The 518,088-nt window shown below is 60.6% G+C and overlaps 30 protein-coding genes, 2 long non-coding RNA genes and 1 other non-coding gene across 127 annotated transcripts; 17 read left to right on the top strand and 16 right to left on the bottom strand.

Moving 5' to 3' along the window:
• The first annotated feature begins 10,211 nt into the window (after window positions 1-10,211).
• Window positions 10,212-35,851, top strand: PTDSS2 (phosphatidylserine synthase 2). 6 transcript variants are annotated; one of them, XM_061407580.1, is made up of 12 exons: window positions 10,332-10,548; window positions 16,384-16,485; window positions 23,412-23,494; window positions 26,954-27,021; window positions 32,675-32,809; window positions 33,091-33,141; window positions 33,548-33,661; window positions 33,813-33,931; window positions 34,263-34,377; window positions 34,448-34,593; window positions 34,953-35,011; window positions 35,132-35,851. In XM_061407580.1, exons 1-12 carry the CDS (start codon window positions 10,367-10,369, stop codon window positions 35,143-35,145), a joined length of 1,188 nt encoding a protein of 395 aa, XP_061263564.1. In that variant the 5' UTR covers window positions 10,332-10,366; the 3' UTR covers window positions 35,146-35,851. The 6 variants fall into 6 exon arrangements, with proteins under 6 accessions (XP_061263566.1, XP_061263564.1, XP_061263563.1 ...); XM_061407579.1 differs by having other exon boundaries at window positions 10,333-10,548; window positions 34,826-35,011; XM_061407583.1 differs by lacking the exons at window positions 10,332-10,548; window positions 16,384-16,485 and adding an exon at window positions 21,401-21,484 and having other exon boundaries at window positions 34,826-35,011.
• Window positions 35,852-37,004: 1,153 nt separating this feature from the next.
• RNH1 (ribonuclease/angiogenin inhibitor 1) lies at window positions 37,005-51,857 on the bottom strand. 5 transcript variants are annotated; one of them, XM_061407574.1, is made up of 10 exons: window positions 51,690-51,857; window positions 44,984-45,089; window positions 39,350-39,520; window positions 39,066-39,236; window positions 38,522-38,692; window positions 38,259-38,429; window positions 38,005-38,175; window positions 37,615-37,785; window positions 37,310-37,480; window positions 37,005-37,187 (listed from the first exon to the last, which is right to left on the bottom strand). In XM_061407574.1, the coding sequence occupies exons 2-10, from the start codon at window positions 45,067-45,069 to the stop codon at window positions 37,100-37,102; spliced, it is 1,371 nt and encodes a 456-aa protein (XP_061263558.1). In that variant the 5' UTR covers window positions 45,070-45,089; window positions 51,690-51,857; the 3' UTR covers window positions 37,005-37,099. The 5 variants fall into 5 exon arrangements, with proteins under 5 accessions (XP_061263558.1, XP_061263560.1, XP_061263559.1 ...); XM_061407576.1 differs by lacking the exon at window positions 51,690-51,857 and adding an exon at window positions 47,225-47,336; XM_061407575.1 differs by lacking the exon at window positions 51,690-51,857 and adding an exon at window positions 46,969-47,065.
• A 24,390-nt stretch (window positions 51,858-76,247) lies between these two features.
• On the bottom strand, window positions 76,248-79,208 carry HRAS (HRas proto-oncogene, GTPase). 2 transcript variants are annotated; one of them, XM_061407564.1, is made up of 6 exons: window positions 79,048-79,172; window positions 77,733-77,894; window positions 77,375-77,553; window positions 77,114-77,273; window positions 76,945-77,026; window positions 76,514-76,604 (listed from the first exon to the last, which is right to left on the bottom strand). In XM_061407564.1, the coding sequence occupies exons 2-5, from the start codon at window positions 77,841-77,843 to the stop codon at window positions 76,964-76,966; spliced, it is 513 nt and encodes a 170-aa protein (XP_061263548.1). In that variant the 5' UTR covers window positions 77,844-77,894; window positions 79,048-79,172; the 3' UTR covers window positions 76,514-76,604; window positions 76,945-76,963. The 2 variants fall into 2 exon arrangements, with proteins under 2 accessions (XP_061263547.1, XP_061263548.1); XM_061407563.1 differs by lacking the exon at window positions 76,945-77,026 and having other exon boundaries at window positions 76,248-76,604; window positions 79,048-79,208.
• A 1,763-nt stretch (window positions 79,209-80,971) lies between these two features.
• Window positions 80,972-96,768, top strand: LRRC56 (leucine rich repeat containing 56). Of its 5 annotated transcripts, XR_009734665.1 has the most exons (15): window positions 80,975-81,062; window positions 82,019-82,119; window positions 82,804-82,877; window positions 83,353-83,543; window positions 85,646-85,733; window positions 86,299-86,359; window positions 92,298-92,394; window positions 92,493-92,693; window positions 93,349-93,532; window positions 93,913-94,089; window positions 94,169-94,233; window positions 94,316-94,458; window positions 94,682-94,815; window positions 95,184-95,328; window positions 95,869-95,953. XR_009734665.1 is itself a non-coding variant. In XM_061407553.1 (14 exons), exons 4-14 carry the CDS (start codon window positions 83,367-83,369, stop codon window positions 96,156-96,158), a joined length of 1,617 nt encoding a protein of 538 aa, XP_061263537.1. In that variant the 5' UTR covers window positions 80,975-81,062; window positions 82,019-82,119; window positions 82,804-82,877; window positions 83,353-83,366; the 3' UTR covers window positions 96,159-96,768. The 5 variants fall into 5 exon arrangements, 4 of the variants coding, with proteins under 4 accessions (XP_061263538.1, XP_061263537.1, XP_061263541.1 ...); XM_061407553.1 differs by lacking the exon at window positions 95,184-95,328 and having other exon boundaries at window positions 95,869-96,768; XM_061407555.1 differs by lacking the exon at window positions 95,184-95,328 and having other exon boundaries at window positions 80,978-81,062; window positions 82,029-82,119; window positions 95,869-96,768.
• LMNTD2 (lamin tail domain containing 2) lies at window positions 96,187-106,638 on the bottom strand. 14 transcript variants are annotated; one of them, XM_061407530.1, is made up of 15 exons: window positions 102,189-106,638; window positions 101,548-101,746; window positions 101,305-101,457; window positions 100,709-100,796; window positions 100,437-100,592; window positions 100,094-100,165; window positions 99,923-100,011; window positions 99,290-99,582; window positions 98,756-99,023; window positions 98,457-98,652; window positions 98,249-98,368; window positions 97,968-98,164; window positions 97,615-97,736; window positions 97,467-97,522; window positions 96,187-97,026 (listed from the first exon to the last, which is right to left on the bottom strand). In XM_061407530.1, exons 2-15 carry the CDS (start codon window positions 101,733-101,735, stop codon window positions 96,187-96,189), a joined length of 2,838 nt encoding a protein of 945 aa, XP_061263514.1. In that variant the 5' UTR covers window positions 101,736-101,746; window positions 102,189-106,638. The 14 variants fall into 14 exon arrangements, with proteins under 14 accessions (XP_061263514.1, XP_061263516.1, XP_061263527.1 ...); XM_061407532.1 differs by having other exon boundaries at window positions 97,467-97,519; window positions 101,548-106,638; XM_061407535.1 differs by having other exon boundaries at window positions 96,708-96,979; window positions 101,548-106,638.
• Window positions 106,639-106,795: 157 nt separating this feature from the next.
• RASSF7 (Ras association domain family member 7) lies at window positions 106,796-109,435 on the top strand. The gene is made up of 6 exons (XM_061407561.1): window positions 106,796-106,911; window positions 107,474-107,604; window positions 107,789-108,501; window positions 108,615-108,743; window positions 108,819-108,900; window positions 108,984-109,435. Exons 2-6 carry the CDS (start codon window positions 107,481-107,483, stop codon window positions 109,013-109,015), a joined length of 1,080 nt encoding a protein of 359 aa, XP_061263545.1. The 5' UTR covers window positions 106,796-106,911; window positions 107,474-107,480; the 3' UTR covers window positions 109,016-109,435.
• Window positions 109,436-119,605: 10,170 nt separating this feature from the next.
• PHRF1 (PHD and ring finger domains 1) lies at window positions 119,606-142,471 on the top strand. Of its 4 annotated transcripts, none has more exons than XM_061407529.1 (18): window positions 119,606-119,696; window positions 123,298-123,413; window positions 123,716-123,814; window positions 126,790-127,004; window positions 127,879-127,962; window positions 129,361-129,479; window positions 131,986-132,083; window positions 132,353-132,528; window positions 132,937-133,063; window positions 135,893-136,020; window positions 136,460-136,641; window positions 136,992-137,108; window positions 137,570-137,724; window positions 138,297-140,783; window positions 140,972-141,129; window positions 141,313-141,582; window positions 141,664-141,792; window positions 142,141-142,471. In XM_061407529.1, the coding sequence occupies exons 2-18, from the start codon at window positions 123,320-123,322 to the stop codon at window positions 142,282-142,284; spliced, it is 4,782 nt and encodes a 1,593-aa protein (XP_061263513.1). In that variant the 5' UTR covers window positions 119,606-119,696; window positions 123,298-123,319; the 3' UTR covers window positions 142,285-142,471. The 4 variants fall into 4 exon arrangements, with proteins under 4 accessions (XP_061263513.1, XP_061263511.1, XP_061263512.1 ...); XM_061407527.1 differs by having other exon boundaries at window positions 140,909-141,129; XM_061407528.1 differs by having other exon boundaries at window positions 136,989-137,108.
• Window positions 142,472-143,032: 561 nt separating this feature from the next.
• Window positions 143,033-146,111, bottom strand: IRF7 (interferon regulatory factor 7). 3 transcript variants are annotated; one of them, XM_061407558.1, is made up of 8 exons: window positions 145,448-146,095; window positions 145,202-145,364; window positions 144,913-145,120; window positions 144,617-144,675; window positions 144,343-144,520; window positions 143,511-144,038; window positions 143,320-143,438; window positions 143,033-143,246 (listed from the first exon to the last, which is right to left on the bottom strand). In XM_061407558.1, exons 1-8 carry the CDS (start codon window positions 145,465-145,467, stop codon window positions 143,079-143,081), a joined length of 1,443 nt encoding a protein of 480 aa, XP_061263542.1. In that variant the 5' UTR covers window positions 145,468-146,095; the 3' UTR covers window positions 143,033-143,078. The 3 variants fall into 3 exon arrangements, with proteins under 3 accessions (XP_061263542.1, XP_061263543.1, XP_061263544.1); XM_061407559.1 differs by lacking the exon at window positions 143,320-143,438 and having other exon boundaries at window positions 145,448-146,099; XM_061407560.1 differs by lacking the exons at window positions 144,343-144,520; window positions 144,617-144,675 and having other exon boundaries at window positions 145,448-146,111.
• A 971-nt stretch (window positions 146,112-147,082) lies between these two features.
• On the bottom strand, window positions 147,083-154,051 carry CDHR5 (cadherin related family member 5). 3 transcript variants are annotated; one of them, XM_061407546.1, is made up of 15 exons: window positions 153,888-154,051; window positions 153,340-153,515; window positions 152,945-152,995; window positions 151,366-151,458; window positions 151,160-151,261; window positions 150,973-151,083; window positions 150,719-150,889; window positions 150,114-150,204; window positions 149,897-149,994; window positions 149,604-149,804; window positions 149,374-149,487; window positions 149,221-149,296; window positions 148,616-148,774; window positions 147,906-148,099; window positions 147,083-147,593 (listed from the first exon to the last, which is right to left on the bottom strand). In XM_061407546.1, the coding sequence occupies exons 1-15, from the start codon at window positions 153,949-153,951 to the stop codon at window positions 147,174-147,176; spliced, it is 2,121 nt and encodes a 706-aa protein (XP_061263530.1). In that variant the 5' UTR covers window positions 153,952-154,051; the 3' UTR covers window positions 147,083-147,173. The 3 variants fall into 3 exon arrangements, with proteins under 3 accessions (XP_061263530.1, XP_061263529.1, XP_061263532.1); XM_061407545.1 differs by having other exon boundaries at window positions 148,616-149,134; window positions 153,888-154,048; XM_061407548.1 differs by lacking the exon at window positions 148,616-148,774.
• An 87-nt stretch (window positions 154,052-154,138) lies between these two features.
• On the bottom strand, window positions 154,139-157,673 carry SCT (secretin). Its single transcript, XM_061407572.1, has 4 exons — window positions 157,449-157,673; window positions 157,249-157,350; window positions 156,742-156,834; window positions 154,139-156,537 (listed from the first exon to the last, which is right to left on the bottom strand). The coding sequence occupies exons 1-4, from the start codon at window positions 157,523-157,525 to the stop codon at window positions 156,423-156,425; spliced, it is 387 nt and encodes a 128-aa protein (XP_061263556.1). The 5' UTR covers window positions 157,526-157,673; the 3' UTR covers window positions 154,139-156,422.
• A 10,228-nt stretch (window positions 157,674-167,901) lies between these two features.
• Window positions 167,902-170,806, top strand: DRD4 (dopamine receptor D4). Its single transcript, XM_061407573.1, has 4 exons — window positions 167,902-168,209; window positions 169,695-169,807; window positions 169,911-170,443; window positions 170,525-170,806. The coding sequence occupies exons 1-4, from the start codon at window positions 167,940-167,942 to the stop codon at window positions 170,725-170,727; spliced, it is 1,119 nt and encodes a 372-aa protein (XP_061263557.1). The 5' UTR covers window positions 167,902-167,939; the 3' UTR covers window positions 170,728-170,806.
• A 3,056-nt stretch (window positions 170,807-173,862) lies between these two features.
• On the bottom strand, window positions 173,863-203,525 carry DEAF1 (DEAF1 transcription factor). The gene is made up of 12 exons (XM_061407552.1): window positions 203,149-203,525; window positions 200,667-200,764; window positions 199,249-199,378; window positions 198,842-198,988; window positions 197,740-197,879; window positions 196,275-196,340; window positions 192,576-192,702; window positions 191,799-191,927; window positions 190,710-190,838; window positions 189,086-189,333; window positions 181,719-181,808; window positions 173,863-174,301 (listed from the first exon to the last, which is right to left on the bottom strand). Exons 1-12 carry the CDS (start codon window positions 203,435-203,437, stop codon window positions 174,197-174,199), a joined length of 1,698 nt encoding a protein of 565 aa, XP_061263536.1. The 5' UTR covers window positions 203,438-203,525; the 3' UTR covers window positions 173,863-174,196.
• Window positions 203,526-204,027: 502 nt separating this feature from the next.
• On the top strand, window positions 204,028-210,335 carry TMEM80 (transmembrane protein 80). 5 transcript variants are annotated; one of them, XM_061407569.1, is made up of 6 exons: window positions 204,028-204,152; window positions 206,273-206,292; window positions 207,044-207,137; window positions 207,226-207,318; window positions 208,188-208,393; window positions 208,937-209,105. In XM_061407569.1, the coding sequence occupies exons 1-5, from the start codon at window positions 204,143-204,145 to the stop codon at window positions 208,391-208,393; spliced, it is 423 nt and encodes a 140-aa protein (XP_061263553.1). In that variant the 5' UTR covers window positions 204,028-204,142; the 3' UTR covers window positions 208,937-209,105. The 5 variants fall into 5 exon arrangements, with proteins under 5 accessions (XP_061263553.1, XP_061263552.1, XP_061263551.1 ...); XM_061407568.1 differs by lacking the exon at window positions 204,028-204,152 and adding an exon at window positions 204,195-204,265 and having other exon boundaries at window positions 209,085-210,335; XM_061407567.1 differs by lacking the exon at window positions 204,028-204,152 and adding an exon at window positions 204,195-204,265.
• A 93-nt stretch (window positions 210,336-210,428) lies between these two features.
• EPS8L2 (EPS8 signaling adaptor L2) lies at window positions 210,429-229,336 on the top strand. 3 transcript variants are annotated; one of them, XM_061407550.1, is made up of 21 exons: window positions 210,429-210,862; window positions 213,119-213,179; window positions 213,284-213,339; window positions 214,111-214,175; window positions 222,551-222,712; window positions 223,033-223,182; window positions 223,268-223,347; window positions 223,423-223,565; window positions 223,645-223,715; window positions 223,871-223,997; window positions 224,154-224,242; window positions 224,454-224,528; window positions 224,768-224,916; window positions 225,010-225,139; window positions 225,250-225,362; window positions 226,707-226,812; window positions 227,405-227,518; window positions 227,772-227,841; window positions 227,950-228,130; window positions 228,245-228,377; window positions 228,449-229,336. In XM_061407550.1, exons 2-21 carry the CDS (start codon window positions 213,136-213,138, stop codon window positions 228,530-228,532), a joined length of 2,142 nt encoding a protein of 713 aa, XP_061263534.1. In that variant the 5' UTR covers window positions 210,429-210,862; window positions 213,119-213,135; the 3' UTR covers window positions 228,533-229,336. The 3 variants fall into 3 exon arrangements, with proteins under 3 accessions (XP_061263534.1, XP_061263533.1, XP_061263535.1); XM_061407549.1 differs by having other exon boundaries at window positions 210,725-210,862; window positions 213,119-213,149; XM_061407551.1 differs by lacking the exon at window positions 210,429-210,862 and having other exon boundaries at window positions 213,095-213,179.
• LOC133241672 (uncharacterized) lies at window positions 216,682-222,536 on the bottom strand. The gene is made up of 2 exons (XR_009734669.1): window positions 222,043-222,536; window positions 216,682-221,934 (listed from the first exon to the last, which is right to left on the bottom strand). It is a non-coding gene; the product is annotated as an uncharacterized LOC133241672 (long non-coding RNA).
• Window positions 229,337-235,845: 6,509 nt separating the features above from the next.
• LOC133241670 (uncharacterized) lies at window positions 235,846-243,093 on the top strand. Of its 3 annotated transcripts, XR_009734667.1 has the most exons (6): window positions 235,850-237,281; window positions 237,377-237,684; window positions 237,764-237,854; window positions 238,553-238,693; window positions 241,421-241,831; window positions 242,817-243,093. It is a non-coding gene; the product is annotated as an uncharacterized LOC133241670 (long non-coding RNA). The 3 variants fall into 3 exon arrangements; XR_009734666.1 differs by having other exon boundaries at window positions 235,846-237,281; window positions 241,421-243,093; XR_009734668.1 differs by having other exon boundaries at window positions 235,849-237,281; window positions 237,533-237,684; window positions 241,421-243,093.
• Window positions 243,094-244,144: 1,051 nt separating this feature from the next.
• On the top strand, window positions 244,145-251,563 carry TALDO1 (transaldolase 1). Its single transcript, XM_061407562.1, has 8 exons — window positions 244,145-244,298; window positions 247,507-247,630; window positions 248,798-248,905; window positions 249,060-249,191; window positions 250,393-250,568; window positions 250,679-250,876; window positions 251,029-251,174; window positions 251,364-251,563. The coding sequence occupies exons 1-8, from the start codon at window positions 244,202-244,204 to the stop codon at window positions 251,394-251,396; spliced, it is 1,014 nt and encodes a 337-aa protein (XP_061263546.1). The 5' UTR covers window positions 244,145-244,201; the 3' UTR covers window positions 251,397-251,563.
• A 1,474-nt stretch (window positions 251,564-253,037) lies between these two features.
• Window positions 253,038-258,282, bottom strand: GATD1 (glutamine amidotransferase class 1 domain containing 1). 7 transcript variants are annotated; one of them, XR_009734662.1, is made up of 9 exons: window positions 258,174-258,282; window positions 256,732-256,808; window positions 256,344-256,449; window positions 255,955-256,062; window positions 254,914-255,008; window positions 254,418-254,511; window positions 254,168-254,279; window positions 253,907-254,089; window positions 253,038-253,656 (listed from the first exon to the last, which is right to left on the bottom strand). XR_009734662.1 is itself a non-coding variant. In XM_061407518.1 (8 exons), exons 1-8 carry the CDS (start codon window positions 258,235-258,237, stop codon window positions 254,083-254,085), a joined length of 663 nt encoding a protein of 220 aa, XP_061263502.1. In that variant the 5' UTR covers window positions 258,238-258,282; the 3' UTR covers window positions 253,038-254,082. The 7 variants fall into 7 exon arrangements, 4 of the variants coding, with proteins under 4 accessions (XP_061263502.1, XP_061263505.1, XP_061263504.1 ...); XR_009734663.1 differs by having other exon boundaries at window positions 253,916-254,089; XR_009734664.1 differs by lacking the exon at window positions 255,955-256,062 and having other exon boundaries at window positions 253,916-254,089.
• A 6,467-nt stretch (window positions 258,283-264,749) lies between these two features.
• On the bottom strand, window positions 264,750-267,880 carry CEND1 (cell cycle exit and neuronal differentiation 1). Of its 2 annotated transcripts, none has more exons than XM_061407516.1 (2): window positions 267,612-267,880; window positions 264,750-266,326 (listed from the first exon to the last, which is right to left on the bottom strand). In XM_061407516.1, exons 1-2 carry the CDS (start codon window positions 267,764-267,766, stop codon window positions 265,792-265,794), a joined length of 690 nt encoding a protein of 229 aa, XP_061263500.1. In that variant the 5' UTR covers window positions 267,767-267,880; the 3' UTR covers window positions 264,750-265,791. The 2 variants fall into 2 exon arrangements, with proteins under 2 accessions (XP_061263500.1, XP_061263501.1); XM_061407517.1 differs by having other exon boundaries at window positions 267,635-267,709.
• Window positions 267,881-268,072: 192 nt separating this feature from the next.
• SLC25A22 (solute carrier family 25 member 22) lies at window positions 268,073-275,044 on the bottom strand. Of its 9 annotated transcripts, none has more exons than XM_061407496.1 (10): window positions 274,954-275,044; window positions 272,043-272,181; window positions 271,826-271,951; window positions 271,649-271,704; window positions 270,949-271,039; window positions 270,340-270,458; window positions 270,059-270,233; window positions 269,819-269,973; window positions 269,661-269,736; window positions 268,073-269,575 (listed from the first exon to the last, which is right to left on the bottom strand). In XM_061407496.1, the coding sequence occupies exons 2-10, from the start codon at window positions 272,060-272,062 to the stop codon at window positions 269,425-269,427; spliced, it is 969 nt and encodes a 322-aa protein (XP_061263480.1). In that variant the 5' UTR covers window positions 272,063-272,181; window positions 274,954-275,044; the 3' UTR covers window positions 268,073-269,424. The 9 variants fall into 9 exon arrangements, with proteins under 9 accessions (XP_061263480.1, XP_061263483.1, XP_061263481.1 ...); XM_061407499.1 differs by having other exon boundaries at window positions 272,043-272,176; window positions 274,954-275,037; XM_061407497.1 differs by lacking the exon at window positions 274,954-275,044 and adding an exon at window positions 273,049-273,142.
• A 294-nt stretch (window positions 275,045-275,338) lies between these two features.
• Window positions 275,339-283,609, bottom strand: PIDD1 (p53-induced death domain protein 1). 10 transcript variants are annotated; one of them, XM_061407462.1, is made up of 16 exons: window positions 281,152-283,609; window positions 280,463-280,818; window positions 279,616-280,029; window positions 279,066-279,275; window positions 278,926-278,980; window positions 278,558-278,759; window positions 278,344-278,469; window positions 277,706-277,885; window positions 277,479-277,626; window positions 277,259-277,394; window positions 277,031-277,181; window positions 276,825-276,948; window positions 276,633-276,751; window positions 276,441-276,554; window positions 276,138-276,337; window positions 275,339-275,923 (listed from the first exon to the last, which is right to left on the bottom strand). In XM_061407462.1, the coding sequence occupies exons 1-16, from the start codon at window positions 281,196-281,198 to the stop codon at window positions 275,665-275,667; spliced, it is 2,841 nt and encodes a 946-aa protein (XP_061263446.1). In that variant the 5' UTR covers window positions 281,199-283,609; the 3' UTR covers window positions 275,339-275,664. The 10 variants fall into 10 exon arrangements, 9 of the variants coding, with proteins under 9 accessions (XP_061263446.1, XP_061263448.1, XP_061263447.1 ...); XM_061407464.1 differs by having other exon boundaries at window positions 277,479-277,542; XM_061407463.1 differs by having other exon boundaries at window positions 277,706-277,864.
• A 106-nt stretch (window positions 283,610-283,715) lies between these two features.
• On the top strand, window positions 283,716-286,135 carry RPLP2 (ribosomal protein lateral stalk subunit P2). 2 transcript variants are annotated; one of them, XM_061407523.1, is made up of 5 exons: window positions 283,716-284,067; window positions 284,252-284,375; window positions 285,192-285,240; window positions 285,818-285,916; window positions 286,022-286,135. In XM_061407523.1, the coding sequence occupies exons 2-5, from the start codon at window positions 284,253-284,255 to the stop codon at window positions 286,096-286,098; spliced, it is 348 nt and encodes a 115-aa protein (XP_061263507.1). In that variant the 5' UTR covers window positions 283,716-284,067; window position 284,252; the 3' UTR covers window positions 286,099-286,135. The 2 variants fall into 2 exon arrangements, with proteins under 2 accessions (XP_061263507.1, XP_061263508.1); XM_061407524.1 differs by having other exon boundaries at window positions 283,984-284,067; window positions 286,025-286,135.
• Window positions 285,271-285,405, top strand: LOC133241908 (small nucleolar RNA SNORA52). The gene has a single exon (XR_009734717.1). It is a non-coding gene; the product is annotated as a small nucleolar RNA SNORA52 (small nucleolar RNA).
• A 2,703-nt stretch (window positions 286,136-288,838) lies between the features above and the next one.
• On the top strand, window positions 288,839-294,357 carry PNPLA2 (patatin like phospholipase domain containing 2). 2 transcript variants are annotated; one of them, XM_061407486.1, is made up of 10 exons: window positions 288,839-288,928; window positions 289,572-289,901; window positions 291,463-291,695; window positions 291,775-291,840; window positions 292,200-292,409; window positions 292,631-292,691; window positions 292,793-292,969; window positions 293,066-293,198; window positions 293,390-293,512; window positions 293,605-294,357. In XM_061407486.1, the coding sequence occupies exons 2-10, from the start codon at window positions 289,715-289,717 to the stop codon at window positions 293,873-293,875; spliced, it is 1,461 nt and encodes a 486-aa protein (XP_061263470.1). In that variant the 5' UTR covers window positions 288,839-288,928; window positions 289,572-289,714; the 3' UTR covers window positions 293,876-294,357. The 2 variants fall into 2 exon arrangements, with proteins under 2 accessions (XP_061263470.1, XP_061263471.1); XM_061407487.1 differs by lacking the exon at window positions 288,839-288,928 and having other exon boundaries at window positions 289,560-289,901.
• A 1,722-nt stretch (window positions 294,358-296,079) lies between these two features.
• Window positions 296,080-300,254, top strand: CRACR2B (calcium release activated channel regulator 2B). Of its 2 annotated transcripts, none has more exons than XM_061407489.1 (9): window positions 296,080-297,469; window positions 297,546-297,657; window positions 298,026-298,197; window positions 298,571-298,717; window positions 298,822-298,912; window positions 299,005-299,116; window positions 299,239-299,405; window positions 299,589-299,660; window positions 299,813-299,944. In XM_061407489.1, the coding sequence occupies exons 1-9, from the start codon at window positions 297,152-297,154 to the stop codon at window positions 299,852-299,854; spliced, it is 1,233 nt and encodes a 410-aa protein (XP_061263473.1). In that variant the 5' UTR covers window positions 296,080-297,151; the 3' UTR covers window positions 299,855-299,944. The 2 variants fall into 2 exon arrangements, with proteins under 2 accessions (XP_061263473.1, XP_061263472.1); XM_061407488.1 differs by having other exon boundaries at window positions 297,152-297,469; window positions 299,024-299,116; window positions 299,813-300,254.
• Window positions 300,255-301,069: 815 nt separating this feature from the next.
• CD151 (CD151 molecule (Raph blood group)) lies at window positions 301,070-306,064 on the top strand. Of its 11 annotated transcripts, none has more exons than XM_061407506.1 (9): window positions 301,070-301,183; window positions 302,113-302,176; window positions 302,965-303,074; window positions 303,171-303,362; window positions 303,750-303,824; window positions 304,340-304,444; window positions 304,548-304,706; window positions 304,809-304,895; window positions 305,374-306,064. In XM_061407506.1, the coding sequence occupies exons 3-9, from the start codon at window positions 302,991-302,993 to the stop codon at window positions 305,431-305,433; spliced, it is 762 nt and encodes a 253-aa protein (XP_061263490.1). In that variant the 5' UTR covers window positions 301,070-301,183; window positions 302,113-302,176; window positions 302,965-302,990; the 3' UTR covers window positions 305,434-306,064. The 11 variants fall into 11 exon arrangements, with proteins under 11 accessions (XP_061263490.1, XP_061263493.1, XP_061263494.1 ...); XM_061407509.1 differs by having other exon boundaries at window positions 301,146-301,183; window positions 302,076-302,176; XM_061407510.1 differs by having other exon boundaries at window positions 301,146-301,183; window positions 302,076-302,176; window positions 302,856-303,074.
• A 1,105-nt stretch (window positions 306,065-307,169) lies between these two features.
• Window positions 307,170-312,003, bottom strand: POLR2L (RNA polymerase II, I and III subunit L). Its single transcript, XM_061407525.1, has 2 exons — window positions 311,843-312,003; window positions 307,170-307,423 (listed from the first exon to the last, which is right to left on the bottom strand). Exons 1-2 carry the CDS (start codon window positions 311,935-311,937, stop codon window positions 307,315-307,317), a joined length of 204 nt encoding a protein of 67 aa, XP_061263509.1. The 5' UTR covers window positions 311,938-312,003; the 3' UTR covers window positions 307,170-307,314.
• Window positions 312,004-312,244: 241 nt separating this feature from the next.
• On the top strand, window positions 312,245-328,424 carry TSPAN4 (tetraspanin 4). 9 transcript variants are annotated; one of them, XM_061407479.1, is made up of 9 exons: window positions 312,245-312,300; window positions 316,524-316,607; window positions 318,883-318,962; window positions 325,455-325,646; window positions 325,894-325,968; window positions 326,808-326,909; window positions 327,010-327,141; window positions 327,233-327,316; window positions 327,994-328,424. In XM_061407479.1, exons 3-9 carry the CDS (start codon window positions 318,900-318,902, stop codon window positions 328,060-328,062), a joined length of 717 nt encoding a protein of 238 aa, XP_061263463.1. In that variant the 5' UTR covers window positions 312,245-312,300; window positions 316,524-316,607; window positions 318,883-318,899; the 3' UTR covers window positions 328,063-328,424. The 9 variants fall into 9 exon arrangements, with proteins under 9 accessions (XP_061263463.1, XP_061263467.1, XP_061263462.1 ...); XM_061407483.1 differs by lacking the exon at window positions 312,245-312,300 and adding an exon at window positions 312,566-312,588; XM_061407478.1 differs by lacking the exon at window positions 312,245-312,300 and adding an exon at window positions 312,926-313,456.
• A 2,211-nt stretch (window positions 328,425-330,635) lies between these two features.
• On the bottom strand, window positions 330,636-349,955 carry CHID1 (chitinase domain containing 1). 4 transcript variants are annotated; one of them, XM_061407491.1, is made up of 13 exons: window positions 349,873-349,955; window positions 346,211-346,364; window positions 345,546-345,695; window positions 345,162-345,294; window positions 344,542-344,586; window positions 343,707-343,813; window positions 343,374-343,435; window positions 340,764-340,856; window positions 337,440-337,541; window positions 336,730-336,885; window positions 331,236-331,316; window positions 331,045-331,087; window positions 330,636-330,811 (listed from the first exon to the last, which is right to left on the bottom strand). In XM_061407491.1, exons 2-13 carry the CDS (start codon window positions 346,319-346,321, stop codon window positions 330,713-330,715), a joined length of 1,182 nt encoding a protein of 393 aa, XP_061263475.1. In that variant the 5' UTR covers window positions 346,322-346,364; window positions 349,873-349,955; the 3' UTR covers window positions 330,636-330,712. The 4 variants fall into 4 exon arrangements, with proteins under 4 accessions (XP_061263475.1, XP_061263474.1, XP_061263477.1 ...); XM_061407490.1 differs by lacking the exon at window positions 349,873-349,955 and adding an exon at window positions 349,709-349,799; XM_061407493.1 differs by lacking the exon at window positions 331,236-331,316.
• A 7,785-nt stretch (window positions 349,956-357,740) lies between these two features.
• Window positions 357,741-425,172, top strand: AP2A2 (adaptor related protein complex 2 subunit alpha 2). Of its 3 annotated transcripts, none has more exons than XM_061407473.1 (22): window positions 357,741-357,942; window positions 387,576-387,644; window positions 395,567-395,709; window positions 397,600-397,793; window positions 398,347-398,476; window positions 400,372-400,473; window positions 406,980-407,088; window positions 408,396-408,546; window positions 409,309-409,471; window positions 410,478-410,621; window positions 411,492-411,674; window positions 412,197-412,294; window positions 412,657-412,888; window positions 413,336-413,509; window positions 417,777-417,937; window positions 420,338-420,420; window positions 421,845-421,936; window positions 422,719-422,840; window positions 423,513-423,629; window positions 423,715-423,784; window positions 423,924-424,058; window positions 424,774-425,172. In XM_061407473.1, the coding sequence occupies exons 1-22, from the start codon at window positions 357,876-357,878 to the stop codon at window positions 424,849-424,851; spliced, it is 2,817 nt and encodes a 938-aa protein (XP_061263457.1). In that variant the 5' UTR covers window positions 357,741-357,875; the 3' UTR covers window positions 424,852-425,172. The 3 variants fall into 3 exon arrangements, with proteins under 3 accessions (XP_061263457.1, XP_061263458.1, XP_061263459.1); XM_061407474.1 differs by having other exon boundaries at window positions 357,742-357,942; window positions 408,399-408,546; XM_061407475.1 differs by lacking the exon at window positions 357,741-357,942 and adding an exon at window positions 361,342-361,555.
• A 1,615-nt stretch (window positions 425,173-426,787) lies between these two features.
• Window positions 426,788-452,989, bottom strand: MUC6 (mucin 6, oligomeric mucus/gel-forming). Its single transcript, XM_061407663.1, has 35 exons — window positions 452,877-452,989; window positions 450,464-450,707; window positions 450,271-450,397; window positions 449,950-450,040; window positions 449,771-449,880; window positions 449,385-449,592; window positions 449,168-449,290; window positions 448,740-448,860; window positions 448,521-448,659; window positions 448,329-448,433; window positions 448,131-448,203; window positions 447,907-448,044; window positions 447,527-447,688; window positions 447,358-447,452; window positions 447,140-447,272; window positions 446,666-446,915; window positions 446,535-446,587; window positions 446,334-446,443; window positions 445,733-445,884; window positions 445,435-445,576; window positions 445,246-445,356; window positions 444,735-444,920; window positions 444,420-444,659; window positions 443,982-444,138; window positions 443,528-443,665; window positions 443,287-443,349; window positions 442,559-442,724; window positions 442,172-442,363; window positions 441,810-442,079; window positions 439,057-439,994; window positions 429,628-434,808; window positions 428,364-428,402; window positions 427,961-428,041; window positions 427,764-427,866; window positions 426,788-427,440 (listed from the first exon to the last, which is right to left on the bottom strand). Exons 1-35 carry the CDS (start codon window positions 452,932-452,934, stop codon window positions 427,263-427,265), a joined length of 10,677 nt encoding a protein of 3,558 aa, XP_061263647.1. The 5' UTR covers window positions 452,935-452,989; the 3' UTR covers window positions 426,788-427,262.
• On the bottom strand, window positions 437,482-442,646 carry LOC133241640 (mucin-2-like). Of its 3 annotated transcripts, none has more exons than XM_061407460.1 (4): window positions 442,172-442,646; window positions 441,810-442,079; window positions 440,636-441,194; window positions 437,482-440,593 (listed from the first exon to the last, which is right to left on the bottom strand). In XM_061407460.1, exons 1-4 carry the CDS (start codon window positions 442,374-442,376, stop codon window positions 437,575-437,577), a joined length of 4,053 nt encoding a protein of 1,350 aa, XP_061263444.1. In that variant the 5' UTR covers window positions 442,377-442,646; the 3' UTR covers window positions 437,482-437,574. The 3 variants fall into 3 exon arrangements, with proteins under 3 accessions (XP_061263444.1, XP_061263445.1, XP_061263443.1); XM_061407461.1 differs by having other exon boundaries at window positions 437,482-439,566; window positions 439,630-441,194; window positions 442,172-442,643; XM_061407459.1 differs by having other exon boundaries at window positions 437,482-441,194; window positions 442,172-442,643.
• A 30,552-nt stretch (window positions 452,990-483,541) lies between the features above and the next one.
• On the top strand, window positions 483,542-511,573 carry MUC2 (mucin 2, oligomeric mucus/gel-forming). The gene is given in 50 exon segments (XM_061407455.1): window positions 483,542-483,644; window positions 484,447-484,717; window positions 485,501-485,615; window positions 485,813-485,903; window positions 485,990-486,099; window positions 486,200-486,410; window positions 486,610-486,735; window positions 487,134-487,251; window positions 487,411-487,549; window positions 487,635-487,742; window positions 487,822-487,891; window positions 488,114-488,251; window positions 488,338-488,502; window positions 488,886-488,980; window positions 489,647-489,773; window positions 490,089-490,344; window positions 490,458-490,510; window positions 490,620-490,720; window positions 491,078-491,229; window positions 491,471-491,609; window positions 491,918-492,028; window positions 492,114-492,293; window positions 492,400-492,639; window positions 493,050-493,206; window positions 493,337-493,468; window positions 493,904-494,051; window positions 494,335-494,378; window positions 494,762-494,968; window positions 495,321-495,347; window positions 495,910-502,006; window positions 502,008-502,984; window positions 503,635-503,907; window positions 504,170-504,378; window positions 504,677-504,851; window positions 505,273-505,520; window positions 505,940-506,123; window positions 506,389-506,614; window positions 507,402-507,580; window positions 507,826-507,895; window positions 508,015-508,115; window positions 508,220-508,251; window positions 508,752-508,929; window positions 509,114-509,218; window positions 509,436-509,476; window positions 509,639-509,761; window positions 509,922-510,020; window positions 510,299-510,427; window positions 510,619-510,658; window positions 510,981-511,107; window positions 511,201-511,573. Coding segments are annotated over 50 exon segments (13,743 nt in total). The 5' UTR covers window positions 483,542-483,568; the 3' UTR covers window positions 511,424-511,573.
• Window positions 511,574-518,088: the final 6,515 nt, after the last annotated feature.

Raw genomic sequence — 518,088 nt, 5'->3', positions numbered from 1 at the left:
GTTCCAGAAAAATGTCTACTTCTGCTTTATTGATTACGCCAAAGCCTTTGACTATGTAGATCACAACGAACTGTGAAAAATCCTTCAAGAGATAGAAATACTAAACCACCCGACCTGCCTCCTGAGAAATCTGTATGCAGGTCAAGAAGCAACAGTTAGAACTGGACATGGAACAACAGGTTGGTTCCAAATTGGGAAACGAGTAAGTCAAAGCTATATGTTGTCACCCTGCTTATTTAATTTATATGCAGAGTACATCATGCAAAAATGCCAGGCTGGATAAGCACAAGCTGGAATCAAGATTGCCAGGAGAAATATCAATAACCTCAGATATGCAAATGATACCACCCTTATGACAGAAAGCAAAGAAGAAATAAAGAGCCTCTTGATGAAAGTGAAAGAGAAAAGTAAAAAGTTGGCTTAAAACTCAGCATTCAGAAAACTAAGATCATGGCATCCAGCCCCATCACTTCAAGGCAAATAGATGGGGAAACAACGGAAACAGTGAGAGACTTTATTTGGGGGGCTCCAAATTCACTGCAGATGGTGACTGTAGCCATGAAATTAAAAGACGCTTGCTCTTTGGAAGAAAAGCTATGACCAACCTAGAAAGCATATTACAAAGCAGAGACATCACTTTGCTGACAAATGCCTGTCTAGTCAAAGCTATGGTTTTTCCAGTGGTCATGGATGGATGTGAGAGTTGGACCATAAAGAAGGCTGAGCACTGAAGAAGTGATACTTTGAACTGTGGTGTTGGAGAAGACTCTTGAGAGTCCCTTGGACTGCAAGATCAAACCAGTCAATCCTAAAGGAAATCAATCGTGAATATTCATTGAGGGGACTGATGCTGAAGCTGAAGCTGAAGCTCCAATCCTTTGGCCACCTGATGCGGAGAATTGACTCATTAGAAAAGACCCTGATGCTGGGAAAGATTGAAGGCAGGAACAGAAGGGGGCGACAGAGGATGAGATGGTTGGATGGCATCGCCGACTCAATGGACATGAGTTTGAGCAAGCTCCAGGAGTTGGTGATGGACAGGGAAGCCTGCCATGCTGCAGTCCATGGGGTTGCAAAGAGTCAGATATGACTGAACTGAACTGAACTGAATGAAGCAGAACTAAATGTTTTTCTGGAACTCTCTTGCTTTTTTGATGATCCAGTGGATGTTGGCAATTTGATCTCTGGTTCCTCTGCCTTTCTAAATCCAGCTTGTACATCTGGAAGTTCTTGGTTCACATACTGTAGCAGCCTAATGTGAAGTATTTTGAGCATGACCTTGCTAGCATGTGAAATGAGTGTAATTGTGAGGTAGTCGGAACATTCTTTGGCATTGCCCTTCTTTGGGATTGGAATGAAAACTGACCATTTCCAGTCCTGTGGCCACTGCTGAGTCTTCCAAATTTGCTGGCATATTGAGTGAAGCACTTTCACAGCATCATATTTGAGGATTTGAAATAGCTCAACTGGAATTTCATCACCTCTACTAGATTTGTTTGCAGTGATGCTTCCTAAGGCCCACTTGACTTCGCATTCCAGGATGTCTGGCTGTAGGGGAGTGATCATACCATCATGGTTATCTGGGTCTTGAAGATCTTTTTTGCACAGCTCTGTGTGTTCTTGCCACCTCTTCTTAGTATCTTCTGCTTCTGTTAGGTCCAAACCATTTTTGTTCTTTATTGTGGCCATCTTTGCATGAAATGTTCCCTAGGTATTTCTAATCTTCTTGAAGAGATCTAGTCTTTCCCATTCTATTGTTTTCCTCTATTTCTTTGCATTTATCACTGGGGGAGGCTTTCTTATCTCTCCTTGATATTCTTTGCAACTCTGCGTTCAGATGGATATATCTTTCTTTTTCTCCTTTGCCTTTCACTTCTCTTCATTGCTCCTGCATACCCTGACCTTCCTGCCCAAACAGGTCCCAATCAGCATTGCTCAGAGGTTTATCTGACAGATGCAGTCGACCCAGGTAAATAGTCTCCATAACCTCTGAGGGTTGTAGAGGATCTCCTCAGGGAGTGAGGGAATCAGGGCAGCAGGATATGAAGAATTGCTCACTGGGAAGATGACAATGGGATCTTCAAGGAGGATTGCCTGATAGTTTCCCATCCTGCCTGAGCTCAACCAGTTCAGTTCAGTCACTCAGTCGTGTCCGACTCTTTGATACCCCATGGACTGCAGCATGCCAGACTTTCCTGTCCTTCACCATCTCCTGGAGCTTGCTCAAACTCAAGTCCATCGAGTTGGTGATGCCATCCAACCATCTCATCCTCTGTCGCCCCCTTCTGCTCCTGCCTTCAATCTTTCCCAGCATCAGCGTCTTTGCAAATGAGTCAGTTCTTCGCATCAGGTGGCCAAAGGATTGGAGCTTCAGCTTCACCATCAGTCCTTCCAATGAATATTCAGGACTGATTTCCTTTAGGATTGACTGGTTTGATCTCCTTGCAGTCCAAGGGACTCTCAAGAGTCTTCTCCAACTCCAGAATTCAAAAGCATCTATTCTTTGGTGCTCAGTTTTCTTTATAATCCAACTCTCACATCCATCCATGACCACTGGAAAAACCATAGTTTTGACTAGACAGGCCTTTGTTTGCAAAGTAATGTCTCTGCTTTTTAATATACTGTCTAGGTTGGTCATAGCTTTTCTCCCAAGGAGCAAGCATCTTTTAATTTCATGGCTGCAGTCACCATCTGCAGTGATTATGGAGCCCCCAAAAATAAAGTCTGTCACTGTTTCCATTGTTTCCCCTATCTATGCCATGATCTTAGTTTTCTGAATGTTAAGTTTTAAGCCAACTTTTTCACTCTCCTCTTTCACTTTAAGAGGCTCTTTATTTCTTCTTCGCTTTCTGCCATAAGGCTGGTATCATTTGCATATCTGAGGTTATTGATATTTCTCCTGGCAATCTTGATTCCAGCTTGTGCTTCATCCAGCCTGGAATTTTGCATGATGTACTCTGCATATAAGTTAAGCAAGCAGGGTGACAATAAACAGCATTGACATACTCCCTTCCCAATTTGGAACCAGTCTATTGTTCCATATCTGGTTCTAACTGCTGCGTCTTGACCTGCATACAGATTTCTCAGGAGGCAGGTAAAGTGGTCTGGTATTCCCATCTCCTTCAGAATTTTCCACAGTTTATTGTGATCCACACAGTCAAAGGCTTTGGCGTAGTCAATAAAGCAGAAGTTTTTCTGGAACTCTCTTGCTTTTTCGATGATCCAGTGGATGTTGGCAATTTGATCTCTGGTTCCTGAGGTGTCTAGGGGCTTATAGAAGATGAGGGCTTGTCGTCAGAAGTCAGTGATGAGGAACAAAGGTGTTAGGATCTTGATATCTTCCTCTTGCATTGTTTCAAAGACAGTCACAGACTGGTATCAGTAGTCAGTAACCCAGCAATTGAGCCTGGCAGTTTAGGGGCTTGGTGGCCTGTTTTCTGAAACGTAACTACAAGGAGAAGAGTATTATAAGGGTGAACACACCAAATACAGGACGTATTTAGCAGAAAGGAAAATCAGTGCAAAGTGTAGCTCCACAGAGTTAGGGGGAAGAAAAGCAAACTTAGTTAGAGACATACAGAGTTAGCAGTTAAAGTCAAAGCTATGGTTTTTCCAGTAGTCATGTACAGATGTGAAAGCTGGACCATAAAGAAGGCTGAGTGCTGAAGAATCGATGCTTTAAAATTGTGGTGCTGGAGAAAATTCTTAAGAATCCCTTGACAGCAAGGAGATCAAAGCAGTCAATCCTAAAGGAAATCAACCCTGAATATTCATTGGAAGGACTGATGCTGAAGCTGAAGCTGCAATCTTTTGGCCACCCAATGCAAAGAGCTGACTCATTGGAAAAGACCTGATGCTGGGAAAGATTGAAGGCAGGAGGAGAAGGGGACGACAGAGGATGAGATGGTTGGATGGCATCACCAAGTGCTCAAACTCAATGGACATGAGTTTGAGCAAGCTCCAGGACTTGGTGATGGACAGGGAAGCCTGGCGTGCTGCAGTCCATGGGGTCACAGAGAGTCGGAGACGACTCAGCGACTGAACAACAGCAACAACCAGCGTGTATATGTCAGCGTGTATATGTCTCCCAATTCCCCACCCCCGTTCTCCCCTGGGAACCCTAAGTTTATTTTCTACATCTGTGACTCTGTCTCTGTTTTGTGAACAACTTCATTTGTACCACTTGTTTAGATTCCACATACAAGCGATGTCATATGGTGTTTGTCTTTCTCCGTCTGACTTCACTTAGTATGATCACCTCTAGGTCCATGCATGTCTCTGCAAACACAGTACTTCATTCTTTTCATGGCTGAGTAATATCCCATTGTATATATGTGTCACATCTTCTTTTCTGTTCCTCTTTGATGGGTTTTAGGTGCTTCCATGTCCCGGCTGTTGTAAATAGCGCTGCAGTGAACACTGGGGCGCACGTATTGATTCAAAGTATGGTTTTCTCTCCGGCAGTGGCTTTGCTGGGTCATATGGTAGTTCTATTTTTATTTTTTTAAGGCACCTTCATACTGTTCTCCATAGTGGTTCTACCAGTTTACATTCCCACCAACAGTGGGAATTCCCACCCACATCCTCGCCAACACTTGTTTGTAGACATTATGATAATGGCCCTTCTGACTGGTGTAAGGTGATACCTCACTGTAATTTTGATTTGCATTTTTCTGATAGTGATGTTGAGCATCTTTTCATGTACTTTTTGACCATCTATCTGTCTTCTTTGGAGAAATGTCTATTTAGAGCATCTGCCCAGTTTTCGATCGGGTTGTTTTTTTCTGACATAGAGCTGCATGAGCTGTTTATATATTATGAAGATTAATCCCTTGTTGGTTGCTTCTTTTGAAAATATTCTCCCATTCTGTGGGTTGTCTTTTTGCTTTGTTTATGGTTTCCTTTTCTGTGCAGAAGTTTTAAGTTTAATTAGGTCTCATTTATTTTTGTTTTTATTTTCATTACTCCGGAAGGTGGACCAAAAAAGACCATGATGTGATTTATGTGAAAAATATTCTACCTATGATTTCCTCCAAGAGTTTTATAGTGTCCAACCTTACATTTAGGTCTTTGACCCATTTTGAGGTTATTTTTGTATATGGTGTTAGAGAGTGTTCTAATTTATTTTTGTGCATGGTTTTACATGTAGCTGTCCTGTTTTCCCAGCATCACTTACTGAAGAGGCTCTCTTTTCTCTATTGTATATTCTTGCCTCCTTTGTCATAGATTAATTTACCCTAAGTGTATGGGTTTATTTCTGGGTTATCTATCCTGTTCCATTGACCTAATGTTTCAGCTTTTGCACCAGAAACACACTGTTTTGATGAGTGAAGTTTTGTAGTATAGTCTGAGTCAAGGAGTCCAATTTCTGTCTTTCTTTCTCAGGATTGCTTTAGCTATCTGGGGGTCTGACTTCATTTATTTTATTTTTATTTATTTATTTACTTTTGGCTGTGCTGGGTCTTTGTTGCCGCTCGGGCTTTTCTTTAGTTGCAGCAAGCAGTGGCTACTCTCCATTTGTGGTGTTCGGGCTTCTCACTGCAGTGGCCACTCCTGTTGCAGAGCACAGGCTCTAGAGCGCAGCTCAGTAGCTGTGACGCGGGGGCCTGGCTGCCCTTCTGCACATGGACTCTTCCTGGACCAGGAATTGAAACTCTTTCTCCTGCATCGGCAGGCATATTCTTAGACTCTTAAGCACTGGACCACCAGGGAAGCCCTCGACTCATTTTAAAGGCGCTCTCCCTTTATTCATTTTCACACCTGCCACCTGGTCACCTGAGCCGCAAAGTGTGTGGGCCTTGTCGATGCCCTGCCCCTCCACCTCCAGCCAGTCTCCAAGTCTTGCGGTGGAAGGGCTGAGAGGGCTGCATCCACGGTGAAGCATCGTGGTTAGGGCAGGGGGCTTGGTGGAGGTGAATCCCAGACGTCAGGCTCCACGTGAAAGCTGCAGGTGCAGAGGTCTCTGCAGAGTACAGGGATTCAGGGGGAGAGGCTCCAGGCTCCAGAGGGAAGGAAGGCACTGGGTGAGTGGGTTCCCAGCCTTTGCATGCCTCAGTTTCTCTTCTCTAAGCCAGAGACGAACATAGAACCTAAGGGGATGTTACCGTTTATAAGGTTGTTGGGAACTCTTCTTGCCCTGTAGCCAGAGCTCCATGGCCCCAGCTACTGGCAGAGTGTGCCTTCCCCACGCCGCCTCACCCCATTCCCACCCCTCCAGCCTTATTCCTGCCACCCCAACTGGTTCTGAGCCGGAGGCTGCATGCTTGACCCCAGGGTCCATCTCCACATTGGGTCTCTGCACACTGGGGAGGTGGAGGTGGCCCCACTCAGCCTCAGGAGGAGTTTGGTGCAGTTTGGGGGAAATACTCAGATCCAGGAAATGATTCTGACAGCACCAAGATGCACCTGGAATGTGAGTAACAGCCCTGGGCTCAGAAAAGAGGGGCTTGAAGGGTGGTTCCAGGCCCTGGGGGCAGGAAAGGAGGGAACCAGGCCTGTGGGGTACTTGCTGGACAGACAGTGTCAGCGGGAGCTGGCCTGCTGTGGGCACTTCCTGCTCATGGGTCCAGCGTCACATCCCTGGGCAAAGGAGGCCCAGCACATCCGTCTCTGCAGGCCAGCGCCATGGAGACCTCATGTCCCGGTCCCCCAGAACGCAGCCAGGTGATGCCAACCTCATCATAACTCTCTGTCCCCTCAGGATGGAGATCATGGGCCAGCCATGGTCTTCCTGTCCAGCCCCACGTCCATTCACTGGCACACATACTCACACACACCCTTGAGGGACACAGTGAAGCTGGTTGCCCAGGCCACCCTGGCAACCCCCAGTGGATGGGGCCCTGGCCTGGGGTAGGAAGTGGTCCAGGGGCAGGCTGAGGGCAGCAGCCAGGCCCAGGAAGGCCTGACAGCACACTTCCTGGGCCAGTGTATCCTGGCACGTCTGCTGGTCCGCGGACTGTTGGGAACTAGCAGTCAGGAGCTGAGGCTCCACGTTATAATCAGACCCTGTGCATGTTGGGAGGGGCTGCAAAGAGGGAGCTGGGAAAATACATGTATGTATATTAATAACAGCTTTATTGAGATATAGTTCATACACCACATAATTCCTGCATTTAGAGTGAACAGTTCAGTAGTTTTAAGTATACTCACAGATAGATGCAACCATCACCACAGTCAATTTCAGAACACTTTCATGGCCCTGAAGAGAAACCCAGGGTCTTCCCTGGTGGTCCTGTGGCTAAGACTCCATGCTCCCAGTGAAGAGGGCTCAGGTTCAGTCCCTGGTCAGGGAACTAGATCCACAATGCTACACCCAGGAGTCTGCAACTGAGAATCCCGCAGGCCACAACGAAAGACTCCACACTGCCTCAGTTAAGACCTGGTACAGCCGAATAAATAAATAAACAAATAGCAAAGAAAAAAGAAACCCACTACCCTTGAGCAGTCACTCCACATTCCCTTCCCAGCCTGTGGTGACCACTATTCTTGCCCATGATTTGCCTACTCTGGACTCTGGATATTTCATGTAGGTGGGTAATATAATATATGGGCTTGTATGACTGGCTTCTTTCATAGCATAATATTTTCAAGCAAAATGGACAACAACCCATGTTGTAGCATGTGTCAAAACTTCATTCCTCTTTATGGTTGAATAATTTTCCATTGTGTGGATATACCACATTTTTGCATGCGTTCATCTGTTGGACATTCGGTTGCTTCCTTTTGGGGAATTATGAATTATGCTGCTCTGAATATTGTGGAATTAATTAAAGCAACTTCAGCTAAAGTTAGAGTTGGGACAGGCCTGCACGGGAAACTCTCAAGCCCTGTGTGCACTATCAATTACCCCAAACAGTAAGAGATGCCCCCTTCACCTCTGATAGGACAGCATCTCTATTTACTATCTGGTAGAAAGAAGAACATTTCTCTGTGCTTCATTCTGGTTGCAGCTGCGGCCGCAGTGCCCCCACCTGTAGGGAGCCTCCGTGCTCTGGGCCCCAGCTCCTCCGATGGACTCTGGCTGTCACAGTCCATCCCGCTGCCCCATGTTTCCTATAGTAGCAAGTCCCCACTTCTTGCTCTCTGGATGTGCCTGTGGTCCACTGTGGTTCACCTATCTTGAATTGCAACTTCTCTATATTTCTGAATAAACTCAACTTTTTCTGATAAAATAACTGGCTATTTGTATTATTGAAGTTGATATATGTGGTGTCAGAAGTGGGATCTGGAGGTGACCCCCAAGAGGTGAAATCAACTGAGGTGTTGAACCAGGCTCCCTGCGCTTATCGCTTCTGTGCATCACCACCAGCTTCTGATTTGACGAGTCTCCTCTCAAATTCTGAGCGCTTCTCATTTTGCATTTTGAGCCCTCAACTTTATTCCTAATCCTGACCCTTTCAGGGGTATGGTGGTTTCATCCTTGGTAAGTACTCAACTGTTTTGTGGAGAGCATGTAGCAAGGTTCTCTTTGGGAGATTGAGGTAACTGTGATCTAAGAGTTCTGTTTTATTCCTTTTGGAATCTAGGCTAGGACTCTGGCAACTTTCTAGGGTTTTCAGGAGAACTTAGGGAAATGCGATCCAGTCATTTAAATGCTCTGAGGGCAGCCCTCCTTTAGGGACTCCAGCTGGATTCATGTTTAACATCTAGGGACCTCCCCACATAACCATTTTTTTAACTAAGTGGGTCAAAGTAACCTGTAATTACAACAGCCATTATGGGAAACTTGATCTCCCCAAATTCGTTTTTCTTAAGATTAAATTGGAAGACTGCAGTTCTAAAATTAAGCAAAATTGAATGGCATATTTATTTTCATTGGTAGTGCAAACAGAAAAAGACCTACCTTCCCCTTTACCCCCAACAGGAAGGCATCTCTCATTCACATTCAGCAGGAGAAAGGAAGCTTCTCTCCACTTCCCATAGCCCAGCCAATCAGAAACCACAGAGGCCCAACCCCCTCCCTGCAAAACCTCCTTACTTTGGATCCCCAGCTCCTCCAATGGACTCTGGTTATCACAGTCTCTATTCCCAGCTAACTCCAGAAAGAATGAAGGGATGGAGCCAAAGCAAAAACAATACCCAGTTGTGGATGTGACTGGTGATAGAAGCAAGGTCCGATGCTGTTGGACTGTGAAGAAAGTTGAATGCTGAAGAATTGATGCTTTTGAACTGTGGTGTTGGAGAAGACTCTTGAGAGTCCCTTGGACTGCAAGGAGATCCAACCAGTCCATCCTAAAGGAGATCAGTCCTGGGTGTTCATTGGAAGGACTGATGCTGAAGCTGAAACTCCAGTACTTTGGCCACCTCATGTGAAGAGCTGACTCATTGGAAAAGACCCTGATGCTGGGAGGGATTGGGGGCAGGAGGAGAAGGGGACGACAGAGGATGAGATGGCTGGATGGCATCACCAACTCGATGGACATGAGTTTGGGTGAACTCCGGGAGTTGCTGATGGACAGGGAGGCCTGGTGTGCTGCAATTCATGGGGTCACAAAGAGTCGGACCGACTGAGCGGCTGAACTGAACTGAACTGAACTGATTCCCGGCTCCCTCTTTTCCCTAGAGTAGCAAGTTCCCCACTTTGATCTCTGGATTTGCCTGTGCTCCACCACTGCTCACTGCTATTCCTAAATAAGTCTGCCTTTGCTGGTGAAATAACTGGCTCATTTATCATTAAAGGTGACAATATCCACGTACAGTTCTGCACGTTTTCATTTCTATTGAATATGTACCTAGGAACGGAATTGCTGGGTCACATGGCAACTCTGTCTCACCCTTTCAGGAGTTGCCAGACTTTTTCAAATGGGGTTCACTGAATATTTTTGCAGAGTGCTCTGTCTATATTAATAATCTGAGTCAACCAAGATCACCATGTCTACTCCTCTCTTAAGAACTACTCTTTGGCCACCAAGAAGCTACAGTCTGGAGATCCCAGTGAAGACTGGGAGAACACGCCTGGGGATAGGCCGCCTGGGGAGGAGAGTCTGGGGCGTGGCTCGGGGCAGACAGCCTAGGAGGAGGATCTGGGGCAGCCTGGGCGCCCCGCCCCGATTAGAGAGACGTCGCTCCTCCCGCAACTCACGCAACGCTTGTTACCTAGCGACCAGGTGGCATCCCTCCCAGCAAGCACTGTTCCTAACGCATGACATCGGAGACTACGAGTCCCAGGATACCCCGCGCCCAGGCGCTCAGACTACAAGTCCCACAATACACCGCCCGCCCTTTCCTTGCCGCCCCCAGCCTCTGCTCTCCAGAGACCCTGCGGAGCGGGCGCCGCGACCCCTTCCCGGCGCTCTTCGCGCGGTCTCGCGCTGACTCGGGTGCGTGGGGTCAAGGCGCGGGGCGGAGCGGCTAGGGCCCGGGCGTCATGCGAAGGGGCGAGCGCCGGGGCGCCGAGGGGCCGCGGCCGGGGTCCCCGGTGCCGGGGGGCAAGGCCTCGCTGGAGGAGCCGCCGGACGGCGCGGCCGCGGGCCGAGCGAGCGGGCCGGCCGCGGGCCGCCGCAGCACCGAGTCCGAGGTCTACGACGACGGCACCAACACCTTCTTCTGGTGAGGGACGGCGGCTCGCCGGGCGCCGGCCGGGTCGCGAGGGGCGTGGCCACGCCGCGCGGGTGGAGTGTGCCCCGGGACCCCGGGGCCGGCTTCTCGCCGCCGCCCCCGGACGCGGCCTGCCCGGTGTCCAGCCCCCACCTCTGACCCCTGTCCCTTCTCCCGGGAGGGTTTGGCTCCGAAGTCTCCTCAGAGCGGCTTTTCCTGACCTCCCTGCCCGCAGTCCCCCGCTGCCCTGCGTCCGGCCCCTTTCTCTGACGGTGCGGATGCCCTGTGAAATGATACCCTGCTCCCCCGGCGAGTGGGGCAGTATCCGCGCCGCACTCCACGCCAGGAGCCCAGCGGACGAGTGTGGAGGGAAGGCGCTCCCTCTCCTGAGTGGCCCCGCGCCAGGCCAGTCCTTTGACCCCTGTACAGCTCTGACCTAGCCACGCCTCGGCTCAGGCTCAGGCCGTCCTCTGGTCTGCCTTCACGGGGGGGTCACGGAGGGAGGGGCAGCCAGGAACAGAGGTGGAAGAGTTCATGGGCCGAGTTGGGCGCTTCTGCGTTTGAGGATCCAGGAAACCAGCCTTGGGTCAACAGGTCCCAGACATGGCTCATGCACCTGATGACCCAGTGACCTTGGGCTATCCTTTGCTTGTCTGAGCTGCTTTTCCGTTCCTTGTTAGAGGCACAAACCCTGTACCCTGGAAAATGTGCTTGAGAGGAGGGCTGTGGCTGCCCTTTGCTACTCAGTTCAGGTCCAGCTGAAGTTGAGTCCCGCCATGGGCCCTGGGGACAGCGGTGGCTTTGGGCCGCAGTCCGCAGGGATGCTGCACGGAAGCAGCTTCTTCAGCAAGTCTGGGAAGCCTCAGAGGAGGTGCACGTGCGGCCACAAGTGTCATATCTGACCCAGGAGAGGCCGCAAGGAGAGGGTGTGGTGGGGGAAGCAGCCCTCTGATGAGGTCGGTGTTATCTCCTCTTGTGCAGGCAGCTGCTTCGGGCAGGGGTGGGAGAGGGGTGGGTGACGGGACGACCGGCCCTGCTTTGGGAAGCTGCTGTGCGCCAGCGGCCTGAAGCCAGAAGGAGGGGGAAAGGATGGGGTGCCCTCCTCAGTGAGGGTGCGGCCCCGGAGCTAGTGACTTGAGTACTGTGGGACCCTGCTGGACATTTCTGTGCGTGGACCAGGCCATTGGCTGTCCTGCAGGACAGAGGGCACAGTCCTCCCACACCCGAGCTGCTGGCCACTGAAGGGAGACTGCGGTCCTGGAGTGGTGGCCCGGCTTGCTTTGCTTCTTTCCCGTTCATTTAGTGCTTGTCTTGGGGGCTGCCACTTGCTGCTTTAGGGCATACAACGGAGAGCGAAACGAGAAGCTTAGGTTCTGGCACAAGCAGGCTTCCTGTGCTGGGGGGTGCTGAGCACTGCACTGATCTCAGAAGGCAGAGAGTGAGAAGAGTGAGTGCAGGTATCTTTAGAAGCACAGACTGCCAGCCCATGGGTCCCTGCCCGTGGGGATGCAGAAAGGCCTGCCGTAGTTGGCTGTCCTTTGGGGAGGTCTGATGGAGCCTGGAGGGCTCTGAGGAGGGCGTGCCCCAGGGCTGCCGGCTCCGGGGACCTGCCTCCAGGGCGGGGGCCGCAGCCTCTCCACCACAGGTGTTGGGGTGCCGGCGTATGTGGTTTTTGTTGCATCCCGGGCTTTGCCCTCACCTGTGTAGGGGAAGAAGCTTCATGTTTCCATAAGGCAGGTAACCAGATGCTCACCTGGCGAGAACGACTCGCTTGTATTTGTAGGGCCCAGCCACTTTCTGAGTCTCCCATCATTGCCTTGCTGTGCTGGGATATTAAAAACTCTTTCTTTTTAATTTTTTGCTTTATGGAATTTTACTAATGAGTGTTACCAAAAAATTAAAGACTAAAAGGTATATATTTGTGGAAATGACTATATGTTCCACAGTTACTCAAAATAACTCTTCCATGTTCAAAACTTTGTTCTAACGGTTTTCGTTTTCAAAGAAGGTTGGGCTTCTTGGGGGTCAGCTTATCATCAGCGACAGAGTCTGGAGTTCAGATTGAGCCTTGGTGTCCTAGTCTGGGCTGCTTCCGGCCGGAAGGGGCAGAGGCCGGCAGGGTCTGCGTGGCGCCGACCCCTCTTGTGCAGTCATGGTGCCTTTGGTGGGGAGCGCCTCGGAAACGTCAGCACCACAGACTCTGGGAAAGTGTGCAAAGATCCAGCAGCTCAAAACGCCTAAGCGTTGTTCCAGTCCCTCTTGGAGACCCAGTGCTGACAGCTGCCTCTAAACGTTACCACCTGTAGGTGGAAGATAAGTGAATCGACACTGGGTCACCACGCTTCCAGTCAGGGAAGAGATGGGTGGTTGTGACGTTTGGGAAACGCTCGTTGTATGCTCCCCTCTTACAACACTGAGCCTTGGGTGAGTGCCCTAAATTGATTCTCGGGGCTCCGCTGTTAGCAATATGCTCTATTTATTTATTTTTTTTAGCAATATGCTTTAAAAGTAGGTATGAGAATTTGCAGAGCAGATCTTAGATGCCCCAAGTTCTGGGAAACGCCTTCCTCAGTCCTTGTGGGTTGGGGTTTGCCAGCTTCGCCCACATCTGGGCAGCATGAGTTGCCAGCTGATGCCTTTTTGGTCACGCTGGTCAGTGGCCCTAGGTGCCTCTCGCAGGCCCGGGACTGGCCGTCTGGTCTTGGCCTTACGTGGCCAAGCCGTCGCTCTGCACTCACTCTCACAGCCACACCTTCGTATCTCCTCTAATTGGCTTGGCAGACTGCCTCCCTGCCCATGCGGCATAGTGGGTTGGTCCTCTCTAGAGAGGGGCTGACGGCTGGGCAATCTCCACTGGCCGTGGCCGGGAGCCCACTGTCCTCATGCCCTCACGCTGGCCCAGCGGCCAAGTCACAGGATTCACGGCCGAGCGATCCCTGTGCCCAGATCCCCGCGTCACCTCTCAGCCAGGCAGCCCGGCGATGTTCTGGGAGCTCTGGCGTCTGGAGGGCATGGAGTCTTCCTGTGTCCTGAGCCCCAGCGTGTCGTTGTCGCAGCGTCTCTGTTCACAGTGAGCGCCGGCATTTGCGCTTGGCCACATCGAGTCCTCTTTGATCCATCTGGCCTTCCGACTTGGGCCCTGGTGGCCCCGGTCAGCGTTCATGAGGACAGTGCCTGGAGTGTCTTCCTTCCTGGCCCCCGGGTTTCCCTCAAATGTCTCTTCCCTTCTGTCGAGAGAACTTCCCTTGGTGGTTCTTGCACGGCAGGCCTGCTGCTGGATTCCCGCCTTCTTCCTCCATCCACCTTCACTCCTCAGGGTTGGGGATGCTGCTTCAACATTTCTTTCACTGCTTTACGAATTTTGTCCCACTTCTGGGCTCTGTGGTTTTTGAGGAGAAATCTGAGCTTAGACTTGGTGTTTGAGCTGAAAAGGAGCCTGGCCAGGAGTCTGTAGTGCAGGGGCCTTTGGGGCTTGTTCTAACACCTTGATTTCTGACTTATTCCTGTTTTTTGCTTTTTTCCTTTGAAAATGCTCACTAGAGTAAGCATGGCCCCAGCCTCTCAGGGCAGGCAGCTGGGCGTTCTGGAGCACAGGGGTGTCTGCCTCCCTCGGAGTGCAGGCTACAGACGCCCCGGGCTTGAGCAGGCCTCCTGTGGCTCCACCCAAGCCCCCTCTGCTCTCTACCCCTGCCAGTCTGGTCCTCACAGGGCGGGACCCCTTCCTCCAGCCATGTGGGCCCCACTGCTGGCCTGCCCTGTGCTGGCCCTCAGCTCTTATATGCAGGCCTGGACCTGCATCTCCAGGCCTGCTGTGAGGCCTTCCCTGATTCTGTGCCCTGCCCCTGCCCACCTCATCTTTCCCCATATCCAGCCCTCTGTTTGTGTTGCTCCAAGAGCGAGAGCGCAGGAAGGCAGGATTGAGGTTTGTTGGCATACGGTATATTCTAGCCAACGTGTTGTCTGTGTCACTTGGGCGCACTCACACTGGGTCTCCTCACCTCACGACAAGGGTTTGGTGTTGGTGTGCTGGAGCCGTCCTGGGCAGGGCTCAGACCCCAGGCCCCTGTCACCGACCTGAGTGACCCTGGCAATGCGGCTCAGCTCTGAGCATCTTCAGGGCCGAGGTGAGGTAGAGTCCCACGCCTCATCATTGTCAGCTCAGCCCTGGTGGGGTCTCAGTGACTCTGCTTCTCCTGTGCAAATCGGGTGGAAAGGGTGGGCTGCGTCCTCGACCCAGGAGAGGCAGCTGAGCTCGCCGCGTCCTTCTGTGTGTAGGCTGGTGTCCAGCAGAAATTGAGTTTCTGGGTCACCACCTCCAGGGAGCCTCCGGAGTGGCGGCCTGCAGCAGCGCTTTGCGGTGTCACCCGCGCCGGTCTCGGGCCTGAGACCTGCGTGGAGTTCAGCTGGCAGGCTGAGGTCCTGGAGCTCCCTTGCGGCCTCAAACTCACTCGTGAATATGTTACTATTGAATTTTATTAAAACAGTTAAAGTAGGAGTTTGTTCACTTTTGACAGTTTTAAATGCCAGTGTTGTGAAACGTGGTAAAAGAATGAATGCAGTGTCTGCCTTCTTCACTTGGAGCTGACTTACCGCACCCAGCTGTTTCTGTTTGCATGATAAAGAGCATAAAATACCAACTGAAGAGAGGGAGAGAGTCTGTCTTTGGGTGGGGGGACTTGCATGTAGCGTTCGTCACGTATCAGTTCTTCCTGTACTAACCAAAACTCTGTAGTTCCAGTTCGACTCCTCATGGCGTCTTTTGTGGCAGCTGTGGGCTGCTGTTGAGTGAAGATGGGAGAAAAGCGAGCGAGCCGCCCGGGTCGGGGACGCGGGGGGCCGCCGGAGGCCGGGGTGGGGGCTCCCGCGGGTCCGCACGCAGCCTCGCCGGCTGCGCCTCCCGCGTGCTGCCGGCCAGTTACGCGCCTTTTTCTGTGAGGTGTGTGTCGAGTCTTGTTTGCGTTTGCAGGAGACTGTCCTCACTGTTGAGTTGTAAGAGCTCTTCGTGTGTTCTGGGTACAGAGGCCTCTGTCAGGCGTGAGTGTTGAGAGTGTTTTCTCCAAGCTCGTGACCGACTCTGGTTTCTTCTGTTTCACGGAGTTCTGACGGCAGGCAGGGAACTGACGCTCGGGGGCCAGTCCTGGGCTCGGGGCTTCCCGCGTGTTGTCTGCCTGGGCGTCAGGACGCTGCTCAAGGCTGGAGGTGTCTCTCCAAGGACGCACTGCTCTTTTCGGTCTAGGAGCTGGGTCCCTGCCTCCTTTGCAGACAGCTGTTAGCAGGCAGGGGCTCCGGCAGGCGTGTGGCGCTCGACACAGCGCGGTGGCCCTGGCCGTGTTTCCGGTCACGCAGGCCTGCTGGCTGCCGAGAGCCAGCTCCTTCCTTCCGCGCGGGACGCTGCAGCCTCAGCCAGGTGGCCCGGTAGCGGGAGGGGCCACTTCCCAGCCCGTCCGGGCAGCCATCCCCGGCCCGGTCTCCGGGTGGGCGGCAGTGCTTGTGCCCCACGCCCTCAGTCTGGTCCTGGGGCCTCTCTCTGCGTCACCCTCGCGGGGCTCTCACGTGCGGTCATGGCATAAACTGCGAGGTTGGTCTCTCAGCGTGATCTGTCCTGTGACTTGAGCTGTGTGACCTGTGGCCCAGTCCCTCTGAACAAGAGCTGCCCGCGCTCCCCGCCGCCCGCCCGCCCAGCCGACACGCAGGCAGAGGACCGCCCGAGCGTCACGAGACCAGCAGCCAGCGGTCAGTGGGTTTTGAGCTGCAGGTCAAAGACGGAGCGCGCTCCTTCGGGGCGTGCCACTCGCGTGGTCACCGCGTGCTGTCCGTGCGCTGACGCGGGCTGTGTTTGTGTTGCAGGCGGGCCCACACCCTGACCGTGCTCTTCATCCTCACCTGCGTGCTGGGCTATGTGACTCTGCTGGAAGAGACGCCGAGGGACACGGCCTACAACACCAAGAGGTACCCGCCCAGCCTGGCAGCGGGCGAGGGTCTGCACTCCTGGGGCCCTGGGGCCTTGTGGCACTTTCAGCCCTTCTTCTGCCTGGCCCAGCCCTGGCACCATAGACCTGGCTCCAGGGAGGGCTCAGGGGTTCGGGTCAGCTTCAATGGGGCGACTTCCCCACCCATCCAACCCTTGGCAACCCAGGCCTCACCTGAGTGTCTGGCAGGTCAGCTCAGTTCCGATGCTGTCGCCCTGGGCAGCGCCAGGCCACGTGGCCCCAGGTTCAGCCCCTCCAGGCTGCACCCACCCTCTTAGCCCCCAGTGGCAAATGCGGTTGTCACCTGATGCTCCCTCCATGGGTTCAATTAGTGTGCTAGAGTGACTCACGGAAATCAAGGAACATTTTGCTTATTTATTATAAAAAGTTCACCATAAGAAGACTAAGCAACAACCAGATGGGGAGACACGCGGGGCGGGTGGTGGGGCAGGGGTGCTGAGCGCCTACGCGTCCCAGAGGCCCTTGGGGGGTCACTCACCCGGCCCCTGAGCTCCTCACACAGCGCGACCGATTGACTGAGGCAGGCCACTGGCAGTCAGCTCCCCCGCCCCCAGAGGGCTGGGGGACCTGTGGATGGTCCCATTTGGAGGTGGGATTCGAAACATAACCAGGGACAGCTTTGTGGCCCTCAGCAATTAGGGAACTCCGGGGGTTTTAGGAGTTCTGGCTAGACGCAGAGGAAGGCCAAATCCTCATTTCTCACTGTGAATCACGGTAACTTTGAGTTTGAGTGTCTGGGCTTTCTGGAAGGCCAGGAGTGGCTCCCTCAGTTGGCGCCGTGCTCTGCACTGGGCTGATAAGAGGCTGTTAGAAAGTTTTGGCCCCGTGTGAGGAGTGTGGCCCATCTTCTCTTATCTCCAGAAAGAAACTAGTTGGCAGGATTGTGTCCTTTGCCTGAATCCGATAGATTCTGGGGCCAGTCTCAGAAGTGCGTGGGGAAGATTAGCTGGTTTTAAAACTCGTTTCTGTGTATTTTCTACACTGGACGGACTCACCTCTCTCCTCTGGTCCCACGAAGCCCCCATTGCTGTCCAGTCCTGGGGCCCAGGCCCCACCTGCTCTGATAGGGCAGCTGGAGGAGGCCAGGCAGGAGGAGAGATGGAGGGCACCGCCCAGAGCCCACAGGTGCCAGGAGACTGTTGGTCATCATCGGCGGGTAGACTGGGCTTGTATTCCTTCACCCTTGGGGTCTTGCCCTCCGGCTGGACTGAGACGTGGACGCCAGGGTCCAGGACACGTGAGGCGCGTCTCGCCCTCCCCCATGAGGTGCAGGCCTCCTGCCCGGACTCCTGGGTCCACGCTCTGTGGGGTCCCCCCGCCTCCCTGCAGTCTCCCCATTGGCTTTGTTGGGTCTTCCTCTTCGTTCCAAGCTCTGCGTGTCAGCCCCCAAGTCTAGCCCCTCTGAGTGCCCAGTCCTCCCCGGCCCTCCGTGGTCACACCGCAGGCCGGCACACGGGGAGTGGGGCCCGGCGCCGAGGAGGCAGCTGCACTGCTCTTGGACCCGGGTGGGCCCCGGGGGGCTGTCCCCCCACCTCAGGGAGCCCTGAGGATCCGGGAGGCTTCGAGGCCGTTTGGCCAGGGCCCTGCTCTCGCCTCGAGGGGGCTTCTGACTGGAACTTGGCCTTTGCTGTGAATTTGTGTGCTGGCCCTGAGGGGAGGGTTTGCACCGTCTGCTGGGCGCAGCCATGCAGGGAGCCCGGAAGGCAGAACTTGGTCAGACTGAAGAGGTGTCCCGTGTGGCTGTGAGGTTGGGCCAGAGTCGAGCAGTCCTGATGTCACCGGGCCAGAGAGGTCCCAGGGGAGAGCCACTCTCCCCGCCCCCACCCATACAGAGTGTCTTGGAACACCATCCCAGGGGCAGGGCTGGGTCCCACCAGATGCTTGCTGGGTGAGTCACAAAGCCTTGCTGCCAGGGACCCCCACCCCAGCCCCCAGTGTCAAGGGGGCTTGTTGGCCACCCCGGGACCCCTGTGGGCACTTCCCCCACTCTTCATCCTGTGCCGGCCTTTCTGCCGAGCTGTCCGTGTCCGAGCGAGGGCACAGATGCCGCCAACAGGGCCACCTGGGTATCTGCCGAGTCCCCCATGTGATCTCAGCAGAGGCGGGGCTGGGGAGGGCAGGTGGGTAGGAGTTTGGGGCCCCGGGCACTGCTGTGCCCTCTCAACCACTTCAGGGCAGGAGAGTTCCCTCCAGGCCCTTGGGGCTGCCATGGTGCCTGGAGCCCGTCCTGGAAGCCTGCAGGCCCCACGCCTGCACCTGATCGAGGTTCTGCAGCTTTTCCCAGGGACTGGTGAGTGTACAGGACCCCTCACACCCCCAGAGGGGGCTCACCTGCTCCCCGAGTCAGCACCTCACAGCCTGGGCTGTGACGCGGCCCTCTGTCTCTCCCCGAGTCAGCACCTCACAGCCTGGGCTGTGGCGCGGCCCTCTGTGTCTGGAGGCTGCTGGAGCCCACGTATTTTTATTTTTTATTATGTCGGAGCTTTTGATGTTTGCTTCCCAAAGGTTATGGTTATTTTTTATTAATATCTATGTTAAAAATTTAGGAAATTGGTTTGCTTTCCCTGAACTTTGAAGTTCGCCTCTTTTTCTGGATCTAGCGTGTTCTGTCGCTTCAGGAGAGCAGACTCCCCTCCTCCAGCAGCTTTATGGGCGTGCCATCTAATATTTATGGGCGTGCCATCCGAGCCAGCCGGGTCAGCACACGCCACCACCAGGTGGGTGCACGCGGGCTCCCCGAGGCCGGGGGCCGTCTGCACCGCAGCCCACAGGCCCTTCTGGCCTGTCGTACAGTCTCGGCCGGCACGTGCCCTCGTGTCCGGCCCCTCCTGCTCAGCATGATGGTTTCATGACGCCCGTGTTGCCGTGTCTGTCAGCGGTCATTCTGGTCCGTTTCCAAGGGATGGTCCACTGTGTGGACACGCCCCAGTCCCTTGGCTCATTATCTGTTGGTGACATTTGGGATGTTTACGTACACGTGCACATCAGTTCAGCTCAGTCGCTCAGTCGTGTCTGACTCTTTGCGACCCCATGAACTGCAGCACGCCAGGCCTCCCTGTCCATCACCAACTCCCGGACTCCACTCAAACCCGTGTCCATTGAATCAGTGATGCCATCCAGCCATCTCATTCTCTGTCGTCCGCTTCTTCTCCTGCCTTCAGCCTTTCCCAACATCAGGGTCTTTTCAAATAAGTCAGCTCTTCACATCAGGTGGCCAAAGTATTGGAGCTTCAGTCTTTCCAAAGAACACCCAGGACTGATTTTCTTTAGGATGGACTTATGCACTTGTAAATGTGTAGGCTCATCAATACATGTGCAATATCAATGTATGTTGCCTATTTGTAACAGAAAGAAATACAATGAGCCAGAGGGGGAGGCTGCCCAGCTGCAGGGCTGGCTGCACACGGTGCAGTGGTCAGCACAGTGGTGCTGGAGGAAGCTAAAGCAGAACCCAGAGCCACACGGCCCCCTCGTCCTTGACAGAGGAGAAAGGCAAGTCAGCAGAGCAAGGAGCGTGATGACAAGTGGCCCTGGAGTAACCAGATCCTATATACTTTGCACAATAATTAATTCAAAATGGATTATAGACATAAATGTAAAATAGAAAACTAAAATTTATTGAAAAAAACACAGGAGAAAATCTGGTGATGGGTTTGATGGCTTTTTTGTCTGCGCCACACAGCACGTGGGATCATGGTTCCCAGGGGTCTATCTGGCGCCCCCTGCAGGGAAGCAGGTGTCTTAACCACTAGATCTCCAGGGGAGTCCTGATGGCTCTTTAAATAGAATGCCAAAAGCATGCTCTGTGGAAGAAAAAACTGGTAAGTTGGACTTGATTAAAATTAAAAACTTCTACTCTACAGAACACGCTGCTGAGACAGCAAGAAGACAAGCCTCAGGCTGGTGGGGGACATTCGCCAGACACGCGCCTGACGGCGTGTTTGTCTTCTCTGTGCAGAGAGCTCCAGAGCTCTGCACGGGGACTCCAGCAGCGCAGACGAACCTGGCGGGAAATCTGGAGGGAGACCAGCAAGGACGCAAGCCCGGGAAAGAACACGCAGCCCCGTGTGTCCGCAGAGAGCGCCGCCACACGCGCCCCGCCGGCCCCCGCAGGCAGGAGCGCGTCCGTCGCCAGTAGGAGCGGGAGCGTCCATCACAGGACGAAGCAGAAAGCAGCAGGAGCTGCATCTTGGTGTTTCCAGAGGAGCTGAATACTCATGGCCACACACAACCTGCACGGGGACCGTCACAGCAGCTTTGTTCGGAAGCACCAAACTTGGAAGCCACCAAAATGTCCTTAGTCGCTGAATGGGTGAACAGTGGACTGCATTTGTTCATACAGTGGAATATTATTAAGCAGTAAAAAGAAATGAGCTGCCAAGCCATGGAGACAGAGGTGAAGCTTAAATGCCTGTTGTGGAGTGAAAGAAGCGCATCTGGGAAGGCTGTATGCCACGTGTGCCCAGTGCTGTGACATCTGGACGAGGCGGCGCTGTGAGGGCAGAGGGACGAGTGCTTTCCAGGGGCAGGGCAGTGTGAAGAGGTGGAGTGGGGGCATTTGGGGAGCCTTGAAGCTGTCTTGATGCTGTAATGGTAAATACAGGACTGAACAACACCAAGCTAAGTGTGCAACTTGTAAAGACTTTAGCAGGCGGAGGACCCCAGGCGGGGATGCCGCTGTGAAAGGAGGAGCCCCTGCCTCAGCGTGAGCGCAGCGCCTCAGGGAGGGGCCGGGGGCAGGCGCTGACCGCAGTCACCGGAGAAAATGAAACGCTCAGGTGTAAATGGAAAAAAAAGTGTACAGGATCCACGTAAGAAAAACTGCAAAATTTTGATGACTGAAATCAAAGATCTGAATCAGGGGACCGATAGTCCGTGTTTGCTGATAGGATCTCAGTATTGGTGAGGTGTCATTTCTTCTCGGCCTGTGGATTCAGCGAGGTCCCAACCAAAGCCCCGTAAGTTGCCTTGTAGCCGTGAGTGGGGTCTGTAGGCGTGAAGGCCCGGGCCGCGCACAGAGCACTGTGCCCTGGGGCGACGCTGGTTCCCACGGGCGCGGGTCAGCAGCAGGCTCCCTGCTGCCCCGAGCCCTGGGACCACACAGGCGGCGGGTGGGGGCCGAGGGTCTCAGCGCTGGGGGCAGGTCACAGGCGACCGAGGGGAGAGCGACCCGTGGATAAGAGGTGCTGCTGGGCATCAGTGAGGACTCGGGCGCAGTGTAACGTGGAGCCGGGTTGCACACAGGCGAATCTGCAGTGTGCGTGTGTGCAGGGTTGGCACACACGTCTTGTTGTTCTGTTGGCCAAGAGGGTCCAGAGGGAAGGAGCACATGGGCACCCAGGTCTTGGTTCCCAAGACCATTCGTTCCCCAATAAAGGAGCCAGGCTCTCTGGAGAAATGGCTGATTCCAGGGCTGGGACAGGGAGCCCCCAAGAACGACCTGGGGTATCTTCCAGCACCAGAAAGAAGGGAATGCTAAAAAAAAAAAAAAAGTACAAAACCCCACAAAGATAGGGTATGTCACAGAGATACAGGAGCTGAATGAAAGCTCCCAGCAGCCGAAGCTGGAAGAGTGTGAGCAAAGAAAACAATCAAGTGCTGAATTATAACCCGAATACAATGTAGATACCCTCGAGTCCCTGCTGATGTCAGCAATGAGTCGGGAGAAGACAGAAGTGTTCCTGTCAGGCTGTGGAGCTGCTCCCCACCCCCATGCAGGGGCCTCCCTCCCGAGGGCGAGGGGGACACTTGCCAGGCACCCTGCGGGGATCCAGGTTGGCACCGGTGGTCCGGCTTGTGTCCATGGCGTGTACCCTTGATACGATGGAAAGATGGTCTTCTTAACATCTGTAGTCTCAGTTCCAAAAATCCTGTAGCCCTGATCTAGTCGTGAGCAGCGACAGCCTTCATTCAGGGGCACCCACAAAGCACCTGCCCAGTCTTCCTCAACACTGTGCAGGCATCCAAACAGGGGCTGCCAGAGCCTGAGGAGACGGCTGTCGTGCGGGGCCTGGGGCCTGGAGCAGGAAAAGGACGCTAGCTTAAAAACTGAGGAGATCTGGAAGAAGGAGTGCTGTGGACTCTAGTTATGTGTCAGTGTCGGTTCACCGGTTGTGACAGGTCCCAAAGTGATGGATGCGGGAGATTCTGTATTGTCTTTGTAAGTTTTCTGTTCTGAAGTTAAAAGATTATTTTAAAGCGTGATGTATTTGCTTTCCTCTAAAAGTGCTTCTGGTGGACAGGTTCTCCCAGGTAGTCTCGCCGGGTGGGAGGGCGTCTCAGTCCTTTCGCTGGGCCTGGAAGCGGGAAGTGTGCTTCCGCGCCCAGTCTGCACTGACCGCCAGGGCTGGGGCCCGGGCTCGGGGTCCTCAGGCCTGCTCCTGGGCCACGTGGGGTCACCATGGCCTGGAACGCGTGCCTTTCGCTGTCTCCTGGGGCTCCTGCTCGGACTGGACACGCAGCCCTGGGGTGAGAGAGCCACCAAGGGGCCCGCCTGTTAGAGCGGGAAGCCCTGGGACCCTGACAGCCTCTTTCCTTCTAGGGCCTTATGAACCCTGGACCGTCACGTGTGGGCCTGGAGGGGTGTTTGTTTGTTTGTGGTGTGTGTGTTTACCGCGCAGCCGCCTTAGCCCTTGACGGTGCACAGAAGCCAGCCCGGGGCCAGGGCCTTCTCCGGGGTGGTGGTGCCTCTGGGGGCCGTGCAGGCCAGGGCGGCGGTGCTCAGCCACCAGCTTCACCACGGCTGAGCCTCAGCTCTGCCCCACCGGGGGTCGGGGCGGTCCCCACCGTGGGTGCCCCAGGCTCCCTCCCACCTCCTGCCTAGGAGGAGCCGACCCACAGCTTCACGCTTCCGCACACTGAGGGCTGTTTGTTCTTTATTTGCAGAGGTATTGTGGCCAGTATTTTGGTTTTCTTATGTTTTGGAGTCACACAAGCTAAAGACGGGCCATTTTCCAGACCTCATCCAGGTAACTTGCCGTTCCTTTCTCCGTGTGTGCCGAGTGGCGGTGCTGTTCTGAGGGTCGCGTGTGTCTGTGCTGCTGCGTGAGTGTCCTGCGCGCCTCCCCATCGCAGGCGCCGGGAAGCCCCTCTTCTCCCCCGACTCCCCCGCTCTGGGCCCTCCTGTCCCGCTCCTGCCCACACGGTGCTAGTCAGGGAAGTCTTCCTGGGGGCGGAGGGGCCCTGGGACCGTGCAGGGCACTTGGCGGCCTCTCGCAGGTGCTCTGCGTTCCGCTGCAGGGCCCCCTGCTCTTCACGGCAGGGGGTCACTGGACACCCTCCGCAGCCGGCGCTCCTGTCTCCACCATCCCGCCTCCATCCCAGGGTCATCCTTTTAAATGAAAATAGAAGCCGCTCGTGAATATAAGCACCGATACGTTGTAGTGTGTGTGTGTGTGTGTGTGTGTGTGTGCACGCACATGCAGCTGCAAGCATGGCAGCAGCGGCTGCACTCGCGCCTTGCGTCCTCAGTGCTCACGCAGGCCTCACGAGCGCGTCCTGGTGAGCGCTTGAGAACTGGGTGTTTGGTGGCTGCAGTCCTCATCTGAACGTGCCACGTGCACGGATCCCGTCCTGGAATAACAGTGTGCTTGGGGTTTCCAGTTCCACGGCGATAAGCTAGGCTGTGGTAAGTTTCCACGTGTGCGCATGGGTGTCCCCACCCGATTACCTGTGGAAGCGGCAGATTAAGGGTCTGTGTTGGCTGTTGCCCAGCTTCTGTCCGGAAGGGAGGGCTTGGGGGCCCACGTGCCCGGAGGCTCTGAGCTGGGGGCTCACCAGCCGCTCGGCCCCCTGAGACGTTGGTGTGGCTGAAGCCTGCGTGGTCCCTGCCCGGGGCGTGGGGCGGTGTGATGGTCCTGGCCTCCCCAGCTCGGGCCGCAGGACCTTCTCCACTGGTTTGGGCCTGTCCACTGCTGCCCAGGAAGGGTGTGGACTCCTAACCAGAGTCGTGGAGGAGTGAGCTCAAGTGTCAGAAACCAGGATCAGTGAGAAACCAGGTGTGTTCCGTGCTTGTCACACGGGCTTGGAAGGGAGAACGCAAGCGCTAGGGCAGCGAGGCCACGTGGGCGCGGGGGCTGGGTGAGTCACCGGCGGGACAGGCGGGGCCCACCTGGGTCGCGCCCGGGTCGCCCAGCAGGACGCGTCGCGTGCTCTGAGCCCGGCTGCGGCTCCGGGCCAGAGGGGCCCCGGCCGGCCTCCTCTCTGTGGTGTCTGAGTCTGTGTTCCGACCGTGGCCTGGCCCTTCTTTAGTTTCTGCGTGTGAGCCTGTTTCTCTGCCAGCCTCGGTAGGTTCCCACGGGGGCACCTGCCGGACGTCTTGTTCACCTGGTACTCAAATCCTGAAATCAGGTTGCATCTACAGGCCGGGAGGACAGCATGAGGAGGTGTTTCGAGGTCTCCACTCCCCCGCCCTCCTGGGCCCGGCTCAAGTCGCTCCTGGGGGAGCAGACACGAGGCTCCAGGCCCACCGGACTGGGGAGCTGATTTATTTGGAAACTGGAATTGGGTCTGGCCCGTTACAAAGGCCCCCTTCCTTTCATGGTCTTTATTTTCACTCGCGTCTCTCTCTGAAAGCTGGAGTAGGTAGGCAGATGGCCAGTGCGGTTGAGGGGGCCAGTGTTGATGTTTAGGAAGAAAATACAAGTGCTCGTTTGGGGAGCAGGGCAGACGGACTCAGGGACCCAGCTTCAGGAGCCTCTGGGTGGTTCAGGGAGCGTGGGGCGGGGCTGGGGGGCGTGTGGAGACCCCGGCCGGGGGATGGACAAGGGCCTCTGGGGACCGGGGGTGGGGGTGCGTAGGCCTGGACTCCTGGTGGGCTCCGCAGTCAATTGGCAGGGGGGTTGGGGGCCTTTCTGACCCATGTGGGTGTGGACGAGCAGGGACAGAGCCGCCTTCACAGGCAGCGGCTGGGCACCACGGCTGTGTCCCCCTGCATCTCCCACCACAGCCCTGGAGCTGCTGCTGCAGCCTTGAGCCAGGGAGACTTTTCCAGGCGTCCCCATCTTCACGGGCTTGAAGAACGTTTGTCACCTGAGCTGTTTCCTTCCCAGTACATAGCCGACTTTCCCAGGAATTCACTAGCTTGGGTTTTCTGCCTGTGCGAGCATGGGTTCTCACAGGTCTCCTGGCAAACAGATGCAGGACAGGCTCCAAGGGTGCCGGGCCACCCCAGGGCCCAGTGTGTGCACAGCTGTGCCCAGGCGGCTGCCAAGGGACTCAAACCCAGGAGACGAGCACCGCACACGTCCCGCCCGCTTCTGGAGAGCAGGCCCGCACATGCCCGGCTCGCCTGCCGCACGGCCTGGCCCGGGTCGCAGCGAAGCTCGGGGTGGGAGCGCATGTGCCGTGGTCACGGATGACCTGGAATAGCTGTGGAATTACCGTGGGCAAGTGTGTGTGCACAGCTTATTTTTTAATTAGCTTTTAAAAATAGCCTGGGGGTGGGCTTCTTCTCTCCATAGACGTAAGCATGGGGAGAGCAGGTGCCTTAGGCCTCATTAAACAGGGTTAGGAAGATTCTTGGGGCAGCTCTAGACCTTCCCCTTCCCACTGTCTCATCTGCCAGGGAAGGCTGAGCTTGAGAGAGTGGAAGGCGGGTGGTGAGGGGGAGAACCAGCTAACACAAGGGCTGCTTCTCCCAGCTTTGTCGGGATATAATCGATACGTGACGCGAGTTTAAGGGTTCTGAGTGATGACTTCATGCACGTATTGCAGAATGGTTACTGCAGTACGGTCAGCACCTCTGCCACCTCGTGTAACCTCAGCTGTTTTTACGGTGAGAACACTTGAGGTGGACTCTCAGCGACTTTAAAGTACACAGTGTGCATGCCAAGTGTCGCCACTGGACAAGCGTGCTGACGAACTCAGGACAGTTCCTAAAACAAGCTGTCATCCCAGGAATTCGGGACCAGTTAACGTTAGAAAATGTGTTAGCGTCACTCATCACACTAACACTGAAGGTGAAAAACGAATTCCCATGAAGGCAGAAGAGTAGGTTTTCATATTCGTTCATGATAGAACCAATTTGATAGCACACTGGGATTAAGAGATTTTCTTAAACTTGACAAAAAGTCTCTACCAAAACCCTGCAGACCTACTTAGTGATGAGGGTTAGGAGTGTCCCCAGTGGACACAGGACAAGGGCCTTGGCTGTCGCTGCTCGTGTCCCATGGTTCGTGGGCCGTCTCTGCTGCGGCAGTGAGACAAAAAGACACGGACGATTAGGGACAGGAATGGAGGAAGAGGAAGGGAGAGCTCCGGAGAGAACCGCATGCTCACCCCGGGTTAGAGCTCACTTCCAGAGTCTCTGCTAGGACCCCGGGAGGGGCCTGGAGCAAGGCCCACGCGTGTCGGGCGTCAGGGAGCCGCGTGGGGTCTGCGGAGCCTCGGGGCGAGCGCCCCACCCTCTGTGTTCTCTGTCTCTGCAGCTTACTGGAGATTTTGGCTCTGCGTTAGTGTGGTCTACGAGCTGTTTCTCATCTTTATACTCTTCCAGGTAAGAGGTTTTTCTTGGTTGCATGAATGTGGGGTTCAGGTGGGTGTGAGGTGGCAGAGGAGGCGCTGACTTGTCACCGGTGGCCGGGCCAGTCGCCGTGGCCTCGCTTCCGGTCTGTGGACAACCGTGGCTGTGCGTGCATTTGTCCCTTCTGGCACGTGTTCGGCAAGGTGGTCAGTGGGAGGAGGTTGGAAACTCATCTCCTTAGGAAATCTCGGATCAGGATTTGTTGCCGCCGACATCTGTCTGATGTCTGAAGCGTGACTTCAATATTTGGTCTCAGAACCGTCAGCGAGGGCTGTGTGAGTTATCATCACGTGGGAAAGTTTGCCTTGAGGGAAGGTGTGCAGGGCGGGAGTCGTGATGCTGCGTGTATCTGTGTCTGTGTGTGTGTACACGCCAGAGTCAGCGGGGAGCCCGGCCCCCGCAGCCCCCCTGCAGCCACGGTCTGTCCCCTCCTCCCCTGCCGTTTGTCTCAGACACCTTGGGAGTGGAGCTGTGTGGCCCTTGCGGCCCTGAAGCTCACCTGGGTGCTCCCCTGCTGTGGAAGGTGTTTCTGGTGGAGGCACCGCCGTCTGTCTGTCCCTCCAGCAGTGTGGGCTAGCGTGGGACGGGTGTGAGAGGAGCAGCTCAGAGCCTCGGCACAGGCTCTGTCGTGACCTGACCCCGGGAGGGCTCCTGTGTCGTGGCGGGTCGGCCTGATAGCCGGGGCCCTCACAGCTTTGGCCGTCATCAGAATCTTTTATTTTAGCCAGTGTCTTTTCATGGGTTTCACTGCATTTCTAGAATGGCTCGTGATGTTTACCAACTTCTCCTGCATTTATGACCCAGGAAGCAAACATCCTCTTTGGTGAAGTTTTATTTTTGCCATTTTGAGAACCCGGGTGGTTGGTTACTGTAGTGTTGGGACTTTGACGCTGTCCCTGCGCAGGGCCCTCTGCCGGCAGCCTGCACGTTCCTCCCCCGAGGCTGCAGCTGGGCCTTGTTCTTTTAACAGTGGTCGGCCTGGCGTCTTATCTTTTTGTGCTTTTGATGTCACGTGAAAGACTTCTTTGTCCAAGACCAGTTGATTAAGATTTTCTCCTGTGTTTCCTGTTAAGACCTCCACAGTTTTATATTTTACACCAAGATTGTTCATTCATGTTGAGTTTCTTTTTACATTTTGTTTTGGAATAATTAGATTCACAGGAAGTTGTGAAAAAATTACACAGGTAGGTTCTCTGTTCTTTACCCAGGTCCTCGATATTTTGCCTAAATAAAGATGGCGTGTGTGCCTGAGGTTAACACAGTACTGTGAGTCAGCCACTGTTCAGGCAGTGTGCTGTGTCTGACTCTCTGTGACCTCACGGGCTGCAGAAGACAGGCTCCTCTGTCCTTCACTGTCTTCCAGAGTGAATTTGTGTCCCCTGAGTCGGTGATGCTATCTACCCTTCTCATTCTCTGCCACTCCCTTCTCCTGCCTTCAGTCTTTCCCAGCATCAGGGTCTCTTCCAGTGAGTCAGCTCTTCACATCAGGTGGCCAAAGTATTGGCACTTCAGCTTCAGCCTCAGTCCTTTCACTGAATATTCAGGGTTGATTTCCTTTAGGATTGACTGGTTTGATCTCCTTGCAGTCCAAGGGACTCTCAGGAGTCTCCTCCAGCACCAAGTTCGAAGGCATCAGTTCTTCGACTTGCTGTCTCTTTTATTGTCCAGCTCTCACATCCGTACGTGACCGCTAGAAGAACCACAGCTTTGACTGGACTGACCTTTGTCGGCAAAGTGAAGCTTTTCAATGCGCTGTCTAGGTTTGTCATCACTTTGCTTCCAGGGAGCAAGCGTCTTAATTTCATGGCCGCAGTCACCATCTGCAGTGGTTTTGGAGCCCAGGAAGTAGTCTGTCAGCTCTTCCACTTTATCCCCTTCTATCTGCCATGAAGCGGCGGGACCAGAGGGGCTCCTCCGGTGGCTCAGCAGTGAAGAATACCCCTGGGATGTAGAAGGCGTAGGAGGCCTTGGGCTTGGGCCCTGGGTCGGGAAGATCCCCTGGAGGAGGGCATGGCAATCTACCCCAGTATTCTTGCCTGGAGAATCCCGTGGACAGAGGAGCGTGGAGGGCTGCAGTCTACAGGGTTGAAAAGAGTCGGACGTAAGTGACTGAGCAGGCGTGCGCAATGGGACTGGATGCCTGGTCCTAGTTTTCTGAGTGTTGTGTTCTAAGCCAGTGTTCTCACTCTCCTCTCACTGGCACCAAGGGGCTCTTTAGTTTCTCTTCACTTTTGGCCATTAGAGTCAACTATGCTTCAATTTAAAATAAATACATATAAGACAGTATCAAACCAAGACATTGATATTGATGCAGTCCATAGAGCAGTTTTACTCACTTGTGCGTGCACAGACACACACGTGTATGTAGAATTCGGTACAGTTTTGGGGAGGTTTATTGCAATGCATTTAATTAAAAATTTGTTTAATTATAGTAAAAAAAAAAAATTCTGTAACATAAAATTTGCCATCTCAACCATTTCCAGCTCGGGACACTAGAGCGTTCACCAGGCTGTGTTACCTTCCCCACCATCATCCCCAGAACCTGTTCATCTTCCCAAATGGACACTCACTGCCCTTCCGCCACGGCCCCAGCCCCTGGCCCCCCATCCACCCTTGTGTCTCCGGATGTGACCCCTCCAGGGACGTCCTCTGGGGGGAGTCAGACAGCACCCGTCCTTCTGTGACTGGATCGCTTCTCTGAGCCTCGTGTCCTCTGGGGGGAGTCAGACAGCGTCCGTCCTTCTGTGACTGGATCGCTTCTCTGAGCCTCGCGTCCTCGAGGTTCATCCGTGCTGCAGCCTGTGTCAGGCTCTCCTTCCTTCTCAAGGCTGAGCAGCGTCCCGTGGTGTTGATGCCGCGCCTGTGTGTTCACTCATGCTGAGCGGGCACTTGGGTTGCCTACACTTCTGGTGACTGTGTAACGCCGCTGTGGATGCGGGTGTGTGAGTGTCTGTTCAGCCCTGCTTTCCCTTCCTCTGAGGACCCGCCTGGAAGTGGTTAATCTCTAGAGGAGCCGCAGGACTGCGCTCCACTGCGGCCAGGCCCGCATTGCAGCCCCGCAGCCACGCACAGCTCCCCGTTTCTCCGCGTCCCCCGGCTCTTGGTGTGAAGGGTGGCATCTCCTGTGGTTTGCTTGCATGCCCTGATGGCTCGTGACACTGGGCATCTCTGCACGTGTTTGTGGACATCGGTATGTCTTGGGGAGACCAGTTTTTGTTCTGGTTGATTTTTATTAATAGTCCATACTTTGTTTTATTTATTTAAAAGAAACTTTATTTTAATGCAGATTTACAGGATTGTGAGGTTGGTGTGGAGAGGTTCCATTAGTCCTTCACCAAGTTTCTCCTGTTATGAACGTCTTACACTAATGTGAATCGTCTGTTACAGTTAGTCATTGTTAGGTAAAACCCACACCTTCTCTCAGTTTATCCTTCTCTGCAGCACAGGACTCTTGCCGTACGCGGGTCTTTGACTTCTCCCAGCAGTGCTTTGTGGGTTTCAGAGTGCAGCCCTAAGTATCTCTCTTCCTGATGCTGTCCTCAGTGGGCTTATCTTGGCTTCACACTGCTCTGCTGGTCCTGGCATCTGGAAACACGGCCTGTTTGCTATGTGCTGTCAGCTGCACCTGACTCATTCGTTCTCACAGCTCTGCTGCTGTTCAGGGGGCTTCTGAGGGGGTCTCTGCAGGAATACGGGGGTTCACGTCTTCCTCACCAAGCTGAGTGTCTGTCCATCTCTGGCCTCACTGCCCAGCACCAGCCTTCCCACCCCCAACTTCTCAGTAGGGAGCCTTCATCAGATGCTCTTTATCAGTGGAGGAACTTCCATTCTTCCTAATTTGTTGAGTGTTTTTATCATGAGAGGCTGTTGAATTTTGTTGGTTTGATGCTTTTCTTTTGCATCAGATGACATGATCATGTGGGTTTTCCCCTTTATTAACAGGATGTGTTAACTCGTTTATTTTGAACCAGCTCAGCACTGGGATGAACCACTGGGTCGTGGGGCATGGCCCTCTGTATTTGCTGCTGGACTTGTTTGCCTAGGACTCTGCAGAGGATTTCTGCGACTGTCTTCATGAGAGACACTGTCTGTAGTTGGCCTGGCGTGTGTTTTCCTGGCTTTGCTCCCAGGGTTGCAGGGGGCGTGACCGGTGTTCCTTTTAGGATTTGACACACATCCTGACCGCTGGTGATGGTCCAGATCCCTGGCAGGCGTGTCTACCAGGTTCCCCGCCCCGGCCCTCAGGAGGGAGGCCCCTCTCCGGAGCAGGAGCAGCTCCACAGCCCAGCGGGAAGCCTGCGGGGGTCGTGTCTTCTCCCCAACTCGGTTCTGACATCAGCGCCCCCTCGCGGTCATCTGCGTTATCCTCGGGGTTATAAGTTGGTATTTGTTCTGTTGCTCAAATTGTTCCGGTTTTGGCTGCAGGGCGCGCTCACAAGCCCGATCTTTGTGGGATCTCGGTGTTTTGTTTCATGTTTCTGAGCACCTCCCTCCTTTTGGTGCTAGAAGATACCCGCACCCAGGCCCATCTTGGGGCCCCTTGCCCCAGCCCTGGAGTCAACCATTTCTCCAGGGAGCCTGGTTTCTTTGGAATGGTCTTAGGAACCTAGATCTGGGCCCTGTCAGTCAGCAGCATGGAGCCATGTGGGTCCTGGCCTTTGTGTGCAGATTTCTGCCCGGCTGCTGCCCTGTCCCAGAGGGTCCAGGAGTCAGTCGGCCTCCTCGGCCTTCCCTTGAGTGGAGGCTCCTGGTCTGGCCTCTGGGTTTGGTTGATGAGCCCGAGGCTGGGACGGCAGCTGACTTCCTCAGATGCCCTGAGACAGACTGGTTACACTTGCACTGCTCACATCTGAGGCGTGAGTGTCCAGGGCCCTGAGTCCCGCTGACCTGGCACCAGGGTCTGGGGCCATCCTGACTTGGGACGCAGTGCTGACAGGTGCTGCCCTGCTTCCTGGGCCTCAGATCCCACGTTCCCAGAGCACATGTGGGGACGTTTCAGTTCGTGGCATCACCTCGGTCATGTGACAAGATGCAGGTCTGGGTGCCGTCTGTCCGCACACCACAGACCACATCTCGTCACCCCACCTGGAACCTCCTCCCTGTGTGTCCCTTGGCCGGTACTCGGGGTCCTGATGACAAGTGTCTGGGGCCCCAGCTGGTGGCCAGAGGGGGTAGAGGGACGAACAGGGCTCTCTTGCTGGGGGTCCTCCCCTCCTGGGGGTGACACCCAAAGTCTCTGTGCTGGGTCTAGAGGCATGTTTGGCTGATGCTGGCGCCTTCGTGTCAGGAGAGGCTGCCTAGGCGCTGTGTGAAGAAGCACACCCCGCGATGCCGTCCCTCTGTGTGCGGTCCGGCCGGAGCAGACGGGCAGGAGGGGAGCAGCGATCCGGCCTGAGCAGCCTGGGGCAGGGGAGGGAGCGGCGATCCGGGCCTCTCCAGGGTAGGAGAGGGGGATTGGCCATCTGGGCCTCTCCATGGGGGCATGGGGACACCCTCGGACCTGAGACGCCCCCGTTCTGCCCGCCCCACGTGGGGCCACACTGAGACAGGTGCTTCCCCTCCTGGTTGGTGGGCGCCGTCTGGACACTGCAGACCCGCCCTGCTGACGCGGGCACTGGCCTTGCAGACCGTCCAGGACGGCCGCCAGTTTCTGAAGTACGTGGACCCCAGGTTGGGGGTCCCACTTCCAGAGAGGGACTACGGGGGAAACTGCCTCATCTACGATGCAGACAACCAGACCGATCCCTTCCACAACGTCTGGGTGAGTGCCCGGGAGCGGTCACCTGACGGGCCTCACGCTATGGGGGCTCCTCCGGCAAGCCAGTACCATGTCCTGGGCGTGAAGCTGGCGGATTATTGGACAGGCTCTTGGGCGCTGCCCCAGTCGTGGGTGTTTCTGGAACCTGAGTCATTCTGCAGACTGGACGGGGTGGGGGCCCCGGGGCTGAGCGGCTCACGTGTGAGGGTGCCCTCTGGTGGTGGCAGGGTCCCCTCCCAGCGCGCACTGGGGGACCGAGCACGAGGCCTGCATCTGCCCCACAGGACAAGCTGGACGGCTTTGTGCCTGCACACTTCATCGGCTGGTACTTGAAGGTGGGTACCTCCTTGTTGGACAGGTCTCCTGGTTTCAGGCCCACCCTGAGCTCTGGGCTGTTTTCCAGCCATGAGGTGAGCAGGACCCACAGTGCTGGACGGGCAGGCTACTGGGCTTGGGGCCCCAACCTGACCTCATGTGTCCTGGGCATTGCAGTGGCCAGCAGAGAGCAAAGGAGACCAACCCACGGAGGCCTCCGGTCCCTGGGTGGGATAAGCCCGTAGCTAACTGCTCACACCCCTAGGTTGGGGCACACCTGAGAGTTGCCTCAGTGTCTCGAATCGGGGCAGCTGGAGTGGAAGCTGCCCCCCTACCTGTGTGTCCCTGAGGACTGTGGGGCGGGGAGGGGCAGGCTGTCCCTGAGGGTCCCACCGCGGAGAGCTGACGCCCTGGCCTCGGCCACAGACCCTGATGATCCGCGACTGGTGGATGTGCACGATCGTGAGTGTGATGTTCGAGTTCCTGGAGTACAGCCTGGAGCACCAGCTACCCAACTTCAGCGAGTGCTGGTGGGACCATGTAGGTGCCCCCGTCCCCACCACAAGCCCGTGCCTCCATCCCCACCGGCCACACCATGGGGGGAGGAGGGCAGCTCCCGGTCCCCTCCGACAGGGCCTTCGGTGCTGGGGGCCCATGGCGCCGCCACCTCCCACCTGGCTCCCACCCCCAGTGGATCATGGACGTGCTTGTCTGCAATGGGCTGGGCATCTACTGTGGCATGAAGACCCTCGAGTGGTTGTCCCTGAAGACATACAAGTGGCAGGGCCTCTGGAACATTCCAACCTACAAGTACGTCTCTAGAGCTGCTGATATGGCGGGCCTGGGCCCTGGTGCGGGGCCTGGGGGGCTGGAGGCCCTGTGGGGAGGGGCCGTGGGCGAGGGTGCTGCCTCCTGTGAACACCTGGGATGTGACCCTGGGCATCGCTCTTACGGCGACCAGGACATCAGCCCATCCTGGCCACCAAGCTCCCTGTCTTCCCTGCCAGCCCTTCTGGGGTCATCCTCCCCGGCTGCCTCCCTCTTCGAAGAAGTAAAGAAACTGTCCAGGAAAAGGCCTGGGGGGCTGGGGAGGTGGGCATGTCCCGAGCGCGCTGCCCTAGCTGATGGGCGCTGGTTCCAGGGGCAAGATGAAGAGGATCGTGTTCCAGTTCACGCCCTACAGCTGGGTCCGCTTCGAGTGGAAGCCGGCCTCCAGCCTGCGCCGCTGGCTGGCTGTGTGCGGCATCATCCTGGTGGTAAGGCCGGCGAGGCTGGGCTTCCCGCGCACCCCAGCCCGGGCTCCCAGCCACCCTCCTCTGCCCCCAGTTTCTGTTGGCAGAGCTGAACACCTTCTACTTGAAGTTCGTGCTGTGGCTGCCTCCCGAGCACTACCTGGTCCTCCTGCGGCTCGTCTTCTTCGTCAACGTGGGCGGCGTGGCCATGCGGGAGATCTATGACTTCATGGACGACCCGTAAGGGCCGCGGGGCGGCGGGGGCGGGGCCTGGGTGGTGGGTGTGGGCGGGGCTGGGGCGGCGGGGGCGGGGCCTGGGTGGTGGGTGAGGGCGGGGCTGGGGCGGCAGGGGCGGGGCCTGGGTGGTGGGTGTGGGCGGGGCTGGGGTGGCGGGGGCGGGGCCTGGGTGGTGGGTGGGGGCGGCGGGGCGGGGCCTTCCTCGGCCTCCGCGCAGCCCCACCTCCCTCCGCAGGAAGCTGCACAAGAAGCTGGGCCAGCAGGCCTGGCTGGTGGCGGCCATCACGGTCACGGAGCTGCTGATCGTGGTGAAGTACGACCCGCACACACTAACGCTGTCCCTGCCCTTCTACATCGCCCAGTGCTGGACTCTCGGCTCCGTGCTCGCCCTCACCTGGACTGTCTGGCGCTTCTTCCTGCGGTGAGCGCCGCGGCCCCGGGTGTCCTGCCTGCCGCCCCAGGCCCTGAGCTCCTCTGCGAGGCGGGATCCAGGGACCCCACAGCGGGCCGGCCTGTGGTGACGCACCCCCGCTGCCCGCAGGGACATCACCCTGAGGTACAAGGAGACACGGCGGCAGAAGCAGCAGAGCAGGGACCACCGGGGCAGGGCCGACGGCAGCGTGGACGGGCGCACGCCCGGGCCTGATGATGCCTCGGGGTCCGAGGAGGCCGACAGAGAGGGGGTGCCGGCCCCACACTGACGCCTGGGCCCTCGGTCCTTGGTGATTCTCAACATGAACCTTCCAGCAGCCTCAGCCCTCAAGGTCCCATTTCCCTTTCCTCCTGTGTGCACGATGGCACTGGGCTCGTCGTGTGTGCTTGAGTGCGTGCTCCTGGCTCCAGGGCTCCCCCTGGGCCTGCCAGTCCCTGTGAAGCCAGAGCCCCTGCCCCTCTGTGCAGTCAGTCAGCCTGGGGTCTCCGCGGCCCCGCACTTGGGCACCCAGATGGCCTGGCCAGAGCAGTGGCATCATGGTGCCCGCCTGCTCCCTGGGCCCCGCCAGTCCCCCACGACCCCCTGGCGGCCTGTGTGAAGGATAGTTGTCCAGGGACACCCTGAAGAGGCTGAGGAAGGGCACATCCCCTTCCTCGGGATCTTCCATCTGACCCTCTAACCCGGAGGGCGCGTGGACGGTGCTGGAGGCAGAGACTCTGAGGCCTGGTCCCCACCGTCACGAGAGTAGGTCATGAGGGTCTCTGTGGCCCAGAGTTGAGGTCACCTCCATGAGCAAACAGCAAATAAAAGCCATGGTGGAGGCCTGCAGTTCCATGTCTCCTCGCTGCCCCTCAGCCGTCCTTCCCTGTGCTGCCCCGCCCCGCCCTTCACCCCTGGACACAAGTCCTGGCAGACTCCAGTGGGATGTGTGTGGTGCTGGCCCCCCCGCTGCCCTCCGGCGGTGGGTGCACTGCCTCAAGCTTCATACACACAGATGAAGAGAAGCAAGGACACCCCCCGACATTCCCAGGGGCGGGGCAGGCCCGGCTCTTGGAGCACCAGCGCTTCAAAGCTCTCATTTCCTTGGGTTTTTTTTTTGGGGGGGGAGGGGGGCTGTAACTACTTTTTGGGAGAATTTCACACCTAGAGTGAAGGATCGACCTCAGCTAACTGCGCTGTTTCTCAGCCTCTGGCTTCGGTGGGCTTCCTCACTTTGGGAGGAGACACAGGGCCTTGGTGTCAGCTTTCATCTGGGCTCAGGGCTGATGCCTTCCCACCGTTAGGAGCACAAAGCATCCTGTCCACCTGGCACCCCCAGGTTCATGGTCGCTCTGGTCCCAGTCTGCCTCCCTACCTCTGCCATCTCCAGGAGCCCCCCCCTTGAGCATCTCTCACCTAGCCTGGGACCACCCGTCTCTCTGTGGAGCCTGTTCCTTCTGGGGGAGGGCACCTTGAAGGGCTTTGTAGCGAAGGCAGGAACCCACTGCACAGGCTTCAGAGCCTCTGGAAGCTGCCGTGTCTGCACCTTGTTTGTGCTGCTCAGGGCAGGTCCCCCCGTGGGCCCACCCACAGCACAACTGAGGCCCGCTCGAGGGCGTGGCCCTGTGCTTCTGTCCACAGGGCTCCAGCCTCTACCGGAGAGCACTCAGGAGCTGGCCACCGGCGGGAGCCGGGCCCCGGGAGCAGCTCCCCCACGGGCAGCCGGGGGCGCTGCTGCTGAGCGAGGCAGGGCCCGCTTCCGGCGCCCCTCAGTGCAGCTGGGACGCTCTTCTCACAAACTGGAGGAAGGCCTGGGTGGGGTGCAGGGGTCCTGCCAGCACCTGGGAGCTCAGGCCAGACCCCTGTGGAGGAGCCTGCCGGGCACACTCCTGGCCCAGACTCCGGACCTCTGACCCGCTTCAAGCCACTGCAGGCGCTCGTGAAAACCTCACTCCCTCTACACCAGCACCTCGTGGGGACAAGTGTGGACAAAGACGCCTGCTGCCAAAAAGGAGTTTTAATAAAGTGCCTAAGGTTCTCCGCCAGAAATGAGCTGACTTGACCTTTTCTCAGTTAACGCCCCGTGGGGGACGGGGCTCAGGAGATGATCCGCAGGCCAGGCTTGCTCTCCTCCACAGCCCGCAGGCGCTCGTCCACTGCCTCGGTCCAGTAGATGTCGTACAGGCTGCGGGGGGAAGCGGGGCGGGGAGGGGGTGAGAGGAGCCGAGCCCCCCACCCCGGCTTCTCACCTCACCTGCCTGCCCCTGCCCACCTACGCCCCGCCACCCCCACCCCACGGCCACTCACACCAGCTGCTCCAGGCTGCAGGCGGGCTGCTCCAGGCTGCCCAGCAGCTGCAGGACGCCGGGGTCGCCCAGGCCGTTGTTGCTCAGGTCCAGCTCCCGCAGGCTGGGGCTGGCCAGCAGGAGTGAGGCCAGGCCGCCACAGCTGCTGTTCGTCAGCTCACAGTCGCCCACCCTGGGCAGAGGGCGGAGCTGCGGTCAGGTGGAGGGCGTGCCCCCAGGTGGCCACCAGATAGTGGGGTGCCAGGGGGTCTAGGTCCTGGCCATCCCCACCGTCAGCCCCGGTGGACATACCCCCCAGCAGCTCACCAGAGCACCCGCAGCACAGTGCCCGGCTGGCCCAGGGCCTGGCACAGCACGTGGACGCCCGCGTCGCCCAGCGGGTTGCTGCTCAGCTGCAGCTCCAAGAGATGCTTGTTCTGGGTCAGCATAGAGCTGAAGTGCTGGCAGCAGGCGGCCGTAAACCCGCAGGACTTCACCCTGAGGGCGGCAGGGGCTGCAGTCACCTCTGCCCAAACTTCTGCGGGGCCCTGGGAGGCCCCCAGGGGCCCAAGCCCCGAGTGCGCCTGTCCTCAGGCGGCCACGGTGCCCTCCTGGCCGGTCCTCCAGGGCCCCAGTGCTGTCGCCCCCCCGTATCCCCCAAGTTCATCCCCGAGCGCCCGGGGCCTCCAGCCCCCACACGCCCTGCGGCCCCCTCACCACAGGGACTCCAGCTGGCAGCCGGGCTGCAGCAGGCTCTCGCACAGCAGCTGGGCGCCCTCGTCCCCCAGGCTGTTGCCCGCCAGACTCAGCTCCTTCAGGGCCTCCTTGGCCTGGAGGACGCGGCAGAGGTCTCTGCAGCCGCTGACGGTGAGGTCACACTCCCAGAGCCTGCGGGGTGGGGTCCCCGTCAACACAGAGACCCTGACACGCGCGGGTGCCCGTCTGCCCGCCCCACCCGGGGGCGGACTCACCACAGGGTCCTGAGCTGGGAGCTGGGGCTCAGCAGCCCGGGGCACAGCTCCGCAAGGCCCGCGTCGCCCAGCCGGTTGCTGCCCAGGTCCAGGTCCTTCAGCGAGGCCTGGGAGGCCACGATCCCACACAGGTCTTTGCAGTTGGCCGCCGTGAGGCCGCAGTTCTCCAATCTGGGGGCACGAGAGGCGCCGGGAGCTGGGGAGCCCCCAACCCCATGCCCGCCCGTGCCCCCTGCCCCGCCCCACTCCCGACAGCAGCTTACTTGAGAGTCTCCAGCTGGCAAGCAGACTCCGCCAGGCCCCGGCACAGCGCCTGGACCCCGGCCTCGCCGATGTCATTGTTGCTCACCACGAGCTCCTTCAGGTCCCGCGTGGCCCTGAGCACCGCGGCCAGGGGCTCGCAGCTGGCGGCTGTCAGGCTGCAGTACTCCAGCCTGGGGGCAAGCGGTGGTCAGCCCTGAGCCTGGCCTGGAGGGCACCTGTCTGGTCTCGTTTCCCCCCGCCCCAGTGAAGAGGACAGCAGAGGCTGTCGGGCTCCCAGGTGGGACAGCACAGGGGCCAGGGGCTGTCTCCCTGGTAGAGACCTGGCCCAGCTGGGCCTTTCGGGCTCAGCCTCCTCCAGCCAACACTGACCCCATCTAGGCTCCCCAGGGCCACAGGGCCGCCTCAAAGCTCCCCGCAGGCGATGAGCTGGGAGGGGACCTGCCCAGGGCAGACACTCCGCACAACGCAGGGGATGGGTGAGAACAGGGCTGGGGGTGCCCGGGGTGGTTGAGGCCACGCAGGGCCCCGGGCAGGCACACTCACTGCAGCTTCTCCAGGCGGCACTGGGGGTCCAGGAGCCCCTCACAAAGCAGCCGCAGGCCGGCATCCCCCAGCGGGTTGTCGCTGAGGTGCAGCTCCCGCAGGGTGGGCAGGGAGCGCAGCACGCCCGGCAGGACTCCGCAGCCAGCCTCCGTCAGGCAGCAGTTTTGGAGGCTGGAGACACGGGCCGTCAGGGGGCCTGAGAGCCACCAACCCCCCCGCCGAAGACAAGCCACCTAGGCTGTGGGAGACTCGGGGCCCAGGGCCAGCCCACCCAAGCGCCGCACCTGAGCTTCTGGATCTTGCAGGTGGGGCTCTGCAGGCCCTGGAGCACCAGCAGCACGCCGCCGTCGCCGAGCTCGTTGGTGCGCAGGCTGAGCTCCGTCAGGGACGCGTTGGCCTGCAGCGCGGACCCGATGTCCTTGCAGCGCACCTCCGTGAGGCCGCAGTCGTCCAGCCTGCGGGCAGACACACCGTCACTGCACACGGCGGCCGGGGAGCATCCCGCGACAGGGCACCAGGCAGGAAGGCCACGGGCGGGAGGCAGGCTGCAAGGGTCAGACGCTCACTCTCTCTCAAGCGGCAGAGGAGACAAACTACAAGTGTTAGGTTTTTTTCCTTCTCCACAAATTTACAAAAGGCTTCTTTTAAAACTCTGCGTTGCCATGACAACACCTGGTTCCAGCAGAACTTTTCTCAACCTTGAGCTAACCAAGCATTTTTCTCACGCAAATGCTTTTCTCAAGCTATGTTAATGAACTGTGTATTCACCCTAGACTCGGTCTCCAAGTTGGTTCTGCCTAAGAGCCCACTTGACTAACCAGTATGTTTTACTCATGCAAATGTTCTCTTACACTATGTTAATGACACGATGTCTTTACTTGGAAACCTGCCTTTCCTCAAGACTTCTGTCAATTGTTTCATGGCTCAGGATGACTCACCAGCTGCCAATGTTATCTCAAAATGCATGTTGTGGGTGAGGGGCCTGGTGCCAGTCTCTGAGTTTTGGGACATCTCCTTTCTCTAATTCAGCTCAGTTCAGTCACTCAGTCATGTCCGACTCTTTGCAACCCCATGAACTGCAGCACACGAGGCCTCCCTGTCCATCACCAACTCCCGGAGTTTACCCAAACTCATGTCCACTGAGTTGCTGATGCCATCCAACCATCTCATCCTCTGTCATCCCCTTCTCTTCCCGCCCTCAATCTTTCCCAGCATCAGGGTCTTTTCCAATGAGTCAGTTCTTCACATCAGGTGGCCAAAGTCTTGGAGTTTCAGCTTCAACATCAGTCCTTCCAATGAATATTCAGGAAGGATTTCCTTTAGGGTGAACTGGTTGGATTTCCTTGCTATCCAAGGGACTCTCAAGAGTCTTCTCCAACACCACAGTTCAAAAGCATCAATTCTTCGGTGCTCAGCTTTCTTTATAGTCCAACTATCACATCCATACATGACTACTGGAAAAACCACAGCCTTGACGAGATGGACCTTTGTTGGTAAAGTAATGTCTTTGGTTTTTAATATGTTCTCTAGGTTGGTCATAACTTTCCTTCCAAGGAGTAAGCATCTTTTAATTTCATGGCTGCAGTCACCATCTGCAGTGATTTTGGAGCCCAGAAAAATAAAACCTGCCACTCTTCTCACTGTTTCCCCATCTATTTTTCATGAAGTGATGGGACGGGATGCCATGATCTTAGTTTTCTGAATGTTGAGGTTTAAGCCAACTTTTTCACTCTTTCATCAAGAGGCTCTTCTTCACTTTCTGGCCTAAGGGTGGCGTCATCTGCGTATCTGAAGTTATTGATATTTCTCCTGGCAATCTCGATTCCAGCTTGTGCTTCCTCCAGCCCAGTATTTCTCATGATGTACTCTGCATATAAGTTAAATAAGCAGGGTGACAGGATACAGCCTTGACGTACTCCTTTTCATATTTGGAACCAGTCTGTTGTTCCATGTCCAGTTCTAACTGTTGCTTCCTGACCCGCATATAGGTTTCTCAAGAGGCAGGTAAGGTGGTCTGGTATTCCCATCTCTTGAAGAATTTTCCACAGTTTATTGTGATCCCCACAGTTAAAGGCTTTGGCATAGTCAATAAAGCAGAAGTAGACGTTTTTTCTGGAACTCTCTTGCTTTTTCGATGATCCAGCAGGTGTTGGCAATTTGATCTCTGGTTCCTCTGCCTTTTCTAAAACCACCTTGAACATCTGGAAGTTCACGGTTCACGTATTGCTGAAGCCTGGCTTGGAGAATTTTGAGCATTACTTTACTAGCGTGTGAGATGAGTGCAATTGTGCAGTAGTTTGACCATTCTTTGGCATTGCTTTTCTTTGGGATTGGAATGAAAACTGACCTTTTCCAGTCCTGTGGCCACTGCTGAGTTTTCCAGATTTGCTGGCGTATCGAGTGTATAGCACTTTCACAGCATCATCTTTCAGGATTTGAAATAGCTCAACTGGAATTCCATCACCTCCACTAGCTTTGTTCGTAGTGATGCTTCCTAAGGCCCACTTGACTTCACATTCCAGGATGTCTGGCTCTAGGTGAGTGATCACACCATCATGGTTATTTGGGTCATGAAGATCTTTTTTGTATAGTTCTTCTGTGTATTCTTGCCACCTCTTCTTAATATCTTCTGTTTCTGTTAGGTCCATACCATTTCTGTCCTTTATTGAGCCCATCTTTGTATGAAATGTTCCCTTGGTATCTCTAATTTTCTTGAAGAGACCTCTAGTCTTTCCCATTCTATTGTTTTTCTCTATTTCTTTGCACAGATCACTGAGGAAGGCTTTCTTATCTCTCCTTACTATTCTTTGGAATTCTGCATTCAAATGGGTATATCTTTCCTTTTCTCCTTTGCTTTTTGCTTCTCTTTTTTTCACAGCTATTTGTAAGGCCTCCTCAGACAGCCATTTTCCTTTTTTGCATTTCTTTTCCATGGGGATGGTCTTGATCCCTGTCTCCCGTACAATGTCACAAACCTCCATCCATAGTTCATCAGGCACTGTATCTATCAGATCTAAATCTATTTCTCGCTTCCACTGTATAATCATAAGGGATTTGATTTAGGTCATACCCGAATGGTCTAATGGTTTTCCCTACTTTCTTCAATTTAAGTCTGAATTTGGCAATAAGGAGTTCATGATCTGAGCCACAGTCAGCTCCTGGTCTTGTTTTTGCTGACTGTATAGAGCTTCTCCATCTTTGGCTGCAAAGAATATAATCAATCTGATTTTGGTGTTGACCATCTGGTGATGTCCATGTACAGAGTCTTCTCTTGTGTTGTTGGAAGAGGGTGTTTGTTATGACCAGTGCATTTTCTTGGCAAAACTCTATTAGTCTTTGCCCTGCCTCATTCCGTATTCCAAGGCCAAATTTGCCTGTTACTCCAGGTGTTTCTTGACTTCCTACTTTTGCATCCCAGTCCCCTATAATGAAAAGGACATCTTTTTTGGGTTTTAGTTCTAAAAGGTCTTATAGGTCTTCATAGACACGTTCAACTTGGGCTTCTTCAGCGTTACTGGTCGGGGCATAGACTTGGATTACCGTGATATCGAATGGTTTGCCTTGGAAATGAACAGGGATCATTCTGTCATTTTTGAGACTGCATCCAAGTATTGCACTTTGGACTCTTCTGTTGACTGTGATGGCTACCCCATTTCTTATAGGTGATTCTTGCCCACAGTAGTAGATATGATGGTCATCTGAGTTAAATTTACCCCTTCCAGTCCTCCTTAGTTCACTGGAGGCACAGGTGAGCAGTGGGCTGCAGACCTGGGTGTGGCATGAGCCCTCTTGGAGGAGGTCGCCATTGACCCCACCACTGAGCTGCCAGAACTGACACAGGGCTGGGAAATAGACTCCTGGAGGGCATGACCGCTCAGTTGTGTCTGACTCTTTGCAACCCCATGGACTTTACAGTCCGTGGAATTCTCCAGGCCAGGATACTGGAGTGGGTAGCCCTTCCCTTCTCCAGGGGATCTTCCCAAGCCAGGGATCGAACCCAGGTCTCCGCATTACAGGTGGATTCTTTACCAACTGAGCCACAGGAGAAGCCCTTTCTCTAATTAGCAGACTGCTAGTAGCTATATAACATCCAGCTACAGATGGATGCTAGTGCAGGGGGACACTCTTTGTGCCCCCTTCTGATGTCTGTGTCAGAAGCTGTCTCTATCTCCTTTATGCTTTAATAAAACTTTATCACACAAAAGCTCTGAGCGATCAAGCCTCGTCACTGGCCCTGGATTGAATTCCTCTCCTGCAGAGGCCAAGAATCCCAGTGTCTTTCACGGCTCAGCAACAACCTTTCACTTGGGCCAAGAACTGAACAACGCAGGTCACAGCACATCTTACAATGAAAGAGAAAGAAGTGACCAGATCAGCTCGTGAACCTGTTAAGATAACGACATGTGTAGGGACGTGTGCCCCCACACCTTCCACGGGGCACAGGCAGCAGGTACGGCGCCTGTCCACTTCCAGGAAGAGAAACCAGACCCAGACGGAGCAGCTCAAGAGCACAGGCCCGCTGCAGGTCCCAGGGAGGCCAGCGCGGGACGCGCCAGAGCGCGACCCAGCACCACCGCCAGGCAACCAAGTAAACAATCGAGTGGACCCAGGTGGGAGGGGCGCCAGCTGTCGCCCGGAAAAGACAATCGAGAAACGTGGAAGGAAGGCAGAAACTACACTCCCAGCTGACAAAGTCCTAGTAATGCTGTCTGGCAAGACCCACCAACAGATGCAAAGATGGGTGGGCAAAGCTCTGAGCAGAAGCAAAATGTTAGCAGAGCCTGAAGGTGTCTCACCCTGAGAACCGGCAACACCCCCTCATCAGCAGCCACGGTGACCACCGGGGGTGACCATGTGGCACCCCTGGGACAATATCTCCACGGTACAGCATGCCAGGCAGGACACAATGTCATTCTGTTGTCTTCCCAAAGACGTGTGACTCAACCACGGGAAGGTGTCAGAGGGACTTTCACCAGAGCCCCAGCGAGCAGACCCCACCGTCAGGCAGCCAAGGACAAGAGGGACAGAGAGGCCATCACAGACGGGAGGGGCCGTGGGGGCCTGCACGACGCTCTCGGAAAAGCTGGTGACGTTGAGTCCAGGCCATGTCGGGCGCCTCACCTTGACCAGCGCCCCAGGTGACGGGGCACAGGGGACCCTGCCTCGTTTTGTGACTCTTCCGTAAACCTAAAACTACTTCAAATAAACCCAAAAGGAAAACGTGAAGCAGACAGGCTCTTGTCTCTTGCTTGTGAGCCCTGAGGAGCTTCTGGGTTAGAGGGCTAGTCTGGGCTCAGATTCGACCACAGCCTGGCCAGGGCAGGGGGCAGACTGCCCCCATGAGCGGGCTGCAGCAACTTCGTGCCCAGGGGAAGGGGACGCTCTGACCTGCAGGCCCAGCCAGAATGAGTTTACCTTCAAATGGCTGGAAAAGTACAGAAAGAGTAATACTTCACGCCGCAGAAAACCATGCAAGGTTTATATCAAGCGTCTACAAGTGTAAGGGCTTCCCTGGTGGCTCAGACAGTAAAGAGTCTGCCTGCAATAAGGGAGACCCAAGTTCGATCCCTGGGTCAGGAAGATCCCCTGGAGAAGGGAATGGCAACCCACTCCAGTTTTCTTGCCTGAAAAGCCCATGGACAGAGGATTGGGGTGAGCTACAGTCCATGGGGTCGTGAAGAGTTGGACACGACTGAGCGACTGTCACCTCGACTTTCTCTAAGTGACGTGACCTGGGAGCACAGCTCACCCCGGGAGGGTGGCCCCCCATGACCTGGGAGCACAGCTCACCCCCGGGAGGGTGGCCCCCCATGACCTGGGAGCACAGCTCACCCCCGGGAGGGTGGCCCCCCATGACCTGGGAGCACAGCTCACCCCCGGAGGGTGGCCCCCCAGGTCGGTGGGCACAGCGGTCCTACCTGACCACCTCGTACTGCTGGATCAGAGGCAGCAGCTCCGTCCAGCGGGCGTCGCTGAGCTGCTCACACTGGATGTCCAGCTTCATGGTGTGAAGTGAAGGGTTTCCTGGCAGAGGCAGGGGAAGAAGGAAAACATTTCAGCCAAGCTCTCAAGGTCTGACGGGCCAGAGCCACTGGCGGGGAGCACCCCACAGGGCCCCAGACACCCCAGGAGAGGTTCCTGCCTGCCGTGTTTCCCTGCTTCAGCACCTCTATCCACCTCACCGCCAGGATCAGGAGTGGGAGGGGGCTCCCCGCTGAAGACACCACAGGCCGCAGAGCTCAGGGGTGCCGCGGCGGGAGCAGAGGCAGCTCTCATCCCCCAGCCCCCATTCGTAGCCTCCTGGGCACCGCCTACCCAGGAGGAAGTGGAAACCCGTGCCAGCCACCCAAAGTTCTGCCTCTCCCCTGCCTGAGCGAGGGCGGGTGGAGAGGAGGGGGCCCGTGGGCCAGAAAGCCTGGAGACTCAGCTGGGGGCACAGGGGCTGGAGCCGACCCCCAGGATGCACCTGGGCCCTCCCTGCCCCGAAGCAGCAGCGTGGGGGGCAGGTGCCTGTGGTCACCAGCAGCTCCTCAGGGGCACCAGCTTCAAGGGCCCTGGACAGGACGCAGCAGGTGGGGTGGGGACTCCAGGCCCAGTGGCCTGCACTCGACGGTGCACTCTTGAGTGGCACCCTGGGGTGCCTGCTTACAGATCCCCTCTGGGAGCTTGTAATCGGTGCAGGGCATGTCCTCCGCCCCACTCTGACTCAGCCCGGGGACCTGCCCCCCGAGAAGCCAGCTCACCAAGGAGGCTGAGAGGAGGGAGGCCTCTGGCCAGCAGGTCTGGGATAGGAGGGCACAGGCCCTGAGACCTCAGCAGGGCCACGCAGAGCTGCTGCTGCCTGTGGCCCAGAAGGCGGGGCCCGCAGGAGAGGAGCCCTCGGGGAGCCAGGAGCTGGGGGGCTGCCCAGGTTCAGGGCAGGGAGTGGGTTTCATACAAAGAGCAAGCATTCAGTGAAGACTCGCGCCTGGAAGCCATGCCTTCCCAGGTCTCCGGAGACAGGGTGACCCAGGCCCATGTGAGATTCCTGCTTGCGGGGACCCCAGGTTCCTGAGAACAGTGTCTCACTCGTGTGTGTCTGTGCCTGGCACGGCCCCGGCCTGGCTGAACGGGGGACGCCCCTCCATCTGCAGGCTGATGGAGCCCACAGTGGGCAGAAAGCCAGCCAGGCAAAGGCTCTCATTCCTTTCTTGCTGGGAAAGCTCTAGCGCCGACAATCGGGCAAGAGTCACAGATTTACGCCTGCACGTCCTAGTAGGGAGCCTGCTGAGAAACTGAGGCCAGGGCTCGGGTAACCGGCCACTGCGCAGAGCAAAACCAGACCCACCCCGCCGCCAGGCCAGGGTGTGGCCAGCCAAACCCTGACTCAGAGTCCTGTCATCCCAGGAAGGGGGCCAGCAGGCGGTCCCAGGCCCCACGGACCCACACTGCTCCCCACCTGCGCCCTCGCCCTGAAGCTCCCTGACTCCCAGCCTGACAGGAGGGCACTCGGCTCTCCCTGGTAGGAGGCAGATACCAGCAGCTGAGACGCCCCAGCCCTGACCCGACTTCTGAGTATCCCTCCGTTGACGCCGGGGCTTCATAGCTTCCAATGGACACCCATCCCTTTGAAAATCCACGAGAAAGTATAAACACAGCCTCCTCACAAGCCCCGGGTGAGCCTGCCTGATCTGGGCAGGAACAACCACGCGTCCCACCCACGGCCTCCCTGGGAATCAGGACTCCCACCAGCTGGGCTGCTCCGTAGCCCTGAGTCACGGCCCAGGATCTCAATAACGGCCCCGAATTAACGCTTAAAAGCGCGGCGACTTAAAAGCTGCTGCGCAAGACCGCGCCGGACACACGCCTGCGTCCCTTCCGCCTCGGGTACGGCCCAGCCTCCCCCCCGGCGCAGCGCGGTTACCTCTGCGGGGCGCGGGGGGCGGCAGGGAGCGGCGGCCACCCAGGGCCGCCGCCGCCCTCCACGCCCGCCGGAGGCCCCGCATGTGTCCGGGGGTCTGGGGTGAGCGCAGGGGCGGGCCGGGGCCACCCTAGGGAGAGGACTCCCGGTCCCCCGGCCCCCGCCTTTTCTCGGGCCCGGGAGTCAGCAGCCCCGCGGTCAGTGGCCGGAGGACCCCGAAATGCCGCGGCGCCCCGCTCGCCCCGGACCGCGATCTCACCTCCAGCCGCCGCAGACCTGAGGGCCGAGCCGCGTCTTCCGCCAGGCGGGAGTTAGGGTCACGGCCAGGGCGGGGCCCTGGGGGCGGGGCCTGGCGGCGCCGGGGCAGACGCGCCCCGAGGCGGGCGCCGAGCCGCCCTCGCCCACCGGAAGCCCCCCGCGACCTCGGCCCTCCCCGCCTGGCCCGGGCTCTCTCTGAGACGCGCGCCGAGCCTGTGCCCCCGAGCTAGGCTGCGCCGCTTTCCGCTGAGCTGCCGGGTAGAAGCTGCCGTCCCTGTCTGACTTTCCACTTCGTCGCCCAGCACCGGGGCAGGCCGCCGCGTGGGGAGGAGGCGGGCGCAGGCGCGGGGAGCCGCGACCACCCCACGGAAACGGGCGACGGAGCTTCGTCTGCCTCCTCCCCGCGGCAGGCAGACGCGGCGTTTCCCAGAGCACGGAAATCAGATACCTGAATCACTTCTTTTTGCTGCCAGAAAGGAAAAGATGTTATTTGTCCTGGCTGGTGAAACGCGCGCGTGTGTGTGTGTGTGTGTGTGTGTGTGTGTGTGTGTGAGCAGACACGGTAGGGGTGTGTGTGTGTGTGTAAGCAGGCATGGTAGGGCACGCACGCACACACAGACATAGTAGGGTGTCCCGGGAAAGAGAAACAGGCATGGCTTTCCTGACAGACGAGAAGCCATTTTGACCAAAGCCATTCCGTGATCTAAGCCTGGGCGGGATACTGGCTCTTGAACAGGTCTTAGGAATTGGTCCCAAGGGAAAAAGGAACGCAGAAGCAAACACTGCCATCAGGCGAGAGAAGTCGCCACAGCCAAGGTGGTCCACCGGCTGTAGCCTCTCGGTTCCGTTTCACTGGTGACGATGAGCCTGAAGTCTCAGCCGCCAGACCTACTGGACCGAAGGGGTGGAGATGACCTCCTCTGACCCTCCTGACTTCAGTCACACAAGCCTCGGGCTCTGGCGGGAGACAGTGCTTTGGGAAAGGTCACTGTGTTCTTACTTGCTCTGAATAATAATCCTTTCTTCTCCCAATCTTTGGCTTGTTTATATCTTTTGGCTCGAGATCCACCATGAAGCAAACCCAGTTTTTCAGGTAACAAATGTGGAGTTTGGCTTATGTAAACACTATACACCCCTCCATTTCTGTGTATCAATTGAGGAATATTCACACATGAGCCAAGGAGACATGTTCAAAATGTCTACAGCATTTTGCAACTGTCCAAACCTGGAAACAATCTAAATGTCTATCAGAAAAACGTTAAAAGCATCATAACACATCTGTTTCACTCCCCTCTAGGCCTAACCATAACGAGTGTCATGACTTGACCCACCCTCGTGATTGCACAGCAGCCTTCAGCAAAGATCGTTGGAAAGCTTCAGGGGGGTGTGTTTATTACTCACATGTGTTGGAATGCATATGGCGTGCCTGGGGCGACACAGTAAGGTGGGCACACACGGGGGCGGGGGGAGCAGGCGGACGGGGCCCTGCTTTTATCCGGGTCGAGTATGGCAGCCGAGGGAATGGAAAACCTAAGCACTCACCATCCTCCAGGAGAAAACGGCCTGACACCTGTGCTGCGCTCCTCCTGCTCCTGTACACACAATACCATTTTACAAGTAAAAACGAGAGATAAGGAACAGTGGGCAGAATAACAGCCCCCAGAGATGGTCATGCCCTAATCCCCAAAGCTGCAAGTTATCTTAGACGACAAGGGGGTCTCTGCAGATGCGACCAAGTTAAGAACCCTGAGGTGGGGAGACTGTCCTGGACTACTTGGACAGGCCAGGTAGTCATAAAGATCCATGGAGGAGAAGCAGAGAAGCCAAAATCAGAGAGGAGCCAGGTAGTCATAAAGATCCATGGAGGAGAAGCAGAGAAGCCAAAATCAGAGAGGAGCCGGGTAGTCATAAAGATCCATAAAGAGAAGCAGAGAAGCCAAAGTCAGAGAGCAAGAGTGACAGCGGAAGCGGAGCTGCAGCCGCGCTGCCTCCAGGGTGCATCGAGGCTCGCTCTCTCTCTCTCTCTCTCGGCGCTGGAAAAGGCCAAGCCCGAAGTTCTCTCCTGGACCTTCTGGAGAGAGTCCGCCTGTGGATACCTTGATTGTAACCCCTAAGGCCCATTTCAGACTTCTGACCAAGGCAAGAAGGCAGATGCCCCCTTCCGCCCCCAGGGTAAAGCAATTGGAGATTCATTCCCTTTCTGCTATCTGCTACGTCGCTTCAGTCGTGTCCGACTCTCTGCGACCCCACAGACGGCAGCCCACCAGGCTTCCCCGTCCCTGGGTTAGGGTTAGGGTTAACACTGGAGTGGGTTGCCATTGCCTTCTCCAATGCATGAAAGTGAAAAGTGAAAGTGAAGTCGCTCAGTCGTGTCCGACTCTAGCGACCCCGTGGACTGCAGCCTACCAGGCTCCTCCGTCCATGGGATTTTCTAGGCAAGAGTACTGGAGTGGGGTGCCATTGCCTTCTGGGAGGAGGCTGGGCCCTGCCTAAACCACATATTTCTCATTCTTGAAGCCGAGAGACCTCCCCTAACACAAACAGAAAGGCTCCTTGGAGGTCAAAGGGGAATGATGCTAAGCTACTCAAGGGCTCTGTGGTAGACTCTATCTTGGCTAAAAGTTTCATGGGCACACGTGGGAGGGTTTGTGACATACCAAACATGAGTATGGCAAGGCTGCATATTGTCACCCTGTTAATTTAACTTATATGCAGAGTACACCATGTGAAATGCCAGGCTGGAGGAAGCACAAGCTGAAATCAAGATTGCTGGGAGAAATATCAACAACCTCAGATATGGAGATGATACAGCTCTAATGGCAGAAAGTGAAGAGAAACCAACGAGCCTCTTGCTGCTAGTCAAAGAGGAGAGTAAAAAAGCTGGCTTAAAACTCAACTTTCAAAAAACTAAGATCATGGCATCCAGTCCCATCACTTCATGGCAAACAGAGGGGAAAAGTGGAAACAGTGACATATTTTCTTTCCTTGGGCTCCCAAATTACTGCGGACAAAGACTGCAGCCACGAAATTAAAGGACACTTGCTCCTTGGAAGGAAAGCTATGACAAACCTAGACGGTGTAGTAAAAGCAGAGACGTCACTTTGCGGACAAAGGTCTGTACAGTCAAAGCTGTGGTTTTTCCAGTAGTCACGTACAGATGTGAGAGTTGGACCATAAAGAAGGCCGAGAACTGAAGAACTGATGCTTTTGAACTGTGGTGTTGAAGAAGACGCTTGAGAGTCCCCTGGACTGCAAGGAGATCAAACCAATCTATAGTAAAGGATATCAACCCTGAATAGTCATTGGGAGGGCTGTGCTGAAGCTGAAGCTCCAATACTTGATGATGCAAAGAGCAAACTCATTGCAAAGACCCTGATGCTGAGGAAGATTAAGGGCGGGAGGAGAAGGGGATGACAGAGGATGAGATGGTTGGATAGCATCACTGACTCAAGTGACATGAGTTTGAGCAAACTCTGGGAGATAGTGAAGGACAGCAAAGACTGGTGTGTTGCGGCCCACGGGGTCACAAAGGGACAGGCACGACTTAGGAACTGAACAACAAAGAATAGGTATGTGTACACGAACAGACGCAAGTATGTGAACAGACACGTAAGCAACCTGACGTCACGGCCCGTGTGTGTCACTGTGAAGCAGGAAAGGAACAGGCTGAGCTGACTCCATCTTGAAAAAGAAGGAAACGCCATCTTGCACTTTCAGTGAACTTTGGACTATGTGCCTGGTAGCCATGGGGATAACATGCCTACGGCGGAACTGTACTCCCAGACTGATAAACACAAGATTCCATACCAAGATTTCCCGTCGCCAAAAAGAATGCAATACTCCCCTACGTAGTCAATCAGCTCTGTAATCTTTATGGCCCCCATCAGTGTAGGCTGCAATGTATAACCAGCTGCCCCTTCTGATTATGACTCATGGCTGTAACCTGATTGTATCTCCCTTTAACACTTTCCAGGCTAGGGTTAAGGAATTTGGAGCTGTGGGCTTGAGCAGTACACTTAAGATACATAAGGTTTTCACAAAAGTTGGTCGGAGTCCCTGGCTAAAGAGGAGACTCCCGCCTCCGACCGCTGGTGTACTAAACTGCACTCCACTCTCCACGCTGTCCTTCTGAGAGTTTGTTTCCGGAGCGTTTAACTGTAACAACAGTTCAGACGTATTCAATGTCCGCAAGCAATCTCCACAGGCTGACACTGACTGTTTTCAGCTAGCCCTCGTCACAACCCGAGTCCTCAGCCACCGAGGCGCTGTCCCACTTAGGTCATTCTCTTCACCACGGGAGCTGCCCGCCCACCCCCCCGGGCCTCGGGCAACAGCTGCAGGAGGCCGGGTGGCTATCCCAAGGCCCATCCCAAGGCCGGGCGCCATCCGGGCGAGTGCGTTCTGCCAGGGCTGTCTGTCCTTCCCAGGGGTCGGTTCTGTGGGGAATAAGGTCGGGGTTACTCAACTTGAGAAGGAAAGTCTGACTGGCAAGCCCTCGGTCGTGTAACTTGCAGGACCCCAAAGAGCGGATCCCACGACCACGCGAGACAAGCAAGCCAAGAGGCAATGCGCAGACGCACACTCTGCGCCGCGCGTCGGGGCTCCCAGCGTGCCCCGGGAGGAGGGCCCGCAGGGAGCGCGCACGCGCGGAGGCGCACACGGGCGCGATGACGTCATCAGAGCGCGCCGGCGTTCGCTCCTCCCTCGGGGGGTCCGCCTCACTGGCCCCGCCCCGAGAGGCCCCGCCCCCTAGGCCCGCGGCCGCGGGGAGCGGGGGGGCCCTACCCAGCGAACCCCTCGCCCCTTCTCGCAAGCGCGCGTCTCCCCAGGCTGCGTAAGCTCAGTGGCGCCCGGCGCGCGTGCACACACAGGAAGACCAAAGCGGCGTCGGTAGGAACTGACTTCGGGCCGGTCAGTCGTCTCTTTGGCCCATCTGCTGATAGACTGCGGGAGTGACTGACTTAGACACGACGACGGACTGTCTCCAGCCTGCAGACCCAGAGGAACACGGCCTACTTCCGACCGAGGGGCTGCCTTGGGGCCCGCGTTGGGGCGGGGCGCAGAGTGGGGGCGGGGCCTCGCGTCCGCTGGACCAGGCGGGGGGCGGGGCCTTGGGCGGGCCTCAGGCTGTGTCGGGGGCGGTACCTGGGGGGCGGGGTGAGTGTAGCCACGCCCCCCAGTGGGCTGGGCCTGATCCTCAGACCAGCAGGGCGGTGGTGGGTGGGCTTCTCAGGTCCGACCGGGTGAGGATGAAGCCTCGCTGGGCCCGGGCCGTCAGCGGGTCAGTTCTCTGACTTAGAGCAAAGTCTGGATCTCAGGATTCTAAGAGCACTGACAACTGGAGCTGGAGAGTAAGACATAGAGACAGTGGTTTTGAAAGAAAGAGGCAATTTTGTAAATTAAAAAAAAATCTGTAATCTATGGGTGTAATCTATTCATCTAACATAGGCAATGAATGGTAATAATTCAGTGTCTCACCTAAATGTATTCCTTGACTCCTGCGTGCCTAAGTGTGTTGTACGTGCTGAGGATTCAACATTGAGCAGAGCAGACAGAAATTCCTGATGGAGGGGACGGCCAGGCTCAGAAGGGTGACCTGCAGACTGGAGCTGGTGAGGAGCGTGGCCAGTTGTCTGCAGACTGAATGAAAGAAGTGGTCCAGCTGAAGGAGATAAAATTGAGAGCTGAGTAAAACTCCTGAGGAGGGAAAGGAAGGTCTACAAGGACCTTCCCCCGCATTCCTCACCTTGTCGTGCTTGTCGATTTTGAGATACCCCACAACGCTGAGTACAGCAGGTTACCACCATACGTGCAGTGGACCCCTCCCAGAGTGTGCTGGCCACAGTGGGGGCCTGTGGAATTCACTGGGAATTATGTCATTGTCATTATTTTTTGACTTACCTGATTCACCTGGTTGAGTCCTTATCTTTCTTTCTTTCTTGACCATGTGGCTTATGGGATCTTAGTTCCCTGACCTGGGATTGAAACCAGGCCCTCTTCAGTCCTAGCATTTTGAACTTCTAAATGGGGTCACTTTTTTTTCCCTCCCTGGAGAGCACCTTCTGGTATTTCATTTGGTGTGGGCTTCCTGGTGATGGATTCTGCCAGTTTTTGTTTCTCTGAAGACTTCTTTTGTTCTTTATTTTTCAGGGACGCTCTCACTGGGTGTGGAAGTATAGGCTGGCGTTTATTTCTGCTGGCATTCTGAGCGGAGCGGGCAACGGCACCCCACTCCAGTACTCTTGCCTGGGAAAGCCCATGGATGGAGGAGCCTGGTAGGCTACAGTCCATGACGTCTCGAAGAGCCGGACACGACTGACGTGACTTAGCAGCAGCAGCAGCGTTCTGCTTCCATGCTTTCTGTCTTTCTCACTGTCACTCTTTTGAAGGTGGCGCGCCTTCCTGGGTGCTTCAAGCTCTCTTCTCTATCCTCAGTCGTCAGGCTCACTGCACTGGGCCTGGGTGTGTTTTCCCTGTGTTTACCCTTCTCGGTGCTCGCTGTGCGTCTAGCATCTGAAGCTGGACATCTCTCGTCAGTTGGGGAAAGTCTCAGCCCTTATTTCTCACGTATTTTGGACGCTTCACTCGCTTTCTGCTCTTCATCTAGACCTCAGTTAAAGATACTCTTGACCTTTCCCCGGACCCCAGGGTCTGCTTTGCTTTGTCTTAGCTTGTGTGCCCCTCACTCTCTGCCTCAGCCTGCGTGGGCTCCTCCGACCTGCCCTCTCTTTACCTGTAGGTGTGCGTCACAGCTGTCCGCTGAGCTGAGTTTAGTTGTTCCGTGTATGTCCTTAGAATTTCCACTGGTTTGTTTTTGTCTCCAGGTCTCCTCCAGCCCAGATTTGTTCATCTTGTCTTTCTCTCCTTGAGTGCATTTAGTGTGTTTCTTTTAAAGTCCTTGTCAAATAGCTCCGCTGTCTTCATCTCTGTTGGATTTGTTCATCTTGTCCTTCTCTCCTTGAGTGCATTTAGTGTGTTTCTTTAAAGTCCTTGTCAAATAGCTCCGCTGTCTTCATCTCTGTTGGGTCAGTTTTTCTCACCTGTCCCTGTGAGTGCATCTTATTTCCTGATATACCTCTTTACTTTTGATTGAGTGTTGCACACTTTTATAGTTAAGAACTTGGTGGTCCAGTGGTTAAGAATCCACTTTCCAATGCCGGGAATATGGGTCCCATCCCTGGTCCAGGAACTAAGATTCCACATGCCACAGAGCAACTAAGCCCTCGTGCTGCACCTGCTGAGCCCGTGTGCCCTAGAACCTGTGTGCCAAGAGAAGCCCCTGCGTGCAGCTGGAGGAAGCTCACGTGCTGCGTGAGGACCCAGTGCGGCCGAGACCACGGAAGTGCAGTTGGCCTGCAAGGCCATGTTAGCTTCCGGTGCGGCACAGCACTTCCGTTAAACACACGAGGGGAGGAGTTTAAGACAAATAAACGGAGAGTCATACATGTTCATTCACAGAAAGACTCGATGAAGTGAAGATCTCAGTTCTCCTTAAGTTGATTTACAAATTAATTAGAATTCCAGTGAAAATCCCAGCAAGACTTTTTGTAGATAGAGACATGCTGCTTCTAAAACTTACACAAGGAGATGCAAAGAACAAGAATAATTTAAACAGTTTTGAAAAAGAAGAATAAAGTGTGAGAATCACATTACCCAACTTAAAATTCAGGGTGGGTTTCCTTTAGAATTGACTGCTTTCATTGCCCTGCAGTCAGACTTCGCATGAGACGCAAACTCCATCAAAGCAAATATATGTGTCCTGATGTTAGTGGTGCTGTCTGGAGGAATGGTTGTTTGGAAAGCAGTCTGGCAAAGCTGAAATGATATGTGACCTTTGACCTAGAACTTTCTCTCCCGGGAATCAGGCCATCCCACAGAAAGGAGGACACAGGGAGACTGTTTTAGCTTTGCCTGTGGTGGCAGAAACATGGGGTCATGCGGAGACTGTGCTGGACTCCCACTAGCATGGCCCCAGCCATGTGTGAGGCTGACCCCAAGCTCCAGGCCCTGGGAGCACAGCAGAGAGGGCTCCAGGTGGGGAGAGGGGTGAAGAAGGAGGAGGGGCAGAGCCATGTGGAGTGAAGAGCCAGGTGTGGACCAGCGACAGCCCGTGTGTGCAGAGGCCGAGCACGGCAGCTCACGGGATGCCACGCAGATGCAGGAGGTGTGTCAGCAGAGGTGAGACGCTGCTTCACGGGCCTGCTTGGGGTCCTGCTGGGCACAGGTGGGAGAAGTCACGGTGTGGAGCTCCACAATGTGAACTCATAAAATGGAAGGGAAAAGGTGGGTTTTGTTGCTGTTGTTTGCTTTTTTTTTTTAAGCTGCACTGCATGTGGCTTGTGAGATCTTAGTTCCCCAAGCAGGGATCGAACCCGGGCCACTGGCAATGGGTGCCAAGTCCTAACCACTGGGTTGCCAGGAGATTCCTAAGGTTGTGGCCTCAGCAAGATCACACCTAAAACGTATCCACAAATGCACACCTGTGGGTGGACACTTGTAATGGAATTAATGGAGACCGTGAGATCTGGGCTGCTGCAGGTGCTGGCCAGGGGTGCCCAGGGTCTCACTGGAGCAGGGGACACTGTGGCCCCTGGCTGTTAGGATGATGCGGGCAGGAGGGGTGATGGGGAACCTGGAGACCAGCCTGGTCCTCCTGACTGGTCAGCCCTCAGATGTGGTGCCCTCCAGTGTCGGTCAGGAGGGTTCTGCTCCAACCACAAGGGTCTTCGTTCTGCTCAGGGGCCCTGAAGGACTTTAAGAGAAGGGTCTTTAGTATCAAACCTTTATTTCCACAGTTAGTGTGTCTGGACACATATTAGTAGGTGGTTCCTAAAGGAAATCAATCCTGAATACACACTGGAAGGGCTGATGTTGAAGCTGAAGCTGCAATACTTTCCCCACCTGATGTGAAGAACTGCCTCATTGGAAAAGACCCTGAGGCTGGGAAAGATGGAGGGCAGGAGGAGAAGGGGACGACAGAGGATGAGATGGTTGGATGGCATCACAACTCAATGGACATGAATCTGAGCAAATTCCAGGAGATAGTGGAGGACAGGGAAGCCTGGCATGCTGCAGTCCGTGGGGTTGCAAAGAGTCGGACACGACTGAGCAGCCGAACAACTAACGAAGGCAGAGGACTGAGGGGCACCTAGGGTCGTGGTTCCTGGGCACCCACAGGAGGGTGCCAGGCAGCTGAAGGTCCACGAGAGGCAGGACGGGACGCCCTGTGGATGGGCGCGGGGCTGGCCACCGGCACGAGGGGCAGCCTGGAGGCCGCCTGGTGACTGAGTCTCAGGAGCCGGTGGAGCCGGGAGAGGAGCCCTTTGTCCCCAGCGCCGTCCCCCAGCAGCAGGCAGACGCTCTGTCCAGGACGGGCTGCTGGGGACCGGCTCTGCTCCCAGACCTCGGGCCGGGGGCCGAGCGGAGGCAGCTCTTGTGCCGCAATACGGGACCTGCCAGCCCCCGTTTCCCCAAAGGCCTGTGTTCAAAGACACCGCTTTCCTCAAGGAGGCTATAGATAGAAAGCTTATCTGCAGCTCCTAGCTCAGCCTGACCCATTTCTGCCTCAGAACTGCTGGCGTCAGTGTCGGGTCTCTGCTGGGCCCTGTAGATGCGGAGCTTGGGAGGAGACACTTTTCCTTCTGTTCTGCAGTTTGAGGAAATGACCAGCACTGAGGGACAAGGAGTCCGTGTGCCCAGGATCCCCTCCGAAGCAGGACACTCGGGCAGCTCTTTGCCAGGACTCGGCTTACAGTGGTCTAGGGTGCAGTCTTGTATTCCTCAGGTTGCATTAGCTCTTGTCGCCATGATTCTGTCATCGGGGGACTTAGAAGCAGGTGGGAGAAAAGTTGTGAGGAGGAAAGATGCACGGCCGGAAGGCGTGTCACATGCAGGCAGGTGACTGTTGACACGGGAGGGCCCACGACCTGGGCCTGTGAGGACACGGCCCCATGCCAGGGGCGGCTGTGAGCATCTGGTCCTCGCAGCAGAGAAATCACACACACGGTGCAAGGTGGGGGACTGGCCTTGGCAGGCCACCCGGTTCTCCGGAGAGAATCCCTAATGGGTCATGGCCATCACCTCCTTGCTGCCAACAGGTCAGTGGAGGGGCGGGACCACCCCTGCACCTCGTCCCCACGTAGGGCTGTTGGGAAGGGGGCTGCCGTGACTTGTGTTTTCATTTCTCTGGGGTGCTCGTCCAGGTGTGCGATCGCAGGGTCTGGTCCTGTCGGTGAGGAGCCGCCAGGGCGCCGGGAGGGAGGGGCCGGTGCCTGAGGCGAGGCCCCACGCTCTCAGCTGCTGCAGCACGTCTCTTTTGGCCCTGAGCTGCCCTCACTCTCGGCAGGTGGCGTGGGGTGTCTTCTCTCTAGCTTCCTCGCCCGCTGTGCCAACCACAGTCAGCAGAGACCAACAGTGAGGACAGGCTGCCCAGCGGCGGTGAGGAGCTCAGCCGGGTCTGGGGAGCAGCTTATGCTTCAGCCTGCTGGCCACTCCATCTCTCCACTCAGTGAAGAGACTGCAGCCTCCATCCCCTGGCTCCTAGGGGGCTGTCCCTGCCCTGGGGTCCCTGAGCTTCCTGCTCGCTGGTAGACACGCTCATGGGCTCCAGGCCTTTGGAAGGACCAGCTCCCAGGCCTCCTGTGACCTCCTTCGTCCTCCTCTCTCACTCAGAGGCTCTGCCCCATTCTGCCACCAGCCTCCTGTCGCCCCAGCCGCCCACCATTTCCAGGGTCTCCAGTGACTCTTTTAAATCACAGGAAGGCTCGCATTTCTGCTGAAACACGTGGTTGCCACCTCCTGCGCCTGTTAGCGTCACCATGTTGAAGTACTTCTAATCTCTTTATGATGTCTTCTTAGAACCATGAACTATTAGAGCTGTTTCCAAATGTATGAGGTTGCTTTTTGTTTGTTTGTTAACGATCAACAAGAACTTAGTGAGGCCCCGTGTACGAGTCAGTGCTTTCTGGGCTCCGGACACACCAAGCAGAGCCCTCCCCGGGCACTGTGCATTTTTGCTACAGTGTATTTTTGAAATGTCCTGAAGTTTTTGTTGTTTTTTCCTCAGACATCAGATCACACAGGCACACACACATTTTCATAACCCTTTCTTACAATCACAGGCCCATGAAGCATGTGCCTCGCAACCAAACAGGTTTGTTTCACAGCTCGGCAGGACCAGCTCCTCCAGGAAGCCCTCAGGGTTTATTCAGACCATACACAGGGCTGGATGAGGGTGCCACCCACCCCTGCCCCTTATCAGGGAAGGATTCATGGGGGCAGTGCCCCCCTCTGCCCAGTCCATCTGCTTCCTAGGATGGGTGGGCCGGGAGCTGAGACACCTGGGAGAACCACCTCCTGAGCCTTCCCTGCCTGAAGCTGGGAGAGCAGCGGGTGTCTGCACAGAGCCCTTCACCCCCAGCCCTGGCAGGGCTCCACGGGCTTCCCCTAGGAGGAGCTGCTGCCCCTTGGTCCCTGGCTGGCCTGGCCAGCAAGCCACAGGCCTCTCCTGGCTTCCGAGGGCTCGAGCCGAGCCTGGAGCCCGGCAGGGGTTTTTGCTGCAGGTCCGAGTGGCCGGCCTCTGTGCCCATGTGCAGGATGATGCAGGGTGCAGCTGCATCCAGGTGCCCCCTGGGTCAAGGCTGCCCCTGGGCCCCTGAAGCACCAGCATTCACGCATCGGGCCGAATCACGGGCCCTGACTCCGCCCCACCTTGGACCTCCTGCCGCCAGGGACAGAAGCCCGTCCGCACTCCTCACACATGCCCGGCCCCTGGGGCCCCTGAGGGGTCAGGCCATGATGGGCTTCTGGCTCCCGACTTAGTGGCAGAAACTGTTCCTCATGAAACCTCGGGCAGCACTTCCTGAGTTCTGCCCTCCCCCTCGTGTGCGGTCAGTCCTGGGGCCCTTGCACATACGCTCAAGAGGCACGGGCAGCCCCTGGTTCCACGCATCCCCTCGGTCAAGCCCGTCAGCCGTGCATCGAGGCTTCTGTGAACTGGTTCATTTCCGTAGGACACGTTGGTTATGACACGCGGGACAGCAGGGCGCCTTGTCCTTCTGTTTCCGTGGGTTTGAGTTTGTTGAGGTTGTGAGAGGAACACAGTTGGGTCACCTCCCTTCCTGGGGCCCCATCTCCATGTGGCGTGTCCCCAGCGTCCCGGCCAGCATGCCCTCCCCGACCCCTACTGTGTGCGTGTTGATCAAAACTGCTCTTATTTTTTTGTTTAATTTGTCCCTCAATCTTTATTTTCTTAATTGAAAAGTTTTAATTTATTTGGTCTTCGCTGCTGCACGCAGGCTCTCCAGCAGCACTGAGCGGCTTCGCTGGCTGCACAGCCTCTCATCGCCGCAGGTCTGCTTGCGGAGCCCGGCTCTGGGGCCAGCGAGCTCCGCGGTTGTGACGCGCGGCCTAACTGCCCCGCAGCTCGCCTCATGGACTTCAGGAAACCGGGAATCAGGACCATGTTCCCAAGTGTTTGCCGGTGCTCAGTGTGGAGAAAACTGGAGCCGGGAGTGGGGGCAGGCCGGTAAGGCAGGCTGCCTTCCTGCATCTGGCGAGGAGGCTCGGACACCCGGGGAGATGCAGTGGATGGGGCGGCCTGTGGCCAGGGTGTGCCAGGCCAGGGCGGCTGCTGTGCTGGGGCTGGGCTGAGGCTCATGGACAGAAGCAGGAGGCAGGCGGGGCCCAGCTGAGCAGGATGCTGCCTGCGGGTGAGGCCCTGAGTGTCGCTGCCCAGCCGGTTCCTGTGGGTCAGGGGCCGTGCAGAGCGAGGCTGTGGATGCAGCGCTGGCTGAGCTCACAGTCAACCCCTGTGCCCTCCCGCTCCCCTTCCAGCGGGGCCCCACCTGACACCCAACCTGGGGGCAGAAGTGACAGCAAGCGCTGAGCTCACTCCCCAGGCCCCCTGCCCCAGTCCTGGCCCTGGGCCTGGTCAGCAGCCCCGGGCACAGAGGGTCCACTCTGGCCCTCCTGGCTCAGGCCCTTCCCACTGGGAGGGCCCCGCCCATGAGGACAGAGAGAAGGAGTGAGCGGCAGGAAGGCCTGTTGACACCTGCCATTCTGGGGCAGTCGTGGAGCCCGCACCACCCTCTGTACCCCCAGCCCCCCCTGGGCGGAAGGTGCACAGAAACTGGGGAGCACCCACGTGGCACCAGAATAGTTGGGGAAACCCTGCACAAGTGTTGGAGGGAGTAGCCACAGCAGCTGCAAGTCACAGATAAAGCTTACTCTAACGCTACTGTAACTAAGAAAAGTGTTTCTAAATCACAAAAACCCTCCATGCTGCTTACAACAGATTCAACCACACGAGAATCAAGTATTTGCTTGGGGAGGAAAACCCAAATCAAACTTAGAAGAAGATATGGAACTGTGGGAAGATATTTCCAGTTCTAATGTCCTTAATGGATGAGGAGTTCCTACGGATCAATTTCTTAGAGGGCAAAAGGATGGGAAATGACACGAACAGGTAGTTCACAATAAAAAGGGGGCTGATAGAATACGCTTGTTCATCTCACTAAGAGACGCGCAGATTGAGCAGAGCAGAGTCACCGTGCACTTCTCACCACAAGGGAAGGTCTGCGGGTCAAGGAACCATGGAGGGTTCTGGCCGGGGGTCTCTGGGTACCACAAACACGCTGCTGAAGCTCAGAGCACAGAGGAGGCAGACCGCATCCTCCGAGGCGGGAGGAGTAAGTGCTTGGAGCCCCCGTGCCCCCATATGCATCGTCACACCAGAACGGGGGTGCCTGTCACTAAGGAGCCCTAGCGATCATGACGGACCCACTGAATGCACATGACACAGCCTTTAACAAAGACAGCCTGGGAGGGTATGAGGAAGATTTTGGAGACCGCTAAGTGGAAAGGGCACCCAGTGATGCTGTGAGACGCAGTGGCCATACTCGGTAACCGTGGCGCACCACCTCCGTTCCAGGGGGAGAACGCCTGGGCTCAGGAGGGGGCCAGGGGCGGTGGGAGAGCACGGCCCTCCCAGCTGAGACCACAGGGCGTCACGGTCTCCCCCACAGGCAAGACACCTGCGAGGCAAAAGGCTTAGAACGACCCTGACCTCTGACCTGGGGCCCCACTGTGGGCTGGAGTGGCAGCGACCCCACAGCTCCGCCCACTGCTGGCACCCACTCTGCTTCATGTCCGTAGGCAGCTGGAAGCCCCCAAGGGTCTCTGATCCTCACCTGACCTCCCTGCTCAAACCCACCCGACCCGACCCTGGTCCATCATTATAAACAAGGCGCAGCTCCAGCAGCTCGAGGTCAGAAAGGTGAGGACCATCGCCGCCCTCGAGCCTTGTGGCCACGCTGGGGCAGAGGCCACGGGAGGTAACTTCACGCCCCTAGGCTCCAGCCGAGCCAACACTGACCCCCAGCGCCAACCACGGGCCAGGCGCATCCGGCCCCCTCAGCAGTCCATGGGGGGAGGGCTGCTGCCAGAGGTGCCCATGTCCTTGAAAGGAGCCCAAGGTCAGAGCTTAGACTCCTGGCCCAGAGGAGGCAGGAGAGAGGATGCTGGAGGGAGAGGAGGCAGGCGGGCAGTTGGAGCCGGAGCGGGGTGGATACCGCAGGAAGAGGGGTGCGGGGTCATGCGGGGTGACGGAGTAGGGGGCGGCAGGAAGTAGGAGCGCTGGGGGGAGGAGGGAGTGGGGAGGACGGAGTGAGCCTGAGGAGGATGGACGGTGCTCTGGATCAGGAAATGGTGAGGGGCTGGCGGGGGCAGTGTCGCAGCTGCGGGAGGAAGAAGGATGGGGGGAAGGGGGTGAAGGGCAAAGGGTGGAGGAATTGGGAGGTGGAGGCGTGTGGCAAGCAGAGCTTCAGCCGCTCCGGGGCCCCGCGCTCGTGTCCGGGACCCTCCCGTGTCTCTCCTCCTGCCCCAGGTCAGGGGCACAGGCCGCACGAGTATGTCTGCCCTGGGGGCCGAGGTGGGGATGCAGGGCCTCAGCCCTAGACCCTCGCAGGGCCCTGTTCCTGGTCCTCTCCATGAGTCTCACACACCCAAGCCGTTTCCCAACAGGCCGGGCCTCCAACGCGTCTCCAGGCATGAGTGGACCCTTGGTGTGAACGGGACGATACAGCCCTTTCCCTGTGCTGTGTTCAGAACTGTGGACGAGAGACCCTCAGCCATGCAGGGCCCTGAAGTTGCGCGTGTCCATCCCCAGACCAGTGCCCTTGGGGTTGGCCAGCGTGTCCCCTGGGCAGATCACCAGCAAGAACCGGCTGCAAGGTGAGTCGAATGGAGGTGTGAGTGCCTCGTGCTAGAGCCCCCTGGTCCCCCGTCCCCGCTCTGCCTCCGTGGGAATCTGGCTCAGAGAGCTTTCCTTCAGCTCTCACAGCGCCAAACACAAGTGTTAAAGTATCCCATTCCGTGGTTTTAGCGTATTCGTGGAGTTATGCAGCCATCACCACTGCGTCCACGTTTCACTACCTCCTCAAAGAGTCCCTCATTCACCAGATTTGCCCCTCGACCCTCCCCCAGCCCTGGACACCACTAACCCAGTTTCTGTCTGTGGATCCGGCGACGCGGGACGTTTTGGGTCAGTGGGCTCACAGAGTCTGTGGTCTCTTGCGTCCGATTTCCTCCACTGAGCAGCGTGGGCAGCCATGGTGTAGCCCGCATCAGCGTGTCCTGCCCGCAGTCCGGAAGGGCTGCCGTCTCTCCCCAGGCTCGCGTTGCTGGGAGGAGCCATTCCGTGTGATCTGGGTTTGCACGTGTCCTTGGCCTTGTCCTCTAGAGCTGGGTAGATTTTGGAGAAAAGTCTGTCCACATCCTCTGTCAATTTTCTAACTGAGCTGCTACTTTTTACTGTTGAGTTGCTAAGTCACTTCAGTCATGTCCGACTCTGTGTGACCCCATAGACAGCAGCCCACCAGGCTCTGCTATCCCTGGGATTCTCCAGGCAAGAACACTTGTCATATATTCTGTATATATACTTATATATATGTATTCTGTATACTTGGAGAAGGCAATGGCACCCCACTCCAGTACTCTTGCCTGGAAAGTCCCATGGATGGAGGAGCCTGGAAGGCTGCAGTCCATGGGGTCGCTGAAGGTCAGACATGACTGAGCGACTTCACTTTCACTTTTCACTTTCATGCATTGGAGAAGGAAATGGCACCCCACTCCAGTGTTCTTGCCTGGAGAATCCCAGAGACGGGGAGCCTGGTGGGCTGCCGTCTATGGGGTCGCACAGAGTCGGACACGACTGAAGCGACTTAGCATAGCATTCTGTATACTAGGCCCCTTGTCAGATAGGTGATTCACAAATATTTTTTATTAATTGTGTATGTTGTCTTTTCATTTTCTTGATGGGGTCATTTGGAGCACAGCTTTTCATTTTGATAAAGTCTACTTTATCGATTTTTTTCTGTTGCTCATGCTTTTTTTCCCTTGGTCGCGCTGTGCAGCACGTGGGATCCTAGTTCCCCGACCAGGGATGGAACCTGTGCCCCCTGCAGGGGAAGCGTGCAGTCCTAACCTCGGGGCCACAGGGAAGTGCCCTGTCGCTCAGGCATCCGCTTAAGCAGGGCGTGCTCCCAGAAGCCTCAGGAGTCCCTGCCCAGCGCGAGTCTGACCTCTGCTTTCCTCACACTCAGAGCCAGGCGCATGGTGCTCCTGCTGGGCCTTCTGGCTCCCTTCCGGTTCCTCATCATCTCACTGTAACAGAATCTCCCAGGCGGCTGGGAGGGGAGTTGGGAAGTGGAAGTGTTAGGAGTGTGCGTGCAAGCTATGACGCGCCAACCTGGGGTGCCACCCACCCGGGCGGAGTGGTCATCTCCCCTGCTGATCAGACAGACCAGAGCACTTAAAACAGGGAGCCAGCTTCACTCATTTGTTCTCCGAGGCTCTTTGGTGCCCTGGGGTGTCTGGGTTTTTTGTCTTGCAGTATCGGACAATGGAGAAGCTGGAGACCCTGCTGGCCCTGGAATGATCAGAAATAACAGCCAAATGTGAGCAAGTGAGGCCTGGCAGAGGTCAAAGCCCAGGACAGGCAGGTGAGTCCTGGCGGGGATCTTAGGTGAATCAGGTGAGGCTTGAACATGTCTCTTCAGAGTCAGGGACCCAGTCAGAGCAGGTGCACCCCTGGGCAGAAATCACAGCAGCCGAGACGAGGATCACAGCCCCCAGGAGCAGAGATGTCCCAGAGGGGATCAGAGCCAAGGAGCAGCAGGGGCGCCCAGGCGGGGCCATCGGCAGCAGGAGCAGCTGTGCTCCAGGCAGGGCTCACAGCCAGACTGAACAGGCAGGGTCCGGGTGGACACCCTCATCAGGAGGCACGGGGGATGGCCCAGGTAGGGGCACCAGCACGTGGGACCAGGTGGCCCAGGCAGGGTCCTAGCTGGGTGTGCAGGCAGGTCTGTGCTGGGCCCCTGGGACGCAGGGCAGGGGAGGCCTCCTGCCCCACGACGTCTTCACCCCGGCCCCTCTGGGTTTCAGGGCCAGTCAGGGGCTCCAGTGGAACCCAGGAAAGATGCTGACCTCTCGCTGCACGAAGTCACCACACTTCTGCTGTGAGTCATCAGGATGCCCCTCCTTCCCATCTGGGGTGCATTTCCAGGTGCTCAAAGACCTCTCTGGAGGAGAGACCCCTTGGTCCGGGGGTGGAAGAGCAGGCCAGGCCCCAGAGCAGGAGGAGAAAGAGGTGTGCATGTGCAGGGACGGAGCTCCCAAGGTGGGGCTGAGGGTGCTGGGCTCCTGGAGGAGGGTGGCCTGGACTGGGTGAGAGCCTGGGCAACGACTCACCTCAGGCTCTTGAGCCTGACCAGGCCTCCGCTCTCCTGGCAGGGCTGGCCAGCTTGGGGCAGAGTGGGTGATTGATAGGCACCGGCAGGAGGAGGGGCACCTCTTGGGCTGCTGTGGGGATGCAGCCCCGCCCAAGCCAGCACCCTCCTGGGGCCATTCCTCCTGTCCGGAGTCTCCTGGGCTGAGACCTGGGGGTCCGTGGGGGCAGGGCACTTCCCTGCACTCGGCCGGGCCCAGGTCCTCATCCTGTTTCTGTTGTCTTCTGGTCAGGAGGAGCTGCCCGGCTTCAGCACTCAGGACCTCAGTATCCATGGCTGCAGCGTCCACTCGGCGCAGGTGAGAGCCCACACTGCAGCGGCAGGAGGGCGAGAGCCCCCAGGCACGGCCGCAGTTCCTGCCGCCCCGGCCCCGGACCTGTGAGCATCCTCGGGCCGGGAGGGGTCCGCGCCTTTCCTGGCCCTGTCAAGCTCACCCTCCTCAGGGCCTCCCTAGGAAGCTGGGAGCTGGGCCAACACCACGCCCCATTTTCCAGCAAAAGGCCCTGGAGATCGGGTGAGCCAACGAGTGAGTGAAGATGCTGAGGAACTGGAGTAGATACCAGGGCGGCAACGGAGCATCCTAACCTGAAGGGCACTGGCCTGGGCGCCTCACAAGGCTCTGGGAGAATCTGATACCAGGACCGCAGCCAGCCCAGCCCGGGTCCCCGCAGGGCGAGAGCAGCAGGGCCACGGCCCGTCTTAGCTGAGGCAGAGCCTCTGCCTCCATCTCCTCCTGGGCATCCCCCACGCGTGCTGGTCTCAGAGCAGGCTTCTCTCCCTAACACGCCAACGGGTCTGCGGAGGAACCTCCACTGGTGCCAGGGCAGGTGTGGTCTCTGCTGCTGGACCTGGAGCAGGTGAAGGCAGAGAACAGAGGGCAGGACCAGGCCTCTCCCCTCGTGTGGGGCAGCGCCCACAGGCCAGGCTGCCTCCAGGGCCCTTCACCCACCCCCCAGCACTCTCCTGGCACCTCCCAGGCCCACAGCCCCAGCCTGCCTGCCAGGAGGGCCCCATACACCCCTGACCCGCTGCCCATTCTGCTTGGCCTGGTACAGACACTCAGTCCAGAGATGGACAGATGCCACCTGGGGTCAAACTAAGCCCTCCTGACAGTTGGGGGTGGGGGCGGCATGGACAGAGCCACCCAGCAAGGGGCACAGACCAGGGCGGGCATGGACAGAGCCACCCAGCAAGGGGCACAGACCAGGGGAAAAGAGCAAGGAGTCACCCAGAGAAACATGAAAGGGAAGTCACGGCCAAACCAGGTGAGCCACAGGCCTGGTATTTGAAAAGCTGAATCGGGACAAGAAACAGGTCTTCTCCTGTTGCCCAGTGAGGTACCTTCAGTTCCGTTCAGTCACTCAGTCCTGTCCGACTCTTTGCGACCCCATGGACCGCAGCATGCTAGGCTTCCCTGTCCTTCACTATCTCCCGGAGTTTGCTTAAACTGATGTCCACTGAGTTGGTGATGCCACCCAACCGTCTCATCCTCTGTCGTCCCCTTCTCCTCTGCCTTCAGTCTTTCCCAGCATCAGGGTCTTTTCCAATGAGTCAGTTCTTCACATCAAGTGGCCAAAGTATTGGAGCTTCAGCATCAGTCATTCCAGTGAATATTCAGGACTGATTTCCTTCAAGATTGACTGGTTTGATATCCTTGCTGTCCGAGGGACTCTCAAGAGTCTTCTCCAACACCACAGTTCAAAAGCATCAATCCTTCAGCACTCAGCTTTCTTTATAGTCCAACTCTTGCATCCATACATGACCACTGGAAAAAACATAGCTTTGACTAGATGGCTGTTTGTTGGCAAAGTAATGTCTCTGCTTTTTAATATGCTGTCTAGGCTGATCATACCTTTTCTTCCAAGGAGCAAGCATCTTTTAACTTCACAGCTATAGTCACCATCTGCAGTGATTTTGGAGCCCATGAAAATCAATTCTGTCACAGTTTCCACTGTTTCCCATCTATCTGCCATGAAATGATGGGACCAGATGCCATGATCTTAGTTTTCTGAATGTTGAGTTTTAAGCCAGCTTTCCCACTCTCCTCTTTCACTTTCATCAAGAGGCTCTTTAGTTCTTCTTCGCTTTCTGCCATAAGGGTGGTGTGATCTGCATATCTGAGGTTATTTATTTCTCCCAGACATCTTGAGTCCAGCTTGTGCTTCATCCAGTCCAGCATTTCGCATGACGTACTCTGCATATAAGTTAAATAAGCAAGGTGACAATATACAGCCTTGACGTACTCCTTTTCCTATTTGGAACGAGTCTGTTGTTCCATGTCCAGTTCTAACTGTTGCTTCTTGACCCACATAGAGATTTCTCAGGAGGCAAGTAAGGTGGTCTGGTATTACCATCTCTTTAAGAATTTTCCACAGTTTATTGTGATCCACACAAAGTCTTTAGCATAGTCAATGAAGCAGAAGTAGATATTTTTCTGAAATTCTCTTGCTTTTTCTATGATCCTACGGATGTTGGCATTTTGATCTCTGGTTCCTCTGCCTTTTCTAAATCCAGCTTGAGCATTTGGAAGTTCTCAGGTCACATACTGTTGAAGCCTAGTTTGGAGAATTTTGAGCATTACTTTGCTAGTGTGTGACATGAGTGCAATTGTCTGGTAGTTTGAACAGCTTTGGCATTGTCCTTCTTTGGGACTGGAATGAAAACTGACCTTTTCCAGTCCTGTGGCCACTGCTGAGTTTTCCAAATTTGCTGGCATAGTGAGTGCAGCGCTTTAACAGCATCATCTTTCAGGATTTGAAATAGCTCAGCTGGAATTCCATCACCTCCACTAGCTTTGCTTGTAGTGATGCTTCCTAAGGCCCACTTCCTAAGGCCCCCTTGACTTCACACTCCAGGATGTCTGGCTCTAGGTGACTGATCACACCATCATGGTTATCTGGGTCCTTAAGATCTTTGTACAGTTCTTCTGTGTATTCTTGCCACCTCTTCTTAATACCTTCTGCTTCTGTTAGGTCCATACTGTTTCTGTTCTTTATTGAGCCCATCTTTGCATGAAATGTTTCCTTGGTATCTCTAACTTTCTTGAAGAGATCTCTAGTCTTTTCCATTCTATTGCAAAATTCAGACTTAAATTGAAGAAAGTAGGGAAACCCACTAGACCATTCAGGTATGACCTAAATCCAATCCCTTACAATTATACAGTGGAAGTGACAAGTAGACTCAAGAGATTAGATCTGATAGAGTGCCTGAAGAACTATGGACGATTCCGAACTCCTGTTCATAAGACTGTACAGGAGGCCATAATCAAAACCATCCCCAAGAAGAAATCCAAAAAGGCAAAATATCTGTCTGAGGAGGCCTTACAAATAGCTGAGAAGAGAAGAGAAGCGAAAGGCAAAGGAGAAAAGGACAGATATATCCATCTGAATGCAGAGTTCCAAAGATGAGCACAGAAAGATAAGAAAGCCTTCCTAAGTGAGGTCCCTACCTGTGGTCGGTTCCCACCGCTCAGCCCCTCTCTCCACGAGGGTACCCCAGGTCACACGGGAAGGCACCCTGTGCACCCAGACCGAGTACGACCAGAGGGGGAACTGCAGCCGGAGGAGGGAGCCTAGGCGGCTAGTGAGGTGGCGGACACCCACTGGTCACTGTGGGGCCACAGCCAGCATCACGCTCCTGAAAGGGCCCCCAAACCAAGCAGGTATACGCAGAAATCAGGATAATATGCGGAGGTCAAGCGTTTTTCACTATATGAACAAAAGAAAGCTCTGAAACGGGAAATATGCGTGTCTGTTAGGCCCATGGGGAGCCCCAAAGATAAATTTTTGCATCCTAACCAGGGTCTGACAGGGAGATGTCAGGACCGTGGGGCTCCGCACGCCTCCTGGGCTGTTTTAGGTCAGGGTGATGGGAGCCTGAGCCCTCAGCAGCCATCCAGTCCTCGCGGACCCCGAGCTGGGTGCTTGCCGGAGGACGCAAGGAGAGGGAAATGATCAGAGGGGAAGGAAGCCAGCCGCACCGAGGCCCACCCGCCTGGCCCGGCCCAGCCCAGCACCGCCCCTCCCTGCCCCGCCCCTCCTGTCCCTGTCGCCGAGCCATCCCAGCCCCGCCCCCAGTCCCCGCCTATCCCTTCCGGTCCCGTGTGACTCCTGCGGAGGGGTCAGAGAACAGAGGCGCAGCTCCCCAGGCGCGGTCATCCTAGAAGGCCCCCTTCGGGTGACGGAGGAGGGGTCCAACTGGCCTGGAAGGCGCCTCCGTAATGGGCAGGCGTCTGAGCTTTGGACGCGGGTGTCCCTGGTGACCTGCCTTGGCTTCAGAAAGAAGCCAGAGGTTTCTGCAGAAACAGCTCTTGTTCTGCCGTCACGCAGCGTCGGGCAGTGGGTCTGGGTTAGGTCTGATGCTGGCCGCGCCCACAGAGAAGCGTGGGCCAGACTCCACTCCCCAGACACAAAGCAGATGACAGACCATGAACCGCACTTTCTAAAACCGCATCGTGATCTGGGTGCGCTACAGCATCAAGTGGGTCCCTGGGGCTGGGCAGCGAGGTGCCTCTCCCTCCTGGCAGTGCGGGGAGAGCGCCAAGGGGGCGAGGGTGGGCACGTGAGGAGCAGGGGCCGCGGCGCAGTGGGCGGGGGAGAGCGGGGCCAGGTGGGATGGCTCAGCAGGCCCCAGAGGGCCCCGCAGGCGGGACAGGCGCCAGGCATCAGAGACCAGACTGGACCCGTGCCCGGATGGACTGAATGCCAGGGGAAGGGGTCAAAATGATGCCCCTGATGTTAGTTATACATTTCTGCTTTTTCAGACAATTTCCATCATTTGTTATTTTTAAAGTGTGTGCATGTGCACGCTAAGTCACTTCAGTCGTGTCTGACTCTTCGTGACCCTGAGGACTGTAGCCCGCCAGGCTCCTCTGTCCATGGGATTCTCCAGGCAAGATTACTGGAGTGGGCTGCCACGCTCTCCTGCAGATCTTCCCAACCCAGGGATCCAACTGGCGTCTCTTATGTTTCCTGCATTGGTAGGCGGGTTCTTTACTACTAGTGCCTAGTGCCTTCCCTGGTGGCTCAGTAAAGAATTCACCTGTAATGCGGGAGACCCAGGTTTGATCCCGGGGTTGGGAAGATCCCCTGGAGGAGGGCATGGCAACCCACTCCAGTATTCTTGCCTGCAGAATCCCACAGACAGAGGAGCTAGTGGGCAGCAATCCATGGGGTCGCTGTCTTTCTTTTTTAAAGTGTGGCAACCTTCCCAAATTTCATCAGCCAGGTCCAACCCCAGCAACGCTGTCCTGACCCGTGTCCACATGCACCACACATTTGACCAGCACCGGTGTTTTATAGTGAACCCAAAATGTCTAGCCTCATCCTGTCCATAGGCTCTCAGCGTGAGTTCTAAAAACAGGGATTCTTGGGAATTCCCTGGTGGTCCAATGGTTAGGCCTTGGCACCTTCTTGCAGAGCCAGGGCTCCACCCTCGGTCGGGGACTAAGATTCCTCAATCCCCATGATGCAGTCGAAACACCCAGGCATTCTTTCCTTATGCTTGGTCTTGATCCGGCTGCTACACCTGAAGCTTTGACTGTAATCCCCTAATGTCGGGTCTCCCAGCGCCTCACTGCTTTCGGAACAGCCTGTTCCAGTCTGGGTACATGGGTGTAGGGCTAAGACCCTGACAGCCGGGGAGGCCGTGTGGCTGGCTGGGAGGGCAGGTTCTGCCATGACAGAAGCAGGGCACACGTGCACAGCCAAGACATCACGCTCACTCTGGACCAAGAGGTGCTTTCAGAGCTGGGACCCTGGAGAGAAGAGGGGTCTGGCCCAGGTGGCACTGCGGCAGCGAGGCAGGTGTGGAGCGGCCACCTGGCTCATCTCACGATGAGGTGCTCTACGGAGGGGGGTCCTTGGCCCTGAAGCCAGGCGGCCCCACAACTGCCTTCGCCTGGAAAGAGTGGCTGTGACACTGCTCACCTCTGACGCCAGGTCCAGGGAAGTCAGCCACGACCAGCCCAGGCAACATCCAGCCCCGAGGGGCCACCAGGCTGCAGGCCTCGTGGGGACAGGAGCCAGGTGTGAGGCTGAGCCTGGTGGGCCCCACCATCCCTGCCAGCCCACAGACCTGGCCACAGAACAAGGTCTCCGGGAGCGGGCCAGCTGGTATCCTAGACCGAGGGCCTGGCCACTGCTGTCCGAGGACGCACCCTGCTGGAGACACAGTGGGCGTGGCTTGTGCCAACTGCTGGCTCCATCTTAAACCTCTGGCTTCTTTGCGATGAAGATCAGCGTGAAACAAGCTCCCTGTGTCCCTTCCCCAGGGGCCTCACATGTGGCATTAGAAGCCAGAATGTCAGGACAGGGCGAGGCCATGGGCACTCGGGGAGAGGCCGGTCAGAGGAGAGAGGGCACCTATGAGAGACAGATCTGCATGTAAAATTGATTCCACACCAGACTTAGGCTGGAGCAGAAAGCTCCAGGGTGGGAGGAAATGTCTGCCAATCGTAAATCCAATAAAGGACTCCTGCGGAGTGGGAACCAGCATGCACGAGGACAGCATCCAGCGGGGGCGGGGTGCGGACGTGCAGCTGCCGTGGAGACGGCCAGGCGGCTTCCCACCAAGCGCACTCACCCTTGCCATGTGACCAGCGTCACGCTCCCTGCTATCCACGCAGATGAGCTGAAACCTCACATCCACACAAAACCTGCACGCAACATTCACGCTCTATCCGTGATCATTAAGAACTGGAAGCAACCAAGATGATCTTCCACAAGGGGATGGATGCATCATGGGGTTCCATCAAGTGGAACAGGATGTTGACTCACTCAATGGGGCCTGTGCGTCTTAAAAGGAATCCAGCCCCACCTGTGAATCCACTCATAGGACCTTCTGGAAAAGGTATAGCCCTGGGAGGACAAGTATCAGCAGCTTCTAGGGCTCATGGGCGGGGAGCTTAAGTCAGAGTGTGGATATGCCCGGCCCTCAGCATGCAAAAGCCCGTGGGGCTGCCACCCCAGAGACTGATTCGTAATGTGTGCAAAAACCCACGGGGCTGCCACCCCAGAGACTGAGCCGTAACGTGTGCAAAAACCCACAGGGCTGCCACCCCAGAGACTGAGCGGTAACATGTGCAAAAACCCACGGGGCTGCCATCCAGAGACTGAGCCGTAACGTGTGCAAAAACCCACGGGGCTGCCACCCCAGAGACTGAGCGGTAACATGTGCAAAAATCCACGGGGCTGCCATCCAGAGACTGAGCCGTAACGTGTGCAAAAACCCACGGGGCTGCCATCCAGAGACTGAGCCGTAACGTGTGCAAAAACCCACGGGGCTGCCACCCCAGAGACTGAGCCGTAACGTGTGCAAAAACCCACGGGGCTGCCACCCCAGAGACTGAGCCGTAACGTGTGCAAAAACCCACGGGGCTGCCACCCCAGAGACTGAGCCGTAACATGTGCAAAAACCCACGGGGCTGCCATCCAGAGACTGAGCCGTAACGTGTGCAAGCTGAAGCAAAACCTCGTCAAACTGCACACCTGGGGTGTTTGTCATCGAATGTAGACTTTACCCCTGAAAACGTTTAACACTGAAGCGCGACTTCACTGTTTTTTGGCTTATTTCTGAAACACACCTATTTTGTCGTGAAGGTTTGTCAGACAGTATGAAATGAAGATCAGTGTGAAACACGCACCGCGTGTCCCTTCCCCAGACAGCAGGCCCTGGTCCACGGGCTGGAAGCCTGCTCCAGGCACAACCCAGGAGCATCCCTGTGCCCAGGCCCCGCCCTGCCCAGGGGCACCTCCGAGCTGGTCAGGACTCAGGCGCACACGGTCACAGGTGGCGCAGGGCCCCCCCAGTCTCAGGCTGAGGTAGAACACTGGGTGCAGACTCCGCTCTTCAGGACAGAAAGGCGCCCGACTCCTGGCTGGAACGGCCCCATGCTTGGCAGGGCTGCCAGGGGAAATGCCCCACAAGTGAGCTCAGGGCCAAAGCAGCACCACTGCTGTGCAACAGGGCTTTTGCTCCTGAAAACGCCGCACCAGTCAGCAGCAGCTCGGCAGGACGAAGGTTCCCAGGAGCTCAGGTGCCTGTGGGGCCCCCGAGGCACAGCTCCCCCTCTGCCTCTCTTTCCAGAACGTTCCCTCAAGGAACACCAACTGAGAGGGCCCCAGGAGCTGCCCACCGTGGGGTCTTGGGCCAGCCCCTGGCCACGTGCCCCCCCAGGTGAAGCCTCCAGCCTGCCCTCACGGCAGGAGGCTCCCGTTGCCCCACTCACCTCATCTCAGAGGGGACCCAGGCGGCAAGCTGGCCCCTGCACCAGTCCCGAGGGCCTCTCAGGTGGCCCCTCCAGAGCACTAAGCTCCGCCGGCCGGGAGCCCGTCCAGGAGCCGAGGCGGCCTCTGGGTGGCCCTCTGTGTGTGTCTGGCTCTTTCAAGAGCCTGGCGTGAAGCAGGTTATGGCCGTCCTGCTGTGCTCCTGGGCCAGAACAGCTTCCGGCGCTGGTCCAGCTTGTGACTGAGAAGCAGGCCTGCCCTGGACTGCTGGGCACGCCCCAGAGCCAGGGGTCTTCCCGGAGAGCTCCCCCAACAGCGGGGCTGGTGGGACCCTGCCAAGCCCATCTTCCTATCAATGAAGGGAAATGGCTCCCCATGCTGACCTCTGGGCCCCAAGCCTGGCCTCACCCAGACAGCCCCCTCATCCCTGCCTCATGCCCGCCAGGTGTCCAGTGCCCTCTCAGGCCACAGCCAGATGGAGCCCAGGTGGTGACACCCCGATGTGCCCAGCCTGACTCCAAGGCCCAGGAGACAATCAAGCAAGCCCCATCAGCCACCCCGTGGGCCACACACCCTGCCCCTCAGTTCCGGAACCCCTGCTGTGGTTGGGACATGTGCCAGGGCCAGCCCCCAGCCCACCCTCAGCCCAGGACGGCAGCAGAGCTGGGCCAACAGGCGTTGCCCCAGCCCCACAGGAAGGGTGTCCTGACTGGGAAGAGCGTGTCGTGTCCAGCCAGGACTGAGAGGCCCCGAGGGCCAGGGTCAGGGCGACACTTGACCCTCGATGGGGGCAGCCCTGACCTGTGGGGTCTGGGGGCTCCTCAGGCTTCTTCATATGGGGTTCCCGAAACCGCTACGATCTCAGGCCCATCACCAGTTCACTCTCAGCAGGGGCCCCCCCAAGCCAAAGCAGCAGCACGCAGACGCATCCCCCAGAGGCCGTCCCCCTGCCACCCTGGCAGCTGGGCCTACTGCAGGCTTCATTCTTCCCGTGGGACTGGGGGCTGGGGCAGGCCCGCGGCAGCACAATCCCCCAGCCCTGGGGGCCTGGGCCCTGAGATAGGGCTGCTTCCGGCCCCGAGGCAGGCCTGACCCCCACGCTGCCCGTCACGAGGAGCAGCCGTCCACAGGGACCCACAGCACCGATCGGTCCCTACAGGGCTTCCTCAACTGGGCGAGGCTGCCAGGAGGTGGGGCCCCAGTGCGCCTGTCCCCTCCAGATGCCGGGGTGGGGCCCCAGCCCCACCAGAGGGTGTCCGAGGGCAGCCCAGAGTCCCCCTGCAGGAATGGGGCTCCCGTCAGGAAAGCTGGGTCAGCCGGGAGCGGGAGAGCCAGCGTGCTGCCCTTTGGGGGTGGGATGACCTGCAGAACTGTTCCTCAGTTCTGAGTGCCGGCCACTGTCTCGGGAGCCCAAGTCCAGGAGCCACGACCACCAGGACAAGCCCCCCAGATGAGGACCCACAGGAGCTGGTCTGCTACAGCCTGGGGGGACTGCAGGGGCCAGAGGCCACTGGGGGGTTCGTACCCTGTGCTGGGCCCCCACTGTGCCCTGCTCAAGCTGACCCTGCCGGGCCTGCTGTCCACACAGACCCCCTTGTCGTCACCATGAAGCCTGGAGACACCTACATCCTGGAGGATGAGTGCGTGCTCACGGCCACAAGTCCTCAGGTGCATAAAGCCAGCGGCCTGTGTGGAGCAGGCAGCGGAGAGCCAGCCGGCCCACCGGCCCGGAGCACGCCCTCTGACCCCGCCCAGTGCCGGGCACGACTGGAGCCCCAGGCGTGGCGCCTAGTGGAGCACGCCACCCCCACAGGGGGTGCTCCAGGGTTGGGGGCCAGGCCTTCCTGGGGGACCCCCGCTGGACTGATGGCACCCTCCGCCCGAGAAGCCGCCCCTGGAAGACCTGCAGGAACTCCTGCAGAACACGCTGTCCCCAGGCCGGGCCCTGCAGGCCTCTCGATGGCTGAGCGGCACGGGATGAAAGGCGACCTCCCCCCACCCAGGCAGGCTCAGCAGCGGTCCCCAGTCACCCTGGGGCAATGAGGGATGGGGGTCCCGGGGCTTCCTCCTCACCCTATCCACCTGCTCCTCTGCTCTGAGACTCGGCTGACCCAGCCAGGGCTGGGCAGCATCAGCCCCTGCAGACCCCAGAGGCCAGCGGGCTGGAGGGCGGTTCCCGCTGGAGGGCGGTTCCCAATGTTGGGCCAGGGTGGCCACGCAGGCCTCACAGGCCCACCCTGTACAAGTCACCCGGCCTGGTGGGGAAGCTGACCCGGTCCATCCATTCCCAGTGAGCAGCTGGATCCGGGCCCCAGGACCCCCACCCCTCCCAGTTTCAAGACACTCCCCGGAGAGGACAGGCTGGCCCTCCCTGGCCCACCTGCCCCACCAGGCCGGCCCAAAGACCGAGCAGCAGCACGACACGGGCTGCGGCCACAGGCCTCCCTCTGGGGGCCCGGGCTCCATGTCTGGCCCGCCAGCCCCCAGCCTAGGACCACCCTCGGGACAGCGGCCCCAGCGACGGGATCCCCCCAGACCTCCTGGTGAACCAAGAGGCCACAGGCGAAGGGCTGCCTGCGTTGAGGCAGAACACGGTCCTTCCCCTTCAGCTCCTGCTTCAGCCACCCCCGGCCACCAGCCCCACCCAGGCTGCTGGAGACGTGGCACCGGGCTCAGAGGGCCCCCTGCCCTGGGGCGCCTGCAGCCAGCGCCTCTCGTGGTGAAGGACTGGCATGGCCCCAGCAGAGCCGGGCAGTGCCCCGGAAGCGCCCCCGTGGCCCGCTCCTCCCCGACCTCCGCAGACAGTCTCTGGCCTCAGTATCCCCCCCTTGCTGATTCAAGGTTGACAAACTCCCGTGTGTCAGGTGGCTGGTTCTGGCCGCACCCAGAGAACTCCGACGGACGTGCCGGGGCCCCCGGAGGCGGGGCGGCCGCCGCCCGGACGAAGCTGCAGCTCCTTGCCTCCTGGGAGGCCACACGCACCGCGGCCTCCTGGCCTCAGGCAAACGCCAGGTCAAGACCATGAAATAATTTACTGCGACTCAGCCTGCGCCCGCTGGGCCAGGACAGGGCTGGAGGAGAGCGAGGCTGGGGGCCAGCAGCATCAGTTCACCAGAGTCTGTGCGAAGCGTCCCGGGAGGCCCGCGGGCACTGCCCACTGGCCTGGGGGGCTGGGCTCCGGCGGCACCTCCCTCCACCCCTGCTGCGCCGCCTCCTGCATGGCACCCAGCGCTCCGCGCCCACGCTGCCGTCAGGAGAGCAGGCACCTGCAGCTCAGGCAGCCGGGGCCACCCTCGTCCGGCGGGCTCAGCTTGCGCACCTTGTGCTGCCGGATCTCGCGCACCAGGGTGTAGAAAGCATCCTCCACGCCCTAGGAGGAGGGCCCGGGTCAGGGCAGGACGACCGCCTCAGCGGGGAGCAGGACCCCAGCCCTCTCCCCACCCCACAGACAGGGAGCCGGGCCCTGCCTGCCTCAGGCCCCAGGCCCGCCTCGTCGGGAGGCCTGTCCTCAACTGCCAGCCCACTGAGTCTTCGGGGCACCCTGGGACCCGCGGGGCGCTCTGGGGGCACGGGGGCTGGGGCCCCAGGGTCACCGCTCCGGTCTGGCTCAGGGCAGCTCTCTCCGGGCACCTCCACCTCCCCCGGGAGCTGTTTCAGCCCAGACCCGGGCCCTGGCCTCCCTCGCTGCCCTGCCATCCGGGGAGACTTACAGCGAGAGGGGCGGCTGGGTCACGGGGGTCCCGGAGGGTCCCAGAGGGTCCCGGAGCTGGAGCCAGAGCCAGAGCGGCTGCCCTGCGTCGAGGGAGAGGGGGCAGTGAGCCCTGTCCCGGGCGGGCGGGGCGGGGCCCTGACTGGCTGCGGGGCAGGGGCCGGGCTCACCTGGCGGGTCTTGGCGGAGGTCTCGATGTACGGGATGCCGTAGCTGCGGGCGAGGTCCTGGGCCTGCCGAGACTCCACGGTGCGCGCGGCCAGGTCGCACTTGTTCCCAACCAACACCATGGGCACGTCATCCGAGTCCTTCACCCGCTTGATCTGCTCCCTGCAAGGAGGAAGGGCTGAGCCGGCAGGTGGCCCACGGGCTTGGCTGCACTCAGGGCACAGAGAGGGCCAGGGGGCCCTGCGGGCCGGCGGGCAGCTCACCGGTACTGGTGGATGTCCTCGAAGGACTTGACGTGGTTGATAGCAAACACGCAGAGAAAGCCCTCCCCGGTGCGCATGTACTGGTCTCGCATGGCGCTGTACTCCTCCTGGCCCGCTGTGTCCAGGATGTCCAGCAGGCACGTCTCCCCATCGATGACCACTTGCTTCCGGTAGGAGTCCTGGGGACGACACTGCTCAGAGACAGCTGGCCCTCTTGGGCAGGGTGGGGGGTGGGACCTCCCTCGCTCCTCTCTTGCCTGCCCCGGGGGGCCTGTGACATGGGGACCCCTCCTTAGAGGAGGTACGAGTCAAGCCCACATCAGGAGCTGAGCAGCGGACAGGAGCCAGGCGGGCTCACCTCGATGGTGGGGTCGTACTCGTCCACGAAGTGATTCTGAATGAGCTGGATAGTCAGGGCGCTCTTCCCCACGCCACCGGCGCCCACCACCACGAGCTTATACTCCGTCATCGCTCCTCAAGAGACCGCAGCACGAGGCGCTGCAGTGGTCGCCGGTCCCACCTGCCGAGGGAGCCGCACTCAGCATGGCCGGACCATGCAGGGCAGGCACAGGAGCTCCCTGGACCAGCCTGCCCAGCCCTGGCCTGCCCCTTGGGCCTATGCATCCAGACGACAGGGGCAGCAGCCAGACTGGTGGTCCAGTCGCTCACCTGTGGCACCTCCAACCCAGAGATGGGAGGGGGTCTTGCCTCCAGCTGCATTTAATAATGACTGTATGAGAAAAGCAAGGAGCAAGGAGCCGACCCCTCAGAGGCAAGGCTGGCAGCTGGGAGCGTCTCCCAAGCACGTACCCGAATTAGAACCTGCTGGGTAGGCAAAAAGCCGAAACTGGAGGCGCCATGGGCTGAGGTTACCAGCACCCCCACGAGAACAGGTCTTGCCACAGTGGCGGGCACAGCAGCGTGCCCAGACAGGCTAGGAGCAACCGACAATATTCTCCAGCCCTCCCCCCAGGGCATGCTGGTGCATTTGACAAGTATTCAGTAAGCGCCTACTGCATCCCAGGTGCTGCTCCAGGCACACGGTGACAGAAGGAACCCCTGCCCTGGCAGGTTTGGGCTACACTCCAAGGGAAAAGTCCACATAAACCCATGGGTCCCACTGCCAGAACTTTGGAGAATACAAAGCAGTGTGGAGGTGGACAGGAGGCCGGGGCTCCAGAAAGCAAATCACAGGAAAAGACCCAAAAGAGGTGTGGGCGCAAGGGGACAGGTGAGGAAGGGAGACGGCCTGGGCCCTAGGCCCGCATCTGGGATGTCACCGGTTTGTGATGCTTAAAGAAGCGCCCTTGCGGGGACCGCAGACACTGACTTTCTAAACCCCCGGGTCGCCGGGCGTGTGTGATGGCCGCCGGATGCCCGTGCTCTCCGGAGGGGCCCGTGGGGCTCCGGCGGGTGGAAGACCCCGCCTAGCGCCTCTGCTCGCGGACACGCAGGTCACTTGCGGAGCCCGTAAGGCCGGGCCTGCGACACGGAGCCGGAGGTGCTGGCCTGGGCGAGGCGGAGCGAACCCGCCGCCTCCCGCAGCCCCCGCCGCAGCGCAGCGCAGCGCCCCGCCCGCCGCCGCCGCCGCCGCCCGCGGCTCACCTGCGCCCCCGCGCGCCGAGCGCAGACAGCAGGCCCCCCGCCCGGCCCACCGCTCCCGCCGCACTCACCGCTCACTGGCGCGACTGCCCCCCGGGCCGGGGCCGGAGCGGGGGCGGCGGCAGGGGCCGGGGCCGGGGCGCAGGGCTCGCCCGACGCATGGGTCCCGTCCGCGGCGGGTGCGGCTCCGGCGGCGGGCGGCGCACACTCGATCCGGCCGCGCGCGCCCCGCCCCACGCCCGTCCGTCAGCCCTGCGCGGCCTGCGATTGGCCGAGCGCGCCGGGCCCCGCCTCCCCCAGCCCCGGTTGGCCGAGAGGCCCGCCCGTCAGAGCCCCGGCCGGGCGGGGCTTCCGGGAGCCTCGCCGAGGGCGGTGCCCGCCCCGGCGGCCGGCGCTGGCCGCGGCCTGCGGGGCTGGCTGCGCAAAGCGTCGGGCCCCGGGGGGCGGCGTCCACTAGGGAGGTCCGGGCTCTCCCGGGAGCAGGCGGGCCTCGCGTGGAGATAGAGACCCCGTGGCTAAGCGAGTCCGCGGCCGGGTGTGGACTGGGGCGGGGCGCTGCTCCCGGAGCCCCGCGCCGGACCCCGGGCACCCCCGCCGGGCACCGCTGCGCCTACGCCGCCCCCGGCCCAGGTCCGCGCCGTCCCCCGCAGGGCCCGGAAAGGAGGCGACAGCCCGAGGGCTAAGCCTCAGGGAGGCAAGAGCCCGCGTCTTCAGCCCCGCGGATGCCCGGGACCTGAGGCCGGAGAAGGGCGGAGGGGCTGCCCAGAAGAGGGTCAGGCGCAGGTGGCTCCGGGAGGGGCGCCTGGCAGCTTCCGCGGGGTCCTGGGAGCGGCTCGGCCTTGCGCCCTGGGCCAGGCGGCGTACAGGCGCCTCGTCTGGGCGGGGACGTCTGAGCCCGCGGAACGGCGAGTCCGGCCGAGTGTTTCCAGCCAGTGCCCAGGGTCTTGCTTCTCTCTTACGTAGCGCGCAGCCCCGCCGACCATCACCGCTATCCTCCCAAAACATGGGCAGCCCCTGCAGACTACCTGCCCACGGAGCTTCCCCGAAGCCCCAGGTCCCAGCCCTGCGGAATCTTAGCTAACAACCCACACCCAGCAAATCCACCCCCGAAGTTGCTATGGGGAGCTAAACTGAAGTCTACCGCACCCCAAGCGTAAATGTGCACAGTGTATCTCCTTTAAAGACGCTCAGAAATGCATGTGTTTAACATTAAAAAACTTTTCACTGTAACGCATAAAAGCATCCTCCGTATTTACAGGAAAGAACGGTGCGTCTCACGTGAGCCCAGACCTTTGCTCCTCCGGCATTAGCTGGCAACCCCACCCTCCGCGCCTCTCGGCCCCCTCCCGCCCCGGCTCCGCGCAGTTCCCGGGAGCTCATCCCGCTGCCGGCCTCGACCCCGGCGGACCCCTGGGGGCCGCTCCCGTCTCCAGCACGGCGCCAACCCCACGTGTCCGGTTGACGCCCGTAGACGCGCAGTAAAGGCGTGTAAATGACAGCGGGTGGCCGCGCCCCTCGCCGGCGCGGACACTCTGGACTCCCCTCCAGGTGTCCAGGTGCAGTTCCCTCGTCTTCAGAGGGTCCTTTCGTCGTGGCCTGGGCCACACAAGTAGGCGGAGGTAAACCCTGCAGGGCCCTGGTCTCAGGGACCGCCCGACAGGGGCGCCTCCCACCTGAGAAAGGTGGGCGCGAGTCTCCACCCCACGCCACCTTTGTGGGTGCAGACCTTGGGCTCGTCTGCGCCCCGCGGGCTAGACAGCGTCTCCCCTCTCCAGCGTCCCTCCTTGTGGGAGTGGCCCTGCCGCGCGCGCGCGTGCGCTGGGCGAGACCAGCGCGAACCCCGCAACCGGGTTGGCCTCCCCCCCCGCGCCCCAGCAACCGTCGCTAAGGGGCGTGGCTGGACCGCGCGGAGCCTAAGGATTCCCGTGGCTCGAGAATATTTGCGGATTCAGCTGAGGCCCCGCCCCCGTTGCCTTGGCGCCCAGAGCCCTCAACCCGCGGCGCAGGAACTACCGAGTCGAAGGGAGCGCCCGGCGGAGGAGGGCGCCCGGAGCCTCGGCCGGGGCACGGGGGCCGACCCCATCAGGTGAGAGCCGAGCGCACCTTTGGGTCTGGGGCCGCAGGGCCACAGTTTTCCCTGTGCCAGGGGGAGAACGGAGGCCGAGGATGGAGCGGCCACGACAGGGGGGTCCCTGTGATGTCAGATCTGCTTCCCTGGGGCCCATCCCACAATCCCTGGCCCTGCTGAGGGTCTTGAGGTCACCAGTACAGGAGGAACCTCAAGCCCTGACCTCAGAGGGGTGGTAGGTGGAGGGGACCAGGAGAAGCAGCGAGTCCGGCCAGAAGCTGACATTCCCTGTGCATAGGGGAAGAAAGGCCCCCAGGTTTCCAGCCTGGGGCCTCAGGGAGTGGCAGGGCAGGAGGGGATCAAGGCCATGAACAGAGTGGACAGGTCGAGGCCAGCGAGTGAACGTGAGGGGACAGTGTCTTGAGAGCCTCAGCCTCCTACCCAGGCCCTGCTCCTTGGACCGCAGGACCTCTGGCTAAACGGGACCATACCCTGGGCCAGGTCGTGGGCAGGACCTCAGGTCAGCTGCTCTTAGGCACAGAGGGAAGAGGGTGGCCCACTGGCTTCCCAAGCTGTAGACTGGCCAGCCCAGACCTTTCCCAGAGCCCCAGGCTGGCATCCTGGGGGGGGGGGGGCAGCATCTTCCCAGGGGGCCTGGTGCTGGGGTCGTCCTTTGAGGCTCAAGGACTTTCACCAGCTGGAGAAAAGCGGGCAGCAGAAGAACTTTTGGAAAGAAATCCTGGCCAGAAATTTCATGAATCTCTTCCCTGAGGCTCCTCTGCATGGCTTCACCTCCTTGGGTTCCTCAGTGTGTGGTCACTCTTCACACGTGGGCATCTGGTAGCCCAGGCAACTTCTCCCGAGGCCCACCACTCCCTGCCACCCTCTTTGACAAAGGGTGACACCCCTCACCGCCCCGGCCGGGGTGGGTGGTTCCAGACGCAATGTAGAGGATGAATCGTGACCACCCACAGGGGCTGATAGACAAAAGCAGTGGCCGGAAGCTGCACCTGCCGCGTTGACTGATGTGGGGGGAACGTTCCAGAGCCCTTGCTCTGCACACCACACATGGCAGGTGAGCCAGGTTCTGCGCACACAAGAACCCACACTGTCTCAGGCAAGGCGCTCACTCAACTGAATGAGTCGTAAAACACCTAGGGCTGCAGGAAGGGCTCGGTCTTAGGGAATAAGTCCAGGAAGGGAGAAGGGAGCACAGGCGGGGGGCCAGTGACGCCTTGACCCAAGGTGGACAGAAGTAGCCGAGATGGCCCACACAGTCTTCTGGCTCTACTCGCAGAGCTGATTCCAGGGTCTGGGGCCAGGTACAGGCACCTGGGTCTTCAAGGGGCAATACCAGCTGAGGCTGGTGCAGGTGGGCCCCCTCCTCTGCGGCCTGGGGGTAACACCAAAGATGGGCAGGGTCCTAGGGAGACCAGCCCACAAGGGACGGTCCAGAGCAACAGGCCGGGCACCCCTTTTGGAGAGAGTGGAGTTGAGCATGGAGAGAAGAGGGGATTTGAATGAAGACCAAGCATTTGCATTGGAGGGACCCAGAGGGCCCCTGGTGTTGGTCACCACATGGCTGTCTTCCCCCATCAGCCGGACCAGGATGGCTGAAAGGACCTAAGGGCCAGGGTCCAGGCTGACAGCCCCACCGCCTCTGCGCTGCTCACTCTGAGCCCTGTGGCCTTGGCCCAGCCTGTCCCAGGTCCCTCGGGCACCGTGACCTGACCAGGTGGCCGACTCGACTCTCTTGCAGGCGCCGTCTGGGGCCACATGCCACCCTCGTGCCCAGATGTTTGACCCACGGTGGGAAAAGGCAGCTGCCTCCTGGTGAGGGGGTTTGGTGGGCACAGGGGTGGGGGGTGTGCCCGAGACCCTGGTCCTGAAGGCCCCAGGCTCAGAGACCATCGGTGGAGGACAACACGAGGCCCGAGGCAGAGCTGGCTGCTACTCCCAGTGGCAGAGGAGCAAATGGGACCTGGAGGCAGCGCCCCAGGCTTGCAGCCTCCATGGGGCTCCAGAGGGGCAGGCTGGCGCCGGCACCCCCCCCCCAGAACCCTGAAGGATGGGCAGAGGCTCCGGGAGGGCGGCCTGCCCAGGCTACAGCGCGAGTCCAGGCCAAGGGAGGGACCGTAAGGGCCCAGGCAGGCTCTGGCTTCATTGTCGGGCCTTCTCTGGGCCAGAGAGAGGCTGGGGGGGGCTTGCTGTGTGCACAGACCTGTCAGCGGCTCTGCAGGGTCTCAGCTGGGCTGTGGATCAGAGGAGAAGTAGAGGCTGACCGGCTTTGCTCTCTGCCTGCACCCAGGAGGTTGGGTGTGAATGGACCAGGCCCGGGACGGAGCCCACGGGTCTCGGCCGAGCACTGCCAGCATCCAGGTGCGGGAGCTGAGCTCGCAGGGCCTGCACAACCCCCAGCCTCAGAGCAAGGCCCCAGGCCGCAGTGGGCACGGCCACAGCGAGCAGCTGGTGGAGGAGTGCCTGTCGCCCGCCAGGCTGGTGAGTGCGGGGCTGGGCTCGGCTGGCTGCCACATGCCCTCGGCCCCCAGGGCCCCTGCTCCCCCCGGGGGGCAACCCCAGGTGCCTGGGGACACAGAAGTCCCTCGGCATTCAGGCCAGAAGGGCCCAAGCCAGGCCCTTCACGGATTTGTTGTGCGTGGGGCTCCAGGGACCCTGAACCAGATAGAAGGGCCTTCGTCCTTGTGGAAACAGGGTGACAGGCCCCCGGAGCACGCAGCACGCAGACTTCACAAGCTGCGAGCAGAGGCGGGCAGCAGGCATCTGGGGGCTGCTCCGGCGGGGTGGCTCGGTGCCCTACTGATCCAGCTGTGGAAGCCTTTCTCCCAAACCTGGGGTGCTTATGGCAGTGCTTATGCTTACCCCCCCCACACCCTGAGGCCCCGCAGGCTCTGCAGACCCTCTGACTGCAGGCTCCCGCCTGGCGACCCCAGGGTGCAGCCCTGCACTCCTGGCAGTGGGGCCCTTCCCTTCCTGGCCACACCCCTCACCCGCCCACCGTTGGCCATGCTGAGGTCTCGGTCCAGTCCAGTGGCCCTCCACCCCTACACATGCCTGCACCCATGTGAGAGGCACACGGGAGGGGACCCTTGGCGACCCTGGGGTGACGCAACCACCAAGAGTCCGAAGAAGGAAGCCTGGGTGCCCCAGGACCCCACCCACCTTTCCGACCAACTTGAAGGGCTCACACTGTCTGGTCACTGCTGGTGGATGGGACATTCCCGCGGGCCCCTCCCCAGCCCCCATGGCCCGCGTGTGCCTGCCCTCCAGCCGGGCCTGCAGCACAGCAGTGCCCAAGGTCTGGGTCCAGCATGGACCCGTCACGTCAGGTCAGCTGCCGTACCAGCCCCTACGCTGGGCGGGCGCCTTGACCAGGGCCACCCCGCCCACCCTGGAACCTGCCCGTCCTCCACCCAGCTTCTGGCTGGGGAGACTCACTGCCTGTGTGAGAGAAGCCCGGACTCCTGGTCTCTGATGACCACGGTCAACCTCGGTCCAGGCCGTGGCCCTCGGCGGGCGTGCTTCCTAGCACACTTGTATCCAGTGCCAACCATGCAAAGCCACTCCACTGGCAGCCGCTGCAGCATTTCTGTCTCTGCAGACTCAGTCGCTGGAACCGGGGGTCTCAGGCCTTGGTCCTCCAAGCACCACCCAAGGGCAGCAAGCGCCTGGCAACCGGTTTCTCCCCGAGGCCGAATCTCATGGGGTCTTTCTAACTCCACGCCTTTCTTCATTTTTCTTGTCACTGATTTGAGTTGAGAAGCCGTTATATTTTTCGAGCCACAGGTCTCAGAACGCCTGGGCTCTCCCCATTCCAGCTGAAGTTTGCCTCCTGCAGGGCCTCATCAAACGCAGTGAGCCGTGGCCGGTTCATTCTCCCCACATCTTGCTGGGCACCTCTCTACCCACCACCAGAAGTTCACTCTGTGTGTCTTCTGCCAGCCAGGTTTCCACTGGAAACTTTTTACCAAAAAATTGCATTATCACATGACCTGTGTCTCCATCTCTCCAGTTTTAGTAACACTCATGTTACTAAATATGTTACTCATGTTAGTAATCCCTCACCCCCAGCCCTGCCACCAGTGCCCAATCCACGTCGTTCCGTTTTTGCTATGGCAGCTATTGGAGCTTCATCTAGGTCTCCAAGTTCTGTATGAGTCAGCTATTGCTGTAGTGACGCCGTGTAACAAACAGTTCCCAAACTCAGCAGCTTACAGTATAAGTGTACTGTCCCCGGGTGTGAGGGAGGCTAGGGCTTGGCCGTGCTCAGTGGGGCGGGGCTCAGGCCCCGAGCTGCACTGGGGCTGTTCCGTGGGTCTCATTAGGATGAAGCCTCCCCCCGGGCAGGCCCTGCTCTGGCAATGGCCCCACCAGCCACACAGGGTCACGGCCTCCACTCTTGTTACATCACACTTATGGGCCAGCCAGAGCTGACTGTGGCTGGAGTTGACGTGGGTGAGGCAGGGAAATGCCCGCACCTGCTCCAGCCTTGTAGCCAAAAGCAGGAGTTTCACTGGGAGGGTGGGATGGAGGGCGTGTGACTGCAGTCTAGGTTCCAGGGCTGACGCCCCTGACCCCTGCAGCAGGCCCTGGCCCAGGTTGATGACCTCCGACTGGTGAGCATGCTGGAGATGTGTGTCAACACCCGTGAGAGCAGCCTGGGGAGCCTCGGTGAGAGCCCCTCCCCACACACACCCACCACCATCCCGGCCAGGCTGCACTTGGAGGGTCTGCCTGCTCGGACCCTGCCCTGGTCATTGGATGCCCCCTCTGCACGGCCCGCCCTGCACACCTCTCTCTGGGAACTGAGGACAGAGACTGTGTCGGCGTCCTGTTCTCCGAGGCAGCCCTGACTCAGAGCCTCCTCCCGGGGCCCTAGGGTCCCCTGCTCTGGAGCCCAGGGTGTGAGCCAATGGAGGTTCTGGCCTGGCTATGCCTGCAGGGCCCAGGGGCCAGTCGCGGGAGTGGCCTGGGGGCAAGACCCACGCTCGGTGCATGGACGCCAGCTGGGACCCCTCCCGCCAGAGTCCGGTGCTTCCATGGCCTCCTGTGTGGCCCTGCCCACTCAAGGCGCCCTGTACACCCTGGCCTGCCTCGTTCGAGCAGAGCCTCAGGCGTCAGCATGTGGCCCCAAGGCCGCCCTAGGCCTCAGCAGCTAGAGGCAGCAGGGACCAGGGTGCTGGTGCCACCGAAGGGTGGCAGGGCCGGCACTGACCTCTCTCCCTGTGCCCCACAGGGCTGCACCTGCCCAACCTCAGCCAGCTGAAGCTGAACGGCAGCTGCCTGGGTTCCCTGAGGTGAGTGCCCCGGTGGTCTCGGCCTGGGGGCCCCCGGGCATCCTGCTGTCTCTGGCTCTAACGCCCAGCCCTGGTCCTGCTGAGGCTGACGCACTCTGCCTGGAGCCTGCGGGCTGGCTTGGGCTGCTCACCGCAGGTTGTGCGGTCCCCAGAAGAGCCCACTGACCTTTGGCAAAGAAACCCCCGTCCATGAGGCTGGACAGTGCATTGCCATCTGGCTTCAGGATTTGGGGCACTCCCACACCCTCACCACCAGCCGGGCCTCGGGCCCCATGTGAAACACAGGAGCATCTTGATAACTAGTTTAAAAGACAAAGTGCAAAATGAAGGACATAGTAAGATTTTTACTTACTTCGTCGGGCTGGAAAGGACGATGCTGAAGTAATATCAGAGTTTATTTGCGATTTTGAGCAAACGGAGTGTTTTATGCAGCTAGACAGCTGTCCTGAGGCAGCAGGAGGCCAGCTGCAAATCTAGAAAGTTCTCCCGATGTTTTAAATGGGCTCTGAGTGTCCAGTTATTTTCAGGGGAGAAAATGAAGTAACTCGTGAGCAACTGTCTATTTATACTGCTGGTTATTTATATAAGGCTCCCCTCTGGCTCAGCTGGTAAAGAATCCTCCTGTGATACAGGAGACCTGGGTTCCATCCCTGGGTTGGGTCAATCCTCTGGAGAAGGGAATGGCTACCCACTCCAGTATTCTGGCCTGGAGAATTCCATGGACTGTACTGAGTCCATGCAAAGAGTCGGACACGACTCAGCAACTTTCACTTTCACTTCACCTTCAGCCATATTATGACAAAGACATCAATCCTGTAAGTTAACAGAGACAAAAAAATCATACTTTCTCCGTCATTAAGGCTTACACATTAGCTCAAAGAACAATAAAAATATATAGAAAATATATGAAGAATGGAAACTATAAAGAGAAGTGGAAGATATGAAATTAAATACGATGTACCATTTGTAACGAAACAAAATATTTGATTTCAAGCAAAAAAAAAAACACTAGAAAAGTCAATTCCAGGAAAAATTGCATCATAAATTTTATGTAAAAATGCATTCTGTTCCTTAATAACAATAGTACAAAATGCAGGAAATCTTTGTTATCAAATCCCGAAACTTGGCCAAAAAGTTTGCAGATCTCCATGGTGTGACAGTGAGCTAGTATCTGTGAAAGGGACCCGACTCAACATGACGGTCCCAGGGAGCAGTGTTCCAGCTTAGCCGACACGGATGGCCGAGACTCTAAAGCCTCAGCGGTGTTACGGGGCTGGGAAGCGTCTCCTGTGTGATGACTGTCACTTCATCCAAAGCTAAGGGGGAATTCAGCCCCTGAAGGTGTCCTGACATGAGGACTGGTGGGGCCGACTTCTGGGCCAGCCAGCACCCGGCATGTCCTTCCTTCGCCAGGACTGCTGGGTGGGGAACCCCAGTGACACAACTAACTTGGGGACTATCGCGGTGACCAAAGGGACGGTCTTCACTACCCCTTGACCATGGGTGTGTCCCCTTATGCCGACTGTTCAGTGAGTCCTGCCCTCTCCTTGTCTATTTCTGTGGGCTGTTTGTGTAGCCTGGGTGCACTGGAGACTTTGCGACTCTCCACCCTGCCTCCCCTACCAACTCAAGCAGAGACCCTTCATTCTGACTTTCTACCCATCAGCTCCGGCTGGTGCTAGGGGAGTTTTTCAGGAGGTTCGCCCACCTCTTCCCCTCCAAGGCCTTGGAGACAGTCTTCTCTTCTATTCATTTGTGGTCTCACTTTTTACTTTGGGGCCTTTAATCCTTCTTATCTCCCGTTTGCCCCCACTCCTGCTGTAAGATGGGGACCCAGTTCCACTCCGCAGCGCCCGGCGGGTCCGTGTTCCCCAGGCCACATGGGCACGCTGGGGAGGTGAGAGCTCAGTCTTCACGGCGTGGCTCTGTGCTTCTGTGCTGCGACACGTGACCCTCATCAGAGTTTTCCTTTCTCCAAGCTGACCTAGCTGTTCCTGGACACTTATTCTTGCCTTTGAGTTTTACAATCAGTTTGTTGAATTTCACACATCCTAATCCTTCGGGATTTTTTTGGGGGGGAGTGGAGAATTTTTAAAAGTCACATGTTCAGTTGATTTTTAAGTTGCATACATCCACGAAAATGGTATAGCTCTCCATATTCATGTGCGCGTTTATGTTTTTAATAGACTCTTTATTTTTTAAATTGGAGTATAATTGCTTTACACTGTTATGTTAGTTTCTGCTGTACAACAATGTGAGTCAGTTTTTTTGTATACACATGCGTGCATGCTAAGTCATCTCAGTCGTGCCCAGCTCTTTGTGTTCCCATGGACCAGAGCCTAGCAGACTCCTCTGTCCATGAGATTCTCCAGGCAAGAACACTGGAGCAGGTGCCATGCCTTCCTCCAGGGGAAACTTCCTGATCCAGGTATCAAACCTGTGTCTCCTGCGTGCAGCCCTGCATTGCAGGCAGCTTCTTTGCCACTGAGCCACCAGGGAAGGCCCTGTATGCACATACCTCCTCGCTTTTCAGTTGCCCACTGAAGGGATAAATGCTTTCTCACTGCTTAGGCCAACTGGACACAGGTTTCTGTAACTTGCAGCTGAAAGCATTCCAACTGATAAACTTTAAAGAAGATGTTTGAAGGCTATTTCTGCCTCATCAGAGCATCACAAACTAGGCAACTTGAACAGCAGAAATTGACTCAGGTCCGGGGGTCACGAGTCAAGATGAAGGTGTGTCTCCTGGGGCAGAAGGAGAACCTGGCTTGCTGTTTGCTCCTGGGGGCTTGCTGGCCATCTTTGGCGTTCCTCACCCCAGTCCCTGCCTTCACCTTGTATAGCCTTCTTCTCCTAGTGTCAGGATCCAAATTTCCCCTTTTTAAAAGGACACCAGTCGTATTGGATCAGGGCCCACCTCATCTCCACTGGGGCTTCCGGGTGGTGCTGGTAGTAAAGAACCCACCCGCCAAGGCAGGAGACATTAGAGATGCAGGTTTCATCCCTTGGTCAGGAAAATCCCCTGGAGGAGGGCATGGCACCCCAATTCAGTATTCTTGCCTGGAGAATCCCATGGACAGAGGAGCCCCCTGGCTACAGTCCATGGAGTTGCAAAGAGCTGGACACCACTGAAGCAACTTAGCACATGTGCACACATCTCTACTAATGCTATCTGCAGAGACCCAATTTTCACATCAGGCACCTTCTGAGGTCCTGAGGGTCAGGATTCAGCACATGGATTTGCAGGGATGCAGTTCATCCCACAACAGGAAATGTGCCCTTCTGTGCCATCAGCTGGTAAGAACGAGAAGGTTCCCAGCATTCTTCCTGTGTTTCTTTGGCCAGAATTGTGCGACGTGTGCACTCTCTTACACTAGCCACTCGAGGGGATGGAACTGTGATTGCAGCGGGCTAACCAGGACCCCCACCTGTGCACCCCACTGCCGCCTGGGACAGGGCAGGACACCAGCCTCTTCTGAAGGCTGGGCTCCCTGAAACCAGAACTGAATTACTTCCCACATATTCATAGTGTTTTGATAAAATCCTGGATGAGGCCCTGTCTCTGTGGTATTCTGTTTGGTCATTGCAAATTTAGAAAAACACTGTGCTGATTTGGGATAGATTTTTCTAACCAATAAAACAATTGATTTTCATAAACGGGTCTGTTACCTCTGGTAACACTGTACCTTTGTTTTGTATTTAAACATTATTGCCAAAGTCTCCTGTTAGTTCAGATAATTTGTTAATTCAGTTGGGTTTCTATATTGATGGTCACATTATCAGCAAGTTGCGAGCACTGCCTTTCACTTTAATCTTCCTGCTTCTCTTTCTTGTCTTCTTGCTTTGGCCAGGACCTACTAGCCAACATGATGTTAAACAGTGGCAATCACAGTAGCAGGGGTCCTTGGTTTGTTCCTGATCTTAACGGATATGCGTCTGGGTTCTTCTGCATCTGTTGACATGATAATAAAGTGATATTTCTCCTTTAGTCTGATTGTGTACTGGATTCCATCGACAGATTTTGTAATTCATCCTTACATTCCTGCAGTAACACTACTTGATGAGCTATTTTTAAATCTGTAGCATTAAAATATTTGCTTCACAATTTTCACATCTGTCTTTGTGAGTAATAGCCCATTGATGGTCCAATTTGTACTTTTCTGGTCCTGGAATCGAGGACTGACTCAGACCCACGCTTCTACTGTTCTTTTCAATTGCCTAATTTTTCTTTAGAAAAACTTCTGTATAAGAAATTATTGTAGAAGACATTGACTATTCCATAATAGAATGCACTTTAAAACTGATCCAAATCCGGGGACTTGGCAGGGGCGGAGAGGAGGGAGGGCGTTAGTGACGGTCTAATTTCCTTAGTAGTTTTTAATCTACTTTTCTTTACTTTTTTAAAAAAGCATGTATTTATTTGGCTGCATTGGGTGGCACGTGGGATCTTTGTTGCCTCATGTGGGATTTTTCGTTGCAGCGTGTCGGTTCTGTAGTTTGGGCGTGTGGGCTCAGTACTGGTGGTGTGTGGCCTTAGCTGATGTGAAGCAGGTGGGACCTGACTTTCTGGCGCAGGGGTTGAACCCATGTCTCCTGCACTGCAAGGCAGATTCCTAACCGCTGGACTGCCAGGGAATGCCCTAGTTTTCTGTCTTTCGATACCAGGTCTCTGGGTTTTCAAGAATATTGGTGTATAGGTGGTTCTTAATGGTCTTTTGCTATTTTAAATTGCTCTCAAGACCATAATTATTCCTCTTTTTAAGTCCCATACATTAATTTGCATGGTCCCTCTGTTTATCCTTGATCAGTCTTGCCAAAGGGTTGTCTGTAAGTTTTTAAAGAGTCAGCCTTGGGCTGTGTTTATCTTCTCTGATTTTTCTGGTTATTACTAGTATTATTCTGATACCTTTAACAATTTTTAAACATTGACTAACTTATTTATGGCTGCCCTGGGCCTCCCTTGCTGTGTGCAGGCTTGCTCTGGTTGGCACGAGCAGGAGCTCCTCTCTAGGTGCGCAGGCCTGCTCATCGTGGTGGCTTCTTGGTGCCCAGCACAGGCTCCTGGGCACGTGGGCTCCGGGAGGTGCGGCACGCAGGCCGCAGGCTCAGCGGCTGCAGGCAGTGCCAAGGGGAATGAGCTGTCCAGGCGCCTTCAGGGGACGTTCTGAGAGGCACAGAAGAACACATGGCCTCTTGCACCCTCAAAACAAAAACAGCATTCGACTTATGAGAGAACAGCTAAGGGCGCTTAGGAATTAAATGTGTGATGCTAACAGCAACGTGGGAAGACAACGGGACCTCCCAGAAAGCAGAGGAAAGGGGCAGGCTTGGAAACGGGAGAGAGAGGGGCTGATGACGAGGCCACACGGGCGAGGCCGAGCTCCAGACGTGAGAGTAGAGGACATTAGGAGAGAAAGCAGACGAGTGCATCCCAGGAGCCGATGGAGAGCCCTGGTCTGCCCACCCGCGGGGCAGCGGCCACCATGAGGGAGGTGGCACAGACCAGTCCCAGCGGGGAGGGGTTTTCCTGCAGGCACATCTGGGCTGGGGAGGGGCTGCAGGGGGGAAATCATCCGCAAGAAAGGCCTGGGGAGAGCGGGAGGGAGGGCCCCCGCTGGCCCCGCTGGGGAGGCCAGGTCCACCACAGTGGGCAGCTGCCATCTAGCACAAGGGCGACCTGCAGCCAGGCCTGGGCCCTCCAGCGGCTGCAGCCAGGAGGGAAGGCAGGCAGCCGGGCGCTCTGGAGCTCCTCCTCGGCCCGGAGGCCGCACAAGCCGGTCCCAGCGGCCCCCGCGTCTGGAGACAGCAGATGTGGGTGGCGGCGGGCACAAGGCAGGGCACAGGGCCTGTGCAGTCACCGACACAGCCCCCCACCCGGGACAGCACTGACCAGCGCCTCACCCCAAGACAGCACTGACCAGCGCCCTGCCCTCTGCAGGGACCTGGGCACCTCCCTCAGCCACCTGCAGGTGCTCTGGCTGGCTCGCTGCGGCCTGGCCGACCTGGATGGCATCAGCTCCTTTCCTGCCCTGAAGGTGGGCCTGCCCTGCCCTGTCGGGGGTGGGGGGGCGGACAGGGGGCAGGAGGTGGGTGCGGCCCTGATGAGCACCCCCTCCCCTGCCGTGCCCCCCAGGAACTCTACCTCTCCTACAACAACATCTGGGACCTGAGCCCGCTGTGCCTGCTGGAGCAGCTGGAGGTGCTGGACCTAGAAGGCAACTGCGTGGAGGACCTGGGGCAGCTGCGTTACCTGCAGCTGTGCCCGCAGCTGGCCACACTCACCCTGGAGGGCAACCCACTCTGCCTGCGGCCAGGCTCTGGCCCAACCCACCAGGTGCACACCAGCAGGCGGGAGGCAATCTGTGCTGCCAGCTCCTCGGCCGGCCAGGGGACTGCTCTGCCCACCTGAACGGGCCGGATGGCAGCAGATCCCGGGGGACCCGCCCAGGGCACGTCGGGGCCTCCTCACCAGGAGCTCCTCCTCATATTGCTGGGGGCCCGGTGGCCGCCTCCACGTCCCCCTAGATTCCAAAGGGCCACACATACCCGGGCCAGGCCCTGGCTCATGTGTGCTCCCAGGAGAGGTCTGTGCACACGCCATGTGGAGCGCAGTCTCCACGTGGAGTCATGTGCGCACACCCTGCAGGCCCCGTTCAGAGATGCCCCTATGCTGGGGGCTGCGCCACCTCGGCCAGAGCTCCCTCCGCCCGCCCGGCTGCTTCCACCGCCCACGGGGCTAAGCTCCAAACTCAGGGCAGCCCTGCAGGCCAGAGGGCAGCCCTGGACCCTGGCAGTGAGCCCGGAGAGTGTGATCATGCGTGGGCAACAGCCCAGGGTCCCAGCAGTCCCTCAGGTTCCAGAGTGACCCAGGCGGGCCTGGCCCCAGCAAATCCCGGCTCCCCAGCCCCGCCCACAGCGGGGCTGGGGGAGCAGCTCAGGCCCAGGCTGGCCTGACGGGTCCCCTGGACTCAGGCCCGCCCCACCCGCAGGTGCCCCAGGGCTACAACTACAAGGCAGAGGTCAGGAAGCTCATCCCCCAGCTGCGGGTCCTGGACGAGCTGCCTGCCGCGCACACGGGCCTGCCGGCCTCTCAGAAGCTGGACCAGGACTGGCTGCTGGTGAAGGAGGCTATCAAGGAGGGCTGCACCCTAGACAGCCTGCTCCCCAGGCCGGGTACACGCAGCCACGTCCAGGCGCCTCGGGCTGGGGCCACCCCGCCCCGCCTGCGGATCTCACCTGAGAGCCCCAGGAGGGGCTGCACCCCGGTCCCGCCCGCAGGCTGCCTCCTGTGTCCCTTCTCAGACCTGACCCCTTGTCCCCAGAGTCCTGCACACACACAACCCCAGGCCAGGACACCCTCCCTGGGAGCAGCCTTGGTGCAGGCCTCCCCCACCATCCACAGAGGGAAGGGAGAAACCTGCCATCCCGTGACTCGGGGCCTCAGGCACACTGACGCAGGGCGGTGGGCTCCGTGGACGGGGTTCAGCTCGGGGGACTCCTGGCTGATCAACTGGCGTGCGCCTTGGTGACCTCTGATTTTGACCCTCGGGCAGATCAAACCCACGGCTCCCCCATGTGGAGACTGAGCCCTGAGCTGTGCCTGCCTGAGACCCAGCCCTGGGCCCCCAGGCGCGGGCCTCTCTCCCTGCTGGTTCCCGGGATGCCCCTGCCTGAAGGCCTCCTTCCCAAGGGCCCGGCCCCAGAGGATGGCACCAGCAACCTCACCCACGGTAGGTGATCCGCCTCAGTGTGAAGCTGCCCTGAAGCCCTGAGGCCCCAAACCAGGCCCAGCCACACCCTCTTCTCCAGGCGCCGGCCGGGTCCTCTGTGGGAACCCCACCAAAGGCCTGCGGGAGCGTCGGCACGGGTGCCAGGTACAGCCTGCCCCCACGGTGGGCAGCACCCAGCCCCCAGCCCCGGCAGGCCGTGCCCTGAGCCAGTCCTCTCCCTTCCCAGGCTGGGGTGCACCCAGAGAAGCTGCCCTCTCCCAGGCTGGAAGAACTGGCCCCCAGGGCCTCCGCCTCGGAGCCTGACCCTGCCGACGATCATGACCTCCTGGCCTGGGCCGGGCTTCAGGCTTTGAGGGAGCTGCGCCTGCGGTGGGTGCCACCTGCCCCACACCCCAGCCCTGCCACCCTATGTGCTCTGACCAGGGCGGGGTAGGGGGGCCTTGTGGCTGGGACCTGCCTTGGCTGAGTGGTTGCTGGTCCCCGGGTGGCTGGAGGGTCGGGTCACGGGAGCCCAAGGCTGCCCCAAGTCACACTCCTCTGGGATCTGCTCCAAAGGAGGAGCAGGCTGCAACCTCCCCTGCCCACACCCCAGCCCCCTTCCCAGTAGGTGCCCAGAGTCCTGGGAGGAGGGGGCCGCAGGCCCCTGGGGCCCACAGAGGGGCCCTGAAGAGCAAGAGGACGAGGCTGGGCCCAAGCCTCACCGCAGCCCCCCAAGCCTGGCCCCAGGTAGCCTGCCTGACAGAGCCAGCACCGCAGAGCAGCACCGGGCTGAGGCGGGAGGGGCAGGGAGGGCCTCTCCTGGGGGTGGGGGCTCAAGTTCCCCTCCCCTGAGCCCAGGGGCCAGGCAGCCGGGTCAGCTGGCTGAAAGAGGGAGAGGGCAGGCCCTCCCGACAAGGGAGGTGCATGCGGAGCCAGAGGGGCCCTGAATGAGAGTGAGTGGCCCGGGGAGGGGCCAGGGCCAACACATGGGGCAGACCAGCGGAGGTTCCCCGGAGCACAGCGCAAGCCCAGCGAAGGGAACAAGGCCCCCAGGTGGGTGGGCAGGAGACCACGGTAGGGGGTGGTGGGTGGCAGCTACTGCCTTTCCTCTGCAGACAGGGCCTGTCCTGGGCTGGGGCAGAACTAAGCCAGGCAAGACCCTCCCTCAGGGACACTGGCTCGAGTGACCATGGCTGAGCAGAGCCAACACGTGGGCTGTGAGGCAGAGAGAAGGGGCGAGGGGGGCTTCCTGGAGGAAAGGTTTGAACCGACTTGCAGAACAACTGGGCAGGCAAACCCGGGCATTTGTAAGCAGGGGCTGCAAGGTCGGCTGAACGACCCTGCGGAGCGGGGGGTGTCGGTGGAGGGGGGCACCAAAGAAGCCAGGACGGAGCAGGGACAGGGCCGAAGCTCCGCACTGGCTGTGCTGCTGCTGTGCCTGGGGGAGGGGCTGGGGAAGGCGGGCCTGAGACAGCCAGGACCTCACCACCTGGTTGAGGCCGGAGAGGATAGAGCGAGGGAGCGCGGGCAGGCAGCCTGCAGGAGTGGCTGGAGGAGTGACAGCCAGTGAGGGACAGAGAGGTGCTAGGACCTCCTACTCCAGTCAGTGTCCAGGAGGGCACTGGGCGATCATGAACACACCCACCCAGCCTGCCCTCGGGTGGGTGCCAGGGCTTCGCTGCCCGGGGGAGGTTTGGGAATGACCCCGGCACCACCTGCCTGTGAGCAGACACTACGGCCCTGCTGTGGGGCCCGGCCCCGGTGGCCCTGTCTGACCTGCTGTCTTTCTTCCTTTCCCAGAGTCTTCCAGGACCTCGGGGTACAACCTGATCCCCTGTCCCCCCAAGTCCTTCAAGCCAGACCGGGGCCGCAACTCCTGGGGGTCCACAGATCTGCAGTTCCGGGGGCGTAGGCTCAGAACCCTGGGTAGTTTGGGGCCTGGCCTGGGTCAGGGGCTGGCTCCAGTGACTGCTCTGAGAGCCCGAGAAGTGACCTCAGGCCCCAGTCCTCAAGCAGAGGGATGTCCAGGCCCAAAGCCAGCCCCAGACTCAGCAGCCAGACCCCCAGCCTCCGGGGCATGCCGCACCTGACACTGACCACCCCAGCCCGACCCCACCCTCATGTACACCCCTCCCCACTGCCAGGCCGGCCTGGCGGGTGGCCAAGGGCCCCAGGGCAATCGTGGAAGGCCCAGCTGCACTCCGGCCTCATAGAATCCAGAGCACCTGGGCGAGCATGCTGGGCAGGGGAGAAGTGGGCCTGGTACAGGAGAGGACCCTCTTGGTGGAGGGAAGTCAGGAGCTGGGACCACCAAGAGGGGAAGAGGTAGAGCCCAGGAGAGAATGCACAAGTCCCCACCACTGGCCCTGCCGCCCACCTATTCCGTGAGGCCCGGCCTTCCCTGAGGAGCAGGCCTGAGAGAAAGCAGGTTGGGCCCCGGCCAAAGTGGGTGGAACTGGGCCTGGCCAGTCCTTGGCCAGCCCTCCAGCCACCCAGGGCTCTAAGCCACCCTTGGGCTGCTGCGATCCCAAGTAGAAGCACTTGCCGTCGGCCAACCCTGGTGAACCGGCGGGGTTCCCTGCGTGGGGATGGGACGACAGCTCCCTCCTCCCGGAAACCAAAGGAATCATTTTCGACTCTCAGGTGTACAGAAATGCGGTTTACTTGGTAGGCGGCGTTCAATAAATTATGCAGCCGGCACCGTCTGCCTCCCGTGCTTTCTTCCTGCCCCACCGCCACAGTCGTGGAGACTTGGGGGCGCAGGCCGCCAGGCCCGGCCCTACAGCGGCCAGCGAGTGTCCACGGTGATGGGCGGGCAGCTGAGGAAGCGGAAGCCGAACCTGCTCTCAGCCGTGCTCTGCACCGACAGCGCCACCATTGGACAGCCGCAGTCCACCCTCTTCCGGCACACCTGGGGGGGCGGAGCCCGAGAGGCCGCTGGACGGGAAGGGACGGGGCCTGGCAGGGGGCGGGGGTCTGATGATGGGCGTGGCCTAGTGAAGGGGCGGGGTAGGAGGGCGTGGCCTAATGGTGGGGCGGGGTCTGAGGGCAGGCGGGGTCTGATGGTGGGGCGGGGCCTGAAGGTGGGGCGGGGTCTGAGGGTGGGCGGGTCCTGGTGGAGGGGCGGGGCCTGAGGGTGGGGCGTAGTCTGAGGGCAGGGCCTGGTGGAGAGGCAGGGTCTGAGGGTGGGGCGGGGCCTGAGGGTAGGCGGGGCCTGAGGGCAGGCGGGGCCTGAGGGTGAGGCCAGGGACCCGGTGGAGGGGAGGGGTCTGAGGGCAGGAGGGGCCTAAGGGCGGGGGATCCTGGTGGAGGAGCCTGAGGGCGGGGCCTGGTGGAGGGGCGGGGTCTGTGGACGTGGTCTTAGGGCGGGGCGGGGCGGGGCGGGGCGGGGCACTCACCCGGATTTTATGGTCCTTCCTACCCTGGCAGTCCTGGAGGCCCACCCCGACCTCTGCTGGGAAGAGGATGGGTGGGGTGGGCCGGGCGCCCCCTCCTTGCCGGCCGCCCCTCCTCCACGTTCCTCCCAGCTGCGCACTCAGCACTCACCGGGGATGGGGATGGAGGGCAAGAGCTCTGGGTGGGTCTGGGCCACGTCCTCGGGCCATACTGGCGCCTCCCGCTGGCGGAGGAGCTTGATGGTACTCAAGCGGGGCAATTGGACCCTTGGCCTGGCGAGGGAGGGGTCGTGAGAGACAGCCTGCCAGCGGGAAGGGGTGGTCCCGGGGCAGACGCGGCCTGGGGAGGTGGAAGACCTGAGGGGAGGCCAGAACAGGCGGAAGGGTGGGACCTGGGGAGGTGGGGGGCAGTCCTAGCAGGGAGTCTGGGGTCTTTGCCAAGTCCTGGGCGGCTAACCCTAACCCTGGGGAGGAAGCAGGCACTGAAGGACCCGCGGTCCCCACCCCGGCCTCCGGCGCCCAGCCCGGGCCTCCCGCACCCGACCCTTGCGCGGGGGTCGAGGCTGGGGCTGATGCTCCGCAAGGTCAGCTTCGGGCCGGGCCTCTGAAAGTGGGAAACAGTCGATGGACAAGTCGGTGTTGTCTGCGAAGATCCTGGACACTGGGGTCACGCAGTGTGGGGACTGGTGCTCGCTGAGGACCTACGAGGCCGTGGGAAACACGGAAGTCACCCCTACTCCACAAAGCCGGCCCGTCCCCCCACCCGCGCTGGGACCTGCTCTGACCTCGCCTTGGGGGTTCAGGAGGAGGGTCACACAGCTTCGGCTGGAGTAGAAGTGGACGGGCTCCCGGCCCAAGGAGGAGAGCTGCTGCCGCCTGGTACTGCAGGGCCCCTCACCCCACACCTGGGAAGAGCCAGGGGGCGAGGGGCACCGGGTGAAGGGCTGGCCGCTGGAGGGCTGGGCCTCAAGGGGCGCGGGGAGCGGGGCTCACCGTGATGTGGTGCCGCGGAGGCAGCAGGGTGCTGGGTGGGAAGCGGTACATGCACACGGGGAAGTCGAGCACCAGCTGCTGCAGCACGAAGCCGCCCAGGTCCACCGTCTCCTCCAGCGACTGGTTGAGGATGCGCACGAACCTCTGGCGGCGGCTAACCGCCATGATCTTCAGGCAGGAGCCCGAGGGGCTGGGGCTGGAGTGCAGGCAGGGGCTCTGTGCCAAGTCAGTGGGGTCCCTTCCGCCACAGTCCCTTTAGGAGACCTGACCCTGCAGTCCCAGCTGGGTCCCCTCCTCACCTTGGACAGCGCCTGGAATGCCAGAGATGGGAATCCACCCCAGACTCAGGCTCCGGGCCATTCTTGCCCTGTTCGTCTGAGTGGGTTTTCTGGAGATGCACGGAGAGGCGGGCTGCCTGGGAGGGGACCCCCAATTTGGAGGGTCCAGGGTCCACCGAGGACATCTCCTGTGAGGCTGGACCTGGCCCGCAGTGCCCTGAAGGTCCATGTGGGAGAGGAGCAGCACTAGGGATCAGATCTGAGCAGGAGGGATAGTGGGCCCCCGCACCTGGGAGAAGCAGAGAAATACCGTGCAGTACTTGGTGGGGGGTGGGGCGGCCAGTGGATTCACGCCAGAGCACAAAGGCAGCGGCAGGAGTCCTCCAAGCCCACCCTAACCCCCAGGGACAGGGTTGGAGAGGCCCCCACGGCCTCACACTGGGCAACCGTGAAAGCCAGGAGGTTAGGGGGATGTCCTTCGGGGCTTGGGGCAGAGATCACAGTCCTGCAGGCGTGGGAAGGGGAAGAAACCAGGAGAGACCCGCCCCGCTCCACCTTCGAATGTTGCCTGACTGTCCCTGCAGAGGCTCTGTGCCCGCGCCTCCACCTGCTTGGCAGTGTGGCTAGGCACTTGGGGAGGGTCCCCTGTTACTTTATGCACGCGATTATGCGCCGCCAGCTGGCTGTTGCTGGACTCGGAGTCGGCACCCCCAGAGCTGCTGGTGCCCGCCAAGGGCAGGGAGCTCCACTCGACACTCTTGAGATTGTGCTCTTGGTGCCTACAGCACAGCTCTGAGCTCCACTGATCAGGCGGTGAGGCTGTTGGGAGCTGCGAGGTCCGGGGGTGCCTGCAGGTCATGACCAACTTGCTGCCCAGACCTCTGGCTCCTGGACACCAGCTCTGCCCCCATCTGACCTCCATCAGATGGGGACAGGGCCCACCAAGTTGTGGCCCCAGTCCCTAGGACCCCACCTGAGCAAAGGGCTCATGGGTAGACAGAGATGACTCCAGAACGATTTCCCTTCATCCCTGACTGCAAGCTGCAGGTCAGAGAACTGACGCTTGGAAAGTTTAAATGACCTGTCCCCAGACACTAAAGGATGGAACTGGACTTTGGTTCATCCCAGCCAAGGCAGGCCCTCCCCTCTTCTACCTCCCCCTGGGGAGTCCCCATCCAGTGCAGTTACTTTTGATCTGAGCTGGACTCGAGGTTGGTGAAGAGGTTGGGGTACCGGTGTGCAATGCTGTTCCAGTCCACATCCTCCAGCCGGAAACCCTGGCCAGGGAACAACAGGCAGGTGACCTGACGCTCCTGCAGGACTGCAGATCCAAGAACATACCTGGAGGGCCTCATTTACCTCCCCAGCAGTGGGGGCCTGATCATTCTCAGAGAAGTCACTGAGGTCCATCAGGGTCTCTGCCGTCACCACCTGCAAAGGGGACAGGAGGCCAGCAGGCAGGGGCTGGGGCGGGGAGCACAGCCCTCTGCCCAAGGCCACTCTGCCCTCCAGCCTCCCCAGCACCTGAGGCACACACTTGCTGAGAGCCAGGTGGGAGGGACCACAGGCTTGGTTGCTCGTCCCTGGTCCAGGAGGCAGGCCTCCAGGGAGGCCAAGGCCCCTGAGTGGAAGCACCAGTCTGAAGGGGGCAGCCAGCTGACCAAGGAGGGTGGGCTGGGGGGCCACCCATAGCCAGGCTCACCTCCACGCTGCCCGTGGAAGACCGCAGCACTCGGCCCACCCAGGAGGAGCGGGCCAGCTGCAGGAGGCAGGACTTCTGGAAGGCCTGCAGCTCGGCTTCCAGCTGCCGCAGCGCGTCCTCGGCCTGCTGCAGCCTCTCCTCCAGACGCTTCTTCTCCTGCTCGGGTGGGTCAGCAGTGGGCGGGGCCTTTTGACCCCTATCCTGGCCCGCCCCACCCTGGCTTGGCCTCACCCCCCGCCCCGCCCCCGTCCCTGATCCCTCTTGCCCTTCACCAGTTGGGCCTTTTCCTTCTGTGCTTTCAACTCCAACGTCAGCTTTTGGACCTGGTTTTGCAGGAACTTATCCTTACTTCTTGAGCTCCTAGGGAAGGGGTAGTCTCAGCAGCTCCACTTCTGGGTCCGCAGCCTCTTCACTCATTAGGGTGCCGCGGCCAGGCAGGCGGGTCAGGCCCTGAAGACGTCTGGGTCGGAGGCCGGGTCTAGGCTGGGTTCAACACCCATCAACATGCTTGGGAGCTAGGGTCTGGGTGGTTTACAGTGTATTAACTTCTTTAGGGTTAGGGCAGAGAAGGCAGTGACACCCCGCTCCAGTACTCTTGCCTGGAAAATCCCATGGACAGGAGCCTGGTAGGCTGCAGTCCATGGGGTCGCTAAGAGTCGGGCACGACTGAAGCGACTTAGCAGCAGCAGCAGCAGCAGCAGCAGGGTTAGGGCAGGGGATCAGAGCCAGGTAAGGACTGGGGCTAGAGGCATAGGTCAGGGTCAGGGCAGGGGTCAGGCTTGGTGGTTGACGTTGGAATCAGACATAAACCCCAGGTTAAGGACGGGCCGGGGACTGAGTGGGTGGGGGACCAGTGCACACCACTGACCTCTCGGCTGGAAGCCCAGCCACCTCCTGTAGGATACGGCAGTGTCGGGCTTCACGCTGATTCTGGATGGCCCACCGCAGGGCCTGGATCTCCAACTCCCTCTGCCCCCAGAGCAGCCGCAGGGTGCGGGGGTCCAGGGACTCCAAGGCCGACCTGAAACACCAGCCCCCCTCGCTGCTTGGTCAGGCCCTACCGTCTGGCTGGCCTGACCCGAGCAGCTGACCACACCCCTCCCCTCCTTACTGCAGGTTGATGGAGGAGACCATCCTGGTGGAGCTGGGCTTGGCATTCTGAGGGTGTGTGGAAGCCACAGGGTCTGCAGCGGCGCCCACTGGAGGCCCCATGTGGCCACTCACTGGTTCTCGGTCCACCAGAGATGCGAGAGCCTCTTCCTCAGCGTCTTCAGCCTCCTGACAAGACTTGGGGGCCATTCTTGATGTTGCTGGGGGCGCGTAGAGGAAGGGTGCTGGGGCTTCACCGGGTCTGGTGTGTGCACCCCGCAGGGCTCTCCGTACACAGCCAACCTTGTGTATGATGCCCCCAGACGGCCCTGCTGGTTCACGGGGTGTCGCTCTCCAAGAGGGGGTGCGCGTGTGTATGTGTGTGTGAGTGTGCGTGTGTGTCTGCCCCACTGAATGGCACACTACTAGTCACCTGAGTGTCTACACCTGCGCGTTTCTGAGCAGACCAAGGCAGCAGGCCACCCCACCCCTGGCACAATGTCCTTGGGTGCTCAGCCATTCCCTGTCATCTCTTCTCTGTCACCCTTGCCTCCAGGACCTGAGTGCCTGTCCCCCAGCCTAGAGCACGGGTCCCCAAAGGTGCTGGTCCTTCACTGGTGCGGTCTCTGTCCCCTCAGAGCCGGGGTCCTCCCCAACACTCACCTGAGGCCTGAGGTCCAAGCAGGCCTGGGGAGAGAAAGGAGCTACAGGGTTGCCATGGATACCAGCAGCCAGAGGGGAGGGGCTGTTTGTTACCAGGAGCCTCCAGGGAGACCCAGACCAGGGCCCCAGGTGAACCCTGGCCCCGTCCTTGTCCAGCCTGAAGGAGAAGCTGTGAGGGGCTGACCGACAGCCCAGCTAACCTCAGCAGACCCAGGAGACACAGAGTGACCCACAGGGCCTGCCACCATCACCCGCTCAGCTCAACAGCCCCAACCAACCCTGGGGAGGCTCCCGTGGGCCCTCCCTGGCTGACCATGGCAGTCGGTGGGTGTTGGGGGGCACTGCTGCTCTGTGAGTGTGTCCACAGGCCAGAAGGACGGCGGTGCTAAGCATGTGACCTCACTGGGGCCCAGCTGTCTGGGGAAAGGGAAGAGAGGGAGGGGTGAGCCCTGAGGACCTGGGCCAGCGGCTTGCTGAACTCTGGCCCCAGGGGGCCCCTTCCATGCCCTCCCCCGCCCCTTTGCCATACTGACTGCTGTGCCTTTAGCTCCTAAGCCCCAGTACAGAAGCCTCCCTCCCGGGGTTCACCCACAGCACTGGAGTGACTGTGAGGAGCTTTGGGACACATAATGACAACGATAGTATCTAACTGAACGCAGAGTTCCAGAGAAGAGCAAGGAGAGGTCAGAAGACCTTCTTAAATGAACCTGCAAAGAAATAGTGGAGAATAATAGAGTGGGAAAGATCACATATCTCTTCAAGAAAATTGGAGATGCCAGGGGAACATTTCATGTGAAGATGTTCGTGATAAATGACGGAAACAGTAAGGACATAACAGAAGCAGAAGAGACTAAGAAGAGGTGGCAAGAAAACACAGAAGTACTATACAAAAAAAGATCTTAATGACCTGGATACCCACGATGGTGTGATCACTCACCTAGAGCCAGACATCCTAGAGTGTGAGTCAAGTGGGCCTTAGGAAGCATCACTATGAACAAAGCTAGTGGAGTTGATGGAATTCCAGCTGAGCTATTTAAAAATTTTAAAAGATGATGCTGTTAAAGTGGTGTACTCAATATGCTAGCAAATTTGGAAAACTCAGCAGTGGCCACAGGACTAGAAAAGATCAGTTTTCATTCCAATCCCAAAGAAGAGCAATGCCAAAAATCTTCAAACTACCACACAATTGCACTCTTTTCACATGCTAGCAAGGTCATACTCAAAATTCTTCAAGCTAGGCTTCAATAGTATGTGAATTGAGAACTGATGTTCAAGCTGGATTTAGAAAAAGCAGAGGAACCAGGGATCAAATTACCAATATCCATTGGATCATAGAAAAAGCAAGAGAACTCCAGAAAAACATTTACTTCTGCTTCACTGACTATGCTAAAGCCTTTGACTGTGTGGATCACAAAAAACTCTGGAAAATTCTTCAAGAGATGGGAATACCAGACCACCTTACCTGTCTCCTGAGAAATCTGTATGCAGGTCAAGAAGCAACAGTTAGACCCAGACATGGAATAACGGGCTGGTCCCAAATTGGGAAAGGACACATCAAGGCTGTATTTTGTCACCCTGTTTATTTAACTTCTATGCAGAGCACATCATGTGAAATGCTGGGCTGGAGGAGTCACAGGCTGAAATCAAAATTGCTGGGAGAAATTTCAACAACCTCAGATATAGAGAAGGAGAAGGCAATGGCACCCTACTCCAGTACTCTTGCCTGGTAAATCCCATGGACGGAGGAGCCTGGTGGGCTGCAGTCCATGGGGTCTCGAAGAGTCGGACACGACTGAGCAACTTCACTTTCACTTTTCATGCATTGGAGAAGGAAATGGCAATCCACTCCAGTGTTCTTGCCTGGAGAATCCCAGGGACAGGGGAGCCTGCTAGGTTGCCGTCTATGGGGTTGCACAGAGTTGGACACGACTGAAGCGACTTAGCAGCAGCAGCAGCAGCAGCAGATACACAGATGATACCGCTCTAATGGCAGAAAGCAGAGACAAACTAAAGAGCCTCTTGATAGCGTGAAAGAGGAGAGTGAAAGTGCTGCTTTGAAACTCAACATCCAAAAAACTAAGATCAGGCATCCAGTCTCATCACTTCATGGCAAATAGAAGGGGGAAAATGTAGAACCAGTGACAGGTTTTACTGTCTTGGGCTCCAAAATCACTGTGGATGGTGACAGTAGCCATGAAATTAAAAGTTTGTTGTGTGGATCACAACAAACTGTGGAAAATTCTTCAAGAGATGGGAATACCAGACCACCTTACTTCCTCCTGAGAAATCTGTATGCAGGTCAAGAAGCAACAGTTAGAACCAGACATGGAACGGACTGGTTTCAAATTGGCAAGGGAGTACTTCAAGGCTGTATATTGTCACCCTGCTTATTTAGCTTATATGCAGAGTACATCATGTGAAATGCCAGGCTGGCTGAAGCACAAACTGAAATCAAGATTGTCAGGAGAAATATCAATAACCTCATATATGCAGATAACATTACTCTTATGGCTGAAATCGAAGAAGAACTAAAGAGCCTCTTGATGAAAGTGTAAGAGGAGAGTGAAAAAGCTGGCTTAAAATTCAATATTAAAAAAACTAAGACCATGGCATCCAGTCCTATAACTTCATGGCAAATAGATGGGGAAACAATGGAAACAATGAGAGACTTTATTTTCTTAGGTTCCAAAATCACTGCAAAGGTGACTGCAGCCATGAAAGTAAAAGACACTTGCTCCCTGGAAGAAAAGCTATGACCAACCTAGACAGTATATTAAAAAGCAGAGACATTACTTTGCCAACAAACGTCCTTCTAGTCAGTTATGGTTTTTCTAGTAGTCATGTATGGATGTGAGAGTTGGACTATAAAGAAAGCTGAGCGCCGGAGAATTGATGTTTTTGAACTGTGGTGTTGGAGAAGACTTTTGAGAGTTCCTTGGACTGCAAGGAGATCCAACCAGTCAATCCTAAAGGAAAACAGTCCTGAATGTTCATTGGAAGGACTGATGCTGAAGCTGAAGCTCCAATACTTTGGCCACCTGATGCAAAGAGTTGACTCATTGGAAAAAACCTGATGCTGGGAAAGATTGAGGGCAGGAGAAGGGGACGACAGAGGATGACATGGTAGGATGGCACCACCGACTCAATGGACGTGAATTTGAGCAAGCTCCGCGAGTTGGTGAGGGACAGGGAAGCCTGGTGTGCTGCAGTCCATGGGGTCGCAAAGAGTTGGACACAACAGAGCGACTGAACTGAACTGAACTGATGGTTTTTCCAGTAGTTATGTGTGGATGTGAGAGTTGAACCATGAAGAATGCTGAGAGCCTTCAGCTGAGCAGAAGAATTGATGCTTTCAATGTTTTGTGCTAGAGAAGAAAGTATATTAATCCTGAATATTCCCTGGAAAGACTGATGCTCAAGCTGAAGTTCCAATACTTTGGCCACCTGATGCGGAGAGCCAACTCATTGGAAAAGGCCCTGGTTCTCGGACAAATTGAAAGCAAAATGAGAAGGGGGTGACAGAGGATGAGGTGGTTGGATGGCATCACCAACTCTATGGACATGAGTTTGAACAAAGTTGGGGGAATAGTGGAGGGCAGAGGAGCCTGGCATACTACAGTCTATGGGGTCAGAAAGAGTCGGATGTGACTTAGGGGCTGAACAATACCGAATAGCTCCCTTGACCCTGGACCTGGACAAAAGTGAGCCCCAGACCTGACCCGTAAGACCATGCCCTCTGCTTTTTGCCCCACCTTCATTCCCTCACCATGCATTCATTCAGACTTTCAACTTTTGCTCCTGCAGGGCTTGTAGTGGGCAGGAGGGAGAAACCCCCGCTCTGGGCCAGTCTGACTTGGGCAGTGCAGGTTCTAGGCGTCCTTGCTGCTGATCCACACAGAGAGCACTGAGACTATGAGGGACTCCGGCTGCCTCGCCGGCCTGGGGTCTCCGGGCAGAATAGCAGGACTCGCCTGGCGGAGGAGTGTGTTTACAGCTCGGGCCAGCCTTGGGCCCCACTGAGCCTCAGACAAAGAGCCCAAGGCCTTTGTCCCAGTCAACCTCTTGGCGGCCCCCTCCCCCATCAGGATTGTCAGCCTGGCAACAGCCGGAGAGGACCAGCGGCCAACCAGCTCCACTCCCTCCCGTCTTGAGCCCCCGGACTCCCGCGCGTCCCATCACGTTCCAGGCGAGGGGAGGGGCGATGTCAGCCCCGTTGCCCTCCTGGGTGCAAGCCAGGCTCGCGGGGTCCCGGGCCGGCGCCCGGTCCCTTAGGCGGGAGACTCATCAGACGGGACGGCTTCTGCCAAAGTCAGCCAGGAAACGCGGCCAGGCACCTGCCCCACGCGCCGCCTGCGCCACGGAAGGCAGCGCTCCTCCGCGCGGTGAGCGGGTTCGGGGCGCGCGTGGACCCGGGCGCTCTCGGCCCCCCGCGCCGCCGAGCCCCGCCCACACCTGGGCGCCGCCGGGGGCGGGGCGGGCGGGGAGCCAATAGGGAGGCCCAGGGGAAAGGCTCTGCGTAGGTGACTAATGGGCGTAGGCGCGGAGTGGGCGGGGCGCGCGGTGCAGCCAATGGGGGCGAGAGGGGCGGGGCGCGCGGGCAGCGAGCCAATGGGGCGGCGGGCCGGGGCGCTCCCGCGGCGCTGGAGGCGGCAGGTTGCGGCGGCGCCCGGAGCCTGGCAGCAGCCAGTCCGCGTCCGGATTCCGGAGGCCGGTCAGCGTCCAGGTGAGCCGCGCCGAGTTCCGGGGCCTTCGCGGCGCAGGGCGTGGCCCTGGGCTGCGACTCCGACGGAGGGGCGGGAGCCGGGCCGGCGAGGGGGCCGCGCCGCACCTGCACCCGCCGAGAGCGGGGACTGCGGCCTCGCGGCGAGCGCGGGGCCGCGCGGTAGCAGGGAGGGGCCGCCCGCGCCGGGTGCGGCGGGTCTGCGGTGTCGAGGGCTGCGCGCGGACGCCCCGCGGGAGGGGCTGTGCCCTTCAAGCCGGGTGGCCCGGTCTGGTTAATGATTTGCTTGGTTCCGGGAGTGGGGCCGGCCGAGAGCAGGCTGGGAAGTGGGGCAGCCTCCGAGCGCTGCGGGAGGGCCCTCTGGTTCCCTCTCTGGGGGGGCACTGGCCTTTGCTGCCCCACCCCCAGGAATGTGCGGCCTCCGTGTGGGGCTGCGCACCAGATGCCGAGGGGCAGCAGTCCCGAGCCAGTTCCGGGGTGCGGGGCAGGCCTGAGGAGGAAGAGCCGGCCAAGCCGAGCTGGGGCCAGGCGGGGCCTGACCCCGTGGCCCTCGCCCTCGCTGCAGGACAGGCATGCTCTCAGGACTGGCGGCCATGGAGCTGAAGGTGTGGGTGGACGGCATCCAGCGCGTGGTTTGTGGGGTTTCAGAGCAGACCACCTGTCAAGAAGTGGTCATTGCACTAGCCCAAGCCATAGGTGAGTTCCCTGAAGCACAGATGGGCCCAGCAGGTGGCTTGCAGTGGCGCCTGGCCTCCGGGCCCCATCTGGCCCCCAGGAGGGTGGGGCTGTTGCTGGTCCGTCTTGCTTTCCCCCAGCTGCTCAAGCCAGATGGACTAAAGGTAAGGGATGTGGGCTGACTGACCCCTTTCCCCGGCTCCAGGCCAGACGGGCCGCTTTGTGCTTGTGCAGCGTCTCAGAGAGAAGGAACGGCAGCTGCTACCCCAGGAATGTCCTGTGGGTGCCCAAGCGACCTGCGGACAGTTTGCCAGTGATGTCCAGTTTGTCCTGAGGCGGACAGGACCCAGCCTCGCTGGGAGGCCCTCCTCGGACAGCTGCCCTCCCCCTGAGCGCTGTCCCATCCGAGCCAGCCTTCCCCCAAAGCCTCGACCAGCACTGGACCGTGAGCCCTGCAAAGCACTGACCTTCAGCCTGGGGTGCTCTGGGCAGGCCCCCGGCCCTGTGCCACCCGAGCCTCTGGCTCCCGTAGTGCCTGTGCCGGGCTGCTGCACAGACCTGCAGGGCCTGGAGCGAAGGGTGCGCAGGAACGCAGTGGAGCTGGGCCAGGAGGCCTTCTGGGAGCAGGAGCTGCGGCGGGAGCAGGCCCGGGAGCGCGAGGCACAGGCCCGTCTGCAGGCGCTGAGCGCAGCTACGGCTGAGCACGCAGCTAGACTGCAGGCCCTGGACGCCCAGGCCCGTGCCCTGGAGGCCGAGTTACACCTGGCTGCAGAGGCCCCTAGGCCCTCCTCGCCCACCGCGTCTGTGGCTGAACGCCTGCGCCAGGACCTGGCCACCCAGGAGCGGCAAAGCATGGAGGTGCAGGGCAGTCTCGCCCTGGTGGGCCGGGCTCTGGAGGCTGCCGAGCACGCCCTGCAGGTGAACCCACAGGAGCCGCACCCCAGCCCGTGCCCCCAGCGCGGGGTTGGGGGGGGGGAGTGGGCGTTGGTCTCCAAATCAGAATCAGAGCCTGAGGGTCCCGTGTGCCCTAGGCCCAGGCCCAGGAGCTGGAGGAGCTGAACCGGGAGCTGCGTCAGTGCAACCTGCAGCACTTCATCCAGCAGACGGGTGCTGCGCTGCCCCCGCCCCCACGGCCGGACGGGGACCCCACTGGCACTCAGGTCAGAGCAGTTCTGGAGGGAGGCCAGGTCGGTGAGGGGCCCGCCCAGCCCCAAGCTGACTTGCTCTTCCCATAGGATCTTCTGCCTCCATCCAGAGAAGAGCCCTTCACGGGAGGCCCCCGGAGTCCGGCCCTTGTGTCCAGCCTGAGCCCAGAGAGTATGTCTGTCTCCCCGCTCTGGATGGGGTGAGGTCCTCCAGTGACCCTCCTCAGCCCTCTCAAGTCTGTGTCCTCCCCACAGTTGCCCCCATGAGGCAGAACTCCTTGAGGTAGCAGCTCTCACCTCAGAGTGGATGTCCGCAGCCAAGGTTAGCCTAGCCTGGATGACAGAGGCCAGCCCGTGGTCACAGAAGACTCCTTCCACCGTGCAGTGGGAAGCCCTGGAACCCAGAGCCTGAGACGGGACACTTTGGAGCCCTAGGATTCCTGCTGCAGGGAGCACGGGAAGGCTGAAGACTCTTGCCCTAGTCCTTGTCAAATCTGCCAAGACCCTGGAGAAGCTAGGGGCGTGGCCAGCCCTGACATCATAGCCCCCAAAGGCCACAGCTTTGTTGGGGACAGGAGGTGCACAGACCCTGTGTTCAACCTATGGGTATGTGCTTGCATGCGGGAGGTATCCTTGCCCACATCCGTGTGTACACTGGCTCCCTACCCCGACATTAAAACCTCAATAAACTGCCTCCCATGGCTTAAGCGTGTCTTGAGACTGCACTGGGCAGGGTCTGCAGGGTCTCTGAGTAGTCCCCTGAACTGCCTGGGGCTAGCCACAGTTAAGGGTCCTGAAACAGAGGTCTCCCAGGGACCCGTGGTTATTTAATCCAAAGCTGGAGCTGTATCCACCCACCCCTGGGGAGTGGCCTCTCCTTGTTGGGGGCAGGGTAGCTTCTCTCCTTGGCAGCCTGGGGTTGGATGGTCTGGGGGCCTGAAGTAGCCTTGACACTGACCTGGGTTTCTGTCCAGACCCCTCCCTTGCCTGACTTCCCTGTCTGGTCTGCTCCCCACCAGCAGCAAGAAGCACTGCACCCTCTGGGGTGGCTCCTGGATATGAGGATCCAAGGACACACCAGACCCGTCCATCAGGTTTCCTGAGCCTGAGAGCTTGCGGGGGCAGGCCCCGGACTCCTGGGTCTGCCAGGCCCCAGGAGCTTTGCTGGCCCCTAGAGGGTGTGCCGACCTGCCTTCCAACACCCCATCTCCTCTCCCCAGCCAGGCATGAAGCTTTAGCCGCATGCCTGCAGCCTTGAAATTGGGGCAGGGCGAGGTCTGAACCACAGCCCTGGCTCTGGGGTGGGCCACCAGCTCCCAGCTCTGAAAGTGCGGTTGGGAGGGGCGAGCTCTGCACCAGCCAGAACCTGGGGGGCTCCAAGACCTGGGTGCAGCCACGCACATTGAGGAACAGAGAACGGGACAGCCTAGATCACAGGGGTCTTCCTGCTTAGTGTGGGGGTGGGCAACTTTGGGGAAGACTCACCCTTCTCCTGGGGTGGCCCCTGAGCCAGGCTTGGTGTTCCCTGCTTCCTTGGGGCAGACTGTAGGGGACATGAAGTACTGAGTGCAAGGAGACCACCAAGCGCCTGGCTTGTGGGGGGAACCAGGAGCAGGCCCTTCCTACCTGTGCTGGAGGAGGGTCAGGAGTGGCTGTACAGGCCTGGGGGCGAACAGGCTCTGGCCCCAGTTTCCTCTTTGGAGCCCCCAGCCCATTCCCATGCCTGTCCACACTCCTGCCTGACCTGTGACTCTCCTTAGGGTCAAGCACAGGCCATACAAGGTGCAGCCCTGAACACACGGGCTGGTTAGGCCCCGTGCTGGGTGGGAGGACTGGGGGCTGTCGGGGGGCCTGCTTCCTTCACCTGGATCCCCCACCTGCGTCCACAGGGTTGGATGGACCTCTGGGCACAAGCCCTGAGCCTTAGCGCCCTTTCACCTCCCAAGCTGAGCACACAGGCCAGCAGGGCACAAGGCCAGGTGCCACCCAGGGACCCCCCTACACACATGGAGGCGAGGGGAGGACCAGCCTATGCCCTGCCCAGTGTCCCGCCCGTCCCCACTCCCCAGGGGACAGCAGGCACAGACCTGGGTGGGCTTTTGCCCCCTGGCCTGTGTCTGTTTTCTGGGAACACCCATTCCTTCTGAAGTCACTGCCAGGGATCTGCCCCTGGTCCAAGGTTGCCTCTGGGGACACTGAGAGCGGTCTTCTCCAGCTTAAAGGGGGTCCTTAGGCAACCCACACATTCCGGGGTGGGAAAGGGGCAGAACCTTCTCCAAGTGAACAAAACCCCACTCCCCACCCCCAAGTTGCCCGAAGTGCTTCAGATCACTAGGCAAATCTTTGAGTTGCTGAAAGGTTTACTTTTGACTTTTAAACTGTACTTTGAAAACAACACTGTGAGGTGTGCTGAGGGGAGGAAAGCCCAGTGGTCGTTCAGTCGCTCAGTTGTGTCTGAATCTCTGCGACCCCATGAACCACAGCACGCCAGGCTCCTCTGTCCTTCACCGTCTCCTGGAGCTTGCTCAAACTCATGTCCATTGAGTCGCTGATGCCATCCAATCATCTTATCCTCTGTTTCCCTCTTCTTTAGCTCCCCTCAAGCGAGGGGAAGGCAGGGCAGGACACTGCCCAGTGTGAGTACAGGGCAGCCCTCCTCAGGGTTGCTCTGAGGCCAGACTGTGTTTTGGGGGAAGGCACTGCCCTTCCTGGCCTGCCTGGCCTCAGATTCCTACTTGATCCTCCAGGGGCTGGTTCACAAAAGGTCGTGGGCCAGTGGCAGCGAATCCGCACCGCTGGTTCTCAACCCCAAAGCTGCTGACAGCCTCCCTGCTACCTGCAGAGCCTGGCCCGCCAAGTCTGCTGGGTGTGACACTTACCATACCATATCAACTGCTAACTAGGGTAGGGTCCCTCCTGAGGGGTGTCCAAGTCCACACAAGGGCCCAACTAATTGGGCCTCCCCTCCAGATTGCTTGGGAGAGGGGACAGAACCTGCCTCTGTGGCATCTGCAGGCCCAGAGGCTGCTCTGGGCCTGCTCCACAACCATAAGACTTTCACGGTGAACTGAGGAACACCCAACAGGGGAGACAGGCCTCCAGGAACCCACATGCCTGGGAGGGCGTGTCTGGGGGCACTGCGAATGTGTCTTCACAGTCCTGACTCCCTTAGTGGCCTCGCTGACATGGCAGAGGGCACAGGAAAGCCAAATCTGCCACTGTCTTCCTCAAGAAAGTTCCTGGAGGTGGCCCTCAAGAGGCTAGTTCAGGCGGTCCTGTCCTGATGTCCAAGGGTCAGACAATGACACCGGTGTCTGCCCAGGGCTGCCTTCAGCTTGGCGACATCAGGAAGACTGTCCCAGGAGCCCTGCACACCTTGGCATCCTGAGACACACAGGGAGAAGAGAGTTCCCTCCAAGAGGGCATCTGCTCCGGCCTGAGGCCCCGCATGCGAAGGGCAGCAAAGGCCTCTGAATGTCCCTCGTTTTCCCCACCCGGCCCACTGCCGGGCGCAGACAGGCCCACCTAGTCCGTGCAGCGCCCTCGCATACCACCCGCCTTGGCACGCTCCCTCTGACCCGACGTGGCCGTCCCCTGCCCCACAGGGTCACAGAGGGGGCGGGGCGGTCGCGCTGCCCAGGGACAGATCAGCCGCTGTCACACGCACAGTGGGTCCGGAGCAGCGCAGTGTGCGGTGGGCAGTGGCTGCCCTGCGCCTGGAGGGACCGCCGTGCGGGAGGAGGAGTCGTCCCCCACCCACGACCCCCGCCTCACCTCCCGTCCAACTTGGCGGTCCGAGCCCGCCGCCCCTGCCCGGCCCAAGTTCCCGCCCGCGAGCCTAGGACCCCTCGCGCGTCACCTGCGACCCTGCGCGGGGCCGTCGCCGGCTCTCGGCCCAACTTCGGCGGCGGCAGCGGCAGCGGCCCCCTTGCGCCCCCGCCAGCCCGGAACCCCGCGCCCGGCCCGTATGCAAATGCCCAGGTCTCGCGACCAATGGTCGGCCGAGCCGGGCCCGCCCTGCCGGGCCGCAGCCAGTGGACGCGAGCCGGAGACGGGACGCCGCGCCCACCGCCGAGCGGCCCCTCGCGGGCGAGGCCGGCGCGTTCCTTTCCGCACGTCGGCCTCGGGGCGGGGCCGCCACCTGCCGGGCGGGGCTTTCGGCGCCCGGAGGCTGCCAGGCGCTGGGCGGCTCCCCCGCCGGCGGGTGGTACGACCCGAGGCGCTCCCTCGCCGGCCCAAGGTGGAACGGCCCGGGCGCCTAGGCACCCCCCGCCCCCAGTCCCCCGCGAGCTGGGCGCCTCCTTGGATCGCCAGGCTCCGTCACGCGTAGCACGGGCGGTGAGCTCGCGACCACTTAGTGCACGAGCCTCCTGCACCCACTCCGGGGCGGTCTGCCTGGCGGAGAGGGGGCTCCGGCTCTGCCTGGTTTGTGAACTCCTGGCCACTCTCTCGTCGTGAGGGCCCACTGCACGGGGCTCAGGGCCCTGGGCGACTTGGCCCCGTCCTCTGCCCCGTTCTGTCCGGGCATTGGAAAGGTAGAAACCAAAGGAAAGGTCCGTTTCAGCCCTGGAGTCCATCCCTCCTGGTGGAGCCCCAAGGAGGCAGCCCTGGGAAGCATGGTCATGGGCCGGGCTCTTTACACTCCCTTCTCAGCCGCTCAGAGGCAGAATCATGGGTCATTGGGATCCCTAGTCAGGCAGAGAGGTGCCCGGTCCCCTTTTGTTCTCCACCGTCCAGTCTGGAGAGTTAGGGCTGGGGTTCCCCTCCAAAGCAAGAGCTCCCCGATATCTCCGCAGCCTCAGCCACCCTGGCTGCCTCCTGCAGCCCTCCTGCCCCCAGCTCACCGCCCCACCCCTCACCCTCTCGAGTTCACAGAGGCCTGGGCTGGACCCACCAGCGGGCACAAACCGGCATGGGTCCATCCTCCCCCTTCCCACCACCCCGGCCATTTCACGTCTTCCTTCAAATCTGTTGCCCAGGTGGCTAAGTGCGGGGCTCCAGGAGGTGTCTGACTCTGCCTGGGACCTCAGGAGTATGAAGCCTGAGTATCGGAATTCAAGAGCAGGGTGTGGTGGGGGGGTGGGGAAGGAGCGAGGAGCCTGATTGGTTCTGTTGGGGGTCAGCAAAGCCTGGACTGTATGGATCTGGAAGGAACCCTTAGGAACCTGTGGGACCCCTGAGGAGGCCCACGGCTTTGGGACAGGGCATGACTGGTGACGGGCAGACGGGCAGAGGCTTGGAGGGGAGAAGCCTGGGGTTCCGGGACAGGGGCAGGCCTGAAGTCAGGGTGACTCTGAGTTCCTGCCTCACCCTGCTGGTCTGACCCTCAGCAGGGTCCCCTCCAGTCCTGCTGGCTCCAAATGCACCCTTACTACCTTCTGCAGTAGGTTGAATGGTGCTCCCTCAAAAAAAGATACCCTAACCCAAATGCCTAGACCTGGGCATTTTCACCCTGCTTGGAAAAAGGGGCTTCACGGCTTGATGAGGTCATCCCAGGTTATCCGAGTGGCCCCTAAATCCAACGCCAAGTGCACTTTGAAGAGACAGAAAGGTACAGACACACAGGGAGGAAGGCGACACAGAGACTGAGGCAGACGCTGCCATTAGCCGAGGAGGCCTGAAGCACCAAAACCCAGAAGCTGCAAGAAAGGGTTCTCTCAACAGATTTCAGAGAAAGCACAGGTGTCCACCTAGATTTTGGACTTCTGGCGCTCGGGACTGAGAGAGAAAAAATTTGTGCCCTAGGACACTGATACCCCTGCCTTCCTATGTCAGGGATCATAGCCCTGCCTGTCTCCTCCCCCCAGCTCTGGCCCTGTGTGTTCGTGCAGGCTTGATGGCGGGGGAAAGGGCTGGCCCGGGCTGGACAGAACCAAGGCAGCTCCTTGTCCAGCTCCGCCCTCCTGCAGGCATGAGGAGAGCAGCGTGGATCCCGTGTCTGGGCCTGCCTGGGCCTTGGAAGAGCAGGAGCAGGGTGTGCCAGCGAACGCCAAGGAACCACTGAGGGCTGCAGGGTACGGGGTTCTCGAAGGACACAGGGACGATGCTGACGGCGTGTAGGAGTGTGAGGTGTGCGTATCAGCGTGGAAGAAGGTACATCAGCAGGTGCAGGTACAGACGTGTGCTTCTGCTCTCACCTTGGCCCAGTTTGGGACCAGACCACTGGCTCTGGGCGGTTTCATGGGAACACATCTCAAGTGTGAGCAAAGGCTGGCATGGCTGGGTGGGTTGTATGCTATCCAAAGATGCTTGCTGAGGACCTGTTCACATCTCATCACGGGTGCATGTGTTTATTATGGATGGCAATTTTCCAGCAGCCTCCAACAGCAGATGCGGATGAAGGTGGAGGGGCTGGTCCCACTCCAAGGGGGCTCTAAGGTGGCCATAGCTGCTTGTCCCACTCTTTCCTTGGAGCTTTAGTGGCATGTTCCCACCCCCATCTGGGACCCTCTGGTGGATGGTGGTCTTTGGCAGGTAAGTGTGTGCAGAAGGGCCCGCACTTGCCAAGAGTAAGCTAAGGAGGAGAGGGAGGTGTCCGATGCAGGGCGTTTACTTTGCTGGCCCCTATCCAAAGTTCTGTTCCTGTGCTCACCTGTCCGGCCCTCAACATCTCTATTTTGTAGGCGAAGAGGCACAGAGGGGTTGAGAAACTCTCCCAAGGTCATGCCATCCATACTTAAGCAAAGAGCCAAAGTATCCTGGGGCTTCCCTGGTGGCTCAGTGGTAAAGCAGCCACCTGCCAATGCAGGGGTCACGGGTTCAATTCCTAGCCTGGGAAGATCCCATGTGCCGAGGGCCAACTGGGTTTGTGCACCCAGTACTAAGTCTGTGCGCTAGAGTCCAGGAGCCACGACTGCTGAAGCCAGAATGCTCCAGAGTCTGTGCTCTCCAAGAGAAGCCACTGCAATGAAAAGCCTGCACACCACAACCAAGAGCGGCCCCACGCACCGCAACGAGAGAGAGCCCACGTGCAGCAGCAAAGACCCCGCACGACCATAAACAAATAACTTTTAAGAAGTATCCTGCGTTTGGGTACATGGCTGGGGTGACACCCAAGAGGTGCTATGCTGTGCCAGCCACACACACACACACACACACACTCCCACAGAGATTTGCTCCAGAGGCCCTCACCTTTCTGGCACCATTCATTCTTCCTCTCTGCAAAGTCCTTTCCAGAGCCTGTAAACACACGGGTTATTTCCCCCATAAACAGAAAAACAAAACCACCCTCTCTCAGTGGGCTCCTTCTCTGCTGCCTCCACTTTGGTCTCCCTGACTGGTACTCCCTGGCGATGAGCAGTCAGCTGGGCTTCTCCTTGCAGCCTCCAGCTGCCCCCCAGCACTGGTATCCTCTGGGTCCCTGGTGACTTCCACCTCGCTCCACCGAGGTGTCCTACTTGGCGTGCTGTCCCCCACCCCCCACGTGTCCAGGAACCCGCCTTGGTCTCCCTTTTTACCTGCCATCTCACATCCAACCCCTCAGCTAACCCAACCTGTTTTTTTTCCATTAAAAAAAATTAATTTTTAGTTGGAAAGTAATTACTTTATAATATTGTGTTGGTTTCTGCCATACATCAACACGAATCAGGCATAGGTATACATATGCCCCTTCCCTCTTGAACCTTTCTCCTCCCACCCCATCCCATCCCACACCCACCTCTCTAGGTTGCCACAGAGCATTGGATCTGAGCTCTGTGTATCACACAGCAAATACCCACATACGGTAATGCATGTTTCAAATATATGTTAGTCCCACCCTGTCCTTCCCCCACCCATGTCCACAAGTCTGTTACGTCGGTGTCTCCTTTGCTGCCCTGAAGATAGCTTCATACCATCAGTACCATCTTTCTATATAGTCCATGTTTATGCATTAATATATGATCTTTCTTTCTGGCTTACTTCGTTCTGCATAATAGGCTCTAGGTTCATCCACCTCATTAGTACTGACTCAGATGCATTCTTTTTAAGGCTGAGTAATATTCCACCGTATACGTATGGCCCACTTTTTTACCCAGTAATCTGTAAATGGATACCTAGGTTGCTTCCATGTCCTAGCCTCCTACATAGCGTTGGAATGAACATGGGGGTACATGTGTCTTCTTCAGGTATGGTTTCCTCAGGGTATATGCCCAGTAGTGGGGCTGCTGCGTCATATGGTAGTTTTGTTCCTAGTTTTAAAGGACTCTCCACACTTCTCCATAGTGGCAGTGTCAATTCACCTTCCCACCAGCAGTGCAAGAGGTTCCCTTTTCCCACACCGTTTACAGCATTTATTGTTTGTAGATTTTCTGATGATAGCCATTCTGACCAGTGTGGTGATACTCCTTTGTAGTTTTTTTTTTTTCCTTTGTAGTTTTGATGTGCATTTCTCCTAACAAGGAGCGATGTTGAGCATCTTTTATCCCCTAGGTTCTGTCTTCATAACCTACCAGAAGGGGATCGCTTCCTGCACCTTTGCTTCCCCCAATGGAGCCTACATCTTTGTGGTCCCTGAGGGTTGCAGTTGAGCTATTCCAAATCCTGAAAGATGATGCTGTGAAAGTGCTGCACTCAATATGCCAGCAAATATGGAAAACTCAGCAGTGGCCACAGGACTGGAAAAGGTCAGTTTTCATTCCAATCCCAAAGAAAGGCAATGCCAAAGAATGCTCAAACTACCGCACAATTGCATTCATCTCACATGCTAGTAAAGTAATGCTCAAAATTCTCCAAGCCAGGCTTCAGCAATATGTGAACCGTGAACTTCCAGATGTTCAAGCTGGTTTTAGAAAAGGCAGAGGAACCAGAGATCAAATTGCCAACATCTGCTGGATCATGGAAAAAACAAGAGAGTTCCAGAAAAACATCTATTTCTGCTTCATTGACTATGCCAAAGCCAAAGTTTATTGTGGATCACAATAAACTGTGGAAAATTCTTCAAGAGATGGGAATACCAGACCACCTGATCTGCCTCTTGAGAAATTTGTATGCAGGTCAGGAAGCAACAGTTAGAACTGGACATGGAACAACAGACTGGTTCCAAATAGGAAAAGGAGTACGTTAAGGCTGTATATTGTCACCCTGCTTATTTAACTTATATGCAGAGTACATCATGAGAAACGCTGGACTGAAAGAAACACAAGCTGGAATCAAGATTGCTGGGAAAAATATCAATAACCTCAGAGATGCAGACGAAACCACCCTTATGGCAGAAAGTGAAGAGGAACTCAAAAGCCTCTTGATGAAAGTGAAAGTGGAGAGTGAAAAAGTTGGCTTAAAGCTCAACATTCAGAAAACGAAGATCATGGCATCTGGTCCCACCACTTCATGGGAAATAGATGGGGAAACAGTGGAAACAGTGTCAGACTTTATTTTTCTGGGCTCCAAAATCACTGCAGATGGTGACTGCAGCCACGAAATTAAAAGACGCTTACTCCTTGGAAGGAAAGTTATGACCAACCTAGATAGCATATTCAAAAGCAGAGACATTACTTTGCCAACAAAGATTCGTCTAGTCAAGGCTATGGTTTTTCCCAGTGGTCATGTATGGATGTGATAGCTGGACTGTGAAGAAGGCTGAGCACCGAAGAATTGATGCTTTTGAACTGTGGTGTTGGAGAAGACTCTTGAGAGCCCCTTGGACTGCAAGGAGATCCAACCAGTCCCTTCTGAAGGAGATCAGCCCTGGGATTTCTTTGGAAGGAATGATGCTAAAGCTGAAACTCCAGTACTTTGGCCACCTCATGCGAAGAGTTGACTCATTGGAAAAGACTCTGATGCTGGGAGGGATTGGGGGCAGGAGGAGAACGGAAAGACAGAGGATGAGATGGCTGGATGGCATCACTGACTCGATGGACGTGAGTCTGAGTGAACTCCGGGAGTTGGTGATGGACAGGGAGGCCTGGCGTGCTGCGATTCATGGGGTCGCAAAGAGTCGGACACGACTGAGCGACTGATCTGAAGGTTGCAGGGTTACTAAAGTGGCCTTCTTACTGGTCCGCGGCCCGCCCCGGCCGGTCCACTCAATTCACCCGCCGCCGCCGCCCGGTGCTCTTAGAAGCCAGCGTTTGTCCCCCACCTAGCCGATGGGGCTCCCCGCTTCTGGGGTCCTGGCAGCTTCTCGCGCTCTCCCCCCCGCTGCCCCTTCCGCCAGCACCTCTCGGCCAGGTCCCTCCTCACCCACTAACTACCACCGGCGAGTCCTCCTGGCTCCCGAGTCCGGGACTCGGCTCTTCTATCAGAGCACGAATCCGTTTCTCACACACCGAGCGGCGCAGCATCCACATGGTTCACTGTTTACTGTGTGCGGCCCCGGCGGGACTCTGGGCTGGGGGCTCGTTCTTGTCCAGCACCTGGCGGAGCCCGCGCACAGGGTCCGCCAGTGTTCGGTGGCGTGAACGGACGGCGCAAAGCTGTTGGGCCGGGGACGCCGCCAGGCTGATCCGGGAGAGCTCTCCTCGGCTCGCGCTCTCCGGGTCTGAGAAATGGGGATCGGGTCCGGTGAATGCGTGGGGGCGGAGCCACCGCGCGGGGCGGGGCCCGGGCTGGGGGCGGGGCCCTAGGTGTGCCGGGCGTCCACTCCCATTCGCCCTGGGCGGTGAGCTAGGATTGGACTGTACCACCTTCCAGACGGGGGCGTACCTCTCGGAACAGCCCACAGGCGGGGGCGTAGACTCTTCAAGATCTTCCAATAAACTGGTCCTTCTGGACAACAACAACGTATTCAATGGTGTTCCCAAGGCTTCGAGATGCCTGAGCTCAAGTAGCGGCGCTCTCCCCACCTCAGACGTTTCCTTCCCTCCCTCGTCCCTATGGTACCCACCAACAGGCGGGGCGGGAAAGCCCCGGAAGCCGGCACCATGTACTTCCGGGTCAAGGAGCGCGCGGCGGAGGCGACGGCGGCGGTGGCGGTCGGGCCTAGTTGTATCTCTTGCTGTGGCGGCGCCTGCGGCAGCGGCGGGGAACGGCCGGCGGGGCGCACGGTTCCGGGTACGTGCGGGCCGCGGCGTCCCGGGTTTCAGTAGCGCCCCGGCCGGAGGGCCGCTCCGGGCGCCGCACGCTTTGTCTGAGGCCTGCCCGGCGGTCCGAGGCCTGCGCTGCTCAGGCCCCGGGCTGACGGGCGGCGGCGGCCTCCTGCGGGTGCTGGAGGCCTCGCGCAGAGGCCGGGCGGCCCGCCTGCAGGCGGGTTCCCGGGAGGCGAGGAGCCCTCCGCCTCGTCCTGTGGCCCCCGCCCCCTGTGCTGTCGCTCTCCCCGCTCCGAGAGCGGAGTGTGACCCTTTGCTAACTCGTCTCCACGCCTCGTCTTTGCTTTTATTGGCTTCGCCTGTGTGTCGACAGGCCCGTGTGGTTGTTGGGATGGTCTCCCGGTCCTTAACTCACGTAGTCTTCATAGCAGTCTCTCGGGAGTAGGTATTGGCCTTTTTGTTTTTACAGATAAGTAGATTGGAGTCTGGAGATGTTAAGTAACTTGCCAACGTCACACAGCTGCTGAATGCCGAGCCAGGGCCGGTTGTTAACCTAAGCCCTGAATCTGATTCCTGGCCCATGTTTTGTTTTTTTTTTCTTTTTTCTTTGTAACAAGGATTGTGTTACATCGTTGTCAACTTTGTGGAGTTTATATACTCTTCTTGTTTCTGTAACAACAGAATAGTAGTCACCTGGTGAGCCACGGTTTGGCCTTTGGTCACTTGGACAGAACCTAAGGCTGAAGTGAGGTTTGACTTGGGCTTTAGCATGCCTGCCCTCTCCCTGAACCATTGGTGTTTTTCCTTAGGGAAAGAATGTTGAGTCAGAATGACAATAGCTGGTTCTTCTTTTGCACCAGGCTGGTAGTAGGGCCCTGACAGAGCCAGCCTGGCTTTGGTTCTCCCAGCAGCCCCCTGTAATGCACTCTTGATCTCTCTCAACCCTGCTAAGACCTTACTGGACTCTAGTTTGTTGTTGTTTTTGGTGGTGGGGAGGTTGGGCTCTCGCTTTTTGACTTGTATTGCAGCTTACAGTTTCAAGGTCTTGTAGCTACTCTGGCAGACGACAAATGAAAAATGAGATTTGAGCCCGTTGGACCTAACACCCTTGCTCAGGGCCTGGGGACGGGCACCCAGGTTCTGGTCGTGGCACAGCTGCCAGTGACCACACCGGAAGGCCTTTTGGTTCCTTAGTTGGGATAAAAGGTGCTTTCAGTCCCTGGATTTGAAAATAGAGGGAAATACTACTTTGGTTTAAATTTCCCCCCGGCTCCCTCAAGTTTGGAGACTGAGCAGAAAAGCCATAGAGCACTGCCTGCACTGTCGGAGGCGGCCAGCAGCCGGGAGGGGCTGTGCGCCTCCTGCAGAAAGGGCTTCCCGGGCATTGGTCTGGAACGTGCAAGCGGAGGTGGGGATAGTGGATCTGGGCAGGCACATCTGAGCTGGGGCTGCCACTGGGGCCAGTAGGTCCTGAGCCAGGGTCACATTCCCGCAGTGTTTTGAGTGCAGCGTTCCTCACGGAGAAACGGGGTGCCAGGGGTCCCTAATGTTGGTGTCTTATTTAGTGTTTGCACAGCTGCTTGGTCTGGGAAGTACCAGAGACTCCGGGCTCTTCTCCCTGGGTGCTGCCAGAAGGTGCTGTGTGTGACCATGCCCGGAAGGGAGAGGGGTATTGGGTGGCCTTTGGAAAGTCTCCTCCCCGGCTGTGATGGCGAAGCACAGGGCTTGAGGGACTGAACCCCACACGTGCAGGGACACAGGGAGTCAGCCTCGCTCCAGAGCTGGTGTCCCTGGCAAGTCCCCGTGGGCCAGACCCCGTCGTGGCCACACTGACCTCTTCTGACAGCTCTCTGAGGCAGGCCTCAGTCTCAGTTACTGAGGGAGAAGCCAGGGGTTAACTTGTACTCTTGACCTTGTGCAAGTGAACTGCCCCTGAGGGTGCTCTGTGGTCTCCTTGGAGGGTTACATTTTCTGAAGTTTGCCCTGGTACTTTCCTGGGTGTGAACGCTGACCCCCCCACCCCCACCCCGCCATAGGCTGAGCGTCCCCGGCGCAGGACCCCTGCCGCACGAGTCGGGCAGGGTAGGTACGGTAGGTAGGTGTCGTAGGATGGCGCTGTGGAATCTGGTCACAGGTGCAGCCTGAGGCTTACAGGTCGTCCACCTGCAGCGGCCCTGCCGCCGCCATGCGCACAGGAGGGTGCCGTGCCCCTGGGTGGGCAGTGGCACCGTCTCGTCCGACGGCATCTCCAGCAGTGCTTGTGGTCGGGGCTTGGGTGGAAGACAGCGAAGGACCCTGCCGTGCTGCTGACTCACCAAGCAGGGGCGTGCAGACCCGTAGTTGAGCAGGACTGACTGATTTTCTCAACCCTAGGGAGCTAGGTAGAAAAAAGGTGGTGACTTTGGGGTCATGATCTCAGATGACTGTTTCCAGGCAGACGCATCGTGTGGCAGGTGGCCATTTAGTGAAATTAACATGCCTTCACTGTTTTAGAAGCCGTCGTTCCAGAGCCTGGGGCTTTGTCTGGGATGTGAGACCCCCTGGCTGTGACCCTGGCCTCAGCCCCATCAGGGACCGCCCTTCGGGAGCATCTGTGCAGTGGTGGGGGCAATAGCGCCTGCCCAGGTGCTAGCTGATGCGTGTGGAGCACGCGGCGTGTGACCCATGGGAGAGAAGCCTGCATGTGGGATCCTGGAGTGAGAGGCTTTCCTGCCTTCTTGGCTTGCTGCTGTCCGCCTCACCTCCTGCCCCGGTTCTTGCTTTGCTTCCGTTCCTCTGGTCTTGCTCTTTAGATGTGCAGACTGGACTCACAAACGCACTGTGCCACGGCGGGGGGTCTCCTCTCAGGCTCACCGGGGAAGTGAGGAGCCCTGATGAGAAAGGAACCCTTGTTTCGAGACCAAAGTCAGAGGCCCTGGGGCAGGAAGGTGCTTGTGTCCCTTTACGTCTGTGAGGTCACCGGTCTCGGTCTTCGCCGTTACACTGGCAGAAGCAGGCAGGCTCGGCACCCCCAGGTGGTGACCAGGAGCCCAGGAGCAGGTGGACATGGCAGCCTGGCCCCTGCTCCCCACGGCCCCATGCTGCTCCTGGGTAGGCAGGTGACTTGGCCGTGTTCCTGGAGGGGCTGAGGCCAGGTCAGAGGAGCCCCAGCTGGTGCCTGTGGCCTCTTGTGGGGGGCAGGTGTGCAGAGCTGGGCTGGCCAGCCGTGGCTGAGGGGGATGTGCCATGGGAGTGTGGGCAGAGGGCCAGCTTGCCACCTGGACCTTCTGGCACCCACCCCCCGCTGAAAGCCCCACTTTGACTCAGCCTGTGATACGCCGTTTCCCTCAAGCCTGGCCTTGGGTACCCGCGGAGTGTTGAGGTGTGGAAGGTGGCTGAACAAGAACACGGCTGGTCTGAGGCTACATTAGGCTTGTTGTAAGTTGGCATCTGGCTGTGAACGTGGCTCTGTGGACAAGAGCCAGTCTTCTGTGTGTGCCTGCACAGTTCCGGGCCAGTTCTGTCTCCTGTGCTAGGGCGGGACGCATGTCGGCAGGAGTGTGACGTATAGCGGTTGTCACTGTCTCGGGGGAGCTTAACGCAAAGCCTAGAACAGAGGGGACTTACTCGACCTTCGCTTCTCTCAGAGCTGAACGCCCATGTCCAGCGATGGATGACGACAGCCTGGACGAGCTTGTGGACCGAAGCCCGGGGCCCGATGGCCACCCCAGACTCCGTCCTGCCGCCCTGGCCAGCGATGCTGGTGAGCCGCCCCCCGCCCCTCCGCCCCGAGCGGGGAGTGAGCCTTTACGCGTTGCCCTTCATGTGCACAAGCAGCACGTCGTCTGCTTTTTATTGTTGACGTGGTCAATACAAACGTGCTCTTAAGTCCAGAGCCTCCACCCGCACACCTCACCCTCGCCGCCTGGCCCGGGGGCCAGGTGCTGCCAGGAGCCCTGTTGGCAGGTGTGCTCTGAGCGCCCCGTGCACCTTCTCCCCAGCCCTGCTCTCTGCTGCCTTGGCTGTGACACTGCCCTCGGGCCTGTGTCTTCCCTGTCGCTCTAGAAGGAAGCAGTGATGCCCACAGCGACGCCTCTGAGGACGACTCTGGCAGCGAGCACAGCGATGAGGAGGATGCGGACGGGGACCTGGAGGACGGATCTGGTGAGAACACGGACATCCTCGGGGCCCCAGGTCCCCTCGCGCTGTGACGGGAGTTGCTGTTCAGAAAACAGCCTTGGTGAGCTTGCCGCCTTCCGCATACCCGGCAGTGGAGGCTGTGAGCTGTCAGGGTGATGTTGCCTAATACGGTGGCCTCCTCTGGAAGTCCTCTGCAGTGGGTTTTGTCTTCAGTTGGGCAGCTGGCTCGCGTTGATGTGGTTGGGCTGACGACACAGTGGAAAGGTCTCTTGTCTGATGGCAGCAGGAGGGTAAAGGGCCTGAGAACAGGGAGCAGCGTGAAGGGCGTTTGCAGGGAGCATGCAGCTGGACGGACCTGTGGGCAGGGTGGACCCGGAGCCCGTTAGAGAGCAAGAGTAGCCTGAGCCCTGGTTCCCAAACTCCCGAGAGAGCCGGCAGAGGCGTGGAGCAACTGCTACAAGACTCTCAGTCTGCACCTCAGAACTTAGGTGCGGGAGCTTTGCTGTGTGCATGTCCTGCCCCGAGTGCCGCGCACCTGCCGCGCTGCCTTCCCTGGCCTTCCCGGCCGCCCTGGCTGGCGCGTGGCCTGTGGGCTCCCCAGACTGTCCCACCCATCCCCTCCCCGTGTGGCACTGGGCTTCAGGAGCTTGGCTCATTGCTGCTTCCCTTCCAACACCGCTGTTGGGACCTGCGTGGATGTCGAGGCATCCACCTGGTCTATCACGGTCCTTGGAGCTCCGTGGATATGAGCGTTAGAATGTTCCAGAGAGGTAACCCACATGTTTGGGGCAGTGCCTATGAAGGAGTAGCGTGAGTTTGCTTGCGTTGGTGACACATTATCCCAGAGTTAGACTGTAACTTCTTTGCAGGCGCAGGCGGCTCTGGGCTGAGTCTGCAGGTCACAATGGGGCTGTTCCACTCGTTTCTGCAGATAGACTTGGGGCTTGGCGGCAGAGGACGTGAGGTCCTTGTAGGTTCAGCCCTGGAGCAGAGGCCACAGGGCCTGTGGATGCCAGTGGACAGGGGCTGGGTGCAGGGGGCTGGAAGACAGGCAGGAGCTCACCATCCAGGGGCAGAGACAGCGCGCAAAGAAGCGGTTAGCTCAGGGGGATAGATGCCAAGGGTGTTGTTTAGGGGACATCAGGAGAAGGGGGTGGGCTTGGGTTCTTTGGTCTTGGGTTGGTGAGAAGCTTCCAGAAGGACAGGTCTCAGGTGTGATCTGGAGGGCAGGAGAGCTAGCTGGGCGGTGGTGTATGTGGGGCGGGCAGAGTGCTGGTGGGCAGCTGGCACAGAGCCGAGTCCTGCAGGTAATGAGGAGGTGCTGGTGGAGGGCAGGCACCTGGAGGCCACAGCTGTAGCTGAGGGGCACCGACCCGCCACTGTACACCCCGTGTTCTTCAGCGCCAGTCTGTGAAACAGGCGGGGAAGGAGGGGATCTCCGGCTGGTGAAAACCTAGACGGCTCGGGGGGCCTGCCTTCCGAGAAGCGACCTGCATCCTCACAGCCTCGTGTCGGCCGAGCCCCTCGCCTGCAGCTCTTTCTGCCCATCTTGTTGCTTTTTCGCCATGACGTTGATTCCCGAAAGTCACTTGCTTGTGTCGCTGTTTGCTCAGGTTCCAGCTGTAGAAACACCTGTTCAAGTCTTGATGAGAGAGGAGAACTGAGGACTCTGATCTGTGCCTCACCAGCCATCCAGGTGGTGCGCACACACCCTCCTGCTCTGCTCCGCGAGCCCCTCCCCGAGCGGCCCCTCCCCACAGCTTGCTCTCGGCTCTTCCCTGTGTGGTCCTGCCCTGCTCACGGGGCCCTTGCCCTCACCTTGCCTGGGTTCGCAGGCGTGCCAGCAGCTGCCACTCTGGGCTGGTACCCGTGTCTGCACCTCCTCCTCCTGGGCCCTTTTCTGTCTGGGACCTGGTCGTGCAGCTCCCGGGATGAGGTGGGCGGGCGGCTGGCTCGGCCTCGGCGCCTCACTGCTGGTGGCTGCTGCCCCTCAGGGACTCGGGGTGGCCTCCAGGGGCCGGCTCTCTGCCTGCCCCTCAGCTCCTGGTCTTCTGGGATTCTGGAGGAAGAGCCAGAGTACCCGGTTCCCATGCTCCACCTGCTGCTGTGCCCTTGGCCTCAGCCAGGCGTGTATCTGAGCCAAAGCACTCTCCAGAATTCTGTGGAGCCCAGCTTAGTTCTCTTGTTTTGTAACAGATTGTCACACACACAGCAGCTGAGAAGAGCACACTTGATGTCTCAGTGTCGTCTGTAGTCCAGATACCAGCAGCCAGTCCTCTGCGCAGGTCTTGCCCAGTTGACATCAAGGGGTCGCAGAGGCACCGCTCCTATGTAGGCTCAGGGTCCTCCCCCAAGGTCTGGGTTGTTGCCGGGTTTCAGGCCCCGCAGTGTGGGGCTCTCATCCTGTCTTTGCCCTGGTGGGACCCCCTCTCCTCCTCGCTTAGGTTCTGGAGGCCACCCCTCGGTGGACAGGGTGCGTCAGCCTCTTGTTCTCTTGGGTTGTACAACCGGCAGAGGAAGCTGCTCTCCAGAGCTCGTGTGGTTATGTCGTGTGACAGCAGGGTCTCGGGCATGCGAGGACCCTGCCCACCGCGCCTCTCGTCCGCGTCTTGCTGTGACTTGGATCTTTATTCACTGGAGTTCAGTGGGGAGAGAAAACTGAAGCACATACTGACTTTCGTGCGAGCTGAATGGCCTCAGAAACTTTTAGAGGTTGATTAGGGCTGTGGTGTGCAGCTTGCCTGGTTAGGCATTTGTGGTCTCTGATCTGGAGGAAAGGAAAAGGAAAGGCCTTCCCCGAAGGTGGCAGCTCCCTGACGGCTTTGAGAAGGTGCTGCTGGAGTGAGGTGTCCTCCAGAGGCCGCTGCACTACGCCCAGAGGCGTGCTGGCCCCTGGGGGCCGCCTGCCTCCTGCGGGGGTTCCGATTTGGCTCCAAGTGCAGCTGGGGCCTTGTGCCTCCTGCACGCCAGTTCACAGACTTGTAACCTTGCCTCTTAAGGTTCCGAGGACTCTGAGGACGATGGTGACGACCTGGACGCGTTGGCAGCGGCGGCGGATTCTCAGGGAGCTCTGGAAGGCAGCGGTGCGTTCAATTCCGATGACGACTCCGAGAGCTGCCCGATCTGTCTCAATGCTTTCAGGGAGCAGGCTGTGGGAACGCCCGAGAACTGCGCCCACTACTTCTGCCTCGATTGCATTGTGGAGTGGTCCAAGGTGCGTGGCGTTTCTTCAGGCTGGGCTCCGTGTGGGTGACCAGCCCCTGGCCGGCCTCTCGTGGGTCTGGGTCTCTGCTTGATGGCAGGTCTGGTCTCTGCTTTGTCCACGCTCTGGGCCCTTGGGTGGCTGGTGACGCTCACTCTGGGGAGCACAAAACGAGGAGAGGGGTTTATGGGCCAGAAATCCCGGGTGGCCCAGGGCTGCCGGCCAGCTGAGCTGGCTGGTAGGCGTGTGCTGAGGGGTCAGCTCACAGACACGGAGCCTGACCCGTGAGCGCAGCAGTGGTGCACACGGGGGCGTGGGTGCTGCAGGGTGAGCTCTGGAAGCACTGCCCGCCCCTCTTCTGAACTTTGTGAAAAAAACTCAAAGAAGCGTGAGCCCAAGGACAAGTGACCGCAGCTCCGGCCCGTGCCGTGCTTCAGGACGCCAGCCTCGCCTGCTGCTCCCCCTTCCCTCCGTCATGGCTGTGGGCCCTGGAGCGCGGGCAGGACTGGCCGCGCTGCACCCGCCCTTCCGCAGTGAGGGTGGCGGTGGCGGCAGCGACTCGAGTGCCGAGCCAGCTTGTCCGTGCCCGGCTGCCCACCTGGCCCCCAGTGCGCCTGCCGCCCCGCGCCCTCCTGTTTCCTGGGCACTGATGGTTCGTGTGTCGGCTCCCCAGGAGAGCTGCCCCGCGCCACGGGAGCGTGGCTTCTCTCTTCTGCACGGCTGTGCTCTCGGCCCTCGCACGGGGCCTGGTGCACACGGGCACTGAGTCAGCGACTGGGTTTTTTTGTGAAAGGAGCTCTCAACTTCTAAGAGAAATCCTTTTGAGGTGGTGTTAACAGTGACAGTGACTCTTCAAGATTATAATACAGTTTTTATTTTTTTACAGAATGCCAATTCCTGTCCAGTTGATCGAACTATATTTAAGTGTATTTGTATTCGAGCTCAATTTGGTGGTAAAATCTTGAAGAAGGTAAGTGTAGGTGCCCCCTTATGTGTATTACATTGGTCCCTGTCTCATGGGAAACCTTCCTTCAAAAGGTGATTTGCTCTCCTGAAGTATTGGTTGCGTGCGCTTTAGAAATCTGCTGAAATGCCATTTGCAGCCGTAGGCTTAAAGCCTGCGCTGGCGGTGGTGCTATGTGCCTGGCTGGTATGGGCTTTGCGTCAGGGCCATCCCTGACTCCCTCCCCTCCACTCCACGCGCCTCTTCTGCTTCTCCGAGCTGCTTCGTTCCTGAGCCACAGCAGCCACGTGGGGGAGGCTGGGGTGGACCCGAGACTTGGGAGGCGGCCAGCTTTCGGGACCAGACTTCTGAAGGCACAGGGCAGGGCCAGGAGAGCTGAGGGCGGGCATCTTCCTCACTGCTGGGGCCTCTGCAGGCCTCCTTTTGTTGAGCAGCAGCGTTAGTCTCAGAGAAGGCGTTCCCTGGTGGCCTGGTGGTTGAGACTCCCTGCCTGCACGGTCTGGCCCTGGTTCCGCCCTGGTCAGGGAGGTCCTCACAAGCCTCGGGGTGCTGCCGGGGAGGATGGCGCATACAGACTGGCTGCACATCTTCTCAGTGGGCTGGTTGTAGCCAGAGATCTGTTTTTTCACTGTGGAGCCAGAGGCACCGGGGACTCCGCTTTGGGGACACAGACTTCTCTGAGTCTGTGTGGGCGACCCCATCCTGGCAGGGACGCCCTCCTGTGCCCGCCCGCACTCTGCTGTTCTGCCCAGAGGCCGCAGGAGCGCGGGCAGTTTCCTTGCAGGCTGGCTCTGCTTGAGTAGCTGTGAGTTAGGGTGGGCCCTGAGCTGTCCTCTGTGGGGAGGCAGAGGTGGTGCAAGTCCCCTCACACCAATAGGTCCAGATCCGGCAGAGAGCCCGGAGGCACGGGGAGGCCCTGAGTGCCTGCCTGGTGTGGCAGCGAAGCTGGGGAGCACGGCGGGGAGGGAGGAGCAGACACTGCTCCTCGGGTGGGACTCGGGGCAGGAGACCAAGGCGGCCCGCCCCCCACAGATGGTGCCTGCTGGCGGCACCATGGGGAGCAGAAGTGACCGTCGAGGGACAGCGCCCGCTTGAGGCCAGGTCCTTGTGTGCCCGCCGCCTCCCCGCTCTGCAGCGCCACCCGTGGGCTCGGCTGGCTCTTTGTTCCTCTGCCCTGGGGTCCTTCTGCAGCGCACACCTCGTTCTCTGTTGAGTCACTTCTTTCTTGGGGCTCGCTGTCCTGAAATGGCTAGGGAATGTTAAAACCACGTATGTGTTACTTCAGAGCCCCCGGGCCCACGGAAGCCGTGTGCGCAAATCTGCTTTGGATCGATTTAGAACGATACAAACAGCTCTGGGGCTTGAATCCTGCTTGCTGTGTGCTCAGCGCACTCTTGTCCCCAGATTCCAGTAGAGAGTGCCCAGCTTGGGGAGAACGAGAATGAAGACCCAACCTTCTGTGAGGTGTGTGGCCGGAGCGACCGGGAGGACCGGCTGCTGCTCTGTGACGGCTGCGACGCTGGGTGAGCCCCTCCCCGTCCTGTCGGGCCTGGCTCCAAGTTGGGACCCCCAATGTGCTAAAGGGGAGCCTGTGGGCCGCTGCTCCGCACGCCAGCCCCACAGGCCTGCCCGGCTGTGCTCGGCGCCATGAGCCCCCACAGGTCATCTGAACCCCAGCGTCTGCTGCTGCACCTGCCGGCCTGGCCTGAGCTCACGTGCTCCATCCCCTCTACCCTCCCTGCGGCTGTTTCTCTCGTTGCTGTTTACACCCTCCCCATTCCCAGCCATCTCCTAAGACTGCTCGCAGAGGTGCACCTTACAGCTCAGGACGGAGGGCAGACGCGGGAAACGGGGGTGTGGGCTGGCCGGGCCAGGGTGGACAGGCTGTGGGAGCCTCCCCGGCAGGGCAGGTGGGCAGGGTGGGCTTCCAGCAGGGCTGCCAGCCGTCCTGTATCCGCAGTAGCCTGTGGTGTCATCCGTCCACGCGGTGGGGGCTCCTGCTTCCCATCAGGTACGCTCCTCACCCTGGAGCAGCGTGGGCCCTGGAGGACCGGCGCCCATGGGGCAGTGCAGACTGCCTGGGCCACCCGCCAGGGCCCCTTCCTGCCGTCTCCCTGTCCCCTGGTAGCAGGGCCCTCTCTCAGGGCCTAGCCGCACCTCCACCTGCCTCTCAGTTCCCCTCAGGGCTCACACCGCTGAGAACACGGACCTCCCTCCTTCCTCATGGCTGTCAGCCGCATCCGTGTCCTGTGACAGCCCCAGAGGTCTGACCGCACTGTGCCTGCTCCACGGCAGTCCCGGAGCTTGGCTGTGTCTGGGGGAGTCACGTTTAGCCTGTTGTCGCTCTGGATCTGGAGGGCAGAAGCGGGGCCCTGGTGTCCCGCCCACGGACCTCGCCGTCACGTACTGTGGCTGTGGGACGCAGGGCAGGCCGCGTCCTCGCCTCCAGTGTGGGAGGCTGTGCAGGAAGGGCTGGGACTGCGGGACGCTGCTGGGAGGCTACACGCAGGGGAAGGAGAGGCTGGTCCTGGCGTGGCCGCGGTTACCAGCCTTGCCTCTGGCTTCCCTGAGCCTGAAACCAGCCTGTGCGTTTTCTGGTGGTCTCCCAGATGCTGGGGCACTGGGGAGCCCCGAGTGGGGTGTTCATTTGCCAAGCTTCGATTTTCCCTTAAGCTGTTACCTCTGGGGGAGTAGGGACTGCACCGTGGGGCTTGTGGAACCTTAGTTACCCAACCAGGGGTTGAACGCGGGCCCTGGCAGTGAAATGGTCACTGAACCACCAGGGATTTCCTCTGTTTGTGTTTGACTTAACGGTACTCGTGAGTGGGGACCTCTCCGTGTCAGGGCTGTGCTGTTGCCGTGGGCGGGGGTCATTCCTGTAGATGTGTGAGTGCTGCAGGCCTCCTTGAGGACCGGCCACGGGGGTCTCCCGGGCTTGAGCCTGCAGCTGTCTTCTCCGTGGAGGGATTTGTGGGTGCAGGCTGGGCAGGAGGGGCCCACATCACCCCCGCCAGCCTCTGCTCTGAGATCCTGGGGTGTGGTGGCGAGAACACGGTTGAACCACTCTCAGTTCTGGAGATGCCACTCAGTGTTGGGTGGTATTCTTGAGACTGACTGCGTCAGGGGGATTTCTCAGGCTGAAATATGGTTTGGGTTCTGGGTGCTCCCCGGTGCTTGGGGTCGGCCTGTGGCATCTGTCCACTGGGTGCTCGGGTGAGGTCCAGCCTGGGGATCGGGGCAGGATCTGCCTCCCTGCGACCTCACACAGGGCAGGGCTGGGAGCGGCAGGAGGCTTTGCAGCCGAGTCCAGCCCGGGCTCGGGTGTGCAGCCTGGGGTTGGCACTGTCTGGAGTCTCCAGGGTGCTGGCACTGGTGGCTCCTCCTCAACTGCTCCCCTGAGGACAAGTTAGGAAGCACTGTGGGGCAGGTGTCGCCGGGCAGAACTGGTGCTGATGTAGCTCCTCCTCAGGGCTGGGGGGCGCGGGGCCACCTCCGTGGTGGTGGGCAGGAAAGGACCTCCTAATGACATGTCCTTGGAGACCACCTCCCAGGAATGGTGGGCACCACCCGTACAGCTGCCAGCTTCCAGCTGCCAGTCTCTCGGCTCCAGATAGTATGTGCCCCTCGGAGAGTTGAGCGGCTATTGGGGCCCTTCCATAGGGCCGAGATGCCCCGAGGCCTATGGAGGAGGTCTGGCAGCCCGAAGTGCCTGGGGGAAGGGAGCGGACAGGGGTCCCCGGCTCAGGCACAGTCGCCTGCCCCGCGTCCTCGGGAGGGGCCTCCGCGGCAGCCCAGGCGGGGCCGGTGCTGCTGTCAGTGAGGGTGGGCGCTGCATCTCTGTTCTCAGACGCCCGTCCCGGGGCCTGGAGTGCGCCCTGGTGACCTCACTTAACTTCACCATCCCTGCAGGTCCATCTCCAGACGCAGTTGCATTGCAGGGTTAGGGCTCCAGCGTGGATGGGGGGTACAAGAGCACAGCACCACGTGGGGGGCACTGTCGTGAGGCTGAGACACCCTCTTGTCCCCCAGGTACCACATGGAGTGCTTGGACCCCCCTCTCCAGGAGGTTCCAGTGGATGAGTGGTTCTGTCCGGAATGTGCTGCCCCCGGGGCTGCTTCTGTCGCTGGTAACGTGCTGCCTGTTCTCAGGCAGCCCAGACCCTTTCTGTGGGGGCGGGCACCTCGGCCCAGGGAGATGGCATCGGGCTGTCTGGCAGGGCTGGCTTTCAGTTGGACTCCGGTGCGAGGGTGGGAGGGCACGTTGGGTATGCGGTTGGTCAGTGGGGGGTTCTGAGGGCCCAGGCACCAGGCAGGTGCCCCCGCCTTCCATTCCTGAGTCTCCCTGCCAGGGCCAGGGCGTGGCGAAGCACGTCAGCCATAGGTGTTTTCTTCCAAGATGCGGGTCCTGTGAGCGAGGAAGAGGTCTCCCTGCTCTTGGCTGACGTGGTGCCCACCACCAGCCGGCTTCGGCCCCGCACGGGGAGGACACGGGCCATCGCCAGGACGAGGCAGAGCGAGAGGGTGCGAGCGACAGTGAACCGGAACCGGATCTCCACGGCCAGGAGGTTCCAGGTGGGTCCCTGTGGCCCTCCACGATGACTGCGTGCTGGGAGCGACGCTGAGGGGCCCGAGGCGGCAGCAGCAGCGGAGAGGTGGCCCTGGGGGTGCTGGGCAGTGCTGTCACTCACGGGCCGTGGTGCCAACCCGGAGGGCTGAGGACTTCGTGGTGGGCTTGGGCCCAGGACCCCACCGTCGAGGCCTGCAGTCCGCTCTCCTCAAGGCCCAGGAGTGCTCCTCCTGCCTTCGTGCCCGACCTGCCCCTCGGGAGGCCTTCCCAGACCCTGCTCCCCATGGGCACTCGGGAGCCCCCGCAGCCTGCCTGCTGTCTGTTGCTGCAGCTTGTGGGGCTCGGGGTCCCCGGGCTCCCTTGAGAGGCCTGAGGCGACTCCGCCCCTGACCATGCCATCCTGTGCTGCGCAGCGTGTCCCCAGGTACCTCATGTCTTCTCTGCTGGATGAGACCATTGAAGCCGTGGCTGCCGGGCTCAGCACGGCTGTGTACCAGCGCCCCGGGCCGCGTGCCCCAGCCCGCCGCAGGAGGAAAGGAGGTAGGCGTTCCTGGCTCCCGCTGCCCGCGGTCCTTGCCGTGGCGTGGCCTGGCCTCCATGTGCATCCGAGGCCCTGCAGGCCTGGGGTTTGGGTCTGGTTAGTCCCTCTGACGGAGAAGGCAGTGGCACCCCACTCCAGTACTCTTGCCTGGAAAATCCCATTGACCGGGGAGCCTGGTAGGCTGCAGTCCATGGGGTCGCAAAGAGTCGGACCCGACTGAGCGACTTCACTTTCCCTTTTCACTTACATGCATTGGAGAAGGAAATGGCAACCCACTCCAGTGTTCTTGCCTGGAGAATCCCAGGGACGGGGGAGCCTGGTGGGCTGCCGTCTATGGGGTCACACAGAGTCGGACACGACTGAAGCGACTTAGCCGCAGCAGCAGCAGCAGTCCCTCTGAAGAACGCCCTGTTGGGCGGCTGTTGGTGTGGCAGCACCCCAAACGTGCATCAGAGTGACACAGCCTCCCCAAGTGGGTCGGGAAGAGCCCGCAGGGGCCTTGTGGAGATTCGTGCTGTTTTCTTTGGCTCGGGCAGCCCGCCGGTGCAGCCCTGTGCCTGGCTTTCCTGGGTGGGGGCCGTTGAAGTAATTCAGCATCTGTGCAGCTGCCATGCTGCTCACGTTTTCTGGGCCTTTTCTGTGTTAGTCTTGGTGACTTTGTCCCAGGAAGTTCAGTTCATTTCTTCCAGGGAGAAGCTTTCACCAAAGGTCAGCATCCTTGGCGATTCCTGCTCCGTGCTCTGTCTTTGCTGGTCAGAATTCTGCTCCGTAGAGGAGCTGGCCCTCTTGCTTAACTACTTGTGTGAATCAGAAGACACAGACTCCTGTTTCATTGAGTGGGTTACAATCTGAAAAACCAGTGTTATTGAGACATATTTGCTGTGACAAGGGCATCCACTCTGGGCACGTGGCTCCCAGTGAGGCCGGCGAGCCTTCCAGCCGGACCCTGCCCCCGGCAGCCCCTGCGGGCGCCTGCCATCCTGCCGTTGGTGCTGTCTCTGCGTCCGTGGTTCTGCTCGGGAGGGGCTCGCATGTGTGCCCTGGTTTGTCACCGTGTGGCGGGGCTGTGGGTTCACTTGTGTTCTCTGGTGCGGGGCGTGCCGTGGCTCGTCCCTCTGCCTGTGCCGGGCATCTGGCTTGTTCCTCGGTGAAGCTGCTGTGCAGACCCTTGCCCATGGGTGCCCGTGGGTGGGTGTGCCTGCTGCTCTGGCTCAGTAGACAGGAGGAGACCGGTTGGGGCGGGAGGGGCCATGTCAGAGGCGCCCACCCCGCTCGCAGCGGCAGTGTTCTTGCCCAGCTCCTCCCGTCTTCCTGCGCTCCCGGGCCTCCCCAGAGGACAGGCTGGGTGTGGAGACGAGACCTGAGGGCGACCGGTGGGTCGGTCACGGCTCTCTGCACCCAGAGGTCACACTGATCCCTGAGCTGCAGGCTCAGGTGAGAGGTTCCGCTTCTCCTCTCTTTCTCCTGACTCTGCCCCCTCACATCCAGGACCTCACATCTCAATCCCAGCAGCTCACCTTTCGTCCGCAGCACCTGGAGAGGCGGGCTCGCCTCTGCTGTGTCCCTCCCTGTCTTCAGCTGTCACGTCTTTGCAGGTGTGGTCACAGCTGTGGGGGCTGAGGGGCACGGGCACAGGCCCCGTCACCTCCTCCCCGGGGCCTGGCCGCTTCCGGCCAGTGTGTCCGTGCCCCCCGCCTCCTGTGTTACTTTGAAGCACGTCCTCATCTTACGTGTGCGTGTCTCGCGGCACATTTCTGCAAGAGAGGGAGTGTTTTCTCTGACTTAATCCTGAGACCGTTGTTACACCTGAGGAGATGAGTAATTCCACAGCCTCACGATGCAGCCTGTCGGCATCGGAAGTTCTAATTGTGTCATAGACATGATGGAATTTTAAAGCAGTTTACGTGGAGCTGGAGCAAAGCTCTGTGCTGCGCTAGGGCTGCCTGTCGTGCGCCTCTGTCCTCTTGACGGGGTGGAGCAAGCAGGTCTCTTGGTGGCAGATCTCACCTCCTGGGTGGCTGGAGGCCTGAGGCTGGTTCAGCTGTGGGTGGAGTTCCGTCAGGCTCAAGTCTGCGAGTCACTGAGGAGATGGCGCAGTGGCTCCTCCCTCCCGGCCGCGTCACGGAGCGTGGCTTCCGCAGCCGGTGCAGGCTCACTGACGCCCGGCCTGCTCCTGTGCTGACTAGTTCTTGTCCCTGAGCTGCTGCGGCAGCGTCCTCCCGTGGAGATCGCGCAGGGCTCTCAGCTTTGTCATGGGCTCAGGGACCCAGACTCGGTGTACACGCTTCCACCGCACAGTCACAAGGGTGGATCCCTGTCTTCCTTGGAACCCACTTCTGGGCTGAGGTTCCTGAGTGCTCCGGGGCTGCAGGAGCAGTGCGGCCTCGGGGCCCCCTGTGGCCGCCGGGGATCCTGCCGTTGCCCAGAGCACCCAGGTGGCTACTGGCTGTGCAGGGTCGTCCTCGGGATATGTTTGCTGGAAACATACCGTGAAGTCCTCTGTTCCCCAGCCTCTGGGAGCAGTCCTCAGGGTGAGACTGCTGAGCGGCTCGCGTCCTCTGGTCTAATGTTGTTCCGTAGTGGTGTAAACCGTCTCCTTGCTGGTTCTAGTGATCAGGTCTGGAGATCAGCATAGGCTCAGACTTGGCCTCGTCCTCGCTGTGTGCTGCCCCCCGGCCCCCCGTGGGGAAGCGTGTAGATACCCCGTAATAAGAAGTAAGGGAGCAGTGCCCCCAGGCGGGGTGGACAGTTGTTGGTCGGCCGAGCCTTGGGGGGACAGCAGGGTGGGGCAGACAGCGAAGCGAGTGCTGTCAACGTGCTCTTGGCAGGAAGACGGAAGAAAACGTCAGGAAGAAAGAAAGCCCCGTCCAGATTGTCTGCAAAGAGCAGGAGCTCAGGGGCAAGGTTGAAGAAACGCCCAGGTCGTGTGAAGAAGAGGAAAGCACAGAAGATAAAGGTAGTCCGGGACGGGGGTCTCCCTGGGGGGTTCTCCGGCCTGTGTGCGGTGGGGGGCAGCGGGAAGCACGGAAGTAGCTGTCTCTGTAATTACTTGGAGACTCACCAATAAAGACGCACATTTCTGCAGCGTGGACTGCAGACGGGCCTGAAGCGAGGTGTGTTCAGAGTACCGCAGAGTGGCTTTTGGAACCGCAGGGCCCCACGGGGACAGGCCCCCACCTGTTGGGCTCTTGTGCCCAGGGTAGCAGGCACCTGGTATGAGGCGGGTGGAATGAGGCCTGGGCGGGGTCCTTGTGTGATGAGTACGTGCGCCCCTCAGGCTCTGGGGCGGCCAGCCCTCTGCCCCGTGTTTGGTGCCGTGGGTTCCTAGTTGAACTGGCATTTCCGGAGGCCATGGATCTCAGCCCTTTCGTTTCTCCCTCTGACCCTGGGTTCAGAATGAAGCCACGGCTCGTTCGCGCATCGCACGGACGCTGGGCCTCTGCAGGCCGGCCTGTGGAGCCTGCACCCCCTCCGTGTACAAGCCTGCAGACCCGTCTCTGGGGCTGATGCGAGCCGACATCGGGGCAGCCTCCCTCTCCCTGTTTGGAGACCCCTATGAATTGGACCCCTTTGACAGGTGGGTGCAGAGGGGCTGGGCTCTCTCCCTCAGGCTAGTGGACACGCCACTTCCGCTGGGGCCTGGCTCACTCTCGGGGTTTGTGTTTGTGAAGTTCCTTGCTCTGAGCAGCTCTCAGACCCCATTAGGTGGTGAATGAAAAGAGCTCCGTGCTCCCCTGGCGTGTCTGCCCCCATCCCTCCCGACTCGGAGGCCGGGGCGGCTGCTGACACGAGGTCCCTGCATAGGCCCCGGCTCGGCGTTGAGTCACGGGGCCTGCCGAGGGCCGCTCGCTGTGGAGGGTGGGAGGGAGTTCCCGGGCCTGGACACGCAGGCCCACCTGCCCTTTGGCCTGTGTTCCTCCCCAGCAGTGAAGAGGCGTCTGCAAGTCCTGCTTCCCCTCTGAGCGCCAAGAGAAGGGTTCTTTCCCGATCTGCCCTGCGCTCCCACCAGCCTGTAGCCAGACCCATCTCCATGGGGCTCTCCAGGTGTGTCCTGGGGGGTAGGATGGGATGGGGTGCAGGTGGGCCCCAGGCCCGCAAGAACAGTGGACCCCACGGCGGGTGGGCGCTCTGCCACATGGCACCCTGAGGCCTCTTGTGACCTCTCCCCGGCTCGTGGGTGAGGAAGAGCTGCAGCTAGTCCCAGGCCAGGGGCACGGGGCGCAGGGACAAGGAGGGGGCGTAGGGCAGGGCGGGGCTGGGCAAGGAGCCAGCCTTCTTTCCCGGCTGACAGTCCATCGGCCCAGCCAGGCAGCATTGCTCCTGTGCTCCGCCTGTCTGTGTAGCTGGGGCCAAGGGCCTCGCATGCGTCTACCCCCTCGCCCTGCCGTCCGTTGGTGGGAGCTGCTGGGGGGTGGGTCTTGTTCCTTCTCTCGGGGTCCCTGCCTGCACGTGGGGCACCAGGGCTGGAGGGGTGAGACAGCAGGGCGTGCCCGGTCTGCTTGCAGGAGAGGTGCTCCTGCCGTGGCCCCCCAGCCGGAAGTGGACACAGAGCCCAGCCCTGACCTGCTGGGGAGCATCCTGTCTGGCCAGAGCCTTCTGATGATGAACGGTGCCGACATCATCATCCACCGCGACGGCTCCCTCAGCGCCAAGAGGGCAGGTGAGCAGCTGTGCCCGCGGCCTCCTGCCGCCCTCCGCATGCCCCGGGTTAGGGCCACACGTCCTGGAGGCAGTCTGTGTGTGGCCGACCCAGCGGCCCTAGGGTTTACTCTCAAGCAGTGGGTAAGGGTGCTAAAGGCTAAAGATGTCTTTCCGTCGCTTGCTGATAGTGCAGTTGGTGGTGGGGTTTCCAGGCGGCCCACAGGCCCTCCTTGCTGCGGCACAGCTGCTTGTCTGCTCTCACAGCCCCAGGGACCCGCGCAGGGCCTTCTCCACAGGTCGGGGCCCCGGCAGGTCTCAGGGCTGGGGTGGATCTGGCCATAGCGGGCAGGCCAGGCCTCACAGCTGCAGTCAGTGGTAACCTGGGGTGCTGCTCCCTTTTCAAGGGTCTGTCAGAGCCCAGGCCCTTTCTGACCCACAAATAGCATAAAGAGTGCAGGGAACAGAGTGGGCGTGGACCGCAGCACACAGAGCCTGGGCCCCGCCCCCCACCGCACTGAGAGGGCGTCCCGGGGGAGCTGGAGCCCCTTGCGGGGCCAGCGGGACCGACGGCTCGGCCTTTCTGTCTTTCAGTGCCAGTCTCTTTTCAGCAGAACTCAGCTGGTCCATCCAGAGAGCCAGAAGGCGCCGGGGGGCGTCAGTCAGGAAGCGGGCCACAGAGCTCGGGGCCCAGCTGCCCGGGCAGGGCCGCCCCCGCCCCCACCCGTGTCCCTGCACTCACATCGGGGTCAGCGGCAAAGCCGGACTCCTCGGTGACCCCTCGGTTGGGCCAGTCTCAGACCTCGTCCAGCGAGAGCAGACCTGGTATACAGCAGAGTGAGGGTGGCCAGTGTAACGGTGACAGCAAGCACTCTCTGCCTCTTGGGCCCGCGGCGCTGAAGGCCTCACACAGCAGTTCTGACTCGCCCTCCAAGAGTACAGTGCCGGGCCAGGCCCCGAGACCAGCTCCCAGGCGGACAGACATCTCCGAGCTCCCCAGGATACCAAAGATCAGGAGAGACAGCAGCCGGGGGGACGAGGGCCCTGCCAGTAGGCAGGGCGTCGAGCTCCCCAGCTCCTGCATCAGCCGGCTGACAGGCAGGGAGGGCCCTGGACAGCCTGGCTGCGGGGCCCGGGTGGAGGGTGAGCCCAGCAACCGGGGCGCACAGGAGCCCAGCACGCACTCCGGGGGGGGCCCCCAGCCCCCCGGCCCGCTGGGGCCAGCCCGGGGGAAGGCTGTTGGCTCCACCTTTGAGAGTTTCAGGATCAACATTCCTGGGAACACAGCCCATTCTGGCAGACTGCTCAGCCCTGGCTTCTGTAACACGTTCCGGCCGGTGGACAGCAAGGTGCAGAGGAGAGCGAGCCCCTCGCCCCTCTTCTCTGTCAGGAAGACGAAGCAGCTCAAGAGCGAGATCTATGACCCCTTCAACCCCACGGGCTCCGACTCCAGCTCCGCCAACAGCAGCCCCGAGCGTCTGGGCCTCCTGCCCTCGGAGATCACGCGCACCATCTCTGTGGACAGCCCCAAGGCCCTGGTGCTGCCCCCCGTGCGCTGCGTCACCTCCTACACGGTGCAGACCGGGGCGGGCAGAGAGCTGGAGCCCCCCCAGGGGCCCTCCAGTCTGCCTGAGCTCCAGGATGAGGAGCCCTGCGCACAGGCTCAGCGGCCGTCCCCCCCGGAGCCCTGGGGCGATGAGGAGCTGCCTCCCCACAGCTCCTTCTTCGGCTCCGAGGGCCGGACAGTGACCTGCGTGACTGTGGTGGAGCCCGACACGCCGCCCAGCCCAGACGCCCCGCCTGCCACCACCCACAGGGTCGTGGAGCTGCGCTCCCTCTCCCGCTCCCGCTCCCGCTCCAGTTCCCGCAGCCGGAAGAAAGGCCCGCAGCCTAGGGTGGCCACCAGGGAGCACCGTGCCGGCCGCTCAGGCTCCCGCTCGTCCCGCTCAGGAGACCGGAGTTCCAGGTCTGCCTCGCCGCCGGCGGGCGAGGACCAGCCCAAGAGACACCGGCCCAAGGCCCGGGGCCGCAGGTCCTCCAGCGAGCGCTCCAGCAGTCGCGAGCGTGCCAAGCGGAAGAAGGCGAAGGACAAGAGCAGGGAGCGCGGCAGAGGCTCCTGGGGTCGCGGCCGTCGGAGGTCCCGCTCCCGCTCTGGGAGCCCTGGGAGCTCATCCCACGAGCACCGCGAGGGCCGTAGGAAGAAGAGGCGACGGTCAGGGTCCAGGTCTCGGGGGAGGGAGTGCTCGCCCCCTAGGCACCCCAGGGAGAGGAGGGGGCGGCCCCGAGACAGGCGCGGCTCCCGCGAGAGGCGGCGGCGAAGGTCCAGGTCCCCCAGCTCGGAACACCGGCCCCGGGCGCACCGGCGGCCTCGGTCCCGGGAGAAGCGCTCGCGGCCCCGCCCCCACTCCCCTGAGCGGAAGTTGGCCCCGAAAGAGGCTTCTGCAGCACCCACTCCCCAGGGGGAGCCCAGGCCAGACAGGGAACCCCCAGCCAGGTCCCCGGCTAGACCCCCATCCTCAGCGGGAGCAGACGGCTTGCCAGAAGGGCCCGAAGTCGACAAGACTGCCCCAGTCCCGGAGGTGCTGGCCGCGTGTCCAGCGGAGGACGTGGACTATGGCGACTCTGTGGAGGCGGGGCACCTCTTTGAGGACTTTTCCAGTGACACCATCTTCATGCAGCTTGATGATATGAGTTCCCCGCCCTCCCCGGAGAGCACGGACTCCTCCCCAGAGCGTGACCTCCTGCCCAAGACCACCATGCCCCCAGCTGGCCCCCAGCACGACACCAGCCTGGCCATGGCCATCATCCGGAGGGAGGTGTCTCGGATCCATGGTGAAGACGTGGCACAGCCCTCGCCTGGGACCGAGGGCCCCCAGGAGAAGCACTTGCTCCAGCAGGACACAGACGAGGCCGCCACAGTGCCCTGTGCCCTGGGAGCCCAGGCCCCGGGCGGGACGCCTGTGGGGAAGGAGGAAGGCCCCTCTCAGAACCCCCTGCTGCGGGCTAAGGCGCTGGTGAAGAGGGTCACCTGGAACCTCCAGGAGGCAGAGTGCGGGGCCCCGGCCAATGACAGAGGCCTGTGTGAGTAGGCACTTTGAGGGGGCGGGGAGTGATCCTTGGGTAACTCCCAGGCTGCCTTGGTCGTTGGGGGTGGGATGGCGGCGCCTGCCCTGGACGCTTCAGGACGCTTTTCTGGAATTTTCTAGCCAGGAGGCAGTCTTGTGGCCTAGAGGGCCCCAGAACACCCACTCCCATATGTTGGCCCCCAGGGACACCACTTCACAGGCCACAAAAGCCCCGGGAAGGAGTCTGGGAATCGGACGACGTGGGCCCCATGGCTGGGTTCCAGCAGGCACCCTTCTCTGAGCCGCCGGCCCCTGCTTATGCGCTTCCAGAGCCTGGCTTCCCCTACACTGACCCCTCTCAGGTGGGCCCCTGGGCTGGAGGGATGTGGCCTTGCACCCAGGCTATGTGGGCTGGGCTGGGCTGGGTTGGGGCTGAGAGCCGCACGCACCAGCCCTTGCTGCCTGGGCTCTTAGGGTTCAGAAGTGGGGTTGGGGGCACGGGGTAGTGAGTGTGCAGAGGCTGAGCAGGCTGTGTTCTCGCCCAGGTACAGAGCCCCAGCCTGCCCCCCGGCCCAGCCCTGCCATCGGGCATCCCGCCTTATGCACCTATCAGCCAGCCCGCGGTCCAGTTCCTCCTCCAGGGGAGCCTGCCCCTCCCGGGCTGCGGGGCGGCCCAGAGCATGGCCCCAGTGTCCACCACCCCGACTGCAGCCTCAGAGCCAGCTGGCCACGCTGCCGCCACCACTGCTGCCAACAACTCTGAGGAGAGGACGGCTCCCCCCAGGCCGACCCCAGAGAAGGCCAAGAATGAGGAGGTGAGACCCCTGCTCCTCCTCCAGGGGCAGGCGCGGGCCGGTAGCCCGGTGCCGAGCCCTCACCGGTGTCCTTGCCCCCAGTACATGAAGAAGCTGCACGTGCAGGAGCGGGCCGTGGAGGAGGTGAAGCTGGCCATCAAGCCCTTCTACCAGAAGAGGGAGGTGACCAAGGAGGAGTATAAGGACATCCTGCGCAAGGCGGTGCAGAAGGTGGGCGGGGCCTGTGCGCGCGGGGCTGCGTGGCCACACCCCACACCCCCTCGCTGTAGCCGGCCACTTAGGTGTTTGGGGTGTAAAGGCTGCTGTTTGTGAGCGGTTGTTAAAGAGGTTGAGCAACACTACGTTTAACCCCACTCACGGCTAGGAAAATGAGACCCCTAGAGGCGGACATGTCAGATGGCTTGAGGAGGGCTGTCAGCCACCCTGTGGTGGGCAGAGCAGGTAGACGCACGTCAGCCTGCCCGCTGCCCCTCACAGGGTCCCCAGGGCCTGGTCCCCATGATCCATGACCATGTGGGGAGCAGAGGGATGTCTGGGTCACTGTTCCCCCTCCCCCAGATTTGCCACAGCAAGAGCGGGGAGATCAACCCCGTGAAGGTGGGCAACCTGGTGAAGGCCTACGTGGACAAGTACCGGCACATGCGCAGACACCGGCGGGCCGAGGCCGGCGAGGAGCCGCCCGCCCAGAGCGCCGAGGGCTGAGGAGCGGCGGGAGCAGAACACCGGACACACCCCGCCCTCCCGTTTTCAGGGTTCCTGTGATCACACGTGGTCTGTGCACCTGCTTTGCTCATAGTTTGAAACTGGACTTTTTTATATGTATATTATAGATACACACTGTTCCCACTGTGTTCTAATTTATCAAAAATGGATTCTCTTTAGAAATGTCTGATTGGCTCAGTACTTGAAAGGTGGTGAGAAAGCGTGGGCCCGGGTGGGCACTTCACCCCTAGTGAGCCTTCTGCTCCCTTGTGTTTCACAGACAGATAGTTGCTCAGGTGTATACTTGGCTCCCCACCTCCCAGGTGGCACCCTGTTGGCAGTTCCCACTGGCCAGAAACAGGCCTTGGGCAAAGCAGACGGAGTCCTCGTTCACAGCAGAGGGACCCAAGGGCTGCCTCTCTGGCACAGGGGGACGTCTGTGCACTCCCAGCAGTTTGTTGGCTCTAAAGCGTGGCCAGAGCTCTCACTGTGAAGTGGAAGAGGGAAGGGGCGTGCACAGGGGCCTGTGGGGGCAGGGCCCACAGTGTGATCCGCTGAATCCACGATGCCCTCCAGAGCCCGAGCTCCACCCTGCCCCCAGTGGACACTGGCATGGTTCTCAGAAGCTTGTTCTTTTGTTTCTTAGCCAAGCTGTGTGGCTGTAGGATCTTAGTTCCCCAGCCAGGGACTGAACCTGTGTGCCCTGCATTGGAAGTATGCAGTCTTAACCACTGGACCGCCAGCGAAGTCCCCTTAGATCTTTTTATTGGATTGGAAGGGGTTGGGGGTCTGGCTTAGGCAGCCTGTTCCACCTCCATCATGAAGTGCTCCAGGAAGTGCTCCAGGTCTTCGTAGAGGCTGTTAGAGCTGGAGAGGCAGAGGCTGAGGCTGCCACTGTCCAGGGAGGACACACCTTCGCGTTGCACAGCCTCCAGGTACGCCCGGCACAGCCACGGCTCCAGCTGCGGGGAGGGTGCTGTCAGGCCAGGTGGGGGCTGTGTGCAGCCTCCCCCTCCCTGGGACCTGGCCCCTCACCTTCACCAGGACCAGGCTCTTCTCCTTGGGCCTCCCCACTGATAGGTCCTGCCCGAAGCCCAAGTAGATGGTGTAGTGCGGGGAGCCGCGGCGCTGCTGGGCCCGGAACTCCACCAGTTCTATGGAATAGGGCTCTGGTGAGGGGGCGGGGCACAGAGGGCCCAGAGCCCCAAGGCAGGTGCGTCACTGACCTTGGAAGAAGGTGCCGAAGTCAAAGATGGGCGTGTCACAGTCCCGGGGCAGCAGGCGAGCGGGGCTGGAGGTGCTGGCTGAGCCCAGGGGCCCCCCCACCTCCCAGTAGACTTTGCACTTGCCCAGGCGCCGGGCCCACAGCCACGGCCCCCGGAGCTCCAGCTGCAGGCCAGGAGCCACATGCTGCAGCAGCTTCTCCGTGTAGTGGAGCTGCTTCTGGTCGGGCAGCCCGGCAGGGCTGGGGAAGGCTACCTGCTGCGGCGCTGGAGCCCCTCCAGCTACAGCAGAAGGGCCGTACAGCAGCACGCAGCGTGGACGCCCCACCACCTCCTGCAGCACGGTTCGGCCTTTATACAGGATGCTCAAGTCCAGGGCCCCTAGGCTGGGCTCCGGCTGCAAACCAAGCTGTGAGTAGCCAGGGCCAGCCAGGGGCGGCTCCCCTGCCATTGGCGTGCAGGCACTGGCAGAGGCTCCCATGTGGGGCTCTGCCTCTAGGGGCTGCCAGGGCTCTGGGGGTGGGCCTGCATCTGGAAAGGAAGAGAAGCCTGAGGTGACATCTGGGCCCCCAGGTCCTCCCTTTCCCACACGTTCCCTGGCTCCTGGGGCTGTGGCCTGAGGCTGGAGGCACCACCTTCTCTGTGGCAAGTACAGCTCCCAAGCAGAGGGCTCTGGCCCTGCAGAGGCCCAGCTATACTGGCCCAGCTGTGACCAGCACCATCCCTGCCAAGCACCCCCTCCCCTGGGCCACCCTCTCTCTCTCTCCAGGCACTCTGCTGTCTTGCCTGTCCCTGCAGGGTGGAGCACCCCCCACCCCCTGCAAGAGGCCCTCACCAGGAGCCTCTGGGGGGGTCAGATCCAGCAGATGGTCCTCCAAGCAGCTCTGCTGCAGCGCCTGGATCAAGAGGTCCCCGGCATCTCCAGCTAGGCTTGGGGGGCAGGGTTCAGGGTTCAGCCGGTGCCCCAGGCTCTCACCAGTATCTGCTGCCAGGCAGGGCCCCAGGAGGCCACCCTGCAGAAGAGGACAGCGCCAGCATAAATGAGCTGCCCCCAGGCCCAGGGAGGGAGCAGCCTCAACCCAGGATGCAAGAGTGCACAGGGGCCTTACCCTTGCAGGTGGGGCATCTTCTAGGGCCTCGTCCTCCCCCTGGTCAAAGCCTAGGCCTTCTGAGGGAGAATTAGGGTTGGGGAAACGCTGAAGTGAGGGATGTCAACGCCCCCTTGGTCCCGGAAGCTGGGCTGCGCTGCCCCTTGGAGCCCCAGCGGCCTCCTTCCCTCCAGTGCTGCCTCCCGTCTAACTGGCGCCAGCTTCTAAAACCTAAAATCTGACTTGGCAGCTACTCCCAGGACACAGCACAGTCCCCCTGCCGGCAGCGCCCCTCCCCCACCCCCGGCCTTCCTCACCTGGGCACCCCGGCTCGGAGCTGATCTTGTACACCTTATGAGGGTCGGTAGGGTCCCCCGAGTTGTCTTCCAACATCACAAAGCGTTGCGTGCTGCGCAGAGCGCAGCGGAAGTTGGTTTTCCAGGAGGCCCGCAGCGCACTCTCAGGGATCGGCGGGGCACCTCCACCGCTGCGGAGCGGCCACCTGCCGCGGGCCACGGCCCAGGCCTGAGAAGGAGTGTGGAGCACGTGGCCTGGACTTGCAGGCCTGAGCGGCCCTTCCCCGCCCGGGCAGAGCTAGAGTCTCACCTTAAAGATGCGCGAATCGGCCTCGCCCAGGTCCTTCCGCGCGAAATGCTTCCAGGGTACGCGGAAGCGCGTTCGGGCCGCGTCCAGCCACCGTAGCCCCTCATAGCGGCCGCTGCTGACCTCGCCCAGAAGCCAGTCTCCGAAGAGCACGCGCGGGGTTCCCCTGCGGGCGGAGCAGCCAGGTGTCAGGGCGCAAGGGGGCCGCCGGGGACGTGGGGCCGGCACCGGGCAGGGAGGCGGGCTCACCGGTCTGGAGCCTCGGCCATTGGTCCCTCCGCAAAGGCTGGGCCTGGAGAGAGCGGCACGCCCTGTGCTCAGAGGGCTGGGGTCGCGGCGCGGTCGGGGGTTGGCGCAGAAGAGAGAGGAGGGCTGTCTGTGAGTCTCCACAGGTAGTCCCGGGTGTCGGGGGGTCACAGACGCGGGCTTCCCGTCACGGCGTTGCGGAGGTGAGTCCTGGCCAAGACGGCGCTGGATGTGGCTACAGATGTGGCCGGCGCGCGCACGAAGCGTCACAGGTTTTGAGCCGGCGTCCGGGCTGGGCCCTACGGGGGCGCGACGGGAACGGCCGCAGGAAAACGAAACCCGGCGTTGCGGAAAAACGAAACCTAACCCGCCACGCCCCGCGCGTCACCGCCACCTCCCCGTCCAGGTCCCCGAGTTCCGGACCCGGGCCCCGCGCCGACATCCGTGCAGCCCGCTCCCTCCTGGTCACTGCTCCGAGAATCGACCCCGGAGTCCGACGAAGCCTTCACTCGGGTTCTTCCCGCGTTGGGTCTCCCCAGTACCTGGCGCAGGTTCGGGCCGCGTTCGGCCTCAGGACGCGGAGTCACCCGTGGGGAGATTGCTCCCCTGGGGCTCACGAGCAAACACTTTTATAGTGGCGGGGGCGGGGCCGGGCAGGGGCGGAGCTCCAGGTGCGGGGGAGGAAGTCACGTGCGCCTGGAGCGGGGCCGAGCGCAGGTGCGCAGGACGGGCTCTTGGGCCGCGGCGGGAGGCGGCACCGGGGTCCTGGCGACCCTGGACCAAGCCCCGATGCGGCCCAGCTGCTCCCCTCGCTCAACCAGCGCAGCGGGGCCTGGGGCCAGCAACCAGCTTCCCGGGAGAGGCGGTGGGATAAGCCGGGGGTTCCAGAAACAAAACCTGGCGCATCGCGGAGCGGAAGAGCGGGCGATGGGCGCGTGGGAGGGGCTGCGGCCGCGCTCTTTGGATTCTTAACCAGTGACAGTTCCTCAGGCAATAATATTCAAATACTGTCGAGATTAAAATACTTGGAAGGGATGGAAAAACACCGGCCACCCGGAAGGAACGGTAGTGGTGGTGGGGGGGGGGGGCGGTGCGGAAGTCTTGCCTGAGGGCCGCCCCGAGGAAGCCAGTGGAGGGGGTTCAGGCCCCAACTCCGTGACTCTGGGTTCCGTCCGTCCATAGCCTCTGTTCTGTGCACCCACCAGCCCCACGTGCCGCCCTAGGCTCGTGGCCACCGTCGTTCTGGGCCACACCCCCCACCGCCAATCAGTCCAGCCGCCTGGACTAGGTGCCTCCGCGAGCGCCCCAGAGCGTTTACTGCCCTCACTGTGGCCCACAGGTGCAGCAGTGTGACCCTCGGGAGGGTCCCGGGGCCCACACCCTCCCACACGAGTCCTTGAGGGGGGCTTCTGGCCAAGTGGCTCCTCAGCCTCCCCCAGACGAAGAATGTCCATGTCGAGTCGGCCGTGGTCAGACCAGGAGAGGAACTTCCTGGCCACCAGCTGGCACCAAGCCTGGGAAACCCCTCGCGCAGCCGGTGGTTTCCGGGAAACGGCGCCGAGAGCTCAAAGCAGTGCCCAGACCGCCCGCCCCTCGCGGCTCCCCCAGCGCCCCTGGCGGCCAGCACACGTCCCCGCAGAACCGAAAATGTTAGTTTATTCTGCGCCGTGGAGTGTGGGGACAGCCACCAAGCCGACTCTCGGGGTCCAGACTCTGGGGGGAGGTGGCGTTAGAAGTGGATGGAGTAGGTACCAGGCGCGTCCTGGGCATCCGCAGCCTCGTCGCCGCTGCCCTCGCTGCCAGAGTCGCCAGCGCCACCCGCTTCCGAGGCTGGCGTGTTGAGAACCACCACGTCGGCCTCGGCGCCGATGTCCTCTCCGAACCACACGGCCTTGTAGCCGCCCTCAGGCCGCCGCTCCTTGGTCAGGATGGACCTCACGGCCGCCGGGCTGCCCCCGTCCGCGGCCTTGGCAGGGGCCTCTGGGAGCCGACGCGGGGTCTCAGGGCTGGGCGGCGCGGGCTCCGGGGGCTCGGGCTCCCGGGGCGCCGGCAGGGCGTGGCTGGGTGAAGGGCTAGGCGCCGGCGCCCAGTTGGCGTCGTCCGAGTCGTTGAGGAAAGCCTGGTTGTCAAACCCTTGAGGCTGGGGCTCCTGGGGGCCGGCAGGAGCCTGCGGTCAGCCAGCGGCCAGCTGGGCTCGGCCACCCTGCCCCCGACACTGGGGGCCGGGCGCTCTGCCCCTCCACCCTGCTCTCCTCGCCTCGCACCCCATCTCCCACTCTGACCACTGGCCTCCCTCCATCTCCCACGCTGCCCGCTGCCTCACGCTGCCCAGCTCTCCATCCTGCCCCCTCTCCACCGCCCCGCCGTCTCCGGCTGCTCTCTGTGGAGTCTCCAGTCCGACTCTGCAACCCTCTCTCCTGGCCCTGCAGCGGGCAGCTCCTGCCCGCACGCCAAGCCTCACCAGCGCTCGGCCAGAGCCGCACGTGAGTCGGTGGCCGTAGTTCTTGTAGACCAGGACCGTGAGGGCAATCAGAGCCAGGAGGAGCAGTGCGCCCAGCACCCCGCCCAGTACCGCCATCTCTGCCTCCGAGAAGCGCCGGTCCCCAGCCTGGCCTCCGTCTGGCCTGCCTTCTGTTCCGTCTGTCACAGGTGTCCCTGCGGGCAATGTGACTGCTGCCCACTTACTCTCACACCCCAAGCACTCCCAGGCTGAACTGCGGGAAGCTCAGGACACCCTGAGAGCAGGCCAGGCCTGGCACCAAGGGCCGCGGTTCCCAGAGGTGGGTACACTGATCCCCCACAGGGAACCCAATAGGCCGGCCTGCTGGAGAGGGCGGGGAGGGGGTGTCAGTGCCCACCAGTTCCAAGTGGGAGGCCGAGGGGGCCACTATTCCATCAAGGAGATGTGGGCAGCATGGGGCCTGTGGACTGAATGACGCTGGGAACTGGGGGGTCACTGAACCCCAAATCTGGGCTCTGCCCCAACCCCCACACCTTCCCCAGTTTAACTCCTGGCACCCTTAGGGCCTGTCTCTCCCCTAGACCGGAACAGACCTCCCTTGGGGTTTCGTGGTCATGCTGGGCTGACCTGGGGTCAACCGTGCCCCACGGTGATGACCCAGTCATGAGTCAGGGAGCGTGAGGGTGACTCAAGGGTAATGGGGGTGCTACCTGGCGTCCAGGTGTTCCTGCTGGACCCAGGGGACATCGGCGTCGAGGTCTGTGCTGAGGCCCCGCTGGCTGAGGCTGTTGTGGGGGAGGGGCTGGTTCCCACACTAGGGGGCCCCGCAGGCGCAGGCGTGGAGGAGGCCGGTGGCCTCAGAGTGGTGCCTGAGGAGGGGTGTGGGCCAGTGTCCCCCCCAGAGCTGGTCGTGGAGGACCCCTGAGAGGGCTCAGGGGGCTGGGGGGCTTCCGAAGTGGGGCTGCTCGAGGGTCTGGTTGCTGAGCCCCCGCTGGGTGAGGCTGCTGGGGGGGAGGGGCTGGTTCCCACACTGGGGGGCCCCGAAGGCATGGAGGAGGCTGGTGACGTCAGAGTGGTGCCTGGGGAAGGCTGCAGGCCCGTGTCTCCTCCAGAGCTGGTCGTGGAGGACCCCTGAGAGGGCTCAGGGGGCCGGGGGACTTCCAAAGTGGTGCCGCTCGAGGGTCTGGTAGTTCCTGCCGTCTCTGGGGATGTGGGGGGACCTGGGGGGCCTGGGGCCAGTGACAGGGCTTGGACTCGCCACTGTCCCCAGCAAGGGGCCCTCCCCCTGCCAACCTGGGGTCCTTGGGAGGCTCACCTGTGGGGGAGGGCTGAATCTGAATCTCCACGACCGTGGTCGCGGTGCCTGAAGTCACTGTATTGTTGGCCTCAACCTGGGCAGGAAGGGGGTTTGTCCGTCCTGGGCTCCAGCTGGACCCCTGGCCCTCTGAGACCACCGCCCACCTCTCACCTCGGCGTAGAAGACCCCGGCATGCTCCAGTGAGGTAGCAGTCAGGACTGCTTCTCCGTCCATTCGGAAGTTAGAGTTGTTGGTGATTCGATACGTGATGGCTGAGTTGAGGTCCTAGACGTGGCCGCGGTTAGTCTGGAGCCCAGGCTGCTCTGCAAACCGCTCCTCCCCCGCCCCCCGCCCCCCACCAGCAGGAGGCCAGGCAGATCAAAGGACCAAGCAGTGCCTACTGGGAATTCAGGGTCCTGGGCCCGGATCCTCAGCGGCTGGGAAGGGTCAGCTGCATCCTTGACGACCACGCCCGCCCCAGAGCCAAGCCCTGCAGTGCCACGATACAGGCTCTGGGTGAAGTGGGGCATGCTCCCGCTGGCGTTCCGGGCCTCCACCGTGACCTGGGTCACGGAGTATCGGGCATTATCAGCCTGCTCGCCCTGGGGGTTTGGGAGACAACAGTGACCAGCTGGTCCTTGAACTGCATGTTCTGTAGCTGTGGGCCCAAGCAGGGCCTTGTGCAGGCACCAACCTTGACCACCAGAAGGAAGGTCTTGGCGTTGGGGATGCTCTTGGTCATGGTGAGGTTGCCCGAGTCGACACTGATGGAGAATGTGCTGTCCTCGTTTCCTGAGAAGACGGAGGGAGTGTTTGGGCGGGGTCCCCTCTGGAGGCCTGAGGTCTCCCCACATAGGGATAGGTTCAAGGTGTTCCCTGGAGAGGGAAGTTGGGAGCTGCTGCCCACTCACCACTGATGATGCTGTACTTGATGGGCTGGTTGATGCCCTGGTCCCCATCCACGGCGTACACGGGCCCAGGATGCAGGATGAGGGGGGCTGGCTGTGGGAACAAGGAGGGGCGAGGACCCCGTTGGGCTGGTGCTGTGGCCGCTGCTTGGCCTTCCTGCGCCCCTCCAGGAGGCCGGGGTCGCTACCAGTGGGCAGCCAAGGACACAGCCCAGTCGTCCAGCACTCTCCACTGCAGCTCCGGATCTGGGGCTAATGAGTCAGTTTGCCCAGAGACATTGGATCAATCTGAACACGCACGTCTGTCTCAGGAGGCAGCACTCAAGGATGGGAGGGCGCACCTGGTGGCCGTGCCAGGCCCCCAAGCCTCCCCAGCATCCTCCCCCAGCTCACTGCCCACTCGCTGGGCCCCAGGGGGCTGTCTGGCTGTGCCCTGAGGACAACTGGACCCAGTTCCCTCACTGGCATTTCAGAGGCCCTGGCCACCACGGCGTGGGGCAAGACTGGTTTACGAAAGAAGTTTCACTTTTCCTTGAAAATTACAACCACTCCGGCCCCCCTTGCAGGCCCCATGCCCCTGCCACCCTGCTCCTTGGGGTCCTCCATACCAGTCTGTGGCCGGTGGGCACAGCCCCATGGTACTGGGCATGGATGCAGACAAAACCATCCGAGTAGCTGCAGGGCAGGAACCAGGGGGGCCGCAGGTCGACGGGCTGCACCTCCAGGACCAAGGTGGCTGTGGCTGTGTGGCTGGGTTCTGTGGCCTCCTCCTGTGTGTCCTGCAACAGCCCGCCCTGCGGTCAGGCCTGCGCGCTGGGGGCCGAGGCCGCGCGCAGGGCCGTGAGTGGGAGTGCCTGCTCACCCGGGCCAGCAGCCGGAAGGTCATGTTTGGCCACCTCTCCAAGTCCAGTGATTGGTCCAGCCGAAGTGCTGGGCGGTTCGCACCCACCAAGGAGAAGAAGCTGCTGGCACCCTGGGGAGGCAGGGGACTCAGCCCGAGAGGACGCAAAGGGGAGGGGTGCCCGGAGCAAGGAGCTGGGAGCACTGACCAGGGTGACCTCTTGGAGGGTGTAGAAAAGGACATCGTCTTTGTCCTGGTCCTGGGCCTCCAATTCTGTCTCTGAGATGACGGTGGTGTTCACCCGAGTGTCCTGGGGGGCGGAGGGGCTGGTCTGGCTGTGACCTTGACCCCCAGGCTTAGACCCCGGCCTCCAGATGCCCCAGATGGTACCGGCCGCTGCCCCCTCTCGCTCACCTCAGGCACTTCCCAGAGCTTGGTCTCGTAGGGGAACCTGGGTGGGTTGTCGTTGACATCCAGCACAGACACAAACACCCTCAGCTGAGTCACCTGGGGGAGGGAGAATGTCCCCGGCCAGGCCGGGTGAGCTCATTCCGGATGCTGCGGTGCACCCCAGACAGCTCTCCGCCTGGGGCTCCAGCTCCAGGCATTACAGACAGGGAACAGAAAGTGATTTTAAAAACACAGAAGTGTGGGACTTCCCCGGTGATCCAGTGGCTGAGACTGAGCTCCCAACACAGGGGGCCCGGGTTTGATCCCCAGTCCCTTGTGGCTCAGCTGGTAAAGAATCCGTCCTCAATGCAGGAGACCTGGGTTCGATCCCTGTGTTGGAAAGATCCCCTGGAGAAGAGAAAGACTACCCACTCCAGTATTCTGGTCTGGATATTCCATGGACTATACAGTCCATGGGGTCACAGACGCGATTTTCAGTTTCTTGTTTTTCAGGGAACTGTTAACAGATCCCACACACGGCAGCTAAAGACTCCGTGTGCCACAGCTAGGACCTGGTGCAGGCAAATAAATGAAAATAAAGATTAAAAAGTACAGACAGAGGCGTGGCTGACCTGGAGAAAAATCACACAGGCCCTGCGGGGTGCGAGCAGCAGAGCCCCACAATGAGGAAAATGGCAAAGCAATCCAATTTCTTCAAACATAAAACTCGGGGGGAATCAAGAAACCCGTAGATTGAAAGAGACGTGAGAGAAACCTCAGCCAGCTGCTCCAGGTGGACCTTTCTGGGGACCCGATTCAGGCAAGAAACTGTCACAGACGCCTCTGGCCCCGGGGGAGTGGGGACGCGGGGTGTCGCACTGCTGAGGGGTCCCTGCCTTCGCCGGTGTGGGTGTGATGGCATCACCGCGGGAGTGGAGCCGTTAAGAAGCAGCCTTATCTTTTAGAGCCTCATCCTGAAATCTCCGTGGTGCACTGTGATGTCGGCTGGGGGCACCTACGGGACTCAGGGAAAACCGAAGAGCCGACTGGCGTGCCGGAGGGGGCGCGAGGGTGGGCGCCTCTCCGAGGACGTGTCTATCCAGGGAGCGGGCTCCCGCTCTGCTTTGATTCACTTCATTCGGGAGGCGGGGACCCCGCTGGAGAGCCTCCCTTTACTGGAGAGAGTATTTCTCCTGCCGCGCCCTGGGCTGGGCGGGGCCACGGGGGGAGTCAAGGACCCGCTGGAAGATGCTGCTGACCAGGCCCCAGGTGGACGCCCGGGGTGGGCAGGACCTGGCCTGAGGCAGAAGCAGCAGATTAGCGGGGGAGGGACGGGGGAGGGGAGGACGGAGCTGGCGGGAGGGGTGCCTCCCGGGTCGGCTTGGGGGACCCACTGGGCTGGGGTTGGGAGCTCAAGGCACAGTCTGCTGGAGGCAGTGTGGCCTTGCTGGCACAGAGGTGACTCCTGAACACGCCACCAGGCGGGGTCAGCAGGGAGTGACCGCGGCCAGGCAGGGCGGAGCACAGAGGTCCAGGCCAGGGCACTCTGACGTCAGAGGGGGTGGGCTCGGGGGTCGTGGGAGGAGTCTGGGGGCGCACTCACCACGGAGTCACCGCTCCTGCACTCCAGGTGAGCCAGCAGCATTGTGTTCGCCTGTGAGGGGGTGGGCGTGGGACTCACCTGACCGGCTGGCCCCGCCGACTGTCCCCATCTCCCAGCTGAGGAGACGGAGCGCGGCAGGTGCTGGCTCGGGGTCCGTGTCCCCCGCCCTGCGTCCAGCGGGCGTCAGGGCCCGGCAGCTTGACTCCCTGAGGGGCCCACCCCCGAGACCAGGCCCTCAGCCAAGCCTGGGGGCCCAAGAGGCCCCCTGGGCAAACTGAGACCCAGAGAGCCCCAGAGAGCCCCTCTCTGGGGAGGAGTGTCAGTGCCCAGGTGGATCCCACAGGGGGTCCCTGCCGCCCCCACGGGCACAGCCAGCCTGGGTCCGCTGTTCGCACCTCATAGTCCGGGGTCACGTTGAGAAACAGCTGATTCCCCTGGATCCGAAACGCAAAAAGGGTGGACGAGGGTCCAAGGGTCACCTGCTGGCCCTGGGGGACGTAGATGTCCAGGAGGGGCTCCCCGGGTTTCGTGTTCTCCTTGACGGTGAGGGAGGTCTTGTCCACGGAGCAGACTGGACGTCGGGGAGGAAGGGTCGGTGCTGCCAGCCCCCTGCCCGCGCCCCGCCCAGCCCCCCGCCCGCTGGCCAGCCCCCAGAGACCCGCCCAGCCCCCTGCCCGCTGGCCAGCCCCCCGCACCCCGCCCAGCCCCCTGCCCGCTGGCCAGCCCTGCCCCCACTCCCGCCCGCGCCCCGCCCAGCCCCCCGCCCGCTGGCCAGCCCCCCGAGACCCGCCCAGCCCCCTGCCCGCTGGCCAGCACCCCCCCGCCCCGCCCAACCCCCTGCCCACTGGCCAGCCCCCTGCCCGCGCCCCACCCAGCCCCTTGCCTGCTGGCCAGCCCCCCCACTCCGCGCCCCGCTCAGCTCCCTTCCCCTCCACGCCTGTACCCTGGGCCTGGGCCTGGGCCTCAGCCGCGAACAGCAGCGGGAGCAGCAGGACCCAAGTCCCCATCTGGGCGGTGGCGGCGGGCGGCCCGCAGAGGGTCCGAGCCCGTCTGGTGTCCAGGACCCGCTGAGCCACCTGGGTGCTGCCTGGCGCTTTCTCCTCCCGGGTGACCTTCGCCCCGCCAGGCGCCGCCCCACTTTATGGTCCTTTACAACCGCCACCCGCAAGCCTGGCCTCCACCAAGGGGGCCCCCGACGGCCAGGCCCCTCTGACTGCAAGGAGAGGGAGACCAGATCCAGGCCACGTGCAGGGGCTGACGGGGCTCACCCCACAGACCCCGAGGAGCTCACAGCCGGGCAGGGGAAGCGGGAACCAGGGCTTGGACTGAGTAGTCAGGGGGACTGGCTTCTGTGCTCACTGTATTCCCCCACCCCACCTCTGCTGGGCTCCTCTGCCAGAATGAACAGGCGCAGTGCTGGGAGTCAGCTCTGTGAGGTCCAGGCCCACCTCCTCTCCGTACTCAACCCTCTAGGGAAGGGAAAGGTTATTTGTGTCCCAGGGACTCCCCTACCTGTCCCAGAAACAAGCTGGCTTCCTCCAGGCAAGGCTGGGTGAGCCCACAGTGACAGAGATGGAGTGTTCCAGGGACAGCTGGCAGCTCTGGGGGGGCACCCTGGGTGCCAACAGAGGGGCATCCTGGTGAGGAACCTTAGCCCAGGCCCCCAGGCATCCTGCCTCCATTTCCTTGGCCATCTAGGCTCAGTAGCTGGGAGGCACCAGTGGGTGCAGTCCCGAAGGGGAGAAGGGCCTGCTGTGATGGGGCGTGGGGTGGCGTCTCCCCCGCCTCCTGGCCTGAAACACCTTCGTGGAGCAGCCCTGCCTGCTGGTCCTCCAAGGCCTCCTGCAACCCCGGCACTTCTTGGGCTGTCGTCACCGGCCCTGCCCCACAGGTCCTGGGGTAGTCAAGGCGCTCGGCCAGACGGCGGGCCAGGACACAGGGCCGAGAGTCACGCTCAGTTCCCTCCACTGGGGAGCCGCCTCCTGTGGGACATCTCCTGCCTGTCACCTCTTCCTGCTTGGCTGAGCCTCCCTGCCCCGTCCTTGCCCCTTGCTAGGCTTCAAGAGTACGTGAACCGAGAACTTCCAGATGTCCAAGCTGGATTTAGAAAAGGCAGAAGAACCAAAGATCAAATTGCCAACATCCTTTGGATCATAGAAAAAGCAAGAGAGTTCCAGAAAAACATCTACTTCCGCTTTATTGACTACATCAAAGCCTTTGACTGTGCAGATCACAGCGGACTGTGGAAAAATTCTTAAAGAGATGGGAATACCAGACCACCTTATCCGCCTCCTGCCAAACCTGTATGCGGGTCAAAAGGCAAGTTAGAACCAGATATGGAACAATGGACTGGTTCAAAATTGGGAAAGGAGTACGTCAAGGTTGTATATTGTTACCCTGCTTATTTGGTCCCATCGCTTCATGGCAAATAGATGGGGAAACAATGGAAAGAATGAGAGACTTTATTTTCCTGGGCTTGAAAATCACTCTGGACAATGACTGCAGCCATGAAATTAAAAGACACTTGCTCCTTGGAAGAAAAGCTATGACAAACCTAGACAGCATATTGAAAAACAGAGAGGTCTGTTTTTAAGAAAAAACGTCACTTTACCTACAAAGGTCCATATAGTCAAAGCTATGGTTTTTCACGTACAGATCTGAGAACTGGACAATAAAAAAGGCTGAGTGCTGAAGAATTGGTGCCTTTGAACTGTGATATTGAAGACTCTTGAGAGTCCCTTGGACTGCAAGGAGATCAAACCAGTCAATCCTAAAGGAAATCAACCCTGAATATTCATTGAAGGACTGATGCTGAAGTTGAAGCTCCAATCCTTTGGCCACCTGATGCAAAGAACTGACTCACTGGAAAAGACTCTGATGCTGGGAAGGATTGAAGACAGGAGGAGAAGGGGATGACAGAGGATGAGATGGTTGAATGGCATCACTGTCTCAGTGGACATGAGTTTGAGCAAACTCTGGGAGATGGTGAAGGACAGGAAAGCCTGGTGCGCTGCAGTCCATGGGATAGCAAAGAGTCAGACACGACTGAGTGACTGAAGAACAACAACCTTGCCCCCTCACCACTGCCTCCCTGGGAAAGGAGCTGGGGGACATGTGAGCCCCCCACGGTCTCTGAATGTTTGCTGTGTGGATGACAGGGGTGCAGCCAGCTCCCAGGGAGCCCAGGGGATGGGCAGCAGATGAGGAAGTGGGCAGATGAAGCTCCCCGCTGGCTTCCCAGGTTTAAAGGGCAGCTGGGCGTGGCCATGGTCTTAGACTCCGGAGGACAGGACCCTCCTTCCCTGGACAGCCACACCCCACAGGTGCTTTGAGGGTACCAGACGGCAGTGCACAGAGAGAGTTCGCGGGGCTAGGGTCTGAATTCCTCCTTTATTGGTGCCAGATGCAACCCATCCCCCTCCTCCCACCCCCTCCCCTGTCCAGGCCCCCCTCGAGAGGGTCCTTCTTCCTCAGGGCCTCATCGGGTCCCCTCAGCAGTCGGGACGGCCGGCTTGGACACCATGACCCCTGCCTTCAGTGCAAGAGGCAGCTGGGAAGACCAGGCTTGATCCTCGGGGGGCCTCAGGGGCGCCCTGCAGAGACGGCCGGGTTAAGGGTTGGGGTCTTGGCGCGGGAGACCACGCCCACCTGGGGACAGCAGGCCTCTCTGGTCACCAGCGCCGGCAGTTTCCCCTTCCCAGGCTCCTGGACCGGGGTTGTGTCCAATTGTGCCCGAGACCCAGAGTGCCTCAGGGAGGGAGGCGCTGGAGGAGGGATGGGGGAGGGCTGCTGCTCACCAAGCCTGAAGGGCGGGCGCGTCCGACCACAGCAGGCATAGCGGGCCCTCCGCAGACTTGGTCCAGGCTGTGCTGTTCTCTGTGTCCTGCTCGCTGCCCCCCACCCCAAGTCAGGATTAGTCTGGAGTCGGGGGGATCCCCCACCGCGTCGCTTGTCCCCCGCCAGCCCCTCACGGGCGGTCTCCACCAGGCCCCGCCCCTCGCCCGCCTTTCCCTCCAGGCCCCGCCCCTCACAGGCACTTCCCTCCAGGCCCCGCCCCTTGCCCGCCTTCCCCCTCCAGGCCCCGCCCCTCACCGGCGCTCCCCACCAGGCCCCGCCCCTCAAGGCACTTCCCTCCAGGTCCCGCCCCTCGCCCTCCTTTCCCACCAGGCCCCGCCCCTCGCCCGTCTTTCCCCTCCAGGGCCCGCTCCTCACGTACGTTTCTCCTCCAGGCCCCGCCCCTCACAGGCACTTCCCTCCAGGCCCCGCCCCTTGCCCGCCTTCCCCCTCCAGGCCCCGCCCCTCACCTGCGTTTCCCCACCAGGCCCTGCAGCAGCCGCTGCAGCCGCGCGCTGTCCCTTAGGCGACTGAGCTCGCTCGTGAACGTCCCGTCCGAGTGTCGCGGGGCCCTGCGGAGAGGACGGGAGGGCGGCCGAGGGTGGTCAGGGCCGGGCGGGGGCAGGATGGGTTGGAGGTGTGGGCGCAGGCCCCGGGGCCGCAGGCTCACCTGGGGGGCGCGGGGCGCGCGGCGCAGCACCCGAGCAGCAGCGGCAGCAGCAGTAGCAGCAGGGCCAGCTTAGCCATGGTGCACGCCTGTCCGGGCTGAGCAGCCGCGAGGCCCAGGCCCCTTTATAGCGGCGTCCGGAGCGGGAGCCGGGCGGGCGGGGGTCGGCGCCGCCCCGGCTCCGCGCCGCCAGAGCCGCGCCCCATCGATCGCGCGGGAAGGTCAGGGCCGCCCCCCCAGCTGTCGCCCCGGCATCCCGCCCGCCCCTAGCGCCGCGGTGGCGCCCCTCGGCAGACCGGCGGGGGTCGGGCGCCCGGAGACCAGGGGACCCCGGTGGGGGCAGCGGGAGGAACCTGCAGGGGAACGGCCTGTGCGAAGCTTAGAGGCGCCAGCGGAGGCCCGATGAGGCGGTCCAGAGGGCCTGGAGGGGACTCAGGCCGCGGCCACCGAAGCCGCGGACCGAGTGACCTTTCCCCAGTCTTCGGACGCGGCACGGCGCGGGGAGCTGCGGGCAGGTTGGGGGTGGGGGCCTGCGGCCGCGCGAGACCGGGGCCTGGGGCACCTGGGCCTTCGTGTGCGTTTCTGCAGGCGGGAGATCTGATACTACCTCGGTCGGCCTTTCTACAACCAGCACCCCTGAAATCCTGACACAGAAACTGCAAATCGAGTCAGTGGAGTTATAAACCAGCAGCTCTTGTGTTAAACTTCATGTGCATTTTAAAAGTAGTTCGCAGACTTGTTTTTTAGAACAGTTTTAGGTTTACAGAAAAATCGAGCTAAAAGTACGAATTCACACACACACGCAAACACACACACACCCAGGCTTGCCAGCACGGGGCATTCATTTAGGACATTTGTTACAAATGATGAACCAATATTGTACATTATTGTTAACTACATCTGGGATTTGCCATTACTAATCATCTTGGTGTTACATATTCTATGGGCTTTGACAAATGTATAATCACACGAATCCGCCTGTGTGGACACTACCTCACAGAGCTTTCCTGCCCTAAAAATCCCTTCATGCCACCTGCCCATTCATCCCTGTGTCCCCAGCACCTCACCTTTTACTGTCTCTGTTCAGTTCAGTTCAGTTCAGTCGTGCAGTCGTGTCCGACTCTTTGCGACCCCATGAATCGCAGCACGCCAAGGCCTCCCTGTCCATCACCAACTCCCAGAGTTCACCCAAACTCTTGTCCATCGAGTCGGTGATGCCATCCAGCCATCTCATCCTCTGTCGTCCCCTTATCCTCCTGCCCCCAATCCCTCCCAGCATCAGAGTCTTTTCCAATGAGTCAGCTCTTCTCATGAGGTGGCCAAAGTGCTGGAGTTTCAGCTTCAGCATCAGTCCTTCCAATGAACACCCAGGACTGATGTCCTTTAGGATGGGCTGGCTGGACTTCCTTGCAGCCCAGGGGCCTCTCAGGAGCCTGTTTACCTTCCCAGGAATGTCGCGTGGTGGAGTCACACAGTGCGTGGCCGTTTCTCATTGGCTTCTTTCACTTACACAAATTGAAGTTTCCTCCGTGTCTTTTCATGGGCTGACAGCTCGTTTCTTTTTGAGTGCTGAACAACATTCTGTTGTCTGATACACCACAGTTTATACACTCACCTACTAAAGGACGTCTTGAGTTGCTTTGGTTGCTGTCAGATTTTGGCAATTATGAGTAAAGCTGCTGTAAGCATCTACATGCAGGTTTTTGTGTGGATGTAAGTTTTCAGCTCCTTTGGGTGAACAGCAAGGACCGTGATTGCCGGATTGCATGGTAAGAGTACTTTTGGCTTTGCAGAAAGCCACCAAATGGTCTTCCAGAGTGGCTGCACCAGCTTTGCATTCCCATGGGGCGTGGGGCGTGGTATCTCATTGTTTTCTGTATCTGTATTTTTAAACAGCTGCTGTGGCCTCTTCTTGCACAAATTTGGCAGATTACAACCCCTAAACTTTAGCAGCATTGACCAATTAATCACATTCATGAGAATACTCAAAACCCTGAGTAGTCATTCAGATTTTTTAGCACCTCAAACACTTAAGTGACCAGGCAGATCTTCATAGGAAGGATCTTCCTATCTTAAAAAAAAAAAAAAATCAGCATGCAGGCATATTGACTTCTAAACAATTAACATACAGTAAAAGATGAATTATGACTTATGTCTGGATCGAGTGACTGCCACCATAATCAGGATACAGAACAAGCCCATCGCCCCAAAGAACTGCCTCCTGCTGCCCACAGAAAGGGTCCACTCTGTTACACGACTCACCGACTGAGCGGCAGTAGCTTAGTGGGCAGCAGCTTGGGACGCGCCCGCTGTCCTACGCTGCTCTGGTCACAGCGGCTCCAGGTCCCAAGCAGTCACTAGTGCAGAAGGACAGACAGGGTGAGGCGAGGCCTGAGTGGCAGAGCCGGGCGGGGCTGAGGCAAGGAGGGGCAGGCAGGCAGCCCCGCGGGTGCCAGTCGTAGGGGAGTCTGTGACCAGCTGCCCCATCGAATCTGAACAGCCGGCCCCCGCTGTGCCTGCCGCTGGCACTCTCTCCAGAGGGCTCCTGGCCGGTGTCCTCCACACCCACATGTAGCTGGCTCAGCATTTCACGTGGAAAGGCAGCAGACAATGTGGGCTGGCATCTGATGGGAACTGGAGAAGCAAGCAACGGGTGGCTCAGGCCTGGCCTGGTTTGGACCCTACTTTGCGACAGAAGCTACGTGGCAGAGCACCACGTGGACCCCCAGATTCCAGGGAGAGCCCCAGGGTTTCCCAGACGCCACGCCTGGCTGGGCCTTCGTTACAGGCACACAGAAAGCAGTCAGGTTACGTGAACAGCTATCCAAAGCCTTGGATCAGACATCATTCTGTGTGTGGGATCCTAACAATGGCCAGGTTCAGGGTCCAGGATTCTTTTTTTTTTTTTGGCTTGGATCTTAGTTCCCTGACCAGGGATCAAACCCAGGCCCTCGACAGTGAGAACAGAGTCCTTTGCGCTGGTCCACCAGGGAATTCCCAGGGTCCAAGATTGTGAGGAAGAAAAAGCAGCTTTATTTTTTCACAGTAAAACATAGGAGGGAACATATTCAACGCCTAAGAATATATCTCACTGTGACACAGTTTTATTCTCTGAATACTAAATCACCAAAAGTATTCTTTTTGGGGGGATTTTAACTAAGATTTAAATGGGCTTCCCTGGTGACTCAAACAGTACAGAATCTGCCTACAATGTGGGAGATCCAGGTTCGATCCCTGGGTCGAGAAGATCCTCTGGAGAAGGAAATGGCAACTCACTCCAGTATTCTTGCCTGGAGAATTTCATAGACTGAGGAGCCTGGCAGGCTTCAGTCCTTGGGGTCGTGAAGGGTCAGACACGACTGAGCGGCTAACACTGCTACTGCTAAGATTTAAATGGCGAGTTTAATGGCATCTACTCTTAGCTCTGCATTAGGGGTGTTACAGGAGGGCACTGGAGAGAACTCATTCTTTCAGATCTGTGACCTCTTCTTTCACAGAGCTGCAGAAGCAGTGCGCCTTAGGCTACCTTTGGCTGAGCACTTCAGGATACGAACTTGGGGCCCAAACTTGTTGTTCAGTCGCTACGTTGTGTAATAGACTGTAACCTTTCTGTGGCTTTAATGACCGTCCCCTTTTACAGACCAGAAAAAGAAAAATCACTTTACTCCTTACACAGAATTAAAGACATACAAAAGTAGACAAACTCCCAGGTACCATTACTCAGCTTCAACAATTTACAACCACTCTTACCTACCCCTATGACTTTCTCTATTTTTTCAATTTAATTTTGGAGCAGATCTCAGAGCTTGTATCAGCTCACCTATGAGGATTTCAGTATGTATCTCAAAAAGGTAACGACTGGATTGTCAGCTACCCGACAGAGGTTGTCAGGGAGTCTGCCTGATCAGCCAAGCTGAGTTATCTGAGTTATCCAACCTGAGCCAGGAAGGGCAGGGGCTGGGAACAGTCCACGGGGTGTCGGGGAGGTTGTCACAGGGTGCAGTTGCTGTAAGAAGGGTCTTTTAAGGCAAGAAACTGATAGGGACTGAGAAAACGTTGTGAATAGTTTAGGACTGGTGAGCACAGGGGGACAACGCCCTTCACATTAATGTGAGGAAACTTGGCATGTTTTCCTATTTCTTGTCTCCTGAGTAATTAACATAAGATACGGGAGATGCCCCCATCTATTACCTTCCAAAGCGTCATTATTTCACATTTCGGGTGCAGATCTGAGACTTGTGCTGCGCGTGGTGTTAAGCAGTGGCGAAGCTTTGCTGTTTTGCACACGCCTCTCCGCTGTCCTTCTGTGTTGCTGCTGCTGTGGGCCAACCATCTCTATGCACTTAGATCCGTGGCCACACTCTCCGCGCATGCCATCCGCCCAACTGCCACCCCTCCTCCCGTCTTAGCTACAACACCCCCGTTAATTCACCATCATAGTTACAGTACTTTTATAAGTCTTCATATCTGACAGATCACATTCATTCACCTTGCTTTTCTTCAAGAGTGTCTTAGCTATTTTTGACCTTCTGCGATCAGTTCAGTTACGCAGTCAGGTCCGACTCTTTGAGACTGCATGAACTGTCTAGGGCCATACCACCCTGAACGCGCCTGATCTCGGAAGCTAAGCAGGGTCAGGCCTGGTTAGTACTTGGATGGGAGACTGCGTGAACTGCAGCACGCTGGGCCTCCCTGTCCATCAGCAACTCCTGGAGCTTGCTCAAACTCATGTCCATTGAGTCGGTGATGCCATCCAACCATCTCATCCTGTCATCCCCTTCTCCTCCTGCCTTCAATCTCTCCCAGCATCAGGGTCTTTTCCAATGAGTCAGCTCTTCGAGTCAGGTGGCCAAAGTACTGGAGCTTCAGCTTCAGCCCCAGTCCTTCCAGTGAACATTCAGGACTGGTTTCCTTCAGGTTTGACTTGTTTGGTCTCCTTGCAGTCCAAGGGACTCTCAAGAGTCTTCTCCACATCACAGTTCAAAAGTATCAATTCTTTGGTGCTTTGACCTTCTGAATTTCCATATAAATTCAAAGATCTACTTGTCAAGGTTTACAGAAGACTATTAGGAGATTAATGAAAACTGCATCAAATTGTTGGATCAATTTTAGAATTATAAAACTCTTCCACAAAATATGATCAAAACAAATCCAGCAGCACTTTTTAAAGGATTATACACTACGACCAAATGGAGATTTATCCCAGGAATGCACGGGTGATTCAACAGACAAAACTCAATCGGTGTAGTACATCACATTAATAGAATGGAGAAATACATTTAATCATCCGAATGGATGCAGAAAAATGCATTTGATTAAATCAACACACTTTCATGATAAAAAGACTTAATAGACCAGGAACAGAGAGCTATTTCCTTCACACGATTAAGGCCTTATATGAAAACACAGCTGACATCACACGCAACGAGGAGGGGCTGAAAACTCTCCGTCAGCTCAGGAAAAAGACAGGCGTGTCTTTTTCTAGTCAACATTGCCTGGAAGTTCTAGCCAGAGCAATTAGGCAAGAAACAGAAAGAAAAGTCTTCCGAAATTGGAAAGGAGGACATCCCTGGTGGTCCGGGGACACCAAGCTCCCCTGCAGGGGCCGCAGGCTCAGTTTCTGGCAGGACAGCTAGATCCCACGAGCCCGGACTGAGAGCTCGGGCGCTGCAACTAGAGATTCCGTGTGCCACAACTAAGGCTGGCACAGCCAAACAGAAAAAAAAATAGAAGTGAAACTGTTTCTACTTGCAGATAGCACGATCTTATACACAGAGAACACCGGGGGAAGAAGCAGAAACCCCAAAACCTGTTAGAACTAATAAACAAATTCAGCAAAGTTTCAGGACATAAGATTGACATATAAGAATGAGTTCTACTTCGACACAGTATCAATGAGCAATTCAAAAATGAAATTAAGAAAATAATTCATGGGACGTCCCTGGTGGTCCAGTGGTTAAGAATCTGCCTGTCAATGCAGGCAACGTGGGTTCAATCTCCTGGTCCAGGAGGATTCCGCGTGCCTCACGGCAGCTACGCCCGAGTGCTGCAACCACTGAGGCTCATGCACAACCTGGAGCCCGTGCTCTGCGACAGAGGCAGCCGCTACAGCGAGAAGCCCACACGCCGCGACAAGAGAGCAGCCGCTGCTCGTGGGGACTGGACACCCTCATGCAGCATCAGAGACCCAGTGCAGCCATAAAGAGAGAAGTAAAAAAAATTAAGTAATTCATTTGCAATAGCATCAAAAAGAATAAAATTCTTACTTATAAATTTTAACCAAGAAGGTAAAAGACTCATACGATGAAAAGCAAAAAACATTGCTGGAAGAGATTAAAGAAGGCATAATACATCAGTCTAATCACTTCATGGGAAATAGATGGGAAACAGTGGAAACAGTGTCAGATTTTATTTTTGGGGCTCCAAAATCACTGCAGCCATGAAATTAAAAGACGCTTACTCCTTGGAAGGAGGGTTATGGCCAACCTGCTGCTGCTAAGTCGCTTTAGTCATGTCCGACTCTGTGCGACCCCATAGCCGGCAGCCCATCAGGCTCCCCCATCCCTGGGATTCTCCAGGCAAGAACACTGGAGTGGGTTACTATTATTCAAAAGCAGAGACATTACTTTGCCAACAAAGGTCTATCTAGTCAAGGTTATGGTTTTTCCAGTGGTCATGTATGGATGTGAGAGTTGGACTGTGAAGAAAACTGAGCTCCGAAGAATTGATGGTTTTGAACTGTGGTGTTGGAAAAGACTCTTGAGAGTCCCTTGGACTGCAAGGAGATCAACCAGTCCATTCTAAAGGAGATCAGCCCTGGGTGTTCTTTGGAAGGAATGATGCTAAGGCTGAAACTCCAGTACTTTGGCCACCTCATGCGAAGAGTTGACTCATTGGAAAAGACTCATGCTGGGTGGGATTGGGGGCAGGAGGAGAAGGGGATGACAGAGGATGAGATGGCTGGATGGCATCACTGACTCGATGGACGTGAGTCTGAGTGAACTCCAGGAGTTGGTGATGGACAGGGAGGCCTGGCGTGCTGGGATTCATGGGGTCACAAAGAGTCAGACACGACTGAGCGACTGAACTGAATGTTCATGGGTTGGAAGACCTAATACTGTTAAGATGCCTTTGCTCAGCAATGATCTTCAGATTCAATATGCTGCTTACTGAAACCCCAATGACATTTTTTTTTAATAAATGGAAAATCCAACTCTAAAATTTGTATGGAATTGCAAGGAAATCCAAATAACCAAAGCATTCTTGAAAAAGAAAAACAAAGTTGGCACAGTGGCTGATTCCAAAACTTGCTACAAAGCTACAGAAATCAACACAGTATGGTCCTGGTGTTAAGGCCAGACATAAAGATAGTGGGATAGAAACGACAGTTCAGATACAAACCCGTACATCCGCTACCAGTTTATTTTAAATAAAAGAGGTGTTTGACTGTGCCGGGCCTTGGCTGTGGCGCATCTGGCTGTGCCGGGCCTCGGCTGTGGCGCATCTGGCTGTGCCGGGCCTTGGCTGTGGCGCATCTGGCTGTGCCGGGCCTCGGCTGTGGCGTATTTGGCTGTGCCGGGCCTCGGCTGTGGCACAGAATCTGCAGTTGCAGCACTTGAGCTCTTACTTGGGGCTCGTGGGATCTAGTTCCCTGAACGGGGGTCAAACCCAGGCTCCCTGCCTTGGGCGTATGGAGTCTTATCCACTGTATGACTGGAGAAGTCCCATCAATTGATTTTCAATGAAGATGTCAGGACTATTTAATGGGGAAAGAAGAGTTTCTTCAATGGCATTGGAATAACTGAATATCCACATGCAAACCCATGAAGCTGAACCATTACCTCATACCATATATAAAAATTAGCTCAAAATGAGTCAAAATCTAAATTATTTAATCTAAAATTATAAAACTGGAAATTCCTTGGTGGTCCAGTGATTAGGACTCTGTGCTCTCATTGCCAAGGTCCCAGGTCCAGTCTTAATCGGGGAAATAAGATCCCACAAGCCATACACATGACAGAAAAGAGAAGGAAAAAAAAGGTCTTACAAAAAAATAAAATAAAACTCTTAGAAGGAAATACAGGGATAAATCTTCATGGCCTTGGATTTGCAATGGTTTCCAAAAAAGTTGTACAAATGACCAAGAAGCACACGAAAGATGCCCTATGACTTAAGGGAAATGCTATTCAAAGGCACAGTTTCATAGAATTACTGATGAAAGAAATCAAAGACTATCTCAATAAATGAAGAGATGTACTGTATTCATGAGTTGGAAGATAATATTGTTAAGATGTCAATTTCCCCCCAATCAAATTCCCAGCAGGACTTTTTTGCAGATACGGACAAGCTGATTCTAAAATTCATATACACAGGGACATCCCTGGTGGTCTACTGGCTAAGACTGCAAACCCCCACGCAGGGGGCCTGGGTTCCACCCTTGGTTAGGGAGCTAGGTCCATATGCCAACTAAGACCATGTACACCCAAGTAAATAAATAGATGCTTAAATAGAATTCACACAGACGGACAAAGGAGCTAGAACAGTCAAGACAGGCATGTGAAGGACAAAATTTAGAGGACCCACACTGCATGATTTCATGACTTACCATAAAGTCACAATAATCAAGACTACTATTGTTGAAAGACATGTGGACAATGAAACTGAGAGTTAAGAAATAGCCCCACAGAGATATGATCAAGTGCTCATGGACAAAAGTTCAAAGGCAATTCCATGGAGAGAAAAGTCTCTTCAACAAGTGGTGCTGGGATAACTAGACATCCACAGGCAAGAAAAATTAATCAATTAATCACATCAGCTCATACCTTACAGATAAAAAAAAAAAACTCAAATACACTGTTAGGAGAATGAAGAGACAATATTCCTCTCCAGTCTGGGAGGAAATATTTTCAAATTACACATCTGACATTTCTCCCCATTTTTGTCTGCAAGACGTGTTGTTGTGATTGTTTGTTTGTTGTTTGTTTTTGCTGTGCTGCACTCCAGTACTCTTGCCTAGGAAATCTCACGGACAGATGAGCCTTCGGGCTACAGTCCACGTGGCCACAAAGAGTCGGACAGGACTGTGAGCGCACGACACAGCATGCTGCTGCTACATCATATTCTTTCCCCAATCTGGGCTGCCTTTTCACTCTTTTTAAACAAAATATATTTTCTTTATATGCAGATTTCCATTTTCTTAGCATCACATTTCTTTATTTATTTGGCTGTGACAGGTCTGAGTTGGGGCTTGCGGCTCGTGGGCTTCGTTGCCTCAAGGCACATGGGATCTAGTTCCCGGACCAGGGATCAAACCTGCCTCCCTGCACTGGAAGCCAGATTCTTAACCACTGGACCATCAAGGGAAGTCCTTGGGCTGCCTTTTCACCCTTAATGGTGGCAGATGTCTGAGGACCAGGAGGGAGACTCAACGCTGAAGCCAGCCTAGCCTCTGATAAGCGTTGAGTCTCCCTACTGGTCTTCAGACCTTTATCAGGTCTCCTGTGATTTGGCCCCTTGTGGGGATCATCACAGTATGTCTCCTCAGGTCGTTGTCTTCTCTTTAACTTCCCTGCGTGTAGGGTGTGCAGGTTGACAGGGTTCTCCTGTGGGGCTTCTCTTCTCTGTGAGAACGATGAGACTCAGGTAAGATTAAGCTCCCAGTGGCCTTCTCGTGGCCTTGGCTCCTTTTACAGCCTCTCTAGGCTTTGTGGGGTGAGCTCATTTTTCAGGCTCAGAGGGGCACACAGCTTGCTCAGGGTGATGGAGCCAGGATCAGGGTTGCCCACCCAACTGCTGGAGGAGGATAAGGGTCAGGCAGTGGCTGTGGGTTGGAGAGTGACTGAGTGTGGTCCAGGCTGGTAGGGACCCAGGTTGGGGTCTGCAATCATTGCAGGGGGAGATGAAGGGGGCAGAGAGGCCGGGTCGGGTGGGGGTGTAGAGAGGAGTGCGCCTGGAGGGACGGAGGGGGAGCCTGGGCTGGGGCGTGCAGGCGTCTGTTGGAAGCAGCCTGGAAAGGATGCCCCCCACGCGGCTCCATCTCTGCCTCGGGGGTCTGCAGAAGCATCTCTGGAGGGGGACGCCCAGCCTGGGCCCATGCAGGGTCGCGGGGGTCTCTGAGGCTGGACCTGGTGGCGCTGGCGTGAGTGCCCGCAAGTCTCGAGGGATTGTTGAGTCGCCCTTTCATCCTGTGGGTTTCTCTGGGCGCTGACCCTCGCGTCGTCCCGCAACCCTGCGTGGCAGAGAGCGATGCTGGACCCGCCCAGGCCAATCACATCCCTTCACTGGGCCGGCGCGTTTGTCCATCTGCCCGGCCCTAGGGTCGAAGTCCAAGATAGGCCCAAACTGGGTGCAGCTTGGAGCGCCCTGGGGTCCGCGGAGCCGGGCGGTCGGGGCGGGACTAAGGCCCGGCTGGGCGGGCCTAGGGGCGGGGCTCCGGCGCGCGGCCGGGACTGTCCGTGGTGCTGAGCGCCCGGCGGGGCGCGCGGGCCGGGCGCCATGGGGAACCGCAGCGCCGCAGACGCGGACGGGCTGCTGGAGGAGCGCGCGCCCGGCACGGGCGTCGGCGCCGGGGGCCCCGGGGCGGCGGCGGCGCTGGTGGGGGGCGTGCTGCTCATCGGCGCGGTGCTTGCGGGGAACTCGCTCGTGTGCATGAGCGTGGCGGCCGAACGGTCCCTGCAGACGCCCACCAACTACTTCATCGTGAGTCTGGCGGCCGCCGACCTGCTCCTCGCCCTGCTAGTGCTGCCTCTCTTCGTCTACTCCGAGGTGAGCCCGCGTCGCCCCCGCACACGCACCCTCGCCCGCTCCGGGTCCCCTGTCCCGGCCACACGGAGGACCGAGCCTGACCCCGCTGCTTGGCTTCTCAGGATCCTGGAGCTGGGCGCTGTGCAGCTCCCAGGACGACCGGAGCCGGGTTCCCTCTGAACCTCGCTCCCCCACCCGCCATCATCCCGCGGTCCGTCTGTCCGCTTCTCGATTCGTCCGCCCTCCCGCTCTGTCCCTCTCTCCGCTTCGCTTTCTCTGTCTGTTACCCAAGAGATGCTTCTGTTCTTCAAACACAGACCCCAGTAACAGGCGGCTTTTGCAGTCCAGACCCCCACCCAGCCCCCTCCGCTGGGTTCCCGTCCCCCCAGGGGGAGCCAGCTGGATGGACTGGCAGAGTCAGGCTTACCCCACACCGGCTCCCCTGGGGCAGAGACACAGAGGTCACCCCACGAGGCCACAGCCACACAGAGCCACGCATGCACACAAGAGCACGACCCGGGCAGGGCACCCTCACTCCTGCGCTGACGTGGCTCACAGCAGGAGGGACCCTCAGCTTCTGGGAGGTGCAGGGCAGGGAGCCTGGCTGGAGGAAGGGGATGCCCACCCGGGCTGGGGAAGGGCCTTTGCCAGAACCTGGGTCCGGGAACCACCACACCCAGGTCAGGTCTGGCCCTCGGGTGGGTCCCCCTTGGTGCCAGCCATGTCCACTCTGCAGTTTGGGCAGAGAAAAGCTGCTTAGGCGGAGTTGGGGACGCGGTGTCCCGGGCTGTGGGGGGAGGGGAGGCATGGTTTTCTAAGGTGGAGGGTGAGTCCAGGCAGGGCTGGGCAGAGAGGCCAGCAGGACAGGGACGGGCATGACCTACTGCCCCCCCACCCGAGCTGTAGACAGACGTCACAGTGACGGCTCTTAAGCTCCTAATCGTCCCAAATCAGCAGGAGGAGATTTAGAAGGGGCGGCTGTCTGCTCCTCTGCCCTTGGTGGGGGCGCTGGGCAGAGGGCCGAGGCGGCTACTTCGTAACAATGATGTGCATGCTACCGTTGCCCTCACTTCAGGAGTGCGGGGACGAGAGTGGGATGACCTGTCCAGAGTCCCAGAGACAGTTTCAGCAGACAGGCCAACTGCGCGATCTGCTGGAGACGGGGGTGGATGCTGGGCTCACGCTCGAGGGCAGCAAGGTCCCCACCTGCAGGGAGGGGCCCCGCGGACCCTGAGCATCAGGGATCACCGCCAGCCGTTGCCTACGCCCCCAAACCACCCCTCCAATCCGAAGGCGTTTCCCAGTTCTAACAGGAAGGATGGGAGGTCTCTCGGCGCCCGGCCTGAGGGGAGGGGAGGACCGCCCTGCTTCCCGCGGAGCGGCTCCTCCGTTATTCAGCCCCCTCGCTGCCAGCAACGGCGGGGGTCAGGAAGACATCTCGGGGGCGGGGCCGAGGAAGGTCAGCTTCCCGCGACTACTGTTGCTGCGGCTCCTCTCCGTGCTCAGGTGCAGGGCGGCGTGTGGCTGCTGAGCCCGGGCCTCTGCGACGCGCTCATGGCCATGGACGTCATGCTGTGCACGGCCTCCATATTCAACCTGTGCGCCATCAGCGTGGACAGGTAAGCCGCCCCGCCGCCCTCCCCGCGCTCCCCGCGGGTTCGTGGCCGTGGGCGCGCCCCGTCGGGCCGCCCCGCCCCGCCGCCCTCACCGCTGTCCCCTCAGGTTCGTGGCCGTGGCCGTGCCCCTGCGCTACAACCGCCAGAGCAGCGGCGGCCGGCAGCTGCTGCTCATCGGCGCCACGTGGCTGCTGTCGGCGGCGGTGGCGGCGCCCGTGCTGTGCGGCCTCAACGACGCGCGCGGCCGCGACCCCTCCGTGTGCCGCCTGGAGGACCGCGACTACGTGGTCTACTCGTCCGTATGTTCCTTCTTCCTGCCCTGCCCGCTCATGCTGATGCTCTACTGGGCCACGTTCCGCGGCCTGCGGCGCTGGGAGGCAGCCCGCCGCGCCAAGCTGCACGGCCGTGCGCCCCGCCGGCCCAGCGGCCCCGGCCCGCCCGCGCCGGACGCCAGCCAGGCCACCGACGCCGCCCCCGCCCCCGATTCCGGCCCGACCCCCGACGCCGACCCCGCCCCGGACGCCGTCGCGCCCCCGGAAGCCAATGCGGCCGAACCCCCGCCTCAGGCCCGCAGGAGGAGACGTGCCAAGATCACAGGCCGGGAGCGCAAAGCTATGAGGGTCCTGCCGGTGGTGGTCGGTGGGTCCCGGCCCCGGGGGCGCGGCGGAGGGGGGCGGTGCCCAGGGTGGGGGCGTGGCGGTGACTCCGCCCCGCCCCCAGGGGCCTTCCTGCTCTGCTGGACGCCCTTCTTCGTGGTGCACATCACGCGGGCGCTGTGCCCCGCGTGCGCCGTGTCCCCGCGGCTGGTCAGCGCGGTCACCTGGCTGGGATACGTCAACAGCGCCCTCAACCCCGTCATCTACACCATCTTCAACGCCGAGTTCCGCACCGTCTTTCGCAAGGCTTTCCACCTCTGCTGCTGACAGCGCCGGCGCCGCCTCCCCCGGCGGGGACCCGCCTCGCCTGGGGCTTTGTAGGAGTAATTAAACAGATCCCGGGTCACCTGCTGGGAAGGCTTTCGGGGGGCGAGGAGGAGGCATCCCCACTGGCCCCATCTGGTCAGTTAACCCTTTCCTTCCTTCGAGGAAGGTCCTGGCTGAGCCCTGGGCTGAGCAGTGGGGCGTCAGGGAGGTGCATGCCCGGGAACAGGGGCGCCCGGGACCTCGGAAGGCTGCCTGGGCTCACACCCTCCCCCACACACTCCACCCGACTCTGCTCCCCAGCCAGTGGCACCAGCCCTGCCCCCACTTTGGCAGCCCCCTCAAGGTCAGAACGCAGCTCCCTGCCTGCCACCCGATGCCCGAAGCCCAGGAGAGGGGCCGGGGGGCTGGGTGGGCTCAGGGAGGGCCAAGCACACACCCGCAAGGCGCTCATCCATCCTCTGCCACGTGGCCAGGACCAGGGCCAGAGCAGCTAGCTACTCGCCCGCCCCCCGCCACAGCGTGACCCCCGTAACCTGAGGCAGCCCCTCCTGGACTTCACCTGGGCCCTCTCAGTCCCCCGTCGTGGGCGCCACGCTGCTCCCTAGTGCTGTGGCTGAGCGCTCTGGTCAGGGACACTGACCACCGAGCTGGCCACAACTGGGTGCCAAGGCCTTCTCTGGAAGGAGCTCCTGTGGGCTGTGAGGTGACAGCATCAGGCCCAACCTCAGGATGTTAAACTATTCCATGAAAAGAGGGGCTGCCCGTCCCCTCTGTGGGTGAGCACCCTTTCCTTCTCAAGGGCTCAGCTGCCACCTCCTCCAAGAAGCCTCCCCTGACCACCAGCAGGACCAGCCTGTCCATATCACCCTGGGAGAGACTTGCCCTCAGGGAGCCGAGCACTGAGGAATGGGGGGCCCATGCAGGATGCTGTGTGCCTGTACCACAGGGGCTGACACAGAGGGAGAGGGGCCCTGGACGGGACCCTGACCCTGGGGCTGCTCCAGCCTCCAGCAGCTCCGCCCCTTTGAAACAAGACGATGGCCACAGCACGTACCCTGGGTCTCTTCCAGGGGGAGCCCCAGTGCCCAGGGAGGGTCCCCCAAACCCAGGGGGAGCCCCAGTGCCCAGGGAGGGTCCCCCAAACCTAGGGGGAGCCCCAGTGCCCAGGGAGGGCCCCAGATGGTACAACCGAGACTGGGCAGGATGCCTGCTCCAGAGCTAGGCTGATGATCCCTCTGAGAACCTCAGACTTGAAGTGAAGACCAGGGAGGGACGCACTGGGCTGACAGCAGGGTTAGGGTCAGAGTCAGGGTCAGGACTGGAGCAGGGGCCCTGACTGTGGCCACTGGCCCTGCCGCCTGGCTGCACACCCGTAGGCCCACAGGCCACACCTGTGCCCTGAAGCTCAGCTCTGCCGTGTACCTGTCGGGCCTTCTGTGGTCACTTCCGGTGGTTAGAGCTAGTTTCTGCTGTTGCCAAGAGGATCTCCGCTGGCAGCAGCCACACCCAGTGTGGACACCAGCTGCTCTGCCCACCCCCCAGTGTCTGCGTGGAGAGAGGCCACGTGCCCATCTCTGCACCCTTCTCATCTGTACTGGGAACAGGGTGACCACGTCCCTGATAGGCCAGGCTAGTAGGTGCACCTCATGGGGGCGGGGACGTGGATGCGCTGGAGCCTGCTGCTGTCCCTGGGCCATCCCCGCTGTGCACAGACTCCAAGAGGGGGACAAGCTGGAAATGGAGGGCAAGCTGGGCAGGGGAGGGGCACGGTGGGCTTGGGTGCAGATGCCGGAGTCTGGCTGACCCGGGGCTCCAGCAGGCGCCTCGAGGGTCCCAGCACTGGGCAGGCCCCCTGATGCCACGCGTCTCCACACCTCAGCAGAGGACCAGCATCCTGATGGCTGCTGCGCTGCGCTGACAGATGCCGAGCCTGCCCTGTCCCTGGGGGTGCGTCTGGCAGGAGGCACGGTCAGAAGGCAATGCCGTCAGAAGTGCTGACATGGAAGTGAAGGTGCAACCCACACTTGGTGTCGTGGAGTTTCTGGAAACCTCCTGACGTCCAGCACGACGCAGAGACAGCTTCACAGGCTCAGAAACCATACATTTTGGAAAGTGCTCCCAAAACACATAGTCCCAAGGCTTCCGTCCTGAGGAGAAGCTGCCCCTATCCCAGGAAACCCTTGCCCAGGACAGCCTCCCTGCAAGGCCTGGTCCAGAGACCGCTGCACTGCTTGAAGGGGTCCCCTGGCCAGAGCTGGACACCAGGGAAGGACCTGGCACCCTTTGCCTGTGGGCTTCATGCCCACCTCAGTCGCCATTTTAGCCTTTTCATGTTTGGGGAGACTCCTTTCAGGGGTGCAGCCATCACCAGCCCCTCCTGCCGAGGCTGACATGCCTCCCCAGCTCTCTTAGCTCTCCAAACCCCAGGAGGCGGGGCTGGCCTTCCCTGAGACAGTGGAGAGGAGTGAAGACCAGCTAAATAAAACCCGAATAAACCCACTTAGCCTGTGGAGGCCAGGCAGAGCGCCGGCAGAGGCTTCTGGGGGCAGGGCCCTCCATCACCTGCAGCCAGGCTGGGCGTGGGGACGGGCCCTGGGGCTCCTGGGCTCACAGCCCTCTCCCTCAGGCCTCCAGCCACCCCCGGGCTCACCCGGAGCCAGTGGCGTCCCCGAAGGCCATGTGCTATGGACTGAGAAGAACCTTCTGGAAACAGGAGCTGGGAGATGAACGTGGAAGAATCGACCAGGGGGGCAAGCATCGGGGTCAGAGTCTGTGACTGGGGCAGAGCCCCTACCTCCTCAGTGCAGAGAAGAGGGGGCGCTGCAGACCCAGGGCTCCCCCAGAACAGGCACTGGGCACAGGCGGGCTTGGGAAGTCACGGGGATCAGGCCCCAGGCTGCTGCCATGCTGGGTGGGACTGCTGGGCTTAGGCAGTAGCCGTGCCGGGCAGGTGCCCAGTGGCCCGGTGCACCCTTGCAGAGGAGGGTGGCAGGCCAGGGCGCCTCGTCTCCCCCGAGCCTGGACAGTGGGGCTTGGCCTTCCTGGCTGGTGGCTCTGGGACCCCCGCCGGGCAGGGCCCCTTCTGTTCAAGGCTTCTGAGCTGCACCAAGAACAGCCCCCTGGGGAGGTCAGGACTGGAGTCACCTGTCCGGGTGGGACAGGGGTATTGACTTTATTGACAAGACACATATATGTACACGCGTGTTACAGAACACGACACACCCGTAGGGAAGACTGGACGCTCATGATCCAAGGGATTAAAAAAAGCACCACGAGCATCGGGCCCAGGCCGTGTCCACCAGCAGCCACGGAGGGGCCAGCGCCCGCCCCCAGAGTTCGGCAGTGGGAGCGCGCTGCTGAGGGCGCGGTCGCCCAACGTCCACTCGTAACTTGGCCAGCAAGTTCCTCCTTGTCCTCAGAGTCCCCTGTCCTCCAGGGTCCTTCCTGGCCGCAGAGGCCCCACGGGCCCTCACACGGTGACCTTCTCGATCACGCCCTCGCCGACGTGGACGTCGTCCCCCTGGACAGTGACGGCTGCAGACTGACCACACATGTGCTGGTGGTCCTTCCAGTCCTGCAAGGGAGGACAGACCGAGTCACGGCTCCGGGAGCAGTCGCCCCCCCGAGGCCGTGGTCCTGCACGTGCTGAGCAGCCAGCCTTCCTGGGCAGGGGCGCCCAGCCTCGACCACCCCGTTTAAGGAACGCACTCAGAGGCAGACAGCCTGGATGGCCCTGGAAACACGTCCACACTCTCATCTGGCGGCTTCCTCCCTGGGATCAAGCAAACACAATCACAGCTGCAGAGAAATACTTGTATCTGACGTCGCTGCCCACCGTGTTACTGATAAGCGCCCAAGTGAGAACACTAAGCGTATCCACAGAGGGGCTGGGTGACCGGGCCCCCCAGGAGGTCGGGGAAGACGGCCCACACCTGCCGTCAGGATAGGAGACGCTGCCGCCGCTCACAGCCTCTGAGGGCCTGACGGGGTGTGGTTAGTGGAGACGTGGACCCCGAACACACGAGAGGCTAGGGTTCAGTGAAACACAAGACGTGAACGAGCGTCACACACGCGTGGAGGAGCAGAGGCCAGGGTGACCCCGGGAGCAGGCTCCGCCTGCCTGTCTCTGTGCTGTCCTCTGCTTCCGTATTGGCGACAATAAGTGTGCCTTATTTTTACAATAAAAAGGTGAAATTTCAAATCATTACAGGCATACCTGGGAGAGAGCGCAGGTTCACCTCCAGAATAAAGCAAATGTCACGACTGAGCCAGTCACCTGGGCTCAGCTGTCCCAGGCTTGCTCGGGCTACGCTGCACTGCGGTCTGTTCAGTGTCCATGGACCTAATGCAAAGGACACTCTACTCCTAAAAACGCTGACCGTGCCCTGTCAGTGCATGGAGGCCACAGACCCTCCATTTGTAAACACAGTTACCTGAGAAGTGCAGAAAAACAATGTCTGGCTGCGTATCAAAAGAACAGACGAAAGTTTGTGGAGTATAGTTGATTTACAATGTTAATTTCTGCCGTACAGCAGTGATTGTTAAACACGTATGTTTTTGGCGTATTCTTCTCCATCATGGTCTACCACAGGACGCTGAACACAGCCCCTGCTGCGGACAGCGGGGCCTTGTGTCTTCACCCATCCTCACTTTGCTAACTGCAAACTCCCAGTCACCCCCCTTGCCCCACCCTCCTCGGCGACCACAAGTGTGTCCTGGTGTCTGTGAGCCTGTTTCTGTGTTGTAAATAAGTATCTGTATACTTTTTTAGTATCATTTTTAGTATCATCTGGATCATTGTTTAGATTCCACATGAGTGATACGATATTCGTCTTTTCTGACGAACGCCACTTAGTGTGACAAGCTCTAGGTTCGCCCATCTTGCTGCGAGTCGCCTCATCCCCTTTTTATGACTGAGTGATATCCCACTGTGTACACGCACCACAACCTCATCCGTTTCTCTGCTGATGGACACTTAGGCTGCTTCCATGTCTTGGCTACTGTAGATACTGGTGCTGTGAACACTGGGGTACACTTATCTTTTCAAATTAGAATTTTGTCTGGATATATGTCCAGGATTGCTGGGTCATACGGTAACTCTGTTTTATTAAATTAAGGAAACCTCACACTGTTTTCCACTGCGGCTAGAGCAATTGACATCCCACCAACGCTGCAGGAGGGCTCCATTTTCTCCACATCTTCTTCAGCATTTGCTGTTTTTCAGACTCGAATAAACTTTTAATTTGAAAATTACCTGACTATGTAAATCCATATAGTACGTAAAACTCAACGTGTGCTGGGCTCATGTCCACAATGTTTCAGTTCCGTTCAGTTGCTCGGTCGTGTCCGACTCTTCGCGACCCCATGAATCGCAGCACGCCAGGCCTCCCTGTCCATCACCAACTCCCGGAATTCACTCAGACTCTTGTCCATCGAGTCAGTGATGCCATCCAAACATCTCATCCTCTGTCGTCCCCTTCTCCTCCTGCCCTCAATCCCTCCCAGCATCAGAGTCTTTTCCAATGAGTCAACTCTTCGCATGAGGTGGCCAAAGTACTGGAGTTTCAGCTTTAGCATCATTCCTTCCAAAGAAATCGCAGGGCTGATCTCCTTCAGAATGGACTGGTTGGATCTCCTTGCAGTCCAAGGGACTCTCAAGAGTCTTCTCCAACACCACAGATGAAAAGCATCAATTCTTCGGTGCTCAGCTTTCTTCACAGTCCAACTCTCACATCCATACATGACCACTGGGAAAAACCATAGCCTTGACTAGATGGACCTTTGTTGGCAAAGTAATGTCTCTGCTTTTGAATATGCTATCTAGGTTGGTCATAACTTTCCTTCCAAGGAGTAAGCGTCTTTTAATTTCATGGCTGCAGTCACCATCTGCAGTGATTTTGGAGCCCAGAAAAATAAAGTCTGACACTGCTTCCACTGTTTCCCCATCTATTTCTCATGAAGTGATGGGATGAGATGCCATGATCTTCGTTTTCTGAATGTTGAGTTTTAAGCCAACTTTTTCACTCTCCTCTTTCACCTTCATCAAGAGGCTTTTTAGTTCCTCTTCACTTTCTGCCATAAGGGTGGTGTCATCTGCATCTCTGAGGTTATTAATATTTCTCCCAGCAATCTTGATTCCAGCTTGTGCTTCTCCCAGTCCAGCGTTTCTCATGATGTACTGTGCATAGAAGTTAAATGAGCAGGGTGACAATATACAGCCTTGACGTACTCCTTTTCCTATTTGGAACCAGTCTGTTGTTCCATGTCCAGTTCTAACTGTTGCTTCCTGACCTGCATACAGATTTCTCAAGAGGCAGATCAGGTGGTCTGGTATTCCCATCTCTTGAAGAATTTTCCACAGTTTATTGTGATCCACACAGTCAAAGGCTTTGGCATAGTCAATAAAACAGAAATAGATGTTTTTCTGGAACTCTCTTGCTTTTTCCATGATCCAGTGGATGTTGGCAATTTGATCTCTGGTTCCTCTGCCTTTTCTAAAACCACCTTGAACATCTGGAAGTTCATGGTTCACGTATTGCTGAAGCCTGGCTTGGAGAATTTTGAGCATTACTTTACTAGCGTGTGAGATGGGTGCAATTGTGCAGTAGTTTGAGCATTCTTTGGCATTGCCTTTCTTTGGGATTGGAATGAAAACTGACCTTTTCCAGTCCTGTGGCAACTGCTGAGTTTTCCAAATTTGCTGGCATGTTGAGTGCAGCACTTTCACAGCAGCATCTTTCAGGATTTGAAATAGCTCCACTGGAATTCCATCACCTCCACTAGCTTTGTTCGTAGTGATGCTTTCTTGACTTCACATTCCAGGATATCTAGCTCTAGGTGAGTGATCACACCATCGTGATTACCTGGGTCATGAAGATCTTTTTTGTACAGTTCTTCTGTGTATTCTTGCCACCTCTTCTTAATATCTTCTGCTTCTGTTAGGTCCATACCATTTCTGTCCTTTATCGAGCCCATCTTTGCATGAAATGTTCCTTTGGTATCTCTGATTTTCTCAAAGAGATCCCTAGTCTTTCCCATTTTGTTGTTTTCCTCTATTTCTTTGCATTGATCACTGATGAAGGCTTTCTTATCTCTTCTTGCTATTCTTTGGAACTCTGCATTCAGATGCTTACATCTTTCCTTTGCCCCTTTGCTTTTCGCTTCTCTTCTTTTCACAGCTATTTGTAAGGCCTCCCCAGACAGCCATTTTGCTTTTTTGCATTTCTTTTCCATGGGGATGGTCTTGATCCCTGTCTCCTGTACAATGTCATGAACCTCAGTCCATAGTTCATCAGGCACTGTATCTATCAGATCTAGGCCCTTAAATCTATTTCTCACTTCCACTGTATAATCATAAGGGATTTGATTTAGGTCATGCCTGAATGGTCTAGTGGTTTTCCCTACTTTCTTCAATTTAAGTCTGAATTTGGCAATAAGGAGCTCATGATCTGAGCCACAGTCAGCTCACAGTCTTGTTTTCACTGACTGTATAGAGTTTCTCCATCTTTGGCTGCAAAGAATATAATCAATCTGATTTCGGTGTTGACCATCTGGTGATGTCCATGTATAGAGTCTTCTCTTGTGTTGTTGGGAGAGGGTGTTTGCTATGACCAGTGCATTTTCTTGGCAAAACTCTATTAGTCTTTGCCCTGCTTCATTCCGTATTCCAAGGCCAAATTTGCCTGTTACTCCAGGTGTTTCTTGACTTCCTACTTTTGCATTCCAGTCCCCTGTAATGAAAAGGACATCTTTTTTGGGTGTTAGTTCTAAAAGGTCTTGTAGGTCTTCATAGAACCTTTCAACTTCAGCTTCTTCAGTGTTACTGGTTGGGGCATAGACTTGGATTACTGTGATATTGCATGGTTTGCCTTGGAAACGAACAGAGATCATCCTGTCGTTTTTGAGATTGCATCCAAGTACTGCATTTCGGACTCTTTTGTTGACCATGATGGCTACTCCATTTCTTCTGAGGGATTCCTGCCCACAGTAGTAGATATAATGGTCATCTGAGTTAAATTCACCCATTCCAGTCTATTTCAGTTCGCTGATTCCTAGCATGTTGATGTTCACTCTTGCCATCTCTTGTTTGACTGCTTCCAATTTGCCTTGATTCATGGACCTGACATTCCAGGTTCCTATGCAATATTGCTCTTTACAGCATCGGACCTTGCTTCTATCACCAGTCACATCCACAGCTGGGTATTGTTTTTGCTTTGGCTCCATCCCTTCATTCTTTCTGGAGTTATTTCTCCACTGATCTCCAGTAGCATATTGGGCACCTACTGACCTGGGGAGTTCCTCTTTTAGTATCCTATCTTTTTGCCTTTTCATACTGTTCATGGGGTTCTCAAGGCAAGAATACTGAAGTGGTTTGCCATTCCCTTCTCCAGTGGACCACATTCTGTCAGACCTCTCCACCATGACCCGCCCGTCTTGGGTGGCCCCACGGGCATGGCCCCACAATGTTTCACGTCATACATAAAAATTAAATCAAGATGGATCATAGATCTAAAAACAGGGAGTTCCTGATGGTGCAGAGGTTAGGATCTGGCCAGGGTTCAATGCTCGGTGGAGGGACTTGGATGCAGCAAGCTGTGTGTGTAGTGCAGTCCCCAAAATAATAGTGAGTTAAAGAAAATAAAAATTCAAGACTTAAAATTATAAATGTTTTAGGAAAAAATAGATTTCCCTGACCTTGAGTCAGGCAAACTTTCTGAGATACTACACCAACAGCGTGATCTCCATTAAAAACATTTTTAATAAAGTGGGCCTCTTGGGACTTCCCTGGCCATTCAGTGGTTAGGACTCCACACCTCCACTGCAGGGTACAATGGTTCAATCCCTGGTTGGGGAACTAAGATCCCATAAGCTGCACGGCGCGGCCAAAAATAAAGAATAAAGAATTTTTAAAAGCTGGGCTTCAAATTTGTATTCAGACTGCACATAGACGTTGCCACACTTGATAAGGAGAGGAATAATCCCATTTAAAAATGAGCAAAAGATCTGCATAGACATTTCTGGCCAAAGGATATTCAACTACCCAGTAAGCACACAAAAAGTTGCTCGACATCATCAGTCATCAGGGAGATGCCAACTAAACCCACTGGCCGCCACCCCCAGTGGCAGGGCTACAAGCAGAGGGCACGAGTGAGCGCTGCGGGTGGGGCGGACTCACTGCTGGCCAAGCTGAGTTTCCTACCAGAGTCACACACAAGTCTGCCTAAAACGTACATGTGAATGCAGCCGAGACAAGCACCTGCCCTCTGGCGAGTCCCTCCTGAGTGTCCACTGACACTCACCCAGTGGGGGCTGCCCAGACATCCGTCGGGTGATGGCTGGAGAACAGGCGAGGTCCAGCCACACCGGGCAGACTACCCAGGCCCACAGGGTGGACCTGAAAGCTGCTCGGGGGAGCCGGATGCAGGCAATCACACGCAGCGTGAGTCTGCTGTGGCCAGTGTGCAGAGTGGGTGAGCGACGGAGGGAGAGCCTCCTGGTCGCCAGTGCCCGGAAGCATCGGCCTGAGGGGGCTTTTGGGGGTGATGGGAGGTCCTAAAGCTGAGCTGTGATGTTTTCACAATGGCAGACTTACTGTGGATCGCTGAACTGTGCGCTTAAGCTTGGTGGAGTTTACGGTCTGTGCGTCCTGCTTCCCTCAGTGAAGGCATGAAACACACACGCCCACCCCCCAAAGGGACTGGAAAAGAAATGGAGCCTGCATGTAAGAGCGGCACAGCGCACGGCTGCTCCCACTCACAGGAAGGGAGGCGGCACCGAGCGCCCCGGGTCTCAGGGCGCAGAGCGCGGGCCGGAAGCCTCACTGCCAGCACCAGCGTTTACCACAAGGAGCTGCGGGTCCTCCCAAGTGTTCATTCTGGATTGCACGTGAGAATCAGCGTTTCTGAAATTCACTGTACTTCAAAGCCCATGCCTTTATCAGGGCAGCGTGTTGCAAGCGGACGAATCTAACACAGTCAGCGGAGAACTGGAGTCTTCGTCTACAAGGTTATACCCAAGACCTAAGTGCCCAGCTCAGTAAGAGTGCAGCTGCTGTAGTCAAGGTGGCATCTAGCTAAAATGACTGCATCAAGAAATAAACCCACGAATCTTCCTGGGATGGTTCAAAGTCAGGGACACCAGCCGTCAGCTGCCCTCTGGGATCACAAGCTGGCTCCTCCTGGCAGCCCAAGCTCCCCGCAGTGCCCCAGGCACAGCGGGCAAGCAGGCGCCCTGTCCTCAGTGCCCAGCCCACTGGTGAGACCAGGGAGAAGCAAACCCGTGGGTCTCTTCCCCAAGCGTCCAGCCCGACACACAGGCAGGGCCCAGGAGCAAGCTGGGAGCCATGGACATGCCCTCCACGCTGTGCCAACCTCCTCAGCGCCCCACGCAGCCCTAAGACGCAGAGGAGGAAGGTCCCACATACCCTGGTCGTGGGGGTCATCCCTGCCCACCTCTCGCTGGAGGGCATCTAAGGACGGGAGTCGTGGGCATCCCGGCAACGCAAAGGCCGACACGAGTCACTGTGTGTCCACCCATCACGTTGCTGTTCCTCATTGTGGCAAATTTCCAGGAGAGGCGAACCCCACAGGCCCCCACCCCACGGCTAGGCCTTGCACTCTGAGTAAGGGCCAGAAAGCCAGCAAGTGCTACTCTCTCCAGTCTCCTTAGGGTCAAAGGCCAAGGGATGGAAGCAGAAGCACAGCGTGCAACCGTGCACACAGCCAGGACCTGTGACCAGGCGGCCAGGCTGGGGATGCTGACCAGGATGAGGTCCGGGCAGCGGGTGAGCAGCGGCTTCCACGGCCACAGCCCACGGCACAGGAGGCTGCCTGGGGGCCCTGCGGGGGCCTGGGGACACCGCAGGGGGCGGGGCGGGGCCTACCTGGCGCCGGCAGGCGGGGCGGGGGCGGGGGCGGGGGCGGGGCCTAGCTTGTGCCAAAGGCGGGGCGGGGGCGGGGCCTGGCTTTGCAGGGGGCGGGGGCGGGGCCTACCTTGCGCTGGCAGAAGGTGGAGCAGTAGTTGACCTTGTGGCAGCCGGTGCACTCGCTCAGGGCCTCGCGGCCACAGTTCACACAGGACTGCTGCAAGAGGACAGGGTGTCAGTGGTGGGCACGCTGCCCAGAGACACAGAAGAGGAGTTGGTGACCGGGACCAGACCGACCCACATCTCCCGCCGTTGCGTTACAGACTCTGAGCAGGAGGCAGGGGGCTGGATCACAGACAGGCCAACCTTGCTCCAAACTGCAGGGATTTCACTTCCACCCAGTGTGCAGAAAGCGAAGCTGGGAGGACCAGAATTCTCAGGCGTCAGGGCCAGCCCCTGAGTGGCCAGGCCCTGGAGGCCCTCAGCTGGACCCCCACTAACAGCCTGGGTGCCCCTTGTCCTGCACCCCAGGTGCCCCAGCCCACCAGCTGGGCTCCGTGAGCTGGGCCTTTTGTGTGCTTTTCCCACAAAGCGTGCCGCTGTTCCTTCTAGAGCGGGAAGAGGCGGTAGGGGGCAGTGCAAGGGGGTGACGGGGCCGGGCCAGTGTGTGCACCCACACACAGTGGCAGGCAGCAGGACCCCAGCACGCTGCAGGCCAGACCCCTGCTCTGGCCGGTGGGGGGCTGTGTGGGAAAAACAGCATGCTGTGTCTTGGTTCCCGTTCTGGATTCAGCTTCCTTCTCTGCTGACCACAATGCTGACCAATACTTCCCACCTATAACCTGCCATCCCCCACTTCTTCAGGAAACTCCAGCATCACAGGGGCTCCGAGGCAGTAAGCTGGCTCGTCCCTGCCTCTCTTTTCCAGGACAAAGAGATTCTCCGGGGAGAGCAGAGGTCTTGCAGAGCCCTCGGCACTGGGCGTGGAGCAGCCAGCAGCCGCCTGCGAGGTCTGGGGCCCCGAGGACCCTCCTGCCTCTCGTCTGGGAGCCCTCGCGCCGCACCCCGACCCCCACCAGCACCTGAGCCCACCCTGGCTGTGCTCCCAGCACCAGGGCTGTCCTTGGACAAGAGCAGGCGCTAAGTAAACGCCTCTCACCTGAAGCAAAGGCCTGCATCGTGATGAACCTTGGGGGGCAGGCGCTGCTTGTGTGCAGAAAGTATTTCCAATCCCTTGGGCCTTCCCAACATATTCCTTTGGGAAAAATATTTCTTAACCCAAAATAACCAGAAGCCCGGGATCCAAGTCAGACACATCAGCACACGTGCAGGGGGAAGCGGACGGTGGAGAGCACCCGGGGCAAGGTCTGCACACGCCTGCCAGGACCCACACGGCTCCGCGCCGCCAGCCAGCAAGGCCCAGATCTTGGTTCCTAAGACCATTCGTTCTCCATGGCTGATTCCAGGCCTGGAGCTGGATGGCATCACCAATTCAAAGAACAGGAGCATGAGCAAACTCCCAGAGATAGTGAAGGACAGAGGAGCCTGGAGTGCTGAAGTCCGCGGGGTCACAGAGTCGGACACGACTGACTGACTAAACAACTACAGGGCCGGGGCGGGGAGCCCCCAGTTTGGGCCTGGGGGGTCTTCTAGTCCTAGAGAGGAGGAAGGAGTTCAGAGGGCCAGGTAAGGGACTTGGGAGACACTGAGAGAGTTCCAGCCGCCTAAGATGCAACAAGCTGAGTGAAGCCCACAACACGGGCCCCCTGGGTCCATTCAGACACAAAGGGACTAGAGACAATCTGCGGGGGAGGGTTCTGGAAACACTACTCCAGCCCTGTCCAGGGGGAGCCCCCACCAGCGTGCCCGGTGAGCTGGAACCTCCAACGTGGCCACGTGCCAAGCTGGACCCTGGAGTGAGATAAGGCCTTGAGAAGAGAGAAACGCGAGAGCCTTCCCCCTAGCAGCCACAGGAGACACACCTGCAGCCAGAAGAGACGGCACTGCTGACCCACGGGCACTGGGCTTCCGCCAGTGCTGAGAACAGTGTCTGCTGTGTGCCCGTGGCACTGGAAGGAGCCCTCAGCATAGCGGCTCTTCTGACCACACTTCCCTCTTGACGGGAAGTCGGATGACCAGTGTAGGCCCGAGAAGGAGCCAGGGACACAGAGACGGGCCACAGCACAGGCCCAGCGCCCTGCAGCCACATGGCTGGTTTCTGCTGGACGTGGCGTCCTTGATGGGAAGGGCGTCTGGTCTGCCCTGTTTAATCTCTGCTGAGCTAATTATACACACGCAACACAAATGCCCCATGGGTAAAACTGACTAAACCTCTCTGATAGTTCAGTTGGGCTAAAATTTGATTTTCTAAGAAATTCCACATGAAACATCCAAGAAGGCAACCCCGGTTCCCTCCCTGGCAGGCAAGCGCCGGGGTCTCACGTGGAGCCTCTCCGTGGGCCGTGCGGCCTCACTCTCTGCTCCCCACTACACACGCCCCTCAGAGCTGAGAGCACGCTGTGGACGCCTCCCGACAGGCTCTACAGCAACAGCTCCTCGGGGCCTCTCTCCGTGCGATCCGGGGTGGGGGGGCCTCTCCGTGCGATCCGGGGTGGGGGGGCCTCTCTGTGTGATCTGTGGGGTGGGGGGGTCTCTCTCCGTGTGATCCTGGGTGGGGGGGCCTCTCTGTGCGATCCGCGGTGGGGGGGACCTCTCTGTGTGATCAGGGGTTGGGGGGTCTCTCTTCGTGTGATCCGCGGTGGGGGGGCCTCTCTGTGTGATCCGGGGTGGGGGGGTCTCTCTCCATGTGATCCGCAGTGGGGGGGCCTCTCTGTGTGATCCGTGGGGTTGGGGGGGTCTCTCTCCATGTGATCCGCAGTGGGGGGGCCTCTCTGTGTGATCCGTGGGGTTGGGGGGGTCTCTCTCCATGTGATCTGGGGTGGGGGGTCTCTCTCTGTGCGATCCGGGGTGGGGTGCCTGCCTCTTGCCATGTGATCCAGAGTAGGGGGCTTGTCAGGTGCCCAGAAGCCCCTCCATGACAGACCCGTGCCCCCTCCACCCCCAGCCTTCTGGCTCCTTCCACCCAGACCCTGAAGGCCACTTCTCACTGCTGCCATCTGCTTCAGGGACACATTTTGGGTGCCTCTCTCGCATGAGTCAAGTCATGACCCCTCAGTCCCCAGATGATCCTGGCGAAGGCTCCCCAGGAAGTCTGGTTCCCAAGACCCAGCGTCCAGGCATTGTGGCCTGCAGGGGCCATGGCTCAGACACATCAGCAATTACAAAGGTGAGCACACTAGGTACAGAGGGTGGTCAGCCCACATCTGCAGGAAACAGAACCAGGTCACCCGAGGAGCCTGGAGCCACCAGAGCGGGCACAGAACACACGGGCACCGGCTCCACCCACCAGTGATGCCAGAACAGAGGACGCCTGCTTCCCCTGGCCGTGTGTCCAGCTTACAGGACAGCCATGTGGGGACGTGTCACACCAATGGCTCCCGAGAGAGGGCGGGCCTGCCTGTGAGCCCCACCAGTGTCGGAACTCAGGTTATGGACATGGCCGTGTGTCCAGCTTACAGGACAGCCATGTGGGGACGCGTCACACCAATGGCTCCCGAGAGAGGGCGGGCCTGCCTATGAGCCCCACCAGTGTCGGAACTCAGGTTATGGACATGGCCGTGTGTCCAGCTTACAGGACAGCCATGTGGGGACGCGTCACACCAATGGCTCCCGAGAGAGGGCGGGCCTGCCTGTGAGCCCCACCAGTGTCGGAACTCAGGTTATGGACATGGCTGTGTGTCCAGCTTACAGGACAGCCATGTGGGGACGTGTCACACCAATGGCTCCTGAGAGAGGGCGGGCCTGCCTGTGAGCCCCACCAGTGTCGGAACTCAGGTTATGGACATGGCCGTGTGTCCAGCTTACAGGACAGCCATGTGGGGACGCGTCACACCAATGGCTCCCGAGAGAGGGCGGGCCTGCCTGTGAGCCCCACCAGTGTCGGAACTCAGGTTATGGACATGGCCGTGTGTCCAGCTTACAGGACAGCCATGTGGGGACGTGTCACACCAATGGCTCCCGAGAGAGGGCGGGCCTGCCTGTGAGCCCCACCAGTGTCGGAACTCAGGTTATGGACATGGCCGTGTGTCCAGCTTACAGGACAGCCATGTGGGGACGCGTCACACCAATGGCTCCCGAGAGAGGGCGGGCCTGCCTATGAGCCCCACCAGTGTCGGAACTCAGGTTATGGACATGGCCGTGTGTCCAGCTTACAGGACAGCCATGTGGGGACGCGTCACACCAATGGCTCCCGAGAGAGGGCGGGCCTGCCTGTGAGCCCCACCAGTGTCGGAACTCAGGTTATGGACATGGCCGTGTGTCCAGCTTACAGGACAGCCATGTGGGGACGTGTCACACCAATGGCTCCCGAGAGAGGACGGGCCTGCCTGTGAGCCTCACCAGTGTCGGAACTCAGGTTATGGACATGGCCGTGTGTCCAGCTTACAGGACAGCCATGTGGGGACGCGTCACACCAATGGCTCCCGAGAGAGGACGGGCCTGCCTGTGAGCCCCACCAGTGTCGGAACTCAGGTTATGGACATGTGATGATGTCCCAGTGGAGGAGGAGGCTCAAGCCTCTCACTAGAGGCTGAGCATCTTCCACCAAACAGGACTGTTAAGTGTAAAGGCATCTCATGTCGCATTTGTTTCCTAGAAATACATGAAATTACAAACAAAATGCACAGCCCAGCCTTTCATGGGTGGGGACCTGAGCAACCCCGCCATGCCAGATGCTCCTGGCTGACCCGCCGGACACGCACGTCAAGAGGTCTGCACGGCAGGAATTCAGCTTCTGGACCCTTCGTGTGGATGAGCCTGGCCATGACTGTGGGCTGGTCCTATCTGAGAAACAAAACCCAGGCAGCTGGCCCAGCACAGGGCCCTGAAAGTACCCGCACGACCCAACCAGGTGGGAACCCACGCTGCATCCTAACCTACACTTTCTCTTTCAGCCCATCCGTCGTCGGAGAGTTTTCACAGAACTTACTCGTAGTTTATTCTCTGAAAGAAAGTCCAAGAAAATCTATGAAAGATGTCAAACTGAAAGCTAAACCGCTTCCTCTTGCACTTCCCTCCTGGGAGGAGGCCCTGGTCAGCAGCCCGAGCCGCCTGCCCACTGTCCAGCTGGTCTGACTGCTGAGCTGGGGGGTGCACAGCAGTCTCCCCACACCTGCACTCCCGGCCCTGGACTCTAAACAAGGACAGCTCAGCAGGGGCACGGCACACACGATGGTGGGCGTCGGACAGGCAACCACAGGCTGGCACACAGGCTGGCAGCTGCTGAGTGAACTGGGAGCCTCCACGGACCCGGCGGCTGGGCTCCCAGCCTCACCCCCTGGAGAAGGGGCAGCACACACATCCACGCAGACGGCTGTGCACAGAGGTCAGAGGGCAGAGACACTGGCAGCGTCCACTGACCGAGGAGTGAAAAGCAGCCCGGGACGCGGCGAATGACATGGAGTCGTGAACAGGAGTGAAACGCTAATCCAGGCCACAGTATGGACGCATCATGGAAACACTGCTCAGGGAAAGGAGCCAGACACAAAAGACCACATCCTGTGTGATTCCCGTTTCCAAGAAATGTGCAGAACAGGCAAAGTCAGAGAGAGGAAGTGGGTGAGTGTAACCGGGGTCTGGGGTGGGTGGGAACAGGCAGAGTCAGAGAGAGGAAGCGGGTGAGTGCAGCAGGGACCTGGGGGTGGGTGGGGTGGTGCTCACGGGTCCGGGGCTTCCCTGGGAGGTGAAGAGCCCTGGAATGAACGGGGACTGAACGAGTGTGGGAGCCAGCTCCTGGACTGTGCACCGAGGCGGGTGGGGTGGCACTCATGGGCCCGGGGCTTCCCTGGGAGGTGAAGAGCCCTGGAATCAATGGGGACTGAATGCGTGTGTGAGCCAGCTCCTGGACTGCACACCTTAAAGGGGTGAGTCCTACAGCATGTGAACCGTGTTTCAACGAGAAAAAGAACACGCTTTCATCATGCACGTTAGGGATTTTTCTAAAGTATAAGATCATAAATATGTGAACGCATGAGCACACAAAAACAAACGAGACTAGTTATAAAAACAGATACAAATAAACGTTAAAAAAATAAAAGTAGTAAAATGCTTATGAATGTGAAATATGCAAATATTAAATGATTAAAAAGTTAGTCTCTGAGCAACACGACACCACTGTGGCTCAGACGAACAACCTCCCAAGCCAAAGAGAAAAAGGGGCAGCTGTCATTCGGGTCACCAGAGCAGCCTGCAGGCTGACCCTCCCAACAGTCACCAGGGAGCCAGAAGGCAGCGATCTGAGGTCTGGAAAGCAAGGAGAGCTGGCAGGAATGGAGGGGGCCTGGCTGGGGGGAGGCCCTGGCAGGTGGGGCAGGAACTGGCGGGGAGGTGGGTGGTGACGCTGAACCTGGGGCAGGGGAGGGAAGGGTGTGGGCAGAAGGCTGAGGCTAGAGCTGCAGATGGCCAGAAACCAAGGAAATGCATGCCATGCACGGCGGCTACAGGCCCTGGCCGTCCCCAGGGAGCCAGCACAGGGCCGAGCCAGCAGAAACAATGGGCGAGACAGCTGTGCCCACGGTGCCCCCACCCCCTCCAGGAGAGCCTGCAGCCCCACGCATGAGAGCAGCAGCAAGACCACGCCCGTCCTGCCCAGACCAGGCCTACAGCCATGCCCAGCAGCGGAAGCCGAGACAGATCCCCACACGACGGGCGGGGGAGCAGCCAGCTCAGCTGCTCGTGAGGACCAAGTCCCGCGCTTGCCAGGTGAGCACACAGAACCCAGCAGAGCTCAGAGCTTCTGCCTGGAACCAAGGGGCCTGGAACCAAGGGGCCTGGAACCAGCAGGAGCAGGGTGTCCCCAGGTGCAAGGGGAGGAGTGCGCACAGCGGGTCCTGAGACGACCAGAGGGTCAGAATCAGCCGACAGCAGACAGGCGACCGTGCTAAGCGGCCGCTCGGGACCCATCAGAGTAAAGGGGCTCCACAAGACGTAGGTGGGCTTTCAGCCCACTGCGTCCTGGCTGTGACAGTCCTCCCCAGCCCCCTGCCAGATTCTGCAAGCCTCAGCAAAACAAAAGCATAATTAAGAATGCGATAAAACTTTCTTTCCTCTTGTCTACAAAAAGTAGTAAAGTGAAAATTTTTCTTATATAGATTTGGTAAGAAAAAATCAACGTGGTCCGTTTACAAACTACAGTCCACAGCAACTGTGACCGGCAACACCCCCGCTGCCCCCGCGACTCCGCGTCACAGGAGACAGTCCCCGGGGAGGCTGGCCTGACGGGACGCGCGCCGTCTGCCACAGTTGGTACTGGAGTGTGTGTGAGAGCTGAACACCCGAGGGGGACGCCTGCCTCGCTAGCAGACAAGCTTCACTTGCGTGTGCGCCCCCCGCGCCCCTGCCCGGGAAGGCGGCGCACACCCGCAGCGCGGACGGTACCTCCTTCCGCTCAGCGTCCGCCTGGGCTCTGGCTTGGGCCGCGGCAGCCTCCCGGTAGGAGCTGGCCTGCTTGGTCTGTTCGAACAGCGTCTTCAGCTGCTGCGCGGTGCTGAGCAGGGAGTTAACCATCTCCTCCAGGTACAGCCAGGTCCGCTGCTCCGACACCTCCAGCCCGCTGACCACCGCGGGGGAGACAGCTTTGGTGGGGGTGGAGGGCGGCGCTGCCAGGGCCGGCAGGGACGTCAGCACTAGCCCGAGGGAAGCAAAACAGAGCAAGGAGTCAGCACGTCACCTGGCTCCAAGGGCCTCCGTGTTCTCACTGAGTGAGGGAGACCGGGCTGGTGCACAGAGACCTGGCTCCAGGGGCCTCCGTGTTCTCACTGAGTGAGGGAGACCGGGCTGGTGCACAGAGCGCAGGCCTAGAGGGCACCTAAGGTACTGCAGGTGCAGAGACGCCCTCCCCCCCCGCCGGCACCCCCTCTGACCCCTGCTGCGGCTACAGCTGCCCGACCACGGATGGCACGCCAAGTGCAAGCAGGAGCTGAAGCCTCCTGGTTTCGTTTCTGCTCACACAGAAAACTTCAGGGCCGTCTGTGGGCACGGGGTCTGGGGCACAGATCAGGGCTAGCGGGGGGCAGGTTCCTCTCAGCTGCAGAAGAAATCACGGGGGTGGAAAGGGAACCTGGGGCGACGCTGGCTCTGGACAGGACATGGAGACTCACACTTTGGACGCACGAGGCCTGCCCACCTCTGTCCCAAGGGACCTGGGCAGAGATGCCCCGGGGGAGACACGCGCACCCAGGCCTTGCTGTGCACGGCCTCCTCTGAGGAAAAGCCCTGATGGGAGCACCGGCTGAGTCCTTGGCGCAAATGCCCCACCAAGGCCCATTTTCAGCTCCTGGGTGAACCACTAGACAAGAGCTGCACGAGATGCAGAGTCAGTGCTCAGGAGCCAGACCCACAGAGTGGCCAGACCTCGGCTGTGAACCCGCCCCCGGGAGCGGAAGCATGGGGTCTGGAAGACAGGACCCTGAAGCGAGCCTCCAGCCCTCGCTGCACCGGACCTAAGGGGAGGGGCAGTGGGACAGGGCAGACAGAGGGGGCAGCAGCTGCTCTCAGGGGCCCCGCGGTCTAGACCAGAACCCACCCCGACACGATCACCCCAGGAACAGGCTGCACCGCCCTGAAGGAAACAGGAAACCCCGAGTCCACACTGGAATCAGCAAGGAGCAGGTAGGCAAGAGTGCCACGGCCACATGGGTGAACACCCCCGAGGCTGGCCGCGGCCTGCCGGAGCTCTGCCGGGGCTGGGGCTAGGCTTTAGGAGGTGGGTCGGGGGAGGCAGGTGGTGACAATCAGATACACACACACAAGAACGTGCTGGCAAGCTTCAGGCCAGTGAGTCACGGACACGCACACTCTCGCACCTGAAGCCAGGGGACAAGTGCCCTCGGGGACACTGACCCAGAGCAGCGTCCCGGGTGGAGCCCGGCAGATTCTAGGCTCTGCAGGGCACAGGGCACTAGGTGAGCAGCCTTGCCCCACCTAGCATCTGGCAGTAGCTTCCGGTCTACAAACAGCCCTGCCTCCCCAGACCTCGGGAGCAGGGCTCCTCCTCACTCACCTATTTTGGGATGAGACGTCGGCAGTGCGGCCTCTGGGAACGGTGTGATCTGGCAGCTGTCCTGATAACCGGGGTAGTGGGGCTCCGGGTGGCCGACCCTGCACGGAGGCTGCACGCTCGCTTCCTGCACTGTGCGGAGAGGGGCGCCATGCCCGTGACCCCGCTGCTGCGCGCCCAGCCAGACAGCCCCCGAGCTCACAAGTGGAGGAAGTGGACTGTTGAGACAACAGCGCCAGGGGCCCAGAAGGAAAGGGAACCGACGACGCACCGGGGCCCGGAGCGAACCAGAACTGATGACGCGCAGGGGCCCGGAGGGAACCAGAACCGAATACAGCGCCGGGGCCCGGAGGGGGACAGAACCGACGACAGCGCCAGGGGTGGGAGTGGAACAGAACTGATGACGCGCAGGGGCCCGGAGGGAACCAGAACCGACGACGACGCGCGGGGGCCCGGAGGGAACCAGAACCGATGAGGCTCGGGGGCCGGGAGGGAACCAGAACCGATGAGGCGCGGGGGCCGGGAGGGAACCAGAACCGATGAGGCTCGAGGGCTGGGAGGGAACCAGAACCGACGACACGCGGGGGCCCGGAGGGAACCAGAACCGATGAGGCGCGGGGGCCGGGAGGGAACCAGAACTGATGACGCGCGGGGGCCCGGAGGGAACCAGAACTGACGACGCGCGGGGGCCCGGAGGGAACCAGAACCGACGAGGCGCGGGGGCCCGGAGGGAACCAGAACCGACGAGGCGCGGGGGCCGGGAGGGAACCAGAACTGATGACGCACGGGGGCCCGGAAGGAACCAGAACCGACGACGCGCGGGGGCCCGGAGTGGGGCAGGATGGCACAGGAGCAGGTGGGCTCCCGCTGCTCCCTTTTGCTCCCTAACGTGGCCTCAGAGTTTACAGATGCACAGGGCGCTTCTGCCCGCTGGCTCTCTCTATGTTCCACCAGCAGCCTCAGCTTTTCAGGTCCTGGTCCTCCACCACCGGCCAAGCCCCCAGCCCCACTCCCTCCTTCGGGGTCTCCATGGCTCCTGCCCGTGAAAGGGGAATCTCTCGGGGCCAGGGCACCAGGGCTGAGACCACTTGCCTGTGGCTCCTGCAAAGACGTCGCCCTGGGCTGGACTTTCCGAGATGACCGCAGTGGCCTCTACGGTGGACGCCCGGTCAAAGGTCAGCGCACCCGAGGTAGTGATCTGTCCTGAGGGGGTCACGGTGACTGCAAGGGCAGGGCAGCCGTTACTCGGCCAGCCGGAAACCCACCAATGGGGCAGGGGTGGCGTGGGGTGCACAGCAGTGCCCGGGGGCCCCCCAGCCCATCTCCACAGGGTGGTGCCTAGCGCCAGTGAGGGCAAGGCCCACGCCCCCAGAGGCGGCTCTGGCTGTTGGATCCTAAACACACACATGCGTGTACCCTCTCTAAGGAAAACACTCACTGAAGTTGAAGAGAAACAGCAGCCACGCCTCCCAGCATCTCAGAGCTCCGTGTCCTCCAGGCCCCGAAGGACCCACTGGGTCGTGGACAGTCTCTGAGGACCCATCAGCCCCCAGACCTTCCCTCCCTTTGGGTCTTCCCTCCACCCCCACCCACCGTCTCAAGGTTTCAGGAGCAAGGGCTCCTCCCTCAACTCCTACCAGCCTCGCCTGCCCACTGGGGCGTACGCAGCCTCTGAGGGCGGGGGGCTGCCCGAGACCCAGACCTGCGCACTTGGCATGAAGCCAATGCGGAGGAGAAGCCGGGACCCAGGAGGCCAAGGAGCCTCTGGGAGCAGGAGCTGTGCCATTTTAGACCCAAAGCCCTTGGCCACACGCGTGAGCAGCACACACTAAGAGCGCGCGTGGCGGCAGGGGCTGCGCGGACACTCACAGGTGGTGGCGGCGGTGGCGGGGAGCAGGGTGATGTTCTTGGGTGCGTCCTTCTTGACGGGCGTGGCCGGCAGCTCGCTCTCCTTCTTGCGCCTCTTGTAGGGCACGAAGAGCCTGACGGGGCCGCTCTAGGGGGTGGGGGGACAGAGGGAGATGTGAGGGAACCACCCGACTCTGTCCCGACGGCTGCCCTGCCCAGGGACGCACCCACGCAGGGACACGCCCAGCTCTTAGCTCTCTTCAGCCCCAGTGCCTCCAAGTAACAGAAGAGGTGCTTTCAGGGAGACTGAGTGAGTGAAAGCGCTTCAAACAGTGAGCATCGTCCATATCAGAGTTTCAGGAATGCCCAGGAGACAGAAAACAAGCGGGGCCCACGAGGCCAGGGGGCGCCCCACAGGCCCAGACGCGCAGGAGCAGAGGCCCTAGATGGAGCACCAAGGCAGGACAAGGGGAAGGCTGGGGAGCCTCCCAGCTCGTGCCCGAGACCCCGTGGGCTAACTGGCCCTCCCTGCTGCCCTTCCGCATGTGCTGTGGACCCAAGCGTGGACTTTCTTCTCAACCCCAGGATCTCCGCTGGGCTCCTCCCTTTTGTGATTTTTCTCCACGTGATGAGATGTCGTCACACCTTCTGGGCTGAACTGTGAGGTCTCAACCAGCAGTGTGGCTGCATTAGGAGTAAGGATGGGGGGGGCCCTAACCTGGTGGGATTAGTGTCCCTGGAGGAGGAAATACCAGAAACACCCCCTAACTGCCACGTGAGTGAGAGCCTGCAGGCCAAGAGGAGCCCCTGCCAGCAGCAAACAAGCGCTGGGACCCGGGCTGCCGCCTCCACAGCTGTGAGAAAGCCCATGTGTGCTGCTGCTGCCCCGGGAGTGGTGCCTGGCGGTGGCACCCAGGCCATGGTGCCTGCCCCGGCCCCGCAGACCGAGACCGAGATCGAGACCCCTGCTGAGGATGCTTCCGCCCTGCAGACACGGAGCCTGCCTGGAAGCCCTGTCAGCTGCTGCTACAACGGGAAGGGTCCACTGCCTGCTGCTGTTCTTCTGTGGGGTCCACACACCCCCGTCCCTTTACACGTCTCATGACTTCTGTTGAAGCTGGACATCCTGGGCGCTGTACTGGACCGCCGTGCAGACGTCTGCTCTCCTCCAGGCTTCCCGGCTGGAGTCCTGCACGAGCTGTCCCCCGCGGCCCCTCCGGGCAGCAGCAGTCAAGCTGCCGCACCAGCTGCTGGCTCCGCTCTTTCCAGCCGACTGCTCTACCCTCTGCAAACTGCTCCGCTGTGGGATCCAGGCACCTGGGGCTCTGTGCTGGGGGCTTTTGGGACACATCTAGAGGAAACGCCCCAGGACAGTCGCTTAGCTGGCATCCGCCCACACACTGCCCTGGAGCGGAGCCTGGGCAGCACTCACGGCCATCAGCCTAACTCCGTGGTCCTGTTGCTGCCTCTACCGCGGGGACTTCCACCGTGTGGGGTACGGGCGAGTGGGGCCGGGACGATGGGGCCGGGGGCCTGGAGCGGAGCTTTCCCTCAGCCGAGCAGGGCCGTGGGCAGGGAACAGGCCCTGGCTCACACACCAGACTCACAAAATTCTCCTGGATAAATATTTTTTGCTATATACCACCAAGCTAGCTTTCAGAGATTCTAAGCAGGTTTTTCCATTATTTCGCCAATGAGGGTTATGTCTCTGGGGGTTGGCCCATGGAGCTCTGCAGACCACCGTTCCTGACTCGGAGCCAAAGCGTGTCCGTTTGACGAAGGAGACGTACGAGACTTTATTTCGTGGACTGCACCTGTGGTTCCACGTCTAAGAAACCCCAGGTCTAACTTGAGACCACAGATTTTCTTCTAGAAACTTTAATTTTGTTTTCAACAAATCTGACTCTAGAATCCACTTTTAATTCACTGGTATACGAAGTAGGACGTCTGGGTCAAGGGTCACTCTATGCCTACAGTGTCCGACTGGCCCCACGCCTTCTGGGTCCGAGTGTGGGTGGCTGGTCTGCCCCTAGATTGACAGGCCCTCCTCCGCAAAACCACACTCTCACCCAAGGACACCACTTGGCAGGTCTGGGGCCCGAGCTGTGGCCTCTCTAGTCTTAGTCTTCACTCTCAGGGCTCTGCTGCAATTCCACTTCCTCTGCCTTTCCATGGAAACCTTAGAATCCTTAAAATCCTGCCAGGACTGTGAAGGGAGCCATGTCAAACCTGTAGATCTATCTGGGGAGAAGAACACGTTCCCCACACAGAGGCTGCCACCCCACAGGTCCATAGCATCCCTGAGTTCTCTTCTGGCAGCTTCTAGCTTTCAGCATCCAGGTTCCGCCCCGCAGGTGACACCTTGGGGTTTCGGCATTTGCAGAGACCACAGACAACCCTGTTGTGTGTTCCACACTTCCTGACGGGGCAAACCTCCTGCTCTGCTCCTTCGACCCCTGCAGGATATCCAAGAACATCACCTGCCGGTCCCCTCAAGCAAACTTTAAAAGTATCTTATTCTCACACAAATATCCTGCTGGGTAATTCTTCAGCCACCTGATGCCAAAAGCCGACTCACTGGAAAAGATCCTGATCCTGGGAAAGATTGAGGGTAGGAGGAGAAGGGGGTGACAGAGGATGAGATGGTTGGAAGGCATCATCGACTCACTGGACATGAGTTTGAGGAAACTGGCAAATAGTAAAGGACAGGAAAGCCTGGTGTGCTGCAGTCCGTGGGGTCACAGAGTCGAACGAGACTCAGTGACTGAACAACAACGTTCTATTAGAATCACATGTGATCTGTATACAAACTAGACGGTTTCAGGATATTTGGTTTTCCCAGTCAAGAACGTCTCTCCAGTTGGCTTTCCTACACAGCTGCTAATAGTTAACCAGATGAGCAATCGAACTTTAAAAAGGAGGACTTCCTTCATGGTACAGTGAATGAGAATCTGCCTGCCGATGCAGGGGACACGGGTTCGATCCCTGGTCTGGGAAGATTCCATGCTGCAGAGCAAGTAAGCCCGTGCACCACAATACCGAGCCCGGGCACGGCCACTGCTGAGGCCTGCGTGCCCCAGAGCCGCGCTCCGCAGCCAGAGGCCCGCACGCTGCGAGCACAGCGGCCCGCCCACTGCAGCTGGAGAAAGCCCGCATGGCAGCAGAGACCCAGGGCAACCAAAAGTAAATAAGTGTTTTAAAAGTACTAAAAAAAAAACCTTTAAAAAAATTCTTAAGAGGAAACCTCATTAAGCAGGTTTTTAACTTTTGAGACATTCAAAAATAATATTCAACAATAAGAACTCCTGAAACAAAGCTGGTGGTTCACACAGGGCACACTGGCCTCACGCTGAAAGCCGCTCAGCGGAGTCAGTCGGGACGACGCCCGCCTTTAACAGTTAGGGACCCGGGTAAGCAAAGACTTGCGAAGACGTTAGTGTTCTCTAAACAAAGCGGTTCCGTGCAATATTTTTTACAAAATGATGTTAAAAATGCAAAACGTAAAACAGCGCATTGTCATCACCGTGAGAAAAGCCTGGGGGGGCAGGACGGGGACGTCACGCGGTTTACTTTATCTAGGAAGGTCCCCTTCGGGTCCTCTGAGCAGTCCAGGGGCCCACTTGAGGCCTCAGCCACCAGAGCAACAGCCGAAGAACAGAGTCTGAGGGGAAACTAAGGGGGAAGCAGCCGGAGAGGGGCCGAAGGGGCAGGGGCACTCACCAGGGTCATGTCGTCACAGCAGGCGGCACAGGTGCAGGAGGCTGCATGAGGGTTCAGGATGCCATCCTGGGGTTCAAAAGACACCGCGACACGGGAGAGGGCATGAGACACCGTGACACGGGAGAGGGCGTGAGACACTGCAACACGGGAGAGGGCGTGAGACACCACGACACAGGAGAGGGCGTGAGACACCGTGACACGGGAGAGGGCGTGAGACACCGCGACACGAGAGAGGGCATGAGACACCGTGACACGGGAGAGGGCGTGCGACACCGCGACACGGGAGAGGGCATGAGACACCGTGACACGGGAGAGGGTCTGAGAGACACCGCGACACGGGAGAGGGCGTGAGACACTGCGACACGGGAGACGGTCTGAGAGACACCGCGACACGGGAGAGGGTCTCGGAGACACCGCGACACGGGAGAGGGCGTGAGAGACACCGCAACACGGGAGAGAGTCTCGGAGACACCATGACATGGGAGAGGGTCTCAGAGACACCGCGACATGGAGACGGTCTGAGAGACACCGCAACACGGGAGAGGGTCTTGGAGACACCGCGACACGGGAGAGGGTCTCGGAGACACCACGACACGGGAGAGGGTCTCGGAGACACTGCGACACGGGAGAGGGTCTCGGAGACACCACAACACGGGAGAGGGTGTGAGAGACACTGCAACACCGGAGAGGGCATGAGACACCGCGACACAGGAGAGGGCGTGAGACACCGCGACATGGGAGAGGGTCTCAGAGACACTGCGACACTGCAGCACGGGAGAGGGCGTGAGAGACACGATGACACAGGAGAGGGCCTCAGAGACACCGCGACACGGGACAGGGTCTCAGAGACGTGGCAACACCGGAGAGGATCTGAGACACCACAACAAATGAGAGGGTGGCCCTCAAGCGACAGGCCCAGGCTCCAACCAGCTCTACCCTGACCCCTGCCATGAGGATGGAACCCATTGTTTCCAGAACCTCTCTGCACACACCATCCACCTTTCCCATCCAGGGAGTATGGGCGTGACGCCTCTGCCAACCCCAGGAGCTAAACTGGAAACAGGAGCAGGGGCCCTCTCCCCTTGGATAAGCTCGAGAGAGATGGTTGGTATCTTTCAGAAAGTCACGGACAGAGTTACTCAGTCTTATTGGGTCTCTCCGCCACACACGTTATTAAACTTCCGTTTGATTTTCTCCTGTTAATAAATGAACTCACGTGTGTTCACTGAAATGGAAGCTGTGTTGCCTCATCCATTCCTCATCCTTGCACAAGGTACCGTGCAAACCTGCTCAATGTCCCATTCGAAACACAGGGAAACAGAAAAGTTAAGTGACTTGCCCCAGGTCACACAGCAAGTAAGTGGAGGACTCAAACGCTATCTGTCTGACTCTGGCCTGCGGGCCTTCAGAGCCCCGTAGCTGACACCCTGGGAGGCGGGAGGTGGGGAGGTGAGCACTGGGGTACCTGGATGAGGCACTGCAGTGGCCGCCCCGCATAGCGGATGCTCCTCTTCCAGTCTTTGCTGCTGGCCCTTCCTGCCATGGCTTCAAACTCGGTGGGGCTGTACCAGTTCTCCCCCTGCTTGATACAGCGACCCCGGCCTCCTGAAAGGACAGGCCACCTGCTGTGCTCCCTGCTCACACCAGGCCAACTGCCCCCTTGCACCCCGCCATGAACCCACACCCGCGGGCATTGCATCTGACCACATGCTCAAGCATCCACCTGATGCCCTGGGCACCATGCCTCGACCCCCTCCCTCGTGGAGCTGATGACCTCTGCCCACTTGCAGAGCTTCCTGCCGACCGGACACCAAGTGGACCCAAGACCTCAGGAAACATGGTCCGGGCCTACGGCCCCCTCAAAGTGCCTGTTTGTTTAACTAGTCTATGCCATTACAGCCTTCCTTGACCCCAGCTTATGTGGAGGCTGCAGACCCACCTGGGCCCACCCCTCACTTACCTGGGCCCGCCCCTCGCCCACCTGGGCCCACCCACATCCTCCTGGGCCCACCCCTAGCCCACCTGGGCCCAGCCACATCCTCCTGGGCCCGCCCCCGCCCACCTGGGCCCACCCCTCACTTACCTGGGCCCGCCCCTCGCCCACCTGGGCCCACCCACATCCTCCTGGGCCCACCCCTAGCCCACCTGGGCCCAGCCACATCCTCCTGGGCCCGTCCCCACCCACCTGGGCCCAGCCACATCCTCCTGGGGCCGCCCCCGCCCACCTGGGCCCACCCACATCCTCCTGGGCCCGCCCACATCCTTCAGAGCCCGCCCCCCGCCCACCCACATCCTCCTGGGCCCGCCCCCGCCCACCTGGGCCCACCCACATCCTCCTGGGCCCGCCCACATCCTTCAGAGCCCGCCCCCCACCCACCCACATCCTCCTGGGCCCGCCCCCGCCCACCTGGGCCCAGCCACATCCTCCTGGGCCCGCCCCCGCCCACCTGGGCCCACCCACATCCTCCTGGGCCCGCCCCCCGCCCACCTGGGCCCACCCACATCCTCCAGGGCCCGCCCCCGCCCACCTGGGCCCACCCACATCCTCCTGGGCCGCCCCCACCCACCTGAGCCAAGCCTGCTCTTGTATAAGGTGCCGCTGATGTTGCGGCAGCGCACGGGCAGCTCGCTGTCGTACACCGACGGGTCCCAGTTGTACTTGGTGCCACCCTTCTCTTGACCGGGAGCCAGAGGAGTGGGAGGAGACTGAGGTCCTTGAGCAAAGAAAGCACCGTGAGAGACCCTAAGCACAGCCTGGACCACAGGGAAGCACAGGGACAGCTCGACTCTCACAGGTCCTCCTCAGCTCAGCACCCCGCCCCCACAATCCTGGGCAACTCTCACTGCCTGGAACATTTTCTACTTAATCAGTATTCGATATTCAAGTTCCCCACAAAACACAGAAGCTCACCCAGGAATACACAGCAGCCCAGGGGGCACTTGGCCCCGGAGGCCTGGAGTGGGCAGACGGTACCTGGGGTGAGAGGGGCTGCAGGTGCCTTCAGCCCGGCGGTCTCCACGATGCTGCCGTCCGTGTGCACGACGATAAGTGTGGCCTTCTCGGGGTTCAGGCTGTCCCCAATCTGAAGGGCTGTCCTGCCCGACTGCAGGACAGAACACCCACTGTCTCAGAGACAGCCGCGGCACCCCTCTGTACCAGGCTGTGGTCCCCCAGACAGGTTCCAGATGACACCACCCCCAGGGGGGCCTCTTTCAGACACTGAGTGAAGACCAACCAGAGGCGAGGTCTGCGTGGCCCCGAGCAAATGCTCATGTGGCTTGTCCAAATTAAGGGATAAACACGCTTCCGGCACAGGAAAGGCCCTCTCTTCTGCCTGGAAAGCTCTCACGAGGTCACAGGTCTCAAGGGATGGTCTCCAAGAGGCCAAGTCCATTGGTACAGGAGCCAAGATCCGGTTGGTATGGGACCTGTTCTCATGCCCAAGTCCCACGCAGAGAAGGGGCCTCCCAAGCCACACTGCCCACACGCCTCCCCACGGGCCTGTATGCTGCTGTAACCTCAACTGCCTCCCCCCGGCCAGTGAGACACCCCACTGCCTGTGAGGAAGCCGAGCCCACCCCGACTGCCCCCAGGCACACCTCACGGCCTCGCCCAGATAGCCCTGCAGTGGACTAGGGACCCTGCACACCGAGGTCTGGGACGTGCTCCTGCTACCACGCTGAGAGGGAAGCACCGAGGCAGAGGCCTTTGCTCCTCTCTGAAAACGCTGCCTTCACACCAGAGGAGGTGAGTCGACCGCGGGGCTGAGGGCCCCCACCCATAGGCACACGCACACCCGGCCTGCTCTCACAGACCTGCGGGGTCACTGCCTCAGTCAGGGCATCGGCCCTGCGTGAGTGTGAATCGCTGGACTCGTGCGACTCTGGAGCAGAAAAGCAGAACATTTTGTGCTGGTTCGAGAGCCACAAAGGGTCTTTCTAATGAGGCAGGCGGGACGTGCGGAAACTCGAGCCGCCCTCTCCCTGTCGGTGTCCAGGAAGGTCACACCAGATTCCGGGCCTTCCTGTCGTCAGAGCCTGTGGACGCGGGCGCCCTAACTTCCCGACCCTTAGGACCAGAGAGCCCGCTGTTGGGTCGGATACCGGCCCGAGGCACGGAGCTGCTGCCTGGCTACCGGCCGGTGTCTCTGGGCACCAGAGCATATAAACCCACGCTCTTAAACCTGCGTCCCCGAGGCCTCCACTGACCTGCCGCCCTCACACTCGCGAGTGAGCTTCCTGCCAGTCACTGTCCCAGTGACAACTTTGCTTCAAGTGTACAGACCCCCAGGCGTGCTCCCGCTCCCCCCGGGGAGCTCGGCGGAGGGCGGGCTCAGGGTCCCCAGGGAACGGGCCACCCTCCTTGGGCCGGAATTGGCCCTAGTGTCTTACCAGCACGTGGCCTGAGAGCGAGGCCGCATTCGCCACAGACGTGGTAAAGACGTTGTCTGCCGAGGCACCCACGTTGGCTACTGTCACGGTGGTCACCTCTGCAACACAGGAGCCTGACTCAGCGCCTGGCCGGAGCCAGAGGCCACCAGGGGACGGGGTGGTGGGCAGTTGCCACGGCAGGTCCCTGAACTGCCAAGGGAGGCCTAACCCTGGGCATGAAATGCCCGACCAATGTTCCCAGAACACAGTCTGATAGACCTGATCCTTCCAAGGATAAGAGGCTACCTCTCCATCCCCGCAGAGCCTGTCACGCACGGTGAAGACCCAATGAGCTGGTCACAGCTCTGCCAAACTGCCCTGGCCTTGTGCTCCCTCCTGGGGAAAAAAAAAAACCACCCAGAAGGAGCTTCTCAGACCCCAGAGTCCCGTCCCTTGTTGTGGGGACCCTCCCAGACCCCATGGGTCAGCACGGTTCTGGCTGAGGTCCATCCCTCCCTCCCCCTCCATCACCTCGACCTGCCACTGACCTCTTCTTCCTGAAACCCATCAGACCTGTCGGTGCCCCCCCGCCCCCCAACATGGAGCCTGGCCCCTCCCAGCAGCCTGCGTACCCCACCTCCCTGCACTGCCCCCCCACAACCCACACCTGATGGGCTGCCCTGACAGCCTTCCCCTGATGCTCGCCCCACTCCAGGGGTGGCACCGCGTTCCAGAATGTCCCAAGCCTAGCTGGGCCTGTGCCTGGCAGAGGTGCTCAGATTGACAGAGGGTCCCGCACAACCTGTCGACCTGTGCTCACTGAATTGCTCTGAAAATCCCTCTCCCGTGTGTCTTCTCCACCGTTTCCCAGGGAGCCTGGGGCTAAGGGGCCTGAGCCCATGCTCAGGTCTACACAGCTGGCCAGCAGCCCAGAGGAGGCAGCCTCAGCCCAGCACACGTCCTGTTGAGCTACTGAAACCCAGGAGTCACCTGACCTCAGTAACTCACAACAAACAAGTTTTAACACACTCAAAAAACACAACTATAAAACTGTGCAAGGAAAAAAACAAACACCTGACGTTGGGGCTTCCCCGGTGGCTCAAAAAGAACCCACCTGCCAGCGCAGGAGGCAGATTCGACCCCTGGTCTGGGCAGATCCCACACGCAGCAGGGCAGGTAAGCCCGTGCACCACAACTACTGAGCCCAGGAGGTGCAACCACCGAAGCCGACACACCCCAAGGCCGACCTCCGCAACAAGAGGGGCCGCTGGGACGAGAGACCTGTGCACCACCGCTAGACAGCAGGCTCCACTCACAGCCAGCAGCGGCGGAGCAGCAGCAAAGCCCGCGCGGCGATAAAGACCCAGCAAAATCGAAAGTCAAAAATTAAAAAAAACCTGATGCAATACATTTCTCTGATATTAGGACAAACAGCATCATAGTTCTTTTCCGCCTTCAGAAAGATGTGTGCATATAACATAAACCTGAAGAAAAGTCTAAGTATTCAAGATCTCAATGTTAAACCAATTTAGCAACGAAATGGAACCCTTGTTTAAGGGCCACAAACCCTTCTTCCCATGCTTCTGCGAGAATCCCGAAAGACCAGAGCACAGGCAGACCAGAGGCAAGGCGGGCAGCGGGGGAGCTGGCCCCACCCAGCACCCCCAGCGCCAGATAAACGCAGGAGAACCTGGATGCGGAGGCCGCTGTCCAGTTCTGAAACCCACGAAGTTCCTTCCGGAAGAAGAGCCCCAGGACACTCCCCAAAGGTTCCAGCGCCTGGCTCTGTGGGCCAACCGGGAGCCTCACGTGGGAGGGACCGTCACTTGGGAAAGTCTCTACCTCCTTCAGGATGGTGTCCCAGGGAGGCACAACCTCTAAAGGGCGCTTTGGGGCGTGGCTCAGGAACCTTGAGAATGAGCATGTTCTGTTCATCAAGAACAAAAACGTGGAAGGGAAGACCCATCAAGGAAACGGGCGGGGGGGGGGGGGGGGCGGGCATGGGGACAGGCCAGAGCGGGCACTGAGGAACAGGGTCCTGGCTTCTAGAGCCACTGCCCCCAAGGCTTGCGGGCTCTCCCTGGCTGAGCACGCCTCACTCCCCAGGGCTCAAGTGCCATCTGGACCCGGCCAGCAGGATTCTAGGTGACCAGATACGCCCATCCCCGCGCTCCTCCAGGACAGGACCTGGGTCTGACCCCCGTGTCACCAGCAACCAGGACATAAGGAAGGGAGAACGGGCAGGGCAAGAGGCAGGTGCTGAGAAGGTTCCGGAAAGAACGCAATCCTGAAAGGAGGTAAAGGCGTTCAGGGAGCAAGTGTGCGGCAGGAAAGGGCCGGGGCGCTCCCCGGGGCAGGTGTGCAGGGACCACGGGGCACACGACGTGCGTGCGCGGATGTGCTGGGCAGAGGCAGGGCAGGTGTGCGCGGGGGACGAGACAGCAGGGCGGGCGCGCGGCAGGTGCGGGCAGGTGGGCGCGAACCGCGGGCGGCCGGCACTTGCCTGCGAAGGCGGCGGCCGCGGCGGCCTCGTCGGGGCCCGGCAGGGCCTCGGCGCCCATGTCCATGTGCCCGGGCTCGGCGGCCATCACCGCCACGGCCGTCACCCGCCGCGTCTCGCGCTCCGACTCCGAGTCTGCGTCCTCCTCCGAGTCCTCGTCCCTGCTGAGCACCGGCTCCTCCGCCTCGCCTCCCGCCGCGGCCGCGGCCGCCGCCGCCACAGCGGCCGCGGCCGCCACCGCCGCCGCCTCGGCCAGGCCCAGCTGCTTGGCGGCCGAGTCCGAGTCCTCCATCCGGACTCCGCCGAGCCCGCCCGAAGGCTCCGGCCGGGGCCGCCCGAAGGCCGGGACAGAGCCCGAAGCGCGCCGCCCGAGGAGGCCGCCCGAGCCGGGCCGAGCCGAGCCGAGCCTTCCAGAGGAGGGTCGCCCGAACCGAGCCGAGCTGAACCGAGCCGACCCGAGGCCGCCCGAGGCCGGCTGCCGAGCCGAGCCGGCGCCACCCGAACAGGAGCCGAACCGGCACGAAGCGGCCCGGTCGAGCCAAGCCGAGGCCTGCAGTCCAGAAACGACGAGGGCCGACTTGGGCCGAAGTGGGCCGAAGTGCGGAGCCGAGTCAGCCCGAATTGGTCCGAGGCCGCCCGAGGGTTTCCGAGCGACTCCGCGCCAGTCCTCCGCGCTCAGGAGGCCGCGCCGGCGTGTCCTCAGCCGGCGAAGGCACCTACTGTGAAGCCGACTCTGCCGGCCTCCGACGCGGCGGGGCCCGGCCTAGAAACTCTTGCGCCACCGGCTCCGCCCGCCTAGGGAGCCGAGCCCGCCCGAGGAGGAGCCGAGAGGAGCCGAACGCTCCCGAGCCGGGATCCTCTCGCGTCTCGGCTCGCCTCCTCCTCCTGGCCGAAAGTGCCCGAGCGCTGTCGGACAGGCTAATCGGGCCTCGGCCACGGTTCGGAATCAAGCCCCGAAACGCGGCGCCGTCGAGCCCCTTCGGGAGCAGAAGCGAAAATGGCCGAAGGTATTCCGTTCGAGTCCCGCGCCGAGAGGCTGCCGGGATCGCGGCGGACTCGGCGGGCGGGGCGGGCAGGAGCGGGGCGGGGCCCGGGGGCAAGATGGCGGCCCCGCGGCGAGGTGAGCGGCTGGCGGCGCCTGAGGGGCGGGGGCGGGAGGTCCCGGAGGGCCCCCCGGGGGAGCGGTCCGCTTGGCTCGGTTCTTCCCGGTGCGGGGACACCTCGCGCGTGTTATTAACCAGTGGACTCAGCGTGTTCACTAGGTGAGGCCGCCGCCCGCAGAGCCGGCCCCGGGCCCGCGGCCGTGCGGTCCCGGCTCCCCCGGGCGACGCGCGGCGCCCCTCGACCCAGACGGGCGCCGCTGTGCTTCTCGGCCAGCAGCGAGCGGGACGGCTTGGTCTGAGGCCGGGAGGCGGGGGCTCCCCGGTTCGGCTCGGCCTGGCCCGGCGGCGCCCTTCGCCGGGGCCCGTGCGAAGTCCGGGCGGCCGGGGCGCTCGACCCGAGGGAAGAGCCGTTTCCGCACCGCCGTCCGGGCCCGGGGGTCTGGAGCGCCGAGCCCGCCGGCGGCGCTGTCCGCGCTCTGAGCGCCCGCCGGGCTTCCCGGCCGCGGAGTTCCAAAGCGCGGACTGGTGCCGGGCCGCCGGTCTGAAGTTTGCACGTTCTCATGCGGTGAAAATCGCGTTCCCACTAGGGCACGGTCCCTTCACACCCTTCCTGTGTCACCAAAGGGAGGACGTTTGTTCTCTTTGCTTCTGCATCCAACTTCCGACAAGTGGCTCAGACTGTAAAGACTCCGCTTGCAGTCGACCCGGGTTCGACCCCTGGGTCGGGAAGATCCCCTGGAGAAGGGAATGGCAACCCACTCCAGTACTCTTGTCTGGAGAATCCTATGGACAGAGGAGCCTGGCGGGCTACAGTGTCTATGGGGTCACAAAAAGTCGGACACGACTGAGTGACTAACATGGACACCTGTTCACAGCCGCATTGTTATTGCAGTAGATCATTGACAAAAATGTGAAGTCCTAAAAGCCCGGGCTGTCTTGTCAGAATGAGCCTCTTTCTGTAGATCGAAAATTATTGGAACACCGTAGCTACCCTTGCCGTTCATTGTTTAAATCCCAAATAGCTGACGGGTTTTCTACAGCGTATTTTCCCTGAGCCCCACCATCTCAAGTCTGTAACAATGATCAGGCGGCAGATCTGAAGGTCTGCAACGCACTGTCAAGAGAAGGATCGGAAGAGAGGAAACTCCTGATTAGCGAGAAGTCCACCCAGATGGTGACAGGTAGTGAGGCCTCCGAGCTTCCCCGGGCTTGGGAAACAGTGCATCCGGCTTAGAGCCCACTCTTCCTGTATGGCCACGCGGGTTTTATTAATGATGGGGCTGGCACCCGCCTTGGCTCCCTGCACTCAGCACCTGCTGCTTCTCTGTCGCTCATGTCCCGTTCCAACCACTTAAGACCTCTACCCAAGTGAGACTCCCTAGAGGACCTCGGATCTGCCCAGGGAGCAGGGTCTAACCCTTTGATGTCCCCCAGAGCTCACTCAGGCCAAAGGTTTCTCTCTTGCCTGCTTGGGACTAAGGAGGATGTGGTGTGGGAGAGAGCACCATCCCACCTGCTGCTGGCAGATTCTGAGGCCCACACTCATCTCACGATGCAGGGAGAATGCATAACTGCTGTGTGGTGGGAAGGGGTGGAAAGAACTTGGATTGCTGGCTTAGAAAATGCTTATTTGGGGAGAGATTTAATTTTATGAATAAAATTCCAGAGAAAAGCAAATGTCTCTTATCAACAGCAAAGACCTGAATGAGAAAAGGTCTTCATCTGCACACGCGTGGCCAGGTGCAGAAGCCACAGGAGACAAGAAAGTTGCGGGTCTGGCTCCTCCCCGGCGATGGAGCAGATCCCTCTGTCCTGGCCTTTGGTGTTGAGCGTGCGTCCGGGCTTCACCTTGTCAGGACGCCCTGCCTCCCCGCCTTAGGTTCAGCACAGCAGGTGGTCAGATCCTCCTTGGAGGGATGACGGGTGCAGAGGTGTCGGAAAGGAGCCTCGCTGTGGGCCAGTGATGCTGGACAACAGAACAGGCCAAGACTTGGGGCCTCCCTGACTGGTTCCTTCTCTTCCAGGGAAAGCTTCCTCTACGGTGGTATCCTGCTGCTCTGTCCCCTGGCCCTCTGTCAGCCCAGGACCCAGGCCTCCACACAGGGCACCTGCAGTTGGCTCCTGGCTCCTGCTTTTTGCTCCTTTAAGCCCCACCACCACCTCTCTTGTGGGTTCTGAGTTGGGGGGGGCGCATCCTCTGCCAGGTGGAGAGAGTTGACAGACCTCCTCCACCACTGCCTCCTGCTCAGCCCCGCGCTGCCAGCTGCCTGACTCCCACCCAGGAGGCACAGGAAACTGAAAACCCTCGCCTGGAACACTTAGAGAAATGACAAGTGTTTGGAGCTGAGCAAAGCTCTGGGCAAAAAATTTAACTGTCCCCCCGCCCCCATCCCTCAAAGAAAGACATTTTCTTTGAAGAAAATGAGGAAAAGTTATTTTCTGCTTTCAGTCTTATAACTGGGACCCAGATCAGGGTGATGCACTTGGGAAAGCCCAGGAAGCTGAGGCTTTCAGCCTACGGTCACCAGAGGTGTGCTGGGTCCTCAGGCGACAATGTCCCGGGAGGGAAGCCCAGCCCCGCCCCCCATCCCACAGGGGTCCTGCCAGGCGAGGTGGCACTGGAAGCCTGGCAGGGGCTGGTGGTCAGGTCTCCATGGCCACCTGCAGGGGCCTGGGCTGGACCTACCCACCTGCAGGGCCTCCGAACAGACGTCAGAGCCTCCTGTTGGCCTCCCTGGGGCGGGTGCCCTGGCAGGGCTGTCTGCTGGGCCTGAGAGTCCTTAACCGCTGGCCAGCTCTCGTCGCTCCCGCTGCAGATGCTGCTCTGTCTGAGTGGAACGTACTACGCCCTGTATTTCCTAGCTACGCTCCTGCTGCTCGTGTATAAAAGTGAGTCACGCGGAAAGAGGCAGCGCGAAGGTGTGGGCGCCCTGGCGCCTGTGACGAGACCTCTGCTCTGTTGCTGGTTTGTCTCCAGGTCAGGTTTTCACTTATCCTCACAGTTGCCTGGTCCTCGACCTGACTCTGCTGTTTCTGATGGGGATTCTGGAAGCGATTCGGTTATATTTCGGTGAGTTGACTGAAAACCATATAGTACTTGAGACACCGGCGTTGCTAGCTTCACATGGAACCTTTAAACATGCCTCACTTTGTACCACAGTTGGTCTCCTAAGGCCCCACAGCGTAGAAGCCCTGATAGAACTGTGTCCCCCTCCCCGCTTCACAGCTCACCGCCAGCGCCCAGGCCTCCCCACTCCCGGTCGCAGGCACACAGACAAGCACATCTCTTAAAGGAGGTCACGCTGTGTGTTCCCCTCCTGCTCCAGAGCGGCGGATAGACGAGAACAGCGGGCACAGCTGGGGCCCCGAGCATGTGACGCGGGAGCGGGGTGGGTGAGAACGGCCTCTGCCCCCGCCCTGTCTCCCGGTGCCCCTCACCCCCGGGGCCCCTGGGGCATCTTCTGCGCCCCCACCTGGGGCGGCTGGAGGTGAGCGTCTTGCGTGCCTGCCGCTGGGTTATGAGACGTGCAGCCGCTTCGTCTTCTTGTGAGTGTGTGTGACATCTTCCAGAATGACAGCGTAGAGGAAAACGGTTTTGGAGATTTTAAAGAAAATCCTCTCAGTCCATGTGGAATTAGGAAAAGCTGTCAGAAGACAGTTGGGATCACTTTCAGAAATCTAGACTGCTGCTGCCCCACCACTGCTGACCTGGAGACCCACAGCTGGGCCTCAATGAGAGCACTTCCCTCCCCTGTGATGGTCACTCATGCGGGCACTCCTGTCCCCCGTGATGGTCACTCGGGGTCGCCCCCTGACACCCTCAGATGCCCCATGACAGTCAGAAACTGGCTCTGGTCTCACAGCTGTGCCACCAGGGCCCTCCCAGGCGCCCATGTCCAGAAGGCCCTGCCCGCCCATCACGTCTGTTCTGCTCTCCAGGGACCACAGGCAACCTGATGGAGGCTGAGGTGCCGCTGGCCGCCAGCCTGGTCCTCACCGTGGGCAGCGCCCTGCTGTCTGCCTACTTCCTGCTCTGGCAGACCCTGGTACTGCGTGCGGACTCGGCCCTCGGCGCCCCGCTCCTGGCACTCCGCGGCCTGGAGGCCGTGCTGCAGGTGGTGGCCATTGCTGCCTTCGTCAGCTAGGTGAGCAGTGCCAGCCCCGTGGGGCAGCCCTGGACAGGAGCCCTCCTCAGGGCAGATGGTCCCCTGCTGTCCCCTCGAGCAGGAAGGGCATCTTTGTGCTCACCGGCCCCAGTGTTAGAGAGACTGTGTGTTTGCGGTGGGGTGTGCGTGGCAGAGGTGGGGCTGGGCACCAGGGCAGAAGAGAGTGCTGCGGCAGGGGCCCTGGGCAGGCTCGGGGGACAGGGTGGGGGTGGAACCTGAGAGGGTTCCGGTTCTGGCTGGTGATCCTTGGGGTGCGGAGGGGGTTGAGGCCCTTCGGAAAGCAGGCGGCCAGGTCAGAGCCTCCCAGGGTCCAAGGCGCCCCACCCCAGGCAGGGGCTGCGGCTCTCTGCTCCCCCTGCAGCTGCAGGGCAGCCTGGGGGTCCTGGGCTCTGCCTCCCACAGGAGGTACTCGCGGGCTGCCTAGTCCCCCTTTCCCCGGGGGTGCTGAGGAAAGGTGATCTGGACGCTGCAGACCTGCGGGAGCTGGCGGCAGCATTCTCTGGGGATTTGTGCCATTCACAGATCCTCGGTGAGTGTTCCCGGGAGGAATCTGAGCTGGTGTTTTCTAGTGACCTTCCTGCGTTTGTTTCAGTTGCACATTTTCTCTGTTTCGAATAACACTGTGTTTGAATATCTGGTATTTTCTCTTCGTTGTATCTTTAAAATAAAGGAACGTCTGTACCTCCCTGAACTGCCCCTGACTGAAGCCACCTGCCTCCAGGCTTCTCCCTCCACCCAGGTCAGGTCCATCAGGGCCCAGGCCCAGCAGCTCTGGAGCAGCACTCCGCCGGCCTGGGCCTCCTCGGGGCTGGCCTCAGAGAGGGGGGCCGAATTATCACCCCACTGGTCTTGTCCTCAGGGCCGAGTGGGCACGGGAGCGCCTCTCTGCCCCCTGACTCCTTGGGCTCAGCACCCGTGAGCACCTGTAACCCGAGGGCATGCGAGGCGCCCTCCTGTGGAGTCCCACCCCCTGCACCCCGCGTACGCTCCGGAAGCCTCCGAGGATGCCACAGCCGCTCCCTGTGGCAAGATGCCTGATGCCTTCCGGGTTTGCGACCCTCCTGAGGATCTGGGCCAGGCCCTAGACACCCCCATCGGTTTGGCCACAGGTCGCTCCATGTTGGAGGTAGCCACAGGCAGTCTGGGACGCCAGGCTCCCAGCAGCATCCTTGAGGGGGTCAGTTCTGCTCTGAAGAGCAGAGGGTGCCCACCTCGGCAGCTCCCTTCTCCCGTTTTGCCTGTTCAGGCTCAGCCTCCAGGAAGAGCGGGCGAGGGCAGGCTTGCCTTCCCCTTGGGGTTGTCAGCAGATGGGGAGAATCAGGAAGCCAGGGCTCGCCAGGGCTCAGGGGCAGGGCTGGGCCGGAGGACGAAGCCACTCCCTGCACCCCTGTGCAAGCTAGCCTGGAACCCCAGGCCGTGGGCAGGGAGGTCCCCACAGTGTGGGAAGGGGCAGTGCCACCGACATTCCAGGACAGGTGCCTCCTCCCCCGGGGCTTCCTGGCAAGCTGCCCGGCTCTCCTCGACCCTGGGACTCCGGCGCCCCACACACGCTTTCCTGCTTCCCCCACCCAGGAACAGTAGGAGAGCCCTGGGGGCGCCTGCCCTCCTCTTCACTTCCTCTTCACCCAGCTTGGTGGGCAGCAGCATCCTGGGGGGGTCAGCTCAGGAGGAGGAAAGACAACTACCGGCAGAGCTTGCGGCCTGGCCTGAGGCCGGGGGTCGCTGCCTGTAGCGCCTTCACGCCCACTGCCCGGCCACTCAAGGACAGCCTGGGCCATAGGCATCCCAACCCCCGCCAAGGAACAACCCCACCCCTCACGGAGTGCCCACCTGGGCTGGGCAGCGTGCAGAAAGACTTTAGGAGGACGCCTCTCCACCCCCCCACCTGACCGGATCAGGGCACAGGACTGCAGGGTCTCTGGCCAATGGCCCTATCTTGGAGACTGGCGCCCCCTCCAGACCAGAGGGGCACCCCGCGAAGAGAATGGGCCTCGGTCCCGAGTCCTGGGGCCCTGAGGCTGGGGGCACCTAGCAGGGGCACGTCTGCCCTCCCCGGGGATCCGCAGGCAGCTCGGCCTGCCGGCAGGACGTCGAAACGTCAAGGTACGCCCTCCTGCGCACCCCTCTGCGAGGGACGGGCTCGCGGCCCCGCCCGCGCGCCCACCGGCGGCCCGGCTCTCCGGGCGGGGTTTGCGCAGGTAGGGCGTGTGTGGTGGGGGCACTGTCCCGGGGGCTCGTGGGGCGGGGCATTCGCGTGCCCCCGCCCCTGCCTAGGGCCAGCCCGCGCGAGGTGACTAACCTGCCGCTCAGGTTCCTCCCCGCGCCCCGCCCCGGCCCTCCGCGCGCCCCTCCCTCCTTCCGAGCCAGGCACCGACAGACGGGCAGGCGGACGCGCGGACGAAGGGACCAGCGGACGGACGGCCAGGAGCGGGGCTGCGAGAAGAGCAGGTGAGCGCCCCGACCCCGCTCGGAGCCCGCACCGGCTCGGCGCTGGAGCGACGGACGGCGGGTCCCCGGGCCTCGGTTTCCCCAGGTGGCGGCACGACGCGGGGCTCCGCCTGGGTCTACAGGCCGGGCTGGGCCGCGCGGGGCATCGGCGAGAGGGGCCTCGCCGGGTCCGCGGGCTTTCCCTGGGCTGGCGGCCAGGAGCGGGGCCTGCGGCCTGGCCTGCCCCGTCTGGTTCTGGGGCGGCGCCGTGAGCTGGGGATGTTTGTAAGCCAGTGGCTTCTGAGTCAGACAGCCCCTCCCAACCTTGGGCTCAGTAGGAGGAAGCCCCTCCTCCAGTGAAGAAGGTGTTGAGGGGGTTCTCCTGCCCCTCAAAGGCCTCGGACCCCGCCCCCCGACCCGATGCCGGGCAGGCTGGGGGCTCCTTTGGGGCTGGCTTCCTGGGTGTGGGAGCCGGGGAGTGAGCCCCAGTCCAGGGTCAGGCACTCGGTCAAGTCTGGGGTGTGGGAGGTGGAGGGCAGGGGGAGCTGGGGGCCCCGCGGTGCGGCCCATGTGCCTCCAGTCTGGGTTGTGCTGGCCTGGCCTGGGCAGCCCCTGTGTCTCAGGTGTCTGCCATGGCAGGGGAGGTCGGCGGGCAGGGCTCCCGGGCTTCTGAAGTGCCCACTGACCACCTGTGTCCCTGCCCCCACATAGTCAGCCCCAGCTCTGCTGGGAGGCAGGGCCTGGCGGGCGACTCCTCCGCCCTGGCCTCCGCTAGGGCAGCTGACCCCGGGACCCCTACTCTGCTCCAGCCTTGCCCATGGCAGCAGTGGCTCCTGCCCCGCCCAGCAGTACCCGCAGCGTCTAGACCTGGGCACAGCCCAGCCGGAGGGGCTCCCCCGTCCCAGGGCCCCACCTGGCTCCCTGGCCTCAAGCTGACTCCTCCCCAAGGTCACTCTTCTGGGAGCTGGAATTTGAACTTGGAGCTGGTCCCTCCGCCCTCCCTGCCCTGCTGGGGCCTCCTCCCCTCCAGGCCTGACCGGCACAATATGCGGTCATCCCTGTGCACCCGGAAAATGGCCACAGTGCAACCGAAGTGCAGCCTGCGGCCCTCAGGGCCAGTGCCGGCCCCACCCCAGCCGGCCGAAGCCTGTGCTCCCCACTCCCGCCCTGTAGGCAGCCCCTCCCCCAGCTGCTCCCCAGCCCAGATGCCAGCGCCTAGAATCACCTTCCTGGCCAGCCCTGAGCCCCCCACCCCACCCCAGGGAGTCAGAGAACAACCCAGGTGTCCGCCCACAGGCCTGGGTTTCACCCAGGGGTGTGTGTGTGTGTGTATTGGAGACACGTGCCCAGCACCCTCAGCTCAGCCCGCCAGGAGTCCCACTAAGCAAACACTCCGGTTCACCTACTGAGGTCAGAAGCATTCCGAACATTCTCCACAGACAGATGGGCAGAGGAATCTTGCCACGTCCAGACCCTGGGGATGCGGGGCGGGGGGTGACCTGAAGCCCCCAGTCCCTCCGCCCTCTTGGGAGCTTCTCTGTAAGTAGAACCTGGTCAAGCCAGAAAGTCCTAGGCAGTCCCTGCCCTGGATGCCAGCACCCCTGGCTTGTGACCCGACCCTGCAGGCCCCTAACACTAAAGCCACAGATGGATGGTGTCACCGGTGACACCTGCTGGGTGCAAGTGTGGGCCCCGGTGTCCCCACGGAGCACACAATCCCACAGGGCATGTCATTCTGGCCCAGGGATGCCAGGCTGTGCTTGGCACCCAGGGGTGGCTCTGTGCCCCTAGGCCCCTGCCTGCTTCGCCAGGCTCTCGCCTCAGCTCTGCTGCCTTGCCAGGCTCTGACCTGCCTCAGGACCTTTAAACTTGCTATTCCCTCTGCTTGGAAGGTGCCTGCTTCCCCTGAGGCCCCTGCAGAGCCCTGGGACATCTTCCTCAAAACTCTACCCCAGACAGCCTCTGGGGCTGGGGCTCCCCTGCTGGCACGCCCTGGGGGCCCCTGAGCACCAGCCGGGACGTGGAGCAGGACTGGGCCTGCTGTGTCCAGAAGGCTGGGCTCTGCTCCCTGAGGACCACCTGCCCAGGCACCCTGCGGAATCTGGCTGGGCCCTGGCCTGGGGGGTGGGGAGGAGGAGACCCAGGCCCCGCATGGGAGCGGCAGGGCCCCGGCCAGGTCCGGCCGAGGGGTCGCTTGATTCCCCTGTCCACTCAGGTGTGGGCCGGGCACCAAGCCCTGGACTCCGGCCACACTGAGGTCTGCCCTCTTCCCGCCAGCCACCGTCGAGGACACCATGAGCCAATCAGGGTCCGTGAGCTGTTGCCCGGGTGCCGCCAAGTGAGCCCCTGCCCCACCCGCCCACCCCTCAACACCTCCACCCGCCTAGCCATCCCAAGGGAGGGTGTGGCATGGCCCCACCCTCACCAACCCCTCCCCTGCAGTGGCAGCCTGGGCCGGCCTGACGGTGTGCCCAAGATGAGTGCGAAGGACCTGTTTGGTGAGTGAGGTGTAAGAACAGGAGGCTGGGGACAGCTCGGCAGGGCGGGGAGGGTCTCCCCTACGGCCCCCCCCAGGGCTGTGCCAGGCCCCCACCGGGGAAGGCAGATCAGCCTGGGCCCCCAGAGGAGGCCCCTGGGCCCAAACCAACCAACAGGTGCTCAGGCCCCGCCCCCAAACTCTGGCCACGGAACAGCCCTCCCGCAGTGGGCCGGTAAGGGGAGAGGCCTTAGGAATAATTCAGGGAGCATCAATATTGATTCTCTGCGCTCCTCTCTGCCACCCGATCCTCTGGAGGGGGGGTGCTGGGGCTCCTGCTGGGCTGAGTGCCAGGTGTCTGCTCCCGGAGGGCGGGGCCTGGCCAGCCCCCTCCCCAGCTCTGACCTTCCCCCAGTCATGCAGGCCCTGGGAAGCAAGGAGCCCTGGGAAGGGCAGGGAGATGGTCTCTGGCAGCTCTTGGAATCAGGGCAAGGCCTGGACGAGACCCCTCCCCAGGCAGGTGGGCCTGGGGCCTCCTCGGGGAGAGGCTGAGCCTCCTACACCCGCTCCAGGGCAGACCTGGGCACAGCCGTGCCTTCACCTCGCTGAGCTGGGGATCCCTCCTGTGGACAGAGGGAGCCCCAGGTTCTGCCAGGAGAGGCCACCCCCTATTCTGTGTGCCCACGTCCGTCCTGGTGGTCATGAGGGGCCCACAGGCAGCCTGCGCTCTGGCCTCCCCTCGGCCCTGCCCGGGTCCTGCCTGTTGGGCCGAATGACAGTGTCTCCTGTGCAGAGCAGAGAAAGAAGTACTCCAACTCTAACGTCATCATGCACGAGACCTCCCAGTACCACGTCCAGGTGAGCCCCCCACCCCACAGGGCGCTCCTCTGCTCTGTACACCCGAGTCCCCATGCCAGTAGGGAAACGGAGGCCCCGGGAGGCGTGGTCCGGCAGCAGGCCACATTCTGAGCTCCCAGCAAGTGGGGAGCCCCCCTCCCGTCCGGGGAGCTCCCAGTGTGAGAGGTGCAGGAGCCCTGGGGCTGCGTCAGGGAGAGGATGGGCTCTGGGTGCCCCTGCAGCCCTCAGACGGAGGGCCCAGTCGGGAGGAAACTGTCCTCCTGGCCCCACAGCGGAGGCTGGAGCGGGAGGGTGGAGCCGTCAGACTCACTTCTGAGCTCGTCCTGGGGGCCTTGACAGCCACTCCCATGGAGCTGGGAAAGATGGGCGACCACACCATCTGACAGCTCTAGACCAGCTGACAGCTCAGGAGGCCTTTGCTCCCGGGTCAGTTTTAATTCACACTTAGAACCCAGGAAACATGTTTTTTAAATGACCTTCCTGTTCCTGGCAGCTGGCAAGTTCCTGGTTCCTGGTCACTGTCCAAACCTGTAGGACAAGAGGGCTGGGAAAGGATGAGGAGGGAGGAAGGGGGGTACCTGGAGCAGGAAGGTGGGGGACCCCATAGCAGGAAGGTGGGGGGGACCCGGAGCAGGAAGGTGGGGGGACCCTGGAGCAGGAAGGTGAGAGTGGGGTCCTGGAGCAGGAAGGTGGGGGACCCCATAGCAGGAAGGTAGGGGGACCTGGAGCAGGAATGTGGGGGAGTCCTGGAGCAGGAACGTGAGGGTGGGGTCCTGGAGCAGGAAGGTGGGAGATCCTGGAGCAGGAAGGTGGGGGGTCCTGGAGCAGGAAGGTGGGGGAACCCCGGAGCAGGAAGGTGGGGGGACCTTGGAGCAGGAAGGTGGGGGAGTCCTGGAGCAGGAAGGTGTGGGGGTCCTGGAGCAGGAAGGTGAGGGTGGGGTCCTAGAGCAGGAAGGTGGGGGATCCTGAAGCAGGAAGGTGAGGGTGGGGTCCTGGAGCAGGAAAGTGGGGGACCCTGGAGCAGGAAGGTGGGAGATCCTGGAGCAGAAAGGTGGGGGTCTTGGAGGAGGAAGGTGGGGGAACCCCAGAGCAGGAAGGTGGGGGGACCCTGGAGCAGGAAGGTAGGGGGGTCCTGGAGCAGGAAGGTGGGGGGTCCTGGAGCAGAAAGGTGGGGGGACCTGGAACAGGAAGGTGGGGGAGACCCTGGAGCAGGAAGGTAAATACTTTCCTCCCCAGAGAACCCTCCATGCCCCAGAAGCCATGGGAGTCACTGCTTTCTGAGCCTCAGCCTTCTTGTCTAGAGAGCGGGTCCACTGAGCCAAGGGGGTCCTGGGGCTCTTGCCCGGGGCTGTGCTGTGATCAGCCCCTCGTGCCAGCCTGCCCAGGAGGCCTCTGTTCAGCCAGCTCCTGCCTGCTGCTGGCTCAGCACCCAGGGCAGCCCTCCGCAGAGGGACTTTGCCCTCCTGGTGAGGAGCCACCTGGTCACTGGGGCCTCCCAGCCCTTCTCCTAGATTTTAGTCCAAACTAGCCTGTGAAGGCGGAGAAGGCAATGGAACCCCACTCCAGTACTCTTGCCTGGAAAATCCCATGGACGGAGGAGGCTGGTAGGCTGCAGTCCATGGGGTCGCTGAGGGTCGGACACGACTGAACAACTTCACTTTCACTTTTTACTTTTATGCATTGGAGAAGGAAATGGCAACCCACTCCAGTGTTCTTGCCTGGAGAATCCCAGCGACAGGGGAGCCTGGTGGGCTGCTGTCTATGGGGTCGCACAGAGTCGGACACTTAGCAGCAGCAGCAGCAGCCTGTGAAGGACCCCAGCTCAGGACACCTCTTCTGCCCACTCAGCAGCCAGCAGGGCTGAGGAAGTGGGTGATTTGTGGCCCCGCCTGCATTCCCTGGTGGTTCAGAAGTGAAAGAATCAGCCTGTAGGAGATGCGGGTCTATGGGTTCCATCCCTGGGTCAGGAAGATTCCCTAGAGAAGGAAATGTCAACCCGCTCCAGTATTCTTGCCTGGAAAATCCCATGGACAGAGGAGCCTAGTGGGCTATAGTCCATGGGGTTGCAAAGAGTCGGACACGACTTAGTGACTAAACCACCACCCAGATGAGGAAACTGAAGCTGAGAGAGGTGGTGACACGATCAGACCGACCCTGGCAATGGGAGGGGGCGCCCGAGGCTTGTGGATTTGTTTCTTTATTCCACACTAACACACTGTGTGGAGAAGGCAATGGCAACCCACTCCAGTGTTCTTGCCTGGAGAATCCCAGGGATGGGGGAGTTGGTGGGCTGCCATCTGTTGGGTTGCGTAGAGTCGGACACGATTGAAGTGACTTAGCAGCAGCAGTAGCCTGTGAAGCTGGCCTCGGGGGTTGGAGCGTGAGGTTCTGCACCAGCGCGCCCAGGACACTGGACAGCTCTGTCCTTTGTGGCTGCAGCCGCCCCCACCCTCCATTCCTGCAGTTCCGCGTTTTTGAGAATCCTCTAAAACTGAATTCGTTAGACTTTACGAGCATCTTTGCTCTTCTGCTTGGTAAACTTATTTCAAAGATGCTGTGTGTACGGAAGAGTTCTCCAGGTCCAAAGCCCCGCCTGGCCCCTGGACCTTCGTGGGGAGCTGCCTGTGTCCACGTCAGATGTATGGGCTCCTTATTGAACAGTGGGGGGTCCTTCGCATTCAGCTAAAGGTGTATGGATAAGAAATACCTCCTCCCAGTCTGGCTTGTCAACGCACATGCATTAACTGTGTTGAAACGGGTAGAAATGTTTAATTTTGATGACTTCCAGTCACATCCATTTTTTTCTTTCATGGTCGGGTTGCTTTGGGGAGCTTGAGAAGTCTTACTTGCTTCGGTCATTGCTTGACCCAAGGCTCTGAAAACGTCTTGCATTTTCTTCTAGATACTTTGTAGTGTGTGTGTGTGCTAAAGTCACTTCAGTTATGTCCAACTCTTTGTGACCCTACGGGCTGAGATCTTCCCGATTCAGGGATCCAACCCAGGCCTCTTGCATCTCCTGCACTGGCAGGCAGACTCTCCCACTAGCTCCACGTGGAAAGCCCCACTTTGTAGTCGAGGCTGTTACATTTAGGTCTGTGTTGCTGTTGCTCAGTCTCCAAGTCCCGTCTGACTCTTCGAGACCCAGGGACCACAGCACGCCAGGCTTCCCTGTCCCTCTCCATCTCCCGGAGTTTACCCAAGTTCATATCCATTGCATTGGTGATGCCATCCAACCATCTCATCCTCTGCTGTCCCCTTCTCCTCCTGCCCACAGTCTTTCCCAGCAGCAGGGTCTTTTCCATGGAGTCAGCTCTTCACATCAGGTGGCCAAAGTATTGGAGCTTCAGCTTCAGTGTCAGTCCTTCCAATGAGTATTCAGGGTTGATTTCCTTTAAGATTGACTGGTTTGATCTCCGTGCTGTCCAAGGGACTCTCAAGAGTCTTCTCCAACACCACAGTTTGAAAGCATCAGTTCTTAGGTGCTCAGCCTTCTTTATGGTCCTGCTCTCACATCTGTACATGACTACTAGAAAGACCGCAGCCTTGACCACACAGACATCGGCAAAATGATGTCTTTGCTTTTTAACACACTGTGTAGGTTCGTCATAGCTTTCTTGCCGAGGAGTAATCATCTTCTAGTTTCATGACTGCAGCCACCATCTGCAGTGATTTTAGAGCCCATGAAGAGGGATTCTGTCACCACTTCCACCTTTTAGAGCTATAATCCATTTTAAATTCATTTTTTGGTTTGAGACTCAAGGCTAACATTCCCTGTAGGGAAGTGCAGTTACAAGGAAGCTATTTTTTCTCCCTCATAATCACTTTGGTGCCTTTGTCAAAGATCGACTATTTGGGTCTGGATGGGTCTGTTCCTGGATTCTCTGTGCTTCATACAATTTTACCTCTTCCTAGCTTATTAACCATCTTGAAACCAGGCAATTTTGTTCTTTTTCTTTATGGTTTTCTTCACTATTCTAAGTTCTTTGGGCTTGCATTTACATTTTAGAATCAAACTGTCCATTTTCACCCCTCCCCGCAGAAGCCTGCTGGAATTTTGATTTGCACTGAGTCAAGTCCGAGAATCAGTTTAGGGAGACTTAACATTGTGTCTTTCCCACCCATAAACATGGTGCCTCTTCACTTAAAGGTCTTCTCTAATTTCTCTCAGGCCTTTTTTGTGATTTTTTACTACAGAGGTCTCACAGCTCTTTGTTAAAACACTCCTTAGGTGTTTGATTTTTATATACTGTTATAAATTATATCATTTTTTAATTTAATTTTCCAGTTGTCGTGTAGCCTTTGTCTTGTACGATTGAATTTTGTAAAGTGATTGAGTATCCTAAGACTTCGCTGAACTCATCTATTTGTTTCGGGAACTGCTCGTAGATTCGTTGGATTTTTTATGAGTCGTTTTGTCTGAAAATACAGGACTTAAGTTCCTAATGTAACCATCTCGTCTTTCTTACGTTATTGCTCTTGCTGGAACCCTCAGGATCGTGCTCCACAACAATGATACTGGGCGTCCTTGCCTGTGTCCAGTCTAGAAGAAAATACTCAGAATTCCCTGTTTTATAAGCTGCCTGTTTCTGTGGATAGCCTTTACGAGAATGGGAAAGTTCCTTTCCATTGTTTTGTTTGCTGAGAGTTTTTATCATGAAAGTTGTCAAATTTTATCAAGTGCTTCCTCAGTTGAGATGTCCTTGCCATCCTGTTAATGTATGAATCGTGCTGGGTTTTTGGGTTTTTTGGCTGCGTTGGGTCTGCTGTGCTGCACATGGGCTTCCTCTCATTGTGATGCCTTCTCTCGTTGCAGAGCACGGGCTGAGGCACTTGGGTTCAGTAGTGGGGGCACATGGGCTTAGCTGCCCCTTGGTATGTGGGATCTTCCTGGAACAGGGATGCAACCTGTGTCCCCTGCTTTGGCAAGCAGGCTCTTAACTGGTTACCAGACCACCAGGAAGTCTTGAATCACTCTGTTTTTTTAAAATGTTGAACCAGCCTTGCATTTCTAGGATACATTTCATTTATTAATGGTTTATTATCTTTTTTATGTGTTGGCAAGACTAATTTGCTAATATTTTGTTAAGGATTTTTTGCACTAATATTTATTAGAACATTGGTCTATAGTTTTCTCTTCCTGCAAAGCCCTTAGTAGGTTTTGGTATCAGAATTATGTTGGCCTTATAAAATGAGTGGAGCTATGTTGCTGCTCCTCTCATCCTCAGAAACAGTTAATGGAAGGTTGTGACTTCTTCCTTTAAGTATTCGTTAGGATTCACCTGTGAGGCCCTGAATATACAGTTTTCTTTCTGGCAAGGTTTCTTTTATTATGAATTCACTTTTGTGCCTGTACGATCTCTAGTTATGTCCCCTCCTTCCTTCTGGTTATTGATCATTTGTGTTTTCTCTATTTTTGTCTTGATCAGTCTTGCTGAGTGTTTATCAGTTACATCAATCCTTTCAGAACCAGCCTTGGGCTTTGTTGATTTTTCTGTTTGTTTTACTAGTTTGTTGATTTCTGCTCTTAATTTCCTTCTTCCCACTTGCTCTGGTCTCCTTTTTTAACATTTATTTCTGCGGCTGTGATTCCCTTTTTCCCACTTGCTCTGGTTTCCTTTTTTTATTTTCGCGGCTGTGAGAGGCCTTAGCGACAGCATGTGGGGTCTTCCGTCTTCACTGAATCTGGTTCCCTGACCAGGGATTGAACACCCGCCCCTGCAGAGTCTTAGCCCCTGGGCCACCAGGGAAGTCCCACAGGGTTTCATTTGGTTGTCATTTTCTAGTTTCTTAAGAAGAATGCTCAGACCATCACCACTGCCTTTGGTAACCGTGGCTTGTTTCTGAAATCTGTGGGTCTGTTTCTGTTTTGTGAGTAAGTTCATTTGTATCGTATTTTAAAATTAGATTCCACATATGAGTGATGTGTGTTAGTCACTCAGTCGTGTCCGACTCTTCGAGACCCCACGCACTGTACCCACCAGGTCCCTCAGTCCGTGGAATTCTCCAGGCAAGAACACTGGAGTGTGCTGCCATTCCCTCCTCCAGAGGATCTTCCCGACCCAGAGACTGAACCCTGGTCTCCTTCGCAGGCAGGTTCTTTACCACTTGAGCTACAGGGAAGTCCTGTATGAGTGACATCATAAGACAGTCGTCTGCCTTACGTCACTGACTGTGATAATCTCTAACCCTGTCCACCTTGATGCAACTTGGAATATTTTCTGCTTTTCCTTGTGACTTCTTTGGCCCATGGGTTGCTTAGATTTTTCTTCTTTTGAAGCATTTCACAATGTAAACATTTATGGGCGTGAGTTCCCTCTAGCGCTGCCTTTGCTACGTCCCGTAAGTTTGGGTACATTTCCTGTCTGTTCTCCTTGGTCACCGGGTATTTTATTTTCCTGGTGATTGATTCCCTTTCACTCACTTGCTGTCTGGAAGTGTGTTGTTCAGTTTCCACAGATGTGGACCCAGAGTAATTTAGAAAGATGTTGCTCAATTTCTGGTTAGCAGGTTTCACAGGTCAGTCTGGTATTGATTGCTGATTTAACCCTACTGTGTCAGAGGACACAGGCTGTGTCTTCAGGGGATCGGAACGCACGGGCGGTATGCTTGGTATGCTTAGCAGACAGACTGGCTGCCTGACAGTCTCTGCGTGTTTCTGCTCCCTCTCCAAGCTGCCCGTGGCCCTGTAGCCCAGCCTCTGAGTTGTGCGGGGAGCGGCCTCGCAGCTGCACATGTGCAGGCTGCCTGGGTGGAGACATGAGAGGGAAGCCCCTGGCCCGGCCCGGTGTCACCAACTCCTCCCGGAGCTGCCAGGCGAGGCCCCCTTTCTCCACATCTTAACTGGCCAGCGTCGCCCACAAGAGCAACCGAATGGGGGAAACTCATTCTTAAAGGAATAGTCTCATGAGGCTTCAATCTGCAATTCTGGTATTGAACGAGTCTGCATAAAATTTTCTTCTTTTGTTTTTTGGCTGCACCATGTAGCTTGTGGGATCTAAGTTCCCAGACCAGGGACTGGATCCTCGGCAGTCAGAGCTCAGAGTCCTAACCAGTGGCCTGCCAGGGGGGTCCCCGGCATATAATTTTCTAACCAAAGGGTTCCTCCATGTCTATTTCCCTGTAGACTCCCTGTCCATGCCTTGTGTCAATTTTTCAATCGGGCCGTTAATCTTTTATACTTATTTACGTATGCTTTCATTATTTATTCATTTACTGTTGGTGTCCTTAATTATTAAACAAAACAGAGCTCTTAACAAAGTAAGAACTATCATTGTAAGACAGATCAATCTTTTTCTATTTTAAAAAAATTAGTCTGCATCAAATCTATTACAGCTATTATTTTGTGTTTTCTCACTTTTTTAGAACTTTGTATGTGGTATTTTTTTCACAAGCATAATGTTTTTTTAGGTCAAATTTATGGGTTTTGTCTTTTTATTTCCTTTTTTTTTTCCCTTGTGGCCATGCTGCGTGGCACGTGGAATCCTAGCTCCCCAAGCAGGGATCGAACCTGTGGCCCCTGCAGCGGCAGCGCAGCCTTAGCCACAGGGAAGTCCTGATCTTCTGAGTATCTGGGTTTTCTTCCTGGCTTAGCAAAGTCCCCCAGGGGAGAAGCCTTTCTGAGGTTATGTGAAGTCACCCTTCACGCATCCAGTTCTGTGGCTAAGCCTTGCCTGCCTAAGAGTTTATGTCAGTGTTCACCCAGCTGTCTTAGCACCATTTCCTGAATTCAGCAAAGGTTGGCACAGACACTCGGGGGCTCCTGGGAGGACAAGGCACCTGAGCCAGGCTTCCAGAGAGAGGAGGGGGTGGGCAGGGCTGGCCAGCCGGGGGCCCCTGTGGGCTGCTCACTCCCTCCCTACACGCTCACCGGGGCCTGCCGTGGGCCCGGCCCTGTCACGGGAGACAGTAGGCAGGCGGCAGAGAAGCGCGTGGTACCCCACATAAATCTGAGGACGATAAACAAAAGGGCAGGTCAGGGAGGTGGTGACAGGGAGGCTGTGGCTGGGCAGTCAAGGAGGAAAGCGCCCCAGGAGCGTCTGGAAGGAAGAGTGAGTTGGGAGCAGCCAGGTGGGCAGAGACAGCAGGGGTGGAGGCCCCGCCCGGCTGCAGGGGACCAGGGGGCCTGCATCCCCGAGCCAGGGCGGACGAGGCGGGGGGGGATGTATGCAGGGCTGCTAAGGGGTTCACCGGAGCCCGTCTGTGGCCTCCACAGACAGCCCCAAGGTGGGGCTTTGTCTCTTCAGACCCCCAGGTCAGGGCTGTTCCCCCTCAGACCCCCAGGGTTGGCGTGGCCCCCTCAGACCCCAAGGCACAGCCCCTTGGCCCTTGACACCAGGAGGGCTGCACCCAGGGTGACACCCTGCCCACCCGCCCAGCACCTGGCTACGTTCATCATGGACAAGAGTGAGGCCATCACGTCTGTGGAAGACGCCATCCGGAAGCTGGTGCAGCTGAGCTCCAAGGAGAAGATCTGGACACAGGAGATGCTGCTGCAGGTCAACGACCAGTCGCTGCGACTGCTGGATATGGAGTCGCAGGTACCTCGGCGGGAGGAGGGCGCGGGCTGGTCCTTCCAGGCGGGTGGCGGCAGCGACCCAGGCGCGCTGGGCCTGTCTGTGGGACCTGAAGGCGGAGGGCAGAGGGCAGGAGGACCCGGCCGGGCTGGAGTCAGGGGAGCCACGCCCACAGGGCCACGCCCCCCTCGCCAGAGCCCTCCGGGGCTGGACCGAGGCGGGCGAGCGGTGTGGACCTGGCCGGTGCCGGCCGCGGCTTTGCGCCGGTCCCTTCTGGGCCGTGTCCGTGGCGCCCCCTCCCTGGGCCCACCCCCGTGAGCCGGTCCCGGCCTCCTGTCCCCCAGGAGGAGCTGGAGAACTTCCCTCTGCCCAGCGTGCGGCACAGCCAGACGGTGCTCAACCAGCTGCGCTTCCCGTCCGTGCTGCTGCTCGTGTGCCAGGACGCGGACCAGAGCAAGCCCGACGTCCACTTCTTCCACTGCGACGAGGTGGAGGTAGGCGGGCGGCCGTGGGCTCGCGGGGAAGGGGCCCGCGTCCCGCCTCAGAGCCGGCCTCACGCCCCCCGCCCCCACCCCGCAGGCGGAGCTCGTGCAGGAGGACATCGAGAGCGCGCTGGCTGACTGCCGCCTGGGCAAGAAGATGCGGCCGCAGACCCTCAAGTAGGGGCTCGGGGGACTGGGGCGGCGGGCCTGGGCGGGGCTGCACCGGGCTGAGCCGCCCCTCGTCCGCCTCAGGGGCCACATGGAGAAGATCCGGCAGCGGCGGTCGATCCTGCCCGCGGCCCCGGGCCCGGCCCCCATCCCCTTCCAGCGCTTCGGCGGGGACTCCCCTTCCACCAAGAACCGAGTGGGCCTGCTGACGCCGCTGGGAGAGCTAGGTGGGCCCCGCGGGGCGGGGCTGGGGGCGGCAGCAGAGGCGGGCGGCGGGCCGGTCAGCCGCAGCTCTGCCCCCTGCAGGCCTCCGCCGCCGCGAGTCGCTGGAGGAGGAGCCGCGGGCCGCGCTGGCGCAGAGGATTGAGAAGGAGACGGTGGGTCTCGCGCGGGGCGCCCCAGGCACTCCGGGCCCCTCGACCAGCCCCCCAACCACACCCTCCCCCGGCCCGGGGGCCAAGAGGCAGCAGGTGGGGGTGTCTGCGGCGGGTCGGGCCGCCTGAGGTTGACCCCTGCCCTAATCTGACCCCAGCAAATCCTCAACTGCGCCCTGGACGACATTGAGTGGTTCGTGGCGCGGCTGCAGAAGGCGGCGGAGGCCTTCAAGCAGCTGAACCAGCGCAAGAAGGGAAAGAAGAAGGGGAAGAAGGGGCCGGCAGGTGCGGGGCCGGGGCGGGCGCGGGGGCGGGCGGGGGGCAGAGTGACCCCTGAGCGGGGAAGGTGCGGCCGAGCTGGCGGGCAGCCTCAGGCTGAGGCCAGACCCACCGGGCACGGCGACAGCGGGCCAGCCAGGCTAACGTCCGGCCCCCGTCCAGAGGGCGTCCTCACGCTACGGGCGCGGCCCCCCTCGGAGGCTGAGTTTGTGGACTGTTTCCAGAAGACTAAACTGGCCTTCAACCTGCTGGTGAGGGCAAGGACCGCCCCGTCCCGCCGAGCTGACGTGGGGGATGGGGCCCCGCTTGCGCGCGGTGCCACCTCCCCCCACATCCGTGTGCCCGCTCCCCTCACCACCCGTGTGCCCGCGCCCCTCCGCCCCACCCGTGTGTCCGCTCCCCTCCCCCCGACCCGCGCGTCTGCTCCCCTCCCCCACCCGTGTGCCCGCTCCCCTCCCCCAGGCCAAGCTGCAGAAGCACATCGAGAATCCCAGCGCGGCTGAGCTGGTGCACTTCCTCTTCGGACCTCTGGACCTGGTGCCTGGGGCTGGGGGATGCGGGGACCTGGGGGTTTGCCGGTGACTGGGAGAAGCAGGTGCCCACGTTGGGCAGTTGGCTGGGGCTGGCATCCACGCTCAGAGCTGCAGACACAGTGGGCCAGCCTGTAGCGCTGCGGGGGATAAAGGGGTTGGGAGATGAGGGTAGGGGAGTGGGGGAGGTGTTGGGGAGGGGGGAATCGGCCAGCAGCCCCCTCTGACCCATGCTGTGCCCCCCAGATCGTCAGCACTTGCGGTGGCCCGAACATCGCTCGCTCTGTGTCCAGGCCCCTGCTGTCCCGCGACGCTGTGGGCTTCCTGCGTGGCCACCTGGTCCCCAAGGAGATGGCACTGTGGGAATCCCTGGGGGAGACCTGGACACGCCCCCGGTAGGGCAGCTGCACGGGGCACACCAGGATGGGGTCCTGAGCGGGGTTGGCTCGGTCAGCGGGCGCAGCTCACCCCAGGCCCTTCCGCCCCAGCTCTGAGTGGCCACGGGAGCCGCAGGCGCCCCCATACGTGCCCAGGTTCCACAGTGGCTGGGAGCCACCCCTGGACGTGCTGCAGGAGGCCCCCTGGGAGGTGGAGGGGCTGGCAGCTCCCGGCGACGAGGTCAGAGCTCCTGCAGCCCCTTCCGACCCCACCTCCGCCCTCCGCTCACTGCCCGCCCTCCTGGCTCAGCCGCTGCTGCACACCAAACCTAGGCGCCTGCTTCCCCACAGCCGGCTCCGGTGAGCCGACCGTCCTTTAGAAACTCCCCGAAGCACGGCCTGGTACCGGAGCCCACGCCCCCAGGAGACGTCCTCCCCCAGGTCAGCTCCCAGCACACTCACAGGTAAGCTCCCCTCAGGGTGAGGGGGGGGCGCCGCTCACCCCTCCAGTCACCGAGGCTCTGCTGTGGGCTGCATCGCCGGTTCAGTGGACATGAGTCTGAGCAGCCTGGGGGATAGTGAAGGGCAGGGAAGCCCGGCGTGCTGCAGTTCACAGACTGGACGACTGCGGTGGCTTCACTGCCGCCAGATGGCGGCCAGAGGCGTGTTCCGACCGCCAGCCTTTTCCGCACTGGAGCAGCGTTTCCTTTCACCTCTGTTGTGTGCAGTTGAGAAAACGTGGAAAGCACGTGTAAATCCACTACCTGATATGTCACCTTTTCCCGTGTCTCCACGTTTATGCTTTAGAAACTTGTAGAAGCGTACTAAACCGCTGGACTTAAGTGGTCTCGCCGATCCCAGTCACCCAGTCGGGGCTGATTTAGACCCAGCCTCAGAGCCCGAGGAGGAGGCTTAGGGTCCCCACGGGGACAGCCTTCCTCCCCGCTCCATACGCGTTTCCATGGACCACATCTCCCAGCCCCAGGGCCTCGGGGAGTCCCCGTCCTTCCTCCCCTCCTCTCCTCCTCTGTTCTCAGTCCTGGTCTGGACTTGTGTGGGGAGCACCTTACCTCCCAGACCCCAGGATTCAGTCTCAGGAAGGGAGGAGCTGGAATCCATGTTTAGACAAGTGTGCCCCTCCTTCCACCCCACATCAGCAGCCTGATGCCCCTGGTCCCTGGCCTAGGGTCATCTTTAAGAAACATTTTCATCCTTTGATCTCCAGCCTCTGGCTGGTCCACCCGAGCCCATCCTGACACACCCCCAGCCAGGGCCCCAGGAGCCACCGCAGCCCCACCCCCCGCGTGCCCAGGTCCTGAGCCCACACCGTGTGAGCGGTGCCCTTGTGCCCTAGCAGCAGGCTGTCCAGGAGGGATGGCCCAGCACCGGTGACAGGCGCAGGCCTGCTCCTTCCCGGGGCTGGGACACCCCGTGTGGTGCATGTCCGTGCGCTGTCTGCAGCGCCAGAGGGGCTGTGGCTCTGAAAGCTTCTGCCCAGCCCCCGATGGTCAGCTGACACTGTGTCCCCTGGGGGCTGGACCTGGAGACTCCTGAGGGGGCCTGGGCTGGGGCGGGCCTTGCTGTGCCCACAGGCCCCTGCGTGCCACCCGCCTCTGCTGCCCCCCCCCCCACGCAGGGGGCCCCAGACGCAACGGGGCTGTCACAGTTTCCAGCCCAGCTGACAGCCGCAGCCTCTGCGCCGCAGACAGGAGGCAGCCACGCACCTGGGAAGCTGTGCCCGGCCCGGCCCCAGGCCGAGGAGAGACCCCAGCCCAGTGCAGGGCCTCAGTCCCTCCTGTCCCACACAGAGGCTACGAGTCTGTGCCAGCCATGGCCAAGTACGTCAAGGTCCTCTATGACTTCACGGCCCGCAACGCCAACGAGCTGTCAGTACTCAGGGACGAGGTCCTGGAGGTGAGTGGGGGCTACGGGGGGGTGTCGCAAAAAAGGCGTCTGCCTGGCCCTGGGGCTCCACTCTGGGTCCTCAGCCTGGCACCCCCAGCGCAGCCTGGCTGATCCCCCTTGGGGATCTCAGAGGGGTGTCAAGGGCCCCTGAGCTGGGCAGGACTCAGGAAAAAGGAGGACTCTCCCTGTGCTGGGTGAGGAACCCCCCAACCCAGCAGAGCCTTGTCATTCACATCTACCTGGAAGCCCCCTCAAGGCACTTCCCATATTTCGTGCCAGTCCTGAATCCAGGCCACCCACTAAAAAGTGGAGCGGCTCGCGGGCGGGAGTGATCTATATCCACAGTCAGGCTAGAGGCTCAGGACACCCCAGGGGGGACTGGGAACAGGCTGGGAGGCCAGGGGCCAGGATGTGGTCATCATCATGGGACTGGGCGTGGGCCGGCTCAGAGGGGACTGCAGAACCCTCTCTGGCCCGTTGGTAAAGAGGGGCTCCCCCTGGTGGTCCCCGAAGCCCACACTGGTCCCCGTTGCTTGGGCGGGGGCGGGGAGCTGTGGACCAGGGCGATGGCGGGATGCGATGGCGGGATGCGGGGCTGCAGGTGCTGGAGGACGGTCACCAGTGGTGGAAGCTTCGGAATCGCAGCGGCCAGGCAGGCTACGTGCCGGGCAACATCCTGGCAGAGACCCGGCTGGAGGACGTCCCCCAGGAGCAGGTGAGGGGAGGTCTGCCCCGTCCCACTACAGGTCGGCAGGGGCGGGGCGAGGTCGCGAAAGACCCAGCTCGGACCCTCCCTGCGGGGACTGATGAAAGCTCCTGGGTCTGGGCCAAGGCTGGGAAGGTGGGGGTTCCGAGCAGGTCCTGGGGGTGGGGGGAGGAACGGGGAGTGGGGGGAGAGGGCTGGGGAGGGATGCCGAGCTGACCTAACGGCGTCCCCACCCCGTGCTCTGCCCCCCCTCCCCCTGCAGGGAGTGAAATACTGGGGTCCTGCCAGCCCAACCCACAAGCTGCCCCCCAGCTTCGCCGGAAACAAAGACGGTGAGGGATGGGGCCCCTGGACCCCAGCGGCCCTCACCCCGTCGGGAGGCGGCGGGGGAGGGGAGCCCTCGTCCCGGCTGCGCGGGTCTGAGCCCCTGACACCCGCAGAGCTGATGCAGCACATGGATGAGGTCAACGACGAGCTGGTGAAGAAGATCAGCAACATCCGGGCGCAGCCGGCGCGGCCCTTCCGGGCGGAGCGCAGCCAGCCGGCGCCCCCGCCGCTCACCCACGCGTCCGGGCCCCGCGAGGTCCGCGCCTGGCTGGAGGCCAAGGCCTTCAGCGCGCGGTGAGCGGGGGTGGGGTGAGCGGTGGGGCGAGGTCCGCGCCGGGAGGGAGGCCCAGGCCTGCGGCGCGCGGCGCGCGGGGTCGGGCCGCGCTCACGCTGGCGCTCGCCCCGCAGGGTCGTGGAGCACCTGGGCGTCCTGACCGGCCCACAGCTCTTCTCTCTCAACAAGGACGAGCTGCGGAAGGTGTGCGGGGAGGAGGGCGCCCGTGTGTACAGCCAGCTCACCGTGCAGAAGGCCTTCCTGGAGGTGAGCCCGTCCGCCCCGCGGTGCCGGGACGGCGGCTGGCGGGACCCTGACCGACGTCCCCTCTCCCCCAGAAGCAGCAGGGTGGGTCGGAGCTGGAGGAGCTCATGAGCAAGTTCCATTCCAAGACCCAGAGGCGCGCAGAGGAGGACAGTTAGGCCTGCGGCTGGGGACGCGCCCCGCGGCTGGAGTGTTATTTTTGTTCGCGGACGTGTTTCGGACCCAGGACTCGGATGGACAGTCACGCTGGCTGGGGCCCCTGGGGCCTGACCTCGGCTCGGCGCTGCCCCCGCGCACGCCCCCCGGGCCGCCCCCACACTCACCGCAGCCAAACTTGCCGCGAGGCGGTGCCAGCTCCTCCTCCGCCTGCCCCCTGATCCCGGAGTGCCGCCTGTACCCTCTGCTCCCGAGGCCGCAGGAACCCTCAGAGCCGTCAGGGACCTTTCCTCAGGCCTCGCCCCCGCACCCCACCCCCCCCAAAGGCCGGCTGCGGGCCGAGGGCAGCAGACCTCAGCCACCCCGCTGCCCTTGGCTCTGAGCTGGCCAGGCTGGTGCCCCTTGAGGGCCTAGACTGCGTCAGCACCCACCCAGTGCTCTGCTGTCCTGGGGTGGCCTGGGGGGCTCCCCCCAGGAGTGGGGTGTGCCTGGGGCACTCCTTCACCGCCTGGAGGATTGAGGACGGACTGAACCCCATTCACCAGAGGACTGGCCCTGGGAACCCCTCAACGCCCCACACCTGTCCCCAGCGGGCCGCCCCCCCCCCCCCCCCACGCCTGTCCCCAGCCCTCCGCGTAGCTCAGGCGCTCAGAGCTTCCTCTGACCCGGTCTTAGGCCTGCTCCGCCTGGCCTGCTGTGCAGTGGGAGGTGAGTCTCAGAGCCCTGGATTCTGCGGTCACACCCCGAGGAGGAGAGGTGACCAAGGCTCGGGATCCACGCCATTAAACCACTTCAGTCTCCCAGCAGCCCCGTGTCTGTGTCTTGGAGATGCGCTGGGGTCACTGTGGGTTCTGGAGCCCCCCTGGGATTGCACGTTTGGAAGAATTGCTGGGCAGAGGCAGGCAGTGGCCAGGCCGGGCTGGGGACGTTCCCTTGAGGCTGCTCACCCCTCGACACCCGGGCGAGAGGGCCCAGAGGACACTCCTGAGAGCTGTGGCTGTGCGCCCACTGCAGGGCCGTGGCTCTCCCAGCCCCGAGGTCCGGAAGGCCGGATGGGAGGAGGGGGAGCAGGTCTGCCAAACCTCCAACAGGGAGGGGGCGTGAGTCACGGGGTCAAGATCGAAACTAGAAACTAGACTCGGAGGGTTAGCCCCAAGCCACGGGAGGGGCCCCAGAGAGGGCGTGGGGCCTGCGGGGCGGGGCAGGCAGCCGGCGAGGGTGGGGCCGATGCAGGGACTGGGGGCCCTGAAGGCAGGGGTCAGGGGCGTGCAAGGGGCGCCTGGCCGGCGGCGAGACCACACCAGGCCCACCCTCGGCGACGGCCTGTGGTGCCCTCTGCTGGCCATTGTGCACATTGCGAACCGGCAGGCCAGGAGGGGGCGTGCACCTGCTACCTGCCCCTGCACCCCTAGAGCGGGGGAGGACCCCCCGGGATTCCAGGGTCTCTGCCTGGTGGGCGACCACAGGACGCTTGGACACAGAGGCTGGTTATGGCTTTCAGGGTGGGAGATGGTGGTAGTAGGGGGCTGGCCCCTGCTGGGCTGGGCTTCAGAAGCCCTGATGACTCACAGTGCTGTCGGGCCATGCTGGGCCATGTCTGTCGGGCTCAGCCCGGCCGGGTCAAGGGCAGCTGGGGGTGTCTGGTGCCTTCTGGGCAATATCAAGACTTGACCACCACGGAGCCCTCTTCTGGGAAAGGAAGGTGCTCCCTCCAGCTCCAGGCCTTGAGAGGAGTGTCCTTGCTCCCATGCCTGGGCAGGATTCCACAGACAAGAAGCTCAAGAGGAAGAGGGGAGAACTGGGCATCCACCCACCCATCAGAAAGCACAGCCCCCACTGGGCCAGGACTGCCAGCCCCCCTGCTTGGCTGAGACCCTCCCTGAGCAGGCCTGAGCACCCTAGCCCCCCTCCCCCGGCTCCCGGGGCGGCCTCTGCTGGCCCAGGGGTGTCCACACTAGACCTGGAGGTCACAGGGACAGCCCCCAGCGCACCCGCTGTCCCCACCTGGCCAGACGCTGTCATCAGCTGGATGGTCTGGACTTCGGGGACCCTGCCTCTAGGCTGGGTCATTTGTCTCTTGGGAGCCTCAAAACCTACACCTGCCTCCTTGCCCAGCCTCCCTCCTCCCCCCACAGGCCACCTCCCGCCACGGCCCCCTCTGGCCCATCCTGCCTCTTGGGCAGCCTGAGGGGAGCCCACTCCCCCAGCTCCCAGGCCCCCCTTTCCTGACCAGGAGCTGCTGGTTCTGAGGCACCCCCGCCTCAGGGGTCTGCTCAGGTCGCAGGGCTCCCTGTCCCCCAAGGACAGACACGTGCAGGGCCCAGGTCACTCAGCTATTGAGGTCCCTGCGAGGAATCCCTGTGCTTCCTACCCCAGGGCGTCACTCTGCAGGGCTGCCAGGTTAGGGGGTAACTGAGCACTTCCCTCCCTGGGGCCTGGCGATCTCGGCCCCAGAAGCAGGCACAGACAAGGCACAAGGGCCGGGGTCCCTGCCAGGAGCCCCATGGAGGGGCAGAGCCTGGGAGGCCCCCAGCCCACACTGGTCACGCAGGGGAGAGGTGGGGTCTGATGGCACAGCCTGGGGCGGAGGGTGGGGGCTGCGGAGGTTTGACCACAGGCAGAGCGGGCCGTCTCGCCCAGTGCCCGCCCAGCTGTGCTGCCCACGGATGTCCCCACCGACAAGGCCGGCTCTGTGCTGTGGACAGGCTGTCTTTGTGGCCACCTTCCCGCCCGCGGGCCTCTGGTTCCACCCCCCCCCCCCCGCCCCGTCTCCTCCCCGACTCGGGCCAGGCCAAAAGGCCAGTGGGGCCCAATGCCATTTTGGGTGGAGATTCTTCTTTTCCATTTCTTTCTGACTTTTTCAAAATACTTGACTCACTGAAAGGTTACTGCGCAAAATTAGCACAGGAGGCAAGATGTCTTCACACCCGTGTCAGCTGCCGGGATCACAGTAGAGGCACAACGCGTGCCTGTCACCGGGGGAAGGTGTGCTCGGCAGGGCGGCTTCACAGGTGGCGGTGCTGAGAACAGCTCCATGTGGAGAAACAAAAACGATTCCTATTAACCCTCCCCCAAAAGTGCTTGTTGTGGGAATTGCTAGGCTAACGTGAGGGGCAGAATTAAAGTTGAAGAGCACCTGGCCTGTTCCGTAGTGACCCCTACAGAGCATCCTCCCGGGCGGGGTCCGCAGGCCCCTGGGGGGCCCTGAACTCTAGACATAACAAGACAGCAGAATGTTACAGGCTGGGCTGTATCCCCCAGTTCATATAAGGCGGGGTCATTAGGATGGGCTGACCCAACGTGACTACTGTCCTTATCGACAGAGGACACTTGGTCATAGACATGCAGGGAGAAGGTCACCTGCAGACAGAGGCGGGGATCAGGCTGCTGCTTCTACAACACGAGGAGCCTCAAAGATCGCAGCCAAGCTGCTGACACCTGGTCTTGGGCTTCCAGCCTCCAGGACTTCGAGACAATGAGTTCCCGGTGTTGAAGCCTTATGGGCTATGGTCCTCTGTTACCACAGCCTCAGAAACTAGTACAGGGTGATTCGCCTTTTTCACGGGGCTCCGGTGGGCACGGATGGTGCAGAAGCCCCGGGGGGTGAAGCTGTTGGCTCCTTGGCGAGGATCCTGGTGTGGCCATGGCAGGACCCCCTCACACACACCCCCGGGAGGAAGTGCCCGAGCGAGCCCGGGGCCTCGGGCGAGCTGACAAATGCCCCTGACGCAGCGGACTCCAGTCTGGGCCCTTGGCAAGAGCCCTCAGGTGCCAGCCTCCTGCAGCACTTGCTCGGGCGATGGGTGAACCCCGACCCATGCTGGGCCAGCCATGCTGTTCACACCTGGGGTCTTGGCAGGCGTTTGCCCCCAAACAAGAGAAACAGCAGACAGTCTTTGTTGCCATGGTAAATTCGAGCTCTCTACTGGAAATTAGAGTTTTAGAGCCTGCCAGCATCAGCGAGGCAGCTCCCCGACCTACAGGCCCTTTTCTGAGCGTGCGATGCTGCTGTGAGTCCCACGTGGACATGGAAAGGGAGGCTCTGAATCCGCATTTTTCAACAACCGACGCATGATGTTACAGAGTCACGGGGGCCAGAGACCCATCCTTGGAGCGGGAGGGACCATGAGTCCCCGGGGCCCCAGTGAGCCGCGCCCGGGGTGGGCTCCCTGTCCAGACGGTGGCCGCCCGGAGAGACACCCCGAGCTGGGGTTCAGTGTCGATCGGGGGAGAACCTCCTCGAGGACCCGAAAAGGCCGCTCACCTGCTCCTGGTTTCTAGCTCCAAGTCTGGGCGAGGCCGGGTTTTCTCTGGATGCTTCGACCAGGATGGTGTCCCCAACAGAACGAAGGTGGGCATGGGGATGAGGTCCAGCTGCTGCTGGGAAGCCCGACGTCAGGGAGATTCGTAAAGACACGTATTCACGCCGCTCTTCTTTTTCATAGAAACCTGCTCTTTATGTGTTGAATGCTGGCACCCCAAAATGCCATAAAGGGACATGTTGATGAAGCTACTTGGGCTCAGCTACCTTGAGAGTCTTGGCAGGGTTTACGGGGGTGAGGGTAAGGTGTGCCTGAGATTTGGAGCTGGGATTAGAATTGGGCAAATTCAAGACATAATTGGTTCAGGATTGGGGAGCACATAGAGGGTTAGAAGTGAGTTTAGAGGATCAGCTGAGGAAAATGGCAAAGTTGATGTTTTCTGCAACTGTCTGTCATTGTTATTTCAAAAGAAAGAATAAATTTGGGTCTCTAAATTGTCACAGTTTTATTTTCTAATACAGTAAATATGGATGGATAACACCCACAAGATAAAAGTTCTTTGGGACCCTTAATAATTTTTAAGTGTGTAAAAGTGTCCTGAGGTGCAATAGCTTAAGAACTGCTGACACAGAATTTATGAGGAGACCAATGATAAAGGGCAGAGCCTGGGGAGCTGGGCAGCCCTGGACAGACTGGACAAAGCGAGGGGTGGTGTCCACGTTCCCCGGGCAAGCTGGGCTGCAAGCGTCCCTGGGCAGAGACTCAAACTCGGCCACCACCGGGAAAGGTGCAGGCTCCACTTCCGCCTCAGACAGACAGAGCAGGACGCAGGGGGAGGCCCAGTGCCGCCTGTGACGTGAGGGGAGGTCTGGGATGTCCCCAGAGGGCGCCCCCAGGGCGTGGGGGGCGGGAGAGGCCGAGGCAGCAGAAGCCACGGGAGAGGCGAAGAGACGGGGTCCATTTGGGCTTCTGACCAAGCGACCACAGAGCGGGGCTTCCCGCGACCCCTCCTCTGATGGGATTGATTTGCTAGAGCCGCTCGCAGAATTCAAGAAGCCGGTTTACGTAGTAGATCGCTAGTTTATCATAAAGGATATTAAAGAGCATGAAAGAACTGCCAGATGGAGAGATACTTGGGCTGAGGTTTGGGAGAGTTCCAAGCACAGGTGCTTCTGTCCCTGTGGAGTTTGGGGCCTGGCACATGGAAGCCTTCTGGATAGCCAAGCTAGATGCGCTCTGAACCTCCCTCTTTGGGCTCTCGTGGAGGCTCCACCCCTCCAACTGTGGTTGTTCACCCCCTTGTGGCCCAGATGGTAAAGAGTCTGCCTGCGATGTGGGAGACCCGGGTTAGAGCCTGGGTCGGGACAGTTCCCTAGCGAAGGCAATGGCACCCCACTCCAACAGTCTTGCCTGGAAAATCCCATGGGTGGAGGAGCCTGGCAGGTACAGTCCCTGGGGTTGCCGAGAGTCGGACACGACTGAGCGACTCCACTTTCACTTTCACCCTATCGCTGGGCTTTCCTGGTGATTCATTTGGTAAAGAATCCACCTGCAATGCAGGAGACCCCTGTTCTATTCCTGGGTCAGGAAGATCCCCTGGAGAAGGGATAGGCTACCCACTCCAGGCGTCCCCTTCTCCTCCTGCCTTCAATCTTTCCCGGCATCAGAGTCTTTTCCAGTAAGTCAGTTCTTCGCATCAGGTGGCCAAAGTATTGGAGTTTCAGCTTCAGCATCAGTCCTTCCAATGAATATTCAGGACTGGTTTCCTTCAGGATTGAGTAGTTTGGTCTCCCTGCAGTCCAAGGGACTCTCAAGAGTCTTCTCCAACACCACAGTTCAAAAGCATCAATTCTTCAGTGCTCAGCTCCCATTCATTAGCCTATGGAATTACCCAGCCCATAAAAACGAACCACACCACATTTCAAGAAGCGCTGCTGCTGCTGCTGCTAAGTCGCTTCAGTCGTGTCCGACTCTGTGTGACCCCACAGACGGCAGCCCACCAGGCTCCCCCATCCCCAGGATTCTCCAGGCAAGAGTACTGGAGTGGGTTGCCATTTCCTTCTCCAATGCAGGAAAGCGAAAAGTGAAAGGGAAGTCGCTTAGTTGTGTCGGACTCTTAGCGACCCCATGGACTGCAGCCCACCAGGGTCCCCCATCCCCAGGATTCTCCAGGCAAGAGTACTGGAGTGGGGTGCCACTGACAAAGCTGGAACAGCTTCAATGCAGAAACCAAGGGGTTTCCAATGCCCACGGATAAAGATTAGGGTTAGGGTTAGGGTTAGGGTTAAGCCCTCCGCAAAGGCCCACGTATGTGCTGGCTGTGGAGTATGTTTCTCTCTGAATAAATTCACTTCTTACCTCTCAGTCACTTTGTCTCTCACTGAATTCTTTGTGCAGTGACACTCAAGAACCTGAGCTCCATTAGGTCCTGAAACAGGTCTGTGGCCTCAGCTGGAAGACAGAGGGTTTCAGCTGGGCCTGAGTCCCAGTGTGTACTAACTGGCCTCAGGACTGGCTTGGTCGTCCGGGGGCTGGGAGTTGGCTTTGCAGCACAGTGGATGCGGGTTCAGTTCCCGGTCAGGGAACAAGCGTCCCCCATGCCTGATGCTCTGCGAACGCTGAGCCTCTGCACATGAGAGGGGAGCCCGCGCTGCAGTGATCACCCTGCATGATACAACGAGGGCCCTTCGGGCCACGACTGAGGCATATGGCAGCCAGATACATTGAATGAAATCAACGAAATATTTTTTAACAATTTTTAACCTGCCAATTCAGGGATATGGGCCCAATCCCTGGTCCAGGAAGTCTCCGCATGCCACAGGATGACTAAGCCTGTATGCCACAACCAAGGAGGACCCAGCCAGACATAAAGAAATAAAAAGATTAAAAGGACCAGACCTTGCACGCAGGCCAACCTTGTCAGCAGCCCCACCCTTCTGAAACTTTGCAGAAGAATGCAAGACTGTTACTGCCTTGATCCTTATCACCTACGCTGGGGGCACAGCCTCTCCCTACTCACCAGGGAGAGGGGGAGTTCTTGAGTGGCTAGCCTAATGTGTTTGCCCTTTGCTTGGCAAACAAAGCCACCCTTTCCTTCTCCAAAACTCTGTCTCCATATTTCTGCTTGGCACTGGAGCACAGAGAGCCAAGGTTTCGGCAGCACTGGCCCCTCTGGGTCAGTCAGAGCTGGCCAGGCGGTCCCCGGAGAGCCTTTTCCCAGGAGCCCTGTCCCCACATCTCGCTCCTTCTGCGACCCTGAGGCTTTAGCTGTACCCCGGCCCCCTAAACTTACGTTTCAAACGCTGGCCCCGCACGACCCCCGTCTGGGTTTGTGTTAGAGCGTCCACGTGGTGACGCAGAGCCTGTGGGTTCTCTGGGCTCCCCCTTTCTGAGCCACACCAACCCCTGAGAGTTAGTGGACGGGGCACCAGCCACCACCCAACACCATCTTCACAGCTGGGGCCAAAAGCCCAGCCTCTCCGCCCAGCGGGACCGAGGCAAGTCTCAGAGACAGACCTTCGGGTGCAGTTGAAAAGGAGAGCGTCATTGCTTTGCCAGGCGAGGGAGACACAGAGGGCTCATGCTTTGGAAAACTCTGTGTCTCCACCCTGGGACGATAGTGACTAAGAGGGTGTGACCAGCTTGTGGACGTTCTTCTGACGGACTCGTGGTGAGGTGAGCAGGAGTCCACATCGTCACCCTTCAGGTCCAACTGGTCCGGGGTCCCCATGCTTGTGGGCAGCACGTCATCATTAATTGTTCATTTCTCCCACCTGGAGGGGGTTTCAGCCTCTGAAGAGCTCAAAGATGTAGCTGTCTGTATCCTGATGGGGAAACACAGCCCTGCCCCCAGGCTGCCCTTGACTGCTTGTTTCTCCTGGTCTCAATGGAAGAAAAAAAAAATCAATAACCAATCTAAAAATGAAATAGAAAAAAATGGTTTGAGCCAACCTGAGGATTATGACGCTGGAGACAGTCTTTGAGAAGCTGAGGACTGTTGCACCCAGTCGAGGTCAAGGCAGGGTTACGAAAGCTTTTGAGACAAAGGTTACAGGACATGTGGGCAGTTTACACAACTCAGATCCGCAGCACAGAGGGTGACTCTACAAGATTAAGAAGGAATGTTGGCTCCCAAGGAGGTTAATGCAGACTCACCCCACACCCAGAAGGGGGCGGGAGCTCAAAAGTGGAGAAAAGTTTCATCACTTCATTTTTCTTGTCATAAAATGTGAACTATGTTTCATCACGAGGTTGGGAGAAACGTCTGGCGTTCCCTGAGACAGCACAGTGTCAGGGGCCAGGTGCGTGGACACCTCCCTCCCGGCCCGAGTTCTGCAGCTCCTGGAAGTGACCGTGGCCCCCGGAGCCCCAGCCCGGCCAGACCTCCTCCTCCTGCCCAGCCCAGCGCCTCGCCTCCGCTGCGTTGCATCAGCTGTTCTCAGCCCACGGGGACCTCAACTCTGCTGAAGACCTGACTGAGGCCAAGGGGGTGAGTGCTTGCCAGAGCACAGCTGGGGTGGGGCCTCCTGCAGGCAAAAAGCCCCCTCCTTCCCCTAGAGTTTCCCACTTTTCTCCCCTCCCCAGGGTGGGGCCCAGATGGGCAGAAGGCAGAGAGAGGCGCCCAGTGGACTCCACGCCCAGGGGCTGCCTGGCAGGCCACGCCCCATCGCTGTGCGACCTTCCACCCCAGGACACTTACGTGCATGCATGCTAAGTCACTCAGGGTCTGACTCTTTTCAGCCGTATGGACTGTACCCCGCATGGCCCCTCTGTGCCTGCTATTCTCCAGGCAAGAATACTGGAGTGGATGTGTTGGTTGCTCAGTCATGTCCAACTCTTTGTGACCCCATAGACTGTAGCCGCCAGGCTCCTCTGTCCATGGGATTCTCCAGGTAAGAACACTGGTATTCTTCTCCACGGGATCTTCCCGACGCAGGGGTCAAACCTGTCTCATGTTCTGTGTATTGGCAGGCGGGTTCCTTACCACCAGCACCACCTGGGGAGCCCCCTGGGACACTTACATCGGGAACCGGCAGACACCAAGCAGGTGTTGTTTGTGAGGGTTTGTATTTTGTTGTGTTTTGTTAACTGTCGACACTGAGTGACCACTACCCCTTAAAAACACAGTGCCAATGTTCTCAGAGCCTGCCCTGCACCACAGGCTTCCTGGGGCAGCCAGAAAACAGACTTCTCAGAAAGTTCCCGGAGGGAGAGGCTCCCCAGTGGTCCCGGGGTTAGGACTCCGCACCTCCAGTGCAGGGGCTTCAGGTTCCATTCCTGGTGGGGGAGCTAGGGGCGAGCACTGCAAGTAGAGAGCCACACGCTCTGGAGCCCGCGTGGCAGAACTGCAGAGAAGCCGGGGCGCCGCGGGGAAGAGCCCGCCAGCCCGACCAAGACTGATGCAGCCAAAACCAGATCAGTTAAGGAGAGAGAGAAGCTCCACCCAGAGCCGATGATGCTGGTCCTGCCTCACCCTGAAACCTCGGCTGTAAAACGCTCCCATCGCCCAGTCTCCTCGTCCCTTCTGAAACCCAGAAACCTGGGGGCCTGTCGGGCACAAAAGCCCTCTGTGTCCCTCACTTCCCGTTTGTCGAAAAAGGGTCTAGTCTCCCAGCCCCTTCCTGAGTCCAAAGAGCAGGGACAGGCAGCTACTAATCGCAGAGGTGAGGGAAACAAGGGTAAACAAGAGAAGCAAAGACAAGAGTTGAGAATAAAACAGCCCCAGCTGCTCCCACCGGGATTCTCCGCACTGTCCTTCAGGAACCAAGGCACCGCCCGCCCGGTGGACGGTGAGACTTCCAGACCACAGGATGGCAGACTCCAGAGCAACTGAAGCCGGATGCTGATGACAGACTCCTGAGACACTGAAACCCTTCGCCTCAGACTGGGGCTCAAACTCACGTGACCAGGACTCGGACCCAGAGTAAACCCATAGTCTCCCAACTAAGACTGCACATCTGGTCTTAGGACTTAATGAGGCTCATGTTCTCTGTGTCTCAGCACAGGGGGAATTCAGTGAGAAGCAAGGTGTTAGGCAGGAAGTGGGTTTATTAACATAGGACGTGTGTAAAAGATGCAGTTGTGGCGGGCAGGGAGTTCTGTCCAAGGATTAAGCGGGCTACAATTCTGTAGTCAGAGAGAAGGGAAGAGGAGATGACTATACTGCGCAGGTAGACAGGACGCTTGCCTCACCAGCTCCTCCTTTGCATCTGGCAGGAGACTGACCTTGTGAGGTCAAAGTAGGGCTATCAGAGTGATTATTCGTCTGTAGAAGGGTGGTGACGTTGTTCTTTCACCTGACAGCCTGGATCACTGTTGTTCAGTCACTCAGTCGTGTCCGACTCTTTGTGATCCCGTGGACTGCAGCACACCAGGCTTCCCTGTCCTTCACTATCTCCCAGAGTTTGGTGAGACTCATGTCCATTGAGTTGGTGATGCCATCCAACCATCTCATCCTCTGTCGCCCTCTTCTCCTGCCCTCAATCTTTCCCAGCATCAGGCTCTTTCCAATGAGTCAGCTCTTCGCATCAGGTGGCTAAAGTATTGGAGCTTCAGCTTCAGCCTCAGTCCTTCCAATGAATATTCAGGGTTGATTTCCTTTAGGACTGACTGATTTGATCTCCTGCAGTCCAAGGGACTCTCAAGAGTCTCCTCCAAGACTACTGTTTTAAAGCATCAATTCTTTGGCACTCAGTCTTCTTTATGCTTCAACTCTCACATCCATACATGACTACTGGAAAAACCCTGGCTTCGACTATATGGCCTTTTGCTGGCAAAGTGCTGTCTCTGCTTTTTAATATGCTGTCTAGGCTGGTCATAGCTTTTCTTCCAGGGAGCAGCGTCTTTGAATTCCACGGTTACAGTCACTGTCTGCAGTGATTTTGGAGCCCAAGAAAATAAAAGTGTCATTGTTTCCATTTTTTCCCCATCTATTGGCCATGAAGGGATGGAACCGGATGCCATGTTCTTAGTTTTTTGAATGTTGAGTTTTAAGCCATGTTTTTTGCTCATCTCTTTCACTTTCATTAAGAGGCTCTTTAGCTCCTCTTTGCTTTCTGCCATTGTTGAGCTACCAACTTCCCTGGTAGCTCAACTGGTAAAGAATCTGCCTGCAGTTCGGAAGACCTGGGTTTGATCCTTGCCTGGGTTGGGAAGATCCCCTGGAGAAGGGGACAGCTACCCACTCCAGTATTCTGGCCTGGAGAATTCCATTGGTTCACAAGAAATGGGCAAGACTGAGCGACTCACTTTGCCCAGTGGCCACAGGACTGGAAAAAGTCAGTTTTCATTTCAATCTGAAAGAAGGGCAATGCCAAAGAATGCGCAAACTACCACACAATTGCACTCATCTCACATGCTAGCAAAATAATGCTCGAAATTCTCCAAGCCAGGCTTCAACAGTACGTGAACCATGAACTTCCAGATGTTCAAGCTGGATTTAGAAAAGGCAGAGGAATCAGAGATCAAATTGCCAACATCCATTGGATCATTGAAAAAGCAAAAGAATTCCAGAAAAACCTGTACTTCTGCTTTATTGATTACGCCAAAGCTTTTGACTGTGTAGATCACAACAAACTGGAAAATTTTTAAAGAGATGGGAATACCAGACCACCTGACCTGCCTCCCGAGAAATCTGTATGCAGGTCAAGAAGCAACAGTTAGAACCAGACATGGAACAACAGACTGGTTCCAAATTGGGAAAGGAGTACATCAAGGCTGTACACTGTCCCCCTGCTTATTTAACTTCTATGCAGAGTACATCATGCGAAATGCCAGGCTGGATGAAGCACAAGCTGGAGTCAAGATTGCAGGGAGAAATACCAAAACCTCAGATACACAGATGGCACCACCCTTATGGCAGAAAGTGAAGAGGAACTAAAGAGCCTCTTGATGAAAGTGAAAGAGGAGAGTGAAAAAGCTGGCTTAAAGCTCAACATTCAGAAAACTAAGATCATGGCATGCAGTTCCATCACTTCATGGCAAATAGATGGAGAAACAATGGAAACAGTGACAGACTTTATTTTCTTGGGCTCCAAAATCACTGCAGATGGTGACTGCAGCCATGAAGTTAAAAGACGCTTGCTCTTTGGAAGAAAAGCTATGACCAAAGCAGAGACATCACTTTGCCAACAAAGGTCCGTCTGGTCTAGTCAAAGTTATGGTTTTTCCAATAGTCATGTATGGATGTGAGAGTTGGACTATGTAAGGTATAGTTCGGGCTGAGGCAGAAAAGGAAAGACGACCTCAACAGAAGTAGGTTACTTTTATTCAGGCAAGGAGCAGCGTTGCCTGAATAAAAGGACAGTCGGCCTAAGGACCAGACTGAGCGCAGAGAGGGATCAGGGAGGCTACATATTTATAGGGAGGTTTGTGGAAGTGATAAGAGAAACGTTAATCAGGCGGGATGTTTTGGGTATTCTTTAGATGAGATGGCATTTGTAGTTGGGCAGGGGGTGATAAGTCTTCTGGGCAGGTGTAGGGGTTGGAAGGTTTCTGGACAGGGGCTGATAAGTCCCAGATGGATGCAACCGGCCTGGAGCCTCAGGGCGGGACCTAAAGTCTTGTTTTGTTTTCTCCGAAGTTAGATGATTCAGCAAGGGCCTTTGCGACTGTTGTTTTCTTTTCTAGGTCCAAAGACTCCTCCAGACTATAAAGAAAGCTGAATGAGGAAGAATTGATGCTTTTGAACTATGGTGTTGGAGAAGACTCTTCAGAGTCCCTTGGACGGCAAGGAGTTCAAACCAGTCAGTCCTAAAGGAAATCAGTCCTGAATATTCACTGGAAGGACTGATGCTGAAGCTGAAACTCCAGTACTTTGGCCACCTGTTGTGAAGAGCTGACTCACTGGAAAAGACTCTGATACTGGGAAAGATTGAAGGCAGGAGAAAGGGACAGAGTATGAGATGGTTGGATGGCATCACAGACTCAATGGACATGAGTTTGAGCAAGCTCCAGGAATTGGTGATGGACAGGGAAGCCTGGTGTGCTGTAGTCCATGGGGTCGCAAAGGGTGGGATACGACTGAGCAACTGAACTGAAGTGAGTGGCTCACTTTTATTTTTTTCATTTGCTTTCTGCCATTAGAGTGGTTTTGTCTGCGTATCTGAGGTTACCGATATTTCTCCCTGCAATCTTGATTCCAGCTTGTGCTTCATCCAGCCTGGCATTTCGCATGATGTACTCTGCATATAAGTTAGATAAGCAGGGTGACAAGATACAGTCTTGATGTACTCCTTTCCCAATTTTGAACCAGTCCGTTGTCCCATGTCCAGTTCTAACTGTTGCTTCTTGACCTGCATACAGGTTTCTCAGGAGGCAGATGTGGTGGTCTGGTATTCCCATCTCTAAGAATTTTTCAGTTTGTTGTGATCCACACAGTCAAAGGCTTTAGTATAGCCAATGAAGCAGAAGCAGATGTTTTCCTGGAATTTCCTTGCTTTTTCTGTGATCCGACAGTCAGTGGGGAGGTTTTCCGTGTATAAAATGCAGACACGGGATGCACAGTGCAGGAGAGAGGAGGCCAAAGGGCAGAGAAAATTTTTTATGTTTATATTTTTCTTGTCTTCCCATAAAATGTGAATTTTATTTCATACTTCTAAACTTAGTACTACTTCGATAGGAGGGATTCCCAGATGTGGTTCCCAGGGTCGATGGCCTGTCCTGGGCTCTGGATCCACAGGAGAAAATGAAACCACAAGCCTGATTTCAGCCCCTCCCCAGCCTCCAGGCTCACCCAACCTAGGAGGGCTTGGAGCAGCTGCCAGGCCTGAGGGTGATGCTGTGCAGGGTACTGTGGAGGTCCTGGGCATGACGCCTCTATGTCCCCATTTCTTTTATTACAGGAAACAGCTTTCACCCAGCCTCTATGACCTTCCCTGAGTTTCAAGTAGATTTAAGCAGTTGTTCTTAGGGAAGGGAGGGGATGTGAGAACAGGGAGAAAAAACAGTCAAGGGCAGTCTTGGGGCAGGGTCCTGTTTTCCCTTCAGCAGACAGACATAACTATATCTTTGAGCTCTTCTGCAGACGCTGAAGCTTCTCCAAGTGGAGAAGTTAACTGTTAATGATGGCATGCTGCCCACAAGCATGGAGAGCCCAGATCAGCTGGACCTGAAGGTTGATGATGTTGACTCCTGCTTACCTCACGAAACTATTAGAAGAATGTCCTCAAGCTGATCACACCCTCTTTGGAAATTAATATAAAACTTGTCACTGTCTTCCCCAAGCTGGGACACATGGTCTTGAGGACAGGGGCCGCTGTGCGCCTCTTTGCCTGGCAAAGCAATAAAGCGATCCATCTCTTCTTGCTGCTGTGGTTTAGTTGCTAAATTTTTTCCAGCTCTTTGGCACCCCATGAACTGTAACCCACTAGTCTCCTCTGTCCATGCATTTTCCCAAGCAAAAATACTAGAGTAGGTTGCCATTTCCTTCTCCAGGGGAGCTTCTTGACCCAGGCATTGAACCTGTGTCTCTGGCTTGGCAGGTGGATTCTTTACCACTAAGCCCCCTGGGAAGCCCAATCTTTTCTACTTCACCCAAAACTCTATGTCACCGAGATTGAATTCCACACCAGAGTACAGAGAAGGTGAGATTTCGGTCTCAAGGACAGAATTGTACCCTGGGTGCCCCTGGCTTCAGAACGGCCGGGGGGCGAGGGGCGGCGACCCAGACTCCCAGACCCAGGCCCGCATGCCCAGGGCCCCTTATGGCCTCCTGAGGCGGAGGCTCAGATGCAGAGTCTCAGGTGTCCAGGTCTCTCTGAGACTCCGCTTGACCGCGGCCTGAAGCCTCAGCCTTAACTCCTTGATGCTCGACGACCCTCACTCCAGTTGCCGCTGCAAACGAGAGGAGGGAATTGAGCCGGCGCGCCGTCGGGGACCACGCAGCCCTGGGTGTGCTTCACTCCGGGGGGAGCTCCGCCGCGGGGACGCATCAGTCCAGGGAACTAATCACTTCCACGCCCCGGAGGCGCCCCGCTGCAGGGGGTGCACGCTCCGGGAATCACGGCCCCCAGGGACGCGTCGTGGAGGCGGGAGCGCCTCTCGGGGGTGCATCGCTCCCTGCAAAACCAGCCGGGGGCTGCATCACCAGAAGGATGTGCGCCCCTCCGGCATAACCACTTCTGGGGGCATACCGCCCGGGGGACTCAGCGCCCAGGGGACTCAGCGCTCCGGGGCGCCGCCCCGGGGCACTCCGCCCTGGATGAGTACAGCTCCTGAGGCGCGGCTCCGGGGGACTGGGGCCGCCCCGGGGGCGGGGCGAGGCTCCGGGGGGTGGGGCGCCGTCTCGGGGGCGGGGCCCCGCCGGTGCCGGCGCGCAGGCCCGCCCTCCCGCGCCGCGCCCGGATTGGCTGCGGCTGGGGGCGGGGCCCGCGGGGCATTGTGGGTCCCCCGCTCGCTCCGCCGCTCGCCATGTCGGGCTCCCCGGTGAAGCGGCAGAGGATGGAGAACGCGCTGGACCAGCTCAAGCAGTTCACCACCGTGGTGGCCGACACGGGCGACTTCCACGGTGAGGCCGCGCTGGCCCCCGAGCTCATGGGGCGGGCCGGGCAGCAGCGAGAGACTTCGGGCGCGCGGGGCGCCGGCCCGCCCGGCGGTGTGGGGAGGCGCGGGAGGGCCCGGGAGCGCGGACGCGCGGCTGAGGGGCGCAGGGGCGGCGGCGAAGCCCGGCCACCCGGCTTCCTGGGCCGGGAAGGCTGCCCCCCTCCTCCTTGGCGCCCCTCTCCCTCGCCCCCCGCCCCCGCTTCGGCCCTTGTCCCCGCTTCGGCCCTGCTGTTCCCCGCCCCACTTCTCCCTTGCTCTCGGCGCCCCGTGCTCGGCCCCCTTCGCCGTCGGCCGGGGCGTGGGTGCCTCAGGACCCGAATGCGCGGGGCCCAGCGCCCCCGTCCTCTGCGCTGCTGGAGCCCGCGGTGACCGCCAGTGGGTCAGAGGACGGTGTCCCAAGTACTTAGATTTGGACAGCGATTCCTGGTCCGCCGTGGAGATGCGAACCACTTGTGGTCACACGGGGCAGTTGCGTTGCGCGAATGTTGAGCAGGAACATGAGTTAGTTTTGGGCCCAGAAAGGCCGGACTCTGCGAATGACACCGCCTGCTTTTGAAACCCCGTGTTGCGCACACTTCCCACCCCTGCCCAGGGGACAGCTGCACGCTGGTGACCATGGCCGCGTGCGGGCCAGTTAGACGTTCACCGCCTGGGACCAAGGATCCCCGGAGGTACAACCCCACTCACTGCAGGGAGGCAAGCAGAGCTTGCGCCAGGTATAGGTTTTCCTGGCTTGATTCGCCTTCCTGGGAGGGAACTGGGGGGCTTGGCCTTCCCATCCTCTGCAGCGGAAACCCAGACTAGGTGAACCTCCATTCACATCCTCTGTGAACCATGAAGGTTGTCAGAGAAATCGTGAAATGTTCCGTGCTGGGAGTGCTCCAGGGCACACGGTAGGGAAGGGACTTCCTCGTTTCTGCTTTCTCATGGTGACTTGAGAAACAGGCTTTATTTCCTCTTTGGTAAGAATAAGACTCTATCTCACAGAGCTGAGGAAAATGAGTAGGCATATTTGGCTGCTTAAACATAAACGCTGGAGATGGTGATGGGCTTGAGTCCAACCTGTACGTTAAACCAGCTGACAGAAGGTTCCCTCCTGGTCAGAGCTGGGGGCCCTGGGCAATTCCAGCTCCGGCTGACCTGCGAGGCCACCGGCTTCTTCCCACCCGTCCCTCCCTGGTCCAGGCCTCTGGCAGTGACCTCATCAGGACAGAGAGTCTGGGAAAGTGGCTGCACGTCTTTCTGCTCCTTTTTGATTCTAATTTTATTTATTTTTGGCTGCACTGCTCTGCACGGGCTTTTCTCTAGCTGCGGCACGCAGGGGCTGAGCTCCCGCTGCAGTGGAGGGCCTCTCACTGTGGTGGTCTCTCTTGTGGAGCACGGGGTCTCGGGCTCAGGGGCTTGGTACTACGGCTCGAGGCTCAGTAGCTGTGGCGCACCAGGACTAGCTGCCCCAGGGCGTGTGGGGTCATCCAGGCCCAGGGACCCAACCCACATCCCCCGCAAGGGCAGGCGGATTCTTACCCACTGCACCACCGGGAAGTCCTGGTTTGCTCCTTCTTAGTGTGGAGTGTCTCCCATCTTTGCTGAGTCTGTGCTGGTTTCCTGTTGGTTTCACTGGGCAGCAGCTGCAGGCTGGCTGGTCTTCAGGTCAATTACCCGTGGCCTCTGTCAGTGTCGGCCCAGTGTGTCCAGAGGCCTCTTGGGGAATGCTTGCTCTATGTTCTCCTCTTTGGAAACATTGAAACCCAAGTGCTGACATTGAAGATTGCTAAGTGAGTGTTTGTGACTTTATTTAAAAATACATTTATTGGTGATGTGTACAGTATGTTATATGTGATGTGATCACATATATGGTGATATGTACAGATGTGTGTTAGTTGCTCAGTTTTGTCCATCTCTTTGTGACCCCATGGACTGTAGCCCACCAAGCTCCTCTATGGAATATTGGAGTGGGTAGCCATTCCCTTCTCCAGGGGATCTTCCCAACCCAGGTATCTAACCTGGGTCTCCTGCATTGTAGACAGATTCTTTACCAACTGAGCTACCAGAGAAGCCCATATATATCTAAATCTTACATAGTTGTAATTTCAGTTTTACGGTCACTTTGTGAACTGAAGGGTTTTGCCTTTGGGGCATCATAAGCCTCTTTGAAAATAAGTCAAAGCTGTGGCTGCTCTTCCCGCTCCATGCCCCATGCCAGGTTTTGTATTCTGTTAAGGGTTCCTGGAGCCTGAAGCCCATCTGTTGACCCCAGATTTTGTTTTTAATTTTGTTAAAAGTCAGCTTTATCAAGGTACTATCTTCAGCGCATTACACTGGGTTTCACACATTTGTGTAAGCTCCACTCCAGAGCGTGCTTTCTTAACTTGTTGTTTTGAAATAACTAACAGACTCCAGGAAGTTGCAGAATTCGCCCATCGGGTCCCACGAATCCTTTTGCCATCACCTCCCCGGGTGTTCTGTGTGGCCGTGGTGTGATATCAGGACAGGGGCCTTGGTGCCAACACGGCGCTATGAACAGGCTGCAGACCGGCCCTGTGTTCCCTGGTTTCCAGCCGCACACAGGAGGGGTCGTCCTCTGTGGCGGGTTCTTAGGGCCACCAGGACGGGCAGGATACAGCTGTTCCCGGCCCCTGAGAGCCACCCCCTTCCCTGTTTTCCATCTCTGTGGTTTTGTCATCAGAAGATACTTTGAAAATGCTAGCTTGCCAAATCAACTTACTGAACTGGCTAATCCTGGAAGCTGAGTTTTGATGAACTTGAGCTCAGCACTGCCCTGTGACAGCCAGGGCCTCGAGACTCCTTGGAATTCCCGCGTGGTTATCAGGAAGGAACAAGTGTGTTAAAAGAATAGTTTGAAGGCCCGTGTCCAGCCCCTCCGCGGCTGACCTGGGCGCCAGCACCTGCGGACGCCCTTGGTCTCCTCCTGGCTACCTCCCTCCTTGCTCCTTGGTGCTGGGCAGCTCTCGGCTCTTGGCACGGCTGCTCGCTGGCTTAGCCTCCAGGTTTCCTCCCTGTGCTCAGCTGCCTCCTGGCCAGCCTTCCTGCATGAAGTGTGGCCGCACCCTACTTGGCTCTGTCCCTGTGTTTAGGGCTTTCAGGGGTCATCTCAGGTTTCTGGGTGGAAGCGGGCACTCCACTGACCCCTGTTTCCCACAATTACTTCCCAGCCATCGACGAGTACAAGCCCCAGGATGCCACCACCAACCCGTCCCTGATCCTGGCTGCGGCACAGATGCCAACCTACCAGGAGCTGGTGGAGGAGGCCATTGCTTACGGCAGGAAGCTGGGCGGGTGAGTGTGGGGCCGTGGGTGCTGGCCGGGTCTGCTTGCTTCCCTCCTGAGGCCAGTTCGCCAGTGTTCTAGGCTCCGGGAAGGAACGCTGTCTGCTTTCTTGCGGGCATCACCCATTGGGAGTAGACAGTTCACTGAGTTTTGGTGGCAGGAGCGTGTGGGTGGCACCCGAGTCCTCCCCCGCTGTAGTCTGTCCTCAGCCCTGGTGGCCGTGGAGCTGCTTCCTGGCGTCGTGTTACCTTCTGATAGTCTTGTTGGAGTGAGAGTCACTGTCTCAGTGAGCAGTTCGTTCTGATGCGTTCACCTATACAGTGGTGCAGCCACAGTCCAGTCCAAGAATGTTCTCGCCTCCTAGAACGTTCTCTCGTGCCTCCGCCTGCGACCACAGACTGGTTCTTCTCTCCATAGACTCGCCTTTGCTGGGTATCATTTTAAATGTTCATCTGGGTGGTACTGCTCAGCTGAGAGTGGGCTCGCAGGAAACAGTGGCCCCTGGCAGGAGCTGTGCTGGGCTGGCCTGTCCCTCTCTGGCGCCCCGTGTGCTGAGGTCAGCCGTGTGCAGGGGTGGCAGTCATGCCCTGGGCCTGCCCTGCCCCCCGCCGTGCACCCCGTGCTGCGGCTCCCCTCCCTTCTCGATGCTCCTGGAATTGGTGACGAGGCAGTGCCCTTAGTGATCAGCAGACTGGCCCTGCTCTCAGGCCGGAGATCTTTCCGGTCCATCTTGGAGCTGCACTGTGCCCCTTATTCATCTGCCCAGGTAGCTTCAGAGAGGGTGGGAAGAGTGTTTTGTTCAAGCCCCCAAAGATGGCAGGGCTCAGCTTGAAGGATGGAGACACTGGGGATGAGGCGGCCGTGGCCGCGCCCATGTGAGCACCTCAGTGCCCGAACCGGCCGCGCCACTGGGGAGAGAGCGGTGTGCTCGAGTCCAGCCCCTGGTCGGGGAGCTGAGGGGTCCCACGAGCTGTGTGCTGTTGCTGAAATCTAAAAAGAAAAAAAAATGTGTAAGGTGGTAAGTTTTCTGCTGTGTGTTTTATCACCACTTTGAAAGGTTTTTAAGAAAAACAGACGGTGGGAAAAGAATTTGGGAAGCAGGTAACAATTTTTGCAGAATCCTGTACATTTAAAAGAAAGAAGCTTCTAACCTAATTTTTTCCCTTGGAATTTCAGGTCACAAGAGGAACAGATTACAAATGCTATTGATAAACTTTTTGTGTTGTTTGGGGCAGAGATACTGAAGAAAATTCCAGGCCGCGTATCCACGGAAGTGGACGCCAGGTAAGGCCTCAGGGCCAACGAGTGGGGGGTCGAGAGCAGCAGCCGCTGTCGTTCGCGGCTCCCCACGCAGCGCCACACGCTACTGTGGGCGCCTGGCCTCCGCTTGCGTCTGCCCCACTCAGCCGCTGCAAGCCAGGCGCCCTGTGCCCTGCAGGCTCTCCTTTGATAAGGATGCGATGGTGGCCCGCGCCCGGCGCCTCATTGAGCTGTACAAGGAGGCTGGGATCAGCAAGGAGCGGATCCTGATAAAGCTCTCGTCCACCTGGGAAGGAATTCAGGCCGGAAAGTAAGTGTCCCCGTGAGCGCGGAGCTGCTGGGGCCTCTGCCCGTCCCGGGTAGGCCCCTCGGGCAGTGGGCCTGCGCGGTGCCGCCGGCAGAGGTGTCGTCTGCCAAGGACAGAGTGGGAGTTGGCTCCCCCCAAGCACCCTGGGCGCGGAGGGGGCAGGCGGGCGTGGACAGGACGCTGCCCTGGTGCCCAGGCTCGGCTGTCCTTGGAGCGCCTGGCCACCCCCACGGGTCCCTGTGTTGTTACGCCACGCACCTTCTGCCTCTGAACGCTCCCGAGGGACAGGGCTGTGCCGCACATGGCCTTCGTGTGTGGCTTCCCTTGCTTGGCTCCCGTTCCAGGCTCACGCGCGCCACACCTGGGTCCCCCTTAAGGAGGTCTCCCTGTGTGTGCACACCTTCCAAGCACATCTTCCCGGGGCACGTGGCTGCCCGTGTCGGATAACGCTGAGCGTGTGCTTGGGGTGGTCTCCTGTGGGCACACACCAGCGGTGGAGTTACTGGCCCAGTGCTCATGGCGTTGGCCACCAAGGCGGCCCTGTGCCCCCAGGGCTGTGCTTCTTGACTGCTTCCCTGTGGCCCGGCAGCGGGGCACCTCTGAAACCATCCACTGGGACAGGAACTCAGCTGGCAGGTGGTAGAGCGTGGCCAGGACCCCCTTCTCATGGTCGGCCCTGACGTGTCATCTGGGGGACGGGCTTTCTGCAGGCTGACCCAGAGGGCAGGTGGGGGCCGTGGGGCCAGTGAGGCTGTGGGATTGAGGCAGGACGGTGCTGTGGTTGGAGCCGACTCCATGATCTCCAGCCCAAAGGTCCCTTTTTTTTTGGCTGTGCTGGGTCTTCACGGCTGCCTGGCTTTTCTCCAGGTGGGAGGGTGGGGGCTTCTCATTGCGGCGGCTCCTCTTGTTGTGGCGCAGAAGCTCTGGGGCTCCGGGCCTGTGGGATCTTCCCGGACCAGGGACTGAGCCTGTGTCTCCTGCACTGGCCCAGCGCAGAGGTTCTGTGACGAGGCGAGGACTGTCTGCAGCTCTCGGGGGCCTCTCACCTTGGTCCCTGTTCTGAAATGCGGGTTTGATGAGGTCTGGTTGCCCACAAGCCGCTGGCCTGAGCTCGCCCTGGTGAACCTTCCACAGTTACTCACGAGGGTGGAGCGACCCAGCCCTGCCTTTCGGGCTGACGCGTGCGCTCTCCCCGTCCCCGCAGGGAGCTGGAGGAGCACCACGGCATCCGGTGCAACATGACCCTGCTCTTCTCCTTCGCCCAGGCCGTGGCCTGCGCCGAGGCCGGCGTGACGCTCATCTCGCCCTTCGTGGGCCGCATCCTTGACTGGCATGTGGCCAACACAGACAAGAAGTCCTACGAACCCCAGGAGGACCCCGGTCAGTGGCCGCCCGGGCCAGGGCAGAGGGGTGCTGTGTTGCGTGCTCCCAGGGGGCCCCAGGACGGAGGGTTGGGCGGCACGGATGGCAGCTCTGGTGTGTCCCCCCAGGAGTGAAGAGCGTCACCAAGATCTACAACTATTACAAGAAGTTCGGCTACAAGACCATCGTCATGGGTGCCTCCTTCCGCAACACGGGCGAGATCAAGGCCCTGGCTGGCTGTGACTTCCTCACCATCTCGCCCCAGCTCCTGGGGGAGCTGCTCAAGGACCACAGCAAGCTGACGCCTATGCTCTCGGCCAAAGCAGGTAAGACCGTCCCCTCCCGCCTCCCACCGCCTCAGGCTCCACAGGCACCAGTGCCCTGGTCCCTTGAGGCTGTGGAACCTGGAGCCTCGGGGTGGGCTGCCTCCACCCCTGGGCGAGGCTCTGAGTCCATGGCCCGGGCATCTGCTCCGCAGCCCAGGCCAGTGACCTGGAGAAGATCCAGCTGGACGAGAAGGCCTTCCGCTGGCTGCACAACGAGGACCGCATGGCTGTGGAGAAGCTCTCTGACGGGATCCGCAGGTTCGCCGCGGACGCGGTGAAGCTGGAGCGGATGCTGAGAGTGAGCGCCGGGGCCACGGTTGGGACGTGGGCAGGAGGGGTCATGGGCGGGTAGGAGGGGCCCGGGGGCGGGGGCGGGGCCGGAGCCCGGGGGCGGGGCCGCTGTCGGGAGGGCCCAGGCCCAGGGCCTGGCCAAGGGCGGGGTCGGGGGAGCCTGGTGGGCGCACGAGCTCACACCATTCGTTTCCAGGAACGAATGTTCAGCGCAGAGAATGGAAAATAGCGCGGCACCCGAGGCTGGACCACGGATCTGTGCGTCTCTGAATCGGGGCCTAATTGCGCATGCTTTGTGATGAATCTTGGATTTTTTTTACTAATTGGAGCGGGGACGAATCATAGATTTCTGATTTATGTAAAAATCTGCTCAGCGCATTAAAGCCCTCACTTTTGCTTCCTGTCTCCTTCCCGGGGCCTGATGAAGGCGGGATTAGGCCGGCAGCCCCATGGGGACCCCCAGTCAGTGGTGACAGCCCCTCTCCTGCTGCTGGGCAGTGACCCAAGAGCTTTGACTCTGAAGGCGGGGACCCCCAGGCTTCTAGGCTGTGCCTGCGGAGCTGGGCAGGGGTGTGCTGCCCTGGCGGAGAGGCCTGCTGTGGGGACACGCGGCTCCCCTGCCTCGGCCACGCTGCCCAGACTTTGCTCTGGCCCAGGTTCCTTTGGGGTTGGTGGTGCCACCTTGTGGGGACAGCATAACGTGTACGGGCCTCAGCTTCCACACCTCACACCGGGCACAGGCGGGCAGCGTGTGCGGACGCATTGCTGCTCCATTTGGGCTTTGCGGTGGGTGTGCTGCACTGAGGGCTTGGCGGTGGGTGGTGACGGGTCCACAGGGGAGCCCCTTTCTCTCCCTGCGACCAGCCTGAGTCCCTGAAACAGTGAAGGGGGGTCGGCGGGGGCGGGAGGGCAGGGTCTGGGGGGATGGCCTGCGACCAGCCTGAGTTCCTGAAACAGTGAAGGGGGGTCGGCGGGGGTGGGAAGGCAGGGTCTAGGGGGATGGCCTGGGAGCAGGACGGGGTGGCTGGGTGTCCAGGTCTGCACCAGGGGAGCCAGATGTTGGGACGGCCTGCGGGACACACCTCAGGTCTGGATGTACCCACTCCTCTCCCGAGGGGCCCTGCCAGGCCCGGCTTGTTCCCCATAGCTCCCTGCAGGGGAGCGGTGCCCCTGGGAGTGTGGCTGTGGAGCTGCCTCTGGCTGCCCTCCCCAGAAGCAGGAGCAGTGCTGGGTGGACAGGGCTCAGGGCAGGCGCCACACGGGCCACGCTGCCAGTGTGCTGACGGGTTGGGGCTTCCCCAGCCCCCCGCAAGCTGCCTCGCCAGCTTGGGTCAGAGGGCCGCGGCTTTCTGCAAGCCCCCAGCAACACCCCAGACTCCCTGCACTGAGCTGGTGGACAGGCTGTGCCCTAGGAGGTGGAAGTCGCTTGCCATGCCGCCTGGCCCGGGGCCTCGGTGCAGACAGCGGATACAGCTGAAACGTGAAGACCCCCTGCAGCCAGGCCGTGGGACACACTGGCCCCCCGGGCTGGCCCCACGCCCTCCCACAAACGGCCAGTCCATTGTGAATCTCCTGGACGTCTCATCGGGTGTCCTTCACTGGGCACGACGTGAAAACTATCCACCAATAAGAACGCTCCTTTGACGGAAGCTACGACTCATGGAAAAAACCACCCAGACGCCCACACGCCGTTTTTGCGGACTTGGAGCTCAGGGTCTGTTTTCAACACAGCACGTGGGAAATCCCAGGGGGCCTCTTGCTGGGCCCTGGGCCTGGAGACCTGGCCACGTGGGGCCAGTGAGGAAGGCTGGGGAGGGCCCCGCCCCGCAGAGCCCACCCAGGTCAGGTACGGACACTCAGAAGATGCCCCTGAGGCGTCATCATTTCTCTCTTTATTTGCATTACCATTCTAAAAACGCTTTTGTCCAGCCAGGTCCGTCACCAGCTGGTGCCACACACGGGATGGCTGGGGAAGGGGCCCAGGCCCGGGGTGCGGAGGCCAGCAGGTGTCTGGAGCCGCTGGCAGAGGCGGGTACGTGTAGGGCATGGCCTGGTCTGCGGCGCTGGGGCTGAGGCGCCTGGCTGCCTCCCTCCTCCTCCCTTCCAAGGGGCTAGCCAGGGCAGAGCCAGGCTGAGAGAAGGAGACACGTGGGGCAGGGCAGCTCCAGGGCCCCGCTGTGGGCCACAGGCTGGGCGGGCGCCCTGAGGAAGCTGGAGAGCACCCAGGCTGCACTGGAGTCTGCTGGCTGGGCAGCCACCTGGCACCCAGGACCGTCCGCCACCCCAGGCCGGCCGGCCACACTCCAAGAGGAGCTCAGGGCTCTGCCACGTCCACCCCGAAGCAGGCCTGGCCGTCAGGACCTGGACACCACTTGGCAGGGTGCCCGTGTGCTGTATCCACGAGCTTTTCTCCCAGTGTTGGAAGGGACGTGGAGACGCCGCAGCGTCCACCTGATCCACCCTGGCCTTACGTGGAGTTGCCATTGTGTCTGAAACAGCGTGCCAGGCCAGCGTCAGGGCGAGGGCCCTACCCTCCTGCCCCCACCAAGGCCCAAAGGGGTGGGGAGACCACAGGGAGGCCAGGAACAGGATCCCAGGGTCCTGGTCAGCAATCGCCCTGGCTTCCAGGAAGGCTCTGTGTCCCCCCAGGACCCCACAGCTGACTGTGGAGCACTCGGGGTGCTCCGGGCCCACGGACAGCCCGCTCAGCACTCCCCACCCCTTCCCAGGGAGACCCACCACAGTCACCGGCTCAGTCCGTCCCCCAAGGCCGACCCATTCAGGGAGGATCCTCAGAGCCCCCCAGCAGTTCCACCAGGGGCCAGGCAGGCCGGGTGTCACAAGGCAGGGTCTTGGGGGACACCCAGGACATCTGGAGGTGGTGGCATCTGCTCGGGGCCTGGCCCGGGGCCTCCTCACTTCCTGCGGGGTAGATGCCAGTTCAGACAAAGGGGCTGGGCACCAGGCGGGGTCCCACTGCCACCTGCCGCGGCCCCTCACCGGCTGCCACAGAGGAAGAGCAGGTTCTGCACGGCAGGGACGGTGGAGCTGGCGTTCTGCCCGGTGACCAGGTGGCGATCCAGCACCACATGCATGGCGTCAGGCTCGCTGGCTGCAGAGGACCCGAGCGCCAGGGCCTCAGGCCGTGTGCAGGGCGGCCCCCAGACCCCGCCGCCCTGCCCCGCCGTCCCAGCTGGGGCTCGTGACCAGGGTCCCCACAGCCCTCTGGACGCTCAGCCCAGCCGCTCACCGCTGAAGCAGGCCCCCGCGTCCTTCACGAAGTCCTCCACAATCAGGGGCAGGTGGGCGAAACCCGGCACCCGCACGAGCTCGTACACTGAGGGCTGTGGGGCCGGGGCAGTGCCCAGGGTCAGGGGGCCATGCCCCCACCAGGGGCTGCCCATGGGGAGGGGTCCACAGCAGGGGCAAAGCTTTCTGGGTCTTCCCCAGCATCAGGACACGGGGCCACCAGAAAGGTCCAAGCAGGTGAGCTCAGGGCCGAGGGTCAGGCACGGAGCCCGACAAGGGGGTCCTGCAGTGCCCCCAGAGGAGCCCCCCCAGACCTGCCCCAGGACCCACGAGCAGTCACCCACTCAACAGGCCTCAAGAGACTCCTGCTGCAAGCCCCCTGCCTGGCGCTGGGGTCCGAGTCCTGACTGGGCCAACAACTGCTGCCCCCCCCCAGGGGCCCCGCCCCCGCGGCTCCTGCACCGCTGCCCCGCCCGTCCGTCCATCCGTGCACTCACCCCGGTGACGCTGTAGCCTTGGAACACCCAGGACCTGTCCTCACTAGTGGCGCAGCAGAGGGCGGCCACGCCGTGGCCCACAGCGCAGATGGGTTCTGTAAGCAGGGCCAGCGCCAGCTTGACGCCGCGGCCACCCAGGCCCAAGCGACACCCCCACCTCCCCGGCCCTCCCACACAAGACTGGGGTTTGTTCAGAGCTCAGATCCCCTCAAGCTGTGCAGGGGCTGAGAGCCAGGCTCGGCGGGAGGAAGGCGGCTGCTGGGTCCACCCCTCACACGGGAGTACCACCCTCTGCCCATCAGAGCTGCCTGACCCGGCCTCTAGGCAGTGCCTGGAGCCCCCTCCTCCGAATGCAGCAGATGGGGGGCAGGGGGCGCCCAGCCCTCCGCTCAACCCCAGGCCCCTGGCCCCAAGCCCCGTCTCAGAGGGCAGGCTGGCACAAGTGCGTTCCCACGGCTGAGTGCCTGGACAAGCACTGCCCATGGACAGGAGGCCTCGTTTCCACCAACAAAGGACGCTGTGTGCAGCCCTGGGTTCGCCCGCTCGTCTCGACGCCAGGCCAGGGCAGTGTGCCCCGTTCCCTTGGAGCAGACACGTCTCCTCAGGGCAGTTTTCCAGCCCCCTACCCCACCACCACCCACAAACCCCACCAAGAACCAAGCCAGCATCCTGCCTGCCCATCTTGCGGGGGGCGGGGTTCCCAGCCCACAGCCCCCAAGGGAACCAGGCTGAGGCACCACAGGGGCAAGTCAGGGGGCTGGTGGTGGAAGGGACGCCCACCTTCACACGTGTGTGTGTGCGTGTCACACGCACACGTATACACGCTGGGTAAACCTGTCCACTTACTAGTCAGGACCATAGCGCTCCACACTGACCCTAGGCAGCTCCTGAAATGACGGCATTCCCACCAAAACCTGAACCCCAACGACGCCCACGAACACCAGCCCCCACACCCCCATCAGGCACTCCTCCCTGTTGGCGCGGTCCCATCTTCCATGAATCTCGTACCGCCCCCCCCAGCCCGGGCCCAAGGCCACCTACTGCTCTCAGAGTGGAAGTGCTGCAGGATGCGAGCCAGGGACCCGCTGCTGGCCAGGTCCACCAGGGCCCCAGGACAGCTGGGGATCAGCAGGGCGTGGTAGCGGGCACCTGGAGGACCACAGCCCTGTCAGTCACGGACGACGAGGCCAGCAGCCAGCTCCTCTCTGCTCCTGCTGCCCCCACCAGCTAAGGCTCCCAAGGCCCGCAAACCACCTGCGTACCCACCAGCTCCCTCCCCTGCTGGGAGGTCTGGCCACCGGACAGGACATGGCCCGGATGGTCACGGTGCTCCATGGCAAGCCCCAGAATGCTCCAGGAATTCGAGAAAGCAGTTTGGGGTCAGGACCCAGCAGGAATCGCACCCCCCAAGGCCCTCCCAGGCCCCACACCGTCAATGGACTCCAGCTTGGCGGGGCTGGCGTAAGCTTTGAGGCGGAAGTCCTGCACCCAGCGTGCGTTGCTCTCATTCACGTCGACGAAGTCCATGGTCTTCCCCTGTGGGGGCCCAGAGGCCAAGGGTCAGCACCTCACCCCATGCTACTGGCATATGGAGGCTCCAGGAAACTGACAAGGGCTGGGACTGCCAGCAGCCCCTCGGGACAAAGACACTGTCGGCCCAGCCCCTCAGCCCCTGCTGGCCACAGTCTCCGCCTGTCGAGTGGAAGCAGGTGTCCCAGGCACCTCTGGGGAGGCTCTCAGTGCTCCCTGGGGTCCCAACCCCGTAGGTCCCCCCAGGAATGACGTCACTCTCCTGGAGACACGGGGAGCCGGACTCACCCCAGGCGTGGCCACTTGCAGGTTGAAGGCAGCGCTGGCCAGCGTGAAGCAGTGGAGGAAGGACTGGGCCGACACACCTGCGAGAAGACGCAGCCCGGTGGGTTCAGGGCTTCTCCCGGTCTGGACCACCCTGGGGAGCAGCCCTTCACCCCACCTCACCCAGGGCCCACCCCGCAATCCCCTGAAGGGGGTCTCGCTCTCTCCCGAGCCTGACCACTACAGGCCTTTTCCAGAAGGAAAACTCAAGTGTGAGGTTCCCTACCGCTCCATCACCAGGGACTGAGACCCACACACACCCGCTGATTTCAGCGAGAGGGGGGCAGTGATAGAAGCCTGTGGCTCTGGAGGCGGGGCCGCGGCCTGTGTCCTAGGGGAAGGGGGTGCATGCGGGATCGGGGCGGTGGGCTCCTTCCCTCACGGAGCTCCTGGGTCCTGCATGCCACCCCAGCCCTGGCACTGTGCCCCGCCCTCTTCTCTGTGGACCCAGGCGGAAGGCTCTCCGCTTCTGGGGGCTGAGGCTCCATCACAGACACCTGCTTCTAAAGGGACCTGATCTGCATCCTTCCGCCTTTAATCAGGGGACCCCACCCCTGAACCTCATCTTGGACCTCATCCCTCTCCAGTCTTGCGGATCAGTACATGCACACGGTAGACAGCCTGCATATCTGGCAAAGGCAGTCTCCCCAGTGCTGCCCGGTTCCTCCAGCCCCCTCTACCCTACCTGCTTTGGCCCAGGGTCCCCTGAAGGGCCTACTCATCCTGCCCGCAGAGCCCAGCAGCCTTTCAGAGCTGTGCCCCCAACCCATGTCCTCAACACCCTCCCCTGGGGCACACCCAGGCCGGCGCGACCCCTCCTCACCATTACCCTGCTCCCAGCAGTCACCCACGACTCCAGGGCTGAACCCCACTCTCAGTGGCTCAGCCTTGATCTCTCCACGGCGGGTGGTGCCCCTCAGTGTCTCCGTCCTGGGGGGCAGCTCAGGGGCCCCGCCTGGGGCTCAGCACACTGCGACCCCGTGACCCGCTGCCCTCGCTCCCCCGCCCACTTGGGCAGCAGCTGAAGTCAGGCCGGAGGCAGGCTCCGGAGCGGGACCCCGGGACCCGCCTGGGCGCCCCGCCTCCCCGCCTATCGACCTCCTTGCGGAGGCCGAGGCGCCCGGCGCCCCCGACCGCCGGCCCTGAGCACCCGAGGCCTCGGCCGAGAAGCGGCGCTCGTGGCGCGGGGCCCGGCCGTCCGGCTCCGCTCGCACCTTCACCCGGGACACTGCCGGGGGGCGCGGCTCGCGCACCGCAGGGCCCCGGGACAGTCCCCCACCGCGTCCCCGGGCGGCGGCCGGGTGCACTGGCCAGCCCGCAGCGAGCACCACCGCGGGCCGCTCTCCACCGAAGCTCGGCTCGGGCGGGAGCGCTCGCAGCCCCGACCCCGCCCTCGCGAGCCTCACCTTCCGCGGCGCCGCTGGCCACGAGGAGGCAGGCGGGCCGGCTCGGGAGCCGCTCGGACGCCATGACGGGACTGCGCGGGGCTGGTGCCGCTGCGCGTGCGCGGGGCGGCAGGGCGCGTGCCCGGGCGGCGGGGCGCGTGCCCGGGCGGCGGGGCGCGTGCGCGGGGCGGCAGGGCGCGCTTCCGGGCGCGGTGACGCGCCGCGCGGCCTGGGGGCGGGGCTGAGCTGCGCTGGCTCCGCCTCCTCCCACCCCGAGCTCGAGTTCGGGTCCGATTCCGGGTCAAGTCCGCCGCCAGCCGCGGGCAGCTGAGCCCTTGGACGCGGTCCCGGACCGCGTCCGCGTCGTGGCCCCGGAGATCCTGCAGAGAGGTCTGAGCTGGGCCACGGGACCGCAGCTGCATGGAGCAGACTCCTAGCCCAACCCCCGCTCGCGGTCGGGAACACGGTTCCTGACCCTCCCGAAACCGAGGTCGAGGCCGTGGGCCACCCTGCAAGGAATGCGTCCCGCGTGGCATTCGGCAACTTGCAGGACATGGCAGCGGTGGTGGCATGCGGCCTCCCTGTCCAGAAGCCTCATTCTGGGTCCGGCGGTGGTCTGCCTGTCACTGTCGGCCCCTGTCAGTGTCCAGGGGGGCGGACACCCACAAGATGACCTGTCAGGGCAATTGAGGTGTCCCCCGGGTGGGCTAGGAGTCTCACTGCCCCTTCCTGAGCAGGTTCTCATACCAGGGAGCGGCCCTACCCTCACATGGGAGGGGGCAGCGGTGAAGAGGTGCCTGTTACTCAGGCCTGGCCCTGAGGCCAACACCCGGGCCAGATGGCCAAGCGCACCTGGGCATGATGGTGGGTGCTGCAGGAGTGACTGGCAGGTGTCTGCTCTTCTGAGGGCAGGTGCGGACCAGAAGGACCAGCAGCCCAGGCCAGGTGACTGTCCCCTGGTCCATCGCTCAGTCTAGAGGTGAGAAGAAGGGGCTCCCCTTCAGAGCCCCCCATCCCATCCTGCTGAGCCCCCTCCCACAGTTGTTACCCCGGGTCACACCTGAAGTGTCAGCTCACCTGCCTCCCCCTGGGCATCACCTACAGGCTACGCAAGTTCCTGATCATCAACAGTGAGTGCCCAGTGGAACAGAAGAAGGTAGGGGAGGCCTGGGGGTTGACTAGGGCTCTGCCGTTGGGGTTGTGACGCCCTTGAACCTGGGCTCTTGCAGTTGTTTGGGCCCCCGAGGCACAAAGTCCCTGGGGACCAAAGGTCATGTTTTCCTGCAACAGCGTTTCATTCCTGTCCCTAGAACCTGCTCACCCTGGAAGCCAAGAACGGGTGACTGGGGGGCCATTTCTGGGGGACTTTCTGCCTGGTGGGGCTGGCCAGTGCCTCAGGTCTCCTCTGCTTTCTCCCCTGGCAACTTCCTCTTTTCAAAGCACATCTGAGCCTTTCCCTGGGAGCCATTTCACTTCCTATTTCTATCTCCCGAATGCTGGAACCCATCTCTCTGCCCATCAAACTCCTAACCATCCCTCAAAGCCCATGGGCACCAAGGCACTGTCTACCCAATACTCCCTTTCTGAGAACACCCCATGCAAGGACTGCCTTGAGTGCCCCTTTGTTATCCCAGTCGGTCTGCTGGGTGGACCTCCCATACAGGGACTTGGGATTGAGGCTGTCTCAGGGAGGATGTGCCATGGGCAGCCTAGCTTCCCAGACAGGCAGCAGAGGGGCCCAGGTCCCAGGCCAGGAAGCAGCCCTCTTCCCATCAGGGCCAAGCTTCTCAGCTCCGGGCTCTCTTTTGGCCGAGGCTGGGCTGGGAGGCGTCCACAGACTTAGATCCCAAGCACCTGTGGCTTGTGCTACAACGGCCCTAAACCTAGGACTGCCGAGGCCGTGGCCGCCGGCTGGGCACGGGGTCCCTGCGCCTGGAGCGGGAGCGTCGGCAGGACTGCTGAGAGCGCAGAGCCGCTGCCTGCACTGCTGACCCCAGGCTGCCAGGCAGTGGCGTTTTGTGGCCTGGAGTGGGGTGACGTGAAAGGGAGGCAGGCGGTCGCAGTCTGGCCTATCCCAGAGCCCAGGACATCAGGACAGGGAGCGACAGAGGCCTGGGAGGGTCCAGAGGAGCATCTGAAGGGGATTTCCCACAAACACACTTCCAGGTCCCACAGAGCTGGATGGGGAGCTGGCGTGGGTCCCAGGGGCATCTCCTGAGCTCTCTCCGCAACACAACAGGTGTGCCCTCCCCTCCAGCCAGGACAGGAGCTGCTCTTGGGGGGCAGGTGGCGGCATGGGGCTCTTGTCTGCTCAGCGGCCCTCAGACAGCCAGCGTGGCTCCACGGGCTGAAGGCCCCGAATGGGAAGCACAGGCACGGTGGGGTCGGTCACTGGGAAGCCGGGAGCCTCTGCCTGCCTGCCCTTTCACCTCCCTGAGGGCAGGGAGCCATGGCCAGGGCGGGGCTGAAGGCCCAGGAGTCCAGGCCCGACTCAGCATCCACGGGATGGTCCAGAGCAGCAGGTCGCCGGCCAGCTCTGCCCTCCCCAGGCCTCTGCTACTCTGCCCTGGTGGAGGAAAAGAGGTTCTGGAGGCCCCTACCTGGCCTGAAGCACTGGCCCGGCCCAGCCCTGGATGCACCAAGAATGAGGTCCCAGGTCCCCAAAAGGGAGCTGCACACTCTCGGGGGAGGAGAGGGTGCTAGAGAGGAAAGCAGCCCGGACCCCCACAGGCACCTTCTGCATCCCTGTGCCGTGACCCCACGTGCGACCCAGCCTACCCTGCTGGCCCCGCCCACGGGGCCTCTGTCCTGGACATGCTGCTACCGTCTGAGTTCTGGCTTTCAGAGGTCCTTGTAAGCCTGCGTGCGATTTACAGTGTGAGCTTCTTCTATATGGAGTACTTTTTATATCTGGTATTTTGTGAGCCTCGCCCACTCCCACTCAAAAGTGGTACTGTAGTAAAGGTCATTGAAGTCAGCAGGGCTTCCCTGGTGGCTCAGCTGGTAAAGATCCACCTACAATTGCAGGAGACCTGGTGTTCGATCCCTGGGTTGGCAAGATCTCCTGGAGAAGGGAACGGCTACCCACTCCAGTATTCTGGTCTGGAGAATTCCATGGACTGTAGAGTCCGTGGGGTCACAAGAAGGACACAACTGAGCGACTTTCATTTTCACTGGGTGTCCCCAAGAGGTTTTATTTTTTTATCATTTGGAAGCATCCCTACCTTCCTAAAGCTTAGGAATGCTGTGAACCAGAAGCTGAGGGGCTTCCCTGGTAAGAATCCACCTTGCAACACAGAGGATGCCAGTTTGACCCCTGGTCCGGGAAGATTCCACACGTCATGGGGCAGCTAAGCCCGCAAGCCACAGCTACTGAAACCCGCATGGGCTGGAACCTGTCGTCAGAAACCAGAGAAGCCGTTGCGACGGGAAGCCTGCCCACTGCAGCTAAGAGCGCAGCTCCCAGTCTCCGCAACTAGAGAAAGCCCACACACAGCAACAAAGACTCGGCACAGCCATAAACACATAAATATATATACATACACTTTAAAAGCTGGGCCTCAGAACCCTCATGGCACCCTGGGGACCTCAGCTACCCAATTCTAACCTTCCCCGGAAGGGGCCACCATTAACTGAGCATGCGTGGAAATTCCGACGAAATAAGGAAACGAGAGCAGCATAGCATCCCTAAAGCTTAGATGCTGTGTTTCTCTTAGTGAAAGTGAAAGCTGCTCAGTTGTGTCCTCCTTGTGACCCCATGGACTCTACAGTCCATGGGATTCTCCAGGCCAGAATACTGGAGTGGCCTTTCCCTTCTCCAGGGGATCTTGCCAACCCAGGGATCAAACACCAGGTCTCCCGCATTGCAGACGGAAACAAGAGGAGATTACAAAGTAGTATCACAAAACTACAGTATGGCCTTGAGGCAGGTGCAGGCCGACTCGGGCTCAGGACAGACCCTGGCTGTGTGCAAAGTGGCAGCAGGAGGCACAGCCACCAAGGGGCTGCGGGGGGCCCTTCACTGCCTGACCCTGGCCCCCTTCATCTCTGGTGGGAGAGAGATACCACGAGCTCCTCAGCTTAGTCCCCATGAAACCCGAGGTTCAGATGGGTTAAGTCCTTGCTGTGAGTAAATGCCAAGAGTGTTATATTAGAAAAGATTCCAGAAGGTTAGACAGTAAAGGGATCAACGGTTACGCGTGATAACTTGAGATTTGGGGACTTCTAGACAAAGGAAACAGATGCAAGCCAGCCACTGAATACAGATAAGTGCCGTTGGCAAAGGCTTGGAATATGAGACACAGGAAGAAATGCATACGGGAGTGCCCTGTGGTCCGCTGGTTAGAGCTCTGCGCTTTGACCGCCTCGGCCAGGGTTCAATCCTTGTCAACCTTTGGTCGGGGAACTAAGATCTCCCAGGCCGTGCAGCCAGACCAAAAAAAAATCCTCCAAATAAATGACAAGAAGGCCTCTCATCGCAGAAAAACAGACAAATGGCAGCAACAGAAAAATCAGAAAAGGCAAAGCCCGGACAGCCAAGGACTCAGTAAACAGCAGCAGTTGGGTCCGTGCAGATGGAACGACCCAAGGTGGCCCCGCTCAGACAGGCTGTCAACCTCGAGGCTTCGCCCACTCCCGTGTCACTGGGCGAGAGGCACGCCTCTCTCCCGGTCGCCCCACAGGCACGAGACACAGCTGCCGAGTTTAAGGGGCACGCACCGTGGAGCCCGGCCGCCCCACTCTGAGCAGGTCCTCGAGCGAGCTGGGTGCTGGGCCCACAGTCGCAGCGGCCGACAAGTGGAGGCAAGTCCACCCATCAGCGAATGATGGATCCGCAAACTGTGGTCCACGCATAGGGTGGGACTTAAAAGGAAGGAAATCCTGACACACACTACACCATGGGTGACCCTTGAGGACGTGATGCTCAGAGAAATAAGCAGACACAGAAGGACAAATCCGGTCTGACTCCATTCACCTGCAGTCGCCCACAGAGACAGAATGAACGGGTGTTAACGGGGACAGAGGGTCAGTTTGGGAAGAGGAATCGTTTCCGAGGGCCGATGGGGTGACGCTCCCACCGTGTGAATGTGCTCAGGGCCCAGGACCTGCGCGCCCTCAGGGTTAGGATAAAATGGGGGAAACAGTGGAGACAGTGTCAGACTTTATTTTTCTGGGCTCCAAGATCACTGCAGATGGTGACTGCAGCCATGAAATTAAAAGACGCTTACTCCTTGGAAGGAAAGTTATGACCAAGCTAGACAGCAGATTAAAAAACAGAGACATTACTTTACCAAAAAAGGTCCATCTAGTCAAGGCTATGGTTTTTCCAGTAGTCATGTATGGGTGTGAGAGTTAGACTATAAAGAAAGCTGAGCGCCAAAGAATTGATGCTTTTGAACTGTGGTGTTGGAGAAGACTCTTGAGAGTCCCTTGGACAGTAAGGAGATCCAACCAGTCCATTCTGAAGGAGATCAGCCCTGGGATTTCTTTGGAGAGACTGATGTTGAAGCTGAAACTCCAGTACTTTGGCCACCTGATGGGAAGAGCTGACTCATTAGAAAAGACCCTGATGCTGGGAAAAATTGAGGGCGGAGGAGAAGGGGCAACAGAGGATGAGAAGGTTGGATGGCATCATGGACTCAGTGGACATGAGTTTGAGTAAACTCCGGGAGTTGGTGAAGGACAGGGAGGCTTGGTGTGCTGCAGTCCATGGGGTCGCAGAGCCGGACACGACTGAGCGACTGAACTGAGCTGAGTGAAGAATCCGCCTGCCAACGCAGGGACACAGGCTTGGTTCCTGGTACGCTTACCCCTGCCTCAAAGCCACTCAGCCTGTGGCCATGCCTGCTGAGCCCGAGCTGCAAGAGAAGCCCCACAGCCAGGGAGCAGCCCCACTCGCCACGCCTAGGGAAGGCCCGTGTGCGGCAGCGGGGCCCAGCGCAGCCAAAGATAAAAAAGTAACAGAGAACTGAGGCAGCGCCCCGAGAGAGCGCCACCGCGGCCGAGAGCCGGACCCTCAGCTCCCGGCTGCGGGGACAGAACTCACCTTCACAGCCACCCTGTCCTGCCCCGAGTCCCCACACGGAGGACACTTTTTTCTTCTTTTTTTGCATTTACGGTACAAGCGGAACAGAGAGTGGGAGAGGGGACCAGCTGGCTGGAGAGGGGCGGCGTGGGCAGCTGCAGGGCCTGTGAACGAGCCTGTGGGCTCTGGCGCCTCCCCTTGGTGGCTGGGCCTGGGCCAGGGCCAGGCAGCTCAGGGCGAGGGGTGCGTGTCCCAGGGAAATGCCCCAGGTTAGTGTGGGCCTGAGGTGTGGGTGCAGAGCCAGGGGTAGGTCCTGCAACTTGCACTGGGTCCTCTAGGGCCAGGGCTGGCGGGAAGGCCGGGTGCAGCCATCCAGGTGGGGCCAGACCTGGGCAGAGCCACGAGTGGAACCCACCCGGGTCAAGGGCACCAGGTGGCGGGAGAGGCTGGGAGGGGCACCTGGGGGCCCTGGCCCTCCCCGGAAAGCCCGCAGTGTGGGCAGATGACCCCTGCACCCAGACCGGCCACCCCGCCTCTCCCAACCGCGTGCAGTTGAGGACGCCAGCCCAGTCTTTAGATAACAGAGTTTATTTCAAACTGACCTCCACTCAGGCCCAGGGTTCCAGTGGCCAGCTGGCCAGGCAAGGGCACGTCGGGCTCCCAGTGCCCACCGCTGCCATGACATGCTCCCAGCAGAGCGCGTCTCCCTGCAGGCTCAACGGGGCAGTGGCAGAGGGTGATGGTCGCCTGCCCAGCGGTTCTATTCTACCTGTTATTGCATTTATACGCTTCTTAGACTCCAAGGACCCTGGGTGGGCAGGAGGGGCTGTCTGCGGGCACTGGGCAGGCACGGCTGCCTCCCCGCCAGGCTCTCACCTGCCCCCAGGACAACCGCTGCAGAATGGGGAGGGGTTCAGGGAAGGAAGAGTAGGGCCCAGCTTCAGGGGCCCCCTGGGGTCAACCAGAAGGTAAACTTCAAAAGTGCCTCTGACACGAGCCTTTGAGCTGTCTGTCCACCCAGCCAGGGCTCAAGCAAGCAGGCAGGAGGCACGGAAACTCAGCCAATGTGACCACCCACCTCAGATCAGCCCACTGAGGCAGCCCACCCAGAGGAACCCCCATCCTGGCTACACGCAAACAGCAGAAATGGGCCAAACAGCTACACCCTTTAATGTCCCCATGTCTGCTGGACCCAGCTCAGAATCCATCCCAGGCCCCTGCCCAGCCCTACTACCCTGGGCATTCATCAGGAGCTGCTGCCAGAAGACCACAGGACCACTGGGGCCCTTGGCACAGGCTGGCATACTTGGGCAGGCAGGCCACCTGCAGAGCCCGCTTCTCCATCCGTCCGCTGGTGCCTGGGTCCACATGGAGCCCCCACCCTGTGTCAGGGATCCACCCGCAGAGCCTGGCCTCCTTCTGCCGTCGGGACTGCTCAAGGGGGCTGGGTTTCCACTGCTGTAGGGGCCTGTCCACCTCTCTCTCCCTCTGCTTGTATGTGGGGGACACGATATAGGTATTACATATGTATAGATAGCAGTGTGTGAATTCGGCATGCACTAGACTCCCAAGGTCTGTACAGGAAGTGGCTGTGCCCAGCCTGGGCACTGGCCATCATTTTTTTCGGACCAGGAAGGCCACCCCGAGAACGAGGGCTGCAGCAGCCACAGCCACACCCCCGGCCACCAGCAGCGGGGTCAAGTTCTCGAAAGGGCAGGGCCCCCGGCTGCCGGGGCCCCCAGTGGGGGCCTCGCCCTCAGCCCCGTCCCCAGGGCCCTTGGGCTCGGGGGCCGCATCGGGGGTGCTGGGGGCCGCGGGGGCCGGCTTCAGGTTGCTGTGGTTGTTGAGAAGGGCCGGGTCTGCCTTGGCTGGGGTCTTCTTGGCAGGTGGCGGCGTGGGGGCTGCCGGCGGCTCCTGCTTCTCTGCCTGGGCCTCCTTCTTCCCTGGCTTAGAGGACGGGGCCTTCCCGTCCACGGCGGCAGGGGCTCGGGTCTCGGCCGTGGCCTTAGCGTCGGCCTTGGGGCTGTCGGTCGACTTCCCTCTGGACTCCATGCTGGGTGTGCGGGCGGGCTGTGTGGGGCACGTGGGGGCAGGCAGGCGTCTAGACCACGGCAGCTCAGGACAGTTCACCCCTGGGCATCCTATGGGCCTGCGGGGGGAGACCCGATGAGGCTGTTGTCCTGTGCAGCCCCACGTCCTTTTCCCTTAGAGACCCGCTAGCTCTCTGGACACTCCTCTCCTGGGGCTCAGCCTCCAGCTGGCCTCAGCCACCTCCTGAGAAGCCCCTCCGAGCACACGGGCGGGCGCTGTGGGCCCTCCTTTGGGCTGGGGTGCTGGGATGAGGCCTGCTACAGTTCCCTCATCTGTGAAATGGTCTTGCCCACGCATGTCCTATGTCCATCATGTCGGCCCAGGGTGGGGAGGTCCTGACCGGGAAGAGAGCACCCACCCAGCCCTGAGAAGCCGTGTGGCTGGGGAGGTGGGCCTGGGCAGAACTGACCGTGCATCCTTCTCAGGGCTGAGTGGGCTGGGGGTGGGGAGGGCAGCGTGGGAACCCAGAGTCTGGGCTTTCAGTTACATGGGGTCAAAATGGACCGAAGGTTGCCAGGACCTGGCTTGGACAAAACCAGGGTGTCTCACCAGAGGCTGGAGAAGCCGGCGGGAGGGCAGCAACAGGCCTGGGCTCCCAGCTGGTCATAGACCCCCTCTCAGTGCCCACCCCAGGACTGGCCTTGCCTGCTCCAGCTTCAGAGCGGGGAGCCCTTTCTGACCCTGAGGTCATTCCTGCCTCTGGGGGCAAAGGGAGTCCCTGGGGTGAGCCTGGAGCAGGCACCCCCAAGGCAGGGCCAGGCAGAGACTAGGCGCTCTGGGCAGTAGGGAAGGCCTGGCCCTGATCCTGAGTCAGGCGTGGGGCAGGGGGCTGGTGGCCTCGCCTCTCTGGACCCATCTTCCCTCTCGGGAGTGGACCCTGCTGTCCACAGCTCCTGGGATGCTGAGGAACTCGCACCTGCGCCTGCAGGGGGAGGGAGCCTGTGTGGGAGGTGGCACCCGGGTCCCCTGGCCATGCACAGTGACACAATGAAGGTCGCCTGAAGGTCACGTGCGGGACGGGGGTGTCCTGGGGAGGACTGACCCACCTCCAGGGAACCCAAGAGCCCCTCACCCCTGTCATTCTGGAGGGCACCCCGCTGCTGGGCATCAAGTTCTCAAAGGGCTGGTGGTCCACGCTCCCCCTCCCCCAGACCTTTGGTTATTTTGGGCTCATACTGACGTGACCGGCTGCCCCTCCCCCTCCAGGTGGCTGTGCCCAAGAGAGCAGGGGACCCCGGAGCGCCCCCGGTGACCTTCATAGCGGAGAACCTGCCGCTCTGTTCAGGGGCCCCGCGCCCCGCTCCCGCCCCAGACCCCGCGCCGCAGAGTCCCCTCCGCCTTACGCTGCTGCTCGCGGCGCTCCCACCTCAGGGCCGCGCGCTCTCTGCGGGACCACGGCCGACCGGACTGAGGGCGGCGGGCGGCGGCTGCGGTTGCAAGGACTGGGAGTTTCCCACAATGCACTGTTCCGGCGCAGGAAGCAGGGCGGGGACCGCATCAGCGCGGGCTCCGCCCACCTGCTAGTGGCCACCACAGCGCCCCGGAGCGGCCGGGACTTCTGGGGGCCCCAAACCCAGTTCCACTTTTGATCTGAAGGGCGGCTTAGCGTCAAGAAGGTGAGCGGCTGAGGCTGGCTTTCTCGCACCTCCATCAGACCGAGAGGTAGTCAGGCCATTCTAACCAGGCTCCTTTACAGCCAGTGTGCCCGTCATAGCTGGGCAGGCGGACCCAGGACAGCAGGGGGAGGGGAGCCAGTTACCAGACGAGCGGGACGCCCTTCACCCCCAAGAGTCTAGAAGAGGCATCTACTTAGAATATTTATTTATCTTCTTACAGGACAAGACACAAAAAGTTACAACTTCTTAAAACTCTTCAAAAGAAAAAAATATAATTCTGTAAGCAGCAGCAGCAGCTTCCAAGGTACAGATGTGACGGGAGAGAGCAGCTCCCAGGAACAACCGTGAACTGGGGGGCCCAGGCCTGAGCCCCAGGTAGTGTCACTGGGAAGGGGCCTCCAGGGAGGGGGCCCGGGGGTGGAGGACACAGCACCGGCACATCAGATCACTCACCAACACGACCACGTGGCTGGGGGCGGGGCAGGTCAGGACAGAGCTGCCTCAGTTCACAACATCAAGGGTGGGGGAGGGCGGAGCTTTACCAAGTGTGGTCAGGGGCCTTACCCAGAGGCCCGGAGGGCAGGCTAGGCCCGGGGAAGACTGGAGGGGCAGCTCCTGGTGTCCCCCAGGAGAAGATGCTCCCGGGCTCCATACTGGTCCTCATGCTCGCCCTCCCGGACCTCGAGGGGGCGTGGCCTCAGAAGTAGGGCCGGGCGGAGAGACGGATTCCTGGACGGGGTCACTGGCGAGTCAAGGGCACACACCCACACGCTCACACGCTCCTGCACACACACACTGCCTGGCCACATGGGGATGGCTGGAGTCCCTGACAGCCCTACCCCTGAGGGGCCAAGACAGCAGAGGGAGGCCACCACCCGCCCCCAACATTCACACACACACACACACACACACACACACACACACACGTGCACAAACCTCGCATGGGCTGGGTCCCACAGTGGGGGCGGAGGACCTGTCCTGGGAGTCAGCACTCAGGGCCACCCCCAGTCTAGGATTCCTGGCTCAATATGGGGGGCAGGAGAGCCCGATCCTCCTGCAAGGCTGGCCAAGGCAAGAGAACAGCAGCGGGGGAGGCTGGACGGACAGACGGAGGGGTGGACAGAGCCGCTTGTGCTCGGCAAGTTAATAAATAGGTTTGTGCGGGGTCCCCTCTGTGGACTAGGGGCCAAGCCTTGGGGACAGGAGCTGGTAGACTGGAGGAGAGGGTCCAGCTTGCCCAGCCCAGGCTGGGGGCCCCCAGTCCAGAGACCAGCTCTATCCCTGGGGGTTGTTCAGACTGGGGCAAAGGTGGGCAGGGCTGGCTCCAGGAATGTAACAATTTCTGCCGTTTCTAGGTAAGACGTTGATCCCGGGGGTTGTGTAGGCAGGGCCCCGCCAGGCGCGTGTGTGCACCCTGCACTCCCCCTCCCCACCCCCACCCGTCTGTGGAGAGACTCTCGTGCTGTCCCCGGGGGGGCTGCCTGCCTTGGGCCCCGCTCTGGTCCCGCTCGACTGGAGGGCAAGGGGCGGCTGCCCGGGCTCAGGGCTGGACGCGCGGCAGCCCCAGCAGGGTCTCGGCAATGCCCAGAAAGTAGACCACTTGAGCGATGCCAAACAGTGGGGCGATGACCAGGGCGCGGCAGTAAGCGCCCTTCAGGAAGGCGGAGGGGCCCTCGTTCTGGAGGATCTTCCTGCGGGGAGACGGCGGGGGCGGAGGTGTCAGAGCCACAACGCTGGGGCTGCCCTGCCCTCCCCGGCCCCTGGGGGCTCGCCCACCTGGCACAGTCCAGGAATCCCGAGTACGTGTCCTCGTTGATGCCACGCTGCAGCGACTGGAGCCGGGTCTTAACCACTGCAAGGGGCACGCAGGTCAGCGTGCGCCCTCAGCCTGGACCCACCCCCCAGCCCTGCCCTGCCCCAAGCTGGGCACCAACCGTCACAGGGGTTGACGGCCACGGCAGCCGCGCTCCCAGCCACGCAGCCGGCCAGGAAGGACACATAGAAAGGCGACTTCTCCCCAGATGCTGGCCGGCCCAGCTCGTTCAGGTTGGCGAAGAGGGGGAAGTAGACGATGGAGAAGGGGACGTCCCTGTCGGGGGATCGCAGGGTGACTGGCTGGGACGCGTGGGGCGGACGGGTGGGTAGGCCTCCCCTCGCCCTGCCTGCCCCTCAACCTGAGCAGCGTGGCCCCCAGGCCCTTGTAGAGGCCAGCGATGCCGCGGCTCCGCAGCAGGTCCCGGGTCAACTGAGTGGCTGTGGGGCGGGGGGTGGCCGGAGCCTCCACGGAGGGCTGGGCGCTCCCCTGGCCCGAAAGCTGGGCCTGGGCGGACAGGATCTTCCTCTGGGCGGCTGGGGAGAAAGGGGGTGGCCTGCTGGTCTCCCTCCGAGCACAGGGTGGGGGCAGGGACGGGGTCCAGCTGGTGTCCCCCCCGCGCCCCGCCCCCCACAGCCTCACCGAGGCGGCCCGCGTCCTGGAGCTGGATCTTCAGCATCTCCATGGGGGTGGTCACGATCACCTGGCACGTGCCGGCCCCGCAGCCCGCCAGCATCTCCTTAAACAGGGTCAACTGCTGCCTGCAGTAAAGAGGGCGGGGCTGCAAGGCAGAGTCAGAGGCCCCTGCGGCTGGGGGACGTGAAGGGGCGGGACCGGCGAAGACAGAGGCAGGCCCCGCCCCCGCCGCCCTCCAGTAACAGGCACCGAGCCGAGAGACAGACGCTCACAGCGGGGCTGGGGACGGGCGAGGGCTGTTCTCAGCAAACAAAACTGGAGGCGGGGTGGGGGGCTCAAGTGCTCCACGGGACTACTGCCCTTTCACCCCACCCTCGGGTGATAGGGAAAACTGGCCAGTGCCCCCAAATCCCAGCCTACAAGAGGCAGCAGGCAATGGCTAGGGGCCAAGGACCCCTGGGGCCTGAGCACCAAGGATTCAGCATCGGAGGCGGAGGAAGCAGGCCCTGCAGGTCGGGGTGAGGGGCCCCCACGACGACAGATCCTTCGTCCTCTGGAGGCACAGATCCCCCTCCCTTCGTGACTGTGGCCCCCAGCAGTCAACCAGCGCCTTACCCATCCTTGGAGAGCTGGTATCGGAAGAAGTCATTGGCCGCCAGCTTGATGGCCTTCTCGGGGGTGACGAGGGTCAGGTTCACGGCGGCTCCTGTGTGGCATGCGGATGGGTCAGTGGCCAGGGCCGGGACCCGGACGCTCTTGGTGGGCACTTGCCTCTCAGTTGGCAGAGCCCTCCCCCCGCCCCCTTGCACCTTGGCAGCTCCTCCTGCCCTCTCACCCACATGTGCCCAGCGGGGGTGGGGGCAGCGCCTCCTCCTTCAGGCAACCCTCCCGGTCCAGCAGGCGGGCCTCCGTGAGGAACACCCCCCTGCAGTACAGAGGCGGGGGACCTGGGGGGGTCCAGAGCTGAGGAGGCAGAGGCGGGGGACCTGGGGGGGATCCAGAGCTGAGGAAGCAGCGTGAGCCCCTCTCAGTGCAAGGACTCTGCTGCACAGCATCTGGGCAAATCCAGGCTTGGCGGTTGTCTGCTAAGCGGCTTTGCAATCAGCCCCCCCACCACTACCCCCGCCAGTGTCCGGCGCAGACAGGGTCCCGCCTGTCCTGGGAGGAGGTCCCGTCGTGCTGGGTGCTGGCAGCGGTGGAGGATGGCGCTGAGAGCTGCCCTTCCTCGACCCCCGCCACTGTGCAGCTACAGCCAGGCCCCACGGGGCGCGGCCCCACCATCCATCCAGACCCTCCAGACCCTGCCCAGCCTCACCACGGTACATCCCGAAGTAGCCTTCTGAGCGGATGGTCTTGATGAGGCAGTCAGACCTGCAGCCCCGGGGGTAGGAGGGAGCCAGGGGTCAGCCAGGGTCCAGCACCGGCCCCCCGCCCTGACCCGGGCAGGAGTGCCCCCAGGCCTGCCCCCCACCCCCCCAGCTCGCTGGCTCACATGCTGGTGTACACGCGCTGGCCATTCTGCTGGTTCTGCAGCCTCGTCTTGGCCAGGTCGATGGGGAACACACAGGTGACCCCGATCAGGCCGGCGATGCCGCCATTGATGAGCTTGGCTGGCAGGCTGCGTGGGCAGATGGAGGTCAGGCGGCCTCCTCGGCCATAGGTCGGCCGGGGGGAGGGCAGGGTGGGGTGAGGCGGGGCTGGGTTCTGACCTGATCTGCTTATCGGCCATTTAACTCGGGAGCACCCAGGTAGGAGCTGCGGAGCTGGATGCCAGACAGCGGGGGAGGGAGCGCAGGGCGGAGGCTGGTCTTCTGCTTTCAAGGGTATTTCCAAACCAGCGCTTCTGTCCTAGGAGAGAAGGGACTGCAACCAGCGGGGGTGGGCAGACGGGAGAGGCGCACCAGAGGAACAGGCTTCCTTGTTTCCCTTCCAGGGCCCCCGCAGGGGCTCCGAGCGGCTCCCCAGGCCCCCAACCCCGCTCAGGCGGGCTACACGTCGTGGGCTCGAAGCGTGCCAGGAGGCCCACCACCTGGCCCCATCCCTGGGCCACCTGGCGGCTTCCTCTCAAGAGTCCTCACCAGTGCGTCCTCCCAGCTGGCCTTGCTCACGCTCACATGCACGGAGCCCTTTAAAGGGCCAGGTGCCTCCTCCCCTGGGCTGGGCTGTGTCAACCCCATCCTCGAGCAGCCTGCTCTGTCGGGATAGGGGTGACAGAGCCCCAGGGCCCCCCGCGGGGCTCAGCTCACAGCTGCCCAGGTAGATGCAGCCAGGGCAGGTGCAGCCCCTGCCCCATGGCACCTCCGGGCTGGAGCCCCAGACCACGGCTCCCCTGGAGAAAGCACCAGCTCAGCCATAGCCAGCCTGTGCCCACCCTCCCAGGAACTTCACCCCGACTGCACGCGCGCGCGCGCACACACACACACACACACACACACGGGCTCGCTGTGGCTGCTCCACCACCTCTTCCCGGGGGGCAGGCTAGGGGCAGGGCTAGGGAGCCAGAGCCGGCCCCAGGGACCTCTGGCGGGGGGCGCCCCCCAGCCCGCGCCAAGACCAGCTGTCCCTGCCTCGCACCCGCAGCGTCGCTAGTCGGGTCACACGGCTGGCTCACACCTGCCGTCGCTCGCGGACTGGTGACCTTCACCCCGGCTTCCCCGGGCCGGGAGGCCCCCTGCCCGCTCGGCAGCCCGCCGCCCCCGCCGTCGTCCCGCTCACCCCGGGCGCGTAGGACCGGCTCCTCCACGGCTCCTCCTGGAGACTCCAGCCCGCGGGCGGCGGGCGGGCGGGGGAGGGCCAGCGGCCGGGGGCGGTGCCGGCGGCGGGGATTGGCTGCGGGGCGGGGCGGGGCGGGCCTGGGGGGGGCGACTTTCTCTTTCACTTTGGGCGGGATAAGGCGCCCTGGCGCCGCGGGAGAAGGGATGAGAAGGGGGTGTGACAGCTTCTGGGAGGCTTGGGCTGGCCTCCGAGCCCCCTTCGGCCCGTGAGGCAGCGGGTCTGACGGGCTAACCCAGCCAAGCCACGCAGCCGGTTCGAGGGGCCCCAGCCCGCGGCCACCGTGCACCCAGCTGCTCCCCGAGTTTTCCTCTGCAGCCAGCAGGCGGGCTCTGGTTAGGGCCCTGGGACCCCAGGAACGGGGCTCTCTCTGTGCCCGGGCACAGGGAATCCGGAGCTGTGGGGTGGAGATGGGCTGTGCCCACTGTGTCTGTGGACCGTGTGTCTTCTGGGAGGTGCATTTCAGGGAAAACTCATGCAGGAGCGGAGAAGACACGCTTGTCTGCTGCAAAGGCCAGGGGGTGGCTGGGTCGCAGAGACCACTGGCTGCCACCCACACTCCCAAAACCCTCTGACCCCCTAGATGCCTCCCTACAAACTCACCCAGAGCCTCAGTGCCCCAGTCTCAGAGAAGAGCCTGACCTCTGCACTTCAACCTGACCCTCTCTCCCCACCCCCCAGGTGCAAACTGGCCACAGCCGACTGTTGTCCCCGACCCTTGGGGACAAGGTCCACACTCTGCCCTCTTGGACCTGAGCGAGCCCACCAGACCCGACTTCCTGCCCAGTGTGAGGGACACCTGGATGCTGGGGTCCAGGAAGTCGGACACTCTCCAAGGTGGGAAGGGGAGCAGCTGTCTCGGGAATAGAGGCAGGCCTGGAGATCCCAGCCTGAGACCGTCAGCCCTGGGTCCCACCCTGGCGCTGGGATGGGGGAGACACTTCAGAACCGAGTAGTGTGGGGAGGGCCTCTGCCAGCGGAGGACTGACAAGGGGTCCTCTGGGCCAGGAAGCCTTTTCCTGTCCTCACTCGATGGTTCCTACCGCCTGCTCATGAGACAGCTCGGAGGGCCCTCCCCTGCACCCCAGGTTGCCATAGAGACCCGGCAGCCCCAGCCCGGCCTCAGGCCCCGGGCTGTCAGCCCTCCCGGTCGGTTCCCCCGGCTCCCGCAGCGTCCTCAACCCGGGCTGCAGGCGAAGCTGTGGGCAGCTCAGCTCAGAGGCCCCCCAGGAGGTAAAATCTGCCACGAACTAAGCCACTGGACTCCTTCACCCCCAAGAAAGGGAAAGGCTGTGAGGCTCCGAGTCTGGGGCCGGCCCTTCTCTCCCCATTCATCTCCCCCCGCCCCTTGCCCCGGGGAGGCGCTTTCAGTCCCGCCGGCTGGAGGGGCGCCAACCCGGCGACAAAGGAGGCGCGGAGTGGGGGTTCAGGGCTGCGACTGGAAGCCGGGCTCAACTCCCTGTCCAGCTGGAAGGAGTCCCCATGAGGCCCGGATCGCCACGCTGAAGCCCGCCAGGCGATGGCGACTTCAGCCACCCACGTGTCCAAGTACATCCCGCAGGGCCCCACGTGCGTGTCCCCCATGGCCCGGATCGTTCCTTGGGGACTGGCCTCCGTCTCCCGACCGGCGAGGACACGTGTGCGCTGGGAGCGCGCCCGGCACCGCCCGGGGCCCGGCCTCCTACACTCCGGCGGCAGCGGATCCGAGCATCCGCCGGCGCGGGCCCCGCAGAAACCGCCTCGTCCGGGCAGATGTCACCTCCCATAGTCGCCGTGGTGCCCCTCGACTCCGCGGCCGGGCTGCACTCGGGTGGGCGCAGCGGAAGGAGCCGCCAGGCGGGCACTCACCGCGCGCTCTGCCGCCGCTGCCGCCGCCTCTGCCGCCGCGCTGGCCTCCCCGCCTCGCCGCGCGCCCGGCTGCACCTAAGCGCGGGGGCGCGTCCGCTCGGCGCCGCGCGCGCTCCGCCCCCGGCCGGCGGTTGGCTGGCGGACTCGGGCTCCCCCTCCTGGCCGCCACGGCCACTGCGCTCGGCAGGCCCCAGCCCGGCGCCAGCCCCGCGCTCCGGGTCTCCACGGGTTTTCACTGGGCGTCCGACCTCGCGCCGGTGCACGGGCCAGGGACTACTTCCGTCGGGCCAGCGGATGGGGGGTGCGCTGGGACGAAGTGTCCCTAAGGGAGGAGCCGTGGGAACTGAATTGGCCAAGCACCAGGCCCCCAACCAAAAGGCAGATGCGCCGTCCTGCACACGACTGTATTCATGGGGCAGCAGCCGTTACTTTGTAGCTGGGACTCCACTCCCTCCCCGAGATCAGGACCCAATGCAGGCGCTGGGCGCAGACCAGTGGGAATGAGAGCAGGCCGGCTTGCAGCAGAGCAGGGCCAGGCCTCAGATCACTTGGCCACCCCTGGCCTTCCACTGGCCTCTCCACCCGAGAAAGTCAGTGCTGAGACAGCGACCAGGCCAGTGCATGTGTGTTACACGGGTGGGGGGGCACTTTGCTCACACGCAGGGAAAGTTTGAAAACGGGAGCCTCAGGGTCCAGCCCGAAGTCTGGGGTCTAGGCCTGGGCAGGCTCTGGGGAGGGTGACGGCAACCGGTCAGGCGAGGTGAGGTTTCCGGGGGCCAGGCTCGTGTGCCGGATGCCCTCCTGGTACTTGCGGCGGCCAAGCTCCAGGACAGCCCGCACCTCTTCGGCCACGTCCCGCCGGTCACTCTGCTCCAGGGCCTGCACGAGGCGCCCCACGGCCCCTGGCTGCCCAGCCTGGCGCTCCGCCCAGGAGAAGAGCATGTGGCGGATCTGCCCATCCAGGTCATCCCTGGGGGGACAGGGGAGCAGTCAGGGGGGCCCGCCAAGACCACCCACCACACCCAGGGCCTTGTTCCCCCTCCCAGCACGGGGGTCTTGCTCCCTGGGGCAGGGGTGGCCAAAACCTCCCCTTCCTGCCCATCTGCCCTGCCCCCGCCTCCCCTGGACGGAACCTCAGCCAGCCTCCAGGGGGAGGCCAGCAGGACGAGAGGCTCAGAACTGACCGGAACTCATGCCGGATGCGCTGGAGCTCACGGTAGGGCAGGCCCAGGTGCAGGGCCACAGCCGGCCAGTCGGGGCCCAGGCGCCCGGCCACGTTCAGCAGGTTGCTCTGGGTCAGGAAGCCGGTCTCGGCGTCACCCAGGTTCAGAGGTGCCAGGGATAGGCCAGGCTCCCGAGTCGGGCCCTCGCATCCCTGCAATCTCTGCGGGCAGGTCGAGGTGGCCGTGAGCCCTGGCCTCACCCCAGCCCACCCTGGCGGCTCCTCCCCCCTCCCCTCCACACGGGGCTCCCCAGCTAGGCCTCACGGGCAGCTTGATGGGCAGAGTGGCCATCCACAGGGCAGCTGGGCCCCTCTTCTGCCGGGCAGCTTCTGCCTCCTCAGGCACCACCTCCGGCACCTCGCCCCGGTAGAAGGACACCTGGGGGAGAGGAGGAGGTGGGCTTCAGCGCTCTGGCTTTGGCCCGGGCAGCCCGGGGCGCCCACCCCACTGGCCCACCTGGCCTCTCACGGCCCGAGCCCGTCGGTCCAGGGCAGTGGTCACGTACACCTCCTTCAGGTTCTTCAGGTGGGAATAGAAAACAAAGCACAGCCTGCCCTCCACGCAGTCTGGGCGGTCTGTGGGCACAGGGGGGCTCAGCAGGGACTCGGGGGCAGACCCAGCATCCCTTCTCTGGGCACCGGGGCACACCTGCATCAATGTCAATTCCCCTCTCGAAGGCAGCGAAGAACTTCTCGCCCTCAAACATCTCCACGGTGTCTGAGGGCTCAGGGCCGCGGTATCGCTCCAGCAGCCGCCGCAGGGTGGCGTCCACCTGGGGGGGCGGGGGACCCACTGGCTGGGCGCCCGACGCCCTGCACCCCTCCCCCCGCCCCCCAGCCCTCTGCCGCCCCCACCTTGTTGCGGGGCAGGCACTGCAGCAGGACCTGCTCGGGGTCCCGGCGTCTCTGCAGTGCGATGAGGTTCACACGGTACAGCCGCAGCCGCTCCCAGGCCTTCCGTGCCAGGCTCCCCACGCAGGCCTTGGTGGTGTACCAGAGCCAGTACCTGGGAAGGCGGGGGTGAGGGGGGCCCTGCAGGCTGGGGGGACGTGGGGAGGGGGCTGAGGAGGTGGGGGCACTGACCAGGAGAAGCGCGTGACCTGGAAGCGTGCGTACAGGTGCGTGAGCTCCAGGGCCACCTGCGCCGTGATGTCGTCCCAGGCGGCCGCGGGGGCGGCCAGATGCAGCAGGTGCAGGCGGGCACGGTCCAGACTCAGGCCTGGCGGGGACAACGGCTGAGGCCTCTGACCGGGGCGCCCCTTCTGAGCACCACCCCCGCCCCGTGCCACACGGCTGCCCTCACCTGTGACGCCGGGCGGCAGAGGCAGCTGGATGGTGACTGGCCGAAGGAAGCTCGAGGGTCCGCTCTGCGAGAGGCAGAGCAGGGGGCTGGAGGCCGCCTCGGGCTCCCCCAGCAGGGCCGGCAGCTCTCTGCTGCCCACACGCACCACCTGGAGCAGACGGGCCGCCCCCGTGGTCACTTCTGTGCCTGGGCGCCCCCGCCACCCCAGCGGGCATCCCAGCCCCTACCTGCATGCGAACGTGCCGGGGCTCCTCGGTGGCCCCCGCGGGGAAGGTGACCCTGACCCCGGCGTGTCCCGAGGAGCACAGCAGTGTCCCCTCTGGTGGCACCAGGCAGGCATCGGACACAGGGCGCGAAACCACAAGGAACCAGGAGAAGTGGGGCACCTGACAGTGGGCCCAGAGCCGCTGGCGTGGGTGCAGAGCACGGGGTCAGGGCCACGGGCACGGGTGCAATGCACAGGGTCAGGGCCGGTGGGCTGGGGCAGGGCCGGCGGGCCGGGGCAGGGCCACGGGGTCAGGGCCGCAGAGCATGGGGTCAGGGCCGGCGGGCACGGGTGCAGAGCATGGGGTCAGGGCCGGCAGGCCGGGGCAGGGCCGCGGGCATGGGTGCAGGGCACGGGGTCAGGGCCGGCGGGTACGGGTGCAGAGCATGGGGTCAGGGCTGGCGGGCGTGGGTGCAGAGCATGGGGTCAGGGCCGGCGGGCCGGGGCAGGGCCGCGGGCGCAGGGCACAGGGTCAGGGCCGGCCCTTCCCAGGTGGCGCAGGCCGCCCTCACCTTGGGTGTCTCCTGCTCTAGGCGGGTCTCCAGGCCGCCCTCACCTTGGGTGTCTCCTGCTCTAGGTGGGTCTCCAGGCCGCCCTCACCTTGGGTGTCTCCTCCTCTAGGTGGGTCTCCAGGTCGCTCCAGCTGTTGTCACTCAGCGTCCTGACCACCACCTCACGGCAACGCCGGGCCCGTGGGGGCACGAAGAGCAGCCACAGGCCCACCTCCTGCCAGGCGAGGGGGGCGTGAGCGCCGGGGCCACACCGGACCCTCCTCGCCGGGGCCCTCGCCCACCCCACCCTGCCCCGGTCGTGCCTGCTGGAAAGCCACCCCGTGGGGCTGCAGCTCTAGGACACCACTGAGGAGAGCGTCGTGGGGACCCAGGGGCACGAGGCGTGGCTCTGGCAGCCACAGGCGGTAGCGGATGGTCATGGGGGCAGCAGTGGCCCCCGCGGGGAACTGCAGGCGGACGCCACAGGCCAAGGTCACGGAGCAGCCTTGGGGGGTCACGGCAAAGCTAAGGGAAGACAGGAGCGCACAGGGTCAGACACAGCAGGGCCCCTCGGTCTGAGTCTGGCGCCCTGGGCACCTGTGGGAGACCCCCGAGGCACAGGCAAGGTGCACAGTGAAGGTGACGGGGTGGGCAGAGGCTTTTCCAGCCCAGCCCCTCCCTCACGCCATACCTGTCCCGATCTGAGGTCAGCAACAGCCTAGGCATTTCTGGGACCACGGGTGGCCCTGGGCAAGGACAGATGTGAGGTTAGGCCACTGATGACACCTGCGTCCTGTCTGTGGTCTGCCCCCAGCCCCGCCGTGACCCTACCTGGGGGGCTGGGGGGGTCAGGAGGGGGCCTGCCCAAGGGGTTTCCTTGCAGGCGCACGAAGGGGGCGTCCAGCAGCTCAGGGGGCACGTCCCGGAGCTGGTTGTCCCTCAGGTCGAGCCGGGTGAGCAGCGGGAGGCGGGCCAGGCTGGCGGGCACCGAAGCCAGGAGGTTGCTGTGCAGAATGAAGAGCCGTAGGGCCCGCAGCCCCGCTGCGGGAGGCGCCGGCTTAGGGCCAGCAGAGGAATACCACGGCCACCCCAGTCCCCGAGCGCCGGGCCAGGCGGCTCACACTGGGGCCTCCTGGGAAGCCCTTTCAGTCTCCGCCCTGTAGCTGGACTAGAGAGCTTGGGGAGGCCTGTGCAGGTGGGAAGACTCGACAGCCAGGGAAGCGGGGGGCACGCAAGAGCTGCCGGGGAAGGCGAACGCTCAGGCGGGCCAGCCCGCGTGTACAGGGCACCGCAGGGGAAAGACAGCCGCGGAGGGGGGCAGGGCAGCCGGCGGCCCACAGACATTCCCCACTGGGCCCGGGGAGCCAGGGCCACAACTCACCGAGGGAGCTGGGGAGGCTCTGCAGCCGATTGGAGGCCAGATTGAGCTCGGCCAGGCTGCCCAGGCCTCCGATCTCAGGGGGCAGGGCCTCCAGCAAGTTCCCAGAGAGATCGAGGCGCTGCAGGCTGGACAGGGCTCCCAGGGCTGGGGGCAGCGTTCGCAGGCGGTTGTGGGTGACGGCGAGGAAGGTGAGAGCGGGGAGGGCCCCCAGGGCCGCGGGCAGTTCTGAGAGGCAGTTACGAGACAGCAGGAGGGCGTCCAGGCCACACATCTGGGGGACGCAGGCTGGCAGCGTCTCCAGGCTGTTGAAGCTCAGATCCAGGTGGGCCAAGCGGGCTAGGCTGCTCAGGCTGGCGGGCAGTGTGGCAAGGGACCCCCGGAGGCAGGCACCCAGGGCCTCCCGACGTTGCCCACCTGATGGGGAGAGGCAGACTGACATGGCCCTCATATCGGAGTCCCAGGTGGGCCCAGCTCTGCCAGCCAGGGAAACGGGTGCATGGGAACGCAGAGCTCCACCCCAACCCCACCAAAACTGAGACAGACAGATGCTGGAGACCACCTGCAGGTGAAGCAGGCACACAGACGGTGCGGTCTCATCTCAGCTGAGAGCCGTCACCCACCGGTGACCCACCTCGGGAGAAAGACCCACCCTGGGGTCTGCTGGAGACCCCACTGTGCAGCTGCTGGGTCTGGGAGCCCAGGCCCAGCCAGCTTCCTCTTGAGGGAATGCAGCTGGGTAGAGCTGTGCAGGGGACAGGGCTCGGGCCGGGGTCCACCTTTCGGGACCAGGAAGCAGAGGCAGGAGCTAGAGAGAGGCTGGGCCAGGGCTGGGACTGGGGGCGCTCACCTTTGAGGACCAGGGAGCGGAGGCGTGGCAGGCTCCAAGGCAGCCGGGCCAGGGCAGCCTCCAGCAGCTGAGGGTCCTCGTGGCCACTCAGCTGCAAGAAGTCCACCTCCAGCAGCTGAGGGGCCTGCTGGGCACACAGGCGCAGCAGCCGGCGGCAGCCCCCGGGGTGCAGGTGCAGGCTTAGCCGGTTCCCTGCCGGGAGCGGGGGCGCCTCCGGCCCCGCACCCGCAGCCTCTGAAGCATCTCTCGCAGCATCTTCTGGGGCCAACGTCGCAGGCAGCGGCCCCGCCTCCATCGCAGCCATCGCCCACCAGCCGTCCTCGGGGACCAGACATGTCCCAGCTCGCCAGGCAGGCCTGCTCAGGCAGGACCCAAAGAGGCTGCAGTCAGGGGGAGGAGCGGGCTGGGCGTTCTCCCAGCCAGAGGAAGGGGAACTCAGGCTGCAGAGAGCCAGGCCCACTGGTCCAGAGTCCAACGCCTAGGCTGGACAACTGTCACTGACATGGGCTGGGCAACAGGACTCCCCGGGGCTGGGAAGGCGGCAGGCAGGAGACCTGTGAGTGCAGAGGGGCTTGGGGACATGCCTGAGGGACTGGGGGAGGGAGGCTTCACACCCCGAGTCTACAAACTTGAAAAGGGACTCCTAGTCCAGCCCCCCCAACTCTGCCTGCTGGGCACCAGAGTCCCACCTCCAACCTTCACATTTCTCGGCTCCAACCGAGGCACTGGCTCTCATCTACCACGTGGGGCGGTAGCCCAGGCAAGGACACCAGTGATCCTGCCCGCGTCTGTCCGAGCAGTGCAAGGGGGTTCATGAGGACGGGACCCCACTTCCTGGCCCCTGGAGGAGGACTTTCCCGCCACTTCCAGCTCGCACCTCGGTCCGCAGGGGAGGTCGGTGCCCCGCGCAGTCGCGGCCACGACCGCTTGGGGCGTGTCCTGGGGGAGAGACCGCACCGCAACACCCGCACCCCAACCTCCGCGTCCCCTAGACGCGCCCGCGGTCCGCGCGTCACCTGCGCTCCCGGCGGCGCGTTTCCGGGTCCGGCCGCGTGGGAAGCTCGCCTGGCGTCTGCAGGCTCCGCCGGCAGGGGTCTCAGGGTCCCGCCCGCCCCGCCTGCTCTCTGCCAGACACCGCCCTGCCGCACTCAGCTTCCTGTCGGCCGGCGTGCGTCTGTGCGACCGGCCTTCCCGCGGGAAGGCCCGCTTTTCGCGCCACAAAACCCAACCCTTCCGAGGTTCTCGGGCCCTGGGCCCGCTCTGCTCTGGCCATGCACTCCCGGCCCCGTGTTAAAATCAACTAGTGCGATCTCTGGCTGGAGGGGGTCCTGAGGGCTGATCGCAGCTGCTGCCCCACACCCACCTCCTGCCGGAGGACAGCACCGAGGTCCCCAGCCAGTCCCCAAAGGCGTCCTCTCAGGCCCCGTAGAGCCCAGGGCCCACCTTCCATGACCCTATCTTAATGGGCGCACTCTGGGCCACCTCCCAGCGCCGCCCCCCGCCCCCCCGCCCCCCCAGCCCCAGCGGGCTTCCCCATAGGCTGCCTCCTTTCTCAGCGTCTCACAGTGAGGAAAAGGAGATGGGAGCGATCAGATTGGCCCAAGGCCACTAGCTGGTGAAGGCCAAAGTCAAGGACCTCAAACCAGATCTGTCTCTCAAGAAAGCTTTCCAGACTGGTCCTTCCTCACCTCACAGAAGAGGTGCCTGTGAACATACACGTCTGCTCCAGCCTGTTCTGCCCCAAATGACACCTCTCTACCCTCTTTCCGCCACCCTCCCCACCTGGACGGGCAGTTCCTGCTAGGCCTGTGTTCTCCCCAGCTCCTATTCCCCCTTCAGTTTCCACATAAATGCCAGAATAAACACACACACAAACACACACACACACACATGCAGGAACATCACTCAGACTTAAAAAGTAATGAGTCATCAACTCAATGGACGTGAGTTTGAGCAAACCCTGGGAGCTAGTGAAGGACAGGGAAGTCTGGCATGCTGCAGTCCATGGGGTTGTAGAGTCCAACAGGATCGAGCAACTGAGCAACAAAAGGTAACGAAGTCCTGACACATGTTACAATGTGAATGAACTTTAAGGGTATTCCGCTTAATGAAATAAGCCAGACGCAAGAGGACGAATTCCGTAGGAGTCCATTTATGTAAGATCCCTACCGCAGTCAACATGGAAATGGAAAGTAAACGGGAGCCTCGGGCTGGGGGAGGGAGGGGTCGTTACTGTTTAGAATTCAGGAGGGGAAAAGTTCTGGATACACCGTGGCGATGGTTGCACGTCGGTATGAACGAATCTAGTGCCACTGAACTGTATGATTAAAGTGGTTTTACAGTATGTGTTATCGTGCCATTAAAAAAAATCACAACTGACCACTTTCCCGTGTGACTGCAACAGTCCCATCCTCGCCAGATGGTTTTCCTCACCAGCTGTGTGACTTTGAGCAAAAAAACTTTTCTATGCCTGACCCTCATCGATGTAATGGGATTTCCGTGGGGCCTGCGTTATCACATCGGGGCTGGGCCCTAACACGAGCCCGCCCGGGCTGCCTGCTGCCTCTGAACCCATCTCCGGCCACCTCAGCAAGGCCTTTACTCCTGGGGCCTGATGCTCGCTCCGATCTTCGCAGGGCAGGAGCTCGCTCATCCTTCAGCCCTCTTCGCTCAGGGTTTACGTCAGCCTGGGACTGCCTCGTTTAACTACTCTGTGTCCGTGCACTAGAACCTAAGTTCTGAGGAAGCAGAACCGGGCCTGGCCTGGGGGGGGACTGAGGCCAGCCTGCAGCAAGGTCCCCGACAAGGAGTGAAGGAGCAATGTGTGCTGTGTCCATGGCTAAGCTGATGTCTCTTCCGAAAGGGCACAGCCCAGGTGGGGGCGGATCACACGGGCGTGGAAGGTTCTGGCTCCGCTCCTCCGAGAGGCGGTGACAGAGCCTCCCAGCTTCTCCTGGGGCCCCCGCCGTGGTACTAGGGATGGAGTGAGCAGTGGCTGGGTTCCGCGGAGTAAACGCGCGGGGCGACTCGCCCGCCCGTCTGGGCCAGGCCGGACAGCCGGCTCCTGCTGCGTAGCTGGCCCGACCCCAGCAGCGGCGCCGGGCCACGTGCGGCCCGCAGCGGCGCCGCCTCGCTTCCGGTAGCCGTGCACCATGGGACTTGTAGTTCGCCGGCCGCGTCCGCCGCTCCGGCAGAGAAGCGACCAGCGCGCGGAGGCCGCTCTGTATGCTGGGAGCTGTAGGCGCCGCGCGGCATCCTGGGAACCCTGAAGGGAGAAACCTACACTCCGGACTCGCTCCTCTCTCAGCCCCACTTCCCCCAGGGATCTCGGGCGGCAGTCACCCCATCATATATACGAAGACAGCCCTGGAACTGCCTTCCGCTTTTGCGGTGGCGGCTGCGGGACAGACGGGATAATGGCGTCTCCCGCGTCCTCATTGGCTAGGCGCTGCGTGACGTCACTAGGAGGCGCCCTCGTCGGGCGCCGAGCGCAAGTCCCGGAGGCTTCTGGGTAGCGAATTACTCCCGCCCCCAGAACCGGCGCCTTCCTTTCCGTCCCTGACGCCACCGAGATCGCACGCGCGAGCCTGCTCTGCCGCCGCTGAGTGAGTGGGCCGGGAGGGCCAGGCCGCGGGGCCTGGCCGCGGTCGTGAGTGCCGTGGGGGGCGGGCGGGGCAGGGCGTGGGCCAGGCCTCGGCGGCGGCTCCGCACCAGCCGCGCGCGGCCGTACACTGGCCTCGCAGGGACCCGAGGCCGCCCTTAATGCTGTGTCCTTGTCTCACGCGCTAGGATGCGTTACGTTGCCTCCTACTTGTTGGCCGCCCTCGGGGGCAACTCCTCCCCCAGCGCCAAGGACATCAAAAAGATCCTGGACAGCGTGGGCATCGAGGCAGACGACGATCGGCTCAACAAGGTAGCCGCCTCGCAGGGGCCTGAAGGCCCCGCCGACCCTATACGCCGCATACGGGGCTCCCTCTCCTACCCAACCCAGGGAAGTAGGTTGCCGCGGGTTTAGGGGAAGGCCTTTGCCCGCCCATGTGGTTTTCGAACTGCCCAAATGTACTGGTACAGCCCAAAGTAAGAAAAAGTGGGGATGAAGTCAAGTCCGCGATAGCGTGGCTCAGTGGGAACAAGTAACGTGTAAACTTTTTTTTTTTAAACTGTAAACAAGCCCACGTTAACTTTATTTTTTTGAACTCAGTGTGGTGGTGGTTTACTCGCTAAGTCGTGTCTGACTTTTGCGACCCGATGGGCTGTAGACCGTCAGATTCCTCTGTCCATGGGATTTCCCAGGCGAGAATATTGGAGTGGGTTGCCATTTCCTTCTCCAAGGGATCGTCCCAACCCAGGAATCGAAGTGCTGTGCTGTGCTTTAGTCACTCCGTGGTGTCCGACTATGCCTCCCCGTGAACTGTAGCCCATCAGGTTCCTCTGTCCGTGGGGAGTCTCCAGGCAAGAATGCTTCCCGACCCAGGGATGGTACCCTGGTCTCTCCCGCATTGCAGGTGGAATCTTTACTGACTGGGTCACCAGGGAAGCTCTCTTTGAACCTAGGGAAGGTTATTTTGATAGGTATTGAGTGTGAAGTGAGGTATTTTGCGTTTCTTTTCAGCAGTAAGTTTTGGTGTTAGTTCTCATGTGGGTGTCTTACCTGTCCTGCGTGGGTCATAACTGCTGTGCGGGGGCGCTGTGTGTGGCCTCTGGTGACCCCGCTCCTCATCTGCTCTAGGTCATCAGTGAGCTCCACGGAAAGAACATCGAGGACGTCATTGCTCAGGGTGAGGTCGTGTTCGAGGCTTTGGTTTGCACGGTCCATTCTAATCCCTGCCGGTCAGCCTGTGGCCTGCCAGGCTTCGCTTGTGGACCAGAGCACCCTAGAAGCCTTACCCAGAGGAGTGAGCAGGGTCTCCGTGGGCTCATGCTATGGGCACTTCTAGACAACCCCTGGGCAGAGCGGCAGGGGCGCCTGTGCCCTCAGTGAGCATCTGTAAACAAGTCTCACCACGGGGGGCTAGGACTGACCACAGGCCCTGCCCTGTGAGGTCAGGCTGGAGCTGGGCTTGCTTGGGAGTTGAGCTTTGGGGGAGTTGTTTTTGTCTGTGAGCTCACTGTGGGGGGTGAGGATCTGGACACTGGGACAGTGGATTCTCTCTGCCTGGTCGTAAGCATGTTTGTCCAGCTTATCTCCCGGGTAGGGCACCGTGGGCCTGCAGGTCTGCTGGAGGGATTCCTAGAAGCCCGTGTCTGGGAAAATGGGAATCTGACACAGACCCGGATGAGCTGGACAGTGCCCCTTCACTCTGAGATGACATTCAGGTGGAACACCAGGGCTCACCTCCCCTTTGGTCTCTGCAGGTATCGGCAAGCTGGCCAGTGTGCCGGCTGGTGGGGCTGTGGCCGTCTCCGCTGCCCCAGGATCGGCAGCACCCGCTGCGGGTTCTGCTCCAGCCGCAGGTAAGTGGAGGTCCAGGCAGCTGTTGGTGCACACGCCCTGAGGTCTGTCTCTGCTGGGTGTGTGGCCTGCACTGCGACTGAGCTCACCATGCTTTCTCCCCACAGCAGAGGAGAAGAAGGAGGAGAAGAAGGAAGAGTCGGAGGAGTCAGATGACGACATGGGCTTCGGCTTGTTTGACTAGAGTCCCGCTCCCCTGCAAATAAAACCCTTTTTATGTATTTCTTGAGCTTTCTGTGCGTGGTTTGTCAGTGTGGTCTCTGCATCCTTGTCTCGTTCTGGGATGAACCGGGACCCTTGTTCGGTGAAGTCTGAAGAGCCAGGACTGGGGTTCCCGGGAAGGGTCACTTCCTGTGGGTCTTGAGTATGGCCAAGCCTTGAGTCTCTCTCTTGGACATTGTCCCTGCTCCTGAGGACTGCCAGGGTCTTGGAGGGAATAAGGCTTTCAGGGGACTCCCCGTCCAGAAAATTTTCAGAACCTGGGGAGGGTGGCCTCTGCTCTATGAGGCTGGTACCTCCAGTTGAGGCCAGCAGTTCCCGTTAGACTGAGTGGTTTCAGTTACACAAGGATTCCGTCGTAGGAGTCGGGCGCCTGGTCTTGTTCGAGTCAGCACCCCAGCTCCACCTTAGCTCCCGAGCAACTCGGGTGTCACTCAGCTGCTCTGAGCCTCAGTGTCCCCAGCTGTCTTTGCTGGGCAGATGTGGAAGTGGCTTGCAGACAGCAGCGCTGGGTTGCGCGCTCTTCAGGTCCTTTAGTGGTAGGCCTGCCCATGCCCCTTCTTCCAGGTTCTGGCCTAGAATACAGGGCAGAGGGGAGAGGCCCTCACTGCCCGGTTCAGTCTCGCTCAGTCATGTCCAACTGGTTCCCCGTGGACTGCAGCACACCAGGCCTCCCCATCTATCCCTAACTCCTGGAGGTTACTCAAATTCCTGTCCGTTGAGTTGGTGATGCCATCCAACTATCTCATCCTGTCATCCCCTTCTCCCACCTTCAATCTTGCCAGCTTCAGGGTCTTTGCCAGTGAGTAAGTTCTTTGCATCAAGTGACCAAACTATTGGAGTCTCAGCTTCACCATCAATCCTTCCAATGAATATTCAGGACTGATTTCCTTTAGGATGGACTGGTTGGATCTCCTTGCAGTCCAAGGGATGCTCTAGAGTCTTCAACACCACAGTTGAAAAACATCAATTCATCTCACTATCCTGGCCCTGTAGCTGTTGGCAGTCTTCACGGCCTTGGGCCTCTGCCTGCCAATGCCAGGCTACCCAGTAGATCCTCTGCCTTTCTGAAGGCTGTGGTGTGGTGGGCAAGTGCTAGGAGCTCACCTCGCAGTAGGCATTTATGGAGCTGTGGGCTCACAGTTCCAGAGGAGAGTGGCGAGTGCAGCACAGGAGATGGCAGGACAGAGGGGTGGGGGCCTCCGGAAGAGGCCCCAGGGCAGAAGTGCTGGCCCTGAGGAGTGGGGGCTTGGACGGGGGTGAGGACACAGGACGGGGAAAAGGTCTGGGGTGTGGTGGGGCTTGGGGGGGCTCTGTGTGCCCAGGGACACAGCTGAACTGGGGCTGTGGCCCAAGGCTAGGGTATTGGGGCCCCTCCCAGAGGAGTGGACCCAGGGTCCAGGGGCAGGACTCGCAATCCTAGGCTGGACCCTGTGGGGGCAGAGGACCCCTGCCTGGTGGTCAGCAACCCCCAGGGACTCTCATCTGTACTGCCTGGGGGAAGGGGCAGGTCCTCCTCCCACTCCACAGGCAGCATTCTGGGAAGGGCTTGATGTTCCTGGCTCCAGAACTGGTCCCAGGGGCCTAAAGGGAGGGTTATGTACCCAAAACAAGTCAGCTAGCGTGTGGAAATGGGAGCAGAGGTCTCCCTGCACTGGGGTGGCACAGCCTCATTCCCTCAGAAACGACCTGGACTCTGGCCTCCCCCAGAGCAGGCTGCAGGGACAGCCTTAGGCCCCTGGCTGAGCTCACAGTGTCCAGCTCCTCCTTGGTGGTCTACCCTGGTGACCCCCTGAGCTCTGCAGGCTGGCCTTGGGGGTCTGTTCCATTCCCACTGTGTTCCCCCTCATCTCCCGCTGTGTCCAGCAGCCTCCCCAAGGGCTCAGGCACCCCAATCCTGTGCTGCACCTCCATCCAAAGCATTCGGGGTTCTAAGTCAAACACCCTCACCCCCTGCCTTCCCTTTTCCCAGGACCCAGCTCCCCCCCGGCCTCCTACCCAGGGCCCTTGAGTGTCTGTAGGGTGGGTGGCCCTTTGCCTTCCATGTTTCACCCTTCTCAGTCCTTATTTGAACTTGTGGAAACACTCTCTCCCACTTCAGCCCAACCCCCTCCCCAAGTGGGGCCAGCCTGGGCTGACTTTCCTCACTGCTCTACTGGTGCGGATTCCCATGCCAGGCACACATGCCAAGTACAGGTGGCTTGGAGCTGAGGACTGGTTGGCATGATGCCCGATGGCCCTGTCCTGGGGAGGCCCTGCTCTGGCTCTGCCTGGGCCTGATTGGGGAGCAGCCCTGGGCTGGGTCCTGAACTAAACTCCTGCCTGGGGAGCGAATGTCAAGGGTGACATGCACGCTGGCCACCTGTCTTCAGCATAGATAAGCCCCTTGTTTGGGAGGTGAAGTGAGGTGCCGGATGACCTGGTGGCTCAGCAGTAAAGAATCCTGCCAATGCAGGAGACATGGGTTTGAACCCTGAGTCCAGAAGTTCCCAAAAAGGAAATGGCAACCCACTCCAGTATTCTTGCCTGGGAACTCCCATGGACAGAGGAGCCTGGTGGGCTACAGTCCATGGAGTCAGAAAAGAGTCAGACAGGACTGAGCCAGTAAACAAGTGAGGTGCAGAGCTAGTTCTGGATACAAGTCAGGATAGTGCGGAAGGGGGTGGGAGGGTGACGTTACCAGCACCTGCCTGGGCAATTAGTTAGGGCGGGTCAGGGCTGGAGTCACCCCGGAGTAGACCCCACAGCCTGAGGAGCTGGGACAGGAGGCCGATGGAAACCAACTTAGTGCCCAGGTAGAGTTGGCTGCGGGGCGGTCGGAGCTCCGCCGGGAGGTCTGGTGTGGGTCTGAGACGCCAATGTTCTCTCTGGGAATTGTGGTTTGCATGCAGCCCTGTGTGTTTACGGGTGATTCTGTGGATGAGTCTCGGTGGGTCCTTCAGGTCCCTGGCCCGCGGCGAGCTCCTCGGAGTCCCGGGCGGGCGGAGGCCTACGCCTGAGGGAGGCGAGATGCTGCCCGGACAGCAGGGCCCTCCGCTCCCGGGTGTCCAGCTCAGATGCCGACGTCCCGGGCCTGAGAGCGGCCATCCCCACTCCTCTGGGCCCCCGTCCGCCCCTTTCCGCCGTCCACGGTGGTGGGGGCGGGGAAGGCAGCAGGAGGTGGGGGACGTGGACTCCCGTCCGGGCCTGGCTGCTGTCTTTGGCGGGGCCGCAGGTGCGGCGCTTCGGAGCCCAGGGGGCTGGACGGCGGGCGGGGCCTCAGTTTCGGGGCCGGGGCTCGGGGCGGGGTCTCCGGGTCCAGGTGGGCTTCCGGGGAGGGCAGGGCCCCTGGGGGGCGGGGCCTCGGAGCCGGGGGCGCGGCCGTTCCCCGCGCGCCCCGATAGGCCCGCGCGAGCCGGCTCCGCCCCGCCCCCTGCTAAAATCGCCGCCTCCGCGCAGAGTCCCCAGCTCCGCCGGCTGAGACCCCGAGCCACCGCCACCGAGGGGCCAGCCGGCCGGTGTAGCCCCGGCTCCAGAGCGAGCGGCGAGCGCGCGGCGCACAGGGCGGCCTGCGGAGCCCGGGAGCCCGGCGGGCCGCCGCGATGTTCCCCAAGGAGACGACGTGGAACATCTCGTTCGCGGGCTGCGGCTTCCTCGGCGTCTACCATATCGGCGTGGCCTCCTGCCTCCGCGAGCACGCGCCCTTCCTGGTGGCCAACGCCACGCACATCTACGGCGCCTCGGCCGGGGCGCTCACGGCCACGGCGTTGGTCACCGGGGCCTGCCTGGGTAAGAGGGCCGGGGGGGCTGGGCAGATGCCCCTCGCGAGGGTGGAGCGGCCCCTTCCGTCACCATGGGGAGGTGGGAGGGGGTCTCTACTCGGGACCCGGGCGGAGGGTCCAATTCCCGGCGCCAGGCAGGGGCGGGGCCTGCCTTGTTTTGCTCCGAGGGTGCCCGGGGATTGGCGTAGGGCCCGGTGCTGCCGCCTAGGGCCCGCCTGTCGGGCGCAAAGGTTGGGGGGCGGGCAGGTGCAGAGGAGTTATTTCATTGGAAAGAGAAAGTAGTTCGTGGGCGGGACCTCGAGAGACGGGGTGGGGTCTAGGCTGTCCGCCTGCCCCGGGCGTGTAAGACCGGGTGCCAGCGGTCACTGTGTCCTGGGGCTTCGGCATTCCAGACTGCCATGGCCCCGGGGCAAGGTATGGAGTTGGCCTCTGAGAGAGCGTCTGGTCACTGTGGCCTGGTGCCTCCCGAGGACTCTTGGAGGAGGACCCAGCAGGTCAGGCCTGGGCCTGGCCAACACAAGCTCTCCCCGGCTCTCTCGCTCCTGGCACACCGCCCACTTGTGGGTCTGGGTCCGCGGCTTTGCCCCCTCCATGGGGCCAGAGGCGCGTGGAGACTCTCAAGTCCCGGCGTCGGCTTCCTCCACCCGCACTCCTCCGGCGGCCCTTGCCAGTGATGTTTACGGCACACGGAGTTCTCCTGGAGGCAGCCAAAGTGACAGAGGGGTCATTAGCTTCTGGAATGCCCCGCCCAGCAGGAGCCTGTCCAGGGTTCTCCCCTGCCCCCTGCCGGTGACTTTTGCCCTGAGAGGTTGGGGTGGGAGGAGCAGACGGGAATTCACCCTGTGGCCAGGCCCTTTCCCCTCCAGGCGGCCTCCACCCAGTGCTCCTCAGACCCCCTGTTGGTCTCAGGACACCCCTAGGTCCGTGGTACCTTGTTGAGGACATGGCCCGCATGGTGCCTCCCCCCAACACATGCTCCCAAGAAAGCTTTCTCACAAGCGCCAGTGGTCTTGGGCAGCTGGAGCCTGCACCCTGCCTCATCCCTGACCCCAGTGGTGATCCCAGTGCCTCTGGGGCCTTCCTGCCCCGGCTACTCCTGGGCCCCTCGCACTCCGGCTTTGTCCCCAGCCAGTGCCCATGGCCCCCAGAGCTATGTTGAGGGGCTGCAATGGAATGCAAGCTGGTGTCATGCCCCCGGGTGGCATTAGGGTCTGTGGATCTGGATCTGGCCAAGTGGGTGAAGGCTGAGGCTGCTCAGAGTTGAGCCTGTGGCTTCTACCCTTCCTGGGGGGGGGGGGGGGGGCTGGGTGCCAGGCCACGCCAGGCTCTGTGATTCATGGATCAGGGAGAGCATTGGGAAATACTGGGCAGAGGGCAGGCCATGGCCTCAGCTATCTGCCCTCCCAGGAGCCTCTCTCTTCCCAGGAACAGGTGGCAAAAGTCCCAGTTGTGGGCGAGGCCCCGTGGTGGACACGGAGACTCCTCCAGGGTGGATAGGGCTGGCTTGAGTCTGTGCCATGGTCCCTGGGCATGGAGCCCTGGCCTGACTCTTGGCCCTGCTGCTCCAGGTGAAGCTGGTGCCAACATCATCGAGGTGTCCAAGGAGGCCCGGAAGCGGTTCTTGGGCCCACTGCACCCTTCCTTCAACATGGTGAAGACCATCCGGGGCTGCCTGCTGAAGATTCTGCCTGCTGATTGCTATGAGTGTGCCAGCGGCCGCCTAGGCATCTCTCTGACCCGTGTCTCTGATGGCGAGAACGTCATTATAACCCACTTCAACTCCAAAGAGGAGCTTATCCAGGTGGGCCCCACGGGCCATACCGGGGTGCGGTAGGAACCCCAAGACCCCTGCTCACTGCCCCCTCTGTCCCTACCCCCAGGCCAATGTCTGCAGCACCTTCATCCCCGTGTACTGCGGCCTCATCCCCCCTTCCCTCCAGGGGGTGGTGAGTATCCCCTGGGCGCCCTGCCCGGGTGACAAGTCGGCTCCTGTGTGGGGGGTGGGATGAGTGCCCCCCAGCCCCGCCCTCCAGGCGGCCTGTCACCTCACTTCCCCAGAATGCGGGGAGGAGCGCCATCTGTGCCCCCCCCGACTGTGGCCTCACTTCCCCAGTTACTCAAGAGCTGGTGAGCTGGCGCGGATGAACGTTTCCGGTGGTGTTCTCCCCAACCCCGCCGTCTGGCCATCTGTTCAGTGGCCAGTGCCCAGTGGGTGAAAGGCCCAGATGAAATGGCTCCGGAGGGGGGGGGGGCATCAGCGCCCCCTGCTGGGCCCTCCCCTTGTGACCCAGTGTCCCTGCCACAGCGCTACGTGGACGGTGGCATCTCAGACAACCTGCCGCTCTATGAGCTCAAGAACACCATCACTGTGTCCCCCTTCTCGGGCGAGAGTGACATCTGCCCGCAGGACAGCTCCACCAACATCCACGAGCTCCGAGTCACCAACACCAGCATCCAGTTCAACCTGCGCAACCTCTACCGCCTCTCCAAGGCCCTGTTCCCGCCCGAGCCCCTGGTGAGGCCGCCGTCACCGCCGGCTCGGGGGACACCTGCCTGGGGGCCTCTCCTGGCAATAGCCCGCAACTTGCCCAGCCTCTGTCCAACCTGGATCTGGCCCTGGATTCAAGTTTGCTTAGGGTGTGGTGGGGGGATGGTGCAGAGACCCCGTGGACCCCAGGGGGGCAGAAACAGGGTGTGTATGGCCCCCTGCCCCAGTTTACGCCTCCCCTGCCTCAGGTGCTTCGAGAGATGTGCAAACAGGGCTACAGGGATGGCCTCCGCTTCCTGCGGCGGAACGGTGCGCAGGCTGCCCAGGGCTGGGTGGGCTCTGCTTGGCCGTCCCCTGTGGGCCAGCCAGCCGCAGCCCCGCTGATGGCCTGTCGCGTCCTCCCCACCCAGGTCTCCTGAACCGGCCCAACCCCTTGCTGGCACTGCCACCTAGCCAGCCCCCTGCCCCCGAGGATGCAGATGCAGAGGAGGGGGCAGTGGCTATGGAGAGGACTGGAGGGAAGGACCACCTGCCTCCGCCCAGGGAGGATCACATCCTGGAGCACCTGCCCTCAAGGCTCAATGAGGGTTCGTGGGGGAAGGGGGTCTGGGGGGAGGGGCGGAGGGGTCCTGGTCTCCGCCTCCCCTGCGGACCTGCCACCAACCGCCCTCCTGTACCCACAGCCCTGCTGGAGGCCTGCATGGAGCCCACGGACCTGCTGACCACACTCTCCAACATGCTGCCCGTGCGTCTGGCCATGGCCATGATGGTGCCCTACACTCTGCCCCTGGAGAGCGCGGTGTCCTTCACCATCCGGTGAGCAGCAGGGGCGGGCCCCTGGGACAGACTTGGGAGTCATTCCTGGGTGGTGGGCACAAAGACACAAGGAGAGAGAGAGACAGCTGGTTTAAGATGCTGCAGAGATGCCATGTCGGGCCCCAGAGCCAGGGCACAGACCGGGCCGGCCCGCCGCGGTCCCTGAGGCCATGCCTTGCACCCTGCCCCAGCTTGCTCGAGTGGCTGCCTGACGTCCCTGAGGACATCCGGTGGATGAAGGAGCAGACGGGCAGCATCTGCCAGTACCTGATGATACGCGCCAAGAGGAAGCTGGGCAACCACCTGCCCTCCAGGTGAGCCCCTCGCCGCCGTGCCCACCCCGGCCCGCAGCCTCCCAGGCGACCCCCACGCAAGCCCACCCTCCCTCCATCCCGCTCTCCTGCAGGCTGTCGGGGCAGGTGGTGCTGCGCCGCGCCCGCTCGTTGCCCTCCGTGCCGCTGTCCTGCGCCGCCTACAGCGAGGTGCTGCCCAGCTGGATGCGCAACAGCCTGTCGCTGGGGGATGTACTGGCCAAATGGGAGGAGTGCCAGCGGCAACTGCTGCTCGGGCTCTTCTGCACCAACGTGGCCTTCCCGCCGGACGCCCTGCGCATGCGCGTCCCTGCCGGCCCGGCCCCCGAGCCCCCGCAGCACCCGCCCAGCTCGCCCCCTTGCTAAGGGCCCAGGGCCCTGGCCTTCCGGCCCGGGTGCTGAGGGCTGGCCCACGCCCGCCCCCCCCCAGGCCCCGCAGCGTCCCTGCCCCGTGAGGCGGGGCCCCAGGGCCAGCTGAGCTCCCCTCCGCAGCCCCTCTCCACCACCCTGCAGACTGAGGAGCTGGAGGCCCTCACGCTGCCCAAGGGGGCTTTGCGGTGCACCAGCCGCTCATTCGTTGCACAGAGGAGGGCCGGGTAGCCCTCCCAGCGTGGCCACAGGGACCCCCTGCCTGTGCCTTAACCCCCCCTTTGGGGCCCCGCCCTGGTGCTGGGCCAGCACGCTGGGGCCCCGCCCCTGCGGCCCCTGCCCGGCACCCCCGCCTGTGAGCGCGGTATTACTCCTGAGAACTTCGCACCTGCTCCGCCGGCTTCATTTTTCATGTTTCTGAAGAATGTGTGTGAATTATTTATTTTTGTCAAAGCAGATGTAATAAATGCCACAGCCCAGCCCTGCCTCCTTCACTTGTGTGCGGCTGCCTGCCCCGCCAATGTCGTGTCTCTGCAGCTTCAGGCCAGGGATTCCCGGGGTCCTGCATCCCTCTAGCCTGGCATTCAGGGCCTGCCAGCCAGCCCTGGGGCTCCCCCTCAAAGCACCGAGGGCTTCCTAGGCTGCCGCCCACTCCACTGGCTGGGACCCTTGGGCACAGCTTTCCAAGGGCCAATGGAAATATTTGGGACCAAGATCCTTGCAAAATAAAAACAGAACTGTTTAGTTTACAACTTCATGGTGTCCTGGGGGTGTGGGATGATTTCCCGGTTGGATGGCTGTGGAGGCTGAGGTTCCCCAGGTGAGCGCAGGGGAGAGGTGGGCGGTGGTGGGTGGAGGGGTATGGAGGGGGGATGCTCCACAGTGGGCGTTTGGCCCCAGGCTGGTGGGAGGTGTGGGTCTTGCCCCTGTCATCAGGAGCCTCCCCGCCCCCAACAGTGTACCCAGCCCCCTGCCCGAATATAGGATGGAGCAGGTGTGGTGAGGGGGGCTGGGTCTTGTGGGTGAGACATGCTCTGGAGGCCTCCTCTGCCCTGCCTGGGCAGTCTGAGGGGATGCGGCCAGCCCCCCTTGGTGACCACAAGGGCCCATGGGGCAAGGGGGGTTTCTGAGCGGAGCGGGGTGCTTGGCTGGCAGTCCAGAGCTGATTGCTGCTGGGGGTTTGCCCGCACCTGCCCTCCGTGCTTCCCCATGGCCGCAGCCCCCAGCCAACAATAACGGTCGGGCCGGGGCTGCGACCGGGAGAGCCGGCTCAGCAGGTCCCTGCGCGCCTGTGCCAGGGGCCACCCCTTGGTCTCAAGGTCCTGTCCTGTAGGCCCAGCCAGTTCTAGTTCAGCAGGATCCCTGGGGGAGCGGAGGCCTCCAGCCCCCAGCGCTGCCAGGAGGGCCCCGGGAGGCCAGCCCCTCCAGGTGGGTGCAGGGCCGGGCCGGGACCTGGGAGGGGGACCCCTGGGAAGAAGCTGGCATTTTCTCCCCCTGCAAGGACGTCACACACAGTCCCCACCTAGCACCTTCTGGCAACCCTCCCCCAATGGGGAGCTGCAGTCAGGGCTATGCCCCCAAGGAGGGTTTGGGGCGCCTGCTGAGACAGGAACCTCCTGCCAGCCCCCCACCCAGTCACTCCCCCTCACACACACAGGCCTCTAAAGCACTGATTTAAGTACCGTGTTGTAGTATACTACTTGTTTATTGTTTAAAAAAAATATGGGAAAGAATGTTGGAGAAGCATAGGGAAGAGAGGAAAGTCACGCCACTCCTAGAGATAACCGTTGAAAATATTTTGGTCTATTTCCTGCCTGGTTTTTCCTGCACGCTCTTCGGGGCCTGAAATCGAGATCCTGAGGACTGCCCCCCCTCCTTGGCCCTGTGCAGGAAGTGTCCCCGGGGTCGTCTCCACCCCACCAGGAGCTCAGGCTCGGACAGGACAGACCCTGGGGGTCGGGGGCTGCATGCAAGGGCGGGCGGGCTGAGTGCTGGGCTACAGGGCAGTGCTGAGAGGCGGGGACACGGCGGGGACGCGGGGACAGCGGCGGCGGCTCCGCCCGGCCGGCCCTGCCGGGGTCTCGGTACTGGCGGGTGGACAGCCCAGTGCGCGGAGGTGTGGCGGTGAAGCTCGCAGGTAGGCAGGCGCCTGGCAGGTACCCCCCACCCCACCCCCCAACCCCTGCCTGCGCTGGCCGCGTACCTCCACACCCGCCCCTCCAGGTCGCCACAGGGTTCATGGATCCCTGCATATCACGGCCAGGGACTCCGGTGCCCCTGGGGGCGCGCAGTGGCAAGGGCAGGGCAGACTGGGGCCCCAGGGCGTGGGGGCTCAGGAGTCCTCCCCACTCTCCGCTCCGCGGCCGGGACACAGTGCAGCTTCCGGCTGGGATGGCCCTCGGGTCCCAGGGAGCCAGGGAGCCGCTGGTGGGGTGGAATGCCCGCGCTGGGCCGGGGGCGGGCGAGCCCGCGCTGCGGGAGTGGTCTCCGCCCACGTCCCCTCCTCCCGACCTTCCTCAGACCCGCCCTCTTTATCGGTCGCCCCCCACCCCCGGGAATATGGGTGGGGGGGAGAATCACAGTCTTGGACTGAGGGGCGACGACCCCAGGGTCCCAGGTCGGGGGGTGATGCCACACTGGGGGCTGGCTTCAGGAAATTCGGGGGTCAGGGCTTCGCGGGAACAAGAGGTGGTCTGATGAACGGGCAGGACACCCCCTGGGAAGGAGGCCAGTGTGGCGGTGAGCACGGTGCCAGCAGGAAAGGCTGCTAGGCTAGACCCTGAGGTTCCCGACAAGGGCCTTGGAAGGCCTCGAGGCCCGGGCTGGACCCTGCACCTGCCCTCCGTGGGGCCCCAGGTCGGTGGGAGGGGCTGCGGGCAGGGAGGGCGGAGCCAGCCTGCCTGCCAGCTGGCCGGAGGCGGGGCCCAGGGTCGGCGCTGAGCAGCCAGGACCGCCTGGTACTCTCATTGGCCCGGCCTGGTCAGCCCCGTGCCCAGGTCGGCAATTCCAGGACCTGTTCAAGTCCTCTGCGGCTTACCATTCCCTCACCCAAGCCCTTGCCCCCTCTCGCGAGCCCCCACCTCATTTCAGTCACAAGATCTAGAGCAGCCCCCAGCCCGCCTCCCTTAATGCAGCCTCTCCTGCACCTGCTGGCTTCGAGGGTGGCCTTGAGCCTGCCTAGCTCCACCCAGGCCCCCGCCCGCCGGCCCCACTGCCTGAAATTGGGCCACACGCCCCCTGGCGGCCCCTCTGCCAAGCCCTCTCCCGCTTCCCATGGGGGCAGGGAGGCTCCTCTGCGCCCCACCTCTGGGTGCCCACCGCTCCCGCTTAGCCCTCGGCTGCCTTTGCCTCACACCCGCTTTGCCTGCCCTTCTCCTCTCTCCTCTTCTCTTCTCAGCTCTGCTCAGGCCACCCAAGGCTGAGCCCACCGCCATGGCCAGCGCCCCCGGGGCTGGGGAGGCCCAGGAGGAGGAGGGGTGGGAGCACGGCCGCACGTCGGGGCCCCTGGCCGCGATGCTGGAGCAGGCCCAGGAGCTGTTCCTGCTGTGCGACAAGGAGGCCAAGGGCTTCATCACCCGGCACGACCTGCAGGTGAGCCCCCGCCCCCAGAAGCTGCCTGCCCCCGGGGCTGACCTTGGCCACTCAGCCCTGCCATCCGCCCTGCCAGGGCCTGCAGAGCGACCTGCCCCTCACGCCCGAGCAGCTGGAGGCTGTGTTTGAAAGCCTGGACCAGGCGCACACCGGCTTCCTCACCGCTCGGGAGTTCTGCCTCGGCCTGGGTGAGCCTGGGCCCTGAGCCCCACCCCCAGCCCACTGGCATGCGTGACTTGGGGCCCACAAGGTCGGCAGCCCACACCCTTCCATGGCCTCCCTCCAGAGCACACACAAACACACGGAGAGCCCCCAAATGCGGCGGTGTGCTCACCGGCTACCACCCCTCTGCCCGAGCCTAACCCTAGTGAGGCTGGGAGCTAGGCGTGCCTCATTCTGGCCTGAGCCCAGCTGTCACCTCCCATTCCCAGGACGGGAGTCGGACCAGAGTCAGGAAGAAAAACAGGAAACCGGGCTCAGAGAAGGGCAGGATATGTGAGGGGGGCGGTGGGCTGAGCTGTGGGGGGTAACAGTCTCTTCCTCCCACGCCCTGCAGGCAAGTTCGTGGGCGCGGAGGCCACCGCGGGTGCTCTGCCCTCCCGGGCTCCAGAGGAGACCTTCGAGTCGGGCTGGTTGGATGTGCAAGGCGCTGGGGGCTCAGTGGAGGAGGACGAGGAGCTGCTCAGCTCGGCGCTGGAGCAGCTGGGGGTGGCCCGGGTCCTGGGCGAGTAAGTCGATGTTGGCCCGACCCCAGCACCCTCCACTGCTCGGTCCACCTGCGCAGGCCTGTCCAGGTCGCCTGCGTGCCTGTTCCCAGACAGGGACCCTCGGCCAGGCTGGGTCCGGCCCTCTCAGCTGCCACTACTGTGAGCCGGGCGTGATTTCCCACAGAATTTGCATTTCTGGAGTCAGCAGTCACGGCTGCACCCAGCACAGGCACAGCCCTGGGTACACAAGGACACAACCCCGCTTGTACACACCTCCTGCCAGGCCACGCGGAAGAGGGTGCCCTGCTTGTCCAAGGCCACGGGGCCTCTGGGGCTCACCCTTCCGGGTGGGGGAGTCCTCCCTTCGGCTTCAGCCCCTACCCACCCACCCCAGGCAGCAGGCAATTCGGGCGCTCTGGACCCGGCTGCAGCGTGAGCGGCCCGAACTGCTGGGCTCCTTCGAGGACGTTCTGATGCGCGCGTCAGCCTGCCTGGAGGAGGCGGCCAGAGAGCGGGACGGCCTGGAGCACGCTCTGCGGAGGTGAGGGCTGGGAGGCCGGGTGCGGCCGGAGGGCCAGGCGGAGGGGCTCCTGGCTGCGGTGCTGGCAGGCTTTCAGCCGCCGTCTCACCCTCGGTTCCCCGCAGGCGGGAGAGCGAGCACCAGAGGGAAGTGCGGTGTCTGTACGAGGAGATGGAGCAGCAGCTGCGCGAGCAGCGCCAGCGCCTGCGGGGTCAGGTGGGCCCAGCCCGGGCGCGCGGGTCTCCGGGGGGCTGCCTTCTTGGACGGAACTGGTCCTACCCGCGCCCCTGCCGCCCGCGGGGGCTCAGGTGTCCCCGCGCGTCCTAGGGCCTCCCCCAGGAGGAGCGGAGAGGCCGCCTGGAACTGGAGCTGCAGAGTCGCGAGCAGGAGCTGGAGCGCGCGGGGCTGCGGCAGCGGGAGGTGAGCAGCCGCCGCGCGGAGGGATGCATGGCGGCCCAGCCCGGGCCCAAGCCCCGCCGTCCCCACGCACTCCCTGGCGACTTGAAGGGCTATCTCCAGCCTCGACCCCCCCGCTCCCCCAGCTGGAACAACAGCTGCAGGCCCGGACCTCCGAGCAGCTGGAGGCGCAGGCGCAGAACGCACAGCTGTGGCTGGCCAACGAGGCGCTGCGGACGCAACTGGAGGGCGCGCAGGAGCAGCTCCGCAGACTGGAGGGCGACGCGCAGGGCCGCCGCGAGCAAGCCCAACGGTGCCGGGGGCGGGCCGGGCCCTCGGGGGCGGGCCCCGGGGAGGGGCGCGCCTGGAGCTCCGGGCTGCCGTCGCCCCCGGCTCCAGCCCCGCCTCTGGGGTCTCCGTGGGGCGGGTCCTCCAGGGGGCCGTGCGGCACCCCGAGGCGCCTTCCTGCATCCGCATCACCACCTCCGTCCTGCAGAGATGTGGTCGCGGTCTCGAGGAACATGCAGAAAGAGAAGCTCAGCCTCCTGCGGCAACTGGAGCTTCTCAGGTGCGTCCGGAAGGGGTCCGCGCCCCGCCGGCTTCCACCCAGCCCCCCCCACCGCCCCCCCACCGCGAGGAAGCCCTTCCGTGCCCGCGTCCCCCACCCAGGCGTGCTTCCTCTTGAGACCCCCTCAGAGTCTGTGGACTGCTATTCCCCAGGGAGCTGAACACGCGGCTCCGAGACGAGAGGGACGTCTGTGAAGCCCAGAGGCTGGGTAGCAGCCGCAGGAAGGCTCTGAGCTCCGCCCCCCTGCTGGGCGCCCCCTGCTGCTGCTGTTGCAGTAGCTGGGCTCGCCCCCCAAGACGCGGCTCCGGCCACCTGCCCAGTGCCCGCTGACCAGCCCGAGTGACTCACTGGGCTTCACCTGGCTACTCAGAGAAGCCGCCCCTTGAAGGCGACTCGGCGTGACTGGGGGCTGCCTATCCAGGATGTGAGCTCTCCCCATTGAGCTCCCCGGCCTGCCTGACTTGCAGACATGAAGGAACTAACCTGGGGGGGTCAGGGACACATGTCCCTTCCTGTGGTCCTCATTCTATCCCCAGCGCATCAAAACTAGCGGAAAACCCCCTCCTCCGAATAAAGTCCCCTGACTTCACCCTCCTCGGCCTCCTGTGTGTGTGGGAGCCGTAGCATTTGGACCAGGTGTCCATCGTCCTTGTGTGTCCACTGGACGTGTCCGCAAGCCCTCACCGTCCGCCAGAGTTGTAGGGACCAAGGGACTGAGGCCAGTCGGCCAGGAAGCAGTGGGCCGGGTTCTCTGACCGCCCCCAGCCTCCAGGGCCACCCCTTCCCCATGCCAGTCCTCACACAGCCCTGGGTTGGCTAGTTCAGCCCACTGGAGTCCTGAGTGGAGGAGCCGGGGGTGGGCCTAAGCTGTCCCCAGTGCCCCTCCGCCCTGCCAGCCCGAGCCTCGGGCAGGGAGCAGGGGACGAGGGCCGCCCACTGTCCCGGGAGAGCTGTCCCCACCGACGGCGCCGCCTCGAGCCGTCGGGCACTCCGCTCTAGATCCCCAGCGCAGCCGGTCGCAGCATCTGTCCTCGTTCCCGAACCTTTTCCCACCACTCCCAGGCGACACCCTCCTGTCCGGACCCTCTCACGCCGTGACCCGGGCCTCCCCTGCAAGCCGTCCTCCGCACGGCGCCCAGAGAGGCCCCTCTCTGCCCTTGACTGCACCTCTAGGCCCTCCCCCGGGCAGGCCCGCGTCTGTCCCGGGGACCCCGCAGCCCCGCCCCGCCCCCGCCGCTCCTCCCGAGCGGGTGCCTCGGGCCGCAGCCGCCTGGCCTCGGCCTCCTCGGGTGGCGCTCAGGCCGCCGCCGGGGCTGGTGCCCCGCCCGCGCGCGCCGAGCGCTGTCCGGACCCGCCTGCGTCGCCGGCCGGGGGCGGGGCCTGCGGGCTCGGGGCGGGGCCCGGGGCGGCACCTCGCGTCTAGGTCGCAGGCCCGGGCCGGCTGTGTCTTCTCTGCTCTCCCAGCCGCCGCTGCCGACCCCGCCGCCCGCCGCCCGCCGCCCGCCGGACTCACCGCGTGGCCGGTGAGTGCACCGCCGGGCACCGACGACCGGGAGAAGCTGCGCGCCTGGCGGCCCCGCAGGCTCCTACCGGGGGTAGACGAGTGCCCGGAGGCCCGGCGGGCCGAGGGTCCGCCGGGCGAGGGCAAGGCGCCTCCTTGGTCTCCGGACGGTCCTTGCGGCCCCCTCGGGCCGGGGGCTCCTCCCGAACACCCCACGCACTGCGCGAACACCGGTGCCCTCCTCTCCGCCGGTGCGAGTGGGCGGGCCGTGCGCCCCGCCTGGGCGTGGGGGTGGCGGCGGCGGTGACTTCATCGGGTGACGCGCGAATTCCTCACCGGCCGGGCGGGAGCCGAGCTGGGAGTCCCCCACCTTGGGGCGTGGGCCGCTGACAGGCCCGGCTGGGCTTCGGGAGCCGGGGGTGGGGCGGCCGTGTCCAGGGCCTCGGGAGCTATTTCTGGCTGGCCCTTCCCTGGGGGCTCACCTCCTCCGGGCACTCCCGGAAAGGCGGCCCGCTCCTCAGCCCTTCGCCCAAGGGCGGGCCGTGCGGGTGGAGCCTGTGCCTGGAAACAGCCTTCCCAGGACCCCGGACCCCGGGACAGTCCCAGGTCCGCCGGCGCGGGGGGTCTGCACTTTTTCTTCTTCCCGGGCGGCAGTTACTGCCGCTTGGTGGGGGAAGGGCCAGTTACAGGCCAGGTGCCAAGGCTCAGACTAAGGGGCTTGGAGGAGGCGTGCGGCCCCTCCCAGGATCGGACTGTCCAGAAATGTCTTCTGCCCTGCCCCGCCCTAGCCCAGGCCAAAATACCGGGCCTGGCCGCTCCCTTCTCCGCGGGCGGGGGGCGGGGCGGACGCGGCCAGCTCGCGGCCAGTACCTGGGTCAGCTACAAGGAGGGATGGTGGGATCCTGCCCATCCAGGTTGAGCCTGACCTGTGGCCTGTCCCTGGCCCTCTAGTGGAGCCTCTTCAGGCGGGAACTTCTGTCTACCTGCCCTACAGAGGAGCCATCCCACCAGCCAGGTGAGTGCTAGGCGCAGCAGCCAGAAGTCCAGCTCGGGGAGGTGCTGTGTCTGTCTGGAAACAGGGCCCCAGGGCTCCTCTGCCCTCTGTGTCTCCACCCCGCTCATGCAGACACCCAGAAAGGAGAGGGTGGGGTGGCTCTGGGGAGGGGCACAGGCTGGAGCGACACTTCCCCCTGGGTCGGTGTGGCTGTCCCCATTCAGGAAGGACCCCCAGGTCTGGGGGTGGCGCCTGCCAGCTCTGGCTGGAAGGCAGGCAGGCCGGCCCTTTATGAGGCCTAAGGGCCTTCTCCAAGGCCATAGGACTAAGTTAGAAAAGCACAGATCAGTCTACTCTTGAGCAGCTTCTGCCCCCCCCCACCCCCCCGCCCCAGCAGCCAGTAGGATCCTGCCACCCTGTGACGTGGGGCCCTGGGAATGTTTGGGGTGGGGTGGTGTGGGGGGCCTGTCTGAGCTCACCCGAGGTGCCTGCTGGGCCGTCCTACCTGGCTGCCTGCAGGGCTGAGTCAGCCCGTGGTGGTGGTTGGGGGTCCTCCATGCCTCTCCCAGTGCCCTGGGCGCTGGTCAGGGAAGCCGGGCCCCCCGGCTTCAGCTGGGCCGCGGGCACCACGTCCGCCCTTGCTGCGGTGATGGCGGGGGCTGCCGTGCAGCCCTCCCGGGAGGGGTCCTGGTTCCCACAGACGCTCCCAGAATCGTCACCCAGGCAGGCGGTTGGCTTGGCCCCAACCTGGTCTGGACACGTGTCCCCCGCTCCTCTCCCCGCTGGCGTTTGGCTGTCCTCCTGGGCAGCCTGTCCCCCACCCACCGGCCCCAGGATGGGCGAGTTTGGGGAGAAGTCGACAACATGTGGCACCGTCTGCCTCAAGTACCTGCTCTTCACCTTCAACTGCTGTTTCTGGGTGAGCAGTGGGCACCCCCTTCCCCGACCTCGGAGGAGCCTTGCCGGGGGTCCACGCCCGGGGCCGGATGTGCTGACCGGTGTGCACTGCCCGCAGCTGGCTGGTCTGGCCGTCATGGCCGTGGGCATCTGGACGCTGGCCCTCAAGAGCGACTACATCAGCCTGCTGGCCTCGGGCACCTATCTGGCCACAGCCTACATCCTGGTGGTGGCGGGCATTGTTGTTATGGTGACCGGGGCACTGGGCTGCTGTGCCACCTTCAAGGAGCGGAGGAACCTGCTGCGTCTGGTCAGCAGGGCTTGCCGCACCGAGGGTGGGGGTGGGGCTCCCTGCCAGGCTGCCCGGGGTTGGTTCTGGGTTAGGAGGGCTTAGAAGGGAATGATGGGTGAGACTGCAGGACAGACAGACTCTGCTGTGCTCACCTGGGAGGGGCTCCTTGCCCACCTGTGGGTCCTCGTATCCCAGCTGGGCCAGCAGAGGGAAGACACCTGAGGAGGAGCACTGGGAGGCCTGGGGGTCCCCCAGCCCTCACCTGCTGCCGGGGGCCCCCACTGTGTGGCCACTTGGCAGCTGAGGGCAGTGGCTGCGCTCTGTCACGCCTGGCGCTGGGCGTCCTCACGGAATGGGGGTGTCCGCGCCCCAGCCCACCTGACTGAGTCCCTGCGCCTCCCCCAGTACTTCGGCCTGCTCCTCATCATCTTTCTGCTGGAGATCATTGCCGGGGCCCTGGCCTACATCTACTACCAGCAGGTGAGGGCTGGGACAGGCCGTCTGAGGGCATGGGCATGCACTTAGGGACACGGACACCCACGCGCTGGGCCACACATGCACAGGCAGGGCATGCACGTGCAGGCCTGCCGTGTAGGGGCACACATGCGTGGGCTAGGAAGGACAAAGATGCACTAGGCTGCAGTGCGGAGCCTTGCGCCCTCAGGCCCTGGAGAGGGGGCGGGGCCACAGGTGGAGGGTGGGCCACAGGGACTGCCAGCCGGCCCTCCGCACCCAAGCTGCCTGCTTGGCTGAGGCAGGTGTCCAGGGAATCTGGAGTGCCTTCCCTGCCGCCGACCCTGCCCACGGCCATCTGGGTGACTCCCAGCCCCCTGGCCTACAACCACCCGTCTGAGCCAGCATCCAACGCCCATTCCCTGACCCCAGCCCTTCCCAGAGTCCTTCTGCATGCCCCCCCTCCCGGTCTACGCCCACTCCCACCCTGCCCCACCTCGGAGTCTTCGACCAAGGCTGCAGCTGTCCCTCCCTCACCCCAGCTGAACGCAGAACTCAAGGAGAACCTCAAGGACACCATGACCAGGCGGTACCACCAGCCGGGCCACGAGGGCGTGACCAGCGCTGTGGACAAGCTGCAGCAGGAGGTGGGTGGCTGGGAGGCGCAGGGCGGGGCCTCCCTGGACCTCTGCGGGAGCCCCGCCACAGGGCTGGGCCCGGGGCTCTGCCTGAGCTCTGTTTCTGCTGCAGTTCCACTGCTGCGGCAGCAACAACTCGCGAGACTGGCAGGACAGTGAGTGGATCCGCTCGGGCGAGGCGGGCGGGCGAGTGGTCCCTGACAGCTGCTGCAAGACTGTGGTGCCCGGCTGTGGGCGGCGGGACCACGCCTCCAACATCTACAAAGTGGAGGTAGGCCGGTGGGGCCTGCTGAGCGGCCTGGGATGCTGGGTGGCCCCGTCCCCGAGGCGACTGGAGGACTCGCCACCTTCAGCAGCCCCTCCACCCCTGCAGGGCGGCTGCATCACCAAGCTGGAGACCTTCATCCAGGAGCACCTGAGGATCATCGGGGCTGTGGGCCTGGGCATTGCCTGTGTACAGGTGTGTGTGTGTGTGGGGGTGCTGGGCATCGCCCGTGTGCAGGTGTGTGTGCATGGGGGGCTGTACCTCGCCCGTGTGCGGTGTGTGTGGGGGGCTGTACATCGCCCGTGTGCGGTGTGTGTGGGGGGCTGTACATCGCCCGTGTGCGGTGTGTGTGGGGGGCTGGCATCACCCGTGTGCGGTGTGTGTGGGGGGCTGGGCATCGCCCATGTGCAGGTGTGTGGTGGGGGCTGTACCTCGCCTGTGTGCGGTGTGTGGTGGGGGCTATACCTCGCCCGTGTGCTGTGTGTGTTGCGGGGGCTGTGCATCACCCTTGTGCAGGTGTGTGGGAGGAGCTGGGTATCGCCAGTGTACAGATGTGGTGTGCATGGGGGGCTGGGCATCACCCGTGTGCAGGTTTGTGGGGGGCTGGGCCTCGCCCGTGTGCCATGTGTGTCGCGGGCCGGGGCTGACGTGCTCTTGCTGGCCCTGTGCTCAGGTGTTCGGGATGCTCTTCACCTGCTGCCTGTACAAGAGCCTGAAGCTGGAGCACTACTGAGTGTGTCCACGGGCACCCGCCCTCCGTGCGCTGCAGCTTCTCACCATGCGTTGACTACTGACACTCCTGAGAGCCAGAGTGCTGCGGTCCAGGCGGCGACTCTGCCCCGTCCCCTACCGGGGAGACTGTTCTGCTGCCTGGACCCCCACTGTGCCATCACCGTGCCCTCCGGGAACCCCCAAGCCCAGAGGCAGCTTCAAGTGCCTTTAGCTACACACCAAAGTCCCAAGACCTAAGGTCAGCCCCACCTATCTGCTGGGCTGGGGGTTACCCCCTCCCACCACCGTCTCCTTTGGGCTGAGATCGTGGCCTTGGGGTGCTCCCTGAGGCCTGTGCCAGTTGGACAGAAATGGGCTGGTGCGGGGAGCTGGGCAGCAGCAGGTGAGGAGGCCCCAGGTGCCTCCCCCAGGCCCCCCGGGTACTGGGCCTCCTCCTCAACCAGGGAAGAGCCCTCCGGGCTGGGCCTCGGCCGCTCCCCCGCTGACCGCCGTCTGCAGCCTCGTACTGACTAGGTCACGCTGTCACACTCCCCCAGAGGCAGGACCCTGAGGGTTTATAGTCACTGCTGTAGTCCATGCGTAGGACTGCTCTTGCTACTTGATAGGTGCTCAATAAACATCTGTGGAATGGATGGCTGAGATGACTTCACTGACAGAGGTAGTTCTGGTCTCCAAGGGCTGTCACGTCGGCAGAGTGAACAGACCCACCCCCAGGGCCGCAAGAGGCGGACACGGGGCTCCATGGGACAGAGGCTGGGCCAGCTGCAGACAGGCCCCGCAGGAGCTCAGCTACTCCCTGGATGCAGGTCTGGTGATGCGGCAGAGCCCCGAGGGAGCGGGGCTGAGACCCCAGGGAGCGGGTGACTGGACCGCTTGCGGTTTCCAAAGGCCTGTCTGGCCACCGCACAGGGACCAGAGCGGGGGTCTTGGGAGCGAGTCAGGTGGGGTCTGGCAGGACGTCTGCCGGCAGGGCGGGGCCAGAGAAGGGTGCTGGGCCTGGTCTCTGCAGAGACCACCCATCAGACGCCTGGGCAGGTGGCCTCAGGAAGGCTGCCTCCCTCCTGCCCTGAGCTGCTGGAGGCACCAGGGCCTGCCTGAGCCCCGCCAAAGTGACAGCTTCTGGTTTGAAGCCTCAGCCTGAGCTGGACCGGGATGAGCTGCCCCCACCCCTGCCCCCGCCAGACAGCTCTCTAGTTGGTCTTCAGGGCAACGCACTTAACGCCTGGGCACCGAGAGCCCGTTCAGAACAGATGCCCAGGAGAGCTGCCTCGGGGCACCCCCCACCTACTGTGGGGTCTCGGGGCTGGCCACAGAGGCGCGTGCCCTCTGGAGCGGAGCTGCCTGCCTGCCTCGGGTGGAGCCTGCAAGCTTCTGGCGGCAGCACGCTCAGGACGCGCAGCTGTGACCACGGGGGCACGGCACGCGGAGCTCAGCAAGTCTGGTGCTTTAGATACTGGGGGAGGGGGTGGGAACCTCTGTTCTCGGCCGAAGGGCACCCAGCACAGCGCCGTGGGACGCCGGCGCTCCCACCTCAAGCACTCGTGACATCTGTGCCTTCTGTGGGGCCAAGCGCGCCCACAGAGGAAGGAAGCCCCGTGCCGAGCTCTGCTGTGTGGAAGGCCCACTCTCCTCCTGGGCCGTGAGGGCCTCGGGTACCTGCGAGTGGCCTCATGCACCAAGTAGAACCCAGGAACCGGCGGGGCAGCCCACAAAGCCAGACCAACTGTTAGGACCTCCTGGCAGTCCTCAGAAACATTTATTAGACAGTTCTTTCCAGAGAGAAAGACCCACGCCAACAGAGCCATGGGCGGGCGTGGCTTCCAGCGCCCCACACCCCAGGGGAACAAGCCGTGGGCGAGACACCGCCTGCCGCATCGCGGGGTCACTTCTCCAAGGGTGCGTAGTTGAGCAGCTTCTCGATCAGGTCCACGTGGGCAAGCAGCATGCGGCGGCAGCAGTAGCGCTTCAGGCCCAGTGCATCCAGGGCGTCACTGCAGGTGGGGAGAAACCGGGTTGCAGCCTGCTCCTCCTGGCAGACAGAGGGCCTCGCCCGGCGGAAGCAGCCCCCTCGCCCCTCCCAGAGATGCGGCCCCAGTCACCCTCAAAGCCTCCTGTGTGCGGGCACCAGCGTAGCACCCAGACCTGGCCTGGGGCATCTCGGGGCGGAGTCTGGGGCAGGCTGCCAGCCCCACGCCCAAGGTAAGAGGAACCCAAGTAAGAGGGTAGGTGTTGCAAGAGGACATCAGAGGACAGACACACTGAAACCATACACACAGAAAACTAGTCAATCTAATCACACTAGGACCACAGCCCTGTCTAACTCAATGAAGCTAAGCCATGCCGGTGGGGCAACCCAAGATGGTCAGGTCATGGTGGAGAGATCTGACAGAATGTGCTCCACTGGAGAAGGGAATGGCAAACCAGTATTCTTGCCTTGAGAACCCCATGAACAGTATAAAAAGGCAAAATGATAGGATACCGAAAGAGATACTCCCCAGGTCAGTAGGTGCCCAATATGCTACTGGAGATCAGTGGAGAAATAACTCCAGAAAGAATGAAGGGATGGAGCCAAAGCAAAAACAATACCCAGCTGTGGATGTGACTGGTGATAGAAGCAAGGTCCGATGCTATAAAGAGCAATACTGCATAGGAACCTAGAATGTCAGGTCCATGAATCAAGGCAAATTGGAAGCGGTCAAACAAGAGATGGTAAGAGTGTATGTCGACATTCTAGGAATCAGCGAACTCAAATGGACTGGAATGGGTGAATTAAACTCAGATGACCATTATATCTACTACTGCGGGCAGGAATCCCTCAGAAGAAATGGAGTGGCCATCATGGTCAACAAGAGTCCGAGATGCAGTACTTGGATGCAATCTCAAAAACGACAGAATGATCTCTATTTGTTTCCAAGGCAAACCATGCAATATCACAGTAATCCAAGTCTATGCCCCAACCAGTAACACTGAAGAAGCTCAAGTTGAACGGTTCTATGAAGACCTACAAGACCTTTTAGAATTAACACCCAAAAAAGATGTCCTTTTCATTACAGGGGACTGGAACGCAAAAGTAGGAAGTCAAGAAACACCTGAAGTTAACAGGCAAATTTGGCCTTGGAATACAGAATGAAGCAGGGCAAAGACTAATAGAGTTTTACCAAGAAAATGTACTGGTCATAACAAACACCCTCTCCCAACAACACAAGAGAAGACTATACATGGACATCACCAGATGGTCGACACCAAAATCAGATTAATTATATTCTTTGCAGCCAAAGATGGAGAAACTCTATACAATCAGCAAAAACAAGACCAGGAGCTGACTGTGGCTCAGATCATGAACTCCTTATTGCCAAATTCAGACTCAAATTGAAGAAAGTAGGGAAAACCAGTAGACCATTCAGGTATGACCTGAATCAAATCCCTTATGATTATACAGTGGAAGTGAGAAATAGATTTAAGGGCCTAGATCTGATAGATAGAGTGCCTGATGAACTATGGACTGAGGTTCATGACATTGTACAGGAGACAGGGATCAAGACCATCCCCATGGAAAAAAAATGCAAAAAAGCAAAATGGCGGGGAGGCCTTACAAATAGCTGTGAAAAGAAGAGAAGTGAAAAGCAAAGGAGAAAAGGAAAGATATAAACATCTGAATGCAGAGTTCCAAAGAACAGCAAAAAGAAATAAGAAAGCCTTCTTCAGCGATCAATGCAAAGAAATAGAGGAAAACAACAGAATGGGAAAGACTAGGGATCTCTTCGAGAAAATCAGAGATACCAAAGGAACATTTCATGCAAAGATGGGTTCGATAAAGGACAGAAATAGTATGGACCTAACAGAAGCAGAAGATATTAAGAAGAGATGGCAAGAATACACAGAAAAACTGTACAAAAAAGATCTTCAGGACCCAGATAATCACGATGGTGTGATCACTGACCTAGAGCCAGACATCCTGGAATGTGAAGTCAAGTGGGCCTTAGAAAGCATCACTACGAACAAAGCTAGTGGAGGTGATGGAATTCCAGTTGAGCTATTCCAAATTCTGAAAGATGATGCTGTCAAAGTGCTACACTCAATATGCCAGCAAATTTGGAAAACTCAGCAGTGGCCACAGGACTGGAAAAGGTCCGTTTTCATTCCAATCCCAAAGAAAGGCAATGCCAAAGAATGTTCAAACTACCGCACGATTGCACTCATCTCACACGCTAGTAAAGTAATGCTCAAAATTCTCCAAGCCAGGCTTCAGCAATACGTGAACCGTGAACTTCCTGATGTTCAAGCTGGTTTTAGAAAAGGCAGAGGAACCAGAGATCAAATTGCCAACATCCGCTGGATCATGGAAAAAGCAAGAGAGTTCCAGAAAAACATCTATTTCTGCTTTATTGACTATGCCAAAGCCTTTGACTGTGTGGATCACAATAAACTGTGGAAAATTCTGAAAGAGATGGGAATACCAGACCACCTGATCTGCCTCTTGGGAAATCTGTATGCAGGTCAGGAAGCAACAGTTAGAACTGGACATGGAACAACAGACTGGATCCAAAAAGAAGAAGGAGTACGTCAAGGCTGTATATTGTCACCCTGTTTATTTAACTTATATGCAGAGTACATCATGAGAAACGCTGGACTGGAAGAAAACACAAGCTGGAATCAAGATTTCCGGGAGAAATATCAATAACCTCAAATATGCAGATGACACCAGCCTTATGGCAGAAAGTGAAGACGAACTAAAAAGCCTCTTGACGAAGGTGAAAGTGGAGAGTGAAAAAATTGGCTTAAAGCTCAACATTCAGAAAAAGAAGATCATGGCATCCCGTCCCATCACTTTATGGGAAATAGATGGGGAAACAGTGGAAACAGTGTCAGACTTTATTTTTATGGGCTCCAAAATCAGTGCAGATGGTGACTGCAACCATGAAATTAAAAGACGCTTACTCCTTGGAAGGAAAGTTATGACCAACCTAGATAGCATGTTCAAAAGCAGAGACATTACTTTGCCAACAAAGATCTGTCTAGTCAAGGCTATGGTTTTTCCTGTGGTCATGTATGGATGTGAGAGTTGGACTGTGAAGAAAGCTGAGCACCGAAGAATTGATGCTTTTGAACTGTGGTGTTGGAGAAGACTCTTGAGAGTCCCTTGGAGCAAGGAGATCCAACCAGTCCATTCTGAAGGAGATCAGCCCTGCGATTTCTTTGGAAGGAATGATGCTGAAGCTGAAACTCCAGTACTTTGGCCACCTCATGCGAAGAGTTGACTCATTGGAAAAGACTCTGATGCTGGGAGGGATTGGGGGCAGGAGGAGAAGGGGACGACAGAGGATGAGATGGCTGGATGGCATCACTGACTCGATGGACGTGAGTCTGGGTGAACTCCGGGAGTTGGTGATGGACAGGGAGGCCTGGCGTGCTGCGATTCATGGGGTCGCAAAGAGTCAGACACGACTGAGTGACTGATCTGATCTGATCTGATCTGTCGTCATTCCAGCAGCCTCCCTGGAGCCTGGTGCAAATGCTAAGGCCGTCCGGTGCTTCCCAGTCCACCCAACCAGCTGCACTGAGAACCCCGCCTGGCTGGCATGCTCCAGGTCCCCGAGGTTCACATTTTGATAAAGATGGGGCTATCCACACAAGGACCAAAGTAAGGCTCATCTAGGGTAAACTCAGACAAGTAAGGCGGTAACTGCAGTGCCAAGGGGCAAACACGGAAGAGACCCCACAAAAGCCTTATGATGAGGGCTATGTGATCAGAAGCTTGTCCGATGTCCTAAAAAAGCCCGTGAGTCTGCAGGACACGGTTTGTTGTTCAGTCGCTCAGTCGTGTCCGTGACCCCATGGACCGCAGCACGATAAGCTCCTCTGTTCTCCACTATCTCTCAGAGTTGGCTTAAATTCCTGTCCATTGAGTTGATAATGCTACCTAACTATGTCCTCCTCTGCCGCTCCCTTCTCCTTTTCCCTGCAACCTTTCCCAGCATCAATGTCTTTGAGGACACAGGGATGGGCCTCGTAGCAGGGAGACCTTAGGGAGCTGATGAACAGAGGTGGCCAGGGGCCTATTTGCGGTGGAGGCGTGGAGCCAGGATACTCGAGTCCCCAGACACCAGCGCTTGACAACCAGCTCCCCTCCTCTGCCTGAACTGCGGGGTGGGAGACGCTTTCCTGAGAGCCGGTCTGCAGAACAGGGCTGGCAAAGGCTCGGGGAATAAAAGCCTTGCCAGGGTCACCTGGGATCTGATGAACGTCCCTTGCCCCTGACCTGGAGGCCGAGACCCCTGAGTGCCGCCTCAAGACCCCAACCCCTCAAGCCTGGATCCTCGACACCCGCCCGAGACGCCGACGCCGCAGGCCGGGCCCCCCACCCGCCACCCCGGGCCCCGCAGACCGGCGGCCGGGAGCGCGCCGCTCACCCCTCGGTGTACTCGGCCTGCAGCAGGCCCAGGTAGGCCTCCCACTTGTTGCCGACGATCTTGCCACACGTGAAGCAGCGAACAGGGATGATCATGGCGGCGGCGCGGGAGCCAGAAGCTTCGCGGTCCGGCGGCCCGACGCCCGGATCCCCCGGCGCTTCCGCCCCGGCGCGCCCATGGCGCGGGGGTGCCGGCCCGGCCCGTGCACCTCCCGCGGCCGCCCGGCGCCGCCGGCCTCCGCCTCCCGCCGCGACGGCGGCTCCTCCGCCCGGGCGCGGGTCCGGGGTCCAGGTCCGGGGTCCGGGGTCCAGGTCGGGGGCGGGTCCGCGGCGGGAGCCCCCCGCACGCGCCTTGGTACGTCCCGGCCTACGGCGTCCGCGCGGGGCCGCAAGGGCTCGGCGGCGGCGTTCGCGTTCCTCGTGCCCGGCTGACTGACGCCGCGGGCGGGCGCGAGGCAGGTACAGCGCCCCCGCCGGGACGCGGGCGGAGTGCGGCAGGGCCCGCGCCCGCGCCCGCGCCGGACCCGCGCGAATCGGCGCCCCGAGCGCAGAGCTCGAGCCGCGTTTCAGCAACAAGTTGCGAGCCGGGTCTGGGGCGCGGAGAGCGGCCAGAGGGGCCGGGCAGGGGGCGGCCTCTCCGCCTGGAGCCGCTGCCCGCCGGCACTCGGAGGTCTCTGCGCCGAGTCCGAGGGACCCTCGAGGTCGCCGCCTGGCCCGGGTCGCCCGCACAGTAACGGTCCCGGCCCGGTAGCTGCCCGTATCCCTGGAGGCGGGCGGGCGCGCGGCGACCCGGCCGGTGGGGGGCTCCGGCCGTCGCCGCGGTCAGCTTGGCCCCGCTCCTGCCTTCTTCCCGGGGGAGGCGCTGGCGGCCCAGGCCCCAGCCCGCGCTCGGCCGGCCGGGCGCCTGTGACCCGGGAGCGCCCGCTCTGCGGGTCAGGGGGCGCTCGGGGTGTTAGGGTTAGAGCGGAGACTTGAAGAGGCGGGACAGAGGCTCTGGGAGCTGGAGGCGGTGGGGGTTTAAAGGGAGCGGGGTGGGGGGGGTGGCGCTGTGTCTCGGGAAGTGGCTAGAGGTGAGCCCCCTGATCCTGTGACTGGCGGCTGGGGAGGGCCGTGTGCACCGAGAAGCAAGGAAGGCTCCCTGGAGGAGGCGAGCTTTGGACTGAGGAGGGTGACCTAGGCACGGTGGCACCTGTGACCCAGGCACCTAGGCAGGGTCTCCTCACGTTTGCTGGCCTGGGGCGTCAGGGTCTCTGGTTGGGGTGGGTGGGCCCACCATGTTGGGTCCTAGGCGTCAGCTCAGAGTCCTCTTGGGGTGGGTGGTGGACTCTGACTGTAAGTCGAGGAGCATGGAGGTGGAGGTCCCAGGGTCCTGGGGAGGCTGGCCAGCGCTTCTGCCAGTCTGGAGTTTGGCTCTGGTCACCCTCCCCAGTGGCATTCACCGTCCCCCACCCTGCCACGTGCGGAGCCACGAGCAAAAGCCACTTCCCTGCCCTGCCTGCCCCCCCTTCCCAGGCTGACTGGACGCACATCCTGTCCCCGGCTGGGATGGGGCCTTGAGTCACAGTGGCCTGGGGTGGACCCAGGCTCAGCTGTAGAGGCGACCGTGTCTGCGGAGGTGAGGGGGACAGGCGGGGGGCTCTGATAGAGCAGGGGTGGGTGCGTGCGGGCTTCCTGGGGGAGGGGCCCCTGGCCCACTGCACCCCGCTCTGGCCCAGGGGCTGTTTACTCCCAGAGACTGAGGGGCGGGAGAGCCAAGTTGACATTCCTGGAATTCTGAGAACTGCGTGTGGATTTGGAGGGGGACTCCTCCCTGCAGCTCCCTGGTTTCCCAGGAGGGGCTTGCTGAGCGGCGTGGTGGCACAGGCCGCCAGCACACGTGTGCTCAGAGGCCCCTTGGGCACTTGGCCTCTGTGCCCACTCCGCCCTGGCTCAGGCCTGGCCAGGCTGGACCTGAGGACCCTGGGGGGCCTCACCTCAGCCTTCTCCCCCGCTGGGCCTTCTCCCTCCCTGTGGGTGCTGAGGGGGCAGGCTGGGCAGGGGCAGAGAGTGCCCCAAGGGCCTGGTGCACTTGTGAGGGCGCGGTGGGTGGGACAGGCCTGCGGCAGGGCCCCTGGGAGTGAGCGCAGATGTGGCCCAGGCCTCGGGCTTGGCCTGGAGATGGGCAGGGAGAGTGAAGCGCTGGGTTTCCAAGGAGGGGGGTCCTGCCCCCACGGGCGGGGGCACAGGACCGGGGCGGGGGTGGTGTTCACATGTGGTCTGGAACCCGTGCGCCCTACTTCCTGCCAGAGGAGGGTCACTTCAGGGCAGGGGGGGACAAGGGGAAACCCGCGATCCGAGCTTCAGCCACTGAGACCCTGTGGCCCGGGTGTTGTCCTGGAAACGCCACCTAAGAGACGGAGCCGCCCAGGAGGCAGCTGACCCTGCGCCCCGTCCTGGACCACAGCGTCCGCCTCCCCTTCTGTAAGGGGGAGGGGGCGAGGGTCCCAGCGCAGCCCCGAGCGCCCAAGCTCTGGCGGCTCTGGGTAAGCTGTGCTCACACGTGGGGGGCGGCGTGGTGAGCGGGGTGCGTGGATGCCTCGTCGGGGTTTGACGGGGTCGCCCACCTGCTGCACCCGCGGTGACCCTCTGGGCCCCGGGGGCTGGGGTACCGGGCGGTGTTTGCAGACCAGCTGTGCAACCTAGTGACCCTGTGGACAGGCAGGGCCCTTGAGGATGGCCCGCTCGGCCATGCATGGGGCTCCCAGAGAGCACTGGTGTACAGGGGGCGGGCTGGAGTGTCGGTGCCCAGGTGGGGAAGAGAGCTCCCAGGTCCCGGGGTGGCGGGAGGGTCCTGAGGGGAGCCCCTGTCCTCGGGGTTGGCCTCACTGGGCCCGGGGAAGTGCTGGAGGCCCCTGGGTGGCCTCTTCCATGGGGACCCCTCTCCTGGAGGCAGTGTCTTCCAGGCCAGTGGGGGGAAGGCCTGTGGGCCTGGGTGCTTGCGTGCCCCTCCCCCGAGGTCGGGGGCTGAAGCAGCAGCAGGAAGGCGGCTCCGCAGGCCTGTTTGTGTTGGCGGGGCCTCCTGGCTCCTCTCAGCCGCCTCAGAGCCGGCAACCTGGGGGCCCGGGCTGGGCGGCCAGCTCGGCACCCTGAGCTGTGGGCATGCTCACCGGCTCTGCTGGGGCCCGCCCGCTGCAGGCCTCCAAGGTCGCCGGGCCAGCACTCACGGTGTTCGGGGAGGTCTTTCTCTGAGCTGGGCCTCGGTCCGGCCAGGTAGGTGCCCACACTCCCCCGGGCTCCCTCCTGCCCCTGCCCTGGGCCCCGGAGGGTCCCAGAGGCCCAGCCCGGGGCTGGCAGGCTGGGCAAGGGCTGTCTGGGCTTCTTGCTCTGCCCATCCTGATCACCTGCTGCGTGTGTGATTCTGGGGACCCAGGCCTGTGCGATCCTGCACACGGAGGAGGCCCAGAGCAGGCCGGGGGCAGGAGGCTTCCTGGAGGAGGAGGCCGGGCCAGGTGAGGCGTGGGGCCAGCCAGGTCCTGTCTGGCCCTGTAGCCGCCACCCCCACGACTGTAGGCTTGAGTCTGGGCTGCCCCGGATGGGGTGGGGCCCTGGGTTCACGGAGGGGCATGGCGGTCACCCGTGGAGGGTCCCGGGGCTGCACTGGGTGAGGGTCTAGAGGGGTCGGAGGCTGGGAGGGGTGCGGGTGGAGCTCTCCCTCAGGGCCTGGCTGGGAGGCCCATCTGCTGAGCCCAGGCCCGGGGGTTGCGGCTGTGGAGGCGGCCTCAGGGCTGGGGGCTGGGGACGTGGGTTTCAGTGTCTGCAGTGTCGCTGTGAGCTCCGGAGAGGGGGCCCCCTCGCGCCCCTGCCCTCTGTACTCCCGGGCCTGAGCCCCTCCCTGGGCGCAGGGGCACAGGGGTCGCTGAGGCGGGGGTGGGGTCCTGGGCCTGGTCTGGGTGCCTCCTTTCTCACAGCGGTGGGTGCTGGTCACCCCCCGAGTGAGGGAATGGGTCTCAGGCTGCCAAGCCTCCACCCGCTCCGTGGCTTCGCATCGGCCGCAGGTGTGGGTTTGAGAGGACGCGTGGCAGAGGGCGGCCCGGGAGCGGGTGGGCAGGGCGGCAGGCACAAGAGCCTTTGCTGTCTGCTGCCGGCTGCTGGAAGACCACCAGCCCCCCACCCCGGCTGCAGGGAGCCCCTGTCCGAGGGGTCAGGCGTGGGGGCGGAGTGTGGCCTTGGCCCTCCTCCCCCGAAATACTTGGCTGGTAGGGGTGACAGAGTCCTCTCTTCATGCGAGTCCATTAAGTGCACATTAATGGGCCTCGTGACGCATCGTAGGCTGGCTCCGCGGGGAGGCTGGGGGCTCAGGGCGTCTGTCTCTGGGAAGCGGGAGGGCGTGGGGTGCAGGGCCCTGGGGGACGTGGACCATCAGGCTGGGCTCTGGGTTGTGGGGCCGCTGGGGGCTGGATGGCCTTCCGTCTGCTGACCACGTGTGTTGTCCGAGTGCAGCCCCGCGCGGGCACGCTTGTGCCTCCGGGCACCTCAGAGGGCGGGGAGGCAGCCCCCGGGCTGGGCCCTAAGTCTGAGCACATCGCCCCCGGCCCCCGGCCGCCCTCTCTCCCCGCAGGGGTCCTGCCCCGGGTGCAGAGTCCCTGCAGAGGCTGGGAACGAGCCGCAGCGTGGCCTCCACTCCGCCTGTCTTCCCTCCACAGAGCTGCAGCTTTGGCCTTGCTGACCGCTCACCTGCCGGCTGGCCAGCCCTCAGGACCACTGGGCACCGCCCGCCTTCTTCCCCGGTAAGCCAGGTAGGGCAGGGCCTCGCTGGTGGAGGTTCTCCTGGTCCCGGGACTGACCGGGACCCAGCCAGTCCGGTGTGGCCCTCTCGGTGTGTGTCCCGCTGCTGGGGGAGCTGCTGGGTGCCGGGGGCGGGGTCCCGGGGCTCGCCGGGCCGTGTGCTCTCGTCCGTGTTCCCGCTGGCCCCAGCATCCTTGGTTGTCTCCAGGGTGAATCTCAGCTCAGGCTCAGTGGCTCACGGCGGGGGCCGGAGCAGGGTTTTAGAGACTGGAGAGGGTTTTCAGGAATTCTGGGGCGTTGGCATGGTGTTGGCCGAGTGAGGCAGGGGAGAGGGCACCCTGGGTGCTGGGTCCCTTGTGGCAACCAGCCAGCCTTGCGGTGGGCTGAAGGGTGGAGGGGAGGCTCCCGGCCCCCAGCCCTGTCCTCAGAGGCACTGCCCTTCAGCCCGCCTGTGCCCACTGCGCCGCTCAGGGCCCTGAGTGGCCGTCCCTGGCTTGGGCATGTGGCCTGGCAGAGTTGGGCCAAGGGGAGGTGGCCAGAGGCTGCTGGGGCCACCAGGTCACCAGGGGCCACCGCTGCCACTCGCAGTCTCTGCGGAGCCTGCTGGGACCCTCCACGGCTGGCCTCTGCACTGGGCCCGTGGTTGGCAGCGTGTCCCTTCTCGGGAGCCCAGCAGGGCTCAGGCTCGGTGTCCTCACTGTTGCTTTGTCGCTTCCCCCCAACTTCTTTTTCTCCCCTCCCCCTCCCCTCCCCGTTCCTTTCTTCCCTCTGAGTTCTGCTGACCTTGGGCGAGTTGAGTCCTTCTGTCCTCCGACTGCAGCTTCCTGCACCACCCGACAGGGTGGGTGCTGCCCTGCGTGGCCTTGGTGAGCGGGTAGACCCAGTCCAGGGCGGGGGCGTCCCTGCCTGTCGCACCACGCTCCCCGAGGCCGGGCCCCCTGCTGAACCGAGAGGAGGAGGGGGGCTGCAGGCAGGAGGGGCGGCGTCCGGGCCTCGGGCGGGGGTCTTCCCTCCACACCCAGGGCCTCCACCAGTGGGGTGGGCTGTGGGGGCACAGCAGAGGGGCGTCTGTCCCATCTGCCTGCACAGCACCAGGGCACAGCACTCTGCCTGTGCAGGGGGCCTTGGAGCTCCAGTGTGCTGCCAGGGCTTGTGTGCAGGTGTCTGGGAGGGGCCGGAGTGATGTGATGGTCAGGGCACCTTCGTCAGAGATTATGGAGACTCTCCAAACAGTGGCAGCAGCATGTCCCGCCCGCGAGGGGTCCTGTGTGACTGCACGTCGCACGTGCCCAGGAAGCCAGGACCAGGGCGAGGGCAGAGGGTCCCGCGGGCTCTGGGCCTGGAGGGGCTGCCAGCCCTGCACACGCCTGTGGCCTGCCTTGGGCCCAGTGATGACTCCCACACCCTGCCTGGCGGGCTGGCCGCCCTCCGGGCTCCCCCTGCCCCGGCCCTTCCCGGAGGCTTGTCCTTCCCCTCTGCCTGGTCTCCCGGGACCGCCCCCGGCTGGGGTCCCCAGGCTGACCCATGGCCCCGCGCAGCCCTCGCCGGCCCGGGGTGCACCCCGGGTGTGTTCCGGCTGCGCCCCCTGCGCTGCCTCGATGGGGCGGGGAGCCGGAGCTGCCCCACGTCGCCCCCAGGCAGCAAGTGGGTCACCCCTCATCTGCAAAGCGCTTTGCGTTTCGCGTGCGGTCGGAGGCCGCCGAACCCGGCCGCCAGCGGGGTCCCGGCGCGCTGCGGCTTCCGGGCAAGGCCGGGGCGTCGCGCCAGGGCCGAGAGCTGCCGGCCCCGCGCGCCCAGCCCCCGCGGGCGCTCGGCGGGCGGGCGGAGGAGCGGCGGGCGGGGCGCGCCGGGGGCGGGGTCCGCGCGGGGCGGGCCGGGGGCGGGCCGGGGCTGCGATTGGCCGGCGCGGGGCGGGGCGGCCAGGGCGGCGGGGCGGGGTCCGCGCGAGCCGCGCGGGCCGGGCAGGCCGGGGCTGCGGCGCGCGGGCAGGTGTCCGCGGCCCGCCGCGGGTCCTAGCGGAGCGGCTCGCCGGGTGTCCCCGCGGGCCGGGGCGGGGAGCCCGGCGGCCCCGCGCGATGCGCCGCTCGAGCACGGACGAGTCCACGTACCGGCGCAGCCCGTCGCCGCCGGGCAAGGAACCGGGCTTCGCGCGCGGCGGCCCCTTCTTCGGCCTGCACGCCAGCCCCGGCCCCAAGGCGGCCCAGGCGCGCTACACGTCGCCTAAGGGCAACAAGTACGTGGTCTTCTACCTGGACCTGTCCTTCATCTTCCTCCTAGAGCTGAAGCGCTGCAGCATGGCGCGCGGCTGCCTGCAGGGCGTCAAGTACCTCATGTTCGCCTTCAACCTGCTCTTCTGGGTGAGTGGCGGCGGGCCCGGGTCGCCGCTCCCGCTGGGGGGTGTGGCGGGACACTCGGGACGCTGGCTGGGGGTGTGTCTGGGATCGCTGGGGCCAGGGCAGCGCGGCTCCTGGGGGTTCCGGTACTGCTGGGGTCCGCCAAGTCTGCACCCTGGGCGGCCGCCCTGCATCCCCTCCGCTCTGTCTCTTGCTGAGACTGGACGTGTCCCACACCTGCCACGGGGCAGCGTGGGGCCCCGCTCCTGCCCTCTGCCGGGCCGCTGGCTCCTTCTCCGCCGTGCCCTCGCTCTTCGTGGGCACAGCCTCCCCAGCAGACCCGCCTTCCTGGCTCCAGGGACCGCACTTGCAGAGGGGCTGGGGGGTGGTGGGGCTGGGAGGGCGAGCCCTCCTCTGGACCGGCTCCTGGGCAGGACAGGGGCTCGGGGCCAGCGGGAGGGCTGTCTGGCCCTCTGCTGCACCTCCAGCCAGGTGGGGGGCTTCTCTAACTTTCTCTAAGGTGGCTGGGTTTGCTCAGATGAGGTGCTTGTGTCCAGGGTCAGAGCTGTTGGTGCTACAGGGGGGCCGCGTCCCTCGAAAAACCCCAACACTGGAGGACAGAGTTGCCGTCCAGACCCAGGTGGGGGGGCTGGGCGTGCCTGCGGGGATGTCACACTTGCACCGGGAGCAAACCCGGCCGGGCCTGGGGTCCCCCAGCCGGGCTGCAGGGCCTGTGGGGAGATGATGCCAAGGTCACAGCCGCTCCATTGCTAATTCCTGACGCGGCTCTCCTTCCATGGTGAGAGCATGGGGGTGTGGCTGTCCTTCCTGCGGGGGCTCTGGACCCCAGAAGGAGGCCGCCGACTGTAAACTCGTTCGCCTGAGCTCCACTTACCGCAAAAGGCTCAGAAAGCACCACCTTGCTGCACCTCCTGCCTCTCCTGGGCTCTGGCCTAAGAAGTACGAGGTCGCTGGGAAGAGGGGGAGGCTCCTGCCCCAGTTGCCCACCTCCCCAGGGGTCACTCAAAAGGTCGTTCTCTGCAAGGAGCTCCTGGGAGGGGCGGGCCTGGAGCTGAGAAGCCCCCAGAGGCCAGGAGCGAGCAGCAGAGGCAGCTGAGGCTGCGCTCTGCCCAGGAGTGGGGGGTGCGGCTGTCTCCTCCTCACGGGGCCCTGGCCAGGAGCAGGGGCACCAACCAGGTTCGGGGGCACTGGCCAGGACCGGGGGGCGGGCACCAACCAGGAGCAGGGCACCGGCCAGGAGCGGGGGGCTGCGGCCAGGAGTCGGGGGGCTGCGGCCAGGAGCGGGGGGCGGGCACCGGCCAGGAGCGGCGGGCACCGGCGTGGCAAGCGGCGAGCAGCTGGCAGGGTCAGTCTGCCCCAGGCAGTGTGACGGGAGAGGGCTGCAGGTGGCCGTGTGACTGGTGAGCAGGAAGGGCAGTGGGCGGATGGGGGATGGGCGGGGGCAGGGGGAGTTCCCAGGGAGGCAGGACCTGCTTCTCCACCTGCCCCCACCCCGCCTTCTCAGAGCGGGGGTATCTGCTTGTTGGGAGGAGGAGAGGGGGCCCTCGAGGGGTCTGTGCCTGGGGGGCAGCCCCCCAAAAGGCCCGGCAGAGCTGTCTCTGCCCTGTGAACCCCGAAGGCGCCTCCAGCCCAGCTGCAGGGCGGACACGCTCCAGTGATTCCTGCCCTGGATGCCATCCTCAGCCCTGGAAAGAACAAGTCAGGAACCCCTGGGGACCCTCTCCAGGGCTAGAAAATCCAATCCCTTTATTATCCAATTACACTTCCCGGCCAGGTGCCCTGGCCCGGGGGCTGGCTTGGTCCCTCCACACCCCACCTTGGTGCCTGGTGGGGATCTGCAGTCGGAGAGAGGACCCCCAGGAAACACTGAGGTCAGGGGTGGTGAGCATGGCTGGGGGGCTGGCCGGACCCCACCCCGCTGGGCCCAGTGCAGGCGTCAGCTGGGCCCTTGCTGCTGCTGACAGGGCTGCGGAGTGGGCAGAGCCCCCCTTTCTCGGGATCGGCATGTTGCTCTCTGGGGGTGCTGAGCCCCCACTGGAGGTATGTTTTGCCCCGGTGTTTCCCACTCGGGAGCAGCTGAGGGAGGTGGGATGCCGCTCGCAGGTCAAGCTGCGGTGCCCCTGGGGCCCCCTCTTGAGCCCGCAGCCCAGCAGGGCACACTTGCCTTTGAGTCACCCCAGAGCCCCCTTCTCCACTGCAGACCCAGCGGGCCCACCTCGCACCTGGCTCTCTCCGCCTGGGCCTAAGCCGGCCTCCCCAGAAGCGCCTCCTGCCCCTCCTGTCCGTCCCGGGGTCCTGGCTGAGTGTGGGGAGGGGGCTGGCTCTGGAGGCTACCGTGCTCTGCTGGATGGGTCTTCCCTGGGGGCTCCTGGATGGGGGCCAGAAGGGCCGCGCTGGGACCTCCAGCTGCAGGTGCTCGTGTGAATCTGCTGGGTCTTGTGTGGCCTGCGGGTCAACAGCGTGGCTCAGGAGACTCGATGGTATCCTCGGTGCTTGCGAAGGGGTGCCCTGAGATGGAGCAAGGCCCAGGTGGGCTGCAGGGGGCACAGGGTGGGGTGAGGCCCAGGTGCTGGCCAACCCCCAGACTGTCCACCCACCCAGGGCCGCCGGGCCCTCCAGCGGAGGCACAGCCCCACTGGGGACACCGCCGCCTTCCAGGGGCACCGCTACCTTCCAGGCGTGCAGGCGGTGGGCAGCTTAGGGCTGGGGTCCCTGAGTCAGGGGGATCCCCTGGGGAGGAGGGCTGTGTGCGGGGATCGGGAGGTGCGGTGGGGCTGAGCAGCCCCTGGGCACTCTCCCTGCCCCTCCCCGGCTCTGGGGGGTGCTCAGGGCTCCCCGGGGTAGTTTCTGCAGCCATGGGGGTGGTCTTGGTGGTGGGGGTGGTCCTGAATGGAGGCAGGGCTGGTTCTGAAAGAAGATGCTCCCATGACTGGCTGGGCCTCAGCCTGCAGCCGGCTGCTCCCGGGCGTGGTTAGCTTTGCTGTGTCCCCCAGCCCTGTCCAGGCAGGAGCGCTCCCTGCCCTGCCTCCCCCGCAGCGCGGGCCGGGCCTCCCTGGTTCCCTGGGCAAGTCCTACTCTCTGGATCCTGTGTCCCCCCCCCCCACCAGCCCAGGGGGCGCCTGGTTTCCCCCTTGAGGAGCTGCAGACTGAGGCCTAGGCTCTGGTCCCGGTCTCCCAGAACGGTGAGAGAGGGCCCGAGGGCCAAAGGGCTCTGCAGACCTGGGACCACCTCCGCTGGCACCCCTGCCCTCGGGGAAACAGGCCAAGGGGCCCTGCTGGAGGCCATGGCGCAGGGCCGGGGGTCTGCGGGCCTCAGCCCCCGTGACTGCTCTTGGCTCGGGCTTTTTGGGGGGGGGTGCTGGGGGAGGCTGTGTGTCCTGGTTCCGCTTTCTTCCTGCAGCAGGGAGGGGGCGGGGTGGTGGGGGTCCTGCTGCCAGCGACCATGAGCTGGGGTGGGTGGTAAGAGTGTGGGAAGCCGGGGTCCTTGGCTGTCCCGGTCAGGTCATGGGTCAGGATGCCCCAGGACGGCTGTCCCGCCTGAGGCCCATCTCTGGGGCCAGCAGCTGGAAGACAGGGCCTCTGCGGCCCGGGGTTGGTCCCCTGTGGCGGCAGCGGTGGGTCTCCCTGTCCCACCCCTACCAGCACGCCAGCCCCCTCCGATCAGGGACTCGGTGGCTTCTCACATGGGTGGGGGTGGCAGCAGTTGGTCAGAGACCTCGGGAGCTGTTTGGGGCAGAGAGGTGTGGCTTCAGCCCCTAAGGGGGCCAGTGGGCAGTGGAGAGGCCCCGGGGCCTGTGTGGGGGTGCAGCCCTAGCTCCCTGCTGAGGTCCTGCCCATCTGCTCCCCAGCTGCCCCGGAAGGGCAGCCCCCTCCTCTCGGACACCGGTCTGGGGGCGGGGTCTGTGGGCTGGCGCCGGCCCCTCTCTCGCAGCCTGGAGGGACGCAGGGCTTTCTGGAGTGTGAGGAAAACAATAACAGTCAGTTGCATAGATTCTTTGTTTATGGCCGCGCGGCAGTGGGCTTCGAGTTCCGGGACTGGACCAGGGATTGTGCCCACTGCTCTGCAGGTGCAGAGTCTTCCCCGCTGCGCCGCTGGGGCAGCCCCTTCGTTGCACAGAGTTTCTGCTCCCCACCAGGGTGGTGCCCGAGCCCCGGCATTCAGGCCCCCAGCCCCCACCCTGGGCACCTGCAGACCTGATTTCTAGCCCAGGGGACAGGTTTTTCCACCCTTGAACTTCACAGAGATGGGCTCCTCCCTTCCCCTGGGGCTGTTCTTGGCTGGGAGGGGGATGTCACCCCACTGTGCCCGGCCCCACCCTTGAGATGGCGCCAGCTGCCTGGTGAGGGGCTTCTGACACACGCTTGGCCCCTGTGGGCACCTGGCCCTTCACCCCGTTCCAAGGATCGGGCCAGCTGCCCGGCCATCTGCCATGCCGAGCCACGTGACTGGAGGGCTGGCGCCCCCGTGGGCCTCACCAAGGGGCCCCACCTGCCTAGCCCTAGGCCAGTCCCCCAAAATATGGACAAGAAAAGAGACAGCAGGAGGTGGGGAGCGCGTGCCAGGCTGGGCACAGGGGGTAGGGTGTGCACTCCAGGTGTGAGATGGAGACAGGATGGCCCTGGGGACTGCAGGGGTGGGATGGGGGGTCTGGGGGGTGCTGCCGTGGAGTGGGGGTCTGCTCCTGGGCCCCAGCAGGGCTGGGGAGGGGCAGGGAGGACACAGTGGGATGGGGTGGGGTGGTGTCCCTTGCCCGCTGCTGCCCGCGGGCCCGTCCTGGGAGGGACCCCAGGCGCTTCTGCGTTGCTCCTCCGTCTGGGTTTCACAGGGCCCGTTTCCCCCGTACTCGGAGGCTGTAATCTTCCTGCCAAAATGTTTTAAAAGCTGCCTACACAGAAGCAGCTTCACAATTACAGGTAATTTTCTTACCCACGTGCCCGCATCGCGTTCGCGCGGTTGTTGGTGGCTGGTCTGTGCCTGAGTGCGGAGGGCCGGGTGACGTGTCTGGGTGTCACCGTGGGCCAGGTCCGCATCACGGCGTGTGTGAGGCTGCCCCGGGTGATGCCCTCCCGGGCGGGCCCAGCCCTGCAGGACGCTCCCCCCAGATGGCCTCCCGTGACCCTCCCCAGGTCCCCGCGGGGCCAGGGGCTCGGAGGCGCTTGTCCTGTGGACCAGAGCTGTCCGTGCCGACCTCAGGGGCGGAGCCAGCTGGCTGGCTGTTGGGTTTTAGAGGAAGGTGCTCCCCTCTGCTCAGAGGCAGCCCCGCACCCCCCACCAGCGCCAGCCTCGGGGCTTGGCCTGGGCTGAGCCCCTGGAGCGGGAGAGGGTGTGCCCGGTCAGCAGGGATGGGCAGGCGTGGGACCAGGGTGCCTGCTTCGGCTTCTTCCGGGGGGCAGCCCCTGCCCCTGACCTGGGTCCCCCTCTGCTGCACGCTGGGTGGAGGCCGGGGGAGACCATCCGTGTGTGTGGTCCACATGGGCACCTGGAGAGCCCATGGGCCTGGGGTGGCCCTGAGCACCCGTGTCCTGCCCGTTGGCTGGTGGGAGGGCTCGTGACCCGCGCCCGTCCCAGCCTCTTCAGGGCCCCCTGATGGCGCCCCCAGGCAGGGGCGAGTGCCCTGCTGCCTCAAGTGGCCTTGCCTGCGGTCAGCACTGTGGACAGCTCTGTCCCTGCACCCGGTGGGGGCCTGCCACATGGGGGTCATCCCTCTCCCACAGGAGGGGCGTACACACGCGTGCACACGTCTCCTTATGGGAACATACACACACACTTTCACACATCTCCTTATGGGGACACGCTCACATCTCCTTATGGGGACATGCTCAAGTGTGCACACGTCTCCTTACGGGGACACACGCACGTGTGTACACGTCTCCTTATGGGGACACACACGTCTCCTTAGGGGACGCTCACATCTCCTTATGGGGACACACTCACGTGTGCACACGTCTCCTTATGGGAACACACACTCTCACACGTCTCCTTATGGGGACACACTCACGTGTGCAGTCTCCTAATGGGGACACAACACACATGTGTCCTTATAGCCAGCAGACCCTGCCCAGCCTGGACACACACACAGACAAACACTTCCTTACGGTCAACAGACCCTGCCAGCCTTGGGCTTGAGCTCCCATTTCATCTTGGGGCATCCCCGAGGCTTCAGAGTCCCAGCTGGCTCTGGCCCCCCACCTCTCTGGCCGCCCCCGCCCCCCCGGGGCCAGGCGTCTCCCCGGATTCATCACCGCCTGGCCTCCCCTGCCTCTTCCTCCTGTTTGAATCGATTTTTGTAAGGAGCAATTATGAAGTTCAGTAAAAGCTGCAGTGGTCGGGGGAGCGGGCCAGGGAGTGGGCTGGTGTGGGCTTGGGGGCAGCCCCTCCGGGGGGACGGCTGGGGCCGAGGATGCATGGGGGGACCCAGTGCGGCCGGCAGGCCAGGTGGTCAGCGGGCGCCTGGCGGGCTCCTCACCCGCGCCCCCCTCTGCGCCCTGGCCCAGCTGGGCGGCTGTGGCATCCTGGGCGTGGGCATCTGGCTGGCGGCCACGCAGGGGAACTTCGCCACCCTGTCCTCCTCCTTCCCGTCGCTGTCGGCCGCCAACCTGCTCATCGTCACCGGCGCCTTCGTGATGGCCATCGGCTTCGTGGGCTGCATCGGGGCCATCAAGGAGAACAAATGCCTCCTGCTCACCGTGAGTCCAGTGGGGGAGCAGGCCGGGCGGGGGGTGGCCCTGACAGATACAGGCGCACGTGTACACGTGCCCCCACACGTGTGCCAGGCACAGCCCCTCCGACTGGCACTGGGCCTGTTTTCTCCGAGACCCCCTCCCAGCTCCTGTCCCAGCCCTCTCAGCCCCCAGGACCCTGTGCGGGGCGGGTGGGGCCGTCCGTGCGAGCCAGGTGGGCCGCACGGCTGAGGCTGGCGGTCCCGGCCCGCAGTTCTTCGTGGCCCTGCTGCTGGTGTTCCTGCTCGAGGCCTGCATCACCATCCTCTTCTTCGCCTACACTGACAAGGTACAACTGCCCCATGGCGGGCACGGGGCTGCACCCTCCCAGAGGCAAGGGGGCGGGAGGGGCTGAGAACCGACCCTAGGGACCCCAGCTCTGCATGGACACACGCCGGGCCCAGCCCGGCTCTGGTTACACCCGCAGGTCCTGGCGGCCAGGCCTGGGGGGGACAGCAGGGCCTCGGAGGCTCCGGAGAGTCTGAGCACCCAGGCGGCCCGCCTTCAGCTGCGCGTCAGCTCGATGGGGGTGTCTCCCACCCCCTGCTGTTGCTTAATGACACATGTGAGGGTGCACTTACATGTTTTATTCTCTGGCTATACCCCAAGACTTACTTTTTGTTCATCTGGTTTAGCTCTGGCTACTGGAGCTCTGTGGCTCCCACATCCCTTACCTGCTCCTCCAACACCTCCCTCTCTGCTAAGAGACACTTCCCACATCTATTCTGGGGGGCCCCTGCCCCAGCCCTGGAATCTGCCATTTCTCCAGGGAGCCTGGTTCCTTTATGGAGAACGAACGGTCTTAGTAACCAAGATCTGGGCCTTGTTGGCCAGACACGCAGAGCCGTGGGTCTCGGTGGGCGTGTGCAGACGCTGCTCTGGGTGTTCGGTGCCTGCCTGTCTCCATCTGCAAGTTAACTGCCATAAGCTCGTGCTGATGCGTCTGACTCGGATCCCGTGATTAGCACCACGAGAGGCCCAGGGAGACTTTGGGGTGCCAGAGCTTGGTGGTGCCTTCTGGGAGGGGTGACTGCAGGGAGGTGGACAGAGGGCACCGGGGGCCAGCGTGGGCGCGGGTCTGGCCGAGGTAGGTGGAGCTGGCCGCAGCGTGGCCCTGCCGTCCTGCAGATCGACAGGTATGCCCAGCGGGACCTGAAGAAAGGCCTGCACCTGTACGGCACCCCAGGCAACGTGGGCCTCACCAACGCCTGGAGCATCATCCAGACCGACGTGAGGCGGGGCGGGGCGGGGCCGGGCCGGCCGGTGTGGCTGGGGGAGGGGGAGGGCGGGACCCCTCCGCGCACAGTCCCAGCCCACCTCTCTCCCGCAGTTCCGCTGCTGCGGGGTCTCCAACTACACCGACTGGTTCGAGGTCTACAATGCCACACGCGTTCCTGACTCCTGCTGCCTGGAGTTCAGCGAGAGCTGCGGGCTGCACGCACCCGGCACCTGGTGGAAAGCGGTGAGTCTGTGCCCTCCGGCCAGCCACGGCCCAGGCCCCTGGGGGCGAAGGGCCGACCTCGCCGCCCCCGTGACGCCGACTCTTTCTCCAGCCGTGTTATGAGACCGTGAAGATGTGGCTCCAGGAGAACCTGCTGGCCGTGGGCGTCTTTGGGCTGTGCACGGCCCTGGTGCAGGTAGGAGGGGCCCCACCCCAGCCCTGAGCCCGAAGAACAGGGCAGCAGAGGAGCCTGGGTCCCCAGCAGAGGTGCAGGGGGCCTCCTGGGGGATTGTCAAAGACGGCATCCACGGGGAGGTGACCTGTGACACCTCAGGGACAGACTCCTGAGCTGAGGGTCTGATCTCCTCGTGGACGGAAGCACAGCCTGGGTGCCTCTGCTGAGGTCTGTGCACCAGCTGTGTCCCCACACCCCTGCCCAGGGCTCTGGGGGGAGGGGGTGGTCCCAGGACTGCCCAGTGCGGAGTGAAGGCGGGCAGTGCAGACCCTGGTGAGGCCCGGCCGGCCAGCCCTAGCTCCCCAGCTTTCATGCAAGACCTGAGTGCCAGCCCCAGGGGTAGCACCAAGCAGTGTCAGGGCAGCCCGTTTCTGGAGTGCAGGCAGAGGTCACAGCCAGACACTCCCAGAGGGGTGATCGCAGTCAGACAGAGGAGTGGAGGGCAGCTGTTGGGGGCCCAGCCTGGAACTCCTAGGCCCTGAGACCAGCGGGGCCCAGGGTGGCCAAACCCACTCCAAGGGGAAAGCGGGTCTGGGTCCGGCCCACGGGGCGCCTCTAGGCCCCCAGGCCCGAGGCTTCCCCGGGGGCCACTGGCCGTGGTCCTGAGCGGCCCTGCCCGGCCCCTGCTGTCCCCGCAGATCTTGGGCCTGACCTTCGCCATGACCATGTACTGCCAGGTGGTGAGGGCAGATGCCTACTGTGCGTAGCCGCCAGCTGCCCACCACCCTGCTTCGCTGCCAAAGGACGTCGCCCACCCCCCCCCGCCCCCCCAGGAGCTGGACCTCTCACCAGCCTGGGCCTGGGAGCCCCTAGGACTCCTGGCCTCAGGAGCGCTGTACCCAAGCGGGCGTGGGGCTGGGGTCCACGGGGGCTTCTGGCGCTTTTCTTGCCCAAGTGTTCTCCAGGGCAGTGTTTCCCCACCAGCCCTGTCTGGGTTGGGGTGGGAGATGAGGGGCTCCCCGCTGGCCCTGGTGCTGGAGACAGGCTGCAGGCTGCTCCTCCACACCCCACAGCGGGGCCACGGCAGGCTCCGGGCACGTCTAATAAAGTGTGGGCAGCAGCCCCCCCACCCCGTGTGTCTCAGTGCCTGACCCCGGGGAGCCACACCCAGGTGGACCCTGTGGGCCCTGCACCCACTCCCACTGCCTGGTGCTTGGAGCGGGGCTCCTGGATGGGCGTGGCCCCCCTGCCTGCACGGGTCGGCAAGGAGGCCTGGGGGGTGGGCTCCACGCTGTGGCAGAGGGGCCCCGAGTCTTGCTGACCCACCTGTGGCGGGTGCTGTGGGCGCTCCGTCTCCGTGCCCCCGCTCCTGACTTGGGGGTGCTCCCCCAGCCTCAGGGCCGCCGCCTCCCCCAGGGGTGTCCTGAAATGGAGCTCAGCCCCCCCTTTCCCCTTCGTTCTGTTCTCGTCTTGTTCCTGAAAGCTTCATCCCTAAGTGTCACTCGTGGGTTTTGTGAATAAAATGGGCTGTCGGGATGGAAACAGCCATCACAGGGCCCAAACTGGGGAAACGGCTGAAGTGCACGGAGGCACCTCGGAGACGGGGATGGGACTCCTGGGCGTGGAGGCTGGCGGGGGGCACTCTCTGGGGCACCTAACCCCCTGCCCCCGGCCCGTGGCAGGCTGCTCGGCCTCCAGCCCCTCCCCCAGCGCCCGCAGGCCCACCCTGCCAACCACCCCCACATCCCTGCAGTGCGGCAAACCTGCCCTGAGGACGCCTGGCCGGCCACTTACTACCGCACAGCTCAGACCACCAGGGCGCCTGGCCCCTCCCGGCCGCCCACCCCGTCCCATCCCATCCCCATGTCCCCACTGTCCTCCGTGGAAACCCCCAGAACACCAGGGATGGTCAGAAGTAACAGCAGATCACACCTGGGAACGTCTAGGCGCCACAGGAAGCAAGTGGAACTGAGAATGTTCCAGCCAAGCCGTCCCCCAGCCCTGCTGGCGCCCTCTGCCCCATGCCCACCGCCCGCTCACGCCCCTGTCCACCTCCACCTATGAGGCCCCTGCGTGGTGGGCTCTGCCGCCCGTGTCTCGGGGACGACTGGCAGGCCCCCGACTCCGCTTCCCCTCTGGCTCCACGGGACGCAGGGGGCCCTTGTCTCCAAGGCCACCCTGCCCGCAGCCTTGTGTGGGTCCCCTGCCTCTGGGGGGTTCCCGGGCTCCCCCTTCCCTGTGGATGCCCGCAAGGGTACAGTGCCAGGCCCGCGTTCCCAGCTCCCTTTGCCCTTTGCTGGTTCCCTCATTCTCCAACCCAGGCCGAGGAGCCTTCTGCCCAGTGTCAGATCACCCTCCGTCTCCACATCCACAGGTACTGACCACGCTGACCCCATGGTGGGTCTGTCCCCTACACCAGAACCCAGGGCCCCTCCCGGCCCAGTCCTCACCCTTCCACCCAGCTCCTCACAGCACGGGGACCAGCCAGTGCCTACAGCCCCACCCCTGGGGGCCCGGCAGGGTGGGGCCTGGGGGGGCATTGGACCCACCATCTCAGAGCCTATCCGCACCCACTGACCTAAATGGGGTGCCCAGGCGGGCTGCCCCTCAGCCAGTCTGGGGTCTTCTGTGAGACCCACACCACGAGCTGCAGGGCTCTTCCTCGGGACAGCTTGCGAGGGTCCAGCCGGGCCACGACCCCGAAGATGAGACCTAGCCTCTTAGAACCCCCCCCAGCAAGCTCCCCAGGGCTGCGCCCGCGCTCACGGCCATTATCTGGCCAGCAGCACTGTCACAGAGGGACCCTCTGCCTGGAGCCGGTGGGCCTGGTTAGCTGTCCTTCAACTCCCAGCAACAGCACTTCTTCCCAACATGCCCTCCTGGTATAACAGCCATACCTGGGGGCAGCGGCCCGCAGTGAGCTGTCAGTGGCCACAGCCTACGCCCTGCCCTGGGGGTGGGGCCTGCCTCTCTGAGCCTCGGTTTCCGCAATGTGCCTCCACGCCTCTGCCACGTGGTGCCCAGCAAGCTCCTGGGCAGGCAGGCCAGGTCGCTTTGTGTGGCCCTGGGGTGACGCCTGCCTGAGCGTCCACAAGCAGGGCACCTGGCGTTGCCCTGGAGCCTCTGAACCCTCAGGGACTGCAGACCATGCGGGACTCCACCGCCTGTGCGGTGGGGACTACGGACCCTGCCTCAACAGACAGCGGAGGCCAGGCAGCCAAGGCCGGGTGGAGGGTCTGCATCCTTAGCCTCCCCCGGCCCTGCTAGGACTCCCCACCCCAGGTCAGGGCCCTGAGGGGCCTGCTCGGTCCCCGCGGCGGCCACAGCACACACAGATCCGGAAATGGAAAACAGTCTGTATTTCACACATTAGTTCCTCTGTCTCTCAGAAAAGGGCGTGCTGGCTGCAAGCCTGGCCTACAGCAGGTCGTAGAAATAGTCCAGGCCTTGCCCGAGCTCCCAGATGGACAGCCCCACGCCCAGCTCCTGGGCCAGCTCCAGCCGCTCCTGCAAGGACTGAGGTGGGGGGAGTGTTGGCCTGGCCGCCCCGGCCCTGAGGCTGCTGCCCGTGGCCACCTCACCGAGGGCCGCCCCACCTGCAGCCTCAGACCCGGCCCCGAGGCCCGGCTGCCTGCTGCCGCCTCACCGGGGGCCACCCCACCCGCAGCCTCAGTCCCGGCCCCGAGGCTGCTGTCCTCGGCCGCCTCACCGGGGGCCGCCCCCACCCGCAGCCTCAGCCCCGCACCCACCTTCAGCGTCGGATAGAAGACGACGTGCCTCCCGCCGCGGCTTCTGCAAGAGAGCAGACCCAGATCGTCCGTCCACAGTGGCCTCGGCTCCTCCTGGCCCCGCCCTGCCAGCCCAGGGCACAGGTTCGTGCCCCTCCTTGGGCTGGGCCCGCACCGACGGGACCACCCGGTGGGCCTTCCCTGACACTCACTTCTTGTACTCGAAGAAGTGCTCTGCGGCCTGGCTGTCCCACACGACCTGGGGCCGGTGGTCCTTCAGTGTCTGGATGTACCTGGGGGAGATGGAGTGTGGGTGCCCGCTGCCGTCACGGCAGCTGGGGGCTAACCGGGGCATTCTCCAGACCACCCCTGGTGGGCCACAGAATGCCAGCGACAGCAGGCGGGGTGGGAAGGCCACGTGGGGTGGCCTGGGCATGCTGAAATGCCAGGAAGCAGGGCACTGGGGGGTCTCCAACGCTTGGGCTGGGGCTGTGGGGGCAGGGGACGGGGCCCCGACAGAGGCTGCTCAGATGTGGGGGCCGGGGCACTGCCCTGACCCGACAGCACCACGGGCAGAGCAGTGTGGGCGAGCCTGCAGTGTGGGCACAGCGCCAGGCGGGTGGCACAGGCGGTGCTCCTGGGCCCCACCTGGTGGAGGACAGGCGAGCAAGCCCTGGGGGCAGCCTTGGCTCCGCATGCCCCCCTTCCCAAGGAAACAGCGGTGTCCGGGCCCTCTGGGGAGCCAGGCTGTCCTCCCTACCCCCTTGCTGTGGACGCGGCTGCCCCAGGCCCGCAGTGGGCCTGGTCTCACTGCCAGAAGCCACTGGTTTCAGACCCGCCCCCAACACACATGAAGACAGGCTGGTCTCCAGGGTGCTGCGTGGCCAGGACAGCGGGGGTCTGCAGCCCACACTGAGTCTCCCTGGCCAGCAGCTGGCACCCAGATGGGCTGGGGGGGGCAGGTGCGGCCGGCCCACCCCTGGGCCTGGGGCTGCTGTGTGCTTTGGGCTGGACCACGGACGCCAGTGGGGCATTGGGAGTCAGGGCTGCACGGAGCAGTGGGGAACCCGTGGCAGTGGCAGAGGATATGGGGCTCCCCAAGGGGTTTGGGCCAGGACCCAGAACGCCCACCACACCAGGTCCAACTGTCCAAAATAATGGCATCATCCTTAACCAAAGCCACGCTCCTGGAATCACAGGGATCACTTGCTGCTTTGGACCCGTCTGCCCTGGGGCTAAGGAGATGTGGGACGTGCGGTGGGGTGGGTGTTTCTGAGCCCCCGAGTCCTGTCCTGAGTCAGGGACAGATGCTGCTGGGCAGGTGGCTCCAGGCCCTCGGGTTTGGGGAGCCCTGGCCACGCCCTCCTCACAGAGCTGCCTGCTGGAGCCGGGGAGCTGTGGGGGCAGCTGAGGCTGCACTCTGTTGGGGTCAGTTCCTCACCCCGGAGGCTGAGGCCTATGCCAGGGCTGGAGCCATTTAGGACCCCACGCTCACCGGGGTGGGAGGTGGAGGAGCAGGGAGTGAGCACCCTGGGTGGGGACAGCCAAACAGAGCGCTGCGGAGGGAGAGCATGGCCACGGCGCCCGCGGAGGGAGAGCACGGCCCGCGGAGGGAGAGCACGGCCACGGTGCCCGCGGAGGGAGAGCACGGCCACGGTGCCCGCGGAGGGAGAGCACAGCCCGCGGAGTCAGAGCACGGCCATGGTGCCCGCGGAGGGAGAGCACGGCCCGCGGAGGGAGAGCACGGCCACGGTGCCCGCGGAGGGAGAGCACGGCCACGGTGCCCGCGGAGGGAGAGCACAGCCCGCGGAGTCAGAGCACGGCCACGGTGCCCGCGGAGGGAGAGCACGGCCACGGCGGCCCAGGTGCAGAGGCGGGGGCGGGGGGGGGCAAGGCTGAATGAGGAAAAGGTACACATGGGGCCTGAGCGGTCCCTGAGCTAAAGCGGAAGGCCTCGGCCACAGGCCGCCTGACCCATCTCTACGAAACGTCCCGTTGAGGCAAGTCACAGGCGAATCCCAGGTCAGCGGCCACAGGGGGCGGGGGAGCTGCCGGGACCCGGCAACAGAGAAGGTGGCTGCGTAGCCTGACAAGGTTCTGAACGTTGCTGAGTCAGGCGCTTTGCCACAGCGGACCTTACAGCGTGTGAAAGACATCTCCCCACTCAAAAGGTTCAGGCAATGGCAAAGAGAATCATACACGAAGACACAGCAGACAGGTCGGAAGAGGATTCTGGGCCTGGAGACGAACTGCACAGCCCCCCTCTCTGGGCGAGCAAGCAGAGAGCAGGCTGAAGGGGGCCGTCAGGGCAGTAGGGGAAACCAGCCCAGGGTGGGCTTCCCGCCTCCCACTGGGGCCTGGGCGCCCTGCGCTCTCTGCCATGGTCCCCGCAGGACTGAAAGGACCTGCCCCGGAGGGCACTGCCTCCGAACTGCTGAGGACCCGGCCGGGAGCATGGAAGGGGCAGGGTCCCCTGCTGCAGGCCCACGTGGGGAGTCTGCTGGGCACCGCCATGGGCGATGCGAGGCGGCGCCCTTCCCCCATCCCACCTCCCAGGACCTACAGGCAGTGTACACGGAAGACCTCAGTCACCTACAGGCGGCACAACCCCCGTGGGCCCCCTGGAGTGCCCGAGGGGAGAGCCAGCAGGGACCGCGATGAAGGGTCAAGGTGCACGGGGAGGCTCCGGGCACAGTGAGGGCAGGACACTCAGGCACTCAGGGAGGATGGCGAAACCCAGGGGCCAGCAGGGGAGAGGGTCTCAGCACAGAACGCGGCGCAATGAAGGGAAAGACCAGAGCTGCGGGAGCCGCCAGCCGCATCCAGGGCAGCGCAAGACCCCGGGGCAGGACGGCCCAAGCCCCGTAAGCTTGACCCCGGGACCCCTGGCCCGTGAGTGGTGGGGGGGTGTTGCCGGGCACGGCCCAGCCCTGGGCCGGTCTGGCTGTGTCCTGCTGGGGCTGGCTCTCATGGAGGTCCTGGTGGGCCTCTGAACAGGGGCAGCAGAGCCCAGTCTGGGGGCTGCCGGGGGGTGGGTAACCACTTGGCCTGGGGGCGTTCAGGGGGCTGGCCAGGCACCCTGACCACCAGGGCAGTGCAACAGCCTCCCAGAGCGGGGGCTCAGCAACCATGGCGATCCCCACATCAGCACCGAGACATGTGGGGCACCCCGAGTCTGCATGTGGGGCGCCCCAACCTCTCAGGAGTTTCACAGCCACTCCACGTCCTCGAGGGCAGGGAGCGATGGGGCCTCGAGTCACCCGGGGTGGGCGGCAGAGGCGGCGGTCAGAGGGTCCAGAGAGCGCAGACTGCCTCCCCACCGCCCCTCCCACCGAGGCAGGCAGAGGCCACGAGACCCCCCACCCTCCGGCTGGCAGAGCCAGCCTCCCACCCCCGCTGGAGGTGCTGGCTCTGTGTGAGGAGCAGATGGTGAGGCACTGATCGCCCGCTGTCCCTGGAGGGGACACCTGCCACACACGGCCAGATCAGCGCTGGGGAGGCGGAGCTGGGAGGGCGGGTGGTCCTGGGACAGGCCGGCCTGGGCTGCTGTCAGGGCAGCAGGGTGCCAGGCCCCGGGCTCACTGCCCCCACACCTGCTGGTCGCCCGCTGAGGGCTCCCGGGGGCCCAGTGAGGGGTGCGGCCTGGTGGGCTGCGACTCTGGGGCTCTGGGCCTGTGAACACGCCCACCCCCTGCAGAGGCAGCCTGCCCGCCCCCAGAGACAGGCCTCCATCTGGGGCCTCACTAAGCCCTCCCATCTGGCTCCCCAGACATGGCCTGAGGGGGGCTGCTCCCTGCCCTGCAGAAGCTCCGCCTGTCCCCAGAGCCCCCACGTGGGTCAGCCCCCTGCACGTCGGGGGATGGTCTGGAAGAAATCTCCTCTGCCATGGGCAGAGGAGATCAGAGCAACCCAGGGCCAGCCCCTGCCCGAGGATCCCCTAGGGCACAGGCAGCAGATGGCTGGCTAGGGCCCTAGGGAGGAGGAGACAGCGGTGGGGTCACCGGGTCGAGGGAGGGGCTCTGGACAGGCTCTGCTGGGCCTCCAGCGGCCGAGGGGGGGAGGAATGGAGCCCCGGGCCTGGTCTCCCCGCCGGACCACCTTGCTGAGCCATGGGATGCCCCACGGGACGGCTGAGGCTGAGAAGACGGGGCTGGGCGAGGTTCCTCAGAAGCACCCCCTGCCCACAGCCCCTCAGAAACCCACATGACTCCTCAGAACAGTGGTCAACCCCACCTGGGCCTCCTTCAGCCTCTCCCTAGTGTAAGTGCCCTGGGCAAGACCCGAGTGGGCACCCTGAGGTCAAGGGAAGCGGGTGGCATCCTCTGGAGTCTGCGCCCTCTGGGGTCTGTGCAGGGTGGTCCCTGACACGCCCCTGGGCCCGGGAACCCTCTGCCCCACCCCCACAGGCCTCCCTCCCTGTTCCGCCTCTGGGCGGGGTGGGGGACCCCTCCGCTGGGTGACCCCAGCAAGCCCTGGGCAGAGCCGTCCTGCCCAGATCCCCCACGGTGCTCCCCCAGCAGTTGGAGGCCCTCCCAGGCCTCAGCACAGCCGACCCTGGGGACTCGCCTGGGGCGGGGGCCAGGAAACGGGTGCCCCACCCCACCGGGACTCCTGAGACCAGCCAAAGGCCAACCCAGCGAGTGGCCTGTCCCTCCGCAGGGCGGCCCTGAGGGAGTAGAGCGGGACGGGCTGAGGCCAGCTGGCAGGCGGCCGGCGCTCAGGTGCTGCTGGGCTGCGTGCTGAGTCCCCAGGGCCAGCGGGCCAGCATGCTCCCTGCCCACGGGGAGCAGCAACGGGCACACACACTCGGGTCACTGGCCTCGGGACCGTCCTCCTCACGGGACAGCTTCGGGGCCAAGACGGCTCACAGCGTAAGGGCAGCGGGCTGGGGGCGCACGGCCGGGTGAGACGCGCGTGTGGCCGGAGCACAGGCCCCGGAGAGCTGCTCGGCGACACGGAGGGGACAGGGCTGCCCGCCTGGCAGCACCACACACGCACTCGGCGTCCCAGACAAACCCCCAGACGAGAGCTACCGGGACACGTGGGAGGGAGAGGCCCTGAGTAAGACACGGCCGGGAAATGGGGTGCCGGCTTGGAGAGCAAGAGACACAGAGACAGAGCCTCCAGGACAGAGTGGGGGCTCCCGGGAGTGGGAGAGACAGACCGGCCCGACACATGCCTGCTCGCGGGCCTGGAAAAGGAGGAGAGAGGGAGGTGAGGAACCGGCTACGTCCCTGCCAAACACGGCAGAAAGGATAAGCCCGAGGCTTAAAAAGCTCAACAAGAGCCGGGCGCAAAGAGCATGAGCAAGTCTCCGGGAAAGCGTGTGGGTATCGCGGTGCGGTGGGCGCTGGGCGGGGATGGGTGTGGGGCAAGCACACGGGGCGAGCAGCTGGTGGGACGGCACGCCCGGGCGGATGGCGCGGCAACGGCTTCAGAGCCCAGCACACACAGCCCACACGGAGCGGGAGCACGACCACGCGGCCGGGAACACAAAGGGCTCCTCCGGGCCACAGCACAGAACGCGGGGTGGCAGGCCGCCTGCACTGTGTCGAGGACGCTCCCGCCGACATGGGGCGAGAGGGGGCGCCGGGATGGCGCCCGCAGACAGCCGGCCTGAGGTCAGACCCTGCCCGGCCTCCTCCCCACTGCAGCCTCTCACCTCCCACAACGAGGGTGCCGCGGGAGATGGGGCCACCAGCTCACCTGGCCCCGATGATGGGCTCACGGGCATCCTTGGAGGCCGAGTAGTCCATGCCGTAGAAGTTGAGCCCCAGCAGGATCTTGCTCCGCCACTTGGACTTGGGGTCCAGGACCTGGACGCAGGCTCGCACCCAGGGCAGCGGCGCGTTGGGGCCGGCTCTGCAGGGTCGGGGAGGAGTGGGTTTCAGCACCAGGCCGAGGCCTCGGGCGCCCGGGTTGGGGCAGGAGTCCACGCACACCATGGCAAGGACGGCAGCAGATGGACGGCCCCGCTGGACCTGTGCTGGGTGTCTGCGTCGCCCAGGACCCTCAGGCGGCAGAGCGCTCAGGAGAGGCCCTGGAGGGCTGGGGCAGCAGCGTGACCCCCGACACAGGAGCACCTTCTCCGGGGCGTGGAGGTGGGCCCAGCACCTGGCATGGGGCAGCCAGGGCCGGGAGACGTGGAGGGACACCCCAGGATGGCATTCCCATGGGGTGGCCAGGTGCCCTAAGTCACCCCAAAACAAGAAGGTTGCCCAACACAAGGCTGACTTTGGGCTCTGGGAGAAGAGACTGGGCCCTTCGAGATTCTGGAGCTGAGAGCTGACCGCGGGTCACAGCCTGAGCAGGCTGGCGGGAGGCGGGACTGCACCCGGGCGTCCAGTGGGCAGGCCTGCCGGGGGCTAGGCCCCCACGTGCCGAGCGAGAGCGCGTGGGCCCCAAGCCCCACTCACGGCTGTGCTGTGGAGTAGTCGTAGGTCATGAGGCTGAAGCCATCCAGCACGGGTGCCAGCTGCTCAAACTCCGTGTTCGTGAACATGCCCAGCTTGTTGGTCCTGCAAAAAGATGGCATGGTTTCCGTGCCCACCTCCTGGTCACAGCCTCTCCCCAGCTGACCTGGGCTCAGCCGAGGACGGGGCATGCCGGCCAGGGGCTCCCAGCTCAGGCCCCTTCTGCCCCTGCTCCAGGAAGACACCTCAGTCTCTTTACCTGGAGGGGAGCAGCACTCGGGTGCACAGGGTGGCCCGCAGCTGGGTCAGGGCTCTGTGGAGAACCCCCACTCCTGCCCAGGCCCCAGAGGCCTCTCTCACATGGGCACGGGCAGCCTAGGCCTGCCCACTTCCACTCAGCCTCAGGCACGGCGCCCTCCCTCTGGAGGCCTCAGGTCTGGGCAGGTGGGGGCCCCGGGGGCTGTCTGTAGGACACAGCCGACTGCCAGCCATCTGCTCTGCTGTAGCAGCCTTTACGACCCTGCTTTGTCCCTGGGTGGGGTGTAGTGGGCTCTGCATCCCCCCCACAGTGTGAGCAGAGAAAACAATCCCTCCTCTAGGCCAGCGCCTCCAGTTCCTGGGCAGGGGCGGTCCACCATGTGGACCTCAGCCTCAGTCACTAGTTCCACGGGCTCCAGGCAACCCTAAGATACCCCATCGCCAGGCTACACCCCATCGCCAGGCTACCCCCCAAGCCCGCTGAGCAAAGGCCACCCCCCCTGAGCCTTTGGAGGGAGGGGCCTGGAGGCCTGACTCAGGCCTCCCAGAGACACCAGGCTCCTGGGGACGGGGGCCAGGAGAGCCCCAGGGGTCACAGGCGAGACCCCCTGACGAGCACTGACTGTGGCCAGGAGCACGGGACGCAGTTGGGAACCAGACACTTCCACCGGGTGGTGGCAGCCACAGGCCCGGGGATGCACTCCAGACCACCCCGCTCAGCTGGGAGGAGCCGGGCAGTTTGAACCCCACACCAGCCCCATGTTTCAGGCCAGGCTCCCCGCCCCATCCCGGCCCCTACGGCCACATGACACTGTGAAGCCACAACCCCCAGGGTGAGATGCCGCCTACTGGGCTGGACACCCAAGCCCTGCCCCAAACCAGTCCTCTGCAGGCCGAGCGTCCTCAGGACCAGCGCAGACCGTGCGCATCCCTGGCCCTGCCACTGGCCACAGGCGGGGCGCCCCCTGGCCCACGGACACCGCCTGCAGAGCCCTGCCCACGGTGGCCCAGCGGGCGAGGGGGTGGGCCCGCTGTCGGCGCCCCCCACCGCCCCCACGGGCCCGCCCCAGGGCCTCCTGCCCACAGCCAGCCTACGTGACAGAGCAGAACCGCGCCTGCAGGTCCGGGCCCTCCCACTGTCAGCAAGGGCTCCTCCCCTCCGGTGTGGACCTCCGCCACCTGCACCCGCTGTGTCCAGGGGTGACCCCTGCCCACGGCCCCGCTGAGCCTCCACGGTCTGGCCCCAGGCCACCCCTGGAGCTCAGGAGACGTCAATGGGGGTCAGCCTGGGCAGGGGTGTCCCTTCCGGGGAAGGACCCTCACCACCCCCTTCCCGTGGTGACCCTAAACCCCAGGGGTGACTGGAGGACAGCTAGATGCAGCACCCGTCAAGGGGGCACCTGTCCATGAGGACGCGAGCTCACTGCGGGGAAGGTCCTGGAAAGGAAGTCAGTCCACCATGCTCCAGGGCTCTGGGAGCTCGATTCTCAGAAGAGACAGCCTGAGGGGTGGAGGCGAGGACTGACTCAGGGCCCTCCTAGAGCCAGGGTGGCCCAGAGCTCTCATTCAGCCCGCTGACTGGTGCTGGGCCATCGGTGAGGGCCAAGCTGAGGCCTCGGGAGCAGGGCTCAAGGTCAGGATGGCCACCCGTGCCAACAGCCCCCAAATGGGAGGAGGAGACACAGGCCACAGCAGCAAAAGGCTGCCACGCAGATACCCCCCGGGCTGCCGTTCCCACGGGCAGCAGCGCAGCCTCTGTGAAGCGACTGACGCTGCAGAAAGGCCAGAAGATCTGTTTACAGCTCACTGGTTCCTCTGTGGGGTTGCTGTCCCGAAGTGCGGGTGGAGAAGGACAAAGCCAACAAGACAAACCTCGGCCACTGAGGCCTCTGGAGGAAGGGAGGCTTGCTCGCCAGTGCAAGGGTGCAGCCAGGCTGTGTCCCTGAGACATGGCCTGGGCCAGGAGAGGCGACCGTGCCCAGGGCCCCCGCTGTCAGCCTGGCCACACGGGCCATGGCCCCTGCCCCCGACTCTCCTCTCGCTGCCACCCGAGGGTGCGTCCTCCCCGGTCACTGCCCAGAGAGGGGACCCAGGCTGGAAGGCTGCTCCCCACCCCGTCCTGAGCCCACTGCCCTTGGAGGCCAGGCCTAGAGGTCAGCCCCTCCAGGGGCGTCAGGCCCGCTCACCCTCCCCCACACCCTCTAGCACACGGGGGTCTGCCCTGCACACCTGTCAGCATGAGGGGCCTGCAAGGGGGCCGGTCCCACCCGTGACCCAGGCCCTCCCTGGGCCAGAGGAGCCTGTCTCCACGGATGGCCCCGACGCCAATCACCAAGGTCAACTGGGGCTCCACGTCCCGAGCCACAGGCGCTGCACTTGCAGCTGAGCCCACGGACCACGCGGTGTCCACTGCCCCGGCCCTTCCAGGCCAGGGCCCCCATCCTGGAGGACCTCTGGTCCCTCACACACGTGTGTCCCACGCATCAGCACGCACTCAGAAGCGTAGGAGGTGACACCTGGGGCCGAGGGCCCTCCTGCAGGCTGCAGACCACAGCCCAAGTTTCTGGGGACATGTGGAGACGCCGCAGGGTGGGAGCATCAGGCGCAGGAGGGCAGCCACCCAGGGTGGCTGCAGCCTCTCCTGTCTGAGGCCAGACTGCGCGGGTCCAGAGGCCACCCACCCCGTCCCACACACTGGCCTGAGCTCTGCAGCGAGCCGATGACTGGCCCCTCTGGGTCCTCACCACCCCTCTGCTCAGCCCTCAGCCCTAGGTCATCACCTGGGCCTCCTCCGTGCCCAGTGCGGGCGGGATGGCAGTCAGGCCACAGTGCTGACAGCTGGCACCGGGCCCAGCTCCCTGTCTCAGGGCTGGGGTGGCAGAAGCGGCTGGGCTGAGTGGCAGGAGGCCTGGACTGAGGCAGCTCGGGCCCTGAGCTGCAGACCCCTGACCTGCGGGCCGGTGAGAATGTGCCGACAGGGTCTCCCACACGGGCAGTAGCCGGCGTGACCAGGCCGGGGCTGGGTGGGGGCCAGGAAGGGCCTCCTGGACGAGCAGGCACAGCACTTACCCTGGGGCGACGGCGGGCGGGATGACCAGGAAGACCAGCAGCCGGGCCTGGTGCAGCGCCTCGGCCATGTGGGTGAGCAAATGAATGAGCCCCCTGCAGAGAAGCGGCGCACAGGTCAGGGGCAGCGGCGCTGGGCAACGCCCGGGCCACCCTCCACCCACCCTGGCCTCACAGCCCCCGCTGTAGCCCATACTCCAGACCCCCGACCCCCGAAGCGTGGGGGCGGAACAGGGAGGGGGGCCCCGGCCCCCGAAGCGTGGGGGCGGAACAGGGAGGGGGCCGTGCGGCGCCCCGTCACCTCTGAACCCTGCCGGACACACAGCCACGCAGGGGTGAGGAAGGAGCCTGCGACTCTGGGGTGCTGCGGGCAGGGGTGCCCCGGAGGCGCCTGGGGATGAGGGTGCGGGGCAGCTCCGCCGATGGGCCTCGTGCGGGGCCCTGACTTCCCGCCCCCTTGGCAGTCATCCCACCCCAAGCAGTCGCCGACACGGAGCCCCGCCTTCCCCAGCCCCAGGAGGGTCAACCAAGCGCTCCTGGACCCAAGGAGCAGCATGTCCGAGGCACAGCCTCACGGCTCCTCCGGTCGTGAGGGCGAGGGGCGTGGTGGCATCTCAGGTCTGCTGGGAGCACGGACCACGCAGAGGCTGGCTCAGCCCCCAGGGGCCGCCCTGCCAGGAAGGAAGGTCTTGGGCCAGCTCCGGGCTGGGTCCACTCTGGCCTGGCCCCGCACTGCCTGGGAGGGTGTGGGCCCGGTGACTGACCTGGGTCCTTCCCCACAGCCCCTCAGGAACCACCTCGGTCTAGAGAAGTGGCGAGTGCCCCTGCCCGGCGCGGGCAGGTGGGGGGCTGTGCACCCCTGGTCCCGCTCAGCTCGAGCCAGTCTACATAGCCCAAGGCCGTGCAGGACACAGCTGCGGCCACCCTGCGGAGGCGGGCATGGGGCAGCCTCTCAGTCTCCTCGGGCCCACCCTCAGAGAGAGGATCCCAGGGCCAAGGAGACACCGCTCTGGCTGTGGCTGTGGGGTCAGGGATGCCCCTGGGGAGCACACGGCTGCAGAACCCAGCTCAGCCCCTCCCTGAGGCCGGGAGCTGGCACACCACCTGTGCCCATAACCATCAGTGCCTGCCCGGCTTTGGGGACCACCCGGTGGCTGAGTCTCTAAGAGGAGGTGGTCTTGTGGCCCAGGGGCAGTGCCTGCCCAGCGGGGGTCTGCTGGGACGAGTTCCCCAGGGCTTCCCGGGGCCACCCACCCGCTGGCCTACCGGCGTGAACACAGAAGACAGGCGTCTTACAACAGCCGGGCAGCCCCTACTCACTCCTACGCAGCAGGCTGTCCCGGGAGGGGCCTGGGGACCTGCCACCCAGGGCCGGACACGGTGCATCGCCCGCATCACACGCCCAGCGAGCCGGGTCCAAAGCCATCCGCCAGGCTGGCCAGCCCCGCCCCCGCCCCGCCGCCTGCCTGCTGTGCGCACCCTCCTGAGCCGCCCGGACGAGGCCGGCTCCCCCAGCCCCTCTCAGGCGTTCTCGGCAGGGCCACCACTCAGCAGGGACGGAGGCAGAGCCCAGGGGTGGCGAGATCGTCTCTCAACCAAAAGCCACCACAGGGGCCACCAGAGCACAGTGGGGTGTTGGCTCCCGACACAGGGGCCCCCTGCCCTCAGCTGAACTCGGGCCACCGTTCTCCACCCGTTCTCCTTCTCAACTCCAGCCTTGGGCGCCCCCAGGGTGGAAGCACCACGGTGGGGAGTGTGGTCGGCGCAGAGAGAAGCAGGAACCATGGTGGGGCCTGCATCAGGCTGCCTCCACTCCCAGGCAGAGCCCGGCAAGCTGGGCTCCAGCCGCAGCTTCCTGGGGTCTCAGGCAGGAGTCTTGGCCCCCACACGGCCCCTCAAGAATACTCTCCTGCTACACTAATAGGCCCGAGGGCCCACGGATGCCACCTCCGAGCAGGCAGAGAGCAGCCCGCAGCTGCAAGAGGGATGGCGGGGGGGAACCCTGCTGGAGTGGGGGGCCCCTGGGCTGGAGGCATGGAGCAGCGGGGCTCGGGTGCAGGGCGGCCACGGTTGCAGCGGCTGCAGGCCCCCATGCCTGGCGCACTCCTCCTCCTGTGGGGCTGACCCCCTGGGCCTGACGGAACCAGGGCAGTGGCTGCCGGAGGGGACCTGCCTTCCCGGTCACCCTGGCTGAGGGGGGTCTGGCTGTGGGCCTCAGGGGAGGGGGGACCTCCTCGGGGCTAGACAGCCCCCCAGCTGGCTGAGGCAGGGCCGAGGCTGGACGGCAGGCTCTTCTCCCAGAGGAGCCCGTGGCCATTTGCCCGCAGGCGCCCCGACCCCGCTCGGCTGTCTCCTGGCCAAGGCCCCGAAGGCTCTGTCAGGCTCGCCCCAGCAGTGCTTAGCCGGGCACCCACCCGCAGCCGCTCCCAGACTCCTTGGAGCCGCTCTCTGACCTCCTCGGGGTGCCACCCCAGCACCAGCACAGACTGTGGGAAGATGGCCCTCTCTCCAGACGAGGTCCCTTCATGTCCGGCCTCAGCCTCTTCCTGACACTGGCAGCTGGGAAGGACACGCGCATGCCCCACGCCCCGCACGCTGCCCAGGCCCACTCACGCGTGCTTCTGGACCAGCAGCTGGTTCCAGACCTCCACTACCAGGCCGTCAAAGTGCTGGCTCTGAAAGGACAGGGGCAGGTGGGCAGGGCTCCAGGAGGAGGGGGCACAGGCAAAGCCAGCCCCGGCTTCCCCCTCCTGACTGTGGGCCCAGGGGCAGAGAAGCTGCAGCTCTCGGTCCCGGCCACTCACGTGACTCCCCCAAACACCGCCCCTGGGGCCCCGAGGGCTCTCCCTGCCCTGCAGCCCCGCACTGGCCCAGGCAGTGTGTCCCCCGGGAGGGCAGCCCCTGCGCCCGAGACGCACGTGGTCAGGAGGGAGCCCCGGGCGTCACCTTGGCCACCTGGACGACGGTCCTGCTGAGCTCCTCGATCTCGTCCTCGTTGTCCAGGACGCTGTCAAAGTCCTCGTACGTCCAGTCCTCGAACCGGAGACGAGGCACTGGGGGCAGACACGCAGACCATGACCCTCCTGGGCTAGCCCGGCCCGAGGCGGGCCCTTGGCCTCCAGAGCAGAATGACCACTACCAGCGGCCGGGGCGGGCACCCCGGTGCCAAGTGGCCTGGGGAGGGAGGGGCGTGGGCAGCGCTAGGGATGCAGACACTGGCCCTTTCCTCCCTTCACCCACCAAGTCCCCGAGCGTCCAGACCCTGGCTCATCCAGCTCCTCGTTGCCTGGCTCTCACTGGACCGTCCCCTACCAGCTCCCCGTGAAATGAACTGCAGGTCCTCTCCCAGCCCCGGCCTCCTCCCCAGGCCCCAGCGTACTTGGCCACGTGGCCCTCCTTCACCAGCCATGAGCTCTAGGATGGGCAGGGCAGGGTGAGCGCCACCCCTGGGCACGGCCCCCAGCAGAGCTCCATGAACCCTCAAGGGTGAATGGAGAGATGGGAGGGCAAGACCACAGGGGAAGGGGCTGGACTTGGTGGGCTGACCAAGGCAGGTAGCAGGGCCACTGGGGTCCGGCTGGGTCGAGGCCACGAATGCTGGGCTGGGGCGGCCTCATTTCTGAGCAGTCCAAACAGACACGCGCTGAGCATGCTAGGCGGCGCGGCCTGAGCAAGCAGGTAGGTGTGAAGGCCCTGGCCCCTCCCCTACCTAGCAAGCTCCACGACCTCCACCCGCTGGGGTGCGGCCTAAGGGCCCACAGGCCTGACCCCGTGGACTCACCTATGCGCAGGCCCTTGGCTTGTTTCCTGACTGCCCGCAGCCACCCTGTGGGACGTGGAGAGGACACTCAGCGTGGGGGTACAGCCCCTCCCCTGCCCCCGGACCTGACCTCCCCCAGGAGGAGCACGGAAGAGAGGAGGCAGGCAACCTGGGGTCCTGCGCTGGCCCCTGCCCTGCAGGGCAGCCAGGGCTGGGGCATGTGGCCGCACCAGGGCCCCCACCCCGCGGGGCCCGGCCCGTCTCTCAGAGCTGAGGGCACCAGAGAGCAGGAGCGGACGCTGCCCAGCTGCCCTTGGGCCCACACCCCTCCACCCCCGGTGTCGGGGAGCCCCGCTTCTGGCCAACGTGTCCTCTCTCTGAAAACAAAGTGGAAAATACCCGAGTAAACTCAGGTGCAAAGCACGGCTGTCAGGACAGCCAGACCCCCGCCTCCTCCACAGATCCTCCCCCGGGACACCGTGTACACACCACGGAGGCAAACGGGGATGCAGCTGAACGCCAGGCAGGCGTGACACTCACGTACTCACACCAGACTCACTCATCTTCACACACACACACACTCGCTCGCTCACTCACTCTCCCAGACCCCAGACGGGCACAGACAAGCGACGGGTCGGAACCTTGGTCCACATCGTCCAGGCCCGTGACCTCGAACATCTCGCGGCCATGCCTCCTCAGCTGCAGCCACACGGGGGCGACGTGGGTGAACTTGCCTCCGAAGATCTTGGCGACATCGTACCCGTGTCGGTTCCACTGGCAGAGAGAGGAGAACCAGTGAGCCTACTGGCAGCGGGGGCCAGAGGGCAGGGGACCACCTCCAGGCGGGGTTCCGCAGGGCCGCCCGCCTCGTGTGCAGCAGAACTCTGCCGCCATCCTCGTCACTTTGCTGGGAGGCATCACTCCCACCGCTCCCTCGGGTTAGAGCGGCCTGGGGAGGTGAGAATGCAGACCCGAGCAGCCACCCTGCCTTCAGGGTCCGCCATCCAGCCCCCGGCCCGGCCTACCGGCGTGATGTAGCCCAGGACGTCCCCAGCGAAGTGCTTCTTGTGGGCCTTGGCCGAGCAGTAGCTGCGGTGCTCAAGGACGACGTCCTCAGCCCTGAGGTCTGTCACCACCAGACCCCGCTCCTGGGCGGGCTTGCCCGAAGCCTGAGTCTGAGACAGGAAGGTGGGGAGGACACCGTCAGGGCGCGTCCCCAGGCCGAGCCCTGGGGCCGCAGCATCCTTTCGATCAGGAGGGACCCCGTCCCAGAATCAGCGCTGCTGACCAGGAGCCCGCAGGGCAAGGCCGTCAGGCGGGGTGGACAGTCCCTGAAGACTCACCCTGCCTCCCGAGGCCCTCCCGGAAACCGGCACAGCCACAGCCACACCTGGCAGAGCTCGACTGACTCGCCCCGTGAAGCAGGGAGGAACACAGGGGTCGAGGGAGGCAGCAGGCGGGGTGAGGGGGAACCCGGGGGCACGGGCAGAGATGCGAGCCCAGCGGGGGCAGGCCTGCCCTCGGGCCCCAGCACCAGAAGCTGCTCCCTCTGAGGCTGGCCGGCCGGAGCCCCGAGGAGCACGGTGCTGTCCGCCCAGAGGTGAAGCTCCCGGCTTGCAGTCGGCTCCCAGCCCCCAGTGGGAAAGGAGGCGTGATGGTCAGCCCTCTGGCGAGTCCCCAGACCACCTACCTTCTCCTGCAGCGTCTTCGAGGCGGCCTTTTTGGCGTCTGACTTCGACAGCGTGGAATGCACAGAGCTGCAGGCCAGAGTGAGCCACAGCGTGCCGAGGAGCACCCGCATGCTGGGCGGGTCACAGCAGGGCCCAACCTCAGGGTCCAGGGGGCTGCAGAGAGACAGAGCCCATGGAGACCCCGGCAGGTGGGTGTTCCCCTGCCTCCTGGGGCTCTGGTCCTGACGGAGCCTGGAGCCTCCCAGCACTAGGCCGAGCACCGAGCCAGCCCTGAAGGCTGGAGTCCAGAGGCCAGCATCGCTGGGCTCCAGCTCCCCCAGACGCCCCGAAAGGGCCTTCCCTGCTGCAGGCCGGGAGCCGTCCCACTGCCTCAGGGCTGCCCAATCACAGCCGGGGCCGACTGAGCAAAGCTTGGCCTCCACCCCCCACAAGCACAGAGATATTCTGGCTACCAGCTACTGGCTTGAGTATAAAACCACGGAGCCGTGGAGAGGACTAGAAAAAAACATGCCCGTGTAGGTAAACCTGGGGTGGGAGCTGGACAGGGGGATGCTTTTCCCCCTAAATCAGCATCAGTAGAAGTTACCAGGGAAATGTCTACACTTTACTACATAAAAACATGACCCTATCATTTAGGAAACAAAAAACTGGGTTAAAGAAGTAAACGCAAAACAATAAAATACTTGACGATGAACTTCTACCCCATATCTATAGATGACATAAAAAAAATTCGTACAAATTAAAAAAAAAAAAAAAACAACTCCAATAAAAGAAAGAAAAATCACACTGTATAACACACAGAGACACCCCATAACACACAGACCCCCTCAGGCCCCAGAAACAGCACCTCAGCTCTTGGCTTCACCAGCAACCAAAGGAATGGACGCTGAGATGAGCCAGCAGCGCCACCCCCACTGCCTCCCCGCCACGAGGACTGAGAGTGACGCGACCTCAAGGGCGGCTTCACCCCCGGAGCTGTTCCTGGGAATTCAAGTTCAGGTGACTGCCTGGTCACAAGTCCTGTGCTTTCCAATCTGTGTTTCCTTTTTTCTTTTTAAAAATTCCACTCTGGGGGACTTATTGTCTACATGGGAAAAGCTTTAAGACGCTCACTGCAGCTGTTCAAACCCCACGCTCCCACACGCTGGCATCCTGAGGGCACCGTGGTGCTCACACCCCCCCGTACAAATGGCACAACGTGCACACACCAAGCACGACCCTGTCTTTACTGAGTCTGACGAGCGCGCCCACAGTGGGGGGGAGGGGACGCCAGGCACACGCGCAGGCTGCTGGAGTCCAGTCGCTCTGTCCTCCCTGGGCTTCCCCACCGGACTCTCAGCCCACCGGCACCACCACCCTGACCCCGCCTCCACGTCCTTCTCTCTGGGGACAGCTGGGCAACATGCGGGGCCAGGCCACGTGCACTCCTTGTTGAGGTTTTGAGATAGTCGGTGTGAGAGCCTGTAGGTCAACGGTGTCTTAGTCTCGGCAGCACGTCCCCTCTCAGTCTGACCAAGGTCCAGCTGGTCCAGAGGAGACCCCACAGGCAACCCAGGCCCTTGCTCGTTGGGTGGACATCCCTGGGGACACCAGAGCCCTGGCCAGGCAGGGTGCCCTATCAAGAGCCAGCAGAGCCAGGCCTGTGTGGGTGCCTGGGGCCTCCACCACCACGACCTCCTAGCTTGGAGCTCACTCCCCTCAAACCTCCCCCTCAGCCTACAGTCCTGCACAGACGGCACGCGCCTGGTCTGGGCTGCCACTCCCTGGGGCCTGCAGGACAGGGCCTGGGTGGGGGAGCCTAGGAGCCTCCCCCATCCCCTCGCCCCCAGGCAGAGAGGCACCCACGGCTGACCAGGTGCTCTTGAGGGGAAGTGGGAAAGGATATGGAGACTCAGGCCTGATTTGCCACCCTGTGTCCCCTCCTCTCCCTCCCGGCCATCAGATCCATCCAGGACGGCAGCCACCCAGGCCCAACCCTGGCCCTGTGGCACCATGCCCGGGGGCCTGGGCTCCTCCTCAGCCTCGGCCTGGGGGTGGGGTTCTCCCTTGGCAGGGCTGACTGTGCCTGCTGAGCTGCAAGGGGCCAACCCTGCAGGGCACCGCGTCTTCAGCCCTGTCCCCTCAGGCCTCTCATGCCTGCGGGCTCCTCCCTGGCCCCAGGGTGGAGGTCAGGGCCCCCAAGGATGGAGCAGGAAGAGAAATAAAGCAGGACCTGGTCCCCTAGGACCCACTCAGCCGTCACCTGGAGGCACATTCTGTAGCCCTTCCCAGCCTCTGCCCACGGCTGGCTGGTCTGCCTGCTGTCACGCCCGCGCTGAGACCCCTCTGCCCACGGCTGGCTGGTCTGCCTGCTGTCACGCCCGCGCTGAGACCCCTCTGCCCATGGCTGGCTGGTCTACCTGCTGTCGCGCCCGCGCTGAGACCCCTCTGCCCACCATCTGCCTGCCCTAGGACCCGTGCTTTCACACCACGGGAGAGAAGAAAGAGGAAAGGGTGGCAGTGGGGCTATCTGGAGGAAGGAAGATGGGCCCTGCTGGCTTCTGCACCTGGTGCAAGCGGGCTGGCATGGCCACAGACCCCTGCAACTCTGTGCCCGCTGGGCCAGCTCTGGAGTGTGGCTCCACAGCACTGGGGAAGCACTGACATGCCAGGTGCTCACACGTGAAGGGCTGCTCTCCAATGGCCGTGGAACTTTCCAGATGGCCTGCCTGACTGGGTAGTGGGGACATGTTGGCTGTGATGTGAAAGGTGTCCCTGGGGGCTTGTCAGTGCGTCTGAAAGCCAACTCTTCCATCACACTCTCCACAGAGCTCAGCAAACGCACAAGCGTCCCAAGCGTGCATGTGTCTTGAGTGCACAGGCAGCAAACAGCTGATCGGTGTTGACCCTGCTCTGGGATGCACTCTCACGTTCTCCATTTCCTTCTTAAAAAACCAATTTTAATCCAGCCAACTTGTCTCTGCTCAGCAATGTGCAGTTCGAGAGATGCTGACCGCTGCGCACTGAGTGATCATCACACCCAGCGGGACCCAGAGCCGACTGTCCCGTGAACAGAACGGTTTCGTCCCCATAGCTCGGGTAGTGTCCATCAGATTCTCGTCGGTGGGCACAAATTTGGGGGCCAACTCTGTTCCTGCAGGGAGGGCCGAGGGTGCGCTTGGAAATGGATGCAGTGTAAGAGCTGAAGCCCAGCTCTGGCGGAGGGACACTTGCGACTCTGGGGTGCCGTCCACAGGGCGGGTCGCAGGTACCGTCGTGTTCCCTCGGCGAAGACAGAGGAAGCCCAGGACAGCCTGCTGGGCGCAGGGGGAGCAGGCCCGCCGCCCGCCCACCAGCCCGTCGCCCCGGCCTCTGGCCTCGGCTCTCGGTGGCGCCCTCCAGCGCGAAAAGGCCGCCCGCCCCAGGGCTGCGGCGGACGCCAAGAGACAGCCAAGGAGCGCGGCCCCTCGCGCGCCGCCGCCCCGCGTCCGTCACACCCACTCACACCCCCTCACTACCTCACACACAACCGCTCGCACAGCCTCTAGTCCACACTCGCCGTTCTCCTTCGCGCCGCGCCTCCGGCTTCCACACGCACCGCCCGCAGGCTCGCTTCGCGGAGGAGAACCGCGGCCACGGGGCGGGGCGCGGCCGCCAGCCCGGCCGCCGCCGCGGCGCTCACCTGCATGTCCCGGAGACGCGCCGGCCCTTGCAGTCGGCCGGAAGACCCGCGCGAACGCCACCGGAAGTCCCGCCTCTGAACGCCCGAGCGCCGCCGCTAGCCCGCCACGCCAGCTTCCGGGCCTCCGCCGGGCAAGGCACGCTGGAGGCGGGGCCGGGCCGAAGAGGCGGCCTGGTGACAGGCCAGGGTGGGACGCGGCGGGGGAACGGGGGGCGGGGCCGGGGGTGTGCCAAGGGGAGGAGCCTGGACTGGGAGGGGCGGGGCGAGGTTGAGGGGCGGGACTTAGGGGCGGAGCCTTGCGGACTGGGTGGGGCTAACTCTCGGGCTAGGGGAGGCCGAGGGCAGGCCGAGAGTAGGCCGAGGGGCGGGCCACGGAAGAGGGCGGAGAGGAAGGGCCCGCGCCGAGGCGGCCGGTTGGAGACGCGAACGCCGGGAGATCCTGGGGGCTGACGCGCGCGCCGACCGCCACCTTCCGCGGGCTCCGGGTTCTCCTGGGAACCTTACGCTCGCGCTCGAGAGGTGGCTCAGAGGTCTGGGCCCCGGCGAGCGCACGTCCGGCGGAGGACCGGGCTCCGGGGGCGCCGTGTGCGCGGCGACCACGTGGGTGACCGCTAGGGAGCGCCGTGGGCTCGAGGGCGTCTGCCCGGCCAGGCCGGCGGCCAGGAGGACCGCGCAGGCCCGACCTCCCCACACTTAAGCGCCTCCCCAGACTTTCCTCCCACCGCCTGGTGGCCGCCCCCCAAACTGGCCCTCCTCTGTCAGCCCGTACGTCTCCCTGGGTGGGCGCTTCTTACTTAGTCTTTGGTTTTGGTCGTCATCTGGAGGCCCGTTGTGCCCACAGCACTGTCTAGAGTAGGGACACATGCTCCAGACCCTCTGGATGGCCCCTGGACATCGTAAACCCCAGGAATCCTAGAGTCAGCGCTCTCTGTCCCTGCCTCTGGGAAGGGCGGCACTTCTCACGTGGATCCTACAAAGCTGGAACCCTCCAGAGGCTAACAGTAACCGCCCCACCCCACCCCCAATCTCAGCTCCCAGCAAGTCAGTGCGCCTCTGGAACAGACACAGTCGCAAGCAATTTTGGTCCTGGAGCATTAGCCACCTGATACAAGCTGGCGGACGCCCGCCATCCAGAGCTGTTCCCAGCAGTTTCCTCCAGAAAACCGCACAGCCCATCCTGCTGGGCCAGCCCTGATACCCGCCCCACGGCTGTTTCCCCATTTCTGTTCAAGAGGCTTCTCCCTGAACTGAACTTTGTTCTCTTTATTCCTACTCAGATTTCCTTCTTTCTCTTCCTCCTATTCCTGCCAGCTGACCCCCACGGTCTTCCCAGGGGATGGGGGCTGGCGAGTGTGCCTAAGGCATGTCACATACCAACCGTCAAGTGTCTTAAGAGAATCTCAGCCAAATGTTAGCATTTACAGATTAAGTGAAATCTGAACACATTGGGTTGTTCATGTTTCTGGAATATTTGCAACAATTTGGGGTTCACCATTTTAAATATTTAACCGATTGAGTATATGAGTTCTTGAAGTACCTGATACTTTGTTCTCAATTCAGACAAGCTGGAGCACATAAAAGGAAATGAAATAAAAGATAAATTCAGTTTGAAGTGTTGAAAATGCTTAATTAACTGAGTTTGTAGATGGCTGCTGCTAAGTCACTTCAGTCGTGTCCGACTCTGTGCGACCCCATAGATGGCAGCCCACCAGGCTCCCCGTCCCTGGGATTCTCCAGGCAAGAACACTGGAGTGGGTTGCCATTTCCTTCTCCAAAGATGGCAGAGGCCCCTTAAAAATGACTATAAAATCTGTCAGGTTTATAAAGGGGATAACAGGGCTTGTAAAATTTAACTTAGCAGGTTAAAAAATGAAGCTTTTAAATTGGAACATTAATAAATTGAATCCCAATTATTTAAATTTAATGTAAGTCTGAGTATAACCCCCTTGCTCAGCTCCTAAACTCTAACCCTTAGCCCCCATCGCTGGCCCTGTTGCCTGAGGAGCAGCCTGCCCTGTCAGGTCCAGGCTCTGAACGGCGAGCCCAGGTCTGGCCCACCTTGTTCCCAGCCTGTTGCAGATGCAACGCCAGAGGACACACCAGGGCAGATGCAGGCCCCGTGGAGCAAGAGGGTCTTCAGAGGCCAGCCCTCCTGCCACCACTGAGCCCTCCCCCGTGTTCTGGGACACTGCAGAGATAGAGCACCCCACCTCAGGGGCACCTGGCCAGCTGAGGAGTCCAAGTCAGAGGCGGCCTCTCCAGGGTGACCTTGAGGGCATCCCTGACCTACTGTGGGGAGCCCATTGCCTGTAGATACCCCGAGAGCACCCACACGTGGCTGCTGGTGGTGCCTGGTGGCTGTGGAGCTCCAGGAGGCTGGGCTTGTGTCTCCCCTGGGCTGGCCGGTGCTCCCAGGGGCGGGGACGAGGGGGGTCCCTGTCCTCGCCGGTAGCCCCAAGGCGCCCTTCACTTGCCGAGTCAGCACAGGGTTAGTCTTTCCTGCCAGGGGCCTCCCATGACTTGTCGTGTTTTAATGGGGTCACCCCAAGGGCAGGGCACAAGCATGATCACCGAGGGTGTCCTGTCACTTCTGGGCCTCAATTCGGTTCTCAGGCCGGAAGGCCAGGAGGAGGGACGTGCGTCCGGATTTCCTGCCGCCCAGCCCTCCCCTGCTTGTGGATGGAGACATCCTCCCTGGGTGCTGGGATAAGCAAAGTCCAGAGGGAGAAGGGCAAGGGCGCAGGGCGTGTCACATGGAGCGGAAGCTTCCAGATACTGCTCCAAGCCAGCACAGCAAGCTTCTGTCCCTGCGCCCTGCCCCAGCTCACCTGGCCGGGGCGTCACAGCCTGACCGGCACGTGGGTGTCCAGTCAGCGGCAGGGCAGGTGCTGCGCCCCAAGGTGGGCTTCTGTGACAGGCGGGGGCCTTGCACAGGGCCGTGTGCTTTGTGCTGTGGGTCCTGGATTTTAATGCTTCCCGCCACCCCATGCCCACATGAAAATGCCATAGCAAGTGTGAGACGGTATGTGGGTCCGCAAAGCCAAATGGGCAGCGTGTCCTGGGGGCTGTAGTGCGGCACGTGGAGTGGTGGACCCTGGCAGGCCGTCCACGTCCCGATCTCCGGCCCCTGTGACGCAGACCGTGTTTGGAAATAGAGTCTTTGCGGATGTGAGTAAGAAGCTTGGGACAAGGTCAGCTTGGATCTAGGGGGAGACCTCAATCCAATGACTGGGATCCTTAGGAGAGGGAGGAAGATCAGCCATGGGGGAGAAGGCCATGGGCTGAGGGAGGCAGAGACGGGGTCCCACATCCCCTAGCCGAGGCTGCAGGCAGCCCCCTGAAGCTAGAAGAGGCGGGAAGTGGAGTGCTGCTCATCACCTCCAGCAGAACCCCCGCTGCACGTACCCTGACCCTGGACTTCTGGCTGCTGGAACCACGAGAGGGTCCACTTCTGGCACTCCCGAGCCACCAGTCTGTGATGATTCGCTGCAGCGTCTGGAGGAAACTACCATGAGAGAGCCGCTCAGTCATGTCCAGCTCTTTGCGGCCCCATGGACGGCAGCCCACCAGGCTGCATGGGATTCTCCAGGCAAGAATACTGGAGCGGGTTGCCATGCCCTTCTCCAGGGGATCTTCCCAACCCAGGGATCAAACCTACGTCCCCTGCATTATAGGCGGATTCTGTCTGAGCCTATGGTGGTGCTGAAGGCCTGGAGTGATATTTTTAGGCATATTTTCTTTCCCAAAGCTGTTTTTCTCAGGCTAATCTTAAAATTGGCATAGATTCCATCAGCTCACCCTTAGAGGCAAGAGCTGCAGTGGGTGAGTGTAGGCCCGAGACACCCCAAACGCACTAAAACAAGAGGCCTGTTCCATGATAGCTGGCTGTCTACCGGCCTGGTTGATCTGTGCTTTAAGGTCAAGGGGTGTGTTTTTCAACAGGTACCTTAGGAAGACTGAGTCATGCGTTCCTGCTCTGGAGGTGAACGGGATGCCTGACCTGGCAGCATCGTGGAGGGGGCAGGGTCTTCATAGCCACCTCCCCCACCCCTCCCCTGGTCAGTGTCATCAGCTGCACAGCTCCCGCAGCTCAGGAGTGACAGTGCTCGTAAGGCCCCTTCAAGCCCAAGGGGAACGGATGTGAAATGGTCTTTGTGTGGGGGCTTTTGGGTGTTTGTTTTTGTTTCTTTGTTTAAAGAAAGGTAGACTGCTGCAAGCAGCACCTTGTTTGTGGGTGTCTGGCGTCTTGGAGGGGATTCCCAGGTGGCACTGGTGGGCCAGAACCCACCTGCCAATGCAAGAGATGTAAGTGATGTAGGTTGGTTCCCTGGCTTGGGAAGATGCCCTGGAGGAGGGCATGGCAACCCATTCCAGTATTCTTGCCTGGAGAATTCATGGACAGAGGAGCCTGGCGGGCTACAGTCCGTAGAGTTGCAAAGAGTCAGACACAACTGAAAGGACTTAGCATGCATTCGTGGAGTCTTAGAAGCCTGACTACCCTCAATTTTCTTCCAAACGGACCTCGAGAGCTTGTCTGGAGGTTCCAGCAGGAGCGTACAGCTACTCAAATCTCTTGACCGCAGAACAGTCCTCTGCTATTGGGGGAGGTTGTCCTGTTCAAATGAGCATGCAGCTTTGGGAGGGAAGCATATGGAGCTGTGAAGGAGGAAGGGGACACCCGCCTAGCCAGCCAGATCAGCCAAATCAATGGGGTGATCAATGGGGTGACAGATGTTGCAGCCAGATGGCCCTCGAACGTGGTCTTGATGACAAGCCACAGGACAGATTGGGGGGCCATTCTGACACGTCCCAGGCACCAGAATCCTGCTGACACAGCACCTTGGGCGTGGGAACAGGTGGGAATCAGCATCTAGGTTTGGCAGGTGTAACAGAGCCCCCAGTCACAGCGGCACAAACATGGATGGCCTGAGGCTCACACAGTGCGGGGGTGGTGTGCAACTGAGCTCCAGCCATCAGAACCGTGCTCCAGGTAGGAGAATGGAAAAGGAGGGGCAGGGATTCAAAATCAGGTCCCCAAAAGTGCTCAGTCAAGTCATCGTCTGTCCTGGGTTGAATTGTGTCCTCTGAAGTTTCACACGTGGAAGTTCTCAGTCCCCATAGCTCTGATGGGACCGTATCTGGGTCGTTGCAGGTATAATTCATTAAGAGGAGTTCATATTTGGCCCCTGATCCAGCATGACAAGTGTCTTTGTAAAAAGGGGAAATTTGGACACAGACAAGCATCGAGGGAAGATGGTGTGAGAGACACAGGCTGAAGACGGCTGTCGAGAGGCCAAGAACAGAGGTCTGGACCAGATCCTCAGTCTCAGCCTCGAAGGAACCAGTCCTACTTGATCAACAGCGTCCAGCCTCCAGAACTGGGAGAGAGCACAGCACTGAGTTCCTTTCCCTGCATCATATGCAGGAGTTTCCAGCATCTCAACCCTGTTTAAACACAGGGCCACTGCGTCCAGCCTCCAGACCCTCAACTGCCCAGGCAGACTCAGGTGACCCAGATCGCCGAGTTCCCCTTGGGATTGGTCTGCTCTCTCAGAATCCATCCTGAACACATTCTACAGAGTTCTACACAGACACTCAGCTTCCTGCAGTTCTCCTGGTGGCCAAGCCTTCACATCCGAGTGTGACTGGGTGTTGGGACCTCACTGTCCCAGGTCTCTGGATGGGGCTGGGCCAGGAGGTTTGGGGGCGAACTGACTTTTCTCCTACAAAGTAACCTCTCCAAGGATGTCATGACTGGGTCTTCAAGTATGGGGACAACACTGTCTAATGAGGGGAAAAGGGCTGTGGAGGGTGACGGGGCTCCTGGAGAATAGGGCTTGGTGTCACCTGGGCTGCCCCACCCCCCACCCACCTTCTCTGGGCCCTAGCTGGAGGCCACAGGTTCACCTTCTGTGTCTCTTTCGCAACAATCCAAATCTGCCGTGTGTGACTCCGGACTCAGTTTAATGGCTATGAGAGAGGAGACGGGCCGCCACAGGCAGGTTCCTGCCTCCCCGAGATGAGCAGTCAGGGGCTTGAGCTCATCTCTGTCCTCCAGGTGGTCTGGCTTCCTTCAAAGTCCCCACCCACCACAGAGTTCTTGAATTCCTGATGCCCTGCCTGCTGGCCAAGACGGGGGATATGCTCAGTCCCTGGAGCCTGGCTGAGCACATCATTCCTGGTGAGCACAGTGGGCCACGGGGGCCCAGGACACCACATCCTGTCCCCGAACACGCACGGCTGCTTGGACCTCCGGCCCCGTCTGGGCCAGGATGCCAACCCCAATTTTTTGGAAAGTTATTGTCAACAACCCCCTCCAGATATTATAGGGAGGAAACTGGTTCACTCGTAAAACTGACAGGCTCAGGTACAAGAAGGATCACTCTGGATACCACGGCCCCTGGCTCTGGGCTCCCCCACCTTTGTTTCTTCTTCAGAATACAAGTGTTGGGGCCTTCCCTCCCATTGGCCATGGAAGGAGGAGGGCCTGGGAACCAGCATGGGCTGGTCCAGTTCACACAACCCAAGAAAGGGAGCACTGCGTGCTGCCGAAAGGTTAAGTGACCTGAAGGGCAGGTGAAGGTGTACCAGGAGGCAGGAGGCTGGGGTCTTTCTCACGGCCAGTGGCACGTCTCACCAGTCTCTGGACACCGACTCCCCCGCCCCGACCCCCCGCCAACATACACACACATGTGCAGTGATCCCAGGAGGTGTAGGAAGCCCAGGGTCAGCACTGAGAGCCGTGTGATGCCTGTCCATCTCTAAGTCTGTCCTCCGAGAAGCCCCTGTACTGTGGGCTGAGTTTGCCATCTGTCTATGCCATGCACGAGCCCCTGCAGCCTCTTGGCACTGCCCTGCCCAGTGAGTGGCTGCCAGGGGTGGGTCATGGTCTCCTCACCTGAGTCCCCAGGCCTGGCTACGGTAGAGTTATCTCCTCCCCTGGGGAAACAGGCCCTAGGGGGTATCTCCTTCAGGAAGGCCTCTGCAGCCCCGTCCCCCCTTTGCAAGTTTTGGAAGGTGGTGAAATTGCTGCCTTATATGCATTCGGGTCTCCACAGGTTCTGGCTTCCCCCAGGGGTCCCAAAGGACCAGAGCTTGGGTCCTTGGTCCATGGAAGGGGAGCTGTCCCTTTGTTCTCCTAGCCAGGGTCCATCAGGGGCCCAGCCTCTTACTGGGAAGTGAGCCGGGGTGGGTCTGGGCTGTGGCATTGGAACCTCTCTGGAGAGAGCAAGGCCATCCCACTTCGTGAAGGAGAGCTCGGTGGGGCCACCTGTTCTCCAGACAAACTCCTGGGGTCTCTGCCTGCTAAGATCCCTGCAGTGCACTGCGGGCGGGCCCTGGTGCTCGCCTCCACCTCCCCAGGCTGCGGAGGTGGGTGGCGGCAACAGTGGCAAAGGGTGCGGTTGGCCACCAAGGAACTGGGTTCAAGACTGAGCCCTGGTCCCCTGGTGCTGTCAAGGGGTGGGGGTGGGGGGTGGGGGGGAAGCTGTCTTCAGGGCTCAGTCTCCCCTTTGTAAAGAGACGGGCTGCCTCTGGACGGATGGGTGATGGGCAGCTGGCCCAGAGCTCTGGATGGCGGGAGGCCGACGGCAGGCGGCCCCAGAGCCGGGCGGGAGGGCGGTGAGAGGGTGGGCGGAGGCGCGGCGGCGGGATCGGGGCGGGGGGCGGTGGGGGCTCCCGGGTGGGGGTCGGCCGTGAGGATTCTGCGCGGCGGAGGCCGGCGCTCCCTCGCCTCCGCCGGGCCCCTCCCGCGGCGCCCGGCTCCCGGGGCCGCCGCCCGGGCCTGCGGGCCCGCCGCCGACGTGCTCGCCCCCGCGCCCCGGCCGCCGTCGGTCGCCGCGCGAGCCAGCGTGCGTGCGTGCGCGCGCGCGCGGCGGCCCCGAGAGCGGCGCTGGAGCCTGAGGCGACTGGGTTGAGGCGGCTCCTCCCGGCTCCCGCTCCTGCGGCCCGCTGCCCTCTCCTTCCCAGGGCCCGCCAGCCCAGGCCGCTCCCCAGGCCCGAAGATGCCGGCCGTGTCGAAGGGGGACGGGATGCGGGGCCTGGCGGTGTTCATCTCGGATATCCGCAACTGTGAGTGGCTGGGCGCCGGACCGGCCTGCGGGGGGCGGGGGCGCAGGCCGGGGTGAAGGGCTGGCCGGCACTGGCCTTCGGGGGCTGGGGTCTGGGACGCGGACCTGGAGGGCGGAGGTCCGAGGCGCGGACCTGGCGGGCGGGGGTCCTGGGGTTGGGGGCTGGGGTCCGGGGCGCGGACTTGGAGGGCAGGTGGGGGCTGGGCTCCCGGGCACGGACTTGGAGGGCGGGGGTCCTGAGGTTGGGGCTAGGGTTCCGGGCGGGGGTCCTGGGGTTGGGGCTGGGCTCCCGGGCGCAGACCTGGCGGGTGGGGGTCCTCGGGCTGGGGCTGGAGTCCGGGGCGCGGACTTGGAGGGCAGGGGACCTGGGGTTGGGGCTGGGTCCGGGGTGCGGGCAGCGTTCAGCACCCGCGCAGGGGTCTTGGCTCTGCTGAGGGGCTTCTAGCGAAGCCGCCCCTCCCCAGCATGATGTCACCCGGAGCAGTCGGCCGGTCTTTCTAGTAACGAAGCATCTAACCCAGCGTTTTCCAGAATAGCGTGCCTTTTCACTGGGAGTGGGAGTAGCGAAACCCGCGTCTTGCGGGGAAGCAGCTGCTTGACCCGGGTCCTGGCGGCCTGTTAGGCCCTGATTAAAGTGACTCGTTCCCAGGGAATTGGCCCCAGGCGGTGGGGTGGGATGGCCTAGGGGAAATGCTCTGCCCACTATCTTTGGTTGGGGATCGCGTTTTCAGCGACATGTGCCTGCCCCTCACAGAGTGGAAAAATCCACACGGAAAGGTGAACCCGGCTGGAGGCAGAGGGTGCACCCTTCGACCACCCATACATTTAACTTTGGTGTGCAGAAACTCCTGTTGATTTTCAGGTCATGTTCCCTTTATTTGGGCTTCCCTGGGGGCTCAGATGGTAAAGAGTCTGCCTGCGGTGTGGGAGACCAGGCTTCGATCCCTTGGTCGGGAAGGTCCCCTGGAGAAGGAAATGGGAGCCCACTCCACTATTCTTGCCTGGAAAATCCCATGGGTGGAGGAGCCTGGCAGGCTATACAGTCCATGGGGTCGCAAAGATTCGGACATGACTGAGCGACTTCACTTTTCCCTGTATTTAATTAAAAAAATGAAATACACAAAACCAGCTTCTTGTCTGGCTTTAATTCTCATTTTTTACCTACCAGACATTTGTGGATTTCAGTGGCTGAGGTTCACTGTATGTTTTAGAGAATGCATGTAACCACCTGCTGGTACATGTTGTCCGGAGCCCTCCTGTGATCGCCTCACTTCGTTAGACTGGGGTGGAGGACCCAGACTGTGGAAGGTTCTAGCTTCTGTTCCTTCCCCTTTTCTGCAAGAAATCCATGTGGAAACACACCCTGAGGTCTGTGCTTTTACAAGTAGGGCAGTATCCTGTTGTCCTCTGCTGTGTAATGTGATTTTCTAGATAATAACATGCGTAGTCGTAATGTGTCTTGTAAAGCTAAGTGTGGGTGTATTGCTGCTTCAGGAGACCCTTGGGCCAGGGCTCAGCTGCCTTAAATTAACCTTGACATCTGTCCTTTCATTTTGGAAGAAAATTGCTTTGGGCAGGTCATGGAGCTTGAAATCCCTTTTCTCAGTTTTGTAGACTAGTTCTCCTAACTGGATGTGTTCTGTGCTGGGTCTGCCACAGCGTGCGGACTCTCCACCTCTGCCTGTGGCATTTGGTGCTGATCACTTGTGTGACTCCCTCCTGTGGCCTCTACCTTCTAAATGCTTCCGTTGTGACAACCAGAAATGTTTCCAGCTGTTGCCCTGGTGGGGACCCCCACTCTGGGCCCTGAGCAGCTGGTGTGGAACAGTGAATTAGACAGTGTCTTCAATGAAGGAGCTGCTGTAAGAAGAAGTGCCTAATCCTTCGGAGGGCCAGGGGTGGGCTCAGGCCTCTGTTTAACGTGGCCCCCTCCTCAAAACCAGCTTTCCTACCGCACCTTCTTGCTACCCTGCATCAGACGCGAGGCTGTCCTCTCCTGTCAGGACAGCGTGGGCAGTTCGTGGCTCTCTGTCCTCTCCCCGCCCCGCCCTGGAAGCCCCACAGGGTGGGGGCCACACGCAGTGTCTGTGTGAGGCGGTCACCCCGTAGCTGAGTAGGTGAGTGCAGAGAAGCTCTACCCTGGTAGTGATCCGGAGCCTGTTGTGGCCAGGCCGGTGAGCGGTGGGCACAGCAGGGAGGAGGAGGAGGAGGTCTGACCTGAGAGCCTGCTACCTGGTCAGAGCTGCTCTGAGCTTGAGCCCTCGGTGGCAGGTGAGGGGTCCCCGCTTCCTCTGCTTGTGGCTCTGCTTTCCTGTTGTGAGAGTGACCCCTGTGCAGAGAGGGCACCTGGACCCACGGCCGCAGAGCTCCGTCTCCCCCGCTGACACGGACGGAGTGTGTAGCTGAAGTATCACTGAAGTGTTTCATCTCTAAAATTGTGGCTTCCTTTACCTTTCCGCATGATGTGGTCTCTTAAATGTCCCCCTTAGCGTGAGCTCTGCCTCACGTGGCGGCTGGCTGCAAGCTGCTGCCCGGCCTGAGCGGTGCCCGTGTCCTGGTGCTCCATGTAGATTTGTGGCTCAGTTACCAAGCCAGCTCCGTGCCTCATACATTAACTTGATCCTGTCTTACTGACTTCAGCCCGCTAGGTTTGACTCAGTGAATGTGGTGTGTGGGAGTTCATGAACTGTTTCTCTCGATGGTTTTTAAACATGTTAAAAAGATTCTATTCCTTTTATTTCGTCCCAGTTGTAAAATAATTTCTTTATTCAGAAATAAACATGGAGCCATAGGAAGTTGGAAAGAAAAGGGCGGGGAGGCCCCAGCACCCTCACCGTCCCCCCTCTCACCGTCCCCCCCCTCACCGTCCCCCCCTCACCGTCCCCCCCCTCACCGCCCCCCCTCTCACCGTCGCCCCCCTCACCGTCCCCTCTCACCGTCCCCCCTCTCACCGTCCCCCCTCACGACAGTACGGCTCCAACACCAGGAAGCGGACACTGGTACAGCCTGCCAGGAGTGGGCGCGTTTCTCAGGTGTTGTATGCGGGATGTACGTGCGTGTGCATGGGCGCACGCGTGTGTAGGTCTGTACGTTCTTTTTGGGTGTGCCACAAGGCTCGCGGAATCTTTGTTCCCCGAGCAGGGCCCTCCGCAGTGACAGCGAGGAGTCCTCCACTGGACTGCCAGGGAAGCCCCAAGGCCTCTGCTTTCCCCAGGTGCAGCTTCACGTGACCCCAGCTCAGCAGACGCAGAGCTGTCTCACCATCACAAAGCCCTCTGCCACGTGGTGTAGTCAGCGCCTGCCCTGGCCACTCGTGTGTTCTCCGTCTCTGCGTCACCCTCTCAAGGATGTCGTGTGAGTGAAGCGGTGCAGTGTGTGACCTGCTGAGGCTGGCTTTTCTCACTGGCACAGTCCCTGGAGGGCCATCCGTTCAAGCACTGAAGTCACAGTGAAGGATCTGGGCCTTCGTTGGTGGCCCAGTGGCTAAGACTCTGCCCTCCCAGGCCCAGGGGCACGAGTTCCATCCCTGGTCAGGGACTAAGATCCTGCACGCTGCATGGAGTGGCCAAAACAACAGACAGAGAGCAAGCAGAAGGAAAGAACTGCTGAAACCGGTAAAATAGCTATTTGCTCTTTACTTGGTTGTTTGGGAACTTCCGTTTGCTTTTGCACATACGATAGTATCAGCGGAGGAGCTTTACGCATTGACTTGTTGATGCTAGAACATTGCTCCAGATGTAGAACCTGCTGAAAATGTCAGAACTGACCACAAAGTAACGGGGACCGCGCTGAGGGAGAGAAGGGGTGAGACTCGTTCTTGTGGAGCCCATCGTGTCGCCAGCGGGCAGGAAAATGCCATCTGTTCCTCCATGCACGCGGTGGCGGGAGCTGGGGCTGCACAGACAAGTCGAGACACTTCCAAGGTGCTTGGAGGCTTTTCATTTAATCCCTCCAGGCACTCACTCAAATGAAGGGATTCAAGGGGACAGATGTAATTAGCCATTGGCCGAAAGCGGTTTCCCTGCTCTTGGAGCAAGCGTGTGGTTTTGCTGCCGGCGCAGTGATTTAGCTGGAGGGCAGCGGGCAGTGCCCTGTCCTCTGGTCACCACGGAGCTTGATCCCCCCGCTTCTGTTGTTAATAACTTCGCTGAAACTGGGAACTCCTTTGAATTGTATTTCAGCATGACTACAGTTTAAAAAATTTTACTTGTTCGTAAAATTCCATTTGTTATGAGTCATAAATTGGACATGAAAATTTAAATTCAGTGTCAAACTTCAATGTTAAAATGAAACACAGGGTTGACACTTGATTTTCCGGGGTAGTAGTAAAGATCAGAATCAGGGATGGTCAGTCTGCATTTTAACTTTTTAAAGTTTTTTTTGATTTAAGTAAGGTTCAGTTTAGTCTTGTCTGTACATTTAAAAAATGCTGACTTTTTGAAAAAAGTGCTCTTGTTGCATATTTCCTTTTGCACTCTTATGCATAATTTATATTCCTTAGATTTAGGAAGTTTGTGCCGAGGCTCGGGGAAGGGCTGGGCCTCCAGGCTGGAAGAGGAAGGAAGTCTTTGGTCTGACTGCACGCTGCGGCTTTCAGGGAGTCCCCGTGTCCCCGCCGTGTCTGGCTCCTCTCTCTGTCCTCTGTGAGATGTCGAGGTGCCCTGGTGAGGAGTGTATTCTCAGGCCAGATTCTCAGCATTACCTCTCTTTCCTCTTAAAATGATTTTCACTCTGTTTATTTATTTATTTTTTGGCAGCAACACATATCAGGATTTTATAGCTGTGAAATTATTGCAAAGACTGTCTTTTGGGGATTAAGTGGCATTTCTTGGCTTTAAAAAAGTCATACAGGGTCAGACCCGAGGGTAAGGTTCAGGAGTGCTGTGGGAAAAGACACTTGGCATTACTGTGAGCAGCCCGAGGGGCCCTGGTGGGAGCTCTGAGCACCAGGGCTCTCTCTTTGCTCGAACGTCACTTGCGGGTCTTGGGTGCGAGGTCGGCCTCCCTTCGTCCGGATTTCAAGGCCCCTGAGGCTCCAAGGAGGGAAAGTCCTGGTGAGTCTGTGGCAGACACGTCTGGTGCAGCGCTGCCGTGAAGCTCTAGGCGGTCCCCTCCCGGTGAACGGGACGCGTGGGGGCCGTGGCCCCGGTCACGTGCTGGGCTTCCTCCCAGAGGCTGAGCAGTTCTGAGTTCTGGATGGCGTGGGCCTCAGGTTTCGGTTAAAGGGAAGCATCTGGGCCTGTTGTGTGAAACACCGCTGGGGTTCTGAGCAGCTGAGCACGAAGCTCCCGGCCCCAGAGGTGCTTGCAGACAGACACACGGGACGTGAGTTCCCGCTCTGCGTCCTCAGAGTCAGTCGACAGGGTGGCGGAGGTGGGTCCTTGCCCTGAGAGAGCCCCTAGGTTGGAGAGCGGAGGTCTAGGGAGGGGGCAGAGGGAGGAGTAGAGGGACGCGGGTGCTTGGCAACCAAAGCGGGAGTGGGAGTCCACCTGGGCGCACTCCACGTTGGCCTGAGGCTCTGTCCAGCGTCTTTGTCCATCGAAGCCTGTGTGGTCCTCGCTCCCCACCCTGCTCCGTGTGAGGAAATGAAGGGAGGGTGTGCGGGGATGCCTCCCTCCCTCTGGGTGCCACTGGGCTTGGTGGGCCCCACAGGGGGAGGTAGAGAGCCCATGGCTTCTGTCAGCTCCCGTGGGTGCAGGGTGGAGTAAAGGGAAGTCCCTTCATCAGCTTACCAAACGAATTGAGAGATACTCGTTAGAAGACAAAAATGAGCAGTTTTCACTAGGTCACAGGGTGTCTGAGGCTTCAGACCACAGAACTGAACTCACTGATTGTGGCGTTGGCCTTCTTCAGAGTCTTCCTGACTTTGGGATGAAAATCGACACAGGTGAGATGTCACGGAAAGCAGTGCGTGTCGCTTGCCTAGGAGGAGAATTTCAGGCTGGGTGGCGGTGGGTGTTCACTCGTAGTGGGGAGCTGGGGCTGTGTGCTGAGGTCAGCCCTTGCCCTCTGTGGAGGGAGGCTTGTGAGGGACGCCAGGATGCGTAGAAGAGAGAGCACGTTGGGAGGAAGTGCCCGACTTAAAGCAGTGCCTTGGAGGCCAACGTGGGAAGAGGACCAGGAAGGGTGTGGGGCCGCGAGGTGCGGTGCCACAAGGGAAGAGGCAGGCCTGGCCTTGCCCAGTGCATCGCGTCCCCTCGAGGTGCAGTCTCTGCCCTGCAAAGAGGAGGACGGCCGGGCTCACGGCGCCTGCCCGTGCACTCGAGGGCAGGGGGTCAGGGGCTGCTGGGGGAGCCGCCCGGTGGGACCGGAGGAGGTGGGCAGGTGTGGGGTGGGCCGGCGGTCTGCCCCTCGGCGTCTGTGGGAGTTGGGGTGCTCCAGGTTTAAGGAGGGGAGTGAGGTGCCCGCACAGGCCTGTGCCCCAGAAAGAGAGGACTGTCTCTGCAGGGAGACCAGCCCCTCTTCCCTGGCTCACTCCTGGCCCTGGGCAGGGGGAGTGGCTGGCTGAGGATTGGACGTGCTTGTTAAGGGAGGGGCGTCTGGCCGATGCTTGGAGTCGCATCCTGAGTCTGTCCCTTTTTCTTTCTCAGTTTTGCAAATTGTGGCCCAAGACAGCTGGGAGTCTTCATTTTTCCCCAAATTTAAACCCAGTGAGGGAATTCCCCAGCGGTCCAGTGGGTAGAACTTGGTGTTTTCACTACCAGTGGCCTGCGTTGTATCCCTGGTCCGGGAACTAAGATCCTGCAAGTCACACAGCATAGGCAAAAAATTAAAAACAAGAAAACATCTACCCCTCCCAGCTCTGTGAGCCTTGAGCGGCTTTACGTTCACCACCTCCTTGTACTTGACGTGTCTCCCTTGTGTGGCCATTCCCACCTGCTCTCATCTGCAGGATCGCTTAAAAGTGTGAGCACCAAATCCAAATTGGGTTGCTTGGCTTCTGTTTTGCACTGCGGTGCCTGTCTTTCCCCTTTAAAGATCCCTTCTGATGGCAGCAGAAGGGTGTCGTGAGGATTAGGTGTTCCGTGTACTTAGAGCACCTTGAGCTGCTTAGGGTGGGGTCAGGGGTCAGGCGCTGTGTGGGGATCCTGCTTTGCTTTTCCTAAGGCCAGCCTTCCTTCGTGTGCTGGGGTTGGGAGGGCAATTATGAGTTTCTGTTGCAGTTTAAACAGCACTGAAAAAGGGCACTACATTGATACTGAATAGTCTTTTAAAGCACAGTGGGAAAAATAGAGCAAAAAAGTGAATATTTTGGAATACTTTTGGATTGTATTTATTGCTATTGAAAAATAGCTTTTTCTGGCCGGTTACTGTGCGGGGTGTGTGTCTGGTATGGTACTACCAGACCAGAGCCTTCTTCTGACCCTCGCCGTGCCTGCGAGAGCAGAGTCTCCGGTGATGAGGCGAGTGCTCGGTCGCACTGGGGGCTGTGGGGGATGGAGGCTCGTCCGCACGTGCCGGGCGCCTTCCGCGGGCCTCCTGCCCTGGACTCGCTCCTCACAGCCTCAGGGGCTCCTCTCAGGTAGCACACAGCTTCCATTCAGTCAGTTCCCCGTTCAGACTTGGTGCTCTCATCACTCACCTGCGGCCTGAGTCGTCCTCGCCTGGAGCAGCGCGCCAGCCTCCCCGGCACGGAGGGTGCCGCAGGGGTGGAGGGCCTGTGGGTCTGTGGTGCTGAGTCGTCCAGTTTCCAAGGCCTGGCCTTTCTCAGGCTGCCTTCCGTGGACGGGCTGTGGGTCCTTGTGTCCACAGCCTCCCAGACTGTCTTACGGGGAAGCTGGTTGCAGAGGGACAGGAGGCGCTGTTCTGCTGGGGCTTATGTGTCTGATGCATGTTCTCTGATGCAGCATTTACTGTAGATCTGACATAAATCTGCTGTATAAGTAGCTAAGAAAATACTGGTTTTCATATTGCGTTTTTGTTGTTTTGTGATAGTTTTGATACGACTCCAAGAGTGAAGGGTGTTTTGAACGTGCGTGTTTAAAAATTTATTTGTTTTTCTGGACTCTTATTTTTTGACATAATTGTTCAATTCATTCATTCACTTGAGAAACCTGTTGGTGCCTGCTGCGTGCCGGGCATTATCCTAGGCATCAGGGATTCAGTGCGTAACTGAAGGGCCCCAGTCCCTGTTCTTTCAGAGACTTAGATTCTGTGAGAGTAGACAGGACTGACTTCCGCGTTACTCTGCGTGCACGCCCTCACTTCAGGGGCCTCGGGCTGGGCCCCCGGGAAGTGGTGCGGCTCCTCGCGTTGCCGTCCTCTCAGTGGCCGCTGTCTCCCACAGGCTGTGGTCCAGTGTCTGAAAACTATTATTTCCTATATTTCTCTCAGGTTTGTACCGCCTGAGGTGGGGGGGTAGACCCTGACCCTGTTGACAGCAGTAGGTTTGGGAGTAATGTGGAGCGTGCGTGCGGACCCCAAGGGTGGAATTCGGAGGTGAGCGGACGGTGTCGTGTGTAGGTGGCATGTGAGACCACGAGACTGGAATCCGAGCTAGAAGCTGACGGAGGGGGTGGCGATCGTCACAGAAGCTTTACCTCTGTTTACGCAGCTGATACTTCACAGCGGGTACTGAGGTGCTCCCTGTTTCATGGAGAAAGGGGCGGAGGCCAAGGAGGCCGAGGCACGGCTCCTGAAATGGTCCCCTGAGGACCCAGACCCAAGCGACTAGGGCTCCGGACCTCTCCTCTGAAGTGCGTTGCTGAGCCAGCTCTCCAGGAGGATGGCCAGAGCTCCAGATGTGCCTGAGTCCAGGGGGGCCTGGGCCAGGGAGGAGGGCTGGCCAGGGGGTCGAAGGAGGGGACTGGGCGGGGGGCCTGACGGGCAGCTCCCAGGAGAAGAACTGGGAAATGGGAGGGAGGAGGTAGAGACCCCAGGGCTGCTCTGACACGGGAGCGCCCTTTTCCCAGCGCACAGCCGCACTCCTGGGATCAGAGCGGGCACAGCCTGGCAGCAGGTGCTTGGCCTGCGCCTCCCAGAGCCTCAGTCCTCCTGGAGACTGCCTGCCTTCTTCTCCCACTCCCCTCCCCATGCCCTCAGCCAGTCCATCCAGACCTGGGTCTCCCTGACCGCTCCCGGGGCTCCCGCAGGGCTCCCGGGGCTCCCCAGGTTTAGTGACATCTGCAGACTCACGGGGTCCTAGGATTGGGGTGTGAGTGTCTTTGAGGGGCATTCTGCCTATCACGATTGGGTCAAGAGTGCTTTTTTAAGATTAACGCATTTGTTCAGCAAATTCCTGGGTGCATATTTCACACATGGAACAGAAAAACCGACCAGGAGTGCCCTCGTGTGGCTCATGTCCCAGTGAGGCAGACGTGAAATAAGTAAGTTTAACGTACACGCGTTGTACACAGTGTTGGGGCTCCCCAGGTGGCTCAGTGGCAAAGAATCCACCTGCCAACGCGGGAGACATGGGAGTTTGATCCCTGGGTCAGGAAGATCCCCTGGAGAAGGAAGTGTCAGTCCACTCCACTGTTCTTGCCTGGGAAAGCCCATGGACAGAGGAGCCTGGCGGGCTACAGTCCATGGGGTCGCAGAGGCAGACACAGTTGAGTGACTGAACACACATGCACACATCCTGTGTTGAGGGGAACCTAAAGGGAAAAACGAAAGGGGCTTGCAGTGTGGGTGGGGAAGCTGGGGGCAGGTGTCCTTGGAATGCTGGCGGTGGGTGGGGAGCCACTGTACCTGCGCTTCAGAGCCGGAGGAAGGTGGGGCGCGTGGCGGGATCTTGCAGGTGAGCAGAGGAAGGACTTGGCTTTGGGGAGATAGGAGGGAAGACAGTTAGGAGCCTCTGGACCAGGTGAGAAAGGTGAGGACCCCTAGGGGTGGGGAGGCAGATCGGGAGTGACGGGCCAGGGTGGAGGGAGGGGTTTTGCCAGCAAGTGCTCCGATGGAGGAGGCGGGTCAGGCATGCTTTTCGAGATGGGTGGAGACTGGCTGGGCTGGGGTGAGGGCTGAGAGGGGCAGAGAGAGTGGGTCGTAGTGCTTGGGCGGGGCGGTGGGACTCAGAATTTGCTCTCCTGATCTAGTTGCTCACTAGAGCTGCAAGGATGAGGCCCTGGGGGTCCCTGCTGTGGCGTGCAGGGAGCGTGACTGTTGGAACGGCAGCTCTGGGGCACCAGATCTTCTAAGGCACCACGGTTAGGGCCAGCGGGTCTGGGGGTCATTCATCCTGTATGGCGGGGAAGGGGTAGTGTCATAGTAAGTGTTTGGGCAGGTCTTCCCAATTATATTAATTTTTGCTATTTACTTGTTCCTAAGTAAATATTTAAAGAAATGAAAAACAAAATCAAGAATGTAGTTTAAGAGAGGGTTAGTCGCTCCTTTGTGTCTGACTTTTACTGACCCCATGGACTGTAGCCCTCAGGTTCCTCTGTCCACGGAATTCTCCAGGCGACCATACTGGAGTGGGTGCCGCTGCTACTGCTAAGTCACTTCAGTCGTGTTCGACTCTGTGCGACCCCATGGACTGCAGCCCACCAGGCTTCTCCGTGCGTGGGATTCTCCAGGCAAGAACACTGGAGTGGGTGCCGTCCCCTTAATTATAAAACAGTGGACCCTCACCCCATTCCCTCATTTCTAAGCTTAAGTCGATTATTTTCATTTTACATCCATCTTTTCTCATGTTTACTTTAAAAATGTGATTACTTATTCTAAATTACATGTTAAATTGCATATCAGTCATGGGTGTTTTTCTCCATTTAGCCATTATTTATTGACTTCTTATCTTACTGTGGAAGATGAGGATTTAACTTACCTAAGCTTTCCTTTTCCCATGTTCTGATGTGTCACAGTTTTTAATTTAATTGATTTAGAGCATTTAATTACTGTCTGAAAATATTATTCTTGGCCGAGAATGATAATGATTTGACTTTTCAAAAAACGTGTATTTATTTATTTTTGGCTCTGCTGGGTCTTGGTTGCTGCGTGCAGCATTCTCCTTGCAGTGGCTTCTCTTGTTGAACACAGGCTCTCGGTGCACGGGATGTGGGCTTAGTAGCTGTGGTGCGTGGGCTTAGTTGCTTCACAGCATCCAGAATCTTCCTGGACCAGGGATTGAACTCTTGTCCCCTGCTTTGGCAGGGAGATTCTTACCCAGTGTACCGCCAAAGAAGTTCTGTTTTTGTTTTATAAATAAGTTCACGTGTGTCACTTTAGATCCCACGTACAGGTGATACCATACGATATTTCTCTGTTTGACGTCACTGAGTATGATAATCTTTGAGCCTGTTCACGTTTCTGCAGATGGCGTTAGCTTGTTCTTTCTCATGGCTGAGTACTGTGCGTGTGTGTATACTTACACAGCATGTTCATAAAGAATGTACCATACACATGTGTGGGTACATGTGTATGTGTGTACATATACCATATTCAGGACTTCCCTGGTGGCTCAGCTGGTAAAGATCCGCCCGCAATGCGGGAGACCTGGAATCGATCCCTAGGTTGGGAAGATCCCCTGGAGAAGGGAAAGGCTCCCCACTCCAGTATTCTGGCCTGGAGAATCCCATGGACTGCATAGTCCATGTGGTCACAAAGAGTCGGACACGACTGAGCGAGTTTCACTTCACTTCACTTCCATACCATATTTATTAAGGCTGTGTATACTCATCTGTCAGTGAACGCTTAAGCTGCCCCCATGTCTTGGCTGCTGTGAGTAACGCTGCTGTGGACACTGGGGTGCCTGCACCTTTTTGAATTAGGGTTTCTTCTGGGTGTGTGTCCAGGAGTGGGATGGCCAGATCATGTAGTAACTGCTCTCCATAGGTGCTGCCCCAGTTTCCTTTCCATGGATAGTGGGCGAGAGTTCTCTTTGCTGCACGTCTTAAGGGCTCTCTCACGCTCTCTTTTAAACTGGAGCAGGGCTGATTCACAGTGTTGTGTTAGTTTCAGGTGTGCAGCAAAGTGAGCCAGTCACACGCACTCGTGTGTCTACTTTTTAAAGATTCTTTCTCCTTATGGGTCTTTACAAAATGCTGAGTTGAGTTTGCTGGGCTATGCAGTAGGCCCATGTTGGTCATCCACTGCATATATAGCGGTGTGTATACATTGATCCCAGACTCCTGACTTCTCCTTCCCTCCCCTCCAGGGCTTCCTTCTTGGCAGGGTGGCCCTTTGCTGCTGGCATCTCGTTCCTGAAGGGTGCTTTCTTCTGTTTGTGTGAGAATGTCTACTGTCTGGGGTTTGCTCCTCTGCGTTGCCCCTCTGGTCTGAATTCTTTTTCTGCAGGTCTGTGTCCGTCTCTGGCTCGTGCTGGGAGCTGGCCCGGGTGCCTCGTGATCAGTGTCTGGCCATCACATGGACCAGTGACGGCTGGCATGGGTCGGGCTTCGGCAGAGGCCTCGCTGTGGGCCGAGGGGTGAGGGCTGAGGGTCTCTCTCACGAGGGAAGCCATGTGTCAGCCGTCTTCTCCGTCGTCTTCAGAGAAGCTTCAGGCTCCCTTCCTGCTGGGTGAGGAGGCGGGTGTGGGGAGCCTGGCTGCGGTTGCTCTGGGCGAGGGTCTCACTGCTCTGGGCGTCTGTCTCTCGGCTCTGCTTTTCTGAGCCTCCCTCCAGCGTGTGGTGGTGTCACCAGGCCTGCAGGTGGGTGTTCCTGCTTTGTGGGGGGCAGCCTGCTGTCTTCTGCTGGGATTTAGGGGTGTGGCCGGGCTGGGGGAGCGGCTGCTGCTCCTTCTGTCTCTTCCAGCCTGGCCCCCAGGGCCCCTCCTGAGGCACCTTCAGGTCCTGAGGCTGCCACACTCTCTGACGAGGACTTGCTTCTTGCTGGTCCCTCCTGTGGGCGGCTGGAGTCCAGCTTGCTTTGTTAGATGAGTCCACAACCATGGTCTCTTTCCAGTGTCCAGGGCTGTGGTGGTGTCCACTCTCATCATAGTCTTCTTTTAAATAAGTTTTGGACCGATTCTGTATATCACACACACACACGCCATGCACACCTTCATCACCTTGGTGGCCATTATCTATGCCATGGATTAACGGCTCCCTGAGGGAGGTCCTGGGAAAGAATAATGTGACTGTGTGCTTTTACCTTTTGACTCCGGAGTGGAGTGATAATACCTTTTATTGTGAACTTAGTGTGGGTGGGTGGTTCTCACTAGACACGTTTGACATGAGTTTCTAGTAGAATTGCTGAGAGAACCTGGAATTCTGTGGCTCTTACTTTACTTCTTACTCGAGGCAGCAAGCGGGTGGGCTTGGTCTCTGTTCACAGAACACCTGCTTCTTAGGGCTCAGTTCACAGTGCTCCAGGCCCCAGAGGTCAGGGCAGGGGACAGGCGTCTTGGGAGGATCTGCCTCACAGGTGTGACCTGTGGCAACTAGGCAGTTTCTTGCTGGTGATGGAGCGTGGTAAATAGAAGTCTACGGGGACGCCAGTGGATTCTGTAATTGCCGATGATGAATCAGTCAGGAGAGTCTGAATTCCTAACTTTTCGAAGAGTTACTTTGAACCCTGAGCTCCAACTTCTGAAACTGGAAATATTTGTAGAGTATATGTCATCGCGGTGGAGCACGGAAGGGAGCCTGCGTCAGGTAGGGTGTTCACAGAGGCCTCTCCAGGACACAGCACGCGAGCTGGGCCCGGAGGGAGCAAGGCTGGGCTGAGTTGCCCGCGTGGCCCTGCTCCAGGCCCTGAGAGCCCTGCGCACCGCAGCACAGAGGGCGCGGCCCTTCCCCGCGGCAGTCTGAGTTCCCTGAGGTGTCGTGTGGGAGGCTGCTGAAGAGCCAGGTGAGTGACAGGTCCACCTGTACGTGAAGGCCTCTGGACCTCAGAGGAAGTGGGTCAGAGGAGGCCTGCGTGGGAGGCGAGAGGTGTTCTAGTCGCGATCGGATGTGCTGGCGGCAGTGGAGGGGGTGAGTGTCCTCCTGGAGGAGAGCGGGCCAGACCCCCGATAGGGTGGGCTCAGGGACAGGGAACCTCGTGCAGAGCTCTGCGCTGGGGATGAGCACGCCACCTGCTCTGGTGGCCGTTCCGGGCGCAGTGACGCTCGTTGTTTCCTGGCTTGGTCACTTGAAAGCCCTGGGGACCGTTGCTAGTGCAGGACATCCGCTGCTCTCATGGGGCACACTCCGCAGGGTGTGCATTCCTCACCGGGCACCTGCTGAGCGCCAGGGGATATAGCCGGGCCTAAAACACGCAGAACTGCCCACTCCTGTGGAGCTTACATTCTGGTGGGTGGAAATAGAAAACAAAAAGTTGCATCATATGTGAGAAGACAGGATGTGCAAGAGGGAAACGTGCAGGTGAGGAGGTGGCGGGGGACACAGGGCTGTGGGCGCTCCACTTCAGACGCGTGGCCGGGGCTGGTCTCGCTCTGAAGGTGGCAGTTGTGCAGACTGGAAGGCACTGGGTCATGCGCTCGCTGGAGGGGACAGCAGGTGTGAAGGCCTTTGTGGGGGGCGATAGTCCGAGTGTGGAAGAGACAGCAGGAGGCTGCGCGGCTGCCATGGAGCAGGCCCAGAGGAAGGTAGGTCGGAGGTGAGGTCGGGATGCTGGAAGTAGGTCACAAGGAGAGGGCCTTGTGCAGAGCCTGTTCTTCCTCGTGTGCTAAACGCTGAGGGTGATGAGCTGTGGCCTCTCCCCCACAGGGGCCCAGCCCTTGTAGCCAGAGTGGAGAGTGTGTGAGGCGAGTAGTGAAAACCAGGGTAGTCAGCTCCTCAGGGAGGGCTGGCGATGGTCCGGAGAGGGTGGCCAGGTGTGGTGGCGCGGGGCCGCTCGGGCAGCCTTTCTGAGCTGCAGGTGCAGGAAGCGGGAGCGCCACAGATGGGCGGGACACAGCGGGGCTTGTGGGGGTCCCGGAATGACCATGCCTGCAGGCGGGGGGTGCAGTGGGAGCGCTTGGCGTGGCAACCGCTGGAGCTGGTCGTGCACACCTCCTCTGTGGCGTGGGGGCCGTCGACATGTCTTAAACAGCAGAGTGATGCTTTACCATTTATCTTGTATTAGTAGAATAGTAATTTTGAATGCAGAGGATGATTTTAGATGAAGTTTGAGGCAGGGAAGCCAATTAGGACAAGGTTGATTGCTCTGGTCTGGAGGAGATGGCAGGCATCTGAGTCCAGGCAGGAGGAGTGGAAAGGCAGGGTGGATGTGGGGATCTGGGAGTCAGAGCTGCCAGGGCCGTGGGTGGGGAAGCGCTCTGTACCATAGAGGCTGTGACTGTGCAGCAGAGATGCCATTCAGTAAGGGTGGCAGAGTGAGGCCCTCATAAACCCACTCCTCTGTAAAAGCAGTGACACACTAGCAAAAATGGTCAAACTCAACTGTGCTGGAGCTCTGGAAATAAACTAAAAGTTGACATAATCTCAGGAAGATTTATTCAAGTAAAACTGCTGAACCTCCACCTTGACTTCTTGTCGTTCTCCTCTGCCGTGACCTGGGTAGCTGACAGCCATGTCTTACAGCCCTTGCAGTGGCCTTGCAGCTCTTGGAAGGCCCAGATCGGATCTGGGGTCCCTCAGGAGTCCTCTGCTCAGAGCGGTGTTACTGACTGGCCTCGGCACTCTGGAGGAGCCCATTTGCAGAGCTGATGAGGAGGAGCCCACCCTTGTGTCTTTGTTACGATCAAAGCTGGGGGCTGAAATAGTGGGAGTATCTGTGGCCCGGGGACCTGAGCAGCTCTGACAGACTGCTGTGGATCTTGAAGGGTGCTCGGCAGGGCTGTGTGTGTGCCCCGGGGGACCTGAGAGAGGCCTGGCCTCCTGCTGTCTAGACCTGAGTCCTGCACAGACGAGAAGTGAAGGCAGAGGATAACTGCCTGAGGGCTGAAAGTGGGCCTCAGCGTGTCCACAGATCCTGGCGGCATCCGGACACTCACTAGTCAACACATGTAAGAACTCCCTGACTAGTCAGTCACTGATGACTCAGCTAACTGAGCAGAGACTCAGGGTAGCTGCAAACTATGGGGACTTACAGGCTTTGCAGGAAAGTCCCTGAGCAGCAACAGCAGCAGCGACAGCCCCTGGGGAAGGGGACAGTCTGAATTCCAGGGCTGCCTCAGTGTATTGTCTGAAATGCCAGCTTTCAGTAAGAACTGATAAGATGCACGAAGAAAGAGGAAAATATGGTCTTTACACAGGAAAAATGTAGTCAGTAGAAACTGTCCTTGAAAGGGCCCAGACGTTAGGCTTAATAATACTCGACGAGGACTATAAATTGTTAAAGAACTAAAATAAACTATGCCCGAATAATTAATATATGAGAGTGATATCTCACCAAATAGAAGCATCAGTGAAAAGGTAGGTGCTATTTTAAAAAACATGAAATAGGAATTCTGGAGTTGAAAATACAATAACTGAAAAATGAAAAATTCACTAGAGGGGCTCAAGAGTAGATTTGAACTGGCAGAAGAAAGAAATCAGTGAATTTGGGAATAGGATTTTTACTCTAATTAAATTAAGATCTAAATTAAGGTAAGCACAGATCCAGTTGAGGAACAGAAAGCAAAAAGAATGAAGAAAGATGAACAGAGCCTCAGAGACTGTGGGACACCATCAGGTGCACTGTTGTTCAGTCGCTAAGGCCTGTCTGACTCTTTGTGACCCCACGACTGCAGCACACCAGGCTCCTCTGTGCTTGCTGTCTCCTGGAGCTTGCTCACATTCATGTATGTTGAGTCAGTGGTGCTGTCCAGCCATTTCATCCTCTGCCCTCCCCTCTCCTTTTGCTTTCAATCTTTCCCAGCATCAGTCTTTTCCAGTGAGATGGTTCTTTGCATCAGGTGGCCAGAGTATTGGAGCCTCAGCTTCAGTCCTTCCAGTCAATATTCAGGGTTGATTTCCTTTAGGATGGACTGGTCTGATCTTGCAATCCAAAGGACTCTCAAGATCCAGTTCCACAATTTGAAGTCATCAGTTCTTTTGTACCGAGCCTTCTTTATAGTCCAACTCTCACATTCGTACGTGACTACTGGAAAAACCATTGCTTTGACTATAAGGACCTTTGTCGGCAAAGTGACATCTCTTTTGTGCTTTTTAACACACAAAACCATTTTTCATAAATGAAGAAATTAAGGTATTGCTAAATAAACAAGAATGAGGAAATTTCTTGCTAGCAGACCTGTGCTGCAATAAATATTCAAGGGAGAACTTCCTTGGTGGTCCAGCGGTTAAGAATCCACCTGCCAATGCAGGAGACACAGGTTCGATCCCTGATCTGGGAGGCTCTCACTTGCTGCGAGCAGTTAAGCCCGTGCACCACTACTGGGCTTGGATGTCCCATACTCTGCAACAAGAGAAGCCACCGCAGTGAGACGCCCGCTCAGTGCAGCTGGAGAGAAGCCCCTGCTTGCTGCGACTAGAGAAAGCCTGCGTGCAGCAACAAAGACCCAGCACAGCCAAAAATAAATAATTTAAAACAATGCTAAAGGGAGTGGTCAGGCGACGATAAGGGATACTCGATGGTAGAACACATGCAGAAGTAGAGAGCAGGGGTAAAGGCGGCTGCTGGGCAAATCTACAAGACCTTATGTTTCTGTAACGTCTGCTCTCCTACCTGACTTACAAGGAAACTGCATAAAACAGGAGTTTTTAACTAATTTTAATATAGTTTAAATAAAATTCCCAGGTACACAGGGGACATTCTTCAGAATAGACTGTATGTTAAGCTATTAAAAAAAAGCCTCAACTTTTAAAGGATCCAAACCATACAAAGTGTGTTTACCAGCCACAGTGGAGTGAAGTTAGAAATCCGTGGGATTCTCCAGGCCAGAGCACTGGAATTGGGAGCCGCTCGCTCCTCCAGGGGATCCTCCCAACCCGGGGTCGAACACAGGTCTCCCACATTGCAGGCGGATTTTTTACCAGCTGAGCCACAAGGGAAGCCCAAATAAAATTATACTGATGATCTTGTAATGTTTAAATGTATAATTTGTATGACAAAACTACCGCACAGGAGGAGGGAAGGAACAGCGCTATATTGGAACAGAATTTCTCTATACTACTGAAATTTTTCCTTTGGCCGTGCCACATGGCTTGTGGGATCTTAGTTCCTTAACCAGGGGTTGAACCCAGGCCATGGCAGTGAACGTGCCAAGTCCTAACCATGGACTGCCAGGGAATTCCCTAAAATTAAATTTATATTAATCAATCTAGATTGTTTTAAGTGTTAATTACGATCCCCAGGCAGCTACTGGGAAAGTAACTAAAAAACAAATAGTAAAAAGAAACGGAGTTGAACTGTGTACTGAAAAGCACTTCTCCTTCCCGGCTGGCACCAGTGGTGAAGAGCTTGCCAGTGGAGGAGACATGGGCTCCATCCCTGTGTGGGGAAGATGCCCTGGAGAGGGGCGTGGCAACCCACTCCAATGTTCGTGCCTGGAGAATCCTATGGACAGAGCAGCCTGGAGGGCTACAGTCCATAGAGCTGCAAAGTTGGACAGGACTGAAGTGACTTAGCATGCATGGTGTGCAAAAGAAGGCAGTGGAAGAATGCAGGAACATGACAGCCATTAGGAAACATAGCAAAATCGCAGGCATAAATCCTACCTTATTAGTAATTATCTTAAATGTAAATGAATTAAGCCCTTGAATGAAAAGACAGGTTGGCAGAATGGGTTAAAAAAAAAAGCATGGTCCAACTAAATACTTTGTTCAAAAGACACTGTAGATTAAAAGGTATAAACAAAAGATGCTAGTGCAAGGAAAAAAATGATATGCTTTGCAGACAGTAACCAGAAGAGAGCTGGAGTGGCTGCACTAACATCAGACAAAAGAGACTTTCTAACGAACTGTTATTAGAGCCGTAGAAGCGTATTTTACAATGGTAGAGGGTCAGTATATCGATTCTTTTTTTGTGATCATGCCTCATGGATTGCGGAATCTTAAGTTCCCTGACTGAACCTGGGCCATGGCAGTGAAAGTGCTGAGCCCTAACCACTGGGTCGCCGGGGAGTTCCAGTTCTAAACCCAGTACCAGAGCCTCAAGGTACATGAAGTAAGATACACGAAGAAATGAAGGGAGAGACAGACACTTCAACAGTCGTGTCAGTAGTTGGGATGTTAGTACCTGGTGCTCAGTAATAGACAGTGGACGGAGAGCAGCAGTGAAGAGGAGACGTCACCGTCAGCCGCCGGACGTCACGGGCCTCTGTGGCCGGTGCCGCCGGCAGAGCAGGTGTGCACGTTGTTCTCAGGTGCCCGGGAACGTCACTCAGAATGCACTGTATGTTATCAGGATGCACTGTATGTTATCAGAATGCACTGTATGTTATCAGGATGCACTGTATGTTATCAGAATGCACTGTATGTTATCAGGATGCACTGTATGTTATCAGGATGCACTGTATGTTAAGCCGTTAAAAAAAGCCTCAAAGGATCGGAATCATACAAAGTGTGTTCACCAACCACAGTGCAGTGAAATTAGAAATCGGTAACTGTGGGCAGGAATCCCTTAGAAGTATTGGAGTAGCCCTCATAGGCACAAGAGAGTCTGAAATGCAGTGCTGGAGTGCAGTCTCAAAAATGACAGAATGGTCTCTGTTTGTTTTCAGGGCAAATCATTCAGTATCACAGTAATCCAAGTCTGTGCCCCATCCACTAATGCCGAAGAAGCTGAATTTGAATGGTTCTATCATGACCTACAAGACCTTCTAGAACTAACACCAAAAAAGATATCCTTTTCTTCATAGGGGACTAGAATGCAAAAGTAGGAAGTCAAGAGATGCTTGGAGTAACAGGCAAGTTTGGCCTTGGAGTACAGGATGAAGCAGGGCAAAGGCTAACAGAGTTTTGCCAAGAGAACACACTGGTCACAGAAAACACCCTCTTCCAACACCACAAGAGATGCCTCTACATCTGGATATCACCAGATGGTCAATACCAAAATCATATTGATTATATTCTTTGCAGCTGAAGATGGAGAAGCTGTATACAGTCAGCAAAAACAAGACCAGGAGCTGACTCTGGCTCAGATTATGAACTCCTTGTTGCAAAATTCAGACTTAAATTGAAAAAAGTAGGGAAAACCAGTGGACCCATTCAGGTATGACGTAAATCAAATCCCTTACGATTATACAGTGGAAGTGACAAATAGATTCATGAGGTTAGATCTGATAGAGTGCCTGAAGAACTATAGACAGAGGTTTGTGACATTGTACAGGAGGCAGTGATCAAGACCATCCACAAGAAAGAGAGATGCGAAAAGGCGAAATGGTTGTCTGAGGAGGGCTTACAAATAGCTGAGAGAAGAAGTGAAAGGCAAAGGAGAAAAGGAAAGAAATACCATCTGAATGCAGAGTTCCAAAGAATAGCAAGGAGAGATAAGAAAGCCTTCCTCAGTGATCAATGAAAAGAAATAGAGGATAGTAATAGAATGGGAAAGACTAGAGATCTCTTCAAGAAAATTAGAGATACCAAGGGAACATTTCATGCAAATATGGGCAGAATAAAGGACAGAAATGGTATGGACCTAACAGAAGCAGAAGATATTAAGAAGAGGTGGCAAGAATACACAGAAAAACTATACAAAAAGGATCTTAATGACCCAGATAACCATGATGGTTTGATCACTCACCTAGAGCCAGACATCCTAGAATGTGAAGTCAAGTGGGCCTTAGGAAGCATCACTATGAACAAAGCTAGTAGAGGTGATGGAATTCCAGTTGAGCTATTTCAAATTCTAAAAGATGATGCTGTGAAAGTGCTGCACTCAGTATGCCAGCAAATTTGGAAAACTCAGCAGTGGCCACAGGACTGGAAAAGGTCAGCTGTCATTCTAATCCCAAAGAATGGCAGTGCCAAAGAATGTTCAAACTACTGCACAATTGCACTCATCTCACACACCAGCAAAGTAATGCTCAAAGTTCTCCAAGCTAGGCTTCAACAGTACGTGAACTGAGAACTTCCAGAAGTTCAAACTGGATTTGGAAAAGGCAGAGGAACCAGAGATCAAATTGCCAACACCTGTTAGATCATAGAAAAAGCAAGAGAATTCCAGAAAAACATCTATTTCTGCTTCATTGACTATGCTAAAGCCTTTGACTGTGTGGATCACAACAAACTTTGGAAAATTCTTAAAGAGATGGGAGTGCCAGACCTCCTTACCAGCCTCCTGCGAAACCTGTATGCAGGTCAAGAAGCAACACTTAGAACTGGACATGGAACAACGGACTGGTTCAAATTGGGAAAGGAGTACATCAAGACTGTATCTTGTCACCCTGCTTATTTAACTTATATGCAGAGTACATCATGCGAAATGCTGGGCTGGATGAAGCACAAGCTGGAATAAGATTGCCGGGAGAAATATCAGTAACCTCAAATATGCAGATAACACCACTCTTATGGCAGAAAGCGAAGAAGCACTGAAGAGCCTCCTGATGAAGGTGAAAGAGGAGAGTGAAAAGGCGGGGTTAAAACTCAACATTCAGAAAACTAGGATCATGGCATCCGGTCTCATCACTTCATGGCAAATAGATGGGGAAACAATGCAAACAGTGAGAGACTTTGTTTTCTTGGGCTCCAAAATCACTGCAGATGGTGACTGCAGCCACGAAATTAAAAGATGCTCCTTGGAAGAAAAGCTATGACAAGCCTAGACAGCATGTTGAAAAGCAGAGAGATCACTTTGCTGACAAAGGTCCGTATAGTCAAGGCTGTGGTTTTTCCAGTAGTCACCTATGGATGTGACAGTTGGACCATAAAGAAAGCTGAGCGCCGAAGAATTGATGATTTTGAACTGTGGTATTGGAGAAAACTCTTGAGAGTCCCTTGGACTGCAAGGAGATCCAACCAGTCTATCCTAAAGGAAATCAGTCCTGAATGTTCATTGGAAGGACTGATGCTGGAGCTGAAACTCCAATACTTTGGCCACCTGATGTGAAGAACTGACTCATTGGAAAAGACCCTGATGTTTGGAAAGATTGAAGGCATGAGGAGAAGGAGACAATAGAAGATGAGATGGTTGGGTGGCATCACGGACTTGGTGGACATGAGTCCGAGCAAGGTCTGGGAGTTGGTGATGGACGGGGAGGCGTGCTGCCAGTCCCTGGGATTGCAAAGAGTCGGACAGGACTGAGCGACTGAACTGAATGAGAGAAAATTTGGGAAATTCACTAATCTGTGGAAATCAAACACCCTCCAAAAAGAGGACACAAGGGAGATTAAAAAAATACTGTGAGATAAATGAAGATAAGATCACAGCACAGCAGGGCCTTCCCTGGCAGTTCAGGGGTTAGCAGTCCTTACTGTCACTGCAGAGTGCCTGCCTTCAGTCTGTGGCCTCCGAGGAACTAAGATCCCACAAGCCGTGTGGTGTGGCCCCCAAAAGAGAAAAGGCAGATAGCCTAAGTAAAGACGGGTAAAGTAGATACACAGACGTCCAGGTGAAAACAGAAGCCATTAGGCAACTGCAAATCAAAAACACAGTGACAGCCACTTCTCACACCCTAGGATGGCTAGAATTGAAATGACGGAGGTAACAAGTGTCGGCAAAATTGTGGAGAATTGGAACCCTGGCTCTTTCATAGTGGTGAGTAAGATGGGCTTTCCTGGTGGCCAGTGGTGAAGAATCCACCTGCCAATGCAGGAGATGGGGTTTGATTCCTGTGTCGGAATGGCAGGAAGAAATGGCCGGAAGAAAATGGCAACCCACTCCAGTATTCTTGCCTGGGAACTCCCACAGAGGAGCTGGCGGGCTACAGGCCATGACGTCTCAAAGAGTCGGACAGGACGGAGCGAGGAGACGACCACAGCAGAGACGGTGCTGCCTTTGGGAAGACATCTCGTCAGTTCCTGTGAGTTAGACGTGGAGCTGTCATTCGACCCAGCAGTTCTAGAAATGTGGATTCACACAAAAACTTGTTCATAAATGTTCCTAGCAACATAGTCACAGTAACCAAAAAGTGGTAACAAGCCCCAGATTCATCAAGCGATGGACAGATGACCAAATGTGGTGTATCTGTATAACGCAGTATTATTCAGCAGTGAGAGGGGATGAGGTCCTGACCCAGGCTACCTTGAAACAGTTGTGGCGTCTTCTGTGAGTGCTGAAGGAGACTGGCCACAGAAGAACATGGACAGGTTGTTTGTGTGTGAGGCGTTTAGAGGAGGTGAGCTGTGGAGATGAAGAGTGGAGCCTGGCCGAGGAGGGAGGGGTGAGCAGTGACTGCTGGAGGGTATGGGGTTTCTTTTTGCGGAGATGAACATCTTCCAAAATCAGACAGTAGCGATGGATGCACACCTCTGAATGTGCTCGAAGTCGCGGAGTTGTGCGCTTCAGATGAGTGAGTTGTGGGAACGTGAGTTACGTCTCACTCCGTTGTTAAAATAAGACACACTGTTAGCGTTTGTCTGGACCAAGCTGGTTTTATCTTCTGTGGCACAGCAGCTCTCAGTGTTCCCTGAAGTCTTTGGTTCCCGGCCACTGTTTGAAGGATTTCTGCTCTGAGGCCCAGCCTTCCTGTGCACTAGAGGTAGCATAAAGGGAGAACTCCGAGAATAGTCCTGACGGCCTGCGTGCGCTCAGGCGGTCCGTGGTGTGGCCCTCCTCACGCGCTGTGTGGGGCTCGGCTCCCGCGTGAGGCAGGAGAGGCCGGGCCGGGCCTGGGGCGCGGTCCTCCCCGCGTCCGCCCGCAGCACAGCCTGCTCTCTTCAGAAGCAGGCTTTTCTGTTGTCAGTTTTGGGCTTTTGGCTTCCTCAGGGAAGTCATTGCACACACAGACTGAACTTCTTTGTTTCGATCAAGTTTTATTGTAAATTTCAGACTTATGGCTGTAAGATTTTTGCAGTCTGCTGTGTTAGCTCTATGAGCTGGGATAGGCCCTGTGCTTTTCGTTTGAAACTAGGCTATTCTGAGAACACTTGGCGCTGTAAGCTGAAGAGCTCAGCTAGCAGACAAGAAGGAGTCGTTACCCAGCACGTTGTGAACCAGCGTGTAATTCCAGGAGAAAGAACCGGGTGGTGATTGTAGAACTCCAGGCTGTTTTTCAAAGCCTGTCCCTTTGGAGTGCGTTCTTTGCTCCTGACCAGGTGCATACTGTAGCTTGTTTGGGGGTGGTGGTTGTAGGCCGGTCTGGGTTTCTCATTAGCTCCCAGAGCTCCGACATCCACTGTGGGAACTGCCTGTTAGAAGCTTGGTGTTTTCTGTGGCCGACAGGCCTGCCGTGTTCTGGTGGGGTCCGCACGGGGGTCTCGCTGCAGGCCTTTGAGGCTCAGCCCCACATCCGGCTGCTCTGGCTGCGGCCAGCCCGTCAGGATGGGCTTCTGAGTCAGGGTGGGCAGCCACCTCTCTTTCTCCAGGTCTGCTGCTTTTTCTGAAAAGAGCAGACTTTTTGCTACAGCTGCTCCCAGCAGTGTGGGCCGGTGGGGCTTGGTGGCGAGGTGCTTGGCCGGGAGGGCCATTCACTCTCATGAGCCTGGGGGTGGCGCCGGGCTCGTGTTTCTCCCCGGCGTCCTCACCACGTGGAGGAGGGTGGCGGTGTGGTGAATTTGGGTCATAAGTGTGGATTTGGATGTGTTGATCTGTCTGTGGTGTGTCTCCCTCATGGCCTGTTCCGGGAGAGTCAGAACCTAAGCAGTTCCTGGGTGGTGGGGGTGGGGAGGGGCGTCCCCAGGGCCGTGGGGGTCCCCAGGCCTGTGAGGGTCCTCTGGGCCTGTGGGGGTCCTCGGGCCTGTGGGGGTCCCCGGTCCTGTGGGGGTCCCCGGGGCCGTGGGGGTCCCCGGGCCTGTGGGGGTCCTCTTGGCCTGTTGGGGTCCCCGAGGCCGTGGGGGTCCCCGGGCCTGTGGGGGTCCTCTGGGCCTGTTGGGGTCCCCGGGCCTGTGGGGGTCCCCGGGGCCGTGGCTCAGGCACAGCCTCGCTCTGCGGAGCCGGAGCACTGCCAGCCCGTGAGGGCCACTGTTTATGTCCTCGGTCCCCAAGGTGTTGTCTTCCCCGGGTGATGAGGGCACCCAGGCACAGTGCAGCCAGTGGACCCAGTGGTCCAGCCCAGACCTGAGCCCCCTAGGGTCAGAGACCTGAGCAAGTCTCATTTTCTTCCTTGTATCAGCTGCTTTTTTTTCCCCAGATGTTCAAAGGATTTTTTTTTCTTTCTTTTTTGGCTGTGCCTTGAGGCTTGCAGGTGTGTTACCTGGCAGGGGACGGACCCTCAGCTGTCAGCCGTGAGGGCGTCAGCAGTTGTGGCTCGCGGGCCCTGGAGCACAGGCTCAGTGGCTGCGGCGCGGGCTTCGTTGCCCTGTGGCGTGCGGGACGCTCCTGAATCAGGGCCTGGCCCGCGTCCCCTGCATTAGCAGGCATGTTCCTCACCCCTGAGCCGCCGGGGAGGCGTCTTCATTTCTGTTTGCTCTGAACGCTTTTGTCTCTTCACTCTTCGCACCTTCCACTTCTCCTCAGACCTCTGTGTGTGGCTTCTGCTCTTTTTCTTTCCGGCTGTGCTGCACAGCTTGTGGGGCCTCAGTTCCCTGGGCAGGGATTGAACCCAGGTCCTTGGCAGTGAGCGCACAGGGTCTTAACAACTGGACCGCCAGAGAATCCCCTCTTTTTATTCATTTTTGAAATGATTTTTAAATTCTGTTTTACCTGATTTCTCTTACCTAGCATCTGAGTTGTTCTGTGAATTTTTTAGTCCCTTCTCCGCTTTTCTTGCTGTTCACCGGCTTGTCTGGGGCTGGAGGCTCCACTGCTGCTCTGTCTGTGGGGCCGTCTGCCTGCTGCGTGGCATCTCTGTGTGGGCTGTGACCCGGTCCCCTGCGGTGTTCTTTAGGTGAGGTTAGTCCTCCGGACTGGGACACAGTCCAGGGTGGCTCTCCTGTCGCGCAGACGCCCTCCTCTGCTGTCTCCGCCGGGCAGTGCTCTTGGCATCTCTGAGCCAGGAGCAGTGCCCACGCTCTGCCCGGGGGGTCCCCTGGGTCTGTCCCTTCTGCCTCTTCACACTGCTCATGGGGTTCTCAAGGCAAGAGCACTGAAGTGGTTTGCCATTCCCTTCTCCAGTGGACCATGTTTTGTCAGATCTCTGCACCGTGACCCATCTGTCTTGGGTGGCCGTACACGGCATGGCTCCTAGTTTCACTGAGTTAGACAAGGCTGTGGGCCATGAGATCAGATTGCTTAGTTTTCTGTGATAGTGGTTTCCAGTCTGTTGCCCTCTGATGGAGAAGGATAAGAGGCTCGTGGAAGCTTCCTGAGGAGAGACTGACTGTGGGGGAAACTGGGTCTTGTTCTGATGGGCGGGGCCGTGCTCAGTAAATCTTTAACCCAATTTTCTGTTGATGGGCGGGGCTGTGTTTCCTCCCTGTTGTTTGACCTGAGACCAAACTACGGTGGGGGTGATGAGGATAATGGCGACCTCCTTCAGAAGGTCCCATGATGCACTGCTGCACTCAGTGCCCCCAGCCCTGCAGCAGGCCCCCGCCCACCCACGCCTCCCCAGAGACCCCTGGGCACTCCTGGGCAAGTCTGGGTCAGTCTCTTGTGGGGTCACTGCTCCTTTCTCCTGGGTCCTGGTGCCCACAAGATTTTATTTGTGCCGTCCCAGAGTCTGTTTCCCCAGTCCTGTGTAAGTTCTGTAATCAAATCCTACCAGCCTCAAAGTCACATTCTCTGGGATTTCTCTGTACCTTTGCCAGATCCCCAGGTTGGGAAATCTGTTATGGCTCCTGGTGGTGGATTAGTTGTTAAGTCTTATGACCCCAGGGACTGTAGCCTGCCAGGCTACTCTGTCTGTGGGATTCTCCAGGCAAGAATACTGGAGTGGGTTTGCCATTTCCTTGTCCAGGGGTTTCCCAACTCAGGAATTGAACCTGGGTTTCCTGTACTCCGGGCAGATTCTTTGCCAATGGAGCTGCGAGGGAAACCTGTGGGGTTATGGGTCCTAGAACTTTACCAGCAAGAATTTCTTTGGTATAATTGTTCTGCAGTTTGTGGGTTGTCTGCTCGGCGGCGCTGTGGTGGGGTTAATGGCGACCTCCTCCACAAGGGCTCAGGTCACAGGCTGTGTGACCCTGGGAGCCACACCCGGAGCCTCTGCCCCGCGGCAGGCCGCTGCTAAGCTGTCCCTCGCGGGAGGCTCAGAGGTCTGGCTCAGGCTCTGGTCCTGGTGCTCACAAGGTTTTGTGTGAGCCCTCTGAGCGTCTCTGCTGGGTGTGGGGTTTGATTCTAAACGTGATTTTATCCCTCCTGTCGTCTTGCTGGAGCTTCTTTGCCCTTGGACGTGGGGTATCTTTTTTTGGTGGGATCCAACATTCTGTCGATGGTTGTTCAGCAACGAGTTGTAATTTTGGAGTTCTCGCAGGAGAAGATGAGTGCGTGTCCTTCTACTCTGCCGCCTCGCCAGGTAAGGCACTGAGCATCACTGAAGGCACGCGGCTTGGAGTCTGGCGGGGAAGCACCAGAGCAAGAGTGAGCACGGGGACGCAGCTGTGCTGGCCTTTGGCCACCTGGTGGGAAGGACTGAGTCATTGGAAAAGACCCTGATGCTGGGAAAGGTTGAAGGCGGGAGGAGAAGGGGACTAGAGAGATGGTCGGATGGCATCACTGACTTGATGGCCATGTGTTTAAGCAAGCTCCGGGAGTTGGTGATGGCCGAGAAAGCCTACGTGCTGCAGTCCATGGGTTCACAAAGAGTTGGACATGACTGAGCGACTGAACTGAATTCCTCCTGCCTGCCCGCCGTGGTGTGTTGGCGTGAGGCCTTGTGGCTTTCAGTGCTTTCCTTGTCAAGGGAGCTGTGCTCAGAGATGCGAAGTCATTGTCCCTTGGTTGCAGAGCAAACCAGAGGCAGTGCTCAGATCCAGCCTTAGGGCCCTGCTCCAGAGCCTGCCCTTGTCCTTGGGAGATCCTGCGCGCCGCTTGTGAAAATGAATGTGTGTGTGTGCGTTGCAAATCGGCCAGGCTTTGGCTAACAGGCCCCAGCTTCGTGCCCCCGCCCCGGAGGCAAGGCACGCCCCCAGGGCCCCCTCGCTCCTGTGCCTCCTCCCCCTGAACTCCAGCCTCGTGCCTGCAGTTGTGGGGTGCCTTCCCCGCCGTGGGCAGTAGCTGTCGACCCCCTCCGTTCTGCATGCTGCCCTCTGCGCTCCCAGTCCTTTGTCATTTCTGCTCAGCTAAGTTCCTGCCACGCAGGCCTGTTTCCCTCGGGCTTGGCGGACAGAGCAGAGTTCGCCTACCAAGGAGCAGCACAGACCAGTTCTTGCACTCTCAGGAGAAGCACACTCACACAGACGCACGCCAGCATGGGCACACGCGCAGCTGCGCCCGCGGGCACGCAGAGTGGCGCACGCCCGCGGCTGCCTGCCCGTGCTCAGGCCGCACTGTGGTGCCCCTGCAGGTCCTGTGGGCGGAAGGCGCCCACGGCCTGGTTCCGTAGCCCTCTCACCCAGTCGGTAAAGGCTGCTGCCGCGGGCGGTGCCTTTTCAGGAAAACTTCAGGAAGGTTTGTGCTTGACCCACCGCCCCGCCTGCAGCTTTGTAGGGTGCCCTTGAGTGCTGGGGCGCCTCTTCCGGAGGAAGAAGCCAGCACTCGGGGCTGGGAAGGAGAGTCCAGTCCCCTTGGCCTGCCCCTCGCTCACCAGAGCTGACCACTGTGCTCATGTTAAAGACCCCCAGCCTCTACTCACCCCGCAGTCCCCAGGTGGAGCATCGTCTCCCTGAGGGCAGAAGTGTTTTAACCTGAGTCTGGGCACTTTGAGCAGTGCCTGGTGGGGGAGCTTGCGGCTCCGCCCGGCTGGGGCCTTGCTAGAATAGAAGGGGCTCGAAGGAGGATTCATTTTGGAGAGGTGCAGCCCTGTTTGTTAGCAAGTTAGTGGTGAAAGATAGCTGGTGCTGGGAGTTCCCTGGGAGGAGGTTGCCTCTCCAGCAGCAGTGGAAGCTGGGTGGTGGGCCATGTGTCTTCAGGGCGTCAGTGAGTGCCCAGCCTGTCGGTGGCCCCGGGGCGGTTGCTTTGGAAACCTCTCCTCCCTCTGGGGTGGGGACTTACTTGCCTGCATTCCTGCTTTGAAGCAGCAGCGGGGACCTTACAGAGGGAGCGCACAGCTCAGCCTGCGGTGTGACGAGCAGCCTCCTCTGTGCAGTGCTGTTGAGACGTGTGGCCCCGGGAACGGCGCCTGCTCCCCAGGCCTGTGTACACAGCTGTCAGGGGGCTGAGATGAGCACACAGGCAGACCGTGGGGAGGAGGGTGAGGAGCGCAGAGCGGGGTGTGGGGGTGTGACTGTCAGCTAGTATGTCTTCCTTCCTTCTTTATGTAATGGACGGTCCCCAGACTTCACTGCTTACTATAGAAGGGCACCTGTCAGATGTTGTGGGTTGGTGAATTTCATAAAGAAAATTGGAAGCCTACAGTAGTTAAAACTTGATGCTTTAAAAAATGATCTTGAAGTAAAAGTCACCTTTTGGAGCAGTCGCTTAGCTGAGAGTGGTTTATCATGGAGCATGCTCAGCGACGCCGCGCGCCCGGCCCGGGACTGTGGCGAGAAGGCGAGCAGAGCAAGCTGCGCGCCTTTGGGGGGCTCCCCTCACTCTAGGAGCGTCCACAGACTCGCTGGTCCTGACGAGGGGCTGCGCCCGACCGATGGCCTCAGGTGGAGGCAGGTGGCCTCTCCCCTGGGCTCCTGTGAGCCTGGTCCTGCCTTTAGCGGATGTGTCACTGCTGTCAGGAAAGAGGTGTTTGTTTAGAAATCAGTTAAAGTAAGATGCCTTTGTGTTTTCTCTTTTTAGGCAAAAGTAAAGAAGCAGAAATAAAGAGAATAAACAAAGAGCTGGCAAACATTAGATCCAAATTTAAAGGTAAGAGTGTCTAACCGTTGTCCACACACAATATTCTTTTGTAAATTTTGCAAAAGGGACTTAATCTCTTAATCGCATCTTTGTTTTTTTCATTTCAAATCAGAGCGAAGGCCTCAGTACAGATGCTGTCCTGGCTCTGTTGATGTTTAAAGTAAAGCCGGTGGTTATTCTGGAGTAGTTTGATGGTCTGTGTAGAGTTGATTCTGGATAGCGGGGCTCCTCCCCCGTCCAGCCTTTTCCTGGAGCTGGGAGGACTCTGGCTGGAGCAGTCCCCGCCGACTCTGCTCCACAGGGTGCAGGAGCTCCAGCCAGCTCCCTGACGGCGCGGGCCTGCTCTGCGTGGGCGCCGCGCTTGCCTGAGCGCTTCCTGCCGGCGGCCCCTCGGCTGTGTCTGCGCAGCGACCGCGCGGGCCCTGCGCTCAGTCTCCGCCCCACGCCGGCCAGCCTGGGGGCGGGCGCTCCCTGAGCGGCCTCATTCGGGAGCACTGTCAGGTGTGGATTTTCGTTCTTGGGACATGTTTATGAGTCCCGTAGACTTTAAATTTTCAGTTAATTTTTACAAATTTGAGACCTGGTTCAAATCTCTGAGCAGACCTTAGCCGGAAGAGTGGCTGAAGCTGCCTAGAAAAAGTGCGTTGAGGAGAGGGCGAGGCGAACCCACCGAGCCGGAGGGACCGCGGACGGCAGGGCTGCCGGCAGGACGCAGGCCCTCGTGGGGCCAGGACTGTTCCTGCCGGACTCGGGGAGGCATCTGTCTTACTGTTGGCCAGTCCGGGGATCCTCTGGGAGGCCTGAGAAAGCCTTGGAATTTTATGTGGAGTGCTTTGCTTATATGAATGTTTCGTGTGTGTCTGTGTGTGTGTGTTTGTGGATGTCTATAACTTTCATTGCTTAAAGTTTTTGAAAATTGACTTTTTTGTGGAGCAGTTTTATTTATTTTTAAATTTTTATTGGAGTGTAGTTGTTTTACAATGTCAGTTTTTCTTTTTTTAAATTTAGTTGTTTTTGGCTGCTGCTGGGTCTTCCTTGCTTTGGCAAGCTTTCTCTGTTGATGCAGGCCGGGGGCTTCTCTGGCGGAGCACAGGCCCGGGTGTGCCGGCTTGAGGTGGTTGTGGCGCGGGGTGAGCTGCTCTGCAGCACGTGGGCTCCTCCTGCGCCAGGGATGGAGCCCGCCTCCCCTGCACTGGCAGCAGGCTCTCATCCCCGTGCCGTCAGGGGCGGCGGTGTCGGTTTCTGCTATACAGCAGGGCGAGTCAGCTATGCGTGTTCATGCGTCCCCTTACGTTTGGATTTCCTTCGTGTCAGCACAGATCACTGAGGAGAGGCCCCGTGCTGTGCAGTAGGTCTTCACTAGTTACCTGGTTTATACATGGGTGCTAACGCACTTCAGAAGTGTTTGACTTTTTGTGACCTTGTGGACTGTAGCCCGCCAGGCTCCTCGGTCCATGGGATTTTCCAGGCATGAATGCTGGAGTGGGCTGCCATGCTCTCCTCCAGGGGATCCTGACCCAGGGATCCAACCCTCCTGCATTGGCCGGTGGATTCTTTACCACTAGCACCCTCTGGAAACCTCCATGTGTGCACGTCACGTGCAGTCTCCCCGGTGCTCTTGGGTAGCAGTTTCATGCTCCCAGCAAGATTGAGAGGGAGGCGCAAAGGTGGCTCAGGACAGCCCCGCTGTCCCCACGCGTCCCAGCGCGCGCCTTTCGTCACAGCCGCACACGGCGCGGCTCCCCGTCGCGGACGCCCTCGCTGTGTGCTGCCTCTCCCCTCCCGCCGCAGCCCTGCACCCGCTGCTCTTTGTCCTCTCTCCATGGTTCACCTTTTCTAGAACGTCACAGCGCTGGAGCCACACAGTATGTGCTGCTCTCGTTGGCTCCTCTCGCTTGGTTTATGCATTTAAGGTTCCTTCGTGTCTCGTTGTGGCCTGACAACTCATTTCCTTTTACACGGCTGACACTCCATTGCTCGGTGTACCGCCGTTCATTCATCCATTCACCTACTGAAGGAGGACATCTGGGTTGTTTCCAGGTGTGGGCAGCTATGAATAAAGCTGCTATAAACATCAGTGTGCAGGTTTTACTGTGGTTGTGTTTTCAAGGAGCGTGACTGCGGATCATGTGGTGAGACTGTGTGCACGTTTGTGAGAAGCCGCCCAGCTGTCTCCACGGTGGCTGCACGTTCGCACCCCACCCAGTGGACCCCTGTCCTTCACCATCTCCTGGAGCTTGCTCAAACTCCTGTCCACCAACTCAGTCAGTGATGCCATCCAACCATCTCATCCTCTGCCGTCCCCTTCTCATCCTGCCTTCAGTCTTTCCCAGCATCAGCGTCTTTTCCAGTGAGTCAGTTCTTTGCATCAGGTGGCCGAAGTATTGGAGCTTCAGCATCAGCATCAGTCCTTCCAATGGATATTCAGGACTGATTTCCTTTAGGATGAACTGGTTTGATCTCCTTGCAGTCCAAGGGACTCTCTATAGAGTCTTCTCCAGCACCACAGTTCAAAAGCATCAATTCTTCGGGACTCAGCCTTCTTTATAGTCCAGCTCTCACATTCATACATGACTACTGGAAAAACCATAGCTTTGACTAGACAAACCTTTGTCGGCAAAGTGATGTCTCTGCTTTTTAATACACTCTCTAGGTTTGTCATAGCTTTCCTGCCAAACAAGTGTCTTTTAATTTCATGGCTGCAGTCGCCATCTGCAGTGGTTTTGGAGCCCAAGAAAGCCTGTCACTGCTTTTATTTTTTCCCACGTCTGCTTGCCATGGAGTGATGGGACCAGATGCCATGATCTTAATTTTTTTTTTTTATGTTGAGTGTCAAGTCAACTTTTTCACTCTCCTTTTTCACCCTCATCAAGAGGCTCTTTAGTTCCTCTTCACTTTCTGCCATTATAGTAGTATCATCTACATATTTGAGGTCGTTGATATTTCCCAGAAATCTTAATTCTAGCTTGTGATCCATCCATCCCAGCATTTCTCATGATGTACTCTGCATATAAGTTAAATAAGCAGGGTGACAGTATACAGCCTTGTTGTACTCCTTTCCCAATTTTGAACCATTCCATTGTTCCATGTCTGGTTCTAACTGTTGCTTCTTTCCTGCATACAGGTTTCTCTGGAGACAGGTAAGATAGTCTGGTATTCCGGTCTCTTTAAGAATTTTTCACAGTTTGTTGTGATCCACACAGTCAAAGGCTTTAGTGTAGTCACTGAAGTAGAAGTAGCTGTTCTTCTGGAATTCCCTTGCTTTTTCTATGATCCAGTGGATATTGGCAATTTGACCTCTGATTCCTCTGCCTTTTCTTGGTCCAGCTTGTACATCTGGAAGTTCTCAGTTCACGTACTGCTGAAGCCTAGCTTGAAGGATTTTGAACATAACCTTACTAGCATGCAAAATGAGCACAATTGTGTGGTAGTGTGAATATTCTTTGGCATTGCTTTTCTTTGGGATTGGAATGAAAACTGACCTTTTCCAGTCCTGTGGTCCCTGCTGAGTTTTCCAAATTTGCTGACATATTGAGAACAGCATTTTAACAGCAGCATCTTGTAGGATTTGAAATAGTTCAGTTGGAATTCCATCACCTTCACTAGCTTTGTTCCTAGTAACGCTTCCTAATAAGGCACACTTGACTTCACACTCTAGGATGTCTGGTTGTAGGTGAGTAACCACACCATCACGGTTATCTGGGTCATTAAGCCTTTATCATCTAGTTCTGTGTATGGTTGCCACCTCTTCCTAATCTCTTTTGCTTCTGTTCGGTCCTTGCCATTTCTGTCCTTTATTGTGCTCATCCTTGCATGAAATGTTCCCTTGATATCTCTGATATTCTTGAAGAGATCTCTAGTCTTTTCCATTCTTCAGAGTCTTGGATGGTGGTTATATGGCAACCCACTCCAGTACTCTTGCCTGGAAAATCCTATGGATGGAGGAACCTGGTAGGCTACAGTTCATGGGGTCGCAAAGAGTCGGACAGGACTGAGCGACTTCACTACTATCAGTCAGGAGGATTTTTGTCTCCAGGGACAGAGGCTGGCCCACCTGGGTTTGGTGAGCTGCTGCCACCTACTGGGTGGAGGCCAGGCCGGCCACCAGACACCCCAGAACCACCTGGCCTGAGGAGGCCCAGTGCTGAGGTTGAGCAGCTGGGGTCTAGTGCTGACCAGGGCTCACCAACAAGAGGCCTCTTTCCACTTGAAGCTGAGCCCTGAGAGGCCGGGCCCTTGGGGCGGGAGTGGCTGGGGAGCCAGCCCTGTCCCAGTCTTCTGGAGGAGGAGGCGGCCGTCGCAGGTGGAGCCATGTGCTAGGTGTCACTTACCATCTGCAGCTGACTTTTCAAGGGTGACGTCCCAGCACCGTCACAGAGGAGCTGATGGCTCAGCAGGAGCCAGAGGGGCGACAGCACTGGACTCGCAGGGGCCGCTGGGACTGGACTCGGGGTGGCAGGGGGCGGGTCACTGTTCGTAAAGCAGTAAAAGACAAACTTGAAATTTCAGTGGGACCTTAGTATAAAAAACTCACATAGCAGATTTTAAAATAAGACCAAATGGAAATTCTAGGAGCAAAACATGGAGTAACTAAAATAAAGAGCTTACGTGGGTGTAACAACAGGCTTATTAAAGAGGGACAGTGTCCTGGAAGACGGGTGAGGAGGCAGCCTGTCCTGTGATGGAGAGTGGGTGAGAGACGGGGGTGGGGGACGAAGTCTGGAAGATTGGCTGGCCTCCTGGGAGGAGAGACAGCTGGTGTGACAGAGGACGCGTAAAGATTCGTGACGCTCAAACCTCAGATGCAGTGGCCACAGTTACAGTAAATAATGACTCCACATCTAGAGACGCCGATGTGAAAATGCTGAGCCTCAGACAAGAGGTGTTTGGTCGCCAGAGGGAGAAGGAGATGGGCCGTCCTCACAGGAGCCGTCCCTGCCGGCTCGGGCTCGTCGCAGGGCCGAGGGGCAGCAGGGAGGGGGCTGCTGTCAGCGCGCTGGAAGGTGCAGCCCCAGCCGTCTACGTCCAGCTGCCGGCTCCACGAGAACGAAGCTAAAAGAGGCCTTTCCAGATGAAACGGAGAGTTTCCCAGCAGGGAGCCTGTGCTAATGGAGAGTCTAAATGGCCTACTTCAGGCCAGAAGCAGTCGGTCCCGGACGCTGGCAGAGGAAGGCCGTGGTGGGCGTGTGGGCGTGGGTCCTTGGCGACACACAGCTGGGGCGGGAGGCGTGGACGGGGCCTGGCGCCAGGGCAGCGTCCACGTGAGACCTGGTCCACGACAGAACCGGTGGTCTCACATGGACGCTGCCCTGGCTTCGAAGCCTGAAGGCAGCCGCTGGTCTCCCCTGGGCAGCCCTGCACCCCTCGTGGGCAGGCGGCTCCCCTGCCCTGGCTGCCCGGCTGGCCTGGGAACTCAAGAGCGGGGGTCGGGCTGCTTGTGGACTCTGCGGGCCTGACCTCGGTCTTGGGGCCTCTAGAGACGGCAGCTGTGATGTCCTGTCGGGGGGCAGGTGTGTCGTCTTGGTGCTGGGCTTCAGGGATGTGTTCACGTGCTCATTCACTGCTGGTGCTCACTAGTCCCAGGTGCTGGGATAGAAAGACGAATGGAAGGAGTTTCTGTAAGGAATGTATGTTTTTACAGGTGTAGAAGGACTTGGAAAAAACACCTCTTTTCCTCGAGGGAGCTTGAGTGCGTGCGTCGCGGGCTCACTCATCTGTCCTCCCGCCTGGCGGCCTTCGCGGCTTCAGTGCTTGCCATCCCTTAGCCTGTGTGCTTTAATCTTTCACTCTTTTTTTCTGGGAGATTCTGACACAATAATTTTTTTTTTAATTGGCTTTCTGAGATATAACTTACAATCAGTCGAGTGTGCACTGTGGGTTTCAGCAGATCCAAGTGTTCACGCAGCCACCCCCACAGCCAAGGTGGAGCGCGGCCCCCGTGAGCGCCCCCTCGCGTCTCTGGCAGTGCAGTCCTGCTGCTCTTCTTGCAGCAGAGGCCGCCGTGTCCACCTGCATCCTGGCGGGCTGCGTGTGTCTGCTCACTGACTTTGAGTGTGCCTTCGCGGTCCGCCCGCGTCCTGGCGGCTGCGTGTTGTGCTGGCTCCCCGTGCACGGTGTGGAGCTGCTGTGAGTCCTGCATGCGGGGCTGGTGTGGACGCGTGGTGTCCTTCCCTTCAGGAAGGCTCCTGAGGGTGGAGCCGCTGGCTTGTGTGACAGGTGTTTGACCTTTTAAGAACCTGTCCCGTATTTTCCAGAGCGGCTGCCCCGTTTTGTGCCCGCTCAGCCGAGTGTGAGTTCCCAGCTCCTCCACGTTCTTGCCTGCACGTGGTACAGCTAATAGTTAGGCCTTGGTTTTCCCAGTGGGGGTGTGGTGGTCCTTACGTGGTGGAACAGCTGAGTGCAGTTGGCCTGTGGGGTCCTGGGCAGACACGCTGGTGCTGCAGCCCCGCAGCAGCTCCCAGCCCGGGCCACGCAGACTGGGCTCGGGGCCCATGGGGCTCCCTCTTGGTCCACACTTGGCGTATTGCTGTCCCTGCCCCTGAACATAGGCAGGTACTTGCTGAGGGTTAGAGCCAGGGTTGAACGGGTCTCTGTGAGAGGTGAACCAGGAGCTCAGGTGGGAGTCCTGCGCAGGATGCGGTCGCCGAGCTCAGGTGCCTTGCCCTGGAGACACTGGCTCTTTCCCTGTGTCTCGGCAGCTCCAGGGCCAAGACTCCTGTTGTGGCCGTGATTGCCCTTCCTGCGCGCTCGGCATCTAGCGCATCTGCAAGTCTCTGTGTCCCGCATGTGGCCTGGCGCTGTTCCTGGGGCTGGGGCCGCTCTCCGGGGGTGAGGGGGGGCAGCACTTCTGGCTGCTCATCGGAGGAGGCTTCCAGAGGTGATGGCGAGCGGGCTGGTCCTTGAGGGGCAGCCAGGCTGGGGGGTGAGGCGCAGTCACCTGGGCCCCATGCCCTCAGCTCAGATGCTTTCCTGGGGGGACGGGGCTGTGGTCCTATCGGGAAGCAGTGAGCTGGCTTCTCTGGTGCAGGTTGCAGTGGGAGGAGCAGGGAGCCAGGCCCGCTCTGACTTGATGTTGTTTGATCATTAAGTGGAATGCCAGTTTGCCACTGAGAAGGACGGGTCTCAGAGCTCCCAGATAAGGCGTCCAGCTGGCTGGCTGACTCGTGGTCCACTCTCACCTCCGGAGTCTTGGGGTCTTTCTTCTCGATGCCCTTTGAGGTGGCCGGGGCTTATCCCGGGACACAGGTGACCCGCCCTCGCCATGAGGGCTGTGGCTGCTCTTGCCTTCCCGGCCCCCACATCCTGCTTGGCCCTTGACCCTGCGGTCAGGGTCACTGCAGTGCCTCGCTTGAGGGGCCGTTCTTCCTGCTCTCACCTCTGCAGGCTGCCCGGGGATGCTGCGTGCTTCTTGGGTGAAATGAGAACCTCTGCTTGTAAAACGGCACTGTCTGGTGGTCCTTTTTAAAGCAACACTTTCTGTGCTGACAGTGACATGTCGTGAACCTGCCTTGCCACGGTCTCCCGGGAGAGGCCGAGTCATGCTGCCATCAGGGTGGGGAAACAAGCCCTTCTGGTGGTTTTGTGTGACTTTTCGGTGGGTGATTTGTCCTAACGCTGGGTGAAATGAGAGATTATTTAGAGTGTGTTGTCCTGCCTAAATGAATAAACATCTCTGAAAGGTTAAGCTGCTGGTGAGGTCAGGGTGGCGTGGCAGGGCTGTGCTGGCGGGGCTGACACCCTGGCTGTGCTGGGGGACTGTGTTTCTGCTGCTGGCTGGGACGCTGGTTTGGGGTCTGCGAGGGACCCAGACGCTCGGCTCTCATATGGCGACCAGCTCAGCAGCGCTGGGCGCGAGCCTGACAGTGTGGCAGTCTGGCCAGCCTCCTGGAGGTGGGCCCGGCGCCCTATTCCTGCGCTGCCCCTTCCCGCAGGCGACAAAGCCCTGGATGGCTACAGCAAGAAGAAGTATGTGTGCAAGCTGCTGTTCATCTTCCTGCTGGGCCACGACATCGACTTCGGGCACATGGAGGCCGTGAACCTGCTCAGCTCCAACAGATACACCGAGAAGCAGATCGTGAGTGCGCAGCGGGGTGCTGCTTCTCAGTGGGGCCTCTGGTGCCTGGCTCTTGCTCTGCACCTGCGTCTGTCTGGGGATTTCCCCAGGTTTAGGTGGGAGCTGGCGGTAGGGCACCATGTCCTGGGGGCCCACCCCAGAGGGAGGGTTGGCACACTCCCTCCCCTCAGTGCCCGCGCACGTGTGCCACCGCCCCCCCCCCCCCCATCTGACTTAAGAGCAGAGGGCAGGTGTCTGCGCCTCGCCCGGCCGCAGGGTCTGCTGAGGTGAGTGCCCGTGTCTAGGCCCTGAGGAGCCCTAGCTTCATGCCTCTAGCCCTGTATCCGCTTGGAGTAACCTTATTTGTGTGTTTACTCAGGTGTTATGGAGGAATGTTTTCCTCTTATTTGCCCAGAAAAATTTAACTTGCAGAAAGTGAAAAAGTACCCTTGATGCCCCAGGGGTTTTGTTAGTATTGGTGTTTACTCGTCAAGAAACGAGCTTCCCGAGTGCTAGTGGTGAAGAACGGGCTAGTGGTGAAGCTCCTGCCGCCAGCGCAGGAGGCGCGGGCTCCGTCCCTGGCGGGAAGGTCCTCTGCATAGGAAACGCAACCAGTTCTAGTGTTCTTGCCTGGGAAATCCCACGGACAGAGGAGCCTGCCGGTCTGCTGTCTGTGGGTTGCTGAATCAGACACGACCGAGCAACTAAGTGCACACTCACACTCACACTCACTCACACTCACACTCTCACTCACTCACACTCACACTCACTCACACTCACACTCACACTCACACACATTCACACTCACACTCACACTCACTCACTCCCACTCACTCACTCCCACTCACACTCACTCACTCCCACTCACTCACTCACACTCACTCACACTCACACACTCACTCTCACTCCCACTCACTCACACACTCACACTCACTCACACTCACTCACTCACACTCACATTCACTCACTCACACTCACACTCTCACTCACTCACTCCCACTCACTCACACTCACACTCACTCACACTCACTCACTCACACTCACACTCACTCACTCACACTCACACACTCACACTGACACTCACACTCACTCACTCCCACCAAGAGATGACCGACTGCCTTCCATAGACCCGGCAGTGTGCTGGGGGCCCTGGGGACACAGTGACCGTAAGCAGGGGTGGACTCGGCTCTTCTCAAGGGGTGAGGCCGTCAGACAGCCCGCTACAGAGAGCAAGCGGAGCTGTGACCATGGCCAGGAACCGAGGCGGGTGGAGCCCTCTGGACTCTGAGCAGTGGGCGGCTAGTAGGCAGGGCTCTGGCAGGAGGAAGACCTGAGCTGAGGCTGAGGACGGGGTACATGGGGGCGGAGGGGACAGGGCACGCGTCAAGGCCCATGTGCGGGAGGGCAGGGTGGCCAGAGCCCAGAGCAGAAGGCGAGTTCCTCCCGAGACCGACGGGGCTGAGAGGTGCTGTCCCTGGCGTGGGGAGGGCATGGACAGCGGGGACAGCACGAGGCTGGAGTTTGGCCCAGTGGTGAGGGGACGCTGGGGCCCTGAGACAGCTGAGAGAGGGAAGGTGGTCCGCAGTGTTCCCGTCACAGCCGAGGCAGGCCCTTCCATCCTGTTCAGGTCCCCGTGGACCAGTGACTGGGCTGAGGGTGGGGCTCCAAGGTGTCTGATGCCCATGGGGACAGTGCCTCAGGTTTGTCCTGCAGAACTGTCCGAGGAGGGCTCTGGTCCCCTGGGGCCACGGGTTGTTGTCCGTGGGCCCTGTCCCCTGGGGGCCGTGTTCTCAGGAGAAGGCAGGTGGGCCCTCTGTGGCCTGAGCGCAGCAGTGCACCGAGCAGACTCGGGTGGGGCTCGGGGCCGGCCGAGTATGTCCAGCGGTGGTCTCTCTCCTCTCTGGAACCCAGGGCTATCTCTTCATCTCCGTGCTGGTGAACTCCAACAGTGAGCTCATCCGCCTGATCAACAACGCCATCAAGAACGACCTGGCCAGCCGCAACCCCACCTTCATGGGCCTGGCCCTGCACTGCATTGCCAACGTGGGCAGCCGGGAGATGGCCGAGGCGTTTGCAGGGGAGATTCCCAAAATCCTCGTTGCCGGGTACGTGTCTGGCGGCCTGCTGAGGGCACGGTCACCTCCCGCATGCATAAGTCAAGTGTGTGAGTCCTGAAGGCTCTGTGGGTCTGTTAGCCTCCCTTCTTGGTAACAGCCGTGGGGAGGAAGTGGGTTGGGATTGCTGGCTTAGTTGTCAGGAGGTCCACGTGGGCCTCTGTCCTGGGCCAGAGCCTCACCCCGCCTCCTCTTGGTCTCCGCGGGCTGTGGCAGCCCAAGCTTGATTGCGTGGAGAGCCCAAAGAAACCTTTTCCCCTGTGTCCCTCCAGCCCCATCTCTGGTGCAGCTCTGTCCCTTGGGGGCTGCGGGGTGTCATCCATGGGCTCTCTCCCCGGGGGCCCGTGGGGTGTTGTCTGTGGGCTCTGTCCCCTGGGGCCGCAGGGTGGTGTCCTTGGGCTCTGTCCCCTGGGGCCACGGGGTGGTGTCCGTGGGCTCTGTCCCCTGGGGCTGTGGGATGTCGTCCGTGGGCTCTGTCCCCTGGGGCCGTGGGCGTCGTCGTGGGCTCTGGGCCACGCTGGCCTCACTCCTGCCCGTCTGTCAGGGACACCATGGACAGCGTGAAGCAGAGCGCCGCGCTATGCCTGCTGCGCCTGCACAGGGCGTCCCCGGACCTCGTCCCCGTGGGCGACTGGACGTCCCGCGTGGTGCACCTCCTCAACGACCAGCATCTGGTAGGTGCCTCTGGGCCACACCCACACTCCTCTGCGGGGCAGCCTCTGCGGGGCCACAGCCACGTGAGCAGCCTTGTGTGACTTCCAGGCTGCTGAGGGGGACATCCCTGGCCCAGTCGTCGAGCTGGGAGAGCGTGCAGGTAGAGGCTGGGAGCCCCTCCCCTGGAGTCAGGGCAGATGAGACGGGGTCTCTGACTCACCCTGTCCAGGCGTTGGAGGGGCTCCTGCTTGCTGGGTGCAGAGACAAACAGCACAGCCCAGCATGTTGCAGGAGTGCTGCGTCCACAGGGCCTGCAGAGGCGCACCTTTCTGTACCCCAGTTAGGGCTGTCCTGTGGCCCCGGGGGCTCTGGCACACAGCCCGCCTAATCCACATGGCTGGACATGAGCCAGGCCCGAGCCTGCTCCACATCGTCGGCAGGGCATCGTCAGAGCAGCGAGATGTGCAATGAGGTGGTGTCTGGGCTGGCCGTGAGTCACGGGCCCTTGTCCACGCTGACGCTGGGAGGCAGGGTCAGGTAGGAGCTGATGCCGCACAGCTGGCCTTGTCTTGCCGGAATCCTGTCTACAAACGAGAGAGTCAGGATTCCACACGGAGTTTCCCATTGAGCAGAGAGGTGTTAGCATGTTAGCTGGCTACTGCATGTTTTCCCACAAGAGAAATCTGCCTTAAGGATGAAATGAGGACTAAACGGTCCACACAGGTGGACCACGGGGCGAGGGTGGTGGCCGTGCGGGCTCGCCCGCCGTGGGGCAGCCTGCGAGCGTCCCTCCGCGTCTCACACTCACGGGGGAAATCGGGTCCGCACAGGCGACCTCTCCTTGGGGCGGGGGGCGTCTCAGCCAGGAGGCCCCGCGCCTGGGATGTCTCTGTGCCCGGCTGTCTCTTTACTTTGTGTTTTCACCTGCATGGCTGTGTGGCTGGTGCACGGATTGGTGCCTGCGTGGTTCTAGGCTGCAGGAGCCCAGCGGTGGTGGGCAGGGTGGGGTGCATCGCAGCCCAAGGTGAACTGGCACCTGTCCTCTGTGGGTGTGGCTTCTGTGTCACACATCTCCTGGCTTTGCCACCAGAGGTTTGGGGTTGGTTTCTTTGGTCTCAAGGTTGGGGACCCCCCGGAAGAGGACCCCTTGTCCACCCAGAAGAAGCAAGCGGCCCTTCTGAGAGTAGCAGGGGAGGCGGGGGGCTGTGACATGCATAAAGCTCCGCCTGCGGCCAGGCCCCTCCTGAGTCCGACATGGCCCAGGCGTCGCCTGGAAGGAGGGGGAGGAGGCAGCCTGGGCGTGGGGGCCCCCAGCCCTCTCCTCACAGCCTCTTCCTGCACAGACCCCTGCAAGTGTGCAGGGAATGTGGGGCACCGCGCTGGGGAGCTGACCAGCTCCCTTGACCTCAATGGGGGGTCGGGTCTCATCCAGGCCTGGTGGAGCTCCCCTGTCAGGGGGCAGAGACATGGGTTGGACCACATTTGAAAATGGGCAAGAATGGGTTTTACTGTTCTCCACGGTCTCAGATTTGGGTTGGAAAGATTCCTGTGAGTCTGAATGTAACGTGTCTGTCCTTTTGTGGTCCACACGGAGTGACCTAAGTCAGGGCAACGAGGAGGTGGGTGGGTGGACGCGGGGCCTGGGGCTGTTGCCCCGCGCCGCCTCCCTGAGGCAGGGCTCTGGGATGAAGCGTGCCGGGTCTCCACATTTTCAGAGAGAACAGTAAGCAAGGCAACAACGACGTGTGCGTCTCGCTTTCTTGAAACATCGAGGACTGATGGGAGTGGCCCCAAGGTAGCCCCAGGGTGGCCAGTTGTTGCTGAGTTTAACGTTCGTTTAGAAGATGTTTCAGACGAGAGGCTGTCTGCAGGGCCTCCGGCGGGCGTCTGAACGTGTGTGTGTGTGTCTTCTCAGGGTGTGGTAACTGCCGCCACCAGCCTCATCACCACCTTGGCACAGAAGAACCCGGAAGAGTTCAAGACCTCTGTGTCTCTGGCCGTCTCCAGGTTAAGCAGAGTAAGTCTGCCGAAGGGAGGGGAGCTCAGGGTGGGTTTTGGTCTTTGTCACTTTATTTAACTAACGTGTCCCTTTCAGTAGGCAAGGCCTTTGGGCAGTCTGTGATTCGGGGGTGGACGTGTGTCTTGGTTAGTGACTGGTGGGCTTTCCTTTGACCCGTGTCAGGGGTGTCTTGGCGCAGGAAGCATGAAGGGCAGAGCCTGCCCCTGGTGGCTGCTGCGTGCCTGTGCTGTGCCTCCTGCTGACGAGGGCTCGCGGCCCGTGTCGCTCTGTGACCGGCTTGCTCTGATCATCAGGGTCGTGAAGTCGCGGAGTCGTTTCTCTTGCTGATGGTTGACGCGTGTTGCTGGGCAGCACGTTCGCCTCTCTGTGCCCTGTCTTGCCCAGCGCTTGGGTGTCCCCTCTGACGGCCACTGTGAGGAGCCCGTGGCCCCTCCCCGGCCTGCGGCCTCTTGGTCTTAACCCTTCTGGGCACTTGGTCCTGTGCGTTCTCACCTAGTCTGCATTTTCTTGATCACCCAGTAGCTAGGGCAGCTCGGCGTGTTTGCTGGCTTTAAAAAAACTTTTTCTCAAGATAACATCCCTTTATTTTATCTATTTTGGCCACACCATACAGTAAGCGGGATCTTAGTTCCCTGACCAGGGGTTGAACCTGTGTCCCCTGCTCTGGGACCATTTCATCTGAACTACGGGCCCACCAGCGAAATCCCTTTGTTGGCATTTTGAATATCTTCTTTTGTGAAGAGCCTGTTCAGTCTTTCATACATTTTCCACAATGTCATCTTTTTTGTTGTTTTGTAAAAGCTCTTGTTTATTTTTTTTGGCAGCACCTCTTGGCATGGAGAAGGGAACGGCAGCCCACTCCAGTGCTCTTGCCTGGAAAGCACAGTGGAGCCTGGCGTGCTACAGTCCGTCGGGCCCCAAAGTCAGACACAACTGAGCAACTAAGCCACCTCCCGGCATGTGGGGTCTTAGTTCCCTGACCAGTGGGTTCCCTGAGCCCACTCCCCCTGCAGTGGAAGTGTGGACTGCCACAGAAACCTCCTCTTTGTATTTTTTAGATATAAACACTTTGTTGGTTAGATTAGGTTAAACCAAACAAAATTTCCAACATTAAACCATTCAGTTCAGTTCAGTCACTCAGTCATGTCCGACTCTTTGCGACCCCATGAATCGCAGCACGCCAGGCCTCCCTGTCCATCACCAACTCCCGGAGTCTACTCAAACTCACGTCCGTCGAGTCGGTGATGCCATCCAGCCATCTCATCCTCTGTCGTCCCCTTCTCCTCCTGCCCCCAATCCCTCCCAGCATCAGGGTCTTTTCCAATGAGTCAGCTCTTCGCATGAGGTGGCCAAAGTATTGGAGTTTCAGCTTTAGCCTCAGTCCTTCCAGTGAACACCCAGGGCTGATCTCCTTTAGAATGGACTGGTTGGATCTCCTTGCAGTCCAAGGGACTCTCAAGAGTCTTCTCCAACACCACAGTTCAAAAGCATCGATTCTTCAGCGCTCAGCTTTCTTCACAGTCCAACTCTCACATCCGTACATGACCACAGGAAAAATCATAGCCTTGACTAAACGGACCTTTGTTGGCAAAGTAATGTCTCTGCTTTTGAACATGCTGTCTAGGTTGGTCATAACTTCCTTCCAAGGAGTAAGCGTCTTTTAATTTCATGGCTGCAGTCACCATCTGTAGTGATTTTGGAGCCCCGAAAAATAAAGTCTGACACTGTTTCCACCGTTTTCCCATCTGTTTCCCATGAAGTGGTGGGACCGGATGCCATGATCTTCGTTTTCTGAATGTTGAGCTTTAAGCCAACTTTTCACTCTCCACTTTCACTTTCATCAAGAGGCTTTTGAGTTCCTCTTCACTTTCTGCCATAAGGGTGGTGTCATCTGCATATCTGAGGTTACTCATATTTCTCCCGGCAGTCTTGATTCCAGCTTGTGCTTCTTCCAGTCCAGCGTTTCTCATGATGTATTCTGTGTATAAGTTAAATAAACAGGGTGACAATATACAGCCTTGACGAACTCCTTTTCCTATTTGGAACCAGTCTGTTGTTCTATGTCCAGTTCTAACTGTTGCTTCCTGACCTGCATACAGATTTCTCAAGAGGCAGATCAGGTGGTCTGGTATTTCCATCTCTTTCAGAATTTTCCACAGTTTATTGTGATCCACACAGTCAAAGGCTTTGGTATAGTCAATAAAGCAGAAATAGATGTTTTTCTGGAACTCTCTTGCTTTTTCCATGATCCAGCGGATGTTGGCAATTTGATCTCTGGTTCCTCTGCCTTTTCTAAAACCAGCTTGAACATCAGGAAGTTCACGGTTCACATATTGCTGAAGCGTGGCTTGGAGAATTTTGAGCATTACTTTACTAGCGTGTGAGATGAGTGCAATTGTGTGGTAGTTTGAGCATTCTTTGGCATTGCCTTTCTTTGGGATTGGAATGAAAACTGACCTTTTCCAGTCCTGTGGCCACTGCTGAGTTTTCCAAATTTGCTGGCATACTGAGTGCAGCACTTTGACAGCATCATCTTTCAGGATTTGAAATAGCTCAACTGGAATTCCATCACCTCCACTAGCTTTGTTCGTAGTGATGCTTTCTAAGGCCCACTTGACTTCACATTCTAGGATGTCTGGCTCTAGGTCAGTGATCACACCATCGTGATCGTCTGGGTCATGAAGATCTTTTTTGTACAGTTCTTCTGTGTATTCTTGCCATCTCTTCTTAATATCTTCTGCTTCTGTTAGCTCCATACCATTTCTGTCCTTTATCGAGCTCAACTTTGCATGAAATGTTCCTTTGGTTTCCGAGGTAAACCATTTAATATCACAGTAATCCAAGTCTATGCCCCAACCAGTAATGCTGAAGAAGCTGAAGTTGAACAGTTCTGTGAAAACCTACAAGACCTTTTAGAACTAACACCCAACAAAGATGTCCTTTTCATTATAGGGGACTGGAATGCAAAAGTAGGAAGTCAAGAAACACCTGGAGTAACAGGCAGATTTGGCCTTGGAATACGGAATGAAACAGGGCAAAGGCTAATAGAGTTTTGCCAAGAAAATGCACTGGTCATAACAAACACCCTCTTCCAACAACACAAGAGAAGACTCTACACATGGACATCACCAGATGGTCAACACTGAAATCAGATTGATTATATTCTTTGCAGCCAAAGATGGAGAAACTCTATACAGTCAGCAAAAACAAGACCAGGAGCTGACTGTGGCTCAGACCATGAACTCCTTATTGCCAAATTCAGACTTAAATTGAAGAAAGTGGGGAAAACCACTAGACCATTCAGGTATGACCTAAATCACATCCCTTATGATTATACAGTGGAAGTGAGAAATAGATTTAAGGGCCTAGATCTGATAGAGTGCCTGATGAACTATGGAATGAGGTTCGTGACGTTGTACAGGAGACAGGGATCAAGACCATTCCCATAGAAAAGAAATGCAAAAAAGCAAAATGACTGTCTGGGGAGGGATTACAAAGAGCTGTGAAAAGAAGAGAAGCAAAAAAAGGAGAAAAGGAAAGATATAAGCATCTGAATGCAGAGTTCCAAGGAATAGCAAGGAGAGATAAGAAAGCCTTCTTCAGTGATCAATACAAAGAAATAGAGGGAAACAACAGAATGGGAAAGACTGGAGATCTCTTCAAGAAAATTAGAGATACAAGGGAACATTTCATGCAAAGATGGGCTTGATAAAGGACAGAAATGGCATGGAGCTAACAGAAGCAGAAGATATTAAGAAGAGATGGCAAGAATACACAGAAGAACTGTACAAAAACGATCTTCATGACCCAGATAATCACGATGGTGTGATCACTCACCTAGAGCTAGATATCCTGGAATGTGAAGTCAAGAAAGCATCACTACGAACAAAGCTAGTGGAGGTGATGGAATTCCAGTTGAGCTATTTCAAATCCTGAAAGATGATGCTGTCAAAGTGCTGCACTCAATATGCCAGCAAATGTGGAAAACTCAGCAGTGGCCACAGGACTGGAAAAGGTCAGTTTTCATTCCAATCCCAAAGAAAGGCAATGCCAAAGAATGCTCAAACTATCGCACAGTTGCGCTCATCTCATACGCTAGTAAAGTAATGCTCAAAGTTCTCCAAGCCAGGCTTCAGTAATATGTCAACTGTGAACTTCCAGATGTTCAAGCTGGTTTTAGAAAAGGGAGAGGAACCAGAGATCAAATTGCCACCATCCACTGGATCATCGAAAAAGCAAGGAGTTCCAGAAAAACATCTATTTCTTCTTTATTGATTATGCCAAAGCCTTTGACTGTGTGGATCACAGTAAACTGGAAAATTTAACCATTACTGATCTACAAATATGACAGCAACTTTCTGTGGTTCAGCCTGCTCTGTGTTTAAAAGTCTCATCCTGCTCTGTGCCTTGCCACCTCACTCTCTGGTGAAGTCTTCTCTGATCAGAAACGCCACGTTTGAATGTAGTCAGGCTTCCTCATGCTTCCTCTGGGGTTAATGCCTCGTGTCCCCAAAAGTGTGGTCTGTCCCTCTTCTGAGGGCGCACTGCAGGTCGACAGTCCCGCTGAGCCGCATCACGTTGTGGTGGGGCCTTTTCTTGCGTCGTGTCGTTGTCCCAGCACCGCTGCGAAGGCTCCTCCCTCCGCACACCCTGGTTTTGCAGTAAAGAAACCTGCCCTCGCACAGATGCCGCTGTCTGTGCTGAGCCCCTCTGGTTCTCTGTGTATCTTGGCGCCAGTGACGTGACTTTGGGTTAATTTGATTTCCAGTAGCACCAGTGAGCCCCATCCCCAGAGTCCCAACGGGGCTACCTTTATCTGTAGTTTCAGGAGAATTCAGATCTTTGCAGTATTAAGGTTTTGAGTCTATGGCCACGGTGTATCTATTTACTTAGTCTTTAATTTCTGTCAAATATGTTTCATAGCTTTTCAAGAAGAGGTTCTTTTATTTTTGTTTAACTTATCTTTATATACTTTATTTTAAAAACGCTCTTCTCAGTGACACCTTAAAAATGTTATCATAAAAGTCTGTGCTGGTTTGTGCAGGTGGACTTTGTATACTTACTGCTCTTGATGTTGGCGACTTTGCCAAACTCACCTGTCAGACCTGGCGGTTTATATGTAGGTTGCTTTGGGTCGCCTTTGTCTTCCATCACGTGTTCTGTGGACAGTGACCGCTTCTTTCCTTTCCCGGTGCATGTTTGTTTGTACTTTCTGCTTTATTGCTCCAGCTCGGGCCTGCCCCGCAGCGCTGAATGTGAGAGGTGATTGGTCTCCGGCTCGGGCCTGCCCCGCAGCGCTGAATGTGAGAGGTGGTCGGTGTGTTTTTTACGTTGGAGGGAAGCCTTTGATGTCTCGCTGTCATGTATGACATCGGCAGGTTTCGTCCACATCCGTGTCCTTTGCCACATTAAGGAAATTCCTTGTTATATCTTTGCTAACAATTTTATTAATTAACTGGTGAAGCCATGTGAACGTAGGATTTTCTTTGTGGGGCGACCGCTAATTATGGATTCAGTTTATGTAGTAAGTGTTGAGGCCTCAGATTTTCTTTTGTTAAGTGGCATTTTCTTAACCGCTTGCTAACTTACACGAACGCTCAGGTGTTTGGGCAGAAAGTCCCTTGTTGGCCCTGCGCTGTGGCCTCCCGTCCTCATTTTGTGTTGGGTATTTGCCCTTTTGTTGTGCTGGATTTAGCTCATCAAGTATGTAAGAATTTCTTTTGACTTTATTGGTCCTGTTTTGATTTTTGTACCTTATTACTTTCTGCTTGTATCTTTATTGTTTTCTTTCCTCCACTATCTTTGGGCTAATTTGCTAGTCTCTTCCAAACCCTTGAGATTAATTCTCCAATACTTTTGTTTTTGTATTTGTTTCACATATGTGCATTTAATGCTCTAAGTTTAACTCTGAGCCTGGTTTAGCTGCCTGAGGGGCACTGGAAAGGCAGCCTTGGGTGGCCGGCTGTGTCCCTGGCGGCGTGGTCGGGCCTGCTCCGTGCGCCTGCCCACTGGCTGCTCCTGCTGGGCTCCCCACTGCTCTGCCCAGCCTGGAGCTCCCCCCTCTCAGGTGACCTGGTGTCATGGCCGAGCCTGTGAGGGGAGCCACTCCGAGCCCCAGCCGTGGGGTCTGGGGGCACGTGTAGTGGGTTTGCGGGTGTGTGCACGGGGTGTGGTGTGTCATCTGCCCAGACCCCGGGGCGCAGGTGGTGGGGGTGAGAGTGGAGACCCTGTGCTCTCGGGCCGGCCCTGAGGATGGTGGGGCGTGGGGCCAGTCGGGAAAGGTGGGGCTCCCCGCCCAGGCTCTGGAGACCTGGGTCCTGAGGGCGGGGTGCCCACAGGCCTGTGTCCCTTGGGGCGGGGGTGTCCTTGTGCAGTGGCTCTTCTGGGGCTGGGGGCTGCGCTCCTGTTCCTCAGACCTGGACAAGCGTGTCTGTTCTTAGCACACGGCGTGGGGCTCTTGGGGACTCCAGCCCCGCATCTCATCTTGCTGTGCTTTCTCGCAGATCGTGACGTCGGCCTCCACGGACCTTCAGGATTACACCTACTACTTTGTCCCGGCCCCCTGGCTGTCGGTCAAGCTCCTGCGGCTCCTGCAGTGCTACCCGCCCCCAGGTAACAGCCGAGCACAGAGCCTGGGGGAGGGCTTGCTGTGGTCTTTGAGCGTTAGGTTTCGGGTTGAGCGACTGAGCATATGTGCACACACGCAGTCTTAACAAGTCACCTTTCGCTCTCCTGGTGCCGGCTCCGGTCCTCCGGGTCTCTCTGATGCTCTCACAGCTCTTGGCTTTCCTGGAGCAGCTAGTCGAGGACGCTCACTTCATTACGGCTGAGATGAGCTCTGCTTCTGTGTATTATGTACATGTAGGATCAGATCCTTGTGGGTTTTTGAAACAGTCTTTTAAAATAATTCTTGAAACCAGTTGAAACTTCACATCCAAAATTGTTAAGTTTGTGTTACTTTAAAGTGCGTGTCATGGATATTGTTACGTTTGTTTTATTCTAAAATATGGCAAGTAACTAGAATCACTGGTTCGAGAACGCTCATGAGAGTTCCTATTGCGCACTTCCAAATTGCCTTCTACAAAGATGGCTTTCTTGTTGTAACCTCCACACTTTAGCCTTCATTTGTTTTTGTACACGGTATGTCTGTTAAATTCAAGTCACTTTGTGTCCTGAGTGTTTTTTATATTAAAGTGTGAGCTGCTCACCCTGCAGCAGAGCTGAGTAGGCGCGGGGCTCATGAGGCCTCACCCCTCCAGCCGGCGGGCCTCCACCCCCGCGCAGGGCAGTCGTTTTCTCGGTGGAACTGGCTGCTGCCTTCTCACTCCCAGGCTGGGGCGACTTGGAGCCCCTGGGGGTGGGTCTCGGTGTCTTCTCCCGCTTTCAGCCCTGTCCCGCCCCTGGCGGCTTCGGGGACCCTGCCGCCCCCCGCCCGGCGCCTGGGGGCCCGGCCCGCCCTGAGTGGTCGTTAGACAGGCGCTTTAAATGCAGTGCCACGGCAGTTTCTGGAGTTCTCACGTTTCTATTACTTTCTTAGTCTTTCTTGGTCTGCTTTGACTAAAATTTTAAAATTTCCCTTGTTTTTGTTGCTCTTCGTGTGTTTTCTCTGTTTCTTGTGGTGATAGCAGGTAATGGGGAGAAACCTTTCATTCCTCCCCATCCCCCCAAACTTCCATATCAGGTGTTTTTTGTCCACGTCACTGAGATTTATTTTCCTCAGCTTATATAATCTATATTTCAGCAAAAACTTGCGTCTCTTACTTGTGTTAAAATGTTATCTTGGCCGTCAGATCCTCTGACTTAAGCAGCCTCAGGGTTTGAGTTGGGACCTTGGCCTTCTGAGAGGCTGAGGCGAGGGTTACTGGGGCTGGGGCAGGGCGGGCCGCGGGGAGCCGCCAATGGCTGTCTGTTTTGCCCAGAAGACCCTGCAGTGCGTGGCCGCCTGACCGAGTGCCTGGAGGCGATTCTCAACAAAGCCCAGGAGCCGCCCAAGTCCAAGAAGGTGCAGCACTCCAACGCCAAGAACGCCGTGCTTTTCGAGGCCATCAGCCTGGTTATCCACCATGACAGGTGGGCCTGCGCGCGCTCAGCCTCCACCCTTCACACACAGCTGGGTGCTGTGCTCTCGCCTCCCCCGGGGGCTCCCCCTTCTCCTGGGCATCCCACCCAGCCAGCCGCTCCCAGGGCCACCCAGGAACCTGTGTGAGCGTGTGTCCCACGGGCTGCGTGGGTCAAGGCTGTGGCAGGAAGGTGTGTGGAGGCCGCGCTGGGTGGGGTGGGGGTGTCTCCAGGTCCCAGCAGGTGCGCCCACCAGAGTGCCATGGTTCCACAGACTGGGTACTGTTAGCCAGCTCCCCTGCTGGGGGGTGTACCAGTCTCGGCTGTGTTGGAAGGGCGCAGACGTCACGAGGACAGAATGAAAAGCGAGCAAAGACCACCCCCCCAAACCCTGGGGTGCGTGGAGCTGGCGCTTGAACACCAGTGACCTCTGTGTACCATCTCCACCTGCGTTTACCTTCTCCACGTCGGGGCTTTCATCCCGCTGTTAGGGGATGAAACAGGCAGGTTCTCTGGCTGAGCGTGTCACCTCTGGTCAAGGCATGATGAAACTGGGGTCCCCTGGCCAGTTTGGTGTGGAGGCTCAGGTTGCTGGCCAGCCTTGGCCCTCTGGAGGCGGGTCCCGTGGATGCACTGAGAAACGCTCTGGGGGTCCTCGTGTGGTACTGACCAAAGTGAGCGTTAGGCCTTGTGTCCTGGGAGGCCGTGGTGGCTGTGACGGGAGCCATGGCCGAGCGGGGGACCCCTGCCCACCTGTCTCTCCCGTCTGTGCAGCGAGCCGAACCTGCTGGTCCGGGCCTGTAACCAGCTGGGCCAGTTCCTGCAGCACCGGGAGACCAACCTGCGCTACCTGGCCCTGGAGAGCATGTGCACGCTGGCCAGCTCCGAGTTCTCCCACGAGGCCGTGAAGACGCACATCGAGACGGTCATCAACGCCCTGAAGGCAAGCGCACTGTCCCGTGTCTCAGGCTGGGTGGGAGCTACTCATGGGTTCCGGGGTCCTACACGCTCGGCCCCGGGGCTATCTGCTCGGATGCGTGGGTCCCTGGGTGGTTCTGCGCTTTGCCCTGAGAGGCTGTGCCCATGGGCAGCTCCCGTGGGTCTGGCACGTGGGCAGACCTGCAATAAAAGTTGAGGTCGGTTCAAACCAAAAAAAGAAAGACAAGCTGAGGTCAGTGAAACTGTTCTTTTTGGTGGAAGGATAAGATATTTTGTCCATGTCTGCAAAAAACTCACTCTTTGCAAAAGAATATTTGCTTTCCCAGGGAATTCAAATTCCAGAGCAGGGTCTTCTGCTTCAGGAGGGTTTCCTCAGGGTCAGACACAACTGGTCGTGCACGTTAGGAAAGCGGAGGCAGGCGGGGGAGCTCGCGGCTGCCGCCCGGGTCCCACGCTAGAGCTGGGAACAGGTCTCACCCTGTTCCTTGGGGTTTACGTGGACTTACTGGGCATTTTTGGTGTGAGTTTTGAACGTGAGGGCTTCCAAAGGTTGGGAATTTGCTTTCTGGCGTTTTAAATTCTGCCTGGGTGGTTGTGGCATCTCTTGCAGTCGCTGCCTGGATCAGAAAGCCGCCTGTGCGGGCCGTGGCGGCTCTCGGCAGCGCCTCTCCCGCTGTCCAGTGCTGTGGAGCGGCTGCGCCCTCGCTTCTCAGGGTCTGGGGTGGGGCCAGGAGTCGGCACGGTGACGGGCTCCCAGGTGATGCAGAAGGGGCCAGTCTGTGACCACACAGTGGGTGGCCTTTGACCCGCCCCCGCCCCCCCATCCTGGGACAGAGCATGAGCCGGCCTGTCAGAGCAGGAGCCAGGGCAGTGGTTAGTGCGTGGCGTTAGGGCTCCACAGGACACTGGACTTGGATGGTGAGGGGGGCGAGCTCCGAGGGGGGCACTGGGACGGGGCCCCCATGCCCGCCCAGCACCCCTCATGCTGCTGCTCCTGTGCTCACCCCCAGACGGAGCGGGATGTGAGTGTGCGGCAACGGGCCGTGGACCTCCTCTACGCCATGTGCGACCGCAGCAACGCCCAGCAGATCGTGGCTGAGATGCTGAGCTACCTGGAGACAGCGGATTACTCCATCCGAGAAGAGATTGTGAGTCTTGGGGCCTCTGTCATCAGGGCCTCTGTGGTTGCATCTGAGCTGAAGCGCTTCTTCATGGGGTCTGCTACGGGCTGGATGAGAGTGCTGTGCTTTGTTCAGCTTTTTTATCAGCGTTTTCAGTAGAGCTCCAGTTTTTTGGAGTCACTCTGCAGAGGCCCTGATCCTAACTTTGCACCTGCCCTGCAGAGGCTCTGGAGGCAGGGGGTTCAGCACCAAGGGAGCAGGTTGGGGCATGCAGGCACTCGGGCCAGTGTGGCGGTGAGGGGCCTCCAGTGTCCAGCTTTAGGGGCAGCTCTGGGCTTGGAGGACTTGACGCCGAGGGCATTGACAGGGCAGGTGCTCCAGGATGGCCTCTGGGCTCGTTATGGAGGGTCGATGTGGAGGCCAGAGAAGGCGCACAGCAGGTGGAAAGGGCTCTGGGGGGTGGTCGGGAGGTCAGGCCGGGGCAAGGTGGGCGTGAGGGCCGCCCTGCCAGAGGGCCGGGCTCTGGGTGCACTGTCCATGCTGCCCAGGGTGGCTCCGTGCAAGCGGAGGCTGTGCCTGCGTAGGCGAGGGGCCTGCTTCCCACAGCCCGGAGCAGGCACCCCCGGGCAGCAGAGAATAGGGAGCAAGTGAGAAGGACTGGTTGGAGCAGGAGGCCAGCGAGCGCGGGGCGTCCTGGGCAGCTGAGTGCGGAGGGGCGGGCGGGGTCCACTGTGCCTCTTGCAGAGCCCATCTCACTGGTTCACTTGTTCTGCTTGGCGTGTCCTTCCACATCTGTCCTGGAACCTTAAACTTTCGAGATTCCTTTGAGCAGCTGGGGGCGCTCTGGTGCGGGTTCAGACCCTCCTGAGTCCCTTCCTGGGCGGCTGTGCCCTGCAGGTGCTGAAGGTGGCCATTCTGGCAGAGAAGTACGCCGTGGACTACACGTGGTATGTGGACACCATCCTGAACCTGATCCGCATTGCCGGCGACTACGTGAGTGAAGAGGTGTGGTACCGCGTCATACAGATCGTCATCAACCGGGACGACGTGCAGGGTTACGCCGCCAAGACGGTGTTCGAGGTGTGCCAGCCCTCCCTGCTTCCCTGCCAGCTCTGGGCCCGCGTCCACCTCCACACGTGTCTCAGTGCCGTGTCTCCCTGATTTCCACACGGCTGCCCCGGGTGAGGTGCTCTCGGTCGGCCAGAGACTGCCTGAGCAAGCTGCCCAGGGCAGGGGGCTCCCACTGGCCTCCATGTGCCCCCGCCCCTGTCCAGGGTCTGAACCATAATTTTTGGGAGCAGCTCTTGTTGAAGGGGTGGGATTGACCGTGGACCTGTCCCCGGGGCTCCCCTGCTGCTGACCCCTCTGCTGAAGTGGCCAGGAGTGGGGGATGGGGTGGGCAGTGTGGTTGGAAGCGGGACAGATGGCTCAGGAGGTTCTGGTGACTGAGGCCATGTGCAGCGCCGGCTCCCTGGGAAGGCCCCTGGGCCGCACTCATGGTTCCTCACGCAGCTCAGCCGCTTTCTCTGGAGGCTGAGCCCATGCCGCCTCTACCTGTGCGTGAGCTCTGGGGCACTGGGTTCAGGGCATGCTCCTCCACAGGCTCTGCAGGCCCCGGCCTGCCACGAGAACCTGGTCAAGGTTGGTGGCTACATCCTCGGGGAGTTCGGGAACTTGATAGCAGGAGACCCAAGGTCCAGGTGAGTCGCCCGGGGGCCAGAGCCCTGTGTCCAGGTGCTGGTCCTGTGCCCCGAGCTCTCACCTGAGGCCTGATTGAGGCCAGCTGACGTCTTGAAGTCCTGGACAGCCCAGAGTGAGGGCACGTCCGTTCAGGACAACTGTGCAGAATGCGGGGATTCTGGGAGAAAGGAGGTGTGGCTAGTGGCCGACGCTGTTTCGGGGGAGCCTGTACTTGGCCTGGAGCTGGAAACGTGCAGGTCCTGGCGAGGGTGGGGCTCCTCATCGCTCCCTGCTCACCCATCCCCGGGGCTCAGGCAGGGCGGGCACGGTGCAGCGTGAGACGAGAGGTAACGCTGCCCCGTGTGTCCCCTCCACCCCGCAGCCCCCTGACCCAGTTCCACCTTCTGCACTCCAAGTTCCACCTGTGCAGCGTGCCCACCAGGGCGCTTCTCTTGTCCACCTACATCAAGTTCGTGAACCTCTTCCCGGAGGTGAAGGGCACCATCCAGGACGTGCTGCGCAGTGACAGCCAGCTGAAGAATGCCGACGTGGAGCTGCAGCAGCGTGCGGTCGAGTACCTGCGGCTCAGCACTGTCGCCAGCACCGATATCCTGGTGCGACCCCCCTATCCCCCCCTGTCATCCCCATCCCCCCCTGTCATCCCCATCCCCCCCGTCATCCCCATCGCCCCCTGTCATCCCCATCCCCACATCCCCCCATCCCCGGGCTGCCCTGTCCCCCCTGTCCCCCCATCCCCACCCCACCCCCATCATCCCCATCCCCCCGTCCCCCCCATTCCCCCTCACTCCTGGGCTGCCTGGTCCCCGCCATCCCCCCGTCCTCCCCCATCCCCCCCGTCCCCCCGTCCCCGCCGTTCCCCCAATTCCACCCCATCCTTGGACCACCTGGTCCCTGCCGTCCCCGCCCCGTTCCCCCTTGTCGTCCCTGCCCCGTTCCCCCCTGTCCCGCCGTCCCCCCGCCCCCATCCCCGGGCTGCCCTGGGTAGGGGCTGGAGGCCGTGGGGCTTTGTGCCCTGCTGACCTGGGCTCCTTTCCCACCAGGCAACTGTCCTGGAGGAGATGCCCCCCTTTCCAGAGCGCGAGTCCTCCATCCTGGCCAAGCTCAAGAAGAAGAAGGGTCCAAGCACCGTGACCGACCTGGAGGAGGCCAAGCGGGAGAGAAGCGCCGATGTCAACGGGGGCCCCGAGCCCGCCCCGGCCAGCACCAGTGCCGTGGTGGGTCCTCCCGAGGGCCCCGCCTGCACAAGCTCTGGGGTGCCTGGTGCCTGAGGTTCAGGACCTGGGATGGTGTCCTGGGTGGGCTGACCCAGACGCAGTGTCTGTCGTTAGACTGTCAGACGGTCATCTGGGGTCCACGGTCAGTTCCTACGTCTCCTCTTGGCTTTGGATTTGGAAAGTGTGGTCATTTTTGGGTGACGGCTGCATAGGGACCTCTCCTGCCAGCCCGGGCTGGTATCCAGGGCCTCCACCTCCTGGGGTCCGGTAGTGAGCGGGTTAGAGCGAGCTCCCTGTTCATATAAGTGCCCTGAGAACGTGCCCTCTGATGTCTGTTGAGGAAAAAGCGCCGTTTTCAGAGCTGTGTTTCCTCTCTTGTCCCCGTTGGGGGGGCTCCCAACCACCGCGGGCTTTGTGGCTGCCGCGTCGGGAGGCAGCCTGGAGAGCAGGCCCCACCCTGGATGCTGGTCCGGCGATGTGGCCAGCTGCTCACACTGTCCGGCGGCCCCAGTGAGGATGCGCCCGGGGTAGAGGTGCCGCGTGCTCGTGCGTGGCAGCCTGGGGCCAGGGTGGTTTGTTTATGTATGGCGCCGGGATGCTTGTGTGTGAGCCCTGGCGCTCTACGTGTGGGGGCACTCACCTGACCCTGGGCCCACTGTGAAGCCTGTGCTCACGCCTGGCCCTGGGCTTGGGGCCCGTCACAGTCAGGACCTCCCACCCCAGACCTGGCGCCGGCTCTGCAGAGGTGCCCAGGGTGGTGCTGGGGACGGAGTTCTTGTGTGTCCCCAGGGCTCAGGTGGTCTGATGGGGGCGGGGGAGGTGAGGCAGGAGGGCAGAGAAGGGCCGGGGTCCCTCCTGCGTGGGAGTCTCGTCCCAGGGCTTCTGCCTCCAAACTCAGAGGGGAGGCCCCACCTTGAAGTGGCGCTGAGATATCTGGGTTTTATTGGGGAACGTGTTATGCCTTTCACTTCCGTGTAGCATCAGCTGGAATCCCTTTTGCTTAGGGTTGCACGTCCCCTCTGGAGGTGGTTTTGTTTGGGACTGTCCGGGGGGCTCAACTCCTGTGGCTCCGGGATGCTTGTCTGTGCATCTGTGAAGGTGTCTGCAGGCTGCCTGTCCCCTGGGCTTTGGGCTGGCAGGGGAGCCCAGAGCTGCCCCCTCATGGTCTACAGCACTTTGAGCAGCTGTAACCTGTGCAGACTGTGCACCAGGCCAGCTCCTTGGGGAGGGTCTCCCCGCGTCCTCAGAAGAGGGCCAGGTCACCGGTGTAGGGAGTGACTCCAGTGTTGCCAGGTGGAGGCCCTGCAAGGGGTCTGGGGAGGGAGCTGGCATCCTGGGGGATCTCCTCAAGGAACCACCTAGCTTTTGTGTGTTCACATTTGACTTAGTGGGACAAAAGGGCTTTTCTACCTTAGAAAGCATTTGAACTGTTCTTCAGGAACCAGTGGTAGACGTCTTGCAGCAGGTGGTGGGTCCACAGGGGCTCAGGGCCCCCGGGAGCAGCCCCTGAGCTGGTGGGCAGGCTCCCAGCAACCACAGCAACCTGGCTGGTGGGCGGGGATGCCTGTGACTTGTCCCCCAGACTCCCCAGCCGCACCGAAGCTTCTGCTGATCCTTCCCCACCGGTCCTCTGGGCCCTCCCTTCTCCTGGGGATTCTAGCCTGGCCTGTTCTGCATCTGACGCCACCCTGCCCACCAGCCCGCTTCCTACCGTGGCTGGGCCTTCGCGCACTGCCGCCCGTGAGTCCTCAGGCCTCCCAGACCCACGGCCTCTCTGCACACATGTGTTCTGTGACACTTCCTTATTTTCATGTGGAATCCATACGTGAGATCATCTGCCTACACATGTAGTTGTCTAAGAAGTGCAGTGCAGTGTTCCAGATGTTAAAGGGAGATAAGTAGTAACTTGTGCTGAGGTCGTGGTTTCATCCAGGATGTCACCTAGAGCTGGACATCCTGGGGTGTGAAGTCAAGAGGGCTTTAGGAAGCGTTTCTGTGAACAAAGCTAGTGGAGGTCATGAAATTCCAGCTAAGCTGTTTTGAATCCTGAAAGATGATGCTGTTAATGCGCTGTACTCAGTATGCCAGCAAGTTTGGAAAATTCAGCAGTGGCCACAGGACTGGAAAAGGTGAGTTTTTATTCCAGTCCCTAAGAAGTTCTATGCCAAAGAATGTTCAAACTGCCTCACAATTGTCATTTCACATGCTAGCAAGATAATGCTCAAAATCCTTCAAGCTTGGTTTCAGCAGAATGTGAACCGAGAACTTTGAGATATAGACGCTGGATTTAGAAAAGGCAGAGGAACCAGAGATGAAATTGCCAACATTTGATCATGGAGAAAGCAAGGGAATTCCAGACAAACATCTGCTGCTGCATCATTGACTACACTACAGCTTTTGTGTGGATCACAACAAACCGGAAGACCTCTTAAGGAGGTGGGACTACCAGACCACCTTCCCTGTCTTCTGAGAAACCTGTATACAGGTCAAGAAGCAATAGTTAGAACTGGACATGGAACAACGAAGTGGTTCCCAATTGGGAAAGGCTGTATATTGTCACCTTGCTTATTTAACTTCTATGCAGAGTACATCATGTGAAATGCTGGGCTGGTTGAATCACAAACTAGAATCAAGATTGCTTGGAGAAATATCAACAACCTCAGATAAGCAGATGATATCACTCTAATGGCACAAAGTGAAGAGGAAGTAAAGAGCGAGCCTCTCGATGAGGGTTAAAGAGGAGAGTGGAAAATGCTGGCTTAAAGCTCAACATTCAAAAACTAGGTGCCATCTCGTCCCATCCTGTGTGTGTGCTGAGTTGCTTCAGTTGTGTCCAACTCTGTGACCCTTTGGACTATTGCCTGTCAAGTTCCTCTGTCGATGGGATTCTCTGGTCCCATCACTTCTTGGCAAGTAGAAGGGGAAAAAGTGGAAGCACTGACAGATTTTATTTTCTTGGGCTCTCAAATCACTGCGGATGGTGACTGCAGCCATGAAATTAAGACACTTGTTCCTTGGAAGAAAAGCTGTGACAAACCTAGACAGTATAGTAAAAAACAGAGACATTAGCTTGCCAACAAAGTTCTGTACAGTCAAGGTTATGGTTCTTCCAGTAGTCACGTACAGATGTGAGAGTTGGACCATAAAGATAGAAGGCTGAGCTTCGAAGAATTGATGTTTTTGAACTGCGATGCTGGAGAAGACTGTTGAGAATCCCTTGGACTGCAAGGAGATCAAACCAGTCAATCCTAAAGGAAGTCAGTCCTGAATATTCATTGGAAGGACTGATGCTGACATGGAAGCTCTAATACTTTTTGGCCACCTGATGTGAAGAATTCATTCATTTGAAAAGACCCTGATGCTGGGAAAGATTGAAGGCAGGAGGAGAAGGGGATGACAGGATGAGATGGTTGGATGGCATCACTGACTCAATGGACATGAGTCTGAGTAAACTCTGGGAGTTGGTGATGGACAGGGAGGCCTGATATGCTGCAGCCCGTGCGGTCTTACAGAGTCGGTAACTACTGAGTGACTGAACACCTGCGAATGGTCCCCACGTGTAAGTCCTCAGTATTACCTGAGGGCAGACGGGCTGTTGCCTGGGTTGGGTGCGTCCGCGTGCTGGAGAGAGGAGGGCTGGCTCTTAAACATGAGTGCTCCAGAACCAGCGTGGTGCTCACTGCAGGCACGCAGTGACTCCAGGAGGGACTCGGGAGTTGTAAGTGGACGCTGGCCCGCAGGAGGGTCCAAATGAGTTCTCACAGGCCGGGTTCTTGCTTCAACATGATCCTCAGGATCATAAGAACCCTGTGGGCTTCTGGAACTTGTGTGCCCGGGCAGGGGCAGTGCCACCCCTGTGCAGCGGGCAAGGGGACGCGTGAGTGACTGTGATGAGCTGCACGCTGTGTCTCCTGTGGTCTGAGAGGGCGTTGGAAGGACTTTGTTCTTTGTCTTCTGCCTCGTGTCAAAACGTAAAAAGCAAAACAACAAAGCAGTTAAAAAGAGATCTATTCTGCAGGACTTTTATCTACTTTTTCTCTGTAACACAGTAGGACTTAGAGACATTTGAGGGTGCATGCTAATGTGGTTCCTGCTTAGTCATTTCACCTCTTAAGACTCTCTTAGGTGCTTGACAGTAACGTGCAGAGCTGTGTTCCTAAAACCAGACGCTGCTTTTTGGCGCTGTGGGTGGTGAGGGCACAGGCATTTGCACTGCGTGAAGTCGTGCCCGGCAGCTTCTGCACTGACCTCTTTCCCTGTTTTCCAGTCCACGCCGTCTCCATCGGCAGACCTCCTGGGTCTGGGGGCTGCACCCCCTGTCCCCGCAGGCCCCCCGCCCTCTTCCGGCGGGCTGCTCGTGGATGTCTTCTCAGACTCGCCCTCCGCGGCTGCGCCCCTGGCTCCCGGCTCCGAGGACAACTTTGCCAGGTAGTCTGCCTCCCGTCCCGAGGGGGCCTCCCTCTCTCCTGAGTGTGTCCCAGCCAGGCGGCAGGCGGCAGCCAGCGTCCATCCCTGCAGCCCCTCACCCTGCTGGGCCTGTGCCCTGGACTCCCTGTCTCCAGTTACTGAGGAAGCTGGGACTCCAGGTGGGCGAGGGAGCGGGCCGCCCCAGGGCTCTCGCTGTAGCTCACCCCATCCTCTGCACTGTGCTCCTGGTCCTCCAGTTATGCCCACGGCTGCCCTCCAGGGGCCCAGCTGGTGTTTAAGAAGCGCTCTTCAGTTGCATAGTCGCTGCTTTGTCTCGTGGGATCTGTGCCAACAGACCCCACAGGCCCTTCCTGCGCCGCCTCTGTCTGCTCTCCACTCGTCACCTGTGTGACCGGTGTCCCACATTGGTGTCCCTGCTGTGGGCTGGCGGAGTGCTGCATGAGCTTGCCTTCGCTGGGTTCCCTGAGGCCTCCCTCCCTCCCTGCCTCCGGTGCTTGGTGGGTCCTGTCCCTTCTCGGCTTGCTCTTTGTGCCTCTGTCTCTTGAGTCTTACGTCTGGATGAAAGGCGGGCACCCCCCACCAAGAGCAGAGCGGCTGCCCGGCCTCGGTCCTGGGCTGTGGCGGCGGCTGTGGTCTGCAGCCTCCACCCTCTGCCCGCCCCGCACGCCGCCTGCTTCCTATGTTGCGGGAGTGACTGGGCGGGCAGCTGTGCAGGGCTCCTCCTTGTCTGGCTGTGGCTGAAAACACTTTTTTTTAGATTGAGATGTAGTTGGTTGGTTTATAGCGTCATGTCAGTGACTCACAGCTTCTGTAGACTCCAGAACACCGGCTGTCTAACCCGAGCGCGGGGTGCGTCCAGATCGCTTCCTGTGCGCCCCTGTCTGCACCTCCCCACCCCCACCCCGGCTTCCCTCCCCCTTTCTTCTCCCCTCTGGTAACCGCTGGTGTCTCCTCTGTCTGTGAGTCTGCTTCTGTTGGTTACATTCGTTTAGTTCTTCGGTTCCACGTGTGAATGGTGACACACAGTCTCTGTCGCTCTGGTTCATTTCTCTTCCCATAATGCCCTCTGGCCCACCCATGTTGTCACACGTGACAGTTTCATTCTTTTCCGTGGCTGAGTAGTACTGTGTCACGTATGTGTGTGCGTGCGTGTGTACGTGTGTATACACACACACACCCCACGTCGGTATCCACTCACCCACTGACGGACCCTTGAGTGGCTTCCGTATCTTGCTGTTGTGAACGGTGCCGTGCTGACTGTGGGGCACGTGGACGGGCGTTCACCCTGGACTGGGATTGCTGAGCCATGTGGTCGTCCTGGGTGGGGAAGACCCCCTGAAGAAGGGAATGGCAGCCCACTCCACTGTTCTTGCCTGGAGAATCCCATGGACAGAAGAGCCTGGCGGGCTACAGCCCATGGGGTCACAGAGTTGGGCACGACTCTGCGACTGGCCCTTCCCCTTTCACGGCAGCCCTAGCGTTGTTCTCTGAGGACTCGGTGCCGTGCCCGCGTCTGCAGCAGCCCTCCCCCGCCGTGTGCTCACTGACACGTGTCTCTGTCCGTGGTGACGGCTGTTCTGACCTGTGTGAGGTGACACCTTATTGTTCTGGTCCCCATCTCCCTGATGGTTAGTGATGTTGACCATCTTTTCACCTGCCTGTGGCCATCTGTATGTCTTCTTTGGAAAAGTGTCGGTTCAGGTCCTCTGCCCTTGTTTTAATTGGGTGGCTTGGTTGCTGTGATTTGAGCTGCATGAGCTGTCTGTATGGTTGGAGGTTAACCCTGCGCTGGTTCTGCCGTTTGCAGATGTTTTCTCCCGTTCAGTGGGTTTTGCTGATGGTTCTCTACCGTGTGAAAGCTTTTAATTAGATCCCATTTGTTTTTGCATTTGTTTCCTTTGCCCCAAGCTGATCCAGGGAAATACCTCCTGTGATGTATGTGAAAGAGCGCTCTGCCCATGTTCTCTCCTAGGAGTTCAGTGGTCTCAGGTCTCACGTTCAGGTCTTTCACCTGCTTCAAGTTCATTTTGCGTGTGGTGTGAGAAGGTGTTCTGGTTTTGTTGTCTTCCACGGAGCTTTGCCAGCACCAGGGGCCAGGGGAGCAGGGGAGGGCCGGGCGGTGCGGGGGTGTGTGGGGGTGCCTGTGTCAGTGGGGAGCCACGGGCAGGTGAGCAGCACTGTCACGGAAAGCAGGCTGACCCGCCACTGAGGGCCCCGCACGACTCACCTCCTGTCTGTGGGGGCGCTTGCAGCAGTGCCCATTGGAATGTCGCCTGCTTTTCTCGTTCTGTCCCAGAGAAGGTTTCCAGCCTTCGTGTTCCTTAAACCCCTTTTCAGAACTTACCTTGGTATTTTCACTGGGTGACTTTGAGTGACTCACACGCTGTTCCTTGTCCCCAGGTTTGTCTGTAAAAATAACGGTGTGTTGTTTGAAAACCAGCTGCTTCAGATCGGACTGAAGTCTGAGTTTCGGCAGAATTTAGGTATGCGTTTTACTTCTTTAATGAAAACGTCTCTTTTAAGGGTCTAGTTTCCAGAATATATAAAGGATTCCAAGTCAAAAACAGGGAAAGAACCAGATGAAAAAATGGGCAAAAGTCTTGAATAGACATTTCTTTGAGGAAGACATTCAGGTGTCCAGAAGCACTAGACAAGGTGCCTGCATCACTAACAACCTGGGGATGTGGTGAGGCCACACTGAGGTGTGTTCACACCCGCAGCGGCTGCCGTGAGCGTGGAGCCAGCGCCGGCGGCCGGGAGGGACCGGAGCCCCGCGCGCTGTTGGTAGGCCTGTCAGCGGGGTGGCTGTTGCGGAAACAGTGGAGGTTTCTTACAAGATTAAAAGTGGGATCACCGTGTACGTGACCTAGCCTTTCCTCTTCTGGGTGTTTACCCAAAAGATGTGACAAGAAAGCAGGGCTGAGCAGACACTTGCACACCCACATTCGCAGCAGCATCACGCACAGTCGCCCAAAGGCGGAGACAGCCCCAGTGCCCACCCCGATGAGTGCATGCACCGAATGTGGGGTAAACCCACCACGGGCGTTACTCAGCCTTACAGGGGAAGGAAACCCTGACACAGGCTGCAGCGTGGATGACCCTTGAGGACGTGATGCTCAGAGAAATAATCCAGGCACAGAAGGACAGATGCTGTCTGACTTCCCCCAGAAGAGGTCCCTGGAGGGGTCTCATCCATAGACACAGGAAGTAGACTGGGGGCCGGGGGCTGAGGCCGTGTGGGGAGGGGAGTGAGTGTCCAGTGGGGATGGCGTGTCCGTTTGGGAAGATGAACAGATTTCTGGGGATGATGGTGGGGAAGGTAACACAGCCAGGGGAATGTTCTAGTGTCCCAAGCTGTGCGACTGGAAATGGTTAGATGGTAAATTGCAGGGTATGTATATTTTACCACACTTGTTAAAAAAGCTGTTTTTGCTCCCCCCATATCCCCCCCAAAATTACACACGCTGACTGTTGGGATAGCCCCCTCCCCGTACCCTCCTGGAGCCTGTCCTGGAAGTGAGTGGGGAGTAAGCAGGGAGGAGGCGGTGTGTCTGCCCCGCAGGGACCCCGACTCTTCTCACTGAAACTCAGAACTTCGCGTGGAGCTTAGGCGTTAACTCTGGGCTGCCGTGGGGTCAGCCAGGCGCTCGGTGTTCCTTACACCGTGGGGGAGCCATGCACACCTGCGTGTGCTCTAGGAGGTGTGAGGTCATGTTCCGTCCTGGACTCCACGGGCGCAGACGTTCACGGAGGCCTGCGTGACATCTTCTGCTCTGATGGCACAGGGCTCCCCACGCTACGGCCGAGGGCTCGGGGTGCAGTCGGGGTGGGGTGGGGGCTCTCCTTTCCCCCTGCAGCTCAGGGGCTGTGATGCGCCCTGTGAACAAGCTGCTCTGCTTCCTTCCAGGTCGGATGTTCATATTTTATGGTAACAAGACCTCCACACAGTTCCTGAATTTTACTCCGACACTTATCTGTTCGGACGACCTCCAGGCCAATATCCTTGGTTCTGTTGCCCCTCGGGCCACAGGCAGAGTGGGTGGGAGGATGGACTGGGAGGACGGACGCTCCCGGGGCTGGTCCTGCAGCTTCAGGGTCTCTGACTGCTCTCAGGCTGTGTGTCCATAACCCTGAGAACTGTCTGCAGGTGCGCTCCAGCCTCTTGTCCCTAGAGGAGTCCCCAGGCAGAGCCAGGGCTGGGGCACCGGGACCCGCTGCAGTCGCAGACAGCCCTGGCGGACAGCAGGGCTGGGCATGAGCACCTCCCGTCCGTCAGCCTCGCCATGTAGGGGTCTGTCTGGGAGGATGGACTCCCAGATAGTGAGGGGTGGGCGGCCGAACTTGACCGCCAAGGACACCACCTTCTTTGGAGAAACTGTGTGAAGCAGGAACCTCCTCACCTCAGACCAGATCTATTTTTCAGTGAGTTCAGTTGTGTCTGACTCTCTGTGACCCCGTGGAGTGGAGCACGCCAGGCTTCCCTGTCCACCACCAACTCCCAGAGCTTGTTCAAACTCATGTCCATTGAGTTGGTGATGCCATCCAACCATCTCATCTTCTGTTGTGCCCTTCTCCTCCTAAGATCTATTTTTAAGATAAACACCTTTCAAACGTAGACTGTTGATGCTCAGTGTTTGTGGCTAGCCGTTAAAGACAGCATGCAGGTTTTGTCTGCAGGCAGGATGAGTGCTCTGTCCTGCTGAGCCCCTCCTGGCGCCCCTATGGCCGCAGGGCTCAGCTGCATTGCCCTCATTCCCTCGGCATCCTTGACTCCCGCACATCTGAGCCTGCAGACCAAGCCCGTGGACCCAACTGTGGATGGGGGCGCACAGGTGCAGCAGGCGGTCAACATCGAGTGTGTGTCCGACTTCATGGAGGCGCCGGTCCTCAACATCCAGTTCAGGTGGGTGTCAGGCCAGGACAGTGCGTGGCTGTAGCTGTCAGTGCCGTGGCGGGGGCCTGCTGCCCGGAGGCCGGCTGCGCAGGAGTGCCGGTGAGGGTCCTCCCTGGGTGCGTGCTCTGTGTCACACGCCCCACGCACAGACTGCCTGTCTTTGTAGCATGTTTGTGTTGTTGCTGTGCTCGTTCCTGCTGTTTTTCAGTGACCAGTAGAGTGAGTGACCAGGCTACCCTGTTGGGTATTTGTAACGTTAAATTTTGGAAAAGCACGCTCTGAAACATGAGCTACGTAGAGACCTGAAGACAGTGTACCGTGTAATATCTAGGGAAATAGATGTGCAGAATTTTGTTTCATTCTGTAGGCACTCTTCTTTAATCATTTTATGGAAAAAAGGAACGACCCACGCAATTTAAACTGACTTGGACTGCTGGGGAACGAGAAGAGGTGGCAACTGTCCGTGGTCATTGTGACCAATCTGGCAGCGTTGGCTGAGGGTGTGTTTCCCAGTGTCCTCGGCTCTCGATGACTGTGTGCTGGAGATGGACAGTCTTCCTGGGGCCCCGGGCCGCCCTTCTGTGCCCCAGGGGTCTCGCACTCAGGATCTGGTCCTGGCCGAGTCTCGGGTTTTCTGCGTATTTGTGGACTCCTCCCAGGGGACCTCTGTGTTGCTCACAGGTACGGGGGAACCTTTCAGAATGTGTCTGTGAAGCTGCCTATCACACTCAACAAGTTTTTCCAGCCCACGGAAATGGCTTCTCAGGATTTCTTCCAGCGCTGGAAGCAGCTGAGCAAGTGAGTGGCAGCTTGTCTGTAGGTGGGCAGGTGGGCGGGGCCCAGGCTGCAGCCCGCTGACAGGATGGCTGCTCTGTCCCCACAGCCCCCAGCAGGAGGTGCAGAGCATCTTCAAGGCCAAGCACCCGATGGACACAGAGGTCACCAAGGCCAAGGTACCGGTGTGGCGATGGCCGTTCCCAGGTCGGGGCGTGGCCTGGCCCTCTCAGGAGGCTGGTGTGTGCTCCTCTTGGAGGACGCTCCCCTCTGCCGTCGCTGGTGCCATGGGCTCCTGTTTCTCCCCTTTCTTCCCAGATTATCGGCTTTGGCTCTGCGCTCCTGGAGGAAGTCGACCCTAATCCTGCGAACTTTGTGGGCGCCGGCATCATACACACCAGGACCGCCCAGATTGGGTGCCTGCTGCGTCTGGAGCCCAACCTGCAAGCCCAGGTGCAGCCCTGTGACGTCACTGAACACGCTTGAGTGGTGTTTACTGCAGTGGAGTTTATGCACAGGGAGATGGGCGGGTCCCGGGCTGGTCGTCTGGTGCGCTGCACAGCGGCGCACACCTGCGTCACCACCACTGCCGCCCACTGGCGCACGTGACACCCCATCGCTCCACAAAGTTCCTGGGCACCTCGTCGGCCCTGGCCTCCTGGGAGGCCGCGCTCTGCGGCGTGGGGCCCCCGCTTCGGCAGGCGCTTGTTGCTGCCGTGTCCGTGGGGGCCCTGTGGCACGTGTGTCTCCCTGTAGGGAGGGCACTGTTGGCTCGCCCAGCACGCCTGTCCGTGGACGTGCGGCTGCTGCAAACACCGGGTGTCTTTTGTGTGCATGTGGCTTCATTTTTCGTGGGTGCCACCCGGGTGGGCTGGCAGGCTCACGGCGTCCAGGCATTGTCAGCGTTGCTGCCCCGCCGCAGTGCGGTCCTGATGCCCAGCAGCTGTGCTTGAAGGCTCCAGTTGGTCCCCATGTACACGAGTGCTTGTTATGTTAAGCTTTTATTTTAGCTGAAACTGCCTTTGATGCTTGAGTCTGTCAAACTGGGTGCCTTCAGGGAAGGGCTGAGCAGGGCCTTTGGGGGCTGCTCGTCAGGGCCTGGCCCCAAGGTGGTCTGCTGCCCGGAGCGCCCCTACCCCACCACTACCTGCTGTGTTCTCTGTTCCAGATGTACCGACTGACACTGCGGACGAGCAGGGAGACTGTCTCTCAGAGGTTGTGTGAATTGCTGTCAGAACAGTTTTAAAGCAGCAAGGGCGGAGCGTCAGGCTCCCGTCTGTGCATCTCTTCTCGTCTCCACCGCTGTCTTTGTTGCTGAGCTGCAGGTCCGTGCCCTGCCCGGCATCGCAGCCCCCAGCGCCTCCCAGCCCCGCCCCTCGGCCTCGTCCCTCCTGGGGATGGATTTGGAGCCTGTGTGCCCTTGAGGAAGAGGAGGCTCAGCCTGGACCCAGTCAGTCTGCCGAGTCAGGAAGAAGGGCATGGCTCCCGGGATCAACTCTTACAGAAATCAAAGACAGTTCTGTGGTTAAGTCTGCACATTAAAGGGAAATTAGAAGTTCAAACGAAAGTGGAAAGTTTTTTTTGAAATTCTCTCAGGGTGCCGTGTCTCTTATTGGTAGTTCATCTCTGATGCCCTCGGAGGAGAGGCGGTGTTCTGTCTGCAGGACTAGATCTCGGCTGCTTGGATGGGTGATGGGGAGGCTGCCATGGCTGTGGGTGTATTTGCTAGGGGCCTGGGGGCCTGTGGAGGCTGAGTTCTGCATCTACAAGTTAAGACGGGGTTGTGTTCTCAGTGACTGTCAGGGAAAACTTGTTCTGCCTAGACTGAGTGCAGCTTCCCTCCCCAGCACTGTGTTGTTAAAGGGAGGCTTGTAAGGCCCTCCGACTGAGTTCTGGTGTGCACAGGGGGAGGAGGGTCCCTGGTGGCCCTGGAGGGTGTGTTCCTGGCCTCACGCGTCTTTGAATTCATTTGGGTCATGGTCACCACAGCGGCCCAGGGCTGGGTCCCGGTTGTGACTGCAGGGTGTGGCATGGCTTCTAGAGAATATTCTGGAAGGTGAGCCGTCTCTTCCCTGTGCAGTGTCCCTAACCTGTTGGGGTCACGACTGCAGGCTGAGGTGCCGTGGACCCTGGCCGGTGGGTGGGAGCAGAGAGGCCTGTGTGCTGGGGGGCGGGCCTGAGGTGGCAACAGCCCCCACGTGCCTGGCTCTCCATGCCTCACCTGCACCCTGAGGTGCCGAGGTGGGGCCTGTGTCATTCCCTGGGTTTCCAGGGGAGACCAGGCTGCTCACCGCCCCGTGGGGGCCGCCACATGGGTCGGGAACGTGGCGGCCCTCTGCCGGGTGCAGGTCCTTGGGGAGGCAACTTCTGGGAGTCGCCAAGTGGGTGCTGGGCCCCACCATACCGCTGATGCCCCACTCAAGGTTCCCACACCTGGCACCCTGCACAGTCCTCCATGTGCAGCCATGGGGCCTGAGGCTATGCGTGAGAGGCAGCTGGTGGCGCCACTTGGCACGGCAGGTGGATGGTGTGGCCGTCCTGCTTTTTGTTCAAGCCCCAGTTTGTGGACTGCCCAGCTCTGGGCTGGTTTCCTGTTAGCCGATGCCCTCCCTCCACCCACCATTCTAGCTGAGTGTCCATCTGCAAAGCAAAAGCAGTGCCGGGGTGCTGATGGGAATGTGTGGTCTCTAGAGGGAAGGGTCCCGTGGGGCCATAAGCGCTGATGACACGGGCCATCATCTGGCCCCAATTCCCGGTCACAGGGCAGGAGCCTCGGTGTGCCCAGATGACGTGCCTTTTGCTCTGCACTTGGACTCAGAATGTGGGTTGAGCCTGCAGGACTCACTGTGCGTGTCGGGGGCCCGCCTTCTAGAGGGTGGGGGTCTAGGGGACAAGTGGGCCCAGGAGTTCCTTCCTGGAGAGTAAGCCTGCTGAGCTCAGGCAGGGCGACCCCCGCCACAGGTGGGGTGCAGGGTCCCTTAAGACGAGGGTGTCACGGGAGAGTGGTCCTGAGCTAGGAGCGGGGCAAGGGCCTGCAGGGGAGGGGAGGGGAGGGCCTGGGGCCACAGCAGTGTCCCTGCTGGGCCCAGACTGATGTTGGGCCAGTCCCGTGGACCAGGAGTGGATCTGGGGGCTCTGAACGCGAGGGCGTGGGAGCCAGCAGGAGTCTTCGTGAGCCTTCGTGCTTTGACCAGTGCGTTTATTTGTCACCCGTTCACCGGGGCTGTGGGGCACAGCGCCTGGTGCCCCCTCCCCAGGGTGAGCTTTGTCGGCAGGCAGCTGGGGTGCTCCTCCCCCTTTGCTTCCCTCTGTGCGCCGTGACCTGTGTCTCTCCCCGATCCTCTGCTCGGGGGCCCGGCCTCCCAGGAGCCCGTTCTGGACGGCCTTCCTTGCTGCTCTCACCCCGGGTCCTGGTCCCAGCAGGCCTGGAGGCTGTGTGCACGAGCCGTGGGCGTGCAGGCAGTGCCCTGTGTGGCCCCGGAGGCCAGCCAGTCCAGTGCAGCCTGCTGGGTCCAGTCGGGTCTGCAGAAGCCCACCTGCACCTCCTTTCTCTCTGGGGGCCCAGGCGAGCCCCCTCGGAGGCTCTCGGAGGCCGCGGCTATGCCTCGGGAGGGGCTGCGGGGCCCAGCGTGTCGGGGCGGTTTTGTGGATGCAGCTCTAGTCTCCGCAGCGCCGGCGGCGGCACGCACAGCTGCCGAACACTTGCACCGTGAGCACCAGCTGCTGCCCCCGCACCGCAGGGTCCGTGCAGGGCAGCACGAGCTGCTCCTCGTAGGAGCTGACGGGGTGGCAGCAGCTGCAGGTGGTGGCCACTTGCATGGTGTTGGTGTTGAAGCTGCAGAGGAGCAGTGGTGGAGCGTGCGTCAGGGCAGCTGCCTCAGGGTGCCCCTCCCGGGCCCTTGGAGAGGTGGGCGCCAGGATCCCAGCCTGGGCCTTCAGGCAGGGGCTGGCTCCCGTTTCTGAGCCCCCCTGCTCCCAGCAGGTGTGGCTCAGACAGGTGTGTGTGTGGGGGCCAGGGTGACCTGACGGGGCGGCACGCTGCTGGGGCTGGGAGCTCTCGGTGGATCTTCCCTAGCTTCTGTGAGAAGTGCCTCTGTTGGGCAGGGCGGGCTCCCAGCCCAGGACCCGGACAGGTGCTGCACAGGGCCGATGGCTCACCTGGCCGAGGAGGTGCACACACCCTCGCAGCGGGTCACTGTGATGTTGGCCGTGCACCCCTGGTAAGTGACTTCTTCCTCAGACACCTTCACGCTGCAGGCCCCTGGGCGTGGAGAGGCAGGCGTCAGACAGCAACCCCGGGGCATGGCCTCTGGGGGCTCCGCACCTGGCCCCCTCGAGAGCAGGAGCTGACGTACCTGGCTCTAGGACGGGGGTTTTTAACCCCTTGTTCTGCGGCACAGTGGGTGGTGCTGGCTCCGCCGAGGGAAGGCTGCCAGCTGCCTGACTGCTTAGATGATCTGAACGGGGCCACTTGGGCACCTGCCCACAGTGGTGTCTCTCCTGGGTCCCCACCCTGGGCCCCGGGCCATCTCCCCTTGTCTGAGCCCCACCAAGGTCAGACCTCACAGCTTTGTGTAGAAACAAAGCCCAACGTTAAGTCTCTCGTTGTGTTTTTTCTTACTGAAAACTGGCTGCATTGGATGTCCCTTAAGGTCGAGGGTTTCTCAGAGGGTGAGGCCGATTCCAGCCCTGGCCCTGGTGGAGCCATGCTCAGCCCCCAGCCTCCCTCGCCACCTTCCCTCCCGGCCCAGCACCAACCTGTGGGCGGAGCTGTCTCTGATCTGCTGGTCTCAGTACCTGTGAGAGGGATGGGGTAGGTGTCAGTGTACCCCATGGGAACAGATGGTATCTCACAAACTCCCTGCAGCGGTCTGTGCTACTGGGGGCGGGCTGGATGTGGACCCGGCTGTGAGCTCTGCCCTGCATCCATTGCAGTGGACAGGCCTGGGTGCCCGTCAGAGAACTGCCAGTGTGGGACTTGAGTGAAAAAGGGAAGACTAGACAGTGTCTCTCACCTTCCCACCTGCCCCCATGCGAGGCCTGCCTGTGGCTTCACGCCTTGCCTGCCTTGCTTTTCCACTGGAGGTGAGGTGAGAGGCTTGGCAGGGACAGAGCTCGGGGTGCGTCCCCATGGTTCCCGTTGCCCCCGCCCTCCTCTGCTCCATCTCCTGCTCCTGCTCTCACCCCACACTCTGGTCTCCTCCTCGACAGGCAGCCTCTCCCTGGTCCTCGTCCCTCAAGAGAGCAGGCTGCCTGTCAGTGCCATCCTGCAGTGGCAGGTGTCCCACTGCGGCAAGCCTGGGGATGCATGCCATGCAAGGGAGAGGCATCCCTGGAGGACAGGGGGCTCGGGCAGGTCTCGAGCAGGAAGGCAGAGCAGAGCTGGAGGCACCTGCAGCACTGAGGCCTGGGCACCCCAGCCACTAGTTCAGCCCCTGGCAAGCACCTGAAGTGAGCTGTGTGTGTGCTTTCTGTAACCTGGGTGAGGCTGGCCAGGCTGGAGTTCACTGACCTGGCCAAGAAAGGCCGAGGAGAGGCCCAGAGGACATGTGAGCAGCATACAGCAGAGGGCAGGATGGAGAGGGGGTGGGGGAGCTGTGGCCCTGTCCTTCCAAACACCCCCAGGACATGGCTGAAGCACCAGAGCTTGGAGACCTGGGGTGGCACGCCAGGGCTGGCCAGAGGCTGCGGCTGCAGCTCCAGCTGGTTGTGCATGACCCCAAGTCTGCTCGTGGTCCTGTGCTGCCCGACCATCCCTAGGCAGGGCAAGTGATAGCTTTAGAGGGGAGAAACATACACTTGCTGTGAGAGCCGGACCAGCCTCTGTGGGTGTGGGCAAGGCGTGATGGGGTGCAGCAGAGGTTGGGGGAGAGGCAGCACCCACAGGGTCATCAGGAGGTGTGAGGGGACAAGAAAAGGCGGGGATCCAATGGGAATGGCCCAGAGTGTTGTCCAGAACACACAGACAAGGCTGAGAAGTGTGCCCCGTGGGTCATGAGGTAGCTGCAGAGCTGTCACTCACCTGCAGAGCTGGGAAGAGATGTGACGAGAGAGGAGATGGACTGGCTCTCAGTGGACACAGACCTGGTGGTGGGGAGGGAGGAGCTTCCGTGTGCAGTGATGGAGCTGGCTAGGAACACAGTAGTCTGCAGCCTGGTGGTACTCGGCTGTCTGGTGGTGAGGTTGGTGGCTGGAGAACTTGGGACGGCTGTCACCCCCAGTGTAGAAGACAGGAGGCCGTGGGTGGGGGTTTGGGTGGTGAGAGAGGTGGACTGGGCGGTGGTGGACTGAGAGGATGGGACAGAGGAAGTGGGACTGCTGACCGTGGTCCGGGGTGTAGACAGGATGACCGTACTAACAGTGGGGGCAGGGGACAGGGTGGGAGCTGATGGAGGTGACAGGGAGGCCCTGATGGGTGTGGAGGCGGCTGGGGAAGGGGGGCTGGTTGGCAGGGACGCTGTTTGTGACATGGTCAGAGGTGCAGAGGGCGAGGGACTGTGTGGAGCTGAGCTGACGCTTGGGATGCTGTGTGAAGTGGAGACTGCAGAAGGGGAAGGGGAAGACGATATCAAAGGAGAGGTGTTCGAGGACCCGTGAGGAGGAGGAGAGGAAACAGTGGGCAAGGAGGAGGGGATCGGGACAGTGGAAGAAGAAGGGTAATGGGGAAGAGTCGACACAGAAACAGAAGTGGTTAAAGGACTTTGGCTTGGGTTCAGAGAAGCTGGAGAAGACAATGGAGAGCTGAAGCTAGAGCTTTGTAGTGGTGCTGTGCTGACTGAGCTCTGGGTTTGTGTGGTCCCTGTTGTGGTCTTTGTGAGTGGCAGGGTTGTGGGTGTGGTGCTCCCTATTGTTGTTGTCAGCAGTGGGGATATGGATGTGGGTGCCGTGGATGTGACCGGGACGTGTGTCAATGGTGTTGGGGTGCCAGTAGGCTTTGTGGTGGAGTAGGTAGCATGGGACTCAGTTGGGGTGATGACTTGGTGAGAGGTTGAAGTCACAGATGTTGACACATGGATGGGAAGGGTCTCTGGATGTGATGGGGTGGAATGGGTGGTGGTGGTCCGGAAGGATGTTCCTGTTGGCAGAACTGTTGTGTGAGAGGTGGTGTGGACAGAAAAGGTGGCACTGGAGTGAGTGGTGAATGGAGTGTGTGGCCCAGTGGGGGCAGCTGTTGTGGTGTGTGTCACGGGTGTTCCAGTGCCTCTACTGGTAGATGGAAGGGAGATAGTACTGAGCAGTGGAGAAGTGGTTACAGGGAGGATGGTTGAAGTAGAATGTGATATTGGGGCTGTGGAGGTTGTTATTGTGCTGACCAAGTTTTGGGCTTGAGTGGTCCCTGTTGTGGTCTTTGTCAGTGGTGGGACTGTAGGTGCAGTGGTCTTTGTCAGTGGTGTGGCTGTGGATGTAGTGGTTTCTGTGGTGGTCTTTGTCAGTGGTGTGGCTATAGGTGTGGTGGACCCTATGGTGGTCTTTGTCAGTGGTGTGGCTGTAGTGGTTTCTGTTGTGGTCTTTGTCAGTGGTGTGGCTGTGGTGGTCTCTGTGGTGGTCTTTGTCAGTGGTGTGGCTGTGGGTGTGGTGGTCTCTATCAGTGGTGTGGCTGTGGGTGTGGTGGTCTCTATCAGTGGTGTGGCTGTGGTGGTCCCAGTGGTGGTCTCTGTCAGTGGTGTGGCTGTAGTGGTTTCTGTTGTGGTCTTTGTCAGTGGTGTGGCTGTGGTGGTCTCTGTGGTGGTCTTTGTCAGTGGTGTGACTGTGGGTATGGTGGTCTCTGTCAGTGGTGTGGCTCTGGGTGTGGTGGTTTCTGCTGTGGTGGTTGTCAGTGGTGTGCCTGTGGGTGTGATGGTTTTTGTCAGTGGTGTGGCTGTAGTGGTGTCTGTGGTGGTCTTTGTCAGTGGTGGGGCTGTGGTCTCTGTGGTGGTCTTTGTCAGTGGTGTGACTGTGGGTGTGGTGGTCTCTGTCAGTGGTGTGGCTCTGGGTGTGGTGGTTTCTGCTGTGGTGGTTGTCAGTGGTGTGCCTGTGGGTGTGATGGTGTCTGTCAGTGGTGTGGCTGTAGTGGTGTCTGTGGTGGTCTTTGTCAGTGGTGGGGCTGTGGTGGGTTCTGTGGTAGTCTTTGTCAGTGGTGTGGCTGTGGTGGTCTCTGTGGTGGTCTTTGTCAGTGGTGTGACTGTGGGTGTGGTGGTTTCTGTCAGTGGTGTGACTGTGGGTGTGGTGGTCTCTGTCAGTGGTGTGGGTGTGGTGGTTTCTGTGGTGGTCTTTGTCAGTGGTATGGCTGTGGGTGTGATCTCTGTTGTGGTCATTGTCAGTGGTGTGGCTGTGGGTGTGATCTCTGTTGTGGTCATTGTCAGTGGTGTGGCTGTGGGTGTGGTGGTTTCTGTTGTGGTCTCTGTCAGTGGTGTGTCTGTGGGTGTGGAGGTCTCTGTCAGTGGTGTGGGTGTGGTGGTTTCTGTGGTGGTCTTTGTCAGTGGTGTGGGTGTGGTGGTCTCTGTTGTGGTCATTGTCAGTGGTGTGGCTGTGGATGTGGTGGTCTCTGTCAGTGGTGTGGCTGTGCTGGTTCCTGTGGTGGTCTCTGTCAGTGGTGTGACTGTGGGTGTAGTGGTTTCTGTGGTGGTCTCTGTCAGTGGTGTGACTGTGGGTGTAGTGGTTTTTGTGCTGGTCTCTGTCAGTGGAGTGGCTGTGGATGTGGTAGTTTTTCTGGTTGTCTTTGTCAGTGGTGTGGCTGTGGGTGTGGTGGTCTCTGTCAGTGGAGTGGCTGTGGATGTGGTAGTTTTTCTGGTTGTCTTTGTCAATGGTGTGGCTGTGGGTGTGGTGGTCTCTGTCAGTGGTGTGGCTGTGGGTGTGGTAGTCTCTGTCAGTGGAGTGGCTGTGGATGTGGTAGTTTTTCTGGTTGTCTTTGTCAGTGGTGTGGCTGTGGGTGTGGTGGTCTCTGTCAGTGGTGTGGGTGTGGGTATGGTGGTGGTTGTCAGTGGTGTGCCTGTTGGTGTGGTGGTTTCTGTGGTGGTCTTTGTCAGTGGTATGGGTGTGGTGGTCTCTGTTGTGGTCATTGTCAGTGGTGTGGCTGTGGGTGTGGTGGTCTCTGTCATTGGTGTGGCTGTGCTGGTTTCTGTGGTGGTCTCTGTCAGTGATGTGACTGTGGGTGTAGTGGTTTCTGTGGTGGTCTCTGTCAGTGGTGTGACTGTGGGTGTAGTGGTTTCTGTGGTGGTCTCTGTCAGTGATGTGACTGTGGGTGTAGTGGTTTCTATGGTGGTCTCTGTCAGTGGTGTGTCTGTGGGTGTGGTGGTCTCTGTCATTGGTGTGACTGTGGGTGTAGTGGTTTCTGTGGTGGTCTCTGTCAGTGGTGTGACTGTGGGTGTAGTGGTTTCTGTGGTGGTCTCTGTCAGTGGTGTGACTGTGGGTGTGGTGGTCTCTGTCACTGGTGTAGGTGTGGTGGTTTCTCTGGTGGTCTTTGTCAGTGGTGTGGGTGTGGTGGTCTCTGTTGTGGTCATTGTCAGTGGTGTGGCTGTGGGTGTGGTGGTTTCTGTTGTGGTCTTTGTCAGTGGTGTGTCTGTGGGTGTGGTGGTCTCTGTCAGTGGTGTGGGTGTGGTGGTCTCTGTTGTGGTCTCTGTCAGTGGTGTGTCTGTGGGTGTGGTGGTCTTTGTCAGTGGTGTGGGTGTGGTGGTTTCTGTTGTGGTCATTGTCAGTGGTGTGGCTGTGGGTGTGGTGGTTTCTGTTGTGGTTGTCAGTGGTGTGGCTGTGGGTGTGGTGGTCTTTGTCAGTGGTGTGGTGGTCTCTGTTGTGGTCTTTGTCACTGGAGTGGCTGTGACTGTGGTGGTTTCTATTGTGGTTGTCAGTGGTGTGGCTGGGGATTTGGTGGTCTTTGTCAGTGGTGTGTCTGTGGGTGTGGTGGTCTCTGTCAGTGGTGTGGCTGTGGGTGTGGTAGTCTCTGTCAGTGGAGTGGCTGTGGATGTGGTAGTTTTTCTGGTTGTCTTTGTCAGTGGTGTGGCTGTGGGTGTGGTGGTCTCTGTCAGTGGTGTGGGTGTGGGTATGGTGGTGGTTGTCAGTGGTGTGCCTGTTGGTGTGGTGGTTTCTGTGGTGGTCTTTGTCAGTGGTATGGGTGTGGTGGTCTCTGTTGTGGTCATTGTCAGTGGTGTGGCTGTGGGTGTGGTGGTCTCTGTCATTGGTGTGGCTGTGCTGGTTTCTGTGGTGGTCTCTGTCAGTGATGTGACTGTGGGTGTAGTGGTTTCTGTGGTGGTCTCTGTCAGTGGTGTGACTGTGGGTGTAGTGGTTTCTGTGGTGGTCTCTGTCAGTGGTGTGCCTGTGGGTGTAGTGGTTTCTATGGTGGTCTCTGTCAGTGATGTGACTGTGAGTGTAGTGGTTTCTGTGGTGGTCTCTGTCAGTGGTGTGGCTGTGGGTGTGGTGGTTTCTGTTGTGGTCTTTGTCAGTGGTGTGACTGTGGTGGTTTTTGTGGTGGTCTTTGTCAGTGGTGTGACTGTGGATGTGGTGGTTTCTGTGGTGGTCTTTGTCAGTGGTATGGGTGTGGTGGTCTCTGTTGTGGTCATTGTCAGTGGTGTGACTGTGGGTGTGGTGGTCTCTCTCAGTGGTGTGCCTGTGGGTGTGGTGGTGGTTGTCAGTGGTGTGCCTGTGGGTGTGGTGGTTTCTGTTGTGGTCTCTGTCAGTGGTGTGACTGTGGATGTGGTGGTTTCTGTGGTGGTCTTTGTCAGTGGTATGGGTGTGGTGGTCTCTGTTGTGGTCATTGTCAGTGGTGTGACTGTGGGTGTGGTGGTCTCTGTCAGTGGTGTGGCTGTGGGTGTGGTGGTCTTTGTCAGTGGTGTGGCTGTGGGTGTGGTGGTTTCTCTGGTTGTCTTGGTCCATAGTGTGACTGTGGGTGTGGTTGTCTCTGTTGTAGTCTCTGTCAGTGATGTCACTGTGGGTGTAGTGGTTTTTGTGGTGGTCTTTGTCAGTGGTGTGGCTGTGGGTATGGTGGTCTTTGTCAGTGGTGTGGATGTTGTGGTTTCTGTCAGTGGTGTTCCTGTGGGTGTGGTGGTTTCTGTGGTGGTCTTTGTCAGTGGTGTGCCTGTGGGTGTGGTGGTTTCTGTTGTGGTCTCTGTCAGTGGCGTGGCTGTGGGTGTGGTGGTCTCTGTCAGTGGTGTGGCTGTGGGTGTAGTGGTTTTTGTGGTGGTCTTTGTCAGTGATGTGACTGTGGATGTGGTGGTTTCTGTCATTGGTGTGGCTGTGGGTGTGGTGGTCTTTGTCAGTGGTGTGGCTGTGGGTGTGGTGGTCTTTGTCAGTGGTGTGGCTGTGGGTGTGGTGGTTTCTCTGGTTGTCTTGGTCCATAGTGTGACTGTGGGTGTGGTTGTCTCTGTTGTAGTCTCTGTCAGTGATGTCACTGTGGGTGTAGTGGTTTTTGTGGTGGTCTTTGTCAGTGGTGTGGCTGTGAGTATGGTGGTCTTGTCAGTGGTGTGGTGGTTTCTGTCAGTGGTGTTCCTGTGGGTGTGGTGGTTTCTGTGGTGGTCTTTGTCAGTGGTGTGCCTGTGGGTGTGGTGGTTTCTGTTGTGGTCTCTGTCAGTGGCGTGGCTGTGGGTGTGGTGGTCTCTGTCAGTGGTGTGGCTGTGGGTGTAGTGGTTTTTGTGGTGGTCTTTGTCAGTGATGTGACTGTGGATGTGGTGGTTTCTGTCAGTGGTGTAACTGTGGGTGTGGTGGTCTCTGTTATAGTCTCTGTCAGTTGTGTGACTGTGGGTGTAATGGTTTTTGTGGTGGTCTTTGTCAGTGGTGAGCCTGTGGGTGTGGTGGTTTCTGTTGTGGTCTCTGTCAGTGGCGTGGCTGTGGGTGTGGTGGTCTCTGTCAGTGGTGTGGCTGTGGGTGTAGTGGTTTTTGTGGTGGTCTTTGTCAGTGATGTGACTGTGGATGTGGTGGTTTCTGTCAGTGGTGTGGCTGTGGGTGTGGTGGTCTTTGTCAGTGGTGTGGCTGTGGGTGTGGTGTGGTGGTCTCTGTCTGTGGTGTGCTGTGGGTGTGGTGGTTTCTGTTGTGGTCTCTGTCAGTGGTGTGGGTGTGGTAGTCTTTGTCAGTGGTGTGACTGTGGGTGTGGTGGTCTCTGTTGTGGTCTCTGTCAGTGGTGTGACTGTGGGTGTGGTGGTCTCTGTCGGTGGTGTGGATGTGGTGGTTTCTGTCAGTGGTGTGACTGTGGGTGTGGTGGTCTCTGTTATAGTCTCTGTCAGTTGTGTGACTGTGGGTGTAGTGGTTTTTGTGGTGGTCTTTGTCAGTGGTGTGCCTGTGGGTGTGGTGGTTTCTGTTGTGGTCTCTGTCAGTGGCGTGGCTGTGGGTGTGGTGGTCTCTGTCAGTGGTGTGGCTGTGGGTGTAGTGGTTTTTGTGGTGGTCTTTGTCAGTGATGTGACTGTGGATGTGGTGGTTTCTGTCATTGGTGTGGCTGTGGGTGTGGTGGTCTTTGTCAGTGGTGTGGCTGTGGGTGTGGTGGTCTTTGTCAGTGGTGTGGCTGTGGGTGTGGTGGTTTCTCTGGTTGTCTTGGTCCATAGTGTGACTGTGGGTGTGGTTGTCTCTGTTGTAGTCTCTGTCAGTGATGTCACTGTGGGTGTAGTGGTTTTTGTGGTGGTCTTTGTCAGTGGTGTCGCTGTGAGTATGGTGGTCTTTGTCAGTGGTGTGGATGTTGTGGTTTCTGTCAGTGGTGTTCCTGTGGGTGTGGTGGTTTCTGTGGTGGTCTTTGTCAGTGGTGTGCCTGTGGGTGTGGTGGTTTCTGTTGTGGTCTCTGTCAGTGGCGTGGCTGTGGGTGTGGTGGTCTCTGTCAGTGGTGTGGCTGTGGGTGTAGTGGTTTTTGTGGTGGTCTTTGTCAGTGATGTGACTGTGGATGTGGTGGTTTCTGTCAGTGGTGTAACTGTGGGTGTGGTGGTCTTTGTCAGTGGTGAGCCTGTGGGTGTGGTGGTTTCTGTTGTGGTCTCTGTCAGTGGCGTGGCTGTGGGTGTGGTGGTCTCTGTCAGTGGTGTGGCTGTGGTGTAGTGGTTTTTGTGGTGGTCTTTGTCAGTGATGTGGCTGTGGGTGTGGTGGTTTCTTGTGGTAGTCTTTGTCAGTGGTGTGACTGTGGGTGTGGTGGTCTCTGTTGTGGTCTCTGTCAGTGGTGTGACTGTGGGTGTGGTGGTCTCTGTCGGTGGTGTGGATGTGGTGGTTTCTGTCAGTGGTGTGACTGTGGGTGTAGTGGTTTTTGTGGTGGTCTTTGTCAGTGGTGTGGCTGTGGGTATGGTGGTCTTTGTCAGTGGTGTGACAGTGGATATGGTAGTTTCTCCTGTTGTCTTGGTCCGTGGTGTGGCTGTGGGTGTGGTGGTCTTTGTCAGTGGTGTGGATGTTGTGGTTTCTGTCAGTGGTGTTTCTGTGGGTGTGATGGTCTCTGTTGTGGTATTTGTCAGTGGTGTGACTGTGGGTGTGGTGGTCTTTGTCAGTGGTGTGGCTGTGGGTGTGGTGGTCTTTGTCAGTGGTGTGGCTGTGGATGTGGTGGTCTTTGTCACTGGTGTGGATGTGGTGGTCTTTGTCAGTGGTGTGGCTGTGGGTGTGGTGGTCTTTGTCAGTGGTGTGACTGTGGGTGTAGTGGTTTTTGTGGTGGTCTTTGTCAGTGGTGTGGCTGTGGGTGTGGTGGTCTTTGTCATTGGTGTGGCTGTGGGTGTGGTGGTCTCTGTTATAGTCTCTGTCAGTTGTGTGACTGTGGGTGTAGTGGTTTTTGTGGTGGTCTTTGTCAGTGGTGTGCCTGTGGGTGTGGTGGTTTCTGTTGTGGTCTCTGTCAGTGGCGTGGCTGTGGGTGTGGTGGTCTCTGTCAGTGGTGTGGCTGTGGGTGTAGTGGTTTTTGTGGTGGTCTTTGTCAGTGATGTGACTGTGGATGTGGTGGTTTCTGTCATTGGTGTGGCTGTGGGTGTGGTGGTCTTTGTCAGTGGTGTGGCTGTGGGTGTGGTGGTCTTTGTCAGTGGTGTGGCTGTGGGTGTGGTGGTTTCTCTGGTTGTCATAGTGTGACTGTGGGTGTGGTTGTCTCTGTTGTAGTCTCTGTCAGTGATGTCACTGTGGGTGTAGTGGTTTTTGTGGTGGTCTTTGTCAGTGGTGTGGCTGTGGGTGTGGTGGTCTTTGTCAGTGGTGTGGATGTTGTGGTTTCTGTCAGTGGTGTTCCTGTGGGTGTGGTGGTTTCTGTGGTGGTCTTTGTCAGTGGTGTAACTGTGGGTGTGGTGGTCTCTGTTATAGTCTCTGTCAGTTGTGTGACTGTGGGTGTAGTGGTTTCTGTGGTGGTCTTTGTCAGTGGTGTGCCTGTGGGTGTGGTGGTTTCTGTTGTGGTCTCTGTCAGTGGCGTGGCTGTGGGTGTGGTGGTCTCGGTCAGTGGTGTGGCTGTGGGTGTAGTGGTTTTTGTGGTGGTCTTTGTCAGTGATGTGACTGTGGATGTGGTGGTTTCTGTCAGTGGTGTGGCTGTGGGTGTGGTGGTCTTTGTCAGTGGTGTGGCTGTGGGTGTGGTGGTCTCTGTTGTGGTCTTTGTCAGTGGTGTGACTGTGGATATGGTGGTCTCTGTCAGTGGTGTGGCTGTGCTGGTTTCTGTGGTGGTTTCTGTCAGTGGTGTGATTGTGGGTGTAGTGGTTTTTGTGGTGGTCTTTGTCAGTGGGGTGGGTGTGGTGGTCTCTGTTGTGGTCTTTGTCAGTGGTGTGATTGTGGGTGTGCTGGTTTCTGTGAGTGGTGTGGCTGTGGTGGTTTCTATCAGTGGTGTGATTGTGGGTGTAGTGGTTTTTGTGGTGGTCTTTGTCAGTGGTGTGGGTGTGGTGGTCTCTGTTGTGGTCTTTGTCAGTGGTGTGGCTGTGGGTGTGGTGCTCTTTGTCAGTGGTGTGACTGTGGGGGTGGTGATCTTTGTCAGTGGTGTGGATGTTGTGGTTTCTGTCAGTGGTGTGTCTGTGGGTGTGATGCTCTCTGTTGTAGTCTCTGTCAGTGGTGTGACTGTGGGTATGGTGGTGGTTGTCAGTGGTGTTCCTGTGGGTGTGATGGTTTCTGTGGTGGTCTTTGTCAGTGGTGTGCCTGTGGGTGTGGTGGTTTCTGTTGTGGTCTCTGTCAGTGGCGTGGCTGTAGGTGTGGTGGTCTCTGTCAGTGGTGTGGCTGTGGGTGTAGTGGTTTTTGTGGTGGTCTTTGTCAGTGATGTGACTGTGGATGTGGTGGTTTCTGTCAGTGGTGTAACTGTGGGTGTGGTGGTCTCTGTTATAGTCTCTGTCAGTTGTGTGACTGTGGGTGTAGTGGTTTTTGTGGTGGTCTTTGTCAGTGGTGAGCCTGTGGGTGTGGTGGTTTCTGTTGTGGTCTCTGTCAGTGGCGTGGCTGTGGGTGTGGTGGTCTCTGTCAGTGGTGTGGCTGTGGGTGTAGTGGTTTTTGTGGTGGTCTTTGTCAGTGATGTGACTGTGGATGTGGTGGTTTCTGTCAGTGGTGTGGCTGTGGGTGTGGTGGTCTTTGTCAGTGGTGTGGCTGTGGGTGTGGTGGTCTCTGTCTGTGGTGTGGGTGTGGTGGTTTCTGTCAGTGGTGTGGGTGTGGTAGTCTTTGTCAGTGGTGTGACTGTGGGTCTGGTGGTCTCTGTTGTGGTCTCTGTCAGTGGTGTGACTGTGGGTGTGGTGGTCTCTGTCGGTGGTGTGGATGTGGTGGTTTCTGTCAGTGGTGTGACTGTGGGTGTGGTGGTCTCTGTTATAGTCTCTGTCAGTTGTGTGACTGTGGGTGTAGTGGTTTTTGTGGTGGTCTTTGTCAGTGATGTGACAGTGGATGTGGTGGTTTCTGTCAGTGGTGTGGCTGTGGGTGTGGTGGTCTCTGTTGTGGTCCTTGTCAGTGATGTGACTGTGGATGTGGTGGTTTCTGTCAGTGGTGTAACTGTGGGTGTGGTGGTCTCTGTTATAGTTTCTGTCAGTTGTGTGACTGTGGGTGTAGTGGTTTTTGTGGTGGTCTTTGTCGGTGGTGTGGCGGTGGGTGTGGTGGTTTCTGTGGTGGTCTCTGTAAGTGGTGTGGCTGTGGGTGTGGTGGTCTCTGTTGTGGTTGTTGTCAGTGATGTGACTGTGGATGTGGTGGTCTCTGTCAGTGGTGTGGCGGTGGGTGTGGTGGTTTCTGTGGTGGTCTCTGTCAGTGGTGTGGTGGTTGGTGTGGTGGTCTCTGTAAGTGGTGTGGCTGTGGGTGTGGTGGTCTTTGTCAGTAGTGTGACTGTGGATGTGGTGGTCATTGTCAGCGGTGTGGCTGTGGGTGTGGTGATCTCTGTTGTGGTTGTTGTTAGTGATGTGACTGTGGATGTGGTGGTCTCTGTCAGTAGTGTGACTGTGGGTGTGGTGGTCATTGTCAGCAGTGTGGCTGTGGGTGTGGTGGTCTCTGTTGTGGTTGTTGTCAGTGATGTGACTGTGGATGTGGTGGTCTCTGTCAGTGATGTGACTGTGGGTGTGGTGGTCTTTGTCAGTAGTGTGGCTGTGGGTGTCATGGTCTTTGTCAGTGGTGTGGCTGTGGGTGTCATGGTCTTTGTCAGTGGTGTGGCTGTGGGTGTGGTGGTCTCTGTCAGTGGTGTGACTGTGGTGGTTTCTGTGGTCGTCTCTGTCAGTGGTGTGGCTGTGGATGTGGTCTTTGTCATTGGTGTGGCTGTGGATGTGGTTTCTGTCAGTGGTGTGGCTGTGGGTGTGGTGGTTTCTGTGGTGGTCTCTGTCAGTGGTGTGGTTGTGGTGGTTTCTGTGGTGGTCTCTGTCAGTGGTGTGGCTGTGGGTGTGGTGGTCTCTGTAAGTGGTGTGGCTGTGGGTGTGGTGGTCTTTGTCATTGGTGTGGCTGTGGATGTGGTTTCTGTCAGTGGTGTGTCTGTGGGTGTGGTGGTTTCTGTTGTGGTGTTTGTCAGTGGTATGACTGTGGGTGTGGTGGTGTTTGTCAGTGGTGTGGCTGTGGGTGTGGTGGTCTCTGTCAGTGGTGTGGCTGTGGGTGTGGTGGTCTCTGTCAGTGGCGTGGCTGTGGGTTTGGAGGTCCCTGTGGTGGTGGTTGTCAGTGGTGTGGCTGTGGGTGTGGTGGTCCCTGTGGTGGTTGTCAGTGGTGTGACTGTAGGTGTGGTGGTGGTTGTCAGTGGTGTGGCTGTGGGTGTGAGCACTGTCTCTGTGACAGGGGTGTGTGTTGATGGAGGAGGGGTGCCAGTTGTCTTTGTGGTGGAGAAGGTGGTGTGGGACTCGGTCAGGGTGATAACCTGGTGAGAGGTTGGAGTCACTGAGGAGGTGGCCGATGTTGACACGTGGACAGGAAGGGTCTCTGGAGGTGGTGGGGTTGGGTAGGGTGTGACTGTGGGTGTGGTGGTCTCTGTCAGTGGTGTGGCTGTGGGTGTGACTGTGGGTGTGGTGGTTGTGGGTGGAGTTGATGTCTGGGGTGTGGTGGGGACAGGGAGTGGAAGGGTGGTGCTGGAGTGGGTGATGGGCATGGCTGTGGAGGGAGGAGCCGGTGTGTTGGGGCTGGCGCTGCCCTCGGCCCCAGTGGTGGGGGCCGTTGGTCTCAGGCCTGTGTGTGCTGTGCTGGGCCCTGTGGTGCCCTCTGGCGGTCGTGGGGGCTCCGTGCGCTGTGTCTCCTGGCTGATGGGGGTTTCGGGGGTCCATCGATGTGTTGAGGATGCTGTTGAAAGCAGGGCGTCATTTCACTCCCTCCCCCTCGTACCCTGCTTTGGGGTCGCCCACGCCTGCCACATCAGCCTCCACACCTGTGGCTCTAGTGTGCCTGCGGGGGTGTCCAGCAGCTTTCTGGATGACTCTGGTTCCTCTCCCAGCCCCCTGTCCCGGCACTGTCTGTGGGCCCTTGTTGCATCCTGAATGTCTGCAGTGGGTTTTGGGGTCCCTCCCTAGCAGCCCTACTCTCAGGGTGGGCTCCTCTGCCCCGGCCTCAGGCAGGTGCTTCCTCTTCCCTCCTGCTCTCAGGGGAATGGGAAGTTGGTGGCCCTGCCCCCGAGCTGGGGCCTGTGCGTGGCTCAGGGGCCTTTTGGAGCCCTTGCACCCTGAGGCCTGTGGATCCCTCAGTGAGGGTGGCCATGGGGGAAGGCTGCTTGGGTCTGGTGGTCTGGGAGATGTATAGAGAGGAGTGTAATGAGCTGGGAGGGCCGCCCCCATCTTAGACCCATGGTCATAGGGGCCGCCCAAGGCCGCTCTCTTCCCCGTGGCCCAGAGGCTCAGGCTGGGCACCAGGGCTGCCCCGTGGAGGCCTCTCTGCAGGGACAGACAGTGGTGGCATGCTTACTTGTGGGGTTCCCTGTGGCGGTCCCTGACGTCGCCAGGCTTGGTGAGGCATTCCCTGTGGCGGTCCCTGATGTTGCCAGGCTTGGCGAGGCTGCTGTGGTGCGCACCGTGGCCCGAGCTGTGGACTGCGTGGCGGTGCTGAGGGAGGGCCCCGTGGGCCGTGTGGTGGCCCAGGTCACGGGAGGGCCCGTGGCTGTGGACCTTTGCGTGGCTGTGGGGACCGGTGCAGATGTGGCCCGGGTGGTGACAGCAGAGGTGCTCCAAGGTGACTCTGCAGGGACGGTGCCTGGTGTCCCCTTCAGCCCCACCCACACACCCCCAGGTGCTTCCTCACACACCGTTGGGCCTCTGCCTGGGCCTTACCCTCCGAGGAGACCGTTGGTTGTGTCCGGGTGGTTGGGGCTGTCCCTGCCTGTGTGGATGAAGAAGCCGTGGCTGGGAGGCTGGGCGTCTGCATGGGCCCCGTGGGTGTTGTTGGGGAGCCGAGCCCAGTGCTGGGGATCAGCGCGGTGCTGGCCGTGGCCGTGGCTGGCGTGGTTTCTGTGGCAGGCGAGCCTGTGGGGGACATGCGTGCTGCTGTTGTGGAGTCGGCAGCTGCCACCGCACACCCTTGAGGAGGAGCCCTCTTCCCTGCTGGGCCTCTGAGCCTCCTTTGCTGGGCAGGCGGCCCCGCGGTGCTCAGTGGCCGGGCGTTGGGGCCTGCCTGCCCTTCCCGTCTGGCTCCTTCCCCCAGGGCTGGCCCAGGTGCACCTGCCCCCGACACCCGTGTGCCCGGCTGCTGCCCCGGTGGACAGACAGAGGCTGGCCTCCTGGGCCGTCCCGTGGAGTAGAGCCGGGAGAGCCAGGGAAGAGCCCGCATCACCACGATCCCACTCGGGTGTGCAGTCACCTGTTGGCGCTGGCGTGGGCACCGGCACTGGAAGAAGGGGGCTGGTCAGGAGCGCTGCCCTCCCGTCCCCTGCCCCCCACCCAGGGAGGCCCTGCAAAGCCTTCGGTTGTGTCCCAGGGGTTGTCAGGAACCCAGGGGTTGGAGCTGCCATGGAAGTGTCGGGACTCCTGCTTCCCATCCTTCCCCCTCTCCCCATGTCGGCATGGATGGGCCTGGAGGGGACTGGCAGGGCCGGCCGGATGCTGCCCCAGGGTCGCTGCAGGTGATGGTCAGTGCCCCCCAGCTGCCTGTTGCTGAACCCAGGGGAGGTCCCTGCCCTGTACCCACACTCCTCAGCAGGCCTGGGTATGCCCTGCGACCAGGGCCGGGAGAGTGGGTGTTTGGTGCATCCACACTCTCAGAGGCTGGGAGAGTGGGTGTTTGGTGCACCCACACTCTCAGAGGCCGGGAGAGTGGGTGTTTGGTGCAGGGAAGCAAGGGCTGACCCTTTTCCCTGGGTGTCTGGCTGTGTCCCAGGGAGCAGGGTGCTCAGGGGCTCACCGGGAGCTCTGTGAGGGGTGGGGGCTTGCGGGCAGTGGGCTGAGCTTACTGCATGGCATGCACGTCCCCTTGTCGTGATCGAAGTACTCATCCCGGGAGCAGTTGTAGCAACCTGAGAGGTGCACGCAGAGAATGGCCAGACCTCAATGCCCGAGCCGGAAGCCCCTCTTCCCCTGGCCTCAGCCCTCCCGGAGGGCCTGTCAGGCTCCCTGCCATCTGGCTCCCCATCCCGCCTGTCAGTGGTCCTAATGCTGCAGGCCGCCCTCCTCCCATCTCTCCCACGCCCAGACCTTCGACGTTGTCAGGGACGCTCTGTGGTGACGCGGGGCAGAGGCACGGCTGGTAGTGCCACGTGCAGTTGGCCTCCTGGGTGTACTGGAACTCGCCACCCACCTGCGTGTGCGTGTTGTAGAACTCACAGTACACGGCTAGGGGGAGGGGCACCATCAGTGGTGGAGCCGGGCTCAGGGTCCCCCCGCCGGGCTCAGGGTCCCCCTGGGCTCAGGGTCCCCACAGGCTCAGGGTCCCCACCGGCTTAGGGTCCCCCCGGGATCAGGGTCCCCCCAGGCTCAGGGTCCCTCTGCTGGGCTCAGGGTCCGCCCGCCAGGCTCAGTGCCCTTCAGGGATCAGGGTCCCTCTGCAAGGCCTCCCTGGGCATGGCCTGCCGCCCATCCTGGAGAAGCGCCGCAGCCTGGCAGCTCAGCCACAGCCCTGCAGAGGCTGGAGGGCCAGAGCAGGACTCACGGCAGAAGTCAGGGGACCGCCAGTCCACACACACGCCCTTGTCCACGCAGGCCTTGGCGTAGGCGGCCACAGCATCACATAGGCACTCGCAGTCCCCGCCAGTGTCGCACGCACACGTGTCCTGCACGCAGGCCTCGTAGTAGGGCAGGCGGTAGACCTGTGGGCGCCCCTCGGGGTCAGGTAGGGCCTGGCCTGGCCCCGCTGACCTGCCCAGACGGCTTGGCGTGGGCGGGGCGGGGCGAGGGGGCGATGGGGCAGGACGGGGCCCACCAGGTGGGGAGGGGCAAGGGCGGGCGGGGCGGGGCCCACCTGGCTGTGGTGGGCGGGGCGAGGGCGGGACGGGGCGGAGCCCACCTGGCTGTGGTGGGCGGGGCGGGACGGGGCGGGGCCCACCTGGCCGTGGTGGGCGGGGCGAGGGCGGGACGGGGCGGAGCCCACCTGGCCGTGGCAGGCTGCGAAGGTTTGGCTGTTGATGATGCTGCACTTGCGCTCGGCCCAAGATTGGCGGAAGGTGTTGAGGCTACAGGGGTCCAGCGCGAAGGTGGTGTCGCCGCACAGTGGGCTCTCCTTCCAGGAGTTCACAAACTCCAGCTCGCTGGATGCCAAGTACTTGCTGCGTGTCTGGAAGTCGTCTTTCATATTCCCATTGTAGTTGCCACATAGGCCGCAGAGGGGATCCTGCGGGGGCCGGTGTCAGGTGCCAGGCGGGCAGGGGCTCCCCACACCCCCAGGCCGCAGGGCGGGCAGCAGTACCTGGGAGGCGCGGGCGACCTTGATGAAGACGGTCATGTGCTTGTTCCAGGTGAGGGTCAGGTTGTACGTGCTGCCGATGGTGATGTCCAGCACCAGGTGCAGGGAGCCAGCCTTGACCCGGAAGTGCACGCCGGGGTCCTCCCCGCTCACCGTGTAGTTGGCGTCTGCCAGCACGATGGACAGGCCCTGGGGGGCGCAGCTGTCACCAGCTGCCTGCGCTCTGGGCAGCAGCTCAGTGCTGTGGGTCTTCCCCCTCCTGGCCTGAGCTTTCCTGGCCTGGGGGCCTGCCCTCTAGAGCCTTGTTGGGAGAAGGTCCCAGGGCACCCTGGAATCTGCTGAGGGCTGAGGGTCAGGCTTGGGGGAGACCCCTCCCCGCTGCACCGTTGTCCAGTTCTGGGGGACACTGCCAGCATGGTGTGGACGTGGAGGTCAGGGGCAGAGGTCAGCAAGGATCCTGAGTGGCCAGGCTCTGGGGCCCCGTGGCGGTTGGGGAGGCTGCCCGCTTGCTTACCCCCAGGAGGATCTTTATGGCCCTCGAGCAGGTGGCACCCGACTTTGCGCACACGACGTTCTCTGTCAGGATCTTGAAGGTGGGCTGCGAGTCACTGGCATTGCAGCCGTCCTGTGGGGAAGGGGTGTTGAGGAGCCGGCCCCATGGCCCCCAGCCCCACATTGGCCCCATGGCCTGGCGCGCACTCACCGTGACCAGGATGTACTCGCAATTGCCATCGAACACAAAGCGCTGCCCGTCAAAGGTGACCACGTGGCCCTCCCCATAGAGGCTGCAGGTGGACGGGCAGTGGGCGCTCTGCTGGCAGGACCATGTCCCGTTTGAGCAGATGCTGTGGGAGGAGCAGGGTGTCCTGGAGTTCGGGGGATGACCTGGGCACACGCACCCCACAGGACCCTTGGCCTTGTGGGTAGGAGGGGCCCCTGCCAACGCCAAGCACCTGACGACAGTTGGGCCACCAGGGTTTGCGGGTGGGGTTGCAGCTCACCAGCTCTTACAGTCGGTGTGGAGCTCAGCGCCCCGGGGATAGGAGATGCCGGCAAACTCGCATGGGCACTCCTCGGGGGGCACGCACTGCCCGCTGGCATTCTCGTAGAGCCCCTTGGCACAGACACATCCGGGCTCACACTTCGTGGGCACCTGGGGGAGGAGGGTCGGTGGCCCCTGGAGGGTAGCCCCACTTGGGGCCACTACAGCCCTGGGCCCTTCTGAGGCCCCCTACTGCGTTCTTCCCAGGCCTCTCCCTGCATAAACCCTGCTCTGGGCCTTTCTCTTATCAAAGCTGCCCCGCCCCGCCCTTAGGGGCATCACGGCTGGGCTGCTCTAGCCCCTTCCCAAGCAGCAGGGCCCTCAGTCCTCAGGGAGCCCACAGAGGAGCACGCTTGGCGGCCAGGCCGTCGGTCACACGCATCATGGGGTGGGTGGGATGGAGCATGGCCTGCCGTCCCTGAAGGGCCTGTGGGAATCCTCTCATGGACCAAGGAGCTGTGGGACACCCACTGTGGGAATGCCCGCCCCAGGGCATCCTCGGCCTCCTCAGGCAGTGGGCTGTGCTCTACCAAGGAGCACCCTTGCCCCTCACTCCTTACACAGGGGGTGCCAGTGGCCAGCATCTGACAGGTGGGGGCGCAGGCTGCCCCAAACTTTTCCTCCGAGGACTGACTGCAGGACTGGAAGGTCTTTGGGGCTGAGCAGGTTGCTGCAGAGACAAGGGGCCCGGGGTGAGGTGGACACAGAGGAGCCGAGGCCCCCGCAGTCCAGCTCCGCCAGCCTTGGCCGTAGCCACATACCCAAAAGCATCTGAGGCCGCACTGGACAGCTCAACCGCCCACTGATGCAGTGGCTGTGGGAGAGAAGCCAGGTGAGCACTGCCTCGGCAGGGCCGCAGGCCGGGCAGCTGCCCTCCGGAGCCCTTGCTCACCAGACGACCCCGTTGACCATGGTGGACTGGTCGGCCAGGATGAACCCGTGGTTGTCCAGGAGGCAGGGGCACTGGGCCTTGCGCACACACTCGGCCTTGTGGTTCAGGTAGGTGCCCTCGGGGCAGTTGCAGCCGTCCACCGGCACAGCGCTGGGGTGGCACTCGGCCTCGCGGTCAGTTAGCGACAGGCACGTGTGGTCACAGGCCTGGCTGTCGTAGCTGAACGTCTGGTTGCCTGTGCAGGGAATGCCTGCGGGGGCCCGGGGGACAGGAGACAGATCCTGGGGAGGCGCCCTCTGTGCCCGCCTCGCAGGCCACGCCCACCTGCTGTGCCCGCCCCCATAGGCCACGCCCACCCACAAGCCCCGCAGACACCTCCAGCCCCACTTTGCCCGCCGCCACAAGTCCCGCCCACCACACAGGCCCCTCCCACTCCACTGAGCCCACCACACAGGTCCCGGCCCCCCCACGCACTGCAGTTGTCCACGCTGCTCCTCCAGCCCTGCAGCAGGACGCCCCGTGAGGCGCACGCCAGCGCGTAGTCACCGAGGGCGGCGCAGATGTGCGGGAATGTCTCCTCGTAGTTGCAAGCCTGGTACACGCACCTCTGCGGGCAGACAGTGGCCATGAGCGTCCTCCTGGAACCCCGAGGGTCTCCCCAGGGGCCTCTCCATGCCCACGGCCCCACCCACCTTGTAGAAGGGCTTGGGGTCCACAGTGGCGTGGCAGTTCTCAAACACCGTGCCCTTCTGCACCAGCACCGCGCAGTGGGTCTCCGCACACACCTCTGGGGGGACAGGCGGGCGTGTATCAGCTGCCCGGGGTCTCCCGCCCACCCCGCCCTTCCTGGGCAGCACTCACTGTTGAGCTGGCTCATGGAGCAGGGGTCGATCTCACGCTCCAGCGCAGCGGGGCAGTTTCCTGCTCGCCAGGAGTCCACGAAGAGCGAGGCAGTGCCCTCGGCGATGCCCATGCTCGTGGTGAAATCGTCCGTCGTGTCCCCGTTGAAGTTGCCGCAGAGCCCTGGGCCGGTGGCGAGGGTGGGTGGCCTGTGCTCCTTCCTGTCCTGCCCTGCGCTCCCTGAGGCCCCCTCCTCCCCTAACCACACTGGGAGGGCCAGCTGTGGTGCTGGATGGGCTGGGTCAGCGCCAGGCTCTGCCGGGCCCTCCTCCTCTGGGGTGGCCAGGCCGGGCAGGGAGGGGCGTCTGGGCCAGCCCTGGGCAGACTGGGGTGGGACTCACCTCTGGTCTGGCCTCTGAACTGGGGCCCGACGGTGATGTACAGCTGGAACACGGGCCACAGCTGGATCACAAGCTCTAGCCCGAAGGTGGTGACCATCTGAAGGTGGGTGGATGTCTGCCTGAAGACCGTGATGTTTCCTGAGGGGACAGGAGCCTCAGCGGGTGGCCTGCTTTGGGACCCAGCTCAGTGAGGCCCTGGGTGCCGGGTAGGGCTGGGGACGTACGAGTCTTGTATGGCAGCCACTTGGAGTCCCCGTTGTTGGTGACCACCTCATCCTGAGAAATCACGATTTTGTCCTGGGGGAAGGAGGCTTGAGTTACAGGGGGCCGGGAGCAGGGGAAGCCCCCACCTCGTGTGGGCCAGGCAGGGTGAAGCGGGAGCTGGGGTGTGTCTGCCTGGGGCACAGGTAGGGTGGCCTCACCTTGCTGGACTTGTAGATGACAGCAACCAGGGAGGTCTCCGAGTGAGAGTACCCAGACTTGTCGAACACAGCCATGAGCGAGCCACCGTCAGGGAGCTGGGGGCTCTGGGGGAGGGTGGCTCAGGTCAGGCCCCAGGGCGCTCACGGTGTCCCCCCGCCTGTGGCGGGGCCCCTGGTGGGGGTGTGTCCTACCTGCACAAGGACGTAGGTGCAGGTGCCATGGAAGCGGAAGGGCCTGGCGTCGAACGTGGTGACGAAGGAGCCGCCCTCCAGGGCACAGCGCCGCGGGCAGGGCCGCTCCTCACACTCCCAGTGGCCCCCCGAGCACCGGCTGTGGGTGGCAGGCGTGACCCAGCGTTCCCCAGCACCCCCCGCTGGCCTGCACGCCCTCTCCCGCGGCCCGGCACTCACCAGGTCTGGCAGGCGGCTGTTGTGACCTCCCCGGGGGCATAAGCCACCCCGCTGAGCATGCAGGGGCACTGGGGCTCAGGAACACAGCTGTGGTTTTTCGAGATGTCATCCAGAACCATCCCTGCAGGAGAGGGGCTTCCTGGGGCTGCGGCTGGGCCCTGCCCCGCCTGTGGGGTCATGGGAGAGCCCTTCCCCTCCGCCCTACCCCCTCCCTGGGTGCTGCCCCGTGGGTGGCAGGCCCTGCCCCGCCACCGCCCTGCTCCCTGAGGGTGGGCACCTGCACATGCACAGGGCAGGCAGAGCCTTCGCTGGGGCAAGTCCCAGTGGAGCGTCTGGGGCCGCGGGTCCTGGCTCCCAGCCTGGGGTTGGGGGCATGGAGGCCCGGCTCTGGGCTCCGCTAGGGGCTCCTGGGAGGGTGGTGCCCTCACCTTCTGGGCAGAAGCAGCCGAAGGTGCAGAAGCTGGAGCAGCTGTGCTGCGGGTTGGAGCAGGTCTGCACGCAGGTCTCGCCGCACTCGCGGTACACCTGGTTGGCCGGGCACTGGCCCACAGCTGCAGGTCGAGCTGCCCTGTGAGAGGGGCCTGCGGCCCCCAGCCTGACCCCCCACCACCCGCCCCGGCCCTCTCCTCGCTCCCCGGGACTCACAGCAGAGGTCGAGGCCCCGCCAGCTGCTGACGGGCTGGCCGGCCATGCTGCACTGGCGTGAGTACTCGGACAGCGTGGCGCAGCTGCAGTTACGCCGGCCGGGCTCCACGCATGCGGCCATGTCCGCCTGGCAGCTCAGCAGGAAGGGCTCCTGGGGCACGGTGCACTCGGGCGCCACCAGGGTCAGCAGCTGCAGGCAGGTCTGGGCCTGGACACAGGGCCACGCAGGGTCATGGGGGCCAAGGCACGTTCCCCACCACACACATGCCCTGCAAGGCTGGGGTGTTGCTGGCCTGGGTCCCTGTCAGACCCCATGGGCTGGCCCCACCCTGGTGATAGGCCCCCCACCTCCAACCCCGGGAGCCCGGCCCCGCCGCCTCACACACGTGCTCTGCCTGCAGGAGCCGGGGGCTGGGGATGGCCTCATAGGCACAGATCTCGTTGGGGTCATCCAGCTTCTGGAGGGCAGCGTACTTGTGGGGCTCCAGCAGTTGGCCTGGGGGGGCAGGGCGGGGTCAGCACCCCGGTTGCCGGGCCACAGCGGGGGCCGCCAGCCCTCACCTACCGTTCTCGCTCAGAAACTCGTTGGTCTTCTCGCCGTCGAAGTTCCCGCACAGCCCGCACATCTTGCCCATGTGCTTCCTCTCCACCAGCAGCTGCAGGGGTGGGCACTGCCGTTGGGTGGGCGGGGAGGGGCACAGGGCCCCGGGGCCCCCCAGGAGCTACTCACACCCGCTCCAGGGGCACAGAGGCCCCTCACAGGGGAGGACCCAGGCCTGCCCGCCCAGCTCCTCACTGGGGATCCCCGTTCTCACTAGCTTGTCCTCAAGCCCCTGGGAAGCCCAGGCTCCCCAGCCCACCCCCCGCCCCCTGCTGACGCCCTCACCATGAGATGGGCACCGGGACCCCACATGACCACCAGCTCCATCTCCAGCTGCTTGGCCAGCAGCCTCACGCTCTGTCCGAAGGGTGTGATCTGGAGCCCGTTGCTGGTGTGGGGCAGGCTGACCACCCTGCAGGGCAGCTGTGGTCAGCGCCGCCCCTGGCCCCCAGCTGCCCCTCCCGGCTTTCCGGCCTACCCCATGTCCTTGATGGTGATGACTGTGTCCTGCACGGTGACCGCAGAGGCCCCCAGCTCCACAATGATCCGGGAGATGTTCCCAGCAGGCCCTCGCCGTAGCTGGACGCTGAAGGTGGATGGGGCATCCTTGCAGACGGCCGCAAAGACGTAGTTGCAGGTCCCCGAGAAGTCGTACGTGTGGCCATCGAAGGTGGAGAAGTGGCCGGCCCCCCACGTGGAGCACCGGCCCCTGTCGTCGGGAGCTGCAGAGAGCGCGCGGTCTTGGAGTTCTGCGTCCTCCCAGCTGGCAGAGTGGGTCTGGAGCCCCTCCCAGTCTCCAGGTGCCCCCCGGGGGTGGGTGGGGAGAGGCCCGCATCCCCATGCCCACCCAGCTCTGGGCTGGGGTCTGCCTCATGGGAGTGTGGGCCTCTGTCGGGGCTGGGCTCTGGGACGTGAAGCAGCAGCTTAGCCTGCGCTCAGCAGGACCCGTGGCCCCCTCTGCAGGAGAAGCTCATCTCCCCTGGGGGAGGGGTGGACTGGGGTCTCCCCTCGCGGAGACTCCAGGCCACACTCGCCCTGTAGCTGGGCCGTGGCCCTGTGCCCTGGGCAGTTCCTCAGGACGGGGGGCTGCCCGTGAGCCTCATCTGGCTGTGGGGGATCCTTCGCCCTGTGGAGCCCTGGGGGCACCGAGGAGCTGTCCTCCAGACCTGCGAGGACAGGGCCCCCCATCAGCGTGTGGCCGCCCACGTCTGGGGGTGAGGTCCCAGTGCTGGTGGGTGGCAGGGTCATCTGAGTGCGCCCCGGGGTCCCGTCTCTGCCCCGGTCCGCTGTGCCCCCTGCCTCAGGGTGCGCGGGTTCCTGGCCACGCCGACTCCCGAGTCCCAGCATGGTGGCTGCCCGCATTGTCCCTCTGGGTGGCACCAGGAGCGGGCCCGCCTGACTGATGGCCGTGGGGTCTCCAGCCGGCTCAAGGGGTGGTGACCCGGCCTCCTCCCCTACAGCACCCACCACGCGGGTGCGCCCCTGGCACCTCTTCTCAGCTCACCACCAGCCCCCACAACGCCTGGAGTCACGTTGGCTGTGCCACCCTGGACGGGCCCTGTGGGCCTGGCACACACGGTGTTCCTTCTGCACGCTTGGTGGCCTTTCCTGCATTGCCCGTTCTGGTCGGCCTGGGCCCCGCTCAGAGGCCTCCATCCCAGAGTCCCCGGCCTCCAGACCCCAAGGTCGGAGCCTCTGGTCCAGGAAGGCAGGGCCTCCCTCCCGCCTCCCCCGGGGCCAGTGCGGGGTCAGCGCTTAGACACCCTGTCCCGCTCCCAGCCCCACCGTGTCCGCAGCCCAAACCCCCACGGCTCCAAAGCCATGCCCCTCGCCGCCCCTGCGTCCTACACCCACCCTGGCTGGCTCCTGGCGTCTCCCTCCCCCTGGTTCTGGGCCCAGGTCTGGGGGTCCCCAGGGCCTGGATTGGGCCCAGGGAGGTGGTCTTGGCTGGGCAGGGGTCCTGGGTGCTCAGAGCCACCCCTGGTGAGAAAGCTGGTGCCTGGGGGTGTGGAAGGGGCTTCGTGGGAGGTGAGGGGTGGAATGGGCCTAGGGCTGCCCACTGGCCTCGCAGCCTGCCCCTGGGCCGGGCACCTCTCCCTGGCTCCACACTGAGGTTAGAGGGGCCCTGGGGCTGCCAAGGGGCACAGCGGGGCAGGAGCTGAGGAGGTAGGCTTCCTCCTGGCTCGAGACCGGGCTCTGGGTCAGGCCTGGTGCTTGCTGTCAGCCAACAGGAAGGGCTTCCGCTGGCCATGGGGTGACCCCTCTGGGCTGGCCCCTTCTGAGGGGTGCTTGGCCGAGGGTCCTGGAGGAGGAGGAGGGGGACCCATGTCCCCATGGCCTGACAGGTGAGACTGGGTGGGGCGGCCCTTGTAGCCCCCGTTTCTTTGATCCTCACATCATCACACAGGGGAGTGTCACCCCACTTTACAGACCGGGAAACCGAGGCCCAGAGCCCCCCTTGGGCTTGCTATTAGTAGCCAGGACTCCCCAGAGTCAGCTCTCTCCCTGAGTCTTTTGACTTCAGTGCCCACAAGGCCCCCTGCACGCCCTCTGGCTGCCCCTGGGGACCCCAGAGGCCTCTCAGGACCCAGGGCCCAGTGGGGAGTGCCAGGCTTCAGGCACTGAGGCCCCACCACTGTCCCCCGCCCCGCATGCCTGTGTCCCAAGGGACCCCTGTCCCCCTGACTCGCGTGGACATGTGGGCCTTGGCCAGCAGGGCAGCCATGGGGCAGGGACAGGCCACCCTGGCCTGTCGGTCGTCTCCTGGTCATCAGCGTCCACATGGCCTGCCTGCCTCCCGCCAGGTCTCTGAGGTGAGAAGGCCTGGACACGCTCCCACGCGGAGGGGCCCCGAGGGGTCTGGCACCCCGATGCCCATGGCCCCCACTCACCGGCGCCGAGCAGGGCCCCCCCGCAGGAGAGGAGCAGCAGCAGCCGAGGCCCGAGCATGGCGCGAGGCGGGAGCGGCCGCTGCTGGACTCGTGCCTCCGCGGGGGACACCGCGGCCGGCTGCACCAGTGCGACCCGAGCAGGCGCCCAGCGCCTTATGTAGGGTGAGGCTCGCCCGCCACGCCTGCCGAGCCCCACGCTCCGTCCCCCAGCGCCACGGCCGGCCGGGCGCCACGGCGGCCAAACAGGATCTCCGGCGCTGCTTTATCAGGACGTGGCCTTTGGAAAATTCTTGAGCAGGCAGCAGCCCCATAATTACTCACCTCTGGGCAGGGGGCTGGCACACACCCTCTGGGGTCCCGCAAACATCTCCGGTGTTTACTCGAACTGCGGTTGCCAGGAGTCTCCCGGGGTCACTGCAAGGAGTCAGGCCGGCACCTTCAGCTGCACTGAGAGGGGCGTGTCTGGGGCGTGTTAGGGGAGATGCTGGGCTCCCCACTAGGGCGCCACTGGGGGGAGGGCTCCTGGGGGGGCTTCATTCTCACCTGGACCCTTGTCCCTGAAACGGCACCAGCCTGCCAGGCCCACCCCCACCTGGGAGGATTGACTGCCCGTGGAGGGACCTCCAGAGGTCAACCCCTGCCCTTGGGGGTCCCGGGTGGGGGATTATTGTGCAGCCGGCCTGGGGCTCAGATAAACACCTCCCTGGAGGTCCCAGGAGCTTGTGGGGCCACCTCAGCTCCCCAGTGTGGGGACCCTGTTTGACCAGCTCACCCCTGGAAGCCGCCTTCTTGGCTGGCCTCCCGGGACCCTGGTTGTGCAGCGCGCACATGCTCTGAGCTGCTGACCTCAGGTGCGGCAGGGGCCAGGTGGGCTCAGGGCTGCCCACTGGGCGCATCTCTGGGGGGAGTCCAAGGCCAGCCCTGGGTGCTTGGCCCCTTCAGGCAGAGGAGCAGAGGCTCTGCCCACACCCTCTGCGCGGGGGCTAAGGGTGTGGCTCCTGGGGCAGCATCTGGAGGAGCAGGAAGCGGGGAGGGGTGCTGGTGGGCACTTGTTCACGAGCAGTTCACACGCCAGCCCTGCAAGGGGTCAGGGCGAGGGTCAGCTGAGGGTCACGATCGGGCGAGGGGAGGGTTGGGGCACAGGTGTTCAGAATCCTCCAGCTTCTCCAGGGTACCTGGCTCTGAGTAGGGGCCGGCATGGAGGGGGCACCCCGCTTCCTGAGGGGGTTCTGCCCACAGGGACTTGGGGTGCTGAGGCCTGGCTCCTTCCACAGAAGATCTGTGTCTGGGGCCTCCCCACACCTCACAGACCACAGCCTGGCCGCCTGCTCCCAGCTCACAAGTACAGAAGCTGCTGTGTGCTCACCTAAAGAAATTTCAGTTTTGTGGAATAGTGTTTAAAGGCCGGGGGGTGGGCAGGCGGGATGTTCTCTATCGTCTCTCCCCGCTGCTCTCCGCACCCTGTCGGGCGTCCCAGGACTAGGGGTCCGTGGGCACAGGCGGGTGGGGGCCTGCCCTGGAACCTCCGTGGCTGTCCCTGCAGCCACCTTTGTTCTGGGGGTGACTGGGTGCCCTTGGCCGTTGGTCACGCTTTGCCGGGGGCCTCGGTGGGGGGCTGCCCCGGGGCTGCTCCAGGTGAAGGCTCAGGGCAGGCTGACAGATGAGGGCTGGGGTCCCTCAGGGGCAGGGGAGTGGGCCTGCTCTCAGGCCTCCGCCTAGCGGGGGCTCCAGGAGGGCGCATGCACCCAGATGAGGGGCTGCAGGGAAGCAGGGCTCTGACAGCCACCGGACCACCCACACCAGTCGGCCTGGGGCCTGGGTGCTGCCCAGGGTGGGCAGCGTGAGGCTCCAGAGGGGGGTGGGGGGACTGTGATGGAAAAGAGCCCCAAGCCCTTCTCTCTCCCGGCACATGTTCCCTCCCCCTGCCTGGACCCTCCTGGGGCCCCGAGCTCCTCCGTCGGGCCACGTGCCCACCTGCCCCTGAGCTCCTCCATTGGGCCACATGCCCGCCTGCTGCTCCGCCCCAGCAAGACCCTGCCTGGACCCTCCTGGGGCCCCGAGCTCCTCCGTCGGGCCATGTGCCCCCCTGCCCCCGAGCTCCTCCATCAGGCCATGTGCCTGCCTGCCGTTCCGCCCCAGCAGAACCCTGCCTGGACCCTCCTGGGCCTTAAGCTCCTCCGTCGGGCCAGGTGCCCACCTGCCCCCGAGCTCCTCCGTCGGGCCACATGCCCGCCTGCTGCTCCACCCCAGCAGGCGCCCAGCCACAGGGCCTTGGCACCAGCTGCCTGAGTTTCCCACACGCGGCCCCGGGTGCCCCTCCCCACCCAGTCCCCCCTCCATCCAGACCGCGCCCTGCACGCTGGGGGCAGCTGCGTCTCCCAGCAGGCCCCTTGCCCAGGGCCATCCGCATGTTCCGTGTGTCCCAGCGCCTGGAGGGGCCCACACGTGGTCTTGGGCCGGGAAGGGGGCGGGGCTTGTGGCAGGCAAGGGGTCCGCTTGTTGGGGTCCAGGGGGCAGGTGTCATCAGCCGGATGTCCGGTTGGATGTCGGCGGGCTGCAGTCGGCTGCGCCCGGGGCCGGGACACAGAGGCCTGTGTGTGTGCACGTGTGACTCGGTCTGAGTTTCCTGGAAAAGTCACACGTGTGGCCCAGGATCTGTACCACAGGTGGCCCAGGCCCTGAAGTGAGTGAACGGCTCTGGCCTTTCAGCACGGCTGGCGCCCAGGCCCTGCTCCGTCCCGGAGAGGGTGGTGTGGGGGTGCTTGGGAGGGGTTTCCCTCTCCACACGGGAAATCACAAAGCGGGACATTGTTGTCGCTGCTCTGGGGGCGCGGGAATGTGCTGCGCAAACAGTGTGGAGATAAGCCTGTGTGTGGCCATCTCGCCACTGTCCCGTCGGCCGGCCGGCGGCCTTGAGGACAGAGCCCCAGACAAGCGGGCGATTGTCCGCTGTGGAGCCCTGCCTCACAGCTGCCACCTCGGCCTCCTGGCTCAGTTGGGAGGGTGGGCACCGACCCCTAGGCTGCGGCTCCCTGGGGTTGGGGTTGAGGGCTCGGGTGAGGACTCTGCACTCACGGCCTGTGGATGCTTCTAGAGGCTCCTGTTGGGGCTGCGTGTCACTCTGGCAGCCCTGAGGCTCGAGGGTGGTGGCTTCAGCACAGCTGAATTTCAGTCCTGAGGGGTCGGCCTTGTGGCTCCTGTGCCCGGGCCTGTTTGTGAACTGGCCGGGTGGCAGAGGGGGCCGTGATGACCAGGAGCTGGGGAGCTGGGCGTTCACGCAGGGCCAGCAGTGACCTTGCACTGAGCTGGGGGCAAGGTTGCGACTGCCCTGGACCTGGGCTTCAAGGCCAGGGGTGAACAGCCACTGGCTGAGTCTTTCCCAGGAGAAAGGTGAGGTCACAAGTGGCCGTGGGACCAGGACCCTCCGCGGCCTGAGAGCGGACGCTGGGGAGACGTGCCGACCCGGAGACCCTGGGCCCAGAGTGGCCCGAGCAGAGGCTCCCCGAGGGACCTCTGCTGGGGCGGAGTCGCCTGCCCTCTCCTGCCCGCCCCACCCCGGCATCCTGTGTGTGGCCAGCTGGGGAGGTGCCCCCACTGTGGTTCTAGAGCCTACTGCTCCTTCCTGGGGACCCCCACCTGCAGCTAGCAGGGAGCGGCCGCATGAGGCTTGGGAGGGGCCCGGGCCCTCCCTGTCACGCTCGGCCGCCTCACCTGTGGCTGTCTGGCCTCCTGTCCACTCCGCGGCCAGCGTCCTTCTAGACCCCCACCCTCAGCTACTGGGGTCGGCCCTGCATCCGGCACCGGTGGGGCCAGTGAGCCAGGAGGGGCTGGGAGGGGCCCCCAGAGAGGGTGCTGCAAGGGGATGCGGTGGGCGTTCCCCCGGGGCCCAGGGCCTCCCTGCCGCCCCCACAATGCCTTTGGGCCCCAGTTCTTCCTGCAGATTCCTGGGCCCAGATTTGGGGAGGGGGCTGTCCCTGCAGAGCAGCCCCAGGGCTGTCTGTGGTCCCCAGCTCCCTCATGGCGCCGTCAGATGGACAGAACTTCGTGTCCATGGAGGGGGTTAGGGGTAGAACTGGCCTTGGCACAGGGTAGGGGGCCCTGGGGACGGGGATGCCACTGCCCCCACGGCTGCCGCAGGCCGGGTGGAGCTGTGTCCCTGAACAGGCTCACTACCCACCCCTGCCGGCTGGGCCTGGGCTCCTTAGTGTCCGTTTAGCGCCTGGCCTGGCTGGGGCCTCACCAGGGACCAGAGAGGCTTAGGGGCACATGAGCTGAGGTGGGCTGGGAAAGTGGGCCTGGGGCTGGGTGCCCACCCGCTGCCCAGGCAGCCCCGCAGGAGGGGCCCTGGCCGCCTGGCCCTCCTGCTGGGGAGGAGGGAGCTGGGTCCCAGAGGCTGGCTCCCAGGAGGCGGTGCTCACCCGTCTCTCCGTGACCCCTGTGCTCTGCATGGCCTGCCACCCACTCTGGTTGGGGGACCTCCGATCCCTCTAGGGGGCCAGCACTGCCCCATCAGCACCCCCTCCCTGCCTCTGGGGACCTGGGGCACCCCCAGTTTCCTGGCTCCAACCCCCACTCCCGCCCCCCGTTTGAGGGTCCCAAAGGCTCCACTCGAAGATGGTGGGGGACACTGATGTCTGCAGCTTCTGGTCCAGATCAGAGGCCCCCCTCCACAGCTGATCATGCCCCCCAAACCTTCCATCCCGCCCTGCTCCCGCCCCGCCCCTCCCCCTCCCCTCCCCCAACACCCTCCCATTCCGCCCCCCAACGCAGGCTTCGCTGTGCTGAGAGCTGGCGGATGTTGGTGAGAAGCAAACAGATAAGGCTGGCGGGAGGGATCCGCGGGGGGCCCGCGTCGGGGTTGGGGTGTTATCGGGCTGCTGGGGCCTCCAGACCCGGCACCGAGTGCGCAGTGCTGAATGTTTGCTCTGCTGGTGGCTGTGAGGGGGCTTCGGGGAGGCGGGGAGGGGGGGGGTCTGTCGGCTGCTGCGGGTGTGACCCTGGGTGCAGGGGAGGGGGGAGGATGGGGCAGGGGCTGGTGGTGGGGGGAGTGCATTCTTAGCAGAGGGTCTAGGTCGGGCTGCTGGACACAGCCGGCCTGGCGGCTCCGAGCCCAGGCTGCCGGGGTCTGGGTCAGGTCCCGGGCTGGCTCTGGGGAGGGCCCCACCTGTGCCTGGTGGAGGGGGGAGGGCAGTTCCGGCATCTGAGCCCACTAGAGGGCCCCATGGTCACGACCTCTGTGTGAATTTTGGGGAGACACAAATATGCTGCCCGAAATAAGTGGTCCTGAGTTCTGGGGGCCATCAGGTTGGAGGACCCTGCTGCTGCTGCTGCTGCTAAGTCGCCTCAGTCGTGTCTGACTCTATGCGACCCCATAGACAGCAGCCCACCAGGCTCTGCCGTCCCTGGGATTCTCCAGGCAAGAACACTGGAGTGGGTTGCCATTTCCTTCTCCAGGAGGACCCTGCGGGACCCCCAGAAGCACACATCAAGTGGTCTCTGAGGGCAGACACAGTGGGGAGAGCCCTGAGTAGCCCAGGAAGGCTTCCTGGAGAAGGTGGGCTAGAGGAGGGCCAGCCAGACCTTCAAGGCCAAGAGTCGGGCTTGGAGTGGGGAGAGGCCTTGGCCAGGCAGGAAGTGCCGCCTGTGTGGCCGAGGGGACAGTGCTGAGGGGCGGGGTCCAGCCAGAGGAGAAGGGGGTGAGATAAGAACGAAGGTGGGGCCGTGACCCGGGACCAGCAGGAGGCAGGGAGGGTGCGCAGACTGAGTGGGAAGTGTCCCAGGGCCGGGCTCCCGGGCTTACAGGGGCTGGTCTGCCGGGCTGGTCTGCCAGGCTGGTCACGGAGACTCGGCGCGTGCCACACAGGACCAGGTGGGCTTCTGGGGCCACTTAGGCCAGGTCCTGACCCCGGGGAGCCTTGGGGCCAGGCTTGCTGTCCAGGGGCCATGGGTCCCTCTGGCTGCCTGGGGGGGTGTCAGGCGGGTCCCTGCAGGCCCAGGATAGCGAGTGGCTGCTGGACTTGGGGCACAAAGGCAGCTGCTCGGGGCTCCAGAGCTTATGGGACTGGAGGGCCTGGCGTGGGCTGCAGGACAGGGGCCTGGGGGCTGGGTGAGGCACGTGGGCAGGGCTCGGGCTGCAGGGGTCCTGGCGGGTGGCGCCAGGCACTCCAGATCCAGCCCAATGCAGAGGCACAACTCCCGGCCCCCTGCTGCTGCCTGCTGGGGGCTGTGCGCTGGGGACTGTGACCCGTGATCTTAGCGCTCAGGGGCAGTTCCGAGCGAGGGGGCAGGGCGCAAGGCTCAGGACGGGTCTTTCTTCTTCCTTCCCTTCCTGCTTCTCCGGCTGTTGCTGCTGCTGCTAAGTCGCCTCAGTCCGGTCTGACTCTGCAACCCCATGGACTGTAGCCTGCCAGGCCCCTCTGTCCACAGGATTCTCAGGCAAGAACACTGGAGTGGGTTGCCATGCCCTCCTCCAGGGGATCTTCCCGACCCAGGGACCAACGTCCCTTACGTTTTCTGCATCAGCAGGCAGGTCTTTACCATTAGTGCCACCTGGGAAGCCCCTGCTTCTCCTTCCAGAGGTTAAAAGCATAGCTGGGGGTGGGTCTTGTTTTTCATAGCTCTGCGGGTATGGAACACACACACACACAACATGCATAAACAGGCAGGCCTGGGAGACACTGCAGGTCAGTTCCAGACACCGCAACGCCCAGATGGCATCATGACGGTCACGTCACGCTTTGTTTCCGGCTCGTAGAAAAGTTATGTTTATGCTCTCCTGTAGCCTAGTAAGTGTGCAGTAGCACGATTTCTAAAACACACACTCTGGGACTTCCCCGGTGGTCCAGTGGTCAAGAGTCCACCTTGCAATGCAGGGGACGTGGGTTCAATCCCTGGTTGGGAAACTAAGCTTCCCACATGCTGTGGAGCAGCTAAGTCTGTGCTCCACGACCAGACAGCCCGGATTCCACGACGAAGACCTGCACAGCCAAAAGACAAACCAACCCGCCCACAGCGTGCATACAGCCTAGTTTAAAAATGCTTTATTGCTGGGAGAGCGGATACGTGTATACACGGCGGGGCTGCTTTGCTGTGCGCCCGAAACTGTTGTTAACCAGCCATCCTCCGGCATACAATAAAACGTTTAAAGAAAGAATGCTTTCTTGCTGAAAAATGCTAACCATCATGGGAGCTCTTAGCAAAGATCACGGACACCACAGGTCACAACAGACAGAAGGAAGAAGAAGCTGGACGCGCCGTGAGAAGTGCCAGGGTGTGACACGAGACAGGAGGTGAGCAGGGCTGCGGGAAAAGGGTGCCCATGGGCTCTCTTGGGGCAGGGCTGCCTCCAACCTTCAGTGTGTGGGAAAAAAGGCCGGATATTTGCCAAGCACCATAGAAGGAGCCTGCCCATCCTTGCAGAGCCCCGTTTGATCAGCTTCAACCCAAGCACACACCCGTGAAAACGCCACCACCTTCCAGGACAGCAGTGGCCTCCTTTGTCCCCAGAAGTGTCCTGTGCCCCTTTGGGAACGACTTGTCCCAGGCCTGCAGCAGCTGTGGCCCGGCTCTCGGTCACCTCACGTGCATTTTCTAGACTTTTACGTAAATGGTACCACGCACTATGTGCTTTTTTGGTCTGGCTTCTTTCACTGAGCTTTTTGAGTGAAATGTTTTGAGATTCCTCCACATTGCAGTTCGATCCAGTCATTGGCCCCCTCTTGTCGCCGAGCAGTCGTCCTGGTTTGGGTGAGCCTGTCTGCTCCTCCATCCCCCACTGGGGGCCACTGGGAGGCTTCTGGTTTGTGGTCATTACAAACGGAGCTGCTGGAACAGGTGTGTCTGGTCTCAGGCGGCACGTGCTCCTGTTTCTCTCGGGTAGACACCGGGACATGGCTGGATTGTACAGTTGGCGTCCGTGTTCCTGTCTCTCTCAGGTAGACACCGGGACATGGCTGGATTGTACAGTTGGCGTCCGTGTTCCTGTCTCTCTCAGGTAGACACTGGGGCATGGCTGGATTGTACAGTTGGCGTCTGTTGGAATTTTCAAGCCAAACTGCTCTCCAGGGTGGCCCCACCACTGCAACCCCGCCCACCACAGATGAGATTTCTGGTTCCTCCACGTTTTTGCCAGCCCTTGGCACGGTCAGTCTCTCAAGTTTTAGCCATTCTTACAAGTAGTGGGGTCTCACACACACATGCTTACCTGCCATCTGTGTGTCTTCTTTGGTCAAGTGTCCTTCAAATCTTTGCATGTTAAAAATAATTGGATTATTTGCTTGTTATTCAATTTTGAGAGATTAAAAAAAAAATCTGTTCTGGATACAAATTCTTTACCAGGTACAGGCTTTGCAAAGGTTTTTCTCCCAGTCTGTGGCTTGTCTTGAAATCTATATTCTGACTTACTGCTGGCTGCGCTGCGTCTTCTCTGCCTGCAGTGAGCAGGGCGGCTCTCCAGCTGCGGGGCACAGGTTTCCCCCGGGGCGGCCTCTCGTCTGGGGGCACGGTTTCTGGGGCTTGCGGACTTCTGCAGTTGTGGCACTCGGGTGCAGTGCCCGTGGCACGCAGGGTCTTCGGGGCCCAGGGACTGAACCCGTGTCCCTGCCTTAGCAGGTGGTTTGTGTTTTTAATCCTGAATAGTATCTTGCAGAGAGTTGACTTTTTTCCAATTAATTTTTTATTGAAGGATAATTGCTTTACAGAATGCTCTTGTTTTCTGTCAAACCTCAGCATGAATCAGCCACAGGCATACACACGTCCCCTCCCTCTTGAACCTCCCTCCCCTCTCCCACCCCACCCCACCCCTCAGGTTGATACAGAGCCCCTGTTTGAGTTTCCTGAGCCAGACAGCACATTCCTCTTGGCTATTTTACACGTGGTGACGTGAGCTTCTCTCCATGTGCGCTACTCTCTCCATACACCTCACCCTCTCCTCCCGTCTCCCTGAGTCCATAAGTCTGTCTTCCATGTCTGTTAAAAAGCTGAAGTTCTTAATCTTGACAAAAGCTAGTTCACCAAGTTTTCTCTATGGATTGTGCTTCCGGGGGTGCATCCAGGAATTCAGACTTTCTCCTCACGACGTGACCCCCCTTCATCCCTAACGGTGTCCTTTGCTCCGAAGTCCACTTTGCTGGTGTTCCATCGCCGCTGCGTTCTCTGCTGCGTGTTTTCCTGTCCTGCTTTGAGTGGGCTCACTTGCGTGGAGCTCACTTTCCTCAGGGCTCGCTCGTTCACGCAGCCTGGCCCGGGCCAGGCTGTCCGCTGGCTGTGGGGTTTCCGAGGCTGCGCTGAGCACAGTCACTGACCCCGGCCAGCTGAACCTGCCGCCTCGGGAGCTGCTTTCTCTTCCTCCGTCTCTTCTGCCTCGTGTTGATCCACTGAGCAGTTTTTCACGATTCAGTTCACCTCCTTTGCTGCTGCTCTGCTGTAACCCTTCATCTTGTTTTTTTTTTTTTTTTCGCTTTCAGGGCCAGATCCACCTTCAGAGACTCGCGTGTGAGAGGAGACCGCGCAGTGCTGACCTCCCATCCCCCCCGCCCCAACCTCTGTGTGCGCTTCACTTTCACACCTTACAGACCCTCACTAGCTACAGGGTTATTATTGCTGCTGCTGCTGCTGCTAAGTTGCTTCAGTCATGTCCAACTCTGTGTGACCCCACAGACAGCAGCCCCCGAGGCTCCCCCACCCCTGGGATTCTCCCGGCAAGAACACTGGAGTGGGGTGCCACTGCCTTCTCCATTATTGTCGTTTAGTTCTCTTTTAAAGAGATTTAAATAAAATGAGCAAAAAATCCTAAATAGCCTGTATTTATCCGTGTGACAGCCATCCCAGCCGCTTCCATCTCTGTGTGACCCATGCTACCACCGGGGATCATTTCCTTCTGCCCAGAGGACCGGCGTGAACCTCTCCCGCGACGGTGGGTCTGAGGACACCCTCACTTTGCCTCTGAGTTTGGACGGTGCTTTGCAGGATGACCACTGTCTTTGTTCTGCTGGTTCTTCATCTTCTGTGTGCTCCCCCGCTCCCTCACCCTGGCTTTTTATTTTGGCCGCATCATGTGGCGTGTGGGACGTTAGTTCCCTGAGCAGGGATCAAACCCATGCCTCTGCATTGGAAGTGTGAAGTCTTAGCCACTGGACTGCCAGGGAAGTCTTTTGCTTTAAAAAAAGATTTATGTGGCGGTACCAGGGCTTGGTTATGGCACGTGAGATCCCCTTTTAATGAATTAACCAGCCATGCTGGGGCTTCACTGCTGGGCGAGGGCCTCTGCACCCGAGTGGGGGCCGCCCTCAAGTCCCGCGTGTGGGCTTTTCACGTCGGCGGCTTCTCTGTCTTCTCCTGTGGCTCTGCGCACTCGGGCTCGGGAGCTGTGGCTCACGGGCTCAGTCGCCCTGCAGCACGTGGGACCCTCCCAGACCAGGAACCAAGCCCGCTTCCCGCGCGATGGCAGGCAGGTCTTCGGGGAAGCCCCCGGCAGGGTCTCGGGTCTTTGCTGTGGCGGGTGGCGACTTTGGTGCGGCGTGTGGGACCCCACCCCCCGAGCAGGGACGAGCCCAGCCCCCGGCATCGGGAGCGCAGAGGCCTAGCCACGGGACTACCAGGGGAGTCCTTCCTTTTAGAACCTCTTTTCATCACTGGTTTTAGCAATGTGATGACTTGTCTCATGTAGTTTTCCTCATGTTTCTTGAACGTGGGGCTATTGAGTGTCTCGTATCTGGGCTTCTGTTTTCACTATTCTGAACAAATTTTGGCCATTATTTCTCCCGTCTGTTTCCTGTCCCTCTCTCCTCTGTAGAAACAGTTGCACATAAATTAAACTGATTAACGTTTCCCCGCTGCTCACGCATGAGCTGTTTATTTTTTGGACTCTTCTGTCTTTCTGCGTTTTGTTTTGGATAGTTTTTCTCGCTGTTCTTCAGGTTCACGCGTCTTTTCTTCTGTAGGGGCTAATGGGTGTTAATCCCTCCGGCACGCTCTTCATCTCGTACGTGGCCATGGTTTTCATCCCTAGAACCGTAATTTGGATTATATATATATATCTTCCTTGTCTCTACTTAACATGGGCAATCTATTTTCTATGCTTTATGAATTGAACAGAGGGAGTATAATTTTTTACTCTAATTGGAGGCGACTATAGTTATAATACGGAGAAGGCAATGGCACCCCACTCCAGTACTCTCACCTGGAAAATCCCATGGGCGGAGGAGCCTGGTGGGCTGCAGTCCGTGGGGTCGCTAAGAGTCGGACACGACTGAGAGACTTCACTTTTCACTTTCATGCATTGGAGAAGGAAATGGCAACCCAGTCCAATGTTCTTGCCTGGAGAATCCCAGGGATGGGGGAGCCTGGTAGGCTGCCATCTATGGGGTCGCACAGAGTCAGACACAACTGAAGCGACTTAGCAGCAGCATAGTTATAATAACCATTTTAACATCCTTGTCTGCTCATTCTAACATCAACGTCAGATTTGGGCTGGTTTCAAATGACTGATTCTTCTCCTGATTGTAGGTTGAACGGTCCCTTTTCTCTGCCCTCCTGGGATACATCTTGATTGGATGCCAGACGCTGTGACTTTTGCCCTGTGGGGCAGGTGCTTTCGGCCTCCTCTGCATCCTGGGCTCTGTGCGGGACATGGTCGAGGCTCCTGGGTGCCGTCTGGTCCGGCAGGTCTTGCTCTGGTGGGCTGCTGATGGGGCTGGCGCATTGCTCTGTGGGCAGGGCCAGGGCTGTCTGCCCACTGCGCTGTGATCCTGGGGCTTGCCAGCATGGCCTGGGGGGCCTGCCCCTTGCCCATGGGGGCCCGCTCCCTGCCCGTGGGGGCCCTGGCTGCTGCTCCCCCGTCCTTGCAGGTGGCTCCTCCCAGCCTGGGCACACCCCTCACTTGTGTGCCCTGCCCCATGGGGCTTGGGGTTCTGCCCGCCCAGGGTTTGCTCTGTGCAGCCCTGTCTTCTCCAGCATCCCATGAACCCCACCCACTTTGTCCCCAGGAGTCTCAGCCCCTCCCCACACCTCGTCCTGGCAGCAGTTTCAGGGCAGTGACCAGGAAATTGTAGCTGGCACCCACCTCGTGCGTGCCCATCTCCTCTGCGTTCCCTGTTCTTCACTGCCTGATGCCCAGTGTCTTGACCACAGTCAACCTCACGTGTTTTTTCCCATCCTTTGGTTGTTAAACCTTGTCATGTGGTTCACAGGTGCTGACAGAAGGTGGGGAATGCAGAGAAGGGCGGGAAGGAAGGCGCCACCCCAGGAGCCCTGCCCACAGCTACGCTGCCAGCATGGGCCCTTCGGGTGCCTCCCCCTCCTGGCTGTTTTCCAAGTGAGGCGTCAGGCAGCACCACGGGGACTTCCGTTTTACTTTTCCAAGGCGGCCTGAGTGCCTGGCGTTTATCACCTCCCGGTTCTAGAGGCTGACGTCTGAGGGCCAGGCCTCAGCAGAGCCGACTCCCTGAGGCTGGGAGGAGCGTCCGGTCCATGACCTGCCCCTCCCCACAGTGCTTCCTGGCCACCCTTGGGGTTCCGTGGCCTGTGGACACATTATCCCATCTCTGCATCTTCAGGTGGCGTTCTTGCTCTGTGTGTCTGAGCCACATGCCCCCTCTTTTTATGAGGACACCGCCACATGGGTGAGGGCCCGCCTGTTTCAGTGACCTCACCAGAAGCAGTTTGGTCTGTAAGACCCCTGCTTGCACGTCAGGCCCCCTTCTGAGGCTGGGGTCAGCACCTCCACCTGTGAGTGTGTGCATCTTCAAAGGGGGCTGCCTGCCCTTTGGAGACTCCGCTTTGGGGGCTACTCTGTGTGCTTTGCTCATCTTTTGGGGAGCCGGGGGCAGACCCATTCCTCCCGAAGCTCTGCCTGCACCCTCCAACCCGCAGATGTCCTGAGCCACTGTCCCAAAGGAGAAGCCCATCTCAGGGGTCCTGCCTGCCATTGCTGGGGGCCTCCAGAGGCTGTGGTTCCCCTCTGAGCTGGAGCACTGTCCCCGCTCCCGCTGGGGGACCACCCCTGGGTAGAAGTCTCCCCCCACCTCCTTCTGGGCATCACTGAGATGAATGTAGCACCCGCAGGCCTGGGCCTGGCTGGCCTGAGCCGGCCCCCAGCCCTCTGGGCACAGCCTCCCCGAGCACTCACAACTTGGAGAACCAGGGTGGGCTTCCAGCAACAGTGGCAAACGTGGCCGTGGCCGCTACCGCAGCCCGCGCGCACAGCCCCACGCCAGGCCCTGCCCCTCGCATGTCTGTGGTCGGTGGGGCTGCCTGGAGCCCAGCGCCGCCCACCGGGCCCCATCCCTGTGCGGCTGCCCCTGGGGTGACGCTGACCCACAGGTGACGGGCAGGGCAGGTCCCCCAGCTGCTCCTTGAGCTTTCTGTTGACTTTCCTGCTCACCTGGCTCAGTAATCTGCTGGTGCAAAGGCCACATCCGCTTCCTTGAGGCCCGCTCCCACCACACTGCGTCACCCAGACCTGGCTCCGGTTCCAGCCCTGGCCTCCTGGGGGGTCACCCCTCCTGGGGGGTCACCACTGAAGGCTGCGCTCCCCGCCATGGGAAGGCAGGGCATCAGGGGCTCTCTGTACACTATGCTGAGGACACGTGGCCACGCCTGGGAGGACGGCTCCTCTCTGGGGGAAGCGGGGACAGATTCTAGTGCAGCTTCACTGCCCGGGGGGAGGGGGTGGTGTTGTGGCCGACTCCAGGCAGGGTCCCACCTCTTCCCACCCCCAGAGCTGGGGCGGTCACTCTGGGCACTTCTGAACCCTCACACATGCCCTGCCCTAAGGACCAGCCGGCAGTGTGGGCCCTGCCGCCTTCATCCTGCCCCCTGGCTCCCCTGGGGGTGTAGGCCAGGTGGGCTCCTGGTGGCCTGTTTGCAAAGGGCCTTCTAGGGTGGGGACTGAGGCCTCAGAGCCCTGACCATCCCCGGAGGCTGTAGGCAGAACACCAGGACCACCGGGTCGGGGCACTTCTCTGGAGGACGGAGGCCATCGGGTTGTCCATTTCCCCCCCACCGGCAGTCTGCCACCTGGCTCCCTGCGCAGGCGCAGAGGTGGGCGGCCCTCTGTGGGGCAGGGCCAGGCACGGAGGGCCCAGGGCCAGACCAGCAGGGCGGGCTGGCCAGCTGGGGAAGTGTCCCCAGCAGGTGTGATGCTTAGAGCGACTGATGATTCCCAGCCATCACAGCGCGGAGGCCAGTGACCTGCCCAAGGTCAGGCAGAGGTCCCTCCGGTCCAGCCTGTGAGCCCCGCAAGCTGGATGCGACTCCGCAGCACGCGCTGCTCACCTGTCACAGGGCCGCGATGCGGAGACAAGTGGGGTCAGGGGACGGCGAGACGCCTTCGGACTGATCCCCGCACCCGGTTGCAGGGGCCCTGAGGCCGGCGCAGACCCGGCGGATCTTCGGGTGGGCGAGGTCCACTCAAGCCACGCCCACGCGGGGGGCGTTCCTAGGGGGCGTGACCCGCTCACTGAACCACGCCCCCCGATCAGGCCCTCCTACGCCCCCGGTGCAGGAGTGCACATGCGCAGACTTCCCTCTGGGCGGCTGTGCGGGCGACGCGCGCCACCTGCTGGCCAACGTCCGCATCCCGGTGCCTCCCGCGCCTGCGACCTTCCTTGGTCCGGTTGTGCTGACTAAGGCGCGCGCTTGCCTGGGATGCTGGGACGGGCTGGGGCGGGGGGCGGTGAGCTCCCTGCATGTCTGGCTGCGGGAGCGCCCAGAGGAAGCACTGCAGTGGGCAACGACGAGGTGGCTCTGGGGGGCCCTGGGGCCTCTGGCTCCTGGGACCTCGGGGCCTGGCAGGGCCTGTGCGGGGCTCCGGGGTGGGAGGTGGGGCTCCGGGGTGGGAGGTGGCGCTCCGCTGGACTTGATCCGAGGGACCTGGTGGTCGCCAGTTCACAGCTGTGCCAGGCCCCCGCCCAGTCCCGGCCCATCCCTGTGAACGTGCAGAAGGGGCAGCTGCTGGCAAGACCCCAGACCCCAGATACAGGAGGCCTGTTCCACCCGCCTTGGCTGCTCATGGTCCTCCATGGTGATGTGCAGTTTCAGAGAGCTGATCCCCATTTGCCGCCAGGTCCCTGCAGCCCCCAGGGGGACAGTACCCCTTGCCCCTGCACCCCAGCCTAAGGTTCTGCCTGAGTCTGGGGGGACCACCCCCAGGACCCCGCCCCTCCCAAGGCCACCCTCTGGCAGGAGGGTGCAGGTGGGGGCAGGAGGCGGCAGCCCACACAGGGCCCGAAGTGCCGCAGTGTGCAATGGAACCACCCTCCACCACAGAAAAACTGCAAGCTTTTACTGAGTGCCAGCTGTATGCACGGAGAAGGCAATGGCACCCCACGCCAGTACTCTTGCCTGGAAAAGCCCATGGATGCAGGAGCCTGGTGGGCTACAGTCCATGGGGTTGCTAACAGTCAGACAGGACTGAGCGAGTTCACTTTCACTTTCACTCTTCACTTTCATGAGTTGGAGTAGGAAATGGCAACCCACTCCAGTGTTCTTGCCTTGAGAATCCCAGGGACAGGGGAGCCTGGTGGGCTGCCATCTATGGGGTCACACAGAGTCAGACACGACTGAAGCGACTTAGCAGCAGCAGCTGTATGCAGAGTGCGTTGAGGGTGGGGGGCCTGGGAAGCAAAGAGTGGGCTGGCTCAGAGGGCCTGGGAGGACCTGGGGAGGACCTGGAACCCCGGGAGGGCTCGGTTCCAGACCCTCTTCCCACACATTCACTAGCATCAGGGGCGCTAGGACGGAGCTCTCCATGGCTGAGAGAACTCTCCAGGTTCGCCATGGCTGTGCCAAGCACCCCCTCCCCGCCCTGCCCCTCCCTTACCCTAGCTGTTTGGGGTCCTGCAGGCTGCCTGGGGGAGCAACTTGCAGGGGCTTGTGGGGGGGCTGCTGGGTAGGTGTGGACATTCCTCCCTCCCCCACCCCCCCAGCCCATAGATGAGCCTGGAGGAAGTGATTTCCCAGTGATCTTACCTGTGGCTGGAGAGGTGGGCCCCAGCGTCTGCATCTCAGCGCCCCACCCTCCAGGGCAGAGCCAGGTGGGTGGCCTGGGCACCGGCTCATCAGCTGTAAGGGGTGCCTGGTGGCCCCACCTGGCAGCTCTGGGCCTGAGGGCAGTGGGTCCCCCTGGTGGTCCCCTGGGCCCTGACCAGAGGGAGTGGTCAGCGGCTGTGCCCGTGAGTCCCTGACCTGGGAAAGGGTGCAAGGATGAGGAGGCCCCCAGATTCTCCTGGAGGCTCTGCCGCACAGGGTGGGTGCCCTCGCTGCTTCCCAGGGCAGTGTGCCTGGCTGCTGGGTGGCTGACAGTGGTCTTGGGCTCCTGATCCTGAGTACCACCCCCGCAAGTCCCCTTGGTTCTGATGTTCTAGTCCTCAGACCCAGCCCTGTGCCCAAGCTGTACCCCGACCCCACCCCTGCCCTAACCTGCCTCTTAGAAGCCCCCTGGGCCTCTGAGCTGACCCTGTCCCCCCTTCTTTAGCAAGTTTAACACACGAGGCTCAGGGGAAGCAAGCGGGTCCCTGTCGAGGCTATACCCCGAGTGTGTGGCCCTGTGCCTGGTTGGGGCGCACAGGGCAGAGGGCAGCAGCCTGGGCCGCCGGGGGCGCCTGTCCTCCACTCGCCCTGACCCCGCCCCTGACTCTGAGTTGGACCAGGTAGCAGCTGCCCATGTCCTGCTCTCTGGGGAGCTCCCTCCTGGCCTGCACCCTTGACGGGCCCCCAGAAGCCGCTGGAGGAGGAAGGGCGGGGGTGCTGGAACGGTGCCCCAACAGGACCTGGCCATAAACTGGGGCGGGGCGGGGCTGCGGTCTGGACCGCTGACCCTCCCTGCTGGACTTTCCCCCCAGCCTGGCCCCCAGCTGTCAGCCCTTCCCGGGAATGGCCACCTTTGTTTGTTCCTTGAGAGCTCAGGTGTCATTGACTGCCTGCCCAGGTCCCGGCGGGCTCCTCTGCCGGCCTGGAGAGGGGCCGGTGGGGGCTGGGCTCTCCAGGGGGCCCGGGGCTGCAGTGAAGTCCACCCACCCAACAGTGGGGCGCAGGCCTGGAGAGGGACCCATCGACCAAAGGCCAGGCCTGCGTGCATCCAGCCATCGCCCAGCCTGAGCTGGGAGCGCGGCCGGGGGTCGAGGAAGGTGGTGGTCGTTTGAGGCAGAAACAATCTCTCCTGGCTAGTTTTGAAAGCAGGGAGGTCATGGGGGAGGTCCTTGCTGGCTGCCTTGCGCAGTCGCACCCAGGCGTCAGCCTTCAGCGGGCGGTTGTAACAGAGCCCTCGGGAGGGTGCCCTGTCCCACTCCAGCACGGCCCCTGAGACACCCTGGGGGAGGCCGGAGCGCTGAGCTAGTTTCATAACAAGACTGAGAAGTCGTTCGCCTTTTTCACTGGGCTCCTGTGGGCACGGATGGTGCAGAAGCCCTGGGGGGTGAAGCTGTTGGCTCCTCAGCGAGGATCCCCGCGTGGCCATGGCAGGACCCCCTCACACACACCCCCGGGAGGAAGTGCCCGAGCGAGCCCAGGGCCTTGGGGAGAGCTGGCAAATGCTCCTGACGCAGCGGACTCCAGTCTGGGCCTTCGGTGAGAGCCCTCGGGTGCCAGCCTCCTGCAGCACTTGCTCGGGCGACGGGCGAACCCCGACCCACACTGGGCCGGTCGTGCTGTTCACACCTGGGGTCTTGGCAGGCGTTTGCTCCCAAACAAGAGAAACAGCAGTCTTTGTTGCCATGGTAAATTCGAGCTCTCTACTGGAAATTAGAGTTTTGGAGCCTGCCAGCATCAGCGAGGCAGCTCCCCGACCTACAGGCCCTTTTCCGAGCGTGCGATGCTGCTGTGAGTCCCATGTGGACGTGGAAAGGGAGGCTCTGAATCTGCATTTTCCAACAACCAACGCGTGACATTACAGAGTCACGGGGGCCAGAGACCCGTCCTTGGAGCGGGAGGGACCATGAGTCCCCGGGGCCCCAGTGAGCCGCGCCCGGGGTGGGCTCCCCGTCCAGACGGCTGCCGCCCGGAGAGACACCCCGAGCTGGGGTTCAGTGTCGATCGGGGGAGAACCTCCTCGAGGACCCGAAAAGGCCGCTCACCTGCTCCTGGTTTCTAGCTCCAAGTCTGGGCGAGGCCGGGTTTTCTCTGGATGCTTCGACCAGGATGGTGTCCCCAACAGAACGAAGGTGGGCATGGGGATGAGGTCCAGCTGCTGCTGGGAAGCCCGACGTCAGGGAGATTCGTAAAGACACGTATTCACGCCGCTCTTCTTACTGCATTTTTGTTTTGGAAAGCAGGGTTTTTTTTTGGTAAAGAGCTTATTTATGTCAGCATGTAGTATATTTAATTTTTAACTGAAATAACAAACATTTAAAAATTTTCTCATTTTTATTGCCTAATATGGTGAATACTGAGAGATATCACCCTCATAAGCTGAGCTCTTTGTGGAGGGGTCTTCAGCTGGGGCAGTCTGTCCGGTTGTCAGGGAGGAGGGAGACCTCGTCCTCGTCCTCCTCGGGGACTCTGACCCTGAGGGAGCGGGCGGCCCCATGTGGAAGTGCTACTGCTCAGGAGCCCCGCTCAACAGACCCACCCTTCTCTTCCCCCTCCCCGAGGGTCTCAGATAGGGGCTGCTTCCCTGACCTGCTTTTATTTACTTATTACTTCAAATAAATTTTCTCTGAAAAAATTTCTTTTGTTTTGGTAAAGTACACTTAACACAGAACTTCTGGGGGCACAGCCCGGGGCACCAGGACATTCCCCTGACTGTGCCTCCCCACATCGTCCCCAGAACCTGATCATCTTCCCAAACGGACCCTCCATCCCCACTGGACACTCACTCCCCTCCCCCGACGGCCCCAGCCCCCGGCCCCCCATCCGCTTCCCGTGTCTGCGGGTGCGAGCCCTCCAGGGACCTCCTGTGGTGGAATTAGACAGCATCCGTCCTTCTGTGCCTGGATTATTTCTCCGAGCATCACGTCCTCAAGGGGCAGCCGCGCTCACGGCGTGTCCGGACGGCCTCCTCCGTGCGAGCGTCGTCCGCGGACAGACGCTGGGTTCTCCCCTCTCAGCCGCTATGAACACGTGCGGCAGCAGGGAGGCCCGCCGGCTGGTCTCTGGGGTGCGGGAGGCGGGAGTGCCCGCTCAGGCGGCGGGCGGGTGGGAAGGGCTCTGAGGCCCTCCGCGCCGTTTCCACACGCTGCCCTGGGGGTCACACCCACCAGCAGTGCGGGGGGCGGTCAGGTTCTGTGCCTCCCCAAGTATGACTGCCTGGTTCTTGGATAACAGGCAGCCTGCAGGCTGCGCTGTCCTGGCCTCTAGCTCGGGTCCATTCTCAGCGGGCCCCGGGGCTCAGACACCCCTTTGCCGTGGGGCCAGGCGCCCACCTGGCTCCTGCTCCGCCCTCGCAGTCCCCTCCTGCCCCCGGCAGCCCCTGGCCGTGGCGCCTGTCTGATAAGAGGCCAGGGATGCTGTCGGGACGGGTGTCCTGGGGTCTCTGAACATAGAGCCTCCCCTGGGGCCCAGGTGTCATGTCTGGGGTCTCAGAACCAAGGCCGGGACGGCAGCTGGAGTCCAGGCTGGGCCTCCCTGCCCTGCCAGCGGCGGGCGCCGGATGTGGGCCCTGGGCTGACGTCTGGTCTTTACTGAGCTGAGTGCTTGCGTCAGGAGGTGCCCACGGCCGGAAGCAGGCATTTATGGCCGGGCGGGCCGGCCGGCGGCTCTGAGGGCCGTGACGTCACCGTGCCCAGGCCGGCGGGCGGGCAGGGCTGGAGGGACGCCAGGCACCTGTCCCTCCCTGCTCACGGGCCGCTCTCAGCTCGGAGCAGCGGACATGCAGACCGCCTCCCTCCCCGCTCTGCCGTGACGCTCTGGGCTGCTGCTCTGCCTGAACATGGTGGAGACAATTGACACCTGGTTCTCTTTGCTGAATAGCATTGACTTCTCTGAACTGTCAGTGGCCTGGGGACCCTGGCGCAGCCCCCGTAGAGGGGCCATGGCCCTGCTCAGCGCCCAGCCCTGCCTCCGAGCCCCCAGTTCCCGCGCCCACCTGCGTTCTCCTCGTGATGAGTGAGCAGTGATGTGGGCAGTGGGTGAAGAGAGGCTGCTCGCCGCCCATGGGCACCCGCCAGCGGGGGCCGCAGGGCCTCTCAGAACAGGTCACCCACCCTCCAGCTGAGGGGCTGTGGGCCAGGGTCTCACACTGACCAGGGGCAGCTGGAGGGCAGGGTGATGTGACCTGTTCTCCTGGAGGCATGAGGCTGGTCTGCGGGGGGCTGGGGAGCCCTCGTGGGTCTGCCGAGGCTTCTAGGGTGTTGGTCGGGGCCTGCTGGCCCCCTGCCCTGCCGCTGCCTTAGCTCGCTTTGTGGACTCTCTGAAGCGCCCGTGTGGGCGCTTTACGTGACGCCCCCCGATTCGAGTGTGCTGCACGCTTCCTCGCGGTTGGGAGGGAGGCGTGCAGGAGGAGGGCCCCCCGAGCGCTGTGTGGGAGAGCGTGGCCGGACCGTTCTGCCCCTGGGGTACTGAGAACCCCCCTCTTACCCAGTGAGCCCTGCGGGAAGGGTCCGCGACCGGCCGTAGCGGCAGAAGGCGCGGCAGTGAAGGCAGTGGACTGTTCATACGAGCGGGGCTTCCTTCCCGTTCGCTTATTTCTTCGATGATGGGAGTCGCTCTGGACTTGATGCTTGTTTTATCCCATGGGTTACAGTCACACATCACAGTTACGGCTTCGGTGGCTCAGCCTACCCATCTCTGCCAGCAGGGCCGCGTCCTGCCGCCCTGTGGCCTCGGACAAACCTCAAGCCACTGGCCACCTCCTCAAGTTCTGATGCCACAAACCAGGTAATCTCGACATTCTCACCCAGAAGCTCACCTGCTTCCCCAACGAGCCCCAGTTCCTTTTCTTGTTTGCGGGCCCCCTAGGTGGGCAACATTAGGGCACCAACCATATACACATCTGTCGCCCGTCTATCTACCAACTGTCACCCATCTGTATCTATTATTATTATTATTATTATCTCTCACTACCTAACATCTGCGAATGCATTTATCACCTGTGTATCTAGTATCTATCTATCATCTATCCATTCAGTTCAGTTCAGTCGCTCAGCCGTGTCCGACTCTGTCTCCCTATGTACTGTAGCACGCCAGGCTTCCCTGTCCATCACCAACTCCCAGAGCTTGCTCAAACTCATGTCCATAGAGTCAGTGATGCTATCCAACCATCTCATCCTCTGTCATCCCCTTCTCCTCCTGCTTTCAATCTTTCCCAGCATCAGGGTCTTTTCCAAGGAGTCAGCTCTTTGCATCAGGTGCCCAAAATATTGGAGTTTCAGCTTCAACATCAGCCCTTCCAATGAATAGTCAGGACTGATCTCCTTTAGGATGGACTGGTTGGATCTCCTTGCAGTCCAAGGGACTCTCATGAGTCTTTTCCAACACCATGGTTCAAAAGCATCAATTCTTCAGTGCTCAGATTTCTTTATGGTCCAGCTCTCACATCCATACATGACTATTGGAAAAACCATAGCTTAGACTAGACGGACCTTTGTCGCAAAGTAATGCTTCTGCTTTTTAATATGCTGTCTAGGTCAGTTATAGCTTTTCTTCCAAGGAACAAGGGTAAGTTCATGGCTGTCTATCCACTATCTACTGGCTAGGCATCATCTGTAGATCTGTGTATCTCTATGTCTCTGCGTGTTTATCTATCATCCACGAATCTATCTTGTGCTTATGGTTTGAACCCACTGGGTCTAAGGTGCTGTGTTGTGAGTGACAGCTGATTCACACTGTTGCTGGGACCTTGGAAACTGTGTTTCCAGCCTCCCTGGCAGCCGGCTCCCTGGAAACGGCTTTTGGTTGAGGGGAAGGAGAAGCCGTGCCATCACCGTCACCAGGGCGGCTCTTGGGCAGGCAGTTCCAGCACCAGCTGTGCCCCCCAGGAGGCCCTCCTCTCTGCCCCCCAAGCCCTGAGGCCTCCAGGGCCTCCTGTCCTCACGGCTTCCAGCGCCTGAGTGACTGGCTCTGAATCACCTTCTGCAGTTTCCTTCTTCTGACGGGACAATAATTGGTATCGGATGGGTTTCTGAGGTCAGTCCTGGGTCCAAAGGCAGGAAAGAGACTAGGGCAGGTGGGGCCCAGAGACAGAGCCCCGGGTGGGGTGGGGATGCCGAGAAGGCAGTTTTCAGGGGACCCGTGTCGGCACGAAGCAGCTACAATAGAAAAGAGGACAGAAGGGTCAAGGCCTCAGACTCCACCATCAGAAATCATAAGAGAAAAAGAGCAGATTAAACCCAAAGTAAAGGGAAGAAAGGAAGACCATTAATAAGATGAAGCCGAGAACAGAGCACTAGAGGGAAAACGAGGAGCCTGAAAGCTGGGCCTTGAGAAGACCAGTAACACTGATAAACCTCTAGCCGGCCTGACAGCAAAAAAGGAGACCTAAGTTACTGACCTTAGGAATGAGAGTGGTGATACCAGCACAGAGTCTACAGATACTAAAGGGGTAATAAGGGAATGTTGTGACCAATGTTCTGCCAATAAATATAGCAACTTGAGTGAAAAGGACATTCCTTGAGAGACAATTCACTCAAGAAGAACAGGACTTCCAGGCCTGTTAGGTGGCGAGGACGCCACGCTTCCTCTCAGGGGCTCCTTGTTTTTCCCTCCAGCGCTTTGTTCTCTGGTTCATCTTCCTAATGATCTTCCTTTCTTCCCTTTACTTTTGGCAAAAAAAAAAAAAAAATAGCCCCATATATTAAACAACTAGAAAACCAAACCAAACCAAAAACCTCCCCACAGAGAAAGCTCCAGGCCCAGATGACTTTAGTGGTGAAGTCCATCAAGCATTTAAGAAAGGAATAATACCAACTCTGTTCAGACTCTTCCAGAAAGACTGAAAACAAAGGGATATTTTCAGCTTTTTCTTTGAGGCTAGTGTTACCGATGCCAAAATCACATAAAGATGCCCCCAAGAGAGGAAATCTGTAGACCCACCTCCCTCATGAACATAGATGCAAACAGTCTAAACAAAATTTTAGCAAATTGAATCCAGCAACAAATGAAAATCATGACTAAATTTTTTTTTTCCTGGAATACAGGGTAGGTGTGACATTCATGAGTCAATATAATTCACAATATTACCAGACTAAAGAGGAAAAACTATAGAATCATCTCAATAGATGCAGAAAAAGACATGTAACGAATTTCGACATCCCTTCCTGATAAAATCTGTCAGCAAACTAAAAATAGCAGAGAACTTCCTCAACCTGGTAAAGGGCATCTACTACAGGCCTGCGGCCGGCATCACACTTCAGCCTGAACGCTCTTCTCTGGAGTCGGAAACAAGATCAGGATACCTGTTCTTCCCTCCTAATCAACACCATGCTGGGAGTCATTGCCTGTGCAACCAGGAACTCTGAGAAAAATAATTAGACTAGAAAGGAAGAAGTAAAACTGCCTTCACTCACAGGGAACATGATCTTCTATGTAGAGAACCCGGAATATCACAAAATAGCTACTGTAATTAGTGGGTGAGTTTATCAAGGCTGTTGGTACTACAAGATCAGTTACAAAAATCAATTATATTTTTATATACTAGGAACAATCAGAGATAAACAGCATAAAAAACATGAAATCCTCAGACACAAATCTGACAAAAGAAATGAAAACCTGTACAGCGAAAACCATGAAACGTCACTGAGAGAAATCAAAGGCCCAAATACATGGCGAGACAGACCTTGCTCGTGGGATGGAGGGTTCAGTGTCGCTAAGATCTAAGTCTTCCAATACGTCTCATTGGTCCAGATATTCAATGCAATCCCAGTAAAAATACTATCAGGATTTTTCTTGGTAGAAATCAATAGATTCTACAATTCAGAGGGAAATGCAGAGGACAGATAGCAGCCAAAGAAAACAAAACAAAACCCACAACTTTGGAAAAGAAAAACAGAATTGGAACATGAGCATTAGGTGATGTTACAGTCGTTACAAAGCTCCAGTGGTCAGAGCAGTGTGGTATTAGCATAAGGATGGACGAATAGGTCAGTGTAACAGAAGAGAGTCCAGAAATACACACACACAGATATAAAGAACTAACTCTTTACAGGAGAACGCAAGGAGGCAAGGCTGGCCTTGTCCAGAAGGAGCTGCAACAGCCGGGTTAAGAAAGGAAAGGAGACTCCAGTTCATGCCTCACACTGTATGAAAAAATAATCTCAACTCATCGTGTAAAACCTAAAGCTTAGGGCCCCCCTGGGGGTTCAGCAGTAAAGAATCCGCCTGCCAAGGCAAGGGACACGGGTTCGAGCCCTGGCTCCGGGAAGACCCTGTGTGCCTTGGGGCAGCTAAGCCCACGGCGCAACTGCTGACCTCACGCGCTAGGGCTCACGCGCTACGAGAGAAGCCCCGCCCTGAGAGGCCGCAGTGAAGAGCTGCGACCGGAGAAAGCCCACGCAACAACGCAGACCCAGCGCAAAAAAACAGAGGAAGCGACAAACCCCTCAAAACCTAAAGGTGCACCTCTAGAGAACTCAGCAGGAAGCATTCCTGACCTTGGGTTGGGCAAAGCTTCCTGCTACATCACTGTAGTCGTGTCTGACTCGGTGCGACCCCATGGCGGGCTCCTCCGTCCACAGGACTCACCAGGCGAGAATCCTGGAGAGGGCTGCCCTGCCTGTATTCTATCATCCATAAGATACCACAAGGTACCATCCATAAAAGAGTAAATGGATGGCCTGGATCTCATCAGAATGAAAACTTCCCACTCTTCCAAAGACACTGAGCAAAACAAGCCACAGAGGGGAAGAAAAATATTTGCAAAGGGTAACTCTGGTACTGGACTGGTATCTTGAATAGATAAACCAGTCTTGGAGCTGAATAAAAAAAATCCACCCAAATAACCCAAAAAATTGGCAAAAGATCTGAGCAGACACTTCAGCAGAGAAGAGAGGAGGTGACACATAACCTTTCTGACACGGACAAGTTCTCAGCTTCAGTAACGGTTAGAAAGGCAACTCAAACCGGGGGAGGCATCACCATGCACCTATCAGGACAAGTGTGGCTGGGTGGGGTGCATGGGGGGAGTGGGGGCTCACCGCCGCTGGGGGGATGGGATGCACGACCCCTGTGGAGAACAGCCCGCTGTTTCTGAGACTTCGGAACAGCGTGGCCCAGACACCCGACTCCCAGGATCACAGGTCCGGCACAAGCTCCTGGTGGTGTGGTCTGTGATGCTGTCAGACTGGAGACAGCCCGAGGCCATCAGCAGCAGGAGAAATGAATTCAGCAGCTCAGTCATGTCCGATCCTATGGACGGGAGCTGGCCAGGCTCTTCTGCCCATGGGATTTTCCAGACAAGAATACTGGAGTGGGGTGCCATTTCCTCCTCCAGGGGATCCTCCCGACCCGGGGATGGAATCTCTTGCCTCTCCTGCACTGGCAGGCAGATTCTTTACCGCTCATGCGACCTGACATGCCCCAAACACACTTTTATTTCCACACAAAAGAAAGCCACTCAGTCATAAAAAGGAACGGACGGTGCACGCAAGTGAGACTGTGGATGGATCTCAAAATAATTATGCTGATTCTGCGAGGAGCCAGCAGCAATAATGGCAGCAGAGGAGGTAGCCAGAGACCAGAATCCAGAAAATCAGAATGCCCAGTCATGGGGGGCTTCCCTGGCGGTCCAGTGGTCAGAGTGCCGCGCGTCCACTGCGGGGCGTGGGGGCGCCACCCCTGGCCCAGGAACTGAGGTTCTGCGTGCTGCATGCTGCGGCCAAAAGGCAGGAAAGAAACGAAACGAAAGCCGCTGGTGACCCCCCGAGAACCTGGCCGCCCGCGTCCGGAAGCCGGGCCTCCCACAGTGCGCTCTCTGTTCCCCACCACCGTGCGTGAGGAATACGGACGGAATGCCTCTACTCCAGTGAATGCAGGTAGCGGGGAAATTAGTTCAAAGTTTAGACACAAGTACAGAAGGGCTCTCAGAATTAATAATGGCCGAAAGATAGGGATACACCCAGGAAATCAGCAGGTTCCGTGATTTGGGAGTGGTGCTTCCCGAGGGTGATTGCTTCTATAATCTTTCCAAAATAGAAGTCTCTCTTTTGGGAGAAAAACTATCCCGAGTGAAAGAAACCAAACCAACAGACAGTGCCAGTGTGTGGGGCTGTTTGCATACGATTCCAGAAAACACAGACTAACCCGAGGGGCAGGAAGCAGACCGAGGGCAAGGGGTGTGAGGTTTCCTGGACGGCCGCTGCACACACACCCCCGTTCGACTCAGGTGGCGAAGGTGTCAGGTGTGTGTTATGTCAAAACTGGTCAGATCCGCACTTAGACACATGCTGTTCATTGTGTATCAATTACACTTCCGTCAAACTGAAAACATGCTTCAGATTAGCACTGTTAGACAAAACTCTAAGTTTTCCAGACCAGTGAATCGTGTTTTCCTTCTAGCAACAGAAAATCATAGCCATAATTTATAATGGCTGCACAGCAAAGAGGCAGCCATGACCGAGCGACTGAGCACAGCGTGGCCCATGGCATGACATTCTAGAATTATTTTAGCAATTAGAGATTTAGGATTAATCATAAAAATATATTCAAGCCAAAACTATGGTGACGGTGAAAAAGATCATTGGTTGCAGGGGTTTGCTGGGGAGGGTTGAAGAGGTGCAGAAGGGATTCGATACTGTGCTGGGGCACGTGACACTGTGTTTGTTGAAACTCGTAGAGCGCTGCAGCTCAAAGACTGAGCCTCAGGATGCGCAGAGTACAAGAGTTAGCTAGGAGGCCGGGGGATCCCAGGATGGCGTGCAGACGTGTGAGAAAGCAATCTAACTGTACTCTAAACACGTGAGACGCCCCACTGGGGGTGGGAAAGAGGGGCCTGTGTCCCAGGGCACCACTCCGGGAAGGAAGGGGAGGAGACTCCTCTCCTGGGCTGTGGGCTCGCAGGAATCGGGTTTTCTGTTACTCATTCTGAGTTTCACAGAGAGCGACAGTCGACCTTCTGTGAACAGCGGCCACACCATCACCAAGCAGTGGGCAGCGTGGGCTGAGGGCAGCGAGGACGACTGTGAGCGGCCTCGGGCGGGGCAAGCGCAGGGGCTCTTCACACTTCCTGATCATTGGTCCAGAACAAAGCAATGAGAGCGCCCGCCTCTCAAGGCTGTGGAGGGCTTTAATGAGGCGGGCTGACTGAGTTCCTGGCCACTGCCTGCACACACTGTGCCCTTGTGAGGTGGTAGCCCTGCGGAGCTGCTGCAGAAGGCACAGCCCATCCCTCCTAGAGACTGTTTGTCCATCCATCCATCCACCCACCCACCCAGCCCCCCACCCAGCCGCCCATCTATCCATCCATCCATCCCCCCATCCCCCCACCCCCCACCCCCCCGAAACGAAGCTTGTAAGTGTCTGCTGTGACGCTGCTCCGTGGAGGCGCCCACACAGGCGAGCCCTCCAGCGCTCACTGAAGGCAGCAGTGGTCCCGCGGTGCAGGCGGGGCGGTGAGGACGATGCTCAGGGTCAGTGTTGGGTCTCGAGGTGGGAGACGTGTGAACTGGTCCCTTGAACTGCAGAGGCCCTGTACCCCCAGGGAGGCCATGCCTGTGCCCGCTTGCTCCGGGGAGCCTGGGTGAGGGCCCAGCCCACTGACCTGCCCTGGCCCACTCACACCTGAACAAACACCTGTGTGTGTGAACCCGCCCCCTCACCCGGCGCAGGGTGGGGCGGCAGGGTGGAGGTAACGTCCTCTCGTAAACGCTCGCAGGCCCGGCGGTGACGTGGGCCCGCGCGTGTGCACCAGGCCCTTCAGATCCTTGGCGGGCGTCTCCAGGCCTGAGAGTCCCCTTCCGACGTCTCGGGAGCACTTGGGGAGGGGGTGGGCACAGCTGATGCTTTGTCAGCCCCTCACCGAGTCTTCAGACGCTTAACTGTCAGGGACTCCGTCTGGGCCTGGCTGGGGCTGGGGTCTCCCTGGGGTGTTCAGAGGGCTCCCCTGGGTGCACCCTCCAACTGCCCACGGAGGCTGGACCAGAACCGAGGGCCTGGGGCGGGGCCCAGGGTCTGAGCAGGGTCCACACATACAGAGGGAGCCGCTGACCTCCCCTTCCTCGCCTTCCCCTCCCCTCCCCTCTCCCTTCCCCTCCCCTCTCCCTTCCCCTCCCCTCCCCTTCTCCCTTCCCCCTCCCCTCCCCCTCCCCCTCCCCCTCCCCTCCCCTCCCCTCCCCTCCCTTCCTGATGAGTCAGGGTCTGTGGACCTGACTTATCCGACTTGGGCTGCGTTTTGTGACGTCTCTGGGCCCCTCCCTCGGTCAGCGGTGACCCATGCGGTCCTCGGGAACAGTGTCTTGTCAGGGTAAACACCACTGGGTGTGGGGCCTATAGGAGGAGGGCCATGCCTGCCCAGGCTGCTGGCATATCTGCTCTGCAGGGGTCCACCCGGCGGGCGGGCACTCAGGCCCCCCGCAGCCCCAGCTGGGCAGAGTGCTGTCCTGGTGGCCTGGGGTGTCACAGCTTCATCAGAGAGGAGCGCTGGGTGGTTTGCTCAGCCCTCTCCCTGAGAGGAGTGGGGGTCCCTCTGGGGCGGGGACAGGGCTCCAGCCACACTGAGGGAGCCTCTTCCCGCGTCCCCGAGTCAGTGTGATGGACGGGTGGATGTACCCAAGCACCCGGGGGTACGCAGCCCTGCTCAGGGGCTGGAGCCCGCCCCATGCCCGCCCCAGCCAGTGGGGCTGATGCCACTGCTCACGGGCCCGCCTCACAACCTGCGACTCTGCCCAGAGGGCTGGGGGCCGGACACAGGGGCCTCGGGCAGCCTGTTGCCCACCCAGAGGGTCCACAGGGCTGACCTGCTCAGACGCAAGGGGGACCCCACCTCCTCAGTCCCAGGGGGCCCTTCCTTCTCAGACCAGAGGCTGTGCTGGGCACCCTGTGTCTGGCCAGGAATCCCTGAACCCACCAGAGCAGAGGGAGCCTGGCAGGGAAAATGACTACCCTTGGGGCCCACGGCGGGCCCGTCCTCGGGTTTTCCCAGGGCTCAGTGCCAGCCGTGCCAGCCCCACGGGAAAGTGGCACGGCCTGCCCGCTGGCCCTGCCGCTCTGGTTCCCTAATCCCTGGGCCTTCTGCTTCCAGCCCTGCGCTGTGCGAGTCCCTGGGGCCTGCGGGGAGGCGTGTCCCCAGGTCTGGGGAGGGTGGATGAGGGGCTTCACCCTCAGGAGGGCTGGGTCTGGGGACTGTGGCTCCCAGTCACGCTCTCAGACTCTGGGGTGCCCGTCCCTTAATGTCCTGGCCCTGCAGGGGCCCTGGGAGCCATCACCTGTGCTGGGGGGAGCTCGTGGCCCTGGGCGCTGCCGTGGGAGGATCGGGTGTCAGGAGAGGGAAGGCCCATGAGGGGCTTCTGTGGGGGTGCCGGGCTCAGGGACTCAGGGGGTCCCACGGCCCCCCCAGGCGGCCCCCTCTTCCAGAGTAACTGCTGAGATGAGCCCCTCCCGCTCACCCTGAAACCAGGGACTGTGAGGCTGGAGCCTGCATCTCCCCCTCATCTGAACAGTCGTCCACGCTCGTGTGGGCCAGAGTCAAAAGCTGAACCCAGGATGCACTGTTTTCAGGACGGGCGGACTGCTTGGAGGGGAGGCCCAACCTCGGTTTATCCACCAGCAACGGGGGCTGCCCAGAGGTCGCTAAGGTTCGGGGCCCGTGCAGCCCAAACGCCCCTTTCCGAGGCGTTTCCAGACGCGCTGGGCTCAGCTTGGAGGGTCTGGGATGCGCCTGAGGCCACAGCTCCTCTCCGGGGCAGGACCCTCTGCTGTGGGAGGCCTGGTCTGGGAGCACCTGTGGGCCACCTCCCCCGGCCCTGGTCCTCCCCACTGTCCTGGGAGGCGGCAGGGCCAGGCCTGTGCTGGGCTGAGAGCCACCTCCTTGCCCGGACCTGGCCCCTTCCCCTGGGGGATGGCCACTCTTGGCCTGGGGCCAGGTGCCCTGTGTCCCAGAGGATGCTGGGCTCCCCAAGTTCCAATTACATGTAATTCCAGAGGCGGGCCGGGCTGGGGGAGGGAAGGGATTAGCGAGTGGGCTGGAGCCAGGCCCTCACGGAGCTCGTAGGCTCCAGGAAGGAGCTGTGCTGAAGTGAGGGATCCCTGGGCCCCCAGTAGCCCACGCCTGCCCTGCCTCGGGCAGCAGGGTTCAGGGAAAGCAGGGCCCCGGTGGGGTAGCTGTGGCCCAGATGACCTCTGGGAGGCCCCCAGGTGGGAGGGGGCGCCCACCCCACAGACTGGCCTATCCGGGCCCCTGGGGAGGCCCCCACTGGACCTCACTGTGCCGGGGGTGCTGGATGGGTGAGGTGGGGACGCGGGGAGCGCGCTGTCTGCTGGGACAAGCTTCCAGCAGGACCCCTGGCCCCAGGCTGGCCCAGCAGCAGGAGGGACGGAGGTCCGCCTTGGGTGTGTGCTGGAATCGGGTAGACGGTGCCACATTGGGTAGATGGTGCCGCATCCCGGGCACGGCCAGCTCTACCGGAGCAATAAAAGATAAACCCCAGATAACCTGAGTCAATATTTCCCCAGCGGGCCCTCGGAGCCCCCACAGCTGTTTTCCTGATGACCTGGGGGGCGCCCCACCCGTCCCGCACCCTCCTGCCCTCCCCGCCCTCTGGCGGCTCTGTGGGGCATATAAGGCCTGGCCCCTGCCCCGGGCGCTCTGCCCTGCCTTCCTTCTGGCCACCATGGGGCTGCTGCTGGCCCACCTGGCGGCCCTCTGCCTGGCTCTGACCTGGGCCAGGGGCACGGAGCTCCAGAGAGGTGAGAAGGCTGCAGGATCCCCAGAGCAGATGGTCCTGCCTGGAGGAGAGGGGGTCTTCCTCGGCCCAGGCTTTGGGGTGGGCGACCTGGCCCGGCATTTGTGGCCCCACCCCTGCTGACTCTGGGTGCAGAGAGGAAAGGAGAAGGGAAGGGGGAGTCACTTTGAAGGTGATGGTCCGGCCAGTGTGTCCAGGGGACAGTCCCAGGTGGACGCACTGGGCCGGGCAGCTGCCTGTGGCTCTGAGGGAGGCAGGGGCCCACCAGAAGGGGCCAGGCCCCCAGTCCTGGGTGTCAGGGGCCCTTGGAGGGTCGAGACCAAGGCGGTCCCCTCTGCAGAGCCGGCTGTTTGCGCCTCTGCTCGGGGGCGGCTTCAGCCACAGAAGCCTGTGTGAGGGCAGGACAGGGGGCTCTCCATCCAGCGGAGCCACCGGGGCCGGGGGGGCGGGGGCGAACCTGGGGGCCCCCTCTGAGGGGTCTGGCACCACCCTCTGCTGAGTGCGGGCAGGCTGGAGCCAGGGGAGGGGGCACTGGCTGGGGCATCACTGGACAGAGTGTGGCAACGGCCAGGGTAGGGGCCCCCGCAGGGTACGGGCGTGAGGGCGAGGCAGCTGCAGATGCCCTTGCGGGGGCCCGAGACCGCGCGGGCGGGTGACCAGGGGCCCGGCAGAGGGCCCTGCAGGGCGACCTCCCCAGGGCCTGGGCCAAGACCCCAGTGGCTCTGAGCAGCTGGCGTGCGCCTCCGGAGCAGAAGGTCCTTGAGGGAGGCGGCCAGGCCACTCACGCCTCCCGCCGCGGCCCCCAGAAGGCAGAACCCGGAACCACGGCCACAGCGTGTGCAGCTCCTGGGGCGATTTCCACTACAAGACCTTCGACGGCGACGTCTTCCACTTCCCTGGGCTGTGCGACTACAACTTCGCCTCCGACTGCCGCGACGCCTACAAGGAGTTCGCCGTGCACCTGAAGCGCGGCCCCAGCAGCAGTGGGGGCCCGTCCCAGGTCAAGTACATCCTGCTGACCGTCAAGGACGACACCATCTACCTCACCCGCCAGCTCACCGTGCTGAACGGGGCCATGTGAGTGGTCCGGCCGTCCCCTCCTGAGTCCTGGTGACAGGGCTGCGGCCCCTGCCCCCCAGCCTGACCCACTCCCCCGGCCCGCGTCTATTCTGGCCAACGGCTCAGAAGCAGAGTGTGGGGTCCGAGTCCAGGTCATCGATTCATTCAGCAAATGCTGATGAGGCCCTGGCAGGAACTCCCAGGGGTGCGGGGCTGGGGAGGGGGCTCAAGGGATTTATTTATCCCGCGCGTCTCTGAGACCTTTTCTGCTGGGAGCCCACCAGGCTCTGGGCTCGCCGTCCTGGCGGCCCGGCGGGCTAGGGTTACGCGGGGCCCACAGGAGGCCGTTCCTCCCCCACGTTGTCCAGCATTGTCTGGGGAACAATGGGGCTCTGAGCGCACTCCCGCCCAGCGGTTCCCCACCTGCAGGCTTTGCCCTTTCCCTGCTGCTCGGGGTTTAGTTTCCCACAGCCCGGGCTCAGCGTCGGGGTGGGCACAGGGCCCCAGAGGTGGTGCGGGGTGGGCACAGGGCCTGCCCTCGGAGGCTGGGTGAGGCTTTCCCAGTTGGCCCGCCCTCCTCCCAGGGCTCCTGGGGATTCCTACCAGGAATGGAGCCTGAGGTGGGGTGTGGAGAGGGCCCTGGGCAGGCGTGTGTGGCCCCACCTGGCCAGGCAGGTGGGCAGGGGCTCAGCCACTGCTCAAGTGTCCCCAGAGAGCGGCCACCCGACCCAAGCCCACAGCCTCGGCCCCTCTGCGAGGGGGAGCTGCATGGGCCAGCGTGACCCCCGTGCCCACCCCCAGGGTCAGCACGCCCCACTACAGCCCGGGGCTGCTCATCGAGAAGACTGACGCCTACACCAAGATCTACTCCCGTGCTGGGCTCACTCTCATGTGGAACCAGGAGGACTCAGTCATGGTGCGTTGCGGGGAGGGCCGGGGGGCTGGGGCGCCACGTGGGGAGCGGGGGGGCACCCTGTGAGGGTCCCTCTGGGCCCTCAGGGCTGCCAGAACTGCCCCCGGGTCTCCCACCACAGCTGACCAGACTCTGAGCCCCACTTGGCTGTGGGGGGGGGGCGACCCTGCGGCCTGCTCACCTGTCCCCTCCCCCGGCAGCTCGAGCTGGACAGTAAGTTCCGGAACCACACGTGCGGCCTCTGCGGGGACTACAACGGCCTGCAGACATACTCGGAGTTCCTCTCCGAGGGTGAGCGCCTCCTTGGGGGCCTCAGTGGGCGGGTGCGGGCGGCCCCCTGGCGCCCTCCAGCCTTGCTGAAGGCCGTGACCCCCCAGGTGTACGCTTCAGTCCTGTCGAGTTTGGGAACATGCAGAAGGTGAACAAGCCTGACGTGGTGTGCGAGGACCCCGAGGAGACGGTGGTCCCCGAGTCCTGCTCCGAGCACGTGAGTCCCCAGCCGCGGTGCGGGTGGGGGCTTTGGGGGGTGGGGAGAGCTGGGGGCGTGAGCAGCCCCACCCATGCCCACCTCCTGCATCGCCCCCCAGCGCGCCGAGTGCGAGCAGCTGCTGACGGCCTCGGCCTTCGAGAGCTGCCAGGGCCTGGTGTCCGTGGAGCTGTACGTGCAGGCCTGCATGCAGGACCGCTGCCACTGCCCGCAGAACGCCTCCTGCATCTGCAGCACCATCGCCGAGTTCTCCCGCCAGTGCTCCCACGCCGGCGGGCGCCCAGAGAACTGGAGAACCGACGCGTTCTGCCGTAAGCGGCGTGCCGGGACAGCGGCGGGAGGACGCAGGAGGCTCACGGGGGTTGACCCTGGGGAGCGTGCTGGTCTTTGTGGGTGCCGGGCAGGGCGGCCTGGTGTGTCCAGGGCTGGGGGCCACGTGTGTGCACCAGACCCTTCATGGTGTCCGCCGCGCCCGCCCCTTGGCTCAGGGGTCTGCCTTTGCTTGTCCAGCCAAGAGCTGCCCTGGGAACATGGTCTACCTGGAGAGCGGCTCACCCTGCATGGACACCTGCTCACACCTGGAGGTCAGCAACCTGTGTGAAGAGCACCGCATGGACGGCTGCTTCTGCCCAGAAGGTGAGGATGCGGGCGGGGAGTGGGGAGGCGGGATGGGGGACAAGCGGGAGAAAGAGCATGAGGGCTGAGACCCTCCCCACACAAGCGCGCACACGCACGCACACGCACGCACATGCGTGCACACACGCACGCACACACGCGCGCACACGCACGCACACACGCACGCACACACGCGCGCACACGCACGCACACACACTCAGCGTCAGCTTCCTGCTCCTCACCCCTGGACAGTCCTTCTCCAGCCTGGCCCGTGACCCTGAGTCTGGAGGCAGGTCCCTCAGACACAGTGTGGGTCCACAGTGCCCCCAAAGAGGGGTCTGTGGGTGGGAGGCCGGGTGCACCTGTGGCCCTGGGAGCGGTGGGATCGGGGCGGCTGAGGGGAACGTGTCCTGTTGCAGGCACTGTGTATGATGACATCGCGGGCGGCGGCTGCATCCCTGTGAGCCAGTGTGGCTGCAAGCTGCACGGACACCTGTACACGCCCGGCCAGGAGATCACCAACAACTGCGAGCAGTGGTGGGTGCCAGGGCGGGGGTCGTGGCGGGCGGGGGTCCCGGCGGGCGGTGGATCCCTGTGGGCTGGGGGGTCCAGGTGGGCCGGGGGTCCCGGTGGCCCGGGGGTCCCGGCGGACTGGGGGTGGCAGTCGAGCCTGACCCTGGGCCCTCTGCCTCACAGTGTCTGCAACGCTGGCCGCTGGGTGTGCCAGGACCTGCAGTGCCCCGGGACCTGCAGCCTGGAGGGCGGTGCACACATCTCCACTTTCGACGGGAGGAAGTACACCTTCCACGGGGACTGCTACTACGTGCTGACCAAGGTGGGCTGGCGCTCAGCGGCGTGCGGGCGCTGGGCCCCTGCCCCACCCGCCGTGTGACTACAGCGCCCTCACCTCCACCCCACAGACCCAGAACGACTCCTACGCCCTCCTGGGCGAGCTGGCCCCCTGCGGCTTCACGGACAAGCAGACCTGCCTGAAGACGGTGGTGCTGCTGGCCGACAACAAGAAGAACGTGGGTGTTCCTGCCTCCCACCCCCCCAGCCCCCCGGCCACGGCCCTTCTCAGCCCTGTCCCCTCGGCTTTGCCTGCAGGTGGTGGCCTTCAAGTCGGACGGCAGCGTCCTGCTGAATGAGCAGACGGTGAACCTGCCCCACGTGACGGGTGAGTCCTGCTCCGGGTGCGCCGACTTGAGGGGGAGACGGGGGAGGGAGGAGGAGATGGGGGATGGGCAGACCCCCACCCCTTACCGCCCCTCACACCCCCCCTCACGCCCCCCACCGCCCCCCATGCACCCCCTCATGCCCCCCCCACCCCTCTGCCACCGTCCCTCACGCCTCCCCCCTCACCGACCCTCACGCCCGGCCTCACGCCCCTCCCTTGCAGCGAGCTTCTCCATCTTTCAACCGTCCTCCTACCACCTCGTGGTGACCACGACCTTCGGCCTCAAGCTGCAGATCCAGCTGGTGCCGGTCATGCAGCTCTTCCTGACGCTGGACCAGGCGGCCCAGGGCCGAGTGCAGGGTGAGTGGCCCCGCCCGGCTCCCCCTCGCGACCGCCGTCGGGCCTCTGCGGCCCCCGCCCTTCCCAACCCTGTCCCGGCCCCTCAGGCCTCTGCGGGAACTTCAATGGCCTCGAAGGGGACGACTTCAGGACGGCCGGGGGGCTGGTGGAGGCCACGGGCGCCGGCTTCGCCAACACCTGGAAGGCCCAGTCGAGCTGCGATGACAAGCTGGACTGGCTGGAGGACCCCTGCGCCCTCAGCATCGAGAGCGGTGAGGCTTGGCCGCCGGGCCCCGGCCCCAGGCAGACGGGGTTCCTGGGGGGACGTGGTGGGTGGGTGAGGTGTGGCCGGCTGGCTGCCTGCTGCCTTCTGCCTTGCGGCTGGCTTACGGTGGCCCACGGTGGCAGCTGGCCGAGGGACCCAGCAGAGGGTCTGCTAATCCGTGGGTGGTGGCCTCGACTGGACGCCCTCACACCCACCGGCCGCCTGCCACGTCTGGGGAGCTGGCGAGAGGCAAGGGGCACCTGCCCTGAAGGGAGGGGCCTGTTTTGGTCCACCGAGGGGCAATGTCTGCTCCAGCCTGGGTGACGGGGAAGCGGGATGCAGGGACGTGCTAGAGCGGCCGTCCCACTGAGGGGGCTGAACCCTCCACAGCCAACTACGCCGAGCACTGGTGCTCCCTGCTGAAGAAGCCCAAGACCCCGTTTGAGAGGTGCCACTCCACCGTGGACCCAGCCGAGTATTACAAGGTGGGTGGGCACGCAGCGGCCCCCGCCCCGGCTAAGCCCCACCCCTCCTGTGGGAAGCTGCTGTGTGTGCACAAGCACGTGTATATCGCTGCTTGTGTGAGTGTGCACATGCGGTGAAGGGTGTGTGTGTGCACGCGTGTACATGCTGTGTCTGAGTGCTGTGCACGCGTGTACGGGCTGCGTGTCCGAGTGCTTGTGCACGCGTGTACAGGCTGCATGTCTGAGTGCTGTGCACGCGGGTATGGGCTGCGTGTCTGAGGGCTTGTGCACGCGTGTACGGGCTGCGTGTCTGAGGGCTTGTGCACGCGTGTACGGGCTGGGTGTCTGAGTGCTGTGCATGCGTGTACAGGCTGCGTGTCTGAGTGCTGTGCACGCGTGTATGTGCTCCGTGTCTGAGTGCTGTGCACGCGTGTACGGGCTGCATGTCCAAGTGCTTGTGCACGCGTGTACGGGCTGCGTGTCTGAGGGCTTGTGCACGCGTGTACGGGCTGCGTGTCTGAGGGCTTGTGCACGCGTGTACGGGCTGGGTGTCTGAGTGCTGTGCACGCGTGTACGGGCTGCGTGTCCGAGTGCTTGTGCACGCGTGTACGGGCTGCGTGTCTGAGTGCTTGCATGGGCGTGACGCTCCCCAGCCGGCTCCCACCTCACGGCCCATCTGCCCCCCAGAGGTGCAAGTATGACACGTGCAACTGCCAGAGCACGGAGGACTGCATGTGTGCGGCCCTGTCCTCGTACGCCCGCGCCTGCGCCGCCAAGGGCGTCATGCTGTGGGGCTGGCGGGAGCACGTCTGCAGTGAGTCTCGGGCTCCGGCCGGCCTTCCGGTCCCTGCCGTCCCACCCTGGCAGTCGAGGGGGGAGGGGATGGGGGTGACATCGCAGGGGCCAGTGGCAAACCAGCCTGGGCCTCTGCCTGCATGGAGGAGCTTGGAATCCCTCAGCCCAGAAGGTGGGGCACGTGGCCCCTGTGTGGCCGGGATGGGCCTGGGGTGACCGCTCTGCTGGCCCCTCGGCTGGGCGGGTGTCCCAGCTGGACACGGGGCTTGGGGCTGGCCTTTGGGGAGCAGGAGCTGGGGCTGCCCCACCTCACACAGGCCCCTCCCCTCTGCAGACAAGGACCTGGAGTCCTGCCCCAAGTCTCAGGTCTTCCTGTACAACCTGACCACCTGCCGGCAGACCTGCCGCTCGCTGTCCGAGTCCGACACCCACTGCCTGCAGGGCTTCGCGCCCGTGGACGGCTGCGGCTGCCCTGACCACATGTTTCTGGACGAGAAGGGCCGCTGCGTGCCCCTGGCCAAGTGCTCCTGCTACCACCGTGGCCTCTACCTGGAGGCAGGGGATGTGGTCCTGAGGCAGGAGGAGCGATGGTGGGTGTCCTGGGGTGGGGGAGGGGTGCGCCCCGTCTGCTCGGGGGGCCCACCCCCTGCCCGCCCATCCCATAGAGCCGCTGGGCCTGGCTCACCCCACCTCTCCCTCTCAGCGTCTGCCGGAACGGGAGGCTGAGCTGCATACAGGTCAAGCTGATCGGCCAGGGTAAGTGGCCGCCACCTCGTGCGCGGCCTCCCGCCCCCCACACTCTCCCTTGCCCGTCCGAGCCCCCACCCAGCTTCAGCTGGGCTCAGCGGCCCCTTCCATCCCGCAGCCTGCGAAGCCCCGAAGATCCATGTCGACTGCAGCAACCTAACGGCACTGGCCACCCGGAGCCCCAGGCCCGTCAGCTGCCAGACGCTGGCTGCCGGCCACGTGCGTTCTGGGGGTGCCGCTGAGGCGGGGGGCGCGGGGGGCTCCTGTGTGGCCCTGAGGCTCCGGATCCTGGGCCTCGGACGCTCGGGCTTTGCTTCCCTCTCATCCCTTGAGGGAGTAGCTGCCCGCGGGCCCCTGTAGGGACCGTGGAGGGGCCCCGGGCAGGCCGTTCTCACTTGCCTCCCAGCCCCACGGGGAGCCTGAGGGTGGGGCTCTGGAGGCTGGACCAGGGCGCGGGGTCGAGGATCGGAGGGTGGGGTGGGAGACACGAGTGAGTGTCTGCAGTGTCAGAAGAGGGGCTGGCCATCCTGGGCCTGGCATCTGGTCCTTGAACCCCTCTCTCCAACCACCCCCCAGTACCAGATGGAGTGCATTAGTGGCTGCGTGTGCCCTGAGGGGCTGATGGACGACGGCCGGGGGGGCTGCGTGGTGGAGGAGGCGTGTCCGTGTGTGCACAATAATGACCTGTACCAGCCCGGGGACAAGATCAGGGTCGACTGCAACACCTGGTGAGAGCCCGGCCCTGCCTCTGACGCCTGAGCGCTCCGCCGGGAGCCTGCCCTGGGGCACGGCCTCCTCCGTGGGGCTGGCTGGGGTCTGCAGGGCCCTGGTCCTGATGGGGGCTGCGGTACGAGGGCTTGGAGGTATGAGCTGCTGGGGGTTTTCTGCAGGGCTCCAGGCTGCTCTCTAAGCAGGGCTGGGGAGCCCAGGCCCCTGCAGCCCCTCCAGCCCCCATCTCCCTCTCCCCAGCACCTGCCAGAAAGGGCGCTGGGCGTGCACCCAGTTCGTGTGCCATGGCACCTGTTCCATCTACGGGAATGGCCACTACATCACCTTCGACGGGAAGTACTATGACTTCGACGGACACTGCTCCTACGTGGCCGTTCAGGTGAGGCCGAGGGCACGGGCAGAGCCCGCCTCTGTTCTGTGGTCCCTGAACTGCTGGCCCTGGGTTGTCCCAGCCCAATGAGGAGGCTCTGAGCGGACAGGGTCTGGGGTCAGAGGGGAGCCCTTCCTTGGCCCTCCCATTCCACGACCTCCCGCGGGTGTCAGGGGTGTGGGGTGCCCAGGGGCGTGTGTGGGGGATGGTTAAGCCACCTCTCAGCAGAGGAGGGGCTGGGGTGGGGCCCAGCTGGGGTGGGGTGCCCCTCACCCCGTGGCTGGGTCAGCCTGGCTCACGTGCCCCTGGGCCCCCAGGACTACTGCGGCCAGAACACCTCCCTGGGTTCCTTCAGTATCATCACCGAGAATGTGCCCTGCGGTACCACAGGGGTCACCTGCTCCAAGGCCATCAAGATCTTCATTGGGGTGAGTGCTGCCCCTCCCCGGGGGGTGCATGGTCCCTGGGGACCCCTTGGACCAGGCCAGTGACGGGCCTCTCCCCTGGGCACAGAGGACGGTGCTGAAGCTGGAGGACAGACACTGCATGGTGATCCAGCGTGACGTGGGCCACAACGTGGCCTACACCACGCGGGATGTGGGTCAGTACCTGGTGGTGGAGGCCAGCATCGGGGTCATCGTCATCTGGGACAGGAAGACCACCATCTTCATCAAGCTCGACCCCTCCTATAAGGTGCGCAGCTCCCTGCCTGCCCGGGCCGCCCAGGCACGCCCAGGGCCAGCCCCCTCCCTCCCGCGAGGCCCCCGGGCAAAGCCCCCTGTCCGGCTTGTCTCTGCAGGGTGCGGTGTGTGGCCTGTGCGGGAACTTTGACCAGCGGTCCAAAAACGACTTCACCACGCGGGACCGCATGGTGGTGGACAGTGAGCTGGACTTCGGGAACAGCTGGAAGGAGGCCTCCACCTGTCCGGACGTGAGGACCACCCCGGACCCTTGCACCGTGAACCTGCACCGCCGCTCCTGGTCGGTGAAGCAGTGCAGCATCATCAAAAGCCGGGTTTTCGCGGTCTGCCACAGCAAGGTGGGCGGGGCGCGGGTGTGGGCGGAGCCACCGCGAGGCGGGAGGGGCGTGTGGGCCTGTGGGCGGGGCCACGGGCCAGGGGCTCTCCCTGCAGTGTCACCCCTGAGCTCTGTCCTGTGTGTCCGGACACATGACCAGAGGTCCAGTCTTAACTTTGAGAGACGTGGCTGGATCCCCAGGCTCTCCCATACCTTCCAGGGCACAGCGCGCCCAGACAGCCGTCTGCTCCGGGCAGTGGGGGGTGGGTGTGGTGGGCACCGCTGTGGGACCCCCCTGGCAGGCCCCTGGGGGGTGGTGCCGGGTCACCTTTCCCTGTCCCAGCCTCGGGGCCCTGCGCTTCTCGGGGCACAGGGGAGGGCCTGGCCCCGGCAGGGCAGCGTGGACCCTGGCACATGGACGCCCCTCCCCAGGTGGACCCCATGCCCTTCTACGAAGCCTGCGTCCAAGACTCCTGCTCCTGCGACGCCGGCGGGGACTGTGAGTGCTTCTGCTCCGCCGTGGCCTCTTACGCCCAGGAGTGCACCAAGGAGGGCGCCTGCGTGTTCTGGAGGACCCCCGACCTGTGCCGTGAGCGCCGGCCTGCCCTGGCCCCCGGGCACCCGCGGGGCGGGGCTGGAGCTGCTGAGTGGGGGGGGCGTGTCCGTGGTCCCCTCCCCGCCTCCGCCCTCCCCAAGTCTGACGGCACCTCTACCCCCAGCCATATTCTGCGACTACTACAACCCCCCCGACGAGTGTGAGTGGCACTACGAACCTTGCGGGAACCGCAGCTTCGAGACCTGTCGGACCGTCAACGGCATCCACTCCAACATCTCCGTGTCCTACCTGGAGGGTGAGGGGCCCCGTGGGGTGTTGCCCTGCGTGCCAGGCAGGCCAAGCTCGCCCTGCTGCAGTTTGTTCATCAGACAGTCTGCTGGGAGTCTGAGCTGAGACCCCACTCTCAAGGGGAGAGACAGAAAGGGGTCAGGTTAGCACACCAGGAAGTCAGGGGGCCTCTGAGTCAGGAGCGAAGGTGCCGTGGGAAAAGAGCAGGTCAGGATGAGCTGGGGGCTGAGGAGGCCTCTAGCTGAGAAAAGCTGGGAACTAGAGGACCATCTGGGGAGGGCGCAGGGGCCATGCCCCCCAGGAGGCTGGGCGGGGCCTGGCTGTCCCAGAGGGCGTCCTGGAGAAGAGGGCCTGCGGGGCGGGGAGGGTCGGCAGGGTGAGGTGGACGGGGTGGATGTACATCCTCTGCGCCGGTCCAAGCCCAGCGCCCTGTGCCCACCAGGCTGCTACCCCCGGTGCCCTAAGCTCAGGCCGATCTACGACGAGGAGCTGAAGGCGTGTGTCACCAGGGACCAGTGCGGCTGCTACATCGACAACACTCACTACTCACCGGGCACGTCCGTGCCCGCAGGGCACATCTGCCACGCCTGGTACCTAAGCTCCCGTCACAGGGGCCCGGGGAGATCAGCGCACACACACAGACATGCACGCCCACTCACACGCACGCACACGGCGGGGGGGAGGGGTGGCCCGTGTTGCCTCTGCGCCTCGCCTCGTCCCTGCTCTGCCCACACTGGGAGTCCAGGTGGGGTCCCGAGCCGGCCTTTGGGGCAGCGTCACCCTGAGGCTGCAGGCCTGTCGTGGGGTGTGGGGGGCGGGTGAGGGCACAGGCCGGCGCCTCCTCGGGCCTGCAGCCTCGCGCTTGCTTTTCAGCATGTGTACCAAGTCCTCGAAAGTTGTCTGCCGGGTTGATAAAGGTAAGCTGCCCACCCCCGGACGCTCCTCCTGGACCCACCTGGGTCCTGGCTGGGTGCAACCTCCTGTGCTTCTGTCCCCGGCCCCCCTGAAGGTCCGCGTGGCTGCCCTGAGCCCCTGTCAGCTCGGAGGTGCCTCTGGTTTGCAGCAGCCCTTAGGGCTCACCTGACACATCTGTGTTTCTCCTGATGGGGAACGAAGCCCCTTCTGTGACGCAGCCTCTATGTTCTGATGGGCACCGCTGAGGGTCCTGGGTGCGGGGTCCTGGCGGGCGCTGGCTGGCTGCTGGTTGGTGGTGGGGGACCCGTCTCCCCTGTGTGGACGGGCTGAGGGGCCTGGGGAGCCTCTGTCTTGTCCCTGATGGGTAGATATTGGCCTCCCGCAGGGAAGATCGTCAACATGACACAGGACGGCTCCTTCTGCTACTGGGAGTTCTGTGGCCCCAACGGGACGGTGGAGAAATACTTCAACGTCTGTGTGTCCACCTCAGCACCCTCAACCCCCACCACGACCACCTCCGCCACCTCAACCCCCACCACAACCACCTCCGCCACGACCACCCCCACCAGCACCACTCCGACCCCCAGCACAAGTAAGGCCCCCTCCCCTGCAGGGGGCCTGCCTTCCCCTGAGCTCGGCAGGGACGGCCCTTCTAGGCAGGCGGGAAGTAATGACCTGCCTCTCAGCTCGGGGCGTGTCCCCCGCCCCCTCCCACATTTCAACCACAGCCCCAAGCCCAGAGCAGGGTGACGGCCACACAGACCTGCAGGAGCCAGGGCTGGAGGAGGCCGCCAGTGCCCTGGGTCCCTCAGCTGGAGTCGTAGCTAGTGCTGAACAGGCCGCGGGTGTATAACAGCCACCGGGAAACAAAACGTGAAAATGAAGAGATTTCACAAACCTCAAACCTGTACAATGACCTTCTCTCTCCCCACGTTTTACCGCAGCGTCACCTTCCTCTTCACCCACGACCGGTAAGTCACGTTAGCAGCTGGTCCCGTGATGCAGGGCGAGGAGCAGCAGAAAGCGTGCCTCCCTCGAGACCCCGATGCGGGCTGGGCTGGGAGGCCGGACCACCGGCTCAGGGACTGGAGGTGGTCTGTTTTGGTGACCTGATTCCTGATTTGCTGAGCCCAGGGACTCATGCAGGGGACTTGACCAGCTCTGGGTGAAAACACTGGTCAAGAGTCCAGCCTGAGCCCCGCCAGCGGGCTTCTGGGCTGAGCTGGGTGGCCCTTCCTCATTCATTTGTTTGGCTTATGGATTTGAAGGTAGCTGAGGAAGGGGCACTAGGCTGGTGCCTCAGGCCTGGTCTGTCACTGGCGGGGCATGGGGGTCTCAGGTTTTTAGCTGCAGAAAGAGGGGAGAAGTAGAAGGTGGAAGTTTAGGCTCAGCCTGAAGTCTCTGAGCCTGCTCCAGGCCCTTTGGTGGTGATGGGGACAGCTGGTCACGAGGGTCTCTGGGTTCTCTGAGCCCGTTGACCTCCCGAAAGGTGCGCCCCCACCTGACTGGCCAATGCCGGTCTTGCTCGCCTAGTTTCCTGCTGCTCCTGGTCCGACTGGATCAACAACGACCATCCCAGTACCAACAGTGACGGCGGGGACCGAGAGACGTTCGACGGAGCCTGCAGGGCCCCCCAGGACATCGAGTGCAGGGCGGCCGTGGAGCCCTTCCTCAGCTGGGAGACGCTGGGCCAGAAGGCTCAGTGCAATGTCTCCTTCGGGTTCATTTGCAAAAAAGAAGACCAGTTTGGAAACGGACCTTTTGAGGTCTGCTATGACTACAAGATACGGGTCTTTTGCTGCCGGCAGAGGGATGAGTGTCCTACCTCGACCCCAACCACCACCCCGCCGACCACCACCCCACCAACCACCACTCCACCGACCACCACCCCACTGACCACTACCCCAACCACTACCCCAACCACTACCCCACAAACCACCACCCCAACCACTACCCCGCTGACCACCACCCCACCAACCACCACTCCACTGACCACCACCCCACTGACCACCACCCCAACCACTACCCCAACCACTACCCCACAAACCACCACCCTGCCGACCACCACCCCGCTGACCACCACCCCATTGACCACCACCCCAACCATTACCCCAACCCCCACAACAACCACAGTGACCCCAACTCCAACACCAACTACCACAGAGACCACCCCCCCCACCACTACCCCAACCACCACCCCGCAAACCACCACCCCGCCAACCACCACTCCACCGACCACGACCCCACTGACCACCACGCCACCAACCACCACCCAGCCGACCACTACCCCAACCCCCATCTCAACCACCACCCCACAAACCACCACCCTGCCAACGACTATCCCAACTGCAACTACAGTCACCACAGTGACCCCAACCCCATGTCTGCCAGACTGCAGATGGACTGGCTGGCTGGATTCTGGTAACCCGAACGATACCGAAGCAGGCGGAGACGTTGAATCCCTTGAGAACGTCTGCGAGACGGGCTGGGTAGCCAACATCTCCTGCAGAGCCACCGTGTTTCCCAACACTCCCCTCCAAGAGCTTGAACAAACTGTGGTGTGTGACACCTCTGCTGGGCTTGTGTGCAAAAACCAGGACCAGAAGCCAGGGGGAGCCACCCCGCCTGCCTGCCTCAACTACGAGATCAACGTCTACTGCTGTTTTGTTCCACGTAACTGTGTCTCCACACCGTCGACGACCACTACCAAGGCCCCAGGCCCATCATCTACCACCCATTCAACAGAGACTCCAACCCCAACACCCACCATCACAGAGACCACAACCCCCACCACTACCACAACCACAGGGACCCCAACCGCAACACCCACCACCACAGAGACCACCACCCCCACCACTACCCCAACCACCAGCTCACAAACCACCACCCCACCAACCACTACTCCACCAACCACCACCCCACTGACCACCACCCAGCCGACCACTACCCCAACCCCCATCTCAACCACCACCCCGCAAACCACCACCCTACCAACCACCACCCCACTGACCACCACCCCCACCACTACCCCAACCACCAGCCCACAAACCACCACCCCACCGACCACTACTCCACTGACCACTACCCCACCGACCACCACCCCACAAACCACCACCCCACCAACCACTACTCCACTGACCACCACCCCACCGACCACCACCCCACCAACCACCACCCAGCCGACCACTACCCCAACCCCCATCTCAACCACCACCCCGCAAACCACCACCCTACCAACCACCACCCCACTGACCACCACCCCCACCACTACCCCAACCACCAGCCCACAAACCACCACCCCACCGACCACTACTCCACTGACCACTACCCCACCGACCACCACCCCACAAACCACCACCCCACCAACCACCACTCCACCGACCACGACCCCACTGACCACCACGCCACCAACCACCACCCAGCCGACCACTACCCCAACCCCCATCTCAACCACCACCCCACAAACCACCACCCTGCCAACGACTATCCCAACTGCAACTACAGTCACCACAGTGACCCCAACCCCATGTCTGCCAGACTGCAGATGGACTGGCTGGCTGGATTCTGGTAACCCGAACGATACCGAAGCAGGCGGAGACGTTGAATCCCTTGAGAACGTCTGCGAGACGGGCTGGGTAGCCAACATCTCCTGCAGAGCCACCGTGTTTCCCAACACTCCCCTCCAAGAGCTTGAACAAACTGTGGTGTGTGACACCTCTGTTGGGCTTGTGTGCAAAAACCAGGACCAGAAGCCAGGGGGAGCCACCCCGACGCCTGCCTGCCTCAACTACGAGATCAACGTCTATTGCTGTTTTGTTCCAAGTTACTGTGTCTCCACACCTTCAACGACCACTACCCGTTCATCATCTACCACCCATTCAACAGAGATTCCAAGTCCTACCACTACAGAGACCCCAGCTACAACAATGCCCACGGCTTCAACTGGGACTCCGATGCCAACCTCTAGCACCACCTCAAGAGAGACAACAACCACCACACCAACAACTACAGTGACCCCAAGCCCGCCATCTGCCACCACTACAACAGAGACTCCAACCCCAACACCCACGACCACAGAGACCACCACCCCCACCACTACCACAACCACAGGGACCCCAACCCCAACATCCACAACCACAGTGACACCACACTCTCCATGTCTGCCATACTGCAGATGGACTGGCTGGCTAGATTCTGGTAAACCAGATTATACCAAAACAGGCGGAGACTTTGAATCCCTTGAGAACGTCTGCGAGACGGGCTGGGTAGCCAACATCTCCTGCAGAGCCACCGTGTTTCCCAACACTCCCCTCCAAGAGCTTGAACAAACTGTGGTGTGTGACACCTCTGCTGGGCTTGTGTGCAAAAACCAGGACCAGAAGCCAGGGGGAGCCACCCCGCCTGCCTGCCTCAACTACGAGATCAACGTCTACTGCTGTTTTGTTCCACGTAACTGTGTCTCCACACCGTCGACGACCACTACCAAGGCCCCAGGCCCATCATCTACCACCCATTCAACAGAGACTCCAACCCCAACACCCACCATCACAGAGACCACAACCCCCACCACTACCACAACCACAGGGACCCCAACCGCAACACCCACCACCACAGAGACCACCACCCCCACCACTACGACAACCACAGAGACCACCACCCCCACCACTACCACAACCACAGGGACCCCAACCCGAACACCCACCACCACAGTGACCCCAAGTGCACCATCTACCACCACAACAGAGACTCCAACCCCAACACCCATCTCCACAGAGACCACCACTCCCACCACAACCACAGAGACCACCTCCCCCACCACCACCACAACCACAGAGACCACCACCCCCACCACTACGACAACCACAGAGACCACCACCCCCACCACTACCACAACCACAGAGACCCCAACCCCAGGACCCACCACCACAGAGACCACCACCCCCACCACTATGACAACCACAGAGATCACCACCCCCACCACCACCACAACCACAGGGACCCCAACCCCAACACCCACAACCACAGGGACCACCACCCCCACCATTACCACCACCACAGAGACCACCACCCCCACCAGTACAACAACCACAGGGACCCCAACCCCAGGACCCACCACCACAGAGACCACCACCCCCACCACTACCACAGAGACCACCACCCCCACCACTATGACAACCACAGAGACCACCACCCCCACCACCACCACAACCACAGGGACCCCAACCCCAACACCCACAACCACAGGGACCACCACCCCCACCATTACCACCACCACAGAGACCACCACCCCCACCAGTACAACAACCACAGGGACCCCAACCCCAGGACCCACCACCACAGAGACCACCACCCCCACAACTACCACAACCACAGGGACCCCAACCCCAACACCTACAACCACAGAGACCACCACCCCCACCACAACCACAGAGACCACCACCCCCACCACAACCACAGAGACCACCACCGCCACCACTACCACAACCACCAGCCCACAAACCACCACCCCACCAACCACCACCCCACTGACCACCACCCCGCCAACCACCACCCCAACCATTACCCCAACCCCCACAACAACCACAGTGACCCCAACTCCAACACCCACTACCACAGAGACCACCACCCCCACCACTACCCCAACCACCAGCCCACAAACCACCACCCTGCCGACCACCACCCCACCAACCACCACCCCAACCATTACCCCAACCCCCACAACAACCACAGTGACCCCAACTCCAACACCCACTACCACAGAGACCACCACCCCCACCACTACCCCAACCACTACCCCACAAACCACCACCCTGCCGACCACCACCCCACCAACCACCACCCCAACCATTACCCCAACCCCCACAACAACCACAGTGACCCCAACTCCAACACCCACTACCACAGAGACCACCACCCCCACCACTACCCCAACCACCAGCCCACAAACCACCACCCCACCAACCACCACCCCACTGACCACCACCCCACCAACCACCACCCCAACCATTACCCCAACCCCCACAACAACCACAGTGACCCCAACTCCAACACCCACAACCACAGAGACCACCACCCCCACCACTACCCCAACCACCAGCCCACAAACCACCACCCCACCAACCACCACCCCACTGACCACCACCCCACCAACCACCACCCCAACCATTACCCCAACCCCCACAACAACCACAGTGACCCCAACTCCAACACCCACAACCACAGAGACCACCACCACCACCACGACCACCACCACCACCACGACCACAACCACAGGGACCCCAACCCCAACACCCACAACCACTCAGTGTCTGCCGGACTGCAGATGGACTGGCTGGCTGGACTATGGTAACCCGAACAATACCGAAGCAGATGGAGACGTTGAATCCCTTGAGAATGTCTGCAAGAGGGGCTGGGTAGCCAACATCTCCTGCAGAGCCACCATGTTTCCCAACACTCCTCTGCAAGAGCTTGAACAAACTGTGGTGTGTGACACCTCTGTTGGGCTTGTGTGCAAAAACCAGGACCAGAAGCCAGGGGGAGCCACCCCACCTGCCTGCCTCAACTACGAGATCAACGTCTATTGCTGTTTTGTTCCACGTAACTGTGTCTCCACACCGTCGACGACCACTACCCGTTCATCATCTACCACCCATTCAACAGAGATTCCAAGTCCTACCACTACAGAGACCCCAGCTACAACAACCCCTACAGCTTCAACTGGGACTCCGATGCCAACCTCTAGCACCACCTCAAGAGAGACAACAACCACCACACCAACAACTACAGTGACCCCAAGCCCGCCATCTGCCACCACTACAACAGAGACTCCAACCCCAACACCCACGACCACAGAGACCACCACCCCCACCACTACCACAACCACAGGGACCCCAACCCCAACACCCACAACCACAGAGACCACCACCCCCACCACTACCACAACCACAGAGACCCCAACCCCAGGACCCACCACCACAGAGACCACCACCCCCACAACTACCACAACCACAGGGACCCCAACCCCAACACCTACAACCACAGAGACCACCACCCCTACCACAACCACAGAGACCACCACCGCCACCACTACCACAACCACAGGGACCCCAACCCCAACACCCACTACCACAGAGACCACCACCCCCACCACTACCCCAACCACCACCCCACCAACCACCACCCCACTGACCACCACCCCGCCAACCACCACCCCAACCATTACCCCAACCCCCACAACAACCACAGTGACCCCAACTCCAACACCCACTACCACAGAGACCACCACCCCCACCACTACCCCAACCACTACCCCACAAACCACCACCCTGCCGACCACCACCCCACCAACCACCACCCCAACCATTACCCCAACCCCCACAACAACCACAGTGACCCCAACTCCAACACCCACTACCACAGAGACCACCACCCCCACCACTACCCCAACCACCAGCCCACAAACCACCACCCCACCAACCACCACCCCACTGACCACCACCCCACCAACCACCACCCCAACCATTACCCCAACCCCCACAACAACCACAGTGACCCCAACTCCAACACCCACAACCACAGAGACCACCACCCCCACCACTACCCCAACCACCAGCCCACAAACCACCACCCCCACCAACCACCACCCCACTGACCACCACCCCACCAACCACCACCCCAACCATTACCCCAACCCCCACAACAACCACAGTGACCCCAACTCCAACACCCACAACCACAGAGACCACCACCACCACCACGACCACAACCACAGGGACCCCAACCCCAACATCCACAACCACAGGGACCCCAACCCCAACACCCATAACCACAGGGACCACCACCCCCACCACTACCCCAACCACCAGCCCACAAACCACCACCCCACCAACCACCACCCCACTGACCACCACCCCACCAACCACCACCCCAACCATTACCCCAACCCCCACAACAACCACAGTGACCCCAACTCCAACACCCACAACCACAGAGACCACCACCACCACCACGACCACAACCACAGGGACCCCAACCCCAACATCCACAACCACAGGGACCCCAACCCCAACACCCACAACCACAGGGACCACCACCCCCACCACAACCACAGAGACCACCACCCCCACCAGTACCACAACCACAGGGACCGCAACCCCAGGACCCACCACCACAGAGACCACCACCCCCACCAGTACCACAACCACTGGGACCCCAACCCCAACACCTACAACCACAGAGACCACCACCCCCACCACAACCACAACCACAGGGACCGCAACCCCAACTCCCACAACCACTGTGACCCCAAGCCCACCATCTACCACCACTACAACAGAGACTCCAACCGCAACACCCACCACCATAGTGACCACAACCCCTACCACAACCACAACCACAGGGACCCCAACCCCAACACCCACAACCACAGAGATCCCAACTCCCATCACTACCACCACCACAGAGACCCCAGCTCCAACACCCACTGGCACAGTGACGCCAGGCTGGCCATCTACCACCACCAGCACAGCTGTGGAGCCCTCTAGCACACCACTGACCCCGACGTTGACAATGCCGACGGTCACTCCAGTGGGAGGCACCACCCTTCCAGGTACTTGGACACCAGTGTGGTTTGTACTCATGGTTCTTCCTCTCATCAGGGGTGCATCACAGCTCCTGGGAGTTCAGACAGGTACCTCCACTCTTCCCAGGGAATGCAGTTCCCAGGAAGGTTTTAGAAGGGCTCACTGGCCATCCCACCAAGACCTACGGCCAAGTGTTCACAGAGGTGCTGACCCTCAGCCTGTGCCTGCTCCCACGGGATGTCTTTCCTTGGGCATGGCTGCCCGTGGCCCACATCCTCAGCCTACAGCTATATGATGGGTTCTGTGGGCAAAGCCCCGCTGTGGGAGCCACCAAAGGACCTGGGGCCTCGTGGGGAGTCGAGGCTGCTGGCCGGGCACCCTGGGAGACCCTCCTCTGTCCCCCCACTCCCACTGGTGCTTCCCCACTGGGGCTTCAGGGGCCAGTGGCCAGCCCCTCCGGGTGGACCCGTGTCCCATGGTAGCCACCCCGTTACACACCCCGAGGCCCATGGGCCTGACGCCCCGTCCAGCCCCGAGGCCTGGAGCTGGGACGTGGATGGGAGGCCTCCACACCACGTGCTGTGCCTCCAGGGCGCTGCCTGTGTGTGTTTGCTGCCATGCCGCCTGTGCGCTGAGTGGACCCCCTCAGCCCTTACCGCACCCTCCATTCTTACAGGCTCGCCGACCCCGGGTCCCACCTCCTCGAAGACCACCCCCACCCCTGGATCCACGACGGGGCCGCCTTTACCCAGCACAAGCCCTGCCTCCAGCCCCACGTCAGCAGGACGCCCGTCGACCACGCCAGAGTCCACCAGCACCTGGACCTCCAGTGTGTCCACCTCCACTGTGACCCCAGGAACCTCCCCCCACATTACCATGAGCACCAGTGGGGTCACCCCCTCCGCCATAGTTCCATGCTGCTTCTTGAATGAGACCTACTACGCCCCAGGTACGCAAGCTCTTCGTTCTGATTCAGCAGCGCAGGCTGGTGGTGCTCTGGGTTCCCGGTGCTTGGGGATCACTCAAAGGTCTGCACTGAGAGCTTTCTTGGGAAGCTGGGTGCTAGGCCTGGGTGGATGTCTCCATGGCCGGCCCCACGTGCTGCAGCCACAGATCGGGGCAGTGGGAGGTGTGGGCTTCTTTCTCGTGGCCTCTGGGGGAGCTAGCCTGAGTGCTCGGGGTGGCGTCAGCACTGGTCTCTCCCCTTGCAGGCGAGCTGGTGTACAACGGCACGCATGGAGACACGTGCTACTACGTGAACTGCTCGCTGGACTGCACGCTTGAGTTCTTCAACTGGTCGTGCCCGTCCACACCCTCCCCAACACCCAGCCCATCCACACCTACCACCCACGAACCCCGCACATCCAGCACCCCGCCCCCTGGGGTCCGCGGGTGCCCGGACTTGGATCCTCCCAGGCAGGTCTGTGTCTGCGGCGGCTTTTGTCCCCTCTGGCATCTAAGCCCCCACATGCTGCCTTCCCGTAGGTCGTGCCCTGCCTCTGTGCCCCACACCAGCCCAGTCAGGCCAAGGCTTCTGGCAGCCTGCTGGGCGCAGGGTGTGCGGGGGCCGTCCCGCCTTCTCCCCCTGGCTGGCTGCCCTCCTGGACAGGGTCGCCCTTGGCTTTCAGCCTCCTGGGCAGGGCCTCGCCAGCACGGCCCAGCCCTCCCGTGTGGGCCAGGCCGGTGGCGCCGACCCCGCGTCCTTCCCGCCCCCGCAGGAGAACGAGAGCTGGTGGATGTGCAACTGCACCAGGGCCACGTGCAAGCACAACAACACCGTGGAGCTCGTGAAGGTCAAGTGCGAGCCCCCGCCCATGCCCACCTGCACCAACGGCCTCGCGCCCGTGCGCGTCGAGGACCCCGACAAGTGCTGCTGGCACTGGGAGTGCGACTGTAAGCCCGACGCGCGGGGACCCCCGCCTGCTCCCCGGGGGTGCTGCAGACCCCAGGCTGTCGTGCTGGCTTTGGTGGCTGGGTGCCCGTGGAGAGTCAGGCCCCCGTCGGGAGCCATTTCTCCTGCCTCCTGCTGGCTCCTCCTCTCGGCCAGGGTCCAGGAAAGGCCGGGGCTGGCCTGGTGGAGGGTGGCCACCGCCGAGAGCGGGGCGCAGAGGAGGCGTCGGGACCGAAGCTGGGCCGCTGTGGGCCGAGGGGCGCGTGCCCTCTCGGGCCCAGATGCCCTGAGTGCCCCGGGAACCAGACTGCAGGGCCTTCCACAGTTTCTGCTTGCCCTTCCCACCCGAGCCTTGAGCATGTCCTGTCCCCGTCCTGCCCCCAGCTGGGGGTGCGGTGCAGGCTCACCCCACTTCCTCCGCAGGCTACTGCACGGGCTGGGGGGACCCCCACTACGTCACCTTCGACGGGCTCTACTACAGCTACCAGGGCAACTGCACATACGTGCTGGTGGAGGAGGTCAGCCCCCGGGTGGACAGCTTCGGGATCTATGTCGACAACTACCACTGCGACGTCAACGACAAGGTGTCCTGCCCCCGCACGCTCATCGTGCGCCACGAGACCCAGGAGGTTCTGATCAAGACCGTGCAAATGATGCCCATCGCGGTGCAGGTGCGCTGGCGGGGCGGGCGTCCTCACGCAGCGGGAGGCTGGGCTGCCCCCGACCCAGAGCCAGGCTTGGAGAGGTGCTCTGAGGACACATCTCACGGGCCCTCTGGAGGCCTTCAGGGGCCCCTTGACCTCCGCTGCTCACGCCCCTAACCACTCACCCTGGACACAGGTCTCTGCGGCAGGCGCCCCCTCCCTGAGGACAGGGGCTGTCTACATACCACGTAGGGAGTCCTACCCGCTTTCGGGGTCCCCAGGCCTCCCGGGGGGACCGTGAGGACGGTGCCCCTGCCACCTGGCTTCTGGGATTAGTCAGGACAAGGATCTGGCCCCGTGTGATGGGAAGGAAGCGGGGAGGGGGACGGGTGGCCCCCACAGCTCACCCTGCCCCCTGACCCCCCGCCCCGGGGTTCCTGCCGCAGGTGCAGGTCAATAGGCAGGCCGTGGCGCTGCCCTACACCAAGTTCGGGCTGCGGGTGTACGAGTCGGGCATCAACTACGTGGTTGACATCCCCGAGCTGGGTGCCCTTGTGTCCTACAACGGCCTCTCCTTCTCCATCCGGCTGCCCTACCGCCTGTTCGGCAACAACACGAAGGGCCAGTGTGGTGAGCCCCTGGGGGAGGACGGCCTGGCAGAGGCTGGCTGCGGGAGCTGCTCCCCAGGGGTGGCTCTGCACACTGCTCAGGCCCCCACGGGCCCCCGGCCGCGTCTGGGTCTGGCCCCTGTGGGAGGCCAGTTGGAGCCGCGTCTGTGCCCTTAGGCCCGGCCAGGTGCCCTCCAGGGACCCGGGCTGGAGCAGGGGTCCCGGGGGCTTGCCCTGCTGGACGGCCGGGCCTGGCATGTGTTCACGTGGCCTCCCCACCCGCACAGGCACGTGCACCAACAGCACCTTGGATGACTGTGTGCTGCCCAGCGGGGAGAGCATTGACAACTGCGAGGTCGCGGCCGACTCCTGGGTGGTGAACGACCCCTCCAAGCCACGCTGTCCCCACACTGGCTTCACCACCAGGCGCCCGGCCACCTCGCCTTCGGCGGGCACCAGCAGCTTCCCCACGAAGGGCTGTGCGTCTCCGCTCTGTGAGCTCATCAAGGACAGGTGATCCGCCCTGGAAGCCGCACCCCGACCTGGTCTGCGCAGAAAGACCACTGGCGCTGGGCCTGGGGCTGGGAAGGCAGATGGCAGTCACAGCGGGGCCAGGACTTGGGCTCCTGTAGGGTATCCAGGGCCCTTTGTGACTCCCCCCATCCCGTCTCTCCTGCCTCCTGAGACGGTGCAGCGTCTGCTGAACTTGAAGGCTGGGGTAGGCCGGTTGACCCAGGATAGTTAGCATCCATAGCTGATGTTGGGGAGGGGAATCTGGGCTTAGAGAGGGGGCCAAAGCTGCTATCAGTGGGAGCGAGCCCCTCACCCCCAGAGGTGTGTGCGTGGAGGCCAGGACGGCCCCTGCTGGCCTTGCTGGGGGACCTTGGCACCTGGTGACCACTTAGACACAGACCTTCCCTCTCTAGGGGCCGAGCACAGTGCTCTTCCTCTGGCCTCAGTGCTGGCGGCCATGGCCTCAGGCCAGCCCCTGCCCCCGAGGCCAGCCCAGGCCCCCGAGGCCACCCCGAGCCCCCGAGGCCAGCCCATGCCCCCGAGGCCAGCCCGAGCCCCCGAGGCCGGTGCCCCCGAGGCCAGCTCGAGCCCTTGAGGCCAGCCCGAGTCCCTGAGGCCAGCCTGTACCCCTGATGCTCTGTTCCCACTCTTAGCACACGGGCATCGGTCTGGTGGTACAGGCTGAGCTGGGCCCCCAGGGGGTGCAGCCCAGATGGAGGTGCTGGGCAGGGCGACGTGAGAGGCTGGGGGCACCAGCCAGCCCGTGACCTGCATCCCTCCTCCACAGCTTGTTTGCCCAGTGCCACGCTGTGGCGCCCCCCCAGCACTACTATGAAGCCTGCCTGTTCGACAGCTGCTACGTGCCCAGCTCGAACCTGGAGTGTGCCAGCCTGCAGACCTACGCGGCCCTGTGTGCCCAGGAGGGCATCTGCGTGGACTGGCGGAACCACACTGGCGGGGCCTGCCGTGAGTACCCTCCTGCCCCGCCCCAGGCTCAGCGGGAATCGTGGCTGGGTGGGGGGCCAGGCCGCCTGAAGACTGACTGTGCTAACCCTGTGGGGCTGGACCCCCGCCTCCTGGCTCGGGACAGCATGAGGGGCTGAGGCCATGCTTGGCCGGTGTGGGACGGGGTCCTATGAAGGGGCTGGGCGGGGGTCAGTGGGGGTGGGGTGGGGGCCCAGGCCCCTCCCTCTGACGCTGCCCTTCCCCAGCGGTGACATGCCCTGCCCACCGTGAGTACCGGGCCTGCGGCCCCACGGAGGAGCCCAGCTGTAAGTCCAGGTCAGTCACGGTGGAGGTGCTGGGACGGCCGGCTGGCCCTCTGTGCTGCTCTGGGCAGCCCTGTCTGGGCCTGGCGGTCCCACCCATCCCCACACCCGTCTCCTGATGCCCTCCTCTAGCCCCTCCCAGCTGAACAGCACACGCCTGGTGGAAGGCTGCTTCTGCCCCGAAGGCACCACCAGCTACGCACCTGGCTTTGACGTCTGCGTGGACCTGTGCGGTAGGCTGCCCACCGCGTGGCCTCTGCCCTCCCCTTCCCGGGGCTGAGCCCAGCGCCTGTGGCAGGGGCCCGAGCTCACAGGGCCTATCTCCTCTCTCTCCTAGGCTGCGTGGGGCCCGACAACGTGCCCAGAGAGGTAGGGCACCCCCTCAGTGCCGGGGCCAGGCCCTCCCATGAGCCCTGCATTTTGGGGGGCGGGATGGGGTGGATGAAAACCTGGGACCCTCGGAGGCAGAGTAATGAGTCCCTGAAGTCCTGGAAGGTTGAGCCAGTGCGGGGCCCATCCACCCGCCCCTCTGTGCGCCCGCCTGCCCGCCCCGCCCATCCGCCCACTAGCCCCGGATGCTCTGGCTACACCTGCGGCCTGTCTGCCCTGTGGCGTGCGTGTCTCTGGCACGTGGCTGGTTCTTTAGCTCTGCTCTGCGTGAGCCCCGCAGACACACCTGGTGCCTCCGCCACGCGCCAGGCCTGTGGGCCCACGGAGCAGGTCCCAGCTGTGGTGTGAGTGTGCTCCCCAGAGCCTGCCCCGGGCACGCGGAGGTGGGGAGGGCTCGGGGTTTCCCGCCGGCCGCTCCGTGGGCCACGCGGCACAGTGCTGTCTTGCGCTGACCGGGGCCTGCTCCCCATCCCCTGCAGTACGGGGAACACTTCGAGTTCGACTGCAAGGACTGCATCTGCCTGGAAGGCGGGAGCGGCATCATCTGCAAGCCCAAGATGTGCCGGCTGGAGCCCCGGCTGGAGTGCGAGGAGGATGGCACCTACCCGTTCACGGAGGTGGACCCCGCCAACACCTGCTGCAATGTCACCTCCTGCAGTAAGGCCCCCACCGGCGGGGCGCGCGGTGGCCGGGCTCTTGCGTGGTCCGGGAGGCTGGGGCCTCAGGCGTGTCTGCGGGGCGTGGGCGCTGGGCAGGCGGGGGTTGAGGGGGCCCAGGCCCAGGGCCTGCCCTGCCTGGGGCAGCGTCTGCAAGCTCACCGGCGTGTCCCCACTGCCTGCAGAGTGCAATGCTAGCCTGTGCAGGGAGAAGCCCCCGCTGTGCTCACTGGGCTTCCAGGTGAAGAGCGAGATTGTGCCCGGGAGGTGCTGCCCCCTGTACTCGTGTGGTAGGTGGGCCGGGCCAGGTGGGAGCGAGGCCTAGGGTGGGCAGGGCTCCAGCTGGGTGTGGGGGGCAGAGGACAGCTGAAGGGGCCCCTGCCTGGGGGCTCAGGGTCTGCCTGATGGAAGCACCCAGCCCCATGCCCCGACGCTGTCCACTGGCTGTGCATCCGCCCCGGGGTCCGGCAGGACAGTCTGACCCTTGTTCTGGTTCTTTCTCCCAAGTGCCCAAGGGCGTGTGTGTGCTGGAGCACGCCGAGTACCAGGTGAGCCCTGCTGGCCGTGGGGAGCGGTGTGGGGGCGCAGAGGGGCTTTGGGGGCAGGGTCCTGGGCAGGCTCATGGTCAGGCTCGCCAGACGCTTGGCGGTGTCCTGGAGGAGGGGAGGCGCCGCGTGGGCCCACCTCACCGGCCCTCCCTGTGCCCAAAGCCCGGCTCTCCAGTCTATTCATCCAAGTGCCAGAACTGCGTCTGCACGGACCGCAGGGACAACGCCACGCAGCTCAATGTCATCGCCTGCACCCACGTGCCCTGCAACGCCACGTGCAGCCCGGTGAGCAGCCCCGCCCCGGCGCGCTGGGCCCGCCCACCTCACGCCACGCCCCGGCACACTGGGCCCGCCCACCTCACGCCACGCCCCGGCGCACTGGGCCCGCCCACCTCACCCCCAGCGGCCCTTCCTCTTCCCATGCCAACCCCCCGGTGTCCTGCAGGGCTTTGAGCTGGTGGACGCTCCCGGGGAGTGTTGCAAGAAGTGCCAGCAGACCCACTGCATCATCACCCGGCCTGGCCAGCAGAGCCTGGTCCTGAAGGTGCGCCCCCGCCCCCGCCCACAGGGCCGAGAACGTCCTGCCTCCCGTCAGGACACCTGTCGTGGGGTTTTGGGCCCTCTGGGTGGCTTCTCCAAGTCAGGCCACCGCTGTGGGACATGGACCATCTGGGGACTGTGGGCCGCGGGTCCCTGGGCCCCTCCTATGTCACTGGCTCTGCAGCTCTGGGCCTATGGGCTGCACTTGGCAAGGTGGTCAGGGAGCAGCCTGGAGGGCTCCCACCTGGCCTCACACAGAACTCCCCCGACCCCAACCCGCAGCCCAGAGACATGAAGAGTGACCCCCTGAACAACTGTACCTTCTTCAGCTGTGTGAAGATACACAACCAGCTCATCTCATCCATCTCCAACATCACCTGCCCCGACTTTGACCCCAGCACCTGCGTCCAGGTGAGCAGGCCCATCACTCCTGGAGTGGGGCCCTGATGTCCCTGGGAGGCTGGGCTCCATTGCAGGATGTGGCAACAGCTGCAGGCTCCGCTCTGGGCCCTTCTGCAGGAACTGCCCCTTCCACCCTCTTGGCAGGGGGCACTGTCACCACGGGGGGGTCTGGGGTCCCAACTGTCTCTCCTGCCCCCTAGGGCTCCATCACGCTCATGCCCAATGGCTGCTGCAGGAAATGTGAGTGTGGGCCTCGGGCGGGTGGGCCCTGCGGCCCAGGCCTGGCGGGGGCTCCCTCTGGGCTCCTTGAGGGGAGGGGGTGGAAGGGGATGGTGCCCCGGGAGCCCCGTCCCCTCTGTGCCACTCCTGGCTGGACACTGACTTTGAGGACATCACCTGGGGTGCCCAGGAAGCCTGAATCCCTTCCAGGAGCCCATGATGACCCAGCTTGCTTGAGGGCCCTGGAGTGGGTGGCGGTTGGGAAGGCAGGAGGAGGTCGTGAGGGGGGAAGGAGGGCCACAGAAGGCGGAGACCCCCTCCCAGCCTCTGCCTCTCTCCCCAGGCATCCCTCGCAATGAGACCAGCGTCCCCTGCGCTGCCATCCCCGTCGTGAGGGAGATTTCACACAATGGCTGTACCGCGTTGGTCTCCATGAACGACTGCTCTGGGTCCTGCGGGACCTTTGCCATGTGAGTCCTGGGCGCCGGGGCCTGGTGGGGGCCGGGTGGGGGAGGCTGTGCCCGCCCCAGCGGGCGGCGGACCCTGACCCTGCCTCCCCCCAGGTACTCGGCCGAGGCCCAGGGCCTGGACCACAAGTGCTCATGCTGCAGGGAGCAGCGCACCAGCCAGCGGGAGGTGACGCTGCGGTGCCCGGACGGGGGCGCGCTCCGCTACACCTACACGCACGTTGACAGCTGCCTGTGCCAGGACACCCTGTGCGAGCTGCCCACCCAGCGCAGGGCCCGGCGCTCCTTGCCCCTCGGGGTGGCCCCCGGGCGGGGGTGAGGGGAGGGCCCGCCCCCACCGTCCCGCGTCCCCTTCCCGCTGATCCCTTCAGCTGCCTCGCCTTCTGAGCTGACTTTCTCTCTGCAGGTATTTATTTTCTGAGCCTTTGTTCGATTCTTTGCTTTCCAAAATAAACTTGGGCAGACACGCGCGCTGGTGTGCTTCAGTAGTGGCTGGGGGCCTGGGTGGGCTGCTGGGCACAGCCCAGGTCTGGCCACTTCCAGGGGGGTGCATGGGGCCTGGCCACCAGGCTCTGCACGCGGGACATGGGGGGGGGGGGCTGTGCTTGGATGCCTGTCCCGCCCTTGGCGTGCACAAAGCCCTCTCTGTGCCTTCGAGATGCTGGAGGCTACCCCTGCGGGAGGCCCTCCGAGCCTGAATTTGTGAAAAAGGAGCCACTGAGCTGCGTTTGCACCTGTTTGTGCGCATGTGAGTGTGTGTTTGCCTGTGTGACCTGTGTGTGAGTATGCAAACATTTGCATACATGCGTGTGAAATGCACTTCCTCCTGGGGGAAATAGACACAAGCCTGGTCCTGAACCACGTCCCACCTGCTGCCAAAACGACAGACAGTGACCTTATGGGTCCGCCCGGGGCCGCCGTAAAGCATTTGGCAGGGCCGCCAGACCCTTCAGACCAACCTGACGGAGCTGCAGGGGGCTCTGGGGACCTGGGCTGGAGGCAGCCCTGTGTGTGTCCACGTGTTCACCTGCCCACGCGTGTCCGTGTGTGTCCACCTGCCCACGTGTGTCTGCGTGGGTCCACTTGCCCACACGTGTCCACGTGTGTCCACCTGCCCATGTATGTTGCGTGTCCGCTTGCCCGCATGTGTCACGTGTCCACTCGCCTGTATGTGTCCACCCTCCTGCGTGTGTTGGGGAGCTGCTTTGTGAGCTGGCTGAGCCGCCAGAGTGGGAATTCTGGGGAGGGACCATCTGACTGTGGCCGAGGGCAAGGCTGGTGGCCAGGGACCCTGAGGCTGGGAGGCGGCCAGGTGCCCGGGCGCCTGGGCTGAGGACCCTTGAGCACAGCATCATCTGTGGGCATTGTTGGAGGCCTAAGAGGAGGGTGCTGACCCCCTGGGACGGCCCCTAGTACCCTTTACCCCAGACACCTGTCTGCCACATTAACGCCTGAATGATGGATGGCTGCTGGGAGAAGCTGCCCCGGGGCCAGCGGGCTTGCCCAGGGCAGACCCAGGCCCCCCGCTCCATCCACTGCCCTCTCCTCGGCTGGACGGCTCCCTCCCGGCCCATCCCTGACGGACACCAGGTCAGGATCCTGCAGCAGCAGCCCCAGCCCGGGTCCTGGCTCCCAGTGACCCGAGGAGCTCACACAGCTGCTGGCCCTGCCCTGTGGACTCCTGGGCGGTCAGTGGGCCTGGGTTCACCTTGGAGCTACTACGTCCCTCCCTGGAGCAGAAGTTTGCTAAGGCAATGGGGGCTGCCCGCCCAGCTGCATGGCCACGGCGGGGTTTTGGGAGCCTCGGAACCACCCCTGCACCTACCTCAGGCTCTGAGCTCTTCCTGTGCCCAGCCTGGCTGTGGGGGCCATGAGCTCTGGAGGTGGACGCTAGCCCCGCCCGGCAGCGCCAGCCCTGGGGCCTGCGGGACAGGAGTCGGTGGCAGGAGCTGCGGCCTGTGGGGCAGGGGGGCCTCAGCCTCTGCCCAGCGTCCGCCTTCTGGGGCCCCTGAGAAGTGGGGGCTCCCCGGTGACCGGGCAGGGGTGGGCTGAACTTCCGGACCTGCTAGTTTAAGCCCAACAGCCCTGGCTTGTCTCTTCCGGACACATGGGTTTCATGAGGTTTTGTTTGGAAGGAGGTTTTTGGCTTAGAAATATTTTGACGACCATCAGCAGACGGTCTTGGAGGCAACAGCCCCAGGCCCAGAGAAGTCAGGGGCCGCCTCCGCCCCACCCACGCCGGACAAATGAACCAGAGAATAGCTGAACATATGCACGCACGCCTCGGTGACCCCAGGCTCCCCCCGGACCCCAGCGGGGGCAGGGAAGGGTGGAAGGTGGTGGGCGCTAAGTTACTTCAGGTGTGTCTGACTCTGTGACTGGACAGTAGCCTTCCAGGCCCCTCCAGGCTCCTCTGTCCATGGAATTTCCCAGGCAGGAATCCTGGAGTGTGCAGCCATGCCCTCCTCCAGGGGACCTTCTCCACGTAGGGGCTGAACCCGCACCTCTTACGTCTCCTGTGTTGGCAGGTGGCTTCTTTACTATTAGCACCACCTGGGGAGCCCAGGGGGTGGTATCGGTTCATTACCTTGCTTTTTTCAGGTCATCTATTTCTGCCCCCACCCCCATTTTTTGGTGAGGGCTCTGAGGGTCTGCTCTCCGCCGGGACACCAGTGGGCAGCAACCCTGCCCCTCTGCTCTGGGGGCAACTGCCTCGGCCTGCCCACCAGGCTCTCGAACAGAGCTGTGACAGGGGAAAGGCGTGAGATGGTAGATGTTCCCCACCGCCTGCGGGGCCCAGTGTGACGCCTTTGGTAAATGGGTGCTTCCCGGCAAGAGCTCTGGGGAACAGGACCCCCCCTCCAAAGCCCCTGCAAATGGCCCACCCAGGTCACAGACGTGTGGGAGGGTTGTTGTTGTCCAGTTGCCTAGTCATGTCTGACTCTGTGACCCCATGGATTGCAGCACACCGGGCTTGCCTGTCCTTCACCATCTCCTGGAGCTTGCTCAAACTCATGTCTGTTGAATCAGTGATGCCATCCAACCATCTCATCCTCTGTTGTCCCCTTCTCCTCTTGCCCTCAATCTTTCCCAGCATCAGGGTCTTCTCCAATGAGTCGGCTCTTCACACAGGTGGCCAAAGTATTGGAGCTTCAGCTTCAGCATCAGTCCTTCCAATGAATATTCAGGACTGATTTCCTTTAGGATTGACTGGTTGCATCTCCTTGCTCTCCAAGAGACTTTCAAGAGTCTTCTCCAGAGCCACAGTTCAAACGCATTAATTCTTTGGCGCTCAACCTTCTTTATGGTCCAGCTCTCACATCCATACATGACTACTGGAGAAGCCATGGCTTTGACTATACACACCTTTGTTGGCCAAATGATGTCTCTGCTTTTTTAATACACTGTCTAGGTTTGTCATAGCTTTTCTTTCAAGGAGCAAGTGTCTTTTAAATTTCATGGCTGTAGTCACCATCCACAGTGATTTTAGAGCCCAAGAAAATAAAGTCTGTCTCTGTTTCCATTTTCTCCCCATCTATTTGCCATGAAATCATGGGACTGGACGCCATGATCTTTGTTTTTTGAATGTTGAGTTTTAATCCAGCTTTTTCACTCTCCTCTTTCACCTTTATCGAGAGGCTCTTTAGTTCCTCTTTGCTTTCTGCCATTATGGTGGTGTCATCTGCATATCTGAGGTTATTGATATTTCTCCTGGCAATCTTGATTCCAGCTTGTGATTCATCCAGCTCAGCGTTTCATATGATATACTCTACATGTAAGTTAAATACGCAAGGTGACGATATACAGCCTTGAGGTATGCTTTTGGAACCAGTCTGTTCCATGTCCGATTCTAACTGTTGCTTCTTTACCTGCATGTGAGTTTCTCAGGAGACAGTAAGGTGGTCTGGTGTTCCCGTCTCTTGAAGAGTTTCCCACAGTTTGTTGTGATCCACACGAGCAAAGGCTTTAGTTAGTCGATGAAGCACAAGTAGCTGTTTTTCTGGAATTCCCTTGCTTTTTCTAGCATCCAATGGATGCTGGCAATCTGATCTCTGGTTCCTCTGCCTTTTCCAAATCCAGCTTCCACAGCTTGAATTTCTCAGTTCATGCACTGTTGAAGCCTAGCTTGAAGGACTTTGAGCATGACCTTGCTAGCATGTGAAATGAGTGTAAACGTGCAGTAGTTTGAACATACTTTGCATTGACCTTATTTGGGATTGGAATGAAAACTGACCTTTTCCAGTCCTGTGGCCACTGCTGAGTTTTCCAAATTTGCTGGTATATTGAGTGCAGCACTTTCACAGCATCATCTTTTAGAATTTGAAATAGCTCAACTGGAATTCCATCACCTCCACTAGCTTTGTTTGTAGTGATGCTTCCTAAGGAATCAAGATTGCTGCAAGAAATATCAACAACCTCAGATACGCAGGTGATACCATCCTGTGGCAGAAAGTGAAGAGGAACTAAAGGAGCCTCTGGATCGGGGTAAAGGAGAGTGAAGAGCTGCCTTAAAACTCAACATTCAAAAACTACAATTATGGCATCTGGTCCCATTACTTCATGGCAAACAGATGAGGAAAAAGTGGAAGCAGTGACAGATTTTATTTTCCTGGGCTCCAAAATCACTGTGGATGATGACTGCAGCCATGAAATTAAAAGACACTTGCTCCTTGGAAGAAAAGCTATGACCAACCCAGACAGAGTACTAAAAAGAAGAAATATCACTTTGCTGACAAAAATCTGTACAGTCAGAGCTATGATTTTTCCAGTGGTCATGTATGGATGTGAGAGCTGGACCATAAAGAAGGCTGAGCACCAAAGAATTGATGCTTTTGAACTGTGGTGTTGGAGAAGACTCTTGAGAGTCCCTTGGACTGCAAGGAGATCCAACCAGTCCACCCTAAAGGAAATCAGTCCTGAATATTCACTGGAAGACTGATGCTGCAGCTGAAGCTGCAATATTTTGGCCACCTGATGCGAAGAGCTGACTCATTGGAAAAGACCCTGACGCTGGGAAAGATTGAAGGCGGGAGGAGAAGGGGACGACAGAGGATGAGATGGTTAGATGGCATCACTGACTCAACGGACATGAGTTGAGCAAGTTCCAGGAGTTGGTGAAGGACAGGGGAGCCTGGCATGCTGCAGTCCAGTGGGTTTCAAAGAGTAGGACATAACAGCGACTGAACAACAAGACTAGAAGGAACTATTACTCATTTGTTAAGAGATATTGATCAAAAAAGGCAGCAAACATCAGATTTAGTGCTGGGGCTTTAGAATCACCCCATGGAAGGCCTGGTGAGTGTGTCCTGCGCCATCCAGCGTGCCCCTCGGGCCCCAGCAGGAGCACCGGGAACACGCGGCGGGGTGCCCGGGTCTCAGCTGAGGGTGAGGGCGAGAGGAGCCGCCGGCCAGGCTGGAGTGGCCCTGAGCCCCTCATCTCCCGTGTGGTCAGTCCCACTCTGGACTCAGCTGGCCGGGCCAAGCCCACAGCCTGTGACCGGGAGGGCGGAGCAGGGACCCAGGGGCATGACCCAGCTTTGAGAGCCTTGAGGCGCCCTCAGGACTTTGCTCATGGGGTCGAATCAGATCCCGTCTCTTTAAGGCTCTTCTGGCCACTGCCCCCCCTTGCCCCTCCCCCCTGCCACCTGCTGGTCCTGGAGAGAAGCTCAGAATTTCCTCTCTGGGCAGGGGTTCACGGTCCCCCTTTGTCCTTGCAGGCTGTCTCGGGCTGAGCTGTGTCCCCAGGTCATAAACAGGAATCCTGAGCCCAGCCCCCAGATGTGAGTATTTGGAGATAAGATGGGTTAACGTGAAACGGGGGCTTCCCTGGTGTCTCAGTGGCAGAGAACCCGCCTGCCAATGCAGGAGACCCAGGTTCGACCCCTGGGTTGGGCAGATCCCCTGGAGAAAGCAATGGCAACGCACTTCAGTTTTCTTGCCAGGGAAATCCCATGGACAGTGGAACCTGGTAGGCTACAGTCCATGGGGTCGCAAGAGTCAAAGAAATGGCTGAGCGACTGACTAAGCGAGGCAGAAGGTAAAGTGAGGTCACCAGAGTGGACCCCGACCTCACAGGAGGACATCCTTACAAGGAGGTCAGGACACAGACACACAGAGGAAGGGCCACGTGAGAACGAGGGGAGGAGACGCCGTCTGCATGCCCGGGATAGAGGCCTCAGGAGGGCCAGCCCTGCCCCCGCCTGGGTCTGGGGTTCCAGCCTCCAGGACTGGAGACAGTCAGCAACAACACTGTTGTTCAGTCGCCCTGGGAAGCAGCCTCCAGGAGGAGCGGACAGGGCGCTCAGGGGTCACGGGCTTTGGGGCCGTCGCCTGTTGGCGTTCCCACTGAAAGCCCACCCCCTGCACGGCTGTGGGGTGTGACCAGCGGCTCAGAGACCCCAGCCCAGGGTGAAGCAGCTCTGTCCAGGCACAGTCTTGAGCGGGGTTGGGTCGACTATCTCTTCATCTGACAGACATCTAAGCCAGCCGAGATGCGCCAGCAGCCTTGGGGATCACGCCGCTGTGTAGGCAGCACCCCACCAAGCTGACCCCCGAGACCCAGGCTGGGCTGCCGGGAGATGGGGCGGTGGGGGTGAGGCCGGGGCTGCCCCAGGTCCCCTCCCCGCCCTCCCGGCCTGGTCCTGCAGCAGAAAGCGCCTGCCCTGTTCTTCGGGAGCACTTCTAAGCCCCGAATCCCCCTCTTCCGGAGTTGGGGTGCTATCTGCCAGCCGCTGAGCCAGGCCCCACGACCAGCCTCACACGTTCTTTCTGCCTCGTGACTGCGCCCTCTGCAGCCAGGCTGCCTCCTCCTGCACTCTCGGGTGGGGCGTTGGGGGCGAGGGGGGGGATGTTGTAGGGCATTTTCCAGGCCCAACCCCCTTGGTGTCTGCAGGCCTATATATCAAGGCCCCAGGGAGATTGGGGGCCTTCACTTCCTGGCGTTGCAGGCGCCCCCGCAGTGGCCTGGGGCCCGTGGTGTCCTGT

Source organism: Bos javanicus, chromosome 29 (genome assembly GCF_032452875.1).
Source record: "Bos javanicus breed banteng chromosome 29, ARS-OSU_banteng_1.0, whole genome shotgun sequence".
In the NCBI taxonomy this organism is placed as follows: domain Eukaryota; kingdom Metazoa; phylum Chordata; class Mammalia; order Artiodactyla; family Bovidae; genus Bos; species Bos javanicus.
This window is presented reverse-complemented; position numbering and strand designations above follow the sequence as displayed.

Excerpts from the sequence above, each read along its gene's own strand:
- PTDSS2 (XM_061407579.1), top strand. The coding sequence starts at position 10,367 with ATGCGAAGGGGCGAGCGCCGGGGCGCCGAGGGGCCGCGGCCGGGGTCC. Across the intron at positions 23,495-26,953 it reads ATTTTCCAGACCTCATCCAG|CTTACTGGAGATTTTGGCTC; the intron begins GTAACTTGCCGT and ends CTGTCTCTGCAG. Across the intron at positions 33,662-33,812 it reads GCGAGTGCTGGTGGGACCAT|TGGATCATGGACGTGCTTGT; the intron begins GTAGGTGCCCCC and ends TCCCACCCCCAG.
- RNH1 (XM_061407575.1), bottom strand. The coding sequence starts at position 47,050 with ATGCGGGGCCTCCGGCGGGCGTGGAGGGCGGCGGCGGCCCTGGGTGGC. Across the intron at positions 39,237-39,349 it reads TGCAAGATCCAGAAGCTCAG|CCTCCAAAACTGCTGCCTGA; the intron begins GTGCGGCGCTTG and ends CCGTGTCTCCAG. Across the intron at positions 38,693-39,065 it reads TGCCGCCTGGAGAAGCTGCA|GCTGGAGTACTGCAGCCTGA; the intron begins GTGAGTGTGCCT and ends GCTTGCCCCCAG.
- HRAS (XM_061407563.1), bottom strand. The coding sequence starts at position 77,843 with ATGACGGAGTATAAGCTCGTGGTGGTGGGCGCCGGTGGCGTGGGGAAG. Across the intron at positions 77,554-77,732 it reads AGTACGACCCCACCATCGAG|GACTCCTACCGGAAGCAAGT; the intron begins GTGAGCCCGCCT and ends TGTCGTCCCCAG. Across the intron at positions 76,605-77,113 it reads CCTCCGCCAAGACCCGCCAG|GGCGTGGAGGATGCTTTCTA; the intron begins GTGAGCCCGGCC and ends CCCTCCTCCTAG.
- LRRC56 (XM_061407554.1), top strand. The coding sequence starts at position 83,367 with ATGGACCAGGCCCGGGACGGAGCCCACGGGTCTCGGCCGAGCACTGCC. Across the intron at positions 85,734-86,298 it reads GAGCAGCCTGGGGAGCCTCG|GGCTGCACCTGCCCAACCTC; the intron begins GTGAGAGCCCCT and ends TGTGCCCCACAG. Across the intron at positions 94,459-94,681 it reads TTGAGGGAGCTGCGCCTGCG|CCCCCTTCCCAGTAGGTGCC; the intron begins GTGGGTGCCACC and ends CCCACACCCCAG.
- LMNTD2 (XM_061407530.1), bottom strand. The coding sequence starts at position 101,735 with ATGGCCCCCAAGTCTTGTCAGGAGGCTGAAGACGCTGAGGAAGAGGCT. Across the intron at positions 100,012-100,093 it reads AGGCCCCCACTGCTGGGGAG|GGTTTCCGGCTGGAGGATGT; the intron begins GTAAATGAGGCC and ends TTCCCTGGCCAG. Across the intron at positions 97,027-97,466 it reads GGAAGGACCATAAAATCCGG|GCCCCGTCCCTTCCCGTCCA; the intron begins GTGAGTGCCCCG and ends GCCCCCTGCCAG.
- RASSF7 (XM_061407561.1), top strand. The coding sequence starts at position 107,481 with ATGCTCTCAGGACTGGCGGCCATGGAGCTGAAGGTGTGGGTGGACGGC. Across the intron at positions 107,605-107,788 it reads TGCACTAGCCCAAGCCATAG|GCCAGACGGGCCGCTTTGTG; the intron begins GTGAGTTCCCTG and ends CCCCGGCTCCAG. Across the intron at positions 108,901-108,983 it reads GTCCAGCCTGAGCCCAGAGA|TTGCCCCCATGAGGCAGAAC; the intron begins GTATGTCTGTCT and ends TCCTCCCCACAG.
- PHRF1 (XM_061407526.1), top strand. The coding sequence starts at position 123,320 with ATGGATGACGACAGCCTGGACGAGCTTGTGGACCGAAGCCCGGGGCCC. Across the intron at positions 136,021-136,459 it reads GGAAAGCACAGAAGATAAAG|AATGAAGCCACGGCTCGTTC; the intron begins GTAGTCCGGGAC and ends CCCTGGGTTCAG. Across the intron at positions 141,793-142,140 it reads TGCGCAAGGCGGTGCAGAAG|ATTTGCCACAGCAAGAGCGG; the intron begins GTGGGCGGGGCC and ends CCCCTCCCCCAG.
- IRF7 (XM_061407558.1), bottom strand. The coding sequence starts at position 145,467 with ATGGCCGAGGCTCCAGACCG. Across the intron at positions 144,039-144,342 it reads GACCCCCCCAGAGGCTCCTG|ATGCAGGCCCACCCCCAGAG; the intron begins GTGAGGGCCTCT and ends CTTCCTTTCCAG. Across the intron at positions 143,439-143,510 it reads CTTCGGCACCTTCTTCCAAG|AACTGGTGGAGTTCCGGGCC; the intron begins GTCAGTGACGCA and ends CCTATTCCATAG.
- CDHR5 (XM_061407545.1), bottom strand. The coding sequence starts at position 153,951 with ATGGGGACTTGGGTCCTGCTGCTCCCGCTGCTGTTCGCGGCTGAGGCC. Across the intron at positions 151,262-151,365 it reads AGCTCTGGGAAGTGCCTGAG|GACACTCGGGTGAACACCAC; the intron begins GTGAGCGAGAGG and ends TCCGCCCCCCAG. Across the intron at positions 149,488-149,603 it reads CCCAGGACCCTGAATTCCCA|GACCTCAACTCAGCCATCAC; the intron begins GTAGGCACTGCT and ends GGCCACGTCTAG.
- SCT (XM_061407572.1), bottom strand. The coding sequence starts at position 157,525 with ATGGCTAAGCTGGCCCTGCTGCTACTGCTGCTGCCGCTGCTGCTCGGG. Across the intron at positions 157,351-157,448 it reads GCGCGCCCCGCGCCCCCCAG|GGCCCCGCGACACTCGGACG; the intron begins GTGAGCCTGCGG and ends TCCTCTCCGCAG. Across the intron at positions 156,835-157,248 it reads GGCCTGGTGGGGAAACGCAG|CGAGCAGGACACAGAGAACA; the intron begins GTGAGGGGCGGG and ends GGTGGGGGGCAG.
- DRD4 (XM_061407573.1), top strand. The coding sequence starts at position 167,940 with ATGGGGAACCGCAGCGCCGCAGACGCGGACGGGCTGCTGGAGGAGCGC. Across the intron at positions 169,808-169,910 it reads TGCGCCATCAGCGTGGACAG|GTTCGTGGCCGTGGCCGTGC; the intron begins GTAAGCCGCCCC and ends CTGTCCCCTCAG. Across the intron at positions 170,444-170,524 it reads GGTCCTGCCGGTGGTGGTCG|GGGCCTTCCTGCTCTGCTGG; the intron begins GTGGGTCCCGGC and ends CCCCGCCCCCAG.
- DEAF1 (XM_061407552.1), bottom strand. The coding sequence starts at position 203,437 with ATGGAGGACTCGGACTCGGCCGCCAAGCAGCTGGGCCTGGCCGAGGCG. Across the intron at positions 198,989-199,248 it reads TGCAGCCCCTCTCACCCCAG|GACCTCAGTCTCCTCCCACT; the intron begins GTACCGTCTGCC and ends TCTTTGCTCAAG. Across the intron at positions 174,302-181,718 it reads CCACCTTCTGCCAGCGCAAG|GACTGGAAGGACCACCAGCA; the intron begins GTAGGCCCCGCC and ends CCTCCCTTGCAG.
- TMEM80 (XM_061407568.1), top strand. Across the intron at positions 206,293-207,043 it reads GGAAAGCTTCCTCTACGGTG|CTCTCGTCGCTCCCGCTGCA; the intron begins GTATCCTGCTGC and ends ACCGCTGGCCAG. Across the intron at positions 207,138-207,225 it reads CCTGCTGCTCGTGTATAAAA|GTCAGGTTTTCACTTATCCT; the intron begins GTGAGTCACGCG and ends GTTTGTCTCCAG.
- EPS8L2 (XM_061407550.1), top strand. The coding sequence starts at position 213,136 with ATGAGCCAATCAGGGTCCGTGAGCTGTTGCCCGGGTGCCGCCAA. Across the intron at positions 213,340-214,110 it reads GAGTGCGAAGGACCTGTTTG|AGCAGAGAAAGAAGTACTCC; the intron begins GTGAGTGAGGTG and ends TCTCCTGTGCAG. Across the intron at positions 228,378-228,448 it reads TGCAGAAGGCCTTCCTGGAG|AAGCAGCAGGGTGGGTCGGA; the intron begins GTGAGCCCGTCC and ends CCTCTCCCCCAG.
- TALDO1 (XM_061407562.1), top strand. The coding sequence starts at position 244,202 with ATGTCGGGCTCCCCGGTGAAGCGGCAGAGGATGGAGAACGCGCTGGAC. Across the intron at positions 247,631-248,797 it reads TACGGCAGGAAGCTGGGCGG|GTCACAAGAGGAACAGATTA; the intron begins GTGAGTGTGGGG and ends TTGGAATTTCAG. Across the intron at positions 250,569-250,678 it reads CGAACCCCAGGAGGACCCCG|GAGTGAAGAGCGTCACCAAG; the intron begins GTCAGTGGCCGC and ends GTGTCCCCCCAG.
- GATD1 (XM_061407518.1), bottom strand. The coding sequence starts at position 258,237 with ATGGCGTCCGAGCGGCTCCCGAGCCGGCCCGCCTGCCTCCTCGTGGCC. Across the intron at positions 254,512-254,913 it reads AAGGCTACAGCGTCACCGGG|CCCTCAGTGTACGAGCTCGT; the intron begins GTGAGTGCACGG and ends CCGGCCCCACAG. Across the intron at positions 254,280-254,417 it reads CGCGGGGGCCTGCTTCAGCG|CCAGCGAGCCTGACGCCATG; the intron begins GTGAGCGGCTGG and ends GGTCCTCTGCAG.
- CEND1 (XM_061407516.1), bottom strand. The coding sequence starts at position 267,766 with ATGCGGTCCCCGCCCTGCTTCCTGCGCCGGAACAGTGCATTGTGGGAA. Across the intron at positions 266,327-267,611 it reads GGAGCGCCGCGAGCAGCAGC|GCCCATAGGATGCCCAGGGG; the intron begins GTAAGGCGGAGG and ends CTCCCCCCGCAG.
- SLC25A22 (XM_061407496.1), bottom strand. The coding sequence starts at position 272,062 with ATGGCCGATAAGCAGATCAG. Across the intron at positions 270,459-270,948 it reads TACCAGCTCTCCAAGGATGG|GCAGCAGTTGACCCTGTTTA; the intron begins GTAAGGCGCTGG and ends TCTTTACTGCAG. Across the intron at positions 269,737-269,818 it reads GGCCGTCAACCCCTGTGACG|TGGTTAAGACCCGGCTCCAG; the intron begins GTTGGTGCCCAG and ends TGCCCCTTGCAG.
- PIDD1 (XM_061407462.1), bottom strand. The coding sequence starts at position 281,198 with ATGAGAGCCAGTGCCTCGGTTGGAGCCGAGAAATGTGAAGGTTGGAG. Across the intron at positions 280,030-280,462 it reads CCGCTCCCTGGTCCTCAAAG|GTGGGCAACGTCGGGAGGCC; the intron begins GTGAGCGCCCCC and ends TCTCCCCATCAG. Across the intron at positions 276,949-277,030 it reads AGTGCCTGCCCCGCAACAAG|GTGGACGCCACCCTGCGGCG; the intron begins GTGGGGGCGGCA and ends CCGCCCCCCCAG.
- RPLP2 (XM_061407523.1), top strand. The coding sequence starts at position 284,253 with ATGCGTTACGTTGCCTCCTACTTGTTGGCCGCCCTCGGGGGCAACTCC. Across the intron at positions 285,241-285,817 it reads CGAGGACGTCATTGCTCAGG|GTATCGGCAAGCTGGCCAGT; the intron begins GTGAGGTCGTGT and ends TGGTCTCTGCAG. Across the intron at positions 285,917-286,021 it reads GGGTTCTGCTCCAGCCGCAG|CAGAGGAGAAGAAGGAGGAG; the intron begins GTAAGTGGAGGT and ends TTCTCCCCACAG.
- PNPLA2 (XM_061407486.1), top strand. The coding sequence starts at position 289,715 with ATGTTCCCCAAGGAGACGACGTGGAACATCTCGTTCGCGGGCTGCGGC. Across the intron at positions 289,902-291,462 it reads GGTCACCGGGGCCTGCCTGG|GTGAAGCTGGTGCCAACATC; the intron begins GTAAGAGGGCCG and ends CTGCTGCTCCAG. Across the intron at positions 292,692-292,792 it reads CCGCTTCCTGCGGCGGAACG|GTCTCCTGAACCGGCCCAAC; the intron begins GTGCGCAGGCTG and ends CTCCCCACCCAG.
- CRACR2B (XM_061407488.1), top strand. The coding sequence starts at position 297,152 with ATGGGGGCAGGGAGGCTCCTCTGCGCCCCACCTCTGGGTGCCCACCGC. Across the intron at positions 297,470-297,545 it reads TCACCCGGCACGACCTGCAG|GGCCTGCAGAGCGACCTGCC; the intron begins GTGAGCCCCCGC and ends CCGCCCTGCCAG. Across the intron at positions 299,117-299,238 it reads CGGGGCTGCGGCAGCGGGAG|CTGGAACAACAGCTGCAGGC; the intron begins GTGAGCAGCCGC and ends CCGCTCCCCCAG.
- CD151 (XM_061407507.1), top strand. The coding sequence starts at position 302,712 with ATGCCTCTCCCAGTGCCCTGGGCGCTGGTCAGGGAAGCCGGGCCCCCC. Across the intron at positions 303,825-304,339 it reads CCTACATCTACTACCAGCAG|CTGAACGCAGAACTCAAGGA; the intron begins GTGAGGGCTGGG and ends CCCTCACCCCAG. Across the intron at positions 304,445-304,547 it reads TGGACAAGCTGCAGCAGGAG|TTCCACTGCTGCGGCAGCAA; the intron begins GTGGGTGGCTGG and ends TTTCTGCTGCAG.
- POLR2L (XM_061407525.1), bottom strand. The coding sequence starts at position 311,937 with ATGATCATCCCTGTTCGCTGCTTCACGTGTGGCAAGATCGTCGGCAAC. Across the intron at positions 307,424-311,842 it reads CAGGCCGAGTACACCGAGGG|TGACGCCCTGGATGCACTGG; the intron begins GTGAGCGGCGCG and ends CCCCACCTGCAG.
- TSPAN4 (XM_061407479.1), top strand. The coding sequence starts at position 318,900 with ATGGCGCGCGGCTGCCTGCAGGGCGTCAAGTACCTCATGTTCGCCTTC. Across the intron at positions 325,647-325,893 it reads ACAAATGCCTCCTGCTCACC|TTCTTCGTGGCCCTGCTGCT; the intron begins GTGAGTCCAGTG and ends CCCGGCCCGCAG. Across the intron at positions 325,969-326,807 it reads TCTTCGCCTACACTGACAAG|ATCGACAGGTATGCCCAGCG; the intron begins GTACAACTGCCC and ends GCCGTCCTGCAG.
- CHID1 (XM_061407491.1), bottom strand. The coding sequence starts at position 346,321 with ATGCGGGTGCTCCTCGGCACGCTGTGGCTCACTCTGGCCTGCAGCTCT. Across the intron at positions 343,436-343,706 it reads CCGTCGTCCAGGTGGCCAAG|AGCCAGCACTTTGACGGCCT; the intron begins GTGACGCCCGGG and ends CTGTCCTTTCAG. Across the intron at positions 331,088-331,235 it reads CACTTCTTCGAGTACAAGAA|AAGCCGCGGCGGGAGGCACG; the intron begins GTGAGTGTCAGG and ends GCTCTCTTGCAG.
- AP2A2 (XM_061407473.1), top strand. The coding sequence starts at position 357,876 with ATGCCGGCCGTGTCGAAGGGGGACGGGATGCGGGGCCTGGCGGTGTTC. Across the intron at positions 411,675-412,196 it reads CCGCCAAGACGGTGTTCGAG|GCTCTGCAGGCCCCGGCCTG; the intron begins GTGTGCCAGCCC and ends GCTCCTCCACAG. Across the intron at positions 423,785-423,923 it reads CAGAGGTCACCAAGGCCAAG|ATTATCGGCTTTGGCTCTGC; the intron begins GTACCGGTGTGG and ends CTTTCTTCCCAG.
- LOC133241640 (XM_061407459.1), bottom strand. The coding sequence starts at position 442,376 with ATGTCCCCCACAGGCTCGCCTGCCACAGAAACCACGCCAGCCACGGCC. Across the intron at positions 442,080-442,171 it reads ACCAACGGTCTCCTCGGAGG|AGTCACCTTGGAGCACCTCT; the intron begins GTAAGGCCCAGG and ends CCGTCCCTGCAG. Across the intron at positions 441,195-441,809 it reads CGCCACAGGGAACCCCACAA|CATCCTCAACACATCGATGG; the intron begins GTAAGCATGCCA and ends TGCTTTCAACAG.
- MUC6 (XM_061407663.1), bottom strand. The coding sequence starts at position 452,934 with ATGCTCGGGCCTCGGCTGCTGCTGCTCCTCTCCTGCGGGGGGGCCCTG. Across the intron at positions 448,204-448,328 it reads TCATCTACAAGTCCAGCAAG|GACAAAATCGTGATTTCTCA; the intron begins GTGAGGCCACCC and ends TCCTTCCCCCAG. Across the intron at positions 445,577-445,732 it reads CACACCGACTGTAAGAGCTG|CATCTGCTCAAACGGGACAT; the intron begins GTGAGCTGCAAC and ends CTCCTCCCACAG.